At 45.8% G+C, this 576,716-nt stretch overlaps 2 protein-coding genes and 3 non-coding genes across 6 annotated transcripts; 3 read left to right on the top strand and 2 right to left on the bottom strand.

Moving 5' to 3' along the window:
• Window positions 1-18,914: 18,914 nt before the first annotated feature.
• AQP8 (aquaporin 8) lies at window positions 18,915-47,874 on the top strand. Its single transcript, XM_029050036.2, has 6 exons — window positions 18,915-19,203; window positions 20,344-20,599; window positions 30,758-30,884; window positions 37,580-37,794; window positions 42,626-42,760; window positions 47,832-47,874. Exons 2-6 carry the CDS (start codon window positions 20,352-20,354, stop codon window positions 47,872-47,874), a joined length of 768 nt encoding a protein of 255 aa, XP_028905869.1. The 5' UTR covers window positions 18,915-19,203; window positions 20,344-20,351.
• A 17,601-nt stretch (window positions 47,875-65,475) lies between these two features.
• LOC114809319 lies at window positions 65,476-65,613 on the bottom strand. The gene has a single exon (XR_003757106.1). It is a non-coding gene; the product is annotated as a small nucleolar RNA SNORA7 (small nucleolar RNA).
• Window positions 65,614-132,084: 66,471 nt separating this feature from the next.
• PRKCB (protein kinase C beta) lies at window positions 132,085-570,203 on the top strand. 2 transcript variants are annotated; one of them, XM_029057467.1, is made up of 17 exons: window positions 132,085-132,317; window positions 133,714-133,745; window positions 304,980-305,062; window positions 343,526-343,637; window positions 347,344-347,472; window positions 407,673-407,829; window positions 410,854-410,988; window positions 420,030-420,126; window positions 450,878-451,024; window positions 475,113-475,286; window positions 492,763-492,854; window positions 495,817-495,879; window positions 501,325-501,463; window positions 509,293-509,373; window positions 509,815-509,922; window positions 529,087-529,227; window positions 569,549-570,203. In XM_029057467.1, the coding sequence occupies exons 1-17, from the start codon at window positions 132,118-132,120 to the stop codon at window positions 569,699-569,701; spliced, it is 2,043 nt and encodes a 680-aa protein (XP_028913300.1). In that variant the 5' UTR covers window positions 132,085-132,117; the 3' UTR covers window positions 569,702-570,203. The 2 variants fall into 2 exon arrangements, with proteins under 2 accessions (XP_028913300.1, XP_028913299.1); XM_029057466.1 differs by lacking the exon at window positions 569,549-570,203 and adding an exon at window positions 556,969-558,630.
• On the bottom strand, window positions 466,850-466,960 carry LOC114809458. Its single transcript, XR_003757242.1, has one exon. It is a non-coding gene; the product is annotated as a U6 spliceosomal RNA (small nuclear RNA).
• On the top strand, window positions 516,419-516,556 carry LOC114809671. Its single transcript, XR_003757448.1, has one exon. It is a non-coding gene; the product is annotated as a small nucleolar RNA SNORA7 (small nucleolar RNA).
• Window positions 570,204-576,716: the final 6,513 nt, after the last annotated feature.

Genomic DNA, 576,716 nt, shown 5'->3' with positions numbered 1-576,716 from the left:
AGAGGGGAGAGACTGGAGGTAGGAGATCCGTGAGGAGACTGAAAAAACAAGTACCTGGACCCAATATAGTGGCCTTTTGGACGGAGAGAACAGGACAGAGTCAGAAAATATTGTGCAGGGAAAAGTGACAGGATTTAATAACAGACTTAATGTGAGAGTTGAACAAGTAAGGAATCAAGGGTATTGCCAATGTTGGCATCCTCCCAAGAGAGGAAGGATGACAATGTTGGTTGTGAGCATACTGCTCTCGTCAAAACTGTTCAAGGAAAATACTAAAATAACATTATGCGAATTTCCTCCAAGGTAGCAATTGATTGAATTCAAGAATTAAAATATATCTCCCCCCACTAACCTCTTTCATTTATTAATACTTGCCTAAACCCTCTAAACCCACTTCTCCCTGGGCTTTCCATCTCGATGGATAACACCACCTTCCTCCTTGTTCCAGAAGGCTTCAAACTCAGTGTCATCCTTGACTCATCCTTGTCCTTCAAAAGCTCACATTTAGTCTACTGCCAAATCCCGACAGTTATTCTCATAAACCATCTCTCAGATCGGCCACTTCCTTTCCAGCCTCGAATCTCACACCCTGGTCCAGGTTCTGGTCATATCCTGACCAGACTATTATATCAGCTTCCTCGCTGGTCTCCCTGCCTCCAATCAATCGATCAATCAATCGTATTGAGTGCTTGCTGTATGTGGAGCACTGTGTTAAGTGCTTGGGAAAGTACAATATAACCAAGTAGACATATTCCTGCCCAAAGAGTATAGTGTATGGCCTAGTGGATAGAGCATGGGCCTGGGAGTCAGAAAGATCTGGTTTCTAGTCCTGGCTCTGCCACTCTTTTTTAAGTTATCTGTAGAACGCTTACTGTGTATCAAACACTGTTCTAAGTGTTGGGGTAGGTAGAAGGTAATTAGGTCCGACCCAGTCCCTGTCCCGCATGGGGCTCACATTCTAATTAGGAGAGAGAACGGGTATTGAATCTCCATTTTACAGCTAAGAAAACTGAGGCACAGAGAAATCGTCAGTCATTTGTATTTAATGAGCGCTAATTGTGTGCAGAACACTGTACTAAGCACCTGTTAGAGTACAATATAGCAATAACAGACACATTCTCTGCCCACAACGAGCTTACAGTCAGCAGGAGTTGGCACAAAGCAAGCAATCGGGATTAGAGCTGGGATTTAGAACCCCGGTCCTTCTGACTCCCAGGCCTGTACTCTTTCTACTTGGTCACGCTGCTGTGACCTTGGGCAAGTCGCTTAACTTCTCCGTGTCTCAGTTACTTCATCTGGGAAACGGGGATTAAGACTGAGCCCCATATGGGACATGGACTGTGTCCAGTCTGATTACCTCGTATCTACCCCAGCGCTTAGAACAGTGCCTGGCACATAGTAAACACTTAACGAATACCATAAAAAAAGAAGCTTACAGTCCAGCCTCTCCAACTTTCCAATATATAAAATTTCAAAATCCTCTAAAAGCTTCCGTGTCCTTTCACGTTGAGCAAAGACTCCTCACTATTGGCTTTAAGGTGCTCCCCCAGCTCACCCACCCTTCACCTGCTACTCCCCAATTCGGTCTTCTTTGTTCCTCCGCAATTAACCTTCTAACTGTACTTTGCCCTTCGACTCTCCTCCCTCCAACCCTTTGCTCACTTTCTTCTCCTGGCTTGAAATGTCCTCCTCTCCTAAGTCGGACCGACTGCAGCCTTCCACTTATTCAGAGCGTTTCTGTAGTGCCGCCTCTTCCAACAATCTTCCCCGATTAACTCCCAGCACGCCCAGGCAGTGGTATAACTCCATCAGCTATCTCTGGCACTTAGGTACTTATCTTATCATATAAGATATGGGTGTAGATAAGTATTCAGTAGACTTGCTCATTTTTTTGTTTAGTAATCCCTCAATAAGTATGAAGGATTGATGGGGAATAGCGGGCGTTGGTCCTTGTGCGATTGCGTCCGGAGTGAGTTGAGTGGAATCGTTGAGCTCATCCTATGGGGGACTCTTGGCAAGACCCGCCTCTCCCCTGCTTGTGCCTCAGGTCTCTTGGTACAACGCTTCGGCGCTTAGTGAGAAGGAGCGTGGCCTGGTGGAGGGAGCACGGGCTTGGGAGTCGGAAGGTCATGGGTTCTAATCCCGGCTCAGCCCCTTGTCTGCTCTGTGACCTTGGGCAACACTTCACTTCTCTGTGCCTCAGTTCCCTCAGCTGTAAAATTGAGAATGTGAGCCCCACGTGGGACAGTGTCCAACTCGATGTGCTTATCCGCCCCAGCGCTTGGTGCAGTGCCTGGCAACATAGTAAGTGCTTTCCCAAATACCATAATTATTATTATGAATTAGTCTTACGGTGCTTTGCATACTGTAAGCACTCAATACCGTGGGCAAGTCACTTAACTTCTCTGTGCCTCGGTTCCCTCATCTGTAAAATGGGAATTAAGACTGTGAGCCTCATGAGGGACAACCTGATTATCCCGTATCTGCCCCAGCACTTAGAACAGGGCTCTGCACATAGTAAGTGCTTAACAAATATCAACATTATTATTATTATAAATACAACTGAATGAATGAGTGAATGAATGGGGTCTTCATGAGGAGGAAATGAAGGGCTATTTGGCAGATGCCCCTAAGGGAACCAAAACCAGATAGCAGGAGACTTCAAGTGCAAGGTTTATTCATGAATGCTGCACCCACGTATGTGCTTTCTTTGTCTCTCTCTCTCTCTCTCTCATTCTCCCGTCCACCTTTCTCCGTCAGACAGGTGCTCTGTGCAATTGTCTGTTTTGGGCAAATTTTTACCACATACATCTAAGAGGAGGGAGATAGGAGTTTCTTTTCACCCTTAGCCCTAATCTACTGTAATACTTCTCTTCCCCTGTAGACTGCAAGCTCCTTGTGGGCAGGGATCCTATCGATCACCTCTGTTGTATTGCAGTTTCCCAAATGCTTAATACGGTGCTCTGCACGCAGTTAGAGCTCAAGAAATATGATCAAATGAATGAATGCTCCGCACACAGTAAGCCCTCGATAAATAACCCTGATGGATGGATCTCCTGGGAAGTTGTAGTCTTACCCCCTCTATCCAGGTTAATCAAATCAATCAGTGGTATTGAGAGTTTATAGTGTGCAGAACACTGTACTAAATGTAATAATAATAATAATTATTATGGTATATGTTATGTGTTTACTATGTGCATTGAGAGTTTATAGTGTGCAGAACACTGTACTAAATGTAATAATAATAATAATTATGGTATATGTTATGTATTCACTACGTGCCAGACACTGTATTAAGCACTGAGGTGGGTACAGCAAATTGGGATGGACACAGTCCTTGTCCCACTTGGAGCTCACAGTCTCAATCCCTATATAAAGATGAAGTAACTGAGACTCAGAGAAGTGAAATGACTTACCCAAGGTCACGCGGCAGCCAAGTGGCGGAGCCGGGATTAGAACCCATGACCTTCTGACTCCCAGGCCCGTGCTCTATCCACTAGGCCGTGCTGCTTCCCTTTCATCATGCTGCTTCCCGTATGGGACGGTGCAGCAGAATCAGTAGACGCAATCCCCATCCTCAAAGAGTTTATAATCTAGTGGAAAAATTTACAGTTCACAGGATTATAATCTACCTAGCTCATCTGTCAAATGGGGATTAAGACTGTGAGCCTCAGTCCTCACAGAGCTGGGCACTCAAACAGCAGCCCGGCAGAAGCTGTGAGGTCTAGTAGATAAAGCGCGGGCCTGGGAGCCAGAAGGACCTGGGTGCTAATCCCTGCCCTGCCACTTGTCTGCTGTGTGACCTTGGGTAAGTCACTTGTCTTCTCTGAGCCTCAGTTACCTCATCTGTAATATGGGGATTAAGACGGTGAGCTCTATATGGGACAGGGACTGGGTCCAACCTTATTCGCTTGTGTCTACCCCAGTGCCTGGCACACAGTAAGCACTTAACAAATATTATAAAAAAAAAAGGAGGGGGCTCCCCCACCTTCCAATCAGACTCCTGCCGGAAGCATCTTTTATAGCAGGAGTTTTGCTCCGCGGTGTCTGTGCCCTGGCCGGGACTGTGGCACCCCGGGTCTAGTCTGGGTGGGAAGGTCCCCCACTGACCTTGGGCTTCCCCATCACCCTTGCCCACTCCCCCTTTCATTTTCACTCCGCAGGTTTTAGCTTCACAGTCTACAAGGAGGCGTGGAGGACTTTTGGGACGGTAACTCTTAGGGGTGGCCGGCTCTCCTACTACAACCCAGCCCACACACTCGGCTCCACTAATGCTCACCTTCTCACTATACCTCGATCTCGTCAACCTCGCCGCTCGTCCACGTCCTACCTCTGGCCCGGTACGCCCTGCCTCCACGGATCTGACGGACAATTACTCCCTCCCCCTTCAAAGCCTTATTGAAGGCACGTCTCCTCCAAGAGGCCTTCCCTGACTAAGCCCTCCTTTCCTCTTCTCTCACTCCCTTCTGCGTCAGCCTGACTTGCTCCCTTCATTCATCCCCCATCTCATTCAATTGTATTTTTTGAGCGCTTAATGTGTGCAGAGCAAGCGCTCGAGAGAGTACGATACAACAATAGACACATTCGCTCCCTGCCCACAAGGAACAGCTCTCGGATGTATATATATCTGTAATTTACTTATATTAATGTCTGCCTCCCCCTCTAGACTGTAAGCTCGTTATGGGCAGAAAATGTGTCTGTTTATTCTTATATTGTATTCTCCCAAGTGCTTAATACAGTGCTCTGCACGCAGTAAGTGCTCAATAAATTTAATTGAATGTACGAATGGCTTCCGGAGAGGACCGGGCGATTTCCCTGGAGCCCCAACTTGTGTTTTGCCCCTTCCTGAAAGTGGTCTTCTTAGGAAAATAGGCATCATAATAATTACGATACTTGTTAAGCGCTTACTATATATCAAGCACCGTTCCAAGTGCTGGGCAGATGCAAGTTTAGCAGATTGGACACAGTCCCTGTCCACACGGGGCTCACACTCTTAATCCCCATTTCACAGATGAGGTAACCGAGGCCCAGAGGAGTGAATTGGCTTACCCGAGGTCACACAGCAGACATGTGGTGGAGCTGGGATTAGAACCCATGACCTTCTGACTCCCAGGCCTGTGCTCTAGCCACTAAGCCATGCTGCTTCTCAACATAGGCATTATGTCAGGTCAGCTTGAACCTTATGAGTGGAGACACTTGGCACGGGGGCAGATAGGTAAATAGCATAGTGGAAAGAGCACGGGCCGGGGAATCAGAAGGTCATGGGTGCTAATTCTGGGCCCGCCACTTGTCTGCTGTGGGACCTTGGACAAGTCCCTTTACTTCTCTGTACCTCAGTTACCTCATCTGTAAAAGGGAGATGGAGACTGTGAGCCCCGCGTGGGACAGGGACCGTGTCCAACCCGATTAGCTTGTATCCACCCCAGCGCTTAGCACAGTGCCTGGCACACAGTAAGCGCTTAACAAACACCACAGTTACTATTATTAAACTCCTTTGTGCCTGGGGGCCCTGTTCTGAACATCCCCGGCACATATAGATTTACAGAACTATTCTCCAGAGGCCTGTTTGCAGGCCCTCCAGATAAGACTCTATTTCAGCATTCGGCATTTGCGGAAAATCCCTAAGATTGAGGCCCGCCTCAGGGCTCCTCGAGAGACCCCCCACCCCCCCCCCAGGCACTTCTGGAAAGATAGAATCATGCGCCCAGCATGCCTTCAACTGGGAGCAGAGGTGAGCTACCCTAAGAAGGGAGTCATTGACCTCTGGGGGCGAGTTCAGTGAGGCCTCTTTTGTTTGGCCTCCCGCCTGGTAGAGAAAAGATCCTTTCGGAGAGTGTCAGAGGAATATTCCACTGCAAAAAAAAAAAAAAAAAAAAAAAAGCTCCGTAGCCCCGACTCGGATCTTCTGAAACAGCATCAATCCCCCTAGCAGTTTCTCAGTACATTTCCATGGGCTTTCGGGCAGACCTTTTAGAGTATCATCTGTGAATGAACATGAACCAATGTGGAGGGATTTTATTGCCTCTAGGAGCAGAGAGAGTCAAAAGTTTATGCCGAGTAACACACTGGATTATAGGAGCAGCATCCATATAATCGAATAGCTTCTCGGAAATAACTACACTTCAAGATCAGGGCAAAGTCGAGGGTTTAAGTCTATAATATTGCCTTTTATAGTATCTTGAAGGAAAATTGTTTTTATTTTTCTCCGGTTATTGCCATCATCCAGCCTCCACCCAGCAAACCTGGGAGCCCAGCATGAGGCGGGAAGCAGGGAAGCGGCACGGCCGGGTGGGAAGTGGACGGGCTTGGAGGTCAGAGGACCTGGGTTTTGATCCTGGCTCTGCCGTTTGTCTGCTGTGTGACCCCGGGCAAGTCACCAGACTGCTCTTTGCCTCAATTACCTGATCTGTAAAATGTGAAATTAAATTCTACTCCCTCTTAACTAGAAGGGACAGGGTCTGTGTCCCAATCTGATTATCTTATATCTACCCCAGGGCTTGATGCGTAGTAAGTGCTTAGCAAATATGATAATAATAATTAAGTGGCTCTTCCCAGCTCTTTCTTCTGACAAAAATTTTTCCTCTCTTAAAGAAACAAGAAAGCATCACTAATGGATACTGGAAAAATAGTATTATTAGATATTTCTGCCTTCCAAAGTCAGGGCATCTCTCCTCTTCCTTCTTGGACCAAAAAACTGGGATATAGCCGGAGGATAAAACTTCATTTGACAACTTAATCGTATTACTGGGGAAGCGGCTTGGCAAAGTGGCCGCGTGCCCATCTAGAAGCCAAAGAACCCGCGTTCGAATCTGAGCTGTGCCTCTATCCTACCGTATGACCTCAGTTTCCGCATTTATGACCTCAGTTTCCTCATCTCAAAATGGGGATAATAATACCCACTTTTCCTACCTACCTCACAGAGTTGTTGCAAGGGCTGAGTGCCGCTGCTGCCATGCTGCTAGGGAAGTGTTAGAAGGTGTTAGAAGGTCATGGATTCTAATCCTAGCTCTACCACTTGTCTGTTGTGTGACCTTGGTCAAGTCACTTCACTTCTCTGTGCCTCAGTTACCTCATCTGGAAAATGAAGATCGAGACTGGGAGCCCCATATGGGACAGGGACTGTGTCCAAACCGATTTGTTTGTATCCACCCCAGGGCTTAGTACAGTGCCTGGCACATAGTAAGCGTTTAACAAATATCATAATTATTAGTTGTCATTCTTATTCTTATTATTAATAAGATGAATTAATGTCGGATCTCTTCGGGAAAAAAGCGCTATGGAAAACCAGGGTATTTCATTTTTTTTTTGAGTAAAGTGAGAGACTCATGTACTGCTGGGAATTTGTTTTACACCAGCTTTGCTTTTTAGAATGATTGAGGGTGGAAAAGAGCGAGCTTCAAGAGGAAGATTTGCTAGAAGGATATTGTGCTGTTGGCCACTCCAGTGAGTACAGAACATACCCAGTAGCATGAGGGTTTAAATCAGTCAGTCAGTCAGTCGTATTTATTGAGCGCTTACTGTTAAGTGGTTGGGAGAATACAATACAACGATTCCCTGCCCACAACAAACTAAAGTCGACCAGGAGGAAAACAATTCCGGTAACGAGTGCTCTTTGGCTCGGAAATGGCCCAAACCTGCCTGGAACATTCTGTTTCCCGAAAACCCACCTCCAACACCCTTGCTTGGGACACATCACCCGCTGGTATGCACCTTCCTCGGCCACCAACCCCAGCCTGGGACTGAGACCAGGTTCCCTCGCAGGCCGGATCTGCAACTCTGGACACGCCCGTCCTCACTTCGGTACCCAAGACCAAAGACCGATGTCTTTCCCTGGAGATTCTAAGCAGCTCCCCCAAGCATCTTTCCTACTGTTCCTGCAGTGGCCCTCCCTCTCCTGAGAGGTCTTTTGTGCTGATAGGGAGATGGCCCACACTTTGTCTGGGGGCAGTTTCCCCTCCTTAGGACAAACGTTGCCCCAGTTCTGCCTTCCTGTCACTCTCCTGTCTCCGGCCATCCCGCCTCAACCCTCTGGGCCCTGAGACACCATGTCAGTTTTGAGATTCCAATTATTTTTATGGTATTCGTTAAATGCTTACTATGTGCTAGGCACTGTACTAAGCACTGGTGTAGGTACAAGATAATCAGGTTGGACACACTTTTTTAAAAAATGGCATTTGTTAAGTACTTATTATGTGCTATATTATATATTATTATAGAGGCACATCTCCTCCAGGAAGCCTTTCCTGACTGAGCCTCCTCTCCTCTTCTCCCACTCCCTTTGACGTTGCTCATACTTGCTCCTTCCTTCATCCTCTCTCCCTTCTCCATGGCGCATATGTATATACTTGTATGTATCTGAAATTTATTTATCTATTTATATTAATGTCATTCATCCTCTCTCCCTTCTCCACAGCACATATGTATATAGCTGTAATTTATTTATTTACCTATTTCTTTATCTTCATGTTTCTCTCCCCCTCTAGACTGGGAGCTCGCCATTATATTATACTCTCCCACGCACTTAGTACAGTGCTTCGCACACAGTAAGCTCTCAATAAATATGATTATTAATAATGATAATGATGTACCAGGCACTGTACTAAGTGCCGAGGTAGACAGAAGCTAATCGGGTTGGACACAGTCTGTGTCCCACATGGGACTCACGGTCTTAATCCCAGTTTTACAGATGAGGTAACCGAGGCCCGGAGAGTAAAGTCACTTGCCCAAGGTCATGCAGCAGTCAAGTGGCAGAGATGGGATAAGAACTCAGGTCTGTCTGGCTCCCAGGCCCGTGCTCTAGCTATCAGACCACACTGCTTCCCCGGTTCCATGATACAACTGATGGTTGCCCTCCCTAGCTGCCATCCCTTTCCCACACGACTCAGAGTTCCAAAATCGCCATGAAGGACCTCTTCTCAGCCCCAGCCATCCCTCACCTGTAGCTCTGCTGTACTATACTCTCCCTAGCCTTTAGTACAGTGCTCTGCACACAGTAAGTGCTGAATAAATTAAAACTGATGGATCCCAGTGGTGCTGAGATGCACAATTCCTGTTGGCAAAGGGTCCAGCTCCCTCGTCAAACTCTCTCCCGTGGCCGTCCCGCTGGGCTTTCTTCTCTCTCACAGCCTCCTGTCAGAGAAGAAGCATAGTGTAGTGGATAGAGCACAGGTCTGGGAGTCAGAAGGACCTGATTTCTAGCCCCAACTCTGCCTCTTGTCTGCTGGGTGACCTTGGGCAAGTCATTTCAGTCCTCTGTGCTTCAGGTACCTCATCTGTAAAATGGGGTTCGAGCCTGTGAGCCCCATGTGGGACCAGGACTGTGTCCAACCGTATTTGCTTGTATCCACCTCAGGGTTTAGTACAGTGCCTGGCCCATACTAAGCGCTCAAGAAATAACACAATAATAATTATTATTTCCTTCCTGACCTGCTGTTATTTACTGATGGGCCGAGGCCAGTGACGATTTAAAACTTCGGCCCATTGTGTATCTATCTGACAGTCAGACATCTCTGCTGGACCCAGCTCTGAGGGACGCCCGCCTCCCTCAGCCAGCAGAGATTGCTAGAAACCTCAAAGGATAATTCAGGTGATGAGGGACGGTTAGATGCTGGGAGAATTGTCTCTGGACTTGTGCCCATTCAGGAGTGGGGAGGAAAAAACGCATTAGGCCTTCCAAATCTTTAGGCTGCCACTTAACCTGAGAAAAATCAGACTCTGAAGAGTCGCTGATTAATCTTTCTCGCTCTAATGGAAGAACTCCCGGACTCCAGGAGGTACTCACAAACTACTTGGTGGGTCTCACCGTGGAGAAGCTTTGAGCTACCCCGTAGGCAATAAGTGGAAGCTTTCTCTTCCTAAGCAAGGGAAAAATCACAAGGAATGAGACCGTGAATGGATTCTGCTCCAGGCCCATTCTGAAGCCGCAGAGCGTCGCTTGCTAGCAGGGGATCGGGTGAAGGTGGGGCGCCCCCGGTCCCAGATTCTGGGACGCACTCGACTCTGTGGCCTGTGGAAACTTTTTCTTACTGTGCCCTGTAGGTGAAATTGATCTGGTAGGGTGGGGGTTCCAGGGAAGGGTGACCCGTCCATTGACCTTTTAGGAAGTTGAAATAATCTGTGCAGCTTCGACTCTGCGAATAATTGACTCGACTCCGCAAATCCACTGAGGACAGCACCTTCGGCACCAGGCCGCCCTCACAGGTCAGGACTTTGTCGTGACAGAGCTCCCGGGGAGGCCGGGGAATGGAAATTTACCTACCGACCCAGGGTTTTGGGAAAACATCGTAAACAGCATCCTCCAGATTTTTTTTACCTGAGAAATTGCTCTATAAAACAAAGTTCTTCAGTGACAACCCCCTCCCACCGAAAGCACCCGTCATTGCAACACATTCCCCGGAATGTCTCCGGTGGGATGGAAATGGCCAGCCACGCCCAGCCGTCCACCTGCCTACCGGCCCCACTGGGCAGACCCTCGGGCCCCATCTGGGAGAGCCGAGGCTTCGCGGGACGGGGCCTGGGCAGAGTGGTCATCCGCAGCTGAGGTTGGCCTGTGGTTTGCCTTGGTTGTTAGGCATTTTGATTTCTTGGATGCATCCGGTTGTAACACAATGAAACAATTTGTGTACGGTCAAGTCGGGGGGTGGCGGTGTGGCCTAGCAGAAAGAACACGAGACTGGGAGTCGAGTTCTGGCTCCACGGCTTGCTTGCCCGGTGACCTCGGGCGAGTCGCTTAACCTCTCTGTGCCTCATTATCCTCATCTATCATTATTATTATTATAACATAATATATAACATTGCATAATGAGGTATATTAATGAAAACTGTGGTATTTGTTAAGTGCTTATTACGTGCCAAACACTGTACTAAGCACTGGAATAGATACAGATAATCAGGCCAGACATAGTCCCATATGGGACTCGGTCAACGTAGGAGGGAGGACTGGTATTGAATCCCTATTTTGCAGTTGAGGAAACTGAGGCACAGAGAGGTTAAGTGACTTGCCCAAAGTCACACAACAGGTTCAGGTTGGATGGGAAAATCTGTCTGTCTCCCACGATTAGACTGTAAGCCCGTCAAAGGGCAGGGACTGTCTCTGTTACCGATTTGTCCATTCCAAGCGCTTAGTACAGTGCTCTGCACATAGTAAGCACTCAATAAATACTATTGAATGAATGAATGAATGAATGAATGAATGATGAGCAGCTCCTCCTGCCACCTCTCTCTTTTCAACTATCTGCTCTCCCCACCATAAAGTGGAGGGGGAGAAAGAAGGGAAAGGATTCTGTAAATTAAGAGATGGCTCCAGGTGAAAGAGAACATGCTTCTCCATAAGTAACGCAAAAAAAAAAAATTCCACGGGTCAGAGTTGAACGTGATCTGAAAATGAATGAGCCATTCTAATGGGGTTATAAATTATTATTATTATTACGGTATCTGTTCAGTGCTTACTATGTGTCAAGCACTGTTCTAAGCACTGGGACAGAAACAGGTTAATTAGGCCAGACACAAGTCTTTGCCCCACATAGCTGGAGGAACAAGAGAGGAAGCGAGGGGTCCCAGTTTACTCCCTGTGACTACAGTGCTGAGGATTCCACCATGGAAGAGGACTATGAGAATTTAGGAACGTGGACTGTGTCCAAACTGATTAGCTTGTATCTACCCCAGTGCTTAGTAAAGTGCCCGGGACATAGTAAGCGCTTAACAAATAGCATTAAAAAAAAAACCAAAAAGCTTGGAGAGGGTCCTGAGGAAAGCTGCCTTGTCTTGTCTTATGCCGTTGAGTTGTTTCCAACCCGTAGCGACTTCACGGACGCATCTCTCCCAGAACGCCTCACCTCCACCTGCAGTCGTTTCGTCAGTGTATCCGTGGAGTTTTCTCGGTAAAAATACAGACGTGGTTGACCACTGCCTTCTTCTGAACAGTAAACTTGATTCTTCTTGACTCTCTTGACCGCCCTTGACTCTCTTCCATGCCGCTGCTGCCCAACACAGGTGAGGTTTGACTTGTAGCGGATTGCCTTCCACTCGCTAGCCACTGGCCAAGCTAGGAATAGGATGGGTAGGCCTCTGCTGGACTTTCCTTAGCATAACCAAGACTGGTAAAGTACTGGAGACTCTCCAGATGCGAACCTGAGAGGGGGAGGAAAGCTAGTGGGAAGGTTAAAGATTTAGCAAGTGAACTTCAATGAGGGAAAGCTAAGCAGAAAAGAGAGCAATTCTCTTAGAGAAGTGCTCTGCACACAGTAAGTGCTCAGTAAATATGATTGAATGAAAAGGCTGAGAGCAGATTTAATTGTTCTCTTTAGGATTTTCAAATGTTAAAAGCAAGTGGCCTTCTACCCTCCTGACCTTAAAGCCTTTTAAGCACTTAGTACGGTGCTCTGCACAGAGTAAGCGCTCAATAAATGCAATCGAATGAATGAATCAATTAATGGTGCGTATAGAGCATTGACCGCGTGTAGAGCTGTGGTCTAAGTGCTTAGGAGAGAGCTGTTGCTATCCGTCTTCCCTGCCCACAAGGAGTTTCCGGTCTAAAGGACAGACAGACATTAAAATAAGTTACAGATATATGTATCTATGTGCTGTGGGGCTGTGGGCAGAGTGAAAATCAAGTGCTAAAAGGGTACAGATCCGAGAGTGTAGGCGATGCGGAAAGGAAAGGGAGTAGGGGAAAAGAGGGTTTAGTCAGGAAAGCCTCTTGAAGGAGATGGGATTTTTATAAGGCTCTAATGATGGGATGAATGGCGGTCTGTCAGATATGAAGCGGGATGGACTTCCAGGACGGAGGGTGGATGTGGGCGAGGGGTTGGCGGCGAGATAGATGAGATCGAGATAGGGTAAGTTGGAGTTAGTGGAGTGAAGTGTGCAGACCGGGTTATCGTAAGAAATCCCTCTAGACTGTAAGTCCGTTGTGGGCAGGGTTTGTCTCTCTTTGCTGTATTGCATTTTCCAAGCACTTAGTACAGTGCTCTGTACGCAGTAAGCGCTCAGTAAATACCACAGAATGAATGAAATCAGAGAGGTAAAGTAGGAGGGAGACTGGTGATCGAGTGCTTTAAGGAGTTTCTGTTCGATGCGTAGACGGATGGGCGACCACTGGAGGGTCTTGAGTGGAAAGACGTGGACTGAACCTTTTTTTTAAGAAAAATGATCCGGGCAGCAGAGTGAGGTAAGGACTGAAGTGGGGAGAGACGGGGGGCAGGGAGGTCAGCCAGGCGGTAGGAAGGTGGGCAACGCTAAGCGTGCGGATCAGTGTGGTAGCAGTTTGGATGGAGAGGAAAGGGAGGATTTTAGCGATGTCGCGAAGGTAGGACTGACAGGATTTGGTGACGGATTGAATGTGTGGGTTGAATAAGAGAAATGAGCCGAGGATAATGCCGAGGTTATGAGCCTGTGAGGCAGAAAGGATAGTACTGTTGTTTATAGTGATGGGAAAGATGAGGGGAGGACAGGGTTTGGGTGGGAAGATGAAGAGTTCTGCTTAACACAGTGCTCTATGCACAGTAAGTGCTCTATAAATACCACTGATTGATCGGTCGATTAAAGTGGTGGGTCGATCGGCTTCTTACCGTCTTCAGAGAGGAAAGAACAAGAGAAAATGGATTGAACATAATAATAATGATAATTACGGCGTTTGTTAAGTGCTTACTAGGTGTCAAGCACTGTACTAAGCGCTGGGGTGGATTCAAGCAAATCGGATTGGACACAGGCCCTGTCCCCCGTGGGGCTCGCGGTCTTGATCCCCATTTTCCAGATGAGGGAACTGAGGCACAGAGAGGTGAAGTGACTTGCCCGAGGTCATAGAGCAGACAAGCGGCGGAGCCGGGATTGGAACCCATGACCTTCTGACTCCCAGACCGTGTTCTATCCACTATGTCATGCTTTTTCTCTATTATGGACTGTAAAATGGAATAGATAAAATTTGAGGATATCCTGGTGTGGGTCTGTGGGGGAGCATTGTGGAATCCCCTCTCCAGAGACCCGGGAAAATAGAAGAGTCACTTAGAACTGCCAAGGACTTTTTTCGGTATTTGTTTAGTGCTTACTATGTGCCAGGTACTGTTCTAAGCACTGGTATAGATACATGTTGATCAGGTTGTGAGGTGTCCGTATCACAGGTGGGGCTCACAGTCTTAATCCCCATTTTCCAGATGAAGGAACTGAGGCACAGAGAAATTAAGTGACTCGCCCAAGTTCACACAGCAGGCAAGAGGCAGAGCCAAGATTAGAACCCAGACCTCTAAACACTAGGCCACGCTGTTTCAACTTGGACAGGAGATCTAGCACCTCAACTTTCTACCCTGTCCACTGTGCGATCTTGGTCAAATCACTTAACTTCTCTGTGCCTCAATTCCTTCATCTGGAAAATGGGGATCAAGACCCCGAGCCCCATGGGGGACAGGGACTGTGTCCAATCCGATTTACTTGTATCCACCCCAGCGCTTAGTACAGCGCTTGACACCTAGTAAGCCCTTAACACACACCGTGATTATTATTATTACGTTCAATCCATTTTCTCTTGTTCTTTCCTCTCTGAAGATGGTAAGAAGCTGATCGACCCACCGCTTTAATTGACCAATCAATCACTGGTATTTATAGAGCACTTACTGTGCACAGAGCACCGTGTTAAGCACAGCACTTAGTACAGTGCCTGGCTCATAGTAAGCGCTTAACAAATGCCACAGTTATTGCCGTTGTTATAACAATGCCGGACGGGAGACTCACTTAACCACATGATGAGCAGCTCTAGGCAAGGTCTTCCTAGCATCAACTCCTCCAGGTGCCAGGTAAGACCCTCCTTCTGGGCAGCCTGCCAGGAGGGGTGACCCAGCGACATCGGCTATAGCCCAGTGAGCTGAGCGTCCAAAGTACCCGGGTTCTAATCTCGACTCCGCCACTTGTCCGCTGTGTGACCTTGGGTAAGTCACTTCACTTTGGGCATCAGGTTCCTCATCTGTAAAATGGGGGTGAAGACTGTGAGCCTCACGTGGGACAACCTCATTCCCCTGTGTCTCCCCCAGCGCTTAGAACAGTGCTCTGCACATAGTAACTGCTCAATAAATACTACTGAATAAAAGGGGGATTGTGATGGTGATTCCCCATGTGGGGCAGGGACTGTGTCCAACCTGTCATTCATTTACTCAGTTGTATTTATTGAGCACTTATTGGGTGGAGACCACTGCCCTAAGCTCTTGGGAGAGTACAATTCGACAATAAACAGGCACATTCCCTGCCCACGACAAGCTCGTGGCTCAGTGGAAAGAGCCCGGGCTTGGGAGTCAGAGGTCACGGGTTCGAATCCACGCTCTGCCACTTGGCAGCTGGGTGACTGGGGGCAAGTCACTTAGCTTCTCTGTGCCTCAGTTCCCTCATCTGTAAAATGGGGATTAAGACTGTGAGCCTCACGTGGGACAACCTGATGACCCTGTATCTACCCCAGCGCTTAGAACGGTGCTCTGCACGTAGTAAGCGCTTAACAAATACCAACATTATTATTAATAGTCTAGAGGGGGCGGAGCCAGACATTGATATGAAAAAAATTACAGATATGTACATAAGTGCTGTGGGGCTGGAAGGGGGACCTTGATTATCTTGTATTTAACCTCAATGCTTAGTACAGTGCCTGGCACATAGTAAGTGCTTAACAAATCCCATGAAAAAAATACCACTTGGGAAAGAGGTAATATCCTCCCCCTTGCTTTATGGTGTCCTTATGACAGCTCCCTGCTCCCTTCCCGACACACTTCTTCCAAAAGAAGGAGAACAGAGCTCAAAAAGAGGGTTGTTTAAGCTAGATCCTGTCCCGAGTGGACAGTGATGCACCCCTACTGCACTGTAGCTGATTTCTTTAGGCCTCCGCTGCTGTGACCCTCCCTTCGCTGGATTAGGAGAGATGATTAAGATGCCTGCGCACATAACCTCAGTGTTTCTTTGTTCAAATATTCCTGAGGATTTGGAGCTAGCAGGAAAAGTAGAACCTCCCTTGGGAGTCTGATGAGAGGAGGGAGTAACAGCAGGATGAGAGGTTTCGAAATGGAGACGGAAAGCAGGATGGAAGGAAAAAGAAAGGGTGCGAAGCTATCTGTGGGGGCCAGGTGGATCGAGGAGGCCAGCTCCGCTCCTCCATCTGTCCTCCCCACCCCACCTCAATCCCTCAGGCTCTTCGCTAACAGTGTTTTAGCAAAGAGACACCCAGATTCCCTGCCAGAGGATATGGAAGATTCACCGGCTTGCCCAGTCCGTTAATAATGATGATGGCATTTGTTCAGCACTTACTATGTGCGAAGCATTGCAGACACTGTTCTAAACACCTGAGGGGGGGATACAAGGGGATCAGATTGTCCCACGTGGGGCTCACAGTCTTAATCCCCATTTTACAGATGAGGGAACTGAGGCCCAGAGAAGTTAAGTAACTTGCCCAAAGTCACACAGCTGACTAGTGGCGGAGCCGGGATAGTTTCCTTTGGCCCGGTCCCTGGTTTAGAACAGTCTCTGCCCTGGGTGATTGCAGGCAGATCAGGGCAGGAGAGAGAAATTCTCCAAGTGGGGTAAAGAGGAGAGCAGAAGGGCGAGGTGGGGATCAGTCGGGTTCAGGGGCTGGAGTCCACCATCGCAGACATCCGCAGGGGTCGGACGGTGACTCAGGAACCGCCTCCTGAAAGGAGAAGATCCGACTTGGTGACTCTGCTCTCAGGTATTTAAGATTCACAGTGCTTGGCCACGCCTTGAAGAACTCCAGAGCTTAGAACAGTGCTTGGCACATAGTACGTGCTTAACCAATACCATCATTATGATTAATTTAGTAGAATCTCTCCAGTAGTGAAAAAATCATTCATCTCTGTTGCCTCTGTCGTGGGCCACGTGCCCGGGGCCTTGTTGGAAACGAGCCGGTACAGGGGCTGTGACAATCAACCGGGGATATTTATTTATTTATTTAGAGAAGCAGCGCAGCTTAGTGGAAAGAGCACGGGCTTAGGAGTAAGAGGTCGTGAGTTCTAATCCCGGCTCTGCCACTTACCAGCTGTGTGACTTTGGGCAAGTCACTTAACTTCTCTGGGCCTCAGTTCCCTCATCTGTAAAATGAGGATTCAGACTGTGAGCCCCACGTGGGACAATCTGATGACCTTGTATCTAACCCAGGGCTGAGAAGAGTGCTTGCCACGTAGTAAGTGCTTAACAAATACCATCATCATCATTATTATTATTATCTACAAAATTATTATTATCTACAAAATCAGTATCTGCAAAGTGAGTGGCTAGAATGTGGGTGTCAATCCATCAGTGGTTTTTCTGGAGCTCTGACTAGGTGCAGAGACTGTACTATGAATATCTACAATATGAATATCTACAATGTATCAACAGAGTGAGTACTTACAGTGTGACTATCTACAATGTGAGTAATTACATGTGTGGTGCGAGTGACTTCAAGGTGAATACCAATTCATTCATTCATCCAATCTTATTTATTGAGCGCTTACTGTGTCCTTCTCTTGGGATGTACAATATGGCAACAAATGGACAATCCCTGCCCACGTCGGGCTCACAGTCTAGAAGAGGGGAGGCAGACATCAAAACAAGTAAACAGGCATCAGTAGCATCATTATCAGTAAATAGAACTGTATATATATATCATTAATAAAATAAATAGAATTATAAGTATGTACATACACGAGTGCCGTAGGGCGGGAAGGGGGTAGAGCAAAGGGAGCGAGTCGGGGCGATGGGGAGGAGAGGGGGAACAGAGGTCAAGGGGGGTTTAGTCTGGGAAGGCCTCCTGGAGGAGATGATTTTGCAGTATGGAGTACTTATCACATGCGTTTCGACAAGTCGAGGGTGACAATACCTGTATGGTGAGCAGGGGACCAATACCTTAGTGGGATAAATATTTGCCAATCGTGGTCAAGATGTTGCAGGACTTTGAGAGACCCCCAGATAAAGAAGCCATGGTCAATACTTAATCCGATTTGCTCGTATCCACCCCAGTGCTTAGTACAGTGCCCGGCACATAGTAAACGCTTAACAAATAGTACAGTTATTACTACTGGTGGACAGGGAAGAGAACGACTGACTTTTTTCCAAGAGAAAATGAAGGCAAACATTTTGAACCCAACATCCCCAGCTCTTCCTTGGCAACCTCTCACAAGAATTTCAAGTTGGCTTCCTACCGCTCTGTTCCAAAAATGTCTCCGCCTCAGCACTTACCACAGTGCTTGGCACAGAGTAAGCGCTTAATAAATACCAGCATCATTCTGATTACTTTCTGTGGGCCAGATGGCATCCAAGCATCTGCTCCTAGACCCCTGGTCCAGATCCTCAGGGCAACCGAGCTGCTGGTCTTGTTCATGGAGCCGGAAGATTGGTGCGTTGGCGGGAACGCTCAGTGCTCTCCCTGCGGTCCCTAGAGAATAGCAGGAGCTATCGTGCTCCCACGCTATTCCCTGGAAAAGCAAGGGAATAATAGTAGTAATAGTAATAATAATAATGATAATTATAGTATTTGTTAAGCCCTTACTATGTGCCAAGCACTGTTCTAAGCACCAGGGTTAGATACAAGGTAATCAGGTTGTCCCACGTGGGGCTCACAGTCTTAATCCCCATTTTACGGATGAGGTAACTGAAGCTCAGAGAAGTGAAGTGACTTGCCCAAAGTCACCCAGCAGACAAGTGGTGGAGCCGGGATTAGAACCCACGGCCTCCGACTCCCAAACCCCTGCTCTTTCCACTAAGCCACGCTCCTTGGCTTGGGAGTCAGAAACCAGTTTCTTCTGACTCCCAGGCCCATGTGGCTCGTTATGGGCAGGGACTCTGTTATATTGTACTCTCCCAAGCGCTTAATACAGTGCTCTGCACACAGTAAGCTCTTAATAAATACGACTGACTGATTGACTGGCTCTACCCTCTGGCCACGCTGCTTCTCTTAAGCACCTTCCTCATCTCTCTTCCAGGCATGGAGGCTTGGAGGGAGTACCGGTTTGGGTTTCAGGGAACAAAAAATCCTCCTGCCTCATTTCCACTCAGGTTTAAGTTAAGGACCACCGAATGCTTTAGTTTGGATTTTCTGGCAGGTTCTGGAAAGTCCATGCGTCCCTTGAGTTTGGCAAGAGAAAAGGCCGGTGGTTCTCCCAGTCCAAGGAACCGCAAGAGTCCTCCGAGTACGAATCACCCTCCAGAACACAGCCACGGCCTGCACCTGTGGGTCATGCAGTAAGAGGAATTGCATTTTTTTTTTCCCTCTGTTAGCTGATAGCTTTAAAATATCCTTGAACCATAGCCCTACAGAGATAAATAACGTTTCCATTCCAATAGCCGGGAGGACCCACCTCTCCGATTTTATTGCATTCTTTGCACCAATGTCAATCCAGAAGGGTTTTTAAACCCCGGCGGGGCAGGTCAAGTGGTGGAAGCCTTTCAGTATCACCAGGAGATAAGCTCCGCTCGCTCCGCCGGCCCAGGGGCACAGTTATCGGGCTTCTTCCTGCGGCAGGGGTGGAGAGAAGAGTCCGGCTTCCTCGAGAGGCGCCCGCACTGCAAAAGGAGGACGTCAGAGGTAGCTATTTTCTCTAATAATAATAATTATGGTATTTGCGAAGCGCTTACTGTGTGCCAAGCACTGTTCGAAGCGCTGGGTAAGATACAAGGTAACGAGGTTAGACACGGCCCCGGTCCCAGTTGGGGCTCACCATCTTAATCTCCATTTTACAGACGAGGTAAGTGAGGCACAGAGGAGTGAAGCGACTTGCCCACGGTCACACAGCGGATAGGTGGCGGAGCTGGGATCTGAACCCGCGTCCTCCGACTCTCGAGCCCGTCCTCTTGCCACTAGGCCACGCTGCTTCTCTAGGCCGCCAACTCCGCTCTGGGTCCCCTGGCCTGGGCCTCGAAGGCGTCCATGGACAGCGGGAGAGAAGCGCGGCTTGAGCCCGCAGGTTTCAGTCCCGTCAGGATGGGGAAGCAAGCTTCCCCTGGGGGGCTGGGAGCTTGTAGGAATAGGAGCTCTATCAGTCTGTCAGTCAGTCGTATTTATTGAGCGCTTACTACGTGCAAAGCACTGTGTACTGAGCGCTTGGGATAGTACAGTAGAACGATAGACACATTCCCTGCCCGCGACGAGCTCACGGTCTAAAGGGGGAGGCAGATATTAATATAAATAAATGATACATATGGACATAAGTGCCGTGGGGCTGGGAAGAGGGTGAATAAAGGGAGCAAGTCAGGGTGACGCAGAAAGGAGTGGGAGAAAAGGAAAGAGGGGGTTAGGGAAGGCCTCTTGGAAGAGGTGAGCCTTCAATAGGCTTTGGGGGTGGGCTCGGGTGACCCCGCTTCCTTTCCCGTCTCCTGTTTCAGCCGCCCCCATGTGCGACGTGGAATTGGGAGGGATGAAGAAGGAGCCCGTCAGCGAAGGCCAGTCGGGGCCCGCCGAGCCTCACTGGTTTGAGCGGAACGTGCAGCCCTGCCTGGCGGAGGCGGTCGGTTCCGCCCTCTTCGTCTTCATCGGGTGCCTGTCCGTCATCGAGAACGCGGACGGGACGGGCAGGCTGCAGCCGGCCCTGGCGCACGGACTGTCCCTTGGCCTCATCATCGCCATTTTGGGAAACATCAGGTAGGCGCGCACCTCGGGCTCCTTTAATCTGGCGTCCGGCCCTTGGAGACGACCGTGGTCTCTGTTAAGCCCTTAGTATGTGCCGAGAGCTGGGGCGGATAATGGGGTCGGACACGGTCCCCGTCCCACGCGGGGCTCACGGTCTAAGAGGGGGAGAGGGAACAGGTATCGGACCTCCATTTTACAGATGAGGAAACCGGGGCACGGAGAAGTTTAAGTGACTCGTCCAGGGTCTCACAGCAGGCTAGTGGCAGAGGGAGGATTAGAACCTAGGTGACTGCCGGGCCCGAGCTCTTTCCACTGGGCCACACTGGTTCCCCATAGCTCACCCCTGCTCACCTGCTCCTGAGCCTTCCAATACCCCAACTACAGCACCCAGCGAACAGTTAGCGCTCGGTAAAGACGATCGATCGATCGATCGCCTTTGGTGGCAAATTAAGTGGATTCTAAAAGAGAAGTCCGGTAGGTATTTCGTGGGTCAGATTTCTGTTTATGGAGACCTCCAGTGGGGAAGATACCTAGCTAGATCAGTTAATGAGATGTCCGAGGAAGACCATATAATATATTCTATTGTTATTGTGCCAGACTTTATGGAGAGACTCCGTAGTGCTCTCTCAAGCACTTGGTACAGTGCTCTGTGTATAGGAATTAATAATAATAATGTTGGTATTTGTTAAGCGCTTACTATGTGCAGAGCACTGTTCTAAGCGCTGGGGTGGATACAGGGTAATCAGGTTGTCCCACGTGAGGCTCACAGTTAATCCCCATTTTACAGATGAAGTAACTGAGGCCCAAGAGAAGTTAAGTGACTTGCCCACAGTCACACGGCTGCCAAGTGGCAGAGCAGGGATTCGAACCCACGACCTCTGACTCCCAAGCCCGGGCTCTTTCCACTGAGCCAGGCTGCTTCTACCATTGACTGTTTGAGTGATGAGCTTCCAACTACCTGGTGTGGTTCATTTCTTTTTTTAATGGTATTTTAAAGCACTTAATAGGTGCCAGCTTAGTATAGTAGCATTACGCGCCGACGTAGATAGAAGCCGATCATGTTGGACACAGTCCATGTCCCACAAGGGGCTCACGAGTCTTATCCCTGTTTTACAGATGAGGTAACTGAGGCCCAGAGAAGTTAAGTGACTTGTCCCAGGTCACACAAGGCAAGTGGCAGAGTCAGGATTAGAACTCAAGTCCTTCTGACGCTCAGGCGTGGGCTCTAACCACTGGGCGACACCGCTTCAGTTGCGGTCGGGGATCGTGACTGTCCCGGTGTCTCTGTTGGGTTTCATGGAGGGATCGGAGCCTGGCTCTCTGCTCCTCAAAGGGTTCCTCTGGAGAGCTTCTCTTGTCCTCCTCTGAAAATAGCACTAGAGGTCTTGAAAAAGGTGATGTTAAAGCCCGAAGATGAGGAGAAAGGGAGGGAAAAGCCGTCAGTGGGAGAGAGTCTTGCTGGGTATAATTTCTCTCATTTATATATAAAAAAAACATAAAAGAAAGAAAAAGCAAGCAGGTTGTGGAAATCTTTCAAATGGCTTTGGCTGGCTTCAGGGAGGCATCAGCTGCTTCTGATGAGAAATTGCCTTTTCACATGAGAGATTTAATAACTTCTGAACACTGATGCTTTTCAAGTGACCGAGAGAGCATTATATAGAAACTGTTGAATATTTGATTTCCTAGAGAAAATAGATTCTAGGGCAGTTCTGTGGCAAGTAAGTGGATTTAAAAGAAAAAAAAATACAATGGATTGCAAGAAAGTCAGAATAAACAGGTTGAAAAAAAAGAACTGCACGTGAAATTGGTTTCAAGCAGCAGTCTATGATTTCTATTCACAGCCAGCCTTCCGGAGTTATCTGCGGGATGATTAATGGACCAGGCAGAGTGGCTTCGGAGGTGAAGACGGTGGGAAACTCTCCCCCGCCTCACCATCACCCCGTGCTGCTCTGAAACAGAAGGGGTTAGGCTTCAGGTTTCCCAAGAGTGTGTATTAATAATAATAAGAAGAAAATAAGAATGATAATAATAATATCTGCATGAGGATGGGAAGGGAAAACACCAAGTGGTTCTCAGAAAATTCCAAGTGTCTGAATGTCCCACTAGGAGGGAATGGTCAGCAGAAGATTTTCCAGCTGCTTCCCTCCTCTATCCCCAGCTTCCTATTTCTATCCCGGGCAGTCCTTAGAAGGCGTTCAAATTCTAGGTAGCCTTGGAATTCTTGGAAAGAGGGCTCCGATCTGGATTCCAAACACAGCCAACAGCTCAATCCATTCAGACCTGATATCCCACTTGATGGATTATACCCACCCCACTACTCCTCCATCTTCGGAGAAGCAGCGTGGCTTAGTGGATAGAGCATGAGCCCGGGAGTCGGAGGAGTGGGTTCGAATCCCGGCTCTGCCACGGGTCGGCTGTGTGACCTCGGGCAAGTCACCTTCCTTCTCCGAGCCGCAGTGACATCTGTAAAATGGAGATTGAGAACTGTGAGCCCCACATGGGACAGGGACCGTGTCCAACCCGATTTGCTTGCATCTACCCCAGCGCTTAGTACAGCGACCGGCACATGGTCATCATACCATAATTATTTTCTCGCTCTTGCCATCGATGGAAGCCCATTCCGCTTCCCCTTGGCACGTCACTCTGGGGAGGTAAAGAGGAGATGGCATGCAGATCGATCGGTTTGGCTACCTCTTGTCTGTACAGGGCCAGTTAGGTGAAAATGAGCTTTCTGGATCATCTGTAGATTTTAATTATCCCTTTTCTATCAGTCTCCCCGTGGTCACAGAGGGTGGAGAGTTGGCTTTAAAAACTAGGGTCTCAGCTCTTGCTGTTTTTATTTTTTAAAGAAAGAAGCAAGTTCAAATGAGGAAAACAAACCCTCAGAAGCTCAATAATAATCAGGGTGGGATTGGTTAAGGGCGTATAATGCGCCAAGCTCTGGGATAGATTCAAGATAGCCAGGTCAGACACTGTTCCTGTCCCACAGGGAGCTCACAGTATAAGGAGGGAGGGAGATCGGGTATTTAGTCCCCATTTTACAGATGAGGAAACCGGGGCCCAGAGAAGTGAAGTCACTGCGGTCCCACAGCAGACGAGTTGATTGAAGCAGCATAGCTCAGTGAAAAGAGCATGGGCTTGGGAGTCAGAGGTCTTGGGTTCGAATCCCGGCTCTGCCACTTGGCAGCTGTGTGACTGTGGGCAAGTCACTTAGCTTCTCTGTGCCTCAGTTCCCTCATCTGTAAAATGGGGATTAAGACTGTGAGCCTCACGTGGGACAACCTGATTACCCTGTATCTACCCCAGCGCTTAGAACGGTGCTCTGCACATAGTAAGCGCTTAACAAATACCGACATTATCATTATTATTATTATTATTACATAACCAGGCTGGACATGGTCCCTTTTCCATACCGGGCTCACAGGCTGAAGTACAAGTGAGTAGAATTAAATTGCCATTTTACAGATGCTGGGGCACAGAGAAGTTAAGCGACTTGCCCAAGGTCACACGGTAAGCGAGGTGCAGTGACTGGATTAGAACCCGAGTCCTCTGACTTCCAGCCTTGGGGAAGCAGCATGGTGTGATGGATAGAGCATGGGACTGGAAGTCAGAAGGTGAAGGTTCTAATTCCAGCCTTGCCACTTGTCTGCTGTGTGACCTTGGGTAAGTCACTTCACTTCACTGTGCCTCAGTATCTCATCTGTAAAATGGGGATTAAGACCGTGAGCCTCGTGTGGGACACAGACTGAATCCGACCCGATTTGCTTGAATCCCACCCAGTGCTTAGTGTAGTGCCTGGCACGTAATAAGTGCTTAAGAAATATCACAATTATTATTATTATTATTGTTCTCTAGGCCACTCTGCTTCTCTAGTCACTTCACTTCTCTGTGCCTCAGTTACCTCATCTGTAAAATGGGGATTAAGACTGCGAGCCCCACGTGGGACAACCTGATTCCCCCGTGTCTACCCCAGCGCTTAGAACAGTGCTCGGCACATAGTGAGCGCTTAACCAATACCAACATTATTATTATTAAATGCGTGAAAGTGACTCTTCTGTTTGCAAGGCTAAGGAGGACAGCGTTTGAATCGGCAGGGCCCAGGATGCCTCTCCCAGGTTTCCAGGTCCCCGTCCAGAAAACTGGGCATAGGAGTGAGGAGTGGAGCGAGGCCTAGCCTTGCCGTGAAGGACACACTGAGGTGACCCCCGTCTGTGCCCGCCAGGCTGCCGGATTTGAGCTTTTGCCCTCCCCAATCCCCCAGGCCTGTGCAGTAGCTCCTCTCTGAGCCCCTGGACAAGTCTCTCCCCTAGTCCTCCCGCTGAGGGGTAGTGCAGCCTCGTGGGCGGAGCCCAAGCCTGGGAGCCAGCAGACCTGAGTTTTAGCTCGGCTCGGCCGCGTGACCTCGGCAAGTCACTAATCCTCCCTCTGACTCAGTTTCTTCATCTGTCAAATGGGGATAAGATATCTGTTCCCCCTCATTTTTAGACGGTGAGCCCCACGTGGGATAGGACTGTGTCCACTGTATCTATTCCAGCACTCGACGCCTAGCAGGGGCTTAAAATATCTCAGTCGTTATAATTATCCACACCGCCACACTCGGGGAGATCCTTCTAGGCTATTTCTCTGGGAATGAATTCGTCCTACAGTCACTCGGGGGTCAGCCGACCCACTCCCTCCTGCCTGAGATTCCTGCTCCACCCACAGCAGCCCCTCTAGCAGCCAGTGGTCTTCTCCTTATTAGTCCGGTTCCTCCCGTCCGGGCTCTGGACAATTTGTCTCCCTCCCCAGTGTTTATCCCCTTCCATTATATTCCAGTGACGAGGTACAGATATCTTTTATTTTGTGAGCCCCCTGCCGCGAGGGTGCTGGGAATTATCATATAATGACTGCCCTATAATGCCTGGAAATGAATTCACTTCAAAATTAATTCTCTATTGGTTCAGTCAATTAAAGCCCAGTAATTCCATTACCTTTTTAATTAAAGCAGAATAATGAGGAGTACGCATGGTCTCACAAATCTATATCATCCGTTTAGACCATAATTTATTACTGGGGTTCGCCGGTTGTAAATCACAGTCGTCGTCGGCACCGCCTCGTGCGGACCGCTTTAATCAAATGACATTTGTGTTCGCATTCCCGGTGAAGACAGTGTTCGAGGCCCCGCGGACAAGATAATCGACGATTCTATCTTAGATCTGGTCGGTGCCTTGTCTTGTGACGTAGTGGATAGAGCACAGGCCTGGGAGTCAGAAGGTTGCGGGTTCTAATCCCAGCTCCTCCACTTGTCTGCCGTGGGAACTTTGTCAAGTCACTTCACTTCCCTGTGCCTCAGTTCCCTCAACTGTAAAATGGGGATTAAGACTGTGAGCCCCGTGTGGGACAGGGACGGTGTCCAGTGTGACTATCTTGTATCTACTCTGGTGCTTAGAATAGTGCCTGGTACGTAGTAAGTGCCTAACAAATACCATAGGCCTCAGAGTCGTAATCCCCACTTTCCAGCTGAGGTAACTGAGGCACAGAGAAGTTAAGCGATTTGCCCAAGGTCACACAGCAGACTTAGTGGCGGAACGGGGATTAGAACCCAGGTCCTTCCGACTTCCAGGCCCGTGCCCTATCCACTAGGCCATGCTGCTTTTCTCTTCATTCCAGGACTTCCTGGAGCTTCGTGTGAAAAGACTTGATGCTGACATCTCTCCCTCTAGGCTGTAAACTCACTGTGGGCAGGGAACACGTCTGCCAACTCCGTTATAGTGTATTCTTCCAAGCGCTCAGTACCATGTCGTGCACGCCGTAAACGCTCAGTAAATATGATGGATCGATCGGTCGACTGCGCCATCCAAAAGGGCGGATGAGAAAACAGGTCCTCAAGTAGGAAACTTTGCATGAAAGGGAAGTTGGGGCCCTTGACCGGAGAGTATTTTCAGCATCTCTGCGCTGTTCCCACGGCCCCTCGAAAAGGGGAAGTGAGGGCTTTGTTTTGACCGAGCCGGCCCTCCCTGGGGTCTTCTCGGTTCTCAGCCACCCCTCGATCATGTGGAGAGCGACATTTGCAGGTGTGAGCTTTGCCTCCTCTTCCTTTTCTTTTCTCCCAGATCCCTTTTTGGGGGTCCCGCTGGCCTTGCGGTAAGCCAAGCTCATTATTCCTTCATTCATTCATTTATTCATTCAGTCGTATTGATTGAGCACTGACTGTGTGCGAAGCACTGAACTGAGCGCTTGGAAGAGTACGGTGTAACAATAAACGGACACATTCCCTGCCCACAACGAGCTTACGGTTTTAATTGTTTGGAAACCCTGACAATCCTTGTTGCGTTCAATCTTGGACCTCTGGGCAGCCCCCTTCTCCTAAAGGCATGGTAATGTCTCTTGCCTTTAATTTCTTTCATTTTTTTTAAAAAAATGGTATTTGTTAAGTGCTTACTATGTTCCAGGCACTATTCTCAGTGCTGGGGTGGATACAAGCTAATCAAGTTGGGCATAGTCCCACTTACATGGGACTCACAGTCTTCATCCCCCTTTTACAGATGAGGGAACTGAGACCCAGAGAAGTGAAGTGACTTCCCCAAGGTTGCGCAGCAGACAAGTGGTGGAGCTGGGATTAGAATCCAGGACCTTTTGACTCCCAGGCCTGTGCTCTATCCGTTAGGCAACACAACTTGAGCCGAAATAGGGACCTGACCATTTCTGAATTTAAAAGGCTACTCTCCTTACCTTCGATCAAGTCGATCATTTATCAGTCAATCAATTCAGTGTATTTAATTGTGCGGCTACTGTGTGCAGGGCATTTATGAGCTTATTTTGAAGCCGCGTGGCTTAGTGGAAAGAGTGCGGGCTTGGGAGTCAGAGGTCGTAGGTTCTAATCCCGGCTGTGCCACTTAGCACCTGTGTGACTTTGGGCAAGTCACTTAACTTCTCTGTGCCTCAGTTACCTCATCTGTAAAATGGGGATTAGGACTGTGAGCCTCATGTGGGACAACCTGATGACCTTGTATCTACTCCAGTGCTTGGGACAGTGCTTGGCACATAGTAATTGCTTAACAAATACCATTATTATTATTATTGATAATATTTTCTCCCTCCATACAGACACACGCATTTATATATACATGCATATTGAATTACCTCTTTGATGAGTTCCTCTCAGGCTCTAGTGATAAATTATAAATTTATTGAGCGCTAGCTGTGCGAAGAGCACTGACTGTACTAAGGGCGTGGGAGAGCACAATATAACAGAGTTGGTAGACACAAGATATATAAACATTTAAAATCAAAATATATGTACACGCCCACGCAGTGTTAATTTCAAACACTCTAGTCGTAAATAGTCTAATACTAAACGCCGGAGGAGAGACAACATAATCACGTTGGACACAGTCCCTGTCCGACACGGGGCTCACAAACCGAAGGGGAGGGAGAACAGGGATTCCCAACCATTCGTATTTCAGTTGTAATTTATCGAGCGCTTACTACGTGCAGAGCACTGTACTAAGCGTTTGGGAGAGTACCCTATAACAACCCACCAAGAGCTCAGAGTTTAGAGGATTCCCTCCAGGCTCTGTGAGGGAACATCAATTCTGGAACCTCTGGGGCTTCCTGCAGAGATGGTTGGGGGTGAGTTCCTTGATCAGGGATGTCCGGAAGTAGCCAACCCGTAGGACGGTCACTTTAAAATAAATGCTCAGATGGTTACGGGGTTGAGCGGGAAGAATGAGGGGAGGACAAGGGAGGAGAAAAGCTCCCGATGAGCCAGGATCAGCCCGTGTTTAATGGAGATCCCCTTCCGGGCGCTTCCCTTTCCTTCTCGCTTCTCTCCCTCCGTCTTCCTCCTTCTCTCGGCCCCAGTTTGAAGGGAGACGTTAGCGTTTGGAACTGGGCTCTCCCATCCCCCCTCATCACCTGTCTATTCATTCATTCATGCAATCGTATTTATTGAGTGATTACCACCGTGCAGAGCACTGTACTAAGCGGTCGGAAAGTAGAATTCGGCAACGAGCAGAGACAATCCCTGTCCACACCGGGTTTACAGTCTGGAAGGGGTAAGGCAGACCTCAAAACAAGTAAACAGGCCTCAGTATAAATAAATAGAATTATAGATACGTACGCATCGAAACAACCTGTTGCCGGTGAATGGGAAGCCAGGGCAGGTGGCTCTAGGTTGTTCAGTCCTCTAGACTGTAAGCTCGTTGTGGGCAGGGAATGTGTCTGTTATATTGTTCTATTGTCTTCTCCTAAGCACTTAATACAGTGCTCTGCACACAGTAAGCGCTCAGTTAAGATGATTGCCTGACTCGGAAGGCTTTTGTGGTTTACCCCGTCTGTGACTCGGTCTGCCAGCTGTCCTCCAGTGTTTTCTGAGCAGCTCTTGGGCCCCCAACCCTGACCCAGAGGCTACTGGAAGTTGCAAACAATAACTTAACATGGCTTTAAGAAGCAGTGGGGCCTAGTGGATACGGTAGAGGGGTAGGCTGGTGCTTACTGTGTGCAGAGCACTGGACTAAGCGTTATTATTAAGCGTTGGCTTAATAATACCAACGGTATTTGTTAAGCGCTCACTTTGTGCCGAGCACTGATCTAAGCCCTGGGGTAGATACAAGGTAATCAGGTTGTCCTACTTGGGCTCGCGGTCTTAACCCCCACTTTACAGATGAGGGAACAGAAGCCCAGAGAAGTTAAGTGACTTGCCCAAAATCACACAGCTGACAAGTGGCGGAGGCAGGATTAGAACCCACGAGCAGGCTCCCAAGCCTGTGCTCTTTCCACTTAGCCACGCTGCTTCTCAGGATACCTTGCCCGGCCATCCACTGAGGGAGCCGTCGGTTCAATCGATCGTATTCATCGATCGATCGATCGAGCATATTTATTGAGCGCTTACCGTGTGCAGAGCCGTGTACTAAGCGCTTGGGAGAGTGCGATACGACAGAATTAGGAGACGCATTCCCTGTCCACAACGCGTTTATAGTCCATACATCCATACGGTCCATACATCCCAGCGTCAGGGACCCCCTTCTCTCCCCCGCCACCCAAAACCGACCCTCCAGATGGTCACACCTGTGCCCTTTCTACTGGCTGCAAGCTTGACTAGTGCAGCAGCAATTTGGGCTGCAAGTCCTCTTTTTTTTAATTAACGGTATTTGTTCATTCATTCAATCGTATTTGTCGAGCAGTTACTGTGTGCAGAGCACTGTGCTGAGCGCTCGTGAGCATACTGTACCGTAATAAACAGACACATTCCTGCTCACAATGAGTTTCACTCTAGAGTAGTGCTTACCGTGTGCCAGGCGGTGGGGTCCATACAAGTTCATCAAGTTGGGCACAGGCCCACGTCCCACGTGATGATGATGATAATGGTATTTGTTAAGTATTTACCATAGTTCAAACACTGTTCGAAGCGCTGGGGTAGATACAGGTTAATCCGGTTGGGCACAGGCCCACGTCCCACATGGCGCTCAGTCTTAATCCCCATTTTACAGAGTCAGCCAGTCAATCGTATTTAGTGAGCACTTACACGGTGCAGAGCACCGTGTTAAGTGCTTGGGAGAGTACAGCGTAGCTCAGTGGAAAGAGCTCGGGCCTGGGAGACAGAGTCATGGGTTCCAATCCCGGATCTGCCACTTGTCAGCTGGGTGACTGTGGGCAAGTCACTTCACTTCTCTGGGCCTCAGTGACCTCATCTGTCAAATGGGGATGAAGCCTGTGAGCCTCACGTGGGACAGGTTGATCACCTTGTTTCTATCCCAACGCTTAGAACAGTGCTCTGCACATAGTAAGTGCTTAACAAAAGCCAACATTATTATTATTATTATTACAATATGACAGTATTACAGATACGTTCCCTGCCCACATCGAGCTCACAGTCTAGAAGGGGAGTAACTGAAGCGAAGCGATTTGCCCACACAGCAGACAAGTGGCGGAGCTGGGATTAGAACCCAGGTCCTCCTGACTCTGAGGCCCACGCGCTATCCACTAGGCCACGCTGCTTCTCAACCGTGACCCATGGCGGTTAAGCACGTCTCTTGCTTCCCGCGAGGGGTAACAGTTGTGTCGTTACCTGGGCACTCTGCCCCGGCACCCACCGTCCTTCGTTGAGTGGATACGTTTTATCTCAGCTGAAATTCCGAATCCCTCCTGGGGCCATCTGACTGTTCCTCTCTTCTTTCCCATGATTTCAAGTGGTGGCCACTTCAACCCAGCCGTTTCCTTGGCAGCCATGCTGATTGGAGGATTGAATTTCATGATGCTCTTCCCTTACTGGATCTCACAGCTTTGCGGAGGGCTGATAGGAGCTGCTTTGGCAAAGGTATTGTTACCATTATCTGGGGTATTGGTTAAATGCCTACTATATATCAAGCACTGTTCTAAACACTGGGATAGAGGCGAGTCGATACGACGTCAGAGATCGTGAGGCCGCGGCCCGGGAAGGGAGATGAATATTTTAGTGCTCGTTGAGGGCAGGGAATGTGTCTACCGACTCTGTTATATTGTCATATTGTACTCTCCCAAGTGTTCAGTACGGTGCTCTGCACCCAGTAAGTGCTTAATAAAAACAACGGATAGATTAAAGATAACGGTTTTGTAACGGGTGGCCTGAATGAAAGGGCAAAGCTGAAGTCATGGGCTCTGAAATTGAGGGGAGACGATTACCGATAATTTCGGGATGTTGGGTAGCAAAATAAGATGTCCTGCCTCCTTGTTTTCCAGAGTAATCTGCTGTGTTTGTATGTGTGTGTGTATGTGTGCCTGGATATTAACATGGGGTTGCTTAGAAATTTTCCCACGTCTGCATCTCCCACCTGAAACAGCATGGCATAGTGGATAGAGCAATGGCCTGGGAGGCAGAAGGTCATGTGTTCTAATCCTTGCTCCGCCACTTGTATGCTGTGTGACTTTGGGCAAGTCGCTTCACTTCTCTGGTCCTCAGTTAGCTCATCCGTAAAATGGGGGCTAAGACGGTGAGCCCCATGAGGGACAGAGACTCTGTCCAACCCAATCCCCCTACAGCACCTGGCACATATAACATTATTATTAATATTAATAATAACTGTGGTATTTGTTTAGCGGATACCGTGTCAAGTACATAGTATTATATGTACGTAGATACTCTGTGTCAAGTATTGTACTAAGCACTGGGGCAGATGAAATAATTGTGGTACTGTTAAGTGCTTATTATGTGCCAAGCACTATACTAAGCACTGGGGCAGTGCTATGATTTGGTAAGTGCTTACTATGCGCCGAGGACTGTACTAAGCACTGGGTCAGATATGAGTTAATCGGGTCCCTCACTGTCTAAATAAGAGGGAGAACAGGTATTAAACCCTCATTTTGCAGATGAAGGAACTGAGGCACAGAGAAGTGAATTGACTTGCCCAAGATCACTCAGCAGGTATGTGGGATTAGAAACCAGGTCCTCTGACTCCCAGGGCTGTGCTCTTTCCAAAAGGCCTTGCTATACAATAAGATCAGATACAATCCCCGTCCCTTATGGGGCTCACATCTAAGAGGAAGGGAGAAGAAGGATTTTACCCTCTTTTATCAATGAGAAAACTCAGGCCCAGAAGAGTAAAGTGCCTAGTGGAAAGAACACGGGCCCGGGAGTCAGAGGATCTGGGTTCTAATCCCGGCTCCGCCACTTGTCCGCCGTGGACCTTGGGCAAATCACGTCACTTCTCTGTGGCTCAGTTACTCAATCTGTTAAATGGGGATTAAGATGGTGAGTCCCATGGGGGACGGGGACTACGTCCCACCCGATTTGCTTGTATCCACTTCAGCGCTTAGTACAGACACATATAAGCGCTTAACAAGTACCACAATTATTGTTGTCTGAGGTCACGGAGCAGGCAAGGGATGGAGGCAGGATTAGAACCCAGGTCTTACTGATGGGGATCCCGTCTTGTACTTCTGATGAACTTCCCAACCTCTTAACGTGATGCATTCTACCTCGGTAAATAGCATCGCCTCTTCCAGAGGTCTGCTCGGCCAATCATCAGCTGCATCTGCGTGGGATGGAAGTTTAGTGGAAAATTGTTCTGATGACCAGCCTGCTTGAGGTCACGGGGTGGGAACAGGAAACTAGGACCAATGACTTTGGAGTCAAGTGGCCCAGCCCAACACGGGTGTGTAAGCTCGTGGTGGGCGGGGAATGTGTCTCTTTACTGTTATATTGTGCTCTCCCAAGCACTTATTACAGTGCTCTACACACAGTGAGCGCTCAATAAATATGTTTGAATGAATGAATGGGAACCCTAATAAGACTGATGGACAGCAGTAGGCTTTTCCAACTCCTGCCCCATCTGAGTCTTCTCTCTCACCACCGTGTTGCCACCTGGAAACCCTCAAGGGGGTCCTCTGAGGCCGTGCCAGCTGGAAGCCGGGTCAGGGGGTCGTGGCACCGTCTGGAAAGTGACTGTGGTTTCCAGGGCCGTTGAGAGGGGCACAGAAGGACACGGTCTCGTAGCCCGGAATCGATCCGCCTGGGACTGCACCCATCCTGAAACTTTCTGATAAATCCTACTCATCACCGACAAACACTTTTTGGGTCTGAGTGAAAGGGGAGCCGGACTGTGAGAACTGTGTATGCTTGGGATTAGGTTTGAGGATAAGCAGTGTGCAAAACCAGCCATTATCAAGGAAATATTTGCAGATTTTCCCAGGCTCAAACATCAGTAGAGAATGTCCCTTTCCTTGGGGAGCGAGGAAGCAGTTCTGGTTTAGTACAAGAGGTCAGTTTCATTCCTGACCTCGAACTGACATTTTGGGGTCACTCTGGGGAGGTGGGGGGTGGTCACTGAACCTTCCTGGGCATTTCTCTGTTTACCCATCTTTAATTAGGTTTCCTTACTCCTGAAAGATGTTTTGGTCATCAAATTGTTTGAAATATTTGGTCGAAAATGACCTTGAAGTGCCAAGTAGCAACATGATTTAGTGGAGAGGATGAGACTCCGGGAGTCCCGAGACCGGAGGGGGTAGGGGGGCTTCATCCCAGCTCTCTCTTGGGCCCACATGTGTGACCTTGGGCAGGTCACCTAACTTCTGTGAGCTTCAGTTTCCTCATCTATAAGATGGAGATATTAATACCTGCCTCTCTCTACCTCCCAGGAATATAGGGAAGATAAAATGAGATATAGATGATAGGAAACTGCTTTGGAAAAAATCAAGGTGCTATTAAGGTATTATTATCATCATCAAGCATGACAGCCCATGAGATTTTCACACCCACCTCACTCTCCTTCAGAACTAATTTATCAGGCTGCATCTGGAAGGTGCGGCTACTCAGCCAGCCTCCTTATCCTGGCCCTAATAATAATAATTGTGATATTTGTTAAGCACTTATTACATGCCAGGCACTCTACTAAGTGCTGGGCACTCTACAAAGCCGAAGGGGCCGGACATCCGTGTCCCCCACAGGACTCTCGGTCTTAATCCCCATTTCACAGATGAGGTAACCGAGGCCCAGAGAAGCAAAGTGACTTGCCCAAGGTCACACAGCAGACAAGTGGTGATGCCGGGATGCCAGGATTAGAACCCCGGTCCTCATGATCCACAGGCCCACCCTCCATCCACCAAGTCCCGTACTAAGTCCTGAGATAGATACAAAGAAGGTCGAGTTGGATGCAATCCCTGTCCCACATGGGGAACACAGTCTAAGGAGTAAAGGGAGACTTCTGTCAACCCCTGAATCATGGGGTGTGTGCCCGGTGTCCTTCCTGAAGCAAAAACCTGGGGAGAAATGGCTAATAAACCTCATAGAATCTTATTGGACTAAATAATCCTTGCTCCCTGTTCCTTTCAGCCACCCTGCTGCCTATATTTTACTAGCGTGGTAAAATGTTTTAGGTGTCCAAGCCATGATGTACCTTTATTCATGCGGCCATCGAGCGCATTTATAGTATAGTTCCGGAATAGTTCTAATAATAATCCTAGTATTTGACTGTAAGCTCATTGTGGGGCAGGGAATGTGTCTACCTACTCTGTTGTACTGTACTTTCCCAACTGCTTAGCACAGTGCTCTGCATACATTAAGCACTCACTCAGTAGGGTGAATGACTGATTGATTAAGTGCTCCGGCCCATCGCTGTACTAAGCACATGGGTAACTGCAAAATAATCAGGTTGGATACGATTCCTATCTTGCAGGCTAAGAAGGAGGGAGAACATGTATGGAAACCCTAGTTTACCAATGAGGAAACTGAGGCCCAGAGAAGTCAAGCAACTTGTACAAGGTCACACAGTCGGCAAGGGGCAGAGCAGGATTAGAACCAGGTCCTCTGACTCGCAGGCCTATCCTCGTTCCACTAGGCCATGCTGCTTCTTAGTCCTGGAAGTTAATAGAATAGTTCTGGAGCTGTTTTGCAGTGAATCTTCCTACTCTTCATTCTTATTAGAATCCATTCCCGTATTCTCCATTAGCTGCTTTCCTAAACCTCTTCCAGGTGTAAGAAATGACAGGATGGTGGGTAGATTGGCATAAAGCTGGCATTTTCATTTGCCTAAGCAGACCGCGCAATCGATTCTCAAACAGTTTTCCCGTTAAAAAACTTTTTCGGCCCACCCCGAGGATTGTCATTCCCCGATTTTTTTCCTCTCTTCTGATCTCTCCCACTTCTCACTCTCCCACGGTCCCCACACTAGAAGCCTAAGACTGAAAGGGGAAGGGGCGGGAGAGACCAGACACCTAAGACACCCGAGGGAGAACTTGGTTGGGCTATAAGGGCCACCCAAAGAGGTCAGGTTGCTCTGCGGTACAGCTTGGGTCTGGGAGTCAGAAAGACCCAGGTTCTAATCCTGGATCCACCTTTTATCCTCTGAGAGACCTCGAGCAAGTCATTTAACTTCTCTATGCCTCAGTTACCTCATCTGTAAAATGAGGATGAAGACTGTGAGCCCTATTTATTCATTCATTCATTCATTCAATTGTATTTATTGAGCGCTTACTATGCGCAAAGCACTGTATTAAGCATTTGGGAGAGTACAAAACTACAACAAGCAGACACATTCCCAGACCACAGTACGCTCTGCGCCTAGAGGGGGAGACAGACATTAATGAACATAAATGAACAAATGAATAATAAATTAATAAATACATTTATGTTCTGTGGGGATGAGAGGGAGGGTGAATGAAGGAAGCAAGTCAGAGTGACATAGAAAGTCAGGGCCAGGCACATAGTAAACGCTTAACAAACACCGCAAACCCTCCCACCTCCCCAAAGCCCCAGCATCTCAATCAATCAATCAGTCAAGCATATTTATTAAGTGCTTACAGTGTGCAGAACACTGTACTAAGCACTTGGGAGGGTACTATATAACAGAGTAGGTAGACACGTTCCCCGTCCACAACGAGCTTACCATCTAGAAGTGACCGGTGCCTGGAGGATAGCTTCTCCTGCCCGAGTTTTATTTCATTCTTTCCCTTAAAATCTACCGTTTTTGTAAAATGCTTATTATTTTGAAATGAAAAAAGCATTGGGCATGCATTTCAATTGTTAATTGTGGTATTTATTAAGTGCTTACTAAGCAGGAAGCACTGTGCTGAGCACTGGGGAGATTACGAAATGAAGGACTCAGAGAACAACTTAAATAGCCTTGGCCTACGCTGCCTTCCTGCCTGAATCTGATGGGAGTTAGAGGATGCGTGACTAATTCCTTTATGACTCTGACAGAGTAGACAGAAGCTTAAGCTAGTGTCAATTATATAAGTTTTCAAGGCTCGGCAAACAGGCCATTTGCACTTAGAACAGGCTTTCCGAAAGAAAAACAAAATGGCTTAACTTTCTCTAAACCGAACAGCTCACCTGTAACTTTAACAAAGGTAAAACTATCAGATTTAACTATCAGTCAATCCATCAGTCACATTTATTGAGGCCTACGGTGTGCAGAACAGTATACTAAGTGCTTGGAAGAGCACGATGCAATAAGGATTTCCTGCCCACAAAGTTCTTAGAGTCTAGAGGGATGTTCCCCTATTTGCCTTGAGAGGCTGAACCCAGCCTATGAGATTCTAGGCAGACTCTACTGTACTCTCCCAACTCCTTAGTACAGTTCTCTGCACGCAGTAAGCACTCGGCAAATATCATTAATTGATCGATTGTAGGTTGAAAAGCGCCGTAGTTATAGAGGGTGAGAAGGCCGTGCTTCATCAGTCAATGGAAGCAATGTCCTCTCTCCTCAAATCCTACAGATAATTACTCTCCCCCCTTTAAAGCCTTTTTAAAGGCCCATCTCCTCCAAGAGGCCTTCATAAGCCCCCCTTTTCTCCCATTCCCTTCTGCGTCTCCCTGACTTGCTCCCTTTGTTCATCCCCCTCCAAGCCCCACCGCGCTTATGTCCATATCTGTAATTCACTTATTTATATCAATGTCTCCCCCTCTCTAGACTGGAAACTTGTTATGGGCAGGGAATATGCCTGTTTATGGTTGTTATGTACTCTCCAAAGCGCTTAGTAGAGTACTCTCCCACAGCAAGTGCTCAATCAATACGATTGAATGAATGAATGACTATAACAGAGTCGGTAGACAAGCTTCCTGCCCACAACAGGTTTACAGTCTAGAGGAGCTCACAAGGGGCTTTCTATGAGTGAAGCACCATGCAAGATCATCAATCAATCGATCAATCAATCAGTGGTATTTATAGAGCGTTTACTATGTGCAGAGCGCTCTTCTAAGCACTTGGAAGAGTACGATATAACAGAGACACGCTCCGTGGCCACAGCAGGCTTGCAGCCCAAAGGAGCTCACGAGGTGCTTATTTTGGGCCAAGTACCATGCAAAGTACTCGGGTCAGACTATCAATCAATCGATGGTATTTATTGAGTGCTTACTATGTACAGAGCACTGTACTGAGCGCTCGGGAGGGGACAATATAGCAGAATCGGTACACATGCTCCCTGCCCACAACAGGCTTGTAGTCTAGAGGAGCTCACAAGGTGCTTATTATACGCCAAGCTTGGTGCAAGGTACTCAGATCAGGCACAGTAAACGGAGAGTCTTATCTTTTCACTAAGGTGGTGAGCACAGAGGACCGATTTCTGAACGCCTCGGGAGCAGCTTTCGGGACGATCAGCGCGGACGAACAGGTGGGAGGGGCGCTGCTGGCAGAGACCATCATGACGCTCTTTCTGATCCTGGCCGTCTGCATGGGAGCCATCAACGAGAAAACCAAGAGCCCGCTGGCCCCGTTCTGTATTGGATTCACTGTCGGGGCCGACATTTTGGCCGGGTAAGTCGACAACGCAGCAGACGTAATCCACTTTCCAAGCGCCATTAAGCACATCTCCTCCAAGGGGCCTTCCCCGATTAAACCCTCTTTTCTCCTCCTCGCTCTCCCACCACGTTGTCTACGCACTTGGATCTTCAATCAGTCAGTGGTATTTATTGAGTGCTTACTGTGTGCAGAGCACTGAAATAAGCACTTGGGAAAGCACCGTGCAACCGAGTCAGTAAACACCTTCCCTGCCCAGAGAGCACTTATAGTCTAGAAGTATGTTTCTGTGCTTGTCCTTCAGAGGCTGGACCCAGCTTGTGGGATTCTAGGCAAATTCTACTGTATTCTCCCAACCACTTAGGACAGTGCTCTGCACACGGTAAGCACTCATTAAATATCATTTATGGATTGGTTGTATGTTGAAGGGGGCTGGGTTACAGAGAGTCAGGGGGGAACGCTTCATCGATCGTTGGTATTTACTGAGTGTGTACTGATTGCGGAGCACAGTATTTAGTGCTTGGAAGAGCACAAAAGATTTGGTAGACACGATGCCTGTCCTCAAGAAGCTTACAGGTCAAGGGGAGAGATAGACCTTAAAAGAAATTACAGCTAGAGAAAAAGACAGGTATAAGGATATGTAAGGTGGTGTGTATCAAAGTGCTTAAGAGCTCTGACAGATTCTATTTCTCCAAAAGTAAAAGAGCTGTTTCCTGTGTGGTCTGTGGCTTCCATCTCACCCGTCAAAATACACATTTTCCATCCCAGAGAGAAAACTCTGCTGAGACACGGGGCCTACCTGGGGAGACAAAAGGCCAATTTGCTCAGCTCTAAATGGAGTAAGATCAATTAGGTTGAAGTCAGCCTTGTGTTTTTTGTTGGTTTTTTTCAATTAGCTGCTAGGTTCTGATAAGGGCTAAGGAAAAGTGGCAAATGTTTGGAATGGGAAAGCGTGCTCCGATCCGAGCCAGCTCATTGGCATTGTTCCCACGGAGGCTTGCTTTGTGGACTAAGTGTCCTGCTGTTGGGAATAAAGCATTAATCTGGGCGGGAGGGCACCTGTTCACCTAACGCCCCTGACTCCCACAACCCGAGTCTCGACCTGAGGACCTGCACCCTCTAGTGGGAGCTGGGACCAATTCGTTGTCTAGTCTACTGTTTCCGGGTAATAATAATAATAATTGTGGTATCTGTTGAGCGCTTACTATGTGTCAGGCACTGTACTAAGCGCTGGGGTGGATACAGCCAAATCGGGTTGGACACAGCCCCTGTCCCACATGAGACTCCCAGTCTCAATCCCCATTTTCCAGATGAGGTAACTGATGCACAGAGAAGTTAAGTGACTTGCCCAAGGTCACACAGCAGACAAGTGGCAGAGGCGGGATTAGAACCCATGACCTTCTGACTCTCAGGTCCGCGATCAATCTGCTAACAAGTTCGCAGTGACACTCAGTCGTACTTACTGAGCGCTTATCGTGTGCAGAGCATTGTACTAAGTGACGGTCAGTCGTATTTCTTGAGCGATTACTGTGTACAGAGTCCTGTACTAAGCTCTTGGGAGAGGACAGTATAACCAGACACATTTGCAGTCCACAGCGAGCTTACAATCTTTATTATTATTATCATCTAGTGCCGTCAGGTCGTTTCGGATTCACAGCGACTCTATCTTCTGGTGCCTGGTCTCGGTCGAGGGAGGGCTACCTGGGCTGGAGAAGATTCTCGGAGGAGAAGCAGCATGGCGTAGTGGATAGAGCATGGGCTTGGGAGTCAGAATGTCATGGGTTCTGATCCTTGCTCTGCCACTTGTCTGCAGTGTCACCTTGGGCAAGTCACTTCACTTCTCTGTGCCTCAGTTACCTCATCTGAAAACTCGGGATTGAGACTGTGAGCCCAAGGTGGGACAGGGACTGTGTCCGTTCCAATTTGCTCATGTCCACCCCGGTACTTAGTACAGTGCTGGGCACGTAGCAAGCACTTGACACATGCCATTATTATTTTTATTAATAATTATTAATAATCCCCAAGGAACCCTGATGTCCTAGGAGTTTGGGGTTCTGGTGGGGTCACCCAAGGAATGGCTGATATCTTGGGTTATTAGGAAGCCTCTCGGGCAAAGTAGCTCAACAAACGGTCAACCTGGGCATTTAATCATTCAATCATCCCCTCAAGAGTCAAATAAGTCCAGACGGATATTACATGTGCACCCCAACTCCCACACGAATCCACACAGGAACACAGCACTTCATCTGCAGTAAATGCTTAATGAATAATATCACCGCTACTAACAGTTGTGTTATTGGTTAAGCACTTAATATGTGTTAAGTCCTGGAGTAGATATAATATGAGCAAAATTGACACAGTCCCCCATGGAGCTCACAGTCTAAGGGGAAGGAAAGCAAGTATTTCATCCCCATTTTACAGATGAGGAAACTGAGTCATAGAGACATTAAATGACTTGCCCAAGGTCGCAATAGCTAAGTGGCAGAGCTGAGATTGGAATCCAGGTTAACCGACTACCAGGCTCCTGCTCTTTCCACTAGAACGATGTCGCTTTTTTCTTCTTCTTCTCTTCCTCGTATTTCTTCTTTTCTTCCTCTTCTTCTCCTCTTCCCCTACTTCTCCTTCTTCTCCTCCTCCTCCTCCTTCTTCTTCCTCTTCTTCTTCTCTAAACCCTCTCCTCAGCCCTTACTCACAGCTGCCACAACCCAGGGCACACTCTGAACACAGATGGAAGGCAAACGAGGATCCCCAAATAATCAGTCAACCATATTTATTGAGCGCTTACTGCTAACAGAGCACTGTACTAAGCACACTGTATTAAGCGCTTGGGAGAGTGCAGCTCAACCATATAAGTCACATACTTTGCACACAACAAACTATAGTCTAGAAGGGGGAGAATATAGACATCCCTTAAGGTTATTATTCCCAAGGGCTGGCTCCATTCCTCTGGTCTAGGCCAAAGGGTTGCCTCAACTTACCCAGTTAGGGGGCAAGTTACCCAGTTACCCAGTTAGCTGAATGCCCCTATCAGAGTCAGAGTACTGCTTTCTTTGCAGTCCAAGAACCTGGGAGTGGGGCAGTCCTTAATTTTATACATTTAACCTACAGGTGGACGAGGGCAGGGAATGTGTTTGTTATATCACTGCATTGTACTCTCCCCAGCAATTAGTACAGAGCTCTGCACACAGTAAAGGCTCAATAAATACGATTGACTGACTGACATTTTGGAAAGACAAGTTGACGTTTATTTGGTTCAAGGAAAGTCCAATTTTAATTAATCTCCTTAATTAATTTTAATTGATTCATTCGATTAATGGGAAGCAGCATGGCCTATTAGAAAGAGCATGGGCCTGGAAATCAGAGAACCTGAGTTCTAATCCCAGATCTGCTACTTGTCTGCTGTGTGACCTCGGGCAAGTCGCTTCAGTTCTCTGTGCCTCAATTACCTCATCTGTAAAACGGGGATAAAGACCGTGAGCCCCACGTGAAACGTGGACTGTGTCCAATGTGATTAGCTTATGTCTACCCCAGTGTTGAGTACAGTGCCTGGAACAGAATAAGCACTTACCAGTTACCATAAAAAACTCCGTAATAAGCAAAATTGCTTGGGCCTACAGGTTGTTTTCATAGAGCCAAACTCCCCCCCAGGCTTAGCAAGGCATCATCCATCTTTGTGCTAACAAACTCTAAGCTCTTACCGAGACAAAGTGGGAAGGAGCAAAACCGAAAAAGCAGATGTGACTGTTAATAATAATAATGTTGGTATTTATTAAGCGCTTACTCTTTGCAGAGCACCGTTCTAACCGTTGGGGTAGATACAGGGCAATCAGGTTGTCCTATGTGAGGCTTACAGTCTTAATCCCCATTTTACAAATGAGGTAACCGAGGCACAGAGAAGTTAAGTGACTTGCCCCCAGTCACACAAGTGGCAGAGCTGGGGTTCGAACCCACGACCTCTGACTCCCAAGCCCAGGCTCTTTCCACTGAGCCATGCGGCTGGTTAAAGCTCCTAGCCACCTCTGAGCATTCCCAACAGAGAGATCTTTGAGTCGAGTGTCCTTCGTCGAAAGATCCTTGATTCAAGTGTCGGCTCAGGTATCTGTAAGTAAGCGGACCCTCAGAGGGAAATGCAAGATGGTTGAAGACGGCCTCTGCCCGTGCTCAGAACCCTCCTCTGTACTATCGTCAACCTAATCCTTAAACATCAAGCCCTGCCCTGACTGACGGGAAGTGGAGCCTTGAACCGACTTGCTTAAATATCCAGCAGTAGAAGCGGGTATCTCCAGGGCCTCTTGAGGAACCATAAAGATAGCACAGTTTATAAATAAAAGCGATGATAATAATACCGTTTAGCACTTACGAGGTGCCACACGTTGTTCTAAGCGGAGGAGTAGATACGAGCTAATCAGTTTGGACCCAGTCGTTGTCATTCATTTATTCATTCAATCCTTTTTTTTGAGCGCCTACTGTGTGTACTAAGGGGTTGGAAAGTACAGTTCGGCAACAGAGACTGTCCCTACCCAACAATGGGGTCACCGTCTAGAAGTAGGGGAGACGGACAACAAAACAACACCCTTCTCCCCATTTTACAGATAAGGGAACTGAGGACCAGAGAAGTGAAGTGACTTGCCCTAGGTCCCCCAGCAGCCGGGATTAGAAGCCAGGTCCTCCTAACTCCCAGGCCGGTGCTCTATCCACTAAGCCACACTGCTTAGTGGGTAGTTCCCGTTAAGCCTCGAACCCGAGAAGGTTTGGGATTTGGAATGACACGCTCAGCGTGCCTCTTTGGTCTTTATTAAGGGGCGGGTTCCGGTCCTGCCGTTGATTTCTGTTTCTGCTTGCTTTGCAGCGGGGCTATATCGGGAGCCTGTATGAATCCCGCCAGAGCCTTTGGACCCGCGGTGATGGCCAACTACTGGGACTACCACTGGGTCTACTGGGTCGGCCCCTTGATGGCCAGCCTGATTGCGGCAGTGCTAATAAGGTGGGTGGTCAAACAGTCTCTGTTGGAAATACAATATAACAGGAGGGAGCTTGGGTATCGGTGGAGATTCGACCGGTCGATGATCAGATAACACGCAGGCACCGACGGCAGCTTGAAATACGCCTAATCGAGCAGAGATATCTACTGAACGGTGGTATTGGTTAAGGGCTTGCTATATGTCAGGGACCGTTCTAAGCGCTGGGTTAGAGACAAGCTAATCAGATTGGACAGAGTCCATGTCCCACGTGGGGTTCACAGTCTTAATCCCCATTGTACAGATGAGGACACTGAGGCACAGAGAAGTAAGTGATTTGCCCAAGGTCACACAGCAGAGAAGAGGTGGTGCTGGGATTAGAACCCAGATTCTTCTGACTCCCAGGCCCGTGCTCTATCCACTATGCCATACTGCTTCTGTTCCCCCAGCCCACTCTTCACTCCCTACCGACATGCCTAGCCCGGGACCTTTATCCATTAAGTGTCCGCCCACCTATCGACTTACCCACCCAAGCTGCTAGGTCTGACCAAGACCCCCTGAGCAGATCTGCGGTCTAAGGGCCATTAGAAAACCCCGCTTAGGGGAGGAGTCTCTTTCCAAAATCTCCCTAGGGACTCTTCAGGGATCTGAACTGTTGACACGGTAAGTGCTTAATAAATACCATTGATTGATTGATTGATTCTCAGCAAAAGGTGGATCACTTGAACCCCCTTTCCCCTCTCCGTCCCTTAACACTTTCATTCAATCATATTTATTTACCGCCTACTGTGTGCAGAGGACTGTAGTAAGTGCTTAGAAAGTACAATTAGGCCGCAAATAGAGTCAATCTCTACCCAGTGACGGGCTTACAGTCTAGAAGCTAATTATGGTATTTGTTAAGTGCTTACTATGTGCCACGCACTGTTCTAAGCACTGGGGTACGTACAAGGTAATTAGTTTGTCCCATATGGAGCTCACAGTCTTCTTTCCCATTTTACAGATGAGGTAACTTAGACACAGAGAAGTCAAGTGGATTGCCCAAGGTCACACAGCAGAGAAGTGGCAGAGCTGGGATTAAAACCCAAGTCCTCTGACTCCCAACCCCATGCTCTTTCCACCAAGCCATACTCAAACCACTGCTCTTAAAAGGGATAGGGCTCTGCAATTTTGGCCTCTGGTTTTGGCACCATTCAATCAATAGTATTTATTGAGTGCTTACTATGTGCAGAGCACTGTACTAAGCGCTTAGGAGAGTACAGTGCAACACAGAAGATAGATTCCCTGCCCACAAACAGTTTACAGTCCAGAGGGGGGAGACAGACCTTAATATACATAAATAAATTACATATTCATTCATGCAATTTAATCTACTGAGCACTTACTGCGTGCAAAGCACTAGACAAAGCGCTTGGGAGAGGACAATATAACAACAGACACATTCCTGCCCACAGTGAGCTCACAATCTAGAGGGGGAGACAGACATTATTATAAATAAATAAATAAATTACAGATATGTACAGATAGGTACACAGGTGCTACATAAGTCACGGTGAGGCCTATTTAAAACAGAGAAATCAAAAGGGAGCTGTCAGTAGCACAGCCTCGAGAGACTCTGGGAAGCCCAAGGAGCTGACAACTTCAGAGCTCTGGGTATAGTGAATGGAAGGAAGGGTGACGTCGGATTTTCTGCAGTCGTGATGGTTGACTGGCCTTTCCATCTTACAGGCTCTATTTGCCTCCTTTTTTATGGTATTTGTTAAGCATTTACTATGTGATAGGAGGGAGATTGGATATCGGTGGAGATTCAACCGGTTGATGGCCAAATAACACGCTTGCACAGAGAGCAGCTTGAAAGACGCCTGATCGATCGGTGATGTCAGTTGAACGGTGGTACTGGTAATAATGTTTGTTTTTGTTAAGCGCTTACTATGTGCAGAGCACTGTTCTAAGCGCTGGGGTAGATGCGGGGTAATCAGGTTGTCCCACGTGAGGCTCACAATCTTAATCCCCATTTTACAGATGAGGTAACTGAGGCACACAGAAGTGAAGTGACTCGCCCACAGTCACACAGCTGACAAGCGGCAGAGCCGGGGTTCGAACCCATGACCTCTGACTCCCAAGCCCGTGCTCTTTCCACTGAGCCACGCTGCTTCTATTGGTGTTGGTTAAGCACTTGCTACATGTCAGGCACTGTGCTAAGCACCGAGGCAGATACAAGCTAATTGAGTTGGACGCAGTCCATGTCCCGCATGGGGCTCACGCTCTCAATCCCCATTTTACAGATGAGGAAACTGAGGGACAGAGTAGTGAAGTGACTTGCCCGAGGTCACACAGCAGACAAGTGGCGGAGCAATGACCTTCTGACTCCCAGACCCGGGCACTATCCACTAAGCCACGCTGTTTTGAACACTATGCATTAAATGCTGGATCTAGTCTTTGCTATCCCACTCATTCAAGGCGCTCAGCATCTGTGTCAAAAGGTCTTAGTTTATGCACCCCAGAATGCCAAGCTGGTAAACAGAGTCAGACAGAATGTCCCTTGGCAGTCCCCGCTGACCTCTTGCCCCCTTTTGCAGCAATTACTTCACTATTTCTGAATCAATCCATCAGTCGGGGGTATTTACCGAGCACCCACTATGAGCAGAACACCGTACTAAGCGCTTGGGAGAGCACAACACAACAGAATTAGCACAAGCATCCTCTGCCCCTTACAAGCTTGGATGGCTGCTCTGGGTTCCCTGAGAGAAATATCCAGGAAAGTCAAACAGCTCAGGGTGCTAAGAAGCAGTGGATTAAGCTCTCCAACTGAAGGCAGGAAGCGGGTAGCTGTCACCCTTGGCAACACGCCGATAAATGGCCCGTTGCTTTTCATTCAGATGCTCTGCTGGTTTGGGCAGGGGTGGAGTCGCCGGGACCTGAAGCTGAATGTGAAGGCTAAATAGATAAGCGAAGACAGGGACGGTGAGGATGTACAAAAGCGGTATGCCGGGACTAAGGACAAAATGACACTTTACCGGTCCAAGAAGATGAGGCCGAAGGACAGGAGTGCATCTGGGGAAAGTGGAAGTCCTGTTCGGATGGAGGAACTGGCTTGTGCTTTGCTCTCTGGCCAATGCCCTCCTGTCTCCGAGGCTCAGTCTTCCCACCTTTAAAAGGGGCAGGCACTAAGGGGTGGGAGTTGCGGGAATGTTGACTAGTTACCGAGTAGATTTCCCTAAAGGAGAGCACGGCCCAGTTTGCAATATGTATAATATATCCAACGACTGTATTTATTAAACACGGACTATGTGAAGAACACTATATGGGAAGCAGCGTGGCTCAGTGGAAAGAGCACGGGCTTTGGAGTCAGAGGTCATGGGTTCGAACCCCGGCTCGGCCACTTGCCAACTGTGTGACTGTGGGCGAGTCTCTTAACTTCTCTGTGCCTCAGTTACTTCATCTGTAAAATGGGGATTAAGACTGTGAGCCCCACGTGGGACGACCTGATTCCCCTGTGTCTACCCCAGCGCTTAGAACAGTGCTCGGCACATAGTAAGCGCTTAACAAATACCAACATTATTATTATACGAGGCATTCTCTCCCTCTAGATTGTAAGCTCTTTATGGGCTGGGAAAGTGTGTGCTAATTCTTCTGTATTGTACTCTCCCGAGGGCTTAGTACAGGGCTCTGCACATACTAATCACTCAGTAAGTTAGTTAATTCATTCAGTCGTATTTACTGAGTGCTTGTCGTGTGCAAAGCAGTCTACTAAGCCCTTGGGAGAGTGCAGTGCAACAATAAACAGACGGGCTTGCCCACAAGGAGCTTTCCACTGATTGATTAGGGAGAGGACAATCGATGTGGTAGACACAATCCCTGTAATTGGGAAAGTTCATTACGACAGAGTTGGGAGACACCTTCCCTATCCTCAAGGAGCTTACAGTATACAGAGGGACATAGACTTTAAAATAAATTACAGTTAGGGAATAATAGAATATGAAAATATGTACTAAAGTGTGGTAGGCTGGCTTGAGTAACAGAGTGCTGAAGGAGTACACTGGCAACTGTGGAGTCCCGGTAGAGGGGAGAGAGGATAGAGGAAATGAAGGTTTAGTCAGGGAAGACATCTTGTAGGAGGTGTGATTTTATTAAACCTTTGAAGGTGGGGAGAGAGGTGGACTGTTGTATATGAAGAGAGGGAGCAGTTTCAGGCCAGAGGAGGGGTGTGGGCCCAGGGGTCAGTGGGAAGATAGGCGATATGGAGGTATAGAGAGTTGGTTGGCTTGAAAGGGGCAAAGTGAATGGACTGAGTTGTGGCAGGAGACCGATGAGGTACGGTAGGAGGGGCGAGCTGCTCGATCGTTCTAAAGCCGATGGTGAGTAGTTTCTGATCAAAGTTCGCTGAACGGAATTTGCTAAAATTGTCCTGGACAGGAAGTGAATGAGCTTTGGGAAGAGTGGCGAGGAAGCGGAGCCTATTTTCCAGGATTGGAATCTGGCCTCTTCCTCTCTCTCCAGGGATTGTTAGAATTCTAGGGCCAGGAGGACTTCTCTGAGTCTCAGTTTCCTCATCTATAGAATGGGGATTAAGTAGCTAATGTTCTCCCTCCCTCTTAGGGAGCTCCACGTGTAGCAGGGACTGTGTCCGACCTGATTATCTCATAGTTACCCCACTGCTTAATTCAGTGATCGGTACGTAGTACGTGCTTAATATATACTATTACTATTAGTAGTAGTAGTTTGACTATGTGCCAATAAAGTATTGTACTCTGTCAAGTTATTATTATATTGTATAATAATAATAATAATAACAAAACCATAATAATAATAACCTGAGAAAGCACAGTATGTTGTTAATGTGAATTTTTCATGATAACCTCAAGATCAATCATCCCCCCTCTCAGCCCCACAACACTAACTTATTTATGCATATTAATGTCTATCTCCCCCTCTAGATTGTAAACTCATGTGGGCAGGGAATGTGTCTGTTTATTGTTCTATTTTATTATCCCAAGTGCTTAGTACATTGCTCTGTACACAGTAAGCACTCAATAAATACGATTGAAAGAATGAATGAACTAATAGGACCTCACTAGTTTTGCTCTTTTTTCCCTGCAGATTCTTCATCGGGGACAGAAAAATTCGCCTGTTCTTGAAATGACTTGGAAGAAATTACTGTGGGCTCAGGGCTGGGGTCATGGGCCCCGGTTGCTTGGCTCCAAAACTGCTTCGGCTCAGGATCTTCAGGAACACGAAGAGGGGGAGACTCCTCTTTCGGGCGTGCCCCGAGGACAGCTTTGGTCTCCCCAAGACTTCAGGGGTTCCTGCCAACACTGGGACTATTTCATTTTGAATGCTGAAAGGTCTGCCCCCATCCCAGGTACCCCGGGAATTTTTCTGCCCTACCGGACAAACCTCAGGGACCGATTGGCCGACGGACACGACAAGTTTGAGGCCTCGTCTGGGGGTCCATCTTACCGTGTTACCGAGGGCAAATCACTCCACCTCTCCGTGCTTCCATTTCCTCCTGCGTTAAATAAGGACCCTCTTCTCCACCTCTCTGGCAGGGCTGTTGTGTGGATTAGCTAATCAGTGATTTAAAGCACTACCCAAATGCTAAGTAGTGTTATTATTGTCCTCTGGGTGAGGGGGGTGGAGACAAGTAGAGACAATGGGAAGAGCTTCTGCCTTTAAAATAAAATTACTAGGTTTGTAATAACTGGAGTTTGGGGCAGGCCAAGCTGAACTATCTTAGCAGGGAGAGGAAAGGGTTCATTCAGACTTTGCGCACAAGGCATCACCACCCAGAATCAGAGACGTAGTTCGACGCAGAGAGGGCTGGCATTATAGCCGTTCTCTGCCACCCTCGCCCCCACTCATCTGAGGGAAGAATCGATTGTGTTTCTGGATTAAAACCTGACGTTTTTTAGCCACATGCCCACTGGTGGATCTCAGCTTTGTCTTTCTTTCTCTTTTATCCCCTCTCCAAATCTAGAAATAGTTCGCCCTGGGAGGAAGAAACTGGGGATGAGGGCAGGGGTGGGTGGCTGTGGAAGAGAAATTTCGGTGCCCTTCCAGTTGTTGATGCGATGAGTTCTCGACTACCCCCTGTGAAAAGGAGCCAGCTCCACAGAGGGTCGCAGGATGGAATATGCCGGTAGCCGAACCGCCCTCCTTTCCGAGGATTCATTCATTCATTCATTCAATCGTATTTATTGAGCGCTTACTGTGTACAGAGTACGGTACTAAGTGCTTGGGAGAGTACAATATAACAATAAAAAGACACATTCCCTGACTACAACCAGTCACTTCACTTTTCTGGGTCTCAGTTCCCTCCTCTGTAAAATGGGGATTGAGTCTATGAGCCCCACATGGGGCAGGGACTGTGTCCAACCCGATTGGCTCGAATCCACCCCGGCTCTTAGTACAGTGCCCGGCAACATAGTAAGCGCTTAACAAATACCATAATTATTATTATTATTAGTGGAAAAGGCAGAGAATTGGGACTGGGTGGGGGTTCTCACCCACGGGCCGGTAGCCGAGCTGCTGGCCGGGGTCTGATTGCTGCCTCTGCTCTGGCTTCTTTTTAAGGCATTTATTAAATGCTTACTATGGGCCAGGCACTGTACTAAACACTGGGGTAGATAGAAGCTACTCAGATTGGACCCAGGCCCGTGTCCTACGTGAGGCTCACGGTCTTCACCCTTATTTTATAGATGAGGTAACTGAGGAACCGACAATCGAAGTGACTTGCCCAAGGTCGCTCAGCAGACAAGTGGCAGAGCTAGGATTAAAACCCAGGGCCTTCTGACTCCCAGGTCCTTGCTCTGTCCACTAGGCAACACCGCTTCCCTGCCAAGTTCCTGTTCTGGGAAGACTCTGAAGGCACAGTCAGATCTCTACTCCTAGGACAGCTTCCTTGATAACAACAACACAGTAACAACGATAACTGTGGCATTCATTAAGCGCTTTCTAGGTCCCAACCACTGTGCTAAGCACTGGGGTAGATACACGATAATCAGGTCGGACACAGTCTCTCTCCCACCAGGGGCTCACAGTCTGAGAGGAAGAAGGGGTATTGAACTCTCATTTTACAGATGAGATAACTCAGGCACAGAGAAGCTAAGTGACTACTCCAAGGTGACGCAGTAGTTGAATGGCAGAGCTGGGATTAGAACCCAGGTTCTCTGACTCTCAGGCCTCTGCTCTTTCCACTAGGCCCCAGGTCCTAGATCTCGGACCTTTTGGGATGAGATGATCCATCCCCCCGCAGATGACCCTGCTGTGTTGGCCACCGTGACTGGATGGAAGCCGAACTGGCCCAGAGTCCACTCGGGCCAGGGATTGGGAGAATTGGGCTATAGGGACGTCGGCCACCAACCCCTAAATCTGTGGTCTTCACCATGGTCCCTATCCTCTTGCATCAAAATACTGGGGAGAACCTTTACTGTGTTTGCATAAGATTTACATAGAATCAGCATAGGGCAGCCAGAGTGTTTAGATATTGCTAAGGCAATTTTCCAGTTAGAAGCTCATTATTGCTTCCTGGAAGGCTGCCTTTATTATTGTTTCTTTAGTCCTTTCCAGCCGCTCACTGCAGTGACCCAGTTCCCTTGTATCAGCCATGCAACCCAGAAAGGGATGGGGAAGGGTGGTGACACGTGGAAGGGCCCTGGAAGTTGTCCCCGGGTTATTAATGGCTTACAGTCTCCCTCCAGACTGTAAGGTCGTTATGGGAAGGGAATGTATCTGTTTCTTATTAAACTGTCCTCTCCCAAGCACTTAGTACAGTGCTCTGCCCACAGTAAGTGCTCAATAAATACAAGTGACTGACTGATTGTAGGCCTCGCTTGTTTTCCTTTGTTTTTGCTCTAGAACTGGCAGAGGCAGGAGGAGGAGCTCTCCCACCCCTCCAAGCCTCCTCTGTTTCTCTTCATCCTTCCAACTTAGTTTGAGGAGAGCAAACCCTTGGCCTAGTGGTTAGAACGCAGGCCTGGGAGTCAGAAGGACCTGAGTTCTAGTGCCAACTCTGCCTCTTGTCTGCTGGGTGACCTTGGGTGATTCACTTCACTTCTCTGGGCCTCAGTTCCCTCATATGGAAAAGGGGGATGAAAACGGTGAGCCCCATGTGGGACGTGGGCTGCGTCCAACCTGATTGTCATGTATCCATCTCAGTGCTTAGTATGGTATCTGGCTTAAAGTAAGCGCTTAACAAATACCATAAAAAAACCCTTTCTTTCTACTCTGCCCTGCCACACCTGAGCCTGATGTGTGGACGGCAGCCTAGACTTGAGGTCCCTTTCTCCAACTACCTGATTGTCCACCTCTCATCTCCCCAGCTACCTGATTCTCCACCCCTTATCAGGAGAAGATGTTCTTTATCTCCTCTATCTTGCCGCCTACCTTCCGCCAACCTCTCACTCAAGTCCTGCCTCTGGCCTGGAATGTCCTCCCTCCTCATATCTGACAGACAACTACTCTCCCCTCCTTTAAAGCCTTACTGAAGGGACAACTCCTGCAAGAGGACTTCCCTGACTAAGCCCTCCTTTCCTCTCCTCTCACTCCCTTCTGTGTCACTGTGACTTGCATCCTTTATCCACCCCCCCTCCAAGTCCCACAATACTTACGTCCATACCTGTCATTTTGTTTGTTTATATTAATGTCTGTCTTCCCCTCTAGACTGTAAGCTTGTTATGGGCAGGAAACGTGTCTGTTATATTATACTCTCCCAAGTGCTAAGTACGGTGCTTCTGCACACACTAAGTGCTCAAAAACTTCAACTGACTGACTCTTTATACTCACCAAAGTATGGCATTCCCCAGACTTGCTTTTGCCTCATCTTCATCCATGGGCAGTCAGTCCACCTGTGGTATTTATTGGGCACCTCTTGAATCCCAAGTACACTAAATGCCTGGAGGAAGTTGACAGAATCATCCCCTGCCCTCCAAGAGTGGATAATGTGAGGGGAGACCCCCCCCCCCCCAAATGATTGTCAGTAGGAGCAGGAGAAAGAACAGGGGAGTCCCCCCACCCCACGAGTGTAGAACGGGCCCCTCCACGAAAGATGGGAACGCCTTTGAGGGTCACATCCTCTAGGAGAGGGCACCCAAGTGGCAATGGAGCAAAATTTTCAGAGGAAGTGTTTTCCAGGGAGTGAGAGTTGGGAGGAGAGTTCAGAGGCTGCAGCTACGTCACAATGGTGCATCGGCCTCCCGGTGTGTGTTTCTTCAGGAGTGACCAGCGAGCCTTCTTTTTCCAATCAATGGTATTTTATTGACCTTGGGCAAGTCACTTTTAGCTTCTCTGTGCCTCAGCTACCTCATCTGGGGATTGAACACGAATAAATAGCGTTCTCTTTCCTACTTTAAAATAAAAATACACAAATGATGGTATTTGTTAAGTGCTTACTATGCGCCAGACATTACTAAGTTCTGGGGTGAGTTCAAGGAAATAGGATTCGACACAAGCCCTGTCCCATGTGGGGCTCTCAGTCTCAATCCCCATTTTACAGATGAGGTAACTGAGGCCCAGACAAGTGAAGTGACTTGCCCAAGGTCACACAGCAGACAAGTGGCAGAGTCAGGATTAGACCTGTGACATTCTGACTCCCAGGCCCGTGCTCTATCCACTACGGACTTAGACCGTCAACCCCTTATGGGACAGGGGCTATGTTCAACCTGTTTATCTTGTACCTACCTCAGTGCTTAGTACAGTCCCCATCACATCTTAAGCTTTTAACAAAAGCCAATTAATATCGATGCTAACTTTCTCACTGTGCCTCCATCTTGTCTATATTGCTGCAGGCCCCGGCCCAAGTCCTGCCTGGCCTGGAACTCCCTCCCTCCTCAAATCTGACAGACAATGACTCTCCTTGCTTCAAAGCCTTATTGAAGGCTCATCTCCAAGAGGCCTTCCCAGACTAAGCCTCCCATTTCCTCTTCTCCCACTTCCTTCCGCGTTACCCTGACTTACTCCCTTTGTTCTTTCCCCCCTCCCAGCCGCACAGCGCTTATGTCCGTATCTGTAATTTATTTATTTATATTAATGTCTGTATCCCCGGTCTAGATTATAAACTCGATGTGGGCAGGGAATGTGTCTGTTTATTATTATATTGAACTTTCCTAAGCACTTGGTGCAGGGCTCTGCACACAGTGAGCACTCAACAAATACGACTGAATTGAACGAATGTTAGAGAAGCAGCGTGGCTTAGTGGAAAGAACACGGGCTTGGGAGTCGGAGGACGTGGGTTCTGATCCCGGCTCTGCCACTTACCTGCTGTGTGACCTTGGGCAGGCCATTTCACTTCTTTGAGCCTCAGTTACCTCATCGGTAAAATGGGGATGAAGACTTTGAGCACCACATGGGACAACCTGATGACCTTGGATCCACCCCAGCTATTAGAACAGTGCTTGGCACATAGTAAGAGCTTAACAAATACCATAATTATTATAATTACTCTTAATTGGGGAAGTCCGGTGGCCTGGACGCGGCTGTGGACCTGAAGCCAGGTGTCATTGCGTATAAAGACCATTAGAGGGCGCTGCCGGCCGGTTGCCCTAACAATATTCATTCATTCAATCGTATTTATTGAGCGCTTACTGTGTGCAGAGCACTGTACTAAGCGCTTGGAAAGTATAATGTAGCAATAGAGACAATCCCTGCCCACAAGGGGCTTAGAGTCTAGAGGATTGTAATACTAGCCCGAAATCTTCAGTCCCAGGCCAAGGCCTCACTGCTCCTTTGCTCTCAGTGGCAGTGCTCCCTGCTCCTATGTTCTCTGACCCAGAGTCTCCTTCTCCAGTGCTCCCTGCTCCAATGCTCTCTGCTCCAGGGCCCCATGCCCCGTCCCAGTGCTCCCTGCCGAATGCCTCTTTCTTCAGTGCCCCCTACCTTAGTGCTCCCGTCCCTAATAAACAATTATGGCAATTGGTAAGCACTTACTATGTGCCAGGCACTGTACTAGCCGCTGAGGTGGCTACAAAGAAGCAGAAGAAGCAGCGTGGCTTAGTGGAAAGAGCCTGGGCTTGGGAGTCGGAGGTAATGGGTTCTAATCCCGGCTCTGCCACTGGTCTGCTGTTTGACCTTGGGCAAGTCACTTCACTTCTCTGTGCCTCAGTTCCCTCATCTGTAAAATGGGGATGAAGACTGTGAGCCCCATGTGGGACAACCTGATTTCCTTGTATCTACTTCAGAGCTTAGAACAGTGCTTGGCACATAGTAAGTGCTTAACAAATACCATCGTCATTATTATGATTACAAGCAAATCAGGTTGGACACAGTCCCTGTCCCATGTGGGGCTCCCAGTCTTGATCCCCATTTGAAAGATGAAGTAACTGAAGCACAGAGAAGTAAAGTGACTTGCTCCAGATCACACAGCAGACAAGTAGTGAAACCAGGATTAGAAGCCATGAATTTCTGATACCCAGGCCCGTGCTCTATCCACGAGGCCATTCTGCTTCCCTAGTGCCCCCTTCCCCAGTGCTCCTTACCCCAGTGCCCCCCCCCCCCACCAAGTGCCTCCTACTCCAGGGTCCCCCACCCAATTGCCCCCTGCTCTGTCCCCCCATTTGCTGGCACCCAGGCCCCCAGTCGCCCCAGGAAGCTCCCCCACAGTGCATCTTCATGGAAAAACTCCTCAGGAATGGTCCTGGGCAGTGGCCCCAGGTTCGAATCACCCCACCTCACCTCAGGTGTCAAACAAGAGCTCCTGTCTACCAGCTGACTCCTGCCCTCCCATCAGAGAGGCAGCGTGGCTCAGTGGAAAGAGCGCAGGCTTGGGAGTCAGCGGTCATGGGTTCGAATCCCGGCTCCGCCAATTGTCAGCTGTGTGACTTTGAACAAGTCACTTAACTTCTCTGAGCCTCAGTTACCTCATCTGTGAAATGGGGATTAAGACTGATCGCCTTGTATCCCCCCCAGCACTTAGAACAGTGCTTCGCAATAGTTACCACTTAAATGCCTTCATTGTTATTATTATTATTGTCAAACACCAGCAACTTCCCTCTTTTAGCCTTCTCTGCCCCCAGGAGCCGAGTGACTTGAAGATTTCCTGGGGAGACCTGACCTGTGGCTGCCTCTGGATGAGAACTCCTTGCTTGACCCCCTCCAGAACGTGGCCTGCCTAAACCTGGCCCCTGGTGGGAGGGGCTTCCAGGGAAAAGATCCATCAGTTATGAGGCAGCCCACCACCCTCCAACCTCCCTCACCACCCCCACATCCTGGCCATGGGCTCAGGGACCCACAGAGAAGTAAGGGACTTGCCTAAGGTCACGCAGCAGTCTCGTGGCGGATTTAGGATTAGAACCCTGGTCCTCCGACTCCCAGTACTGGGGTCTTTCCACTAGGCCACCCTGCTTCCTTAGCCTAGTAGTGGGATTGAGTGGGTGGCTTGTGCCAATGTAGCGGAAGAGTTCAGGCTCCTGAGGCATTTTGAGGTGGGAAAGTCCTTCCTGCAAGTCAGCAGCACCAACTCCTTATTAACAATTAGGATAGTTATTAAGACCTTACTACGCTTAGTACAGTGCTCTATGCACAGTAAGTGTTCAATATATCCGATCGATTGAATGAATGAATGTAGCAAGGGCTGGGGTAGATACAGGATAATGAGATCTGAAAGACAGTCCTGGTCTTCTCAAGGGGTTCACAATCAAAGAGCAAGAATACAAGCTCGTTATGGGCAAGGCATGTGCCTGCTAATTGTGTTCTATTGTACCCTCCAAGTGCTTAGTACAGTGTTCTGCACATAGTAAGTGCTCAATAAATGAGATTGATTGATAAATATACCAGGCACTGTATCCCCATTTTAACGATGAAGAAAATGAGGGCCAGAGTCATACAGCAAAAGAGTGCTTGGCACATAGTAGGTGCTCAACGAGTACCATAATTACTAGTGTTAGAACTGGGATCAGAACTCAAGCCTCTTGGCTACATCTCTTCCCTTTCTACCCTTCAGCCTCAGCTTCCTGTCTCTGCCTCTTCCCCTCTCCTTTCTTCGATACCACGCAGAAACCTGGGGTCTTCAAATCAGCTGAGCCCGATGACACATATCGAAAGGTCTTGAAGGATTTGGCAGGTGTTCTTTCCAGAGAGGCACCCGACGTTATTCTTCACGACTCAGGGAGACCAGAAGCCTCTGAGGATTAGCGAAGAGCAAATGTCTCCACATTTAGAATGGAGATTTGGGGCCGGGCAGCTTCACGGTGACGGAGGGAATGATCAGACAAGCGATTTGTAACCCAGAAGGGCAAAAGACATTAGGTGGAATCTCTATGTCGGACCAGTTGGATTGCCTTCTGTGGTAGAGTGATGGGCTCCGGAGGTAGAGGAGGAGCAAGTGGTGTAATCTAGCTAAAGGTCAGTGGGACCGTGGATTTCAGGCTTCCTGCCATCTTCATCCTCAAGCTAGAAGGCCTAGTCCATTTCGCTGTTAGGGAGATGGTCAGGGAGTGTGCTGATTGCCTTGAAAACCAGGCAGCCATCTAGGGAAATGAATCAAGTGAGCTCCCACGTAGGGGTTGTGGAGGGAGGAGTTGGTCCTGCAACTCTTTATTTTTTTATGGTTTTGTTAAGTGCTTACTATCTGCCAGGCACCGTGCTAAGCACTTTACAAGCTTCTCAGGTTGGATACAGTCCCTATTCCACATGGGGATTGCAGTCTCAATCCCTATTTTATAGATGAGCTAACTGAGGCCCAGAGAAGTTAAATGACACGCCTAAGGTCTCGCAGCAGGTACATGGCAGAGGCGGGAGAAGAACCCAGGACCTTCTGATTCTCAGGCCAGTGCTCTACCCACTGTGACACACTGCTTGTTTTCTCCAGTCGCTTTATTGATGGCCCAGGTGGTGTGGTAAGATTGTTTTCATCCCACCTGCATCGGACCCTAAAATGGGTGGGGTGGCCACTGCAGGAAACTATTCAAAGTGACCTAGCCAGAGTCTGGTTTCAGAGAAACAAGATTAAATTCATGAAATGGCAAACTTCTTGGAGACAGACGGAGGGTGTCCTGCTTCTGTTGTATTCTCCCAGGTGCTTAACACTATGCAATAGTCATTAGTTGTTTAATAAATGCTCTTGATTGATCCAGTGAAGATAATACAGAGAGGGGAAAAATAAACACCACAGGTCAAGGGTAGGGGAAGGATCAGTTAAGCAGACAAAGTGGAAGGAAGAGTCACTGTCAACCAGAATGTGTTTGTCAGCAATAGTGTCTGCCATTAAATCAATCAACTAATCAATCAGTGATCCTTATTGAGTGCTTACTGTGTGCAGAGCACTGTACTAATTGCCTGGGAAGGCACGATACCGAAGTTGGTAGACACAATCCCTGCCTTCAGAGAGTTTACAATCTACCATCATGTTCCTGGAGTGCATTAACAAGAGTTTGCAGGGGACACGTTATTTCCGTCTGCTACTAAGCCCTCAGCGTGTTAACACGCTATTAAGCATTTAGAACAGTGCTCTGCACACAGTAAATGCTCGGTAAATATGACTGATTGATCACCTTTCTCTAGCACTTTGTACAACTCAGAGAAGCAGTGTGGCTTAGTAGAAAGAGCACAGGACTGGAAGTCAGGAGACTTGGGTTTGGGTTTCGTCATTTGCCTGCTGTATAATTTAGGTCAAGTCACATAATTCTCTGTGCTTTAGTTTCCTCACCTGTAAAATGGGAATGAGGTATTTATTCGCCTCTCCTTCGGTCTGTGAGCCCCATGAAGGACAGGGGTTGTGTTCAACCCTCTTATATTGTATCTACCTCAGTGCTAGGTCCTTAGAAAGTGTTTAAAAGTTACTAATGTTATTACTAGTAGTAGTTCAGTGCACTGCCCCTAATGAGAACTCAGGAAAAACCATTGTATCTAAAGAAGTGGAAAGCAAGCTTTAAGTTTCGCATTGCTTCTCAGGGAAGATAGACAAATATAGCCTGTCTACAAATGTAGCCTGGTCTTTCTGAAGCCAACTTTCATACACAGAAGAAACAGAGTTCACTGTCAGCTCGCCACTTCCTCTAGGCTGCTTTTTTGTGCCTCAGAATTACATAAAAACACTGTTGGCCCCATAGAGCAATTTATAATTTGAGAGCACCTTGCCATTAATTGATTAACTGTCTCTTTCGTTTTTGTGCTCAGAAGCTTGAAAAAGGTCCAGGAAAAAAGTCAGTGAGAAAGGGATTCCTTACCTCACCTTTTGAAAGAAGCCTGGGGAAGAGGGAGTGACTGAGCTCTCACTTTCCCTTCCTGCACTCCTCTCTGTGTTACCCCTTATGTACCCCTTAAGCTCTCTGATACTCACCCCATCCCTCCAGCACTTATACACATAATAATAATAAAGTTGGTATTTGTTAAGTGCTTACTATGTGCAGAGCACTGTTCTAAGCCCTGGGGTAGATACAGGGTAATCAGGTTGTTCCATGTGAAGCTCACAGTCTTAATCCCCATTTCACAGATGAGGAAACTGAGACACAGAGAAGTTAAGTGACTTGCCCACAGTCACATAACTCCTGTAGATACTAAGCTTGTGGTGGGCTGGGAACGCGTCTACCAACTCTGTTGTATTTGCTCTCCCAAGCACCTACTATAGCACTCCGCCCACAGAAAACACTCAATAGATCCCCTTGAATGATTGATCGATATCCTTTTATTCTATCATTCCCCTCCCTGTCATTTATTTTAACACCCGTCTTCTTCTGTAGACTGTAAGCTCTTTGTGGGCAAGAATCATGTCTACCCACTCAATTTTATTGTATTTTGTGTCTGTTATATTGTACTCTCCCAAGCGCTTAGTACAGTGCTTTGCAGACAGTAAGCACTCAGTAAATACGATTGAATGAATGAATGAATTTTCCCAAGTGTTTAGTACCGTGCCTTGCATGCAGTTAACTGCTCAGTAAATACGATTGATTGATTGATTGATTGCTTGATTCTTTGTGTTAGAGGTAGCAGCAAAACGTCAGAGGCAAGAGAGCTTGCCCTGACTGGAAAGTTAGGGTCCATTTTGGCCCAGGCTAACCTGAGCTGGCCTTGGTCTTGGTTCTGGCCTGCAGCCTCTGAGAGCCAGGTTGGACTATACGCTCAATAAATATGATTGAATGACTGGTTGGACTCAAGAACCTCCAGTGATTGCCCATCCACCTCCTCATCAAGCAGAAACTCCTCACTCCATCACCTTACCCCCTCCTAACTAACCTTGTATTTCTCCCACTACAACCCAGCCTCCACATTTTACTCCTCTAGCACTAACCTTCTCACTGTACTTTGATCTCATCTATCTCACCGCTGACCTCTGGTCCACCTCCTTCCTCTGGGCTGGAATGCCCTCCCTCTTGGATTCGACAATTACTCTTCTCACCCTCAAAGCCTTATTGAAGGTACGTCTCCTCCAAAAGGCCTTCCCTTAGTCCTCATTTCCTTTTCTCCCACTCCCTTCAGCATCGCCTTGATTTACTTCCTTTTTTCACCCCCTTCAGCCCCACAGCACTTACGTACATATCCATAATTTATTTATTTTTGTATATAAAGCCTGTTTCCCCTTCTACACTGTAAGTTTGCAATGAGCAGGGAATGTGTCTGTTAGATTTTTATATCATACTCTTCCCCAGTGTTCAGCACATTGCTCTGTGCTCAATAAGTAATAGCAATAATAATAATGTTGGAATTTGTTAAGCGCTTACTATGTGCCGAGCACTGTTCTAAATGCTGGAGTAGGTACAGGATAATCAGGTTTGATTGATACGTGTTCGACGGAGGCAGGGCCAAACCAGAAGTGGGTGGAAGGTGGTGAAAGAGCCAGAAACCCAGGTACGGGAACACTGAATAAAGACTGTGGCATTTGTTAAGCACTTCCTCTAAGCCAAGCGCAGATAAAATACAACTAGGTCACGGTCTCGATCCCACAAGAGGCTCACAATCTAAGGGGGAGGGAGAACAGGTATTGAATCCCCATTTTGCAGATGAGAAAAATGAGACCCAGAGAAGTGAAGTTACTTGTCCAAGGTCACACACCTTACTTTGTACTTACTTCCAAGTAAGAGGTGGAGTTGGGATTGGAACACATGTCTCCTGACTTATAGCCTCCTGCTCTTTCCATTAGGCAACATTGCTTCTCTATGGTGCAGATCTAACTAACCTACATGTTATTATTATTATTATTATCATCATTGTTATTAGTACTGTATTTGTAAGCCCTTTCAGTGCGTCAAGTCTTTTTTTAAGTGCTATTAAATGATTATAATTATGAATAATTGTATTTATTGAGCACTTACTGTATGCAAAGTACTGTATTAATTGCTTGGGAGAGTACAATATACCATCAAACGCATTCCCTGGCCCCGACGAGCTCACAGTCTAGAAGGAGATACAAGTTGATCAGGTTGGACACAGTCCATGGCCTACCTGGGACTCACAGTTAAAGTTAGGAGGGAGTTCTTTAGACTGTAAGCTCGTTATAAGCAAGAAACTTGTTTGCTAATTCTACTATATTGTACTGTCCCCTACGGTTGGATTTCCTGAAAAGGTGCGACTACATCCACTTCTGGTCCGGGCTCAGTCCGGGTCCCAGCTGCCATGACCCGGACCCTCCTCGCCCCGGACCCTCCTCGCCCCCTCCCCAACTCCAAAGCGGGGGCTCCAGGGAGGCTGGGTGGGTTCTCGCAGCTTGCGTTTGTACAGGTCTTAGGGACTTCCAGCCTCTGTGACGGTTGGGCTGGGCTCAGCCCTCCCAGGTTTCCAAGAGCCTGACGGCAAAGCCAAGAGCGATCATTACATATATGCGCCCGTGTGGAAGAGGCGAGGAGTCACGTGACGGTCCTTTCTGCCACATGTGTAAGCCAAGAGCGACCATTACATGCATGTTCCGGGACGGAAGAAGCAGAGAGTCAAACGTCAGTCCTTTCCACCACACATGCACGTCAAGAGCGATCAGTACATGCAATCGGCGGCGCGGAAGAGGCGGGGAGTCACACGTCGGTCCTTTCCGCCGCACGTGCGCACCTGGTTGGGAACTGCTTCTAACACAAAGGCACAGATGCAGAGTGAGGTTCAAAGGTTACCCCGATGACGGTTTAACCTCAGAAAGGTAAAGCAGGTGGGGAAGTGGTTTAAAAGCAGACACCCCACAAAAAAGGGCAGGAATCAAGGCTTCCTTGGTAATGAAAGAGATAGTGAGCACCAGGCGGTGCTCTGAATATGTAGCGTGGAATGGTAAGCTCAGAGGTTCCAGGGTTATGAAATATCTATCAAAGCCAGAGGGGCCAAAGTTCAGGTCTGCTCAGTCCCTGACACGAATCAGTGAGTAATTCATAATCTTCACTTGCACCTACACCTTTCAGCTGTCCCCTTCTACACAGTGCATAAACTCACCTGCACTTAGAGGGTGTGCACCGGAGAAATGATCATAAAGAATTTTGATCTCCAAACCCACATATTTCCTTCATGAGGTGTCCAGTGGTTTCCTGGAATAGTTCTCTCATTTAGAAAGTCAGCAAATTTTTGAATTGCACAAGGCTTTCTTTCTGTAGAGAAAGTAGTGACTGTGCCATAAGCCTGGAGACAGATGCCAAATGAGGAAATATTTAATGGATATGGCCCAGAGCTCCCCAGATTGGACTCTGAAATTTTCTAGAATTTACTAGGCTGTGTTGGCACTCTCTGGCGGGCCACCAGGCTTCTGGCTCACTGTCCCCGGTCAGATGCGCCCTCTTCTCCCTCACTCCACAGGAGCCATGTCCGATCTTAGTCATCTTCCTCACCGACTCTAAATACTAATAATCGAGGTAATTGTTAAGTGCTTACTGTGTGCCAAACACTGAACTCATCACTGGGGTGAATACAAGGAAATTGGGTGGGACACAGTCCCTGTCCCATATGGGGCTCGCAGGCTTAATCCCCATTTTACAGAAGAGGTAACTGAGGCACAGAGAGAAGAAGTGACTTGCTCATGGGTCACATAGCAGACAAGAGGCAGAGCTAGCATTACAAGTCAATCTTTCTGACTCCCAGGTTCGTGCACCAGGCCTTACTGTTTCCCTTCAATCTGCAGGGACCGAATAGAAGCCTCAGTCTTGAGTTTTGGGGGTGAGGTACCCCCCCCAGGGAAGCCAGGTGGGTCCCCTAGTTTCCCCAGCCCAGCTGCCCTCTCTGCTGCCAGTTTAATACAAAGATTTGACCTCAGGGACCGGAAATCATCAAGCCCCTTGACTTGGTCATTTCAGCTGATCCCTTTTATTCAACATCTGAACCAGCTTCAGCTGGGAGCCTGGACTTCTCTTCCTCGGAGGAGGTGTGTGTGTATACGTGGTCGTATATCCCAAACAGACTGTGCACTCTCCAGATCCTTCTGCCCCACCTCAGAAATGGCAGCCTGAAATAGATGGCCTTCAGGTAATGCCCAGGGGTCTCTGAATTGTGGTGGGGAGGGTTGGATTTTTAGAAGACCCCAGTTCTGGGGTAGCCTTCTCTCACCACCACCTAAACTGTGCTGCTGGATGGAGCTCAGAGAAACTCGGTGTAATCAACCACATTTGGGCATATGTTTCTTCAGCCCATTTCTCACCTGTATGGAGCAGAGTCTGAGAGAGAGGTGTTTCTTCTTGGGAGGGGGGAAAGGGGGAGAAGGGGCCTGGATCCATCCTGTTTCAGAGAAGATGGCAGGATTTAGAGGGACATGGAGAAATTCATGTCGGGGAAGCTCAAATGTGTTAGAGTGAAAACTAGGGGAGGGTTCAGAATATTCAGAACAGCGTTTGCCACTTAAGGGCTTAAAAATACTATCATTATTATTTTAGAGAAGCAGTGTGGCTCAGTGGAAAGAGCAAGGGCTTTGGAGTCAGAGATCTTGGATTCGAATCCCGGCTCTGCCACTTGTCAGCTGTGTGACTTTGGGCAAGTCACTCAACATCTCTGTGCCTCAGTTACCTCATCTGTAAAATGGGGATTAAGACTGTGAGCCCCACGTGGGACAACCTGATTCCCTTGTGTCTACCCCAGCGCTTAGACCAGTGCTCTGCACACAGTAAGCGCTTAACAAATACCAATATTATTATTATTATTATTAATATTTGGAGGCTTCGGTTACCAAATGATGTATATTGAGTGCTCACTCTATACCCAACACTTCACTTAGCACTTGGGAGAATAAAAAAGAGTAAGTAATAATCAGTGATATATGTTAAGTGCTTAAGTATGTTAAGTGCTTACTCTGTGCCAGGCACCGTACTAAGTAGTGGATTGGATGCTAGCAAATTGGGTTGGACACACTCTCTGTCCTACGTGAGACTCACAGACTTAATCTTCATTTTACAAAGAGGCAACTGAGGCCCAGAGAAGGGAAGTTACTTGCACAAGGTCCCACAGCAGACAAGTGGCAGAGCCAGGATTCGAATCTAGGTCTTTGTGACTCCCAGGCCTGTGCTCTATCCACTTAACTACACTGCTCCTACATGCCCTGCTCTCATAGAAATTATAGTCTAGGAACGGGGACTGACATTAAAATAAATTACAATGAAAGGAAAGCAGCTGAGCATAAGGATATAGACATAAGTGCTTAGGGGGTGGAACCAAATGTGTGGGTGATGTGGTAGGAAAGGAAAATGGGAGAGGTGGGGTGGAGATGAGAATTTAGTCATCTTGGAGGAGATGTGATTTTAGAAGGACTTAGAAGATGGGGAGAGTGGTAGTCTATCAGCTCTGAAGGGGGAGGGAGTTGCAGGCCAGAATGAAGGTGTGAGAAAGGGTTTGGTGGGGAAAAAAATTATATATATATATGTATATATATAATATAAATATACATATGACAGAAAGAAAGACTAGGATGGTTGGCCAGGAGGATAGGTATTTAATTACTTCTCCAAGCCCCCTGTGGCCACTGTCTGGAAGATTACTGGGCTGCAGGGACTCTTGGATCTGGTCCACAGATTGGCCTTCTTAGTGTCCTACACCTTGAATCCTGGTATTTCAGAGACAGACCAGGCGGTGCTACCTGGGCACCAAAACGTTCTGAGAATGATGCTCTGAATCTTGGTAGGGGTTGCTGTTTGACAGTGGCAGTTCTCATTAATAACGATAATCGTGCTTTTTATTAAGCACTTGATATGTGCCAAGAGCTATACTAAGTGCTGGGGTAGATACAAGGTAATCAGATCAGATGGGGCTCGGAGACTGACTAAGAGAAAGGATGGGTAGCTAATAATTGTGGTATTAGCCACTTGTCAGCTGTGTGACTTTGGGAAAGTCACTTAACTTCTCGGTGCCTCAGTTACCTCATCTGTAAAATGAGGATTAAGACTGTGAGCCCCACGTGGGACAACCCGATTCCCCTGTGTCTACCCCAGCGCTTAGAACAGTGCTCGGCACATAGTAAGCGCTTAACAAATACCAACATTATTATTATTATTATTAGTTAAGTTCTTGTATAGGGAAGCAGCCTGGACTAATGGAAAGAGCATAGGCCTGGGAGTCAGAGGACCTGGGTTCTAATCCAGACTCGGCCATGTATCTGTTGTGTGACCTGGGGCAAGTCACCTAACTTCTCTGTGCCTCAGTTCCCTCATCGGCAAAATGGGGATTTATGATCTATTCTCTCTTCTCCTTAGGCTGTGAGCCCCATGTGGGATCAGGCTGTATCAGTTACCTCTTCTGTAAATTGGGGAATATGATTGTGAGCCCCATGTGGGACAGGGACTCTGTCAAACCCGATTTGCTTGTATCCACCCCAGTGCCTGGCATATAGTAAGTGCTTAATAAATAACATGATTATTAATTATTATTACCCTAGTGCATAGCACAGTACTTGATTCCTAGGAAGCACTTAACAAATACCACAACCGTTATTGTGTGTTTGGCACTGTACAGAGCTGTTGGGTAGAAGATCCAAGATAACCAAATCAAACTCAGATTCATTCAATCATATTTATTGAGTGCTTCCTGTGTGCAGGACACCGTACTAAGCACTTGGAAAGTACAATTCATCAATATAGAGAGAAAACCCCTGCCCACACTGGGCTTACAGTCAAGAATGGGGCTCCCAGTCTGAATAGGAGCGAGCCCATTTTGCAGAGGAGGAAGCTGAGCCACACAGAAGTGACGTGACTTGACCAAGGTTAGGCAGCAGAAAAGCGGCAGAGCCAAGATAAGAACCCCGGCCTTCTGACTCCCAGTTCTGTGCCCTTACCTCTAAGCTATGCTGCTTTCTCTTTCTGTTCGTTATCCTGAAGCACCATGAGCTGACCTAAATTCAGCTATTTCTTTAGGGCACGTGATCTGAGCATGTGAATGTGGAGGGGGCAGTCCTGGGCAGGGCGGGTGGCTGACGAACGGGCTGCTCTGGAACCAGCTGGGGTCGGCCCCCTCAGCGTAAGGGCAGGGGTCAGGGAGGTGGGGTGGCTGATGATGGTAGGAGCAGAGGAAGACCATCTGACAGTGGATGCCCTCGTAGCGGAAACTTCTGGCTGCAACTGCAAGGATCAATCAACCCATGATATTTATTATTATTAGTAGTAGTAATAATAACCATGGTACTTGTTAAGCTCTTACTATGTACCAAGCACTGTTCTAAGCTTGTCGAGTCGTTTCTGGCCCATCGCGACTCCATGGACACATCTCTCCAAAGAATGCCCCACCTCTGTCTGCAATCATTCTGCTAATGTTTCCGTAGAATTTTCTTGGTCAAAATATGGAAGTGGTTTACTGTTGTCTTCTTCTGTGCAGTAAACTTGAGTGTCCTCCTTCGACTGTCTCCCAGGCCACTGCTGTCCAGCAATGATGAGTTTTGACTTGCAGCAGATTGCCTTCTACTCGCTAGCCACTGTCCAAGTTAGGAATGGAATGGGGATGCGTCTGCTTGACTCTCCCTTCCGTAGTCGAGACCGGTAGAGTCCTGGAAACTCTCCAGGTGCAATCCTGAGAGGGCAAGTTTTGGAGTAGATACAGGCTAATCAGGGTGGACATAATCCTTGTCGCACATGGGGCTCAGATTCTTAGCCCCATCTTACAGATGAGTGAACTGAGGCACAGAGGAGTTAAATGACTTGCCCAAGGTTGCACAGCAGACATGTGGCAGAGTTGGGATTAGAACTCAGGTCCTCGTGACTCCCAGACCCTCGCTCTATCCACTAAGGCACGCTGCTTCTCTTTATTGAGTACTTATTGGGTGGAAACACTGTTTTTAAGCACTTGGGAGACTATAATACAATTGGGAGAGTACAGTACAACAGAGCTGGTAGGCACATTCCCTTCCCACAGTGAGCTTTCAGTCCAGAAGGGGAGACAGACATTAATATCCATAACTAAATTATCATTGGTATTAATTGAGCACTTACTATGTAGAGAGCACTATACTGAGCACTTGGGAGAGTACAATACACCAGACCTAGCGAACACATCCCCTGCCCATAACAAGGTTACAGTCTAGAGTGGGAGACAGACATTAATATAAATATATAATGTATAATGTAATAATAATAATGTTGGTATTTGTCAAGTGCTTACTATGTGCAGAGCACTGTTGTAAGTGCTGGGGTAAATACAGAGTAATCAGTTGTCTCACGTGAGGGTCACAGTTAATCCCCATTTTGCAGATGAAGTAACCGAGGCACAGAGAAGTGAAGTGACTTGCCCACAGTCACACAGCTGACAAGTGGCAGAGCCGGGAGTCGAACCCATGAGCTTTGACTCCCAAGCTCCGGCTCTTTCCACCGAGCCACGCTGCTTCTCTGACTTCTCTAATATATGACTTAAAGATACGTACAAAAGTTCTGTGAGGTTGAGGTGAATATCTAAAGGCCAAGGGGCAGCAATCTAAGCGCATAAGCTGACACAGAAAGAAGCAGCAGCCCGGCCTAGTGGTTAGGTCACTGGCCTCTGAGTCAGAAGGACCTGGGTTCCAGCCCTACCTCTGCCACGTCTGCTGTGTGACCTTGAGTAAATCACTTCACTTCTCTGGGCCTCACTTAACTCATCTGCAAAGTGGGGATTAAAATGGGAGCGCCATGTGAAACATAGACTGTGTCCACCCTGATTAGTTTGTATCTACCCCAGCGGTTAGATCAGTGTCTGGCACATAGTAAGTACTTAACAAGCACCATAAAAAAAAAAAAAAGGAAATGAGAGCAAGCCGGGGAAAAAGAGACCTTAATCTGGGAAGGAAAGAAGTCTGCTTCTGAGCCCCGGTCACAATAGGGTGGAGTTTTCTGAGCTATCATTCTCATATCTCATTGGTTATTTTCCTTAGCAGAAGTTGGATCTTTCTTACTTCTCCTTCAGCCTGTTTTGTTTATCCTGAGTATTTTCCAAAAAGCAGGGGGGCGGGGGAAGCCCCCAGATGGACACCAAACCAAAAAACCCAAACCCTTCAGAAACTTGAGGTTTTCTCCTTTAGAACTGACCAGATGATTGATCAGTCAGTGGTATTTATTGAGCACTTACTGCATGCAGTGCACTGTCACACACTTCTTGTTCTCTGGGAGACAGCATTGTGTACAGATCTGAGGAGGGCTGGCCAGCCCTGAGGGAGGAAACTAAGATATTTATCTGTAGGATTGCTTGCCTTCTCCACTGAGCTTCCTCTCTCTCTCTCTCTCTCTCTGTCTGTCTGTCTCACTCACTGCCTCTTTCAGCATCTGGGAATTCTCAGTGAGCTATTTTGTTTGCTTTCCTTTGCCAATCTCGAGTTCAAGGGAAAAAGAAGTCAGTCAAAATTTCTCTGTTATGATAATTGTTTCTCCACAGTAAGGGCCCGGAGTTTTTGCAGAGCATGTAAGCAACTGTTGTTCCTATAGGGAGGAAAATCTAGTTTCTCTTTGGCTAGCCGTCCCATGCTGTTTATGTGGGACTTTGAGAAGCAAATCTCAGCTCTTCCACTGTTGCTTCCCCTCTGGGAACCCCTCAAGGCCACCCGCTCTGTCAGAAGCACTCTCCAGCTCCGTGCATCTGTTTCCCCTGATTCTCCGAGCTTGCATTTCTCCTCTTCTCCATTTCTACTCCCCGGAGAAAGGGCCTAAAGTGTAAATATTTGGGCATATGTAAGGGCTGCTTGTTTGTTTTCAGGGCTTTTCTTAACTTTTGCCTCTGGGGTTCTTGACCTCTGTCTCCTGCACACTGGTCGGTGTATATACCTTCCCATGTACAAGCATGCAGGTGTACTCAGAGTCACACACGGGTGATTCATTCTTTATCACACAATCTCTCCATCAGTGGTATTTATTGAGCAATTCCTTTGTACAGAGCACTGTACTAAGTGCTTGGGAGTGTACAGTGCAACAGAGATGGCCCATACAGTGCCAAATGTCTCTTTTCCAGCCTGTTGGAATGCCCAGGCTCCAGGCAGGTTTTGATGGGATTTCAGAGGAAATTCATAAACTGGATCCCCAAAGTGTTGAGAAGAGGCTGGAGCATATATAGATGTGAGGAGAGCCCAGGTTCTGCCCATTTGAAGGAAATTGTTCTCAGAACCTCCTATCGGTCAATCATATTGAGCTCTTATTGTGTGCAGAGCACTGTACTAAGTGCTTGGGGGAATACAATATAACAAGACACATTCTCTGCCCACAATCAGCTTACAGTGTTGCACAGGAGACAGACATTAAAATAAATGATGGATAAGTACATAAGTGTTGTGGGGCTGAGGGTGGGGGGCGGTGAATAAAAGGAGCAAATCAGGGTGACAGAGAAGTGAGTGGGAGAAAAGGAAATGTGGGCTTAGGGAAGGCTTCTTGGAGGAGGTATGCCTTTAATAAGTCTTTGAAGGTGAGAAGAGTAATTGTCTGTGACATATGAAGAGGGATTGGGGAGAGATGTAGAAAGATCTCTGGGGACTTGGGAATGGCGACCTCCTGATTTATTTACACATGAAGAGGGAGAGGTGCCTGTCTTTTGTACTCTAGAATGTGAGTTCACTTTGGGCTAGGATCAACCATGGCACAGTTGTGGCACTAACAGTGAGGATTAGAGGCACCAAGTCTCCTCTCCCATCAGCACCCAGCCTTTCCATTTCGATCAGTCAGTCAATCAATCAATTGTATTTAGCTCTTACTGTGTGCAGAGCACTGTACTGAGTGCTTGGGAGAGTACAGTATAGCAGAGTTGGTGAACACATTCCCTTCTCACAACGAGCTTACAGTCTAGAGGGAGAAACAAGCATTAATATAAATAAATTATGAACATGTACATAAGTGCCGTGGAGCTGAGGGAGGGATGAATAAAGAGTGCAGATCCAAGTGCATAGGAGGTTCAGAAGGGAGTGGGAGAAGGAAAAATGAGGGTTTAGTCTGGGAAGGCCTGTTGGAGGAGATGTGCCTTCAGAAAGGCTTTGAAGGTGGGGAGAGTGATTGTAAGATACGAAGAGGAAGGGTGTTTCAGGCCAGAGGCAGGATGTGGATGAGAGGTGGGCAGGGAGAGACGAGATCAAAGTACAGCGAGTAGGTTGGCATTAGAGGAACGAAGTGTGTGGGCTGGGATGGAGTAGAAAATCAGGGAGGTAAGGGAAGAGGGGGCGAGGTAATTGAGCGCTTTAAAGTTGTTGGTAAGGAATTTCAGTTTGATGTGGAGATGGATGGGCAACCACTGGAGGTTCTGGAGAAGTGGGGGAAATATGAACTGAACATTTTTGTAGAAAAGTGATCCAGGCAACAGAGTGGGGTATGAACTAGAGAGGGGAGAGACAGGAGACAGGGAGACCTCAGCGAGGAGGCCGATGCAGTAGTCAAGGCAGGATTGGTTAAGTGCTTGGAGTAACGTGATAGCAGTTTGAATGGAGAGGAAAGGGTAGATTTTAGTGATGTTGTGAAGGGTGAACCAACAAGATTTGGTGATGGGTTCAAAATGTGGGTAGAATGAAACAGATGGGTTGAGGATAATGCCAAGGTTATGGGCTTGCGAGACAGGGAAGATAGTTGTGCTGTCAACTGTGATGGGAAAGTCAGAGGGAGAACAGGATTTGGGTGGGAAGATAAGGATTTCTGTTTTGGACATGTTAAGTTTGAGGTGTCAGTGGGGCATCCAAGTGGAGATCTTCCGAAGGCAGGAGGAGACAAGACTGCGGAGGAGAGAGATCAGGGCTGGAGAGGTAGATTTGGGAATCATCCGCAAAGAAATGGGAAAGAATGAGTTCTCCAAGGGAGTGGGTACAGATAGAGAATAGAAAGGGATCCAGAAATGAGCCATGAGGGGCTCCCACAGGTAAGGTGTGGGAGGGAGAGGAAGAGTAGACTGAGGATGGATGGCCAAAGAGATAAAAGGAGTACCTGGAGAAGACAGTGTCAGTGAAGCCAAGATTGGCTTAAGTTTCCAGGAGAAGGGAGCGGTCGACAGTACTGAAGGCAACTGAAAAGTGGAGGAGGACTAGGATGGAGTGGAGGTCATTGGATTTGGCAAGAAGAAGAACACTAGTGAGGTTTGAGAGGGCACTTTCTGTGACTGCCTTGATTCAGCTCTCTCACCCAACCCACGTATTCAGTCGGACACCAGATCCTTTTAGTTCAACCTTTACAACGTCACTAACCTCCCCCTTTCCTTCCATCCAAACCGGTCCCGTGCTGATGCAAATACCTCCCGTGGTCCGCCTCGATTACCGCATCAGCCTCCTCACTGACTTTCCTGCCTCCTGTCATTCCCCACTCCGATCCATACTTCAGTCTGCTGCCCAGATCATTTTTCTAAAAAAAAGTTCGGTTCACATCTCCCACTCTTCAGAAACTTCCAATGGTTGCCCATCCACCTCCGCATCAAACAGAAACTCCTCACCATCAGTTTTAAAGCACTCAATCAGCCCGCCCCCTCCTATCTTACCTTACCGACTTCCTCCTACAATCCAGCACGCATTTCACTCCTCCAATGCCAACCTACTCACTGTACCTCGATTTTTTTCTATCCCACCACTGACTCCTTGCCCACCTCCTCCCCCTGGCTTGGAACTCCCTCTCTCTTCATATCTGACAGACCATCGCTCTCTCCACCTTCAAAGCCTAATTTAAATGCCATCTCCTCCAAGAGTCCTTCCCCGACTAAGCCCTCATTTCCCCTACTCCCTCTCTCTGTTGCGTAACCAGTGAACTGGGAGTTGCACCCTTCAAGCACTTGCTATTCACCCCACTCTCAGCCCCACAACACTTACAAACTTAATAATAATGTTGGTATTTGTTAAGCGCTTACTATGTGCAGGGCACTGTTCTAGGCGCTGGGGTAGATACAGGGTCATCAGGTTGTCCCACATGAGGCTCACGGTTAATCCCCATTTTACAGATGAGGTAACTGAGGCACAGAGAAGTGAAGTGACTTGCCCACCGTCACGCAGCTGACAAGTGGCAGAGCCGGGATTCGAACCCATGGCCTCAGACTCCCAAGCCCAGGCTCTTGCCACTGAGCCACGCCGCTTCTCTGGATACAAACTTATCCATATACCCTACCGTTTCCCCATCTATATTTATCTCAACGTCCATCTTCTCTTCTAGGCTGTAAACTCCTGGTGGGTAGGGAATGTGTCTATCAACTCTGTTGCACTCTATTGTCCCAAGTGCTTAGTAGAGTGTTCTGCACACAGTAAGTGTTCAATAAGCAGCAGCGTGGCTTAATGGGACGAGCACGGGCTTGGGAGTCAGAGGACGTGAGTTCTAATTCCGGCTCCTCCACTTGTCTGCTGTGTGACCTTGGGCAAGCCATTTAACTTCTCTGTGCCTCAGTTACCTCATCTGCAAAATGGGGATTAAGACTATGAGGTCCACGTGGGGCAACCTGATTACCTTCTATCTATCCCAGTACTTAGAACAGTGCTTGGCACATAGTAAGCTCTTAACAAATACCATAATAATAATCATCATCATCATCAATAAATGCCATTCATTAATTGATTTGTCCCCCTCGTTAGCCCTCTATTTTCACTGTCCTTGTTCCCCTTTAATTTCCCTTGTTGTGTCCTCTTCCTGTCCTATTCAGTGTGGCTCTTTGTCCTCATTCCTCTTCCTTCTCCTTCTTCTCTTTTTCCTCCTCCTCCTGTGGGCAGGGAATGGGTTTATTTATGGTTGTATTGTACTCTTCCAATCACTTAGCACAGTGCTCTGCACACCGTAAGCACTCAGTAAATACTACTGACTGACTGGTTCTCTCACCTTCCTTGCAGCCTATCTGCACTTTGAACATTATCTCAAATCCCCAACTACTGTCTGTCCTGCAGTCTACCCTCTTGCTGTTCGTTTTTTTAATTTCCTCTTTCAACCATGCTTTCCTCTCCTTCCACTTTCTCCTTTGGATCTCTCTGTCTATCCTCTATGTCCTGTTCCCTTCCCACAGGACTGTGTTATCTAGACTAAATTGCTCCCAAACTTTGACTTTGGCCTCTGGACACACTCCCAATTTTCTTTCCTCTTTTTGTCTCTCCCTTCAGTCCCCCTCCCCGCTCCCACTCTGACTCCAGATTCCCAGAACAGAGTTTATTTTCACTTTGTCACCTGCAGTTCTGGAACTCAGTTTCTGAAGGGAATGTCCTCTATCCACCGAGACAGCACACGTTCTTCCCTAATGTCTGGGTTAATTTCCTGGTCCATTGGTTCTCTTGGACAAAGGGACCTTCATCAAATAGCATCCTATTGGTTCGAGACTTGGGTTGGGCTTGGGAGTAATAATAATAATAATAATAATAATAATGGTATTTGTTAAGTGCTTACTAGGTGTCAAGCACTGTCCTAAGCGCTAGGTTAGATACAAGCTAATCATGTTGGACACAGTCCCTGTCCCACATGGGGCTCACAGTCTTGATCCTCATTTTACAAATGAGGTGACTGAGGCACTGAGAAGTTAAAGTGACTTGCCCAAGGTCATGCAGCAGAAAAGTGGCAGAGATGAGATTAGAACCCAGGTCCTTCTGACTCCCAGGCCTATACTTTATCCATTAGGCCATGCTGACTTACTCAGGGGATGCAGAATCACTGTCTACTCTGCCTGCCATTCATTGATTCAACTGTAATCATTGAGCGCATACTGCGTGCAAAGCACTGTACTTAGTGCTTGGGAAAGTACAATATAACAACAAATAGACACATTTCTGCTCACAGTCTAGAGGGGGAGACAGACATCAAAATAAAATAAATGGATAAATAAATCAATAAATTACAGATATATACATTTGTGCTGTGGGGATGGGAGGGAGGATGAATGAAGGAGCAAGTAAGAGTGGCACAGAAGGGAGTGGGAAAAGAGGAGAGGAGGGCTCAGTCAGGGAAGGCTCCTTGGAGGAGATGTGCCTCCAGTAAGGTTTCGAAGTAGGGGAGAGCAATTATCTCTCTGATATGAGGAAGGAGGGCCTTCCAGGCCAGAGCTAGGATGGGCAAGAGGTCGGCGGCGAGGTAGACGAGATCGAGGTACAGTGAGAAGGTAAGCGTTAGGAGAACAAAGTGTGCAGGCTGAGTTGTAGTAGGAGAGTTGCCAGGTGAGGTAGGAGGTGGCAAGGTGATTAAGTGTTTTAAAGCCAATGGCCAGGAGTTTTTGTTGGATATGGCGGTGGATAGGCAGCCACTGGAGTTTCTTAAGGATTGGAGATGCATGGTCTGAACGTTTTTGAAGGAAAATAATTGGGGCAGCAGAATGGAGTTCCCTAAACAGCATGGGACAAACCATGGCCCTCAGCAGAGCAGATGTCTAAGCCAGCAAGTTTGGAGGCTAAGGTGATTTTCATCCTTCTCCGGCAAGTGCCTCTGAAAGGCAGCTGATGCACAATCTAGAGTCAAGGGACTTGGGTTCTAATTCTGACCCTGTGAATTGCTGCCCCCTGCCCCTTTCTGGGATTCAAGCCTGAGACGTCACAGAGAGAAGAGCAGGCTAGGCTAAGCAGGCTCCCGGCATGACTAGGCCGTATTCAGCGTGCAACCTCTCTGAAGCTCAGAGGTTCTCCCGCCTTGGGCTCTTTACTCATGCTGTTCTCCCAGCTTGGTCCTGCATCTCCCTCCAAATACCTCCATGAGAAGCAGCGTTGCCTAGCTTAGTGGAAAGAGCACGGGCTTGGGAGTCAGAGGTCGTGTGTGTTCTAATCCCAGTTCCGTCACTTGTCTGCAAGCCAATTCACGTCTCTGTGCCTCAGTTCCCTCATCTGTAAAATGGGGATTGAGACTGGGAGCCCAACGTGGGCCAACCTGATTAGTCTGTATTTACCCCAGTGCTTAGAACAGTGCTTGGCACATAGCGCTTAACAAATACCAACATTATTATTATAGAGCTTGGGCCCAGGAGTCAGAGGACCTGGGTCCTAATTCCGGTTCTGCCATTTGTCAGCTGTGAGACCTTCAGCGAGTCACTTCGTTTTTCTGAGCCTCAGTTACCTCATCTGTAAAATGGGGATCAAGACTGTGAGCCCCATAGAGGACAGGGACTGTGTCCAACCCGATTATCTGGTATGTACTCCAGCACTTATTATAGTGCCTGGAACATCACAACTACTTTAAAATATACCCTTAAAAAGGGTCCAGCAGACCTCAGCTCTCCGCATCTCCTAAGACTCCTAAATTCCACCCCCTCAGGAAGACTTCCCCAATTAATTTGCCACAATCTGGTTGCATCCTTAGCACTTGAGCATTTTATTCCTTTCTTTAGCATTCATGTGTGTGTGTATCATAATAATTGTGGCATTAGTTAAGCGCTTACCATGTGCCATGCTCATGGAATAATACCATGGTAATAATTCAGTATAATCAGATCAGACCCCGTCCCTGTCCTACGTGGGTCTCGCATCTATGAATACTATTATCCGTCACTGTATTATTCATCTATTTTTCTCTACATTTAGTTGTTTGTTACTGTTTCCTGCTTTATCCTTGTTTTTCCTCCTGCTTTCACTGTCTGAAAATAGCTTTTATCCACCTCCCCTATTAAACTATAACCTCCTTGAGCACAGGGAACATATCTTTCTACTCTCGTACTCTCCTTGACTCTTAGTTTGGTGCCTGGCACTCGTTATGTGCAGAATAAATACCACTGATTGATTGATCCATAATTTCCTCATGTTGGCGGATTTTATGACACCTTCTTCAAAGGAATTGAGAATTTAGTGTATAGATGGAGCTGAAAGGAGTGAAAAAGACAGTAAAAATCTGTGGCGGGGGAGGGACGAGGAGTGGAAGGTTAGAGGAGCACTAAATGGAGATGGAAAGGAAGGCCAAGTGAGGAGAGAAAGACTGCAAAGTTATTCTTGGCCCCCCCAATTTTACACTAACTCTCTGCTGCCTAAGTAGATATATGAAACGTCTCAAGAGAGATTTCTGGAAAAATCAATTAGCCTGAATACCCTGGGTGGGAAAGGAAAGAGGCCAATTGTACTCTGATCCAAATTTGGAAATGAATCAATACTATTGAGTGCCTACCAGTATGCACAGCACTCAGCTGAGGAGTTGGGAGAATACAACAGAGTTAGTAGACATGATTCCTGCCTCCAAGAATCTAACAGTCTAGCAAGGGAGTTTCCAGTATAGAGACTTTCAGGCTTACTTCCCTTTACTCTTCTTTTCAACATCATACTGACAGTTGGGGAACAACAAAGGAGAATGGAAAAAAGACTTCGAGCCTTTATAATCAATCATTTGTATTTATTGAGCGCTCACTCTGTCCTGTGCATTGTACTAAGCATTTGGGAGAGTACAATATAAAAGAGTTGATATCAGTTCTGCCCTGAGCCCAGGAATCTTAGTCTCTCATTACTTTTTATGGTATTTATTAAGCACTATTACATGCCAAACTCTCGATATTTTTTTTTATGGTATTTGTTAAGTGCTTACTACGTGCCAGGCACTGTACCTTAATACGCTCTGGGGTAGATTCAAGCTAATCAGGTTGGACACAGTCCCTTCCCCATATAGGACTCACAGTCTAAATCCCCATTTTCTAGATGAGGTAACAGAGAAGTCAAGTGACTTGCCCAAGGTCACACAGCCAACATGTGGTGGAGCAGAATTAGAATCCGGATCCTTGTGACTACCAGGCCTGTGCACTATCCACTAGGCCACTCTGCTTCTCAGACTGTTCCAGCAAGAAGGTCTAGAAATGTCCCTTGTCTGCTGAAGATGGATTTTTCCCAGAGGGAAAGTACAATACGGGAGAGTGGGTAGACACAATTCCTGCCCACAAGATCTTTCAGTCTGGAGGGGGAGACAGACATTTAAATACATTGCAGGTAGGGGAAGTGCAGAGGGTAAGCTTATTTACCTAAGTGCGGGGAGCCTGAGAGTGGGGTGAATAACAAGTCCTCAAGGGGTACAGATCCAAGAGCAATGGTGAAGCGGGGGAAGGGGAAATGGGGGCTTAGGGAAGGCTTCTTGGAGAAAATGTGATTCTTGGAGTGCTTTGAAGGTGGGGAGACTGGTCTCTGTCAGATATGAAGGGGGAGGTTTCCCATAAGTCCTCGGTTTAGGACACCGTCTTCGAGCCTGCAGGCTCTTTACAAATTATATTATCCTTCCAGCCTCTCTGTTTCCTCTTCAGAGTGCTGACAAGTCTCCAGAAGGAACCCTCCCTGGTTTCTGATAGGGGAAATGAGGCCTGCAAGCTCCTCTAATCTTGTGATGGCAGGACATGGAGCTTGTCTCTGTCTCCAAAGGTCTTGGCCTGATACTTGCTCTGTACCCAGACACCGCATGCCTGCATGAATTCATTCTGGAGCAGGATGACATTATCTTCAAGGGAGATGAATCGCTAAAACAGGAAACAGGACTGGGGAGAGGCAGTGTAGTCTAGTAGAAGGAGCATGGGTGGCCTTGGGTTCTGTTCCCAGTTCTGCCACTGGCTGGCTGGTTGACCTTGGACAAATCACAACCTCCCCTGGCCTCAGTTCCCACGTCTGTATGATGGGGATCCTGATCTCCCTTCCTCCTGACTTGTATTCACCCTATGGGACAGAGATGGTACCCAATCTGACGATATGCCATCTTCTTCAGCACTTAGCACATAAGAGTAAATGCTTAATCTAAACCAATGGTTATACAGTGCTTTGCAGCATGGCCTAGTAGATAGAGCTGGGGCCTTTGGGTCAGAAGGACTTGGGTTCTTACCCCGGCTCTACCACTGGTCTGCTGTGTGACCTTGGGCAAGTCACTTCACTTCTCTGGGCTTCAGTTGCCTCATCTGTAAAATGGGTATTAAGTCTGTGAGCCTCATGTGCGACAGGGACTGTGCCCGTCCTGATTAGCTTGTAACTATCCCAACTTTTAGAACAGTGCTTGACACACAGCGCTTAACAAATACCTTCATCATCATCATCATCTTCAAATACTTAACAAATACCATGATTATTATGATAATTATCTGCTCGATGGGGACGTCAGAGTAGCTGCAGTTAGGAGTGAGGGACTGGAGAGGGATTTCTGCAGTTTTGCTCCCCAAAGCCATCACAGAATGGAAGAATGGGGACATGGTACCCCAATTCCTACTCCCATGGCTGGGGTGAATGGAAGACTTCCACCTGTGTCTTCCAGACCTTTGCTGTGCCAGTCCCCGTCCAGGTGATTTGGAATCCAGGGTTTATCTTCAAACTAAACTGACCTCGCAGGAATGCTCAGAAATAACCAGTCCCACAGGCTTGATTCCACTGTATTTTGGGATAATGTGGGGCACAGGGGCTATAGATGACAGTATGTTCTAGTTTCTTCCATTCCTGTCTCCCAGGGATTGTGCAAATGAATTTCAGTCAATCAATCAATCAATAGTATTCATTGAGCACCTAATGGAAGCAGAACAATGTACTGAACGCTTGGGAGTGTACACTAGAATGAGTGGGCACTATCCCTCGAGGAGTTTACAATGCAACCCTTCAAAATATAGAAGGAAGTAGTTAAAGAATATAAACACATTAACTACACTACTAGCAATAATAATGGAATTTTTTTAAAGTGTCTACTCTGTGCCAAGCACTGTACAACTCCTGGGGTAGATATAAGATAAACAGGTTAGATACAGTCTACGTAGGAGGCAGAACAGGAATTAAACTCCTGGTGAGCAGGGAATGTGTGTACCAACTCTGTTGCGTTGTACTCTTCCAAGCGCATAGGACAGTGCTCTGCGTAAGTGCTCAGTAAATATGATTGATTGATTGTGAGCCCGTTATTGGGCAGGGATTGTCTCTATTTGTTGCCGAATTGTACATTCCAAGTGCTTAGTACAGTGCTCTGCACATAGTAAGTGCTCAATAAGTACTATTGAATGAATGAATGATTGATTGATTAATCCCCATTTTCACAGATGAGGAAGCTGAGGCCCAGAAAAGTTAAGGGACTTAATATCATAACTAAGTCAAGGCAATTATTAAAACTTTCCTATTGAGATCTGTAGCCTTTAAGATTTTTCACATTCAACATGCAAAATCTTTGGCCCTGTTCTAGCTTTTTCCATTCATTTCCTCCAAATGCCACCTACACGCCTCCCCACAAAACTTTTTCCTCATTGTAGAAGGTAAGAACAAAATCCCACAGACAAAAGCTATTAGCTTTCTAACACTCCTCCCCTCGAAACTTTTTCCTCATTGGAGGAGGTGAGAAAAAAAGTCCCCAGATGAAAGATATTAGCTTTCCAACATATTAACACTTTTAATGCCAGATCATTTTTATCACAATTACCAACAAAATTGATGAAAGCTTTTCTAATTCATAAAAAGGTCATTTTAGAAGTTATGCTTTTTCTTTTGTATGGGGGAGAGCATCAACAAATGAAGGTCCTAAAAACTGTTTTATAATATTCCAGAAATAGGCCTTTTATTAGAGAAAAATATGTAGAGGAGGAGGAGCTTGCTTTATACATTGACCCAAGCTGTAATATGCAAAACTGCAGGCAAGTGGCAGAGACAGGATTAGAACCCATGTCCTCTGACCACCAGGCTTGTGCTCTTTCCATTAGGCCACCTTCTAATCCCTGCTCCACCACTTGTCATCTGTGTGACCTAGGGCAAGTCATTTCACTTTGCTGGGCTTCAGTTACCTCATCTGTAAAATGGGGATTTTGACTGTGAACCCCACGTGGGATAGGGACGGTGTCCAACTCGATTTGCTTGTAACCATCCCAGCGCTTAGTACAGTGCCTGGCACATAGTAAGTGCTTAACAAATACCATTATTATTACTTCCCTGTCTTCCCCACTCCCCAGAGCCCCCGGGGTTTTGCTCTGTGGATATTCATTCGTGAGGTTTTCCATTTGATTCCAGGAACATCAGTCGGTTGTGATGATTCTGTCGCTCGCAAGGTCTGTGGGGATCGAAGGATGATGAGGCTGTCGGCTATGGCTCTCTGCGGGGTGGAGGCGGACAAGATGGATGGGAGGGGGGCCTGCAGCAGTTACTGAAAGACGCTATGCGCCATTTTGTGTGTGGACGCCATGTTCTCCTAAACCTCTAAGTATGACTCCTGACACCTTCCTTCTCCACCGCCCTCCCTCCCTTTCATTTGTTCCAGAAGTTTCTCCCAGGTTCTTGTAAGCACAGGCCCTGCTTCCCAATCACAGAACTCAGCGGCGGGAGTCAAGGAGGAGGGAGGTTGGCTTCAGAAAATTAAAGATGCATCCATGCTGGATATGGCTGAAAAAACAGATCATCCAGTAAAAAGCTGGACTAATGCCCACCTCGCAACTGGGGAGAGAATCAGACTGATTTTGGAGGGTCGGAGATATGATTTCTCTTGGAGGTAGCTTAATTTCTATTCTACTGTCCGTGGCTGAGCTTTTTGCTTCCTTTCTTTATAATAATCGATCGTAATTGTGGCATTTGTTAGGTACTTGTTACGTGCTAAGTGCTGGCATAGATACAGTAGGATCAGACAGAGTCCCTGTCCCACATGGGGCTCACGGTTGAGGTTGTGGCGGGAGAACGGGTTTTTAATCCCCGTTTTACCGATGAGAAAACGAAGGCCCAGGAGAGTGAAGTGACTTGTCCTAGGTCACACAGCAGGCAAGTGGTGGAACCGGAATCAGAACTCAGGCCTTCTTACCCCCAGGCCCATGTTCTTTCCACTAAGTCAACATGGCTGGTTTCTTCTTCCTTTCTTTTCTTTCACTCCCATTCTGAAGTAGCATTTAGAGCCTCCCCTATGCAATTGTTCCCAGCTCCTTGGGAACCCAGGACTGAGAACAAAGTCCTTCTCCAAGTGAAAGGGCTAGGGCCAGAGAAACTTCAGGGGGTCCACAAAAGGAGCGGGTTCACTTGGAGGAAAAACACCCACTTCCAATTGGTAATTATCCTCTCCCCTCCAACCTCCACCCTCCTTATCCCTCTGCTCTCTGACACTCGTCTCCAAGAGGAAGTTCTGTGAAAACCAAATAGAGGAAGGAGGCAGCGGGAAGGTGAAATGGCCGATAACTATATTTCTTCCTCTCCGTACAGTGACTCCACAAAAGAAAGTGACAGCCCAGCTCCCCCATCTCTCTGAAGCCCAAACGCTAGCATGTCAGGTTTGGGTTTAAATCGTCCCTATTTTTAAGGGTCTTTTGCAGGGGATTGCCTGCGAGTCTTCACCCCTTCCTGTTGCAGGAACACAATCCCTCCGAATGATCAAAGGACCCTGGCGCTGAAAATCGTCTCCAGACAGAGGCTGGCTCCTGTGTTCCTGTGTTCCTGTGTCTCCGGCTGGGTCCTCACCGCTCTCTTCCCTGCCCCCTGCTGAAGCAACTTCCGTTTTTTCTCTGGCGAAACGCTCCCTCCAAGGCGTCTCCTTCTCATTTTTTCCCTCCCCTTCCCCCACCTCCCTCCCATTCCATCCTGGAACTGCAAGACAGCTTTGGAAGTCCTTCTCTGACCCCAGAACTAAAGCCAGTGACAAAATGGGGCAGTGGGTAGCGGAGGTGGTGGTGGGAGCTGTGGTAGCTGCCAAAAGAGCCCAAGGGAGAGGAATAGGAGGAATGATAATTTTAATAGTGGTGGTGTTTGGTGATCGTTTACTGCAATAAATGTGGTATTTGTTAAATGCTTCCTATGTGCAAGTCACTATATTAAGCTCTGGGGTGGATACAAGATGATCAGGTCAGACCCAATCTCGGCCCCACACAGGGCTCATCCCCATTTTACAGATGAGATGACTGAGGCCCAGAGAAGCAAAACGACTTGTCCAAGGTCATACAGCAGACAAATGGTGGAGCTGGGATTAGAACCTAGGTCCTCCTCACTCCCCCAGCTATGCTTTTTCCATTAGACCATGATGCCGTATACCAAGGCCTAGGCGAAACACTGGCCTAGATAAAAGATGAACAGGTTGGATGTAGTCCCAGTTCATTCGACTGTATTTATTGAGTGCTTACTGTGTGCAGAGCACTGTAAGTTCGCCTTTGGGCTCACGTGCGAGGGGTTGGGAGAACAGTTGAGGAAACTAAGGCACCAAAAAGTTGTCACTTACCCAAGGTCAGCCGGCCTGCAAGTGGCAGACCCAGGATTAGAACCCAGTTCTTCTGATTCACAGGTCTGCGCTCTTTTCAGTAGCCCTCCAGCTGCTTCCCCTAATGTATTTCTAGTAATTCCATTATTTTAAACTGGTTTGGTTCCTACCCTTCTGAAGCCCCAGTCCTGGGAAGCTTCTTAACCAGGGAAAACAAAAAATACTGGGAGCAGGAAGTGGGGGGGGATTCTCATTTAACAGAAATAAGTCTACTTTTTTGGTTTAAAGCAAGACGACTGTGAGTCTTTTGGGGTCGGATTGGGGGAGGGGCCTCAGTTTCCTCTTAGGGAAAATAGGATTTTCAATGTTGTTGCCCCTTTATCCTCTAACTTTCCCACCCCCTTCCAATATCTAGTAAGCAAATAGCTCATGTTTGAAAAGTCACATTTAGAGTTTGACTCCACTTTTAGTAAGAATGTGGAGGGTTATCCAGAGTTGGCTGAGGGGGGATTTCTTATTTTCTTGAATAGAGTGATTGAAGTCTTTTTTTTTTTTAACCACATCACACAGAATGATGAGAGGATTCAATCATGTGCAATCATCTATCCTCTATCAGGAATATTGAGTTCCATAAAAGCTGGAAAAATGATTTTTGTCATCAGACCTTAGGGTCAGTTGGGGAAATTTTCTTCCCCCGACACACAGCATAGATAGATAGCTTCCATGGTCTAGATACTCAGCTTCTTTGTTTTCCAGGAGGGAGCTCTGGCAAACCATTCCAGGGCCGGCTCCAGGGCCACTGAGAGGAGGTGACGCAGTTAAAGGATTTTGTGAACTCAATGCAGGCCCGAAACAATGAGGATCTGATGGGAGGACGGCAAAGGGATTTGGTAGCAAAGCTGCCCTGAAAGTCTTCTTTCCCGAAAAAAGATCTTCTTTCCCTTAGTAAAAGGCCGCTTTATATCGAGAAACAGTCCTGCGGTGCTGAGCGCAGAGTCTTCGGCACACGTAACACACTGCAAAGGCGTTAGCAATTTTCCTGACATCTCACTCTCCATCTACCCTGTGTTTATGTTGGAATTCTGTATTCTAAGTCTCAAACAGTGTCTGCTACAACCTATAGCAATTTGCCTTGCTGCGGGTTCTATCTCGCAGGGTTTCTACCTGTAACATTTAGGGTCAAAAATTTCTCCCAGGTTCTATTTCCTTCTTGTCTCTATTTTACTGCGTGTGTTCTGTCTGTCTGCCCATTTCTATGGCAACCACCACCCTGGTGCCTAGGTGTCTGCATCACTCACACACATGCACACTCATTCATTCAATCGTATTTATTGAGCACTGTTCTAAGTGTTCGGGAGAGTGCAATACAACAATAAGCAGACACATTCCCTGCCCACAACGAGCTTACAGTCTAGGAGGGGATACAGACATCAATACAAATGAATAAATTACAGATATGTACAGAAGTGCTGTGGAGCTGGGAGGGGGGAAGAAAAAAGCAAGTTAGGGTGATGCAGAAGGGGTTGGGAGAAGAGGAGAGGAGGGCTAAGTCTGGGAAGGCTTTTTGGAGGAGATTTGCCTCCACACACACTCAATCACACAAACACACACACATACTTTTTTTGTGAAGCAGGAGCTAGCCATAGACTTGATCGATCGGTCATATTTATTGAGCATCTTACTATATGCAGAGCACCGTACTAAGTGCTTGGAAGAGTAAATACAACAGAATTAGCAGACGCTCTCTGCCCATAACGAGTTTACAGTCTCATGCTTAGACACAAAGTTGGTCCCCACCTTCTCTCTGTGTTTGTTTCTGTTCCTATAGCAGAGTCTCCTGAAAAGATGAGGACTCCTATCGGTTAAAGGCAAGCTGAGGAGGGACATGATTGAAGTCTGCAAGCTCATACAGGGTGTGGACAGGGTGAACGAGGAACTTAATTTCTCTGGGCCTCATTTACCTCATCTGTAAAATGGGGATTAAGACTATGAGACCTAAGTGGGACGTGGACTGCGTTCAACCCGATTAGCCTGTATCTAGCCCAGCGCTTAGTACAGTGCCTGGCATATAGTAGGCATTTAACAAATACCATTAAGAAAAGATTGTCGATCATCAACTTCCACGACACCGGACAAGAGGTTCCCTCCCCAAGCAGGGGGAAAGCATATGGAATTTAATACTTCAGAATGTGGTGTCAGTTTGTTCAAGGAGGGTTAGGATAAACTCATGAACTCATATATCCAACCAATCAATCAATGGTATAATCGAGTGCTTACTGTACGCAGAGCACTGTTCTAAGCACTTGGGAAACTACAGCACTTACGTACTTATCTATGAATTATATGTCATAATATATATTATAAATTATTTATATTAATGTTTGTCTCCTCCTCTAGACTGTAAGTCGTGAGGGGGAAGGGAATGTGTCTACCAACTCTGTTGTACTATCGCAAGCACTTAGTACAGGGCTCTGTACCCAGCAGTCACTCAATATCATTGATGATGATGATGCAATATAACTGAGTTGGTAGGCATATTCCCGACCCACACGGAGCTACACTGGATTATTGTGGGAAAATGCTAAGCTTGTTGAAGAGAAAGGTTGGAGATTTGAGAAGGTTCAAGAATCATGGCGTAGTGTCCAAGATAGGTTAATAGAAAGAAAGTTAGGGACGTGAGACGGTACATGTATGAGGTGGATGCTGTCTGTGATAGCAAGCGAATTGATGCCTAAGGTCACATAGCAGGTATGTGGTGGAGCCAGGGTCCTCAGGGAGACCAGGTATTGAATCCCCCCATTTTACAGGTACAGTCTTGCCTAAGGTCACTCAGGAGGTACATTGTGGAGCTGAGGTTAGAACCCAGGTGCTCCAACTCCCAGGGCTGTGGTCTTCTAACTAGGCCGTGCTGCTTTCCTGTACCAAGCCGTAGGGTGAGAGAGTGTCTAAACTGAGGGTAAAGTGGCCTAGTGGATAGATTATGGGCTTGGGAGTCACTAGGACCTGGGTTTTAATCCTGGCTCTGCTACTTGTCTGCCGTGGGACCTTGGGAAAGTCATTTCACTTCTCTCATGCCTCATTTAGCCCTGAGTTGGACTGTAGCCAACATGATTACCCTGTATCTACCCCAGAGCTTGGTACAGTGCCTGGCACATAGTAAGTGCTTAAAGAATACCATTTAAAAAATAGGGTAGCAGCATGGTCTAGTGGAAAGAGCATGGGTCTGGGAATCAGAAGACTTCTAGGCTGTAGGCTCACTGTGGGCAGGGAATGTGTCTGTTTATTGTTATACCATACTCTCCCAAGTGCTTAGTACAGTGCTCTGCACACAGTAAGGGCTCAATAATCACGTCAGAATGAAAAATGAGGCGGGGCAGGATTGGCAGCTCACAGGACTGAGTTCTCTCAGCAACAGGCATCCTACCCTGGGACAATGTTTTCCAAAATGGCTGTGGAAGTTCAGGTGCCCAGAGAGAAATTTGCCTTGCCGGTAGTTGGTCGAAGTCACCAATGACAAGGGAGAAGTGGGAGAAGGGCAGGGGTGGGTCCCAAACCCTGTAACACCATTTACGTGAAGAATATTCACCCCCTGTCACCAGGCAGGAAAGGAGAACTGAGTTGAAAGATAAACTCTGAGGCTAAAGACCTTTCTCAGAAAGTGAATAGAAGGCCTGGGGAGAGATCCAAGATGCCTTTCCAAGCTTCTTTGTACCTTATTTCTATTACCACCTATCTATAATGTTCTAAACTAAGCACATTAAGATAAATTATCCTCCCATTTGTTCCTTCTAATTACTTCAGTTTTCTTCAGTCTTGCACTTGTTCGCCCCCTTATCAAATATTACTGCTTTCTCTCAAGTGGATTACCTTGGCCTTTTTTTTTTTTGGAGCAAAAGTTTTTCTCATTCAAATTCATTCACCAGGATTTATAGGTCTTCTTGAATTCTTTCCTTGCCCAATTAGCATCACTTACTATTCCTGGTTGTATTGTTTATTTTTACTTTTTTTAATGGTAATTAAGAGCTTACTATGTGTGATTTACCCAAGGTCACGCAGCAGGCAAGTGGTGTTTCTAAGATTAGAACCCAGGTTCTTCTGACTTCCAGGCCTGAACTCTACTCTCTAGGTTCACTGTTTCTCTACTTCGAAGCCAACACCAAGAACATTAATAAAGATCAGACATAATGCAGTCCAAATACCATAGACAAATACCACATCTACTAACGAATTAATAACCATTATTATTATTATTATCGGTTACCTCTTCTTCCCCCCAACCGGAACATCCCAATTATTTAATTGGACTTAAATGGTCATTTCTTTATTGGAAGAATTACAGGATGAAAACCAGTACAGATCTATCTGGAGAAGAATGGGGAGAGGAATAGCAAATAGCTAGTAGCAGTCGTAATATTTATTAAAGGCTTCGGCATGCAGAGCACTGTACTGAGCATGGGGAAAAATGCACATGTGGGAGTTAGCAATGATTTCTGGCTCTCCAGGGGTTCGCATTCTAAAGAAAGGTGGGAAGACTTTGGCAACAGATGCGGTAATATAAACACAAATCAATATCAATCAATCAATCAATGGTACGTATTGAATGTTTACAATGTGCAGAACACTCTTTTAAGTGCCTGGGAAAGGACGAAACAAAAGAATTAGCAGACATATTCCCAGCCATAATGAGTTTACAGTCTAAAGGAATGAGCTTAAGAGACAAAGCTCAAAGTCACAGAAATTCTAGGATAAAGGAGACCTGAAGGCGCCTCAGGGTGCTGCCATCAAAGTCATCAAGCGATAAGTCATATAATAATAATTAATAACTGTGGTATTTCTCAAATGCTTGCTGTGTGCCAAGCACTGTTCTAAGCAGAGAGATACAAGACAATGAGGTTGTCTTGGACACAAGCCCTATCCCTCATGGAACTCCCAAGTCTAAGGGGGAAGGAGAGTAGGGATTGAATCCCCATTTTACAGTTGAGGAAACAGAGGCCCAGAAAAGTAAAATAAAGGAGCAGATCTGACTGTAGGATACTGCGCTCAGTACAGTGCTCAGCACAAAGAAAGTGCTCAATAAGTGCTATTGATTAATTGATTCGATATTACATGATGACTATCTTAATGTCTAACCAGTGAAATTGTGAACAGTGTGAAATGAACTGCGTAGACCTAGGCTAAAGGAGATAAAGTAATTTATCCATGATCCCCTCACAGGAAAATGAGGTGACTGTGGTGATACTGAGGAGACTGAGATTCTTGAGAGGAAGTGATGTGCCCTTAGGACTGAGGCTCTAGTCACTGCCGAGACCCTTTCTCTGGCACCTGAAGGGGCCCAGGGCTAACCGTGGCTTTTGGAGTCTCATGCCCTCGTAGCAGCTGCCAAAATGTTGCCTTGCTGCATTGTTCATAGTAACAGTCAGTCAAATGTATTTATTGAATGCTCACTGTGTGCAGTGCACTGAACTAAGGATTTGGGAGAATACAGTGTAATAGACACATTCCCTGCCCATAACAAGTTTACAGCCTAAAGGGGGAGACAGTCATTAATATAAATTACGGTTATGTACAGAAGTGCTGTGCGGCTGAGAGCGTGGTAAATAAATGTCTGGGAGTCTAATCTGCTCTAACACTTGTCTGCTGGGTGACCTTGGGCAAATCACTTCACTTCTGTGGGGTTCAGTTACCTAATGTGTAAAATGGGGATTGAGATTGTGAGCCCCACGTGAGACAGGGACTGTGTTCAACCCCATTTACTTGTGTCCACCACAGTGCTTAGTACAGTGCCTGGCATATAAAAAATGCTTAACAAATGCCATAGTTATTATTACTATTATTTAAGGGAGCAAATCAAGGTGATACAGAAAGGAGTGGGAGAAAAGGTGTGGGAGTACTGTGTACTCTGCACATAGTAAGCTTTCTATAAATACAGTTGAATGAATGAACGAATTCAGGGCTTAGTCAGGGAAGGCCTCTTGGAGGAGAAGGAGCTAGAGTGGAATAGAGAAGTAGCATGGTTTAGTGGAAGGAGCACGGGCTTGGGAGTCAGAGGTCATGAGTTCTAATCTTGGATCTACCACTTATCAGCTGTGTGACTTTGGGCAAGTCACTTCATTCTCTGTGCCTCAGTGACCTCATCTGTAAAATGGGGATTAAGACTGTGAGCTCCATGTGGAACTACCTGATTACCTTGCATCTAACCCAGTGGTTAGAATAGTGTTTGGCACATAGTAAGCGTTTAACAAATACTGTCATTATTATTAGCAGAGGAGGGAGGTGTGTTGGCCCTTCTCAGTTTTTGTGGGAACACTGGACACTTCAAAAAGTGAATGACAGAAAGCTGGGGGACCAGACTCCCTCTTCAGGACTGCAATCCCTGGCTAGAATAACTGTCCCACAATATAACAACACACACACTTTATTAGTCCCCGAGCCTTGGGGGTGTGTGTGTGTGCGTGTGTAAATGCATGAGCGTAACCAAGAAGAGGAAACAAAGAGACATAAGGATTTACAAGCCAGACTGTAGTCAAACTCTTCTCGGGTGAACCGGGTGTGTCCATTTATGCTGCTAGAACTGATTCAATCTGCGGGATTTTGCTACCATAATTATTCTGGTGTTTGGGGCTAATGAGCAATTGCCAAAGCTGCCTTTCTGCTGATTAGCAGACACACAACGAGGTATAATGAGCCCTGATCCACACAACATTCAAATGCAAATCTCACTTGCTTTTAGTGTCTAACCAGTGTTACAGTTTTTCATTTAAAGATGGGCACCACTGGGTATAAAGGGAGAGAAGGAGGGAGCGCTGTCTTTTGGCTGTCCCCAAATAGAGGCAAACATGGTTTCAAGTTAGGTACGGAAAGTGAAGAAATGATAAGTCTGAGTACCTTCTTTTTCCGCTACTTTAGTCGTTTGCTCTTTTCATCCATTCTACTTATTTTGATGGGCTTGAAGGTTAATTCTCAACTGGTAGGACTCAAGGGGCAAAATGCAATCTTGATTTTCAAGGAAAGGTCAGGGAGTCAGGAAGGCCTGGCTTCTAACGCCAACTCCTCAACTTATCTGCTATGTAACCCTGGGCAAGTCTCCGTGCCTCAGTTACCTCATCTGGGAAATGGGGATTGAGATTGGGTGCCCCATGTGAGACTTGGACTGTGTTCAACCTGATTAGCTTCTATCTATCCCAGGGCGTAGCGGCGTAATGGATAGAGCACGGTCCTGAAAGTCAGAAGGCCATGGGTTCTAATCCCGGCTCTGACATTTGTTTGCTATGTGACCTTAGGCAAGTCATTTCACTTCTCTGGGCCTCAGTTACTTCATCTGCAAAATGGGGATTAAGATAGTGAGCTCTGTGTGGAACTGGGACTGTGTCCAATCTGTTTAGTTTGGGTCTACCCCAGAGCTTAGAACTGTGCTTGACACATAGTAAGCGCTTAACAGATAGCATCATCGTCATTATTACAATGCCTGGCACAGAGTAAGTGCTTAACAGATACATAAAAAACAAACAAACCAAAAAACAAACAGGATATCTGTGTTCAGATTTTTGGAGCCGGAACTCTCTTGGCTTTAAGATTGCCCGATTACTAGAATCAACCATCTGAGGGTATTTCCTGACTCTCACTGTGACCCATGGTCTGTATCTCTACTAAGGAGTCTTAAGCCACAGCTGCCCAGCATTAACAGGGCCTTGAGGGAGAGGGTGAGCCAAGGTTAAATTAGGGGGGATTTGGGGAAAAACTCTAGTTGGACTAAAAATGCCAGGATACTTTAGGCTCCGAATATCCTCCTTGGTATGGGGAAGGTGCAGCTCCAGTTTCCAGTGTCAAGGGAGAGTGTAACTTCTACTATTCTTCAGTCGGCACTCTTAGTCGGTTTCATGAAAACAGTGTGATAAACAAAAGACCGCTCGACGATATACAGTTCCCAGAGGAAATAACGTATAGGTCATAAATTATTGTTATAATTACAGTATTTATTAGACTGTGAGCCCCATGTGGGTTAGGGACTTTGTCTGAAATGATTAACTTGTATCCATCCCGGCATTTAGAATAGTGCTTGACACATAGTAAGCACTTATAAAGTACAATAATAACAATGACTATTTGTTAAGCACTGCTTTTAGCAGTGGGATAGGTACAAGTTAATCAGATCAGAGTCAGTCCCTGTGTGACGTCTACTGTGTAGGGTACAGCAGACACACTCCCTGCCAACAACGAGATTACCGTCTTGAGGGGTAGACAGACATTAATATCAATAAGTAAATAAAATTGCAGAGATGTATGTAAGTGCTGTGGGGCTGGGAGGGGAGTATGAAGAAAGGGAGGCAAGTCAAGGTGACGCGGAAGGGAGTGAGAGAAGAGGAAACGAGGTCTTAGGGAGGGTCTTTTGGAGGAGGGGTGCCTTCAAGAAGGTTTTGAAGGTGGGGAGCATAATTGTCAATTATAAGTGCCATTGCTATCTTCTACTGCTCTAAACTATTAGTTCGTTGTGGGCAAGGAATGTGCCTACCAATCCAATTGTATCGTACTCTCGCAAGGGCTTGGTAACATATGACCTATACGTTATTTCCTTTGGGAACTGTATATCATCGAGCGGTCTTTTGCTTAGCACTCTGTTTTCATGGAACCGACTAAGAGTGCTGACTGAGGAATAGTGGTAGTTACACTCACCCTTGTAACTGCATCTTCCCCATACCAAGGAGGACGTTCAGAGCCTAAAGTATCCTGGCATTTTTAGTCCAACCCCACACAGTAAGCACTCACACAGAGTGACCTGTGGCTTTCGAAGCAGGTTTTTTGGGCTCCATCTCTACCTGTGTGTGTCAACTTTCTGAGCTGTAGTGTGAAATATAGTGAAGTCTACATTAATTGGAGAAAAGGAGCAAGTCCAATGATGGAAGCCAAAACATAGTTGAAGACTGTTTTAATTGTCATGAAATAGTGACAAAACTGCATCTCATTCAGAAAATCCAAACAAATTCTCCCTCCTACTTAGACTGCCTCCTTCCTACTCAGACTGTCTCCCTCCTGCTTAGATTGAGAGCCCCTAAATTGTACCTACCCCAGCACTTCTAACAGTGTTCCACACATAGTAAGCATTTAAACAAATACCATAAAATAAAATAAATACCATCGTTGATGGTAACAGTGATGATGATGATGATTGCTATCAACAAAGCACCCGATCTTCAGTGAAGAATAGTTATGCCAGGAATATTTCTTCCATCTTTTCAATTAAATGTAGATCTCCCAGGCAGAGGAAAGTCATTTTAATGAAATTATATTTCAAAAACTTGAGCAGAAATGCAAAAGCAATTCCCTGTTAGAATTTAAGTGGTTAACGAGTTCAATAAAGAAATCTTCTCTGGGCTCAGAGCAGGGGCAAATTGAATACGTTTTCATTACTTTAAGACCGTGGTCTCTCGGCATTTTGTTCAGGGGTAGCCAAACTAGTTTTTGCCTGAGCAATGTGAACTCTTTTAATTCAACTTTTTCAGTTTCCGCTGCACTCCTTCCCGCTGAGCAAGAAGGAAGCACGCCTTGCTCTCCTGGGCACATATTCATCTTTGGCTTTAAAACACTCAATCACCCTGACCCCCTTCTACCTCACCTCATTACTCTCCTACTAGAATCCAGGCCATACTCTTCACCCCTCTAATGTTAACCTTCTCACTGAATCTCCATCTCGTCTATCTCGCTACCCACCTCCTGCCCACGTTCCGCCTCTGGCCTGGAACGCCCTCCCTCCTCATAATCAACAGTCAATGGCTCTTCCACCTTCAAAGCCTTATTGAAGGCACATCTTCTCCCAGAGGCCTTTCCTGATTAAACCCTCCTTTCCTCTTCTCCCACTCCCTTCTACTTTGCCCTGACTCGCTCCCTTTATTCATCTCTTCTCCCAGCCCCACAGCACTTATGTACATATCTGTCATTTTTTTGATTTTAATGTCTGTCTCCCCTCTAGAATGCAAGCTACTTGTGGGCAGGAAATATGTCTGTTTATTGATATATTGTACTCTCCCAAATGCTTAGCATGGTGCTCTACACACAGTAAGTGGTCAATAAATATGATTGACTGACCGATTTGCTGCATCACACACCTGGCTGTCCACTCACATGTCTCTCTGTATATGAATCTGACCTGATTTCCATCCTGCAACCTCACTGTTTCCACTGTCTAATTGAAAGAGGAAAAAAAAGTTCTGATTTGTAAGCTGGAGAATGCAGGAATGCGGCCAAAAACAGAATGCACCTTTTTGCCCTAGTTTGTGTTGCTGTGGCCACAACCTAGAAGCTGGGAGCCAGAGGCCAGAGAATCAATCATCAGTCATTCATATTTATTGAGCACTTACTGAGTGCAGAGCACTGTACTGGGCACTTGAGTGAGTTGAATATTACCAAGTTGGTAGAAACATTCCCTTCCCACAAACGATCTTACAGTCTAGAGGACGAGCTCTGGCACAAATGCCCAAAGGAGGGCTTCTTTGCCCTACTAGGGGAGAGAAGAAAGTCTGGAGCCAGGATTCAGGACTGGCTTACCCACATCCCTCAGGACAAGCTCATGACAGCCCTGCTACCCTCCTCTCCCATGGCAATTCCCCTGGTGCACTCGGTAAAAACCACTGATTGAAAAATGCCATGGATGAGTAAGTTTGTGTAGAACTCTCAGGGCATTTGTCCTGGTAAAGCACCTTCACATTTTAAGGAAAAGGAGAAAATCTTGAGCCATAACACCTGGAATAGTTTGGGAATAGTGGTGAAAGCAGGGGAATGGATAGAATGACCTATTGAGTCCGCATTTTAGGGAAAAGGAGAGAATCTTGAGTCGTAACACCTGGAAAAGTTGGGGCGTAGTGGTGGAAGCAGGGGGATGGATAAAATGACCTATAGGGTTGACATTTTAGGGAAGAGGAGAGAATCTTGAGTCGTAACACCTGGAATAGTTGGGGCGTAGTGGTGGAAACAGGGGGATGGATAAAACGACCTATAGGGTTGACATTTTAGGGAAGAGGAGAGAATCTTGAGTCGTAACACCTGGAATGGCTTGGGAGTAGTGGTGGGAGCAGGGGAATGGATAGAATGACCTCTATGGTTCACTTCTAACGTGAGTATGTTCTATTTGACTCATGAAGTGGTAAACCATACAATTTTGTTTTTTGCCATGACCCTCTTTTGCTCATCAGCAACTCAGTACAAGATTTATTTCCTCTGCCACAACAGTTATTCCTCAAGGAGTGGACTGTGTGAAGTCTATTGTTTGCAGACTTCGAGAGTCTCTGAAATTGCCGTGACATTTTTGCTCTCGGTGAAGATAACAGTAAATAGTAATTATGGATCTCTATTCCTTCTTGATTATCTCTTTCACATAGAGTGACCTGTGGATTTTGAAGCAGGTTTTTTTTTGGCCCGGTCTCTACCTGTGGGTGTCAATTTCCTGAGATGTAGTGAAATATAGTGAAGTCTAGGTTAATTGAAGAAAAGGATCAGGTCCAATAATGGTGGAAGCCTAAATGTAGCTGGAGAATGTTTTAACTGACATGAAATAATGATAAGGTTACATCTCATTCAGAAAATCCAAACAAATGCTCCACCTTAACTGATCAACATTGCACAGAGAAGGGAAGCATTCAAGGAAGGGGATATATTTAATCTAGATGAGAGAAAAATAGCACTGAGAACATTAATCAGAATAATCGTGGTATGCGTGGTATTTAAGAAGCAGCGTGGCCTGGTGAAAAGTGTTCAGCATGGCTCAGTGGAAAGAGCACGGGCTTTGGAGTCAGAGCTCGTGAGTTCGAATCCCAGCTCTGCCACTTGTCGGCTGTGTGACTGTGGGCAAGTCACTTAACTTCTCTGTGCCTCAGTTCCCTCATCTGTAAAATGGGGATTAAGACTGTGAGCCCCATGTGGGACAACCTGATTCCCCTATGTCTACCCCAGCGCTTAGAACAGTGCTCGGCACATAGTAAGCGCTTAACAAATACCAACATTATTATTATTATTATTCAGACCTGGCAGTCTGAGGGCCTAGGTTCTAATCCTGACATCACGACTTGCCTGCTGTTTGATCTTGGTAATGTCACTTCCTGTCTCTGTTTCTCAGTTTCACCATCTGTAAAATGGGGATTCAAAACCCATTCTCCCTTTTACTCAGACTGTGAGCCCCATGTGGGACAAGGACTGTGGTTATTCTGATTATCTTGTAACCACCTTAGTACTCAGTACAGTCTTCGGTACATAGAAAGCACTTAACAAATGCCACAATTACTAGTATTATTATTGTTAAGTGCTTACTATTTGCAAAGCACTATGCTAAGCACTGGGATAAACACACTGCATCAAATCAGAGATTCTTTGTCAAGTGGGGCTCACAGACTAAAGGAAGGGAGAATGGACATTTAATTCCCATTTTACAGGTGAGAAAAATGAGGCACAGAGAAGTTAAATGGCTTGCCCAAGATCACAAAGTAGGCAAATGATGGATCTGGGATTAGAACCCAGGTTCCCCGACTTCTAGTCCCGTGTTCTATCCATTAGGTCACATTGCTTCTATTAGTGGGACAGGGGGAGTGTCCAAACTGATTATCTTGAATCGAGTCCAGTGCTTAGAACAGAGCTTGGCATATAGTAAGCACTTTATGAACACCGGAGTTGTCATTATGAATGGCTAGAATACCTTAGGCTTGACTACTAGGATACCTTAGACTTTAGGTAGGATAGCGCGCACGGAATATGTCCACCCATTCTATCGTATTTTATTCTCCCAAGCGCTTCGTACAGTGCCCTGCACACAGGAAGTGTTCAATAAATACCATGGATTGATTAATTTAGGTAGGATACCTTAGGGTTTACTATCCCCACCCTCAGCCCCACAGCACTTACATACATATCTGTAATTATTTTATTTATTTATACTAACGTGTGTCTCCCCCTCTAGACTGTAAACTCCCTGTAGACAGAGAACGTGTCTACCAACTCTGTTATATTGTACTCTCCCAAGTGTTTAGTACAATGCTCTGCCCACAATAAGCGCTCAGTAAATACCATCGATTGATTACTCATAGAACATTTTTCCTATTCTCTTTTCCCATCGAAATAAGCGGATGTTCATTGTGCCTCTAAAGGGATGACAAATCTCTTCTGCTTTCCCTGTTGAATTAATCGCACTTGTCATTAGGAAGGCACTATCCAAGGGAGCTGCAGAATAATTTTTCCGAACAAACCTCTCTGCCCTGCAAGAGGCTGGCTCAGGGCAAGGGTGATCAGCCTCTCCTTAATGAGGTATCCAGAGTCCAGTAGCAATCCACTAGACCCAGCTCAGGGGCCAGACTTTCAAGTCCACCAGTTCTCTCAACCTTGCCAAAAGCCATTTTCCTACTCCCCTGGAATAGAGATTGGTACCTTTCCGACATATAGGCATGAAAGCTGCACCAATCGATCAAACACTAAAAACCCTCTTGCCCACTCTTCTTCCTGATCACTGTTTTCATCCTCTCACTCCCTAAATGATCCTTCCTCTCTCTCTTCAAACATGCTCATGTCTACCCATGCCTAAACAACAAAAAAAGAAGAAATATCTGGATCCCACTGCATCCTCATCCTCATCCAAAAATTGTGGTATTTGTTGAGCATTTACTATGGGCCACACAACAGGGTAAATGAAAGATAATCAGATCAGATACAGTTCTTGTCCCATGTGAGAGTCCAGGTCTAAAGGGGAGGGAGAAAAGACATTTAATTTCCATTGTACAGATGAGGAAATGGAGGCACAGGAAAGTTAGGATTTATAATAATAATAATAATAATGATGGCATTTAGGTGCTTACTATGTATCAAGCACTGGGGTAAATTCAAGATAAGCAGGTTATCCCACGTGGGGCTGACAGTCTTAATCCCCATTTTGCAGGTGAGGTAACTGAGGCACAGAGAAGTTAAGTGGCTTGCCCAAGCTCACACAGCAGACAAATAGCAGAGCCGGGATTAGAACCCACATTCTTTGACTCCCAAGCCCGGGCTCTTTCCCCTAAGACATACTCTTCTCGTGCAAATCTCAAAGACCCTAATACTTCAGCAGGAATTTATGTACATATCATCTCTTCCTTCCTCCTCCTCATAAATTAATTCGAGTAGCTCTCTCATGAGAATGTAAGGTCTTTGAAATCAGGGACCAGTTAGTTCTACTAACTCTGTTGGAATGTCCCAAGTGCTTAGCCTAATGCTCTGCACATTGAAGGCACTCAATAAATACCACTGATTAGTCAGTGGTAGTCATACCCTGAAGAATGCTTGGAATTTATACTACTACTGCTTCTACTAGTCTTTGGCTAGTACTCTACCACTACTAGTAATAGTAATAATAATAATAATGATGATGATGCTATTTGTTAAGCATTTGCTAGGTGCAAAGCACTGTTCTAAGCGCTGGGGGATACATGGTGATCAGGTCATCCCACGTGAGGCTCACAGTTTTAATCTCCATTTTCCAGATGAGGACACTGAGACCCAGAGAACTTAAGTGACTTGCCCAAAGTCACACAGCTGACAATTGGCGGAGCTGGGATTAGAACCCATGACCTCTGACTTCCAAGCCCGTGCTCTTTCCACTGAGCCACACTATTATTAGTTCATTTATTCAATATGTATGTATTGAGTGCCTACTATGTGCACAGCATTGTACTAAGCACTTGGAATGTACAATTCTGCATTCTACAGTTCTGTAGTATTTCTACAACTACTACTAATAGTTCTTGTCAAGCTCTTAGTGTATGTCAAGCACTGAACTAAGCACTGTGGTAAATTCGGGGCTCGCAGTCTAAAGGGGAAGGAGAAGAGATATTGAATCCCCATTTTACAGATGAGGAAAACCAGGCACAGAGAATAATAATAAAAGTAATAATTATAGTATCTGTTAAGCATTTACTATTTGCCAGGCACTGTACTAAGCGCTGGAGTGGATACAAGCAGATCGAGTTGGACAGAGACCCTGTCTCACGTGGGGCTCACAATCTTGATCCCCATTTTACACGTGAGGGAACTGAGGCCCAGACAAGTGAAGTGACCTGCCCAAGGTCACAAAGCAGGCAATGTGGCAGAGCCAGGATTAGAATCAAGATTAGAACATTTGATTTTATTGGAATAGGACCAGGATTAGTCAGGATTAGAAGAGAAGCAGTTTGGTGTTTGTGGGCAGGGAATGTGTCTGTTTATTGTTGTACTCTCTCCCAAGCACTTATTACAGTGCTCTGCACACGGTAAGTGCTCAATAAATAGCATTGAATGAAAGAATAAATGAATAGAGCATGGGCCTGGGAGTCAGAAGAATCTGGGTTCTAATACCGCTCTCTTGTCTGCTGTATGACCTTGGGCAAGTCATCTTGCTTCTCTTTGCCTCAGGTCCCTCTTCTGTAAAATGGGGATTAAGACTGTGAGCCCTTTGTGGGAGAAGGACTGTGTCCAACCTGATTAGCTTGTATCTACCGCAGCGCTTAATACAGGGCCTGGCACATAGTGAACACTTAATAGATACTTTAAAAAAAACCCAAAACCTTAAAAACCTAGGTCCCATGGCTCCTAACCCTGTGTTCTTTCCACTAGGCCACGCTGCTTCTGGTAGCCAGAAATCTGAGGCCTCTCCTAAAGAAGTTGCAGGTTTGAATTGCCATCATCAGTGGGCTCCATCTGGGTCACAGGAAGCCTTTTGGGGTTTGGGTAAAGTCCTCTGAGAAGGTCAGCGGAAGGGGGATTACAGAAAAGAATATCTTCATTTTATGGCACCTTGAATCCTCCCTCTGCTGAATATACAGAATAGCCACATGGCTTCTCCTCTTTGGCATCAAAAGGCAACCAACACCCAGACACAACCTCCACTTGACCGCACAATTTCATTTCTGTCATTTATTGTTTAGTTTTTGTCCTTTTTATTGATCTCCCCCTGCCTTTTTCCCTAGGTGGTCCACGGGTAACCATGGAAACGGGGATGGGGACGAGGCTTGGTGACATCCATAATTGCAGTATCAATGCAGTATCAATGCCCTCCGGATCACGTTTGAAATGCACAGCAGAACTGGGGAAGCGCTAGTGTTCGGGCAGAGATTGTCTGGGGTGGTGGCAGGGTAATATTTCTGCAATCACTCCATTTCCAGAGTGAGATCCTTTCGGCCAGGTTTCCTGGGACTAATCGTATTGTAATATCTGTCTCTGTTTCTCAGAAGCGCTATCAATCCGATGCGTAAAACGATTCCGTTTGCCAGCAGGCTATAAGGGAGAGTCCCAGCATAATTCCAGGCGGCAGCAGGAAAGGGCAGAGGGGAACCCGGAGATGGAACTGGAAGTCAGTGGCCAAGTTAGTTCTCCTCTGTTAAATGCTGTAATTCCCCTTGTTTCAGTCGCATAGATACTTTGGGGCTTAATGCAGCAAATGGCCTCATTTTCTGAGCTCTCCCAGTGGTGCTAAAAAGCAAGGTTGCAGAGTGTTTGAGTGAGAGACAGAGACAGTTGAGGATAGTGTCTCTGTTGTATGGGAAGCAGTAGATAGTGCACGGGCCTGGGAGTCAGAAGGTCATGAGTTCTAATCCCGGCTCTGCCACTTGTCTGCTATGGGCAAGTCACTTCACTTCTCTGGGCCTCAGTTACCTCATCTGTGAAATAGGGATTGAGACTGTGAACCCCACGCAGGACAGGGAGGGTGTCAAACCCGATTTGGCTGTATCCAGCCCAGTGCTTAGTACAGTGGCTGGCACATAATAAGTGCTTAACAAATACCTCAAGTATTATTACTATTATTATTATTGTTATCGGTGGCCGCCTTAGAGGCAGGTGAGTTTTTTTATTGATGGGATTTGTTAAGTGCTTACTATGTGCCAGGCGCTGTTCTAAGCGCTGGGGTAGATGCAAGCTAATCAGGTTGGACACAGTTCCTGTCCCGCATGGGCTGACACTCTTAATCGCCATTTTACAGATGAGATAAATGAGGCTCAGAGAAGTGAAGTGACTCGCCCGAAGTCACACAGCAGACAAGTGGCAGAGCCAGAACTAGAATCCAGGTCTTTCTGACTCCCAGGCCCGTGCTCTATCCACTAAGCCACGCTGCTCCCCAGCTATGGAAGATCTGTTGGGCTCCCTGGTGAGCAGGGCTGAGGACGACTCCCCCGAGGGCTTCCCTTGGGGTCACTGTGTCCCTGGGGTGATCTCAGAGCCTGGGCTGAGTTACCGGGTGAAGAATGACTCAGTAGGGGTGAGCCCCCGTGCCGGTCAGCCCCTTGCCCTCCTCTGGGTGACCAGATAGATGTCTGGCTGCCCAGCTGCCCGGCCTGGATCTTGGATGCCCCGAGCCAGTGGGGACTCTCAGCCTCGATCCTGGCAAATCCACCAAGTCAGGCCTCCTCTCTTCCGGCTCCGAGAGTTCCTATCCTGTGGAAGTCTTGTGGAAGCCCCTGGAAGTAGCTCCTCCTCTCCCGCAGGGACACTGGTTTCCCCTTCTCTCTTCACAGCTCTAAAGCTGAACTGACTCCCCTTCTGAATTGGCCATTTGTCTTGTTTATGCCAGAAAATCCTGCCCATTTTTCAGCTGGTGGGTCTCCTGGCTGGTGACGACTTTATGTCCGGGATTTCTTCTGCCTCGGATCCGGTTGCTGAGTTCCACCAATGGGAAGAATGGCCCGTGTTTAAAGGGATATGGTAGGTGAATGCTTTATCGCTCAGCAACAATTGCCCAGGGCTTAGGACAGCGCTTGGCACAAAGTAAGTGAGAAGCAGCGTGGCCTAGGGGAAAGAGTCTGGGAGTTGGAGGACCTGGGTTCTAATTTTGGCTCTGCTGCATGTCTGCTGTGCGCACTTGGACAAATCACTTAATTTCTCTGTGCCTCATTTTCCTCAGCTGTAAAATGGGAATTAAATACTTGTTCTCTCTCCTACTTGAACTGCGAGCACCTTGTAGGTCAGGGATTGTGTCCAACCTGATTAACTGGTATCTACCCCAGCGCTTAGAACAGGGCTTGATACATAATAACTGCTTAACAAAGAGCATAACAATAATAGTAATAATGATAATGATAATTGCGGCATTTGTTAAGCGCTTACTATATGCCAGGTACCGTGCTAAGCGCCGGGGTGAATACAAGTAAATCGGGTTGGACACAGTCCCTGTCCCACATTGGGCTCACAGTCTTCACCACCATTTTACAGATTAGGGAACTGAGGCCCAGAGAAGTAAATGGACTTGCCCAAGGTTGCCCAGCAGACACGTGGCAGAGCCAGGATTAGAACCAAGGTCTTTCTGACTCCTAGTCCCATGCTTTTTCCACTAGGTCACACTGCTTCCCTAGGCCTCATTCCCTCCAACTGTCTCTGCAGTACCCAGGGCAGCTGAACCGTCTGGTGGTCCGTGCTGACAGCCTCGTCCCCACCCCCCAGTCCAAACCCGTCTGCCTCTCCACTCCTGGGCTGTGGGAGATGAGGGTCCCCTGCATCCCAACCGGCTGCCCTGAGACCCTCCTAACTGCTTGCGGCCGGCTCCTCTGCTCCCCCAGAGCCAGCATACTGCAGCAATTAGCCACTCCAACAGACGGCTGATTAGAGCCAAGAGGAGGGAGGGAATAATAATAATAATAATGTTGGTATTTGTTAAGCGCTTAAGGCCCTACTCACTTGACTTTTCCAATTTGGCTCAGAGACTGGCCATCTGAACGTCTCTGAGGGGAGAGAGAGAGAGGGAGAGAGAGATAGGCCAAGAAATGTTGGGTCACAAGGTTGTGGAGCTGATGCAAAAAGACCCTCAGTTGGTTTGGGGTTCTATTTTCGATTTTGTCCATCGTTTCCTTGCATGGTGTCACCAAAGCACCCCCAAATCCCCACAGATAATAATAATGATTGTGGTATTTGTTAAGTGCTTACTATGCGCCGAGCACCAGGATGGATATAAGCAATTTGGGTTGGACGCAGTCCCTATCCGGCTCACTGTTTCAACCCCCATTTTACAGATGACATAACTGAGGCCCAAAGGATTTAAGTGACTTGTTCAAGATCATACAGCAGACAAGGAATTCCAGCAGAGCTGGAATTAGAACCCAGGTCCTTCTGACTCCCAGGCCTGTGTTCTAGTGACTAAACCACACTGCTTCTTTGACTGTTCCACCAATACCATCTCTGCTCTCTTTTCCCCTCCTCCTTATTCCTTCATGCCATTCATCCCTCTTTCATGAATTTCCTTGCATGGTGGCACCAAAGCACCCCACAATCCCCACAGCTAATAGTATTAAATACAATACTTGTTAAGCGCTTACTATGTGTCAGATACTGTACTAAGCTCTGGGATGAATATAAACAAATTGGGTTGGACACGGTCCTTGTCCCACATGGGGCTCACACTCCCCATTTTACATATGAGGTAACTGATAATAGAGAATAATAATAATACTAATGTTGGTATTGGTTAAGCGCTTACTATGTGCAGAGCACTGTTCTAAGCACTGGGGTAGATACAGGCTAATCAGGTTGTCCCACGTGAGGCTCACAGTTAATCCCCATTTTACAGATGAGGTAAATGAGGCACAGAGAAGTGAAGTGACTTGCTCACAGTCACACAGCTGACGAGTGGCAGAGCCAGGATTCGAACCTCTGACTCCCAAGCCCGGGCTCTTTCCACTGAGCCACGCTGCTTAAGTGAAGTGACTTGCCCAAGAACACACAGCAGACAAGTGGCAGTGTGGGGATTAAAACTCAAGCTCTTCTGACTCCAAGGCCGTGCTCCATCCATCAGGCCGCACTGCTTCTCTGACTGCTTCACTATTTGCATATCCGTTCTCGTTTCCCCTGCCTCTCGGCCCCTGCTCCTCATCCCTTCATGCCACTCTTCCCTCCTCTATGAAATCAGACTGGTCCAGGCTGGAAAGAGCACTAATTAGGCTCGCCCTTGGCCCGCCAGTCTTGATTGTGACAAATCAAGACAAATAGGCCTCTCCGTGGAGCCTCTTAGATTTAGGCCACCTTGGATTAACTCTTACAGAAGAGTGACTACCAGCTATTGTGCTGTTCTTTTCCTGCCCCGGGTTTTCTCTTTGTCAGTGAGCGAAATGGTTTCATTTGTTCTCTTGGCAGTGCTGTGGAAGTAGACAGGGACTTGACTGAGCACTCATTAGATGCAGTGCACTATAATAAGCACTTAGAATGGTCATATGAACGGGGTCCATATGGATTTATAGCATGGAGTAAAGTCCTTAGATTAGTGGCAGGCAGTATTTCCCTCATCTCTCTGGCTCTAATATCTCACCGCTTGTTGGCTATAACAATACGAAATAAGAGTAACAAAATAAATTGTATTTGTTAAGGGTTTACGATGTGCCGAGCACTGTACTAAGCAATGGGGTAGATACAAGTTAATCGGGTCCCACCTGGGGCTCACAGAGTGAGAGGGAGATTGGGTATTTGAGCCCCCAATTTACAGATGAGGGCACCGAGCAACAGAGAAATTGAGTGATTTGAGCAGGGTCACACAGCAGGCAAATGGCAGAGTCAGGATTAGAACTCAGGCCTGTGCTGTTTCCACTAGGCCACACTGCATATGCTTCGTAGCTGGTTTCTCAGAGGCCGACACAGGTTTTTGGGAACGTCTTATGTGTTTTAATCACGAAGAGCTATGAGCTTCGTTGCTGTTGTTGATGTAGTTCTTGTTTTGCCGCAAGGAGTTTTTCAACCTGAGTAATCTTCCCAGAGTCAGTCCAGAGAACTTGCCTGATTGGAGTGTTTTGGAGACCGACCCATAGGCAGTTCTTAGTGGTCACCTGAAGCCATGGCAGCAGCATTCATTCATTCAATCGTATTTATTGAGTGCTTACTGTGTGCAAAGCACTGTTCTAAGTGCTTGGGAGAGTAAAACATAACAATAAACGGAGACATTCCGTGCCCACAAAGAGCTCACAGTCTAAAGGGGGAGAGAGACGTCAATAAATAAACTACAGATATGGACTGAAGTGCCGTGGGGTGGGGAGGAGGGGAATGAATAGAGGGAGCAAGTCAGGGCGACGCAGAAGGGAGTGGGAGAAGAGGAAAGGAGGGCTTTGTCAGGGAAGGCCTCTTGGAGGACGTGGACTTCAATAAGGCTCTGAAAGCCGAGGAGAGTAATACTGGCTCAGATCCTGCCGGCTTTAGCTTTTTGGTCTCCTGAGGGCAGAGGCCAAATTGCCGCCTCCCATCAATGATGCGAAATTCACTCGGGTCACGCCGCCTGCAGAGCCAACTTGTTGATGTCATCCGCCAGCTCGGTGCCAACAGGGTGCTGTCGGGGACAGGGTCCAGGTCCCCGCCCACGACTGCTGTCGCTACAGAGATGATCCGGCTCTGACCCTGCTGCAGTGACAACAGCAGCGGAACTCCAGAGCGGTCACCGCTCCCCGGATTGGTGGCCGTGAAAGTCCCCGGAGGGGATTCTACGCTGACCCCCCACCTGGAAACACCACCGGGCCCCAGGGAGCCACCCATTCCCCCCAAAAAGGTCACGTGGCAGAGCTGGGACTCAAGCCCCGGGCTCCTTCCTCCCAGGCCGATGCTCTTCCCCCTAGACCACACTGCCTTCCCATGATACCTAGTCTCATCCTTTCCTTTTTTTTTTTAATGGTACTCGTTAAGAACTTCCTATGTACCAGGCACTGTACTAAATACTGGGATAGATGCAAGATAATCGGTTTGGATACAGTCCCAGTCCCACATGGGGTTCCCATTCTTCATTCCCATTTGAAAGAAGAAGTAACTGAAGTACGGAGAAGTGAAGTGACGTGTCCAGGATCACACAGCAGACGAGTGGCGGAGCAGGGATTAGAATCCAGGTCCTTCTGACGACCAGGTCCATGCTCTGTCCGCTGGGCCACACTGCTTCTCAAAGACCGTCTCCTCATTATCACTGGAATAAAGTGGATCTGCATAGCAGACCCTGCCCTGTGTAACTCATCCTATGCCTCCATACTTGCGCTCAGGGCCCCGGGGCCTAGTGCTGCACCCAGTAGCATCTCCCTGGAGTCCTGCTGATTATAGGCACGAGACCCCTAGGGAAGCACTTTGCCCCAGTGGTTAGAGCTCAGGCCTGGGAATCAGAAGGACACTGGTTCTAATCCCGGCTCCGCCACTTGTCTGCTGAGTGAGACTCTGGACAAGTCACTTGACTTCTCTGAGCCTCAGTTACCTCATCTGCAAAATGGGGATTAACAGTGTGAGCCCCATGTGGGACAGGGACTGTGATCTACTTGATTATCTTATATCTACTCCAGTGCTTAGAACATGGCCTGACACACAGTAAGCGCTTAACAAATACTGTCATCATTAAAGGTCATTCGTTCTGGAAGGATTTCCTGGGCCACCCGGAGGCCTGAGCCTGGTGCTGTGGAGCTCAAGAAGAATGAAGGCCCAGAGTTCCCCAGAATGAGGCCTGATTTATTTTTGCTTCTTTGGTGTCATTTCTAACCTTCCCCTGCCGCCGCCAGAATGAAGTGATCTTCCTGTGGAGGAGAAGGAGGCCGAGCTGCTGCCCATGGAGTTTCCAGAACAAAGAACAAAGAGTGTTTATCTGGCTAGGACTGTGGTCCTCAGTCCTAGGACCAGTGTCTGATGTCCAGCCAGTTGCTCCAAATGGTCTCCTCATGAATTGAGAATTATCAGTTTCCAAAGGCATCTCTCTTTTTCTCTCTCTCTCTTCCTCTCTCTCTTTCTCACTCTATTCCTTTCTTTCTTTCCCATTCTCTCTTGCTCTCACTCTCTCTCTGTCTCCGTCTTCTCTCTCTCACTGTCTCTCCCTCAATCAGTCTCTCTTCAATCAGTCGTATTAATTTAGTGCTTACTGTGTGCAGAACACTGTACTAAATTCTTGGGAGAATACAATGCAGTGGAGTTGGTAGACGTGTCCTCTGCCTGTAAGGAGATTACAGTCTGGAGGGCCTCTTTTTCTCTGCCTCAGAAAAGAGAAGTAGGATCTAGTTCAGGGGCTGTAACTGCAAGGAGTGAGCATTGTTTTTGTGATAATTTTCCACTAAAGGCAGGGTGTCTTTCTCATACAGGCAAATAGATGAATGCTCCTCCTGTCTCTTCCCAGGGTTTGCTTCTGGTCTCCTGGCTCAGTGCCTTGGCTCCAAAGTATCTTGAGCTTATCCAGATTTTGAAAATTACCATTTTGGCCCTAAATCTGCGTATCTTACACCAAATGTGTAACTACTGTGATTAAGTCTGGAAGACAAACCCATCCAAGGGTACCCGGGTTGGAGAATGTGAGCACTTTGTAGGCAGGGGATGTGTCACTCATTGTGGGTGGGGAACGTGTCTACCAACTCTGTGGTGTTGTACTCTCCCAAGTACTTAGAACAGTGCTCCGCACACAGTAACCCCTCGATAAATAACAGTGATTGATTATTCTGGGTTTCCCAGCATGAAGTGGCATTCAGTAAATGCTAATAATAACTGTGGTATTTGTTAAACACTTACTATACGCCTACAAGATAATCAGTTTGGACACAGTCCTTGACCTACATGGGGCTTACGGTCAAGGGGGAGGGAGAATTTAATTCCCACTTAAGGAACCGAGGCACAGAGTCAGTCGATCAATCAGTGGGATTTGTTGGGCACTTACTGTGTACAGAGCACTGCATTAAGCACTTGGTTGAGTACAATAAACCAGATTGGTAGACTGAAATGGTAATTGGTGAGTGTTGGAGGGATGAGTCGGTCAGGTTAGTAGGGCTGTGATCACCACTGGTTGCCCTATATTTGCTTCCCTGTTAAGCCCCCATTTGTCTGCTGTGTTAGCTTGGGCAAGTCGCTTTATTGCTCTGGGCCTCAGTTACCTCATCTGTAAAATGGGGATAGACTGCGAGCCCCATATGGGACAGGGACTGTGTCCAACTCGATTTGCTTTTATCCACCCCAGCGCTCAGTACAGTGCCTGGCACGTAGAAAGCGCTAAACAGATACCGTCATTATCAGCGAGCCCGAGGCTAGCGGAGGCGGTTCAAACTGGGACATCCAGAGCCCATCCAGGCTGACATAGAGGGATGAGCTTGGCCGCTATCTCTTTTGGGTCTTCAGGCCCGGGGTTGACCTGGAGCCCAGTGGGCTCAACACCACGGTGATTAGCCGCTGCCAGACGGCCCCTGAAAGATTCCTTAATTTCATTATCAACAGCCACTTGCGCCAGAGCGAACAAAAATATATGTGGAACAAATAGGAAAGAATGCTGATCTGAGCTGTTCTACTTCCTTGGGGGAAGATTGGGTGGTAAAACATTTTATGGGCTGGTGAAATTTTGAGACTCTCGAGCAAGGCTCAAAATAAGCTTGATCAGTACTTCTCTTTCCAACAAGGTCCCCTCTGGGTACTAGCCTGAATTAGCGATGCTCCTCAGAGGAAAGGTGTTAGGGCTGCTAAATCTCCAAGTGACATGATATTTCTGAGAACACGTAGATGATCCTAGAGGCTTATTTAGGACTGAGGAGAATCTGTAGAGTGGAGTGGAGAGGCCTGGGAGATCTCAAAGTTGCCAATGGGATTCCTGAAGAGGGACTTGGGTTACCCAGGCGGCTCTGGCAGTTTTAAACAGTTTAAACACGATTCTTCCTGTGCACTGCTCTCTGAAAAAGAGGAAAAGTTGGGGGATGAGGAGGAAACACAATGTTTTCCCTTTTGGGTCTCATCTATTTTCTTTCGCACTCCTCTCCTTCCCTTTTCATTTGGCCTGGGTTGTCGAAAATGGGTCACGGAAGGCCAGTCTGGTTTTCTGCAGGAGCCGCTGGTGGAAATCTCGAAAGACAGAGCCACGAAAGGACTGTTTTCCACATATGTATGTATATATATAGTCATTCATTCAATCAGTGATCAGTCAGTCAATCATATTTATTGAGGGTTTACCGTAAGCACTTAGGAGAGTACAGTACAACAATAAACAGATACATTCCCTGTCCACAACGAGCTTCCAGTCTAGAGGGGGAGACAGACATTAATATAAATACATTACTGGTATGTACGTAAGTGCTGTGGGGCTGGAAGGTGGAGGATGAATAAAGGGAGCAAGTCAGGATGATGTGGGAGTGGGAGAAGAGTCAGGGAAAGCCTCTTGGAGCAGATGCCTGCAGTAAGGCTTTGAACGTGGGGAGAGTAATCGTCTATTGGTATTGATTGTGTGCAGAGCACTCTGTACAACTCTAAAGAGTTGGTAGAATTGATCCCTGTCTCAAGGACCTTATGATCTAACTGGGGAGACAGGCATTAAAATTCATTTCAGCTAGGGGAAGCAGCAGAATATAAGAATATGTACAGAACTGCTATTGGGCTGAGGGTGGGGTGAGTATCAAAGTCCTTAAAGAGTCTTGTCTTATGCCTTTGAGTTGTTTCCAACCCACAGTGACACTATGGACACATCTCTCCCACATCGCCCCGCTCTCCATCTGAAATCCTTCAGATAATGTATCCGTAGAGTTTCCTTGGTAAAAATAGAGAAGCAGCATGGCTCAGTGGAAAGAGCACGGACGTGGGAGTCAGAGGTCATGGGTTCGAATCCCGGCTCTGCCTCTTGTCAGCTGTGTGACTCTGGGCAAGTCACTTAACTTCTCTGTGCCTCAGTTACCTCATCTGCAAATTGGGGATTAAGACTGTGAGCCTCATGTGGAACAACCTGATGACCCTGTATCTACCCCAGCGCTTAGAACAGTGCTCTGCACATAGTAAGTGCTTAACAAATACCAACATTATTATTATATATACACCACTCTCTTGACCCAAGAAAGCAAATAGATGCTAACAAATACCCTGGAAAATCACCACAGAGACAAGCTTGACAATATACCAGAGTTGGTTGATCCTGCCCACAGTGAGTTTACAGTCTACCACAATTTATATACGTATGCATATCTTTAAATATATCTAATGTATATTTCTATAAAAGTCACATATGTTTGGTGTAAGAATGACTACTACTCTTGACACATCAATTCAAATGGATTGCAGAAGGAGGCACCTGTGGAAAATGCGGTTAGCTTACCTCCCTTAACCCCTGAACTACCCTAAAGCAGAGCTTCAGAGCCCCAAACTTCAAAACCTTTTTACCAGCCTCACGGTTTCCTGTTACACGCTGCCCCGTGGTTGCGGAACGGAAATACAGGAGTTTCATTATAGTTTGCTTAATCAACAAGGGCACAGGGGATTAAAAATGAAGTTCTCTTTTGGGGCACACCCAGCTGGAGCTAACTTGTTTCACCTGAAGTCACAGGTGACTGACAAAGTAAACACTGGGCTCATCTCCGTGACCTCCAGGCTTGAAAGCCAGGAGCCTTGTGTGGCTAATGGTGCCTGGATTCGTTTTGGAGGCAGCAGACGAGGGAAATGAATGAGGGCCAGTCTGCTCAGACCCTGGAATTGCTGTATTGCAGGGCGGGAGAGCCTTCTAAGAGTTCCACAGCCTTGAACTGAATGATGAAACTGCCCCACTCTCTTGACCCAAGAAAGCAAATAGATGGCTAACAAACACCCTGGAAAATCACCATAGAGACAGCTTGCCAGCGTGGCTCTCCTCCTCTGTCACTAGACCCTGAGCTGGGTCCCCTTTTGTGGCTGAAGCTTAGGGGGCCAAAGGGAATTACAGTGGGTATGGCGAGAGAGAGAGAGAGAGAGAGAGAGAGAGAGAGAAACAAAGTGTGTATGTGTGGTAGGAGGGAGCCAAGGGAGTTGAGCAGTCCCTTTTGAAGCAGGAGAAGATCCATGTCCAAAGAGCCGGGGATCGGGTGTCTCTAAGCACTCTTCAGCCCTCTGACTTTTCCTCCCAGCTGTGGTAGTGAGGTAGAAGGTGGGGCTACAAGTGAGGAGCAGGGACCCACAAGTGGCTTCATTTCTGAGTCCCACCCTGTGTAGCCTAAACAAAGAAGAAGAGCCAAAACGTGCAGAACAAAGATATCCTTCTTCCAGGCTTCAAGAGAGTGTGCCCATCCATCTACACACCCATCCACCCATCCATCCAACCAAAATTCTCGAGTGCCTCCAGTCCGACGGTGGTGATGGCCACAGTTGTCGGTGGCCCTGAGCACTGTGGGGTGTTTGCCACCCCCACTGATTAATTCGAGGCCCTGGGCAGGGCTTTAAATGCCCGGTTCCGCCCCTCTGGTTTGAGACCCACGTTTGGATGCAAGAAAAGCCAGAGCTGGCTCCTGAGCCTTTGGTTGGAGACATACCTGATTTAATTTCTGGTGTCCTACACAGTTGTCCCACAGTTTGACATAGTGAGCTCAATTTTTAATCATCATTATTGTTATGGTATTATTAATTGTTATTACAGTAAGGTGCTTGGTACATAGTAAGCTCTTAAATACAATCAGAATGATAATTAATCACATTTAGTGAATGCTCACTGTGTGAAGAGCACTGTATTGAGCACTTGGGAGAGTATAAGAAAACAGGGTTGGTAGATACATTTCCTGTCCATAATGAGCTTACAGCCTAGGTGGAGGGACAGGTATTAAAATTAATTATGGATCTGGACAAAAATGCTGTGGGGAATAAAGGTGCAAATCCCAGTGCAAGGGTGATGCAGAAGGGAGTGGGAGAAGAGGCAAGGGGGTGCTTAGTTTGGGAATGCAAGACTGCAGGTGGGAGTAATCTTCCAGGACTTCCACAGTCTTGACCTGAATGATGAACTCGCCCTACTCTCTCGCCCCAAGAAAGCAAATAGATGCTAACAAACACCCCAGAAAATCACCGTAGAGAAGAGCTTGCCACCATGACTCTGCTCCTCTATCACCAGACCCTGAGCTGGGTCTCCTTTTGTGGCTGAAGCATAGCGGGCCAAGGGGAATTACAGCGGGCTTGGGGGGAGGGGGTTTAAATGATTGTTTAAAATGAAAACTAAATGGAAAATAAAATGTGAAGCAATGGACTTTTCTCGCTTGAAATTGGATCAGCGACTGTTCCAGTTCAATGTTACCCAGTGGCTTTGAACCCTCTGATCATTTCTGCTCATTGGCTTTTGGGGATAAATTTCTATACAACTTTTGTTCTGTCTTTTACCTCATTTTTTCTGGAGAGATTGGCGCAAAAGAACATTCTCTGCTCACCCAACAGTGGCTACGATGGAAGTGCACTGTTTCCCTCTAGCCTTCTTTTTCTTTTTCATTTTCCACTGAAGTGCTCTGTCTGCAGTCATAGTTTTGTTTTCTGTCAGTTGGTTATCCTCCAGCCCTTCCTTGGGAAAAGCCTCAAATCTTAATAATGTGCGAAGAATAAGAAAAAAGATTCAGTACTCTTACGCCTTCTGACTTTCCATTTTGGGGGAAATCCAAAATTTAAGGCAAATGTCTCCCGCTCTCTTAAAACCATTTCCCGGATAGGGGAGAAAGTCATGCTTTTATGACTTGGCTTTCCACCATTGTAGATACCTGGTCCTGTTCACCCCAAGCCCTAAGGAATCAAACTGAGGGAATGGATCCTCCTATTTCACACTCAACCACAGTGGCTTGTTGTTCTTGAAATGCCTGGACCCATTCTGAAAATAATAATAATTGTGGTATTCGCTAAGTGCTTACTATGTGTCAGACACTGTTTTAAGCTCTGGACTTGATATGAAATGATCAGGTTGGAAACAGCCCCTGTCCCTTCTAGGGTTCCCAGTCTTGATCCCTGTTTTACAGATGAGGTAACTGAGGTACAGAAAAGTGACTTGCCCAAGGTCACACAACAGAAAGGTGGCAGAGCTGGGACTGGAAATCAGGTCTTTCTGACTCCCAGGCCCATGCTCTAACCACCAGACACACTGCTTCTCTATTGATAATAATGATAATAATAATTGTGGTAATTGTTAAGCACTTATTATGTTCCAAGGATTGTACTACACACTAAAGTATGTGCAAAATAATAGGGTTGGACAGTCCTCTAGACGGTAAGTTCGTTGTATCTACCATTCTCTTCCCCTCTTCGAATCCCTACTTAAAACTCACCTCCTCCAAGAGGGCTTCCCAGACTGAGCTCCCCCCTTTGTCCCTCTGCTCCCTCTACCCCCCCTTCACCTCTCCGCAGCTAAACCCTCTTCACCCCCTTTCCCTCTCCTCCTCCCCCTCTCCCGTCCCGCCCCCTCAGCACTGTACTCGTCCGCTCGACTGTATATATCTTTATCACCCTATTTATTTTGTTTATTTTGTTTAATGAGATGTACATCACCTTGATTCTATTTAGTTGCCATAGTTTTTATGAGATGTTCTTCCCCTCGACTCTATCTATTGCCGTTGTTCTTGTCTGCCCGTCTCCCCCGATCAGACCGTGAGCCCGTCAAACGGCAGGGACCGCCTCTATCTGTTGCCGACTTGTACATTCCAGGCGCTTAGTACAGTGCTCTGCACATAGTAAGCCCTTCCTTAATAAATACTATTGAATGAACTCTGTTGTATTTTACTCCCCCAAGTGCACAGTAGAGTGCCCTGCACATAGTATGTGCTCAATAAATACCACTGATTGATTGACATAGTCCCTAGCTCAGATGGGTCTCACAGTCTAAAGAAGAGGGAGAATAGGTATTAAATCCCCATTTTAAAATTGGGAGAACTGAGGCACAGAGAAGTTCAGTGACTTGCCCAAGGTCACTCAGCAGGTAAGCGGCAGAGGCAGGATTAGAACCCAGATTCGCCGACTCTCATGCCCATTCTCTTTCCACTAGGCCTAGTTGCTTTCCCATCACTCTGATTCCTATAGAAAGGTTATCTAGGACTGATCAGGACCCTCCATAAGGGAATTTTTCTGGGAACACTGACCTGATTCAGCTGGAACGACCAGCGAGGGGACTTGCAGGGAGCCATAAGCTGCATTTGGCTTCTCTTCAGTAAATGGCCCGGGTCCAATTACACTGGCCACATCCAGCATCCTGTGAAGTAAAGGAGGAAGAAAAGGGAAGCTAAACTGCTAGGGAGAGGGAGAGCAGGGGAAGAGAGTTGGAGAGAGGAACTCCTCCCTGCCCATCCTGCACCACACACCCTCTTCTTCCTCCTCCTCTCCCCTTTCCCAGAGCCCCAGGGAACAGTAGGAGCAGGAGGGGTGAGACCAAGTGTAGGCAAGGAAGAAGGGACAGAGATACTGCACTGACAAAGGAAAACAGAGAAGGGAAACTGAGAAGCCAAAGGAGAAATGAAAGAGAGAGAGAGATTGTCACAGTGAGGGACATAGGGAGAGACAAAGACAGGCAAGATGGGGAAAGGGAAGTCTTGGGAGATGAAGCTGTCAAATTGCATTTATAATTTTTAAAAATTCTGCTTTTCACTTGTGATTTGAAAATGACAGATCATCTCCTAAAATTCCAAATTGAGTTTGCCATTTTTGGAAGTGTCCAACTGTCAGCTCTCTAGGACCTGACCTTCCCAGGAACCAGATTTATTCCCAGAAACCCCTCTCCCTGCTCCTGGGGGGACCTTCTGTCGTGGCGTTTGGGTCTGCAGGCTGTTCAGCACCTGTCTAAGCCTACAGTAACAGAAGAGTGGGGCAGGAAGGGGGCCATCGGACCAATCGTATCAGGGTTGAGAGGATAGTAGATAAGGAAGACACAAAGAGAAACAGAAACATAACAGAAACAGAAACAGTCACATATAGAGTGAGAGAAAAACAGTAAGAGAGTGACTTAGGTCACAGTGAAAGAAAGAGAGAGAGAAAGAGAGAGAGAGAAAGGGAGAGGCACAATCCAGAGGGGAAAATATAAATGAAAAGGGAGGAAACAGAAAGAACTAGTAGGAGCATGAGACAGAGAAAAAGAAAGGGAGAAAAAGAAATAGGCACAAAGAGTAGAAAGAGGCAGAGATAAATACCAAGATGGGACAACAGGCCTACCCGTACACATAAGCAGGAGCAACATATAGCTGAGGGTGCACACATGCAAGCACACACACATACACAAGTACACACTCCCTCTCTCTCTTTCTCTCTCCTGTTATGTCTTTGTCTCTGTCTTTCTCTGGTTCTCTCTCTGACTCTCTCTGTCTCTCCTCCTCCAGGCCTGCAGTGGAGCAACAGTAGCAGAGACTGTGAACTCGTTGTTAGCAGGGAACCTTTCTTTTTATTTTTATCCTGTACTCAAGCGGTTAGTACAGTATTTTGCACATAGTAAGCACTCAATAAATATGACTGAATGACTGGAGGAAGGAAAGCAAGAAGAGAAACAGCAATCGATGTCAAACCCATCACCGCTTCTGGCTTCCTTGAGGTCGTCCTCTCGTCCCACCCCACACCGTCCCCGCTGCCTTACAGAAGCCATCTTGGGCAGCAAGTAAGGAACTCTGAGACAGAGATAGCCGGGTCGATAGCGGTGACATCGGCTGCTCTCCTTTATTTTACTTCATCCTGCAGCCGTTGCTCTTCTCTGCCCTGAGGAGCCCTCGGCTTTGACCTCCACGGTTGCCACTGCACGGCCTACCATGGCCGGAAGCGGGCTTTCTCCACGCTCCGCCAGTTGTCCTTTGGGGCTGGGATCAAGGAGAAAAATCCGTGATGTTCTCTTCCCCTCAGGCCACTCACCCGGTTGGTAACCTCTCGTTCATGGCAGGCTTGGAAAAGGCAAGACTCCAGAGATGGCTGAACTCAGAAACATAGAGCCAGCTTAACATCACTTTGCTTGGATTTTTAAAATCATGTGGGGAAAGAGCAAGCTTTGACATTATTCATTCAATCGTATTTATTGAGCGCTTACTGTGAGCAGAGCACTGTATTAAGCTCTTCAGAGAGTACAACAGAACAATAAATGGACAACATTCCCGGCCCACAACAAGTTCACAGTCTAGAGGGCAAGGTCAGGTCAACATGGAGCTGAATCCAGACAGACGGGGCTGAGTTTCAGTGCTCTCCTCCTGGCATCCTATTTCAGGTTGGGGTGGTGGCTCTTTTCAAACAGGAAGTGGGCATACGCTCAGTTTAGAGGGGATTTTTATAAGTCAGTTCCAGTGTGGTAGAACCACTCTTGCCTTGCCAAAGTTAGTTAGTTCAGTCCGCGCTGACAGGGTAAGAGGGGGCTTGGAATCGGCAGGAACTGGTTTGAATGGCCCTGCGAATTTTGGCTCACGGGAGTCTCCGGGAGGAAGCATTGGGTTTCAGAGAGAAGGGTGAGTTTTAATTTGGGGGAGTAGGGATGAGGGACAGCTTTTGACAGCCCGGGAAAGAGAACTTTTAAAATCCTCATTACGCTTAACTTCAGTGTCCTCATTTGATGAAATGGGAATTGTAAGTGACAGCAAGAAACGGTAGAATAAGAAAGAAAACAGAACTGGCTACAGGGGGAAAAGAGACACTTGGATGAGATTTGAAATTAGGTGGAGAGATGACAAGGCAGAGCAATTCACGAAAGCTGTTCCTGATGACGAGTTTGGGGAAGGAGAAGACATTTGGATAAGCTGTTAGGAGCACAGATACCAGGTACCAGGCAAGTGAATAACCCAGGCAGGAGACAGATGGGAGGGCTAGTAAAATGTTCTGGAAGAAATCCAAGAAGGGATTTTTAAATCAAGAGAGCAGTACTCGAGCTCAAAAGGTTTAATTCGTTGTGGTATTCGTTGTGACAGTATTTCTTTTTTTGTCAGTTTGAAGGTTTCTAAATCTGTTTGGATCAACCTTTTTTCATCTGTAATCTTCTTTTCCATTTGTGTGTTGGTTCATGTGCTATTTTTTGTCTTTCTGTCCAATTTGGCTTTAACAAATTCCTTAATCTCCCCGCCCCCACTCCCTGCCAGCTACTATCTACCCACCAAGACTGTACCTACCCCCTGCCCCAGGCCATCTGTTTCCCAGCTGTGATGATCATCTCCCCAACTTTCCACTGTCCCTAGGTCAGGTAACACCTGTGCCTTCTTGGCTAGAGGAATTGAAAGGAATTGATTTCAGAGTGTTCGTCCCGTGAGGTAAGGGGTGAGTTTCTTCCACTGAGGTGAGGGGTGAGTCTGGAGCCTTCTCTCAGCCTACATAAGGCATGCTTTCTCACTTCCTTCACTGGATTATTTCATTTCCATCCTTCCAAATTCAGAAGTAGTGTGGCTTAATGGAAAGTGCATAGGCCAGGGATACGGAGGACCTGGATTCTAATTTCAGCTCCGCCACGTGTCTGCTGTGTGATCTTGGACCAGTCTCTTAGCTTCTCTGTGCCTGAGTTACCTCATGTGTAAAAGGGGGATTAAATCCTACTCCCTCCTACCTAAACTGTGAGCTCCAGGTGAAACCCGATTAACTTGCATCTCCCCTGGTGCTTAGAACAATGCTTGGCACATAATAGGTAATAATAATGTTGGTGTTTGTTAAGCGCTTACTATGTGCAGAGCACTGTTCTCAGAGCTGGGGTAGATACAGGGTCATCAGGTTGTCCCACGTGAGGCTCACAGTCTTAATCCCCATTTTACAGATGAGGTAACTGAGGCACAGAGAAGTGAAGTGACAAGTATCTCAAAAAAATAGCACCAAGCCCACCTCCTCCAGGAAACCCTTCTCATCTAGGCAGAAAGAAGACTCAGCATCCTACTTCACTGAAAGTGACCATTGGATACTTTCCTCAGGTCTGTGTACTCTCAATCAGAAGCATTTATTGAGGATTTACTGCGTGCAGGGCACGGTACTAAAGGGTTGGGAAAGTACAGTACGATAGAGGTGGTAGACATGACTCCCCTGCTCTCTAGGAGCATATTATCTTGCAGGAGGGCTTGACTGCTAGGTTGTATGGATCTCAATTGGACTATAAGACCCCTGAGGGGAAGACATCCTGCTTCTTACCTTGGGACTCTAGCGGACAGAGCACGGGCCTGAAGTCAGAGGACCTGGGTTCTAATCCTGCTTCCTGCTTTGTGACCTTGGGGAAGTCACAACTTCTCTGTGCCTCAGTTTTGTCAACTGTAAAATGGGGATTAAATTCTACTGCCTTCTACTTTGACTGTGAGCCCGATGTGGACTGAAACTATGTCCGACCTGATTAACTGGTATAGTAATAATAGCACACAGCCTGAAGAGAGAAAATAAATAAAATAAATGTTGGTATTTGTTAAGCACCATGTGCCAAGCACCGTTCTAAGCGCTGGGGTAGATACAAGGTAATCAGGTTGTCCCACGTAGGGCTCACAGTCTTCATTCCCATTTTACAGATGAGGGAACTGGGGCACAGAGAAGTGAAGTGACTTGCCCAAGATCACACAGTTAACTTCTCTGTGCCCCAGTTCCCTCATTCATTCATTCAATAGTATTTATTGAGCGCTTACTATGCGCAGAGCACTGTACTAAGCGCTTGGAATGAACAAGTCGGCAACAGATAGAGACAGTCCCTGCCGTTTGACGGGCTTACGGTCTAATCGGGGGAGACGGACAGACGAGAACAATGGCGATAAATAGAATCGAGGGGAAGAATATCTCGTAAAAACAATGGCAACTAAATAGAATCAAGCCGATGTACATTTCATTAACAAAATAAATAGGGTAATGGAAAAATATACAGTTGAGCACACGAGTACAGTGCTGGGGGGATGGGAAGGGAGAGGGGGAGGAGCGGAGGGAAAGGGGGAAAAGAGGGTTTAGCTGCGGAGATGTGAAGGGGGGGTGGTAGAGGGAGTAGAGGGAGAAGAGGAGCTCAGTCTGGGAAGGCCTCTTGGAGGAGGTGAGTTTTAAGTAGGGTTTTGAAGAGGGGAAGAGACTTGCCAAGGTCACACAGCTGACAAGTGGCAGAGCCGGGATTAGAACCCATGACCTATGACTCCCAAGCCCGGGCTCTTTCCACTGAGTCAGGAGGGCATGTTCTCATCTGGCTCTTCTCATCTCGGCTCTGCCTCGTATCTGCTGTGTGACCTCGGGCAAATCACTTAACTCCTCTGGGCCTCAGTTACTTCACCTGTAAAATGGAGATTAAGACTGTGAGTCCCATGTGGGACAACCTTCTTAACTTGTAAATGCCAGCATTTTGAATAGTGCTTGACATATAGTTAGTGCTTAACAAGTGCCATTATTATTAATCTCCATTTTACAGACGGGGTAACTGAGGCTCAGAGAAGCAAAGGGCCTTGCCCAAGGTCACATAGCAGGTAAATGGCAGACTCTTTCCCCCTTTGAAATGGAAGTCTGCCCATGCTGCCTCAGTCTGGGAGTGTTCTGCCCTCAGCAGCACCTCTCCTTTCTGTCATTTGTAGCTTTGCTGGTTTTTTAAAATCCCTATTCCTTCCTGGAGCCAAAGAGGCCACTGGGATTGGAGAAAGCCCTGTTCTTGCTTCTCGCACATTCTCTCCTCCTGCCAGACTTAAGTACAGTCTCAGAATCATCCAGCCCGCATGGCATAGTAGATACAGCACGGGCCTGGGAGCCAGAAGGACCTGGGTTCTAATCCCGGTTCCGCCACTTATCGGCTTTGTGACCTTGGGCAAGTCACTTTGCTTCTCTGGGCCGCAGCTACCTCATCTGTAAAATGGGACTGTGAATGCTACGAGGGACAAGGACCATGACCAAGCTGATTAGCTTGTAATAATAATAATGATGATGGCATTTAAGCGCTTACAATGTGCCAAACACTGTTCTAAGCACTGGGGTATTCATTCAGTATTCATTCAATAGTATTTATTGATTGCTTACTATGTGCAGAGCACTGTACTAAGTGCTTGGAATGTACAAATCGGTAACGGATAGAGACAGTCCCTGCCCTCTGACGGGCTTACGGTCTAATCTGGGGAGACGGGCAGACGAGAACAATGGCAATAAATAGAATTGAGGAGAAGAACATCTCATTAAAACAATAGCAAATAAATAGAATCAAGGTGATGTACATCTCATTAACAAAATAAATAGGGTAATGAAGATATATACAGTTGAGCTGACAAGTACAGTGCTGAGGGGAGGGGAAGGGAGAGGGGGAGGAGCAGAGGGAAAGGGGGGAAAAGAGGGTTTAGCTGAGGGGAGGTGAAGGGGGGGTAGAGGGGGAGCAGAGGGAACAGAGGGAAAAGGGGGAGCTCAGTCTGGGAAGGCCTCTTGGAGGAGGTGAGCTCTAAGTAGGGTTTTGAAGAGGGGAAGAGAGTTAGTTTGGCAGAGGAGAGGAGGGAGGGCGTTCCAGGACCGCGGGAGGACGTGGCCCGGGGGTCGACGGCGGGATAGGCGAGAACGGGGGACGGTGAGGAGGTGGGCGGAGGAGGAGTGGAGCGTGCGGGCTGGGCGGTGGAAAGAGAGAAGGGAGGAGAGGTAGGAGGGAGCAAGGTGATGGACGGCCTTGAAGCCTAGAGTGAGAAATTTTTGTTTCGTGCGGAGGTCGATAGGCAACCGCTGGAGGTTTTTAAGAAGGGGAGTGACATGCCCAGAGCGTTTCTGCAGGAAGATGAGCCGGGCAACGGAGTGAAGAATAGACTGGAGCGGGGAGAGAGAGGAGGAAGGGAGATCAGAGGGAAGGCTGACACAATAATCCAGCCGGGATATTACGAGAGCCTGTAACAGTAAGATAGCCGTTTGGGTGGAGCGGAAAGCGCTCAGGACAGTACCTGGCACATAGTAAACGCTTAACAGATACCACAATTACTTGATTATTATGTCTCCCAGTACCACCTTCCAAACTGGAGCGGGAGAAGGATATTCAGATACGTTACAGATGGATATGCACATAAGTGCTGTGGGGCTGGGGGAGAGATGATCATGAAAATCCTTAAGAGGAACTGATCCAAGTATCTAGGCGATATAGAGGCAGGGCTTAGACAGAGAAGTGAGGGCTTATATGAGGGGAGAAGGTCTCCTGGAGGAGATGTGACCCCTCCCTAACCCCGCAAGCAAGGCTACATCGACTGCCGACTCCTGGGGTGCACGTTCAAAGGAAACCACCATCTCGGGGGAAATGAACAGGTTGTGGATTGGTGTTATGCACAGATAGCTGAGTGTTATTCGATTTGCTGGCAGCCTGCTTGTCAAAGGTATTCCACCACAATAATGGAAGTTTCATTAAGGATTCCTCTTTAATCTGCAAGTGTCAGGCTCTGAGAGGACCGTCAGAATCCATTTTCTCTCCAACTCGCACTCTGGGAACGTCTCTGTTCCAAAGAACGAGCGTGTGCCGTGACAGCTGTGCTTGGTGTGGAATGCTGGAGGAAGCATTATTACCGGAGCTGGGAATTGAAGAAAAGGTGCAGGGTAATTGAGAGCCACTGCGTTCCTTACACCTCACTGAGCTGCCTTGGCTTAACGTGTGGATCTTCATCTTCTGCCCATCTGAATATAGATAGGATAAAACTGAAGGAGGCCTGAGATCTAATAGTGATGACTGTGGTATTTGTTAAGCGTTTAGTGAGTGCCAGGCTCTGTACTAAGTACTAGAAAATTGGGTTGGACCCAGTCCCTCTCCCACATAGGGTTCACAGATGAGGGAATGGAAGCACAGACAAGTTAAGTGATTTGCCCGAGGTCACACAGCAGACAAGTGGCAGAGTCGAGATTAGAACCCAGGTCCTTCTGACTCCCAGGCCTGTGCTCTATCCACTAGGCCACATTGCTTTTCTATCCCCATCAGTCGTATTTATTGAGCACTTACTATATGCACAACACTGTACTAAGTTCATGGGAGAGTACAGTGCGACAGGAGTAGGAGATACATCCCCTGCCCATAATGAGCTTACAGTTTAGAGGGGCAGACAGACATTAATATGAATAAATAAGTCCTTTATAATCTATCGTTTAAATTATTTAAATTTAAATCCCACTATCAATCCTTCCATCCTTAGTCTTCCAGATGAGGGTGACCTTGGGGTTCATGAAGCCTCATTCCAAGTGGCTTGAGGGAAACCCATGAAAGGTGGGTGGGGGACTAAGTGGTAAAGCACCACCGACTACTGGATAGAGCACAGGCCTAGGAGTCAGGAGGTCCTGGGTTCTAATCCCGGCTCCGCCACTTGTCTGCCATGTGACCTCGGGCAAGACGCTTCACTTCTTTGGGCCTCCGTCACCTCACATATAAAATGGGGATTAAGAATGTGAACCTTATGTGGGACAGAGACCATGTCCGACTCAATTGTACATTCCAAGCGCTTAGTACAGTGCTCTGCACATAGTAAGCACTCAATAATTATGATTGAATGAATGAATGAATTACCTTGTACCTACCCCAGCTCTTTATACAGTGCTTGGCACATAACAAGCGCTTAGAGGCTAGGTCAGACCAAGCAGGAATCTGGACGTGCCAGCTTAAACCTTCCCACCCAAGCCATGCTGCATGCAGCCCAGAGGAGCAGGGGTCTGTTGGGGGGCAAAAAAATCAATCAAACAATGATATTTATTGAACACTTATTGTGTGCAGAGCACCGTACTAAACACTTGGGAGAGTACAACAGAGTTGGTAGTCACATTGCCTGCCCACAAAGTGCTTCATTCAATAGTATTTATTGAACGCTTACTATGTGCAGAGCACTGTACTAAGTGCTTGGAATGTACAATTCGGCAACAGATAGAGACAATCCCTGCCCACTGATGGGCTTACAGTCTAATCGGGGGCGACAGACAGACAAAAACAGTAGCAATAAATAGAATCAAGGGATGTATACCTCATTAATAAAATAAATAGGGTAATAAAGATATATACAAATGGGCACAGTGCTGAGGGGAGGGGATGGGAGAGGGGGAGGAGCAGAGGGAGTCTAGAGTCTAGACTCTAGTCTAGTCTAGAGTCTAGTCTTACAGTCTAGAGGGAGAGACAGACATTAAATAATTTATAATACATAATTGATAGATATGTATACACAGATGTTGTGGGCCTGAGGGTAGGGTGAATATCAAAAACCCAAAGGTCACAGATCCAAGTGCAAGAAAGAGACACAGTGTCCTACATGAGATCCCAGACACAGACCAGGTCTCCTCAGCCATAAAGCTGAAGGGAAGCTATTACGTTACTTACACTGAAAGCTGCTCACACCCTCTAACGTTCACTCAAAGCAAACCACTCCTACCAGGTGAGGACTCGAGAATGCTGATTTCATCAATACTACTATTACTATCGATCAATCAAGCATAATTACTGAGTGCTTATTTTGTGCAGAACACTGTACTAAGCACTGGGAAGTGTGCAATACAACAGAGTTGGTAGACATCTTCCCGTCCCACGATGAACTCACAGTCTAGAGCAGGAGACAGACAGTAATATAAATCAGTAAATTACAGATATGAACATTACTGCCGTGGGGCTGATAATACCACTACTAATAATGATACTAATAAATAGTAATACCACCTCTACTAAAATAATGACATTTGTTATGTGCTTACTAAGTGCCAAGCCCTATATTAAGTGCCAAGGTAATCAGGCTGGACATAGCTCACGTCCCATAAGGGACTCTCAGACTAAGAAGGATTAGGATTTAATCTTCATTTTACAGATTAAAAATCTGAGACACAGAGAAGTGACTTGCCCAAGGTCATATGTGACCAGGGCCAGGATTAGAATCCAGGTTCTCTGACTCCCAGGCCCCTTCTCCTTCCACTAGGTTAAGGTCCTTCTCTGATAATAGTGAAAATAATAACTAGGGGGGCTCCCATTCATTCATTCAATTGTATTTATTGAGCGCTATATTAAGTGTTAATAACTATGGTATTTGTTAAGCGCTTACTCTATGCCAAGCGCTTTTCTAAGTGCTGAGGTAGTTAGAAGATATTTGGGTCGGACACAGTCCCTGTCCCACATGGGGCTCACAGTCTTAATCCTCATCTTACAGATGAGATAACTGAGGCCCAGAGAAGTTAAGTGACTTGCCCAACGTCACACAGCAGACATGTGGCACAGTTGGGATTAGACTCCACGTCCTTTGATTCCCAGGCCCGTGCTCTTTCCACTAGTCCATGCTGCTTCCCTGTGAGTATGATGTAACAGGGTTGGTAGACATGGTCCCTGCCCCAAATGAGCTTAAATTCTAGAGGGGGAGACAGACATTAAAATAAACAAATAAATACATAAATAGAGAATGAAAGGGAGCCCATCTCCTCAGTCAAGTTTGGTGTTTATTTGCTAGGCCAAATTAAGCCACTCATTTACATCCCCTGATTGAGAATACACATCCTGGAACCTGGATTGACTTTCAGTTTTCAATAAGCAACCACTTGGAATTAAAAATAAAAGTCACTAATAATTTCCAAGGTCAATACGTATTTCTGGTAACTCCCCTGGGCTCTGCTCCTAGAGTGCAGGAGGTGGAGGTCGGGCTGGGGATAGAGGGAAATCAACTTCAAAAATAGGAACTATGATATAATCCTTCGTATATCGGGGTGAAACCACACACCTTTGAAGAAGCGTTGAGCGAATCAAAGAAGTCATAATAACTGTGGCATTTGTTCGGCTCTTACGTGTCTTATGCTGTACTAAGATCTGGGGTGGATACGATCCCTGATCCATTGATGCCTGTTTACTTGTTTTGTTTTGTTGTCTGGCTCCCCCTTCTAGACTGTGAGCCCGTTGTTGGGCAGGGATTGTCTCTATGTGTTGCCGAATTGTACTTTCCAGCCGCTTAGTACAGTGCTCTACACACAGTAAGTGTTCAGTAAATACCATTGAATGAATGAATGACACCGTCTCAATCCCCATTTTACAGCTGAGTTAACTGAGGCCCAGTCAAGTGACTTATCCTAAGATCGTGCAGCGGACAAGTGGAGAAGCCCGGATTACAACTCCTGTCCTTCTGACTCTCAGGCCGGCGCTCTATCCACCACACCATGCTGGCCGGGAGTTGATAGGGCTCTCCTCCTGTGAATCCAGAGGTCTCGGCCTCTGCGCTGGAGGAGGGGATTTCCGCTGACCAGAGAGCGACCCCAGGCCTAAGAGGAAGAAGCGCTAGATAGGACGGTCAGGAGTCTAGGAGGGAATTTGAATTTGGTAGCAGGTGGAAGAAAGCAAAGGAAGCACCCTACCTGAAGGTAACCCTTTCATTCATTCATTCAGTAGCATTTACTGAGCACTTACTATGTGCAGAGCACTGTACTAAGCGCTTGGAATGTACAAATCGGTAACAGATACAGTCCCTGCCCTTTGACGGGCTTACAATCTAATCACGGGCTTACGGTCTAATCCCGGGCTTTCCCCATCGGCCTTCCCTGTTCCGAGCGTGACCTGGCAGGCTCCCTTTATGCACAGACCCCACAAGAGCAAGCTTGGCGTGCTTAAGAATATCTTGAAAAGGGTACCTGCATTATTGAACTAAGCTGAGCCAGTTCCAGGAAAACCAAACAGATCGAGGGACCTCTGAGGATCATTAAAATGGGCCTTCGATGCCTTGCCCAGTGCTGGATTCTTCAAGGCGGAGGTGTCCCCGTGGGGCAGGGGAGGGTGGTTCAGGAAGGGTGTTTCCTCCCTCCTACCCCAGGCCCCCACCATATAGGAACAAGAACCAGTCCTATGTTCAGTGAGGTGGGGAAAGCCACCACTCCCCCGACCCAGGCACTATCAAACAGTGACAGGAAGCATATGGGCAATGTGGCTAGAAAGGGGAAGTTGGTCCACTCAGTCCTAGAGGCCTTTGTTCTTGGGAAGAAGCTGGGACTCTCCTGGCACCCCCAGTTTGGGAGGGTTCGGAGTGGATAAGAATAATAGCCACTGTGGCATTTGGTAAGTTCTTACTATGTGCCAGGCACTGTACTAAGCGCTGCGGTAGAGACAAGCAAATTGAGTTGGACACAGTCCCTGTTTGTCTCTCTCTCTCTCTCTCCCTCGCTCTCCAGTCTTGCCTCTCCTCCTGCCTTCCAGTCATCTCTACTTGGATGTCCTTCCATCACCTCAAACTTAACATGTCCAAAACAGAGCTCCTTTTCGTCTCACTCAGAGCCTGTCCTCTCCCTGACTTTTCCATCGCTGTAGACGGCACCACCATCCTTCCTGTCTCACAAGCCCATAACCTTGGGGTTATCCTTGACCGCTCAGTGTCATTCAACCCACATATTCAATCCATCACGAAACCCTGTCAGTCCCACCTTCACAACGTAGCTAAAATCTGCCCTTTCCCCTCCCTCCAAGCTGTTACCACCTTAATCTGTCTCTACTGGATGACTGCAACAGCCTCCTTGCTGACCTCCCAGCCTCCTGTCTCTCCCCACTCCAGTCCATACTTCACTCTGCTGCCCGGATCATTTTTCTTCAAAAATGTTCGGGACACGTCACCTCGTTCCTCAGAAGACTCCAGTGGTTGCCCATCCACCTCCACATCAAACTAAAACTCCTCACCATTGGCTTTAAAGCACTCCACCACCTTCCTACCTCACCTCCTCTCCTTTTATAACCCAGCCTGCACACTTTGTTCCTCTAGTGTTAACCTTGTCACTGTGCCTCCATCTCGCCTGTCTCACCCCCGACCCCGAGACCACGTCCTGCCTCTGGCCTGTAACACCCTGTCTCCTCAAATCCGACAGGCAGTGACTCTCCCCTGCTTCAAAGGCTTATTTAAGGCACATCTCCTTCAAGAGTCCTTCCCAGACGAAACCCCTCTTTTCCTCATCTCCCACGCCTTTATGCGCCTGCCTGACTTGCTCCCTTTGCTCTTGCCCCCTCCCAGGCTCACAGCACTTGTGTACATATCTGTAATTTTATTTATTCGTATTGATGTCTGTCTCCCCGAAGCAGCGTGACGGGGAAGCGGCGTGGCTCAGTGGAAAGAGCACGGGCTTGGGGGTCAGAGATCATGGGTTTGAATCCCCACTCTGCCACTTGTCAGCTGTGTGACTGTGTGCAAGTCACTTAATTTCTCTGTGACTCAGGTACCTCATCTGTAAAATGGGGATTAAGACCGGAAGCCTCACGTGGGACAACCTGATTACCCTGGGTCTACCCCAGCGCTTAGAACAGTGCTCTGCACATAGCGCTTAACAAATACCAACATTATCGTTATTATTATCGTTAGACGGTAAGCCAGTGTGAGCAGGGATTGTGACTGTTTACTGATGTACTGTACTCTCCCAAGCACCCAGTACAGTGCTCTGTACACAGTAAAGCCTCGATAAATATGATTGAATGAATGAACGAATGTGGCTCACGGTCCTGATCCCCATTTTGCAGACGAGGGAACTGAGGCACAGAGGAGTCGAGCGACTTGCCCAAGGTCACAAGGCAGACAAGCAGCGGAGCCGGGAACAGTGCTCCAGCGCTCAGAACAGTGCTCTGCACATAGTCAGCGCTTAACAAATACCAACATTATTATTAGAACCAAGTTCCTTCTGACTCCCAAGTCTCTGCTCTATCCATTAGGCGACACTGCTTCTCCTGAGCATACTACCTGCCCAAACCCAGAAAAGTGTTGCCATGGTGGCATTATGTTAACTGCTAGGGCTCCTCATCATCAACATCATCATCATTCAGCCAGTGACTGCTGGTTATACAGCATCCGAGTAGACCCTTAGGGACACAGCCGAAGTGGACGACAAGATTCCTGCCTTCGAGAAGCTTCCAAAATAATTGGAGAAGCAAACGGACCCAAAATGATGGTAAGCTCATCGTTTATTGTTGTACTGAACTCTCACAAGCGTTTAGTACGGTGCTCTGTACACCGTAAGCTCTCAATAAATACGGCCGAATGAAATTGCCAGACCTACAGTAGGTAAAACAGAAAGAGCAGAGATGTGAATGATAAAAATGTAATGAATTCCAGAGATGGATGAAGAAGAAATTAATGGGTGTCCCGAAGAGCGCTAACGTGACGGTGGGTGTTGTCCCCAGGCAGAAGGGAATTAGAGGTTTTTTTCAGGAGGAGTTTTGAAAGAGGGAGGGGCATGATTTGCCAGATTTGGGGGAGATGGTTGTCCCTGACAGGGCTAAAGACATGAAAGGGGGGCGTAGAGGTGGGAGATGGTGATTGAGGTGTTCAGTGGGATAACGTGGGAGGATTGTAGGGTGCAAACTCGTAAGGGGCTAGCGGCCGGAAAGCCTCGAAGCTGGGGATTTGATTTTCCGATTCATGTGGGAAGAAATCTATCAATCCACAGTATTTATTGAGCAGAGCACTGTACAAAGCACTTGGGAGACTACATTAGGGTCGGTAGACGTGACCCCCGCTCTCGAGACAGACCTGAGGAGATAGACACTAAAAATACAGTGCTCTGCACACAGTAAGCGCTCAATAAATACAATTGAATGAAATTACAGGCCGGGGGAAGCAACAGATTTTAAAGATATGTATGGAGAACGATCACAGGTTTTGAAAAAGGGAATGTTTCCCAAACAGTATTCATTATTCCATCCAAACGGCTGCCGTGTTGATCTCAGCACTTGCCCTATCCCACCTTCAGTTCTCCCAAGTTAATCCTTTAAATACCTCACTCATCATCTCCCACTGCTAACCCCCATTCATGCCTTTCTCCCTGTCAGGACCAACCGTCTCTGCCAATCTGACAGACTACGTCCCATAATACCTCAGCCTCCTTGCTGACCTCTCTGTCTCCTGTCTCTTCCCACTCCAGTCCACATTTCTCTCAGCTGCCTAGATCATTTTTCTAAAAAAAATTCAACTCATCTCTCCCCACCACTCAAGAACCTCCAGTGGTTGCCCAACCACCTCTGCGTCAAACAGAAACTCCTTACCATTGGCTCTAACAAACTCAATCAGCTTGCTCCCTCTTATCTTATCTCACTGATTTCCTACTACAAACCAGAAGGGTCACTTTAGTCCTCTAACACCAAGGAGCTCACTGTACCTTGATCTCTTCTATCTCGCCACCAACCCTTTGCCTTCATTCCTGTCTCTGGCCTGGAACTCCTTGATTAAGCCCTCACTTCCCTCATCCCCTCTCCCTTCTTGCATCGTCCTTGCAGATGAATTTGGATTTGTATCATTTATTCACCCCACCTCAGGATACAGTACCTTGTATCCGCGTCCCACAGAGGTTAATAATAATAACTGTGGTACTTGTTAAGGTCTCGTGGCTTAGTGGAAAGAGCACGGGCCTGGGAGTCAGAGGATGTGGGTTCTAATCCCGGCTCTGCCACTCGTCTGCTCTGTGACCTTGGGCAAGCCACTTAACTTCTCTGTGCCTCAGTTACCTCGTCTGGAAAATGAGGTAACAGTCTTAATCTGTGAACCCCATGTGGGACAGCCTGATTACCTAGTGTCTACTCCAGCGCTTAGAACAGTGTTTGGCACCTAGTAAGAGTTTAACAAAAAAACACTATTATTATTATCATGGTGATGTACCAGGCACTGTACTAAGTGCTGGGGTGGAAACAAGCAAATCGGGTTGGACACAGTCCCCGTCCTACATGGGGCTCGTGGTCTTAATCCCTGCTTTAGAGATGAGGTAACTGAGGCGCAGAGAATGAAGTGGCTTGCCGAAGATCACACAACAGACTAGTGGTGGAGCAGGGATCAGAACCCATGACCTCCCGACTCCCAGACCAGTGCTCTATTCACTACGCCGTGCTGCTTCCCTATATAAGTATCTGTAGTTTATTTTAATGTCTGTCTTCCCCCCTAGACTCTAAACTTCCTGTGGTCAGAGAACGTGTCTACCAACTCTGGTAGAGCCTACTCTCCCAAGCTCTTAGTACGGTGCTCCGCACACTGGAAGCACTTGAAAAACGCGGCTGACTGACTGAAGCGTGTTTACAGGAGCTGAAACAAGCAACTGGGTGTAGAATAGATTGAAGCGGGAAGAGGCTGGATGAGGGAAGAGGGGTAAGGAGGCATTTAGAGTATCCAAAGTGGTTGGGGAGAGGTGGAAACTGGGTGGTGGTCCCAGAGGTGGGGTGGAAGGGGCGGTTCCACAAAATATTACAAAGGCAGAAGGAGCTTGCTCTGCCTCTCCCCTGCACTTGTTCTAGCAGGAGCAGCTGCAAAAAACCAAAAAAAAGCAACAGGGGCTAAGGGAGATGTTGATGGGAGGGGCAACTCGAGAGAGAGTGCGAGACCGGCCTGGTAGTCAGAGGCCCTGGATTCTAATTCTGCCTCTGCACCTTGTCTGCTCTGTGACCTTGGGCAAGTCACTCTTCTTCTGCAACCCAGCCTACACCCTTTGCTCTAGTGCTAACCTTCATAACCGTGCCTCCGTCTCGCCTGTCCCGCCGCCGACCCCTAGACCCTAGACCACGTCCTGCCTCTGGCCTGGAACGCCTTCTCTCCTCTAATCTGACCAACAACCACTCTCCCCTGCTTCAAAGCCTTACTGAAGGCCCGTCTCCTCCAAGAGGCCTTCCCAGACTCAGCCCCACTTTTCCTCATCTCTCACTCCCTTCTGCGTCCCCCTGACTTGCTCCCTTGGCTCTTCCCCCTCCCAGCCCCAAAGCACTTAGGTACATATCTGTCATTTGATTTATCTGTACTATCGGCCCCCCGCTCTAGACTGTGAGCTCACTGTGGACGGGGAATGTCACTGTTTACTCTTGTATTGTACTTTCCCAAGCGCTTAGTACAGTGCTCTGCACACAGTAAGGGCTCAATAAATAGTACTGATTGATTGATGGACTTCACTTCTCGGCGCCTCAGGTACCTCATCTGTATAAAGGGGAAAAAGATTGCTGAGCCCCGTGTGGGACAGGGACTGGATTCAATCCGATGATCTTGTATCAATCCTTTTAGACTGTGAGCCTGTTGTTGGGCAGGGATCGTCTCTATCTGTTGCCGAATCGTACGTTCCGAGCGCTTAGTACAGTGCTCTGCACACGGTAAGCGCTCAACAAATACGATGGAATGACTCTATCCAAGTGCTTAGTATAGTGTCTGGCACATATCAAGTGCTCAAGATTGCCATAAAAAAGTGGGAGGACTGTCCAACTGTTCTCTCGTGTCTACCCCAGCTCGATGTGCGGCACTGGGCACACGGTAAGCGCTTAGCAGACACCACAGTTAATATCACTATTAATTTTTACCCTTTCCTCCCTTTGACCAAACTCATCAGCTTCCAGATGCAAAGCAGCAGTGGCCAGAAAGCAGATCCAGGGAGGATGCATTTGGGCCTGTGCCCTTCATTCACCCTTCCCTCAGCACAACAGCTCTTACGTGCGTGTCAGAAATTTATTTTTATATATACGTATATATATATATGTTAATGTCCGGAATCTCCCCCTCTGGACTCTGAGCTCTCGGTGGGCAGAGAACGTGTCTACCAACTCTATCGTATAGTGCTCTGCCCACAGTAAGCACTCGGTAAATACGATCGATTGATCGAAAGGGAAAGGCTCGGTGCTGATGGGAGCGGAGACTTAGTGCCCGCCCCTCAGTGTTATTGCCAAAACTGTGCCACGGTTGCCCGGCTACCCAGCTGAGGGAGTAGGCCAACAGGAAGCAGCGTGGCGTAGCGGCTAGAGCAAGGGCCTGGGAATCAGGAGGTCACGGGTTCTAATTCCACCTCCAACACTTGTCTGTGCGACGTTGGGCAAGTCGCTTTAGTTCTCTGGGCCTCAGTTCCCTCATCTGTAAAATGGGGATTAAAACCGAGGTCCATGTGGGACAACCTGATAACCAATATCTATCTCAGCGCATAGAATAGTGCTCGGCACATAGTAAGTGCTTAACAAATATCGTCATCATCCTCATCACCAGGAGAGTACCCATATCTGAGGAAGCCTGGGACAGCCACCACTCTGTATCTCCGTTACCTAATCTGTAAAGTGAGGATTAAGACTGTGAGCCCCAGGTGGGACAGGGACTGTGTCCAACTGGACTCGTATCTACCCTAACGCTTAGTACAGTGCCCTATACCATTAAAAAAAAAACAAACCCCTAGGACATACGACTATTTCTCTGAGTGACTGACTGATTGAGGTAGGTATGTGTGAGCAAAAAGGAAACGGGGAGACAAATAGGGAGAAATAGTCCTGGAATTCAGTTTCGATGGCAATCAAAGGGAGCTGTCTTTAAAGCATTCAGCTGCAATATGATTTAGCTAAATGTCACTTTCAGGTATGTGGAATCAATAGGTTGGCCAGGGTACTGTGCTCGGTCGCTTGAAGTTTGGGGTTTAAATTGGCCATACAGTGTGCATGTGTCTGCTTAGTCCTCTCACTCCTGACTTTGCCTTCCACCTGTTGTGGGGTTGGAAGATCAGCCGGGATAAGGGAAGAAAGTCAGGCTTTCTTTCACACAGCTGGATGTGGGAATGGTGGATGTTGGCAGTTCTGATTTTACTCTTAGCGTCCCTCGTCGGTTCTTATGGGGCTGGTCTCTGTCAACCCTTCTTATCTCTCTCCGCCATTTTCTCTCCAGTACCAATTTCTCAGCCCAAGAGGCTACCCAGAGATTTCCTGCCTGGGTGTGCATTTTATAACCACCGCCCTCACCCCTTAGCTGAGACATTTAGCTTCTTAAAGTCAAATCAAATAAGAGGGGCTTTCCTTCCAGTGGCAGGATGTCTGGAGAAAGTCACCAGTTTATAGGAAATATGGCTCCCATACCACATGATCTCCTGTTGTTGTGTTTTCCCAAGCCTCCTATGAGACTGGGGACACTTTTAAAGGATCTAATAATAGAAATCTCCCTAAGATCTTTTCCCCGAGATCTGAAAAACGACAGCTATTTTCTTCCTCCCTGTAGCCCGTGAATAGCTGGGCAGGGGAGGTGTATTTCATTAACATCGCCAGAATTCTCTAGAAGTCCCATAATAACAACTTTTATCTCAGAGGCGTCACTGATCTGATTGAAGCTGATCTTTATCGGGAACGAGTCCTATTCAGCCCCAGTCCCGGGCCCTGCTTTCTTTCACCGGGGCCCGAGGGAGCCTCTCTGGAGGAGGAGGGTGGATGTGGAGGCGGGAGTTTGCTTTTAATCGTGCTTCAAGGAATCAAACTCGCCAAACACTACAGTGCTTTAATGCACATGGGGTTTTCGGTTTCCAGCCTGACTTCGACCTGCAGATTGCAGTGAAGCACAGTGGCTTTGGATGCAGAGATCGGTCACGGGAAATACATCAAAACTCATCCCTTTCTTTCCCACCCCGACGCGGCCTCTACGGAGGCTGACATGCAGTTGCTCTTCACCGGTGGCCAATGCCCACAGTACAGCAACTCTCTAGTAACGCTCTCCCGAGTGCCTAATTGCAGTGCTCCGCACACAGTAAGCGCTCGATAAACACCAGGGATCGACCGATTTTGCGGTCTAGCGCGTTCCCCCGATGGATCGTTGGGCGAGGGACACAAGAGAGGCTAACATCTGGCGTCTCGAACTGGCCATCCCTGAAAAGAGCAGGACCAGGAGAAGCTGAGGTACCGTCCTTTCACCCCAGGGGGACAGTGGCCTTGTCCCCAGAAACCAGGATGGGGTCTCGAGTGAGACTTCGCCACCTGCGGGATGGCGGGACGGAGGTCGGTGGAGAAAGGGAAGGGAGTTCAAGGGGGTAGGCAGCCGGTCCTCACCCTTAAGGCTGAAGCTGTGAACCAACAATACTAATAATAATGAAACCGTGGTATCTGTTAAGCGCTTCCTACATGCCAGACACCGTTCTAAGCATCGGAGAGGGTACGAGCAGAATCGGGTCGGACACAGTCCTCGTCCCGCGTGGGGCTCACGGTCTCGACCCCCATTTTACAGATTCATTCGTTCATTCAAATGTATTTATTAAGCACTTATTGTTGCAGACCACTGTTCTAAGTACCCGGGAGAGTACAATACAACAATAAAGAGTGACATTACCTGCCCACGACTTCACAGTCTAGAGGGGAGGAGACAGACATCAATCCAAATCAATGATATAATAATAATTATACATACGCCTACCTAAATGCTGCGGGGCTAGTGTACTCTTCCAAGCGCTCGGTACAGCGCTCGGCACACGGTACGCGCCCAATAGATACGATCGAACGAATGAATGAAAAGGGCAATGGGAGCAAATGAGGGTGACGCAGAAGGGTATGAGAGATGAGGAAATTGAGGCCCAGAGACGCGAAGTGACTTGTCCAAGGTCACCCAGGAGACAAGGGGCGGGGCTGGAATTAGAACCCGCGACCTCCTGACTCCTGACCCGAGGTCCACAAAAGGAGGCGGTGAGGGCGAGCTGAGGAGTAGGGCGAGTTAAGCCCCCGGCTGCCGCGGCACGGTCTAGTGGCAAGAGGACAGGCCTGGGAGGCAGAGGACGTGGGTTCCAATTCTGACTCCGCCTCTTGTCCGCTGTGTGACCTTGGGCACATCACTCCACCTCTCCGTGCCTCGCTCATCCGTAAAGTGGGGAATTAAGCCTGTGAGCCCCGAGGCGGGGACCACCCGATTACCTCAGAACAGCGCATGGCACATAGTATGTGCGGAACAAATATCCTTACTGTTATTGATATTAATTCATCTGTTAAATGGGGATTAAAACTGTGAGCCCCAGGTGGGACAACCCGATGACCCTGTATCACCCCCAGCGCTTAGAACAGCGCTTGGCACATAGTAAGCGCTTAACAAATACCACCATTATTCTTATTCTTATTAATAAATGAGGGGGTAGGTGGAGTGGGCCGGGTGGGGGGGAGGAGGCGGAAGGGGCGGCGGGAGGGGGCGGATCCACGGATGGCTATGCAAATGAGGGGGCGGGGCTCGAGAAGGCGAGGAGTGGGGGAGCCGGTCGGAGGGGGCGGGTCCATGCAAACGAGGGGGGCGGGGCTCGCGGAGGCGAGGAATGGGGGAGCCAGCCGGAGGGGGCGGGTCCATGCAAATGAGGGGGGCGGGGCTCGCGGAGGCGAAGAGCCGGCGAGCCGACGGAGGGGGCGGGCCCGTGCAAACGAGGGGGCGGGGCTCGCGAGGGCGAAGAGCCGGCGAGCCGCCGGAGGGGGGCGGGACGATGCAAATGAGGGGGGCGGGCCCATGCGGACGAGAGGGCGGGGCTCGCGGAGACGAGGAGTCCGAGAGAAGGACGGAGGGGGCGGGCCCATGCAAACGAGGGGGCGTGGCCCGGCGCGGCCCCGCCCCCTCCCCCCGCCTCGGCGTCCAGCGGCGCGGAGCTAAGCCGGAGGCCGGCGGCGGCGGCGGCGGCGGTGACAGGTGGGAGGTCCGCCGGGCCGGACGCGGCGGGCGGATCGCAGCGCCCAGCAGCGCCCAGCAGCGCACGGTCCCGGCCCCGGCCCCGGCCCGCCGCCCGGACAGCCGCGGGAGGCGGCTCGGGCCCGCCCGGACCCCTCGGCTCCCGCAGGCCCCCGAGCCCCCCGAGCCCCCCGGAGCCCCCCGGAGCCCCCCGGAGCCCCGCGTCCCCCGGCTGTCCCCTCGCGCAAGATGGCTGCTGAGCCGGCCCCGGGGCCCACGCCGGCTCCCCCGCCGCCGCCGCCGCCGGCCGAGGGCGAGGAGAACACCGTCCGCTTCGCCCGCAAAGGGGCCCTCCGCCAGAAGAACGTGCACGAGGTGAAGAACCACAAGTTCACCGCCCGCTTCTTCAAGCAGCCCACCTTCTGCAGCCACTGCACCGACTTCATCTGGTGAGGACCTTCCCCGGCGCCCGCCCGCCCCGGGAGGGACGCCACCTGGCCCCCTTCTCTTCTTCGTCTTCTTCTTCTTCGTCTTCGTCTTCTTCTTCTTCTTCTTCTTCTTCTTCTTCTTCTTCTTCTTCTTCTTCTTCCTCCTCCTCCTCCCGGGCTGGCGGGCACCTACGGCCCCCGCCCGGCACGGCACCTCCCTCCTCCCCTTCCCGGGCTAACGGGCCCATCCCCCCCCCCGCAGGGGGCACCCCACTTTTCATCCCGAGCTGACGGGCCCGTCCTCCGCGGGGCACCCCGCTTTTCGTCTCGAGCTAAACGGGCGCATCCTCCCTAGGGCACCCCACCTTTCTTCCCGGGCTAATGGTCCCGCTCCGCAGGGCACCCCGCTCTTCTTCCCGGGCTGACGGGCGCGTCCCCCGCGGGGCACCCCGCTTTTCATCCCGAGCTAACGGGCGCATCCTTCCTAGGGCGCCTCCCTCCTCCCCTTCCCGGGCTAACGGGCCCATCCTCCGCCGGGGACCCCGCTTCTCTTCCCGAGCCAACGGGCGTATCCAGGTCAGGGCGCCCCGCTCTTCTCCCCGGGCAAACGGGCACATCCATCCCCCGCCGGGCATCCCGCTTCTCATCCCGGGCTAACGGGCACGCCCTTCTTGGGGCGCCTCCCTCCTCCCGGGCTAATGGGCGCATCCATCACCGCAGGGCAGCCCGCTTTTCCTCCCGAGCTAACGGGCGCAGCCAGCTCAGGGCATCCCACTTTGCTGCCCGAGCTACCGGGCACATCTTTCTTAGGCCACCTCCCCCCGAGGGCACCCCACTTTTCCTCCCGGGCTAACGGGCCCGTCCCCCGCGGGGCGCCCCCTCTTTCTTCCCCGGCTAACGGGCCCGTCCTCCGCGGGGCGCCCCATTTTTCATCCCGGGCTAACGGGCCCGTCCAGCTCAGGGCGGCCCCTCTTCTTCCCGAGCTGAGGGGCCCATCGTCCCCAGGGCACCCCACTTTTCTTCCCGGGTTAATGGGCACATACTCTGCAGGGCACCCCCTCTTCTTCCCGAGCTGACGGGCCCGTCCTCCGCGGGGCACCCCCCTTGTCTTCCGGGGCAAACGGGCACATCCTCCTCGGGCCCCCCCCCCCCCCCCACTCCTCCCCGCTGGGGCAGCGGGCCCCGACCGCCTCGGTTGGCATCGACGAGGCGGGCTGGCATCGCCCTTCCCGGGCACCTAGCCTCGCCCCGGCTCCGTGCCCTCTTCTCTCCTGCCCCCCAAGGCTTCTCTCCATCCCCCGCCCTCCCACGAAGACCCCAGAGGGAGCTGGGCTCCGAAACGGGGGACCCCGGGAGCTCTGCGTGCGTCTGTGGGTCTGTGTGCCAACTTAACGCCGGCTCCTCTCTTCCCTTGCAGGGGATTCGGCAAACAGGGATTCCAGTGTCAAGGTGGGTGCGTTACCTGCGAGAGCCTTCAAATGGCTCTGCGGTGTGTGTGTGTGTGTGTGTGTGTGTGTGTGCGCGCGGTGTGCGTGTCTGTGGGCACCCCAAAGTCCGGCCAGGAGAGGGATTTCATCAGTGGGATGGGACGCTGCAAAGTCGGGCTCTCTGCGCTGGGCGGATGCCCAGTGACCACCAACCGGTGCCCGTTTAAAAGCAGTGAGCACCCCCCAGCCCCCATCAGGGGTTCAGAGGGGGCTGGGGTCAGGGCCCACTTTCACCCTCACAGTCAGGCAAGCCAGGATATTCCTCTAGTTTGGATCCCTGCCCACCCCCCATCCCCGGGTCACCCCACCGTTGGGGGGCTGGGGGGCGGGGGAGATGATGCAGCACTAAACGCCGCACTTCCTGTCACGCTGTGGTCTCAAACACGAGACGGAGTGTGGTTTCCCCCTCGACACCCATCACCCCTTCTCCCGATTCGAGGCTGTCAAAACGAGGCTTCCTTTTACAGTCCTAATACTTATTATCGTATTCACTGAGTCCTTACTCTGTGCAGAACACTGCACTGAGAGCTTGGGAGAGGACAGTGTATCCATACGCCGTCCTTGCCCCCAATACTCATTCCTTAAGACCCCGAGCCCTCTGTGGGGCAGGGACTGCGTCCGACCCGATTCCCGTGCATCCGCCCCAGCGCTCAGTACGGTGCCCTGCGCAAGCTAAGCGCTTATCAGCGCTCAGTACGGTGCCCTGCGCAAGCTAAGCGCTAAGCGCTTATTCCTGGACTTGAAGGGTCCAAAGCTCGTGTATGTCCGGGCTAGGCTAGGAGAAAAACTTCCTCACCCTTTCTCCCAGAAATGGATCAAGAAATCCAGTGCCAGTCAGGTCTCTGAAAGAGTCCCTGGCTCTGGGTTCCAATTTTTTTTAAAAAAGGTATTTGTTAAGCACTTTCTATGTGCCAGGCACTGTACTAAGCTCTAGGGGTAGATACAGGCTGGTCAGGTTGGACACAATACCTGCCTCGTGTATGTGTGTGTGTGTCTCTTAATCCACATTTTACAGGTGAGGTAACTGAGACACAGAAAAGTGAAGTGACTTGCCCGAGGTCACACGTCAGGCAAGTGGCAGAGCTGCGATTAAAACCTAGGTCCTTCTGACTCCCAGGCTCGTGCTCTCTCCATTAGGCAACGCTGCTTCTCTTGTTCTTTCAAGTATCACTGTTGGTTTTAATCTTGGGCTGTAGCTCCTCTCTTTCTAACCGTATGGGATCCGCTTTCCCCTGAAGTTGCGGGGCGAAGGGCGGGGGGGCGACTTCTGTCCGCGGCTTTGCTGAGCCCGTCCCATCTCTGGAGGGCTGGGAATCCACGTTCGAGGATCCTCGGACTTGGAGGCCGGAGTTGACGTCCCTTCTTCTCCAGAGCCTGGAGGAATCTCCTCAGGCAGCCTTGATAAAGTCCTTTTTGGAGAACCCCGATAGGGCCGTAGACCCCCTCGTTCTATTTAAAACGGGAAATCGGATTGCGGCCTTCTTACGGGGGAGTTATTTAACTCGTTTCAGAACCCAAGGGATGTTATTGCATTCTTAAAATCTGGTAAAATGCATGCATATGTAATCAGATTAATCATCTTGGGCAACGCTTGCTTTCCTTCACCCCCGAAGGAGGGTCTGATTTGTGCTTTGGGGCTAATCTCTCGTTTGAGGTGGCTTTTATTTTTCATCTTTATTTTCAAAGCAATGTGTGGAGATGGGTGATAAGCACCTGAAATTGGGGTTTATGGTTATATTGATGGAAGGAAAAATGTAGAGGGATGACCTTATCTGTAGGAAAAGGCGGGACTGTAGTTTCCCTTTTGCATTCGTTATGGGTAGGGAACATGCCTGCTAATTCTGTTGTCCTGGACGCTCCAGACACTTAGTACGGTGCTCTGCATGTAGCAAGAGCTCAAATACCATTGATTCCGTGATTTGATTTTTAAGGGGTGGTTTGGTTAGGTTGTTAGGGTTGGTTCCTTTATCTTTTCTCAAACATCTTCTCGAACCTCTAATTCCAGTGTTCCAGAGCACTCGGGGGGAGGTGATCTTGAGTGACTGGGGGGGTTCACCTTAGCAGCGTTATGGGGGAAATCTTTTAGGTGTCTCTAGTTTGGAAATCGGAGGAGAGCTGTTTTACCCGCCTCCCGTGACTAACCGAATTCTCCCTCCTCTGTAATTCTAACCACTGCCCCTTACAGGTGAGGGGATTCAACTTCAATTTATGAAAGCAAAACTATTTAAGCAGTGGGTTGAAGCTTGGGCCGATATTCCAGATTTTACACCTGTTTTTCCCCTTCCCTCCCAGTGGTTGTGGGCTATTTTAAGGGTCAATACTTTCCTTTTGCAGCCCTGCTTTAGAATCATCTTTCACTTAGGTTTTGAGTGTTTGTTTTTTGAGAGGTTTAGCTTTTATGCGGCTGGTCTTCTAACCCACCTGTTTTCTTACTAATATTGAATGTAAATGATGACAGTGAAAAAAAAAAAAATCTCCCGAAAGCAACAGGTGTTGGATATCTGAAGTCACCTTGGAAGCTGCGGGGCTGGGATTGCCTAGGTAGGGCTTTTTTGGCTTCAAAAACGGGGACATTCTATTTGGGGCCCTTGGAAATCCTAGTTCAGTGAAGAGCAGGATTTTCTAAAATTCCTAATTCTTTTTTCAAGTGGAAATCAATCAGTTCTTCCTATTTTTATTCTGTAAATCTGTATAGGTATCCACCCCCAAGTTCATAGTTTTCCTTTACATTCCTCCTCTATTTTATCAGGGCCTGTGCAGAGTGGGGTGGGGTGTATGTGTGTGTGGTGTGTGTGTGTGTAAGTAAGCAGGGCAGAGCGGCTTTAATTATCCCCATCCTCATTATTAATGTTGTGGAAGTTAGCAGAGGGGATCGCTCATCCCTCACAATGTGGACATTTCCCCTAATTCTCTGTGTTTTCAAGAAATGGGAAAACTAGACCCTCCATTAACCTGTTTTCTGGCGTCCTTTACCTAAAGGACAAGGCCTGAGCCCCGTCAAAGAAGCCGCAGTGCTTTGCGCACAGTAAGTGCTTAGTAAGTACTCTTAAAAGGCTAAATCAGTATCTCTGCAGAAGCAGTTTGAAGCCCCACTATATCTGAGGTGGAAGTTATTTGGATGAATTCGGATTTCCAGTAAAGGATTTAGAAGTGGTGGGGGAAGATTCACTGAGGTAAGTGAAAGATTGACAGTCAGGTGCTAGGTGTACCTAATACCTTTCCAAACAAATATTAAAAATGTGACCTTTTGCAGCCTAGCTGGTACTGCGGGCTAACTCCCAGATATTTACTTTAGACACATGTTATGAACTGGAAAATACACGTCCCGAACATCAGCGAGATACCGGGCACTTTATAGAGCGTGACTGAGAAGCAGCGTGGCCTACTGGATAAAGCACAGACCTTGGAGTCAGGGGATCTGGGTTCTAATTCCAGCTCCACCGCTCATCCTCCCGTGTGACCTTGGGCAAGTCACTCCACCTCTTTGCGCCTCAGTTACCTCATCTGTAAAACGGGGATTAAGACTTTGAGTCCTACGTGGGACAGATAGATCTTTTACCTATCTCAATGCTCAGTTCAAAGCCTGACACGTGGTAAGTGCTTAACAAGTATCATGAAAAATAATCTTGGAATTAGAATTGGAATGGGAGGGAACATCACTGGGGGGAAAGCATGAGAATGCACGCTAGGAAAGTGGTGGTGACTGAATGTTTCTCCTTTTCAACCTTGTCCTCCTTCCTCTTGAAATTAGGAAGAAGTGATATGGAAGCTTTACAAAGATATAAAAATGGATTGAAAAAACATGGCTACCGGGATAGCGTTGACTCAAATGCTTTCATTTTGGGGGGTTTTGGGGCACAGCCATTTGGATCACTAAATGCAAATTCAAGTCCACTTCCTGACTTTCTAATGCCACCCGCTGCCTGACACGATCTCAGATGAGTGCAAGGCAGTTTATTCCAATACAGATAATTCTTGCGAGGGATGGAATACTTAGGAGGCTACAACTGTGACTGTCTTGAAAGGGTCTTTCAGTTTGGTTGCAAAAGAACTTCATCGACTGTTGATTAGGGTATCAGATAATAAGGCTCACTTCCTTTATGTTTAGTGGCTGTGGCTTGTTAATTGCTCTTAAAAACTGAAATTCAGAACACTTCTGAGGAGTTGGAGGGACCAAAGCTAAGCCCACAGTCTTAGAGTCACTGGAAAGTGTTTTGACGTCAACAGTTGAATATGGTTGGAATTGGATTTGTTTCTCTAAGTACATTTAGCGCCAGAGGCTGGGGGTTGGGGGGGGGGGGGGAAGGGCCGGAGGATTGCAGCTACTATAGTGAGCAAAAAAGGAAGACTCAATCCTGGGGTGAGAGATACTATAGATTTTTCTTTCTGAAGTTTATTATTCCACGTAATTTTTATATCTCATTGAATCCTTCCCATCTGATTCTTTGGGGTTTCCCATTTTCCCTTTGACACCCTAGGTTCCAGAGGGGAAATGTCCCAGCTAGCTTGAAGAGGACAATTAAAGCATTTTAGCATTAAATTTGGCCTACCACTAACCCTTCGTTAAATGTTTCCACTGGAAATCAAGTCCAGGAACAACGATAGGGAAGCAGCATGGCCTCGTAGAAAGAGCACGGGTCTGGGAGGCAGAGGACCTGGGTTCTAAGCCCGGCTCTGCCACGTGTCTGCTGTGGAACCTTGGGCAAGTCACTTAACTTCTTTGTGCCTCAGTTCCCTCATCTGTAAAATGGGGATTAAGACCGTGAGCCCCACGTGGGACAACCTGATTACCCTGTATCTACCCCGGCGCTTAGAACAGTGCTCGGCACATAGTAAGCACTTAACTAATACCAACATTATTATTATTATTATTAACTTCTCTATGCCTCATCTACCCCATCTGTAAAATGGGGATTAAGACTGTGAATTCCACATGGGACGTGGACTGTGTCAATCATATTTATGGAGTACTTACGGTGTGGAGAGGAACATACTAAGCGCCTGGGAGAGTACAATATAAGAGACCCATTCCCTGTCCCCAACAAGCTTACAGTCTAGTTTCCAACCTGATTGGCTTGTATCTATGCCAGGGCTTAAAAAATACCATTAATAAAAAAACAACCCCCCCCCAACAATACCAGTCTTGTTTCTTTGGAAAATGGTCCAGGATGCCTGCCTGGCCTTTTATTTTAAGACAGTGGGGAACTTGGGAGACCAAGTCCCACCCTGAGAACGTTCTAAAAACAAAAAGATCTCGGTCTGCAAATTTACAATGGCTGACGCTGACCCGGGAATCCTCCTGTCTTAAAGAAAGTTAAGAAAGATTATCGCCCTTCTGCAGTAGACCGGAGCTAGCACATAGGCACAGGAGACGTGGCTAAGGCAGACTTTGAACTCTAGTACAGCAGTTACGGGGAGGGAAATTCAATTCTCTTGACCTCTCTGGAAGGAGGAAACAGAGAAACCCCCTTTTCAAGCTTTAAATAAATACTCGATTTTTAAAACGGCTTCATTCATTTGGATTTTCTGTCTATGCTGCACAGCAGACGGATCTATTTTTAGATGACTGTGCCTTCGTTATTTTTGCACGTTTGACAATAGGGATATGTCTCCGTCACCCCCTAGAGAAATCTAATGTTATCGTGCACATAACGTATTTCCTTTTTATAGTTTTTTTGTTTGAAGTCAGCATCTTTATGATCTTCTCTTTCACCTAGGTCTTCATAATAATAGCGGTGATATTTGTCAGGCACTTAACCCAGCGCTAAGCCCTGTACTAAGCTCTGGGATAGATATAAGATAATCAGGTTGGACCTAGACCCTGTCAGTCTAGCCACGAGAAGCAGCATGGCTTGGATAAAGCAGGGGCCCGGGGGTCAGAAGGACCTGGGTTCTAATCCCAGCTCCACCACTTACCTGCTCTGTGACCTTGGGCGTGTCACTTCGCTCCTCGGTGCCTCAGTTATCTCAACTGTAACATGGGGATGAAGACCGTGAACCCCATGTGGGACAGAGACTGTGTCCAACCTGATTAACTTGTACCTACCCCAGCGCTGAGAACAGGGCTTGGCGCGGAGGAAGTACTTAACAAGTACCATAATTATTCTTATTATCAGAGTTCCAGTCCAAGTAGGGGGAAGAATAGGTGTTGATTCCCCACTTTATAGAGTCACAGAGTAGTTAAGTGGTTTTCCCAAGGTTACGCAGCAGGATATCCACCCTCTTTTTAAGCCAGCTGTTTTGTGGTATTAATCATTGCATTAAGGGGGAATGACAGGAATTTGAGCTGAATGCCGGTGGTCACCTTTCATTCCATTTGTATTTTCTAAACTTTTCTAGCCTGGATAGATTTCTGGCTGCTCTCCATTCGATTTTTTTTGGGGCAGTTTGTGTGTTCTTCAGTAGCTATTAGTTCACTATATGGGGAAATGGTTTGATTTAGTTATGGTATTTGTTGAGCACTTTGTATGGCGCTGGTGCCAAGGTCGATGCAAGATAATTGAGTCCCGTGAGGACTCAATTTAGGATGGCAGTAGATTGAGAGAACTGCTGATCAACCAATGGCATTTATTAAGCGCTGACTGTGTGTAGGGCACTGTACTAGGTGCTTGGGAAAATACAGACCCAAAGAGTTGGCAAATATCCTTGTCCACAAGGAGATTTCAGTCTAAAGGAGGAGATGGACTTTGAAATAAATTATGGATGGGAGAAATCGAAGAGTATAAGGGTATTTACCTGGTTACCCCATTTGGGTGGAGGAGGAGGGAGCTAGGAGAAACAATAGAAATTAAGAAAATTCAAATATTTGGTAACATCCTTTTGGCATTCCTGGAGATGCGACTGTACAGGCTGATTGGGGCGATGATTTCTGTAGATCTGGACTTGAGTTGCGATTGAGGGTTCACAATCTCTCTCATCCATTATTGTTGCCTCATCTTTTTTTCATGCTGATTGATAATGATATTAAGCACTTGCCGTGGGACAGTTTACAAAATGAACCACTCAGACATGGTCACATAAATACAGCTTGAATCTATCTAGAGATTTTCATTCAATCATATTTATTGAGCACTTACTGTGTGCAGAGCACTGTACTAAGCGCTTGGAATGTACAATTCTTCAACGGAGACAGACAATCCCTGTCCGACATTGGGCTCACAGTCTCTTTCAAAGCACGTTTATCATTTAATAATAATAATAATAATGATAATAATAATAATGATGGTATTTGTTAAGCACTTACTATGTGCCAAGCACTATTCTAAGTGCTGGTAGGGGGCCGGGGGGAGTACAAGATAATCAGGTTGTCCCACATGGGGCTAACAGTCTTAATCCCCATTTTACAGATGAGGGAACTGAGGCACATAGAAGGTAAGTGACTCGCCCCAAGTCACACAGCTGACAAGTGGTAGAGCCGGGATTAGAACCCATGACCTCGTTTGTTTCATTTTACCCCCTCCACATCCCCAGGTACTTTCCCCATTTTTTGGATGGAGAAACTAAGCACAGGGAGGCTTAAGGGACATATCTGAGTTCACACCACAGGCCGGTGGCAGGAACGGGAAGTGAAACACAGACTCTCTCCCCACGCCTTCATATCCGACAGTCACCACTCTCCCCACCTTCCAACCCCTCCTAAGATCACATTTCCTCCTAGAGGCCTTCCCAGACTAAACCCTTTATCTCCCCTATCTGACCGCCCCCCTGCATTGACTACGCACTCGGCTGTGTATCCCTAAATAATAATAATCGTGATAATTACGCTATCTAAGTGCCCACTATATACCAGACACTGTACTAAGCGCTGGGGTGGATAGAAGTAAATAATAATAATGCTGGTATTTGTTGGTATTTGTTAAGCGCTTACTATGTGCCGAGCACTGTTCTAAGCGCTGGGGTAGACATAGGGGAATCAGGCTGTCCCACGTGGGGCTCACAGTCCTAATCCCCATTTTACAGATGAGGGAACTGAGGCACCGAGAAGTGAAGTGACTTGCCCACAGTCACACAGCCAACAAGTGGCAGAGCTGGGATTCGAACTCATGAGCCCTGACTCCAAAGCCCGTGCTCTTTCCACTGAGCCACGCTGCTTCTCAAATGGGGTTGAATGTAGTCCCTGTCCCTCATGGGGCTCACACTCTCAATCCCCGTTTTACAGATGAGGTCACTGAGGCACAGAGAAGTGAAGTGACTCGCTAAAGGTCATACAGACAAATGGCAGAGCAGGGATTAGAACCGATGACCTCCTGATTTCCAGGCCCACGCTCTATCCGCTACACTAACTCCAGCCCCATGGCACTTATGTACATACTCTTATACCCTATTTCCCAGGCCTAATCTATTTTAGTGTCCATCTCCCCCTGTAGACTGTAAACTACTCGCATCTACCAACTCTGTTGGAGTGTACTTTCCCAAGCACTTAATACAGTGCTCCGCACTCAATGGATGCTCAGTAAATACCATCGATTGATGGGCGACACCCAGGCCCAACCTCGTCTCTCGTACTCCGTCGCTCCAAAATTCTCCACGACCTCGATAAATTTCATTGATCGAGAGATCGATTTCCCAACTGCTAGCCCCGAGCTCTTTCCTCTAGGCCACACTGTCTCCCTCAGAGTCTCAACTCACCGACAGAGGAAGAATCTTTGCTTGAGAGTTCACAGGCAACTAACGAGCTGCTAATATTATTTTAGGGATGCTTCTCCTTTGACCCGCCTCATGTTAGATGTGTGGATTCCTATCATTTGGTTTAAATTTAAAACAATTCCCTGTCCTTTAATCCGAGAACCGTTCACACTTAAGTGAATGGCTGGCAATCCCGTTCTTTTCTGTCCTCCCCCTTGTCTACCTGGAAGTGCAGCCCATTTCAAAGACGTGACATTCTTTTAACTTGCAAAGCAGATAACATATCTACCTACCTGGAGGCATCCATTTCCCTAGCGGTATAGGGTCCCAGTTATAAATTATACATCAAGGGGAAGCAGCATGGCTCAGTGGAAGGAGTGGAAAGAGCCTGGGCTTCAGTGGAAAGAGCCCGGGCTTGGGAGTCAGAGGTCATGGGTTCGACTCCCGGCTCTGCCACTTGTCAGCTGTGTGACTGTGGGCAAGTCACTTCACTTCTCTGTGCCTCAGTTACCTCATCTGTACAATGGGGATTAACTGTGAGCCTCACGTGGGGCGACCTGATGACCCTGTATCTCCCCCAGCGCTTAGAACAGTGCTCTGGAAGTGCTTAACAAATACCAACATTATTATTATTATTATTATCAAGTAACTCAGTCATTGAGACCGATATTCTATTATTTGCTGTTGATATTATCTTTCAGCCAGATGAACTATTTTTGATGTTTTAATTCATTCTTGGTCTGACTGAAGGTGTGCTTTTTTCCCCCTCCACCGTGGTTACAGAATGAATTTTGTAACCACAGTGAAACAGAAATGCTATTGCATAAATAAATGGAAAGCAACACCGGTTGGTTTTGTTACCAAGAAAAGGATAGAGTGACCGTCGACAGCATTTATTGGGCACCAGCTGAGTGCGGAACATTGCACTAAATAAAATAAATGGTGTTATTTGTTAAGCGCTTACTATGTGCAGAGCACTGTTCTAAGCGCTGGGGGAGACAAGGTGATCAGGTTGTCCCACGTGGGGCTCCCAGTTTTAATCCCCATTTTACAGATGAGGTAACTGAGGCACCGAGAAGTGAAGTGACTTGCCCACAGCCACACAGCTGACAAGTGGCGGAGCTGGGATTCGAACCCATGACCGCTGACTCCCAAGCCCATGCTCTTTTCACCGAGCCACGCTGCTTCTTGTACTATCAATCCATTGTATTTTTTGAATGCTTACTGTGTGCGGGACACTGGGCTAAGCTCTTGGGAGAGTATACTACGACAGAGCTGATAGACATGTTCCCTGCCCACAGCGAGCTTACGGTCTAGGGAGGGAATGAAGTCTTTCTGGAATCCTTCAGTACTGTCAGCTCTCCCTGTACGCTACAATCGAGTGTGTTCTTCTGGAGTTTGTTTTCAGTTGTCTGTTTCTCTTTCACTTCTTCGCCATAAGATTTTTCCACCTGCTGTAAGCATGTCACTTGGACGACAGGGACATCCTCGGTTGCTCCTGGCCCTTTCGGCCAATTAGTAGTACTCACTGAACGCCTATTGAATGCAGAGCACTGTAATAAGTGCTTGGGAAAGTGCAATTCAACACAACTGGTAGATGGGATACCAGCAAGCTCCCTCTAGACTGTAAACTCGCTGTGGGCAGGGAATGTGTCTACCAACTCTGTTCTATTGTACTTTCCTAAGCGCTTAGTACAGGACTCTGCTCACAATAAATGCTCAATAAATACAACTGCTTGATTGAAAGAGCTTAAATTTACAGGAGAAGGGACAGCATCCAGAAGAGAGGGGGAATTTCAGATCTGTCACTTTTGCTACTTATTCCTTCATTCAACCGTATTTATTGAGCTCTTCTTATGTCAGACCGCCGTACTAAGCGTTTGGAAAGTACAATTCGGCAACAAATAGAGACAATCCCTACCCAACAACGGGCTCACAGTTTAGAGGACGGGCTCACCGTCCTGAGAAACAGTATAACCTAATGGATAGAACATGGGCATGAAAGTCAGAGGACCTGGGTTTTAATCCCGGCTTTACCACTTATCTGCTGGTGACCTTAGGCAACTCACTTAACTTCTCTGTGCCTCAGTTTCTTCAATAGGGATTCAATCTTACTTCCTCCTCTCTGGACTGTGAGTCCCATGTGGGACAGGGACTGCATCCATTGGTAACCTTGTATCTACCCCAGTGCTTAGAACAGGGCTTGGCAAATAATAAGTGCTTATTTATTAGCACTGTTAGCAGCTCTGGCAAATAGATCAAGCTGGAGAGGAAACTGGAGTTAGTGACCAGAGGACGCTTTTAGATTATCTGAAAGATGTTCACCGTGGCACCCTTGTCCTGTAATCACATGAGTGATCAAGTGTTGACTGAAATCCTTCACACATCCTTTTTTTTTTTCTCTGAAACATTTAAACATCATGAAATCCTCCACAAACTCATGGAGAATAAGCAACCTGTGGGACAAGAGAGGACGGACCCAAATTCACTGATCGGTTTTAAAGACTCTTTCCCAGTAGTACTGTAGTTGTTTAATTGTTGACAGTCGACCCAACTTCGGTCTCTGTTAAACTGTTTGTCTCTTTGTCTTCCCTCAGACTGTGAGCTCCTTGAGGAACTCTCACATTAAATTTTCTCTGAATATATCCCCAAGCACGTATTCCAGTGTAATGTACATCGAAAGTGCTCAATAAGCCATTTCAGAGATAATGAACAGCGGCAAACACCCTTTAATGGAGAAATGGAGAAACCAAGGAAGTGTCTGAACCCGAGACAGCTGTGAACAGAACAGAAGACTGGGCACCAGCTTGCCTTTAGCTCTAGGCCCCACTTCCTCCATCTAATACCCTTTCAGAGAAAAAGGAAATTGGTTTGGTTTCTGGTTCCTTCCCTCAGAAGGCACTGGGCAGAAATGAGATTAAAATATTTTGGTCAGAAAAGAAACCAGCAAGCATATCCTGCATTTAGATCCTGCCACTGGCAAATTGGAAGCTGCTAGTTGTCTCAGAGAGTTGAGGGTTAAAATGGAGCCCTTTTCTTTAGAAATTATTTAAAATAAGAACCAGGCCGAGGGCCCCTTGAGCTCCAACTGTACATCCATGCCTCTGTGAATGCTCTCAGCAGGCACTGACAGAATATCCACCCTGGTGCTTAGCACAGTGCCTGGCACTTGGTAAGCACCTAACAAATAATAATTAGGGTATTTAAGTACTTACTTTGTGCCAAGCACTGTTCTAAGCACTGGGTTAGATACAAGATAATCCGGTTGGACACAGCCCCCACCCCACATGAAGCTCACACTCTTAATCCCCATTTTAAAGATGAGGTGACTGAGGCACAGAGAAGTGAAGCGAGTTGCCCAAGGTCACAGAGCAGACAAGTGGTGGAGCCGGGATTAGAACCCATGACCTCTGACTCCCAAGCCCGTGCTCTTGCCACTAGGAGCGATTATTTTTATTAGTATAATCAATCAATCAGATTTATTGTGTGCCGAGCAGTCATTCGGTCAGTAGCATTTATTGAATGCTTACTGTGTGCAGAACTGCGTACTAAGCACTTGAGAGAGAACAGTATAACCCATTCCCTGCCCACAACAAGCTTACGGTTTAGAGGATGAGCGCTGTACTAAATGCTTGGTCTTGTCTTATGCTGTTGAATCGTCTCCGACCCATAGCGACTGCTTGGACGCATCTCTCCCAGAAAGCCCCACCTCCATCTGCACACGTTCTGGTAGTGGATCCACTGAGTTTTCTTGGTAAAAATATGGCAGTAGCTTATCATTGCCTTCTTCCACGCAGTAAACTTGAGTCGCCGCCCTCGACTCTCTTCCGAGCCGCTGCTGCCCGGCACGGGTGAGTTTTGAAGTGTAGCGGATTGCCTTCCACTAGCAAGACACTGCCCGAGCCGGGAATGGAATGGGTAGGCCTCAGCTTGACCCTCCCGTAGCCGAGAGTGTGGTAGAATACTGGAAACTCTCCAGGTGCCATCCTGACAGGGCAGATGCTTGGTAGAGTGCACTGTAACAGAGTTGATGGATTTGTTCCCCGCCCACAGAGCGCTTCCAGTCTAGATGGGGCGATGACGGTGTATTCCTGAAGCAGATCTATGGAGACTTTTGAAACAGGCTGGAAAAGAGAATGACCTACTCCCTCAGAAGCTAAGCCCTGTCGTTATTGGTCCATCTTACCCACTGTCATGTCCACAGTGGTCATAGGATGATTGGAGGAGCAGAGTGATCGATCAAACAATTGTATTTATTGAGCACTTACTGTGTGCAGAGCACTGTACTAAGTGCGTGTGAGAGTACACTACAAGAAAATTAGCAAAGTTCCCCGCCCAAAGTGATTGCTGTCCTTGATGCTGATCCTATTGTTGAGGTATATACCAACCGAAGTCCACCATTTGCTGTTCCTCCCTGCATCCTTAACTTATTATTTTTTTTTTTTGGCATTTTGTTAAGCACTTCCTAGGTGTCAAGCGTTGGTGTAGGTAAAAGATGATCACGTTGAACACCGTCCCTGCCCCACAAAGAGCTCACAGTCTAAATTAGAGGAGGATTTAATCCCCATTTTACTGAGATAACTGAGGCTCAGAGACGCTGAGTGACTGCCCAAGGTCCCAGTGAAGACAAATGGTGGGGCAAGGATCAGAACTCAGCTCCTCTAACTCCCAGGCCCATGCTTTTTCCATTAGGCCGCAGTGCTTCTCATTCCCATTAGCAATTCATTTTGGACAACACTTCTCTGAATCTGACCAAGCCCTCCGTGGATTGACCAACACTTTTGGCTGCACAGCTTCCTGTGGTAATTAATTCTGCATGCTTACTTCCCTCTCTATGATGATGTGTTGCCTTTTTTTTTTTTTTGAGTCCAACCCACCTCAAACTTCAGTGGGTGCCTCTCCATCTTGGTATCACTGGCTTTAGTGAACAAAAATCCCACGTTCTCCCCTGTCCTAGGTCTTCTGAAAATCTAAATGAATCATGCCTACTGGTTCCTCCCCATTTGCATCTTTCTTGGCTCCTTGAAAGAACTCCAGTAAATGAGTAAGGCATGATTGCCTCTTAGACAAACCCTAGTCTCTCCTCCCCAACAAGTTGCGTTTTTCTAAGTGCTCGCCGATCCTAAACTAATTACTGATAGAACTGAGAGATGCTAGTGTATAATTCACTGCTGGAGCCCTTTTTGAAGAGGGAAGCTACACGGGCAATATGTCCTTCTTGCCTTACGATGGCTTTTTGTCATGATAGGTTACACTCCATCAGCAGGGATTCCTCAGCTTTCCTTCTGAATTCCTTCAGGAAGCTTGGGGAGATGCCTTCTGGCTCTGCTAATTTGTCTCCAGCTAGTTTATCAATTTTATCTACAACAACCACAGCTTGATATAGCTCACTGGATCTGTCTGCTACAAAAGACAATTTGGGCGTGGGAGCCTTCCGGCTTTCTCCGGGAAGGACATTCTAAAGAATTCATCTCCAATCATCGGAGGATAACTCTTCTTCATCCCAGAATGCACCTTTTACCCCAAGACTTTCTAGTGTTCCTCGCTAATTCCCTAGCCGGCTTCTGGCTTTTGTTAATATTTGAACAGTCTTTTTGATTTTGTTTCCACCAGACCCGTCATTTTTATGGACTTTTCTGTACTCAGGTGACCTTTCCATATTTGAAAGGATAATCTCTTCCCCTGGTATCCTCTTTTACCCCACCAGTTTTGTTTTGAAGTGGTTTTGGTTTGGCCATTAGAGTGTGAGGGAGAGAATTTAAGACACATTTAGCCTGAGCTTCTAGGATGGTATTCTTCCCCCCATCCCACAGGCTTCTAGTAGGTCATTTAGCTAAGTTTTTCGAGCTACTATGATTCCCAACTATGGGCTGTATTTTTTTGTAGTTTCCTTTTCTAAAAATAAATAACCCAGTGCTATTTTTTTGGCCAACGCTTTTACTCCCTCCCCCACCACCCCCAGCAAGAGTGTTTAATGGCATTGTGGTTACTATTACAGAGTTTTTCTCTCACCCCCACCTCCTGTAGCAGCTCTTGTCCAGTAGTTGAGATGAAATCTACTGTACTTTTTTTTTTTCTTGACTCCGTGACTAGCTGTTCCAGAAGAGTAATCGATCCTATCCAAAACACTTGCTCCTCCCACTTGATTTCCTGATGAGTTTTTCAGCCAATCTACATGGGGAATTTTCTACTTTCCTGAAATGACAGCTTTTGTGAATCCCAGCGAACCTTTGTTGATCCCTTTCCTCCTTCTTGTTAGGTGATTCATAGAACTCTCCTACTATGACCTTTTTATCTGTTGGGAATTTCTCTCCAGATGAATTCTATGGCACTCATGTGATCCACTAAGACTACTGTGTGTGATATTACAATTCGTTGTCCCACCCCTGCCCTTGCACATATCCAGGGCTTTCCTATAGGGCTTATTGTCTAATAAAACAGGTTTTCTTCCACCAGTTCTTTTCAAGTCCAAGTATTTCCAGATTCTTCCAAGCCACTGACATTTCCAGTTCATCCCCTGAAAATTTTAGACCACTAGCAGTAGTACAGAAGTATTTGTATGGTTTGGCTTTGATTTTTTTTTTGCCAAGTCCCACTTCTTCCAGTCTGCATATTTGATGGACGGCCTGACCTCTCCTCATTGTTTTCATCAATTGCCCTTTTGACTCTATCTGGACTCTCCCTGCATTCCTTTGATCTCCTTCCCTTCTTCCCCTTTATCCTCTTCTTCCTCCTTTCTTTCTAGGATTTAGGTAAATCCAGGTCTCCTGTTTTTCTGTACTCACTGGATGTTCCCCAGTTTTTGTTTTAAAAATGGCTCACCCAATTTTAATTTTTAGACCAGCGGTCAGGCACCATTTTGGGTTCCACCTGTCCCACAAGGTCCCTCTCACATCGAGGCTAATGGAGTCCCTTCCCTCTGTCCCATTGCTTCATCCAGACACCTTTCCAGGATGCTGGTTGGCCTCTGTGAGTAGAGCCAGCCATCTTTTGGAGAGACCTACCCAGGACCTCTTGGACATCCATCTCTTTTTAAACACCCTAAATTTGGAAAGCGGTGGGGTCTAGTGGACAGAATGTGGGCTAGGGAGTCGGAGGAGCTGGGTTCTAATCTCAGCACCACCTCTTGTCCACTGTGTGACTTTGGGCAAGGGCAAGTCACCTGAGTTCTCTGTGCCTCATTTCCTCCACTGTAAAATGAGGATTCAATATCTGTTGTCTCTCTCCCAAGATTGTGAGCCCCATGTGGGACAAGGACGGTGTCTGTCCTGATTAACTTGTACCTACCCCGGCACTTATAGTAGTGCTTTGCATATAGTAAATGCTTAACGAATACCATAAAAAAACCAAAAACAGAACCTCCTTACTACTGTTTTATGTCATTATCTTGAATATCGTCTTCTCCCCATCTAAAAGCCTGCGTGCATATGGCAGACAACTCACCATGCTGCCCTCCCTGGATATCACAAGCCTATGCTTATGAGTCTAATGGTGGAATTATTATTATTACTATTATTAATGATAATAATAATTGTGTTATTTGTAAAGTGCTTACTAGGTGCCAGGCACTTTACTAAGTGCTGGGGTAGATAGAACGTAATTAATAAGAATAATTATGGTTTTTATTAAGCATTTACTATGTGCCAGGCACTATACTAAGCGCTGGGGTGGATACAAGCAAATTGGGTTGGACACAGACACTGTCCCAAATAGGGCTCACAGCCTTAATCCTCATTTTCCAGACGAGGAAACTAAGGCACAGAGAAGTGGAGTTGGTGGAATTGCCCACCAACACCAAAGAGAGACTCTCTCCCTAGAATAGGAACCTTAGTGCAAAAATGCACCATGACAACAGCTCATAGGGAACACTTACTCTCCCCAATTTACTAAAGGCACACCTCCTCCAAGAGGCCTTCCCTGACTAACCCCTCCCTTCCTCTTCTCCCACTCCCTCCTGCGTCACCCCAGCTTGTTGATGATGATGATGATGGTATTTGTTAAGCGCTTACTATGTGCCAAGCACTGTTCTAAGCACTGGAGTAGGTACAGGGTAATCAAGTTGTCCCACGGGGGGCTCACGGTTTTAATCCCCAATTTACAGATGAGGTAACGGAGGCATAGGGAAGTTAAGTGACTTGCCCAAAGTCATACAGCTGACAAGTGGCAGAGCCGAGATTAGAACCCACTACCTCTGACTTGCTCTCTTTATTCGTCTCCCCTCTCAGCCTCACCACACTTATGAACGTATCTTTTATTTATATTAACGCCTTTCTCCCCCTTTAGACTCTGAGCTCGTCGGAGGCAGGGAATATGTCCCTTTTATTATACTGCACTCTCCTAAGCGCTTAGGATACCGCTCTGCACACAGTAAACAATAAATGCCAGATTGCTCCTTAACTGGGGTTGTTTTGTGTAGTGTGTGTGTATGTGTGGCTTGTTCACCAAGACCCTCCCAGCAGCCCTCCAGAGGATTTTCCTGAATAGACAAGACACTTAGACAGAGTTAATAAGCCCCCTGTCGTTAACCAGGACCCAGTAGGAAAGAGGCGCAGTATGACAAGCAGCTTGAAGATAAGCCTTCTGTAATTGCCCCTGCCCCCGTGGTCTGCCAAGCAACTCTTGGGCAGCCACCTTTCCTCAAAGGGGCTGACAAGCCTCCACGGACCCTAGCCAGGACAAGTTGGTATTTGTTAAGCGCTGACTATGTGCAGAGCACTGTTCTAAGCGCTGGGGTGGACACAGGGGAATCAGGTTGTCCCACGTGGGGCTCACAGTCTTCATCCCCATTTTACAGATGAGGGAACTGAGGCCCAGAGAAGTGAAGTGACTTGCCCACAGTCACACAGCTGCCAAGTGGCAGAGCCGGGATTCGAACCCATGACCTCTGACCCCAGAGCCCGTGCTCTTTCCACTGAGCCACGCTGTGGCTCAGAAGGAATAGAGTGAAACCTGCCTAATGAAGGGTCGTCAAAAAAGGACACGGACAGAGCCCACGGCAGGCAGGAAACACACCAGGAGGGCAGCATGGGCTCGTTACGATGATTTTAATGGTATTTGTGAAACGCTTACTATGTGCCAGGCACTGTCCTAAGTGCTGGGGAGGATACAAGCAAATCAGGGTGGACACGGTCCCTGTCCTGCATGAGGCTCACAGTCTTAATCCCCATTTGAAAGATAAGGGAACTGAGGCCCAGTGAAGTGACTTGCTCAAGGCCACACAGCAGACAAGTAGCAGAGCCTGGATTAGAACCCATGACCTTCTGACGTTCAGGCTCTCTCCACCTCGCCACGCTGCTTTCCAGGCAGGGAAGGGGATGTCTCTGTTTATTGTTATTCTCTCCCACAGGCTTAGTACAGTGCTCCTCACGCAGTAAGCGCTCATTAAATACGATTGAATGAATGACTGAACCGGGGTACTTCACTTTTGCTTTTGAACCAATAAACTTGGATCTGCGCCCTTTGGGCATTTGATATTCACCCCACCCTTAACCCCACACCTAGGCACAGCTCTGTAACATTTATTTCTATTAATGTCTGTCTCCCCTTCTAGACTGTGACTTCATAGTGGGCAGGGAATGTGTCTGTTGTATTGTTATACCGTACTCTCCCAGGCGCTTAATACAATGCTCGGCACGGGGTAAGCATTCAATTAATGTCTGTTTCCCCTCTACGCTGTAAGATTGTTATGGGCAGGGGATGTATCGGTTATATCGTTGTATTCTACTCTCCCAAATGCTTAATACAGTGCCCTGCACTCAGGAAGTGCTCAATAAATATGATTGATTGGTGGAAGACTTCACGATTGGCCCAGGAAGCCTCCATCACCTTAAAGTTGAGCCACTGGCCTAGGCAGAAGAGCCCGCAATGATAATAATAACAATAATGACGGTAATAATAATAATAACAATGATAACTCTGGTATTTCAGTGCTTACTTGGTGTGAAATACTCCATTAAATGCTGGGGTAGATGCAAGATAATCTGGTTCCACATAAGGTTCACAGTCTAAGTAGGAGGGAAGACAGGTATTCAGTCCCCATTTTGTAGATGAGGGAAATGAGGCACAGTGAGGTTGTCAGTCGCCCAAGGTCACACAGCAGACGGGCCGAGCGAGGATTAGAACCAAGTCCTCTGACTCCCAAGCCCGTGGTTTTTCCTTTAGGCAACACTGCTTCTCATATTGCATATCTGTCTTGAGGCAGATATTTGCATCTTTAGAGGACCACCTGCTCCTGAACTGGGAGATTGGTTTGATTGGGTGAAGACTGACTTTTTAAAAAAAAAATAAATTTTTTTTTCGTGGAATCTGTTAAGCACTTACTGTGTTCCACTCACTGTTCTAAGCACTGGGGTTGATACAAGGTAAGCAAGCTGGACACTGTCCATGTCCCCACATGGGTCACACAGTCTTAATCCCCATTTTACAAATGGGGTAACTGAGGCACAGAGAAGTGAAGTGACTTGCTCAAGGTCACTCAGTGGACAAGTCCTTCGTACTCTATCCATTAGGGAACGTATTTATTAGGCATTTACTATGTGCCAAGTGCTGTATCGAGCCCTGGGGTAGATACAAGCTAATCAGTTTGGACAGCTCTCTCTTTCTCCCCACCCATCCAATCTGTCACCAAGGCCTGCCGGTCTCACCTTTACAGTATCGCCAAGATCCGCCCTTTCTTCTCCGTCATTTGGTGCTGGAACAAGCTCTCATAATATCCCGGCTGGATTATCGCGTCAGCCTTCTCTCTGATCTCCCTTCCTCCTGTCTCTTCCCGCTCCAGTCTATTCTTCATTCCGCTGCCCGGATCATCGTCCTGCAGAAACTCTCTGGGCACGTCACTCCCCTCCTTAAAAACCTCCAGTGGTTGCCTATCAACCTCCGCACGAAACAAAAACTCCTCACTCTGGGCTTCAAGGCTCTCCATCCCCTTGCCCCCTCCTACCTCACCTCCCTTCTCTCTTTCTACCGCCCACCCCGCACACTCCGCTCCTCTGCTGCCCACCTCCTCACCGTCCCCTGTTCACGCCTATCCCGCCATCGACCCCCAGCCCACGCTCCTTCCGCGGTCCTGGAACGCCCTCCCTCCTCACCTCCGCCAAACTAACTCTCTTCCCCTCCTCGAAGCCCTACTGAGAGCTCACCTCCTCCAAGAGGCCTTCCCAGACGGAGCTACCTCTTTTCCTTCTGCTCCCTCTGCTCCCTCTGCTCCCTCCCCCTTTCCCCCTTCACCTCCTCTCAGCTAAGCCTCCTTTCCCTCTGCTCCTCCCCCCTCCCGTCCCCTCCCCTCAACACTGTGCTCATTTATATATATTTTTATTACCCTATTTATTTTGTTAATGAGGTGTACATCCCCTTGATTCTATTTATCATGAATATGTTGTCTTGTTTTTGTCTATCTGTGTCCCCCGATTAGACTGTGAGCCCGTCATTGAGCAGGGATTGTCTCTATCTGTTGCCGAATTGTACATTCCAAGCGCTTAGTCCAGTGCTCTGCACATAGTAAGCGCTCAATAAATACTACTGAATGAATGAATTGAATGAATGACACAGACAATTTCCCGCAAAGGGCCCAATCTTCATCCATGTTTTCAAGAGGAGGTGCTTGAGGTGCAGAGAAGTTAAGTGACTTGGTCAAGGTCACACAGCAGACACACTTTTCCATGGCAGAATCCGTGCGAGATGATAGGCACAGTAACACCTCTCTGTTTTTCATTACCTATGCCTGTCTCCAGTGGTGCTGAACATTTCTTTGGGGCGTAATACCGCGCCAGCATTGGCAAGCCTGAATGCCAGCTGTCTGCCGAAAAAGAAACCGAGGGAGAGGAAACGTTGCCTTAGGTCAGTCGTGGCCTCTGTTTCCGTAATGGCGGAAGACCTTTCTTAGCCTCAGACTTTCGCTAAACCAAACTGAGGAAGTTTCAAGGTTACTAGCTTAACAGTGCAGGGCTGAAAAGCACAATGCAAGTAAAGACATTTTTACTCAGATGAGATTAAGATTTTATGTATCTCTGGCTGAGTTTGTGCTGCAGACTGTAGGGATGGGCAATAATTTACTACAGGCTGGGAACATCACTTCTTTCCATTCCCGCATTTTGAAACATCAGCGTTAGGGCGTCTGACTGCTGTTTAAATTTACAACCACCACTGCCTGGCGTTGGCTCCCCCGGAATAATGAGAACAGATCCGGGTTTGTGTTAGCTTAAAGGCTTTAGGGAATCATGCCGGAGCAGGAAATTTGCTGTCTTAGAGGAAGACCTGCGGAGGTGTCGTCCTTGCTTTTGCCGCTGGCCGACAGGGAGGCCTGGCAACTGGAAGATGTGGCCATCTTAAGCCAGGAAATATCTGTCACAAATACCGAGGCAGTCCGACTCTCAGACGGTTGGGAGCGGAGGTAATGTGGCCTCGAGGAAATGGTGTGGGATTAGGTGATGGCCTCAGTTTTCTCACCTGGAAAATGGGAAAACAGGCAAAGTTGACCATCTGGAATGCCCAATATCGTCCATAAATAAAAAGGGGACGCTAGGCACCCCTGTTACTCTTAGGTGCTTAGTTTGATTCTGTCATTCATCTTTCCACCCTCCTTTAGCGGGATTGCTACCTCAGATTTTGCAGGGAAGAAAGTAGAGTTGTCTTTATATACCCCGTTCACAAGAAACTTTGAAGGCTTTTCTCTCTCATCTCAAATTCAAAAAAAGGAGGTGATCAAGGTACTGTAGACTTGCAAGAAAAATTGCACATCCCCTTGTTTCTTAAGAGATACCCACTCCTTGTAAATCTCAGTGCCAGAACTAATCTGGGGCTTATGGAATCTGTGCTCTATTCATTTTGTCCTTTGGAATATGTTTCGAGTTTAAATGAAATTGGCCACTGGGGAAAGAAACAGGAGGAAAACTCCATTTCAGACTCTTGTCTAAAGGGTAGGACCTTCAGTATCTTCCCAAGGTTTATTTGCTTGTGGGTTTTATTTTATTATTTTTAACATGGAGTTGGGTGCGGAATTGCCAGGAACGGTTTAGTTGAAAGAGCACAGGCTTGGGAGTCCCTGCCACTTGCCAGCTGTATGACCTGGGACTTCTCTGAGCCTCAGTGTCCTCATCTGTAAAATGGGGATTCAGTACCCCCCGTTTTCCCACCCTCTTAGACGGTGAACCCCGTGAGGGGCAAGGACTGCATCTGACCTGATAATCTTATATCTTCCCCAGCTCCTAATACAGTGCTTGGCACACAGGAAGTGCTTAAAAATACCGTGACTTTTATTCATTCATTTTGAGATAAGAATTGATGGCCGAGAGATGACAAATGAAACCTGAAAGCATAAAAAAAGTGGAATGTCTCCACTTTGAGCAGGGGGAGTGTCCAAAAATATTAGCACCAAGGACGGGGTCAGTCCGGATTTCAGTAGTAAGTTCAATTAAGGGCTTTTTGGCAAGCTTAATAGGTTCAATTGGAAATGTTCAGAACAACCGGCTTCCTCCCACCCTCCTCCTGATTTCACTGTTTTCTATTCTGGTTATTGCTAGAGAGTGGGCAACTTGCTGTGTGCTGAGTTATTTGTTATGCTAGATATTTTCAGATATTGATTTGATGGCGTAAGATAAATTGGTGATTTTCTGTTTATAATTTGAAGAAATTTTTGTTTAATATCTGGTTCAAGGACAAAAAGTAGAATTTCTTGAAATAGCAAATGGGAATTTTCCAGTTTTTGAAACACAAATAAATAGTTGTCACCTCTCTTCCTTTCCTTGACATTACTTTTTTTTAATCTTGACTTCTTGTCCTTCCTTCCACCCCTCCCACCCAGCTAGTGAACGTTAAGACATCTCTCTGAACCGCCTTTGCTCCTAACCTTCCTCAAGGCTGAGTTGATGTGGAGGAAGGGTATCCAGGTGGTGAGAAATGGAGACCCCAAATCCTGCTCCTCCCCAAGGTTCTAGGTGTCCTTTTCCCATTTTTTCCAGCAGCCTAGCCTAGTGGATAGTGTGAACCTGGGAGTCAGAAGGAGCTGGGTTCTAATTATCTGCTGTGTGATCTTGGGCAAGTCACTTAACCTTTCCGTGCCTCAGTTACCTCATCTAAGTGGCAATTAATACTGTGAGACCAACGTGGGATATGGACGATGTCCAACCTGATTAGCTTGTATCTGCCCCAGTGTTTAGTACAATTCCTGGGTGAGTACAGCAGAGTAGGGAGGAACAATTCCTGCCTCAAGGAGCTTAAAATCTAGCTAGGGAGACAGGTTAAAATAGATTGCATTTACAGAGTAGACTTTGGGATGAAATCGATACAAAGGTTCATAGTTGGAGTCTAACACCACACATTTGCAAAGGAAGGTGAAAGAAAACAAGAGATAGAGTTTTTCTGCTATACAAAGACTGCACTTGGAATAGTGCATCGAAGAAATAAGAAAGTTGGAGAACTCCAAAGGAGAACCAACAAAGTCAGGGCGATGGAGCCGCTTCCCTAGGTAGGTAGATTTAAAAGAGTATTCCTCTTCAGTGTGGAAAGAGGAAGGCTGACAGGCTCAAGGTTGAAGTCTACAATAAGAGCAAATGCAGAATTGCTGTTCATCAAAACAGTAGAAAGAAATAGTGAATTTCCATCAATCCAAGGTATTTATTAGGCACTTATTAAGTGCAGAGCCCTGTACTAAGCACTTAGAGAGGATAATATCCAATGATCAGGAAATTAGGCCAAAAATGTCAACAGGTTAAGGGGAGTTCGGGTAAATTAGTGGACAAGGATGACATAGTAAGTCATTAAGCTCATGTAGGCAGGGGACGTGTCTGCCAACTCTGTTGTATTGTCCTCCCCCCAGCACTTAGTGCAGTGGTCTGCATGCGGTAAGTGCTCAATAAATAGCTTTGATGGTGATTAAATGGCAAGGGAGGGAAGAGGAAGAGAACGGTAAGAATATTTAATTGGTAGGATGGCTGTTAATGAGGGTGTTCATTCCATGATTCCTCCAAATATCTCGATGCCTTAGAGGCAGAATAATAATAATAATAATAATTATGGTACTTGTTAAGCGCTTTCTGTATGCCAAGCCTGTTCTAAGCACTGGGGTAGATAGGAGTTGATCAGGTTGAACACTGTCCCTGTCCCCCATGGGGCTCATAGTCTTAATCCCCATTCTAAGGATGAGGTAACTTAAGGCCAGAGAGTGAACTGACTTGCCGAAGGTCACAGAGCAGACATGTGGCAGAGCCAGGATTGGAACCCAGGTCTTCCGACTCCCAGGCCCGTGCTCTATCCACTGAGCCACGCTGCTTCTCAGCGTGGGCTGGGTGGACCAATAACCCTGTTTATGATTTTATGGCTTTATATTCTAGCAGCCCAGAAAAAGATGCTCTTTAAGTGGATAAAGTGGGGGAGAATGTTAGTCATACATCTGCTTTCTCAGCAACACTGACGTTCTTAGATAAAATCACACCATCCGTTGTGTCATCTTCAAACTTGAAATACTGGTTGCTATGTAAGTCTAGGAAAAATGGTCTGTACATCTTGCTTTGATCAATCGATGGTGTTTATTGAGCGCTTACTGTGAGTAGAGCACTGTACTAAATGCTTGGGAGAGTACAGTACAGTTGGTAGATGCGTGATCCCTTCCCTTAAAGGATCTGGAGGAGTTTACAGTCTAGGGACAACAGAACAAGTCTGTTTCCCCTCAATCTGAGGGAAATCATCCCACTGTAGTGAGCAAATTCAGTTCAGCTTCATGACTTAACACTAGGATAACAATAACAGAGAAGCAGAGTGGCTAGTGGAAAGAGCACGGGCTTAATAGTCAGAGGTCATGAGTTCTAGTCCCGGCTCCGCCACTTGTCAGTTTTGTGACTCTGGGCAAGTCACTTAACTTCTCTGTGCCTCAGTTACACCTCATCTGTAAAATGGGATTAAGACTATGAGCTCCACGTGGGACAACCCGATTATCTTGTATCTACCCCAGGGCTTAAGAACAGTGCTTGACACATAGTAAGCACTTACTGAATACCATCCTCATTATTATTATAACAATTGTGGGTATTTGTTAAGCACTTGCTAGGTGCCAAGCACTGTACTGAATGCTGGAGTAGATACAAGATAATCAGATTGGACACAGTCCCTGTCCCTTATGGGGCTCCCCATGCAAGGGGGAGGAAGAACAGGTTTTGAATCCCCACTTGAGAGATGAGGAAACGGAGGCACAGAGCAGTTAAGTGATGACTTGCCCAAGGTGATACAGCAGGCAAGAGGCAGAGCCGGATTAGAACCCAGTTCCTCTGACTCTCAGCCCGTGCTTTCTCACCTCAGGTCTGCTGCTTGCCAGTTGTTGTTATGTGGCTTCTGCTGTTAAGTGACAGATTCTTTGTCTTGCCAGAGGTCGCACCATGCAGGCCTCCCCATTTAATATTTAAGATACCCCACTGCAGACTGATTAATCTACAAATCTGGCTAGCGAGTTCAGATCAGTTGGAATACTCTCAATAGTTGTATTGAGCCTGGCACTCCGTTTTCGTGATGGTGTCGAAGGCCAAGAACATGGAGTTGGGTGGGACCAGGGTGGCACCTGTTGGAACACTTTGGTGATTTGCGTGTGCCTACGAGACCTTCTGAGAAGGAGTGTGGATAAGTGGATAGAGCCTGGGCCTGGGAGTCAGAAGGACTTGGATTCTAAACCCGGCTTTGCCGCGTGTCTGCGGTGTAACCTTGGGCAAATCACTTAACTACTCTGGGCCTCGGTTACCTCAACTGTAGAATGAGGATTAAGAGTGTTAGCCCCATATGGGACAGATACTGCGCCCAACCTGATTAACGTGTATCTACCCCGGTGCTTAGAACAGTGCTTGACACACAGTAAGCGCTTAACGAATACCAGTATAATTATTATCATTCCTACGTGCATTCCCCAGAGCCTAACTTGCAAGACCTTCAGACAGAATCAAACTCCAAGGGACAGAATACCAAACATGGAACCTAGTTTGTACAAGTGACTCAACGTTTTTGCCTAAGGGCTGACAATGAGTATAGGGAGGTCCCTAAGTGCTAGAGAAGGTTTATGGTTCTGTATGACTTGGGTTGAGGAAAGCTACCTTCAAAAACAAATCTTTAAGTAACCGTTTGAGGTGTTGGTGGTGACCATTCCCCTGGCAGCTAGGCGAGACTTGGCTTATTCAATCCAGGTTCTTCAAATTCTGCAGGGAAGGAGATCTTAAATTCTCTGAGGAATTTTGCAGCCATTACTTAAGGGAATTTCTTTGCATCCAACTAAGATCCCTTGCACTGTAATAAAACCCTTACTCCTTTTGGCCTCAGAGGAAAGCTCAGACCTGTTGGAGGACAAGAGTCAGCAGGGGCAAATCTTGACCATACAAATATGTATCTGCAATGGAGAAGTCAGAGTTTCAAATAGATCATGAATTAAAAGGATCTTCTTGTAATAGAACAACACCTGGCATATAGTAAGCTCTTAATACCTATTATTATTTTTATTGTTATTAGACCAAGTGAGGGGCTACAGGACTCTTGATTTTTAGTTGGTTTCCATTTATTTACTTTTTTTATGGTATCTGTTAAGTGCTTACTATATGCCAGGCATGAAACTAAGCACTGGAGTAGATACAAGCTAATCAGGTTGGACACAGTCCCTGTCCACATGGGGCTCACGGTCTTAATCCCCAGAGAGCAGATAGGTAAGGTGGGGCCAGGTGACAGGCAGCCTCGAAGCAGATTATGAGGAGTTTTTGTTCGCTATGGGCAGGGAAAGTGTCTGCTAATTCTGTTGTACTGTCCTCTCCCAAGTGCTTAGTCTAGTGCTCTGCATGTAGTAAGCACTAATAGATGCCACTGATTGATCGATTTTTGTTGGATATGCAGAGACACAGAGACAGTGAGGTGTTCTGAAGAGAGGAGAGATGTGGAGAAGCAGCTTGACTTAATGGCAAGAGCACGGGTTTGGGAGTCAGAGGACATGGGTTCTGATCCTGGCTCCTCCATTTGCCTGCTGTGTGACCTTAGGCAAGGCACTTAACTTCTCTGTGCCTCAGTTACCTCATCTGTAAAATGGGGATTAAGACTGAGAGTCCCAACAACTTGATTACCTTGTATCTACCCCGGCGCTTAGAGCGGTGCTTGGCACGTAGTAAGCACTTAACAAATGCCGTAATTATTATTATTATGTGGGTTGAGTGATGCTTCAGGAAGATGATCTGTGCAGCAGTGTCTAGTGTAGTTTGGAGTCGGGAGAGGCTGGAGGCACAGAGAGCGAAGAGGTTAATACGATGGTCAGTCAGTCGTATTTATTGAGAGCTTACTGTGTGCAGAGCACTGTACTAAGAACAATATAACAGGCACATTCCCTGCTCAAAACGAGCTCACAGTCTAGAGGGGGAGGCAGACGATGATGTAAATAAACTACAGGTATGGATGTATGTGCTGTGAGGTCGAGGGGCCGTTGAATAAAGGAATCAAGTCAGGATGACACGGAAGAGAGAGGCAGCGGAAGAAAGGAGGGCTTAGAGAAGATCTCTTGAAGGAGATATGCCTTCAATAATGGCGGAGGGTAATTATCGGATATGAGGAGGGAGGGCGTTCCAGGCCAGAGGCAGGACGTGGGCAAGAGGTCGGCGGCGAGATAGACGAGGTCGAGGTACTGTGAGGAGGTAGGCATCAGAGGAGGGAAATGTTCAGGTTGTGTTGAGGAGGAGAGCAGCGAGGTGAGGTAGGAGGGGGCAAGATGATCGAGTGCTTTCAAGCCAACGGTGAGGAGTTTCTGCTTGATGCGGAGGTCTAGCAGAAGCAACATAAGACCTTTACCAGGGTGATAGCAGTTTGGGCCGGGGGGAGCGGTAAGACATTCTGGGAGATGTTGTGCAGGAAAACTAGCGGCAGTGCTGACACCATAGTCAGGTTTCCCTGGTCCACGGGCCGTACCTTCCTCTAGACTTTAAGCTTGTTGTGGACGGGGGACGTATCTACTAACTCTCTTATATTGTACCTTCCCAAGTGCTCAGTACAGTACTCTGTACGTACGCAGTAAATGCTCAACAAATGATTAGGAAACATTTATTCGACCGAGTGCGTCTTCTAGAATATGTGAACGTTTCCAAAATGTTCGAGAGTTCCAAACTCTTGAAAAGTTAGGTGATGCATAATCAAAGCACTAATGTATACTAACTTTCTGAAAGAGACGAAACATTGAAAACGGAGGGGCAGAACCCTTTTAACTCTGACCATTGTGGTTGTGTTTTCAAGAAAGAATGATCAGGGCTGGAAATTGCTGCAGTTTACAACAAGCCACAACATCGTGAACGTAAATATGATGTGCGAAAGAGGGGAAAATGCTGTAACTCTCACCCCTTGAGAGAGGCAGAGTCTGCGTCACTCATGCTTTCTCTGATGGGTTGATTGATTTAAGATCAGTTGTATTTATTGAGGACTTTCTGCATGCAGAGCACTGTACTAAGTGCTTGGGAGAGTACAGAAGAACAGAGTTGGCAGATGAAGGGGAGACGGACATAAATAGAAATAAATTACAGCTGTGTACATAAAAGTCGTGGGCTGAGGGGGTGGGGTGATTAAAGGGTACTTATCCAGGTGCAAGGGCGATACAGAAGGAAGAACGAGAAGAGGAATTGAGGGCTTAGTCGGGGAAGGCCTCTTGGAGGAGAAGTGACTTTATTAAGGCTTTGAAGGTGGAGAGAGTGATGGTCTGTCAGATATAAAGGGGGAGGGAGTTCCAGGCCTGAGGCAGGATGTGGGTGAGGGAGTCAGCAGCAAGATAGGCAAGATTGAGGTAGTGAGTAGTTGGCATTGGAGGAGTAAAGTGAGGGTGCTGGGTTGTAGAAGGAAATCAGTGAGGTTTTATAGGAGCGGGGCAAGGCGTATTGAACTTTAAAGCCAATGGTAAGGAATTTCTGTTTGAGTTGGAGGTGGATGGGCAACCACTGGAAGTTCCTGACGAATGGGGAAATTCAAATGAACTGTCCTTTGGAAAATGGAATCAGGAAGGAAATAATAATAATGTTGGTATTTGTTAAGCGCTTACTATGTGCAGAGCACTGTTGTAAGCGTTGGGGTAGATACAGGGTAATCAGGTCGTCCCACGTGAGGTTCACAGTCTTAATCCCCATTTTACAGATGAGGTAACTGAGGCACAGAGAAGTTGAGTGACTTGCCCACGGTCACACAGCTGAGAAGCGGCAGAGACGGGATTCGAACCCATGCCCTCTGACTCCCAAGCCCAGGCTCTTTCCACCGAGTTACACTGCTTCTCTGTGAAGCGAAAGTGAAGCGAAGGAAAATGAAGTAAGGCCTGAAGAAGGGATAGACTCGAAGCAGGGAGTTCAGCAAGGAGGCGGATACAATAATCAACATGGGATGGGATAAGCGCTTGAATCAGTGTGGTAGGATTTTGGATGGAAAAGAAAAGGGCAGATTTTAGCAATGTTGTGAAGGTAAGAGCCAACAGGATTTGGTGATAGACTGACTATATGGATTGAACGACAGATGTCGAGGACGATGTCGAGGACGATGTCGAGGACGATGCCGAGGTTAAGGGGCTTGTGAGACAGGAAGGTTGGTAGCACTGTTTGCGGTGATGGGAATATAAGCTCGTTGTGGGTAAGGAATGTGTCTGTTGTAGTCTCCCAAGTGCTTAGTATAGTGCTCTGCATACAGTAAGTGCTCAATCATTACGACTGAATGCATGAAAATCGAGGTGAGTATTGGGTTTGAGTGGGAAGATGTGGAGTTCTGTTTTGGGTGTGGTAAGTTTGAGGTGTCAGCAGGACATCCAAGTAGATGATGATGATGATGTGGGTATTTGTTAAGCGCTTACTATGTGCCAACACTGTTCTAAGCACTAGGGGAGATACAGGGTCATCAGGTTGTCCCATGTGAGGCTCACAGTCTTCATCCCCATTTTACAGATGTGGGAACTGAGGCCCAGTGAAGTGACTTGCCCACAGTCACACAGCCGGGACTGGAACCCATGACCTCTGACTCCCAAGCCCGGGCTCTTTCCACTGAGCCACGCTGCTTCTCTAAAGATGTCCTGGAGGAAATATAAGGCAACAGAGGAGGAGAAAGATCAGGGCTGAAGATGTAGATTTGAGAATCATCTGCATAGAGATGGTAATTGAGGCCATGGAAGCAAATAATAATAATTATGGTATTTGTTAAGCACTTACTATTTTGCCAAGCACTGTTCTCCAAGGGAGTGAGTGTAGATGGAGAATAGAAGAGGAATGAGTGGCTAGAAAGATAGGAGAACCAGGAGAGGACGGTATCAGTGAAGCCAAAGTTAATGGTAAAGCATTCCTTTGGTAAACTTTTCAGGGGACCCAAATTTATTCCACTTGTTAGTCGAATGAATGGGTGGCTAGCTGGTATTTAGAGATAACAGTAAATGGGGTTTACCCATTTGTGCTGGTCATAAATAGCACTGTAAGTTGGTGGGAGAGAAAGGATTTTCCATAACCAATCTATCATATTTATCGAGCACTTATTATGTGCAGAGCACTTACTAAGTGCTTGGGAGCATTCAATACAACAGAATTAGCAGCCATGTTCCCTGCCCATCCCGGGCTTCCATAACGACCCTACAGGAACGATGAGACCTGAGTTGAGGATTCAGAAAGAGACTAAATGTTTATTGCTAAAACCAGTCCCCATCAGTGGATGATGTGAAGATTAGTGAGAGGAATTGTCTAGAAAATACTTGGAATTGTATGGAGAAATGATATTAAAATTCTCCTATTTTCGAAAGGCACGGAGAGGAAAGAGTTCTGTGGAGCAAAGCTATCAGCTACTTGAAAGTTCTGATAGTGATGCCCTATTTCTGACCCCTGCTGAATTTACCTGCCTTCGGCAGTAAGGGAGACTCAAGCTCATTATTTGTACCACTTAATGATCCGTATAAATAGAACAAGATAATTATTTTGTGTGTATATATATATATATATATAAAGTAGGCATCAGTATAAATAGAATTATTTATATATATATAATTCTATAATAATAATAATGTTGGTATTTGTTAAGAACAGTGCAGAACACTGTTCTGAGCGCTGGGGTAGACACAGGGGAATCAGGTTGTCCCACGTGGGGCTCACAGTCTTCATTACCATTTTTGCAGATGAGGTAACTGAGGCACAAAGAAGTTAAGTGACTTACCCACAGTCACACAGCTGACAAGTGGCAGAGCCGGGATTCGAACCCATGACCTCTAACTCCAAAGCCCGTGCTCTTTCCACTGAGCCACGCTGCTGCTCTTTATTCTATTCTCTATATATACATATATATGTGTGTGTGTATATATATATATATATATAATTCTATTTATATTAATGCTATTGATGCCTACTTTTTTTTTTTTGCTTTGCTTTGTTCTACCTCTCCCTTCTAAACTGTGAGCCTGTTGTTGGGTAGGGATTTTCTCTATTTGTTGCTGAATTGTACTTTCCGAGCACTTAGTACAGTGCTCTGCACCACAGTAGGCGCTCAATAAATACAATTGAACGAATGCATGAATAACAATTATAATTATGGTATTTGCTATACGCTTACTATGTGCCAAGCACAGGTCTAAACACTGAGCTAATACAAGTTAATCAGGTCAGACAGAGTTCTGTCTCACATGAGGCTCACACTCTAAGTAGAGGAAGAACAGGGATTGAATCACCACTTTATATATGAGGAAACTGAGGCACAGATAAATTAAGTGACTTGCTCAAGGACATACAGCAAACAAATGGCAGAGCTAGGATTAGAATCCAGGTCCTTTGGCTTCCAGGCCTGTGCTCTGGTTACTAGGCCCGCTGCTTATCATTATATCGAAAGAGTATGATAGTTTTAAAACTTTAAGCTAACTCTAAGGCACACAGATGATCAGAAAAGCCACAATCCCTCTGCTGCATAGATCGACAGTCTACGGGGGGGAAGATCAGGAACTGTGTCCACATTTTGCAAACGAGAAAACGGAAACCCAGAGAAATTAAATGACTCGCTCTAGTTCCCCTGTGAGGGAAATGGTGGAGGCAGGATTAGAACCTCACTCACTCCTAGTCAGTAATTTGGATTTATTAAGCCATTATTGTGAGCAGCTCACTGTACTAAGCACTAGGGAGAGTGCAATAGAACAGGTGTGGTAGGCAAGTTCATTCATTCAGTCAATCCATTCGGTGGTATTTATTGAGCACTTACTGTGTGCAGAGCACTATACTAAGCGCTTGGGAAAGTACAATACAACAATAAACAGTGACATTCCGTGCCCACAAGGCGCTTAAGGGTCTAGAATCCTGTGCTCTTTCCATTAGGCCTCCTTTCACTGTTTGTGCTTCTTTCTCTTTACGGCATGTTCATTCATTCAGTCACATTTACTGAGCACTTACTGTGCAGAGCACTGTACTAAGCGCTTGGAAAGTACAATTTGGCAACAAATAGAGTCAATCCCTACCCAACAACGGGCTCACAGTCTAGAAGGGGGAGACAGGCACCAAAATAAAACAAGTTGACAGGTACAAGTAGACAGGCATCGCTACTATCAAAATAGATAAATAGAACCATAGATAAATGCACATCATTAATAAAATAAATGGAGCAATAAATATGTATAAATATATACAAGAGCTGTGGGGAGGGGAAGGGGGTAGAGCAGAGGGAGGGAGTAGAAGCTCATTCCACTGAGCCACGCTATAGTCTCAGAGAAGTGAAGTGACTTGCCCGAGATCACAGAGCAGACAAGTGGCAGAGTCGGCATTAGAACCCAGGTCCTTCTGACTCCCATACCTATGCTCTATCCATTAAGCCACACTGCTTCAATCTCGTTACACTGCATGGGTAAACTGGTTGTAGGCAGGGAATGTCCATTTATTTTTACACTGTACTCTGCCAAGTGCTTAGTACAGTGGTCTGCACACAGCGCTCAATAAATATGATTGAATGAGCTGGCCTCACTCGCCACCCGTACCTTTTTTTTATGGTATTGGTTAAGTACTTACTACGTGACAGGCCCCGTACTAAGGAGGGGTTAGACATAAGCTATTCAGGCTCGACGCAGTCCATGTCCCACATGGGGCTCACAGCCTTAATCCCCTTTTACAGCTGAAGGAACTGAGGCCTAGACAAGTGAAGTGACTTGCCCGGGGTCACACAGTAGACAAGCGGCGGAGCCAGGATTAAAAACCCAGGTCTTTCCGATTCCCAGGCCTGTGCTCTAGCCCTTAGGCCGTGCTGCTACTGCACCTGGGGAGACCCCCCAACATGAAGGAGTTTCATGTGACTAATAAGGCATTTGTGACTAATAAGACTGACCCTGATGAGGCAAACCACTGCCACCTGTGTCCATGGGGAAAGAATCATCTGGGGTTCTCACTCTGCCACCTCTCCTCTCCCCTCAACTCTCATATCTCTTTTTGACAGCCTAAGACGTCAGGGAGCAGATTGCTTCGGTTACATTACCTCTCCAGGGGTGTGCGCTTGAACGAAGGCTTTTAAAATGTATTAATATTCTGCCTTCTACTTTCTATTTTTATGACCTTGGGCAAGTCACTTAACTTCTCTGTGCCTCAGTTACCTCATCTGTCAAATGAGGATTAAAAAGCTGTGCGCCCCAAGTGGGGCAACCTCATCACCTTGTATCTCCCAGCGCTTAGAACAGTGCTTTGCACATAGTAAGCGCTTAACAAATACCACAATTTTATTTTTTTATGAATGTACGATTTTTTGAGCTCTTGGTCAGATGGGCACATTCAACAGTGGACAAATTCAAGGACAGGCAGTCCTACTGGAGAGCTCGAGGGAAAGTAGGGATGAGGAGAGGAAGTGTAAGGGAATTGAGTGGGATTAGGTCAAGAAGGACAGCAATCACGTGGTTTTCCCAAGCATCTCGTTGCCACCGTTGGAGACAGAATGTTTATCTGGATGGACCAATAACCTGAGCCCAGTAGCAGCATTGCTTGGATTACTGTAATGGAAACAAGCTTATTTCCCGTTGATTGGGGGATTTTTTAGGTTGCCTGGAATAATTTAGTTTTAGATCATTCATCTTTGACATTTGGGATTTTAGTTTATTGATGTGGCGAGCTATCGTGATCTACAACCTTAGAAGGAAGTTTTGCAAAGTTTTAGGGATTGATGACTGAAATAATAGCCAATTTGAGAACTCTGAATCCTTTTTTAAAATTTGGTATTTTTTATGTGCTTTGTTTGTGCCAGGCACTGTACTCTGGGGTAGATATAAACTAATCTGGTCGAGCGCAGTTCATGTCCCATATGGGGAATCACAGCCTAATCCCCATTTTACAGATGAGATAACAAGAGGTTTTACATAACTCCTATTAACCCTATGGTTTTTCACTCTGAATGTTGCTTGAAGTAACTCTGAGACCTTTGTCTTCCACATTTCCTCTTGTAAAAGGAGGTTCTAACATCTGCACGTCTGCCATGTCATTTTTATCATAAATTGGTGCTTGGTGAAAATTGTCCCACAGAGAATCTTCGGAACATTTCCTTTGTCTTTTCTCCTGCCCCAAGTGAGGTCTCTGTTTTATTATTATTATCATTATTATTGTTGTTGTTTAACTCTAAGGGCCTACACAGATCAGAAAGAAGTTGTGGTTTGAAACCAGGAAGTTCAAAGTTCTATTAGTTTTTTTTTCTTTTTGCTTAAAGAAAGGAGGAAGTTATTACTTTCATCTCTCACTAGACTGAATTTGCCAACAAGTACATCAATCCCTAAAGAAACTGTAATTTTAAATTTCCAATAAGTTTAATTCCCATGAAAACCTCAAGCCACTCGTTGAAGGGAGCCCAGGACAGATGCCCCTTGGATTCTGAGCCAGTGGGCCTTACACATCAAAGCTGTGCCAAGTTCTGGCAAGAATAAAAGTTCGACAATTCAAATCAACTCTGTCCCACACGGGGCTCAAATTTAAGTTGTGGAAGACAGATATATAGGCCCATAACAGTGAATTACGAAAGATAGGCCACTCTTCTGAGGAAGTAGCATGGCTTAATGGATAGAGCACAGACCATGGAGTCAGAAGGCCCTGGGTTCTGATCCCAGCTCCGCCACATTTCTGCTCTGTGACTTTGGGTGAGTCACTTGGCTTCTCTGTTCAGTTACGTCATCTGTAAAATGGGGGATTAGGACTGCGAGTCCCCTGTGGGACAGGGACTGTGTCCAACCTATTTAACTTGTATCTACCCCAGTGCTTAGAACAGTGCCTGGCACATAATAAGTGCTTATCGAGAACCATAATAATAATTATTATTACTGGAAAGAGCTCCGGACCCAGAGTCAGAGTCAGCAGAGTCAGCTCTGCCAATTTGCCTGCCATGTGACGTTGGGCAAGTTGTTTCACTTCTCTGGGCCTGTTTCTTCTCCTTTAAATCAGGGATTCACTGCCTGTTCTCCCTCTCCCTGAAACTGTGAGCCAAATGTGGGACAGGGACTGTGTCTGATCAGCAGGGAATGTTTCTATTTATTGTACTCTACCAAGCGCTTAGTACAGTGGCTTGGTGGAAAGAGCACGGGCTTGGGAGACAGAGGTCATGGGTTCCAATGGTGACTCTACCAGTTGTCCGCTGTGTGACTATACGCAAGTCACTTAACTTCTCTGTGCCTCAATTACCTCATCTGTAAAATGGGGATTAAGACTGTGAGCCCCACGTGGGACAACCCGATTACCTTGTATCTACCCCAGCGTGTAGAACAGTGCTTGGCACATAGTAAGTGCTTAACAAATACCATCGTTATTATTACTATTATTTTTACAGTGCTCTGCCCACAGTAAATGCTCAGTAAATGCAATTGAATGAATGAATGAATCAAATTATGTTGCATCTACCCATGAGTTTGGCATAGTGCTTGGTAGGTAGCGGGTTCTTAAGTAGTGCCAATTATAATTATTATGGTTCAATAGCCAACGTTCACCTAATTAGCTGTACTAGTATTTGGGGGAGGCTGGTTTCAGGGTTGTCATTGGCCCAGGTCCTCTCCTCAGCCCCTCCATTGCCCTAAGGTTCTTCTGAGAAGTAGCGTGGTGTAGTGAGTAGACTCAGGCCTGGGAGTCAGAAGGTCATGAGTTCTAGTCCTACCTCTCCCACCTGTCTGCTGTGCGACCTTGGACGAATCACTTCACTTCTCTGGGCCTCAGTTACCTCATCTGGAAAATGGGGACTGAGACTGTGAGCCCCATGTGGGACAAGGACTGTGTCCAACCTGATTTGCATGTGCTTGGCACAAAATAAGCACTTAACAAAATTCCACAATTATTATTACATCCGAGCAACATTCTGACAGCAAGTGTTGTTTTTATGGTATTTAAGTGCTTACTATGTGCCGGACACTGTTCTCAACACTGCGGTAAGGTACAAGGTGATAAGGATGGACGCGGCCCCTGTGCCACATGGGACTCACAGTCTTAATCCCCATTTTACAGTTAAGGTAACTGAGGCATAGAGGAGTTGAGTGACTTGCCAATGGTCACGCAGTAGACAAGTTGTGGAGCTGAGATTAGAACCCAGGTCCTCTCACTCCCAAGCCTGTGCTCTTCCCACTAGGCACACTGCTTCTCTCTATGTTCCAGGTAAATATCATCATAAAAAATTCAGTTCACCTGAACATAAGTGATCAGTCCCTGAATAACTTGACGTTTTGATCCACTGAGGGGCAGACTCTTTTGACTATCATCTGACCCTAATTACCAGAACTCTACTGGTTCTACTGTCACTTTTCAATACACAGGTGAATTTTGACTGTTTAAATAGGTTTGGAGGTAGATCAAAATGCCTCAAGATATCCATTATTCTCCAACCTTTATTCTTCCTCAAAGAGAATTGAACCAGACATCTCTAGAGTAAAGTCTGTTTAATTATTCATCTCTTTTTCAAGCAGTTGGAGGCAAACGCTGCTGTGAAGCCAAGGGGTAAGGTTTACGTTGGTGAAATTTGGAAGAAGGGCCGACCTCTTTAAGCTCATTACGGGCAGGGAGCGTGACTGCTAATTCTGTTGCATGGTACTTTCCCAAGCACTTAGTACAGTGCTCCACACAGAATAAGTGCTCAGTAAATGCCATTGATTGATAGCATCCTATCAGCAATAGACTGGCTCCCAGCTGGGCAGACTAGGATGCTCTTCTAAGTTTACCCGTGGACCTTGAAAATATTTTTGGGTCACAGTCCATAATTTCACTGTGATTGGGAGTGGAGGTGGGGGAGAGGACGTAAGTGACTGCCATGGCCATACCTGGAGGCTGGGCTGCCCCACCGGAAAGGGAGTCTGTGGACACTACCAACTGACCCTTTGGGTTTCTTATTAATGATATTTACTGAGCACTTACTGTGTGCACCACACTATACTAAGCACTTAGTCCTTTACTATGGGAGTAAGAGACAGAGTAGGACCACAGATCAAGTGCTCTGTGTTTTCAAGAATTAAAAAAAATAGTTGGGAAGTATTGGTTTAGAGAACAGGTTTAATTGTGCCTGTTTAGGGTGAAAGGACAACTATTTGCCCAAATATAGCCAATGTTACTCTTCTGGAAAATGATCCTTTCTGTGGCATGCTAATCAGCTAACACTCTTATGACCCATCTTATTCCTGCTCTTGCAGACTTGCATTTCCTGAACTCGTTCATTTTTTTTCCTTCAATCATATCTATTGAGCACTTACTGTATGCAGAGCACTATACTAAGCACTTGGGAGAGTACAATCCAACAATAAACAGATCCATTCCCTGCCCACAGTGAGTTTACAGTCTGGAGGTGGGGGAGACAGGCATTAAATAATTACAGATAAGAACATAAGTGCTGTGGGACTGGGAAGGGGGAAGAACAAAGGGAACAAGTCAGGATGATGCAGAAGGGAGTGGGAGCAGAGGAAAGGGGGGCTTCTGGAGGAGAAGTGCCTTTAATAAGGCTTTGAAGGGTCAGCAGGGAGATAGGCAAGATTAAAGCTCAGTGAGGTTAGCATTAGAGGAGCAAAATATTTGGGCTGGGTTGTGGTGGGAGAGTAGTTAGGCAAGGTGATGGAGTGCTTTAGAGTCAATGGTGAGGAGTTTTTGTTTGATGCCCAGGTGGTTGGGCAACCACTGGAGTTTTTTGAGGAGTGGGTGACGTCCCGAATGTTTCTGAGGAAGAATGATCTGGGCAGCAGAGTGAGGTTTGGACTGGAGTGGGGAGAGGGAGGAGGCTGGGAGGTCAGCAAGGAGGCTGATGCGGTAATCCTGCATTCCGAGCAGAACAACTTGCCTCAGTGGGATGTTGGAGGAATGTTGAGGAGAAGGCTGTCAGCTTTGGAGAGCAGCATGGCATAGTGATTAGAGCACAGGCCTGGGAGTCAGAATGTCATGGGTTCTAATCCCAGCTCTGCCACTTGCCTGCTGGGTGACCTTGGGCAAGTCACTTAATTTCCCTGTGCCTCAGTTACCTCACCTGTAGAACAGGAATTGAGACTTTGAACCCCACGTGGGACAGGTACAGTGTCCAACCCGATTTGCTTGTATCCACCCCAGTGCTTCGTACGGTGTGTGGCATATAGTAATAGGGTAAGGACTATGTCTCTTATGCAATTTCATTCTCCCAAGTTCTAAGCCCAACAGGTGCAGAGAAGCAGCACTTTGACTAGTAGCCCAATGTGGGACAGATACAACTGTGTCGTATCTACCCCAGTGCTTAGTACAGTGCCGGTCCCATAGTAACCACTATAACAATAATAATAATGATAACAGCATTTGAAATGTACCATAAACTTAATCCCCACCTACTGAAGTTGTTTTTAAGTTATAGACCTTTCTTTTGCCTCAACCTTTCTTCTGGAACTGCCTGAAGTTGCCCCCCATTTCCTCTGCTTCTCCTCCCCTCCCCATCGCCTCGACTCCTTCCCTCTGCTCGACCCCTCCCACTCCCCCACCCCCCGGCACTTGTGTATGCATGTATATTTATTCTATTTATTTTACTAATGGTGTGTATATATCTATAATTCTATTTACTCTTATTTCTATTCTATTTGTAATCCTATTATATATTTATAATTATATATCATATATTAATATTACATTACAATATTATATTATAATGATATTAGATATTTATAATTCTATCTATAATTCTATTTATATTGATGCCATTGGTGCCTGTTTACTTGTTTTGATGACTGTCTCACCCCTTCTAAACTATGAGCCCGTTATTGGATAGGGATTGTCTCTAATTGTTGCTGAATTGTACTTTTCAAGCACTTAGTACAGTGCTCTGCACACAGTAAGCGCTCAATAAATGACACAATGAATGAATGAATGAAATGAAGTTTTGGTGGAGGCTGGAATTGGTATGTGTCTCTTCCATTTCAGTGAAGGAGTTTTCCCCTGGTCAGGAAGGTCACTGCCATCATGGCCAACTGGAATATTTTTTCCCCGCAGGCAGTTATTGACTTTGTGCTGCTGTGGTCTGGTGCTTCTGTGGCACTTTCCCAAGTGCTTTGTACAGTGCGTTTGCACCCAAAGTGGACTGAACCATCATCACTACTAGAATTACTGTTCAGTCATTAGGTGCCATTCCCGTGGGCCTCAAATGCCCATCAACTGCATGGTGAACTGCCTTTTCTTTAGCGATCTCTCATCGCCTTAAAGAATTTATTCTCACGATAGTACTAGAGTTGGATGTTTGGCAGTCTTCTCACTTTCCGGACAGAGGAACAGAGACCCGAAGGGTAAGTGACACTTTGGAGGCTAAACCAATCCCAGAACTAGCATTTTCTGAGCCACCTGCCTCTTGGATTCTCAATGCTCTGGGCATGGCCAGGTTTAGCCGCTCTAATCGGTAATAACAGCACTCATCACTGTGGCATTTGTTTAGCTCTTACTAAGGCTGCAGAGTAGAGTGGGCTGGTGGAAAGAGCACAGGTCTAGGAGTCAAAGGACTTGCGTTCTAGTCCCGGCTCTGCCACTGGCCTAACTTCTTTATGAGGTTGACATTATTGAAGAAGTTCAGTTTTCGAAATATTTTAGAGGAACTATTTGAAGAACAATAGTTCTTGACCTTGGGCCAGTCACTTTGCCTCGCCTCAGTTGATTCACTGTGTGCCCCATGTGGAACGTGGAGTTTGTCCAACCTGATTACCTGTACCTACCCCAGTACTTATTACAGTGCCTGGTACGTAGTCCTGAGCAGATACCATTAAAAAAAAGTCACTTAACTTCTCAGTGCCTTAGTTTTCTCGTCTATAAAATGGGGATTCAATCCCTGTTCTACCGCCTACTTAGACTGTAAGTCCCATGTTGGGCAGGGACTGTGTCAGTGTGATTACCTAGTGTCTACCCCAGTGCTCAGAACAGTGCTTAACAAATACTGCACTTAATGGAGGCCAAGTACTGTACTAAGCACTGGGGAAGATACAAGATGATAAGGTCCGACGCAGTCCCTGCCCCCCGTGGGGCTCTCAAACTATGGAGGAGGGAGAACAGGTATTGAATACCCACTTGACAGATGGGGAAACTGAAGCACAGAGTAGTCAAATGACTTGTCCAAGAGTCACACTGCAAGCAAGCGGTAACGCTGGCTTTAGAACCTAGGTCCTCTGTCTCCTAAACCCATGCCCTTTCCACAAGGCCTCGCTGCTAATAAGGATGATTGTCCTACCGCTTTATTCCAAGGAGCTCAAAGAGCTTCTTGAGACGTCTCATGTATCCTCACGATTTTCCTAGCAGTTAACATGAGGGCCAGAATCATTAAACACATTTTACAGATGCCATGTGGAATTGCTGCATGGGAAGGCCAAGTAACACAATTAGAGTTTGACAGCAGAGCCTGGATTCCTTCAAAGGGGAATTCTTCTAGCTGCCCATTTCCTACTTTCAAGGGAGAGAAAGGGGTTTGCTATTTTCACCATTTGATATCCCACGTGGGGAGAATGGGAGATGAGAGAATGGTGGAGGGGGCAGTTTCAGGGCAACAGAATTAGATGAAATGAATCAATCAATCAGAGGTATTTAGTGAGCTCTTACTATGTACAGAACACTGTACTAAGCACTTGGGAGAACACAATACAACAGAATTAGCAGACAGGCTCCCTGCCCATAACGTGCTTACAATCTAGAGATGGTCTCCCCAAGTTTATGTCTAAGACAAATGATTCTGATCTTCTCATTTAAATCTAGCCTTCCCTCAAAATGGCATGGAATCATCAGCTATTCAATATGAAATATAGTTTTCCCTCAGTGTATTAGTTTTTCATTTGCCATTCTTGTTCTGCTTCGGGGAAATCACAGACATTTTCCAGCCGTGTACAAATTCCGCCATCAATTGCTTAGCTAGAAACAATTTTTGTTTCCTGACCTGGGAGAAGAATTTCACTGTCAGATATTGCTATAAAGAATACCCTATCAGGAAGCAGCTGCCGTAGGATTTGGAATGTTTATTAAACAGATTTCCAGCTGTGAAGGATGGCTGATATGTTAGGCTCTAAAGGAGAGATTGTAATTCAAAATTTGGCCATGGCCAAGGTCTGAAACTCAGAATGTTCTATGCCTTCTGTTTGTCCTTCGAGCAAGAGAGAGACAAGGACGTGGAGGAGTCAGGGTTCTGAGAAGAGAGTCGGTTGGACGGGATCCCTTGAGAGAGGGAGGGGGTACCAAGAAGGAGACAGATGTTCCTGGGTCATCAGTAGCGGGGTGGGTAGAAACGGTATCTAGAGAGAGGGATGGGGACATGACTGAAATTGTATGTTCTCTGTGAGTGAATGTGTGTGTGTGTCCCTTGGGAGTGGGGTTAGCTCTGAAGAATAATAATACTGGCAAGTATTAAGTGTCAGTGAATTATATTTATTGAGCGCTTACTGTGTGCAGAGCACTGTACTAAGGCCTTGGCAGAGTACAATATAACAGTCACATTCCCTGCCCACGACGAGCTTAGGGTCTAGAAGGGGGCGGACTTTAATATAAATAAAGATATGAGAGATATGTACGTAAGTGCTGTGGAGCTAGGAGGGGGGAATGAATGAAGGGAGCAAATCAGGGTGACACAAAGGGAGTGAGAGAAGAGGAAAGGAGGACTTAGTTAAGGAAGGTCTCTTGGAAGAGTTGTGCCTTCCATAAGGCTCTGAAGGGCGGGGAGATTACTTTTTCTCAAGCACTGTTCTAAACTCTGGGATTAATAAGATTGAACAGAGTTCCTGTCCTGCATGGGCCTCACATTCTGAATAGGAGGGAGAACAGTTTTTGAATCCCCATTTTAGAGTTGAGGAAACAAGCCCAGAGATGTGACTTGCTTAAGGTCACAAAACAAGCAATCGACAGGGTCAGGATTAGAACCCTGGGTCTCTGACTCCCAGGCCTGTGTTCTTTCCACTAGGGCACGCTGATTCTCTCCGCTTTTTTTCCAGTAAACACGCTGCTGAGGAAAGGGATGTCATGAAGAAGATACCTCAGAGTGACAGTGTAGCCTCTGGTGAAAGTTACAAACTATGAAGAGAGGAAGCGGTGCCCTGAAATATGTATTTGGCTGTCCTTTGTTTTTGAAGAGGGCACCGGTAACGGTGATATTCACCCATGAGTGTTGAGAAGCCAGCCCAGCAGGGGACCCACAGTCCTGGCTGCGTTAGCCACACAGAAAGCTGGTCCTTGTGTGGTCTTGTTTGATGTTTACAGCTCCTTATCCTGTTTTCTCTTTGGCCTCCTTGTTTCTCATTCCTTCTGAAGATTTTGTTCCAAAGGAACCACTCCGATCTTGATAGCGGTACACCTTGCTGTCAGCCTATCATCAACAGTTGAATTCCCAATTTTCAGCTTTGAAGAAACACCGTCTGAAGCTGTTTCATTGCATTCTTAAAACATTTCCTCTGCTCCCCTTGTTTTCAGTTTCCTAATTTCAGCTCTCCCTAGACCAGTTGTTTGAGTACCCCGCTGTCGTTCATTCCACGACCTCTGAAGACGGGTTTGAGGGAGCGATAGTGGAGTCCTTTCTTGTGGTGAGATGGGGGCTCTTTGTAGGTGAGGGGGTATACTGGGGGGAAAATTTGTTCTTAAGGAGTTTTACCTCCAATATGGGGAGGGGGCAGGGAAGAATGGAGGAGATTGGCAGTTGTCCTTGGAGGCAGGAATTCCAAGATACAATTGCTGGAACTGGTTGAGAGAAACACTTACTCTCTGACTCAGTGGGTATGGAGGACCTGTGGAGGAAGGCTCTCAAGGGTTCCATTCCTCCCTGCCTCAGTTGTTTTTCCTCCCCTCCTTTCTCCCCTCTTCTCCCCACAGCCCTTTTCACTTTTCCCCCCCAGATGTACTCCCTCGACTTTCAAGAGCCACTAGGAGACTTCTTTTGTATTCTTGTATTCTTCTGTTGCTTTTTATTTGTATGTTAATGCACTCAGCCCTGTCAAACTTGTTGAAATTCATTTCAGGGCCAGAAACAGGAGAGGGAGGGAAAGCTACAGTCCTAGTCCGACGGGGCACGTCTGACAGTGAGGAAGGGGATTGACTGGGGAAAGGGTTTGTCCTGTTGTGGGGAGGGGTTCTAGGTCGTTTCAGTGAGGGGGTCAGTAGAGCGTTTGATCAGTGGCGTATTTGGGAGGACTTGCCCCTGGGGAGGCAAGTCGATCAAGGAATGGGGAGGCTTTGTACTTCTTAGGAAAAGAGGTATTCCTAAAGTTCCCATTAGACTGTAAACTCCTTCAAGGCAGGGATTGTGCCTAATAATAGTAATTATGGTCCTATGTGCCAAGCCCTGTTCTAAGCACTGGGGTAGATACACGTTAATCGTGTTGGACACAGTCTCTGCCCCGCAAGAGACTCACACTCTTAATCCCCATTTTACAAGGGAGGTAACTAGGCCCAGAGAAGTAAACTTGCCTAAGGTCACACAACAGACACTTGGCAGAGCTGCGTTTAGAACCCAGGTCTTTCTGACTCCCAGGTCCATGCTCTATCCACTAAGCCACATGCTATTGTTTGAGCACTGTACCGAGCACTTGGGAGAGTACAATATAACATTAAACAGACCCATTCCCTGCCCACAGTGAGCTTACATTCTAGAAGGGGAGACAGACATGAATATAAATGGGTAAAGAAGACCAGCATGGGCTGCTAACCAGCGGACCCAGGGGCAGTCGGGCACCGGGAGGACCCCGATCCTGTGTCCAGATCCACCTCATCCACCTCTAAATGTTCAGCCGCTCTCACTTGTTGAATTATTTGGTGTGGGGTGGCCTTTTTTTCCCCTCCCGATGCATATGCTCAGTCCTTCCAAAGTGTCTGTGTATAAACCGAGACACTTGCCTTTTCTTCGTAGCTGAGGTTTTAAAAATTCCAGTTCTTGGCTTCAAAGCAATGAAACAGTTTGATATATGGTGATCCTGTTTAGCTTTTCCCTAAAAGAAGCTGTCTGGAGGCCTTCGAAACGAGGCACAGGCTGCTAGCAGCTATTTAGAAATGCAGAATGTGGTGAATGACTTATACACCACAGGGGAGAGCTATGCCTGTTTCTTGGAAACGGCAGCATGACCTATGAGAGACAGTGTGGCCTGTTGGAAAGAGCCCTGGGCTGGGAGTCAGAGGCCCCGGGTTCCAATCCTGACTCCTCCACTTGTCTGCTGTGTGACCTCGGTGAAGTCGTTAAACTTCTCTGTGCCTCAGTTTCCTCATCTGTATAATGGGGATTATTACTATTATTTTTAATAATAATGGTACATCAATCGTATTTATTGAGGGCTTACTGGATGCAGAGCACTGAACCAAGCGCTTGGGAGAGTACAATATAATAGTAAGCTGACACATTTGCCGCCCACAACGAACTTACAGTCTAGAGGACGAGCTTACTTGTTAAGCATTCGCTATGTACCAAACACTGTTCTAGGCGTTAGGTTCAATACAAGTTAATCAGGTTGGGCACAGTCCCTGTCTCCCATGGGGCTCACAGTCCAAGTCGAAGGGAATAAGATTAAGACTGAGCCCCATGTGGGGCAGGGACTGTGTCCAATCCAATTACCTTGTACCTACCGTAGCGCTCAGTACAGTGCCTGGCACACAGTAAGCTCTTAACAAACACTACAGTTATTCGAAAGGGAAATGCGCCTGGGGGTCTAGAAGACTGTAAGCTTCCCAGGGGAGAGATAGCATCTCCTGGATGCCATTTTAAAACGCTGGACGTTTTATTATGTAGTCTCCTGCCTTGGCTTCCTTCTCACCCTGCAGAGCGTATTTCCCTGAGGTTAGTGATCAGAGTGCTCGCTGCTTAGAAATAGCCAGCCCCTCCCACACAACCACCTCTGCCACTGACAGCATCCCAAGAGGGCCAAGGGAGAATTAAAAAGTGTCCTCAGGAACCGGAAAAGGATGTGTATATTTTGGATGTATAAAATAATTGGAAACCACCGACTATATGTCTCTCTTGCGCCTCTTATACTGTGAACCTCTAATGGGACAGAGGTGGTGTCTCTGGCACTGAAAGTAACTCAAGAGGGCAAAGGGAGCGTAAGAAAGTGTCCTCAGGAACCAGAAAGGGATGCGTACGTTTGCAATATATAGGACAATTGGATCGGACTTAAATGGAAACATTTACTCTATGTCTCTCATGTGCCTATTATATTCTGAGCCTATTATGGGAAGGGTGTCGGTCTGGGTTGTTTACCTCAGTGCCTAGTACAGTGATTGGTATATGGTAATGCTTAAATGTCTTAAATAATGGTAATGCTTCACAGGAAACACAAACATTATTTAGGCCTAGGCTGGGCAGTAGGCCAGGGAGAAAAAAGGACGACTCAATTTGGCCTCGTTTTTTCTAGCTCCATTTTGTTACGTTTTATGTGGGAATTGCGTCTGTGTGAGGGGGAAGAATGTGTGGGCAGTCTAATGCTTTGTAGAGTAGAGGGAGTGGAAGGAAGAGTGAAGAGTGGCTTTAGGAAATATGGGTAAGCTCCAATGCAAATTTTGTGGTCTGATGAAAATGTTTCCAGGACCAGAGTCTTTTTGCAATTGACTAGCAGGTAGCTTTATGAGTAGCTTCTCTTTTCCCATTTGGCTTGCCGGACTTATTCATTCTTAGTTTCGTCTGTGGCTTGCTTACTGCCTTTCTGAGCCATGTAAGGGAATCATCTGATCCCAGTCCATCTCCCTAAGAAGATGACATCGTGACTCTGTGGCCGATCCTTCGGTTTTCCAACGGACCGCCCGGTTTTCAGCTGATTTTGGCACCGTCCGTAATGGTGGCTCTTGTGTCAGTTTCAAAACACTTCAATAAACAGTATTTATTGAGTACCTACTTTTTACAGGGGCCTGGAATTAAGTATACTCATTCTAGTGTACTCTCCCAAGCTGTTAGTACAGTGCTCTCACTGTGGAATGATTGCAAAGCAGTGCATTAAATGCTTCATGGAGTACAATAGAGTTACAAGATGTGATTCCTTACTGCAAGATGTGATTCCTTACTGCCTTGCAGAGGAGACAGCCACAAGATAAATACGGCAGAAGAGACAAGAAAAGAACGTATGTGAAACGGAGTCAGTGCTACTAGTTAATCAGGTACCGAAGTCCTAGGGGGGTGAGTGCGATCAGAAGTGTATAATTGGTGCCGAAGGTTTTCAAGTGCAGTTCTAAGTGCTGAGGAAGATGTGAGGTGATCAGGTCAGACTCGATCCCTGTCCCACACATGGTCACAGTCCGAGTAGGACGAGGACAGGTATTGAATCCTCATTTTACAGATGAGGTAACTGAGGCACAGAGAAGCTAAAAGACTTGTCCAAAGACACAGAGCAGACTTGTGGCAGAGCTGGGATTAGAACCCAGCTCCTCTGACTCTCAGGCCCGGCTGTCTCCACTAGGCCATGGGCAGAAAAGAATTGAGGAAGGAGTCCTGGAGTTGTGATTTCAGGACTGTGGACTGGTGGGCTTGAAAAGAGAGAAAGTTTTAGGCAGGAGGAAAGGTGTGAGAAAATGTTGGAGGCAGGAGAGAGAAAAACTCCTTACCATTGACTTCAAAGCAGTCAATCACCTTACCCCCCCACCTCACCTCACTATTCTCCTACTGTAACCCATCCCACAAACTTGGCTTCTCTAATACTAACCTTCTCCCTGTACCTCGATCTCAGCTATCTCACCGCCAACCCTTTGCTCACGTCCTGGTTATGGCCTGGAACACCCTCACCGCCCCAAATCCTACAGAAAATGACTCCCCCCCCGCCACTTCAAAGCCTTACTGAAGGCACATCTCCTCCAAGAGGGCTTCCCTATGTCCTCCTTTCCTCTTCTCCCACTCCCTTCTGTATTGTCCTGACTTGCTCCCTTTATTCATCCCCTCCCAGCCCCTCAGCCTTTATGTACCTATCCGTAATTTATTTATATTAATGTCCGTCTCTCCCTGTAGACTGTAAGCTCGTTGTGTTCAGGAATATGTCTGTTTATTGAACTATTGTACTGTTTATTGTACGGGTGCTTAGTACAGTGTTCTGCACATAGTAAGTATTCAGCGAATATCATCGATTGATTCTATGGAGACTCTCAGAAGGACTTTGAAATCCTTCAGTGACCCAGCTTTGTTCCATAAGGGGCTTGCAGGTATGACTTATATGCTCTGTTCACTAGTGAGGCTATAGAATGTCTGTCATCTTCAAGTGGGAAAGAGCCTGTTGTCTTTTTTTTTTCCCCACCATTCGAAAGTCTGGCTGATAGGAAATCTTAAATTTTGACTGTTCCTAAATGTGTTTCTCTTGACATTTAGGCATGTGAAAATGTCTTAAATAACACGAGGGACCATATTTAGAGTGAAAGATTTTGATTTTTCTGTTCTTTGAGTGAAACGAGCGTGATTTGACTAGCGGTGGGGTTGTAGCCACCTCTCAGAGACTCCGCCGTTCCCTCCATAGCCTCAATTAGCACTCAGTACAGTGCTTGGCACAAAGTAAGCACTCAATAAAGATGATTGAATGAATGAATGATTAACAGGGGGTGAGTCATTATGGCGTGCCATATCAAGAGATGTGGGCTGCCATGTTAAGCTGTTGACCCGGGATCTGAAGGGCATGTGGCGATCTTTTCCTACAGAACATTAAGAACAGGACTATTATTATTATTATTAGTAATAGTAATAATAATATTTATAATAATAATAATGATGGTATTTGTTAAGCACTTACTATATGCCACGTACTGTTCTAAATGCTGGGGTAGATACAAGATAATCAGGTTGGATATAGTCCTTGTTCCACATATGGCTCACAGTCTTAATCCCCATTTTACAGATGAGGGAACTGAGGCACAGAGAGCTAAGTGATCTGCCCAAGGTCACTCAGCCGACAGGTGGCGGAGCTAGGGTTAGAACCCAGGTCCTTCTGACTCCCAGGCCCTTTCTCTATCCACTAGGTCACGCTGCTTCTCTCAGGATTGAGATCAGAGTGGTCCAGATTGGCTTTGAAAGTTCTCCAGTGCCACCTAAATCCCCTGACCACACCTCTGTTAAAGTCTTGAAGAAGGATAGGGAAAAAGTCGGGCCAAGTAGCAGAGAAGACCCTGCTTCCATTTTTTCGGGCGTTCATCTATTTCCTCCATGCTTTTGGCTCCCATTCTGTGCTCATGACTTACTTCTGGCCAAGTGGAGTGAGACACGTGGGCTACTATTTTTCTTGTATGGCTGACTCCAGAAAGAGGCCATGCAGAAAATGTCCAACAGCTGCTCTTGAGCACACTCTGGCTTGGGTAATCAGGGCCGGAGTCAAGTAGGACCACTGGACATAAACTGATACCCATTTCCATTAATCGAAACTTTTTTTTACTGTTAAAGCCTTCTCTTACAACTCCCAAACATCAAGCTTTTAGATGAATTTCAGAATGTTAAAGTGGACACTGATGCTAAAAAATAATGAGAAGCAGCATGGCCTAGTGAAAAGAGCAAGGGGCTGGATGTCTGAGGATTTGGGTTCTAATCCTGGCCCTGCTTCTTGTCTGCTGTGTGACCTTGGGGAAGTCACATAATTTCTTTGGGCCTCCATTTCTTCACCTGCAAAATGGGGATTCAATCCCTGTGCTCCCTCCTACTTAAACTTTGAGCCCCATGAGGGACAGTAATAATAATAATTGTATTTTTTAAGTGCTTACTATGTGCCACGCACTGAACTAAGCCCTGGGATGGATACAAGCAAATCAAGTTGGACACAGTCCCTGCTCCATATGGGGCTCACAGACTCAATCTCCTTTTTACAGATGAGGTAACTGAGGCACAGAAAAGTGAAGTGAATTGTAATTAGGTCTGTGTGTAATTAGGTGACTTGTAAGTAATTAGGTTAGTATGTCTGACCTAATTAACTTCTATCTACCCTGTGCTTAGAACAGTGTTTGCCACAAAGTAAGCACTAAACAAATACCATAATTTATTATTTAAAAAATGACTTTCTATTACAATATATTATGCAAGATCAGATCATTATGAAAATGACCGTGAGAAATAAGGGCCCGAGACCAAGACGAGCAAGCAGCTTTCTGCCTGGTTCATGTGTTGTCTTTCAGCTGAGGATTTAATTAAATTCTAAACCAAGGTGCGGCATACTGAGTGTGACAGAATGCTGTAGGTGAAAAGCCTGACAGTCTTCTTCTTGATGCTCAGTAGAATGAAAAGAGGATAAGAGGCTTGCCAGCCCTATTGCTTGGTTAAAAAAAAAAATAAATTCTCCAGCCAAACCCATTTTGATAGCCTTTAAATCATCTTTCATTTTGATGATCCCCAAATCTAAACCTGGGCAGCCTGTTTGGTTCCCTTCACTTATGTGAAATGGACAGAAACACTTTCTGCTAGATTAGTACAATGTCAAGCACCTAGTATGGTGCTCTAGATGGTAGGTGCTCAATAAATGGGGAAGCAGGGTGACTCAGTGGAAAGAGCACGAGCTTAAGTCAGAGGCCCAGGGCTCTAATCTCGGCTCTACTGCTTTGTGTGAGTTGGGGCAAGTCACTTAATTTATCTGCCTTGGTTATGTCATCTGTAAAATGGGGATTAAATCCTCCAGATTTAGACTGTGAGCGCTATGTGGGCTAGGGACTAATCTTTTATCTATCCCAGTTCTTAGTAATAATAATAACAATGTTGGTATTTAAGTGCTTACTATGTGCAGAGCACTGTTCTAAGCGCTGGGGTATTCAGGGTAATCAGGTCGTCCCACATGAGGCTCACAGTCTTAATCCCCATTTTACAGATGAGGCAACTGAGTCACAGAGAAGTTAAGTGACTTGCCCACAGACACACAGCTGACAAGTGGCAGAGCTGGGATTTGAACCCAGGACCTCTGACTCCCAAGCCCGCGCTCTTTCCACTGAGCCACGCTGCTTCTCTAAGTACAGAGTCTGAGTACAGAGTCTGGCATACAGTAAGCAGTTAATAAGTACCATAACAAGTAAATCATCATCATCCAAATGGTATTTGTCATGTTTCAAGCACTATTCTAAGCACTGGGGTAGATACAAGCTAATCACGTGGGACAAAGTTCATGTGCCACATGGGGCTCACAGTCTCAATCCCCATTTTACAGATGAAGTAATTGAAGCCCAGTGAAATTAAGTGACTTGTCCAAGGTCACACAGCAGACAAGTGGCAGAGCAGGGATTAGAACATCGGTCCTCTGACTCCCAGGCCTGTGCTCTATCCACTAGACTATGACTGGACACTGTTTATTCGTCATGATTTGTGGCAGGTACTCCTCTCCTCTACACTGTGGGGCAGGGAAAGATAATGAGGAGGAGACAGGAGACAAAAATAACTGAGGCGTCTGAAATGTGACCGACTCTTGCCCGCATGAGCCTAAACGGGCTGCTCACGGCCTTCCCATGATCGCTTTGAATCTCTTTCCCTTTCTATTTTCCCCCGAGGCTTCCGTATTTAAGATGATGCCTGTGTCCATAAACGGGATGAGTATGGCAGCTGAGGCTTTTCGGTGCCAAGCTCTGGAGTCTGCTTGTTTTCTTTGAGAAGAAGCTGGTCTCTTGGCAGATTCCTTGGCTGGACTGTGCTCTGTTGACTGTGGAACTTGTGCCCTGTTTAATTTTTTTTTTATGTTTTTTGTTAAGGGCAGGCACTATACTAAGCACTGAGGTAGTTACAAGTCAATCAGGTTAGACACCGTCTCTGTCCCACAGAGGGCTCACAATCTTAATCCCCATTTTTCAGAGGAGGTTCCAGGCCCGGAGAAATGAAACGACTTGCCCAAAGTCACGCAACAGACATGTGGCAGAACTGGGATTAGAACCCAGCTTCTCTGACTCTCAGGTCCGTGTTCTCTCCACTAGACCACGCAGGTTCTTGTTTTCAGGGGTTATGGCTCCTCTTCTCTCCTTCAGCTCAGCATGCACAAACTAGAAAACTAGATGAGACCAGGGCAACCGGGTTTACGCTATCATTTTTGATTCAGTCCCCATGGGGAGTGTGCCTGCTTCCCAATTAAAGGATGAATAAACCCTGGAATGGAATTAGGGGAACTTTTGATGGAAAGACCCAACTGGCCAGGGTGACCTGGACTCTTATATTGCGTGGGAGCCTCCCGAAAATGGGGTCTTTCCTAGAAAACAGAGAAGGCTGTAAGTAGTAGCGTAATGACATTTATTAAGTCGGTCGATTTGTTGAGCGCCTACTGTGTTCAGAGCACTTCACTGAGCACTTGGGAGAGTACAATACAACGGTATAACAGACTCATTCCCTGCCCAAAGCGAGCTTACAGTCTAGAGTATTAAGTCCATCCTGTGTACAGAGCATTGTACTAAGCAGTTGGGAGAGTACAATATAATAATGTAACAGACACGTTTCCTGACCACAGTGAGCTTACAGTCCGGAGGATTAAGTGCTTACTGTGCGCAGAGCACTGTACAGAGTACTGGGAAAGAATGCTCAGGTGGGAATTTAGATACGGTCCAGGGCCATTCAGGTGGTGGAAGGGGGAAGCCCAGCGAGGGACACTCAGCAACTGCAGGAGCAGTTGAGAGCAGGGAAACCGTTGCCCTCTGCCCATCTCCTGCTTCTCCCTTGCCACCGTGAGAGGCTCTCGGCCCTTCGGAGGGTTCTGCCGAGGATGCCGCCGATGGAGGCCCGGGGGAGCCCCGATCGGCTCCAGCAGAAGTCGTCAATCAATCAGCCGTGTCTTCGGAAATCGTCAGGGAGCTGCCCCCGGCAGCAGCGACTGGCAGAAGCGGAAGCGGTCGCCTCAGAGCTAGCAGCTACCCGTCCTAGTGGAAAGAACACAGGTCCAGGAGTCAGAGGACCTGAGTTCTAATTCCCCGCTTGACCTCTTGGTTGCTTAGTGGTTAGAGCATGGGAGTCAGAAGGTCATGAGTTCTAATCCTGGCTCTGCCACACATCTGCTGTGTCACCTTGGACAAGTCGCTTTACTTCTCTGGGCCTCAGTTTCCTCATCTGTAAAATGGGGATTAAGAGTGTGAGCCCTATGTGGGACAGGGACTGTGTTCAACCTGACTAACTTGTATCTACCCCAGTGCTTGGCACATAGTGGGCACTCAACAAGCATCATAATTATTAATTATTATTCATTCATTCATTCAATAGTATTTATTGAGCGCTTACTATGTGCAGAGCACTGTACTAAGCGCTTGGGATGAACAAGTCGGCAACAGATAGAGACAGTCCCTGCCGTTTGACGGGCTTACGGTCTAATCGGGGGAGACGGACAGACGAGAACATATTCTCTGGGCTTCAGTTTCCTCATCTGTAAAATGGGAATTCAATTCTTGGTCTTCCTTCCCGTTAGACCATGAGCCCCCATGTAGGACTTGGACTGTGTTTCTGACTTGATCAACCTGTATATCATTTTTTTTAGCAGCATTTGTTAAAGCACTTACTATGGGCCAGACACTGTACTAAGAGCTGGGGTAGATAGAAGCTTAAATAGGTTGGACACTGTTCGTATCCCACAGGGGACTCAGTCTTAATCTCCGCTTCCCAGGTGGTAAATTACAATACAACAGAGTTGCTAGACAGGTTCCCTGCCCACAGTGAACTTCCAGTCTAGAGGGATATCTGATTCGCCTGACCTCTGGAGGAGGTGCTGAGCTGGGCTTGCCATCTTCAGCTACCGTCTGTTTTGGGCACCCGCACGGCGCTAGGCTTTGTTCAGTCGTCGGAATCCTCCAGCCTGGGACCTTAGGGAGCTTGTGTTCTGAAGAGATAGATGATCACGTGGCCGTCTTTTCAGCAGGATGGACTTGGGAGCTGATTGATAATCCTCTTGGGTGCCTGCTTTGTTTTTTGTGGTACTTGTTAAGCACTCACTGTGTGTCAAACGCTTTTCTAAGCGCTGGGGTGGATATGAGTTAATCGAGTCAGCCGCAGTCCCCATTCAATACTGGGCTCAAAGTTTAAGAAGGATAGAGGCAGAACTTATATTCATTCATTCAGTCATATTTTTTGAGCTCTTATGATATTTATTGAGCTCCTTTTAATGGTAGTTTTAAATCCCTGACTATATCAAACCCTGTTCTAAGTCCTGGGCTACATTCAAGTGAAGTAAGTACATTGGTGCTTGGTTCAAAGTCTGAGCACCGCAAATCAATCGATGGTATTTACTGAGTGCTTACTATGTGCAAAGCATTGTACTAAGCACTTAGAAAAGTTCAATATAACAGATTTGGAAGATGCAATCCCTACCCAAAGAAATGCTGCCAAATTATTAAGAGAAGGACATTGTAAAGTTTTGCTGCTTGGTGTGCCCAGATATTGCACCCTGAAAAGAACTGGCATGTAGCAGTGTAAAAATCTGTTTTATGAACCTTCTGGAAATATCTTTCTGAAGGCTATATTGTTTGAGGAGCTGGAGGATCGAATGATGGGCTCATTCCCCGTCACAGCCCACAGCTACCATAGGGAAGCCGCCTAGGGACCCTTGAAAACAATATTGAGAAAATCTGTTGTTCATTTTTCCGTTGCTTTTTTACCCCGAGAGGTGGGCGGCTCATTTCTCTACAAAGAGTTGTGTCACCGGATCAGTAATAGCGATAGCCATTCTTATTTCTCGGGACGGAAGGGTCTCGCCTTCAGGAGATTTTCTCCTTTGCTCTCCAAATTAACCTCCTCTGTCTTTTCATGCGATTCTCACTCCTCTACTGGCAAGAGAGGAAAATTATAAATAAGTTTTATTCAGGGTTCGTAGTCCTGCAGAAGATGAGTTCATAATAACAATTGCTATAGTAAATGTGGTATTTGTTAACCCTTACTATGTGTCAAGCACTGTGTTTAGTGCTGGGGTAAATACAAGAGAAGAGAAGCGCTGGCTTAATGGAAAGAGAACTGGCCTGGGAATCAGATGATCTGTGATCTAGTGCCACCTTTTCCCCTTGACTGCTGTGTGACCTTGGGAAAGTCTATTCACTTCTCTGTGCACCAGTTTCCTCATCTCTAAAATGGGGATGAAGACTGTGAGCCCAATGTGGGACAGGGACTGAATCCAACTTGATTATTTGTATCCATCCCAGCATATAGTACAGTGCCAGGGACATAGTAAGCGCTTAAGAAATTCTATTAAAAAACCCCCCACAAAAGAACAGAGAGAATCAGATCAGACACGATCCCTATCCCACCTGGGGCTTGATGTCAAAAGAGGGAAGAACAGAGATTTTATCCTCGTTTTACTGATGAGGAAACTGAGAAATCAAGATGTTAAGTGACCTGTGCAGGGTCGTGCAGCAAGCTAATAGAGTTAGGAGCCCTCATGCTAAACAATCAGTGGTATTTATTGAGAGTTTTGTGTTTGCAGCACACTGAATTAAGTGCTGAACAGGCAAGCCAAAGCTTGGGAGGAATAGTCCATCGCCGATACGTATTGAGCACTTTCTGTGTGCAGAGCTGCTTATTGCAGCAGAAAGCAGAATCGGTCATTTTGTTTGAAGAGCACTGTTCTAAGCACTTGGGAGCGCACAACAGAGTCGGTGGATTCCACAGCGAGCTTACAATTTAGAGGGGAAGTAGTGGGGAGAGAGTGGATTGAGCACCTTAAAGCCAGTGGTCATGCTGCCTTGTGGATGGGGAGCAGGTGAAAGACCTCATCCTCAGACACTGAATTCCACGGCCATACCCTGCACACAAGTCATCTGCTCCTAATTCTTTTTAAAAAAGCATTTCAACATGAGATAAACCTGCACATTGCTCCCTCCACGGCTTCTGGATGAAGTTACTGACTCATCAGCCCAACCATTTTTTTCCAAACCCTCCTTCCTCTGGTCTTAAACTCCATTCCTGAGGGTCTTGAGTGACTCTGGGGATGTGGGGAGGGTCCGGAGAATAGCTCCTTCTCTCCCACTCAAGGAGAAACAGCTTCCCATCCCGTGGGTCATGGCACATCGGAGCACGAGGCCTGGGAGTAGGCAGAACCTGGGTTCCAATCCCGGCTCTGCCCCTCGTCTGCTGTGTGACCTTGGGTGTGTCACTTCACTTTTCTGTGCCTCATTTACCTTATCCATAAAATGGGATTAAGACTGTGAGCCCCACGTGGGACAGGGACTGCGTCCAACTCAGTTTGCTTGTATCCACTCCAGTGCTTAATACGGTAGCTGGCACATAGGAAGCGCTTAACAAGCGTCATTATTATTATTTCCCTTTTCCCCTCATGGTCTCTCCGGTACAGACACGGGGCCTCTCTTGCTTTTTCCTAAGATGAATATCTTGTTTCTCTTCGAAGCTTTCTCCCCTTTCCTCAGTTTCTAAGGCCGTTTGCTTTGGTCAAGCCACAGGACTAGGCTGCTTGTGTCCATTAAGCGTAACTGGGGGTTAAGGGGTTGGAGCACCTCAGAGGCGGTGCCTGCTCTGTTTGACTGCTGGATTAGTGGTTAGGGCTTCTGGATTTCCCTGGCTGATGGTAAAAGGAATGGGAATTTTATTTTATTTTTTTGGTTTCAGTTCCTTCTCTCTGCTCTTGTTTTCACTTTCCCAGAGAGGAACGGAGATCTCTCCTGGGCCACTTTATTCCTGACAACTCCATAGTCATATCCACACACATTCTCCTTTCAAGCACTGTTGTAGACTCCTTGTCATGTATAAATTCTGTGTGACTCTGACACAGGGATCTGGACACTTATTTACCCCTACACCACAGCACATAATAATAATGATAGTCACAATAATAATTATGGTATTTGTTAAGTGCTTAAAATGTGCCAAGCACTGTTCTAAACGTTGAGGTAGATACAAGATAATCGGGTTGGACCCGGTCCCATGGGGCTCACAGTCTCAATCCCCATTTTCCAGATGAGGTAACTGAGGCCCAGAGAAGTGAAGTGACTTGCCCAAAGTCACGCAGCAGACAACTGGTGGATCTGGGATTAGAACCCATGACCTTCTGATTCCCAGGTCCAGGTTCTCTCCATTACATCATGCTGCTTCTCTGATCCTTGGCCCAAACCTGTCAAGGTGGTCCACACTTCTCAAGGCGGACAAGTCAAGCGTCCACAGTCAGTCATTCATTCAGTCATATTTACTGAGCACTTACTATGTGCAGAGCACTGTATGAACCCCTTGGGAAAGTACAATACAACAATAAACAGACACATTGCCTGCCCACAATGACAGGAGACCTTCTGATGGGGATCTGGGAAATGGCAGGGTTATTTTTTATTTTTATTTTTTTTTGGTTTCAGTTCCCTCCCTCTGCTCCTGTTTTCACTTTCCCAGAGAAGGGTGGAGATCTTTCCTGGGCCACCCTCTTCTTGATAACTCCATAGGCCTTTCTTCCAAACGAAGAATTGGAGTCACCCTGTGTGGGCTCTATCTTGGCTCTTGTTTGACTGACAGGTATCAGGGCTCCCCACCTTTCATCCAGGAGACCAGTCGGTAAGCTTGTTACGGACAGGAATTGTGTCCACTAATTCTGTTGTATTGTACTCCGCTAGCATTTAGTACAGTGCTCTGCACATAGCAAGCACTCGATAAGTATTGATCGAATTGAATCAAGTATTGATTGATTGAATCTCCCCTTCCTGGACAAAGCCAACATCCTGCTCTCGTCTGCGCAGCTTGGGGTAGAGTGCTGTGAGATGCAGCTTGGCCTAGTGGTTAGAGCAGAGGCCTGGGAATCAGAAGGACTGGGATCTAATCCAGGTGCCTCAGTTACCTCATCTGTAAAATGGGGATGAAGACAGTGAACCCGATGAGGGACATGAACTGCACCCAACCTGATTAGCTTGTATCTTCCCCAGTGCTTAGGACAGTGCCTGACCCAGGGTAAGTGCTTAACAAATACCATTTTTTTTAAAAAAGGAAAGTCAAGAGAATCAAATCAGACACAGTCCCTGTCCCACATGGAGCTGGATGTCAAAGAGGGAAGATATTTTATCCCTGTCTTACTGATGAGGAAACTGAGGCACTGAGATGCTAAGGACTTGTCCAAGGTTGAGCAGCAGGCTAAAAACAAACAAAAGAAACCCAAATAAACCAAAAAACCGGAATCAAGCCATCTCTTATCAGCTCCTCACCTTACATCTCCACCTTGATGCTCTTTGCACTTTCCATCAGATCCTAAGGCTGGAAGGGTCCTGGAGGGGCTTTCCAATTTGTTCCCTATCTTTCAGGACTGAATCCACCTCAGCCTGCAGAGAAGGATGAGGTTCCCTTTATACCCCCGACACCCCCTTTTGCAATGCAGAATTTTGCACACTCTAAGGAAATACAGCCAACCTAAACCTGTCCAACTGGGGTTTGACTATATTCCCTTTGTTGCTCTCTAGAGAGGAGAGTCTTTTTCAGGTCCCTTGCCTGCTGTTCTAAAACAGTAGCCAGGATTACTTGGGGGTTTTAGGTCTCCTAAGTGATCTCCGCTTCCTGCACAGCCCAAATCAGCCAAAAAAGCAGCAGAATTAGAATACGGAATTCCCCCCCGATGACCGAATACATTTGAATCCTTAGGAGAAATAAAATAGTTCTCCTAGGTATGGTAACTTAGGCCTCAGGCTTAAAAGAGGCCGATGCAGGCTAGCCAGAATTTTAATCAAAATGGAAAAATGCATCCCAAATATTGTGCTCTTCCTCCAGATGGTAAATTCCTCGTGGGCCGGAAACAGGCTAACCGACGCCATTGTATTGTACTCTCTCAAGCACTTAGCACAGTGCTCTGCACACGGTAAGCACACAAGATATACCACTGCTTCAGATGCTCACGCCCTTCAGTCGCATCATCACTAGAGCCCTAGAATCAATTAATGATATTTACTGAGCGCTTACTGTGTGCAGAACACTGTGTGAAGCACTTGGGAGAGTGCAATACCAAGTTGGTAGCTGCAATCGCCCTAGAGGAAGGTTTAAGGAAGGGCTGACGTTGGCTTTGAGGGTTGGTTGATTTGGGAGGCGGGGGCGTTTCAGCGTCTCTCCCCCGGCTGGAGTTTGAGGCCCACACTGCTGCTTTCTTCTTGCGTGGCCTTGGCTGGGAAACCGAAGGCCAGCTGGCTTAGTTGCTTTAATCTAGTCCTTGGCTGTGGGCCCGCTGCGGGTACATTTGCCGGGCAAGATGATTCCCAACACACTCCACGTGTCGAACCTCTGAACACAGCCGAAAGTCTCATGCCTAAGCTCTTGCTGATGGGTCACCTGCTGGGAGTGATAGTAATTGGGATATTTGTTAAGCGTTAACTGTGGTAACACGGCTTAGTGGATAGAGGTTGGGTCCGGGAGTCAGAAAGACCTGGGTTCTGATCCCAGCTCTGCCACTTGTCTGCTGTGTGACCTGGAGTACGTTACTTAACTTCTCTGTGCCTAATCTGTAAAATGGGGATTAAGAGTGTGAAGTCGATGTGGGACAAGGGATTGGGACCAACCTGATCAACTTGTATCTACCCTATTGCTTAGAACTGTGCTTGGCACATAGTAAGGGCTTAACAGGTACAATACTCCTACTAATAATAGTGTTATTATTATGGGCCAAACACTTGGGGAGATGTAAGATAACCAGGTTCCGCAGAGGGCTCACAGTCTGAGTAGGAGGGAGAACAGGTGTCGAATCCCCATTTCACACTTGAGGAAACTGAGGCATGGAAAAATCAGGTGACTTTCCCAAGGCCTCACAGTAGACAAGTGGTCAGTGGTCATTTCATTGGCCTAAATGGGTCAGGACTGTGGGGCCTGGCCCAGATTTACTTATTAGGGCCTGTCCACTTGGAGGTACAATGGGGCTGTAGGTTACAATAAATGCCGGAAGTTATCTCGGTGGGGCGTATGCGTGTGTGTTTCACCCATGAACAGTGGGCTGGTAGCTCATAAGACCATCAGGAGCAACCACTCACCAGCCATCTTGGGGTGATCAGCCATCTTGGGCCCAGCCCTGCCATTTTGTGGCTTGGCTCTTGCAGGGCTCTGTGACTTTAAGATGGCCAACCTTGGGGTCCCGTCTTTCCCCACCGCTCCCCAAACTGGGCTGCAGTCCCCGAGGCTAGGCTAGAACCAGAAGGTCAGGGAAACCCCATTCTTCCTACCATATCTGGACTTCTCCAGCACTTGTGTAAGCATGAGGCAGGAAAGTTGGAGGACTTGGCTTTGGGAACCAGTTGCCATTTTGTGTGGAAGCCATAGTAACTCCCCCTCCGCATTGCTTCAGCCTAATCCGGTCCTCCTGAAGCTGAAGGAGAGCTGCTCCCTCATAAAGGAAAAGGCAACCGAAATCTATCCAGCGGGGAGGAGGCTTACACTGGCAGAGCAAACTTATTTAACTTGGCTGTTTCACTGTATCTCGTTATCCATGTTAACTCTTCCCCACATCATAGTGTCTTTCTGTCTTGCTAATGCTCTCCCGGCCCACAGACAGAATAACCTCCACTGGACCTAAGTCTTTTGTGTAAATTTGACCAGCGAGTGCGTTAGTTACTCGAGGAAATCAGAGGTGAAGTTGGGATCTCCACATCCAATTCCCGGTCCAGTGTTGGTTACTTTAGACCACTAGTTTAAAAATATTATTATTGTTATTGCTATTATTATTATATTAAGCGCTTAGTATATATGTATCAAGCATTGTTCTTAGTCCTGGGGTCATGTCAACCTACATCCAGAACTGCTGGGTACTCAATCAGTAAGTCAATTATATTTATTAAGCACTTATTGTTTGCAGAGCACTGCACTAAGCGCTTGGGGGAGTACAATGTAATAGGCACATTCCCTGCCCACAACGTGTTCACAGTCTATGGGGGCGGCAGACATTAATATAATAAATAGAATTATAGATATGTAACTAAGTGCTGTGGGGCTAGGAAGGGGGAAGGTTTGACCCCATTTCTGTCTCATTCTTTGCTTCCTTCCTCCTTCAAGACGGACACTTTCTAAAATGTTATTCAGGCCAACAAAAAGCCTCCCAGCGATCATTTCCCAATCCAATCTGCCCATGTGGTTAATAGGGCGAATTCATGAATAGAGAGCTCCCTGCCCCAACCACTTCTCCCGCGAGGTCGGTCAGCCTAATTCAACCGCAAACCTGCCGTTGCCACCGGCGCCGTTGCCCAAGTGAAATGATCGATCGCAGAGAGGGCCTGTTCTCTGTCTTCCTCAGGAACTGTTCGTTAGCAAGGCGACTCCTTGAAACGTGCGGGGACTGGGAAGAAGAGGGAGGGATTAGAAAGTGGCGTTTCTCAGGTGAGGCCAGAGGACTGTATTTTTGGGAAGGAGGAGTTTAATCTGTCAAGATGGCGACGTTGGTAGTTGAGATTCCATTGTAATAAGGAACAAAGGCAGGAAGAAAGGAGTTCATGAACTGCTCTCAAACCCCATATTAGTAAAGAGTCTCTATCTCCCTCACTGCAGCTTTTAGCTGCTAACAAGAAGGAAAATGGACGGGTCTGAAGTGTCACCCCCTCCCCGTGAACTAATTAATGAGCAGTGAAATGACCAAGAGGCAGACAGCAGGATGGAAGAGGAGAGCGGGTCCACTGACTGGATGAAGATCCTCTGGAGGATGAACAATTATTTAACTTGGCTGTTTCACCGTATCTCGGCATCCGTGTTAACTCTTCCCCACACCACAGTGTCTTTCTGTCTTGCTATTGCGCTCTCGGCCCACAGACGGAATCACCTCCGTTGGACCGAAGTCTGTTGTGTAAATCTGAGCAGAGAGCCCTTTAGTTACTCAAGGAAATCAGAGGTGAAGTTGGGATCTCCACACCCAATTCCCAGTCCAGTGTTGGTTACTTTAGAACTCTAGTTTAAAAATATTATTATTGCTATTATGTTATTTTAGTAATTGCTTACTATGTATGTATCAAGCACTGTTCTAAGTCCTGGGGTTAAGTGCAAGTTAATGGAGTCAATCAATCATATTTATTGAGCACTTACTACGTGCAGAGTACTGTATTAAGCGCTTGGGAGAGTACAGTACAACAGAATTATCAGTCTCGTTCCTTGCCCATAATGAGTTTACAGTCTAGAGCAGAAGACAGACATTAATATGAATGAGTAATTAATATATAATTTAAAGACAATATAATTTTATATAATTCAATTTATAATATGTAGTTTAATATGAAATCACTCTGTTGTATTCTCCCAAGCATTTAGAATAATGCTGTCCACATAGGAAGCACTTAATAAATACCATTGATTGATTGAGTCCTTGTCCTAGATGGGGCTCACAGTCTAAGTAGGAGGGAGAACAGGCTAATCGAATCTCCATTTTACCGATGAGGAAACTGAGTCGCAGATCATTTAAGTGATTTACCCAAGGTCGCATCAGGCAGCGGGCCAAGCAGGACTCAAAGGTCGATGGAGGCTAAAGGATTGAGTCTTTTCAATCTTGGGAGATCCTTAGTCTCCATACACATCCCAAGGGTGACACCCCTATTATTTGCTTGAGTTTCTCTGTGTGGGAGATGCGGACCCCTTGCTGTCTGCACGCGATCTCTTGGTCTGCTGCTCCACCGCTACCCAGAGAAGCAGCGTGGATCAATAGATAGAACACGGACCTGGGAGTCCGAAGGACCTGGGTTCTAGCCCTGCCTTCGCCACTTGTCTCCTGTGTGACCTCGGACAAGTCACTTAACTTCTCTGGGCCTCAGTTACCTCATTTGTAAAATGGGAATTAAGAATGTGAACCCCCTGTGGGACAGGGACTGTGACCAACTTGATTAACTTGTATTTACCCCAGGGCTTAGAACAGTGCTTGGCACATAGTAAGCACTTAACAAGTCATAATTATTATTATTACCACCCAGATAGTTATTATTTTTTAACCGTCGATGGGGTGCTTTCCACTCCTGCTGGCTTCCCCAGTCCCACACCCGTGCAGAGGGCTTCTGGTGCTAATTTTAAGGTGGATCTGCTGTCATTCTTGGAGATCTGGCTGGGATTTAGGGGCTGGGATGATTCCTTTTCCCACTCCAGGGTTGAAAAATCCTTGGAAATGAAGGGGGAGATACCTCTTCCTGTCTCTCCTCCCCTATCTCACTCAAGAAGTCTGAGAGGCTGTTGGTGGGTTGAAGTGATCATCAAACAGGAAAGGTTGAAGACTTACACTGATCCAAACGTGAATGGTAAAGGTGAAATTGGATATTTTATAATGAACGGGCCCGTCATTCATTTCATGTCAAAATGTACCGTCACCTCTCTGGCCCTTCTCCTCTGCCCTCAGTTTCCCACTCTGTGCTGCATCAGATTGGGTTCACCTTGCTTTGATAAACTCCGAGTTAGGCTTCTCCTGGAGGCAGCCAGGCTTGACTGGATTTCGATGACCAGAATTTATAGATCTTGCCGAACGGTGATGGCTGAAGCGAGTCATAGGAGTGCAGGCGGAAGAATGGTCGTATTTAATTAGGGTATCTGTTAAGTGCATACTACATGTCAAGCACGGTTCTAGGTGCTGGAGTAAGTACAAGATAATCAGGTTGGGGACAGTCCCTGACCCACATAAGGTTCGCATTCTAAGTAGGAGGAAGACAGGTATTTAACAGACAGAAGAAATGTATGTTTACGTCTGTAATTGATTTTAACATCTATCTCCCCCCTCTAGACTGTAAGTTTTTTCTGGACAGGGGGCATGTCTACCAACTCTGTTCTTTTGTACTGTCCCAAGGGTTTAGTGCAGTGCTCTACACACATTTAGAGCACTCACTAAATACCACTGTTTGGCTGAGAAGACATACATGCGTCATTTCGTATATAGCCATAACTTTCCAAGCTCAGACTTCATTATGCCGCTTTGCAGTCTTAGTCCTTTAATAATAAACCTTTTTCAGTATCATGGGTAGAAATCTACAATTTCTATGTGTGTAAAGTGTAAATGGAAGCCCTGAATCTGCCATAGCCCTGGAATATTATGTAAACGCCCTGTCCATTAGAAAGTGGCATAATCTTCTGAAATTGTTAATGGTATTGTAATTGTAGTTGTTTTAAGCTCTTATCATGTGCTAAGCATTGCACTAAGCACCGGGGTAGATAGAAGAGAGTCAGGTAGGATACAGTCCCTGTTGTACACAAAGCTCAGAGTCTAAAGAAGCAGGGGAGCAGATATCTTCTCTCCATTTTACCGATGAGGAAACGGAGGTGGTGGAGCGTAGGGTAGAACCCAGGTCCTCTGACCCCCAGGCCTGTGCTCTTTTCGTAAGCTCACCCTTTTGCTCCAAATACATTTTTGTCAGTTAGACACCCCGATCGGTAGCTATCTGCTGGGATGGTCACATTGTTAATGTCATTAGGAGCCATAAATGTAACCACTAAGCAGTTTGATCAGTAGCTTGAACTTCAGCAGAGTCATTCTGCATCATTTTCGCTGGGATGTGAATTCCTCATTCCTCATGTTTGAAAGGACGGTGGTTGGGAGTAAGTGGGGCTGTTGGAAATGGGGTGAGAGAGTTGTGGTCTCCTGGAGGAAGAAATGCAGATGGATTCATGGAGCGTGTGATACCTTTTCCTCCCCCACTTTCCTATTCCCCACCCTCCTCCTCACTGCTATCGCCTCTCACAAGTGTGTATATAAAAAATTTTACTTTTTCCCCAAAAATCAAGGAAGGGCAGTTATGCCATGAGGGAAATTATGCGAGTGAATACAGTAGCTCTCAAAACATATTGCTACCTAACTACTAACAACGACCTAAAGCTGTCACGGGGTCAGAGCCATGAACTAGGCACCAGGGGTCAAAGAATATATGTGGTTCCTGCCCTTTCAGGACCCTCTAGATCGTAAGCTTGTTGTGGGCAGGGAATGTCTGTTATATTGTTATATTAGGGAAGCAGCGTGGCTCAGTGGAAAGAGCCTGGGCTTCGGAGTCAGAGGTCATGGGTTCGACTCCCGGCTCTGCCACTTGTCAGCTGTGTGACTGTGGACGAGTCACTCTACTTCTCTGTGCCTCAGTTACCTCATCTGTAAAATGGGGATTAACTGTGAGCCTCACGCGGGACAACCTGATTACCCTGTATCTACCCCAGCGCTTAGAACAGTGCTCTGCACATAGTAAGCGCTTAACAATTACCAACATTATTATTGTACTTTCCCAGGTGCTCTGCACACAGTTAGCACTCAATAAATGCAATCAATTGAATGATTAAAGGATTGTGACAGTGTAATAGAGCAGAGATTAATATATACTAATAAATATTCTAATCCTGCCTCCAATTTGCTGTGTGGTCTTGGGCAAGTCACTTCACTTCTCTGTGCCTCAGTTACCTCATCTGTAAAATGGGGATTAAGAGAGTGAGTCTCATGTGGGACGGGGACTGGGTCCAACCTGACTAGCTTGTATCTACCCCAGCACTTAGTACAGTGCCTGGCACATAGTAAGCACTTAAGAAATATCTTAAAAAAATACAGAGATTACCATGGAGTGGCAAGGAAAAGAGCGGGTCAGTAGTTGTACTGATGGACCGGATAATGAGTGGAGTTAATCCGTGAAGATTTCCTTGAGATTGTGAGTTTTAAATTGTCATTTGAAAGAAAGGAACATAGCGTGGCCATCTGGAGGAGGGAGGTTGTTTTGTATGCGAAGGGCTGCTTATTAGTTTCCCAAAAGCAGTGAGACCAGCAGAAATGTTTTAAGGTTACGGAAAAACGAAGCCTCGGCTGAAGGTGCGTCTCGGCTGAAAGCTGGGAGTCCACTGCTGCAGATAAACCTACGTGGTGCACCGCAATCAATATCAGCAGTAATAATAGAATTTATTACATGCCTACTGTGAGTCCAGCACTGAGAGTACAATGGTGGAAATCACAATTTAAGAATAGAAGAGTAGAGGGAGGACTGGGAATGCACGTATAAGGAGAGATGAGACCTTAAAAACAGTGAAGCGATGAAAAAGAGGATGATTACACATAAATAAAACAGAAAAGCAGTAGGATGCTGTTGCTAGAGAAGTAGAGGTTCGGGCTTCTCTCAGCTCAGAGTCCAAAAGTCCCAGCTCCCGAGACATCCACGGCCTTCCTAATGGCCAATATTTTGCTGCTGTAACTGCCTTATCCTTTGTGGGGATCGGGGCCCTAGGGTGGCACGAAGGACCCCCGAGGCTTGCCCAGAGAGGGCTTGGCAGGTCGGAGGTCATGGGTCCTGACCCAGGCACTGATGTGGCTTCTGACAGGGAGCAGCTCTTTTCAGACACACATGAACCCCTGGGTGAATTTCACCTTTGAGTACAGATAATTTTACAAATATATGCTCATCTTTATATAATATTTGTGTATATATATATGTAGTTATATGATGTGCACAATAAAAGTCTGAAGGTAGGAAAGCAGACATTCAGGGAAGATGACAGCAGGAAATAAGAATTGTGGTATTAAGTGCCTACTAAATGCTGTGGTAGATTAATAGTAATGATGATATTCGTTACACGTTTACTATGATCCAGGCACTGTACTAAGTGCTGGGGTAGATACAAGATAAACGGGTTGGACACAATCCCTGCCCCATATAGGGCTCACAGTCTTAATTTAATCCCCATTTTCCAGGTGAGGGAACCGAGGCACAGAGATAGATACAAGGTAATCAGGTTGGACAGAGTCTGTCCCATATAGGGCTCACAGCCTAAGTAAGAAGGAGAAAAGGCATTGAATCCCCTTTTTACGGATGAGAAACTGAGGCACTAAGAAGTTAAGTGACTTGCCTTAGGTCCCACAAAAGGCAAGTGGCTGAGCTGGGATTAGAACCCAAGTCCTGACTCTCAGGTCCACAAGCAGGTCTTGTTGGGTGGAGATGGTTGGCTGGGGGATAGTGAAAGAAGAGAGTTTGGAGATGGTGGAGGCACTTGATGAAAATCTTGGAAACCAATGGGAAGGGAATGGGAAAGCTGGAGGGCAGTGGAAAGACTTGCGAAAACTCAGGCTGCTTTTAGTTGCAGAATGCCAGAAGAAATACTGGAGACTGGGAGGAAGAGTTCTCAGTGGTGGAAAAACAAGCAGGAAACAAACAAACAAAAAAATCAAATAGAATGGGAGGTGGAAAACAGAGAGGAGCACAAAAAGAAAAAGGGGTAGAAGGGAGACTGAGCAATATCAATCGGCTCAGCCTGCAACTCTACCTCCCCCTCTCTTCTCTCCTCCGTCATGCTAGGCCATGACTAAAACCTTTCTAATTCAATTGAACACAGAGAAGAATGAAAATGAGGAATTTAAGTCTCCGTACCACAACCAATTAATTCGGCGATACCCTGGTTTAAATGAACAGAAAGTAACACTATCAGTGGTGTTTAAAAACACGGTAATGAAAAGAATCATGTTATATATGTAGGGTTCCTTCATTTGCAATTTCTAGAATTAGAATCAGGTGGGGGGGGGGGGGGGGGCGGAGGTCTAAAGCGGAATTCAGAAGTCCTTTCTCAGAAGAGGCGCCTGGCTTGGAATAGAGGTAAGGTGAGAATAGCTACTATGAGTAGGGAAGGAGATGTACCTACCATTTTGTTAAAAATCACTGTATAAATTTAGTTTCTGCAAGATGCTACCCTTTGTAGCTGCTGCCAACTTCAGTTTATTCCCAAATCTGGTAGCTGACAAATCCTTACTTCCCATCATCTCTTTATCTCAGACCTGCAGGAGGCTTTCAGAGGTTTCTAAGTTTCTGCCTCCAAGTTTAAATCATACATTTGGTGTTTAAAAGCAGTCACTTATTCCCTTGGGGTAACTCACTGTTACTTTTTTTTTAAAGTGCTAATTAATTTTTCATATATTTAGCACTTGGAAAATTAGGTTCTTTTCCTATACAATGTTTCTAAATATTAATCTAACTAATGTAGAGATCTGTTGGGAGTCTGGATGTCAGGGAACCTGGGTCATGAGGTACGTTTATCCAAGGCAAGAAGTCTCCTGGTTTATTCATGCTGGGATCACAGGCTTAACCGCTTATATTCAGAGGTGTTTAATTTTGTATCCATAAAGAAAATAATGATAATAAGAAATAGTGGTGGTCTGAAGCACTTAGCCTGGGGTAGATAAAAGGATGATCAAGTTGGACAAAGTCTCTGTCCCTCATGGGACTCACAGTCTAAGTAGGAAGGTGAACAGGCATTTTATCCCCATTTTACAGATGAGGAACTGGAGGCACAGAGAAATGAAATGACTTATTCCAGGTCACACAGCAGACAGGTGGCAGAGGTAACATTAGAACCCAGGTCTCTTGACAATCCCCCCCGCCACCCTCCACCCCCAACAGGCCCATGCTTTTTCCTCTAGGTACCACGTGGGGTTCACAGTCTTAGTCACCATTTTACAGATGAGGTAGTTGAAACCCAGAGACTTGAAGTGTCTTGCCCAAGGTCACACAGCAGACAAGTGGCAGAGCCAGGGTTAGTACCCAGGTCCTTCTGGCACCCAGGCCCATGCCCTATCCACTAAGCCACGCTGCTTCCAGTTGCTGAAAACCATCGATTGATTGATCGGTCGAAAAGGCAGAGCAGCAGCCGAGAACGTAGGTGACCTCCTAAAGGTCTGGTTTTCCTCTCAGCCGTTGATCACAGGGGATGGTGGGACAAATTAACCCAATTTGTGACTGTCTGGCTCCTTCTAGGTTGGCTGATCACATTATGTCCTCTGCCCGAATATCCTCACGTCCTTATCTACATGCCCCTGTCTCCTGTCCCACTCACATCTCCCACCTCCTCTGGGCCCCGTCCACCGGGGACTGTGTGGGAAATATAGGTCAGCATGGGAGAGGAGGAATGGTTCTCTGGGCATAATGATAGTTTATTTTCAAACAGGCAAAAAAACACATTGCCGAGATTTATGTTTAAAGGGAAACCAACAGAGGTGTGACTGCAGCAGCATTAGCAGATGCCATGTTAGTTGAATATCTTTCTCTCCGCCTAATTCTTAGACTTCGTCACCCCCACTTCAACTGCCCTGGCCATCAAAACCAGAAACGAGAAGTAAGGAACTTGAGAAGAACAGGTGACATAGCAGTGACCCAACCTTCCCACACAGCTCCATTTTCTCTTTCCGTCGGGGGAAGGGGAAGGAGTGATTTTAAGGCGGCTTCTGGAGGCTTAGCATTTCAGAAGCCTGCATCAAGATGGAGAGCTCTGATATTTATTAGAAAGCGGCTGAGGAATCGGGGCCGGCTCCGAGAAATGAAACCCTCAGCTCCCTCTGTGCCCTGTCTCATCTTGAATTTTCCTGCCTGAAATATAAATGAATGCTGGTGACTGCTCTGCTTAGTGCTCTATAAAAGTGGTATTAAGTACATACTCGGTGTCAAGCACTGTACTAAGCACTGGGGTAGATACAAGATGATCAGGTCCCACATAGGGCCTATGGTCTAAGTAGGCGGGAGAGGAGGTATTGAATCCCTATTTTATCGGTGAGGGAGCTAAGGCACAGAGAAATTAAGTGACTTGCCCAAGTTCACAGCATGGCACCGTGGATAGAGCACCGGCCTGGGAGTCAGAATGTCATGGATTCTAAACCCGGTTCCTCCGCTTGTTTGCTGTGTGACCTTGGGCAAGTCACCTCATTTCTCTGTTCCTCAGTGACCTCATCTGTATAATGGAGATTGAGCCTGAGAGCCTTACATGGGGCTGGGACTGTGTGCCGCTGGATTTGCTTGTATCCACCCCAGCGCTTAATACAGTGGCTGGCACATAGTAAGCTCTTAACAAATACCGTCATTATTATTACTATTATTAAGTGTGAGTTGGGGCAGGGATTAGAACCCAGATCCTCCGACTCCCAAGCTGTGCTCTTTTCCCTAGGCTATGCTGTTTCTCCGGTCCTTTAACCAGGAAGCACCAGACATTGCTATACACTTGGCTACAATTCTAGGTTTGTGGCTCCTTTCCCAGAGTCCTTGGGATTGAAGAAACCATGAAGGGTGATTGATTCCATCCCCTTGCCTTGGGGCAGGAAGGAGCTTCGTTCCCAACAGGCACTGCTTTAAGTCTTTTAAAAATCTTCTCCGGTTTCCCAGACTCCTCTGGCAGTTCATCCCAGTAACAACTTCCACCGCTTATCAGGAGAGCCTAGAATGCCCTGGCCCCCTCTTCTTCCCCCTCATCTTTATCTGGCTTTCCAGATCATCCATATCCCATTCCTGCCATCTGTCTGAGTATCCTGTAGCTACCCATCTGCCCAAGCTATATCGTGTAACTCTGATTATAGTCCAAGTACAACCTCCTTCCCCAAAAGCTGAGCTCTGAGACCCAGTGAGTAGGATTTGTGCACATGGGAGCAATGATGGATAGGCTAGTAGAAGATTGGAAGTTAAGGAAGATGCTATCTCATTTCTTCTCCCCCCCGCCCACCCTTTTATGTCAACCTTGCAATTAGATTTGCTCCCTTGATTCACCCCTCCATCAGCCCCTCAGCACTTGTGTACATATCTGATATCTGTAATTTATATATTAATGTCTGTCTCCCCTTCTAGACTGAGAGCTCTTGAGACGCAGCGTACGTAGCCTAGTGGAAAGAACATGGGTCTGGGAGTTGGAAGGACCTGGATTCTAATCTCCGCTCCGCCACTTGTCTGCTGTGTGACCTTGAGCGAGGAACGTGATTGCTCTGTACCTCAGTTACCTCATCTGTAAAATGGAGATTAAGACTGTGAGCCCCATGTGGGACAGGAACTTGTCCAACCTGACTACCTTGTATCTGCCCCGGTACTTAGAACAGTGTCTGGCGCATAGTAAGTACTTAACAAATACCATAAAAGAAAAGCTCATTGTGAGCAGGGAGCATGTCTACCAACTCTGTTATATCATACTCTCCCAAGCGCCTAGTAGAGTGCTCTGCACACACTAAGCACTCAATAAATATGATTGATTGATTGCCTAGTAAAGTGTATTCTCTCTCTCTCTTTTTCAGTTCACCCTGCCAGGAACAGTGTTAGTGTTCTACCAGTTCTCCCTGGTAGTAAGAGTTTAGCAAAAACCACAATTACTTTTATTATTATTATTATAAGGGGAAAGTGTATCCGGGCCCATCACCGACTCTTGTCCATACAGAAGCCGCCGTGGGTCAGGCCAGAAAATGCAAGTTCTCAATGCAATTGCCGAGATAAGATTTTTAATAAGAATTTACTGGTAAGAGGCCATGCCCGGTAAGACAACCCATTCCAGACACAGAAGTATACTGGACTGGAAAACTGTGTACAAAGACAAATGACTTCATAAGTGGTGTGCCAAGGGGCATTGATTCATTCAGAGTAGGAAAAAACCCAACTGAAGTGTATCAAATTTATTGACCATTTACAGTTTGCAGAACACTGAACTAAGCACTTGGGATGGGGCTACAATATATGAGAGTTGGTAAACACGTTCCCTGCCCACAAAGAGCCTTCAGTCTAGAGCGGGAGATGGACATTAATATAAAAAATGATGGATGTGTACGGAAGTTCTGTTGGGCTGAGGCTGAGGTGCACATCTAGTTGTACCTAAGGGAGTGGGAGTAGAGGAAATGAGGGCTTAGTCAGGGGAGAACTCTTGGAGGGGATGTGATTTTAATAAGGCTTTGAAGGTGGGGAGACTGATCCTCTCTTGAATTGAAGGGGGAGGGAGTTCCAGGCCAGAGGCAGGATGTGGGTGAGGGGTTGGAGGCGAGATAGACGAGATTGAGGTACAGTGAGTAGGCTGGCGTAAGAGGAGCGAAGTGTGTGGGCTTCGTTGAAGTAGGAAATCGGAGAGGTGCCAGCGAGGTTGGACACGAAGTGATATTTGGTATCTACTGGTAATAATCTTACCACCACTGCAGAAGTTGTGTGGGATCTTTGGTAAAATGGGCTCTGAACTTAGGTTTCCTGGAGGCACTAGAAAGGAAAGAGAGGTAGAAAGGTCGTGTAGAGAAGATTCTTCCTGCAAAGGAGACTTTATTTCAGAGGGTCTTCCCGGCTGTATCTTTGGAACACCAAGGAACACTAATAAGATACAGCAGATTCAAGGATATTTGGTTCTTCTTCCCTCCCTTTATCTTGGAAATAAATCTCAGCACTGATCAGGGAGCATTAGTAGTAGTTATTAGGGTGGAGGAGCCAGGGTAGAAATAATAATTGCGGTATTTGTTAAGCGCTTACTATGCACCAGGCACTGTACTAAGCGCTGTAGTGCATATAAACAAATCGGGTAGGACACAGTCCCCTTTCCATGTGGGGTTCACAGTCTCAATCCCCATTTTACAGATGAGGTCACAGGCACAGAGAAGTGAAGTGACTCTCCCAAGGTCACACAGCAGACAAGTGGCAGAGCTGGGATTAGAACCCATGACCTTCTGACTCCCAGGCCCATGCAAGCAAGTGCCATCTGCTGAGCCCCTTCGAGCCAGCTTGGAACAACGGAAGGAGGAGGGAGGAAGTCAGTCATGGAGGACTCTCCCCAGGGAGAGCTTTTCATCTGAGTGGCAAATACAAGAGCTCGATCTAAGGCAGCAGCATCGGCAACGGTGGAAAGTTAAAGGCAGAGGAGAGCCCCAGCAGCTGTAAGATAAAAATAATTTTCTAGCGGAGCCGATCTTTATACAGGATTTTTATAAGTTGGTGTAAAATTAAGTGCTGTAGTTGGAGAAACTCGGATGTGATTTCATGAAGCTATAACCCAAGGTTGCAGGCTTCAAAGGGAAAAAGTGGCAGAGCAAGTGGGAGTCTATGCAGTTTGAGAGGGAGTTGTATGCTGTTTTCAGCCCTGTTATTGAGAGGGTGACTTTGACGAGACACGTAACTTCTCTATGCCTCAATTTCCCTATCTTCAGTACTGCCTGTGTGCTTCCCAGGAAGACTGGGAAGATAAATGGATACTCTGATTGTAGCTCTACTCTTACCATTTCTGAATTCTTAGAAAAGGAAATTTACGATGACGATTACAGTATCTGTTAAGCACTTACCGCGTGTGTTCCAAACGCTGGGGCAGATACAAGTTAATCAGTTCGGACTCATCCCTGTACCACATGGGGTTCACAATCTAAGCAGAAGGGAGAACAGGTATTGAATCTCCATTTTACAGTTGCGGAAACTGATGCACAGGGAAGTTAAGTGATTTGCCAGAGGTCGCAGAGCAGACAAGTGGCGGAGCTGAGATTAGAACCCAGGTCTTTTGACTCCCAGGCCCCTACTCTTTCCAGTGGGCCACACTGCTTCTCTGACTTCTCCTAGGGGGTCGGCAATCAAAGGTCATATTGAAATTGTGCCCACATACGCACCCATCATACGTGCCTATCAGTGGGTCACTTGGTTAAGTGGCTAAGAATCATCTGCATCTTCTTGTTTCTGAGTATTAATAAAGTGCCTCTGGCATATTAAGTGCAAGCTTCACAGTCTTTGTCCTCAAGGAGTCTAATTCTCACGAGTGGTAGCCTTTAGCAAATTTGCTCTCCTTCGTGTCCTAATCTCCAAACGTATCTGCTGTATTCCTGTGTCTTCCTATAGTTCTGTTTTTACCGAATGAGGGAGGATAACAATTATAATCATGGTATTTAAGTACTCATTTTGTTCCAAGCACTGTGGTAAGCATGGAGGTAGATCCAAGATAATCAAGTTGGATTCAGTTCCTGTCCCTCATGGGGCTCACAGTCTAAGGAGGAGGAAAGGAGAACTGGAATTTTCTTATTTTACAGATGAGGAAATTGAGGCCAGGGGAAGTCCTCACACTCCCTGGCCTGTGCTTTTTCCACTAAGCCATTCTGCTGCTCTGCCTTCCTTCTTGTAGGGGCTCTGCTTGGGAAAAGAGAACGTTTAGGATTCTTAGAACGATGGAATGGGAAGAGGTCTCAACATTCCATGCCAGACTTGGAACATAACTGCATCATGATGTATAGTGGTATCTCCCCAGGGTTTCTGGCCTCTGGAGTTTTGGGTCATTAGAACAAATCCACTGAACAACCAATGGCAAACTTGGATTTTGTCTCCATGTCCTCAATTCCCTCCGTGGCATCTCCCTGCCTTACCTAAGGCAGTTGAGCTCACCTCTTCCTACTATCTTTGTACTCTTTATCTGTCCCTTTACCGAGTCTAAGTGACGAGTGGTGGCAATTTTGTGGAACCCATAGTTTGGCACAAACTTTAACTGAGGTGAAGCTTTGGAACCCGGTTGGTTGTTTCATGAAATAGTTGACACAGAACTTCTGTCGGGGGTTAGACTTTTATGGCGTTTGGAAGTGTTCACCGGCCTGTTAGTGATATTTACTCTCTGTCATTGGAGTTTACAGAAAGCTCTATGTAGAAGCAGTGACTTGTTCCCCTGTGAGCAGCATTCCTTTGCCCAATACAGCTGATGCACAGTATTCTTTGCAGTGCACTGTCTTACTATTTTGGTAGGGTAGAAAGAAGGGAGTATTGAACTGTCGTGTATTCAGAGGTATTGTCACAGTACAGTGGCAAGTTGTCCCAGTTCAGAGGAGCTCCCAGATGGGGGTGTTCACCTACAAGTCCTCCCTGCCCAGAGGAGCTCTTCGGTGAGAGAGGTCACCGGCAAGTTCTCCTACCCCAGAGGAACTCCTAGGAGGGAGGGCCCAAACTGGAAGGCGTGTCTTCAGCACTCATCCTCTTCTCGTCTCCATTCTGCCTTCCTGTCGGGGTAGAAATGGTCCTGGGAGACTCGATCCCTTCCCCTGCCAACGGCCACCAGCCTGCCTTGTCTGTACTTAATTATAATAATAATTATGGTATTAAGTGCTTATGTACCAGGCATTGGTACATTGGGTTAGACACAGTCCTGTCCCACATGGGGTTCACAGTCTCAATCCCCATTTTACAGATGAGGTAACTGAGAAGTGAAGTGATTCGCCCAAGGTCACATAGCAGGCAAGCAGAGGAGCCAGGATTAGAATCCATGATCTTCTGACTCTCAGGTTCGTGCTCTATCCACCATGCCTGCTTGCACCATTCTTAACACAGGAGGACCAGGACACTGGCCTTGGCTGGCAGGACTCTCAGAGATTCTTGTCCTCAGCCCCGGGGACCGTTTTGGAGGCCACAGAGGCACTAAGGAGTGGAGTAGAGCTGCGGAGATGAGACTCTGTGGATGTCTCCTTGTCTCCTTCCCTGGGTACATTGCTCTCCATGCCTATTTTCCTCTCCTATCTATGTGACTGTCTGGCTGTCTCTGTGTCTCCATGATGGTGCTGGTGATATTTACTGATAAGATGCAATACACTTCATTTATGCAGTCGTATTTATTGAACACTTGCTATGTGCAGATCGCTGGAGTAAGTGCTTGGAAAGTACAGTTCGGCAACAGATAGAGACATCCCCTACCCCGCTAAGCACCTGGGAAAGTACAACAGAAGTAGAGTGGCCTATTGAGAAGAGCCAGGGCCTGGGAGTCGGAGGACCTGGGTACTAAACCAGGCTCCACTGCCTGTTTGCTGTGTGACCTTGGGAAAATCACTTAACTTCTCTGTACTTCAGTTTTCTCAATAGTAAAAATAGGGATTCAGTACCTGTTGTCCCCACTTAGACTGTGAGCCCCATGTGGGAAAGGGACTGTATCTGATCTGATTAACTTCCTAGTGCTTGAAACTTGATGCATAGTAAATGCTTAACATTATTATTATTATTATTATTAACAATAATTATAGTAATCCCAGTACTTAATAGAGTAAGCACTTTGGACATATTAAGTGCTCAATAAATGTGGTTGAATGAGTACTTGGCACTTAAGTAAGCACTTAATAAGTGTCATACTTGTTAAAAGAAGCCCAAGACACTGTCCCCGTCCACAGGAGCTTACATTCTAATGGGGATGTGGACATAAAATACGTACAAATAGGATCATGAGAATAATTGACTGTATAACTGAATATACACATACACCCTCTGAATCTCTGTCTTGATGTATGTCCCTGCAGGCTTCTGCCTTGGTGTATCTGCCTTGAAACATCTATGTGAAACAAGGGCTTTTTGTTGAGATGATATATAACCTGCTGCCTCTCATGACTCCCTGACACTTCCAATTCATTCAGTCATATTTATTGAGCGCTTACTATGTACGGAACTCTGTACTAAGCGCTTATCAATCAGTCAATCAATCATTCAGTGGTATTTCCTGAGCTTTCACCTCAGCTACACATTTCTCCCAAGAGCAGGTCTCCTTTCCACCCGACCCCAAGCTGGGACCTTTCCTCACCCTTCCACCCCATTGTTTATTGCCGTTACTTGAACTCTCAACTTTCACCTTTCCAGTTCGGGTTGCTCCACCCACCCACTCCAAAACTCCTGGCTTTCCCAGCAAGCTCCATTCCAACTTCGTTAGTTGTGGGAGTTTGTGTCCGAATTATCTCCTGCCGACTTTTTGACGTGGTAAAGTTTTTTTGACGTCGTTCTAGTTATTTTAGTTGACTCATTTCCAACTTTTCAGATGATTGAGCACATGACTCTCTATTGAAGGAGCGGAACAGAAATGGAAACCAGAGGGGTGAGCTGAAGCCATTGGAATGCAGTGTGTGAGGCAGGCCACGAGGGTGCTGATATTTCACATCATCGGAGCAGAGGCATTTTCTTCGGGAAAACCCTCAGGACCCCCCTCAGGCCCTTCCTTTCAGTCGATCAGTGGTATTTATTGAGCACTTACCGTGTGCCCAGACTGTGAACTGGCTGTGGGTAGGGAATGTGTCTGTTGTTGTGATGTACTCTCTCAGGCACTTAGTACAGTGCTGTGCACACAGTAGGCACTCGATAAATACGATTAAATGAATGCTCGGAAGAGGACGATATCACAGAGTTAGTAGACTGGATACCTGCCCGCGAGGACCTTACGATGACCCCATGTGCACCCTCTTCCCAAGCTGGCTGTGAGAGCCAATCCCCCAGCGAGTGTGGGAAGGGAAAGGAGGAGAATTTTAGGAAAATGACAAAGGCAGTGGAAGTCAGACCTGCCAGCTTTCAGAAGCTATGAATAGAATCATTTGGGGAGAAAGTGAGTGATGGGGAAATAACTCGATTGAGCTGCCAAGGCCTAAATCATTTTTAACCTGTCATTCTTAAACAGGAAGCGGGTAGCAGGGAAGACTTGAGAGTTTTTATACAACTCCCCCAGGCTAACTTTACTCATCGATCATTTCAACCTTGCCCCAGGGGAAGGGATATATATTTCCACTCGAGGCGGATAACGGGGAGGGGGAGGACTTCAAACCATCATCTGCCCTGAAGCTACCCCAGTGCTCCTCAGGGAATGTGTGCATGCATATTTTATCATCGACCGTACATCTTTTCTCTCGCTACTTCCGGACCCAAAGGCAGGGACCTGTGATGCTCTCCATGGCCGTGCGAGGCCTAGGAAAGAGAAGGTTGAGCGTGGCTTATTGTGGTCAGAGAATGAGCTACCGTCTCTGTCATATGGTACTCTCCTCAATGCTTAGTACAGTGGTCTGCACCCGGTAAGCACTCCATAAATACCATTCTTTCATTCAATCTTAATGATTGAGCTCTTACTGAGTGCGAAGCACTCTACTAAGCACTTGGGAGAGTACACTATAACAAGAAACAGACACATTCCCTACCATTGATTGATTGGAGGGGGAGTTGGCTTCATTTCGAGGAAATTTCACTTCATTGGCAACCCAGGACTCATTCCACAGAGCCACCACAGCAAATGTGTGGCCCTTGCTGCTGCCCATCTTCCTCCCCGAGCTGCCCCTAGGGGCATATGGGCAGGTGGGATGGCAGCGGTGGGAAGACTTGGGGCAATGTGCTGAGCGCCCCCCTCCTCTACTGTTAACTACAAGGAGAGTCGCTTCCAAATATGCACCACCCAATGCCAGCCAACCAGGCCTGCATCTTCTCAAAGAGGTGGAAATCGAATTCAGGGTCCTTCTGCACCCCTGAGAACTGAGTAGGAGGGAAAGACAAAGGAGAATCACCAAGTCACTTGTAGGTAGATCTCGTCGGGGGTGGGTGCAACCTGAAGATTTTTACTTCAGAGCAGTGTCAATCACCAACAATTTTAGACGTTGCAGAGGAAGGGTTGGTATAGCTTCTGATATGTTCTATGCTGGAAGCAGATTTTTGAATATACCCAATCACAATGGACTACTGGTCCTTAGTACAGTGCCAAGCGCTTAGTACAGTGCTTTGCAAACAGTAAGCGCTCAATAAATATGATTGAATTGAATGAAGACGGTAAACGAGGGACATTTTAGAGCCTATTTTTCTTTCTTCTGGCTTGAGCCCTCGGGACTCTTTTGAGTGATGTAATTTTAATGAAGATCTATAGATACTTGCTTGGATGAAATACAGGGTCATTGGGCTAATCGAGCCAAAGGCTTAAATGTGTTCTTTTTTTTTCTTTAACAAATACGCATACCAATCGTATTTATTGAGCGCTGAGTGCAGACTCTAGAATCACTTCCTGACCCCATCTCTCCACTCTCCCCACTTCAGAGAGAGGTATAACGTTCTGCTCAAATTAAACTTGAGTTCCCACACCAGGAAAGTAGTATCTTCTGTGAAAACTAGACTGAAAACAGAATATCTGGTTTTAGATCTGAATTTCTCCATTGAGGCTGGGCCAGGAGGAGAAGCGGGTCCCCAAGGGTGGGTATCCACCCACCCGCCAGGCTGACGGACCTTGACTGATTTAGGGCTTTTCGTTCGGTTGCCTGGTTGAGTGACCAGGGTCAGGGGATGGGGGCGGTGGAAGGGAGGAGTGGGGAAAGGCCACAAAAGATGTATTGCTTTTTCTGAAAGAAAGGCTGGGCCTCTCTCCTTCCAGTTTGTCAGTTGTGAGAAGCAGCGTGGTCTAGTGGATAGAACATGGGCCTGGAAGTCAGAGGATTTAGGTTCTAATCCCAACTCTGCCACCTGTCTGCTGTGTGGCCTTGGGCAGGTCACTTCACTTCGCCTCAGTTACCTCATCTGGACAATGGGGATTGAGAAGGTGAGCCCCATGTGGAACAGGAACTGTGTCCGGTCTGATTAGCTCATCTACTCCGAGGCTAAGTATAGTGCCTAGCACACAGTGAGTGCTTAACAAATACCATTGAAAAAGGGCTTTTTTCTTGCTCCATCACATCCAGATTGGATAGAATAATTGTGCTATTTGTTAGGTCTTTACTTTGTACCAAGAACTGTACTAAGCGCTGGGGTGGATATAAACAGATCATGTTGGACACAGTCCCTGTCCCACAGTGGGCTCACAATCTTAATCCCCATTTTACAGATGAGGTAGCTGAGGCATGATAATAATAATAATAATGTTGGTATTTGTTAAGCGCTTACTATGTGCAGAGCACTGTTCTAAGCGCTGGGGTAGACACAGGGGAATCGGGTCGTCCCACGTGGGGCTCACAGTCTTAATCCCCATTTTACAGATGAGGTCACTGAGGCCCAGAGAAGTGAAGTGACTTGCCCACAGTCCCACAGCTGCCAAGTGGCAGAGCCGGTATTCGAACCCATGACCTCTGACTCCAAAGCCCGTGCTCTTTCCACTGAGCCAGGCTGCTTCTCCATAGAGAAGCGACTTGCTCAGGTTCACACAGCAGACAGGTGGCGGAGCAGTGATTAGAATCTAGGTCCTTCTGACTCCCAGGCCTGCGTTCTACCCACTAGGCCACACTGCTTTCTGGCCACTCTGAGTTGTGGAGGACTTGGTGAAATGGCTGCTGGGCAAGAGGAAGCTAGCCCACCCTCATTAGAGAAGCCCTGCCCTTGACAGCACTAAGGATGAAGCAACTGAAATTACCTTGACCAGCTTTTGGAAGACAGCCCAGGACACCATTGAGATTGGGTAGAAACAAGGACCCAGGACAGCAGAAGCCTTGAGGTTGGTCCAAGGGGTTCCAAGGTCCTAGAGGATGAGCCAGACAGGTGTCCTTCCATCTCCAAGTGGGAATATCCAAATAGGCCCCCACTTTGATGAAAGCAAAGTCAGGATAGGCTGAAGGAGACGTGTGGTTAGAACTCATAGCTCCAGGGAAACTTGAGGAGTGCCAGATGTTACTTTGGAGGAGGGAAGGGGCTCTCGATGTAATATCCTAAAGGTTGAATAAAAATCTGTTTCTTTTGTGTCTATAGAAATTTCATTTATCGTGTTGAGAAGAAAAACCTATTTATAACCCCGATAACTTTGAATTATTTAAGATTCTCCCTTATCTTAAAACTGCACCCGCGCAGGCAATCCAGCATGAATGAATTTAAAGGCATTTAAATTGATTTTTCTAAAGCATTCGTCTGGGAATAAATGTGACCATATTCTGACTTCAAATAGAATCCAACTTCGGGATAAGGGCGAGCCTAGTCAGGAAGAACTTGGAAAAAAAAAAAGATCATTTTGGAACAAAAGTGCAGCGCGTCTTCCATTGTGACACTAATGGAACGATTGAATGTGATTTTCAAAAGCCCGGGAGCCTCTGCAGAGTGTCTTGAAAGGGGAAAGTTAGGCAGTACGTGTTGTCAGGCGGGGAGTGGGAGCTGTGAAAGCTGAGCGCGCTGGCGGGATCACACTTGGGAAAACGAGTGGGTGAGGACGAGCCAGAGCCGAGAGCGTTTTCACTCGGCTGGCTCCCGGAGGGCCCCGGATTGGAGAGAAGAGGGGAGCATGCGAGGGTGGGAGGCTCTGGCAAGCGGGAGGGAGGGGGTGGAAATTGGGGGATGAGGGGAAGGCATTTCAGCTGGCAGCCCAGAAGTGGGCTGGGAGTTGCGGGTATAGTTTGCATCCTTTAGGGGTGAGCGAAGGGGACCCCTCAGATTGGACTTTCACCCCTACTTTGGACCACTCTGAAGAGGTGCCAATCTCCTGGTCCTTTACCTTGGCTGCTGCTCACTTCAACCTACCAAGAAGAGGAAGAGGAGGAGAGAAAGATTCCAAAAAAAATTGACAAAGGGGTCAGATTAAGCTATACCAATTCCCACTTATTCTTTGAAATGGGGAATCTTGGAGGGGGGGGGAGGGGCGGGTGCAGAGAAATGAATAGCGCATAACTGATAAAAGTGGAAAGGTGAAAATTTGGCTGGGGAGAACTTAAAGAATGGGAATGTGCATATAAGAGATCTTAAATATATTTTAGAATGCCTTGTCACCTAGATAGTTCATAACTTACAAGATCGAGGAAATGAAATTGCTTTTCATTCCTTGGGTGATAAAGGTACTATGTTGAACCCAAGATATTATGACTAATAATTTTTATTAACAAAGTACCCCATTCATTCAATTGTATTTATTGAGCACATACTGTGTGCAGAGAGCTGTACTAAGCCCTTGGGAAAGTACAGTGCAACCATAAACAGTGACATTACCTGCCCACGACAAGCTTAGAGTGTAGAGTGGGGGAGACAGACATCAGTATTCTGTCCCCTTTGTCCAATTATTTCCTAAAATGTAGTGGTGAATACAGTTATGTTATGTTTGGGCTAAATCAGTTGGGAAAAGCAACTGATTGGTCTTATCTTAGGAAGGATATAAAAATAATGATAAATAATTATCATATTTATTAAGAAAGAATTCACTCTGTGCCAAACATTAATAACTATGGTATTTATTAAGTGCCTAATAGGAGCCAAGCACTCTACTAAGTGCTGGGCTCGATATAAGATAATCAGGTCCCACTTGCGGCCCAAACTCTAGGAGGGAGAACAGTTATTAAATCTCCATTTTGCAGATGAGGAAACTGAGACAAAGAGCAGTGAAATGACTTTCGCAGGGTCCCACCGCAGACGAGTGTCGGATCCAGAATTATAACCTGGGTCCTCTGACTCCCAAACTCTTGCTCTTCCCATTAGGCCTCGCTGCTTCTCCATTATGTGACGGCATTGTGGTAAACCACGGGATAGATACGGGATAATCAGATCAGACACAATCCCTGTTGCACCTAGTAAGGGGCAGAGAGAGTAGATATCTTGTCACCATTTTACATTAGTGCATACAGAGGCCCAGGCAGGAGTTTGACCCCGAGTCACATAGCAGTCCAAGAACGGAGTTAGGAGTAGAACTGATTCCTGGGCCTCACTTGATTAGAGAAGACTTTGAAGTTTTTCCTCAAGTAGATGGCAGCCTGAGATGCTGGGCAGGAAGAACATTGTCCCTCTAGACTGTAAGCTTGTTGTGGACAGGGAATGTTTCTGTTTGTTGTGTTGTACAGGATAAGCTGAAACCGTGTGTTTGTGTGTGTGTGTGTGTGTGCACTCGCGCACGTGCGTGCACCTGTGTGTGTGTTAAAATTGTGGTTTTTGTTAAGTGCTTACTACGCACCAGACACTGCACTAAGCATTGGGGTGGATACAGAGAAATTGGGTTGGACACAGTCTCTGTCCCCAGTGAGGCTCACTATCTCAATCCTCATTTTCCAGATGAGGCAACTGAGGCATAGAGAAGTGAAGTGTCTTGCCCAAGGCCACAAAGCAGGCAAGCGGTAGAGCTGGGATTAGAACCCTTGTTATACTTTCTCTCCTTGGTTTATCCCCTTTCTATCTTAGTATTTTTTTAATTGGCTGTCCTCTACCATAATATTAATCTCTTTCGATATCAGCCCTCAGTGTATCATTTTCACTGAAACATCTTCACCTAGCCACCATCTCGAACGAGACCGGGGCCTCAGAACTTTCTGAAAATGCGCCTTTAAAAGAGGGCCCCGTGAGGATTAAATGTTGATTCGTCACATGGATGGCAGCAGCTGCCCGTACGTTATCCGGGCCTGCAGTGTATATATCTTCTTTAATTCATTCAAAACCCCCTTTGAAATATGTATAATTAGCAGCAGGGTGTTCTCAGCAATTAGCCAACTCCATTATTCAGGGTCTGATTATTCACTCTGTGGACTACCCAGGCCTTTGGCCGGCTGCCTTTTTGGCCTTTTGCCCTTCTCACCTACCCCATGCCGTCCGGCAGGCCAGGGATGTGGACGGTGGAACTCAGACAGGGTTAATTACTACGGTGCTCTGCACACAGTAAGTGCTCAGTCATAATAATGATAATGGTAATTGTTCAGTGCTTACTACGTGCCAAGCACTGTTCTAAGCTCTGGGGTAGATATCAGGTGTCCCACGGGGGACTCACGGTCTTAATCCCCATTTTACAGATGAGGTAACTGAAGCACACGGAAGTGAAGTGACTCGCCCAAGGTCACACAGCAGACAAGTGGCAGAGCCGGGATTAGGACCCACGTCCTCTGACTCCCAAACCCGAGCTCTTGCCACGAGGTCGTGTCGCTTCTCCACTCGAGGTGGAAATAATGAATACGACTGACTGAATGAATAAGTGTTTCTGCTCAGTGGCTCTAGTGGAGAGTTTGGGGAGGCAGCAGAGCCCAGAAATGGGTGGACAGGGACAAAACGAGCTTACAGTCTAACTGGGAGACAGACGTTAATATGAATAAATAAGGAATTTATAATATATGATTTAAAGATATGCATATAAGTGTCGTAGGGTTGGAGGTGGGGAGAATATCAAGGGTCCAGAGGTCACAGATCGGTGTGAATAGACAATGCAGAAGGGAGAGCGAGCCAGGGAAAAGAGGGCTTAATTGGAGAAGGCCTCTTAGAGGAGATGTGACCTTAGTATTGCTTTGAAGGTGGGTAGAGAGATGGTCTGGCATAAACGGAGGGGGAGGGAGTTCCAGGCTAGGGGGAGGACATGGGAAAGGGGTTGGCGGTGGTTTAGCATATACTATATAGCCATTAATTAATGAAAAGCAGGAGTAATAATAAAAAGTGTGCTCTGCTCTGTTGGAGTTAGAAGTGTTCTAATAGTATAACAAATATTTTCCTTAGAGGGTTGTCCTGAGTTTCAGTCCTTAGTCCTTAGGTTATTTCCTAAGCGCTTATTGTTTGCCAAACACTATACTAAGCACTAGGATAGAGATGAGATAATCTGGTCAGACACAGTCCCTGTCCTACATTGGGCTCACAATCTAAGGGGTAGGGGGAGTATATCCCTATTTTAGAGATGAGGAAACTGAGGCACAAAGCAGTTACTTGCCCAGTTACTTGCTGCACAGCAGGGAAGCAGAACAGACAGGATTGGAACCTAGGTCCCTTGACTCCAAGGCCTGTGATTTTTTTCCCTGGGCCACTTTCCTCCCCTATTTCAATGACTTGCCTCATAGCCTAGTGGCTACTGCCCAGGATCTGGGAGTCAGAAGGATCTGGGTTCTAATCCCGGCTCTGTCCTTTGTCTGCTGTGTGATCTTGGGCAAGTCCCTTCACTTCCCTATGCCTCAGTTCCCTCATCTGTAAAATGGGGATTAACACTGTGAGACCCATGTGGGACAAGGACTGTGTCCCACCCAATTTGTTTCTATCCACCCCAGCTCTTAGGACAGTGCAAATAGTGAAGGTTTAACAAATGCCACAATTATTATTATTATTGTTGTTCTTATTTCCCAGAACACCCAGTAGAAAGGGGATTGACAATCACCCTATATTTGATGACAGAAGCTGTGACTCTTCTTCCCAGGCAGAGGATGGGAAAAGCAGGATCCTGGAGCCATTAACTCATATTCTTAAAACCCAAATCTAAGAACCTTAATTTAGAAAGCCCCCGCATACCCAAGGCTTTACAGTGAACCCCAGAAGATAATAGAAACACAAAATAGGATTAGCTACTGGCATAGGAAGAAAATTGCTAGCTCTCTGTGAGATTGTAATGAATTCTATTTAGCACATCCCTTTTATGATGTGTATTCTGGGTACTGTTCTGACACTGCTGAGGGATTTCCAAGGACCCTCCCCCAGGACAGGGGAGTTCTTTACTGACCGCCTTTTATGACTGAGGAAACAAAGGCCTGGAAGTCAGAAGGAGCTGGAATCGAATGCCGACTCTATCACTTGTCTGCTGTGAGACTTTGGGCAAGTCACCTCGCTTTTCAGTGCCTCAGTTCCCTCAGATGTAAAATGGGGATTAAGACTGTGGGGGACAGGGAGTGTATCCAACCCGATTAGCTTGTATCTTCCTCAACACTTAGAACGGTGCCTGGCACATGCCAACTGCTTAATACCACAGTTATTATTATTATTCTCACCTCAGCACTTAGTGTGGTCCTCAGCACATAGTAAGTGCTTTACATGTACTATTATTATTAACATTATTATTATCATGGCTCTAATTATTATATTGTTATTTTTGTGTGATTTCCCAAGGTTACAGAGTAAATCCATTTCATTCCCAATGAGAAGTCAGAGATTTCTCTAACTATCCCCACATGCAGGAAGGTAGTCAAAGACTGCAGCCCCTGGTTCTGCACCCCAAAGCTAACATCCAGATGGACCTTCAGACACTCGGGCTACTCTCTTTTCATGGTCTTTGTTAAGAAACAAAAACTCCTCACTCTTGGCTTCAAAGCTCTCCATCCCTTTGCCCCCTCCTACCTCACCTCCCTTCTCTCTTTCTACTGCCCACCCCGCACGCTCCGCTCCTCTGCCGCTCACCTCCTCACTGTCGTCCCCCGTTCACGCCTATCCCGCCGTCGACCCCCGGCCCCCGTCCTACCGCTGTCCTGGAATGCCTTCCCTCCTCACTTCTGCCAAACTGACTCTCTTCCCCTCTTCAAAGCCCTACTGAGACCTCACCTCCTCCAGGAGGCCTTCCCAGACTGAGCCCCCCTCTGCTCTTCCCCCTTCCCCGCCCCTCAGCACTGTGCTCATTTGTATATATTATTTATTACCCTATTTATTTTGGTAATAAGGTGTATATCTCCTTGATTCTATTTATCTTGATGATGTAGTCTTGATTTTGTGTTGTTCTGTTTTGCTTTGCTGTCTGTCTCCCCCATTTAGACTGTGAGCCCGTCACTGGACAGAGATTGTTTCTGTCTGTTGCTGAATTGTACATTCCAAAGGCTTAGTACAGTGCTGTGCACATAGTAAGCGCTCAATAAATACTACTGAATGAATGATTGAATGAAAGATACAAGATAATCAGGTTGGACCCAGTCCATGTCCCATAGGGGACTCCCAGTCTTAATCCCTCTTTTACAGATGAGGGAACCGAGGCCCAGAGAAGTGAAGCGACTTGCTCAAGGTCACACTGCAGGCAAGTGGCAGAGCTAGGATTAGAACCCAGGTCCTCTGACGCTTGAGTGTCCAGGCTCTATCCACTAGGCCCTGCTATTTTCTTACCCTGTCCAGGAGCTCAAGAAGTGCTCAGCAACTGTTGCAGCGGCCTCCTGGGGCAACAGTTCCCGTTTCATTCTTTCTCAAACGTTCTGGGGACAGGCTCGGTACCCTCCCCCTCCTTAGCTGGGATGAGACCAGATGGAAGCCCAATCCATTGCTCCTGGGATGGGAGTGTGTGGGCACTGTAGAGGGGGCTGAGTGTCGGCCTTGGATCGGGAATGATATTGAAAATCTGGAAATTCTCAGGATACCTTCTGCTTCTTTAAAATATCCTTCCCTTAGTCTGTGAGCCCCATTTCTTCTCCCATCCTCCCCTCACTCCCTTAGCATTTGGAAACTCACCCCAATCTCACAGCACTTATGTCCATCTCCTTATACTCTCATAATAATTATAGTACCTGTGGTATTTGTTAAGTGCCCGCTATGTGCCAAGCACTGTTCTAAGCACTGGGGTAGTTACGAGAAGGACCGTGGCTTAGTGGAAAGAGCGCAGCTTGGGAGTCGGAGGCTGTGGTTTCTAATTCCGGCTCGGCCACTTACCAGCTGTGTGACAGTGGGCAAGTCACTTAACTTCTCTGTGCCTCAGTTACCTCATCTGTAAAATGGGGATTAAGATTGTGAAGCCCACGTGGGACAACCTGATTACCTTGTATCTACTCCAGTGCTTAGAACCGTGTTTGGCGCATAGTAAGCGCTTAACAAATACCATCATTATTATTATTACGAGGTAATCAGGTTGGACACAGTCCCTGTCTCACATGTGGTTCACAGTCTTAATCCCCAATTTACAGATGAGGTAACCGAGGCAGATGTAATTTCTTTCTATGTCTGTTTCCCCATAGCCTGCAAGCTCCTTTTGGGCAAAGCTTGCATCTACTAACTCTTATTATATTGTACTTTCCTAAATGCTTAGTGGAGTGCAGTGCACACAGTAAGTGCTCACTGATAGATGTGGGACAGGGTCTTGTATCTACTCCAGTGCCTAGAAACTAGTAAGTGCTTAATAAGTACCACAGTTATTATTATTATGGTTTGAGATTGAGAACTGGAATCCACCTCGTCTTTCTCTTAAGAGCTAGGGCACTGACAATGAAGGCTTCCTTGAAGGCAGGTCTACTTTGTGAATTAAAGGGAAGTGGCACAGGCCTGCGAGTCAGAAGGACCTGGTTCCAATTCCGACTCTGCCACTCTTTTTTTCGCTTGGCATTTGTTAGGTGTGTACAGTGTTCCAGGCACTGTACTAATCACTGGGATAGATACAAGTTAATCAGAGTGGACAAAGTCTGTGCCCCACATGGGGCTCGCAATCTTAATCCCCATTTTGCAGATGAAGTAACTGAGGCACAGAGAAGTGAAGTGACTTGGGATTGGAACGCAGGTCCTTCTGACTTCCAAACCGGTGCTCTATCCACTAGGCCATGCTGCTTCTCACACTTATCTGCTGTGTGTCCTTTGGCAAGGCACTTAACTTCTCTGTGCCTCAGTTACCCTACTATGTGCCAGGTACCTTTCTAAGTGCTGGGGTAGATAGAAGCTAATCAGTTTGGACAAAGTCCCTATCCCACATGGGCTCACAGTGTTAATCCCCATTTTACAGATCAAGTAACTTACCTAATGGATGGAACAAACTGGGTCTCTCTTCCTGGGCTTTCTTGGGATTCTTTTTAGAAGAATAGGGTAGAAAGAAGATTTTATATTCAGGACAGTTGCATTAATGGAAACTTGCCAGGTAGTGTCATCTGAAGTGCTAGAATTGTCAACATGTACGAGATGTTAGAAGGAGACGCAGCATGGCGTAATGGATAAAGCCCAGGCCTGGTAGTCAGAAGGATCTGGATTCTAATCACAGCTCCACCATTTCTTCTGTAAGAACTTGGTTAAGTCACTTCACTGCTCTGTGTCTCAGTTACTTCATCTGGAAAATGGGGATTAATGCTGTGAGCCCCATGGGGGACATGGACTGTGTCCAACCTGATTATCTACCTCAGTGCTTAGTTCAGTGTCTGGCACATATTGAGTGCTTAACAAATACCACCAAAAAGATGCTGAGGGTGCAAGGAACGCCATCTGATTTTGTAATTCATCAAGCTGGAGGCCACCTCTTGCCTCTGATACAACTATCCAACCTCTGCTGTGTGACCTTGGGCAAGTCACTTAACTTCTCCATCCCTCTGTTTCCTCATCTGCAAAATAGGGATTAAACACCTGTTCTCTGTCTCTCTTAGACTGTGGGCCAGAGACCGTGCGTGATCTGATCGAATGGTATCTACCCCAGCCCTTAGTACAGTGCTTGGCACATAGTAAGCCCTTAACACAATCCATTATTTTATTTATTTCTGTCACTCTCCCCCCTTTCAAATCTCTATCAGAAGATGATTCCCAAAGGTGACTTTTCAAAGATGACGACCGTCCTCCCAGCCCATTTCCGTTAGGTTTATATCCCATCCCACCCCACTAATAGTCCTGAAATGATAGCCTTCCCCCAGGCTCTGCCTGTCTCCTTTCTCTAAATTCAGATTCCACCTTTCCCTTGTTGGACAAATGGTTGTCACAGCCCCTTCTAAGCCAGCAGAGCCCCAAAGGCTCTGCGTCAGGGTTTTTCTCTCCCTCTGAAGGAAAGTCTGTTCAAGGACAGTGCCTTTCTTTCCCTCCTCAGGCTTTGGGGACCGCCCTGAAAGCTAGAACCCGTTAATGGCTCTTAGACTGATTAACTCAATTCCCACTATCTGTCCCTTTTACATAATAATGAAAGCGAGAATGCTCAGGTCCTCTGCCGTGGAGACCACAAATAGATTTTACATAACCGAGAAATGAAAGCTTCTGCGAAGCACATTTTTGCCTTATCCTTCTCATCTGAGCTGAATGTTTGCTCCATGGGGCTCCTCTCCTCACAGCAGTGCTATTGTGCGTTGAGGACCCTGCATGGGATCTTTTCTAAGGCCCTGGGGGAGTGGGGAGTAGGGGGGGTACTCAGCTGTTCATCACAGGACTAGGCTACCTTAGCCAACTTCTACATTTTTAGTAATAATAAAAATAATAATAATGGTATTTGTAAAGCACTTACTATGTGTCAAGCACTGTTCTAAGTGCTTGGGTAGACACAAGCTAATCATGTTGGACCCAATCCCTGTCCCACATGGGATTCACACTCTTAATCTCTGCTTTACAGATGAGGTAACTGAGGCCCGGAGAAGTGAGGTGACTTGTCCAAGGTGATACAGCAGACAAGGGGAGGAGCCAGGATTAGAACCCTGCTCCTTCTGACTCCCAGGCCCATGCTTTAATTCTGTTATCCTCCTGCCCAAGAGTCCTGTTGAATTCGGTGTGGTCAGAGGGCCCTTGAAAGAGCACCCCATGCTTGTGGCTGCGTATGCCTCTGCAGCGGAAGGTGTCTCTGAGCCCGGCCTTCGGCGGTTGATGTCCGCCACTTCATCCTAGCGGAGCAGACTGTCCCCTCCGTCTGAGTAAGTTGGCCACTTATTTGGGCGTTTTGAATAGAGACCCCTGAGCTGGTCGTGGCTTATCTGGAGGAAGGCCCAGGCAGGGTTACTAAATAATGATCACGGTGCTATTTGTTAAGTGCTAACTATGTGCTAAACCCTGGAGTAGATATAAGGTAATCAGGTGGGACGCAATCTACAGAGGGGGGACGAAGCAGGGGTAGCGAGGCCTAGTTTCTAGAGCCCGGGCCTGGGAGATGGAAAGAACTGGGTTCTAATGTCAGCTCCGCCACTTGTCTGCTCTGTGATCTTGGGCAATTCACTTCCCTATGCCTCAGTTACCTCATCTGTAAAATGGGGGTTAAATCCTACTCCTTCCTAACTGGAATGTGAGCCCAGTGTGCGACGGGCGCTTTGTCCAAACTTCGCACACAAGTAAGTGCTCGATAATGAATGAATGAATGATATCCTTATATCTACCCCAGTGCTTAGAACAGTGCAAGCAAGCATTTAACAAATACGCTTATTATTCCATGGGGCTCACAGTCCTGCTTTCCAGGAACTTAATTTGCAATGGAAGAAAGCACTAAAAGCCATAGCCGCTCATTCATAAGACCAGTTACCCTTGTCCAAGCATTTCAAAGGTCTTAATCAAAGATATCTATTGAGCGCTTGCTGCGTGTAGAGCACTGTGCTAAATGTGCATGACCACGTGGCAAGAACACAGGTTTGAGAGTCAGAGGACGTGGGTTCTAATCACCGCTCTGCCACTTGCCTGCTGTGTGACCTTGGGCAAGTCATTTTGCTTCTCTGGGCTTCAGTTACTTCATCTGTAAAATGAGGATTAAGATTGTGAGCCCCATTTGGGGCAGGGTCTGTGTCCAACTGGATTAGTTTGTATCTATCCCAGAGTTTAGAACAGTGTTTGGCACCTAGTAAGTGCTTAACAAATCCCATAATTCATGATAATTATTAGAATGCAGCAGAGGTGGTAGGCACATTCCCTGCCCACACCAGGTTGCTTCCTCTAGAGAGTAAACTCATTCTCTTGACTGTAAAATCGCTGTGAGCAGGGATTATGTCCATTATATTGTACTCTCCCACACGCTCTTTACAGTGCTGTGCACATTTTAAGCTCTCAATAAATAAAATTGATTGATTGGAACTCTGGGTCTAGGGTGGGGGCAGTAGAAGACTGATGTCCACTTGCTCGGATTTTCTCCAGCCAACGCTCGTAGTAAACATCTCCTTCCCTCCTTCCAGGATGCACAGGAAGTGGTACAGCTAATCTTTAAAGCAAGTAAACAAACAAACACAAAACTGTCTGGCTCTAGAAGCCCAGTGCAGTTCTCCTCGTTTCATCTTTGGGTGAGATATTGAGGCTCATTCCTGCTAGACAGGCAGAGACCAGGCTCTGACAGGGGCATTGGATTTGCCCCAAATCACCCAGCCAACTGGTGATGGACTCAGTAATAATAGTGATGGTATCTGTAAGGTGCTTACTATGCCCTAGGCACTGTATTCAACGCTGGGGTGGATATAAGCAAATCATGTTGGACACAGTCCCTGTCCCTTGTGGGGCTCACAGTCTCAATCCCCATTTTACAGATGAGGTAACAGAGGCCCAGAGAAGTGAAGAGATTTCGCCAGCATCACACAGCAGGCGAGCTGTGGAGCTGGGATTAGAACCCACATAGCAGACAGGTTGCGGAGCCGGGACTAGAACCCATGACCTTCTGACTCCCAGGCCCGTGCTCTATCCACTAGGCCATGCTGCTTCTCAAGATCTTCTGCTCCTTGGCATCAATCACTCCCTCTTGCAAATCCCGGTGCTTCATATCACAAATGGGCCACGTGTTATCCCACCTCCCTGTCCACCCAATGCGAATGTCAGGAGAATAAAGGAAAGAATACTGCATTGTGTCACTGAATGGGATTTTCTATTTATGCAGCCTTTCATGGGTCCCCTGGAGGGTCCCTTGTCCTTCTGGCACCTTACAGGTGAGGAATTGATGCTTTTTTGAGCGGCAGCCTGGGGTTGGTTTCAAGCCAAGGAGACTGTAGGTTCCGAAGGAGGTAGAAGCCTTGAGAAGCAGAATGGCCTGGTGGATAGAACACAGACCTGGGAGTTAGAAGGATCTGGATTCTACTCCCAGCCCTGCCGATTTTCTGCTTTGTGACTTCATTTCTCTATGCCTCTGTTACTTCATCTATAATATGGGCAATGAGACTGTGAGCCCCATGTGGGACAGGGACCTTGTTCAACCCGATAAGCTCGTATCTACCCGGCACTTAGTATAGTGCCTGGCACGCAGTAAGCATTTTAAATACCATAAAAAATAAAAAGGAATAGATTCTGAGTCAGGATCCCCTTCAGTTTTTTTCTGAATGGAGTTAGTTGCAAATGTGTGATTGTGCTGAATGGTTGTGAAATTAGTCTGGCGGCTTCTGGATTTGATTGTCACTCACTTCTCATTTCGGGTTTAGAGGGCATGAAATGAAAATTAAGCGAAAAGAGTAAAAATAGTTTCCTTTTGAAACGATTTTGGAAGTTAAAATCCGGGCTGGAGTAGATAGAAAGCATATTAGTGAGGAGCGATCTGGGGAGAGTGCATTTTACTGTGGTGGCTGTCCTAATTTGGCTGAGGTCTTTGGATTTTCTCTCCTGCGTTGCTGTTCTGAAAGAGAGTCCTTAGTTTGGTTGCTGTGTTTCGGTCGACTCATTGAATTTTCATATGCATAAGGCATATTTTCTTCATTAAGCACTGTAAAATGCAGTACAATGAGGTTAAGGTAAACAACTCCGCACAATTCACAGCTGTACGAAATGGAACAAAAGCCATGAAAGCGATGTAAAAGATAGTTCTTAGAATTTCATCCTCAGTTTCTTTCCATAACACTAGGGCACTCATTTTAATGATAATAAGAAATGATCTCTTTTAATCAATTAATACTACCTGTTGAGCACTTACTGTATGCTGAGTAATCGATCATATTCATTGAGCGCTTACTGCATACACAACACTGTACTAAATGCTTGGAAGAGTTCCATATAATAGAGTTGGTAGACATGATCCCTGTCCACAAGGAGCTTGCAGTCTAGAGGGGGAGACAGACATGAAAAATAATTATGGAGGTGTACACAAGTGCCGTGGGGGCTTAGGGTGAGCATTTTACTAAGTGCTTTTGAGGGTAAAATACAATAGAATTGATAGAAATGCTTCCAGTCCACAAGGAGCTTCGTGGTTAATATTTACCAACCAGTTTCTCTCTCTCTCTCTCTCTCTCTCTCTCTCTCTCCCTCCCTGTGTGTTTGCCTATTCCTACTTGACTTTAGGCTTTACTAGGAATCTTCTTTTGAACGAGGTAAAGGAAACCATTCAAAGAAACACCAGCCTTTTCAGTTCAGGCAGAGGAGAAAAAGTGGATAAAATGACTATTTTGCACTGTTTTTTCTTCCCCGTCCCATCTGTCTCCTCTCTTCGAAGCATAATCATCTCAATTTCTCCTTTCCATATATGATTCACTGGATTTAGAGATGGAGAGAAGGGTCAGAAAGCTGTAATCCGGTGGGCCGAGCCATGAGGCAAGTCTCAATGTTGCCAACCTTTAGTGCCACCCCTGCTCTCCTATTTCATCACTGTTATACAATAACTGTAGGCTGAAAAGGCTTTTTGGATAATGGCATGTAAATGAGCCCATGAGATAGTCCTCTTAGTCTCCTAATTTCAGATCCCATATTGCTGGTTCAGGTAAAAAGAGTCATCCAGCCAGAAATATCTTTTTTTTTTTAAAAAAAAAAAGGTTGAGAAGAAGAAAGGTTATTGTAGTGATGTAGGGTTCTTGGCCAAAAATAAAATGCTCATTTTAGCATAAATTTACATATTGAGTTTCAGAAGTGCCTACTCTGAAAAACAACGTGTATCTTATCCCTAACCTGGTATTTTGGACACAGAAGACATAAAATGTGAGGTAAATTTTTAGATAGTTCTCTAATGACAAAGAGGCATAGGTGTTAGAGCACAGTGGAAGGAAACACGTCAGGCAGAGACCAGGAGGCTACTTATCATGTCCGATTCTAGTGGGAAAGGGCTCATCTTGGCCCATCCTGGCTACAGTGATAACTGCCTGGGCCTCATGGCTTATTCTGGTTGTCCTCAAGCCACTGTCTGGTATAGCCAAGAGGGAAGGATTGGAGTTGGATTTTCCAAGCCCTCCCTCCAATCTGTCCCTCTCCAGCCCATAATTATGGCTTTTGTTAAGTGCTTACTATGTGCAAGACCCTGTACTAAGAGCTGGGGTGAATATAAGCAAATCAGGTTGGACACAGTCCCTGTCCCGCATGGGGGCTCAGTCCATGTTTCGCTCTGATGCCTGCATCAATTTTCTCCAACACCATTCTGCGCACTTCTCTCCACTCTGTAAAAACCTCCAATAACTGCCCCTCCCTCTCTGAATTGAACAGAAAATCCTGATCGCCAGCTTTGAAGCTCTCATCCCTTACTTATCCTCACTCTTCTCTCACTATACCTGTCACTCTTGGTTCCTCTCAAGCCCAACTACTGACTAAGCTTCCCCCTCATCTCTCTTGCCTTCAACCTCTTGCTCATATCCTCCTTCCCTCCCTTCTGGGACTTGCACCTCCTACTTCCACATCTATCAGAAAACTGCTCTTAATCTTCAGCTCCCTTCTAGAATCACTTCTCCAGGAAGCCTTCTCTGATTAAATTAATCTCATCGTTCAATCAGTCATATTTATTGAGTTCTTACTGTTTTTCCACTCTGTATTCCCCTCAGTGGCCACTATGGCACTTCTACCTCACCTAAACACTTGGCTGTTCAACTTCATACTGCCCGTATAGATTACCATACTCTATTGCTTCCTCTTATCTGCAATTTATTTTAGTGTCTAGTTCCCCTCCTGGGCTAGAAGCCCCGTGAAGGAAGGGATCCCGTCTACGAATGCTGCTCAGAGTAAGCACCTAATAAATGTCATTGATTACGTGATGTGATCTTCACAAGTTTGGTGTCATAAATGACCAGTGTATTAAAAGGAGGTGTAATTTTTCCCAATAATGGAAGGGATAACTTCAGAATATCCAAACGTTTTGTGTTGGGCACCTAAGGGTGTTTTGTCTCTGAATGGGAGGAAATGGCATTCTTGGCAAAGCAGACAATTTTAATGTATTTATTCTGCGGAAGAATCAAATCCACTTTCCTGAAGCCCCAGCTGTAAATCATCATAATGATAATAATTTTGGTATATATTAAGTGCTTACTACGTGCCAGGCACTGTACTAAGCGCTGAAGTAGATACAAGCAAATTGGGTTGGACACAAACCCTGCCCCACGTGGGGCTTGCAGTCTCAATCCCCGTTTTACAGATGAGGTAACTGATTTTCAGAGAAATAAAGTGACTTTCCCAAGGCCACACAGAAGACAAGTGGCAGAGCCAGGATTAGAATCCTTGACCTTCTGACTCCCAGGCCCGTGCTCTGTCCACTACACCATTCTGCTTCTCTAGAAAACTAATTTGAAGTCAACCACCTTATTTCTGCCAGGGGTCATCTGGTTCCTAGACGAGCCACGTAACATGACTGCCACTTCCTTGGAATCCTGGGTAGCTTTCTTTTGACATAACCATCTGAGGTGGATGTCCTTCTCCCAGCAAGACAGGGGCTTGCACTGTGAATGTCACTAAACACAGCATTCAGCCAATTAATTGCATTTATTAAGTGCTTGCGGTATGCAGAGCACTGTACTAAGCGCTTGAGAGAGTACAATAGAACAGGTTTAGTGAGACCAGTTCCCTGCCCAGAAGGAGCTGACAGTCTAGGAGGGGAGACACACGTTAGGACACTATTTGGTGTATTCTTCCCTTCAGACTAGCATTTAAAATACAGGTGAAAGAGATCAGGGTGAAAATGTTTATCAATCATATTTACTGAGCACTTACTCTGGACAGAGCATTGAACTAAACGCTTGGGGGCACGGTACAGTTGAGTTAGTAGACACAATCCCTGACCTCAGGGAGTTTTTCAGTCTAGCAGGGAGACGGGAAAATTTCTAGAAAGGAGAAGGACTAGAGACAAATTATGTATATGAAAGAACCTTTCAGGAGGGGATGGGATGAACACTCAAGTGTTCAGATGGTTAAGGATTAAAGTGCATAGGTGACATAATAGAGAAAATAGGTTGGGGAGATGAGAGATGATTTTAGTAGGCTTTCGGAAATGGGGAGAGATAGGGTCAGTCAAATGTGAATCGGGAGAGAGTTCTGGGCTGGAAGGAGAGTGTGAGCAAGAGGATGAGGTTGAGAGACCAGAGCGAGGTACAGGGAATAATTTGGCATTAATCAGTCGGTGGAATTGAATGAATGCTTATTCCGTGCTGAGCGCTGTACTAAGTGCTTAGAGAAGCAGCGTGGCCTAGAAGATGGGGCATAGACCTGAAAGTCTGAAGGACCTGGATTCTAAACCCAACACTGCCACTTGTCTGCTGTATGACCTTGGGCAGCTCCTTTAACTTCTCTGTGTGCCAGTTACCTCAGCCTTAAAATGGGGATTAAGACTGTGAGCCCCATGAGGGATATGAACCGTATCCAACCTTATTAGCTTGAATCTACCCTATCGTTTGGTACAGTGCCTAGCACATATAAATGCTTAACAAATACCGGTAATACCAGCTGTGCTGATTTTCAGAAGTTAGCTAAAAAGGGTAGCCCATTGATACAAGGATTTTTCACCGGCTAGACAGCACTACTGATAATAATACTAGTCCCTTGAATTTGGGGCTTTCGATTTTCCAGACCATTTTCACATTAGCTGAGAAGGTTGAAGCTCAAGTTGATATGGCGTAAATGTCTCTGTTGGCCCCATTGAGCTGCGGGATCCTGCCACCCTCCTGAACCCAGGGAGGTGCTAGACCTCCCCTGAAGTAGGGTGGTCCAGCTGGGGCAACCCTTCAGGTCCACAGAATGCCCAAGACGAGAAGTTGTGATGTCTTTCATCCAGGCACACGGTGTCCAGTTATAACATCAGCAATTCTCTGGGACCCTCCCTGAGCAGGTCAGAGCCCCATGTAGCAGGATCCTGGAACGGTCATGTCTGGAGCCATCTTGTTCCTGTGAGAAGTAGTGGAGGCTTAGTGGATAGAACACGGACCTGGAAGTCGGAAGGACCTGCGTTTTAATCCCGCTTCTGCCACTTGTCTGCTGGTTGACATAGGGCAAGTCACTTTATTTCTCCGTATCTCAGTTACCTCATCTGGATAATGGAGATAAAGGCTGTGAGCCCTATGTGGGACTTGGACTGTGTCTGACCTGATTATCTTGTATCTACCCCAGTGCTTAGTACAGTGCCTGGCACATAGTAAGTGCTTAACAAATACCACAGTTCTTATTATTATTGTTTTGGGCCTGTCGCAATAGGAAATTTTCAGAATGGATTTGAGCTGGGGTGGTTCCTCTGAGCTAAATCTATATTCTTAATGTGGGCGAGGGACAACTTGACCTCTTTCATGGCATTCTGGATAGACCATGGGCCCAAGACTCAGGAGGTCATGGGTTCTAATCCCTGATCTGCTACTTGTCTGCTATGTGACCTTGGGCAAGTCACCTTACTTTTCTGGGCCTCAGTTACCTCATCTGTAAAAAGGGGATTGAGACTGGGAGCCCTATGTGGGACAGGAACTGTTTCTAACCTCATTTGCTTGCAACCTCCCAGTGCCTAGTACAGTGCCTGGCACATATTAATTGCTTAACAAATACCGTAATCATTATCATTGTTCATGGCTGGGGGAGAGGGCCAGACACTTGCAGCTTCCCCTTCTGGCCATGCACTTAGTACAGTGTTGGTCATGTAATAAATAAATACCGTCGATTGATTGATTCGGGTTTTTAACATGGGCAGATGGGGAAATATTTTGGGGATATTTCTTGTCGCTAGCCCCTGAAACATCCTAGACCGTATATCTACTATACATGGTGTGTAAGTAAAAACAGTGTAGGGGAAGAGCTGCCCCCTTTAAAAGCTCTTGGGAGGTGGTTTTTATTTGCCGCCCACTGCCAAGAAAGTAAGCCACAGGGAAAGAATGCCTGTGCATTTGTTGGAATGCATGAGACCATAAATTCTGGGGACTGTGTTTCCATTCCTGAGTGGAGAGCCAAACACCATCAGGCAAAGACCCAGGATTGAAATCCTCGAGATGAGGACTGCCGTCATCCTGGAAACATCACTGACCGGAGAGAGAGAGCTTGGGCCGAGACAACAGAACCAAAGGAACTGGGACCAAAAGTGGGTCTCTCCACTTCTGGGTAGAAGATCAGAGTGGTATTAGGAGAAAGAACAAATATTTAAAGAGAAAAGCATTTTGTACTGTCTAATAAATAGGAAGAGGAACACCTTATTGCTTCTAAGAAAAGGCTATGCTGATGAGCTGGTCAGAAGCTGCTTCAGGAAATCTAGGATCTTGCAAGATTCCCAAGATATAAATAATGGTCCAAGGAGTGTCCTCAGGGGGTATGGTGGATAGATTATGGGTTTGGGAGTCAGAAGGTCAGGGGTTCTAATCCTGACCCTGCCACTTGAGTGGTGGGTGACCTTGAACAAATCACTTCACTTTTCTGGCCTCAGTTACCTCATCCACAAAATGGGATTTGAGACTGTTAGCCCCACATGAGACAGGGGCTATGTCCAAACTGATTTACTTGAATCCTCCAATCGCTTAGTACAGTGCCTGGCACATAGTAAGTGCTTAAGAAATACCACAATTATTATTGATAATAATAATAAATTAATCAATGAATATTTATAGAGAGTACGATTCCAGAGTTAGTAGACACATTCCCTATCTACGAGAAGCTTTCAGACTAGAGGATGAGACGGACAGTAAAATAAATTACGACTCTATTCATAAGCGCATTGAGGCTGAGGGTGAGGTGAATATCGAGTGCTTCAAGGGTAGAGATCCAAGTGAATAGGCGGCGCAGACGGGAGAGGGATTAGGGGAAATGATGGTGTAGTCGGGGAAGTCCTCTCTGGGGAGATGTGATTTTAGAGAGGCTTTGAAGAAGGGGAGAGTGATCGTATTTCAACACCTGAATTTAGAGCAATGAATTATGGAAGTTTTAGTACATATGCTGACTTTATGTGAAACTCTTAGCTAAGCACTGGGTCAGTTGCCAGATAATCAGAGCAGAAACAGTTTTATAAGAGGTGGCTGGTCTGTGGGGTAAGACAGGTATATAGCATTAATAGTGGATTATGCTGAATAGTAAGTATCAAATTCAAAAGTCAAAAATAATTATGATAAAAAAGGGGCTCAATCAATAATAGTGCTTATGGAGTGCTAACTCTGTGCAGAGTCTGTACTAAGCACCTGGGAGAGGTCAGTGAAACAGTCCTTGAAGGGAGCCATTCCTTGCTCCTCACCGCTTGAGGTAATAGGTTTTGTTTTGTCCACTGGTTTTTTTAATGGTATTTGTTCGGTGCTTACTCTGTGCCAGACACTGTTCTAAACAGTGGAGCAGATGCAAGCTAATCCAATGGGACGCAATCCGCATCCCACGTGGAGTTCAGAGTCTTAACCTTCATTTTACAAATGAGGTAGATGAGGCCCAGAGAAGTGAGGTGACTTCCCCGAGATCACACAGCAGACAAGGGGCAGAGAAGTATTAGAACACAGATCCTTCGTACTCTCAGGCCCTTGCTCTATCTACTAGGTCACGTTGTTGGGCATGAACCCCAGTGCTCTCCCGTTCATTGTTCAGTTACAGGCTTCACTTCTGCTCTGTTTAGGGAGAACCATGGACCCCAGGATCCTGGGTAGCCCATGGACTTGAGCCATTTTGGGCAAGCTTCTGCTCCACTTCTTCTGTGGGGAGATGGGGCTTCCTCCCACACTGTCGGGCAACAGAAAGATTCCCAGACATGATTGTATTCACAAAGACATCTGCAGATGAACAGAGTTGGGTGGAAATGAGATTCTCTTTAGACAGCATGTCCCCAACTGTGTTCTCTGGTAATAATAATAATGATAACTATGGTTTTTTTAAGTGCTTACTGTGCACCAGGTGCTTAGCTAAGCTCTGGGGTAGATACAAGAAAATTGGGTTGGACACAGGCCATCTCCCATGTGGGATTCACAGTCTCAATCCCCATTTTACAGATGAAGGAACTGAGGCACTGAGAAGTGAAGTGATTTGCCTAAGGCCACTGACATTTTGGGGGGGTTGGCCAGAACCTTTCTTCTCAGGGAGGCAGAAGCCACCCCCCCCCCCCCCTTCCCTTCCTAGGGCTGTTCAAATGCTCCCACGTTCTAAAGCTAGTGAGGAGGTGGTGAATGGTGGATACTGGCCAATGGCCTATTCTCCTGTTTCCCTTCCCTCTTGCTGTCCTCCATTTCCCCAGTGGGGCCTTTAGCAACTTGGTCAAGAGGACCAGTCTTAAGACTGAAAGGTTTGAAGACCACTATTTCAAGGGTGGGTTTTAATTTTTTCTTAATGATAGTTGTTAAGCACTGACTACGTGCCAAGCACTGTATTAAGCGCTGAGGTAGAGACAAGTAATCAGGTTGGACACAGTCCATGGGCTCAAATTGGGCTCAAAGTCTTAACCCCCATTTTACAGATGAGGTAACCGAAGAACACAGAAGTTAAGTAACTTGCCCAAGATCATACAGCAGACAAGAATCAGAGTCAGGATTAGAACTCAGGTCCTTCTGACTCCCAGGCCTGTGATCCATCCACTAGACCACACTGCTTTCATAATTGTAGCACGGTTTTGATTGACATTGTTCAAGTTGGGGTGGGTGTCCCTTTGGACAATTGATATCCTTTGGATGCTTGATATTCTCCCCACCCACAACCCCACAGTACTCAAATACATATCTTTCAGCTATGTATTATGAATTACAGGCGAGGAACTTATCTGCTAATTCTCCCCAGTGCTTAGAACAGTGCTCTGCATATAGCGCTCAGTAAATATGACCTGTGGGGGTGGGGGGGGGGGTAGCATGATCTCTATGGGCTGCAGGAATGACAGCTGGGAATGGAAAGAGAGGACCATTTCACACCCCCATTTATGCCTTGGAAAATCTAGAATGAAATGTTCCAAGGGTGAGTGGGCCCAGCAAATGAGTGGAACAGCAAATGAGTGAAAAACAGGTTTGGGGATGGAAGGGAGGAGGGGAGAATGGGAGAGGAAATAGGCAGTGAGAATCTGGAGAAGATGCATATTGTGAGAGGGTGGCATTAGGGGCAACTAACTGGAGGGTCAGTATATGGGGGTGCTCAAGGCAGCGTTGTGGGAGGTGCTGAGCACAGAAATAAAGAACCATGTGAGTGGTAGAGATTAAAGCTTCAGGAATTCCTCCCTTAGAACTCCTCAAAGAGTACAGGATTCATGCTGTCTTAATGTCAGCTCTGCCACCTTCCTGCTGGGTGACCTAGGGCAAACACCTGAACTTCTCTGTGCCTCAGTTACTTCGTCTGTAAAATGGCTCATCTGTGAAACAGGGATTCAATACCTGTTTTTTTATAGTATTTGTTAAGTGCTTCCTATGCGCCGGGCACCGTGCTAAGCACTGGAGTAGATACAAGCTAATCGGGTTGGACACTGATCAGGTCCCACATGGGGCCTGCGGTCTTAATCCCCACTATACAGATGAGGTAACTGAGTCACAGAGAAGTGAAGTGAGCCAGGATTAAAACCCAGGTCTTCTGACTCCAAGGCCCAGGCTCTTTTCACTTAGCCATGCTGCCTCTCACGTTCTCCTTCCACCTTAGATTGGGGCACAGAGATTGTGTCTGACCTGAATACTTTGTGTCTACCCCAGAGCTTATTACAGGGCTTAGCATACAGTGAGCACTTAACCCCACATGTATGATCATCAGTAATAGGTGAGATTTTCCTTTCAGCTTTTCCTTTGAAAACATGTCCTGGGTCCTACCAGATTCCTTTAGGTCACGTTTCTTATTCGGTCCACCTGTGGGCTGGTTCCAGAGGATACAGGTGAGCCAGGGGAAGAAGAGTCACGTTCCAGTGGACTCATCGTTGTCGGTCTTGTACGATGGTGGGCTCTGAGGAAGTCCCCCCCTCCCACCCGTGAGTTAATGTCGGATTGAAATCCATTGGTCAGAAGGGCTTAGGTAGGCAGGGCCGTGTTAAGGAAGGAGCACAGTGCTGCCTCATTCAGTCATTCATTCATATTTACTGAGTGCTTAATGTGCGCAAAGCACTGTACTAAGCTCTTGGAAGAGTACAATATAATAATAAAGAGACACATTCCCTGTCCACAATGAACTTTCAGTCTAGAAGGGGAGACAGACCTTAATATGAATAAATAAATAAATGACAGTAATGTACATAAGTGCTGGGGGGCTGGGAGTGAGGAAGAATGACAGGATCAAGTCAGGGTGACGCAGAACTGAGTGGGAGAAGAGGAAAAGGGGGATTAGTCGGGGAAGGCCCCTTGGAGGAGATGTGCCTTCTGTAATACCTTTCCTAGCCCCACAACACTTTTGTACATATCTGTAATTTTATTTATTTGTAATTGATGTCTGTCTCAATTGCTGTGGACTGTAAGCTCATTGTGGGCAGGAGATGTCGCCGTTTTACATGGTACTGTATCGTACTTTCCCAAGCACTTAGTACAGTGCTCTGCACATAGTAAGCACTCAATAAATACAAGTGAATGAATGATTGAATGAATATATAAAAGACGAGTTTCCAGGTCTGCTGTGAAGCAGTTGCCCCCCTCTCTCCTTCCTGGCTCCTCTTCAGGGAGCCGTTGCCAGGGCGATGCCAAGGCAGGGCATTCTTTGGATCTCGCTCGCTGACACCGAGTTTGCCCAGTGAGTTTGAATGCCCATAGCTGTTCCTGTGGATTCCTTACGTGCAGTTGTATTCCACGTTCCCCGTGCCTGGAATGAGGAGGTTGGAAGAGAGTGGACCCAACAAGCTCCGCTCCCATCCCGCCCTGCCCCCTGGCCTGGCGTGAGGGTGATGTTGATAGCTAGCAGATAGCTAGCCTGGAGGCTCTTTGTGGTCAGGGAACAGGCCTTCCAACTGTGATATATTGTAATCTCCCAAGCACTTAGGACAGTGCTCTGCACCCAGTAAGTGCTCAATAAATAGGATGGATTGACAACTGAGCCTCTGCAGGCTGCAGTTGTTGATACTACAGTGTTTGCTTGGGCCTCTGGAGAGCTCGAGATGGAGCGGGGTCCTGCCTGCATGAGTGATTCAGCCCCTTTCCTCCTAGCAGTTAGGAGGAAACTTAAGAGTTAGGAGGAAGCGCTTAGTACAGTGCTCTGCACTCAGGAAGCGCTCAATAAATGCAAGTGAATGAAAATAGGATGGAATGAATAGTTCAGAGAACAGATCAGGTCCCTTTCTAAAGTGATTTCTCTTAGATGTGAAGGAAACCCTTTGTCTTTCATAACGACGTGCCCTCCATTCTGCCTCCCTCTGAATATTGGAAGATGAGTTGGGCAGAACTCCTCCAGAAACTGACATGACGTTGTTAATGAATGAATTATTTTTGCTCCTTGTTCAGCACCTACTATGTGCCAAGCACTGTTCTATGAGCTGGAATAGATACAATCAGTGTGATGGTTGTATATTTGGAACCAATGTGGCCAAATGGATAGAGCATGGGCCTGGGAGTCAGAAGGACCTGGGTTCTAGACCCAGCTCCACCACTTGTCTGCTGAGGGACCTTGGGCAAGTCTCTTCATTTCTCTGTGTCTCAGTTACCTCATCTGTAAAATGGGGATTAAGACTGTGAGCCCCATGTGGGACATGGACTGTGTCCAACCTGATTACCTTGTATCTACCCCAGCCCTTACAACAGTGTCTGGTACATATAGTAAGTGCTTAACCAATACCATTTAAAAAAAAAAATAGTTAATCAGGTTGGACATAGTCCCTGTCCCAACTGGGCTCACAGCCTAAGTAGGAGGGAGTAGGATTTAATCCTCATTTTGCAGATGAGGTAACTGAGGCACCAAGAAGTGACTTGCTCAAGGTCAAACAGCAGACACTGGCAGAACAGGGATTAAAACCCAGATCCTCTGATTCCCAGTCCCGTCCTCTGTCCACTGTGCCACGCTGCTTCCAGCCCACGCCGCTTCTTTGGTTCAGTCTTATTTAATGAGTGGAAAAAGTGTCCAATCCGCCCTTCCATTTTAGTAGTAACCACCCCATCGGTGGCCTGTCTCAGGGAAGGATCTTCAGCACCTTGGAGTTTTCTGTGGACCGCAGAACCTCTGCATCGGCTGAAGAAAACCAGCGTGCATTACCATCTCCCGGCGGCTACCCGCGTAATTAGATTCCAAATGACTCTTCGTATGTGAAAAGCAATCCTCGTAGGGTTTGGTTTAATAGGTTGGTACCTCAAGGGACCGTTATGACTTTTTACACAGAGCCACCCGAGACCCGATGTTGTGTTTTCCTGTCAGAAACGACCCAAGTTGATTACCGTGTGGTCTCGGCTGTCAGTGGATTAGACCCAAATAATTTGAAATCTGAGGGGGGTGTGTGTGGTGGTGGGGGGCTGGGGGGTGTGGAAGAATAAATATTTACTGTACCTTTTGCAGAACAGGTGATTCATATGGAAAGGCTTTCCCATGCTACCGAGCCCCGTGGTGAAATCGGCTAATGGCCGTGCATCTGTCAGGGAGGCTGACGGTGTGAGTAATGAAAATGGCTCGATGCAGTGATGCTGCCTAAATTGGCAGGCTTAGCGGAGATCACATCGGGTTAGGTGTGTTTGGAATGTCAATGTGTTTTGGGAAAGCCTTAGAAATTCGGCAACGGGAAAGTGGAGCTACACAGGCGGAAGCTTATAGGAAGCTCATCGCCTCTTATGGGCGAGGCGGTGGGTTTGCAAACGCAAATTCAGCAGGAGTGATCCCTCTGGTTGTACTACAGGGGCAGCGACAGCGTGGATAATGAAATAAGGAGGAAAATGGCACCTTACCTTAATGTTATTGTATTCTGCCACACAGTATAGTGATCTGCACACAATAAACCCTCATTAAATATGATCGATTGGTAGACTACTATAATTCTTTCAAAGCACTTTCATGAAGCAGCGAGACCTAATGGAAAGAGTACAGGCTTGAGAGTTGGAAAACCTGGATTCTAATCATGGCTCCACCACTTGTTTGCTGTGTGACCTTGGGCAAATCACTTCACTGCTCTGTGCCTCGGTTACCTCATCTGTAAAATAAGGATTAAGGCTGTGAGCCTTAAGTGGGACAGGGTCTGTGTCTGACCCGATTATTTTGTATCTGTCCCAGCACTTACTACAGTGCCTGACTCCCAGTAAGTGCTTAACAAATATTATTATTATTATTATGAAAGTCAATTATCTCTTAACCTCACAACATCCTTTCTGAGCTGGAGATACAGGTATTATTGTCATTTTATAGGTGAGAAACTGAGGTGCAGAGAGATCAAATGAATTGATCTCTCACTTGATATGGCAGGCCAGTGGTTAATGAGATGTTCATCCCCTTGATTCTATTTATTGCTATTGTTCTTGTCTGTGACTGTAAGCCCGTCAAAGGGCAGGGACCGTCTCTATCTGTTACCGATTTGTACATTCCAAGAGCTTAGTACAGTGCTCTGCACATAGTAAGTGCTCAATAAATACTATTGAATGAATGAATGAATGGCAGAGTTTCTAGATGTCAGTCAATCACTCAATTGTATGTAGAATACTGTACTAAACTCTTGGGAGAGTACAACATAACAGTATAACAGAATTGCAAGACATGTTCCCTGACCACAAGGAGCTTACTGTCTAGAGGGGGAGAGAGACATTAATATAAATAAATTATGGATGTGTACGTAAAGTGCTGTAGGGCTAGGGGAAGGAGTAAATCAGAGTGACACAGAAGGGAGTGGGAGAAGAGGAAATGAGGGCTTTGTCAGGGAGGGCCTCTTGGAGGTGATGTGCCTTTGATAAGGTTTTGAAGGTGGGGAGAGTGATGGTCTGTCAGATATGAAGGGGGAGGATGTTCAGGGCAGAGGCAGAACACGGGCGAGAGGTGGGCAGTGAGATAGATGAGATGGAGGTACAGTGAGTAGGTTGGCATTAGAGGAGCCAAGTGTGCAGGCTGGGTTGTAGTAGGAAAGCAGCAAGGTGAGGATCATTTCCCCAGGTCCCTGCCCTTCCCTCCTGACCGTACAGAGACCCAGTTAAATTCTACACATTCAGCTGTAAGCTACTTGAGGAAAGAGATCGTGTCTATACCTCTCTTGTACTCTCCCAGGTGCCTAGTGCAGCGTTCTATACAGAGTAAGCACTCAGTAAATATGAGTGGTTGATCAACCAAAATGTTCATTTTGGGAAATAGTTCCCTCTTTTCCCATCACAGCTTTGAACAGGGCAGCTAAGAAGTAGCAAAATGGCCATGAATGATTTTGCCTCCTACTTGCTTGTCCTCTGTGGAGAAGCTAAGGAAAGGAGCAGCGGAAAAACCATAAAGGAGGGAGGAGGAATTATGGAGCCACTTATGGGATCACTGAGAGTTGGCTGTATTGTAGCTTCTCATTCTGTTCAACATCAGATTAGATTTAGCCCACATCTTCCCTGCAAAGCAGAACATTTTTTCTTTCCTTACAGTAATCTCTAGATTTTTGGATTACATAAGGGGAAGCTATGAGAGGATTGAAGAAAAGTGAATAATCACAACCGTAATAAAAAGCCACTGTGGAAAAACTGAGTGGGTCTCAGGAGCCACCCTGTGATAAACGGGATGAAAGCTAAGGTTTTGCCAGCAAGAGCGATTAGTAAAGGAAAAGTGTAAAGGAAAAGCAAAGGGTTTTTCTTTTCCTTTTATTGAGAGTGGGAGGCCTCTGCTATCTTCACCTTAAACCTTGTACTAAATATCAAGTTTCCTAGTACTAGGTAATGATTGTTGTGGTGATTGTTAAACACTTTCTTTGTGCCGAGCACTTTGCTAAACCCTCGGGGTAGGTACAGTACAGTCAGTGATATTCATTGAGAGTTTAGGAGTGTACAAAAGAAAGAGTAGGTATCGATGAACCCTGCCTACAGAGAACATAGACCAGAGGGGGAAACAGACATTAAAATAATTTACAAATGGATACATACATAAGCAGTGTGGAGCCAGGAGAAGGGTGAATATTAAAGTACTTAAGGGGAACAGTCCAAGTGTATCAGATCAGAACCAATCCCTGTCCCACATGGGCTTCACAGTCTATGATGGAGAGAGTACAAGTATTTAATCCTCATTTTACAGATGAGGAAACTGAAGCACAGAAGGTAGATGACTGGCCCAAGGTCACAAAGCAGACAGGTGGCAGGAGCAGGATTAGATCCTAAGCCTCCTGTTCTTCCACTACTTCCGTGGCAATTACTGTTCTTCGTAACCCATTTATTCATAGTTTAAATAAATCCCTGTCTCCTCCTCTAGACCGTAAACTCACTGTGGGCAGGGGACATGTCTACCAATTCTGTTGTACTCTCCCAAGCATTTAGTCCAGTGCTCTACACACAGTAAGCGCTCGATAAAATGTCTTTGACTGATTTCTCAGGGTGTAACTATTGGCTGCCATTCTGTTCATTAGCTATAGGTAAAAACATGCCTGGACACTGAATTCATACATTAGTTTTTTGGTGATGGGAGCTGCCAGCCTTACTCTGTCCTGAACATGGTCCTTTTTTTTTGCAATTAGAGGAAATGGAGATATTTTAGCCCTTTCTCTGACCCCCAACCTTGTCCTGAACAAGGCAGGCTTTGTCCAGTTGCCTGTGGTAAGCTTACAGGAGGGAGAGGCAGCTGCTTCAGACCAAACCTGAACCTCTGGACCGGCCAGGCTCGGCCACCCAAAAGAAGATCTGGATTGTCCAGAGAGAGGGATGCCGATGGGTTCTAATGCTGAGGAAGATTATTCTTAACATTTAATGCCTTTCAGACAAGCTGCTTTCTTTGAGGGCTGTGAATTTCCAGTCTTGTTGGAGCTCATCCCAACTACAGATGCTCACAAACTGACCCAAGGTAGGGTGAGCCCCAATTACAGCATAATGAAGTCCATGGCCCCAGGGTAGTCCAGGTGAACTGGAGCTTGGGATAGGCGAGGGTCAGGCGGATGAGGTTTTGCTGCATTTGAGAACAGTATTCATGGAAATATGACCTCAAACTAACAGGGTTGGTGAGAAACGGCAGCAATCACAACAGAAGAACAAACTGAAAGGAAGTGAAAGCAGGACAGAGATTTATTTTTTGCCTCCAGACAGAATGGCCGCTGCCTTTGCTTTATTAATGAGGCTGAACAGGTGGGTTTCTCATTTGAGTTGTTTGTTTTGGATCACTGATGTACATGTGCTTTGCCAATCTATAGTGACTTGACTGAGCTGCAGCAACAACAAATAGAATTGGCTAACAGAGTTAGAATTGACTGACGGGGGAGAGGAGGAGGGGGATGGAGAGAGAAGGGAAGGGGAGGGATGGGAGAGACGGAGGGGGCTGTGGAGAGGAGGACTGAAGAAGGGAGAGGCAGAAAGGTGAGGGAGGAGGAGGAAGGAGAGAGATGAAGGGAGAGGGGGAGGATGGAGAGAAAGGAAGGGAGAGGGGGAAGATGGTGAGAGGGGAGGGGAGGGGGCTGGAGGGAGGTGGAGGGAGAGATTGATTGCTGGTCCCATCAGACTTTTTCCCCTTGTGGCTCATATATTTAAAGAATTTTCCTTTTTTGTGCCCGTTGTATTGATGATCTTTTCATTGTCCTGAGTAGCTGTCTGATGAAACAAAGAAAGAACTGTGCACTTAACAATGGCATTTAAAGACAAGGAACTGGAATCTGGAGGAGGGAGGAGATATGAGTTTTCTTTAGTAGCTTTGAAAAGTTACTTTCAGGACAACTGGGTAGAATCCCCCGGGGGACCCCCTACTGGCCGGGTCTATCTGGAGGTGGGTGTGGGAAATAATCAGTAGTAGTTCTGCTATTTATTAAGCTCTTACTATGTGCGAACACTGGGCTAAGAGCTGGGATTAATGCAAATTAGTCAGATAGGACCCAGTCCTTATCCAACATGGGACTCAAAGTCAAAGCGGGAAGAAGAGCAGGTATTGAATTCCCATTTTACAGATGAGGAAATGTAGGCACAGAGGAGAAATTCATTCATTCAATAGTATTTATTGAGCGCTTACTATGTGCAGAGCACTCTGCTAAGCACTTGGAATGTACAAATCGGCAACAGATAGAGACGGTCCCTGACCTTTGACAGGCTGACGGTCTAATCGGGGGAGACGGACAGACAAGAACAGTAGCAATAAATAGAATCAAGGGGATGAACATCTCATTAAAACAATAGCAAATAAATAGAATCAAGGTGATGTACATCTCATTAACAAAATAAATAGGGTAATGAAAATATATGCAGTTGAGCGGACGAGTACAGTGCTGAGGGGATGGGAAGGGAGAGGGGGAAATGAAATGCTGCGTAGGGTAAGGAATCTGGGAGGTTGCTGGCTGGGGGAGGGTTGGGATGGAAGTCCCCTCTTAGTCTTTCCCCTCCAAAATCACTGTTCCCAACATTGGTCAGTCAATCAATCCATCAATGGAATTTATTGAGCTCTTACCACCAAAGTAAGTACTTGGAAGGATACGGTATAATAGAGCTGGTAGACACATTCCTTGCCCACCAGGAGCTCTCAGTCTAGAGTCTGGCCACAGCCAAGTACCGCCCCTTCCCCATTCAAAAATGACCGACGGCCTGAGGAGCCTCGGAGGAGGCCGATGAAAAGTAACTGTTGCTACATGTTTCAAGGGAATATAAATATCTCTAGGATTCAAATACAGAAAGATCCATCTAAGATCTATCCATGCCCAATAATATTAATAATAATGATGGTATTTGTTAAGTGCTTTCTATGTGCCAGGTACTGTGCTGAGCACTGGGGTAGATTCAAGCGAGTCCAATTGGACACAGTCCCTGTCCCACATGGGGTTCCAGTCTCAATCCCCATTTTACAGATGAGGTAACTGAGGCACAGAGAAGTGAAGTGACTTGCCCAAGGTCACACAGCAGTACCGAAGCCATTGGTGAAAATCATGCTTTTCACAGATCTGTGATTATCCCCTTGTTGCCCTGATTCCTCCTTGTGGGCAGGGATCTTGCCTACCAATTCCATTACATCGTCCTCTCCTAAGCACTTAGTACGGGGCTCCGCACACAGTAAATGTCATCGATTGATTGATTTCTGTCCACATCAGGCAGAAACTCCTTACCATTAGTTTTAAGGGACTCAATTAGCTTTCACTCCTCTCCCACTGCACTCCAACCTACGTCTTTCGTCCCGCTAATGCCAGCCTACTCACTGTGCCTCGTGCTTATTTCTCTTGCCGTCAATCTCTTTCTCACCCCCACCCCTGCCTTGAATTCCCTCCCCCTTCATATCCTACAAACCACTATTCTCCCCATCTTCAAAGCCCTTCTAAAATTATATTTCCTCTAGGAAGATTTCCCCCAAATAATTTCTCTTCTCCCCATCCTATTTCCCCTACTATTGCTATTTCAACACCACTGCATCACCTATGCAACTGAGTCCTGACCCTCTAAACACTCCACCTTTTTCTCCTCATAACACTTATATACCTACTTTTAGCCTCTGTTGCTTCTCCCGACCTGCAATTTCTTCCCTGCTAGTTTGTAAGCTCCTTGAGGTCAGGAATTCTGCCTGCCAACTCTTTCGTACTCTCCCTGGTACCCAATACAGCACTCTGCACAGAGTAAATACTCAATAAATACTTTTGAATGAAGTGTGGTGTTGCATCTCAGCTTCATAAAATGTGGTGAGATTTTGGTTTTCCAAGAGAAGTTTTAATTGCCCAATTGAGAGAGAAGATGTTTCCTGTTTCTGGAGGATATGATTTTAGAGGATATGTTTCTTCCTTATGGCGGAGTGGATAGAACAAGGGCCTGAGAGTCAGAAGGTCGTGGGTTCTAATTTCAGCTCCGCTTGTTGACTGTGTGACTTTGAGCAAGTTACTTCACTTCATGGTGCCTCATTTATCTCATCTGTAAAATGGAGATTGAGACTGTGAGCCCCACATGGGACAGGGACTGTGTCCAACTCGATTTACTTGTATTCACCCTAGTGAGTAGTACAGTACCTGGCACATAGTAAGCACTTAAATATCATTGTTATTATTATTATTCCTTAGTTAACTGCTTAACTAGTGAATCTAAGGATTTGAGGTTTCCTCCTTAGACTATAATTTTGCTGCACAACAGAGTGGGAATTGTTCAACTTTATTTACTAGAGACTCCGTTGGCTAAAACTATTATTCCAAACAGCTAACTCAGCTTAGATTGGCCCATATACAATACTGCAGCCTAAAAATGAGAGCAACATTTTTCTCAAGGGACAGAGGTTTCCCATTTAGGTTTGAAGACATCCTGCAAAACCATAATCCAAAGAGTTAGGGGGGCTGGGGTGGAGGGGAGAGAAGTGACCCTCACTCAAAGGCCTGGGGAATAGAAGGGCCTGGATTGAGTCCTGACCCTCTCGCCGGAGGGGATTGGGGGGGTGGTGTGACAGAAACAGGACCCCAAGGGGCCAGAGGTGGAGAAACGGGAGGGGATAAAGAGGGAACGGGAAAATGGGGGAGGGGAAAATGAAGAAGGGGAACCAGAAGCTCTGAGTGGGAGAAAGGACAATGGGGTAACGCGGGAGAGGAAGTCAGTCAGTCACTTGTATTTATTGAGTGCTGACTGTGTGCAGAGCACTGGACTAAGCGCTTGGGAGAGTACAGTACAACAAGAAACAGACACATTCCCTGTCCACAATGAATTTATAGTCTAGAGAGGAGACAGGGATTAATAAAACTAAAAAATAAATTATGGATAAGTGCTCTGGGTCTGGGAGGGGGATGAATAAATAATAATGGTATTTTTTAAGTGCTTACAAATGCCAAGCACTGTTCTAAGTGGGATAGATACAAAGTTATCAGGTTGTCCCACATGAGGCTCACAGTCTTAATCCCCATTTTATAGATGAGGTAACTGAGGCACAGAGAAGTTAAGTGACTTGCCCAAAGTCACACAGAAGACAAGTGGCGGAGCCGGGATCAGGACCCATGACCTCTAACTCCCAGGCCCGTGCTCTTTCCACTAAGCCACGCTGCTTCTCTATAGGGAGCAAGTCAGGGCCATCCAGAAGGGAGTGGGAGAAGAGGAAAGGAGGGCTTAGAGAGGGAAGACCCCTTGAAGGAGATATGCCTTTAATATGACTTTGAAGGTGGGGAGAATAATTGCCTGTCAGATATGAAGAGGGAGGGCATTTCAGGCCAGAAGCAGGATGTGAGTGAGAGGTCGGAGTTGAGATAGATGGGATTGAGGTACTGCGAGAAGGTAGCATTAGAGGAGCGAAGTGTGCAGGCTGGGTTGATGTAGGAGACTATAGGATAGTAGGAAGTCAATTTTCCTTCTCCACTGACAAACCTTGCCAGGAGTTGGCCTGTGCTGCGTGTCAGTTGGGAGTCAGAGGTCATGGGTTCGAATCTCGGCTCCGCCACTTGTCAGCTGTGTGACTGGGCAAGTCACTTCACTTCTCTGTGCCTCAGTTACCTCATCTGTAAAATGGGGAGTAAGACTGTGAGCCCGACGTGGGGCAACCTGATTACTCTGTATCTACCCCAGCGCTTAGAACAGGGCTCTGCACATAGTAAGCGCTTAACAAATACCAACATTATTATTCCCACTGCCTGATCCCAGCATTCCTGTCGGATCTGGGAGGCCGAGGAGTTCCTGAAAAGCCCATTAAATTGGGTGGGAGTGCCAGACCAGGGTGGGCATGGCAGCCGTTAAGCACAGTCACTCAGTTGCTTCCTAACAGACCCTCCTGGCATGAGAAAGGAGTTTTGGCTCAAGTGGCAGCCGTGTTTAGACAGTGTGGAAATTCCTAACCAAGATCTGGAAGGTTGCTTCCACCACCACCAATACTGTGGCTCCATGATTCTTCCCCACCTCCCCTTCATGGGCCTGCCTTAGGCCTTGTGGGTGTCAGGACAGGATTCCAAAATGGATGACCTTCCTGTTTGAGATTGTTTGGCCTTTTTTTTTTTTTGAGGGTCAAGGGAGGACCAGGATGAAGTGAGGCCACCAAAGTGCTTGGATCTGCACGGTAACAGTTAGGATGGAAAGGAATGGGTGGATTCTAGTGATGTTGTGAAGGGAGAATTGACAGGATTTTGTGACAGATTGAATGTGTGGGTTGAATGAGTCGAATGAGATGAGGATAATGCCAAGTTTATGGACTCGTGAGAAGGGAGGATGGTGACATTGTCTACAGTGATGAGAAAGCCAGGGGGAGGGCAGGATTTGGGTGGGAAGATGAGGAGCTCTGTTTGGGACATGTGAAGTTTGAGGTTTCAGGAGGACCGGGACATCCAAGTAGAGATTTTCCAAGGCAGGAGGAAATTTAGCACTGCAGAGCAGGAGAGACTCCTCCTCCTCCTTTGCTGCTGCCTGCGATGATGGAGAAGTCTCCCACTAAGAATGACGAGGTGATCTTTGTCGTCTGTGTTTGCTAGCGATTCTTCTGGATTCCTCTTAGGCTTGTCTACCTCCTAGAGTGCTCTAGGTGTTTTTGTTTTTGTTTCAGTGGTATCTGTTAACTGCTTACTTTGTGCTAGGCACTATTCTAAGCCCTGGGGTGGACACAAGCTAATTGAGTTGGACACAGTCCCCGTCCCACGTAGGGCTCACAGTCTTAATCCTCATTTAACAGATGAGGTACCCGAGGCACAGAGAAGTGAAGTGACTTACCCAGACCCATGCTCTATCCTGCCCTCTCATTCAGAACTGTGAAGTTCCTTCATTCGTTCAATCTTATTTATTGAGTGCTTACTTTGTGCAGATCACTGTACTAAGCACTTGAGGAAGTACAATACAACAATAAACAGCTACATTCCCTGCCCAGAACAAGCTTACAGCCCAGAGGCAGGGAGACAGATATCAGTACCCAGTTAATTCCTGCCATCTTGGTTGAAAGAGAACCCTAATGACCTTAATGACATTCAGGTGGTGGAAAGAATCCCTGAAAAGCACAGTTTCCTCATGTAATGCAAGGTATCCTCTCATCTTACGCCAGGCCACATTGGTCCCCAGGGGATTTGATGTAAACCGGACCGGCCTTGGGAAGACATTGAATCAGACCACTTTTTCTGGCCTGTGGGTACGGTGGAAGTGAGTTTTGATGGTGGGAGGAAGAGGAGAGAACATAAAGGATGAGTAGGAAGTTTGACTGACTGAAATAGAATCTAAAGACATGGATGTGTGGGGAGAAGAGACTGTATGGAATGGAGCAGGGGCAGCTGAAATCTGTGATCAATAAATGCATTCAATCAAGACTTTTGCTTGCCTGAGGAGGGAGTGAAACCCAGTTCAAATCAATTTAGTTTGCAGTACGTAGGGCTGGAAGAAGAGGAGGGTCTAAAGACACGGCAGGTTGCTTGAGAAGATTACCTAGGCCATACATGGACATCTTGCATTCCACTTGAAACTGGGTTTTTGACAACAAAAGACCTGGGCAGGTTCTCTGATACCCCCTCGGATTTGCTTATAGTGAACTTCCCTACTGTGGGAAGCAGCGAGGCCCAGTTGGAAACAGCATGGGCCTGGGAGTCGGAGGACCTGAATTCTGCCACTTTTCTGCTGGGTGAGCTTGGGCGAGTCCCTTAACTTCTCTGTGCCTCAGTTATCTCATCTGAAACACCTGTTCTTCCTCCCCCTTAGACAAGCCCCATGTGACAGAGGGATTGCATCCACTGTAATTATATTGTATCTACAACAGGGTGTAGAACAGTGCTTGACACATAGTAAGCACTGAACGAATACCATAAAAAAAAGACAATAGACACAGAAGGCCATACTCTACCAATTGGACGGGGGGGGGGGGGCTCCAAGTGTCCGTGGCAGTCAGCAAGTAACATCCCTGGGCCCAGGGGGGTGGAACTAGCATTGTTTTCAGAAGCTCCTTCCCCTCTCCCTTCCTGTAAAGAATTTCCCCTTTGGCAAAACTGTCAGCAAAGCATCTTGGCACGTTGATTATCCGACCATCATTCTCCCCACCTTCAAAGCCTTATTAAAATCATATCTCCTCCAAGAGGCCTTCCTCGACTAAGCTTTCATTTCTTCTTCTCCCACTCCCTTCTACATCATTCTTGCACTTGACTGCACCCTTTATTCTCCCCACCACGCCCTCAGCCCCAACCGTACAGCACTTTTGTATATGTCTGTAATTCATTCATTTATATTAACATCTGTATCCCCTTCTAGTCTGTAAGCTTGTTGTGGACCGGGAAAGTGTCTTCCAACTCTATTTGACTGTACCCTTTAAAGCTTTTAGCACAGTGCTCTGCACTCAGTAAGTGCTCAAAAACACCATCGATCGATTAGATACGATCGATTTATGTCAGTGTCCTGGACTGATTTCCCCCATCCCCTCCCCATCCGTCCCAACCTCTTTTCCCCCACCCACAGACACCAACTGCTGTACCAGGGCTTTGGAAAGAAATATCTCTCTCCTATGACTCCGTTGATCCAGTTCATTCTCCCCACCCAGAGGACTCTACACTCACACTCCCCTGACTTCACAGCCCGGCATATGCGGGGCCCAGAAGCGGTTACTAAACAGAGCCGCGTAAAAGAAGAGGAAACACCTGCTGCTGAATGATTCAGTGGAGAAAAACCCACTGTTTGTCAACACTTAACAACGGGGAATAGTTTAAGTCGAGAATGAAAGTGGTTCCGCCCCCATCGACGGACTGGAGAGAGGTGGGAGGCGAGTGCTAAAAGAGTTGCTCAGGAACTTCCAATTCCGCGGGAGAATGGGTGCCAGCTGGCAAAGACGCCAGTCTGTAGGGTGGTTTGTGCTTTTCTCTTCCTCAGTGGTCTGGTGGTATGGGTCGGGCCGGCTATTCCTGGGGTGCTCGTCTTTGAGGCCCAGTCCGGTTTTTCTCCTACCCCTTTGTAGCTGTGCCAGACCTGTGCCCCTTGGACAATCTAAGTTTGCTTTAAAGGATGAATTATCTTCTCTTTCCCAGACGGTCAACCAGGTGTGGCCTCTGCCCAGATGCAAAGGGATTCCACTTGAGTCATTTTAGGAGAACAGTAAAAAATAAAATGGATGGGCGCAAAGGAACCTCGTTAGAAAGGCTAGTTGGACACGCATTCAGCACTGATCTTGTAGCTTCTTCCGCTCATGTAATGATAATTATGGTGTTGGTTAAGCACTTACAATGTGCCAAGCACTGGAGGCATGCTTTGAAATAAAGTGATAGTTATTGCAATTTAGAAAGCGGGCAAAGGGGAGGAGCCAAGAAGAGAAACGAAGGAGAGAAGAAATTAAAAATAGATAATTCTGACCAAAATCAGATCAGACCCAATCCCGTATTTCCAGTTTTCGATTTAAGGTGGAGGGAGAACGGGTCTTTTAATTTCCATTTTACAGATAAGGAAACTGAGGGGCAGAGAACTGAAGTACTTTCAAGGTGGCTCAGCAGGCAGGCGACAAAGCTGGGACTGGAACCCAGGTTTCTTTGATTCCCAGCCCTGGGCTCTTTACTCTAGGCCATGCAACTTCTCATACCCACTCTTGATGTATATTTATGTCTCTATATATTCATCTGGATGCATTCATGTCTATGGAATTCTGTATACATAAATGCACTCCTACCTGTTGTTAAATCCTTTTCTCTGCTTTCTCTCCTGCTTAGATTGTAAACTCCTAGAGGACAGGCACTGTACTTTGAAAATTCCCCTAACATCTAATACAATCCTTTGTACACAGTGGGCATAGTCCTTGGTGGTAATGCTAATTTGGGATTTATTCTCCTTTCTAGATGAATTATCTGCCTCTTCTAAAATTTCACCATGCCTAGCCCTAATTAATAATGCTATCTAATATGTACATTGGCCAGGAAGAGAATTGGCAAGTCCTGGGACCGTGAGGAAGGGGAGTCTGTGGCTGGCTCCTGGAGTTTTGATCAGAATGATTTGTTTTCAATTTGTTCATTTTTTCCCCCCTTTTTTTTCTCTCCTTGTTTCCTTCTCCTTTGACCCCTTTCTAAATTGCAATGACCATCACTTTATTTTAAAGCCTGCCTCCAGCTCTGTCATGATGTACCTGTCTGGTTCGTGAAATACTCAGGTCTTACTGTTTTTCTATTTTTTTTTTAAAGATGTTTGTTAAGTGCTTATGTACTTAGTGCTGGGGTTGATACAAGATGGTCGAGTTGAACAGGTCCCTGTCCCACATAGGGCTCACAGCCTCAATCCTCATTTTGCAGATGGGGAAACTGAGGCAGAGAGAAGGGAAGTGATTTGCCTAAAGTCACACAAAAGACAGGTGATGGAGTCGAGATTAGAATCTAGGTCCTCTGACTCCAGGCCCGTGCTCTTTCCACTAGGCCAGGCTGCTTCCCATAGTTCAACAAAAGGCTCCAACCTTTTGTTCAGCCAACTCAGAGACCCATTCAAAACAATGTAATGAAACTGGGAAACATTTGGCTGCGACTGATACCATAGCAGATGATAATAATCCTCTCCCCTCTCCCCTCCCCCTCCACCCTCTGCTCTTCCCCCTTCTCCTCCCCTCAGCGCTGTGCTCATTTGTATATATTATTTATTACCCTATCTATTTTGTTAATGAGGTGTATATCTCCTTGATTCTATTTATCTTGATGATGTCGTCTTGTTTTTGTTTTGTTCTGTTTTGCTTTGCTGTCTCTCTTCCCCGTTTAGACTGTGAGCCCATCATTGGGCAGGGATTGTCTCTATCTGTTGCCAGATTGTACATTCCAAGTGCTTAGTACAGTGCTCTGCACACAGTAAGCACTCAATAAATACTATTGAACAATGATAACAATTGTGATATTTGTTAAGTGTTTAATGAACACTGTACTAAGCATTGGGATACAGTATACTCAGTCTTTGTCCCATATAAAAGGCTCGCAGTCTAAGGGGGAGAGAGAGAACAAGTATTTAGTGTCCATCTTCCTGAAAAGGAAACTGAGGCACAGGTCCTGCCACTGGAAAACCCTTTCCTTCCTGCTTCATCAAATCTAAGCTGTCAAACTTTGTCCAGTGGGAAGCTGGCCCGTGGTGGTGGCGGTGGTTGTGACTTGGAGGGGTGGGAGCTCTCTTGGGAAGCTTTCTTGGAACAGTACTCTGCACACAGTAAACACTCAATGCATACCATCGATTGATCTGAGCAGCCCTAAGGAGGAATGAACTGCACAATCCCTTGATCAAGGGGAAAGAAAAGGTCTCGTACAGTGTTTGACTGTGAACAGTGTAGAAAGGATAGTCATTTTGGCTTCAACTACCTCTAGGAATTAACTCTACCCTGTACCTGAACAAAGGCAACTGTACACACACACACGCACACACATATTACCACTGACTGTTGCCTAAATCACAGCAGTCAATCATGTACTCAATCCATCCAGCAACTCCCTCCAGTTAATTCACTCCAAGCTTTCCAATATAAGCATAGATTCCATGAAAACATAACAAAGAGGTATTAGAAAGAAAATTACGAAAATTGGTTTATACCCCCGCCTGACTTTTCTGTGTGTATGCATGGATGTTAAGCTAGGTTGGCCCTTTTGAGAACTGTAGGAAGGGAAAGGAGAGGGATGTTTAAATTTAAATAGTTAATCAATCAATCATGTATCATTCTCTTCTGGTGGATTTCAACTGTCTCTCTTCCCCGTTTAGACTGTGAGCCCATCATTGGGCAGGGATTGTCTCTATCTGTTGCCAGATTGTCCATTCCAAGTGCTTAGTACAGTGCTCTGCACACAGTAAGCACTCAGTAAATACTATTGAAAAATGATAACAATTGTGATATTCGTTAAGTGTTTAATGAACACTGTACTAAGCATTGGAATACAGTATACTCAGTCTTTGTCCCATATAAGGCTCGCAGTCTAAGGGGGAGAGAGAACAAGTCTTTAGTGTCCATCTTCCTGAAAAGGAAACTGAGGCACAGTTTCTGAAGGATTGATTCTGAAGGGATATGGCAGCTGGATGAGGCACCATCTAAAATTCATTCAGTCATATTGAACTGAGCACTTACCATCTATGGAGCTCTGAACTAAGCGCTTGGGAGAGTACAGTACAGCAATAAACATATATTTTCCCTCGGAACACTCTAGATGATCAGCTCATTATGGACAGGGGACATGTCTGATATTACTGATATATTGTACTCTCCCAAATGCTTAGCACATTGCTCTGCACATAGTAAGTGCTCAGTGAATACCGTTAATTGATTAATAACATGCTAAACAAATGAATTACAGTAGTGATTTCAGAAAGACTCCATTAGCCAAGGTGTAAAGGAAGAATGTATGCAGGAATCCCTGGAGGGAAGAGGTGACAGAGGTAGGGGGAAAAAAAAGAAAGGAATGAGATAGTAGCATAGATCACATAAACCAGGACCTCTATAATATTGGGTATTGGCCAGGGAAGTTGGGAAAGGACCAGTGGGGAACTAGGGAAAATGCTGTGTGACCTTGGACAAGTCAATTTACTTCTCTGTGGCTCAGTTACCTCATCTGTAAAATGGGGATTAAGGCTGTGAACCTTGTATGGGGCCAACCTGATTAGCTTGTACCTATCGCAGCACTTAGAACAGAACTTGGCACATAGTAGACACAAATATCCTTATTATTATTATTATTCCTCCTTCTTCAGAGTGCTTACCTACCCACAGTCCTTTGGGCTTTGTCTTTCCTTCCATGAAACATGTTTCTGGCGTGGATCAGAAAAGGCCTAGATTTTGGGTTCGGGGATTAGTTAACTTCCAATCCCTTGCTCCAGGCCCAGGAAAATAAATCTGAGTATTCTCACTTTGCCCCAAACCGGAGGGCCTGGGTTTCACTGAAGACATCTTCTTCCGCTGGAATGCGTGATATTGATGATTGGATGGCTGAGGAAAGAAATCAAGTGATTAAAACAGCAACCAAAGGATGCAACACTGCATTAAAATCCTTTTAGGGGTTCTAGGTCATAGATCGGTTTGTTCTCCAATATGCACAATAAGGAGAGAGAAGGGAAAGCATCCCTCCTTGTCACTGTTATTTTGAGTTCTGAATGCTCACTTGAGAGGCTGCTACTGTTCACCAGCAGTAGATCCTCGATTGTGGTTTGGAATGGGGTTCAGGGATAAAGGAAATCCGCTATGTGACTTTTGATCGCCTCTTCCAAGCTTTTTACCAGAGCTGCTAAATTTGTAAGGGTACCAGCTGTTCTTTCCCCTTCTTCCCCCTCTCCATTAGACTGATGAGCAGTGGGAGGAAGGAGGAACAAAAGACCTACATAATCAATCCCTCATTTAGGAAAATGAGGCTCTTAGGGAGGTCTAAAGAAGGAAATCAGTTCTAATCTCTTTGACAAATGACTTGGTGAATGGAATGTGGAGCTGAAAGCGGCTTATATTTAATGCAGTTCTGATATTCTGATATTTGTGTGATATTCGTTAAGCGCATACTATCGGTCAAGTACTCTTCTAAGCACTGGTGGAGATACAGGTTAATCAGCCTGGAATAAGTCCTGTCCCACATGGGGCTCAAAGTCTAAGTAGGATTGAATCTCCATTTGGCAGTTGAGGAAACTGAGGCACAGGGAAGTTAAGCCCCTTGACCAAGGTCATACACTAGGCATGTGGTGGAGCCAAGATTAGAACCCAGTCCCTCAGGCTCCCAGACCCATGCCTTACACACTGCTTCCCTGATTCTCAGTCGATTGTATTTCTTCAGCCCCTGTCCCATGCAGCACATTAGGTGCTTTGGAGAGTTCGGGAGATTTAGTAGATGTGATCCTTGCCCTCTAAGAGTTTACATTTGAATAGGGGAGACAGACACTAAATTAATTTAGTCAGGAGAAACAAGGAAAAGGACGTATATGTTTAAGTTAACGCTTAAGTAGTTAGGTAGGTAAGTTATGTACATAAGCGCCAGGTCCCAGGTGGTGTAGAAATGGCAACTGGAAGCCATAATTGGAGGAAATTAGAAATTAATCCGGGAAGGCCTTCTGGAACAGTTATGGGCTTTGAAAATGGCTTCCAGGCCTTCTGTCAGTCGCTTGCTTCTTACTTAGCGCTCCTCTTCTCTTGCTGCATGCTAGCATGTGCTTTCACTCCACCCACTTAACCAATCACCTAAACGTCCCTTCCTCTCTACTCCCTTGCCTGCCTCTGACTCATGGCTCTTTGCTGTAGCAGAATCGCCTGAGCTCTTGCACTCCTCATTCCCATCATCTCAACTCAGCAACTGAGCATGGGGTAAAGGAGGGAGCGAGAGCAGAAGTTGGAGGCAGACCTGTTGTGTCCAGTCAGTAGTATTTATTGAGCGCTTGCTCTGTGCAGAGCCCCGTTCTAAATGCTTCGGCGGCTGCAATGGAGTCAACAGACATGATTCGGTCTACGGGGGGGAAGATAGACATTGAAATAAATCACGGGTAGGGGAATGCCACTGGGATTAAAGAGATGTCCATGAGTACTGTGGTGAGTAAGGATTCAAGTGCATGACGGGTTGCAATAGTGGGGAAATTGGGTTCTGGAGATGAGAGATAAGTGAAGGATGACTTCCTGGAGGAGATGCAGATTTAGTAGGGCTCTGCAGATGAGGAGAGTGGTGGTCTGAAGGGAGAAGGACTTCAAGGCTGGAGTGAGCGTTTGAGCAAGGGATCAATGGTTAGAGAGGTGAGAGTGAGGTCCAGCGAGTAGGTTGAAATTAGAGGACTGAAGTGTGTGGGCTGGGTTGTAAATAGGACAGGAGAGAGGTTAAATACGAGGGAGAGGGCTGATTTGAGTGCCTTAAAGATGACTGTGAAGCGTTTCTGCTCAATGTGGTGGGGAGGGGAAGAGAGAGAGAGGAAGGGAGAAAGAACACGAGAGAACAAAAACACGTGAACGAAAACGCCTATGGGATACGTTGCCAAAGATACTACCTACATTTCCCGAAATGGCAGTACTCTTGAGCCGTGGCAAACTGGTAAGCCTATTATCACGATCAAATTAATCAGTGGTATTTATAGAGTGCTTAGTATATGCAGGGCACTGTACTAAGAGCTTGGCAGAGTACAATACGGCAGAATTAGCAGACAGTTTTCCCAGCCCATAATGGGCTTACAGTTTAGAGTCACGATGCCAGAGCATCCATCACTTCAGTGCTGGCCAGGGGTGAGAGCTGAGTGTCCCACTGAAGCCATCACCAGCACCGGCTGAGCCACCGACTGGAGGACTCGGTCTAAGGAGAGGACACCATTTTCCAGAAATGGCACTTAGTATCACTAAATCAATTTTTTTTAAAATGCTATTGGTTAATCAATCAATCGATCCTATTTATTGAGGACTTACTATGTGCAGAGCAGTGTGCCAAGTGCTTGGGAGAATACAGTGCATCAGAATTAGCTGGCATGTTTCCTGCCCATCAATGATTACCATGTGCCAGGCACTTAACTAAATGCTGGGGTAGATACTAGCTAATGTGGTTGAACACAGTCCATGTCCCACTTGGGGCTTACAGTCTTAATCCCTATTTCACAGATGAGGTAACTGAGGCCCAGACAAGTTAAGTGACTTGTCCAGGATCACACAGCGGACAAGCGGTAGAGCTGGATTTAGAAACCAGGTCCTTCTGACTCCCAGGCCCGAGCTCTTTCCACTAGGACACACTGCTTGCCATGGTATTTACTGAGAGCTTGTGTGGAGAGAGCACAGTTATGAGCACTTGGAAGAATACAATTCGATAAATAGGGTTAGTAGACATGACTCCTGCCTTCAAGAAATTTACAGCCTAAAGGGGCAAATAGATGTTAAGTTACGCTTAAGGTAAGTAGTAGAGGTATGTAATGATGATAATGATAATTATGGTATTTAAGTGCTTACTCTGTGCCAGGTACCGTTGTAAGCACTGGGGTAGATAGACGATAGGTTTGACGTAGGGCTCACAGCCTCAATCCCGATTTTATAGATGACGGAACTGAGGCCCAGAGGAGTTGAGTGACTTGTCCAAGGTCACACAACAGACAAGCGGCGGAGATAGGATTAGAACCCATGACCTTCTGACTCCGAGGCCCGTGCTCTATCCACTGGGCCGTGCTGCTTTCATTCATTCATTCATTCGTTTTTATTAAACACTTACTGTGTGCAGACTGCTGTACTATGCACTTGGGAAAGTACAGTACAACAATAAACGGTGTCATTCCCTGTACACAACGAGCTCACCGTCTAGAAGGGGAGACAGACATCGATACAGATAAAAAGAATTACAGATACATGCATAGGTGCTGTGGGTGGGGGTGGGGGTGGAGGAGAAGAGCAAAGGGAGCAAGTCAGGATGGTGCAGAAGGGAGTGAGAGAAGAGGAAAAGTGGTGCTTAGTCTGGGAAGGTCTCTTGGAGAAGATGGCCATTCAATAAAGCTTTGAAGGGGGAAGAATCATTGTCTGTTGGATTTGAGGAGGGAGGGCCTTCCAGGCCAGAGGCAGGACGCGGTCTAGGGTTTGGCGGCGAGACAGGCGAGATCGAGGCACAGTGAGAAGGTTAACACTGGAGGAGTGAAGTCTGAGGGCTGGGTACGTGCTTATGTACATGTACATGCTTAGGTTCATGCTTCCCATGTACGTAAGTGCTGTGAGGCTGGGGGTGGGTTGAATATCAAGGGCTTAAGGGGCAAACATCCAAGTGAATAGATGACACAGAGGGGAGTATGAGTAGCGTTAGGAACTGAAGAGTTAGAGAAGGTCTTTTGGGGGAGATGTGATTTCAGTAGGGCTTTGAGTATGGGGAGAGTGATGGTCTGTTGGATGTGAAGGGGAAGGGAATTTGAAGCCAAAGGGAGGACATGGGCAAGGGGCTGGTGATGAAACAGACGAGATTGAGACAGAATAGGCTGGCAGTAGAGGGGTGAAGAGTGCAGGCCTGTAGTAGGAGATTATTGAAGTTAGATAGGAAGGGGAATGCTGATTGAATACCATAAATCTGCCAGTAAAGGAGTTTTTGTTTGATTCAGAGATGGAGGTTTCTGAGCCGTAGGGAGACGCCGACAGTGTTATTTTTTAAGAAAAATGATCCAGGCAGCAGAGTGAAGTATAGACTGGAGAGGGGAGAGACAGGAGGCAAGGAAGTCAGGGAAGAGGCTGATGACATAGTCAGGTTGGGAAATGGTAAGAGTTTGGATCAGCATGTTAGGGATTAGATGGAGAGGAAGAGGTGTATTTGCCAGTTCTCGACAATACTAAAAATGTAGTAAAGAATTCTACGTAAGCCAGAGTAATTTTAAGCAGAGCATTCTAATCCTGTTTCCAGTTGCTTGACGTTGGTAGCTTGCATGGTTTCTAATTCCCCTCTGAAAATAACCCCAGCGTAGTGGGTGGTGGGGGAAAGAAATGAGGAAAGAAAATCATACCCAATTTAGGTTATTTCCTCTTGGAACCATGAGAAAAAAACGGATGTTCAGAATTTGTGAGAAATGAGGTGTTGCTTTCTCCACTTGCCTCAAACACTATGACTAATGTAGTGGCTTGGCAGGTTATAAGCACTTAGTACAGTGCTTTGCACATAGTAAGTGCTCGATAAATACGAATGAATGAATGAATGTCCTGTGGTAGGAACTCAGCCCCAGTAGGGACAGAATCCACTGCCTCTTGATGTTCAAATTATATCTGTAATTTATTTATATCTGTAAATTATTTACATTAATGGTTGTCTCCCCCTCTAGACTGTAAGCTCCTTGTGGGCAGGGAATGTGCCTACCAACTCTCTTATATTTTTATTTCCTAAGCACTTAATACAGTGCTCTGCACACAATAAGCGCTAAATGAATATGATTGATTGATTGAACTCAAAAGGCTCTTTTGGTCACCGAGAACAACGAGAAGTTTCCCACTTGCGTTGGAGAGCTTCTGTTACGGTGGGCACATAGAGTCCCTCCATTCACTGCCCACCGAGGATGGGTGGGCAGCCCAAGGCTCTCGGTCTACCCAGGGAGAGCGCAGACTTGAAAGCCTTCAATCATCTTGCCCCTCCTAACTCACTTCACTACTCTCCTACTACAACCCAGCCCGCACACTTCGCTCCTCTAAAGCCAAACTTCCGCGTCACCCTGCCTTATTCCCTTTGTTCATCCCCTCTCCCAGCCCCACGGCAAGTATGTACATACCGTCATTTATTTAGTTGTACCAATGTCTGTCTCCCTTTCTAGACTGTAAGCTCATTGTGGGCAGGGAATGTGTCTGTTGTATTGTTATATCGTATTCTCCCAAGGCTTAGTGTCGTGCTCTGCACCCAATAAGCGCTCAATAAGTATGATTGACTGACTGAGAGCTTCCTGCTGGTTGGCCACAGCCCCAGCCTGCTCAGATGGGTGGGGCGGCTCCTGAGAGCTGGGTCTGGCTCAGCGCGGCCGTGGTCAACCCTGGGGCTGAGCTGACAGCAAGAGGATGCTGAACCCCATGGGTTCAATTTGGCTCAGGACCCGAAGGTAGACCTGGAAATGAATCCCAAACCCCATTATCAATCAACATTTTGGAGGACCTCTAGCCCGGAAACTCCTTCCGGGCAGGAAACCTGTCTACCAGCCCTGTTGTATTCTCCCAAGTGCTTAGTGCAGTGTGATGCATAAAGTAAATATTCAATAAATACCAATCAATCGATGGTATTTTTTGAGTGATTACTATGTGCAGAGTACTGTACTTAGTGATTGGGAGGATACAGTCCAACAAAGTTAGCAGACACGCACCCTGCCCGCCACCATTGATTTTTTAAAAAATGGTATTTGTTAAGCACTTACTATGTGTCAGGCACTGCACTAAGCACTGGGGTAGATACAAGCTAATCAGGTTGGACACAGTCCATGTCCCACATGGGACTCACAGTCTTAATCCCCATTTTTTACAGGTGACGTAGCTGAGGCACAGAGAAGTGAAGTGACTTGCACAAATTCTCAGAGCAGATCGGTGGCAGAGTAGGGATTAGACCCCAGGTCCTTCTGATTCCCAGGCCCTTCTGTCTTCCAGGCACATGCTCTCTCCACTAGATCACAGTGTTTCCCTTAATTTTTGATTGATTGTGTTGACTCCTTCGGGGTCGGGGGTAGGCCTACTTACTCTACTGTACTTTCTCCAGTGCTCAGTCCAGTGTTCTGCACCTTGTTAGCGCTCAATACATTCTTTTGATTGATTGAACCGTCTTGATCTTCTGGACCAGAATGACCACTGGAGCTGAGTGAAGTCCAGGGGTCTTGGGCATTTTTCTTCGGTATCTTGCCTTGCTGTGAGGTTTCCATATCTCTCTGCCTGTTTGGGCGTTCGGGGTGTGTATTTGGTCAACCAGTCAATGGTATTTATTGAGTGCTTACTCTGTGCAGAGCATTGTACTGAGCACTTGGGAGAGTTCAGTGCAAGAGAATAAGCAGATATATCCCTTGCCCATAATGAACTTACAGTCTAGAGGGAGAGACAGACATTAATGTGAATAAATAAGTAATTTATGACATACAAATTATAAATATGTGCATAAGTGACGTGGGGCTGGGGCGAATATCAAATGTCCAAATCAAGATATCAGTGGTATTTACTGAGTGCTTACTGTGTGCAGAAAAGCATACTGAGCGCTTGGGAGAATACAACACAGCAATATGACCGACACACTCTCTGCTCACAACAAGCTTACGGTCTAGCAGGGAGTCAGGCATTAATACAAATGATTATATTACATTATAAACAGTACTGTGGGGCTAGGCGATGTTTGAGAAGGTACAACACAACAATGTAACAGACACATTCCTTGCCCACAGCGAGCTTACAGTCTAGAGGGGGAGACAGACATTAATAAAAATAATTGTATTATATACAGTGCCGTGGGGCTGGACGATGCAGAAGGGAGTGGAAAAAGAAGAAATGAGGGCTTAGTCAGGGAAGGCCTCTTGGAGGATGATTATGGTGATGGTATTTGTTTGTCGCTTACTATGTGCCAAGCACTGTTATACAACAGAATTAGCAGACATGTTCCCTGCCTATAATGAGTTTATAATCTAGAAGATCTTACAAGCTAGAGCTTATAATTTACAGTCTATTGATGCCTTTGAGTGCCTGGACATACTCCTCAACTCTTCTTTGTGTTTAATTTTATTACAGTGCCCTATACACAGTAAGCGCTCAATAACTATCCTTGCTTGATTTGATTTTTTTTTACAGTTTGTTTTTTTGGGGGGTAATTTTCCCTAAATATACAATTTCCTGTTCGACTGTTCTTCTTCCTGCTCCATTTTTAAATGATTTTTTTCTGCCAGGCCCATCCTATTGTAAAGTCCTGTGTTCAATACGGTGTTTTGTACTCAGGGGAAAGAGCCCAGGCCTGGAAATCAGAAGACCTGAGTTCTAATCCTTGCTCCACTGCTTGGCTGCTCTGTGATCTGGGGCAAGTCACTTAACTTCTCTTTGCCTCAGTAACCTCATCTTTAAAATGGGAATTAAGAGTGTTAGCCCCATGTGGGATAGGGACTGTGTCCAACCTGATTAGCTTGTATCTACCCCGGGGCTTAGTACAGTGCCTGGCACATAGCAAATGCGTAATAAATGCCACTAAAAAAAATGGTGCTTACTAAATACCAACGATGAAGGTATGGTTTTGGGTGGTAAATAACGTGCCCTCAAACTCTTCTGGTTTGCGAAGCAGGTGCCCCTTGTGCTAGCCGTATAATTACAAAGAAGAAGTGGCCTTCGGAGGTTCATCCTAAACCTCTCTGTGGTCTCTGGTTTATTTTGGCTTGATGTGGTTTTGTCTGTTCTAGCCCCTCAGGAACTCAAGGTCTTCTTGGGTCTGTAACGAAAGGCCAAGGGCCACTTCTTTCTTTCTCTTTCCTGCATCATCTTTCCACCAATCCCTGATAACATCTCTGTGGGTTTCCAGCCCTCGGTGCCCAACAGAATAAACTCACTGGCAATTAGACTTCCGTAAGTCCAATAATACAATCCTGTAGACCCCACTGGCTCTCTCCCCCATACTTCTGTCTTTCCACCGTAATTCTCAGTTAGCTATGCTGCTTTTTCTCCACCCAGATGACCTGATGCCAGTCGGAGTCTTCCATTTCTAGGTCACTGGCGTCAGAGTAGGAGAGTAGGTCAGCCAGGTTTTAATGATCTTTTCTCTCTTGATCCTCTCAGCCTATTAGGCTTTAATTGAGACCATCTGTAATTTAACCCAGCGTCGCAGTGACACCAAGAAGCGAGTGGCAGGGGCGGCGTTAACGGTGGAACCTCTGACAGTTAGCCCCAGCAAGGGATGCTTCCGTTACGTTGGCGTCTCAGGTGACTTTGACAGTTTTCCAATTTCATGCATCATCTACTTAAGTCGATTCAGAACTAATTAATTTACAGGCCCATTAAATGAAAAATCCAATCTCTAATGACCACACTCGGATGAATTGTCCTCTCCCGTGTGCTCAGTACAGTGCCAAGTGCACAGAAGGCTTTCAGTAAATGTTATTGATCGGAAATCACAATATCCTCTCTTGAAATTGCTAGTCTGTTTTTCCTTCACTGGGGACAGAGACTTTCTAGGGTGCTGGTTGGAAGGCCTCCTTGTGGAAATTTCCAGACCCTGTGTTTTCCCCGTGTAGTTTCTACACCGAGAACTGAGACACATTTTCTGGTTTAACTGGTCACACGGCTCCTGAGCAGAGACCTTCCCCAACTAGGCTCTCATTTCCCCTACCCCACCTCCCTCTGCATCACTTGGATATGTATCTTATACTCACCCCTCCCTCAGTCCTACAGCACTTATATACTATACTTTGAGAAGCAGCACAGACCTGAATCTCAGAAGGACCAGGTTTCTACTCCCAGTTTTGGCACTTGTCTGCTGTGTGACCTTGGGCAAGTCACTTCACTTCTCAGTTACCTCATCTGTAAAGTAGGGATTAAGACTGTGAGCCCCATGTGGAACATGCACTGTTTCCAACCTGATTAGCTTTTATCTACCCCAGCGCTTAATACAGTGCTTGACACTGTAAAAAAAAAAATCACTGAAATTTTTAGTTCCTTTCTGGTTTAGATAGCGCCCAGATCTCCAGCGGCTCTCTATCTATCTGATGGCTTTGAGGTCTAAAGAAGACTGCATGGGGAGGGATGGAATCGGCAGTGGAGGGAGAGAGAGGAGAGAATGAAAGCTGGAGGAGTCAAAAGAAAAAATGCTGAACTTTGGTGTCGGTTTATTTCCGACAAAGGCGGGGCTTGAATATATTTACAATTTGTAGTCTGTGTGTATGTGCCTTTGACATAAATTCAGCGTGAGATAAACATGTTGTGATAGTCAGTTTCCTTCCCTTCACCCTGTTGACTGCTGTTTGCTGAATTCCATTTTACTTCTTGAACTCCCACAGATGTGCTGCAGAACTGATTCACTCTCTTGGGAGGGAAAAGCCCTGCTTATCCAGTCTCATTTTCATAGTGATTCATTCTTGCAGGCTCCAGGCAGAGAATATACCCAGGAAGATGAGAGCTGGATTAAAAAAAAAAAAAAACCCAAACCAAAAACCCACTTCTGATTATCTTGTATTTACCCCAGTTTTAACACAGAGCTTGACACATTTGAAGCGAGTAATAAATATAACAGGCTATTACACTTTTTGAATGGACTGTCTTCCTTTCTAGGACTCTATTATTAGAAATTCATAAATATGTGGGGAATCTAAATACCTATTTATCTTTTTTCCTCTCCACAAATCCTCCTGCCAGTGACACTCAATAAATGTCTCCGACTGATTGTCTAGCCAGGTGAATCTAAATAGAGGGATTCTGTGTAAAGGGCACCTTTGGCATGAGATAGAGGAAGGGAGGAATAAAAGGAAAAGGGAAGGAGAGAAAAGGAGGGAGGGAGAGGCATTGAAGGCAGGCAAGGATTGGCAGGGATCTAAGTTTCCAGAAGTGGCATGGAGAACTGACGGAAGTTTGCCGAGGCAGGGAAGAGTCAGACTGTTGTCCACTGAGGCAGCAGGGTGAAAGTATGGAGCAGATGAAGCTTGGGCCGGATGAAGGCAGAAGGGGGATTATGGGAATGAAGGAGGAGAAGGGAAAGAAGCAACATCGCCTGGTGGAGCATGGTTCTAATCCTGGCTTGGCCACCTGCCTGTTCTGTGACCTTGGGAAAGTCATCAACCTCTCTGTACCTCAGTTTCCCCCTCTGTAAACTGGGAATTCAATCCCGTCCTCCCTCCTACTTCAATTATGAGCCCCGTGTGGGTCAGGGACTGCGAGTCCAACTTGATCTTCTTGTAAAAATGATAATAACAATGATGGTATTTGTTAAGCCCTTACTATGTGACACACTCTACTAAGTGCTGGGGTGGATATAGGCAAATCGAGTTGGACACAGTCCCTGTCCCATGTGGGACTCAGTCTCAATCTCCATTTTACAGATGAGGTAACTGAGGCACAGTGAAGTGACCTGCCCAAGGTCACACAGCAGACAAGTGGTAGAGTCGGGATTAGAACCTATGACCATTTGACTCCCAGGGGACAGCTCTATCCATCACGCCATGCTGCTTCTGGCGTATCTACCCAGGTGCTTAGTACAGTGTCTGGCACACCATAAGCACTTATCAAATGCTATAATTATTATTACTGCTATTATTAGGAAATGGGAGGGAACGCAAAACCATTGGGAATATTGCTGGTAAATTGGAATTTGTGTTTGCCTCGGGTCACGGCCCCAACAGAGAATGGTTGAAAGGTAAAAGGAAGCTGTGCATCGAGTGATTGTCCTGAGCCATGCTAACTCATAATGGAGGGAATTTAGCAATGGATTCCTAACGTGGTTGGTTTCAGGGGACAATCAGGGTAAATAAGAGAGCTTCCCGGCCATAAGAAGCTATTTAAATTGGCAAGGGCTAAGTCCCAGGTGGCAACTTAGAATTATAGAAATTAGAACTGGAGGAAGCTTAGGAAAATCTTTTGGGGAAGCTTCATTTCTGATGCCGTTATCTCCCTCTCCTCCCACGCGTGTTATATTTCTGGGAATGATTGATGTGTATATAAGTATGTGTGAGAGATCCTACCTGACTTGACCGCACTTGTTATGCAGAAACTCGTGGTTGTCCCTACTCCTGCCTTTTCATTTAAAAGTTAATGCTTCTTTTTTCATATATAATGCTCACCCGTTCTCTCTCCCATGCAATAAAGTGTCTGACAATCGAGCCGAACGCGTTTGTAAAACACACACCCAAATGCACTTAGGTTGACTGTTGCTCCACCGCCAGGGTATCGAGATGCGTCAGGAATGTCTTAATTTAGATGCACCTTGTGCTTTTTTACAGTTTTATTTTAAGCCAACTGTAATCCTTTAAAATCAACAGGAGGTCGGAAGGTGTGTCTTTGTGTCGGTTAAGCGCTTACTATGCGCCAGCCACTGCTTGGGTTAGATACGAGCTAATCATGTCGGGCACAGACCAGGTCCCGCATGGGGCTCACAGTTGTCGTTCCCATTTTCCAGATGAGATAACAGGCACAGACTAGTCGAGTGACTTGCCCAAGGTCACACAGCAGACAGGCGGCAGAGCCGAGTTTAGAACCGAGGTTCTTCCGACTCCCGGGTCCGTGGTGTATCCACTAGGCCTCACCGCTTCTCAGGAAGCCTCTTGCGAGCCCCACTGCAGGCCCGGGCCTGAGGAAAAGACTGTTTTGGGAGAGAGGGAGAATTCCAGAATTGGAGGGGAGAGGAGATTGGACTGGGTGTCCTTGAAGAGGAGGGGGTTGAAACAGGGTGTGTATTGTATCTTATCAATCAAGAAAGAGTATTTATTGAGGGCTTACTCTTTGCAGATCACTGCACTAAGCATTTGGAAGAGTTCAAGAGAATAAGGAGACATGGTCCCTTGCCTCAAGGATCTAATGGACTAGTTGGGGAGTTGGGCACTGAAACGAATTACAGGTCGAGGGAAACAAGAATGTAAAGCATTGGACATTTGTGCTATGGGGTTGGAGTTGAGTGAGTACTTAAGCGCTTAGGGAGTTTGGACTTAAGTTCTTAGGGAGGGAAATGAATGAATGCTGAAGAAACTGGATGAGCCCAGGAAGGTTAACCCCAAAAGTCCTGGGTCCATTTTTGCATTCTCAAGTGTGATTGTTCTGAACAGGCTTGCTAATGTTGAACCTATTGTGCAATGTACTCTCCAAGCACCTAGTACAGTGCTCTGCACACAGTAAGCACTCAATAAGTTTGATCGAATGAGTGAATGAACTTGCTTCTCTCCACTGGCCATGGAGAATGATCCAGCCTGTAATTCATTTTAACACCTGCCTCCCACACTTGATTCTGAACTCCTTGAAGGCAGGGATTGTTTCTATTGATTCATTTATATTGTACACTCCAGTTGTACACAGTAAGTGGTCTCAGTAAGTACACACACCAAGTGCTCAATAAAGAAAAAGTGCTCAATAAATACCATTGATTGATTAGGGGCAGGAACTGGGTCTACTGACAGTTGTATTGTACAATCCCAAATGTGCATTTCTATCCACAGTAAGCGCTCAGTACATATCATCGATTGGTTAGGGGCAGGGATTGTGTCTACCTCCCTCTCTTATACTCAGTCAGTCAATCTATTGAGAACTTACGGTGTGCAGAGCACTGTATTAAATGGGGAAGCAGCGTGGCTCGGCGGAAAGAGCCCGGGCTTGGGAGTCAGAGGTCATGGGTTCGACTCCCGGCTCTGCCACTCGTCAGCTGTGTGACGGTGGGCAAGTCGCTTCACTTCTCTGTGCCTCCGTCACCTCACCTGTAAAATGGGGATGAAGACTGTGAGCCTCACGTGGGATAACCTGATTGCCCTGTATCTCCCCCAGCGCTTAGAACAGTGCTCTGCACATAGTAAGCGCTTAACAAATGCCAACGGGATTATTAATATTATTAAATGCTTGGGAGAGTACAATATGACAATAAGCAGACACAGTCCCTGCCCACAATGAGCTTCTAGCCTATTTTACTCTCCTAAGTGCTTGAAAGAGTCTTCTGTTCAGAATAAGCTCTCAATAAATGCCACTGATTGATTGATCCACCAGGGCAGGTTCCTTCTGATCTAACCCCCCAACTCGCCTGTTCCCCAACTTGGACACACACTTGATCTCATTATCTGTAGTCACTGTACAATCTCTACTCTCACCAACTCTGAAATCCCTCTATGTTATCACAACCTCCTCACTCCTCTAGATTGAGAATTTATTGTGGGCAGGGAATACGTCTACCGACTCTGTTGTGTTGTACCCTTCCAAACGTTTAGTACAGTGCTCTGCACACAGTAAACAGTCAGTAAATACAGTTGATGGATTGATTGACCAGCCAGTCTGCTGGTGTAACAACATTAGGTTCCACTTGGTGAAAACAACGTGGCCTAGGGGAAAGAGCAGGGCCCTGGGAGTCAGAGGGCAGGGGTTTTAATTTTAGCTCAGCCCCATGTCGGCTGTGTGACCTTGGGCAAGTCACTTAACTTCTCCGTGCCTCAATGATCTCAACTGTAAAATGGGGATTAAGACTGTGATCCCCATGTGAGACAGGGACTATGTTCAACCTAATTATCTTGTATTTCCCACAGTGCTTAGAACTGTGCTTGGCACACAGTAAGCACTTAACAAATACCACAATTATTATTACTATTATTATCGTTATTATTAAAGCTGTTAAACATTGGGGTGTATGATCCCAGGAGGTTGTGGAATCTTTTTTCTGAAGATCTTAGAAAAGGGATAAAATCTCATCTGGACAAAGTCTGGCCCAGGGCGGTTCAAACAGCTTCTCTAACGACCCAGTTGTCTCTTTTTCCTCCAGACTGTAAGCTTCCAGTGAGTAAGGAATGTATCTACAAACTCTGTTTTACTGTGCTCTCTCAACCACTTAGCACAGTGCTCTGCCACAGTTAATGCTCAGGAAATTCAATGGATTGATTGATTGCCATTAACTGTGTTGCAGGAGAGGAGAGCCTGGGCCCTCATGTTGCAGTCTGATCTGCCATCTAACTTCTGACTCAAAGGTCAAAATCGGGGAAGTGACTAAGATGTATTAAGGCACCGAGACATTTTTCTAGAAGCGGAAACTGGCAAACCTCCACTGTGTAATTAATGCTTTGCTGTTTTAGTAACAAGATGGCAATCGTGCTCCTGCTGAATTTAAAAGTCACCCTCTTCACTTTGCTAATCTGTATTTGGGGCTTCAGAATGGCATTAGATATGTTGAGTGAAGGTAATTTTTTCTAAAATTAGTAGGCATTAGTATGTTAAAAGGACTCTTCAAGCAGTGCTTTATTCCGGAGCAAACATGGGTTAGGGAAGGCAATCAGTCAATCAAATTTACTGAATGCTTTGTGTCCTCAGAGAGTACACAACAGCAGAGTTCGCAGACCTCAGCATCAGCAACCAAAACTGGGTGCAATCCAGTAGATTTCAAGCTTCTTGAGAGCAGGGTACATCTGTCTTCCTTATGTAATACTCTCCAAAGTGCTTAGTACCGAGTTCTACCATGGGCACTCAATATACAATGCTGATTGAGTGATGTCATGTCAAACAACAAGGGCCCGTGGGGAAAGGGAGTGGACCTTTTAGCCCTAGGGTCTTGGAGCTTTTTAATGTTTCTGCTATTCATTTGTTCATTCGTTCAATCTTCTTTATTGAGCGCTTACTGTGTGCAGAGCACTGTACTGAGCGTTTGGGAGAGTAAAATACACAGATTCCCTGCCCACAATGAGCTTACAGTCTAGAAGGGGGGGAGACAGACATTAATATAAATGGATTACAGATATGTACATAAGTGCTGTGGGGCTGGGAGGGGGGAAGAACAAAGAGAGTAAGTCAGGGAGATGCAGACGAGAGGAAAGGAGGGCATAGTCAGGGAGGGCCTCTTGGAGGAGATGTGCCTTCAGTAAGCCTTTGGAGGTTGTGAATGTCCTGCTGCTACCAATTTCTTGGAATATGATAGACCGGGCTGTTCATTCAATCATATTTCTGGAGGTCTTACTGTGTGCAGAGCACTGTAGGAAGCAGTTGAGAGAGTACAGTACGACAGTAAACAAACAGACGTATTGCCTGCCCACGGTGAGCTCATAGTCTAGAGGGGGCTGTAGACGATTTAAATAAATTACAGATAGGTACGTAAGTGTTGTGGGACTGGGAGGGGGCGGTGAATGAAGGGAGCAAGTCGGGTGACGCAGAAAGGAGAGGCTGAGTCAGGGAAGGTCTCTAGGAGAGATGCCTTCAGTAAGGCTTTGAAGAGGGAGAGAGTAATCGTCTGTCGGATTTGAGGAGCGAGGGCTTTCCAGGCCAGAGGCAGGACGTGGGCGAGAGGTCGGCGGCCAAATAGACGAGATCAAGGCACAGAGAGAAAGTTAGTACTAGAGGGGCAAAGTCTGCAGGATGGGTTGTAGTAGGAGAACAGTGAGGTGAGGTAGGAGGCTGGGAGGTCAGCAAGGAGGTTGATGCAGTAATCCAGGCGGGTTGGAAAGAGTAATCGTATTAACCTGGTAGCAGTTTGGATGGAAAGGAAAGGGCAGATTTTTTAGAGAGGTTCTGAAGGTGGGACCGACAATTTAGTGATGGATTGTATATGTGGGTTGAATGAGGAGGAAGAGTCAAGGATAACGCCAAGGTTACGGGTAACGGGCTACTGCCTGGGCCACTCCGAAGCCCTATGTCGCATTTTCCTCTGGATCATTGGTGATAATAATGATTGTGGTATTCGTTAAGCGCTTATTATGTGTCAGTCTCTACTAAGCACTGGAGTGGATGAAAGCAAATAGGATCGGATACAGTCCGTATCCCACATGGGGCTCAGAATCTTAATCTCCATTTTACAGATGAGGTAACTGAGGCCCAGAGAAGTGAAGCGACTTGCCCAAGGTCACACAGCGGAGAAGTAGCGAAGCCAGAATTAGAACCCAGGTTCTTCTTCTGAGTCCCAGGCCCGGGCTCTGTACTATTAACTTTTCTTCCATGTTATTTCTTCGAAATGGTTCTTGCTCTCTGTTCCCAACCTACCCTGTGCAAACCCTAATCATCCCACAACTAACCTCATTTTACTAGTTCCAAGAAGACTCAGGCTTTAAGTACAGCTCTCCATTAAAGTTGCTTATATTGCACTTTTAATTTGAATATGTAAGTAAATATGTAAGTAGACTAGAGATTTACTGGTATTTGTCTAAGAGCCTTGAATTTTGTGAAGGTAGGAACCTTTCCCATTGTAACTCCTTGAGCTGCCTAGTACACTGCTCTCCGCATATTTCTCCCCGTTGTTCACACTTGAAGCTGATGCTACCCACAGAAAGATCTCATCCAGGGGGGCCGGGGGGCCCGGAAAGATCCAAAACATGAACCGCACATTCGGTGCTTGTTAAGTGCCATAGGATAACTAGAAGAGAAGAAGTATGGTCTGATGGAAAGAGCATGGGCCTGGAAGCCAGAGGACCTGGGTTCTAATCCTGACTCTGCCACTCGACTGCCGGGTGACCTTGAGCAAGTCACTTCACTTCTCTGGGTCTCAGTTACCTCAACTGCAGAATGAGGATTCAATAACTGTTCACCCGTGTCTACCAACTCTGTTATATTATACTCTCATAAGCTCTTAGGTCAGTGCTCTCCGTGCAGTAAACGCTCAATAAATACGGTCGACTGATTGATACTTTGATTGTGAGCCCAATATGGAAACCTATGAGGACCTTATATCCACCACGGTGCTTAGTACAATGCTTGGCACAAAGTAAGCACTTAACCAATACCCCAGTTAATATCATCATGATTATTATGTGGGACCTGATGATCTTGTATCTATCCCAGCACTTAGCACAGTGCTTGGCACATAGTAAGTGCTTAACAAATATCACAATTATTACTTTATTATTATGTGGGACCTGTTGATCTTGTATCTACCCCTGGGCTTAGTATAGTGCTTGGCACCTAGTGAGCACTTAAAAATACTAGTGTTATTATCATTATTATCATTAATATTATTGATACCATAACAGAAGCAGGAAGAATAAAACCCTGCTCTCTTCTTCACCTCACTGGGAAGAATAAGACAATTTACTAAGTACTTCGAGCATCTTAATATAAAGGCACAATGCAAGGTTTGTGTTTTGAAAAGATAACTAGTCACAATTGGTCCAGTGCTCAGGCTTATATTTTTAAAGTTTTTACAGGAGAATGACCACGCTTAAATTAGCCTTTCAAAGATATAAATATTAGAGACAATTTTGTAAGTGTATTTCATTTTGTGCCCGCTTTCTAAAGAGAGCTGAATGAAAACGGTTAACATTGTTGGTGATGGTTTTGTTTGCTTATCATTTAAAACCCTCTTGTCCCTCCTATTTGAAGGTGGTGCCCCGAGAGCCCAGTGGATAGAACACAGGCCTGGGAGTCAGAAGGGCCTAGGCTCTAATCCCGGCTCTGCCACTTTACTGCTATGTGACCTTGGGCAAACCACTTAACTTTTCTGGCCCTCACTTACCCCGTCTGTAAAATGGGGATTGAGACTGTGAGTTCCATGCGGGACAGGGACTGCATTCAATCTGATTAGCTTCTATCTACCCCAGTGCTTAGTGCCTGACACATGGTAAGCACTGAACAAATACCATAAAAAAAGCAATGGCATTCGAGTGCTTACTCGAGAAGCAGCGTGGCTCAGTGGAAAGAGCGGGGGCTTGGGAATCAGAGGTCATGAGTTTGAATCCCCGCTCTGCCACTTGTCAGCTGTGGGACTGTAGGCAAGTCACTTAACTTCTCTGTGCTTCAGTTACCTCATCTGTAAAATGGGGATGAAGACTGTGAGCCTCACGTGGGACAACCTGATTACCCTGTATCTACCCCAGCGCTTAGAACGGTGCTCTGCACATAGTAAGCGCTTAACAAATACCAACATTATTATTATTATTATTATTACTCTGTGCAGAACACTGTACTAAGCTCTTAGAGTTCATTCATTCATTCAATAGTATTTATTGAGCGCTTACTATGTGCAGAGTACTGTACTAAGCGCTTGGAATGTACAATTTGGCAACAGATAGAGACAGTCCCTGCCCAATGCCGGGCTCACAGTCTATTGGTAGATACATTCCCTACTCACAAGGAGGTTAATCTAGAGAAGAATCCAGACATTAAAATAAATTACAGATGTGAACATAAGGTCTGTAGAGATGTGGGCAAGGTGAATATCGTGTGCGTAACGGGTACAGATTCAAGTGCGTAGGCGATGCAGAATGGAAGGTTAAGTAGGGGAAATGAAGACTTATTCGGAAAAGCCTCGCCAGAGATATGATTGTAATAAGGCTTTGAAGGTGAGGAGAATGCCGATCTTTCATTTACCGAAGGCGAGGGAGTACCAGATCAGAGAGAGCGGACCCGCGCAAAGGGTCAGTAGTGAGATGAGAGCAGCTCTAGTTGGCATTAGTTGGAATAAGTTGGCATTAGACGGGGTTGTAATAGAAAATCAGTGAGGTAAAATTGGAGGAGACAAGCAGAGCGGGAGCTTTAAAGCCATTGATTAGGAGTTCCTACTTGATGTGGAGGTGGATGGGCAACCACTGGAGGGGCTTCAGGAGTGGGGAGGTGTGGACTGAACATTTTTTTCAGAAAAAATGATCCGGGCAACAGAATGAAGTAAGGACTAAAGTTGAGAGAGACAGGAAGGCCAGCGAGATGGCTTATGGAGTGGTCAGGGCAGGATAGGATAAAGGCTTGGATAAAGGATAGAGAAGCAGCGTGGCTCAGTGGAAAGAGCCCGGGCTTGGGAGTCAGAGGTCATGAGTTCAAATCCCTGCTCTACCACTTGTCAGCTGTTTGACTGTGGGCAAGTCACTTCACTTCTCTGTGCCTCAGTTCCCTCATCTGTAAAATGGGGATTAAGACTGTGAGCCTCACGTGGGACAGCCTGATTACCCTGTGTCTCCCCCAGCACTTAGAACAGGGCTCTGCACATAGTAAGCGCTTAACAAATGCCAACATTATTATTATTATTGTTATCTGTGTAGTAGCAGTTTGGATGGAGAGGAAAGGGCAGGTTTTATAGATTATGTGAAGGTAGATCCTACAGGATTTGGTGACACTGAATACAAGGATTTAATGAAAGAGACGAGTCGAGGATAAAGCCAATACTACGGAGAAAAGTGCCGTTGTCTACAGTAATGGTAAAGACAAGGGGAGGACAGGATTTGGGGGGAAGATGAGAAGTGATGTTTTGGACGTGTTGATTTATTGTATCGGAAGTACATCCAAGTAAAGATGTCTGGAAGGCAGGAGGAAATATGAGACTTGCAGAGAAGTTTACCTGTCGGTGAAAAAGCAGCCAGGGCTTGGGAGTCAGAGGTCATGGGTTCTAATCTCGGCTCCGCCACTTATCAGCTGTGTGACTTTGGGCAAATCACTGCGCTTCTCTGGGCCTCACTTACCTCATCTGTAAAATGGGGATTAAGACTGTGAGCCCAATGTGGGACAACCTGATTACCTTGTACCCCTCCACCCCCCAGCGCTTAGAAGAGTGCTTTGTACATAGTAAGCGCTTAACAAAAGCCATTTTCATTATTATTAAATGCAGCTGACAAGGCCGTTGCAAGAGACTGACCACACCGTGACATACGTCCCTTATGCTGATGGGTTTGCTGTTTGCAGCTCCTGGCGTTATTGTATTTTTGCCTCATTAGCTTATAACATCCTTGAAACTGCTTCTTGAAAAGAATCACTCCTTTCTTGATTGCAGTTTTTTAAGCTACTTAATGTGCCAGTTGTCTCCCAGCTTTCAGCTATGCCACTTGGCCTGGAGTTGAACTCTACTGCATCCTTCAATTATTTTTTTCTGTCCCCAGTGCTTTCAGTTGCTCATTTTCAGCTTGCTAGACTGTAGCTGGCTGCGTGACCCTCCAGCCTCCTAATATGACCCAGGGCTGGTTTTGAGGTGAGCGTGACTTCAGTGCTGTACCTCGTTCTTGCCTCTCTCACCTCTGACTCCTTGCTCATGCCTTTCCTCGTGCTCTACTCCCTTCCTCTCTAAACTCCCCAGACTTCAGCTCACTCCATGTTCAAAACGCTTTTGAAATTCCAGGGTAGTCCAGGAGATTTTTCCCTGATTCATTTTTCCTTTTCCCTAGGTCATATTCACCCCAAAGGTTTGGGCCACCTCCACACTTAAGAACTCAAATGGTACTTCTGCACATAGCAACAAACATATGCTACTTTTCAAGCACTTACTCATCCACATAACTACCTTTCCGTTCTATTGTTAGCTCCTTTTTATTTCATGTCTGTGTCCCCTGCTTTATTGTAGACTTTTTGAGGAGCGGGCTCTTGTTTTTCACCTCATTTGTACTCTCTTGAGAACTCAATGCAGTGTTCTGCACCCAGAAGGTGCTCAATATATTCAGTTGATTTTGAAGGAGGGCAGCAACAAAGGGATTTTCATTATGCCGAACAGGGACAGCTCGTGACTTGGTACCCTTCAATTTGGCCTAAAACTTCTCATCGTTCTGCCACTGCATTGGCGACCCGAGAAGCAATGTGACCCAGTGGAAAGAGCATGGGCCCGGGAGTCAGAAGAACCTGAGTTCTAATCCCGGCCCCTCCCTTGGGCAAGTCACTTCACAGCGGTGCGTCAGGGGTCTGTCCGTCTAGACCATAAACTCACTGTGGGCGGGGAATGTGAATATGTCTGTTTACCGTTGTATCGTACTCTCCCAAGAGCTTAATACCGTGCTCTGCGCACAGTAAACAGTCAATAAGTACGATTGAATAAACTTATCTGTGTCTCAGTTACCTTATCTGTGAAATGGGATTGAAGAATGTGAGCCCCATGTGGGACACGGACTGTGTCCGACCAGATTAGCTTGTATCTACCCCAGCGTATAATACAGTGCCTGGGACGTAGTAAGCGCTTAACAAGCGTCATTAAAAAACCCCCACCACAACCAACAAGGAAGAAACCCCGTGGCAAAGTCTGTATCCCGAAGGGCAAGCTGGTTCTGTAGAATTTCATACTGCTTCTACGTCGCCTGGATGGGTGATATACTGCCAAGGTAACTGAATTCAGTAATGGCATTCAGTTCTGTGTTGCCAGTGTAAAGCTTTGGTTTTGTGTAGTGTTCCCCTGGTAAAGACCAGTGCGGTACCTCAAGGTCCTTCTGGCTTATCCTCAGTCCAGAATCAGGCCTGGGCCGACTCGGAAAGTGATTCATTGGCTTTATTCTCAGTCAGCTAAGTCTGCAAAGCAGTTGACAATCCTCAGCATGTCTCCTTGGATCCCTGCCTCTAGCACATAGCGATCTACATACAACAACTCTCAAGTGGTTGCTTCTAGGACTTTTAAGGTTAGCCTGGTAGCCTGGACATTGGAGGAGTTCTCTAGAGCATCGGAAGTGAACTGTAAGTCAGGATCCTCATCCCTTTTTGTATGCCCGGAATGAGTAAGGGTGGACGTAATTACTGGGTCCTGCTTTATCCCACTGGCAATGGGGAGTGGATTAGATAAATCTCTTTCAGCTCCCACAGGATCAGCTGTGCCATCGAAGAGCAATCTTAGAATCTGAGGTCAGCAGAATTCAAAAAAGTCTTCATTTTTGAATACCTACGTAGTGTTAGGCAGTGTATTCAACCCCTGGGAGAGTACAGTGATAACGAGACACCGTCTCTTCTCAATAAATACAATTGAATGAATTTGAATTGTACTCTCCGAGCACTTAGTACAGTGCTCCACACACAGTAAGCGCTCAATAAATACAATTGAATGAATGAAGCACTTACTAAGCACCAACCACTGTGATAAGCAAAGTTCACTAGTTGCCAAAGGGCTCACAATCTAATTAATAATAATAATGTTGGTATTTGTTAAGCGCTTACTATGTGCAGAGCACTGTTCTAAGCACTGGGATAGATACAGGTAATCAGGTTGTCCCACGGGAGGCTCCCGGTCATCATCCCCATTTTACAGATGAGGGAACTGAGGCACAGAGAAGTTAAGTGACTTGCCCACAGTCTCACAGCTGACAAGGGGCAGAGTTGTAAGAGGGTGCATAGGGGCTGGTGTCAGACCCACGAGGAAGATGAAACAACAAAAGAAAACAGCATTCAAAGAGAAGATCAAATAAAAGGTTACAGGTTGTAGTTGCCTGAGCCCAGATCTACTGAAGGTATCGCATGTTTCTGTAAGATTCATTTTCTCGTGCAGTTTCTGCTATTGCTCTCTACAGTTTTCTTCTGTCTGATGAGCTGGACAAATTGTGGTAATTGTTCTGGTAATGAATAATAGTAATTATTAACAATAATTATTATGATTAAATGGATACCAACATATAAGTTAAATATAATAAAATATTTATTATTATTATTGTGGCATTTAAGCACTTACCATGTGCTGGGGTGGATACAAGCAAACTGGGGCTCGCAGTCTTAATCCCCATTTTACAGTTGAGGTAACTGAGGCACAGAGAAGTTAAGTGATTTATCCAAGGTCAAACAGCAGACAGATGGCAGAGCCAGGATTAGAACCCAGGTCCTTCTGACTCCTAGGCCTGTGCTCCATCCACTAAGCCATGCTGCCATGCTGCTTCTGTAATCCTATGTGCTGTGCCAGTAACAGTTAGGACCATACGATGTCACCAAGAAATATTTTATATCCAGGTGCAGTGTAAATGGTTTGGCCAGACCAACTCCCATTTAAAAAGAGTAATTTTTAAAAGTAAGAGTAGCATTTATTGAACACCATTCATTCATTCAATCATATTCATTGAGCTCTTACTAAGTGCAAAGTACTAGACTAAGCTCTTAGGAGAGTACAATATAACAATAAATGAACACATTTTAAGCGGGAGAAGACACCAATATAAACAAACATCCCCTTGGTGTGACACATTTTATTAGGCACTTGGGATATACGGAAAAAATGAATTGATAATTGGCCTGTCCACAAGGAGTTTACACTGTAACAGAGGAGGCAAACATAAAAATATTAGCAACCAGAGAGGTCAAATACATAAATAAAGGAGACAGGTAGACGTGAGTACTGGGAGGCTGGAGTTTGAGAATGAGTTGGAAGGATACTTTACACCATAAGCTCTTTGAGGTCAGGAATTGTGTCCACCCACTCTGTGGAATGATACTCTCCCAAGCCTTTAGTACAGTGCTCTGTACACAGTAGGTTGCTCGATAAATAGCCTTAATTTGACTGAAGGTATAAATGAGTTCCAAAGAGCTAGGTCAGTCTCCAGCTAATTTTCAATCACCCAGGGTACAGAAGATTCCCAATTATCCATAGGAACTGGGGCCAAGGCTGGTGCAGATAATTAAAAGTTCAGGTAATTAAATAAGGCTGACTTTGTGTAGCTCAGCAGGATCATGTCCAGTTTGCTATTTTCCAGACTTTTTTCTGTGGTCCAAGTTAGGCTCCATTTGGATAATGAGATGATAACTGGCCAGAATTTTGCTGATTGGGCTTTTCTTGTGTGGGTTCAGAGATGGCATGGGTGACCAAAATAAGCAAATAATCCTCCCAAGCCTCTAGACAATAGTTTATTCCCCTCTTTGTTGCAACCTTTTTCCCCAGCACAGCTACCAGGAAGTATATCTGTCTTTGCGGCTCTCTTATAATTCTGTTATATTGTACTCTCCCAAGCAATTAAAACAGTGCTCTATACACAGTAAGTGCTCAATAAATATGATTGGTTGATTGATTGAGCATGCTTTAGATAAAGGAGGGAGTGAAAATGCTATCCCTAAGATTTTTAAGAACAGGGATAGGCATTTCTCCACCTGTGTTTATTTCACTGGAATATTGGCCTAGAGGTAAGGGATTGGACTAAATGACTTGTTGACGTTCCATTCGGATCTGGAATTTGATGATTCCATGCTTCTAAGAAAGGCAGAGCATGAGAGCATAAATACAAATTGATACTGAGGGTCAATGCTTATTACCTATGCTTCTGAAAGACCCAGAATGGTGACTTTCTGTCCTTCTCACAATTAAAAAAATTATTATTATCATATAATTAATACACTATATAATATAATAATTGTGGTGTTTAAGTGATTACTATGTGTCAAGCACTGTACTAAATGTTGGGAAAGATACCACATGATCAAGTTGGACACAGTCCCTGTCCCCCGCAGGGCTCACAATCTAAGTAGGAAGGAGAAAAGGTATCGAATCCCCATTTTACAGACGTGGTAACTGAGGAGCAGAGAAAATAAGTGACTTGTCCAAGCTGGGGTTAGAACCCAGGTCCCCCGATTCCCAGGCTCATGCTCTTTCCACTGGGGTACGCTGTTTCTCTTTGACGTCCTCTCTTAGTCCCTAAGCCTCCCCCAAATCCCTGTCTCCATATTACCCCCCACATTCTAAGTGAAAAGTTGGCACTTGCAGTTCAAAGTTCTTTGCCACTTAGATTCAGTCATTTCTATGCAAGTTGGAGAACGTTCAATTGAACGCAAGGCTTGGGAGTTTAAAAAGCAGCATGAACGTAGGCTTGGCTCCCACGTCTCGGCACCGGAGGCTACACAGATCAATCAATCAATAGCCTTTGCTGAGCATCTTCTGGTGCAGAACGCTGTACTAATTGCAGACGATTTGTCATTCACAGAACTGGCAGCATATCTCAGAAATTAGGCATTTTTCAGGAACAGATCTTAGGGATAGCCTTTTCACCCCCTCCTTTTGGTAAAGCAGTTCAGTCAGTTGATCATATTTGAGTGCTTATAGTATGCAGAGCACTGTACTAAACACTTGGGAGAATACAGTATGATAAAATTGGTAGACATATTTCCTGTCCACAGACAGCTTGTGGTCTAGAGGTAATTAAACATATTCCCATGTTCCAATCTAAGTCTCCCTGGCTGCAAACCGATTCTGGTACCTAGTTTTCTGTCCTCTGGAAATGGAGAACAGGAAAAGTACCTTTCTTTTGCTGAGACTAAATAGCTTCAACTGCTTCCGCCTCCTCTCAGGAGATTTTTACGGAGGTTCTTACCACATGCCTCTTGAAATGGGAAGACCAAAATACGATGCATATCCCTAATGAAAGTCCGAAAGCCAAATGCGGTGGAATAGCTTCCCGGCTTTGGCATACAGTGCTCCTGGTTAAGGTTTGAAAAGTAATAATATTAATATTGGTATTCATGAAGTGCTTACTACTTGCCAAGCACTGTGCCACAGTGCTGGTGGAGGTACAAGATGATCTGATTAGATGTAGCCCCTAACCCACATGGGACTCCCAGTCTAAGAGAGAGGGAAACCAGTTAGTTTATCCGTATTTTGCAGATGAGGAAACTGAAGCACATAGAGGTAAAAAAAAAAAAAAATGTTGGTATTTGTTAAGCGCTTACTATGTGCAGAGCACTGTTCTAAGCGCTGGGGTAGACACAGGGGAATCAGGTTGTCCCACGTGGGGCTCACAGTCTTAATCCCCATTTTACAGATGAGGTAACTGAGGCCCAGAGAAGTGAAGTGACTTGCCCACAGTCACACAGCTGACAAGTGGCCGAGCTGGGATTCGAACCCATGACCTCTGACTCCCAAGCCCGGGTTCTTTCCACTGAGCCACACTAAGTGACCCATCCAGATGAGGGGTGGAACCTGGTGCAAACAGTGGGTTCTCAGTACTACCCACTGCGTGACTGGCTAGCGGGTCTCCTTCTTTTTCATCATAGAAAAGGCAAAATCGGCGGGTGCTCTGTGGACGGCTTGGTTTCTCTCCAGATCCACGAGGCTTTGAGGAATCCCAGCCAAGCCACATTTTGATCGTTATTGTGGGCATCTAGACCACTTGGCTTTCCACTGTCAGTTCTGGTATCAGAGCAGAACTAGTCCTTTTCTCCCATGAAGGTAGGAAAGTCATCATTGGACTTAGAAGCAGGGTGACCTAGTGGATGGAGCAAGGATAGAGCGCGGGGCTGGGAGTCACAAGGACTTGGGGTCTGGTCCTGGCTCCGCCACTTGTCCGCTGTGTGACCTTGGGCAAGTCACTTCACTTCTCTGTGCCTCAGATACCACATCTGGAAAATGGGGACTGTGAGCCCCATGTGGGACAGAGACGGTATCCAACCCGACTAGCTGGTGTCTACTCCAGTGCTTGGAACAGTGCCTGGCACATAGTAAGTGTTTAACAAACACCATTAAAGATCCCCCAGTCCTTAAAATGTTGGAGAGTACAGAATTGGATTTGGGGAGCTCTACCTGGTCCCTCCTGGAATGGTGGACGGGTGGACAGACTCCATCCTCAGTTGGGGTCTTCCTTGCGTTCAGCTCCCCAGGACATAATTCCACTGGGTCTACCTAAGCAAATATTCTGGGTAAATGAATCCCGTCTCAACCCAAACCCACCGAATTGAAGCCAGCTGTAAACCTCAGTCATCCAGATCATTTTCATGAACGGACCCTCGTTCCGAGTGAGCCTTCCCATTCCTCTCTATATCTCTGGAAGTCATCGGGTTCCTCTTTGAGTATAATTTTACGGATCTGGACGTTTATTTAAATGTTATTCAGGTCTGCGACTCTGCCGTTGTTTTTCTCATTCAGCTGTTTTATCTGGCAGCTTCAATTCTTATCCGAGCTCTGAATATTTTAGAGAATGGCCTCAGTGCAAACCTAATAACCAAACCAAACCCCAAAATGCCAGTGCCAAAAACCCAATGCACCTCAGCTGATTTCTTTCAAAGCCCATGAACGCGTTTGGGAGGGAAGCATCCCACAGCCAAAGAAGCTTTTCCAAATCGGCATCAATAAAAGCACATATGTACTTCCATTTTGTTTCTTTTAAGCCATTCTGAAATACTCAAATAGTGTTTTGCCAACGGGAAGCAGCATGGTTTAACGGATAGAGCGTGGGCCTGGGAGTCAGAAAGACCCAGGTTCTAATCCTGGCTCCGCCACCTGTCTGCTGTGTGATGTTGGGCAGGTCACTTCACTTCTCTGTGCCTCATCTGTGAAATGGGAAATAAGACTTTGAGCCCCATGTGGGACAGGGACTGTGTCCAACCTGAGTGCTTGGAAAAGTGCTTAACAAATGCCATCATCATCATCATCAACAGACAAGTGGCGGAGCCAGGATTAGAACCTGGGTCTCCCTCTTTTCCCCTTCCAGCAGCCCCTCACCTGTCGTGAACTCCGACTAAGTTTCTAGTTTTGATCGGTTTCCCTTTAACCTGATCCAGGCTCTTCCTATTGATCTTTTATTGTCTGAGCTGCACTACCCGTAGCAGCAGTCAATCGAATTTATTGAGTGCTTACTGTGTTCAGATCACTTTACTACTAAGCGCTTGGGAGAATACGGTATAACAGTATAACAGACCCATTCCCTACCCACAGTGAGCTTAGAGTTTAGAGGACCTGGCAGAGTGTTTAGCCCATAGTATGTGCTTAAAATACATCAAACCAGACCACAACAAAAGAAACCCCTGACAATGAAGTTCAAGGCAATACTCCCCATTCCTGGCCCATTCTTGGAAAGGTTTTCAAGTGTCTGATTTCAAGGAGAGATTTCCTCCCATAAGGAGGTCGAGGACAGAGGTAGGGGCTAGCTTTATGTAGGGATGAGGAAAAGAAGACTGAGAGAGTAATTAAAGAAGGTGCTTAGAACAGTGCTTGGCACATAGTAAGTGCGTAACAAATGCCCTCATTAATATTATTATTAGAAGGGAGCTATACTAGTCATGCAGGTTTTGGCTTAATAGTGTCCCTTCTTCCTTCCTTCCTTCAATTCATTTAGTCATTCAGTCATATTTATCATTGAGTGCTTATTGTGTGCACAGCACCGTACTAAGGTCTTGGGAAAGTACAATACAGCAATAAAGAGAGACAATCCCTGCCTACAACAAGCTCACAGTTGGCAGAACAAAAAATTGTGATTGCTGGACCTCTGAGTAAGAACTTAGTCAGATGGTTAGCTGTCTCTCCCCCGCTTCCTTCCACCCCCACAACACTTCCATCGATCCTCCAAATTGTTACCCAGACCATATTCCTCCGACGTCACTCGGCAAACGTCTCCCCACTCCTTAAATGCCTCTGGTGGCTGCCCGTCTCCCACCGTATCAAGCAAGAACTCCATACTATTGGTTTCAGAGCTCTCCACTAGTTTTCTTCACCTTACACATTGGCTCACTTCACTTGAGAGGCAGCGTGGCTTAGTGGAGAGAGCACGGGCCTGAAAGTCCTAAGGGCCTGAATTCTAATCCTGGTTCCGCCACATGTCTGCTGTGTGGCCTTGGGCAAGTCACTTTGCTTCTCTGGGCCTCAGTTACCTCATCTATGAAATTGGGCTTTAGATTGTGAGCCCCATGTGGGACCGGGACTGTGTCCAACTTGATCAACTTTTACCTACCCCAGCGCTTAGAACAGTGCTTGGTACATAATAAGTGCTTGACAAATATAATTATTATTATCATCATTATTATTATCTCTACCCCACAGCCTTCCCTCTCTACTCTCTGGAAACTTCTAATTATATCCTACTCTCAACTCTCTCACCTCTGACCCATTTTTCCTAAAATTTTTCCTGCCTGTAACATCTTCCCAAGCCAGAGCTTTCCCCATCTTCAAAACCTTCCTAAAATCCCGTTGCTTCTAAGAATCCTTATCCTCGTCTTCAACAGCCCACCTCTCCCACAGTCACCCTCAGCACTTGTGTATCCTTACCTACACTCAGTGTTTATATAGCCATGTGTAGACGATTCTGTAGTCAAATTATGGATGTAGTTATCCAGCATATTTGTGTTGCGGTGATATATCTTTGTTCCTCCTCCTGCCCCCATTATAGAAGGCCTTCAGTGTAATTTCTCTCCCCCCGCCGCCCCACCATGAGATGGTAAGTCCCATGTGGGAAGGGACCATCCGTTTTGTATCTGTTGTATTCTTCAAAGTGCTTAGTACTGTTCTTGGCACACAGTGGAAACTCAATAAAAGCCATTGGTGGATTGATTGACATATGGCATAGGGAGCAATAGGTAAGAACCTAATGGATAGAGTAATAATAATAATAATTGTGGTATTTGTTAAGCACTTACTAAGTGCCAAGTACTGTCCTAAGCACCGGGGTGGATATAAGCAAATCCGATTGGCCACAGCCCTGTCCTGCATAGGGCTCCCATTCTTGATCTCCATTTTCCAGATGAGGTAACTGAGGCACAGAGAAGTTAAGTGACCTGCCCAAGCAGGAGAAGTGACAGAGGTGGGATTAGACCTCATGACCTTTTGACGCCTAGGCCTGTGCTCTATCTTCCACGCCATCCTGCTTCTCTGTCCTAATTGTTGGACAAGGCTCAGTCCATTTCAGACGACTGTGAAGGTGAGACCCAGACTCATCTCTATCCATTTGTAGTCAGATTCTCTCCCCCTCACCCCGCCCCTTTTTCCTCCCTTTCTGGGACAACCTACATTTGGTCTCCTGCTGAAGGATAGTGTTGTTCTAACCCTGTCCACTGAAGATAAACATTTTAAGTCTTTGGGAGTTGGCAAGACTGGAGAAAGATTGATTTTTCCCCGCCAATAGAAAGGAGGGAAAGAGTGGGGTGCTGAGAGCTGTAGAAAATCCTTACGTGTTAAAATTATTGGACTGGGTCAGTGAGTATTACAGTCATATCTCAGTGTCAGGCTGTTAAAAATAAACAGTAAGGTCAGTAAGACCTTTGGGCATAATAAGCTCTGTTCATCAAGGGTGAACTATTTCAGAGAGGTGAGGGGAGGACATTCATTTGTTTAATTAGAACTCTCTGATTATCTCCTAAGTTTTGAATTGGTGCCATTAAAAATCTGTGGGAGACAGTTTGGATATTTGCCCAGAGAAAGAGCACCCGACTTCAGAAAGTTAATGAATCGAGCTTCGCCGCCTGGGAGTCAGAAGGACCTGGGTTCTAATTCTGGCTCCTTCACCCCGCTGCCGTTTCACCTTGGGCAAGTCACTTAGCTTGTCAGTGCCTCGGTTACCTCCTCTGTAAATGGGGATTAAGACTGTGAGTCCCATGTGGGACAGGGATGGAGTCCAACCTGATTTGCTCATATCTACCCCAGCACTTAGGTCAGATCCTGGCATATAGTAATCGCGTAAATACCCCAATTATTATTATTATCCTCTAGATTGCAAGCTCGTTGAGGGCAGGGACTGCGGCTACCAACTGTATTGTTCTGTACTCTCCCAAGTACTTAGTACAGTGCTCTGAACATAGTAAGTACTTGATAAACACCATTGATGGATCAGAGTTTGAATGCTGTGAGTTTATGAAAGAGATGAATGTATTAATTCCGGAAAAGTAAAGTTTCAACAGGGCAGTCATTGCAGGTCCACGAACTCAGGCTCTGCAATTGTTCTGATTGTTTTTAAAGAGCTCACCATGTAGGCAAAGACAAATTTGTTTTTAGCACCAGTGCTGAACTCCCTGCCTTCGGCTGCTACATTATGCTTCTAGGTGGGTGGAGAGGGAAGGGTTAAGGAAGACCTTGAAGTTTAGTAATAACGTTTTGTCACCCAACCGGTGTTTTTGACAAAGCTGAAGGATGATGATCATCATCATAATAATAATGGTACTTAATAATAATAATGTTGGTATTTGTTAAGCGCTTACTATGTGCAGAGCACTGTTCTAAGCACTGGGGGAGATACAGGGTAATCAGGATGCCCCACGTGGGGCTCACAGTCTTCATCCCCATTTTACAGATGAGGTAACTGAGGCCCAGAGAAATGAAGTAACTTGCCCACAGTCACACAGCTGCCAAGTGGCAGATCTGGGATTCGAACCCATGACCTCTGACTCCCAAGCCCGGGCTCTTTCCACTGAGCCACGCTTACAATGCGTCAAGCATTGTATTAAGCACTAGGATAGATACAGGGTAATCAGGTCCCCCATGGGGCTCACAGTCTAAGGGAGAATGGGTATTGAATGCCCATTTTGCAGATGAGAGAAGTTAGGTGATTTACACAGCAGTCAAGTGGCAGAGCAGGGATTAGAATCCAGGTCTTCTGACTCCTAAGCCTGTGCTCTTTCCAGTAGACCACACTGCTTCTCTGACTGGAGTCTCTCAGAGAGCTCAGAATCTCTGCAGAAGTGTCCTCTGCTTTTCAGAGTATGGAATTTGGGAGTCAGATTCTCTCGACCGGGGATTGTGATTTGAAATTCAGGACTCTGACTGCCACAGCGTGGGCTGAGAAGCAATGCCCTGGGGCTTTAATGTAGTTGCGGATGGATATAGTGTGGATGTGAGGTAGATGGATATTTAGAAGAGCTTTGAAGAGGACAAGTTGGGAATCTCCAGTCGTTGTGGGCTGACCCCATATAGAATTAGGGTGACGTCCTGAGGCCCTTGATTTCAAGATCTAGGATTCCATTATCCACACAACTTCCCAGTCGAGTGGGTAGAGGCAGATGTTATTTTCATTTATTACATTTTGAATTTGACTGACACGTCAAGTGACTTGCCCAAGGTCAGACAGTTGAACAGCAGTAGAACCAAAATTAAAACTTTAGAGTCTCTTTGCAGCCAGGGTGTCCTTCGGCTACAAATGCCTTTCCTATCAACACAGAACCAAGACGAAATGCAAAGTGGGATATTTCATAGAATTTCTTCTTGAGCGTTCTCCTAGCCTAGCTCCCGTTTTTCAGTGATTGACTGTGTATATTTGCTTTTCCATAAATACACAAATGCTGAGGAAGGGTATAAATACATTAGCCAAGTGCTGGAGGTGGCCGATGGGATGCTCTGACTTGAAGTGTTTGGAGCTAATTGGGGAAAGTTTGATAGAGGCTCAGGGGAGAGAGATGGCTGTTCTCTCCGCCCCTTAAACCGTGAGCCCTCTGTGGGTCTGGGACATGGTGTAGTGGGTAGAACACAGGCCTGGAAGTCAGAAGATCATGGGCTCTAATCCCCGCTCCACCACTTGTCAGCTGTGTGACCTTGAAGTCACTTTACTTCTCTGTGCCTCAGCTACCGCCTCTGTAAAAAATGGGAATTAAGAGTGTGAGCCCAATGTGGGACCGGGACTGTGTCCAGCCTGGTTAACTTGTATCTACCCCAGCACTTAGAACAGCGCTTGACACATAGTAAGCACTTAACGAGTGCCACAGTTATTATTATTATTATTGTCTTCTTTCTACCCCAGTCTTTAGAACCAAGCTTATCCCATAGTAAATGCTCAACAAATACTATTATTATTATCCTCTACTTTTTTATGGTATTTGTTAAATGCTTACTAAGTGTCCAGTACCATATTAATCCCTGGGATAGATTCAAGCCAATCAGTTTGGACACAACCCATATCCCACATGGGTCTCGCAGTATTAACCTCCATTTTACAGATGAGGTAACTGAGGCACAGAGAAGTTAGGTGACTTGTCCAAGTTCACACAGCAGGCAAGAGGCAGAGCAGAGCTTAGAGTCCGGGTCCTCTGACTTCCAGGCGCTGTGTTCTTTTTACTAGGCCATGCTGCTTCTTTGCCTCTCGGAGACATCAGAATTTCTGGAGAATTGTCTTCTTGTTTGGAAAGCATCTGATAATATAAGATCTAGAGTTCCCAATTAATAATTCTTCTTCTTTTTAGGCTGGCTTGGCCCTGCTTCCAATTCCCTTCCCTTTACCAGTTCCAACACCCTAGAAATATTTTGGTTTCTGATTTCAAAATCGTTATTCAAGTCGGTGTAACCTTCTACTACTTTGGGGTCAAAGCAAGTCACCCCTCGCCATCCCTCTCCACCCCATCGATCTCTCTCTCTCTCTAGAGTGGAGTACAGTCTACTCAATGCCTCGTCTCTTCCTCTGAAGCAATGACCACAGTTGTAGGATACCTGCCTTAGTAATAATAATAATTGTGGCATTTAAGTGCTTACTATGTGGCAGGCACTGTACTAAGTGCTGGGGTGTATACAAGCAAATTGGGTGGACCTATTCCCTGTCCCACATAGGGCTCTAAATCTTAATCCCCATTTTACATATGAGGTAATGGGTACAGAGAAGTTGATTGACTTGTCCAACATCACACAGCGGACAAGTGGCAGAGCCTTGATCAGAACCCAGGTCCTTCTGAATCCCAAGCCCATGATCTATCCTTGAAAGCCAACGATCAGATATTTCTGTCCTTTTTAAGGAATGCTTGTTCAGGGAGAGGTTTGCTTTTATTTAAGGAGATTTCCTTTCTGATGGATGAACAGAACCAGAAATTAAGATGGACAATTAATTCAGTGACAAGGATCATTACTGTTCGAACAATGGGACCTTTGAGTGATGTTTGGTGCAAAGTGATACAGAAACAGCGCTGTTCATCCACTGGATGAAATCTCTTATCCATGGAATGGGATTTTAGAAATTATCATTCAAATTAGGGACTTGGAGGATGTACAGTTGGAGTTATCCTTTCCAAACTCCAGCAGAACAATTTTACAACCCCCTTGAGTAATGGCTTTAACAAACGAAGGCACAGACTCAAACTTGGAAATTTTTTTTTTCAATTTTCCCATCCAGCTTCTTGCCTCTCATCCCCTTTCCCATGCTTCTAGGTCATGGGTTCTAATCCCAGCTCCGCCACATGTCTACTGTGTGACCCCGGGCAAATCACTTCACTTCTCGGTGCCTCAGTTACCTAATCTGTAAAATGGGGATTGAAACTGTGAGCCCCACGTGGGACAGGGACTGTGTCCAACCCAATTTGCTTGTATTCACCCCAGCACTTAGTACAGTACTTGGCACATAGTAGGTGCTTAACAATTACCATTATTATTATTATTATTGTTACATTCACTAGACATAAAACCCCATTAGGACAAAAGCCCTGTGATGGGCCCCGTATCTGATTTCTAGAAATAGTGTGTTTTTAAAATGAAATCAATCCATCAGTAATATTTATTGAGCACTTGCTATGTGCTGAGCAGTGTTCTAAGAGCTTGGGAGAATACAATGAATTAGATGAGAATGCTACCATTTCATTTGTCAATTGAATTTTCTCAGAGACTTCTACTTTCATAACTTCGGGAAACCTAGCTTTACCACCACCAAGGCTGATAAATCAAATCACGGATACTTTCAGATTTTTTTTAGCAATGGCTTTCTTACATTTGAGGGCATTATGATTAATTTCCACTTACTGAGCTAACACTGCGTTCCTAAAATGCATGCCGGGATCCCACTGAAAGGCCACAAGGTGTTAAGTATGTATATTTAATGAGTGCTTTAATAATTAAGCTGGAAATGAGACTTCAAAAGAGGACGCTGAGAGGATGTAATCCAAAAACATAGAATGTGTTTGAACTTATCAAGGAACCTCATTTTCTTAGATTCTGCTGTCACTAGAAGTGGCTATCCCTTCACTCTTGAGATCCATCTTTGGATCAGAAGCTTTAAATGAATGTTTGAACTCAATGGAATTTCACATTATAATTTAGAGACGCACCGTGGTCTAGTGGATAAAGCATTGGCCTAGGACTTGGAGATCCTGGGTTCTAATCTCAGCTCCTTCACTTATTTTTGGTGTCACGTAACAATTGGGCAAGCCACGTAACTGCTCAGTGCCTCAGTTACCCCACCTGTAAAATGTGGATTAAATCCTCCTCCCTCCTACTTAGACTGTGATCCCCATGTGAGACGGAGACTGTATTCAACATAATTATTTTGTCTCTACCCCAGCGCTTACTACAGAATGCTTGGCACATAGTAAGGGCTTAACAAGTATAAAAAAAATGAGGCTCAAATGCAAACTTTCTTGCTCGATGGCATTTATGGGTACATTCTCTGTGAACAAGGCCCCTTGGTAAGGTGCAGGGGGGATTTGTTTCATTATCCATGTATTCTATTTATGAAAATGAAGTGACTGCTATCTGTGTCATTGTTTCTGAGTGCTCTGACTTGCTAAAAGACGATCCCAGCTGACGTGGTTGGCTGAGACGGCTGGAATTGAGGGTGTATGGGCTGGTATGAAGCCTCCTTTCTGCCTGCTGAGCTCTGCCTCTTGAAGAAGTGGAACTTGTAACATGATTTTGAGGGTATTGTGGGTGAGAGGGCAATTATTATTCATCCCCCAGCTAAATTCTTAGCACAGCGCTTAGTAAAGAGCTTTATGCGTCGTAGGTGCTCATTAAATACCATGGATTGATTGACTTCATATACTGGCTACTCATTTGGCTGCTGTTGTAGGTAGGGCTCTAACTCCTGCGTCATCTCTAACTTACCTCCTCCCGGTATCTACCCTCCACTCCGCTGCTTGGAATATTTTTTAAAACCATTCAGTCTTTTTCCCCACTCCTCAAGAACCTCCGTTCGTTGCCAATCCACCTCAGCATCAAACAGAAACGTTTTACCAGGTATTTTAAAGACTTAATCACCTTGTTACCTCTCTGGTTTCCCACTACAGCCTAACCTGTACACTTTGCTCTTCTACTGTCAACCCTCTCACTGTACCTCCACCTCATTTATCTCACTGCCGACCTTTTGCCCACAACCTGCTTCTGACCTGGAATGTCCTCCTTCTTCATATCCAACAGACGATCACTCTCTTGACCTTCAAAACCTTATTAGTCATTCATTCATTATTCAGTCATTTGTTGAGCACTTACTATGTGCAGAATACTGTACTAAGCACTTGGGAGAGTACAATGTAGCAATAAACACATTTCCTGCCCACAAAAAGCTTACAGTCTAGAGGTGGGGAGACAGACATTAATATAAGTAAGTAAATTGCAGATATGTACGTAAATGCCGTGGACCTGGGAGGGGGGATAAACAAAGGGAGCAAGTCAGGACGACACAGAAAGGAGTGGGAGAAGACGACGGGGGGCTTAGGGAAAGTCTCTTGGAGGAAATGAGCCCTCATTAAGAATTTGAAGGTTGGGGGGAGTGATTGTCAGAGGGGCAGATGCGGGATGTGGGCGAGGGGTCAGCGATGAGATAGGTGAGATTGAGGCACAGTGAGAGGCTGCCATCACGGGACCGAAGTGTTTGGTCCAGGTTGTAGTAGGAGAGTAGGGAGGTGAGGTGGGAACAGGGTGATTCACTGTTTTAAACCCAATGGTGAGGACTTTTTGTTTGATGTGGAGGTGGACGGTCAACCACTGGAGTTTCTTGAGGAGTGGAGAAACATGTCCTGAGCGTTTCTATAGGAAAATCATCCAGTCCACAGAGTGAAGTATGGACTGGGGTGGGGAGAGACAGGAGGCTGGGAGGTCAGCAAGGAGACTGATGCAATAATCCAGGTGGGGTAGGATGAAAGACTGTATAAACGTCGTAGCAGTTTGGGTGGAGAGGAAAGAGCGGATTTTAGCTATGTTGTGAAGTGGAACTGACGGGATTTAGTGATGGATTGAATTTATGGGTTGAATGAGAGAGAGGAGTCAAGAATAATGCCAAGGTTACTAACTTGTGAGACAGGAAGAATGGTGGTGCCGTCTACGGCGATGAGAAAGTCGGGAGAGGACAGGGTCCGGTTAGGAAGATAAGGAGCTCTCTTTTGGACATATTAAGCTTGAGGTAATAGGAGGACATCCAAGTAGAGATGCCTTGAAGGTAAGAGGAAATACGAGTCTGCAGAGAGGGAGAGAGATCAGGGCTGGAGCTACATATTTGAGTATCATCCACGTAGAGGTTGTAATTGAAGCCATGGGAGTGAATGAGTTCTCCAAGGGAGTGGGTGTAGATGGAGAATAGAAGCAGAAACTTTTGTCTGTAGGCTTTACAATACACAGTCCCGTCTTTTCCTCCTTCTTATCCACTCTCTTTTCCCAGCACACCCCAGCTCATTACTCTCAAGCCGGGCACCTACTGTGCCTCACTCCGGTCTCAACCATCTGTCGTTCATCTCCCCCTCTTCCCCGGCACCTGGAATTCCCTCCCACCTTCATATCTGACAGACCACATCTCTACCCATCTTCGAAACCTTGCCGAGATCACACCGCTTCCGGTAGGCCTTAGCGGCCTACTTATCTTCTTATCTTCATTTCTCTAACCATCACCTCAATCCCTCCAAGCCACCTAAGCTCCTAAATGACCACAACTACCCATAGTCCTTCTCTGCATATCTTATATGCTCTATTACTTTCCTTAGCTTTAATTTATGTGTCCGTCACCCCTGCTAATCTGTCAGGTTCTTGAGGTTGGGGGGCCGTATCTTGTAACTCTTTTGTACTTTTTCAAATGTTTAATACAGTGTTCTGCATTGAGGAGTGAAGAATATGATCTGGAGAGTGGAGGGAAAGAGTGTGAAGGTGAAAAAAAGAGAGAATAGGATCGCACTAAATAGGATCATCTCTGAATAAGAAAGCTAGGGATCAATCAGTGGCATTTATTGAACACTTACTGTGTGCTGAGCACTGTACTAACCTCTTGGGAGAATAGAGCGGGTGGAAAGGATCCCTGCCCACATTGAGCTTAAAGTCTAAGGGGGAGAATATCTCCTGTTCAAAATTTAACAATGGTAAAACTGTCCAAATATCACTCATGCAGCTGACGTCAAAACAGCTTATTTCCACTTCTGGGTAGCTCAAGGTTAAAAGAGATTTCACCCTCTGTGGTTGAGTAAATATTAAATTGTATTGTTATTAATAAATTGAAGTATGTGGCCCATACAGATAATCTTGCTAAGCATTTTACTCTAGGTCTGATGATCGAGAAACTGAATATGCTAAGTGCGTGATAATTACCTTCATATCCTTATTAAAAGCACATTTCCTCCAAGAGGCCTTTCCCAACTAAGCTTTCATTTCCTCTCTCCCACTCCCTTCTGCATCACCCTTCCACTTGGATTTGTGCCTTTAATCACCCCTTCCTCCATATCACAGCACTTATATCTGTGATTTATTTGTAATTTATTTATATTAAAGTCTGTCTCCCCCTCTAGGCTGGAAGTTCTCTCTTGTCAAGGAATGTGTCTATCAGCTCTGTTATACTGTAGTCTCCCAGGCGCTTAGTACAGTGCCCTGTACCCAATAAGCACTCATAAAATGCCACTGCTCTGGGCATGTCACACCCCTCCTCAAAAATCTCCAGTGGTTGCCTATCAACCTTCGAATCAAGGAAACACTCTGTAGTCTCCCAGGCACTTAGTACAGTGACTTGTACCCACTGAGCGCTCAATAAATGCCATTGTTCTGGGCATGTCGCCCCCCCTCCTCACAAATCTCCAGTGGTTGCCTATCGACCTTGGAATCAAGGAAAAACTCCTCACTCTTGGCTTCAAAGCTCTCCGTAACCTTGCCCCCTTCTGCCTCACCTCCCTTCTCTCCTTCTACAGCCCACCCCGTCCACTCTGCTCCTCTGCCGCTAACCTCCTCGCCGTGCCTCGTTCTTGCCTGTCCTGCCGTCGACCCCTGGCCCAAGTCCTACCTTTGGCCTGAAATGCCCTCCCTCCTCACATCCTCCAAACTAGCTCACTTCTCCCCTTCAAAGCCCTACTGAAAGCTCACCTCCTCCAGGAGGCTTTCCCAGACTGAGCTCCCCCTTTTCCTCCGCTCCTTCTCCCCTCCCCATCGCCCCTACTCCCTCCTTCTGCTCTACCCCTTCGCTCCACAGCACTTGTGTATATATGTACATATTTATGATTCTATTTATTGATGATGTATATATCTCTATAATTCGATTTATTTATTTTGTTGCTATTGATGCCTGTCTACTCGTTTTGTTTTGTTTTCCGTTACCCCCTTCTAGACTGTGAGCCCGTAGTCGGGTAGGGATTGTCTCTATCTGTTGCCGAATTTTACTTTCCAAGGGCTTAACAGTGCTCTGCACACAATAAGTGCTCAATAAGTACGATTGAATGATTGAATTGGTCTATTAATATCCTAGTGTCAATTCACAGTATTGGCAAGTGAAGGAACCTATTATATGCCGTTCTTCTACTGAGCGAGGAACTATCAAGGGAATGGAAAATTTCGGTGACTCTGAAAGAGGAGTATTGCATTCAAATAAGAGGTTACATCCTGTTATAAAGTGTTCCCAAAGCTGCTTTTGTACACTTGGGATCAGAACGTGTGGCAGGAAATGAAAAATCCTCAATGCAGTTGTGTTACGGGCTGGTTCCTGTGGGCAGGGAACATTTCTACCTGTTATATTGTACTCTCCCAAGTGCAGCATGACCTTCTGGAAGAAGCACAGGCCTGGGAGTCAGGAGAGATGGATTCTAGTCTCAGCTCTGCCACCTTCAAAAATGTTGGTATTTGTTAAGCGCTTACTATGTGCAGAGCACTGTTCTAAGCGCTCGGGTGGACACAGGGGAATCAGGAGTCCCATGTGGGGCTCACAGTCTTAATCCCCATTTTACAGATGAGGGAACTGAGGCACAGAGAAATGAAGGGACTTGCCCACAGTCACACAGCTGACAAGTGGCAGAGCTGGGATTCAAACTCATGACCTCTGACACCAAAGCCCATGCTCTTTTCACTGAGCCACGCATTCAATCATATTTATTGAGGATTTACTATGTGCAGGGCACTGTACTAAGCTCTTGGAATGTACAATTCGGCAACACCTGTCTGCTGTGTTAACTTAGGCAAGCCACTTCACTGGGCCTCAGTTAGTTAAAATGGGAATTAAGACAGTGAGCCCCATGTAGGACAGGGACTATGGCCAACCTGATTACCTTGCATCTACCCCAGTGCTTAGAACAGTGCTTGGCACATAGTAAGCGCTTAAGAAATACCAAAATTTTTATTATTATTCTTATCACAGAGCTCTGCCCATATTAAACAAAGAATACCATCGATTGATTAGTTGCCGGTCATTCTTATTGGTATCCACCCATCATTTGAGTGTCAGCATGGGTGGTCCACACTGGGGTGTTTTTACTCTCTAGAGCTTGGGGGAGGTTGGGAGTTTGCTCAGAGGAAAATCAGGCAAAGATTCGGAAGCCTAGAGTATCCAAAAGCAGCGGTCTGGTTCCTTTCAAAAGTCTTGACAGTCCCTGCAATCTGTAGTTGCGCAAGAAAGGCTGGAGTCAGATTGTCGACTCACTGTCCTATTGGCGGCTAATTCTCCTATTTCCAATCAGACGACCAGTGGTTTTTGTTGAGCGCTTACTTGGTACAGTGCAGTGTACAAGGCACCTGGGAGGGTACAGTACAAAAGAGTAGGTAGACATAATCCCTGCCTACAGTGACTAATAACTGATGGCAAAATGACTAATCCACCCCTGCACGACAAGGTCTCTGGATCCCACGAGGAGATCTGGGAAGGAGACGCTCTGTTACACAGCAAGGCTATTTGTTGGTGAACAGCAAATCCCGGACAAATTCGGGTACTTCTGGCCAATCACCATTTTTCCAAGGAGAGAGCGTAGCCTAAGAAAGCTCTGTGGAGAAACGGAGGTGAGATTGAAAGAGATCCAGTGTGGGAGCCAGCCTTCTCTCACCTGAATTTCCCTGGGCCTCCAGTTTCCCTCCGTGCTCCCCATGACCAACTCCCCAGAGACTCCTGTTTCTCCCTCTGCAGCTTCACTCCTTGCCTTCCCCACTTTTCCAAGCCACCCTTTCCCCTATTTCAGCTCCACCCCCTACCCAATCATCTCCATCCCCTTCTCTCCGCACATCCCCCGGCTACCCCCAAGCTGTGACCTTGCCATCATTTGATAGGGTCAGGCAGATACGTGGCACAGCAGAAATGTGCTCGTAGCTGTGGAATTGTCACCAGAATGGGGACGTGGGAAGCCCAGCATGGTGTAGTGACCAAAGGATTTTCTAGCTAATGGTGAGATGAGTCACTGGTTAGAGGCTGGATCGGCGACACCTTGCAGATGATCCAATTTTCCCCGCCTCCAGTAGGTCAGCGTATGGTCTAAGAATTCTTGGAATTTGTAACGTCTTGAGGAGGTCGAATCTATTTTCCCTTCCCTCAGAGATTCTTTGCTCCCTAGCCTCAGTTAATTCTCATCTACTTAAAGCGAACGAGAGTGGTTCCTACCACTGCCCTTGATGTGACGCAAATATGAATCATTGCCTCCAATCTGACAGCCTCTTTTTCCTCTTCATCACTCCGGAAAAATTCCGATTTTCCTTATAGTAAAAGTACAGAACGGTTAGTTATGTTTGAAATGAGCCAATAGAAGCTGGTACCCCAGCTTAAAGCACTTGGAAATTGGGAGGTCCCCAGCTTGAAATTTTCAGTCCATTTCTCAAAGCATTTCTTGAGGAAAAAACCATAATCCACCAGCTAGTGGCTACATAAGGATGCTGAATGACTCTGTCTTGCTCACCAGGGGACTCCAAAATTGCTCCCCTGGACTTTGTTTTTTTACCATTCCTCTTTGCCACAGATCAGGATGCTTTACCTGGCTTAGCTCTTCTCCACACTCTGATTTCTCTCCTCACTGGGTCATTTCGAGAACTTTCTTTACACTGAATAAGCAATCAGTCAATGGACCAGTGGTATGTATTGTGCACTAAGTTTCTGGGAGAGTGTGAGAGAGTTAGTACACATGATCCCTGCTCTCAAAGAGCTTACAGTCTAGTGGGGGAGATGGACACTAATATAATTTACAAGGAGGGGAAGCCACAGAGTATAAGGATAAGTGCTTTGGGAGGGGGGAGAGTACTTAAATGCTAGGAGATGACCCAATGAGGGGGGGAATTATAGGGGGAAGATGAGATAAGCCAAGGGAAGACATCCTGATCTGTGGCAAAGTGGAATGGTATGAGCAAGGTCTGGGGCGGATGGTTTTGGGGCTCCCCTGGTATGCACAGTGGAATTGTGAAGTATTCTAAGCACCCAATAAATGGAGGCTCTGCCCTAGGAGAAACAGCATGGCGGAGTGGATAGAGCATAGGCTTAGGAGTCAGAGGGTCATGGGTTCGCATGACCCATAATCCCAGCTCCACCACTTGTCTACTGTGTGACCGTGGGCAAGTCACTTAATTTCTCTGGCCCTCAGTTCCCTCATGTGTAAAATCGGGATTAAGAATGTGAGCCCCATATGGGATGGGGACTGTGTCCAACCTGACTTGCTTGTATCGCCCCCAACACTTAGAACAGTGCCTGGCACAAAGTGCTTAACAAATACCATTATTATTACTAATCATCAGCAGGTGGATTTTGGTCTTTTCCTGAACAAATAGTTAAGGAAAAGAATCTTTGGGAAGGGGATGAATCACGATATCATAAACCCAGAGAAAGATCAGTCAGTATAAGCTCTCCTTCAGCTCTTCCAGAAAGTTAAGGGACATTTAAGAGTGGCCTAATGCAAAAAGCCCAGGTCTGAGATTCGAGCAACCTGGGTTCTAATTCCAGCTTCACCACCTGCCTTCTGTATGACCTTGGGGAACTCACTTAGCATCCTTCTGCCTCAATTTCCTCATCTGTAAAATGGGGATTCAATACCTGTACTCATTTCTACTTAGATCGTGAGCCCCATGTGGGTTAGAGACTTTGTCCAATTTGATTGACTTGTAACTATCTCAGTGGTTAGTGCAGTGCTTGGCATATAGTAAGTGCTTAAACATTGTTGTTATTATTGCTATTTATTATTATGGCTTTGGAAGGGAATGTATGTTCAATTTTGTAGGTAACTATGGAAAACCCACATCATTTTTTTTTTAATCAGACCTTCTCATACTTGCTAATGCCAAGGCCATATTGCATCTGATGACAGAGAGCACTCAAAATCCAGAGGTTCAAAAGTTGTGATTTGTTTTCAATCTCTTGTTTGACCACTGCTTGGATTTCCTTCAAACCCCTGACCGGTGCTAATTTGTCTGAAAATTCTATGCCTTGGAACCTGGGAATACAGTATAAAGAGTTGATTCTGTCAATTGGTGAACTGGTATTGAACAGACGACATTATGGGCTTCCTTTTTCCTGTGTTGAAATTACAATCTGAGGCAGTTAAAAATGAGAGCTAATTCTACTTTTAGATGAAAGCTGGTACTTTTGGAAGTCTATGCTGCTATTGTAAAAGGCAGTGGTCTATTCATCCTTTTCCCTTAAATTGTTTAACACACTTTATATTGGCTCACTTACAAGCTGTTCACTTGTCCCCCCTGGTCTTTCAGAGTGGCAGACATGTTGTTCTAATCTGGTTTTGCAGCAGGCAAATTTATTTTCATACTGCAGGATAGAAATGTAATACTAGGACTCTGTGTGTGTGTATGTGTGTGTGTTTCTGTATATTTATAAATATATATACTCATATATATGTATGTGTGTATATATATATATATATATGTATGTATGTATAACTGAATTCCTTGGGGGCTCAGTGCAACTTCAAGCATCTTGTAATGTAGACTTTCTTCAGCAGACAGAATATGAATTAGATTTAGTGCGACTGAATGCAATAAAGGAATCAATACTTTGCCAACTAGCATCATGATTTGAATCGAACAGTGCTGCTATATAAGATTATGAAAAACCAGAGGGAAAGGAACAGTGAGGATTTGTTACTACAGCCCTGGTGGGACTGAAATCTGCAACTGCATTTCGCCAACTTATTTTGTGTCCCATTCTTGACTACATATCACGAGGATTACGCTCCTTACTCCCCAACAAATGGCCGCTGATTAATTTCTAATGTCTTTCTTCCTGCTTCCCGAATGTTATTACATTTGCACATAGATGACCCCTGAGTAACTTTAGAGGAGATGGAAAGACATTTGCTGACTCAAAAGCGGATGTGTGGGGGTTACACAGATTGTCAAGCGCAAGGACTTATGGGAGCTACTGTTAGCCTGGAACCAGGGCTGGGGAAGATGGGGACGTGAGCAGGTTTCCAAGCCCTTTAAAAATACTGGCATTGAACCACTGCTTCAGGGAGAAAGCAGTCGGAACTGGTCTAGACTGGAGAACTCGTAGTGATGGCTACGCAAGGCCCCGTTTCATACCACACAACTTTTTGGCAAAGGGAGGACTTTTTTATGGTATTTAAGTACTGGGATAGATACAAACTAATCAGGTTGGACACAGTCCATGTCCCACATGGGGCTCCCAGTCTTAATCCCCATTTTACAGATGAGGTAACTGAGGCCAGAGAAGTGAAGTGATTTGTCCAAGGTCACACAGCAGACAGGTGGCGGAGCTGGGATTTGAACCCAAGTCCTTCTGATTCCCAGGCAGGTGGCACTGCTTCTTGAGGATTTGCATTACTATTGCCAGTTACCCGGGATGGCCATTTGATTATATATCTACCCCATGATTGAACAAATATCACCACAGTTATAATAAGCTTATCTGAGGCATAACTCCATAGCTTATAACTACAGTTCTAAGACTGGAGTCCACCTTTCCTAAAGAATTCTAAATGTGCAGTGCTTAAGGCACAGGAGTGCCATTCTGTCTGTCCACCTGACCCCTCTCCCTGAGAACTAAGGCGGGCATTCCTCTTGGACTGTAGTCTGGATTGCTGGCTCAGTGGAAAGAGCACGGGCTTCGGAGACAGAGTTCATGGGTCCGAATCCCGGCTCGGCCACTTGTCAGCCGGGTGACTTTGGGCAAGTCACTTAACTTCTCTGTGCCTCAGTTACCTCATCTGTTAAATGGGGATTAAGACTGTGAGCCCCACGTGGGACGACCTGATTCCCCTGTGTCTACCCCAGCGCTTAGAACAGTTCTCGGCACATAGTAAGCGCTTAACAAATACCAACATTATTATTATTATTCTTCATCCGCTTATCAGCACCCAAAGGGACACTTTCTTCCTCCCCATTCAATCTGGGACAACGTGACCCCCCCATATTGAAGAGCTAATCCTCGATTGTGGCTGAGGATTTGGAATGGGGGGTAGATTTACCCCACCTGCTCTGTTCTACTCTCGACTATAAGCTTTTATGGACAGGGAACCTATCTACCAACTCTAGACTAGAAGCTCATTGTGGGAATCATAATAATGATGCTATTTGCTAAGGGCTTACTGTGTCCTAGGCAGTAGGTGCTGGGGTAGATACAAGGTAATCAGGTTGGACACAGTCCCTGTCCCACATGGGGTTCACAGTCTTAATTCCCATTTTAATTGAGACCTAGAGAAGTCAAGCGACTTCCCCAAGGTCACACAGCAGACAAGTGGCAGAGCCGGGATTAGATCCCATGACCTTCTGACTCCCAGGCCCGTGTTCTATCTATTATGCCATGCTGCTTCGGGAACGTGCCTGCTTACTCTGTTGTACTGAACTCTCTCAAATGCCTAGTACAGTGCTCTGCAAATAGTAATCGTTCAGTAGATACCATTGATGATGTGTTGTACGCTTCTAAGGGCTTAGTACAATGTTCCGCACACAGAAAGACTTAATAAATACCATTGATTGATTGATTCCGTGTAGCAATGGGAGCTTTCTTGGAATGCAGCGTGGACCCTGTAGACTGGAAGCTCCTTGTGGGCAGGGAAAATGTCTACCAAGTCAGTCAGTCGTTTGTATTTATTGAGTGCTTACTGTTTGCGGAGCACTGTAATAAGTGCTTGGGAGAGTACAATATAACAATATACAGGCACGTTCCCTGCCCACAGCGAGCTTACAATCTGTTATATTGCACTATGATAAGCAGTTAGAACTGTGCTCTGCACACAGTAAGTGCTCAATGAATATAACGATTGATTGACCCAAGGGCAAGATGGAGTCGGCAATAGCTGGGCTTCAGGTAGGCAGTGAGAACTCCTTTGAAGAGGGTGGACTTTAATAGCATTGACTCCCCTGGAGCCTCCCCGAATTTTTTAAGTAGCTGAAAAATTCGTTCATCTACCCAAGGGGAGTTTGAGAATTTCTAGGAGCAGGAAATCAATACTGATTTGATTGCTCACTAGCCTGCTCCACCTCAAGCCTGTCTTTCAGAGCAAAGATCAAAAAGCTTGGGCAGACTTACAGCTGTTGGAAAGCTTTTTGCAGAGTGCTCATTTCTTAATGGCCCTGTCAATCACCCAATGGTATTTCTTGGGCGCTTCCTGTGTACAGACCACTGTACTAAGCGCTTGGTCCTACTGCAGCCTGCGTTATTGGCCAATGAATGATATCGCTGTTTGCAGCTAGTATTGATAGTCTCAGTTTAATGCAGGAAGTCACTGTAGTGTAAGCTTTTGCAGATCAGGGACCATGTATCTTGATTCTGCCAAATGCTGAGAGCAGTGCTTTGCACGCAGTAGGAGCTCAATAAGCAGTAAGAGAAGCAGCGTGGCCAAGTGGATAGAGCACAGACCAGGGCATCAGAAGGACCTGGGTTCTAATGCCGGCGCTGCCGCTTGTCTGCTGTGTGACCTAGGGCAAGGCACTTCACTTTTCTGTGCCTCAGTGACCTCATCTGAAAATGGGGATTAAGAATCTGAGCCCCTATGTGGGACAGGGACTGTGTCCATCCCAATTTGCTTGTATCCACCCCAGGGCTTAGTACAGTGCCTGGCACGTAGTAAGTGCTAAACAAATACCACAATTATTAAATACCATGGATGAGAGCCTGAAAAGCTTCATGTTGGGCAGGGCTTCCTAGTTGTCTCCCAAGTTAGCCAGATGAGTATCAGCTGCCCAAGGCAGTGACTGCTCTATGGCCTCCTGGGGTCACCATTTGTGGTCTCATGCTGGTCGGTCTGGTTTCAGCTGGCCTGTTCTCTGATGCAGATATCACCCCGGGTGCCTTTTTGTTATCCATCACTTTTATTTTAACCCCCATCTTCCTTCAATCTTGGCTCCTGCTTCCGAGTTATGTAATTAATAATAATAATAATAATAATTATGGAATTTGTTAAGCACTTACTATGTGCCAGGAACTGTACTAAGGGCTGGGGTGGACACAAATCCGGTTGGACACGGCCCCCGTCCCACATGGCACTCACGGTGTCAATCTCCATTTTACAGTTGAGGTCACTGAGACACAGAGAAGTGAAGAGACTTGCCCAAGGTCACACAGTAGTGGCGGAGTCTGGATTAGAACCCATAACTTCTGACTCCCAGGTCAGTGCTTTAGCCACTTGGAAGCAGCATCCATGTCCTTGGGGATCTTGGGAGGAAACACAGTGGTTCTGGAACAAAGAAACTTCACTTCTCTGGGCCTCTCCTTTCCCTCCTTTCCATCTGTAAAATGGGGATTAAGACTGTGAGCTCCATGTGGGACAGGGACTGTGTCCAACCTGGTTTGCCTGTATCCCCCCACCAGTGCTTAGGATCTTACAGTCTAGAGTGGGGATACAGACTTCAATACAAATAAATGAATTACAGATATATATGTAAGTGCAATGGGGCTGGGAGGGGGAGAAGAACAAAGGGAGCAAGTCAGGGCGATGCAGAAGAGAGTGGGAGAAGAGGAAAGGGGGCCTTAGCACGGGAAGGCCTCTTGGAGGAGATGTACCTTCAGTAAGTCTTCGAAGCGGGGTTGAGTAATTCTCAGATTAGAGGAGGGAGGGCATTCTAGGCCGGAGGCAGGATGTGGGCAAGGGGTTGGTGGTGAGATAGGCAATCAGCCACGGCTCTAACTGCTCCCCTAATCAACCAGACAGTTGGCCTGGACTTGGGGAAAGCCAGGGATGGGGGATTAGAAAGTCCCCAAAGAAGCACCTTGCAGAACCCGGCTCTTAAAGAAAAATCTTTTATGTGGAGCGCGGCTGTGGTGGATAGAGACTGTATAAGTGATGCTCTGCCCCTGCCTTGATGGACCTTTAGATCCTCTTCAATGTTCTGTTCCCCAAGAGATACTGGGCAGAAATATGTCCCTCTTGGACTGAAGAAAATGACAATCTTCCTCTCTGGAGATGGGTCTAACCCTAGAGAAGGCATGGCTGGAGCCAGAAAGGCCTTACTTTGGGCAATGGTGAAGATGGCTGATTTAATTCCTTTTATTTTCACAGTATAGACTGTAAACTCATTGTAGGCTGGGTATGTCTTCCAACTCTATCGTACAGTACTCTCTCAAGCTCCTGGTACAGTACTCTACACGTAGTAAGTGCTCAATAAATACCATTGATTGATGGATTGTATTCTAGAGAATCAGGATCGATGGTTTTTAGTGAGCACCTAAGGGGTCACAAAAAGAGGGTGACATTCTCTCTACTCTTAAGGAACATGAGATCATTTAGGGGAGAAAGTGCAGGTAAAAGGACGGATATTCATCTCCTTGCTCTCACTCAAAATGATTGTATAAAGAAGCAGCATGGCCTAGTGAAAAGAGTACTGAACCAAAAGTTGGGAGACTTGGGTTTTAATCCAGCCTTTAATCCAGGTGACCTTGGGCACATCACTTAGCTTCTTTGTGCTTCCATTCCCTCATTTGTAAAATGGGGATGAAATGCCTGTTTTTTTCCTTTTTAGACTATAAACAGGGTCTGTGTTTGACCCGATTGCGTTGAATTTATCCCACTGTTTAACACAATATTTTGTACGTAAATAAACACCGAACACATTGCTATTATTATTAGTAGTAGTTGTTTTCCCAGCTCTGGGCTACCTGTTAAGTGGCGTGATTGAGAAAGTGGGAAGGTGAATCCTGGATTCTTTCCCGGGGAGGTGGCTTTTCAGGAAGACTTTGAAGGTGAAGCAGTGTGGTTTAGTGGATGCAACACGGGCCTGGGAGCCAGAAGGACCTGGGTTCTAATTCCAGCTCTACCACTTGTCTGCTGTGTGACCTCGAGCAAGACACTTCACTTCTCTAAACCTCAGTTACCTCATCTGTAAAATGGGGATTAAGACTGTGAGCCTCATGTGGGATGTGGGCTATGTTCAATCTGATTAGTTTATATCTAACCCAGGACATAGTACTGTGCTTGGTACATAGTAGGCATTTAATAAATACCATTAAAAAAAAGGTGGGGAGGGTGACAGAATTTGACAAAGGCCACAGGGGACGGAGTCTCAGGTGGGGGAGAGGATTGAGCAGTGGGTTGAATGTGGGAGAGTTGAGAGCAAAAGAGAGAAACCTTGTTCAGGAGGAGCAAAGAACACAGGCTGGAGGGAGCGAGCTGCTTTAAAGATTTGGTGGAGTTACAATTTTGGTGCCGATTTACAAGTCTGAAAAACTCTTACATCGTCATCCTAAAGGCCAAGATTGGGAGGGCATTTCTTCATTGCGCTTGCTAGTGACATTTAAAAATATGATCCATTTACCTGACTCAAGGCTCCTAGATGGTGAACTATCACTCGGAAGCATCACCAATTTATATTTCTTGGCTTTCTCCTGCTTTCCACAGACAGCTAAGAGGATGTGGCTTCAGTAGAGTTTATATTTAAAAGCTAGGAAGTTTCAATGCTGTGGTTTCCTAGAACATGAGAACGTTAGAAAGGCCCTGGCTGGGTCAGGGCAGAGGTTCCGCCGGAGGGAGACTCGGTTCCTGACAGAGGTCACAGGCTGCGTCTAGGCTGCTTGCGATGGTTGCATTCCATGTGTCTATTGATGGGAGCCTGATGCTTCATTTTAGCCTCCTCAGGCCTTGAAGGAGCTAAAATTAGGCTTGACCTTTGGCCAGACCCCACGAATCCACCTATCTGAGCATTTCATGCGAAACTTCAACTGGCAGGTTTTGTCTGGCTTTCATTAGATGACTCCCCCCAGTCAGGATCTCTTAAATTGTGATATGCCCCAAAGAAAACATATACCTCCAGAGGAATACAGGGATTAAAAAGAAAACTGTGGTATTTAAATGCTTACTATGGGCCAAAGATTGTACTAGGCCTGGGGTAGATACAAGATAATGGGATCAGGCTCCGTTCCCATCCCACACGGGGCTTGTTGTCCAAGGCGGAGAGAGAGAACAGGCCTTTAATCCTCATTTTACAGGGGAGGAAACTAAGGCCCAGAGAGAAGTCAAATAATCTGCCCAAGGTCACACAGCAGGCAAGTGGTAGAGCCAGATTAAAAGTAGCTGATTTGCACTCTTTCCGCTGCTTCTCTGATATGGAGGGACCCAGGCTAGCAGCTTGTACGGATGACGAGGTGCTGATGGGATGCATTATGGGACTGCGCAAAATTGGGGTCAGCAGAGTGGCCTGCGATCGAAGGAACACAATAGGCCAGGCGGAGATTGAGCTCTCGAAAGCCAACACTCAACTGAGGCTGTGGATATTAGGCAGAGAAAGAGAAGATCGATAACTTTCTGTCCATTTTTCCAGGCTTTAATGGGCCCAGACTTGTTTTTTGACTTCCTTATGGGAAGTCCCACTAGGCTGCTCCTGGACAGCACGGATCATGTCTTCCGAATCTGTTATGTACTCTCCCAAGTGCTAGTACAGTGCTCTGCACACAGTAAACACTCAGTTAATACTATGGATTGCTTGATTGATTAAAGTCCTGGCTGAGACACTTGAGAGATGGTGAGAGGAGAGGATAGAGAGGGGAGAAATGGTTTGAGGAACAAAAGATTTATTACTTCAGTGGATGGCTCTTCTCTGGCTCCCGGTGGCCTCTCGCTTGCTCCTCTGTCTTGTCTTATGCTTTCGAGTCGTCTCCTATCCATACTGACTGCATGGACAAGTCTCTCTCCGAACTCCCTGCCTCCACCTGCGATCATTTTAGTAGTGTATCCATAGCGTTTTCTTGGTGAAAATACGGAAGTGGTTTACCTCTGCCTTCTTCCGTGCAGTAAACTTAAGTCTCCACCCTTGACTCTCTCCCGTGCCAGTTTTCTAGACTCTGAGCCCGTTGTGGGTAGGGATTATGTCTATTTGTTGCCCAATTGTACTTCCCAAGTGCTTAGTACAGTGCTCTGCACACAGTAAGCGCTCAATAAATATGATTAAATGAATGAATGCTGTCCAGCAGAGGTGAGTTTTGACTTGTAGCAAATTGCCTTCCACTCACTAGCCACTGGCCAAGCAAGCAATGGAATGGATATGCCTCTGCTTGATTCTCCCTTCCAGTGTCAAGACTGGTAGAGTAGTGGAAACCATCCAGGTGTGATCCTGAGAGGGGCATTAGGATTATTAGAGAAAGGTAAAGATGCCTAAGAAGGGGATGCTTGCTCCTTACCTTCTGTGAAAGTGTAATCTAGTAGGGGGGACGGACAGACAAATTTTGCACAAATAGTGGGAACAGGTGGAAGAGCAAGGATAGAGCAGAAAATAGGACAAATATTTCAGGGTGAAAGAGCCGACTAATTCATGGAAGATACATATGTAAGTGTTGAGAATGGGTATAAATGCTAAGGGGGGAGGTTAATAGGTTTTAGGGTGTTGGGGATTTATCGGGGAAGTATATTTGGAGGAGGTGAAATTTTAGGTGCGTACTGAAGACGGGAAAAGCTGTGTCCTTGGGTGTTCATCCCCTGCCACTCACCCATCCACCGTATTGTTCTCTTTCACTTTTGGGGAAGCCTCAGCTGACTGTATTATTTCCTGTGTGTAAGTAAACATGTGTGACAGGCAGTTTCTGACACGCCCGAGACTGTTAGATTTGTTGTTTTTCATTGTCATGGTGGTGGGATTTTGGCATGTTTGGTGATTCAGCAGAGTAGTGTTTTTGAATTTTGTAACCTTGGTGATGTTAACAGGCCAAAGCACTGTTTCTTCATCCTTTCAGAAAAAAAACAAAAGAAACAACCCTTTACAATCTGGCATTTGATAATTGCATTGCTTAGGACCTAGTATCTTTAAAGCCTTTTTTGACCATCAGACAGTTGGTTTACAGTCCATCTTGGTGGGGTAAATCAGAATCACTCTACCCATTTTTCAGATGGAGAAACCGAGGTGTAAGAGATTTCTGAGATATAAGAGATATAAGAGATTTCTGGAAAGTGACATAGTAAGTCATCATTTCGAAAGGACCAAGCTGCCCGTGAAAGATTGCCGACCACATCCATGTGCGCACGGTTTCAAATCAGGTCATATAGGTAGTCCAGTGGAGGAGATGGGATGGCCACAAATTCACAAAACACACCAAAGAACATAAATAAAAATGAATATTAAAAATAACACCACAGACATCCGTTATATTATGTGCCCGAGGCAAAGGGGTTCTCGGAACTGTTGACTGATCAAAGTCAGAGCCAGAAAAGAAGGCTTTTTGGAGGAGGAGGGTTTTTCATCCTTTGACGTAGAGCAGGAATCTGGGTTTGGCATAAGAAGGAGAAGGCAAGGACCTTATCAGTCAATCAGTGGTATTTACTGAGCACTCTGTGCAAAACACTGCAATGAGCCGTTTCAAGAGTATCCTAGAGTTAGTAGAGACACAGTCCTTTCCCTCATGGACCTCACAAATCTAGAGAGGGGTGGGGAGACACAGAGGCAGGAGAATCCTAGGCAACTGAGGGTGACAAGAGTAGAGTGTGAACAGGGTTCTGATGAGTGTGCTGGACAGTTAGGTGAAGGGGAAGGGAAATGGCAACATATTTTGACTTGATTTGAAAAACAAATGCTGTCTCTGTAAGCTTCAGAGAAGGAAGATGATTCTTGCTCCTGCGAATAGGGTGGATTGCAGAAATAATGAAAGACAGGAGTCAGTAGAATTGATGCAGGACCTTCCATATTCAGAGAAATGTAGACTGTCTCTAGGCTTGTTGTAGGCAGGGAATCTGTTTACCAACTCTGTTGTATCGTACTCTCCCAAGTGCTTAGTACAGTGATCTGCACACTCTAAGCTCTCCAATTATACCATAGATTGATTTCTGTACTAGGTTCTTGGAGTATACACAATCTGAAAAGCATGACCCCTGTCCTTGAACAGGGGGTAAGCTAATTAACCTGATTCAAACACATCCTTCCATCCTGGAGGAAAAAAAAATCACAAATCTGAAAAAAATGATTTGATGTTCTGAAGGTATTGAGTTCCTGCTTATGTAAATGGGCCCTCGGAAAGCCACTGTTTTGGCATAATTTGGTATAATTTCTTTAATTGACTTTATTCGATTTAGTGACTTACAAAATATATTTTTCTTTTTGTTTGTTGCAGTTTGCTGCTTTGTGGTCCACAAGCGCTGCCATGAGTTTGTCACTTTCTCCTGCCCAGGGGCTGATAAAGGCCCAGCTTCTGATGTAAGTACATTGTTTTCTAGCCCACATCTCATTGTGTTCAGATGTGGTAGTCATTAACGGTAAACACTGGCCCTAGTTGGGGACAAAAGTGTGTGTGTGTGTGTGTTTATATTTAGTTCTTGGTCTAGATAAAATGGGAGAGATTGTTCATTCAAATATATTGTTTGTTTTGGGTGTGTGCATGTGTTTACATTTAATTCTTCTTGGTCTAGGTAAAATGGGGGGGGGGGGAATTGTTCACTCTGATACATTCTGTTTGTATTGTTTTCTATATTGTAGCTTTCTGAAACATCCCCCAGTCCCTTTCAAATTAACCAGCCAAAGAGACACTGTGAGCTAACTAGCTCCTGGCCTTTCATTGCAGATATAAGCTAGGAACACTACTGTAATACTGAAAAACTGCATCGGCTCTAGAGTTTAATGAACCTTTAATTTTTAAACTCTAATAGAAAAAGCTCTAGTGATGATACTTGATAATTTACTCCATGGTTCTCTGCCATGACGAGCAAAGTGTTTTCTCAGCATAGCTCAGTAGTCCTCACAATTGTGAGAAACAACGTGGCCTAGTGGAAAGAGCACGGACTTGTGAGTCAGAGAACCCGAGTGCCAATCCTCCCCCACCGCTTTGCTTTGTGACCTCGGGAAAGTCACTTAATGTCTCTGGGCCTCAGTTACCTCACCGGCAAAATGGGGATTAATACATTGAGCCCCATGTGGGACGTGGACTGGGTCCAACCTGATTAGCTTCCATTTACCCCGATGCTTAGGACAGTTGTGGCACATAATAGGTGCTGCACAAAGACCACTTAAAAATCGTCTTGTGAGTTGGGGGGCAGATGTTATTACCCGTAGAGAGAAACACCACCGAATGTTGCCTTGGGTGGGGTGTGGATGGCTATGACTTCCTCTAGGAAATCACAAGTGGGTGTGGTGAAACCAGCCAGAGTTAGAGCAGCAACATTGCCTAGTGGAAAGAGCATGGGCCAAGGAGTCAGATCTGCCAATTGCCTGCTCTGTGACCTTGGGCAAGTCACTTAACTTGTCGTGCCTCAGTTACCTCATCTGTAAAATGGGGATTCGATCCCTCTTCTCTCTTTTACATAGACTGTGAGCCCCATGAGCCCTAAGGACTCTGGCTCTGTCACCTTGTTTCTACCCCAGTGATTAGAGTAGTGCTTGACACTAGTAAGCGTTAACAAATACGATAAAATACTACTAAAACTACTAGTTCAAGATAGGTCTCAGTGGAAGGCTCAGTGTTGCTCCATTTTCCTCAACCAGAGCATAGGGCCCTGTCTGGGGGGTAGCTCCACCTACCTACCCCCTCCCCTTCCACTGACCCAAATATGTACATCTATGTGCATGTGTCATTCAGAATAATGATAATAGTATTTGGTAAGCACTTACTATATGCCAGGCATTGTACTAAGCGCTAAGGTGGATACAAGCAAATCGGGTTGAACACAGTCCCACATGGGGCTCACAGTCGTAACCCCTATTTTCCAGATGAGGTAATTGAGACCCCTAGAAGTGAAGTGGGGAGCAGACAAGTGGCAGAGCTGGGATTAGAACCGATGACCTTCTGACTTTCAGGCCCATGCTCTATCCATAACGCCATGCTGCTTCTTCCACTAGGCCAAATGGGTTTGGTCGTTTTGGGACCACTTTGCTTGTAAATGCCATTTGAACGATGGTGACTCAACTACCATCTTTTTTTAAAATGGCATTTGTTAAGCTCTTACTATGTTCCAGGCACTGTACTAAGTGCTGGGGCAGATACAAGGTTGGACACAGGTCCTGCCCGGAATGGGGCTCACAGCCTTAGTCCCCATTTTACAGATGAGGTAACTGAAGCACAGAGAAGTGAAGCGACTTACCCAAGGTCACACGGCGGGCAAATGACAGAACGTGGCTCACTGGAAAGAGCACGGGCTTTGGAGTCAGAGGTCATGGGTTCGAACCCCAGCTCTGCCACTTGTCAGCTGTGTGACTTTGGGCAAGTCACTTAACTTCTCGGTGCCTCAGTTCCCTCATCTGTAAAATGGGGATTAAGACTGTGAGCCCCACGTGGGACAACCTGATTCCCCTGTGTCTACCCCAGCGCTTAGAACAGTGCTCGGCACATAGTAAGCGCTTAACAAATACCAACATTATTATTATTATTATTATTAGAACAGGGATTAGAACCCAGATCCTTCTGACTTCCAGGGTTGCGTTCCATCTACTAGGCCAAGCCGCTTCTCTACTTCAAACCTTTCCTCTGTGAAAGAATTAATTCCCCAACATGTTTACTCATTTCTCGTCCGCTGGATGCCGCCCATCCTGAACCCGATTTGGGATGATATTTCCTTTCTTTTCATTTCAAAAGATGGGTGCGATGTTGCCGGCAAAGTTAGCTGATTCCTCTGCTCCTGAGCTGGCCCCAAAGGCCAGGCGATCAAGATATTCTGTAAATTGGAAAAAGGACTTCTGATGGAAGCTAGGCATGGGGACAACAGCCCCCCATTGCCTCTCCCAGGGAAGCGCTCATAACCATTTCACACACCCCTACAATTTTTACAGTCCGCTTTGCACCAGCCAGTGTAATTTTCACCCTGAGCAATGACATGAAAGCGAGGGAGAGACTTGGTGGCTGGGAGCTGGGCGATTAAGCTGGGCGATTTATAGACTGGAAAAATACTGAGGCCAGAGTAGATAGGGTGGCAGGGTTCACAGAGCAGAGCCTCTGACCATCTCGACGAGGAGGAGGTGGGTGGAAGTTGCCTTTCTCCTTCTCATTAAACTTTGGGGGAAAATTGGAAAGCCCGAAAGCCCGAGGCATAGGTGGGACGGGTTGGAGCTGGACAGCAAGGCGGAAGGTTTATCGTAAGTCTCTCCGAGCAGCCGTGCCCATCCCACCTTGCGGGGTTACCGTGGAAATTTGGTGGTTTCCGAGATGGATCTGAATGGGCAAAAGGAAATAAAAAAGGCCAAAGACAGGGAGATCTGATGCTGAGAATTTTTTTTTTTTTCTGCATACAGAGAGCAATTCTGAAAATAGTTGTGATGGAAAGGAAAGGGCTGAAGTTGAAAGAAACGTGGTTAAGTATGGGTTGGAGGTTGAGTTCAGGGCTCACATGGAGAGGCTGAGTGGCATGGACTATCAAGGGGAGTTGCCTGTGGGTCACAGTGAGCTTAACTGTGGAGGGGACTCTGACGGGCAGATGCCTTCCCGTTCAATCCGAGAGAAAGGAGGTCAGATGGCGAGGGATGACAGAGGAGAAGGGATAAAGGAGAAGCAGCGTGGCTTAGTGGAGAGAGCATGATCGTGGGAGTCAGCAGAACCTGGGTTCTAATCCTGGCTCTGTCACATGCCTGCTGTGTGACCTTGGGCAAGTCACTTCACTTCTCTGGGACTCAGTTACCTCATCTATGTAAATGGGGATGGAGACTGTGAGCCCCATGTGAGACAAGGACGGTGTCCAACCCAATTTGCTTGTATCCACCCCAGTGCTGAGTACAGTGCCTGGCACATAGCACTTAACAAATACCTCAATTATTATTATTATTATTATTCCAATGGGAGTGGCCTGTAATGCATGGGGGTGGGGGAAAGGTGGTGCATGATGTAGGGACTTTTGATAGCCTCTGTCCCTCAATAAACCAGCTGACCCCACGCTCTTTCCTCCCCTTCCCTGCCCCTCTCCCCTTTGCCCCGAGCTCCTTCAGTAAAAGTGGACTATATAAATAAGAAATATATACCAGATTCTTTCAGCCTCCAGGTAGGTTCAGCAGTCTGTTCATCTACAACCAAATCATTCTCCTTATCAGCTGCTGTACATCCTTCCTTTTAAGTGACTGACTCTCCACCTGGGAAATAGAAAAAATCCACTGGGAACTTGATAAATGGGATTTTCTTCCTCTTTTTGGAAAGAATGACGGGAAGTTCCTAGAACAGCAACGTGGACAAGAGGACAGAACCTAGGACTGGGAGTCAGCGGACCAGGGTCCTAATCCCCGGCTCTGTCACTGACCCACTGTGAGACCTTGGGCAAGTCACTTAAGTTCTCTCTGCCTTAGTTTCCTTGTCTGTCAAATGGGGAGTCAGTAGTTCTCCCTCTCATTAGACTGTGAGCCCTGTGTGGGACAGAGACTGTGTCCGTTCTGATTGAAGCGAATGCACTCCAGTTTGGCACATAATAAGCACTGAACCAATGTTACAATTATTATTATTGATATTGAGTTAAAAGGAAAAACAATTCTGAAATTCCAAGTAGATGAGACTTTCGGAGTAAGATGTAAAAGAAGAAGGGTGGGACCCTGTGGAGCTGTGTGGGAGATTCATAATTATTCAGGGCCTGCCTCACTGCTATCTTGGCTTTTCTCTCCAGATGGCAAGTCATCTGGCTTCATTTTAAACCTCACAACTTCATTCCAAAGCTTATTTTCAAGAAGTTTGAATTTTCAGAACGGTGAAGGGGAGGGTCTCCTGTCCCTCCCAGCTTCAGCAAGCAACTCCGGCATTGAGCAGAACCAAAGTTGTTCTGAATTTTGTGGATTATCCATTGTCTTTTCAATGTATTAGCTGAATGTGGCAGGGGCTCCGCTCTGTGTTTTCAATCAGTGGTATTTACTGAGTGCCTGTTGTGGGCAGAGCACTGTACTAAGCACTTGGGAGAGTCGGTAGACAAGATCCTTTCCCTCAAGGAGTTTACGTCAATCAATCAGTTAATCGGTCGTGGTCCCGTGAGTTCTTTTATGAGTTAGTCTGTGTTAATTTCACAATATCAGCTCCAGTTCGGTCCTATCCACCCTCCTTTTTCCTTCTTCCCTCAAATCTGACTAGAACTCCGACAGAGAGCCACTTCGGCCTCCAAACCCACTATACTGTCGGATCCTTGAGGCAGTGGATCATGTCTTCCAACGCAAGTATATTTTTTATGGTATTTGATAAGCATTTATTATGCGCCAAGAGCTGCACTAGTTAATCAGGTTGGATACAATCCCTGCCCCACATAGGGCTCACAGTCCTGAGATACAGAGAAGCAGCGTGGCTCAGTGGAAAGAGCACGGGCTTTGGAGTCAGGGCTCATGAGTTCGAATCCCAGCTCTGCCACTTGTCGGCTGTCTGACTGTGGGCAGGTCACTTAACTTCTCTGTGCCTCAGTTTCCTCATCTGTAAAATGGGGATTAAGACTGTGAGCCCCACGTGGGACAACCTGATTCCCCTATGTCTACCCCAGCGCTTAGAACAGTGCTCGGCACATAGTAAGCGCCTAACAAATACCAACATTATTATTATTATTATTAAGTGATTCGCCCAAGGTCACACAGGAGCCAAGTGGCAGAGCCAGGTTTAGAATTCAGGTCCTTCTGACTTCCAGGCCCATGCTCCATCAATGAGGCCACAGAGAGTGTACTCTCTCTCAAGCACGTAATACAGTTTCCTGTACACAGTAAACACTCAAAAAATGCGATAGATAGATTGAGCCTTTCCCCAATTCCTGCGCTCTCCTCCCATCACTTTCACACACTTGGGTGCGCCAAGTTTACCACACCCTTGACAAACTCTGGATTAAGAACTGAGATCAGTAGGCCTAAATGTGCAATCAGGTGAAGAACTGCTAGTGTTTTACTTGCACACCTCAAGTATTTGACAGTGTTTGTTATTTTCCAAACTCAAAATAGCTTAGGAAATTAACAATTGTATAGAAAGTGTCTATCTTCTACACAAACAAAAAGGGTATTCCACCGCTTGCACTGTAATACTTGGCTAGGGGCCAGTGGGGCATTATGGAGATGTGCTCTACCTGGAGGCAGAAGCCTAGGACAAATGAACCTGCCCTGTCCAGTTCTAAGGCATATGATAAAATGGCATCATCCTGTCAATAGAGAGTGGAAGAGGGACTGTGTCTAACCTGATTAACTTGTATCTACCCCAGTGCTTAGTACAGTGCCTACGCACATAATAAGAGCTTAACAAATACCATAAAAAATGCACCCGAGTTAGTAGACATGATCCATTCCCTCAAGGATATGACAGTTTAGTGGGTTTGGAGGCCCAAGTGGTTCTCTGTTAGAGGTGTAGTCAGAGAAGCAGCGTGGCCTAGTGGCAAGAGCATGGGTTTGGGACTCAGAGGTCGTGGGTTCTAATCCGGCTCCCCCACTTGTCAGCTGTGTGACCTTGGGCAAGTCACTTAACTTCTCTGTGCCTCAGTTACCTCATCTGTAAAATGGGGATTAACTGTGAGCCTCACGTGGGACCACCTGATTACCCTGTATCTCCCCCAGTGCTTAGAACAGTGCTGTGCACATAGTAAGCGCTTAACAAATACCAACATTATTATTATTATTACCCCAGCATTTAGAACAGTGCTAGGCACTTATTAAGTGCTTAATTAATGCCAATATAATTATTATTATTATTTGAGGGAAGAATAGAGGCAGTGGCAGGGGGAGGGCTAGCAGAAGTGCTAGCTTGAGAATGGAAGAGAATTGGAAAGAGCAACCAGCTGTAAAAAAGGAAAAAATAATAATGAAATCAATTCTTAATCACCAGAGCTAACTGAATGGTTTCTGACCAGTTAATAAATAGCCTCACTCTCTGATCTATCCCATTTTACCCAGGGTTTTGTTTATTTCTCAAAAGCTAAATAGTTCACTGAGTGAAATCTTATCTTAAATCTCACAAACCTTTAGAAGATGAAACCCATCAGAAGAAATTAAGCTTCAAATAAGTTGTGGCAAGTGGCTGCGATATTCAGTTGAAGTCAAGCGTGCTTTCTGAAGCCTTCTTCTTCCCACCTCTCCCCAGCCCCCAAGGTAGAACGTTTGAGGATGTAAATAGTGATAACTTTATTTTTCAATGGAAGCTCCCTCGGCTATAAACTCAGGTCCCACAGCAAATTTGTGCGAGTAATCTTTCTACAGGTAGTACCTGTGATTCTGCATTCCAAGCAATGGCTTTTGCTAGGCGATTTCCCTCCGGTGAGAGCATTGTTCTAACGCCCCCATGTGAGCTCATTAATGGCTTCTGTTGAGTTGAGCTATGAATTATAATAGCATGGAAGCATACGATTTTCCGGTGCCTCAATCACAAGATTCCGGGGGTGAATCGCCTTGGGATGAATTGTTTGGTATAATGGTAGCAATAATAATAACACTCTTTCTTTCAATGTTCTTCTTTCTAAACTAAGCATACTTCAGCACATTAACTTATTTATCCTCAAAATCTCCCTGTGGATAGAATTATTAATCTCCATTTTACGGATGAAGAAACTGAGAAATAGAGAGGTTAGGTCTTCCACAAAGTTGCTCAGTCACAGGCAGGGCTGTAGACCGACTCACCTGTTGTCTCAGCATCAGTTCAGTCAGTCCTTTCATCGGTTTTATTTATTCAGCACTTACTGTGTGCAGAACACTGTACTAAGCTCTCGAGGGAGTAAAATATAATGGAGTTGGTAGGTTCCTTGCCCCCAAGGAGTTTACAGTCCAGAGGGGGAGACAGACATTAATATAAATAAATTACAGATATGTACACTAAGTACTGTGGGACCAAGGGAGGGGTGAATATAGGAAGCAAACCCTTCATTTGCAAGGACAATGTATAAGGGAGTGCAAAAAGAGCAAATAAGGGCTTAGTCAGGGAAGGTCTCTTGGAAGTGATGTACCTTCAATAAGGCTTTAAAGGAAGTGGGAGAAAGTAAGTACCTGTCGGATACGAAGAGGGAAGGCGTTCCAGGCCAGAGACGTGATGTGGGTAAGAGGTCAGCGGCAAGATAAACAAGACTGAGGTACAGTGAATAGGTTGTCTCGAGGAATGGGAAAACACGGACTGAATATTTTTGTAGAAATATGATCCGGGCAGCAGAGTGAAGTATGGCCAAGAATGGGGAGAGACAGAAGGCTGGGTGGTCAGCAAGGAGACTGATAGAGTAATTAGGACAGGGTAGGAAAATTGTTTGGATTAACATGGTAGCAGTTTGGATGGAAAGGAAAAGCAAGCTGAATAAAATCAGTTACATTACCATGTTGATTTTATGTTAATATTCCTCAAAATGTTTCCCATTATAACGAGACCCACTGGGGTATTATCGTGGCTAGAAAATGATCTTTGCATTTAGGCACTCTTATTGGGAGGGAAATGAGCCAGTACGCTACCCAATCTGTGAGATTGCAATCCAAATCTCCTTTTGTTGTATTTAGAGATTTTCTCTAAATCCCTTGCCTGTTAAGAGTGTGATGGTGATGAAAAGATGGAGTTGAGTAATTGAGATGGGAGAGACTATGAGAAGACTGGAAACAAGAGAGAGAAGCTTGTTTTCAGCTGAGGAAAAGGAAGCAGTTCATTCATTCATCGTATTTATTGAGCGCTGTGTGCAGAGCACTGTACTAAGCACTTGGAAGACTACAGTATAACGGTAGACAGACACGTTCCCTGCCCCCAATGAGCAACCGTGAAGCGGTCTTCCACAAGGCAAGAGTGGGCCCGGAGGAGGCTCTGATACTAGGTGTTTGGAGAGAAGGGATGAGGTTTGCTTTAGGAACAGCCACACACACACGTATGTACCCACACATCCATCAACCTCCCCAGAGGAACCAGAAAGGTCAGTTATTATTTGGACATTAATCTTGTGCCAGACCTGAGGAGCAATCCAGGACATCTGGCGAATGAAAGGGATGACACTTGATTTTCTCAGAAGTCTGACATTTCAGGATCTCCCAAGGGAGCAGAGAAATGCCCCAGGATCTCATTTCAGCAAATCTTTCAATGAAAAGTACTAGCCATTGTGGTAGGGCCTTGGGTGCACCTGTGCTCCCTCCTGCAGAGGTACCAAGAAGCCTCCCTTCCTCTTCCTTCGGTCCCTCCCTCCCCCTGCCCCCTTCTCCTCCTGACCTGGGTCAGTTCCAGGTGGTTTAGGCCACCTTGGTGAGATGGGGGAGGTTGGGGAGCTCACAGTGATCATAGATGGTATAAGATTATGGACTATATAGAGTGTATAAGGTTATAGACTGCAGACTCTAGACTGTAAGCTCGTTTTTGGCGGGGAGTGTGTCTGTTATATTGTGCTGTGTTCTCCCTAGTGCTCAGTAAAGTGCTCTGCACACAGTGAGTGCTTAATAAATACGATTGGTTGATAGAGTGGCGCACAGGACCAGATTAAGCAGGGGCTTTGGGGGCTGAAGTCCAGGAGTCCCGGGCTAAGGACAGTGTGACTCCCAACTGGGTGGGCTGTCGCCGCTGCTCAAAAGCCCACCCCGCCAAAGGTTATCCCTGTATTGTACTCTCCAAAGCTCTTAGGACAGTGCTCTGCACACAGTTAGTGCTCAATAAATACGATTGATTAATTGATTGAAAGATCTGGTCATGCTTCCTTCCTTCATTCTCTCGTATTTATTGAGCACTACATGGAGTCCACTCCCTCACCCCCTGCATTTCCCATCCCTCTCCCTCCTGCAGCAGAAATCCCTCCTCTCCCTGCAGCTCCCGGGAAGGGGAGGGGAGGACAGTGCGTGTCTCTACTCCTGCTTCTTTACCTTCCTTACTCATTATGCCTCGTTCTCATCTCTCTCGCTAAAGGATAACTCATTCACGGCCTCCCTCCTGCATGGAACTCCCTCCCCCTTCACACCCAGCAGACCACTGCTCAGCCCATCTTCAAAGCCCTACAAAAATCACCTCTCCTCTGGGAAGCCTCCCTGACTAATCTTTCATCTCCTTGAACAATCACTTGTATTTATTGAGTGCTTACTGTATCCAGAGCACTCTACTCAGCTCTTGGGGGAGTATAATACAACAGAACTGGTAGACGTCCCCTGCCCACAGTTATTATTATTTTTATGGTATTTAAGTGTTTACAATGGGCCAGGCACTGTACTGAGCGTTGAGGTGGATACGAGCAAATCGGATCAGCCACAGTCCCTGTCCCGCGTGACCTCACGGTCTCAATCCCCATTTTACAAATAAGGTAACTGAGGCCCAGAGAAGTGAAGTGACTTGCCCAAGGTCACACCGCAGACAAGTGGAGGAGCTGAGATTAAAACTCATGACCTTCTGACTCTCCTTCTGACTTCCACGCTGCTTTACACTGGGTTTACAGTTGCCCTATTTCTCCCAGTTCTATCGCCTCAGTACTTCCAACCCACCTTGATTCTTGGATCCTCACTCCCCTTCCCCTTGGTAACACTTATATCTATATATTTAAGCTCCGTTGCCTCCCCTTACTTGTAATTTATTTCTGTGAATGTCTCCTCCGCTAGATTTTAAGCTCTTTGAGGGCGGGGGTCATGGCTACCAAACCTATTCTACTCCCCCCCCGTGCTGTCAGTACAGTGGTCGAAGCAGAGTAAGGGCCCTATATATGCTGAACATTAATCGATCGTAGAAAGAATCACTAAACTTGCGAATCCCAGAAAATTGGAGCATTTCATCCTCTTTAATAATAACATTTCTTATGATCTTATCGTGGACAAAGTGGGAGGGAAGGAAGGCAGACGCGCACAGAAAAAGTCAACAATTAAAATGACTCAGAAAAGGAAAAATTAAAAAAAGGAACAATTGAGCAGTTTTAACAGCCAAAAGCGCAACAATACTTTAATTATGGCATTCGGTAAGTGCTGTGTGCTAAGGATTGGGGTAGAAACCAGCCTGTAAGATCATTTATGCTTCCTTGTTTTACTCAGGGCTCACAGTCTATTTTATTCCCATTTTACAGACCAGGAAACTCAGGTCCAGAGAGGTTAAGTGACTTGCTAAAGTTCATATAGTCTGAAAGGATGGTGGCACCTTATCATCCTCCCTCTGATCTTGCTTCTGGCTCCAGATTCTCCATCACTCTCTTCTTCTGAGCTCCTTGCGTGTCCCCCATTGCACTGACCAGAAGTAAGAATAAGGTTTACATAAATGCCATAACAGGGCAACCCTGTCACACAGGATGGGTCGTGTGGCCTAATGGAAAGAGCACTGACGTGGGAGTCAGAGGACATGGGTACTAACCCCTGCTGTGTGACCTTGGGAACGTCTGTTAAATTCTCTGTGCCTCAGCTACCTCATCTATAAAATGGGGATTAAGACTGTGAGCCCCATGTGGGACATGGACTCCAGCGCTTTCTACAGTATCTGGCACCTAGTAAACACTTGAAAAAAAAATTATGGTTCCTGACGTTTGCCTCCCCCTGTAAGCAGCCATCGTGTCTGCCGACTCTGTGGTTCTGTGCTCTTCCAAGCACTCAGCACAATGCTCTGCACACGGTAAGCACTCAAAAAATCTGAGTGTTCTCGATCGGGTCTCATGGACTCCCTGAAAGGGTGCTAATTTTAATATTGTCAGTCAGCGTCTTACACACTGTCAGTTGCATTTATTGAGCTCTTACCGTATGCACGGCATGTATTAAGAGTTTGGGAGAGTACAATATAAGAATAAACGGACCCCCTGGGTAGACGTGGAAAGATATTTGGAAGCCCTTTAAATCCCCCCTCTATCACCCTCTTCCCTACCCTTCCCCTTATCCAATGTCGTCGTAGCTTTGCCGCAAACTTCTGCTGCAGGAGATCTGGGTCAGGATGAGTGGGCGGGTGAGGAGAAACAAGAGGAAAAAACACAGAAATACATCGCTACCGTTAACCTGAAAATTGCCCAAGCTGAGACAACATGGTTTATATGGGCAGCTTCAAGTTACAGGGGAATTGTATGCAGACACACTTGAGGCCTTCTCTCGCCTTATTTCATTTTTACCTGGAGGTGGTTCTCAGGACAAGCCAATGAAGAACTAAGGTTGCAGGTGCTCTTTGAAGAGCACAAGTGGCCAGAATTTCCAAGAGAAGCAGCTTGGCGAGGTGAATAGAGCATGGACCTGGGAGTCAGGACCCTGGGGATGGACCTGGGTTCTAATTCCGGCTCCGCTCGGTGACTTGGGGCAAGGCACTTAACTTGTCCGTGCCTCAGTTCCCTCATCTGTAAAAAATGAGGATGAAGACTGTGAGTCCTGAGTGGGACGGGTATTGTGTCCGACCCGATCGTCTTGTATCTACCCTAGTGCTTAGTACAATGCCTGACACGTAAGCGTTTAACAGATCCCACAATTATTATTATTATTACATCTCCTTACAATCTGCCATTTCCTCCGTCTGTAATTTCTCTAAATGTTTCCCTCTCCTTCTGGACCGTAAGTTTGTTTCCCCTATGGGTCGGAAGTGACTCGACGGTATAAGACAAGAAAAGTCTCTCTCCCTCTAGACTGTAAGCTCCTTAAGAAGAGGGACTGTGCCTCTCTCTACTGTACTGTTACCTCCCAAATACAGAACTTTGCACGTAGTAAGTGCTTAGTACACGCTGTTGATCGACTGGCTGGTCCGTGTTGGTTTATGCAGAACGCTCCTCTGATCTGCTTCCATGTGGCTGCTTCTTTGGTGGTCGGGGAGCAGTGACTAGACCCTGACTGGCTTAAGCATTCACCTTGATGACTTCAGGAAAGAGCACAGGCTTGGGAGTCAGAGGTCGTGGGTTCTAATCCCGGCTCCGCCACTGATCAGCTGTGTGACTTTGGGCAAGTCACTTCACTTCTCTGGGCCTCATTGACCTCATCTTTAAAATGGGGATGAAGATGGTGAGCCCCACGTGGGACAACCTCATCACCTTGTGTCTACCCGGCGTGGCTCAGTGGAAAGAGCCTGGGCTTCGGAGTCAGGGGTCATGGGTTCGACTCCCGGCTCTGCCGCTTGTCAGCTGTGTGACTGTGGGCAAGTCACTTCACTTCTCTGTGCCTCGGTTACCTCCTCTGTAAAATGGGGATTAACTGTGAGCCTCACGTGGGACAACCTGATTACCCTGTATCTACCCCAGCGCTTAGAACGGTGCTCGGCACATAGTAAGCGCTTAACAAATACCAACATTATTATTATTATTATTACCCAGGGCTTAGAGCAGTGCTCGGCACATAGTAAGTGCTTAACAAATACCCTCATTAAATTAAATTAGATTTAACTGCTGTTTTCGAAATTGGCCCAGGAGAACCCGCATTAAACGGGGCCGTACTGGGGGAGGAAGGGTTATAAATGGGAGACGACAAACCCTTTTCCTCCCTCTATGGAGGTGGCGTGGTTGGAAACTAAATTCCAATTTAAACTCCCACTGCAATGCAATTTAATGGGAGTTTTGGAAATGGCAAAGTGATCGATCGCTTCGTATTTGAAAACCGGACATCTGGCACAAACAGCAGACAATTAATTGAGGCAAGAGGGGATGAGCTTAAATGGCGACGGATTGGATTTATGGTGGATGTTGGAAGGACTTCCTGAGGAAATGTGCAAAGCACTGGAACACACGATGGAGGTAGGTAGATGCCCAGGTTGTCCATAACTGCCACTAGATTGTAAGCTCCTTGAGGTTAGGGATCAGGTCTACCAGCTGTTTTGTACAGGTGCACGATAGGTGGTCAGTAAATAATAATAATAACAACTATAGAATTTATTAAGCACTCACTATGTGCCAGGCACTGTAATAAGTGCTGGGGTGGATACAAGCAAATCAGGTTGGACACAGACCCTGTCCCATGTGGGGCTCACAGTCTCAATCCCCATTTCACAGATGAGGTAACTGAGGCCCAGAGAAGTGAAGCGACTTGCCCAAGGTCACACAGCAGACAAGTGGCGGAACCAGAATTAGAAACCGTGACCTCCTCACTCCCGGGGCCATGTTCTAGCCACTACACCGTGCTGCTTCTCATATAATTGATGGATCTGGAATAGTGTCGTGCTCTCTAGGCCAGCTGGTTCTCCCCATCTTTTTAAGGGTTATGACATTCTCTCCATAAGCCCCTTTCTTTTTTTTTTTTTTAAGGTATTTGTTAAGCACTTACTATATGCCGGACACTGTACTAAGTGCTGGGGTAGATACAAGCTAATCAGGTTGGACACAGTCCCTGTCCCACACGGGGCTCACGATCTCAATCCCCATTTTTACAGATGAAGTCACTGAGGCACAGAGAGGGGAAGCAACTTGCCCAAGGTCACACAGCAGACAAGTGGTGGGTGTGTGGGTGTGGAATGAGAACCCCGGCCCTTCTGACTCCCAGGCCCGTGCTCTGTCTACTAAGCGATGCTGCTTCTTTGAGGGGCTAGGGGTCACACAAGGCTGTAATGTCTAGGCTGGGTTGCACCGATCCAGATTGAAAGTCCCCCTCAGGCTCGACAGATTCCCAGGCCTGGGCCGATAGTTGCGAGCTCTGTCTCTCTGTCGGCGGGGGCACTTGGAGGAAACGGTGACTCGGTTGGAGAGAGCACCCTGCAAATTCCTGGAGAACATCTGGCAGCAGGGATGCATTCAGTAGCTTTAGTGCCAGTGAGTTTGGCCAGGCTATGCCCTGTGTTTTGGAAGGGCAGAGAGATCAGGTTCCTGTGTAGTTTTTTGGTAAGGATTGCGGTGTTTGTTAAGCGCTTACTATTGTGCCAGGAACTGTACTAAGCGCTGGGGTGGATACAAGTAAATTGGGTGGTACGTGGGGCTCCCGGTCTCAATCCCCATTTTCCAGATGAGGTAGCTGAGACACAGAGAAATGAAGTGATTTGCCCGAGGTCACACAGCAGACAAGTGGTGGAACCAGGATTAGAACCCTTGACCTTCTGACTCACAGGCCCAGGCTCTTTCCACTCGGTCGTACTGCTTCTCGTAGTTTAGTGCTCTCCTCCCAATCCGGCAAGGATCCCGTGGACCCGTTGGTCACACACCACCACTGCCAATTCCCAAGGGTCCACACTTACCCAAAAGAAACCCGCCTCCTGCCTCGCGGGTGGGATTTAGAGTCACTCCAGTTTCTCACACCGATATTCAGCCCCCGTCCTCCGCTGTGTCGTTTTGGGTTCCATTGGTTCGATATTCCAGCTAATAGGCCAGGATGAATCTCCAGCTTCCCTGCCCTTGAGCTGGAGAAATATCTTTGGACTTCTGAGCTTGCATTAACCCCAACTTTTACCACAGCCTCCCACAGAACTGATCTTCGAGCTGGAGGTGAGGATATGATCACATTAACTGCCTGTGAGGTAAATAGAGGGTCCGTCAAAGTAATGGATCGTACCAAGGGAAAATCAGTAAGCTCTGAGAAGGAAAGAAGAACAATTCATTGTATCTAACTAGCTCCAAGTACGTCCCAGCTTGTGGTGAGCGATAAGCACCAGGAATGGGATTTCAAAAATGCCCGGCCGGCTGGTTGGGCTCCATCTCTTTAATCCCTGATTTTCTCTTTCTTCTTCCCCCTTTCCCTAACTCCTGAGATACACCTGGTGTCTTTTAATAATGTTGGCATTTATTAAGCACTTACTAGGTGCAGAGCACTGTTCTAAGCACTGGGGTAGATACAGGGTCATCAGGTTGTCCCACGTGAGGCTCACAGTTAATCCCCATTTTACAGATGAGATAGCTGAGGCACAGAGAAGTGAAGCGACTTGCCCACGGTCACACAGCTGACAAGTGGCAGAGCGAACCCATGACCTCTGACTCCCAAACCCGTGCTCTATCCGCTGAGCCACCCTGTTTTCTAACTAGACACACCCAAAATCACTTGCATTCCAACCTGCCACCCATCGGTACATAACCTTTTCGGTAGCCCATTTTATTCAGACGGCACTGGCAAGTACACGTTAATAGAATTGCCACTAAGTACTTCTTTTATCGCTACTGGGCCGCGGGTTTTAAATTCCTCTGGGGGAAACGTGGATGGATAAAACGATACATCACAGGCTAAACGCTGTCATTACCAAGGACAGAAATGGTCATAATTACATATTAGTCTAATTTAAAATTCAATTGATACCTCTCAAAACCCACGGCAGGTCGTTAGAGCAGAAGCACTGTTCAAATGATTTTCCACCTCCTCATCGTATAGGATGAAAAGTATATAAACCTCTGGCCCCCCAGGGTCTGACCGGAACCCCCTCGGAGCTTAGGAAGCAGCATGGCCCAGTGGATAGAGTATGGGCCTGGGAGTCAGAAGGACCTGGATTCCAACTCCAGCTCCACTACTTGACTGCTGTGTGACCTTGGGCAAGTCGCTTAACTTCTCTGTGCCTCAGTTACCGTTAGGAGATTGACTGTGAACCCCATATGGGACAGGAACTATGTCCAACCTGATTTGTTTATATGTACCCCGGCGCTTAGAACAGTGAATGACACATAGTAAGCACTTAATAAATAAGCACTTCCCCAGCCAGGAAAGTGAGGAAACTCCAGCAGCCTGAAGTTGGCTCAAATTTTAGGATGTTGGTGGCGGCTGGGTCTCTGTTCACTGGGCCTTGAACCCCGAGGTGCCTGAAGCCACGCTCCTCTATTGACAGTGCCCTATTGTTCTCCTTGTATTTACTGCTGTCCTTGTCTCTTATACTGTTTTATATTTCTTCAACTTTCTTTTAAGTGTCTGCCCTCAACCCTATCAGTCAGAAGGACCTGAGTCTGAATTCCGACTCTGCCATTTTGTCTGCTCTGTGACCTGGAGCAAGTCACTTCTCTGCAGCTCAGTTACCACATCTGTAAAATGGGGGTCAAGACTGTGAGCCCCATGTTGGGCAGGGACTGTGTCCAACCTGACCACCTTGTATCTACCCCAGCATTTATTATGGCACGCAGTTAAACACTCGACAAACAACATTAAAGAAAAGATAAGATGGCGATCTCTGGGGGGATGAGAGATGGGGTCTAATTCTCATTCGCATACTTCTTCCCAGTGAATAGTTTGGCATTTTGCAAACAGCAGGCGCTTTAATAAACCATAATGGCTACTACTCTTGCAAATTGTTTCACAGAGATACGAAAGAAGGCTATATAAGGAGGTTTTCCTGTAGGTATCCTCACATCTTCCTTCCCAATCAGTAAATCAGTGGTAATTATTGATGCAGAGCACTGTACTAAGAGCTTGTGAGAGGATGATACGAGTGAGTGGATAGGCAAGTTCCCTACCCACAAGCAGCTTCTCTCCAAAGATTCCCTACACTTCCAGTTATGCAGAGTGGAGTCTTGAGCCATTTTTCAAGAATTGGATTTAGGACAAACCGTTGTTGAGGTGCAGAGCCTCTGACAAGGGAGTAAATTAGTAATCAGAGGCAGACGTGTGTAAATAATGAAGGGGCTGCGGAGCCTCTAGCTTTCTACATCCCTTGCAAGAATATCATACGCATGGGGTACTGAATGGGAAATTCGGGGCTGATTTCCCTATTTTTAATTCAGGAATTCTTTGCCCAGTTTATTTATGTGTTCCCTAGTTGGGGTTATTGTGATTCAGGGAAAAAAAAAAAATCTTTCTGTTCTTTTCAACTCTTTTATTTAACTGATAAACGGAACTATAAACCAAGATGAGTTTCTCCATTCGGGGAAAAAAGATGCTCAGTCACTGGAGTCGTGTTGGCCTTTTTGCTGTTACATAAGACAATCATCAGCTGAATTATTTAAAAGCATTCATTCGTGCTGTTATTTAAATGAAGACAATTTTCAAGTGTCTGTATAATAGTGTGCAAAGTAGACTTCAAAGTATGGTCCATCTGTGGGGTATTTTAGGTAACGAAACCCAATCCCCTAGTCCCTGTCACCCTGTCTAGAGTGAGAGGTAAATATTTTAACTGCAAATTCGAATGCACTGAAAAGGCAGTACGTTAGAAAGTAGAGTTTATTAGTATGGATTTATAAACCATTTTAGAACTGCACAGCATTTTAGGTCATGTTTACTTGCTCTTCTTCAAATCCGACAGAGGATCTGGTAGAATCGGAAGCCCCCTTTAACAAGGGAAACTGAGATCTAGAGAAAGGGAGTGACTTACCCAAGGTAATAACATAAACCAGGGATTGGCCTTTACTCTTTGAGTTCCGAAGCTTTTGTTTCACTTAAATCTTTGTTTTGCGAAAGGCACTGATATCGGACTGAGCCAGCTTTCATCTTCAGATGTCTAAAAGTAAACTTGGCTAAATATTAGACGACCAAATGGATCCTTTGATTGTCCATTATTGAAACAGTCTGGAAGCTATTTGCCTAGCTGTCCTGGTGAACAATTAGGCTTTATGATCTTTCAAGCACCATTTTAGCCAGTGTAACATAAATGAATTATGACGTTTGTTGCATAACAAATATGCAAATCAAAGACAACCTTTCTCTCCTCCTCTCCTCTATCTCCTCCATCCCTTCTTACCTGGGCTTTGCCGATGTTCTTTCCCTTCCCCTGAGAAGTCCAAGGCAGTGGAGATTCCTGGCAAGCGGAGAAGCAGCAAGTGTTCGAGCTAATCAGCAGCCACTTGGGATCGGCAGTCACCCCCACAGCCTGATCCCCACTTTCTTCCTTTGATTCTTCTGTGTCCTCCTTTTTTTTTAATGGTATCTGTTAGGCTCTTACTACGTGCCAGGCACTTTTCTTAAGCATCAAGGTAGATACAAGGTAATCAGATTGGACACGGTCCCTGTCCCAGTCTCACGGTCTTAATCCCTATTTTATAGATGAGATAACTGAGGCCCAGAGCAACGAAGTGACTTGCCCAAGGTCACCCAACTGACAAGTGGCAGAGCTGCATTTAGAACACAGGTCCTTCTGACTCCCGGGCCCGTGCTCTATCCGTTAGGCCATATTGCTTCCCCTGTACTAAATGCATACAAACACACTTAAATTCCTAGAGGGCAGGTAACATGCCTTCCAATTCTAATGATAATAACACTAATAATAATGGTATTTGTTAAGCACTCGCTATGTGCCAGGCACTGTACTAAGTGCTGGGGTGGATAAAAGATAATCAGGTCTCACGTGGAACTCACAGTCTAAGTAGGAGGAGAACAGGTATTGATTTCCCATTTTGGAGAAGAGGTAACCGAGGCACAGAGAAGTGAAGTGACTTGCCCAAGGTCACATAGCAGACAAATGACAGAGCGGAGATTAGAACCCAGGTACTTCTGACTTCCAGGCCCGTGCTCTATCCCCTAGGCCACGCTGCTTCTCATTGGAGTGCTTATCGAGCTCTTCCTACGTGCAGAACTCTGCGCAAAGCGCTTAAGAGAATACAGTACAGCAAAGTCAGTACACAAGTTCCCTGCCCACATCAAGCTTACGGTCAGCCAGCTCCGGGGTCTCTGGTATATCCACCCCAATGATTGTTCTCTGCCCTGTTGTTAAGTAACATCTCTTTACAGCCACACAGTGAGCATACAAGCACTGTATTAGAATCTAGAACAGCGCTTAGAACAGTGGTTGGCACATAGTAAGCGCTTAACAGATACCATCATTATTATTATCACTAAGCACTGAGTTATCTTTAGATATACCAATATCTGAGTTAGGAGGAGCAGAAAGAGGGATGAGAAGAGCATGAAGCAGCCACCTCATAAAAATGAGTTCATTAGGTGTGGATTTATATTGTTTATCTGCTGGCTCATTTTGTATTTTTCCCTAACTCCCTCTCGGAACCATTTTATTAAAAAAAAAAGGGTGGGATCGATTTGCCAGTAAGGGTCAAACTCAATATTATCCTCTTTGGCATCGGGGGAGACTTGATTCATGTTGTTGGGGGTAGATTGAGAGCATTCTGGAGCAAACAGACTTCTCTGTAAACTGGGGAAGGGAGTGTGAGATAAAATGTTGAGACACAGTCCAGAGTTCATGTTTTTGTTTCATGGGATAAATGTCAGGATGGGCTAAAATGAAGTCCCTCCTTGACAGGAAAATCACTGAAAATTGTAGGTTAAAAACACTCTCTTTGGGGAGGCAACCCAGATCACATAACATGCCAATCATAACTTGTGTTTACAGGTCTGCCTACACATGGCAAATATCAAGATTTCCTACATATGTTTGCTTTCCTTCTTCCTCCTACTGATAGCTGTTTTCTTCTGCACCTGGTGGAGGTGATAAATGTGAACGGCAACAACTTCTTGAAACTTTTCCCCTTGTTCCTATGGCTTAGGATAATACGAGTTGTGGTCTAGTGGGAAGTCCATGGACCTGGGAGTCAGAGGACTTGGGTTCTAATTCTGATTCTGTCACTTGCTTGCTGTGTGACCTTGGGCAAGTCACTTGATTTCTCTGTGCCTCAGTTCTCTCATCTGCAAAATGGGGAATCAAAACCTGTTCTCCCTCCTACTTGGATTGCAAGTCTCCTTGTGGGACTTGATTATCTTGCATCTACCTGGCACATAACAAGTGCTTTAACAAATACCATTATTATTATCATAATCATTATTATTCCCTATTCTCTCTTGCTCTTCCCTTCCCAGCATCTTGGAAGCTCCATCATATTAGACTGTCAGCTCATTGTAGGCAGGAAACATGACCACCCACTCTATTGTACTGTACTCTCCCAAGTGCTTAGAACAGTGCTCTGCACATAGTAAGGTTTCCATAAAGACCATTGAAGATTTTAACACAACAAGGGTGTTAATTGGTTTTTAAAAACTCCCATGAGTGCATGAGGAGTATCTGACCAGTCGTATCTATCCTACCTAGAGTTAGGAGAAAACTGGCCCCAGAAAGCTTTGGGGGGCCCACTAGATTATAAACTCACTGTGGGCGGGGAAGGCGTCGGTTTATTGTTATATGGTATCTCTCAAGCGCTTAGTAAGCTCACAGTAAGCGCTCAATAGATACGATTTGACTGGCTGAGCAGGAGGCCCAGAGGAGTGGCTGGGTCACTCCCTGGCTTGGCCGGTGGTCGGAGGAGAAGTCAACCTACCCAAAATCTGCACGACGAAGTTTCTCCCCATGTCTCTTGTTCCTCCGCCTCTTCCGGGCTGCTCGACTCACCCGTGGCCCCGTGCCTGAGCCAAAAGACTAGTCGGAATTGAGTGGTCATCAACTTTTTGAGTTCCCTGACTTCAAAAGAGTGAAGGTTTCTCTCCTTCCGGCAAGAAGGATCAGGTATGTCCCCATCAAGCCTGGTAAAATGGAAGACCGAGGCTGGTAACCAGAAGTCACTTCACTTCTCGGTGCCTCCGTTACCTCGCCTGTGAAATGGAGATTAATTAAGACTGCGAGCCTCGTGGGGGACAAAGATTGTGACCCACCTGATTTCCTTGTCTGCCCCAGGGCTTAATACAGTGCCTGACGATAAGCACTCAACAAATACCGTAAGAAAAAAAATACAGATTGCTCCATGTCTCTAGAGTGTAGTTTGAGGCTCTGATGGTGTAGAATATTCTTTTTTTTTTTAGAAGGTGCTTTGGCCTACTGTCTATTTTGACAGTGCTTAATAGGGTGCCCAGCACTTAGTGTTACCACTGACCTGATGAGGTAATGCCAAGTGCCCACTGCCCAAAGGACCCCATGCCAGGGCCCCTTTATTAAAGTGACCCACTGACTTCACAAGCCAGGGTGCAGCAGCCCAGCCTAATCCGGTAGACACCCAACTTGACGGCAAAGGATTGTATTCCTCTCATGTGAGATAGGGCTGGAGCTTCCCTTTGGTTTCAAAGCTGACAGTAGTTTAAGATCCCATTCTCTCTGTGGGTGGGGCCGAAAATAATAATAATAATAACAGTGTTGGTATTTGTTAAGCGCTTACTATATGCAGAGCACTGTTCTAAGCGTTGGGGTAGATACAGGGTAATCAGTTGTCCCATGTGAGGCTCACAATTAATCCCCATTTTACAGATGAGGTAACTGAGGCCCAGAGAAGTTAAGTGACTTGCCCACAGTCACACAGCCGACAAGTGGCAGAGCCGGGAGTCGAACTCATGACCTCTGACTCCGAAGCCCAGGCTCTTTCCACTGAGCCGCGCTGCTTCCCCATTGAAAAGACCAATGGAAAAGACCATTGAGTGACTTTTGGGGGGCGGTAAGGGAAGTGGATGTCCCTCCAATAGTAGGGCACGTGCTTGAGTTATTTTTCCAGTAGCGGGATGGTGTGCGTAGAGTCATTCACACTCTCGAGCTCAGTTTCCAGTGGCAATAAGCAGGCACTGCGGGGTGGCAGATTGAATTTAGGAATGGGGTCGGTGGCAGTGGGGCAGAAAATCCATGCTTATCTCCTGCAGCCGCAGATGATATACCTCGTCCATTTTGAAGGCGTTGTGTGTGACACCAGAAACGGTAGCCCGAAATCTGCCAGGCCTCAGGACTCATGTCGATCTGGGAACTCAACCTTTTATTTCGGCCACTTGAATTGTCAATATTTTTTAATCATAATTATGGTATTTGTTAAGCACTTACGAGGTGCCAAGCACCGTAGTAAGTGTTGGGGTAGATATAAGATCATGTAAGATTATTAGAGCCCCTGTCCCACATGAGGTTCACAGTCCAAATGGAGTGGCTAGGATTTCATCCCCATTTTGCAGATGAGGAAACAGGGCCAGAGAAGTCAAGTGACTTGTCCAAGGTCACCCAGCAGACAAGAGGCAGAGCTGAGATCAGAACACAGGACCTCTGACTCCCAGGTCTGGGCTCTTTCCACGAGGCAATGCTGCTTTTATATTTGTTTCCTCTCTTATTTATTTATAGTAATGTCTGTCTCCCCCTCTAGACTCTAAGCTCCTTTTAAGCAGGAACAGGACTATCAACTCTGTTGTATTTTACTCTCCCAAGTGCTTAGTACAATGCTTTGCACACAGTAAGTGCTCATAAACACCAATGATTGACTGATTGATTGAAGTGCAAACTGTTTGAGGGTAGGAAATGTGACTTTTTTGTATTCGAAATGCACTGCACCAAGTGAGCTCTCGACAGATATCACCGTTACCACTGAACCCGTTGCATTTTTAAAGTGGAAGAACTCTCACACTGAAGAAGGCTGAGCATTTTGTCGCACACTTTTCCACTTCCCAGTGCAAATGTAGGGCTCTTGCAGTTCTTGTTGCAGACTCTGGGTATCAGCAGCAGACATCCTGCCTCATGTTAGGGCCTCTGTTTCCTTTCGCCTTTTGTTGTTTTCCAGTTAATCGAGCAGCAGAGGGGCATGCCTAGCAGATGAAGCTGAAATCGCCCCGTTAGAAACCGAAAAAGGATTGTGCACTCTCTGTCTGTCGAGTAGACACCGGACCCAAATAGTGCTTCCACCAGACTCAACGTGGCTAAACATTCTGAGAGGCAGACTATCAGCCTGTGTCTCTCAGGCAATCAGTCAATCATATTTTTTGAGCGCTTACTGTGTGCAGAGCATTATACTGAGCACTTGAAAGAGTAGAGTATAACAGAGTTGGTAGAGAACAGGGAATATTCCAGGTGAGATTTTCAGTGCACCAGTGAGGGGAACATTTCGCCCGGTAACCGCAGCGAAGAATAAAGAATGCCCATTTCTGTCATTCTACCGTATTTCTGAAGAGGAGGGTGAGATTGCAGAAGAAAAAAATGGTAACATTGTTGGAGGGCTCATCAAGTATTAATACCTACTTTCAAAGCGTACTTATGCATACAGCACATCATGCCTCTATCTGTTTTTCATGTTCGAACATGACTCTACCGATGGTGAGATGATCTCCAACGTCAATAATAATAATGATAATTATGGTATTTGTTAAGCACTTACTATGTGCCAGGCACTGTTCTAAGCTCTGGGGCAGATGCAAGCAAATCAGGTTGGACACAGTCCCTCTCCCATGTGGAGCTCCCAGTCTCAACACCCATTTTACAGGTGAGGTAACTGAGCCACCGAGAAGTGGCTGAGCCGGAATTAGAACCCACAACCTTCTGATTCCCGGGCCCGTGCTGTATCCGACTACGCCATGCTACTGAGTGCTTACTATGTGCAGGCCAGTGTACCACGCACGTAGGGAGTACAGGGCAACAGAATTGGTAGACACGCACCCTACCCACAACGAGCTTACAGTCAGGCTTCTGTTCACAAAGTTCCGAGATAAAAATGTTATTAGGACTGATTGAGATTGTCCAATGTCTAGGGAACTTGATGTGCTTGGAGGTGGGCCAGGGTAAGAGCTTGACGATTTCTCCCTCAGCCTCCGCTCTCAACCACAAACCCTGCTTCGGACCCCTTCAACCCGGGTGAGAGCTGAAAGGAGAGCAGATGGAGCTATGGGCTTGATTGTGAAGTACCGCCTGTTCTCAAAAACACTTTGTTTTGTTTTACTTGTATGCTGCGATCGCATCAACTTTTCCTGAGTCCGGAATTGCTTCGAGTTCCAGTTACTCAGAGTTCTGCAGCTATAGTAGCTCCATAAGGGAATTTAAGAAGTGCTAAGGGTTGAGAGAATTCTGAGAAAATCTGAAATGGAACATTCATTTAAAGGGAGCAAGAGGCTGCAAGAGTTCCAGGCTCTTCATTCGAGACAAACCGATCACATCGAAAATTCAGAGGCCCGTCTCTTCTGAGCGGAAGACATCTGGAGACTGGGTGTAACGTCCTTCTCTGGGGTGGGAACCAGAGACACACAAGATTCAATACCTCTTGCATCGTTTAGCCCCATGCGTCTTTCCTTATCAGTGACCAGCAGTAATGGAAATAAAAAAAGCCAAGCTTATTCAGCACGAATTCAATGGGAGTATCTCCTCACCCAGCCAGATGCCTGTTTATGTATATTCCTTTTCAAGTGCCCCCTTTCAAGCAACTTCTTTTCTGTGGCTCTGAGTGACTCGAATGTTCCTTGGGATAAGTTCTTGCTTTGTCCCTTTTCTTTTCATTCGGTCTATCGGTAGTACTTGTCGGGGGCTTCCTCTCTGCATATCCCTGTTCTGAACACTTGGGCGAATACCCTAGGATGTCTGAACATGGCCCAATGGATAGAGCACGGGCCTGCGAGTCAGAAGTTCATGGCTTCTAATCCTGGCCCTGCCACTTGTCTGCTATGTGACCCTGGGCAAGTGATTTTGCTTCTCTGGGCCTCAGTTACCTCATCTGTAAAATGGGGATTGAGATTGCGAGCTCCACGTGGGACAGAGACTGGGTCCAACTCGATTTGCTTGTATCCACCCCAGAGGTTAATATAGTGTCTGGCACATAGTAAGCGCTTAAGAAATGCCGTAATTATGATTATTATTGTTCCTTTTGCCCTCTGCCAGAACAGTACTGGTGGCTGTTGAGGACGGAGGGGCCAACTTCTTCAAGTCGGGGGTCATTATCCTTGCGGGTGTCCAGAAGAGGGAGCAAAGCCGTTGTCCCCGTCCCCTCTCTCTCGCCCACCCCCCGACAGCTCTTTGGGATGGCTCCCCCCAGCCTCGCTCGATCAAAATCTCTGACAATACCCGCCAACCAGAGCTTAGAACGGTGCTTAACATATAGTAAGGGCTTAACAAATACCCTTTTTTTTTAAAAAAAAGATCCAAGAGTATCCAAACAGGGCTGGAAATATCCCAAATATCCCTTGCTTCAGTCAGTCTTATCTGTTGAGCACTTGTTGCGTTCAGAGCACCACGTACTAAGCTCATGGGAGAATATGCTATAACAGGGTTATAATAATATTCATTCATTCAATAGTATTTATTGAGCGCTTACTATGTGCAGAGCACTGTACTAAGAACTTGGCACTGTACTAAGCGCCTGGCACCAGTAATAATAATGTTGGTAATTGTTAAGCGCTTACTATGTGCCGAGCACCGTTCTAAGCGCTGGGGGAGATACAGGGTAATCAGGTTGTCCCACGTGAGGCTCACAGTTAATCCCCATTTTGCAGATGAGGTAACTGAGGCACAGAGAAGTGAAGTGACTTGCCCACAGTCACACAGCCGACAAATGGCAGAGCAGGGATTCGAACTCATGACCCCTGACTCCCAAGCCCGTGCTCTTTCCACTGAGCCACGCTGTAGACATGTTCCTGGCCCCCAAGTAGCTTACAGTCTAGCAGGGGGAGGCTGACGTATAAATTAGCGCTGAACCTCAAATGTGACATCATGAAAACCGAACTATTCATCTTTCCTGCTAAACCTTCTCCTCCCACTTATCCTATCTCTGTAAATATGTAAACGTGTATCTCAGTAAATCGTACCTTCTTCTGAAACCTTTAGCCTCCTCGATTCCCGACCCACTCTCCACTCTCACATTCAAGCTACTTGGAAATCCTGCTGATTCTTTCTACGCAATATTTTCTGCATGCACCCATCCCTCTGCACTCAGAATGCCACCCCCTTCCTTTCATTCATTCAGTCGTATTTACCCAGCGCTTATTGTGCGCAAGGCACTGTACTAAGTGGGAGAGCAAAGTATAACAACAGACACGTTCCTGCCCACCACAAGCTGGGGGAGACAGACATTAATATAAATACATAAATAGATTAAATAAATGAATAAAGTACAGATCTATACAGATCTATACATATGTGCTGTGGGGATGGGAGGGAGGATGAATCAAGGAGCAAGTAAAAGCAGCGCAGAAGGGAGTGGGAGAGAGGAGAGGAGGGCTTAGGGAAAACTTTTTGGAGAAGTACCTTGCTTCAAGATCTTGACAAATCACTGCCGGAACATTCTATCAGCCTCTTCACTGGTCTCCCCGCTTTCCTCCCCCGACTCCGATCTATATTACACTTTTCCACATGGATAATCTTCTTGAAACATTACTCATCTCACATCTCCCTTTTTTTTAATAGTATTTGTTAAGTGCTTACTGTATGTCACACGCTGTTCTAAGCTCTGGCTAGATTTAAGGGATTTAGGTTGGATACACTTCCTGTCTCACCTGGAGCTCACAATCTAAGCAGAAGGGAGAACGGGAGAATTAAGGCATGGAGAAGTTAAGGGGCATGCCCAAAGTCACACAGCAAACATTTGGCAGAACTGGGATTAGAAGCCAGGTCCTCTGACTCCCAGACCCACGCTGTTTCCACTAGGCCCTCTCCTTTCTCCTCAGATACCATCGATGACTTCCCAGTTTCCTGTGCATTAAGCAAAAACTCATCCCTTTTGACCTGAAAGCTCTTCCCATCTTACGTTTTAGCCCTTTTCCCCACTGCTCTCCAGCTCGTTCTCTTTGTTCCTCCCATGCCAACCTTGTGACTTGAGCTCGCTCTGGACTCTTCTGTCCTTATATCTCCTGACTCTTGCTGTCCCACCAGCCTGGAACTCTCTCCCTTCCTCCCTCTCTAATCCCAACGGGCCACAGCATTCCCCATGTTCAGAGACCGATTCAAATCCCATCTCCTCCAACAAGCCTTTCCCAGTTAGCTCCCAATACCCCAAGTTGCAGCGACCCTTCCACCCGTGAATTAATTACACAACACATTTGTAAATACTTTACATCTGTTTCCCCCGTTAGAATGTAATCTCCCTCCTACTTATACTGTGAACTCCATGTGGGCTAGAGCCTGTGTCTGACCTGGCCTGATTATCTCCTGTCTACCCCGGTGCTTTTTGAAGGCACGTCTCCTCTAAGAGGCCTTCCCTGTCTCAGCCCTCCTCTCCTCTTCTCCCGCTCCCTTCTACGTCACCCTGACTTGCTCCCTTTATTCATCCCCCCTCCCAGCCCTCATGTCCATATCTGAAATGTATTTATTTATATTAATGTCTGTCTCCCCCTCTAGACTGTAAACTTGTTGCGGGCAGGGAATGTGCCTATTTATTGATATGTTGTACTCTCCTAAGCACTTAGTGCAGTACTTTGCACACAGTAAGAGCTTAATAAATACGATTGATGATTAGGACATTGCTCAATGCACACTAAGCTCTTAATGATGCCATTATTATTTTATGATTATTATGGACGACAAATTACAAATGCTTCTTTTGTATTCCCAGGTACTTCAGTACAGTAAATTGCACTTAGAGGGCACTCAGAAAATACCTACGCTACTTTAGAAAATCATCTTGGCCTAATGGTTAGAATATGGGCCTGGGAGTCAGAAGGACCTGGGTTCTAATTCTGACTCTGGCACTTGTCTGCTGTGTGACCTCGGGCAGTGCTTAATCTCTCTGGGCATCAGTTCCCTCATTTGTAAAATGGGGATTAAGACTGTGAGCCTCATGTGGGAAACGGACCGCGTCCGACCCGATTTGCTTGTGCCCACCCCAGAGTTTATTACAGTGCCTAGCTCGTAGTACGAGCCTAACAAACGCCACCACGATTATTACTGATTATTATTACAGAGGCCCGGAGAGGTGGGTGTGAGTGGACTGAATAATGGTACTAATAACTGTGGTACTGGTTAAGTGCTTACTGGGTGCCAGGCACTGTTCTAAGCACTGGGCTAGATACAGGGTAATCAGGTTGGACACAGTCCGTGTCCCATATGGAACTCACATTTGTGATCCCCATTTTCCAGATGAGGGAACCGAGGCACAGGGAAGTGAAGTGACTTGCCCAAGATCACACAGCAGACAGGGGGCAGAACTGGGATTAGAACCTTTGACCTTCTGACTCCCAAGCCCATTCTCTATCCACTACGCCACGCTGCTTCTCGTTAATAATAATAATAATAATAATGTTGGTATTTGTTAAGCGCTTACTCTGTGCAGAGCACTGTTCTAAGCGCTGGGAGAGATACAGGGTAATCAGGTGGTCCCACGTGAGGCTCACAGTTAATCCCCGTTTTACAGATGAGGTAACTGAGGCACAGAGAAGTTAAGTGACTCGCCCACAGTCACCCAGCTGACAAGTGGCAGAGCCGGGATTGGAACCCACGATCTCTGACTCCCAAGCCCGGGCTCTTTCCACTGAGCTACGCTGCTTCTCATTCTGTGGCTTGGCTGGCAGGAGGATGTGGGGGCTTCCTTTGCTGTGGCTGCCTGGGTAGATATGAATAGACTCCAGCTGCTTCAGTGCTGAGTTAATTAGGGATATTTTCCTGTAACATTCTAACAAGTACAGTTTGGTTTGTGTTGCTTCAGATTTATCTTGGAGGCCATAATTTTTTTTTCCTCAGCAAAAATTTCTTGATCCTATAGGAATTAAGCTTTCTTTGGAAGCTTAATTGAAAGGAATCCAAATTGGTCTAGCAAGCTTTATGAATGACTGGGACTTCACGCAGAGTACACTGAAGCCTCTGTCTCCGTCAAGGATGAAAGATTTAGGCTGGTATTTTCTTGGGGATGTCGAGGGCCAATAATGGGGATTTGTTTTCCTGTGTTAAGGCTGTAGTTTGACAACGTTTTCCAAATGTACGCTGGGATTATGGGATTTAGTTTGTGCCCCTCCCCGCCATCAACGTTACGATGTTTCTACGCTCCAGTGGTGAAATACCTGGAGAAGCAAGTGAGTTGGAAGATAAAGGAAGGAGATGGAAATCCAGGGACAAGATGTTCTTGTATCAGGTTTTGTAGCGCCATTTTGTTCAATATGCTGAAAATGGACTGGTCGCTGAGGCGTAGACACTCAAATGCCTTGGAGGGATCTTAGATGGTTATGGTAGGACACAGCTCAAAAATGATAATAATAATAATAATAGCAACTGTGGTTTCTGTTAGTATGTGTCAAGCACTGATCTAAGCTCTAGGGTAGATGCAAGGTCATCAGGTCCACGAGGGACTGACCTTCTAAGAAGAAGGAAAAACAGGTGCTGAATCCCTATTTTGCAGATAAGGGGACTTGGAGGCACCGGGAAGTCACTTGAACTTGTCTAGGGTCACGCAGCAGGCAAGCGGTGGAGCCGGAATTGGAACCCAAGTCCTCCGACTCCCACGCCCGTGCTCTTTTCACCAGGCCACGTAGCTCGTTCGATTATAAACTCCGTGGGGTAAAGTACTGATTGTTCCCCTTTATTTGTAACTCCTCACCATATTTAGTATAGCACAAGTGTTCTCAATAACACTTTTATCGGCCTCCCAAATTAGAAAGAAATAATGAATAAGCAGTTTTCTTGAAATGCCAAATAAATACCATATGCAGTGAAATTTATACTCATCACATCTAGGGTATAGATACGGGAACTGTTTAAAGCAAACAAAATGCTAAAATGTCAAAAAGAATTGCTTCCAATACCCTTTTTTTTTTTTTTGGTCCTTTAAGTCAGAGAGACAAACTGTTTCATTTGCAGGGAAGAAAATCCTTGATGAAAGGCAACATTAGGAAAAATAAAAACATGTTGCTGCTTACCGCAGAGCGAAGAGATGCTGAAGCCTGGGAATTGCTGGTCTTATTAAATAGTCCTGATTTTTCTTTAGCAGGATGGGGGAAGAGAGTCTATTTGCCCTTTCTATTGGGCAGCAGAGAGGAGGGTGGGAGAGAGTGATGATAATACCAGGAACCTGCCTGATGATCTGCCAAAGGCAATTCGACAGGGCTCGTTTTTCTGGTGAACAAAGGGAGAGCTGCAGACTCTGAAGAAATGGAGAAGTTCTGAAATTAAATGACTCGGAGAGTTGCGACCAAAATGTCTGGCTCTTCAAGGAACAAAAAAGCTTCGACGGCGACTGCCTGTCCGTCAAAGAGTCCCAGCAAAATTCAACTGAGCAAAAGTGGCAAATAGTTTTTGGAAGAGAGGCAGATGGCTCTGGTGGTTCATCTGCTTTTTTCCTGCCAAATCCATTTGGAAAAATAAATTCTGAAAAGCAGATGGGGCAGGTACCGCCAACTCTTGATTTTTCAAATTATCCAGCTGGTGGATTATCCTGACTTGCTTGCGAGGGCTTCTCCTTAAGAGGCAGGATCTTGTCTACTAACTCTGTGGTCCTCTCCCAAGTATTACTTAGTCCAGTGCTCTGCACACAGTAATCAATCAACCTATGGTATTTATTGAGTGCTTACTTTGTGCAGAGCACTGGACTGCGCGCCTGAGAGAGTACAGTGCAACAGCGTCGGCAGGCACGTTCCCTGCCCACACGGAGCTTGCGGTCTAATTTACAGTCGTTCAGTAAATGCCATTCATAGATCAATTGATTCTCCTCCTTTCAAATACCTTTAGCCTCACCAGGTAGCATCTCCACCACAGCAGGAGGAGGGGTAGGAAGGGGAAATAAAACTCAGATAAGTCCATGGTGCTGTTATATCTCAAATCTGGGTTTTAATCCCGTCTCTTCCACTTGTCTGCTGTGTGACCTTGGGCAAGTCGCTTAACTTCTCTAAGCCTCAGTTACCTCATCTGTAAAATGGGGATTAAGAGCCCAATGTGGGACATGGACTGTGTCCAACCCCATTAGCTTTTATCTACCACAGCACAGCACTTAGTACAGGGCCTGGAACACAGTAAGCACCTAACAAATGCCATTAAAAAAAAGTCTAACAAAAATGTCACCGAGAGGTTGATGCTGAAAGCCAAATAGAGTCTTTGTGTTTATCTGTGGATTTCGATTATCCATGGCCTTCCTGTGTCCCGTTCTCCCAGAAAACAGAGGTGAATGTAACGAGACCATTCTTTTCTGTTTTAACATGCTAGAAGTGAAAGTGAAACGTTTGTGTACTTTCTGGAGGAAAAGATAACCAAACATCCTACTGCCATTCTCCGAGCAAGCGGGCGGTGACACATTATGAGAAAAGCCCTGGGCCTGAAGGCCCAGCTACACAAATGACTTGATTGTAGGGCTGGAGGCTTGCTTGGTGACACTTGTTCTCTCTCACCCAGCCCTGCCAGTAAGGTTCCCTTAGAGGCTCGCAGCGCAACCTAGTAATAATAATAAATAAATAAATAGTAACTGTGGTAATCATTAAGTGCTTACGATGTTCCAGGCACTGTACTAAGCCCTGGAGGCTTTCTAATCCCAGCTCTGCCACTTGTCTGCCATGTGACCTTGGGCAAATCAATTCACTTTTCTGTGCCTCAGTTGCCTCATCTGTAAAATGGGGAGTAAGACCGTGAGCCCTATGTGGGACAGGGACTGTATCCAACTTGATTAGCTTGTATCTTCCCCAGTTTTTAGATCAGTGACTGACAAATAGTAAGCACTTAAAAACCATAAAGCAAAACAAAACAAAAAAACAGCTCCTCTGACTCCTAGGTCCGTTTTCTTTTCAATTGGGCTAATATACAAAAATATACAAGAGAACCAACAGAAAAAATATCAGTTCGTTGTTACTTCATCGAGACCATTCTTGCCCCCGCCATGCCATGCTAGCTATGGAGATTCAATCGTATTTCATTCAGTCATATTTATTAAGCTTTTACTGTAGGCAGAGCTGATGAGCTCAGTCCTGAAGGCCTCTAGACCCTCAGGAACTTTATTCTCCGTGAGGTGATATTCTTCCAAAGGTCTAGGTGGTTTTCATAAAAAGTACTAATAATGATAGTACAAGCACCGTGCTGAACTCTGGGGTGAATAAAATACAATCGGAAGAGATATCCAGTCATACACAGACTCACAGTATAAAGGGGAGGAAGAGCAGGCATTTTGTCCCCATTTTACAGATGAGGAAAGGTAACCACAGAGAGGGTTTTATCTTTCTTTCTTTTTAATGGCATTTGCTAAGCGCTCACTGTGTGCTGGGCACTGTTCTAATCACTGGGGTAGATACAAGATAATGAGGTTGGATGGTGTCCCACACGGGGCTTACAGTCTTAAACCCCATTTTACAGATGAGGTAAGTGAGGCACAGAGAAGTTAAGTGACTTGTCCAAGGTCACACAGCAGACAAGTGTTGCTGCAGAAATAAGAACCCCGTCCTGCGGTCTTTCCACCGGGCAACCCTGACTTTTATTATCCTTTCCTGTATTCTGTAAGCTCCTTGTGGGCAGGGATCTCGGCAACCAACTCTTGTTTTGTACTTTCCGAAGTGCTGAGTACAGTGCTCTGCACATAGTAAGCGCTCAGTAAATATTGTTGATTGATTTCCCACATCGGTTGACGAACTGAAATGGACCTGTGGACCTTGAGGTCCCAAACTTCCCCCACCTCTCAAAGAACTTTTCAGATTGAGCAGAATCATAGGCTTTCCATCCCAATAGTCCTGGAAGGAAACAAGCCTTAGGAGAAACAGTGTGGCCTAGGGGATGGAGAATGGGCCTGAGAATCGGGCGACCTGGGTTCTAATGCCAGATCTGCCTCTTGTCTGCTGTGTGGCCTTGGGCAGGCCACTTCACTTCTTTGAGCCTCAGTTCCCTCATTCGTAAAATGGGGATTAAGACTGTGAGCCCCACATGAGACAGGTACTATGTTAGACCTAATTATCTTGTACCTATCACAGAGCTTAGAGCAGTGCTCGACACCTAATAAGGGCTTAACAAATACTGTAATTACCCTGATTAGGACTCATTGTTTGGCCTTCATCCTATTTAATATTGGAGTTTTATTCTGGTTTATTCTCCCCCTCTAGACTGTAAATCCGTTATGGGCAGGGAGCGTATCTACCAACTCTGTTAAATTGTACTCTCCCAAGCATTTAATACAGTGCTCTGCACAGAGCAGGGGCTCAGATATACGACTGATCGGCTGTACGGCAACAACCCAGTGAGGCGGAAGATCGGATTCTGGTGCTTCTGTCACTCGTTCCCGTTCCTTGTATGATTCTAACTTCATCCCGATTCTCACTCCCTGGGTCTATATGCTGGGAAGCAGCCTGGCCAATAGCCACTTGTCCCTGGGGAGAATGATCATAAAAACTAGATGAATAATAAAGACTAGTAATTTCATGGATTTACTTATCTTCATTCAGGACGGATGGACTGCAACAAGTAAACAGACCTCTTTATACTCAGTCTTTTCTCCATTACCAAGAGAAACAGTGTTGCCTAGTGGATAGACCACAGGCCTGGGAGTCGGAGGACCTGGGTCCTAATCCCAGCTCCGCCGCTTGTCAGTCGTGTGACCTTGGGCAAGTCACTTTGCTTTTCTGGGCCTCGGTTTTCTCATCGGTAAAATGGGGATTAAGTCTGTGAGTCTGTGGGATTAAGTATGTGGAAGAGGGACTGTGCCCAACTTGTTTATCTTGTATCTATCCCAGCGTTTAGTACAGTGCCTGGCACATATTAAACACTTAACAAGCTTGTTGTGGACAGGGAATGTGTTATATTGCTATATTGTACTCTCCCAAGGTCAAAGTGCTCAGCACACAGTAAGTGCTCAATGAATATGATTGATTAACAAATACCACAGTTATGATTATTTTTATCATCAGCAGCACTAGCAGAGTAGTCCCAAGAATGCCAAACAGAGAATGCAAAACAAGGAGGGGGCTTTGGCTCCTTCCAGGCAGCCGAGCAAATGACTGCTAGCTCAGGACCCGCCCGGGCTATGGAGGTTGTGTGCCTCAGTTTCCTCATTTGTAAAATGGGGATTATCCCTCCTACTTAAACTGTGAGTCCCCTGTTGGAAGGGGAATGTGTCCAATCTGCTTACCTTATATTTATCCCAGTGCTTAACAAATACCACAGTTACTATGATTATTATGCATTTGGTAAATAACCCAATTTTTGATCTTTGAGCCTTTGTTCAATTTGGAAATCTACTTTGGAAAGGGTCTAAACCCTTTTTAAATAACTGGAATTATCCCAGTTTTTCTAAAACCCATCTGGTCTTCTCATTGCTCAATCTGCTGATGTCTTCAGAAAATGATTAAGGATTTTTTTAAAGCACTGGGTTTCATCAGACTTTGAGGAAACAATGGCCTCTTGTTAAAGGGAGGCAAGAAGACCACCCTTCCAAAATTTGGGGTGATGCTTGTTTATATGAGAACGGCTTAGCTGTCTCGCTGGAAGGTGAATTCCAATTCCTGGGCTGGAGCCTGTCACTAAACTTTACACCTTGCAGTGGGCCAGGAGAGGATACATTTACTTCATCAGTGTAGTTAGAATGCTTTTAATAAAACCAATTTGTCACTTTTGTCTCCAAAGAGGCAGTTGGTGCTATGTGGAAATGAGAATCCCTGAAGTCCAGTCGCTTCATTAAGCAGAAAATCAGGAATCTGGGAACATTCAAACATCTCCCTAAATCGTTCTGACAATGACTTCTCAGGTTATATAATCGCATCAGAAAAATTTGCATTCAGGCACACCTAACCCAGCAGAGTTAGAGGAGAACAACAGGAAAATGCATGCTGTTGGCTCTGATGTAAGGGGTGTGTGTATTTGGGTGAGTTTGAGAGAGGGGTTATTTATAACTTGAGGGGGTGATCTGGTGAAGTGTGAATGCCTCCTTAAACATTATTTCGTGTTGCATTAGGTTCTGAAATACAGTTTTCTCAATAATAGACTGCTCTCAGATGTGTTTCAGTTTAATTTTCAGGATGGTTGTATGCTGGGCCGGCTCATTGTAAAGCGGCCTTATGAGCTTCTCTTTGCCATCAGAATTCGTAATGTGTAATTTCTCAGGAAGAATCAAAAGGTCCAAGAACTTGCTTGCACAGCACAACCTGGGGAAATGGGGCCTGATGACTAGATTGGGAAGTTAAGTGTCAAGTTCCCTAAGCCTTTCCTTCCTTTAGGGTTTCTGCTTCTTAGTGTAGGCTAAAGACCATGTCTTCACTAGCCCAGTAGTTCACTCCTGGGGTCCCGAAGTCATTTTTTTTTTGCGAGGGAACTTCTCAGCCATACAGCCAAAGTGACCTGATTAGCTTGCATCTACTCCAGCAGTAAGAACAGTGCTTGGCAAACAGTAAGCGCTTAACAAATACCATTATTATTATCATTGTTATTATTATTATTATATTCTCATTAACAATGGAGAAGAGCCCAGGACATTTCTGGACTGGATGGAGGGGTTTCAATTCCTTTCTACGGGATTCCAGTGAATACCAGTCCAGTTTTTCCTAGTGAGCTCCTCACCTTAAAGGAGGAAAGACCAGATACTGGATCTCCTTTGCCAAAAGAAATTGGGTGCCCAATCCCTGATTCCCATGCCAACAGTATATAGTAGTAGCATTTATTAAGTGCTCACTTAGTGCAGGGCACTGAACTAGGCAGTTGGGAAGCACGGAGTAAAGAGGTAACACATTCCCAGGCCACGAGGAGTTTCTCACCTCTGCCAGGCATGGGCAATGGTCTTCAGCCACTGTGGCTGGCAGGGCGTTAAGAGTGAGGGCGGGTATTTTATACTTCAGGGTGAACCCAGGGAGACAGCATTCATTCATTCATTCACTCAGTCGCATTTATTGAGCATTTACTGTGTGCAGAGCAGTGTACTGAGCGCTTGGGAGAGAACAATATAACAGTAAACAGACACATTCCCTGCCCACAACAGGCTTACAGTCTAAAGGGAGGGTAGACAGGCATCGATACAGATAAATAAAATTACAGATATGGACATAAGTGCTGTGGGGCTGGGAGGGGGGAAGAGCAAAGGGAGCAAGTCAGGGTGATACAGAAGGGAGTGGGAGATGAGGAAAAGTGGGACTTTGTCTGGGAAGGCCTCTTGGAGGAGATGGGCCTTCAAAAAGGCTTTGAAGTAGGGGGAGAGTAATTGTCTGAAGTAATTGTTTCTGCGGTCATGCTGAACATTCAACTGAGTGCATTGGTGAGTACAAGATGCAGGGAATGTGTCTGGTTATTGTTGTATTGTACGCTCGCAAAAGCTTAGTACGGTGCTCCGCACACAGTAAGCACTCAATAAATAGGATTGACTGACAGTCATGTCTGGTTTAATCCATGTATCTTCCTATGAGGCTGTGTGGTCTAGTTCTTTGTGAGATTTACTGAGAAGCAACATGGCCTACTAGAAAGAGGATTGGTCTGGGAGTCAGAGGACCTGGGTTCTAATCCCAGCCCTGCCACTTGCCTGCTGTGTACCTGGCCCCCCTTCAGCCCCCTGGGATCAATTTTAGAGATGGGGAGCAGGAGCGGTTGTGCCGTTTCCTAGTTCTCTTCCCCCATTGCTCTGCACACATTAAATGCTCAGTAAGTATCACTGATCGATTGCAACTGCTCCCTTCCCTCCCCTCTCCCCTCCCCCTTGGGCCTGGTCATGCGCAGAGAGGTTACTTAAAGCACCTGCAAGGCCACATTAACCGTCCAACAAAGACAACAGCGGCCAGCGCCACCAGCCCGTGGCTGCAGTCACAGCCGTAGTTTCTGTTCCAAGTTGGCTTCAGATTGCAAGTTGTAAACTTCAAGTGGAACTTTAGGGAGAGCTCGATTGAAAACGTTACAGTGGCATTGAAGGGTGTGGGAGATTTCCAAAAACATGACTTAGTAGACTGCATTTCATTGCCTGGGGACGACCAGCAGACAGGTTAATCGTTGGTAACAGTCCCATCTTGGGATTCTCATCATGCAGTCGACAAATCCAGCCATTAGAGGAGAGTGGTTTGTAGAAGAGTGCATTTGAAAGGGTTTCTTTTTTCTTCTTAGGATGGCGTATGAAATCTTGTCAGTTTTGAATGTGATTAAATTTGCTGAAGCATGTCCTCAGCGTCTCGCACTTAGCCGGATTGAATTAAACGAGGTCCGATTATTTGCCCTACCTGCCAATAATACAGTTTGGTGGACTCCTGTAGAAGAAAAATGGAAGCGCAGTAAGGAGATTAATGCAAATGGAAAAACCAAATTAATTTTTTTAGATCCTGCATAGAGTATAGATGCATTATGCAGTCTGCTAACAGCTGTGTTTATGACCGGTCTTAAGTAATCATGAATGTGTTAATTTGCCTTTCTAGGGGAGACACATTACATCGTATTTGCTGTAGGAAACTGCACCGTTAAAAAGGTTGCTTCCCCTAAACGGAATAAATACGTCGATTCACTTGTCCCTTAGACTTCTTGTCTCTGCACCTCAAGTAAGACTTAAATCAGGGAGGATGTAGCTCTTTTGCACTGAGCCCTATGCCCTTCATTTCTACAGTAAATAGTTCCTCGTGCCTACGTGGCTCATTGGAAAGAGCACGGGCTTTGGAGTCAGGGCTCATGAGTTCGAATCCCAGCTCTGCCACTTGTCGGCTGTGTGACTGTGGGCAAGTCACTTAACTTCTCTGGGCCTCAGTTCCCTCATCTATAAAATGGGGATTAAGACTGGGAGCCCCACGTGGGACAACCTGATTCCCCTGTGTCTACCCCAGCGCTTAGAACAGTGCTCGGCACATAGTAAGCGCTTAACAAATACCAACATTATTAGATCTGTGCTCTGCACAAATAGGAGTTTAATAGATGTCATAGGTGGTACAATGAAGATGGAGAGGAAGGTGTCCTGCAGATGCATTTCTCTCTTTATAAAGCAGGAGGGTGTTGCTATCTTGGTTGCCACGACAAGCTCTGGTTGGCTCACGGTTAGATCCCAGAAGGTGATTTGCTGGAGCTGGGACCGAGGTTGCCCCCAGGGCTATCAATCAACGAATCAATCATATTTACTGAGCTCCTGTTGCGCGCAGTCATATTTATCGAGTGCTTACTGTGTAAGGAACACTGGACTAAGCACTTGGGAGAGCACAATATAACATAGTTGGTAGACTCGTTCACTGCCCACAATGAGCTTGCAGGCTAGAATGGGCGAGCACCGTATTAAGCGGTTGGAAGAGTACAGTACAACAGAGTCGGGAGAAATGTTCCCTGCCACAAAGAGCTTACAATCTTGCAGGATGTCGATCCACCATCTCTCCGATTTTGAGCCCCATAAGGGGGTTTACATTTTCTGCCAGTGCGTCCTGTGTATGCATACGCGAAATGCTTTCTTGGGTAATCCGTAAAGCTTTCAGTTCTATACTTGTTCATTCACTTAAGACTAAACCGTTATTAAAACAAAATGTTTGGTTCAATTACGGCCCCTGCCACCCAGTGATAAGTGGTTTATTCTTCTTGCTTTTCAGGATCCGAGGAGCAAGCACAAATTTAAAATCCATACGTACTCCAGCCCGACATTTTGTGACCACTGTGGCTCCTTGCTGTATGGGCTCATTCACCAAGGCATGAAATGTGACAGTAAGTGATTTTTCCCTCTTCTTCCCTTCTTTCCCCTTCTCTGCTACCTCCTCTCTCTTCCCTTCCCACCTTCTCCACCCTTCCCTACTTCTTCCTCCATCCCCAGCCTCCTCCTCCCCTTTCTTCTCTTCCTTCTCTCCTATTTTCAGCTGCTGGTAATGAGCAGGAAAGGTCTGTTTTTTCTTCATTCATTCAGTGGTATTTACTGAGCACTTACTGTGTGCAGAGCACTGTACTAAGCGCTTGAGAAAGTACAATACAACAGTAAACCATGACATTCCTGCCCACCATGAGCTCACAGTCTAGAGGAGGGAGACAGTCATCAATATAAATAAATAAAATTATAGATGTGTACATAAGTGTTTTGGGGCTGGGAGGGGAAAAGAGCAAAGAGAGGGAGTAAGTTGAGGGGTCAATGGCAAAGTGAATTCACCTTTAAACACAGGCAGGGTGTTGTGGGTTCAAGACTTAGGAAAGATTTCACTGCTTTCCAAGAATAAGAATAATAATAATAATTATGTTGGTATTTGAGAGGCAGTGACCTCTCTCCACCGAACACTTTCTCCCCTGGAGAAGTCCCGCCCTGTGGTGTCAAGGAGAAAAGGGAAGGTTTCTCAGCATCAGCCAGGATTGGAAGATTTGAAGAGACAGCGAGTTTTCCAATCAGCAGAAGACCTTTCCCAAAGAGAGACTGCCTTTCTTCTGAAGAGGAATGCTTCCCTTTCAATAAGAGGGAAGAAATTTGTTCCCTCTCTCTGTTTCTGAACAGTATATTATTTTGAGCTCTCAAAGAAAGGACGGGAGAAATTCAGTGTGATGACCTAGAATCCCCCTCCCCCCGTTAATTCCATCCCTAGGGTGGGGATCTGATTTGAGGCTGTGAGGAAAGGATTGGTACATTTTACACTTGCCCCATGACCTTGAGGGTTGCCAGCACCCCCGTCTTCCCTTCTGAGACAGCTGGCCGCCTCAGCTGAGTGCCCAGGGCCTGCAGAATCATTAATTCATTCATTCAGTTATATTTATTGAACACTCACTGTGTAGGGAGCACTGTACTGAGCGCTTGGGTGAGTACAGTGCAACAATATATAGACACATTCCCTGACCTAACAGTCTAGAGGGGTGGAAGCAGACGGTGATAGAAATAAATAAATGACAGATATGGACATAAGTGCTGAGGGGCCGAGAGGGAGGATGAAAAAAGGGAACAAGTAGTGTTAACTCAGGTGGGGCAGAAGAAAATGGGGCTTAGTCAGAGAGGGCCTCTTGGAGAATCCTCACTTTCTCCTTTTTTTTCATGGTATTTGTTAAGTGCTTAGTTGGTGCGAGGAACTGAACTGAGCACTGGGGTAGATACAAAATAATCAGTTCCCACATAGGACTCACAGTCTAAGTAGGAGGGAGACCAGGTATTGAAACCCTGCAGATGAGGTAATAGAGACACAGAAAAGTGAAGTGACTTGCCCAAGGTCACACAGTGGTAAAGTGGCAGAGCCAGGACTAGAACCTGATCATTGGGCCAAGCTGCTTCTCCTGTGGGAAGTCATCCTTCTATGCCAGCGATCTGGTTCATAGCTGGAAGTGTGAGGGGCAGAAGAGACAGACTGTTCTTTGGGGAGATGGGGGAGACAAAGGGGTTAGGTTGAGGGGAAGCCGAGACAGAGATGGGGAGGCCGTGTCCGCCTTCAACTTCAGAGACGATTTGCCGCCCAGGGGGCCAGTGTTTTCATCTTTGGACCGGTTGAGACAGATCTGCAGTGCCCATCCTGGCGACAGGCAGAGTGGGAGCCCCCAGACCCTTTGCCCAGCCTCTACTCCAGTGCAGACACCGTGGGGTCAACTGGTTCTTGGCCTCCCAGGAGGGGTGAGGTCAAGGTTCATTTTCTGTGGTTTTTCTCAAGTGTTGACTATGTGCCAGGCACTGTACTATGCAGTAGGGTAGATGCAAGATCGTGAAGTCCCACTTGAGACTCCCAGCCTAAATAGGAGGGAGAACAGGTACTGAATCCCCTCTTTGCAGAGAAGTGAAGTGACTTGCTCAAGGTGACACAACAGACAAGTGGTGGAGCCAGGATAAGAACATAGGTTTTCTGATTCTCAGGCCTGGGCTCTTTCCACTTGGTCACATTTGGTCACATTGGGTGAGGCTTTGTCCTTTTTTTTTATGGTATTGGTTATGTGCTTACTATGTGCCAGGCACTGTACTGAGCGCCGAGGTAGAGTAAGTTAATCAAGTTGGACACAGTCCCTGTCCTGTAAGGGGCTTGCAGTCTTAATCGTCATTTTAGAGAAGCAGCGTGGCTCAGTGGAAAGAGCCAGGGCTTGGGAGTCAGAGATCATGGGTTCAAATTCTGGCTCTGCCACTTGTCAGCTGTGTGACTGTGGGCAAGTCACTTCACTTCTCTGTGCCTCGGTTACCTCATCTGTAAAATGGGGATTAACTGTGACCCTCACGTGGGACAACCTCATTACCCTGTATCTACCCCAGCGCTTAGAACAGCGCTCTGCACATAATAAGCGCTTAACAAATGCCAACATTATTATTTTACGGATGAGGTAACCGAGGCACAGAGAAATAAAGTGATCTGTCCAGACAGCAGAGAAGTAGCAGAGCCAGGATCAGAACCCAGGTCCTCTGATTCCCAGGCCCGTGCTCTTTCTATTAGGCCACAGTGCTTCTGTTTCTAATTTCAATGAAATAACTGGCATCGTTATTAGTCGATTCGGGAAGGACCTGGCTTTATTCCTAAAACAATTACAGGCCAATGTCAGAATGAAAAGGAATCATTAATCCCATAGACCCAGTCCTCTGCAGAGAGGAGTGAGGGACAATTGTCTCTCCATTAAGTATTTGTTCCTTCTCCTTGTATGTGTGGGGGCAACAACTCATTTATTGCCTGTAGGATTTCAATTAGTAGGTCCCCGCCCCTCTGATTATCTCTTTTTATTGCATTATTTGATGGGTATTAGGAAAAGAGAGCTCATTTTTGGCAGGGCTAGCACGAAAACTACTGATATTCATCACTCTTAAGGATCGTCACCTGTACATCTTGGAGTCTATCCCACTGTGACGCGGAGGCTTTAATTTTGGATTTGGCCAGGCCTAAAAAAGCCATGCCTTGAGGGAGAGCAGGGAGAGGAAGCAAAGACCAGTGATTATCCTGAACTCTCAAGAGGCTCAAATATTTTTGTGCTGTGCCCCCTCTAAACTGTAAGCTTGTTGTGGGCAGGGAGCATGCCAACCAACACGGAGAAGCAGCGAGGCCTAGAGGATAGAGCGTGGGTTTGGAAGTCAGCACAACCTGGGTTCTGATCCTGGCTCCGTCACTTCTCTGCTATGTGATCTTCACGTCTCTGTGCCTCTGTTTTCTCATCTGTAAAATGGGAATTGAGATGTGAGCCCCATGTGGGACAGGGACTGTCCAACCTGATTAACTTGTATCTACCCCAGCACTTAGAACAGTGACTGGCACGTAGTAATCACTTAACAAATATCATTAAAACAACAACAACGAAGAAACTCCCTTATATCGTACTCTCCCAAGTGCTAAGTACACTGCTCCGCATACAGCAAGCGCTCAATAAATACCGTGGATTGATCGATCGCTTGCCGCGGGCCAGGCTGATGTTCGCCATGGACTTAGTGCCCGGTTTTTGTTGAGGGTGATATTTCAACTCTGTCTCTTCTTTGTGTTTTTCCTCCCAGCTTGCATGATGAACGTCCACAAGCGCTGTGTGATGAACGTCCCCAGCCTCTGCGGCACAGACCACACCGAGCGTCGAGGGAGGATACACATCAAGGCCCAGATAGACAAAGAAGTCCTCACCGTTGTCGGTAGGTGGGAGCTGCCTCGCTCGGAAGCCAGAGGGGTGGGCTTTCTGGCTTCATTCCTGACTGAAACGTGTGGGACCCGGCCGCAAGGGGTGATCTGGGTAGGCCTAGCTTCACCTCCCTCCTATTTGTAGATTTCAAAGGGTTTTGTGGGCCGACAGTCGAATATTGAAATCACGTGAGCACAGGCCATCATCGCGCGTCTCTGGCTCCTCCCTTCCTCGGACGCCTCAACTTCCAGATGTGTCTTCCTCCTCTTCTCAAGATCATTGCTGCTCTTAGTGCAAATACTACCACTCAGAGTATATTCACAGAAACTCCTGCGCGTGCCTTGGCTCTTATAAAATTGTTCAAGGGGAAGCTGTCGGCTAGGACTGCCCGTCGGAGCCAAAGATGATAGGGCGCCATCTTAGATTCCTGTCAAGGGCCACTGTTGGGGGTGAGAAGAGAGGGGCCAGGTGCATTTTGGCTCCTGAGGATTCCAGTTTCTCTGCCTCCAGCTAGATTGATTTGACAGTGGCTACTTATTTTTCTCCCCTCTTCTCTGTCACTTTTAAAAATGTTGTTCCTTTAATGCTTCAGCCAGTAGACCACTAAATGCGGCCTTCTTGGGAGGTCCAGTCAATCCGTCAGTCGTATTTATTAAGTGCTTATTGTGTACAGGGCACTGTAGTAAGTGCCGGGGAGAGTACAAGATAACGATATAACAGGTACATTCCCTTCCCACGGTGAGCTTACAGTCTAGAGGTGAGTTTATCCTTCAGAAACCGTGATGCTCGGCCGATGTGTCGGTCTGGCTCGGAGGAACTCATTTACATATTCCAATAAGTGATAATAATGTTGGTATTTGTTAAGCGCTTACTATGTGCAGAGCACTGTTCTAAGCGCTGGGGGAGATACAGGGTAATCAGGTGGTCCCACGTGAGGCTCACAGTTAATCCCCATTTTACAGATGAGGTAACTGAGGCCCAGAGAAGTGAAGTGACCTGCCCACGGTCACACAGCTGACAAGTGGCAGAGCCGGGATTCGAACCCATGAGCTCTGACTCCCGAGCCCGGGCTCTTGCCACTGAGCCACGCTTCTCTAAAAATTTCCCACCAATTGAAGGCATAGGTGCCGTTGGTAGACTTGGGCATTTTAAGCTCAGTCCAGCAAAATACCCGTTCCAGACTTCTCGTACTTTTGCGATTCATCAGGTAGTCTCTGATTTTCCTGTAGGATGCTCATGGCCTCATATATATCATCATCAGCTCTGGTGCTTACTATGCGCAGGGCACTGTACTAAGCGCTTGGAAGAGTATAATACCACAGAGTTGACAGGCACGTTCCTTGCTCACAGCAAGTTTATAGTCTAGAGGAGGAGACAGACCTTAATAGAGATAAATAGTTTGTAACATATAATTTAAAGATGAGTATATTAAGTGCCGCGAGGTTAAAGGTGGGGCAAATATCACATACCCAAAGGGACAGACCCAAATGCACGGACGATGCAGGAGGGAGAGGGTGCCGGGGAAAAGAAGGCTAAACCGGGGATGGCGTCTTGGAGATGTGACCTCATTCGTGCTTTCACTGTGGGGAGAGGGGTGGTCTGCCTCAGGGGAAAAGCCGCACGGCTCCTTGGGAGAGAGAACCCATTTCCAAGGAGCTCAGGCTGCCTGATAAACATTATCCAGATGGGAAGCTTGCAGGGAGTTAAAGCAACCGGCATGGCCTAGTGGACAGAGCATGGGCCTGGGGATCAGAAGGACCTGATTTCTAATCCCGCACCCACCACTTGTCCGCTGTGTGGCCTTGGGCCAGTCACTTAACTTCTCTGTGCCTCAGTTCCCTCATCTGTAAAATGGGCAATAAGACTTTGAGCTCCATAGGGAGCAGGGACTGTGGCCAGCCAGACAACCTCATATCTACCCCGCAGGTTAGTACAGTACCTGGCACATAGTAAGCTCTTAACAAATACCATAAAAAACAATGATTGGTTTAATTAATGAAACATAGCTACCGGGCCAAAAGAAGGGCTCTTCTGAAGTTACCAAGCTCCTCCCCGTATTCTGAGCAGGCTCCCACTAACCCAGGTAAGAGAGACTCGTGGCAGTAATTGTCCACTTCATCGATAACCTCACTGAGCGAATTCCACAACCTCTCTGGAATTCTGCCATGGAGCTCAGCAACCTCTTCATCCAGCTGGTTTTTTCTCTTGGTCCTGTGGAAAGAGCAGGGATCTGGGAGGCAGAAGGCCTGGGTTCTTTCCCTCACTATACAAATAGGAGAATAGAGAAGCAGCATGGCTCAGTGGAAAGAGCCCGGGCTTGGGAGTCAGAGGTCATGGGTTCGATTCCCGGCTCTGCCGTTTGTCGGCTGTGTGACTGTGGGCAAATCCCTTAACTTCTCTGTGCCGCAGATATCTCATCTGTAAAATGGGGATTAAGACTGTGAGCCTCATGAGGGACAACCTGATTACCCTGTATTTACCCCAGCGCTTAGCACAGTGCTCTGTACATAGTAAGAGCTTAACAAATACCAACATTATTAATGCCTTCTGAGCCTAGGCCACTGATGGTAAAGTTTTTGTCCAAAGCAACACTTCAGAGCATTCTGCAAAGTAGACAGACCTAGACGGAATCCTGAAAAATAGTTGGCTAACACGGGCAGGGAAGATCAGGGTCGGGCCCCTTCTGGATTGTAAATTTGCTGTGGGCAGCGAATACGTCTACCAACTTTGTTATATCGACCTCTGCCAAGCCCTTAGTATAGTGCTCTGCACAGAGCAGGCGATCGAAAAATACCATCGATGATGTTGCTCCAGTGTCGGCACTGTGCTGCTCCTACTGCGGCTAAAAATTTCCCTGCAACGAACCTTTGAGTGCTGCATCCCTGCCTTCCTCCTCACTCACTGCAATCTGTGCCATAGTGTTAATAAAAATAATTGTGGTGTTTATAAAGTGTTCCCTAAGTGCCAAGAATGATACTAAACACTGGAAGACGCAAGATGATGTGGGAGGTCACAGTCCCTGTTCCACATGGGGCTCGTAGTCCGAATAGGTGGGAAAACAGGTATTTTTATCCCTATTTTATAGCTGAGAAAATTGAGATACAGAACTGTCACTTAGTTGCCCCACATCACCCAGCAGGAAATTTGGCCGAGCTGGGATTAAAACCGAGGTCCCCTGACTCCTAGATCCCCTCATTCCACTGGACCATCGCTCTCAGTCAGTCGTACGTATTGTGTGCTCACTCTCTAATTCTGATGATGATGATGGTATTTGTTTGTTAAGCATATACTATGTGCCAAGCACTGTTCTAATCGCTAGGGTAGATACAAGGGAATCAGGTTGTCCCACATGGGGCTCACGGTCTTAATCCTCATCTTACAGATGAAGCAAGTGAGGCACGGAGAAGTTAAGAGGCTTTGCCCAAGGTCACACAGCAGACAAGTGGCGGGGCCGGGATTAGAACCTGAGTCCCAAGATCGTGTTCTTTCCACTAAGTCCCGCTGCAGCTTGGAAAGAGTAGAGTGTAACGATGAACGGACATCTCCCTGTTCACGGTGAGCTCACAGTCTAGAGTGGGAGACCAGCATAATATAAATGAGTTACAGATATGTAAATAAGTGCTGTGGGTCTGGGTGGGAGAAGTGAATTAAGGGAGCTGGTCAGGGCAACACAGAAGGGAGTGGAAGAAGAGAGAAGGAGATGTGCCTCCAACAAGCCTTTGAAGGGGGCTTTGAATTTTTTACTCTCTGTTCTGAATATTCAAGGCTGTGGCTTCTCCACTGCTCTCAGTGAGAGAGACTCCATTTTCATTCTCCCTCATGTCTGTAACCTAAATCTTGTCTGCTTCGGTTTAAGCCCATTTTTTTCTAAGGGGTGACACCATCCCCCTGTCCTTACTGTCCCTCTAGGCTCCAAACGCACTATGGGCAGGGACCACGTCTGCTAATTCCGCTGCATCGTACTCTCCCGAGGGCTCAGCACAGTGTCCGGCACGTTGTGGGCTCTCAATAAATTCCGTCGATGGATATTATTATTTTCTGAGCGGAGCGGCGAACAGCCAGGTCGCCTTGCGTCTCACAGCTACCCACTTCTTTCCTCGACGTAACTGACTAGGCGAACTGCTGATATTTAGAGCAGTTTGGGTGGCCAGGGAGAGGCTGAAGGTGGAGAGGAGGTTAGTGCTGAAGGTGGAAGGGAGGGTCAAGTGCCTGTTGACCTAAGCATTGAAACTGAGTTCTTTAGTAACTGGCTCTAGAGGGGGAAAAGAGGGTTGAGCTAAAACCTGATGTTTCACTGCCACCCGGTGGCATCCTGTAGACACAATGGCCAACGGTGGAAAAAAATGGACGAGCTTGTCTTGCGAAACAATTTGGGAGATCGTGGGGGATTTACGCTGCCTCAAGGAAAAATCTGCAGCACCTGCATCACCTGGTGTAGAGGGGAGGAGCCTCGCCCCCCCTGGGAGAGACAAGAAACCCTGCCCGTGTGGCCAGGGGGGAAAAGAGGCCTCAGAGTGTAGCTATTTTTTAATGGTATTTGATAAGCGCTTACGGTGTGCCAGGCTCCGTACCGAGCACCGGGGTAGATGCGAGAGAATCAGGTCGGACACTGTCCTTGTCCCATCGAGGCCTCACGTTCTTAATCCCCACTTTAAATGATGAAACTGAGCTACGGGGGGAGTGATGTGACTTGCCCGCAGCAGACAAGTCAGCCAGTCGCATTTATTGAGCTCATACTGTGTGCGGAGCGCTGTACTAAGCGCTTGGGAGAGTACAGTATAACAATAAACAGACACATCCCCTGCCTACAGTGAGTTTATAGTTTAGAGGCAGAGCTGGGATTAGAACTCAGGTCCTCTGACTCATTCATTCATTCAATAGTATTTATTGAGCGCTTACTATGTGCATAGGCCCCGCTGCTTCTGAAAGTCCCATAGAGGTGTGTTTGAATGGGGGAGGCGTGGGGAAGGGAGGACTGTCACCCCTTAATGGCAAGGTGCCCGAATAGATGCTACGTACGGGTCCTGTTTTCCAGATGCATTATTGGCCTGCTCTTAAAAAGTTGCTTATTTTCCTTATCCTCCAGCTTCAACATTTCTGAGCTGAGGGAACAGGCAGTTGATCGGTAGGGAATGGTGTGCAGACGTTCCGGCTTGGATGTGACTCCACTTTAGAGAGGGTTGATGTTGCCATAGAGAGAGGTTTCCGCATAGTGCCGGTCAAGCCAGGAAAAGCGAAAGAGAAATGGCCCTGTCGCTCCTTTTTTTTCCCCCGAGGAGACACAGGCGTATTTGAAATAATCAATGGTATCGTGGGATGGTTCCTTAGAGAGAGGCTCCTGCTTAGTGCAGGAATTATTAATGTTGGTATTTGTTAAGCGCTTACTAGGTGCAGAGCACTCTTCTAAGCGCTGGGGTAGACACAGGGTAATCACATTGTCCCACGCGAGGCTCACAGTCTTAATCCCCATTTTACAGATGAGGGAACCGAGGCACAGAGATTAAGTGACTTGCCCACGGTCACACAGCTGACAGGTGGCAGAGCAGGGATTCGAACCCATGACCTCCGACTGCCAAACCCGTGCTCTTTCCACTGAGCCACGCTGCTTCCCATGAACTACTTTAATGACAGCTGATGCCACAAAGAATCAGTTGCCCTCTGCTCTCCTTTTTCTCCCTGTCTTTAAGGGTGTCATTTTGAAGCTAGTTCCTGTGGTGGATGATGGCAGAGAATCTCCCTCCCTCCCTCCCTCTCTTGCCCTGCCCTGGTCTGGAATTGGGTTCAGGGTCCTGTCATGGGGCTCTAGGAGGGGTTGGTTTACTGTCCAACCGATACCAGTTGGACTGATAATAATAATAATGATTTTGGTATTTGTTAAGCGCTTACTAGGTGCAGAGCACTGTTCTAAGCGCTGGGGTAGATAGGGGGTAATCAGGTCGTCCCACGTGAGGCTCACAGTTAATCCCCATTTTACAGATGAGGGAACTGAGGCACAGAGAAGTGAAGTGACTTGCCCACAGTCCCACAGCTGACAAGTGGCAGAGCGGGGATTCGAACTCATGACCTCTGACTCCCAAGCCCAAGCTCTTTCCACTGAGCCACGCTGCTTCTCTGATTGATTTCTCTGACTGATTTCTCTGACTGATTTCGGCTCCACCACAGATTCTCAAAGCTCCTTTCTCCTGAGGAGTCAGGACATTTATCGTATTTTACTCCCAACCCAAGGCAGGGTTTTCCGTGCCGATCAACAGAGAAAAATGCCCCTCAGTGTGCTTTCCGTCCCTCTAGTGCCGTGGCAAGGATTCATTCATTCAATCATATTTGTGGAGCATTTAATGTGTGCAGAGCACTTGGGAGAGTACAATAGAACAACGGACACGTTCCTGCCCACAGCGAGCTCACAGTCTAGCCTAGGATAAAACCCGGTGGCAGTGAGCACCATTAGGTCGACACGAGGCCTCTGAAGCCGGCGGTCAATTCTTATGAAATTCCTACTTTCTCTCAGCCGGATCGGCTTTAAGTTCAACCCGATTAATTCTGGGCCTTGGGCTGAGGGTGGGCGTGGGTAATTGGACTCCCACGATCTCCAAACCCCCTGCCGCCACTGACATCAGCTTCCTCTTCTACAGAACCTTATGAAAAGCTATTGCCAGCAGCAAAAAGATATCACTCTAAGTTTAATCTCTCATTCCTTTTCATTTTCTGCTCAGGGGAAGTGTTAATGGGGAGCAGAAAAGAGTAGGAGCCAGGCAGCAGGAGAGAGGTGTCGTAAGACGCGTAATAATAAAAATGACGATGATGTCTGCTGAGCGCTTACTGTGTGCCAAGCGCTGTACTGAGTGGTGGGGTAGATCCGAGATAATCGGGTTGGACACAGGCCTTGTAACGCACAGGACTCACGGTCTTAATCCCCGTTTTACAGAAGAGGTAACGGAGGCCCAGAGAAGTGAAGGGACGATGATGTTGGTATTTGTTAAGCGCTTACTACGTGCCGAGCACTGTTCTAAGCGCTGGGGGAGATACAGGGTCATCGGGTTGTCCCCCGTGAGGCTCACAGTTAATCCCCATTTTACAGATGAGGGAACTGTACAGATGAGGCACAGAGAAGTGAAGCGACTTGCCCACAGTCACACAGCTGACAAGCGACTGGCCCAGGGTCCGAGAACGGACGAGCGATGGAGCCGAGATTTGAACCCAGGTCCTCCGACTCCCAGGCCTGTGCTCTTGCCACTAGGCCATGCTGCTCCTCTAACGCCTAGAATGTTAGTCCCTGGGTAGTCGAGAGGCGGCTGAAAGTCATGTGAATAGTTCTTACGGCGTTTGTCAGTCACTCGCTGTATACCAAGCACTGTGCTAAGTGTCGGGATAGATATAATTGCCTAATCGCAATCAAGTCAGGCACGGTCCCTATAGGGGCAGAATGAAGGAGGATCTAAACCCCACGATGCAGATGAGGAGACTGAGGCACAGAGAAGCTAAGTGATCTGCTCAGGGTCACCCAGCAGTCAATGGATTAGTGATTCTATAGAGTGCTTACTTTATGCAGAGCACTGAGCTAAGCACTTGGGAGAGAATGAGAATGGTGGTATTTGTTAAGCGCTTACTATGTGTCCAGCACTGTTCTAAGCTCTGAGCTACGTTCCAAGCGCTGATAATGGCGGTATTTGTTAAGTGCTTAGTATATGCCAAAGAAGCGCCGGGGTAGATCCAGGGTAATCATGTTGTCCCACGTGGGGCTCACAGTCTTAATCTCCATTTTACAGGTGAGGTCACTGAGGCACAGAGAAGTGTAGTGAGTTGCCCGAAGTCACACAGCTAAGTGGCAGAGGCGGGATTAGAACCCACGTCCTCTGACTCATTCCACTAAGCCACGCTGCTTCTCTGGACGATACAGTAGAGTTGTCAGGCCCGACTCCTGCCCACAATTAGCTTACAGTCTAGAGGGGCAAGCAGGTAGTGCCTGTCAACCTTCTCACTCTAGGCTTCAAGGCCGTCCATCACCTCGCCCCTTCCTACCTCTCCTCCCTTCTCTCTTTCCACCGCCCAGCCCGCACGCTCCGCTCCTCCGCCGCCCACCTCCTCGCCGGCCCTCGGTCTCGCCCGTCCCGCCGTCGACCCCCGGGCCGCGTCCTCCCGCGGTCCCGGAACGCCCTCCCTCCTCACCTGCGCCAAACTGATTCTCTTCCCCTCTTCGAAACCCTACTTTAAACTCACCTCCTCCAGGAGGCCTTCCCAGACTGAGCTCCCCTTCTCCCTCTACTCCCTCTACCGCCCCCCCTTCTCCCTCTACCGCCCCCCCTTCACCTCTCCGCAGCTTAACCCTCTTTTCCCCCCATCTCCCTCTGCTCCTCCCCCTCTCCCTTCCCCTCCCCTCAGCACTGTGATCGACCACTCAATTGTATATATTGTTTTAATGAGATGTTCATCCCTTCGATTCTATTTATCGCTATTGTTCTCGTCTGTCCGTCTCCCCCGATTCGACCGTGAGCCCGTCAAAGGGCAGGGTCCGTCTCTATCTGTTACCGATTTGTCCATTCCAAGCGCTTAGTACGGTGCTCTGCACATAGTAAGCGCTCAATAAATACTATTGAATGAATGAATGAATACCCTATTTATTTTGTTAATGAGATGTCCATCCCCTTGATTCTATTTATTGCTAATGTTTTTGTCTGTCCGTCTCCCCCGATTCGACCGTAAGCCCGTCAGTGGGCAGGGACTGTCTCTATCTGTTGCCGATTTGTACATTCCAAGCGGTTAGTACAGTGCTCTGCACATAGTAAGCGCTCAATAAATACTATTGAATGAATGAATAGTGGAGCCAGAATTCGAACCCTAGTCTCCTGCCTCCCAGTCCTGGACACTCTCCATCCGGACAAGTTACTTCTTCAGTGGTGGTTTCTTGGGTCTGGAGAATAGATGGTGGAAGATCGGGTTCTTTTGTTAAGATTCCCCTAACGGATAATGAGGAAGAGAGGAGGAAGAATGCGGGGAAGCAGATTAAACTGAGGGGAAGGCTTTCTCACTGGGCTCTCAGAAATTAAAGATGTCACATGTAGCACCCGCTAAGGCCTAGGAAGGACAGGTTTGAAGCAGCAGGGCTCAGTGGAAAGAGCACGAGCTTGGGAGTCAGAGGTCGTGGGTTCTAATCCCGGCTCCGCCACTTGTCAGCTGTGTGGGCGAGTCACTTCACTTCTCTGTGCCTCGGTTACCTCATGTGTAAAATGGGGATTAAGACTGTGAGCCCCATGTGGGACAACCTGATTACCTTCTATCTCCCCCACCGCTTAGAACAGTGCTTGGCGCATAGTAAGCGCTTAACAAATACGATCATCATTATCATTATTATTACTAATAATAATTCTTCCAAGACTGTAGATTTGTTGTGGGTAGGGAATGTGTCTACCAACTTCTAGACTGTGAGCCCGTTGCTGGGTAGGGATTGACTCTATTTGTTGTTGAATTGTGCTTTTCAAGCATTTAGTACGGTGCTTTGCATCCAGTAAGCACTCAACAAATGTGATGGAATGAACTCTTTGATATTGTACTTTTCCACGCATCTAGTACAGTGCTCTATACAAGGAAAGCACTCAATAAAGCAGCCTTACCCAATGGATAGAGCTCAGGCCTGGGAGTCAGAAGGACCTGGGTTCTAATCCCAGTTCCGTCACTTGCCTGCTATGTGACCTTGGGTGAGTCACTTTCATTCATTCAGTAGTATTTATTGAGCGCTTACTATGTGCAGAGCACTGTACTAAGCGCTTGGGATGAACAAGTCGGCAACAGATAGAGACGGTCCCTGCCGTCTGACGGGCTTACGGTCTGATCGGGGGAGACGGACAGACGAGAACGATGGCACTAAACAGCGTCGAGGGGAAGAACATCTCGTAAAAACCGATGGCGACTAAATAGAATCGAGGCGATGTACAATTCATTAACAAAATAAATAGGGTAACTAAAATATATACAGTTGAGCGGACAAGTACGGTGCTGTGGGGATGGGAAGGGAGAAGTGGAGGAGCAGAGGGAAAAGGGGAAAATGAGGCTTTAGCTGCGGAGAGGTAAAGGGGGGATGGCAGAGGGAGTAGAGGGGGACGAGGAGCTCAGTCTGGGAACGCCTCTTGGAGGAGGTGATTTTTAAGTAGGGTTTTGAAGAGGGAAAGAGAATCGGTTTGGCGGAGGTGAGGAGGGAGGGCGTTCCGGGACCGCGGGAGGACGTGACCCAGGGGTCGACGGCGGGATAGGCGAGACCGAGGGACGGCGAGGAGGTGGGCGGCGGAGGAGCGGAGCGTGCGGGGTGGGCGGTAGAAAGAGAGAAGGGAGGAGAGGTAGGAAGGGGCAAGGTGACGGAGAGCCTCGAAGCCTAGAGTGAGGAGTTTTTGTTTGGAGCGGAGGTCGATAGGCAACCACTGGAGTTGTTTAAGAAGGGGAGTGACATGCCCAGATCGTTTCTGCGGGAAGATGAGCCGGGCAGCGGAGTGAAGAATAGACCGGAGCGGGGCGAGAGAGGAGGAAGGGAGGTCAGAGAGAAGGCTGACACGGTAGTCTAGCCGGGATATAACGAGAGCCCGTAATAGTAAGGTAGCCGTCTGGGTGAAGAGGAAAGGGCGGATCTTGGCGATATTGTAGAGGTGAAACCGGCAGGTCTTGGTAACGGATAGGATGTGTGGGGTGAACGAGAGGGACGAGTCAAGGATGACACCGAGATTGCGGGCCTGCGGGACGGGAAGGATGGTCGTGCCATCCACGGTGATAGAGAAGTCTGGGAGAGGACCGAGTTTGGGAGGGAAGATGAGGAGCTCAGTCTCGCTCACGTTGAGTTTTAGGTGGCGGGCCGACATCCAGGTGGAGACGTCCCGGAGGCGGGAGGAGATGCGAGCCCGAAGGGAGGGGGAGAGGACAGGGGCGGAGATGTAGATCTGCGTGTCATCTGCGTAGAGATGGTAGTCAAAGCCGTGAGAGCGGATGAGTTCACCGAGGGAGTGAGTGTAAATGGAGAACAGAAGAGGGCCGAGAACTGACCCTCGAGGAACTCCAACAGTTAAAGGATGGGAGGGGGAGGAGGCTCCGGCGTAGGAGACCGAGAATGATCGGCCAGAGAGGTAAGAGGAGAACCAGGAGAGGACAGAGTCCGTGAAGCCAAGGTGAGATAAGGTATGGAGGAGGAGGGGACGGTCGACAGTGTCAAAGGCAGCAGAGAGGTCAAGGAGGATCAGAATGGAGTAGGAGCCATTGGATTTGGCAAGAAGGAGGTCACGGGTGACCTTAGAGAGAGCAGTCTCGGTAGAGTGGAGGGGACGGAAGCCAGATCGGAGGGGGTCTAGGAGAGAATGGGAGTTAAGGAATTCTAGGCATCGATTGTAGACGACTCTCACTTCTCTGTGCCTCAGTTACCTCATCTGTAAAACGGGCATGAAGAGTATGAGCCCCAAACTCATTAGTTTGTATCTACTCGGTGCTTTGTACGGTGCCTGGCACATAGTAAGCACTTGGGAAGCAGTGTAACCTAGTGGAAAGAGCCAGGGCCCGGGAGCTGGGGGGGGGGGGGAACCTGACTTCTAACCCCAGCCCCACCACTTGTCTGCTGTGTGACCTTGGGCAAGTCACTAAACTTCTCTGTAGAATGGGAATTAAACCCTACTCCCTCCAACTAGACTGTGAGCCTGATGCGGAACAGGGATTCTGTCCAAATTGATAATCTTGTATTTACCCTGGAACTTAAGAGTGCTGCTCATTTATTCACTCAATAGTATTTCTTGAGCACTTACTATGTGCAGAGCACTGTGCTAAGCGCATGCAGCGTACAGTTCGGCGACAGATAGAGACAATCCCCGCCCGGTAACGGTCTCACAGTCTAAATGGGGGAGACAGACAGCAAAGCAAAACGAAACAAAACAAGCCGTCCAGCGCAGACATCATCAAGATAAATAGAATCATAGGAATATAGAACACATAGCAAGCGCTTAGCAAATAAACTACTAATACTACTAATGATCACGATGATGATGATGATGATAGTAATAATTGTTTTCCATCTGATTTTCAGAGAGCAGAACGGCCTTCTTTTTCCACATTGCAGCTGAGTAACTGTTCGTGGGTGGCTAGCGTAGAGTGAGCCAGCTGGGCATGGGGGGCTAATAATAATGTTGGTATTTGTTAAGCGCTTACTATGTGCAGAGCACTGTTCTAAGCACTGGGGGAGATACAGGGTAATCAGGTTGTCCCCGTGAGGCTCACAGTCTTCATCCCCATTTTACAGATGAGGGAACTGAGGCACAGAGAAGTGAAGTGACTTGCCCACAGTCCCCCAGCTGACCAGTGGCAGGGCCGAGATTCGAACCCATGAACTCTGACTCCCAAGCCCGGGCTCTTGCCACTGAGCCACGCTGCTTCTCAATAAAAATAATGATAATGGCATTTGTTAAACGCCTACTATGTGGCAAGCACTGTTCTAAGCACTGGGGGGGCTACAAGGTGAGCAGGTTGTCCCACGTGAGGCTCACAGTCTTCATCCCTATTTTACAATGAGGGAACTGAGGCCCAGAGAAGTGAAGTGACTTGCTCCAAGTCACCCAGCTGACAAGCGGCGGAGCCGGGATTAGAACCCGCGACCTCTGACTCCCAAGCCCGGGCTCTTTCCACTGAGCCACGCTATTTGTTAAGCACCTACCGTGCCAGTCGCTGTACTAAGCGCTGGGGTGAAAACAAGGAAATGGGGCTGGTCGCAGTCCCTGTCCAGCATGGGGCTCACAGTCTTAATCCCCATTTTCCAGACGAGGTAACTGGGGCCCAGAGAAGTGAAGTGACTGGCCCAAGGCCACACAGCAGACAAGTGGCAGAGCTGGGCTTAGAACCCACGACCTTCTGACTCCCAGGCCCATGTTACGTCTATCCTATTGTATCTAACCCAATGCTAATAGTGCCTGGCACATTGTAAGCGCTTAACAAATACCAGAATTACCAGCGCTTAGAACAGCGCCTGGCACATGGGAAGCGCTTAACAGATACCATCATTCTTAGGCCACGCTGCTTCTCTCAGGTGATCCCCCTCCCAGCCTCAGGCCTCCGAAATGCAGGGTTCCGGCTCGCCAAGCCAGCCCCCGTGGATGAGAATCCCTGTGATGGAAACAGTCCCGGTCGAACCTCATCCGGAGGAAGCTCAGACGTGTCCCCGGCTGCTGCCAGGCCACCCAAAGAGCTCCCCACACCCTCTTTCCCCCCATCGCCTCAACTGTGGTCGCGGCTGCCTCCGCTTCGAACGATCCATCTGTCAGTGGTATTTATTGAGCGTCCACTGAGTGCAGTCTGTCAGTCAATCAGATTTATCGAGCACTTTACGAGCGCAGAGCTGAGCGTTGGGAAGAATAGAGTAAAACAATCTAACAGGCACGTTCCCTGCCCGCAGCGAGCTTACAGTCTAGAAGGAGAGGACTGTACTAAGTGCTCGGGACAGTACAATTTAGGAGAGATGGGAGACACGTTCCCTGCCCACAAGGAGCTTATAGTCTAGACGAAGAGCACTGTACTACGGGCTTGGGATACCTCAGTTTATCAGAATGATAGACATATTTATTTGCTACTGTTTTAATGAGATGTCCATCCCCTCGATTCTATTTATCGCTATTGTTCTCGTCTGTCCGTCTCCCCCGATTAGACCGTGAGCCCGTCAGAAGGCGGGGACCGTCTCCATCTGTTACCGATTTGTCCATTCCAAGCGCTTAGTCCGGTGCTCTGCACGTAGTAAGCGCTCAGTAAGTACTGTTGAACGAATTGAATGAATATTCCCTGTCCACAACGAGCTTACAGTTTAACTTCCCTTTCTCAGCACTCCTAGTCCAGCGCCGGGGACTGAAGTGGAGAGGGACAAGTAGGAATCATTCATTCGTTCATTCATTCAATAGTATTTATCGAGCGCTTACTGTGTGCAGAGCACTGGGCTAAGCGCTTGGGATATACAGTTCGGCAACAGATAGAGACAATCCCTGCCCAATGACGGGCTCACAGTGTAATCGGGGGAGACAGACGGACAAAAACGAGACGACGTTATCAAGATAAATAGAATCAAGGGGATGCACACCTCATTAACAAAATAACTAGGGTAATAAAAATTTATACAAATAATAATGTTGGTATTTGTTAAGCGCTACCTATGTGCAGAGCACTGTTCTAAGCGCTGGGGTAGATACAGGGTCATCAGTTGTCCCACGTGAGGCTCACAGTCAACCCCTATTTTACAGAGGAGGTAACTGAGGCTCAGAGAACTGAAGTGACCCGCCCACAGTCACACAGCTGACAAGCGGCAGAGCCGGGAGTCGAACCCATGACCTCTGACTCCGAAGCCCGGGCTCTCTCCGCGGAGCCACGCTGCGGGGAGGGGAAGGGAGAGGGGGAGCAGCAGAGGGAAAGGGGGCTTAGCAGAGACCCAACCCGACCCAATAGATATGCACCACTGGCCCAGGATATTTGAGGGTCCTCGCCTCATGCTGCCAAGCTGTAGGTCTGTTGATTCTGTTGTACTCTCCCAAGCATTTAGTGCGGTGCTGTGCACACCGTGAGCGGTGGAAGCACGCCACTGTTTGATCAACTCAGCAGCCGTAGCTGGGATCAGTGTACCGAGGAGATGGCGGGTGGCTAGTGGTGATTGTAGGCAAGGAAGCCAGGTGGGAGGGGGAAGGGGAGCACTTTCAATAGTATTTATTGAGCGCTTACTATGTGCAGAGCACTGTGCTAAGCGCTTGGAATGAACAGGTCGGCAACAGGCGGAGACAGCCCCCGCCGTCTGACGGGCTCACGGCCTAATCGGGGGAGACGGACGGACGAGAACGATGGCGACGAATAGAGTCGAGGGGAGGAACATCTCGTAAAAACGGTGGCAACTCAATAGAATCGAGGCGATGTACATTTCATCAACAAAATAAATAGGGTCATGATGTGAGCGATAATGAGCCTGAAATCCGACCAACCCACCTCCCCCATCCCCACCTCCAACCTGGAGATTCCTTCCGTCCCTCACTTGCCCTCGATGACGGGTCCCCTTACCGTTACCCGTCCACTTTCCCGCTCCAGAGATCAATCAGTCGACGGTACCGGTTGAGGACTTACTTTGTGCGGAGCACCGGACCAAGCGCTCGGGGGAGTACGGTATGGAGTTTGAAGGGGAGGAGTCGGTGCCGCTGTCTTGGCGAGGAATTTGGGGGCTCATTTCCCGGCGAATGGATTATTTGGTAGGGAATCCGCGGGAGACGGTTCAGGTGTTGGCCGCTGGCAGGCCGCAGGGCTGACGGTGTTTGGAAGGAGGCTGCGGCGGTCAAACTTTTGGTGCAATCTACAAGGAAGCCATTAGATGGCAGGATATATTTATATTTATATTTATATATTTATCTATCTAACTAAATACACACACATGCTAAAGGTGGATTTTTTGGGGTCAGTTTTTCATTTGTTTTCTATAGTATTTGTTAAGCCCTTACTTTGTTCCAGACCCTGTACCAAGTGCTAGGGTAGCAGCGTGGCTCAGTGGAAAGAGGCCGGGCTTGGGAGTCGGAGGTCACGGGTTCGAATGCCTGCTCTGCCACTTGTCAGCTGCGTGACTGTGGGCAAGTCACTTCACTTCTCCGTGCCTCAGTTCCCTCATCTGTCAAATGGGGATTAAGACTGTGAGCCTCATGTGGGACAATCCGACGAGCCTGTGTCTCCCCCAGCGCTTAGAACGGTGCTCTGCACATAGTAAGTGCTTAACGAATACCAACATTATTATTTTTATAAGGAGATCGATTTAGCCACAGTCCGTGTTCCACGTGGGGCTCACAGCTTTAATCTCCATTCTTCAGATGAGGTAATTGAGGCACAGAGAAGTCGAGCGACTTCCCCAAAGTCATGCAGCAGAAGCAGCGTGGCGTGAGAAAGAGCATGGTGTCGTGGAGAGAGCACAGGCCCGGGAGTCACAAGGTCAGGGGTTCTAATCCTGGCTCTGCCACATGTATGCTAAGGGACCTAGGGCGGTGTCACTTCACTTCCACTGTGTCTCAGTTTCATCATCTGTAAAATGAGGATCGAGTCTGTGAGCCCCATGTGGGACAGGGACCGTGTCCAACCCGATTTGCTTGTACCTGCCCCAGAGTTTAGAACATTGCCCGTCACATAATAAGCACTTAACAGAAGTCATTATTATTATTATCATGTAAGCTGATCAGTTTGACCACAGACTGTGTTCCACCTGGTACGCACAGCTAAATCTCCGATTTACAGATGAGGTAATTGAGGCACAGGGAAGTTAAATGACTTGCCCGGAGTCATACAGCAGACAAGTGGCAGAGTTGGGATTAGAACCCAGGGCCTTCTGACTTCCAGGCCCAGTCTCTAGGCCACACTGCTTCTCCTATGTCAATATATATCCATATTAGGTCAATATATGTCAATATTAAATGCCAATATTATTTACTAGATATAGAGGGAATAGTGAAAATTCGTCGAATCCCATGGATATTGGTGTCCTTTGGAGCCAAAGGAGACAGTTCTGTTGGTGAGACCAATGCCTAGGGCTCAATTTGTAATGAAAGAGGTCCAGGACTCACATGAAATGAAATGAAATGAATCAATCAGTGATAATCCCGATTGCACCACTAGGGCAGGTCACTTCACTTCTCTGGGCCTCAGTCACCTCATCTGTAAAATGGGGATTGAGACTGGGAGCCACGGGTGGGTCACACAGCGGACAGGTGGCGGAGCTGGGATCAGAACCCTGGTCCTTTGGACTCCCAAGCCCGTGCTCTGTTCACCAAACCACTCTGCTTCTCTAGACCATTAAGTTCATTATGGGCAGGGAATACGTTTGTTATTTTGCCATGTTATATTATCTTCTACTCTCCCAAGCCGCTGACAGGCTCTGCACCCAGTAAGAGCTCAATAAGTACGATTGATTCAGTGACTGATTGAAGGCAGAGGTGGGAGAAGTGGGAGAGCGATCCTTTTCGGTAGCTGCCGAGGCCGGTTACCATCGGTGGGGTGAGAGTGCGAGTGTGCGCGTGGAGGGAGGGGATGGAGTGCGTCCGGTATGAAAGATGGATTTGTGTCTGTTGCTAATATCTCCGTTTCTCTCCGTGTTTGCTTGCTTCCCTCTCTCACTTCCGCTCTCTCAGACTGTCTCGTCTCTGTCTCCAAGTGACACTATCTCTTTTCCTGTTTTTTCATTCCCTGATCTTGGACCGCTGTCCCCAATTCCCGGTACATCTTGTCCATGGATCGTATCTGCAAAGACATGGAGATTTGTCCTATTTGGGAATTCATTTCCTTTGTGCCTATTTCATAGTACTGTATTAAGTCGCAAATCATTTTAGAAATTATTTATTAGAAAGTTGCAGCTTCCTGCATCTGAATATACAGCAGCCGAAGTGGAATGAGGAATGAGTTTGTCATGCCTAGTTTAATGTTGAATCGTTAATTGTTTCTATATTTGTCTTTCTTCCCTGGATTATGAGACCCTGGGGCAGGGACTGCCTTTTTTCGTGGCGGAGAAGCATGATAGGTGACAAAGCACAGGCCTGGGAGGCAGAAAGTCGGGGGTTTTAATCCTGGCTCTGCCGCTTATCTGCTGTGTGACCTTGGGCAGGTCACTTCACTGCTCACTGCCTCAGTTTCCCTATCTGTAAAATGGAGAGTAAGACTGGAGCCTCACATGGGACAGGGACTGTATCCAACCTGGTTAGCTTGTGCCTGCCCCAGTGCTTAGTCCAGTGTCTGCCACATAGTAAGTGCTTAAATACTCTAAAAAAAAAAAAAAAAAAGCATGAGCCATGAGGACAGCAACTCTGTCTGAAATCATGTCCATGTATTCTTCTCTGCACATAATCTATCCAGTTTCACACTGTAATTGCTGAATAAACATTATTGTTGTCATTAATATAAAGTAGGCTCAGTTCTTTTCTAATGTGAGGGTTCATTCTTGATGAACCTTGGATCGTGAAAACACACATTAGAATAGCGATGCCTAGTCCATCGCCTCCTCTGTGCGGCCGGGAACATCGTCGTGGAAGCTGGTCGTGGACAGGGACGGGGTCCGCTAATTCTGTTGTATTATGCTCTCCCAAGCGCTTAGTACAGTGCTCTGCACATGATGCTCAATAAATACCATGGATTGATTCCATCCAGATAGATGATAATAATGTTGGTATTTGTTAAGCGCTTCCTACGTGCAGAGCACCGCTCTAAGCGCTGGGGGAGAGACGGGATAATCAGGTTGTCCCACGTGAGGCTCACAGTTAACCCCCATTTTACAGATGAGGGAACTGAGGCCCAGAGAAGTGAAGTGACTTGCCCACAGTCGCACAGCTGACAAGTGGCAGAGCAGGGATTCGAACCCATGCCCTCTGACTCCCAAGCCCGGGCTCTTTCGACGGAACCACGCTGCTGGATAGATGCGGTGCCTTGAACAACAGCTCCCAATCCCAATTCACAATGGTTTTTCCCAAAGGGCTGGTGCGCACATCCCTTGTGGGTAAACTGAGTGTTCAGGGAAGGTGAGTGGTGGTTTCATTCCACAAGATGGCGATATTTCCCTTTCCATGGATTTTTGGCTCCGCCGGAAAGAGGATTCAAATTCATCGACGAGCAGGTGTTCATAAATAAAATTAAAATAGGCCATGGTAGTTGGTCAGTCATAAAGCTGTAGTCCTAAATTCTTGAAGATGGCAAAAATAACATCTCATCGCATGCTTGAGCTGTTTAATTTGTATAATATTCCTGCCTGGCTGTGTAATTCACCAGCTAGAGCACCTAAGAGTCACCAAACTGCAGGAGACAGTGGCATGAGAAATTTTATTGAGAGTGATGCTGGGTATATTCACAGATGATTGTTATTCTTTCAAATCTTCGGGAAAAAAAATACGGTCCCCTTTCTGCGGGCCCATAAGGCCGTGACGGGATGGCGAAAGACAGGACGTCCTGGGGGAAGTACATCCATAGCGTCGCTATGGATCGGAAATGACTCGGTGGCACTGGATAATTATAATGAAGCGTGAATCTTGGCACGTTCTGTCTTCGCTCTTTCCCCTCTGCCTCCTTATGGAGCCCATCTACAGTGTCAACAGGAGCGTTGGGTGAGAGGCGGATTCTGGGAGCCGTGTGTGCATTGTGGTTGGGACTGGGGGTTCTGCGTTAGCTTTTTCAGTCACACGTGCACATGTAAGTGAATTTTACCCTCGGTGGTTTATTCTTCAAATAGGAAGGACGACTGTTCGGTGGAGCACTTTCCAGTTAGGGTTAAACGCCCAAACTATGGGCATGGGGGCACTACGTCTACAAGAGCTTGGCCCACAGGAAGGTTGGGGGATGGATACGGTGAGGGGGATGAGTGGCATATCGCAATTAGCAAATACTGCTCTCGGAGCTTCGTGAAACGGGCACTTAATAGTAGTAATAGTATTTAAGAAGTGCTTACTATGGGCAGTGCGCTAGTCTAAGCACTGGAAAAGTGGGGATTAATATCATAATGATGATGATGATAATTGCGGTATTTGTTAAGCGCTCACTGTGTGCTAGGTACCGTTCTAAGCACTGGAGTGGATACGAGCAAATCGGGTCGGACACAGTCCCTGTTGCCCATGGGGCTCGCAGTCTTAATCTCCATTTTACAGGTGAGGTCATTGAGGCCCAGAGAAGTGAAGAGACTTGCCCAAGGTCACACAGCAGACAAGTGGTGGAGCTGGGATCAGAACCCAGGTCCTTCTGATTCCCAGGCCCGTGCTCTATCCACTAGGCCCACATGCTGATAATGCCAAGGTTATGGGTTTGCGAGACAAGGAGGATAAAGGTGGCATCTACGTGTTGGGAAAGTCATGGGGAGGACAGGGTTTGGGTGGGAAGATAGAGAATTCTCTTTTGGATGTTTAGTTTTGGGTGTCGAACTCAGGCTCCATGTTTCAGGACCCACCTCGTCTGTTCTGACTATGTGGCTCTCTATTCACACCCCAACATCTACAGGGGCTCTGTTTCCTCAGCGGATAAGAGGAATTTTAGCACCTCTTAATTCCAGAAGGGGCACAGAGAATCCTCCGAGTATGCTCAGAGTCCATTTTACTGCTTCCAGTATTACAATTCCCAGAAATATAATAATAATAATAATAATAAATAATTGTGGTATTTGTTAAGCACTATGTGTCAAGCACTGAGCTAAGCTCTGGGGTAGATATAAAACACTCAGCTCCCACAGTCTAAGTAGGAGGGAAGCGAAGGAATTAAATCCCCATTTTCAGATGAGGGAAGTGAAGTGACTTGCTTAAGGTCACAGAGGTAAGCGAAGGAATTGGGACCCAGGTCCTCTGACTCCCAGGCCCCTGCTCCTTCCACCAGGTCTTGCTACTTTGCAGAATGCATTTCTGTTTCAAGTGCTACTAAGTTCCTTGTGGGCAGTAATCGTGTCTACCAACTCTAGTGTATTGTACTCTCCCAAGCACTTAGTACAGTGGTCTGTACAGAGTAAGTGCTTAATAAATACCATTCATCGACTGAGAATGACTCCTGCCTGCCTGGTTTGTCAGTCAATCAGTCGGTGAAATTTATTGTCCTCTTAAAGTGTGTAGATTAAGCACTTGAGTGAGTACGGTACAGTAGAGTTGGTAGAAAGGAGCCCTGCTCTCAAGGAGTTTACAATCTAATTCATTCATTCATTCATTCAATCGTATGATGATGAGGATAAGGATGATGATGGTATTCGTTAAGCGCTTACTAGGTGCCGAGCACTGTTCTAAGCTCTGAGGTAGATACAGTGTCATCAGGTTGTCCCATGTGGGGTTCACAGACTTAATCCCCATTTTACAGATGAGGTAACTGAGGCACAGAGAAGTTAAGTGACTGGCCCACAGTCACACAGTATTTATTGAATGCTTACTGTGTGCAGTGCACTGTACTAAGCACTTGGAAAGTACAGTGCAGCAACAAATAGAGGCAATCCCTACGCAACAACGGGCTCACAGTCTAGTTGGGGGGAGACAGACATCAAAACTGAGGTTGTGAAACACAAATCACCAGAAAAGAATCCGAGGTGAGCATTGTGTTTAAATTCCCGTCCTCAGTCCTACATCCCTGAAAGCCAAGACCTGTTTCAGTTCCCCGATGGTAGCGGAGCCTCTGAATTAAGGTACAAGGTAAAGAAGTGATGACTCACAGGCGAGAAAAACATTTTGCATTTCATTAGGTCTCTGTCACCGATTTAACACAAGTGTCCAGTCATATAGCAGCTATAACAGGAAAAAAAAAAAAGAACCAGTTTCTGCTATTGCAGTGATTAATCACTCTCTTTTCTTAATGGTATTTGTTAAGCACTTAACTGTATGCCAGGAACTATATTAAGCACTGGGGTAGATACAAGATAATCAGGTTAGACACAGTTCAGGTGCCGCATGGGGCTCACAGTTTTCATCCCCATTTTACAAATGAGGGAACTGAGGCATGGAGAAGTTAAGGAACTTGCATGGAGAAGTTAAGGAACTTGCCCAAGGTCACCCCCGCAAACAAGTGGCAGAGCCAGGATTTAGAAATCAGGTCCTTCTGACTCCCAGGTCTGTGTTCTACCCACTAGACCATGCTGCTTTTATTATTATTATTATTATTCATTAATCTCTTATTAATAGGCAGGGCATCCAGGTTGCACCATCATCAGGCGGGCTGAGGAATCTTTTCAGTTCTATCATTTGAGATGAGTGAGGATGGAAAACAGCTAGTGCCAGCAGATAAAGGAATTGGAAAAGCAGCATTACCTAGTGGATAGAGCACAGGCCTGGGAGTCAGAAGGACCTGGGTTCTAATCCCGGCTCCTCCACTCGTCTGCTGGGTGACGTTGAACAAGTCACTTAACTTCTCGGCGCTTCAGTTCCGTTTTCTGTAAATTGGGGATTAAAACTGTGAGCCCCAGGTGGGACAGGGACTGTGTCCAACCTGATTAATCTGTATCTACCTCAGCACTTAGTAGAGTGGCTGGTACGTAGTAAGTGCTTAACAAATACCATTAAAAAAAGAATCACCAGCCCACAGTTTCTCTAAGCCTGCCTTCTCCCCAGGAGGTACGTATCAGGAGTCTTTACTATTTTGCCCGGCTTAATCATTTATTCAATCGTTTTTATTGGGTGTCTACTGTGTGCAAAGCACTGTTCTGAGCACTTGAGAGAGTACAATAGCAAAAAAAAACCAGACACGTTCCCTGTCCACAACGAACTGATGTATCATTGTCAAGTGATTCTATTTATCGTGACTATGTTGTCTTGTTTTTGTCCGTCTGTCTCCCCCGATTAGACTGTGAGCCCGTCATTGGGCAGGGATTGTCTCTATCTGTTGCCGAATTGTACATTATTCCAAGTGCTTAGTACAGTGCTCTGCACATAGTAAGCGTTCAATAAATACTATTGAATGAATGAAGTGAGCATGAGGCTACTAACAAAGCAGGCTTCTGTGACATAGCCCAGGCCTACGCATATACTATTCATCTTGGGATCTGAATTATGCCGCAAAACTAAAAGGATCCAAAAACCTCACCCAAAACCAGGGTTATAATGAAGCATCATAAGTAAAGAACCTATCGCTATAAGACAATCCACTATTTGCAGCTGTTAACTCGACTGGTAATCTTCAAGATGACTTGGAAAAAGAACCTGAATGAAATTTTCAGGAAAACGTTGTTAAAAGGCCTTTGTTTAGATAAAAAGAACTTACAAAAATGGCTCATGAAATAGGGAAAGGAAGAAGTGTGGGGTGGGGCGGGGAGGGAAGATAAATAGGGGGGTGTTGCAGGAGGTCCGGAAAAAAAAATCTTATAGACAAATGCCTCTGGTGCAAGAAGAGAAAGCAAGTGTCCCTCTACCTTTTTTTTTTTTTCTTTTGCATTCAAAGCCAGTGAGGGCTTACTAGCCAAATTTAGTCAGAACTATACCTTGGTCTCAGGGATGGGTTGCTTTTGGAAATGAGAGTGATGGTTTAACCATCATTGAATCTCCAAGTTGTAACTCCAGTTTTGCCTTGTCACTTTCTGGTTTGTTTAGCTGAAGCTGTTGGTCCTTTTTTGGACACCAACCTGGGTCAAGCTTCCAAGCACGTCTCAATGTTGTGCTGCAGGTCCCAGCTTAGGGAAAGGGAGAACGCTTTCAAAATCGGTTTGGTGGATAGGGACCCTGTAAGCAAGTCATTATTTTTAAAATGGTGAATTATGTGAGAGTGTGCCTTGTCTCCCTTTTGAAGAAGCTTAGTAACCTGATGTGATATCTCTTCTCAGCTAAGTCATGATAAAGGGGAGAAATCCTTTTTCTTTTAGCTTTTTTCATAGTACATTATTCTTACCATTATACTTACCATGCAGATTCTGCTGATCTGAATCCAGGTGTCAGATTTTGGAGTGTTCACAAAACAGCCATGGGTTTGAAAGCCCCGGTTATACTGTCTTCGGTTCCTGCACCTTATGAATATCCCACATTGAACTGATGTGAAATGTTGAGAACAAATGAGCTTATTTTCTATAATACTCAGTGAATTTTCATTTCAGTGAACTTTAAAGAATCCTTTGTGAGAATTTTGTTCATCTGAAGCCTTATTGAAATGAAGCTGTTTCAACTTAGCTTAGAAATATATGCAGACAAATAGACTCTTAAAAATGTTCTTAGCAATGGAATGTTATAATTGCAGGGTTTACTACAATGAGAGTTGGCTGTATGTACCTCAATGTCTATATGCCCTTATTTCCTATCTTACACGAAGCTCAGAAATGATAAATGGGGGTGTAATTTGGATAATCGTTGGACCAGAGTGAATATATATTTGTGTCTCTGCTCAGAAGTGGACTTTGATCAAGTATCTTATTAGGGAGAAAAGACTGCTCTGAATAAAGGAGGAAATTGTGGCAAATTAAAATGTCATCAAGATGTTACACATTTTTGCCTTCCTAATGTATTAGCTTCCCAATGCAAATTATAGAGTGCCAGTCATATTAGAGAAATACGATATTTGGGTTTTAAAAGGGAGTCACTAGAAATGGGGTTAAATGTGTCACGGCATGAGATCTATTAAAAGTCTGCCTTAATGCTTTCCGAAAGTACTATAGTATTACGTTACATGTTGTGTGAACCTGAATTTCAGCAGACCTGTAGGGTACGGAATTTAATTTACTGCACTGTGTTAACTCTGTCCTCGTCTGGCTCTATTCCCAGCAGTACTCTGCATGGAGGGATGACATCAGGAAAGAAGAGGCAGTAGACGGTGAAACTTCAGATTGGAAGGGTCATAAAATTAGGAGAAGTGACAGAGAGGAGAAATAGATTGTATGAAGAGGAACAGGAGCCAAGCGGGAATGAACCAAGAAATCTAGAACCAAGGATCAAAAGCCTCTTTGCTTCTCCTATGGCTTAGTGGATGAAGCCCGGGCCTGGGAGTCAGAAGGACCGGGGTTCTAATTCTGGCTCTGCCACGTGTCTGCTGTGTGGCCTGGAGCAAGTCACTTCACGACTCCATGCCTCAGTTACCTCATCTGTAAAATGGGGATTAAGACTGTGAGCCCCAGGTGGGACAGGGACCGTGTCCAACCTGATGATCTTGTACCTACTCCTGCGCTTAGACCAGTGCTTGGCACATAGTAAGTGCTTAACAGTTACCATAAATATATATTTGCCCTTCATACTTGAAGAAGACTCCACCGACAGTGTAGTTCCCCCATGGGCAGAAAAGCCCATCTGTGGAGAAGCCTGACTATAGCGTGCAAACACGGACTCTGTCCTTTATTGCATCCCCATGTTGAATATCTGTACTACCTTGTGCTGTTTCTCTAACTTCGCAGCATAATACTGTGCAGATGCTGGTGCTAATTTTGTTTATGATTTTGAAATATGCAAGTTCTCTTTAAAGGTCAGGAGTTAATTTTCTAGTCCCCTCCCCCCGCCAAGGATTATAGACTAAACCTTTGAATACAGTTTGCTGTTCCTTTGTAATTACCTCTTGGGAAGAGTTGATCCAATCATTATATACTCTTTCTAATAGGGCTGGGCAAGAGCAGATTATATGTTTTATAAATCTCTTCTCCAGAATGGCCCCAGCAGGAGGGTGGGAACATTTGTGAAACAGCCAATGTTTTCGGATGTGGTTCCTCTCAAGATCTGGGTATTTCGTAGATAATCATATTGATAATGAAAGACTGTGTCAGATGAATTGATCTCATCCCAATTTAGTCGTTGACCTCGAAAGGAATGAATTTCTCCAGTTCTGCAGTGGCTCCAGGGCCAAGGCGATGGCTCGTTTAGATGATGATGATAACTGTGGTATTTGTTAAGCACTTACTACTGGCTGGATGCACTGTACTAAGTCCTGGGTTAGATACAAGGTCATCGGGTCTGATTTGGGGCTTAGTCTTAATCCCCATTTAACATATTCCCTTGCAATTACCTCTTGGGAAGAGTTGATCCAATCATTAATAATAATGTTGGTATTTGTTAAGCGCTTACTATGTGCCGGGCACTGTTCTAAGCGCTAGGGTAGATACAGGGTAATCAGGTTGTCCCACGTGAGGCTCACTGTTAATCCCCATTTAACAGATGAGGTAACAGAGGCACAGGGAAGTAAAGTGACTTGCCCAAGTTCACACAGCAGACAAGTGGTGGAGTTGGGATTATAACCCAGGTCCTTCTGACTCCCAGGCCTGGACCCTATCCACTAGGCCACGAGATCTGGATTACAGATAGCCTCCAGGGGAACCTCCAACTTGACCACCACCATCCTGTAGGCTAACACCCTGCTCAGCCGTTCCACTCGCTCCCACCATGCATGAATGACCCATGGTATTTTTCATGCTACAAGCAAATGGTGGCTAATTCGTCTCATGATAATAAAAATTACGGTACTTAAGTGCTTACTCTGTGCTGAGCACTCTTTTGAGCACTGGGGTAGATACAAGTTAATCAGGTTGGACATAGTCCTGCTCCAAAATGGGGCTCAAACTCTTATCCCCGTTCTACAGATGAAGTGACCGAGTGCCTGAGAAATTAAGCCATTTTTGCCCAAGGCCACAGAGCAGACGTGTGGTGGAGCCGGGATGAGAACCCAGGTCCTTCTGACTTCGAGACCCGTGCTCTATCTGCTAAATCTTGATCTATATTCCCTTTTACTTGGGGAAATTGTCCACAAGCATCATGGGCAGTGGGGATGAAATTGGATAACCGCAAAATTAAGCTGGACCCAAACTGTTCCTGTCCCAGTCCATTTATTTTTCCTCTGTTTTGGGAAGATTGACACTCCTCTGCCCAGGTTCTAGGGCACAAGTACATCCGTTGGCTGACCCATCCTTTCGAAGGTGAAAGCGGGGGTGCAAGAATCCTTTAGGGTGCTCTGGAGGCCTGGGGGGAGGTGGTGGGAATTCCCCTCAACTGCTTAAGACTGCAAGCCTCCTGAAGCAACATGGCCTAGTGGAAAGAGCACAGGCCTGGGAGTTCTAATCCTGGCTCCGCCGATTGTCTGATGTGTGACCTTGGTCAAGTCACTTCACTTCTCTGCGTCTCGGTTACCTCATATGTAAAATGGGGATAAAGACTATGAGAGTATGTGTCCAACCTGTTTAGCTTGTATCTACTCCAGTGCTTAGCACAGTGCCCGGCACCCAGTAGGTGCTTAACAAATACCATTAAAAAAAAGAGATGGGAAGGTCACATCCTGAAATCTGGCTGCACCAGAGGTGGCAGGGAAGCTGGAAATAGGCACAGAACTAATGCTAATGCCCGACTTAGTGATCCAAAGGTCAAAGGTTGGGGAAAGGGTGGCCTTGGCTATGTCCTGGGGCAGGGGGTGGGGGTGAACCGTGAATCTTGTCAGCTGGGGGAGATCCCAATCTCCCTGTCAAGAGGCCGTGGCACAACCTGGCCAAAGGCGGCACTGCAGGAAGTACAACAAGAATTTAACAGGTAATATGGTGAAATAAACACATCAATAATTGAACGTAAGTTGAATATACAGTGCTAAGGATGGGCATAAATATAATACATATTAAGTGTCGCTATTGATTGACTTGAGCATTAATAGGAAAAGACTTCTTGGAGGAGATTGAATATTTCTTTGCCCTCTCATCTCTATCCTGTATTCTTTTTTCTTTCTGCCTTTCTTCCTCCCTCTTTCTGTCATTTTCTCCTCTGCCTTCCCCCACTTCCCCTCTTTCTCCTTTTGTTTCTATACAGTCCCAACTCTCTATCTTAGTTGTTTTTCTGTCGTGTCCTCCTTTTCACAGTTGGGTCATCTTATGGAGGTGCTGAAGAACTCAACTTCTTCCTCCAAAGGCAGTGATGAAGCACTCTCTAGTTCTTGGTCCTATTCTAGATTATCTCCAAAGAAACCAATCAATCCATGGTATTTAATGAGCACTGACTATGTGCAGAGCACTGTACTAAGCATTTAGGAGAGTACAGTGCAAACAGCCATGGTCCTTGTTCACCGAACAACCAAGGCAGACCTGAAAAGTATGTCAGCAACTGACAAACTGTTGAGGAAGTGCACTAAAAATTCATTAATGTGAAAAAGAAAATGCGCATGTGACTCGAGGGTGGTAAAAAGCTTCTTCCCTTAGGTCTCTTAAAGATACAAAAGTTATTTGGTCGAGTCTTTTCCGATGCATAAGATACGCATATGGATGTGTTTGTTTTGCGTGTCTGTAAGAGCCAGAGTTGTACGAAAGTATTCCGTAGCTTTTCCCCTTCCAGTTCCCTAGGTTAATCAGCTCTCTCCTCATCTCTCTCCTCATCTAGTCTTCAGTTTAGGGCAGCAACCCCTTCACCCGCTAAATTATGGATATAAAATATTCTGGGAACCGCGATTGGCCCCGACAAACTCTATTGAGGTATTAGTGGTTTCCTGCTGATCTCCAAAAGAGGCTTATTAAAAAAGATAAATAAATGCAATTGTGGGTTTTCAGGCACCATAACAGATCCCGGAAAGGTCTTCTAGCTAATTGAGAGGTACGCAGGGTGGGTGGATTTTTGCTCCTGGCATCAGTGACAGAATTTACAATTTCGGCAGTACCCTGTAGAATGTGACTCTCTCTCTGGGCAAAGGGAATCGCCCTCCAGAGAGGCTTCTGTTAATAGAAGATGTATCATTAGCTGAGTTAAAGAGATCATTGGCTCTCTGATTTCACTCCCTTGTCCCCGACTTACCTGCTCCCTCCGTTTTCATTCGTGCCTGTGGAAATAATGCATTTTCAGAATTAAAAAATAAAATATCGGTCGCTACCAGAGTCCATTAGGGAGCTCTGGGAGAGAGGAGGAGGACATGGTTCATTAATTACCACCAGACCAAGATCACACAGTTGTATTGAGTCCTTCCCTTCTTTATTAGGAAAATGTGGCAACTGATTTCCTCTGATATATTAATTTAATATTCTCATGTCTCTCGTATTCCCTGAATCCTCCTTGGAGTTTCTGGGAGTTTTTTTTTAAAGAGAACTAAAAAGAAAATCTCTCCTTTGAAACTGTTTGGGGTCCAGGATGGAAGAGGAGTGGGGGTCAGGGCTGGGGAAAGAGTGTGTCGTTGTTTGGTTTTAGCCGGGCCTGTGTTCTTGCAAGGAAAATTCTCCGTGAGATGTTGAAAGCTTCATTTTGCATTTTGTCATTGCTAAATGTGTGGCAAACAGCCTGAGCTCAGTAATCAGTGGGAGAGTATTGACTTTTTTAAAATTGTATTTCTTAAGCGCTGACGTTGTGCCAAGCACTGCACTAATTGCTGGGGTAGATATAAGATAATAGGGTTGGACACGGTCCCCGTCCCACACAGGGCTCACAGTCTTAATCCCCAATTTGCAGATGAGGACACTGAGGCACAGAGAAGTGAAGTGACTTGCCCAGGGTCACACAGCAGACAAGTGGTGCAGCTGGCCCAGGTCCATGATCTATCCACTAGGTCACACTGCTTTTTCTGACATGAAAGTCTATCTAGCCCACTCCCTGACTTGGGCAAGAGACACTTAAGCCACTCCAGGCAGAAGAACGGCCATCCTGCTTATGAATGTCTTCAGGGTCTCCCGTTTCCGTAACCTCAGATCATTCATTCATTCCTTCATATTTATTAATAATAATGTTGGTATTTGTTAAGCGCTTACTACGTGCAGAGCACTGTTCTAAGCGCTGGGTTAGATACAGGGGAATGAGGTTGTCCCCCGTGAGGCTCACAGTCTTCATCCCCATTTTACAGATGAGGGAACTGAGGCACAGAGAAGTGAAGTGACTTGCTCGCAGTCACACAGCCGACAAGGGGCAGAGTCGAGCACTTACTGTGCTCAGAGCGCTGTACTAAGTGCTTGGGAGAGTACTGTGTAACAATAAACAGATACATTCCCTGCCCACAATGAGCTTACAGATAAATTACAGATATGTACATAAGTGCCGTGAGGTTGCTGGGGAGGATGAATAAAAGGAGCAAGTCAAGGCGAGGCGGAAGGGAGTGGGAGAAGAGGAAAGGAGGACTTAGTCGGGGAAGGTCTCCTGCAGGAGATGTGCCTTCAATAAGGCTTTGAAGGAGAGGAGGGGAGAATCATTTTCAGTCGGATTTGAAAAGAGAAGACATTCCAGGCCAGAGGCAGGACCTCGGCGAGAGGTTGGCGGTGAGACAGATGACATCGAGGCACAGTGAGAAGGTTAGCATTAGAGGAGTGAAGAGTGTGGGCCGGGTGGTGTGGGCTGGGTTGTAGTAGGAGAGTAGCAAGGCGGGGTAGGAGGAGGCACGGTGATTAAGTGCTCTGGAGCCAATGGTGAGGAGTTTTTCTTTGATGTGGCGGTGGACGGGCGACCACTGGCGTTTCTTGAGGAGTAGGGAAACGTGTCCTGAACGTTTCTGTGGAAAAATAATCCATGTGCATTCATAGTTCTGCAAAGGACAAGGCAGTAAGCACAGAGGAGGAGTTGAGAGAGATGACTCTAGTAGAGAATCCCAGGGTCTTCCTTTCCTGCTGGGATGGAGCTCCCAGGACAACAGAATTGGGCTGTGTTTGGTTAATAGAGTAGAGGTCCATTTTATCTGCTCCTCTTCCTCCCCCAAACCCTGACATTACAGGGTACCAGAAGTGATCTGATAAGAGCAGAGTTTAGTGTTAGTGAAATAGATAAGGAGGATTGAGGTTAGAGGGTATCCAGATATTCTTGTTAGGAAATCCTTATGCCCTGAGGTAAGGCCAAGAAGTTGACTGAATTTCACACTTTTCCAAGAAGCAGGCAGCAAAATTTGGGTGGAGACTGCTGTTACCTCATCTGTAAAATGGGGATGAAGACTGTGGGCCCTATGTGGGACAGCGACTGTGCAACCCAATTTGTTTGTTTCGCCCCCACCATTTAGTTCAGTACCCAACACACGGTAAAGCACTTAACAAATACCCCAATTATTGTTATGTACCCCACAATGTCAGATTACTTCCACAACAGCATGGCCAAGTACTCTTCTCTGCCCAGGCCTGTTTTGCAGCGGGGGAGTGTACTGTATTTGCAAAGGACTATAAAATCATCTGGGTGTCTTTGGTGCTACACCAAGTTTCTGGCAGTGTGGCTCAGTGTGGAAAGAGCATGGGCTGGGGAGTCAGAGGTGTCACGGGTTCTAATTCTGGCTCCGCCACTTGTCAGCTGTGTGACTTTGGGTAAGTCACAACTTCTCTGTGCCTCAGTCACCTCAGCGATTAAGCGGTTAAGACTGTGAGCTCCATGTGGGACAACCTGCTCACCTTGTATCTCCCCCAGCACTTAGAACAGTGCTTCACCCAGAGTAAGCGCTTAACAAATACCATCATCATTATTATTATTGCCATTTTCCCCACTTCTTAGATGAAGAAACCGAGGCAGAGAGAGATTAAGTGCGTTGTCCAGTGCTGAATGGCAAGCGATTATCGGTTCAAAATTCTGAGGTCCTGGAATTGAAGCCTAATGCCTTTGCTAGCCAAAGGTGAAGGATGTAACAGAAAGCTGAAATTGCCTGAAAGCTCTATTTTTACTTTGACTGGTCTCTGGCATGGTGGGGCGTCGAGTACAGAGGGAGTAGGCACTGGTGTGTGTAAATTAGTCAAATGAATCAATCGTAATGAGCGCTTCCAGTGTGCAGATCACTGTACTAAGCAGGTGGGAGAGTATGATACAACTGAGTTGATAGACACATTCCCTGCCCATGAGTTTATACTCTAGAGGAGCACGGACCTGGGTTCTAATCCCAGCTCTGCCTCCTGTCTCCTGTGTGACTTTGGGCAAGTCACTTCACTTCCAGTTTCTCAGTTTCCTCCTCTGTAAAAATGGGGAGAAAAATCCTCTTTCCTCTGAACCCCAGGGCCCTGCTCTTTCCACTAGGTCACACTGCTTCTCTAATGTTCTAGTGTTCTTATAGCCTAGTGTTCACATCCCTTCCATGGCTATTCATGCTACAGATACCCTCTTGCAAACAACTTCTTTCGGAAACATCTGCACAGGCTCCAAGGGCAGTGCCCACTGTGCCCAGCTCCCTGTCGATTTCCCTAACCTCTGCCTTCTGGAAAGGCTGCTGTGTCACCCCGAGGCTACGGCAGGTTGAGAAGCAGGGGAGGGATTGTGGGGAAGAGGCCGTGTAAACATCTGGCAGATAGCCTGTCCCCATCTGGCAGTTTTGCCAAACAGATTGTTTTATTTTCCTCTGCGGATCCAGTTGACCTTCCAGGTGCCCAAATTTGCTTTCCACTTTCCACTAGTGCTGGACTAGCCAGTTCGGGTCTGAAACTTCACCTAGGGGGTGAGCAGCATGGCTCAGTGGAGGGAGCATGGCCTTGGGAGTCAGAGGTCATGGGTTTGAATCCCGGCTCTGCCACTTGTCAGCCGTGTGACTGTGGGCAAGTCATTTCACTCCTCTGGGCCTCAGTGACCTCATCTGTAAAATGGGGATTAACTGTGAGCCTCACGTGGGACGACCTCAATTCCCTGTATCTACCCCGGTGCTTAGAACAGTGCTCGGCACATAGTAAGCGCTTAACAAATACCAACATTATGATAATCAGATTGATCACAGTCCCTGTCCCACCTGGGGCTCACAGTCTTCATCCCCATTTTACAGATGAGGTAACTGAGGCACAGAGAAGTAAATTGACTTGCCCATGGACACGCAGCAGACAAGCGGCACAGTCAGGTTTAGAACCCAGGCCCTTCTGACAACCAGGCCTGTGCATTTTCCATTAGGCCACGCTGCTTATTGATCACGTGATCTGGATCCTCGGACAGGAATTCTCTGACAGGGTTAGGGAAGAGAGGCAGGAGGCAGGAATACAACTCTTATATTGGACTCTCCCTAGTGCTCAGGACAGAACTCTGCACAGAGAACGTGCTCAATAAAGACCATTAATTGATTGATTGATTGATTGAGGATTAATTGAAGACTTAGAGTTTGGTGAGAGAGAAGATCCTTCAGCAGTACAATAAACCTGCCTGTTTCTCAGCAACTCTGTTGTATGGTATTCTACTAAAAACTCAGTACAGGGTTCTGCGTACAGTAAGTGCTCAATTAATATCATAAGTTGATTGATGGATCTCGTGGAAGGAAAACTCCGCAACGTGTGATCGTCTGGGCAGTGAGTCTGTTCCTTGGTGTGAAAGACTAGGCCGGGGTGGCCAGGAGTTCCAGGATGTCACCAAGACCAATGAGGAATGTTGAAAGTTGTCTTTTCCAGACTGTTCCCTGCTCAGGTCTCCAATCATTCCAGCATGACCTGAGATGAAAGAGCTCAACCTGGGAGTCACAGGATTTGGGTTCTAATTCCAACTCGGCCACTTGCCTGCCGTGTGATGCTGACAAATCTCTTGGGTTCTCTGCACCTCAGCTGATTTATTTACAAAGTGAGGATTCTCCCGCCCTCTTTTTTTTTGTTTTAATAATATTCGTTAAGCATTTACTATGTGGTAGGCACTGTACTAAGCTCTGAGGTAGGTGCAAGTTGCTCAGGTTGGACGTGGACCATGTCCCACATGGGCGCTCAGTCTTAGTGTCCGTTTTAGAGATGACATAACTGAGACACAGAGAAATGAGATACTTGCCCTAGGTCACATAGCAGACAAGGGACAGAGCCTGGATTAGAACCCGGCTCCTTCTGACTTCCGGGCCCATACTATGTCCACTAGACCACACTGCTTGGAACATCATGTGGGACGAATCAAATAATCTGATTTGATCATTTTGTTTCTACATCTGCTCTTAAGAACAGTGCTAATTGTGGGCAGGGAATGTGTCTATTATATTGTACTCTCCCAAGCTCTGCACACATAAACACTCAATAAATACGATTGTCTTTAATTTATTTACAATTATTTTAACTCCGAGGAACCATTGAAGATCACTGTTTGCCTAAGCCCTTGCACCAACCATGATTTTTGCTTAAGCCCTTGCATCATCCGTGACTGTGAGAGTGCAGTCTTGAGGCCTGCAAGTGTGGGTGCGGACATTATTCGATAATTTGTGACAAGAGAGTGTTAGAATTTCTCCCACAACACGGTAGCTGCTTTCCCGTAACCGTGATGTGTTATTCAAAAGATTACACTGTTTCAACAACTGTTTCAATAACTAATAGTGGGTTATGATGAAGTTGGTGTGAAAACAGTTGAAAAAGTAAAGAGTTAGTATTACAATAGGTGAAACTTAGGAAAGTTGTGTAAAATGAGAAAGCTTTTTTTTTTTCCTAATGGCATTTGTTCAGCACTTACTATGTGCCAGTCACTTTTCCAAGTGCTGCAGTATATATAAGGTAATCAGGTTGGACACAGTCCATGTCCCGCATGGGGCTCACAGTCTTAATCCCCCCTGTACAGATGAGGTGACCGAGGCACAAAAGTGAAGTGACTTTTCCAAGGTGACACAGCAGACAGATATCCTCTAGACTCTAAGCTCGCTATGGACAGGAAATGTCACTGTTTATTTTTTGCTATACTTTCCCAAGCTCCTAATACAGTGCTCTGCACACAGGAAGCGCTCAGTAAAGATGATCGAAGGAATGAAATGGTGAGCTGGGACTAGAACCCAGGTCCTTCTGATTCCCTGGCCATGCTCTATCCATCAGGCCAAGGTGTTTCACTTCAACTCTAGTGTTACAAACGTTACAATCCTGACTTCCCTTATTTTTTTGACCCTTATCAGTGATCATTAGTGGCTCCTGGGGAGCCAATTGGTACCATTTAAAATTAGTTTTGAGGTACCGATGAATTTTAAATGTGTTCAGTTGGTTCTCTCTGAAATATCAAGGAAGGGCAGATAACAAGGTTTCCACGGGATCCTGTCATTGGCCTGACAAAGCACAATCAATTCACAACCATACTATTCCCATATTCTTGCGTCATGCTCGACTGAATTGTGCACTGAAACCATTGCCATAGCAGAACTGCAGAAGTGCAATACAATATGACAATTTAGCGCTGGTGATCCCCAGTCAGAATAATTATTCAATCACTGGTATTTACTGTGCACTTATTGTGTGCACAGCATTGTACTGAGCATTTGGTGAGTAAAATACCATAGAGGTGGTAGACATAATCCCTGCCCTCAACGACCTTACAATCCTAAAGTTAGTGCCCAGTTTACTTTTTACCTCAACAAGCATATAGAAGTTCAGACACCCCTGCTTACCCATTCCTGAGACAAGCGGTAGCCCAAATTGTGTGTTGTTTAGTCAAGGCTGTGACCCTGAGATCAAAATAATTATCGTGTTCTTACTGGGTGGTTTAAATTCTGCCCCTCTTTGCAGTTGCTTATTAGGAGTGGATTCTAGTCCTGAGAAAGATTAGTTGGAAGATTAAAGACTATCCTTTAAATCAGGGAAGAAAGAGGAAACTTTTTTTTTAGTGGTATTGGTTAAGCATTTACTATGTGCCAGGAACTGTACTAAGCTCTGGGGTAGATACAAACACATCAGCTTGGTTTCAGTCCTTGCCCGGTATGAGGCTCACAGTCTTAATCCCCATTTTAGAGATGAGGAAAATGAGGCACAGAGACGTTAAGTGACTTGCCCAAGGTCACACAGCAGACAAGTGACAGAGTTGGGATTAGAACGCAGGTACTCTGAGTCCAGTGGTCAGGAGCTTGGGGGTTCGAGTCCCTCTCTTGGGGATTACAAGTAGAGAACCAGCTCCGTGGCTGCACCAGTCTATTTAACCTCCCCGGCAGAATTTAGAGCTCCAGGGGACACACTCAGAGAACGATTGATTTGCCGTTGCCCCGGAAATAGACACCACATAAACACCCAACAAAAAATTCTGAACTATTGGAACTCTAACAACTTGTCATCAGTGTTCTTTTAATAATTAATGAGAATGATTCTAACTTCTGTCTGAAAGGCTTATGTTTCGTTCAGAAAACGATGCTGCTCACAGAATAGCATCGTGTGTGTGTGTGTGTGTGTGTGCGCGCGCGTTTGCGTGTGCACACTCGAATGTTTCATTTAGGTTCAGGGATGCTGTGCAAGCACTTGCAAATCTTCAAATAAAAATGAGATTAAGCATTCAGGTTGGTTTAATGAGTTTTACTATGAGTCAAGTCTAAGTGTTCACATGGAATGGCTAGCCACTGGATCATTTTTATTGTAAAATTTCCAGTTTCACAAGCTGAGATAATGACATCTGATGAGATTCCACACAACAGAGAGCCCTCTAAAGGCTTTTGCCTTTATCAGAAGACCCAGCCAGATGCACCTCTGAGAGGTTTTCTTTTGTTTGCTTGTTTTTATGGTACTTGTTAAGCCCTGAATATGTGCCAGGCACTGCGGTAACCACTGGGGTAGATGGAAGATCATCATGTTGGCCACAGTCCCTGTCCCACATGAGGTTCATGGTATTTATCCCCATTTTACTGATGAGGAAACTGAGGCCCAGAGAAGTGAAGTGCCTTGCCCTAAGGCACCCAGGAGACAAGAGGTGGAGCCAGTTTTAGATCCCAGGACCTGTGACTCACAGCTCCGTGCTCTTTCCACAAGACTACACTGCTCCTCCTAACTGGTGAAGCATCTTCTATCATTCAGTATGGGTTGCAGGAGGTTAGGCCAGACACATTACTGGATCGAAATCTGGCCCGTGAAGACCTCCTAAATGGAACAAAACGTGTGTATGCAAATAAGTCTTTGTATGAAGGTTTCCCCTTGAGGTCAATTGTTTGCCATTTCCCACTTGGCATCGAAAGGCAAAAGAAGGACCCAGAGTAACTCTGAGTGCTTACACACTAGAGGAGTGACTTGGCATAGTGGAAAGACCATGGGCCTGGGAGTCAGAAGGTCATGGGTTCTAATTCCAACTCTGCCACTTGTCTGCTGTGTGAACTTGAGCAAGTCACTTCGCTTCTCTGTGCCTGTTACCTCAGCTGTAAAATGGGGATTGAGATGTGGGACAGGGAGTATATCCAACCTGGTTTGCTTGTATCTACTCCAGTGATCAGTACAGTGTCTGGAACATAATAAGCACTAAACAAATGCTATAATTATAAATGGGGGATATATATGTAACTAGAGTACAATCCAATAACCATCTATACAGGAGTCCTGAGGATGGGTATAAATACATTCCTAAGTGTTAGGTTGTGCTTCTGTATACAGTAAGAAACCTTGTTTCATCTTACACACACTCTTCACTATCATGTTACCTCCAGGTAGCACAGAAATGTCATGGAAACACCCAAATAAAGAAGAATGTGAGTAGTTGAAAATCAGATCACCGGTGGCAAGCTTGAGACTTGTCACTTGACAGAACTCAGAAAATGTCTGAATATATTCAGACAGATATCAGTGGTTCAAATCTTTCCTCATGCCGAAGTCAAGGAGAGCGAAAACAAGGACTTCAGGGCAGGCAGATTTCAGTTGTCTGAATCCAGGGGAAGATCAGAAAGAGAATTTTGTCCTAGGTCCTGGGTTGGATGGAGAGGAAAGGGTGGATCTCAGCGATGGCGTGAAGGCTGAATCGACAGGATTTAGTGACGGATGGAATATGTGGTTGAAGGACAGAGACGAACCGAGGATAATGCCAAGGTTATGGGCATGTGTTACTGGAAGGATGGTGGTGGTGTCTACACTGAGAGTCATGGGGAAGACAGAGTTTGTTTGGAAGGTGTTAAGTTCTGTTATGGATCTGATAAGTTGGGGGTATTGGCGGGACATCCAAGTAGAGATCCAAGTAGGCAGGAAGAAATGCGATACTGTGGAGAGGGAGAAAGATCAGGGCTGGAGATGTAGATTTGGGCATCGTCTACAGAGAGTTGGTAGTTGAGCCATGGGAGTGAATGAGTTCCCCAAGGGAGTGGGTGTAGATGGAGAATAGAAGGGGACCCACAACTGAACCTTGAGGGACTCCCACAGTTAGGAGGTGGGAGGCAGAGGAGGAGCCCGTAAAAGAGACTGAGAATGAACGGCCAGAGGAATAGGCCATATGCTCCATTGACACTTTCTGGGTCTGAAGCAAGGCCTCTGGGAAACGTGTGTTATTCAGCTCCTCGGTCTTTAGCAAAAAGACACTGCCAGAGAATGTAGTTTAAAGGCAGCTCTAAGTCCTGCAAAACAGCCAACTCTAAATTTAACTTGCTCTATCTGTGGTTGGCTTCACAGTACTTATATAGTTTTATTCTCCAATTCCCCCATCCCTAATCTATTTTCATGTGGGGATCGGGGAATGCCTTGTATCCGGGAGGGGAGCAGGCCGCCCACCTGGGATATGCATGTGGAGGCAGGAAACTGGCTGAGATCGGATTTCATCATATAACTCATGGGTGTCAATCACGGGGGGTGACCGGTGGCATGTTGGTTGGTAGTTCAACTCCTTAAGTCAGTCAATCGCATTTATTGAGTGCCTACTGGGTGGAGATCACTGTACAGAGAGCTTGGGAGAGTACAATATAACAATACAACAGATATATTCCTTGCCCCAAATGAGCTTACAGTCTAGAGGGAATCACAGCTGGCCCGTATGGGGATCGAACCCGCGATCTTGGCATTATTAGATCGATTGGGATGCCTGTACACATTTGTAATTCAACTAATGCCTCTTATGCAAATTGTACCCCTCTTCCCAAAAAGAAGGCTACAAGAATAAGCTTCCTACTCCTCCTTCAGTCAATGAGTGCTAATTATTGCGCATTTATTGTGGGCAGGGCACTATATTAAAAACTGGGGAGGATACAATGGATCCCTGCCTTTAAGGTCCTTACAGTCCCATGATCGTATGTCTCTTGTAGCTTCCTTTGTTAATAGTTCTGTCCCCCAAAGGGGCCTGCATATTTCTACAATCAGGCTGCACCAAAAATAGCATGTGAAGCCTCTAGCTATCTCCTGTCACCCCACCCTTGCATATCTGCTATCTTCATCTGCTATTTCCTAGCTCTTTTTCTTCATTTCTCTTAAACCAACCTTCTAGGTATATCTCACTCTCAGGTCTCCCGCCTCTATCCCCTCATTCAAACTGTTTTCCCAGCTTGGTTCTCCCTCCTTCCCCAACTCAAATCTGACAAAGTACAGTTTACCTCACATCCAAAGTCCTCCAAAATTCCCTCCACTTCCAACAAGCCCACCTAGGTTGATTCCTCACACCCAAAGATATAGAAACCCTCCAGCCAATTCCAGCACTTACGAACCTATTTATACCCGTCTTTAGCGCATCCGTACATATGTATATTCACTTGTTTATTTTGACTACTTCACTTGAATTTCTATGTCTCTCTCCCCGTTACACTGTAAGATCCTTATGTCATTTTTCTATTTTATTATTTCCCAAATGCCTAGTATGGTACACTGTACCAGGTGGTTGCTCAATAAATCTGACTATTAATATTACTGCAGAGTTTGCATCCTTCTCTTACTTAAGTGTTTCCTGCCAAACCTTAGTTCTGATGGTGGAAACTGAGACATCAGAAGACTTGCAAACACATCAGAAAAAATGATCAGTCCCCTCTTTATTCCTTTTCCCCTCTCTCCCTTCCTCTGCTCTAGCCATTTTTTCCCCGCATCTCTCCCTGAAGAAGCTATGAAGGTAATAACATAAATATAAGCTGCTTTGCATTTTAGTGCCTGAATTTAAATACTCTGATATGAGTATCAAATCCAGGTAATAAAATGAAAAAGCAGCATTCTCTATCATGCTCTGGAATAAACTGTCACCGAGTCTCAGTATACTGGCAAAAGCAGGGTGGCCTAGTGGAAAGAGCATGGGCCTGGGAGTTGGAAGACCTGGGTTCTAATCCCTGCTCTGCCACCTGTCTGCTTTGTGTCCTTTGGGCAGGTCGCTTCACTTCTCTGGGCCTCAGTTTCCTCATCTGTAAAATGGGGATTCAGTACTAAAATGGGGATTCAGTACTTGTCCTCTTTCTTACTTAGACTGTGAGCCCATGTGGGGCCGGGACTACTACGATTAGCTTGTGTCTATTCCAGTTCCTAGAACACGGTGGCGAGACAGTAAGAATTTTAACTAATGCCATTATTCTCAACATTATTATTAAAAGACCATTTTCCAGTCTGCCCCAGAATGTAAGGTACAGATTCCATAGTGACACATAAATTTGTTTTCCCAGGCTCACCAAATTGCATATGCAGTTCCCAGATTTAGCTTCCTAAAATGGTAGGCGCCATAGGAAAGTACCTGGATGTACCATGGAAATATCTGTGGACTGTGAGCTCATTGTGGGCAGGAATGCGTCAGTTTGTTGTTATATTGTACTCCCCCAAGAGCTTAGAACAGTGCTTTGCACACAGTAAGCTAGATAAATATGATCGAATGAATGAATGAAAAGGCCATCTGCAGTTGTTGTGGGCATTTTCCAGATCAATTCCCAGCGTTGTGTCAGCGAATAATGCTCAGGATTTAGAAAAATCTAGCCTAGGAGAATTTTGGTGACTTCCTACATTATTTCAGAACATTGAAGTTGCTCCTTGGGGGGCTGTAGTTTTTTTCAACTTTCAGCCCCAGAGGAGGGAAATGTATTAGTTGCATTCAAAAACTGATTTTTATTTCCAGAACTGAACAATAAGAAAATGACTTTGCAGTAAAAGGAAAAACTCTTCACCAGGCCAATTGTAAAAAAAGAAAGAGGAAAATCCTGGTGATGTTAAAAATAATCATAAAGCTGTGTATTGGGTTTCCTTATTGTTTTAAGTTTCTTTTTATTGAAATGATGCAGAATCTATATGTTGAAATCCCTTCAATCTTTGGGATGGAGTAACAAAATTTGGGCATAATTAACCAGTAGTATTTATTGAGCACCTACTTTGTGTAGAACACTGTCTAGGTTTGGGGGAAAGTGCAGTAAAATCAGGCTACACAATCCCTACCCTCAGAAATAATCATGATAATATTAATAATAATGGTATTTATTAAACACTTACTATTTGTCAAGCAGTGTACCAAACACTGGAGTAGGTAATTGGATTGGACGTGGTCCCTGTCCCACAAAGGGCACATAGTACAGAACAGGTTTTAAATCCCCACTGTACATATGAGAAAACTGAGGCACAGGCAAGTTAAGTAACTTCCCCAAGGTCACACAGCAGGCAAATAGCAGAGTGGGGATTAGAACCTGGGTCTTCTGACTCCCAGATCTGTGCTTTTCCCACTAGGCCACGCAATTTCTCAGGGAGTTTATAATCTAGTCAGGGAGACAGGCAGAAAATAAATACAAAGAGGAGGAAGAAGAGAAGGGAAAGATGTTTACGTGAATGACTGTGTATTCAAATAGTAATTCTTCTTCATGTCTGTCTCCAGTGCTAGATTCTAAGTTCTTCCAGGGCAGGGATTGTGTCTACCTGCTCTATTGTACTCGCCCAAGCACTTAGCAGAATGTTTGGTACCACCGATTGATTGACTGATTCTTATTTTTTAAGCCCTTACTGTGCACAGAGTACTGTGCTTAGTGCTTGGAAGAGAACAATAAAACAGGCTTGGTAGACATAGCTCCTGCCCACAAGGAACTAGCAGTTTATAGGGGGAGACAGACATTAAAATAAATTACAGATAAGTACATAAATGCTATAGGATGAATAAAGGGTACAAATCCACAAGTGGAAGGGTGACACAGAAGGGAGAGGGTGTAGGGGAAATGAGGGCTAAATCACAAAAGACCTCTTGGCCCTTATTATGATTTTAATAAGGCTTTGAAGGTGGGGAAAGTGGTCGTCTGATAGCAATGAAGAGGGAGGGAGTTCCAGAGACAGAGGCAGGACATGGGCGAGGAGTTGGCAGTGAGATAGACGAGGTCAAGGAACAGTGAGTAGGTTGGCATTAGAGGAGCAAAGTGAAGGTGGATTGTAGTAGGAAATCAGCGTGATAAGAGAGGATGGGGCACGGCGATTGAGTGCTTTAAAGCCAATGGAGAGGAGTTTCCATTTGAGGCGGAGGTGGATGGGCAACCACTGGTGGTTCATTGAGTGGGGAGACGTGGACTGAACGGTTTCAGAGAAAAGTGATGGTCTGGGCAGCAGAGCGAAGCATGGATTGCAGTGGGGAGATGCAGGAGGCGGGGAGGTCAGCAAAGAGGCTGGTACAGCAGTCAAGGCGGGCTAGGATAGATGCTTGGATCAGCGGAGTAGCTGTTTGGTTGGAGAGGAAAGGGCAGATTTTAAGTGTGGTGAAGGTAGAACTGACAGGATTTGGTGACAGATTGTTATGTCGGTGAAATGAGAGGGATGAGTTGTTGGTAATGCCAAGGTTACTGGCTTGTGAGACAGGGAGGATGGTGGCGCTGTCTTCTGTCACGGGAAAGTCAGGGGGAGGACAAGATTCGGTTGGGAAGGTTTAAACCGATACCTACCGAAATCCTCTTGGAAGTTGTGAGTGCATAAGTGCCGAGGTGGAGAGTGGGAAGCTGTGTCCCGGGAGAGGAAAAATGAATGAGAATAGGTCTCCTGAGGAAGGTGGAATTTCAGAAGGGTGGCTATTCGCTTAATTTAACTTTTTAATCTTTTGGATACACACACAAGCTCTGTTGCCTCTGAAAGAAGCTTCCTCAGGGTGGCGAGCCAAGGAGGTAAAGCCTCATGCTTTACCCAGTGACCAAAGTAGTATCACAAGGGAAAGTCTTTGTGGGCAGCCAGGACTGTGCGCTCCAAAATTGGCCTTGGCCATTAGCACCACACACCTACAGGTGAATGCTACTTGTGGTAACACTGTCTTTGAGAAGCAGCGTGGCCTAGAAGATAGAGCAGGGGCCTGGGAGTCGGAGGGACCTGGGTTCTAATCCCACTCTGCCACTTGTCTGCTGTGTGACACCTTAGATGGCACACTTCACTTCTCTGGGCCTCAGTTATCTCCTCTGTAAAATGGGGATTGATAGCGCCAACCCTATGTGGGACGGGGACTGTGTTCAACCTGATCATCTTGTATCTACCCCGGTGCTTACAGCATCTTAGTGGAAAGAGCGCGGGCTTGGGAGACAGAGATCATGGGTTCTAATCCCAGCTCTGCTACTTGTCAGCTGCGTGACTTTGGGCAAGTCACTTAACTTCTCTGTGCCTCAGTTACCTCATCTGTAAAATGGGGATTAAGACCGTGAGCCCCACCTGGGACAACCTAATTACCTTATATCTACCCTAGTGCTAGAACAGCGCTTGGCACACAGGAAGCGCTTAACAAACACCATCATTATGATCATCCAGCGCTTAGAACAGCGCCCAGTACTTAGTACGGTGCTTGGCAAAGAGTAAGCACTTAACAAATACCATCATCATCCTTAGATTACCCGGCACATAGGAAGCACTCAACAAATACCATAAAAAAAAGATTTCAAAGGACAGCTGAATACACGCATTCTCTTCCTCTTGTACGTTGGGCAGTTCAGGTCTGCTCTCTTCCCCACTAGACCGTAAACCTCTCCGGGGAGGGGACCGTGTATTTCAATTGTGCTGTGTGTTTCCAAATGATTAGTTCATGGTCTTCAATTCTGTCAATGGCGACGAGCTGTAATTTACTGGCACCCTGTCGTATCCTCTGAAAATGTAGCCCCAAATGGATCTGGGCTCACTGACTTGTATTCAGGGGGGCTAGAAGCCCCTCCTTCTTTTCACCCTGCTTTCCTCCACCTCTGAAGCCAAGTCTTCTCATCCCTTGAGTGGCTACTCTTCATTTGATCTGCCACTGTGATCCTGCCAGGCCCCCTAAGGGTATTATGTAGATGACAAAGAGATGATTTAATAAACTCAGCTGCTCTTTGCCTTTTCTTCTTTGGTTTTCGTGGCATCTCTACCTATGGAGAAACTCTGAAGTGCAGCGGGGTGATTTTCTGCCTTTGAAATGCTGTATGGCGGACCGTTGGGGCGATTGGGTTAGGAGATGATAGTGTCGGGAAATGTGAATATGGCAAATGCAGTACTGGGGTTTGGAGATCATATTTGAGGGTTTTGAAAAATAAAACAAGTGTGGAAGGAAAAATTTTCCTTATTGATGGGTCAAATGAGATGGAATATATATGACAGAAATCCAAACATGGATTCTTCCTCAAAAGCATTTTATTTTTGCCCTCAACATTTAATGACAGTCAAAATAACTGAAACTTTATCTACAAATGATAAAAGGAACTTTCCTCAGACTAATTTGCCAATGTAATGGTGTTATTTCGTTGCCCGGCTATCTGATCCTTTTATATACCCTGTGTATTTCATATTTCAAGAATGGTTATATAGATAGGGACGTTCTATCAAAAAAGGAGAACAGATAACAGCGCATCAGAGTGATGAGAAAATATGTATTGTTTTCAGCAGATAGGTAGGAAAAAAACCCCTTCATTCTAGTTGTATTGCTGTGGAGCTGTTTCAGGGTCTCTGGAAATTAAACTCATTACTTAGAGATTTCCCATAGCAGATTGCGAGTCCTCTAGTTCTTTCTGCTTGGATGGTACAGAGCTTTCTATATAAGATTTTGATTGAATGCCCAAATTAAGCTACAAAATAGCTACTCTGCAGCTTCAGAGGCACAGAGCTGGTATTTATGTTATGACTTAGAAATGATCAATTTAATAAAGGCCACATGAAAGTAATTGTCTCAGTGCTATAGAAGACTTCATACTGCTCATATTACTAGCAGCAATTATAAAAAGGCGGAAATATAGCGACAGGGACACCGTTTCTTCCTGTATTTAAATAAGGCTGAACTGAATCTCCACACAGGGCAAGAGGCACTTGGCTGTGCAGACACTTATGCAAACTTCATTATAAAAATTTCATTAACTTGGGGGAAAAAAAAAGAAATTGGTTAAAATTTTCCCACCCCTGTGGAGTAAGTTTCTTTATGTCTCCAAACTTGTAAATGACTGGTTATTCAAGGCAGGAAACAATCTGTGCTGGGCTAATGGAAAAGAAGGATGATTTCACCGATTTAGACACTCACCAAACTTACAGGGAGATGGGCAAGTCGGTGAAGAATTGTTTGGTGGATTTTTTGCTGCTTGTTTGCGAGGAAGGTCTAAGGGTGATTGTTTTTTGTTCAATAAGCACCTGGCCCTTTGATTTCTTCCCTCCACCAGCCACACAGCACTTATGTAAATAGATGTCTGTAATTTATTTAATTTATTTCTAAGTTTGTCTTTAAGCCTCTTGTGGGCAGGGATCGTTTTATACCTCCTCCTTTGAATTTAACTCTCCTAAAGCAGCGTGGCTCAGTGGAAAGAGCCTGGGCTTGGGAGTCAGAGGTCATGGGTTCGAATCCCGGCTCTGCCACTCGTCAGCTGTGTGACTGTGGGCAAGTCACTTAACCTCTCTGTGCCTCAGTTCCCTCATCTGTAAAATGGGGATGAAGACCGTGGGGCAACCTGATTACCCTGTATCTACCCCAGCGCTTAGAACAGTGCTCTGCACATAGTAAGTTAATAAATACCAACATTATTATTAAAGACTTAATACACTGTAAGCCCCCCGATTAGACTGTAAGCCCGTCAAAGGGCAGGAGCTGACTCTATCGGTTACTGATTTGTACAGTCCAAGCGCTCAGTACAGTGCTCTGCACATAGTAAGCGCTCAGTAAATACTATTGAATGAATGAATGCACTGTCGTGCACACAGTAAGCACTCAGTAAATACCATTGATTGATTGACTGATTATGCTGTGCCTCTCCGAAATGTTTCACGCTTTATGTTGTCTTGACCCATGATGGATGAGTTGAGTTGGGGTGGGACGGGAAGGGGGTGGGGGAAGAAAAAGAAATCAATCAATCCCTGGTATTTAGTGAACATTTGTGAGCTCCTCCTCCAGACTGTAAGCTCCTTGTGGGCAAGGAACCTGTCTACCGACTCCGTTATATTGTACTCTACCAAGCTCTTAATACAGTGCCCTGCACATAGTAAGCTCTCGATAATTACCACCGATGGATTCATTGCAAAACACTGTACTAAGCACTTGGGAGAAGACAGTAGAGTTGGTAGACACAGTCTCTTCCCTCAAAGACCCCACAGTCTAGCAGGGAGACACTTTGAAATAAATTCTAAAAAATAAAATGGTGGTATTTGTTAAGCGCTTACTATGTGCAAAGCCCTGTTCTAAGCACTGGGGGATACAAGGTGATCAGGTTGTCCCACATGGGGGCTCACAGTTTTAATCCCCATTTTACAGATGAGGTAACTGAGGCACAGAGACGTTAAGTAACTTGCCTACAGTCACACAGCTGGTGAGCGGCAGAGCCGGGATTAGAACCCATGACCTCAGACTCCCAATTCTAGGAGGAAGCAACGGAGTTTGCAGCTAGGGTGCTTTGCTTTTTGTCTGTCGTTGCTGACGACAATGCCTCCTGAGTCCTAGAAGAGGTAGCATGACATAGTGGATAGAGCACAGGCCTGGAAGTCAGAAGGACATGGGTTCTAATCCCAGCTCCACCACTGGTCTGCTGTGTGACTTTGGGCAAGTCACTTGTCTTCTCTGGTCCTCACTTACCTCATAGGTCAAATAGGGATTGAGACTGTGAGCCCCATGTGGGACTGGGTCCATGTCCAACCCTTTTTGCTGGCATGTAACCCAGCGCTTAATACAGTGCCCGGCACAAGGTAAGAGCTTAACAAATACCACAGTTATTATTATTATTATCAGTCCTTGTGTTGGGAGAATTCTCCTCATGATCTCATAGGTTTGGATAACAGGAAAGGGTAAAGGGAATAGGATAATCAGGTACGCCATGTCAACTGGTGACTCTGGCAATTTTTCCATGAGCTTCTCCTCTTGTAAAATCAAAAGCAGTATAGCCTAGTGGAGAAGCAGTGTGGCTCAGTGGAAAGAGCCCGGGCTTTGGAGTCAGAGGTCATGGGTTCGAAACCCGGCTCTGCCACTTGTCAGTTGTGTGACTGTGGGCAAGTCACTTCACTTCTCTGTGCCTCAGTTCCCTCATCTGTAAAAGGGGGATTAAGACTGTGAGCCCCACGTGGGACAACCCGATTCCCCTGTGTCTACCCCAGCGCTTAGAACAGTGCTCGGCACATAGTAGGCGCTTAACAAATACCAACATTATTATTATTATTATTGGGTGTCAGAAGGACCTGAGTTCTAACCCCTCACCCACCTCTTGTGTGCTGTGTGACCTTGGTCACGTCACTTCACTTCTCTGTGCCTCAGTTATCTCATCTGTAAAATGGGGATTAAGACTGTGAACTTCATGTAAGACAGGGACCGTGTCCAAACTGCTAAGTTTCTATCTACCCGAGTGTTTAGTACAGTGCCCCACATGTAGTGTTTAACAAATACCATAAAAAAAAAACCGGGATCGGTACTTGAGGCATATACCACCCAGAGCTGCTGGGCTGGTTCAGAAAGTAATGGGAAGTAGGATAGATCAGTGACACTGAGTTCTGAGGTTATTTGCCAGTTGTTTTTTTAATGGTATTTGCTAGGCACTTACTATGTGCCAGGCACTTTAATAATAATAATAATGTTGGTATTTGTTAAGCGCTTACTATGTGCCGAGCACTGTTCTAAGCGCTGGGGTAGACATAGGGGAATCAGGTTGTCCCACGTGGGGCTCACAGTCTTAATCCCCATTTTACAGATGAGGGAACTGAGGCCCAGAGAAGTTAAGTGACTCGCCCACAGTCACACAGCCGACAAGTGGCAGAGCTGGGATTCGAACTCATGAGCCCTGACTCCAAAGCCCGTGCTCTTTCCACTGAGCCACGCTGCTTCTCGTGCTGGGTAGACACAAGCTAATCAGATTGGATACCATTCCTATCCCACATAGGGTCTCGCCGTCTTGATTCCCATTTTATTCATTCATCCATTCACTAGTATTTATTGAGCACTTACTATGTGCAGGGCGCTGTACTAAATGCTTGGAATGTACAATTCGGCAACAGATAGAGACAATCCCTGCCCAACGTTGGGCGTACAGTCTGAAGGGGGGACACAGACAGCGAAGCAAAACAGAACAAAACAAAAACAAGACAACATCATCAAGATAAATAGAATCAAGGAGACATACACCTTATTAACAAAAGAGGGTAATAAATAATATGTACAAATGAGCACAATGCTGAGGGGAGGGGAAGGGGGAAGAGCAGAGGGCGGGGGGGGGGGGGGGCGGGTGTGTCAGGCTCAGTCTGGGAAGGCCTCCTGGAGGAGGTGATTTTACAGATGAGGTAACTGAGACATGGGAAAGTGAAGTAACTTGCCCAAGGTCACACAGCAGACAAGTGGAGAAACCGGGCTTAGAATGCAGTTTTGACCCCCAGGCCTGTGTTCTACTCACTAGGCCACCCTGATTTGCTGTATACAAGTACACAGTCTCTCTGGACCTTAGTTACATACCTTTAAGGAACAGAACAAACAGACCTGATGAGGTGGGACGATTCTCATCTATTGAAACAGCTTTTCAGAACACTTTATTGGTCTGCTGTCTATATTGTGAAACAGCTAAAAGAAATGTTGTGAAAAAGAGGCACATTTCTTTGCGTGGTTCAGGTTGAGACTAAGCTAGACAAATGGCAAGCCGTGGACTCAGGAAGTATGGTGCTGGACAGAAACCATAGACGTGGTAATATCAGTCAAGGCTTTCCTCATTCCTCTTCTGGCAGAAAAACCAGAATAAGTGGTGGAGGTCCAGAGTCTCTTGAGGGCTTAGAGAAGCAGCATGGAGTAGTGGATAGAGCACAGCCCTGGGAGTCGTAAGGTCATGGGTTCTAATCCCGGCACTGCCACTTGTCCGCTGTGTGACCTTGGACAAGTCACTTCACTTCTCTGGGCCTCAGTTACCTCATCTATAAAATACGGATTGACTGTGAGCCTCACGTGGGACAGGGACTGTGTCCAACCCGATTAGCTCGTATCCACCCCGGAGCCTAGGACAGTGCCTGGCACCTAGTAAGAGCTTAACGAATACTGCCATCATTATTATTATTATTCTTGGGATCCCATGCATAAAACAGTCCGGTTTCCCAGAGCCAGTTAACTTTGGGACTGGAAAATCTAGGACCCTTTGCATTTCAGAAGAAAGAATCCGGCATCCCAATTCCACAGATGAAGAAATGTATTTGAGAGAACAAGTGTTTTGTGTCAAAGGACTTGGGAAGAAAGCGATTCACTCATTCATTCATTCAATTGTATTTCTTGAGTACGTACTGTGTGCCGAGCACTGTACTAAGCCCTTGGGAGAGTACAATATAGCAATAAACAGAAACATTCCCTGCCCATAATGAACGGACAGTGTAGAGGATCAAACCGGGATTGAAATCAGGTCTCCTCCTGAGCTCCCAGCCCCAAAACACTGGCCTTCTGAATCCCAAGTGGTTCTTATGCAGAAGGGTTGTTACTGGTCTCTAGCTTTGACTGGACATCAGGATTTTTCTGGAAGCCCCATTCTACCCATGGACCATATGTTTGAGGATGTCATGCTTGATAAATGAGACCATTTATGAACCCAGATTTGGTTTTGTCCAAGAAGTTCTGTTACTTGGAGCTGCAAATTGGATTCTACTTCCAAGGGATAGAATTAGATTGCAGGCTTTTAAAGCGTTAATCCCCCCAGTACAAAACCCCGGGGTTTTCTATGCGGTAAAAACAATGCCTTCTCAGTTATCCATCCTGCACGCTCATTTCTCGTGGCATTTTCTCGAACGCACTTGTGCCGGGACTGTTTCCACATATTGGGAAAATCGTGTATACAACTGTTGGGAATGGCACATTGTGAACTGTGACCCTCATCCCTTCAGCTCAGTTGGATTTCTGAAATGTACATTTTAGCTCCTTTCAGATAGGAGAAATAGGTCATTATGGATTACCTCATCTCTCGGAACTATCTAAGGATTATGACTCGCCCCTATCTCTCCGCATGGGTGCATATCTATTGCTGCCGTTCTTTCTTTTTTCTGGCTGTTTGTCAGCTGGGTTAGTTCAGCCCCTGAAATCACCCTTCTCTGGTTGATTTGGCAAAATGCAACATTTTTTTTTTTTACAGCAGTTTTCTTGGGCTAGCAGAGTCAGTGAATGTCTTGCTTCCCTTACCCACTCGTTGTTCATTCAAGCCAATCGCTTTTACAGGGAGGAAACCTGAACTTCAGGAGACAAAACATTTCTGGAAATGTTTTTTGGTGAAAAACAACCCCGTGGAAAAAAAAGGAATCGTGGCCGAAGTTGCCATGTCTTTCCCAGGGCCCAACACCATCCTTCTTATCCTTCCGTGGGTGAGGGTTTGGGTTCACGTAGAAAAACTTCTGAGTCAGATATCACAGCACCAGTTGTCGCGTGGGAAGATGAATTGGGAAGCCATCCTCACTAATGTGTCTTTCTGCACTCAAGAAATGCTGGGCTAAAAAACCAGAAGACTTTTTTTCTCGATTTCTAGAGATATATTAAAATGGGGAACGTTTCTATTTGGTGCAGAATTTTAGAGCTGCTGGGATTGAGTGCTTGATTTCTCCAAAGATGGCCAAGAAATACTTAATACTGTTAACAGGAAAATCAAGTAAGTGGTAGATTAGTAAAGCTGGAAGAAGGGATGTTAAGAGGTCATTTGTTCCTGTTCCCCTTCGTCTGGATCGGAGGATGCTACATTTTCCAGAACAGATTGGTGTCCTTTCTGGTCTAGATTGTAAACCCAATGTGGGCAGGGATTGTCTGTCTTTACTGCTGAATTATACTTGCCAAGTACTTAGTACAGTGCCCTGCACACAGTAAGTGTTCAATAAATACGATTGAATGGAATGAATGAAAGAATGAATGAATGGTCTTAAAGATATTCAAGGTCTGAGGCTTCTCAGCCACCCTAGAAACCACATTTATTCCAGAATTTTCACTTCTGGATACTCAAAAATAACATAAACGTATGTTCAAGTTGTGCTACCCGCCTAAGGTGCTTATGAAGCAATCAGTGCTACTTGTTGAGTGCTCACTATGTGAAGAGCATTGTACTAGGCACTTGGAAGAGAATAATACAGTAGAGTCAGTAGACACATTCCTCATGCTCAAGGAACTCATTGCTCTGGAGAAGCAGAGTGACATAGTGGATGGAGCATGGGCCGGGAGCACAAGGACCTGGGTTCCAATCCCGGCCTGGCCACTTGTGGTTGTGTGACCTTGGGCAAGTACCTTCACTTCTCTGTACCTCAGTTTCCTCATCTGTAAATTGAGGATTGAGACTGTGAGCCCTTTGTGGGATGGGGTGTAACCAAACTGATTACCTTGTATCTGCCCCGGTGTGTAGTACAGTGCCTGGCACATCGTAAGGGATTAGCAAATACCACTATCACCCTCTGTCCCAGAGGGAATGTGACTGGCTGGCATCAGAGATTGTGAGTGGCACCATATACAAACCAATAGCACTACAATTAATCCATTCCTCTGCTTAGGTTCTTGGTCTTGAAGTCTCTTGCCTCATAGTAATAATAAGTCTGGCATTCGTTACGTGCTTACTAACAACAAAGCATTGGGCTAAACACTGAGGGACAACAGGTATTTTTAACCTCCATTTTAAGGACAAGGCATAGAGAAATGAAATGGGTCTAAGTGAAGGTCCTCCAACGGGCAAGTGGCAGAGCCGGGATAAGAACCCAGGTGTTCTGACTCCCAGGCCTGTGGTTTTCCCACTGGACCACCTTGTTTCTCGTGACAGGACGAGGGTTCCCCCACATTCTTGATGGGAGACAACAATGATCCAAGATATCCATTCCCAAATCAGCTTTTCCTCTTCCTTTCTTCCATGTATTCCAAAGAGCAGATCTCTGGCAATCCTGGCCCACATCACTCTATCAAAATTTAGAGTGAAGTGTCTCTCCTGTTTTGTCTCTGTGACGGAAGTGAAGCGATCCATAATTCAGCTCTATTTGCAGCTCCAAGGAGATAAATGAATGTCGAGACATTCACCGTTGAAGTGGGCACCGTGTCCTTGTCCACGAAGAATGCCGAGGCATTGAAAAAGCGCAGTTGATTTGGGAGCAGAACTCTTTTTTGTTTCATCCTCACTGGGACGCTCTCCCGCCCAGCGGTAGGTCACTTCTATAGGGTCATTTTTCCTCAGACAGGGAGAAGGAAACAAAATATGTTGTCATTGGGAAGTCTGTTGCCAATCACCAAGGCAGTGAAATTTCTGACGCTTCAAATCTTCCAGAATCGTATCTTTATTTGGCTCACTGCGTGTGAGGTCTTTTCGATTCCAAGATCTTTGTCCGGGAAAATGAGAAGTGCCCTGCTCCCCAGTGTTTCCCATCCCGAGAAAGCCGTTGAATGAAATTGAACAACAGCTTCGAACGAGTCCTGTAGATTCCGGTGAATAGGCAGCGGAGGGCATCTTTGTTATCCGCCAAAAGCTGAAAATGGATAGGTCAGGTGGCTGCGGGCTACAGACTGCCAATCTGCCCAAATGTTGCCATGAAATCATGGGGAACACAGACAGAGACGATCGAGTACCACAAAAGCGGGTGGCAAACTAGAACCTTGTTGATACTGATGTGCTCTAGTTGAGCTTTCGTAATAATAACGATAATAATAGCAATGATTCTGGTATTTGTGTTAAGAACTCCATTGGACTAAGCAATGAAGATAATTAGGTCCCAGATGGAGCTCACAGTCTAAGTAGAGGGAGGGCAGGAATCCCCATTTTGCGGATGAGGAAACTGAGCTGCAGAGAAGTGAAGTGACTTGCCCAAGGAAACACAGCAGACAAGTGTCAGGGCTGGGATTAGAACCCAGGTTCTCTGACTCCTAGGCCCGTGCCCTATGCACTAGGCTATGCTCCTTCTCACACTTGCTAACAAAGTGAAGGGTCTGTGAACATCACACAGGAAAATTCGAAGGCAACGTGGAAGTTCTTATTTGAAAAAGATGGAGCTGACTCTTCATCAAGTCATTGCAATTTTCTTTTAGGGTTCGGTAAGCACTTATTATGTGTCAGCGCTGGGATAGATACAAGATAATTGGTTTGGACACAGTCCCTGTCCCACACAGGGATTTCAGTCCCTATTTTCAGATGAGGTAACTGAGGAAAAGTGAGGTTAAGCGACTTCCTCAAGGTCACACAGCGGACAAGTGGTGGAGCTGGGATTAGAACCCAGATCCTCTGGCTCCCAGGCTCGAGTTCCTTCGGCTAGGCACCGTGGAGAAGCAGCGTGGCCTAGTGGAAAGAGCCCGGGCCTGGGAGTCAGAAAGGTTCTGGGTTCTAATCCCAGCTCCGCCCCTTGTCTCCTGTGTGACCTTGGGCAAGTCACTTAACTTCCCTGTGCCTCAGTTACTTTGCAAAATGGGGATTAAGGCTGCGAGCCCCACATGGGACAGGTGCTGTGTCCAACCTGACAACCTTGTATCTACCCAGCACTAGGTAAAGTACCTGGCACGCAGTAAGAACTTAACAAATACCATAAAAAAACAAAAAACCTAGGCCAAGCTGATAGTACCGCCAGTTTGTAACCACTCTCCGGAATGAATGTGAATGTGACGGTGTTTGGGCAAGCCAACTAAATTGTCTTTATGCTGGTGGAGTCAAGGCAGTACTTCAGAGCGAATTCAACTTTGACGTGTCTTTTGTTGAGCCACCGTGATTATATGATAGAAACCGGAGCTTCGTAAAACCCCTTTGTCTGACAAAAGATTTGGCTCAAATAAAACGGACCACCAATTGAGATAATTGTTCAACTTGATTCCTGCTTGTTGCTATTTGAAAATTCGGTGGAAATTTCCACACCCTCTCCAATCCCTTCTCTGTGACAACCCGAATAAGCTTGTCCTAGGATTAAGCGTACAGGCCATGGGAATCAGGAGACTTAATAGTTATCCTGGCTCCACCACTCGCCTCCAGTGTGACTTTGGGAGAGTCACTTAACTGCTCTGTGACTTGATTTCCTCATCTGTCAAATGAGGATAAAATTTCTATTCTCCTTCCCCATTCAACTGTGAGTCCTATGTGGGGTTGGGACTCTGATCTGACTGCATGGTATCTTCCCCAGCACTCAATGCAGTACTTGGCAAATAGTAAGCACTTAAGTGCCACAATTATTATGAATTATTTTTAAGCACGGTCCTGCCGAGGGGGTCACAGATATGGCACGAAACAAAGGTTCACTTCCAAAGGGGGTGCTAAAATGTTGCCCTCCACCATTAGCTTATAAACTCCTTGAGGGCAGAATCTTTCGGCTTCTATTATACTCTCCCAGGGAGCTACGCAGAGACAGGAATTCAATAAATATAATCAGTTCTCCTATAAAGCAGAGCTTGTGTTCAAGCAGAACTACACATTAAGGAAAAACTGCAGTGTAGTCTTCTTCCTTTCTAATGCTATGAGTTGGTAGGTATTTTTTGGTGGTTGTTTTTTATCCTGTGGTGTATTGTAATCCAACAATCGGTCAGTCATATTTATCGGGTGCTTACTCTGTGCAGAGCACTGTACTAAGAGCTTGGGAGAGTACCGTACGACAGTACTACAGACGCATTCCCTGCCCGTGACCCGCTTGAGGTCTAGAGGGGGAGACAGACATTAATATAAAAAATAAAATTACAGATATGGCCGTTGGGCGGATGTTCCTTTTATATTATAATAATGATGGTATTTGTTAAGCGCTTACTGTGTGCAGAGCACTGTTCTAAGCGCTGGGGTAGACACAGGGGAATCAGGTCGTCCCACGTGGGGCTCACAGACTTCATCCCCATTTTACAGGTGAGGTGACTGAGGCACAGAGAAGTGAAGCCACTTGCCCACAGTCACACAGCCTTCAAGTGGCAGAGCCGGGATTTGACCTCATGACCTCTGACTCCAAAGCCCGGGCTCTTTCCACTGAGCCACGCTGCTTCTCTAATCCTTATTATTGATCCTTATATTAATCCTTATTATTGATGTCTGTCTCCCCCTCCGGACCGTCAACGCAGCGTGGCTCACTGGAAAGAGCACGGGCTTGGGAGTCAGAGGTCGTGAGTTCGAATGCCGGCTCTGCCACTTGTCAGCTGTGGGACTGTGCCTCAGTTACCGCATCTGTAAAATGGGGATTAAGACTGTGAGCCTCGTGTGGGACAACCTGATTACCCTGTATATCCCAGCGCTTAGAACAGTGCTCTGCACACAGTAAGCGCTTAATAAATACCAACATTATTCTTATTATGATTATTAAACTCGTTGTGGACAGGAAACATGCCTACCGACTCTCTTGTATCGTACTCTCCCAAGCGCTTAGTACAGTGCTCTACAGCCAGTAAGCGCTCAGTGCCTACCCTTGATTGATTCCCTAACACTGTTTTCCGTGTTACTGGTGTGCGATATTGGTGATTGATTGTCATCTCTCCCATTTTTGCCACTTTGGCTATCCCTCAAGTTCCTCTCTCTCTCTCTCCCATCCTCTGCAAGGGAAAACCACTGGATAGGCAGTGCCCGGCTAGGGGAGGGGAGGAAGAGGAGTATAGGTCCGAAACTTGCTTTGGTTTGGCGTGACGCTCTCCCCTCCCCCCCCCCCCAGCCTGGTGTGACCCCGCCATGCCCCCCACGCCAGTGGTCTGGCCCCTGCCAAGGAGTGATTAGGATATTCTCGTATGGGGTATTGCCCCTCCCCTACCGTAGTCTTTACGTTCAGCACTTTAAACCTGTGCTTCCCCTACCTGTAGATTATTTTCTGTGTCTCCCGCTAGATTGTAAACTTCTCGAGGTCAGGAGTTAATGTTGGTGTTTGTTAAGCGCTTACTATGTGCAGAGCACTGTTCTAAGCTCCGGGATATACGAGGTCATCAGGTTGTCCCACGTGAGGCTCACAGTCTTCATCCCCATTTTACAGATGAGGTAACCGAGGCACAGGGAAGTTAAGTGAGTGGCCCACAGCCACACAGCTGACAGGTGGCAGAGCCGGGATTCGATGTCCACTACCTGTATTGCGCCCTCCCAAGAGTCAGAGGGCCTGGGAGTCAGAGGTCATGGGTTCTAATCCCGGCTCTGCCACATGTCTGTTTGACCTTGGGCAAGTCACTCAATTCCTCTGTGCCTCAGCTACCTCATCGCCCCATGAGGGACATGAACTGTATCCAACCTGATTACCTTATATCTACCCCAGCACTCCGTACGGTGCTTGGCACATAGTAAGCGCTTAACAAATACCACGATTATTAATATTATTATTACAGTGCTGTGCGCACAGTGAGTGCTCAAGAAATACCACTGACTGATTGAGATGAGAAGGGGTGGAACAAAGTCAGCCCATCTTCAAGGGGATTGAGAGAAATAAATTTTTAGGTCTACCTGTGCAAAAATAAACCCATTCTCCTGAGAATGGTTCAAGCAGTGGTATTTATTGAGCATTTACTGTGTGCAGAGCACTGAACTAAATGCTTGGCAAAGTAGAATAGCGTAGGTAGAGACCTTCCCTGCCCCTAGTAAATCAAGCAGTGGTATACATTGAGTATCTTACCGTGTGCAGAGCACTGTGCTAAGCTCTTGGGAGACTATATTACAGTTGGTAAACATGATTCCTGCTCTCATGGGGGCTAACAACCCAACGGGGTAGGCAGGAGCACCAGCTATTCAGTGAGCGTTAGAACAAGAGGAAGAATAAGTATGTCAGGCTGGAATAACTGAATAAATAATAGAACATTTAATTATATGTACATTTTTGTACACCCGGAAGTGCCGAGTTTGGGTATGAAAACATAGATGCCGATGGTGGTGGTTTCTCAGCCGCTCGATATCTTTGGTACAGGATTTCTATAGAACCTTGAAAATGTTGGTTTCAAATGTATTTCAACATTCCCCACTCTGTGTGATTGAATAAGAGCTCTCCATTTGATCTCAATCTTCCTGAAATAACAAAACCCATTTCCTAGTCAAATCAGAGAAAAAAGTCTCTTCTTTCCGCCCCCCTCCCTTCCCTCCACCCCCATCCCTTTGATGGAGCTAGAGGTTTAAAGTTAAATAAGAATTGTGCTTTTCAATCTGTGCCAAGTATTCCCGAATCTGTAAGTGTTCTGTCTGGAAAATTATTTAGCCATTAATCCCTGACTGACCTGGCTGCACAAGCTACAATATATCACTTTTTTTTAATGCTTTGGCCATTTTGCAGGTTTACTTTTTTTATTTTTGAAAACAGAAATGGTGTCCTTAACCGATCTTAAATGGAGACTGCGACCGGTGGGGACATTAGTGTGAGAAATAAGGAGTCTTATCTCCTAATTTCACAGAGTCACAGCTCTGTTTTTGAAGTACTGTATTGGCTTTTGTGGAAAGGGGGGGATTCTCATGTCTAAGTAGGAGGGACACAATAAAGGGAGAGAGAAGGAGAGGGAGAGAGTGATGCAAACATACATCCACCTCATAAGTGATAGAATTGTTACACTGCTCTCTATGGTATTTTTCTTGGAGACGAGAAGTTCGTATCTTATAGGACTGACCATACAAATTTTATCGCAAGCCAGAAATATTATAAATGGAGATTAGCCTTTTTAATTTAATAAGACCATTCCATAATACACTGTATTTCGCATCTAAAAAATGAGTTATGGAGACTAGTCTGATGAAGGATTCAGTCGTGAAGGGTTATCTGCTCTCTTCGTCTTCTCCTTTCCTGAGCAGAGTGCTTACATCAGATTTGGCCAACCAACAAAATGGGTCCTTCCGCTGAGGGAAGATGGAGATGAGACCTATTTGAGGTACGGTGAGGAGAGGATATTGGGAGGTGATGAGAGGTGTGAGCTGGTTGCGTTGCAGGAGAGAGAGAATAAATAAGGAGACAACTGAGGCGTATCTAGAAGCTATTCCATATGCAACTATAAGCTCAGCTCTAGACTGTAAGCTCACTGTGGGCAGGAAATATGTCATTGTTATAGTGTACTCTCCCAAGAGCTTAGTATAGTGCTTCGCACCCAATAAGCGCTCAATAAATGCAATCGAATGAATGAATGAACTGAACAACCACATCATATCTGAATCCTCCAAGTTGCTGTTTGATCCAGCCTCTGTTTTCCTTTCCTTTCTTTCCCTTTGTGCATTTCTGGGCTCTGCCAAATAATCATTCATCGTGGAATGATTGCAAATCCAATGTCAAACAACTCAAGTTGGAAGAAGAATCTATTGTTTGCCTCATTCTAGTTCACCAGAGTTCACACACCGTCCCCATAAACGGCTCTGTAGTTCGTGGAAAATCAAATGATTCTTTTGCAAAACTCCTTCAGCCTAGTGTCCTTCCGGATGTGTCTTTGATCATTCTGATCTACTGTACTTGTAACAATTTTAGAGCTTTGGTAAATAAACTTCTGGGGTAAATCAGAGTTATTCCCTTTTTATTGCTATGTCAGAGTTGTTTTGTTCATGGAGAGGTAATTTGAGCAAAGTCATATCCTTCAGGGCATGCCGTGTGCAAAGACCTCCTTCTCATAACTTATTTGGGTAGTCAAGATTGCTACTTAGCTTGTGTAATGTTTCTTTCTTCAGAAGTTGACCGCAACTTAATTACCAAAATTTCTCAACTATGGCTTTTGTTTCATTGTGGGGATAGAGTGGCCTGGAGCCTAATTTTCTAAAATGATGACATAAAACTGACTGAGAAAGTCTCATGTGAGCAACCCACTTGCCCCCCAGATTCTTTTGTTTGTCTTTTTGAGGATTCTGTCTCTCCTTGCCCCTACGCTTCATCCGAAGTAGAAAATACAAACGTGCGTAAGGAATCGATCCGGAATACCCCGGCAGCAGGCTGCCGTTCCGAAATCTCTTATTTTTCCTGGGCCACGGAGGGTATGTAGATGGTATGAAAAGCAGGGGTGGATTATCTCAAGGGTTTAGGGGCTGCAGCTAAAGGTCCCCCCAGCCCCCACCCCCTGCACTCCTATAAGCAGCCTAGAGCTGCTGCAGCATCTGACCATAATAACATTCTTCCTGACCCTGCCAAGATGGCTGCACTCAAGAGCCCATTCCAGCCCTGCTAAAGGTGGCTGCCACACATAATAATTATAATAGCACTTGTCAAGCACTTACTTTGTGCAAAGCACCGTTCTAAGCACTAAAGTAGACACAAGTTAATCAGGTTGGGCACAGTCCCAGTCCCACATGGGGCTCACACTCTTAATTCCCATTTCACAGATGAGGTAACTGAGGCCCAGAGCAGTCACGGTCACACAGCAGACAGGTGCCAGAGCCGGGATTAGAGCCCAGGTCCTTCTGACTCCCAGGCCCGGGCGCTGTCCACTGAGCCATGCTGCTTCCCGTACATGACCATAAGCACGTGCTTGAGCTGACCGCCAGTTCCCGCCTTCCCGCTCCTCCTGATGCTGTGCACGGGCGTCAGACGTCTTGCAGTTCTCAAGAGAGGGGAGCGGGCAGTTGCAGGGGGATTCGCCTCGGGTTAAAGCAACTGGGGCAGGTTGGTAGTAGGGAAGGGGTTGCCTGCTGAGCCCCAGTGGGCAAATAATGATGGAAGTGGTGTCTCCGATGCAATTACCATGTATCTACCCCAGTGTTTAGTACAGTGCCTGGAATATGGTAAATGCTTCACAGCACTACAATTATTATAATTACAGTGCAGTACTGGGAAGGACCATTAGAAATCTGAAAGTCTTCAGGACATAGATGTGGCCTTCCCATTCATTCAGTTGTATTTATTGAGTGCTTACTGTGTGCATAACATTGTACTAAGCGCTTAGGAGAGTACAATAGGACAACAGGCACATTCCTGCCCACAGAGAGCTCACAATATAGGGGGGAGAGACCACCATGCACTTGTTCTTTCAGTCTCTTCTGCCCCATCCCATGCTGGGCACTGCCCCATCCCCAAGACTGAGTGTCATTTTCTGACGGGGTGGCACTGGGGTCTGCGTGAGAGGGGAAACTGTATCGGAGCCGGGGAAGTGATAGGAAAGCCCTCTCCCAACCCCTCCGGGGGGAAACCCCCCGTAGTCAGGACACTGTCCACCGTTGACTTCCCGAAGGAGGGGGAGACTCATCCCACCCCAGCCCCACAGCCCTCTTGTACATATCCTTATACTCTGCCATTTCCCTGAGCTGGAATTTATCCCAGTGCCTGCCTCCCCCTCTGGCCTGTAAACTCCTCGAGGGCAGGTATTGTGACTACCAACCCTACCGCATCACACGACCCCAACCACTTGTCACAGCGCTCTGCGCACAGTAAGCCCTTCAAAAATGCCATTGACGGTTTGATCGATTGAGGGGGTCGGCGGGGATATTTTCCAGGTCCAGCTGGATGCCGTTTCTTCCGTGCTCTGGGGGGCCTGCCGGGAAGAAGGACAAATCTGGGAGAGAGGGGCAAGGGAGCCATCGTGGTGATGGAAGAGGGTCTCTGCTCAGTGTGTAGACATTGCTTGTCTCTTTTTATTGCTGTATTGTACTTTCCCAAGTGCTTAGTACAGTGCTGTGCACACAGTAAGAGCTCAGTAAATACGACTGAATCAGAAACCATGAGGCCCCCCACCCCGGACACTCCGGAACGGTCTGCCTCACCCCATGGGGTCAGGTAGTGACTTCAGGAAGGGGATGGAATCAGGACAAAGATGGGGTGATGGCTAACGGGCACGGCGTGTTGAAGCGATGCAATCACGTGGCCCCCCCATCCTTTGATGTAATTATGTCGGGAGGGAATGGTTGACAAGGTGGACCGTCCCCTGGGGCCAAGGGTGATGGGATGGAGGTGGTAAATCAGATCCAGGATGCGATGGGCTGAGATTGGGAGATTTTTCTGCCAGAGTTTCCAAGCACTGCTGATTCATCCCCATTTCCATTTTATAGCTACCAAATGATTGAGATGCAAATATAGAAAAACCTTATTCTGATTAAATCTCTTGCATTGCATTTAAAAACAGTTGCTTGGGTTTTCTGGTATTGATCATGCAATTTCTCTTTCCTTTTCAGTAAGAGATGCTAAGAATCTAGTCCCGATGGACCCTAATGGCTTGTCAGATCCGTACGTAAAGCTTAAACTTATTCCTGATCCCAAGAGCGAGAGCAAGCAGAAGACTAAAACCATTAAGTGCTCCCTCAACCCGGAATGGAATGAGACATTTAAATTGTAAGTTAAAAAAAAAAAGAGAAAAATAAAGAATGTAATGTTTTATGAATAGTTGCTGTTTATGATCTATTTACCTGTATCAGATTGACATAACATAGGAGGGAAGTGTGATTTAATTTATGATGTGTGTGGCTACTGTATTAAAGTCATTAGAGCGGTTCAATTTTTCCCTTATTGTTCATATTTGGCCAGGTAGTGTAATTAGATGGGATGAGAAAGTGGGTTGGATTCAAGTAGGGGCTTTAGTCCTGGACCCTAGGTTTCAGAGCCCGATACCAGCTGAATACTGGTGCTAATGTCATAGCAAAAGAGTCCTTACAGTGGCCGCTTTTTTCTCCGTGTTTTTATCTTTAAGATGATCTATTTGTATGAGGTCAAAGCGGGACGGGGAAGGGGTTTTTAGGGGGTTGAACTGAAAAAAAATACCAACAGAAAAAGAGACAAATGAGACCAAAGTAGACAAAGGAGGAAAAAAAGAGGGAAGGGATAAAGGAACAAAGAAGAGGGGAATGAGGAAACAGGAAAAGAGAAAGATAAATGAAGCAGCGTGGCTCAGTGGAAAGAGCACGGGCCCTGGAATCAGGACTCATGAGCTCGAATCCCAGCTCTGCCACTTGTCGGCTGTGTGACTGTGGGCAAGTCACTTAACTTCTCTGTGCCTCAGTTCCCTCATCTATAAAATGGGGATTAAGACTGTGAGCCCCACGTGGGACAACCTGCTTCCCCTATGTCTACCCAGCGCTTAGAACAGTGCTCGGCACATAGTAAGCGCTTAACAAATACCAACATTATTATTAGTAGTAGTACAGTGCTCTGCACAATGTAAGTGCTCAATAAATACTATTGATTGATGATTGATAAACTGGGAAAAGAGACAGAAAGGTGGAGGTGTAGGGAAGGGTGACACATACCCACACTCCGACACTGTCCTGTACAAATCAAACAGGGAAAGCAGCATGGTGTAGTGGATAGAGCACAGGCCTGGGAGTCAAAAGGTCTTGGGTTCTAATCCTGACTCTGCCACTTGTCCGCTTTGTGATCTTAGGCAAGTCATTTTACTTCTCTGGGCCACAGTTCCCTCATCCGTAAAACGGGGATTAAGACTGTGAGCCTCATGTGAGACAGGGACTGTGTCCGACCTGATTTGCCTGTATCCATCCCAGTGCTTAGATCAGTGCCTGGCCCACAGTAAGTACATAACAAATACCACAGTTAGCATTATCATTATTACTACAACTTAACTTCCACAGTCCTAGCAGCGGGACTCCTTCCTCCGTGGTCTGGGAGGCTTCAGCTTCCGTGGCCTGGTCATGCCAACCTATCCCTCCTGCTACCCCATTACAGTCGGCGGAAGCACAAACCATTGCAGTCCAGGCCTGGATCTCATCCCTCTGGCCCAGCCTGGCAGGCCCCCTTCCCTCCTCCCACCTCCCCAAGGTACAGCCAATGTGATTTCCTGTAGGTTTCCCACTTAATAATTGGGATATTTGTTAAGCACATACTATACCTTGGGAAGCAGCGTGGTTCAGTGGAAAGCTCGCGGGCTTCGGAGTCAGAGGCCATGGGTTCGAACCCCGGCTCTGCCACTTGTCAGCTGTGTGACGACGGTGGGCAAGTCACTTCACTTCTCTGGGCCTCAGTTCCCTCATCTGTAAAATGGGGAGGAAGACTGTGAGCCTCGCGTGGGACAATCTGATTCCCCTGTGTCTACCCCAGCGCTTAGAACAGTGCTCTGCTCATAGTAAGCGCTTAACAAATACCAACATTATTATATGCCGAGCACCGCACTGAGAACTGGGATGGATACAAGCACATCAGATTGGACACAGTCCCTATCCCACGTGGGGCTCACGGTTTCAATCCCCATTTTCCAGATGAGGGAACTGAGGCACAAAGAAGTGAAGTGACTCGCCCAAGGTCACTTAGCAGAAACGCGGAGGAACCGGGACTAGAACCCGAGACCTTCTGACTTCCTGGCCTGTGCTCTATCCACTACTCCGTGCTGCTTTTCTATGGCATGGTAAGCTCCTGTAGGCAGGGGACACGTTTACCAACCGTTGTACTGTACTTTCCTAAACACTTAGTACGGAGCGCTACACAGAGTAAGTGCTAAATGGCACGGTACTAAGCCCTGGGGTAGGTAGAAGCTTATCAGACTGAACACAGTCCCTGTCCCACATGGGGCTCATGGCCTTAACCCCCATTTTGCAGAAGGGGTAACTGAGTCACAGAGATGTGAAGTGACTCGACTTGCCCGACAAGTGAAGGAGCAGAGAAGGACCTAGGTCCTTCTGACTCCCAGGCCTCTGCTCTTTCCACTAGGCCAAGCTGCTACTCGATTAGTCATGTTAAGGCAAAGGGAAGTGGGGAAAGAGGAGAGACAACAGAAAACATGGGGGAAACTAGCCTAATAATAATAATGTTGGTATTTGTTAAGCGCCTACTATGTGCAAAGCACTGTTCTAAGCGCTGGGGGGGGGGAATACAAGGTGGGGATTCAGTTGATAAATCAGAATGGTAGACTGCTGATGGAGGATTTCTTTTCATAGACTTAAAGGTGGAAGATCATCATATACATGTCCCCAAACCTGGTGTTTTTCTGCATCATGCCTTCCCTGCTAATAGTAGGTTAACACTGAGGGTTAGATTCACTCAGTGAATCGGCTTCTTGCCGATTCAGGTCGAATACAGTTCTTTTCCACTGGACAAAAAGAAAAAAAAAATCCTTTCAAGGTGTATACCTATTCTGTGCAGACGCAATCAATAAGGGGTTTCAGTTGGTAGGGGCGAATACAGCATACTTTGGGAATTAATTGCAGAATGCTGGTAAGATATCAAGACGGATAAATGCTCACCGTCTCTGGCCCTAGCCTCATTTCAGATGTTTTTTTCAAAAACTTCAAGGACTTCCACTCATTTAGAAGATTATCGCTCGGTCTCTTGTCCTGTCTTGTATCGACCCCATATGCAAAACAGTTTAAAAAGTAAAGAGTTTCTCAGAGCAGAACCTTCTTCTCTTTGCAGTCAGCTGAAAGAATCCGACAAAGACAGAAGGTTATCGGTGGAAATTTGGGATTGGGACCTCACCAGCAGGAATGACTTCATGGGATCTTTGTCTTTCGGCATTTCAGAGCTGCAGAAAGCAAGTGTTGATGGATGGTAAGAATGCTTCTGTTGCAAAAGATGCGGAAAAGAAGTCGACGTCCTCCTTTCCTAAATAAGAAAAGGGACCGTAATCGTAGCTCAATAGTCACGTAAACAAAGGAGGCAGGGAAATTTTAACAAGCTCCAGCTTAATTCGAATTAATACAAGGAACATCTATCTTCTCTGTGGTGGCTTGAAAGTCCAAATTAATTAGACAGCAAAGGTATTTCAAAGTCGCCTTCCCTTTCTGTGTGAGGTTTCTAGCTTTAATCCCACTAACCTTTCTGCTCATTACAAAGCCCGAAACTGAGAAAAGGCCTGATTAAGGGGCTCAGTAAGAGGTATCAGGGGAGGGAAATCAGGAGAAATTCAACCTGACACTATTGCTCTTACAGCAGAGGTGTCGACAAAGTGTTGATTAGGGGTTGCTTTCAGAGATGTAAGAAATATTGTCCAAAGCATGCAATTACTGTCACTTGTTACCACGTGAAAGATGAACACGCTAAGTCCATAAACCCTCTCCTGGATTGGTCTATTCATTTCCATTTTATCTTTCTCAGCAGGATGCATGCCATTTTAATTTCCTTTCTTAATTTGTAGGTCCCTGAGAGCGAAGTTATCTTATTATGAGAAGTGAAATGGGTTCAACTTTGGTTGCAGATGGCACTAGTCCCGACCCGGTCCCTGCATGCCCCCCATCCCCCACTCCTACCAACTCCCACTCCATTTTCTTTCTGTTTTTTTAATGGTATTGGATAAGAGCTTATTATCTGCCAGGCATTGTCCGAAGCCCTGGGATAGACACAAGATAATTGAGTAGAACACAGTCCGTGTCCCATATGGAGCTTACGATCTTTTTTAAATGATATTTGTTAAGTGCTTACTAGAAAGGCAGCATGGTGTAGTGGATAGAGCCCGGGCCTGGGCATCAGAAGGTCATGGGTTCTAATCCCAGCTCCATCACTTGTCTGTTGTATGAGCATAGGCAAGTCATTTCAGTTCTCTGTCTCAGTGGTCTCACTGGGATTGAGATGGGGATCGCTGGAGATTGAGACTGTGAATCCCATGTGGGGCGGGGACTGTGCCCAACCCAATTTGCTTTTATCCACCCCAGGGCTTAGTATGGTGCCTGGCACATAGCACTTAACAAATACCATTATTATTATTATTCTGTCAGGCTCTGTACTGAGCGCTAGGGTAGAGACAACATAGATTGGACACAGCCCATGGGGCTCCCAGTATTAATCCCCATTTTACAGGTGAGGCAACTGAGGCACAGAGAAGTGAAACAACTCATCCACAGTCTCACAGCAAAGTCCCTTCTGAGTCACCCTGACTTGCTCCCTTTGATTCCCCTCCCCACCCGCTCACAGCCCACAGCACTTATGTATATGTCTGTAATTTTTTTTTGCACTGTCTGCTTATATTGATGTCTGTCTCCCCCCTTCTAGACTGTGAGCTTGTTGTGGGCAGGGATTATCACTGTTTCTTGTTGTACTGTACTTTCCCAATTGCTCTGTACACAATAAGCGCTTAATTAGTACAATTGAAAGAATGAATGAAAGAAAGCCCCAGAGCCAGGAGTAGAACAAAGATCTTTCTGACTCCTAGGGCCCTGCTCTTTCCCCCAGGACACGCTGCTTATCATTTTCTAAGAGACAGAGAGTTCAGCAGAAAGCCTGAATTATCATCTGTCTGAAGAACTGATGAAAAATCATTTGCTCAATTAATTGGAATAGGGAAGTTAAGATCATTGATGGGGGGAGTGGAAGGGAGGCAGTCAATCAGTGGAATTCACTGAGGTTTTACTGTGTGCAGAACACTTCACTGAGCATCTAAGAGAGTAAAGTCGTGTTAGTAGTAATAATAATTGTGGTATTTGTAAGGGCTTACTATGTGCCAGGCACTGTACTGTGCACTGGGGTAGATACAGGCAAATGAGGTGAGTACATACGATCCCGCCCACAGGAGCTTACACATTTTTGATCAACAACTAAAGGATGTGGTGGTGTTTTTTTAATGGTACATATTAAATACTTACTATGTTGCAGGCAGCGTATTAAGCACTGGGTTAGATACAAGCAGCGTGGCTTAGTGGAAAGAGCACGGGCTTGGGAGTCAGAGGTCTTGGGTTCTAATCCCAACTCTGCCACTTATCAGCTGTGTGACTTGGGTCAAGTCACTTCACTTCTCTGGGCCTCAGTGACCTCATCTGTCAAATGGGGATTAAGACTGTGAACCCCCCGTGGGACAACCTGTTTACCCTGTATCTACCCCAGCGCTTAGAACAGTGCTTGGCACATAGTAAGCGCTTAACAAATGCCACCATTATTATTAAATGGAAGAGCTAGGATTAGAACCCAGGTCCCCTGACTCCCGCAGGCCCATGCTCTTTCCACTAGGCCATGCTGATGTTTAGATCCATGTTAACGGTGCTGAGAAATGTTCTTTGGAAGTCCTTTATTCCATGCCACATTCCTGGTAAATGTGGGGCTTAGTGGAAACAGCACGGGCTTGGGTGTCAGAAGTCGTGAGTTCTGATCCCGGTTCCTCCACTTGCCTGCTGTGTGACCTTGGGCAAGCCACTTAACTTCTCTGTGCCCCAGTTACCTCATCTGTAAAATGGAGATTTAGACTGTGAGCCCTGCGTGAGACAAACTGATTACCTAGTATCTCCCCCAGCGCTTAGAACAGTGCCTGGCACATAGTAAGCGCTTAACAAATACCATGATAATAATAATCCATCCTTTTGGAGTGTTTTTAAGTAGGGGTAATCAAATTCTAGCTACATCAGCTATTTAGTAACATCCAATAGTGACTTCCGTGCAACAGGTCTACAAGGGATGGATACCAAAGAAGACTCCCTGGTCTTTCGTTCTCCTTTAATGGCACTGAGGACAACTGCCATTAACTTCAGTCATGAGAAAATGAGACTTAGATTCCTTTCCACTATGCTTGCTAAAAACATATTCTCCCCATATCCATGTTCCCTGCCCATAATGAGCTTACAGTTGGAGAGGGGAGACGTTAATGTGAACAAATAAGTAATTTATCGTGGTGAATCTCTCTGGGCTCCCTGGGAGGAGCTCATTTTTGTCCCTTCCCTTCGTGATCCAGAGCTCGCCTTGGCTTCACCACGTCGGGCCCTGCCTCTACTGGGTCGGACGGATTGTTTCGAGAGTCCGTAGCGTGTGACAAATTGCTTCTTGTTCGGTTCCTTGGAACTTTAAGACGAGACCTAAGTGATTTTTCTCCTCACATCATTTGTCTGGAAGAAAGCTCAGGGAAATGCTTTGATGCATTTTTCATATCTAAACATCTGCAGTTAATGGGGAAAATTGGCTCAAAGGAAGGGTCCATCCCTGTGTTATGCAAATAGCGATTTGTTCATTCCGCGTTGATGCGAAACTGTCTCCAGATAAGACCCAGTTGATAAAACCTGCTTTTGTACTGGCAGAGAGAAGAATTAATTGATTGATCTGACGTTGAGCCTGAGGTAGAATAAAATGGTTCAGATCTGAATGGTATTTTCAAGATTTTGTGAATATCCCTGTTTAAAGTTTTTCCTTTTAGACGCACCCACTACAACTTGGTAGGACTCCTGTTCTTCAGGCCAGAAGACCTGTTTGTGGATAGAGCATGGACCTGGGTGTCTGGAGACCTGGGTTCTAATGTCGACTCTGCCATTTGCCTGCTGTGTGAACTTGAGCAAGTCACTTAGCGTTTCTGTGCCTCAGTTTCCTCCTGTGTAAAATAGGAATTAAATGTCTGTTCTCCCTCACTCTTAGACTGTGACATGTGTCTGACCTCATCATCATCATTATCAGTGTTGTTTATTGTGGGCCTACTGTGTGCAGAGCGCTGTGTTAAGTGCTAGGGGGACTACAGTATAACAGAGATGTTAGACACATAGCCTGGCCACAACAAGCTTACGGTCTACATGGGGAGACAGACATTAATATAAATAAATAATTCATGTTATATTATTTATCTCGTATCTACCCTAGTGCTTGATACTGGTATGTAAGAAATATGACAGTTGTTATCATTATTAGTGCCCAGCTAAGCCCCATGGACCCCTAGGTATTTAAATATGCTTTGTTGATGTTAATGTTAATTTAATGTTAATGTCATTTCATGTTAATCAAAGAAGATACTATCCACAGTCCTGTTTTTCATTACTTTGCTTCTTAATCCTGTCGTTGCCTCAAACAACTTTGTGGTATAAACTGACTATGGCGAGGTAGCAGGGAGTAGAATAATAACATTAATGATAATAATAATGATAATGACATTTATTAAGCACTTACTATATGCCAAGCACTCTACTAAGCGGTGAAGTGGATCCAAGCAAATCGGGTGGGACACAGTACCTGTCCCACATGGAGCTCACAGTCTTAATCCCCATTTTTTACAGATGAGGTAACTGGGGCAAGGAGAAGTGAAGTGATTTGCCCAAAGCCACAGAGCAAACAAGTGGTGGCAGAGCCGGGATTCAACCGGGTCCTTCCGATTCCCGGCCTTATGCTCAATCCACTAGAGGAAAGAAATCCATCTTCTGTCCCACACCTAGTGGGGGTGGTTGCGGAAGATGGGGTAGGATCTTGTGAGTCTGTTTGTAAATGCCTCTGTTAGCAGGTGAGCTCCTGGGGTGCCTGCACTTGTCCTTTCCTTTCACTGTGCTCCCTCAAGTGCCCGGCACAGTGCTCTTCACCTATACGTACTCGGTATGCTGGAATGAGTGAGTGAATGACTGAATCCATGTGAAAGGAGAAGATGAGACCATTCTTGACCAGTAGTATGGTCTAGTAGAAAAAGCATGAGCCCGGGAGTCAGAGGACCTGGGTTTTAATCCTGACTCCTCTCCGTGCCTGCTGTACGATCCTGGGCAAGTCACTTCATTTCGCTGGGCCTCAGTCACCTCATCTGTAAAATGAGGATGCAAAAAACAGTCCTCCTTCCTACTTAGGCTCTGAGCCTCATGTGGGACAGGGACTGTGTCCGACCAAACTATAGGGAAGCAGCGCGGCTCAGGGGAAAGAGCCCGGGCTTGGGAGTCAGAGGTCATGGGTTCGAATCCCGGCTCTGACACTTGTCAGCTGTGTGACTGTGGGCAAGTCACTTCATTTCTCTGGGCCTCAGTTCCCTCATCTGTAAAATGGGGGTGAAGACTGTGAGCCTCACGTGGAACATCCTGATGACCCTGTATCTCCCCCAGCGCTTAGAACAGTGCTCTGCACATAGTGAGCACTTAACAAATACCCACATTATTATTATTATTATTATCTTGTACCTTCCCCAGTGCTTGGAATAATAATTGATACATAGCAAGAAATGAATAAATACCATTACCATTATTATTATTATCGAGATAAACTAAACCAACAGGATCAGCAAGTCAGACATTTTTCTTGCCTTCCGTTATGTCTCAGTCAATCAATAAATGGAATCTATTGCATATTTATTTTGGGCAGAGCACTGTACTAAATGGTTGGGAGAGTACTGCTGGATTGTAAGGTCTTTGAGATCAAGAATCATGTCTCTCTTCTCTACAGCAGCATGGTATAGGAAATAGAGCATGGCCCTGGGAGTCAGAAGGTCATGGGTTCTAATCCCGACTCCACCACTTGTCTGCTGTGTCACTTGGGGCAAGTCACTTTACTTCTCTGTGCTTCAGTTACCTCACCTGTTAAAGATGGGGATTAAGAATGTGAGTCCAGTGAGGGTCAGGGACTGTGTCCAACCTGATTAACTTGTATCCACCCCAGTGCTTAGAACAGTGCTTGTCACATAGTAGGTGCTTAACATGTATAATTATTATTATTACTGAGCTCACCCAAGTGCTTAATGCAGTGCTCTGCGCCTAGTAACCCTCCAATAAATGCCTTTGATTGATTAATTAATGCAGCAGAAGCAAAAGACGTCCATTGTCTCTGCCCGGAGAGAGCTTAAGGTCACAGAACTCAATCTTCTACTCTTCTCCTTTGGTCCTTGTGCACCACTGGTGACAAGAAACAAATGGGAATCCCATTTACACGCAACCTCCTAGTGGCCTTTGGTTTTAATAGGGGACTACTTTATCCCTTAAATGATTCCTCTAAGGAAATGGACAAAGTTACCCCGAAAGTGGTTTGTTTGCTACTGATCTACACCGGGACAAAAGATAAAGATGCATAAATTATAAGCCTGAATAAAAATAGGCCAGAAAATTTAGCATCCGTTTGTCCTCTGCCCCAGAATTGCCAGCATGGAGCCCGGTTTCAGAGATTTATTTGAAGGACTCTTCAGAAAGATCATAGAATCTTCCGAATGGGAGGAACTCTAGCGGTCCATTGTGTTCTCTCCCCGGGCTTAAACCGCTCGGGTCCCAGAGACTTATAGCAGAGGGGGCATTCATCTGGTTTCAATCTGGGCAGTCCAATTTTGTGCCGTTCTGGCTGGTACAGATACGCGTCGAGTACTTTTACTTCTGATGTCTCTCCTTTCAGCCCCAGGCTCTGCCACATCCCATGGCTGTCACCACTTCCCCCTCCCAGCACTACAGCACTTACTTCCGTATTTATTTATATTAATATCATCCCCCTCTAGACTGTCAGCTCTCTGTGGTCAGGGAACGTGTCTTCTTATTGTTATATTGTACTCTCCCAAGAGCTTAGTACAGTGCTCTGCACACAGTAAGTGCACAATAAATATGATTGGCTGATTGACTGATGGGTCCTCTGAATCTTCCACCACGTCACACGGCTTCTCTGTAGAATTAGCTTTCTACTTCGGTAAGTTAGCCAAAGAAGACCTCATCCGTCTTCTCCCGGTTTGGAGGTCTAGAATATGTGATCCATAATTAGAGAGACTGCTCTCTCTAAGCAATTAGAGAGACTGCTCTCTCTAAGGTCACCCATGACCTCCTTCTTGCCAAATCCAATGGCTCCTACTCCATTCTGATCCTCCTTGACCTCTCTGCTACCTTTGACACTGTCGACCATCCCCTCCTCCTCCATACCTTATCTCACCTTGGCTTCACGGACTCCGTCCTCTCCCGGTTCTCCTCTTACCTCTCTGGCCGATCATTCTCGGTCTCCTACGCCGGAGCCTCCTCCCCCTCCCATCCTTTAACTGTTGGAGTTCCTCGAGGGTCAGTTCTCGGCCCTCTTCTGTTCTCCATTTACACTCACTCCCTCGGTGAACTCATCCGCTCTCACGGCTTTGACTACCATCTCTACGCAGATGACACGCAGATCTACATCTCCGCCCCTGTCCTCTCCCCCTCCCTTCGGGCTCGCATCTCCTCCCGCCTCCGGGACGTCTCCACCTGGATGTCGGCCCGCCACCTAAAACTCAACGTGAGCGAGACTGAGCTCCTCATCTTCCCTCCCAAGCCCGGTCCGCTCCCAGACTTCTCCATCACCGTGGATGGCACGACCATCCTTCCCGTCTCTCAGGCCCGCAATCTCGGTGTCATCCTTGACTCGTCCCTCTCGTTCACCCCACACATCCTATCCGTTACCAAGACCTGCCAGTTTCACCTCTACAATATCGCCAAGATCCGCCCTTTCCTCTCCACCCAAACGGCTACCTTACTGTTACGGGCTCTCGTTATATCCCGGCTAGACTACTGTGTCAGCCTTCTCTCTGACCTCCCTTCCTCCTCTCTCGCCCCGCTCCGGTCTATTCTTCACTCCGCTGCCCGGCTCATCTTCCCGCAGAAACGATCTGGGCATGTCACTCCCCTTCTTAAACAACTCCAGTGGTTGCCTATCGACCTCCGCTCCAAACAAAAACTCCTCACTCTAGGCTTCGAGGCTCTCCGTCACCTTGCCCCTTCCTACCTCTCCTCCCTTCTCTCTTTCTACCGCCCACCCCGCACGCTCCGCTCCTCCGCCGCCCACCTCCTCGCCGTCCCTCGGTCTCGCCTATCCCGCCGTCGACCCCTGGGTCACGTCCTCCCGCCGTCCTGGAACGCCCTCCCTCCTCACCTCCGCCAAACTGATTCTCTTTCCCTCTTCAAAACCTTACTTAAAAATCACCTCCTCCAAGAGGCCTTCCCAGACTGAGCTCCTCTTCCCCCTCTACTCCCTCTGCCATCCCCCCTTTACCTCTCCGCAGCTAAAGCCTCATTTTCCCCTTTTCCCTCTGCTCCTCCACCTCTCCCTTCCCATCCCCACAGCACTGTACCCGTCCACTCAACTGTATATATTTTCGTTACCCTATTTATTTTGTTAATGAATTGTACATCGCCTCGATTCTATTTAGTTGCCATCGGTTTTTATGAGATGTTCTTCCCCTTGACGCTGTTTAGTGCCATTGTTCTCGTCTGTCCGTCTCCCCCGATTAGACTGTAAGCCCGTCAAACGGCAGGGACTGTCTCTATCTGTTGCCGACTTGTTCATCCCAAGAGCTTAGTACAGTGCTCTGCACATAGTAAGCGCTCAATATATACTATTGAATGAATGAATGAATGAATGAATGAATAATAGTGTAGCCTACTGGAAGGAGCACTGGCCTGGGAGTCACAGGACCTGGGTTCTAATCCCAGGTCTGACATTTGTCTGCTGTGTGACCTTGGGCAAGTCACTTAACTCCTCTGTGCTCGTTACCTCGATGCAAAATGGGGTTTTGCTACCTGTTTTCCCTCCTACTTAGACTGTGAGCCCCTGATTATCTTGTATCTACCCCATATTTGGTACAGTGCTTGACACATACTAAGTGCTTAACAAACACCATTATTATTATTACCATTATTGTCATTATTATTGTTACAATTTCCCCCTTCCATCTGGACATGGAGGCATTCTATTTGTTGGTCTCCTTTGGTTTCCTGGATAGCCATCTATGAGATCAATCAATCCTATTTACTGAGCACCCACTTGTATGCAGAGCACTGTACTAAGCCCTTAGGGGAGGAAAGTACAATACCAGTCTTCCCTTTTATCCTGCTTATTCCCTCACCTAATCTGTCCCTATCCCTGTCTTCAATTCCCTTAGCTTCATGAACAGCAAAACTTGTCAACTGATTGGAGAACCACCTAACTGCCACATTTTTCCTGTCTTCCTCTAGGTTTAAATTGCTGAGCCAGGAGGAGGGGGAGTATTTTAATGTTCCGGTTCCCCCAGAAGGAGAAGAAGGGAATGAAGAGCTCAGGCAGAAATTTGAGGTAAGTGTCGTTCCCGATCCTTAGGAATGAATTGAATCCTTGGGAGTGAAGTTTTCATTTTAATAACATACAAAACTCAGAAAAATCTCACTCTTACCTAGGCAGCTAATAAAGAATGGGAGTTTTATTTGAATCCTCTGGATCATTTTTCCAATTCTATATATGCTTTGCCTGTAAAGATGACCTTATAATGGGTTTTCTAGTAGTGTATGTTTTCTCTATTCCTCTCAGTGGGGGTGAATTCTTCAGAATCCATAACTGAAATAATTCCATTTTTAAGGCACTCTGGGGCCCTTTGGTCTTCATCAAGAGCCCACGGCCCCATCACACGTTGCGGGAGACATGTTCTCCGACAGTAGACAAAGATGCTTATCGTAAAGAAAACCAAGCTGATTAGCACCTCCTGTGTGCAAAGCGTAATAACTGATGGGGAGGAGTAGAAGGGGAAAGAAGGGAAAAAGTGTGTAAGAAAGAAGAATATTAAAGGGGAAAGAAGGTAAGTGATTATAAGGACAGTCTGTAGCTCTTCCTGTAGACTGAGATCACTGTGGCAGGAAATGTGTCTACGAACTCTGTTATATCTCCCAAGTGCTTAGTACAGCGTTCTGTACCCAGTAAGTGCTCAATCAATATGATTGATGAATTGATCATCCATGGGCTAATAAGCGGTGAATGAAATGTCTTTTCCAAATAGGGCTCTGTAACTCTTAGCACCGGACTCGTTACCTGTAAGTGCTTAATGAATATCATCATTCATTCATATTTATGGAGCAGTTACTGCGTGCAGAGCACTATACTAAATGCCTGGGAGAGTATAATATAACTACAGACTGACCCATTCCTGTCCACAGTGAGCTCACAGTCTAGAGGGGGAGACAGACATTAATACAAATAAAAAGATATATAAATGAATACAAATATAAATAAATGAAAGATACATACATATGGGCAGTAGCTGGATGGTGCTTAGTCCCTTTAAATGTTGTAGGTTCAACAACTTTCCAGCTGAAATGGAGTCCAAGTTCAGTTTGTAATAGACAGAGATACACGGCACGTGTTCTTTGTTTAGGACGTCAAATCGAGATAGTCTTGGAAATAGATTCTTGACTTTTGTCATTCCCCCAGTGGCAAGAACACGGGTTTGGGAGTCAGAGGACGTGGGTTCTAATCCCGGCTCCTTATTGTAAAATGGGAATTAAGACTGTGAGCCCCTCGTGGGACAACCTGGTTGCTTTGTGTCTACTCCAGCGCTTAGAACAGTGCCTGGCACATAGTTAATGCTTAGCACATACTAAAATAATAATTATTATTATCCTTTTCCCCCTTCCTAGTTATACTGGGATTTTGTCCTGACCCAAATCCACCAGACTGGACTCTCTGGTTATTCCCCACCCAGGCTCATTTTTTTTCTGCTTAACTCTGGGGTGGGGGTGGGGTAGGGAGCTTAGCCTTCCTTCCTCCTTCCCCAGTACCCTCAACCCTCCATCTCCTGGGAATTCTGTGCCCCTGGTAGTTGGAACTGCCTCCTTCCTAGATTCTAAGCCACTTGTTTTCATTCAACATTTAGTGCTCTGCCCACAATAAGGGCTCGAGGATTTTGATTGATTGATTCAACTAATATTACCTTAAATTTGCATATCACATTTGTTTTTCCGAACTGTTTTCAAGCCAATTTTATCTTTACAGCATCCTCGAGAAGTGGGGAAATGTAAGTATCATTGCTCCTATTTTACAGATGAGAAAAGTGAGGCACCAAGAGGTTCAGGAACTTGTCCGTTTGCGATCTTACAGCAAGTCAGAGGAAGAGACTTGGGTCTCTCTCCCCTCAGTCACACTACCCACAAGAGATGATTCAATCTATTTTTAGTACTGGGGTTTGTTTGGGTGATTTTTTTCTTTCTTTGTGCCTTGTTCTCTTGACATCAAAGAAATAGCTGCAGACTTCGAGCCATTCCTCAAACTAAATGCTTAATCAGAGTCACAACTTTTTCGAGGAGGAAAGTCTTTGTAAATAATTTGCAACCTAATTTTTTCTTGTGGCGCTGATCCATCAGTACCTGACAATCCGAGGGTGCGATCTGAGCCCTGGTCTGACTTTCCTTGTAGTTACCAACCCTTGCATTTGTATTAGAAACTCAGATATTTCCTTGAAGACACTGCAGTAGGTGGATTCGAGAGTACAACAGTATATCCTGCCTCGAGGATTTTGCAATCTAGAGGATTGTAAATATTTTAATCCTCTTCCTTTTCCCTTTCTTCCCATCTGTTGTCTCTCCCTTTGTTTTCCTGCTCCTTCTCCGTTATCCTCTCTTCCCTTCTCTTGGAAAAAAAACAACCCTCTTGCAGCTTCCTCTGTAATCAGTAGGGAACGGAAAGATACTTCCATCCTCCCTTTCTGCTCTAGATCAGTCATCTGCATCAGACTCGTTGCCTTCCTGGGTGAGGGCAAGTGGGCAAGTGAGCCATGGCTCATTGCTTCTGACTGCAACTCAGAACAGCGGCTTCTCCTTCAGGCTCCCGGTTCTGGGACTTTTCTGATTCGGGGCTGAAGCTGTGTGGTCACTGGTGGCCTCGTGAATACCGGACGCACAGATGCACATGACATCAGTTCTTGTCTGTCCGTCTCCCCCGATTAGACCGTAAGCCCGTCAAACGGCAGGGACTGTCTCTATCTGTTGCCGACTTGTCCATTCCAAGCGTTTAGTACAGTGCTCTGCACATAGTAAGCGCTCAATAAATACTATTGAATGAATGAATAAATGAATCACGTGCGGTCAGGCTAGGCACCAGTGCAACCTAATGATGTCCTATACCCTATTTTGTGGAAGTCTTGTGAGGCCCCCTCCAAGCAACATTGTTGTGTAGTGTCATCCCAATCCCCCACCCTCTTTCTCCGGGTCTGTGTGTTACCCATTCCACATCCCCGTGACACCCGGCACCACTTCCGGGCCGTGGAAGGAGGTGGAGAGAACTTACTGTTGTCTTATGCCATCGAGTCACGTCCATAGTGATGACGTGGACGCATCCCTCCCAGAACCCCCCACTTCCATCTGCAATCGTTCTGGTAGCGTATCCGCAGAATACAAAATACAGAAGTGGTTTACGACTGCCTCCTTCTGCGCAGGAAACGAGTCTATGCCCTTGACTCTCTCCCATGCCTCTGCTGCCCAGCACACGGGAGTTTTGGCTTGTAGCAGATTGCCTTCTACTCTCACTAGCCACTGCCCAAGCTAGGAATGGAATGGGTTGGCCTCTGCTTGACTCTCCTTCCTGTAGTTGAGACTGGTAGAGTACCGGAAACGCTCCCCCTGAGAGGGTGGAGGAAATTTAGGGGCTGAAAATAAAAGTACCAGACACAAAAGCTTCTAACGCCATATTCCAATTCATTAATTCATCCACTCAATCATATTTATTGAGCACTTAATGTGTGTGGAACACTGTACTGAGCTCTTCGGAGAGTGCAGTATAACAAAAAACAGATACATTCCCTGCCCACAGTGAGCTCACAGTCTAACGGGGGAGGCAGACATGAATATGATTAAATATAAATAAATTACAGCTATGCAGTGTGGCCTAGTAGATGGAGCGTGGGTCCGGGACTTAGAGGACCTGAGTTCTAATCCTGGCTCTGTCACTTGCCTGCTCTGTGACCTTGGGCAAGTCACTTAGTTTCTCTGTTGCCTGTTACCTCATGTGGAAAATGGGGATTAAGACTGTGAGCCCCATGTGGGACAGGGGAGGTGCCCAACCAGATTAGTTTGTATCTACCCAGGTTTTTAGAACAGTGCTGGACACACGATAAGCGTTTAACAAGTGCCATCATCATCATCATCAAGTGCTGTGGGGCTGGTGGGGGTGGGAGGGTGTGATGAATGAAAGGGGCAAGTCAGGAAGACACAGACAAATGGGGAGAGAGTGGCTGAAATCAGTCCGTGGCATCAATCCAACCAAATGACCCCCACTGAAGGCTCAGGAGCAGAAATGACAATAGCTCCAGTCTGGAATGTTCTATGGAGTTACCCACAGCATAGAATGAGGGGAGACAAGCTCAGTGGCCAATCTCCCAATCTGAGATGGGGTTTTGGACCTCCCCTGTCCTCAGGGTGTCATCTTTTTTTTTTAAAGGCATTCGTTAAGCACTTACTACGTGCCAGGTACTGTACTGAGTGCTGGGGTAGATACAAGTTTATCAGGTTGGATGCAGTCCTGTCCCACACTGGGCTCACAGTCTTAACCCCCATTTTACAGATGCAGTAACTGAAGCACAGAGAAGTTAAGTGACTGGCCCAAGGTCACACAGCAGACAAGTGGTAGAGCTGGGATTAGAACCCACATCCTCTGCTTCCCGAGCCCGTGCTCTTTCTTGCTGCTTCTCCACTTCTCCTCCTTCATCTGGCTCCGCGTCCCCCTGCTCCAGTCCGGTTTCCCCTGCTTTTGCCCACTTCCCCAGACCTGAAGCAGTGGTTCCGACCCAGTTGAGGCAGTGTGAGGAGTAGCCATAGCCCGGCCAAGGGACTGCATGACATCACCTAATTACCTCAACCCTTCATCAGCATGGAGCCGGGTCCGTCTGCTGGACTCTGGACTCTGCTCTTCTGGGTCACCCTTGCTCTGACTCAATCATTTATCGAGCGCTTACTGTGTGCAGAGTACCGTGCTGAGTACGTGGGAGAGTACAATATGACAACCGAATGGAGTTGGTAGACACGTTCCCTCCCCACAACGAACTCTCTCATCTCGGTCCACCTCTGATCTTCAGTGGTAACATCGAAAGCGCTCCCTAAATGACATCTCCTCGAGTTAGGACTACAATAATTGGACTTGTTATGTCAACGAAAGGTAGTTTCCCAGAACCCTTTTGATTTCTCGCACTTTCGTCCTACCCGATTTTCTTCAGAGCGGACTTTAAGTGATCCTAACTTTTCCCTGTTGTTTTCAAGAGGCTCTTTCTAAGAATGTAGCTTTCTGCAAATTAGTGTTTGAGAAGATGGGCCCAACTGTAGCCAGGGGAGAAGAAATTAGCATGTTAATACATTCTAAAAGTTACGTTTTAATTTAAGGAAGAAGAGGAAGAAGAACCCAGCCTTCTGCTGTCAGAACAATGGAAACATTGTTAGTAACGGAAACGTAATGGGATTTGCTCATCTGATTCATCTTTAGTGTCTGGAGTCAAATGAACGTAATCAAATGAAATATTGATATAATTGGATTTGAGACAAAAATTAAACTGAAATCGTGTAGGAAATTCAATATTGGTGAGCGGTACTCATTGTGCCGAGTTGATTTGAAAGCTCACAAATTATGTAGCGCGTTTAAGGTGAGAAAGGGTATTTCAGATGTGTCGGAGGAAGGTAAAATGCTCCACGATTCGACATTCATATATCCTTTGTGAACCAGCTCTGCATGAATAATAGTCAAGTCCGCTGTCTTCGTTTTAGAGTCTTAACTCATCGGGCACTGAGCTGTGCAGCTATGCTAATGAGAACATTCTGGCTAGGTCTCTGCCATCAAAGGGAAGTCAAATATAAGGCAATGACTTGGGTCATCTAAAATATTGTCATTTTTATTAGTTTATTAATTATGCCATTTGTTAAGTGCTTAATATGTGTCAAACACTGTTGTAAACGCTGGGGTAGGTACAAGTTAATCCGGTTGGGCACTGGCCCCCTCCCACATGGGGCTCACAGCCTCAGTAGGAGGGAGAACGGGTATTGAATTCCAATTTTACACTTGAGGAAACTGAAGCCCACAGAGGTTAAGTGATTTGCCCAAGGTTGCAGAGCAGACACTGGGCAGAGCCAGGATGAGAACCCAGGTCCTCTGCCTCCCAGGTCTGTGCTCTTTCCATTCCCCTCCCCTCAGCTAAGTCCCCTTTCCCTCTACTCTTCCTCCTCCCCCTCCCCTCAGCACTGTGCTCATTTGCATATATTTTATTACCCTATTCATTTTGCTAATGAGGTGCACATCCGCTTGATTCTGTTTATCGTGCTTACCTTGTCTTGTTTTCATCCGTCTGTCTCCCCTGATTAGACTGTGAGCCCGTCATTGGGCAGGGATTCTCTCTATCTGTTGCCAAATTGTACATTCCAAGTGCTTAGTACAGTGCTCTGCACATAGTAAGCGCTCAATAAATACTATGGAATGAATGAATGAATGAATTAGGCCATGCTGCTTCAAACAGAGTGATTTAGTGGAAAGAGCACAGACTTGGGAGTCAGAAGTTGTGAGACCTAATCCTGGCTCTGCCACTTGTCTGCTGTGTGACTTTGGGCAAGTCACTTAACTTCTCTGTGCCTCAGTTACTTCATATGTAAAATGGGGATTTTGGCTGTGATCCCCACGTGGGACAACCTGATTACCTTGTATTTACCCCAGTGCTTAGAACAGTGCTTAGTACTTAGTAATTGCTTAACAAATACCATTATTTTTATTATTCTGGGGTACGATTCCCTCAATATCAGTCTCCATTTTCCACTCGTCCCTAGCCGTGGAGCCTCGTTCTCTTTGTAACTAAACTTGGCATTATTTTAGAATTTTGTTTTCTCATTCTGTTGCTTCAGAATCAGGATTCGGTTTTGAGATCTAATGAAATCTTACAGGCGTACAGACCCAGAATGATTACTTAAGATTCTAGAGGCTTAGGAACGATTATAAACATGTAAATCATTTTGATCTGTCTATCTCTGCCATTATTGACTCAGCGAGCGGAGAGAAGAAACATATATTTTGCTTCTGTTGTGCACTCAGTAAATTCTCAATAAATACCATTGATTAAACGCTATGTTTTATACTTTTAAGGAGTTACACAAATCATTTTCCCAAAGTTTTTAACTTCCTCAGGTGGCTGTTCCAGGTGTTTCTTTTGAGCTGGTGATTAGAGTTTACTTGAATCAGTCAATTTATTATCTATTATAATCTAGGGTTCCTGTATTTCTCCCACTTGACTGTTTTACTTGTTAAATTCCAGGCTGGTGTCAGATTTTTTCACGAGCTAGTTCTAAACTAGGAAGAGAAATCAGAATAAAAGATGCTAAATCACCTAAGAGAGCTGAATTTAGGTTTTTCCAAGCCTAATCCATCAATCGTATTTATTGAGCACTTATTCTTTTCAGAGCACTGTACTAAGCGCTTGGGAGAGTAAAAATACTAGAGTTGGTAGACACATTCTCTGCCCGGAAGGAGCTTACAAGAGTAAATTTGGGAATTGTTTGTTTCCCCTCTCCCCTATAGACCTCCTGGGGTCTGGAACAAAAAGGCAAGGATTTACTGTTTTCATTTTCTTTCTCTGTAACAATAGTAATAATAGTTTTTGCACTGTACTAAACATTGGGATGGATGATAACCATGTCGAACATAGTCTGTGTCCCACCTGGGACTCCTAGTCTAGTGGTGAGAAAGAATAGGTAATAATAATTATGGTATTTGTTAAGCGATTAGTATGTGCTAAACACTGTTCCACACTCTGGGGTAGATATAGAGTAATCAGGTTGTCCCACGTGGGACTCACACTTTTAATCCCCATTTTACAGATGAAGTAACTGAGGCACAGAGAAGTTAAATGACTTGCCCAAGGCCACACAGCAGACAAGTGGTGGAGGTGGAATTAGAACCCACATCCTCTGACTCCCAAGCCCGTGCTCTCGTCACTCAGCCCTGCTGCTTCTCTTTCAGAAGGTTTTAGGTATTAGGTATTTAGGTATTTAATCCATATTATGTAGATGAGTCAGTTGAGGCCCAGATAATTTAAGCAATGTATCCAGGATCGTGCAACAGGTACGTGGTGGAGCAGGGACTAGAACCCAGGTCCTCAAACTCCCAGATCCGTATCTTTTCCACTAGGCTACACTGCTTCTCTTTAAACTCAGGACCTGAATTGTCTCTTGGGCTTTCATTCCCCTATTTGTAGCTCCTAGAACCTTCTGTATCTCCCCTCTGCTCCCCCTTAATCCACCCTCTTCCATCCACCTCCATGCAGTCAGGGCCATTCCCCACGTGGAGTGGTCTGCCATCCCAAATCCCCCTCAACATTCAGCAAGGCCTTCCCCCACTTCCATTGCGGCGGAAAACTTGAATTGGAAAAAGCTTTTCTCTGCTGGCATGCAACAAATGAATGATCCCACCTCGTGGAATGGATTATTAAAAGCCTTGGCTCCTTTTTATCCTGCTTTTGAGCAACAAGCCCCTTTCATCCATTCATTCACTCATTCATTAATCTTATTTATTAAGTGCTTAATGAATGCAGAGCACTGTACTAAGTGCTTGGGAAAGTACAGTACAACAATAAAGACTGACAGTCTCTAACCACAGCCAGCTCACACCTCTTTACAAGATAATGGCAGGCATTTTAATCATTCAGTAATATTTGTGGGTCCCTACTGAATAAAGGACTCTGAGCTAAGCTCTTGGGAAAGTAGGCTGAAAACCAAACACATTTTCCCTGCCTTCAAGGGGTTTACAATCTCTTCTTGTGGTTTTGTCCAAGGGGTTGCTCCTTGTTAATGATGGTACTTGTTAAGCACTTACCATGGGCCAGGCATTGTACTAAGCACTTGAGTAGATAGAAGGTTGGACACAGTCCATGTCCCACGTGGGGCGCACAGTCTTAATCCCCATTTTACAGACGAGGGAACTGAAGTACAGAGAAGTGACTTGTCCAAGGTCACGTAGCAGATAAGCGGTGGCTCTACAGAGGAGAGGGGATACCTTTGAAAACTGGGACCAGGGTAGGGGAAAGGGAGCATATCCTTAGGTCTCCACAATGGGAAGTGAAAAATGAGGTAATGACTGAGGCCAACCCAGAGCCAAAAGTGGGAGCCCTTTAGTGATTCAGACGGTTGATGAATATCAGTGGCAGAAAATCAGTCTGGAGCTAAAAAAATCACATGGGCTTCCAAACTGCATCTCTTTTCCGTTATCTTTTCGTTTGGTTTCCAGGGAAAATGGTGCTTGTTGGGGAAGGCTGAGTCTGCCTATTGTGGGCAGGTGTCTGTGACCTCTTAGCAAAATAACATAGAGAGCTTCAGTTGAAAGTACAGCCTTTCTGGAAGGGACTCAGACTTTGGTGGGCCAGGAGATGATTTGGGGGGCAAGTAAAAATTGGGGGGGGGGCTCCCAAAGATATTTTCAAGCCTATCTGCAGGGCCATAATTGAAATTCACCTTGAGTATTTGAGATGTAATTACTTTCCTTCAGGCTTTACAGCTCTTTCTTAGCTCTAGGCTTCACACGTGAGTGGAGTGAATATCTCAGATCAGTCAGCCTATGAATTACTCCTGCTCGATGTGTTCAGCTGCAGCCTGTAGTTTAGGATTGATGTGAAGCAGTTATCGGTGAGGAACACAAACCTGTGATAACCAACTTGCGGAGAAAAGATGAGTTTTGCCCAAAGAATTCCATAAGGGAACACTAAACAGGTCTGGTCCTTAGTTTAAGCAGGAATACATCAATGGGGCCACAAGGCTATCATGACACTATGAGAGTAGAGAATTCATTCATTTACGTTTTGATTGTGGTTTCCAAAATAGAACTGAAAAGTATTAAGTTCAAACTATACAAAGGCATAATGATGAGTTTTCAACAGGAAATAGGTTAAAGAAAGTAAAGGGCTGTGAAGCAGGAAGTTAGTGCTGAGGTTTTATTGAGCACTTACTGTGTGCGGGGTATTCATTCATTCAACAGTATTTATTGAGTGCTTACTATGTTTTGATTTTGATTTTTAGAGAGACAGAGGCTCAGAATTTGAGAAAGCCAAAGGAAAGGAAAGGATTGCACTTCCTAACATTCTTTAATGTACTGTAGTAAGTGCTTGGGAGAGTACAACACAACATTATAACTGACACACTCCCTCCTCGGGTGGAATTGTCTCAGTTAAGAGGATACACAATTTGTATTTTATTATGTCTCTTGACTGCTGCCAAACTTCTTCTGTCTTTTATGGCCAGGACTTTACAGACAATGGGAAGCTTTATTCTTAGCTAGCTCTCATTTTTTAAATGCCTGTCTCCCCCGTAGACTGTAAACTCAGTGTAGGCAGGAATTGTGTCTACCAACTTGTTTGTAGTGTCATCTCCCCATTCCCCACTCCTCAAAAAACTCCAGTGGTTGCCGATCCAATTCCACATCAAACAAAAAGTCCTTACCATTGGCTTCAAAGCTCTCAATCACCTTGCCCCCTTCCACCTCACCTCGCTTCTCTCCTTCTCCAACCCAGCCCACACACTCTGCTCCTCTAATGCTAACCTTCTCACTGTGCCTCAGTCTCATCTGTCTTACCACCAACCCCTCGCCCTCATCCTCCCTTTGGCCCCTATCGCCCTCCCTCCGCAAATATGGCAGACGATTACTCTCCACCCCTTCAAAGCCTTATTGAAGGCACATCTCCAAGAGGCCTTCCCTGACAAAGCCCACTTTCCTCTTCTCCCACTTGCTTCTGCAACTCCCTGGCTTGTTTCCTGTATTCATCCCCGCTCCCAGCCCCACCGCACTTACGTTATAGATCCGCAATTTATTTATTTATTTATAATAATGTCTGCCTTATTTATTCAAATTAATGTCTGCCTTCTCCTCTTGATTGTAAGCTGGTTGTGGGCAGGGAATGTGTCTGTTTATTGTTATACTGAACTTTCCCAAGCACTTAGGACAGTACTCTACACACAATAAGTGCTCAATAAATACAATTGAATGAATGAGTGAATGAGCTTCTCAACCAATCAATTCACTGTATTTTACTGGGTTCTTATTCTGTGCAGAGCACCGTGCTAAGCACGAGGGAGAGCACAATACAGTAGTTGGTCGACACGTTCCCTGCCCACAAGGAGCTTACAGTCTAGAGGGGGAGACGGCCATTAGTAGAAAGAAATTAATTACAGATACACACGTAAGTTCAGTGGGGCCGTGGGTGGGGTGATTAATGGTGCAAATCCAAGAGCAAGAGCGTGCAATACAACAGAGTTGGCAGACATGTTGGCTGCCCCCCAGGAGCTCTCAATCTTTCCCCATCTTACCTCATTGCACTGATCTCCTACTACAGCCCAGTCCACACACTCTGCTCTTCTTGCTACAGCTTATTCACGGTGCCACAGTCTCATCTGTCTTGCTGCCGAGATCTTTCCCACATCCTCCTCCTAGTCTGGAACTCCCTCCCCATCCACGTAATGCCAGACCACCACTCTCTCTACCTTCAAATCATTATTAAGGTCACATCTTCTTCAGGAGGTTTTCCCTGATTAAGCCTTCTGTCCCCCGACTCGCTCTCCCTTCTGTGTCGTCTGTGACCTTTGGACATTTGGTATTCACCCCACCCCCAACCCTACAGCAGTTATGTACATATCTTGAAATTATTATATGTTATAAATTATTTATTCATATTAACATCTGTCTCCCGCTCTAAAGCGTAAGCTCGTTAAGGGCAGGGAACGTTTCTGCTAATTCTGCTGTATTATACTCTCCTGAGTATCTAGTACAGTGCTCTGCACATAGTGCTCAATAAATACTGAATAAATACCACATATACAAAATGTATTTCAACGTCTGTCCCCCTAACATCAGCATTGATGGTGATGATGGGGAGACAGACGTTAAAATACATTTTGGATAGGCATTAAAATGAATTATGTTAGGAAGCTAACTTGTTAAAGAACATTAAAGAATGTTAGGAAGTGCAATCCTTTCCTTTCCTTTGGCTTTCTAAAATTCTGAGCCTGTGTCTCTCTAAAATCAAAGTTGCCTTTTGAAGCTGTAGGGTGCTTTAGGAAATGCTTATAAATCACAGTCATTAGTTTCTCCTACAGTATTTTGCGGTATGGCTCTGAAGATTATGGTAGTAATGCTTAGGAGCTGGTATCTTTTCAGTTCTGAAAGCCATCTTCAAACATGCTGCAAAAGACCAAATTCAGTTCTCACAGTTTTGGATTCTTAAAGACCTCCAGTGTTTTGCAGCAATGTATTAAATAGAGTCTAAACATCTCCTCTTTTTTTGGCCTGGTGGGGTGGGGTGTGTGTGTGAGTGTGGTGTGTGTGTGTGTGTGTATGCACCCGCACACATTTCCTATGGGGATACTTTAATTTTCACTCATGTTTTGGCACCTGTTGTGTTTGTGCTAGACATAACTGGCACATGCGCTGCCCAGATAAAGAAGGTTTTCAGGAATTGTTGGCTTTTCAGCTGCCTGTAATTAAAGAAACACTTGTGAGAAAGTCTTTTATTTCTGAACATTCTATTACCGCTATATGCTAGAGACAAAATTGCATATCTTTTCTACCGTGCGAGCTCTGTCTTTGTGGGAGCTACCTCTAGCCTCAGAAGGGGAAGATCCTCTCCCTTGCTCTTTCCTTCTAAGGAGTCCAGCCACACCATCTTTTCAGTTCTGACAATACCTCACCAGGCCCAACTAAAATCATCAACCTCCAGTTTGATGATCTTTATATGGGACCATCTTTATATGGGACATTAGCTGTCTGGGAAAGGAGGGGAAAAGATCTTCGTGAAGCCACATGTCCTGCTGGATAGAGAACAGGCCTGGGAATCAGGAGGACCTGGCTTCTCATCCTGGATCTGCCACTCGCCTGTTGTGTGACCTTGGGGAAGTCACTTCACTTCTCTGCCCCTCAGTTCCCTCATCTATAAAATGGGGATTAAGACGGTGAGCCTCAGGGACTGTATCCAACTTAATTAGCCTGTTTCTTCCCAGTGCTTAGTACAGTGCCTGAAACATTCATTCATTCATTCAATGGTATTTATTGAGTGCTTACTGTGTGCAGAGCATTGTACTAAGTGCTTGGAAAATACAATCTGGTAACAGATAGAGACAATCCCTACCCACAACGGGCTCACAGTCTAGAAAGTGCTTAACAAATACCATTTAAAAATATGAAGGCTTGCTTGTTTAGGGTCTTTCCGGTTTGCTGGTTTTTTTTCCCTGCTGAAGTTTGTTGGTTACTAGGATCCCAGCTGATGATGCTTTAATCCCTGCTAGCCAACAAGTACAGAAAACACACCAGGCCTTCCACCTCTTCCAAATCCCACTAGCCTGCTTTTGTTCCAGAAATTGGGTAGATCAAATCAAAGTTTCTGATGTATCCAGGGGGAACTCAACTAAAGTTTTGAGAAGCAGCTTGGATAGAACAAAGGTCTGGGAATCAGAAGGCCATGGGTTCTAATCCTAGCTCTGCTACTTGTATGCTGTGTCACTTTGGGCAACTCACTTCGCTTCTTTGGGCCTCAGTTACCTCATCTGTGAAAAGGAGATCGAGACTATGAACTCCACCTGGGACAGGGACTGTGACCAACCCGATTTACTTGTAGTCACACCGGCGCTTAGTACAGTGCCTGATGCATGGTTAGCATGTAGCAAATAAAATCAGGCTCCATTTTACTCTTTTTGCGTAAGTCACCGGTGGTCCTGGGTAAGTGAACAAGAAGCTATTTACAAAGCTATTTGTTCTCTATGTGCTCATTCCCAGGAAATAATGAAGGTGACAGAGAGAGACCAACAATTATGACCTCACTAGCGGAGGAATGTCAAATCCAGTTTTGCTCCCGAGATTTTGCTTTTAAGGTGCCAGAGTATCTGACGGTCTGCCAGCAACCTGCCTTAGACAGCTCAGCCATAAGATAAAAGCCTCTTTATCCAGTTCTTCACTCTTTCGCTTGCCTTACTGAGCTATAATACACCTATATCATTTACGGTCTATCTCTTGGGATTCTCGTGGTGGATTTTTTTTTGATCCTTTCCTTTTCACACTTTCCAGAACCATTCCTCTCTCCACAGAGTCAAAGGTCTTTTCCAAAGCGACGAAAGCTGTATAAAACGGCTTGTGCTTTTTGGCAGCCATCTTGCAAACCAGCTGCAGTCTCTTTGAATGTGTTCGGATAAATCCCTACTGAATCTTACCTGCGTCCAGAGAGTCCCACAGCACTTCTATGAAATATATAGGGATTACGATGGGCAGCGTATGTAATGTGAATTGCTACTCTAGGTGTGGCTAGGTCAGAAGTGCTTTTGGATTAGTAATACTTGCGATGTTAGTAGTAGTAGTAAGCACCCTGCACATAGTAAGCACTCAATAAATACTACTGATTGACAGTAATTATAGGGGTAACAGTATTTTGGAGTAATTGGCGTGAGGATTTGTTTCTATCTTTTTCATCCTTAATAGAACTTTTCCAGAGCCTTGTAATTCGTTGTATTAAATCAAGGGTTGGGGTAGAGGAGCCAAATAAAATCACATCTTGGAGCAGTGATTTACAAAGAGCCAAACACACAACTTCAACACACATTAACGTAGCTCACTTCACTGTGGAGGTGTAATTATGAAATATGAAATAATAAATTGAAGTGAATGCTCCACTTATATTGCTCTTTGCTAGTGGGAGAGAGGGGGGAGAGTAAAAGAATAAGGGGAGGGAGAGAAGAGGAGGAGGATATAGGGCACAAGGAGGCAAGGAAAAGGAGTATTTTCCCGTCCCCTTCTTCCCGGCTGGATCCGCCGCCACGTGAGCTCGGGATCTCCTCTTCCTTGAAGCGGAGCCTTGGACCGCCGGTCCCTTATTCCCGGCTGGCTCTTTGGCTGCCGATCGCCAACTCATCTACGCCGGGACCGCCTCTCCTTGGGAGCTGCACCTTGGACCGCCCGTCCCCTTCTTCCCGGCTGGATCCACCGCCACGTGGGCTCGGGATCTCCGCTCCCTTGGGGCGGAGCCTTGGACCGCCGGTCCCCTTATTCCCGGCTAGCTCTTCGGCTGCCGTTCACCGACTCATCTGCGCCGCAACCGCCTCTCCTTGGGAGCCGCGCCTTGGACCGCTGGTCCCTATTCCCGGCTGAACCTTTCTTCTCCAGTCATCGCCGCCACGTCCACTCGGAACCTCCGCTTCCTTGGAGCCGCGCTATTAGGCTTCGATGACCTGCCCCGGGCTTATAGTCAGTTCTGCAACCTGGACTTCTGCACCCCCACACAAGGACTGCGACACCGAGGATCCCACCCCCACCCCGCACGCCACCGCAGACCCCACAGCCACCAGATCCACGAGTAGCTCCCAGACCTCCCCACAACTTTCTCTGACCCTCCTAACCCGTCCTGGTAGCAAACCCATGCCGCAGGACTCTATTCTCCCCAGCACGCCCCCCCCCCCCCACCACCAGAGTCGTGGGACATTGTGCTCCCCTGCTCCTCTCACCCCGGGCCTTGGGACATTGTGCTCCCCAATCACCCTCCCCCTACTCCGCCCGGGAGTGGCCATCTTTGGGAAGCCCTCACTCCTTCCTCTCCCATGAGGTGATTGATTTCCCCTGCCTCCCCTTCCCCTCCCCCATCCCCGGCCTACAATGTCCTTGTTCTCACTGTGTTACCTTAGCCGCCACCTACCCCCGCAACCCACACCGGACATCCTTAGGGCTCCCTCCGCCGCCTCAGAGACATTTGGACCATGAGGCCCAGGGCTCTCCTTGCCACTAGCCTTTTGATTTTGATCAGGTAGACCCTTAGTCAAGCCAACACCCAAGCCTGGTCATCACCCGCTTATTAATAATATTTTATTGTATCATGTTACTATATTACCGCTTTCGCATGTTGTTAATTGTTCTCAGTGCTGCCACCTACTACCTCTCTGGCCTCACCATGTCCTTCCACCCCCACTCCTCCCATCTGCCCCTCCCAATCCTCTCCTTCCCCTTCTCCTCTCTCGCCCAGCTCTTTCCCGCTCTCTCCTCTGCCTCCTCCCCTCCTCCCCTTTCCACCTTAGAACCCCACTTTATCAGCACCATCCTTGACCCCTTTCTCACCTTCCTTCTCTCTTTCTCCCTGCCCACTCTGATCCTCGGAGATGTCAACATCCACATGGATGTACCCGGTGACTCCTCTGCCGCCCACCTCATATCGCTCCTCGACTCTGCCGACCTCCTGCTCCACCACACCTCGCCCACTCACCAACTTGGTCACACCCTCGGTCTCGTCATCTCCTACCGCTGCACTCTCTCCTCCCTCACCAACTCTGAAATCCCTCTCTCAGACCATAACCTTCTCACCTGTCTTCTCTCTCCCCCTCTCTCCCCCTGCAAATCTGTACTACTCCCCCGCAGAGACCTCCGCTCTTTTGATCCCATCCATCTCTACTAAAGCGTCTCTCCCCACCTTGCCCCCCGTCCTCTCTTTCCACTCTCAATGACCAGGTAACTGCTCTCAACTCCACCCTCTCTACTCATCTCAACTCACTCTCCCCCCTTTCCCTCGCCACTCTCGCTCCACTAATCCACAGCCCTGGGTCACTGCCTCTGTCCGCCTCCTACGCTCTTATGCTCGAGTTGCCGAGCGCTGCTGGCGAAGGTCCAAGCACCAAGCCGACCTTATCCATTGGAAATTTATCCTTTACTGCCTTAACTCTGCCCTCTCCTCCACCAGGCAAAACTGCTGTTCTTCCCTCATTGACACCCTTGCCCGTCACCCTCGCCAATTGTTCCGGACCTTTAATTCTCGCCTCAGGCCCCCTCTTCCTCCCCCTCCCCCATCCCTCACCCCCAACGATCTGGCCACCTACTTCATCATGAAAATTAACACAATCAGGTCTGAACTCCCCAAAGTCATCCCTCCCCCTTCTGCCTCCCCCCAACAACCCTCTCCCCTACTTTCCCATCATTCCCCGCAGTATCCTCAGAGGAGATCTCCTCCCTCCTCCTAAGTGCCACCCCCTCCACCTGTGCTTCAGACCCCATTCCCGCTTACCTTATAAAAACCATCACCCCTTCCCTCCTCCCCTCCTTAACTTCTATCTTTAACTGCTCACATTCCAATGGCTCCTTCCCCACTGCCTTCAAACATGCCCATGTCTCCCCCATCCTAAAAAGACCCTCTCTCGACCCCACTTCCCCTTCCAGTTATCGCCCTATCTCCCTAATACCCTTCCTTTCCAAGCGCCTAGAATGAGTCGTCTACACTCGCTGCCTAGAATTCCTTAACTCTCATTCTCTCCTGGACCTCCTCCAATCTGGCTTCCGTCCCCTCCACTCTACCGAGACTGCTCTCGCTAAGGTCACCCGTGACCTCCTTCTTGCCAAATGCAATGGCTCCTACTCTAGCCTAATCCTCCTTGACCTCTCAGCTGCCTTTGACACTGTCGACCACCCCCTTCTCCTCCACACCTTATCTCACCTTGGCTTCACGGACTCCGTCCTCTCCTGGTTCTCCTCTTATCTCTCTGGCCGTTCATTCTCGGTCTCCTTCGCAGGCTCCTCCTCCCCCTCCCATCCTCTAATTGTTGGGGTTCCTCAAGGGTCGGTTCTTGGCCCTCTTCTGTTCTCCATCTACACTCACTCCCTCGGTGAACTCATTCGCTCTCACAGCTTCAACTATCATCTCTAGGCAGATGACACACAGATCTACGTCTCTGCCCCTGTCCTCTCCCCCCTCCCTTCAGGCTCGTATCTCCTCCTGCCTCCGGGACGTCTCCACCTGGACGTCTGCCCACCACCTAAAACTCATCATGTCCAAAACTGAGCTTCTCATCTTCCCTCCCAAGCCCTGTCCTCTTCCTGACTTCCCTATCACTGTAGACGGTACGACCATCCTTCCCGTCTCTCAAGCCCGCAACCTTGGTGTCATCCTTGACTCGGCTCTCCCGTTCACCCCACACATCCAATCCGTCACCGAAACCTGCCGGTCTCACCTTTATAATATCGCCAAGATCCGCCCTTTCCTCTCCACCCAAATGGCTACCTTACTGGTACAGGCTCTCAGTATCCCGGCTGGATTACTGTGTCAGCCTTCTCTCTGATCGCCCTTCCTCCTGTCTCTCCCCGCTCCAGTCTATTCATTCCCGGCTCAGTGGAAAAAGCCCGGCCTAGGGAGTCAGAGGTCATGGGTTTGAATCCCGGCTCTGCCATTTGTCAGCTGTGTGACTGTGGGCAAGTCACTTAACTTCTCTGTGCCTCAGTGACCTCATCTGTAAAATGGGGATTAACTGTGAGCCTCACGTGGGACAACCTGATGACCCTGTATCTACCCCAGCGCTTAGAACAGTGTTCTGCACATAGTATGCGCTTAACAAATACCAACATTATTATTCCGCTGCCCGGCTCATCTTCCTGCAGAAACGCTCTGGGCATGTCACTCCCTTCTTAAAAACCTCCAGTGGTTGCCTATCAACCTCCGCACGAAACAAAAACTTCTCACTCCAGGCTTCAAGGCTCTCCATCGCCTTGCCCCCTCCCTTCTCCTACCTACCCTCCTACCTCTCCTCCCTTCTCTCTTTCTACTGAACACCCCATAGGCTCCGCTCCTCTGCCGCCCACCTCCTCACCGTCCCCCGTTCTCGCTTATCCCGCCGTCGGCCCCTGGGCCACGTCCTTCCGCGGTCCCGGAATGCTCTCCCTCCTCACCTCCGCCAAGCTAACTCTCTTCCCCTCTTCAAAGCCCTACTGAGAGCTCACCTCCTCCAAGAGGCGTTCCCAGACTGAGCTTCCCCTTTTTCCTCTGCTCCCTCTCTGCCCCCGTCACCTCCCCCCAGCTAAGCTCCCTTCCCCCCCTTCCATCTGCTCCTGCTCCTCTCCCTTCCCCTCTCCTCAGCACTGTGCTCATCTGCTCATTTGTATATATTTTTATTACCCTATTTATTTTGTTAATGAGATGTGCATCCCCCTGATTCTATTTATTGCTAATGTTTTTGTCTGTCCGTCTCCCCCGATTAGACTGTAAACCCGTCAATGGGCAGCGATTTGTCTCTGTTTCCGAATTGTACATTCCAAGCGCTTAGTATAGTGTTCTGCACATAGTAAGCGCTCAATAAATACTATTGAATGAATGAGTATGGCCTAATGGAAAAGACTTGAGCCTTGGAGTCAGAGGATCTGGGTTCTTAACCCCAGCTCCCCCACTACTCTGCTGTATGACCTTGGGCAAGCCACTTACCTTCTCTGTGCCTCAGTTCCATCATCTGTAAAGTGGAGTTTAAATCTGTGAGCCGCATATGGGACATGGACTGAGTTCAACCTGATTATCTTGTATCTAGCTTAGTACAGTACCTGGCACAAAGTAAAAACTAAATAAATACCATTTTTTTTAAAAAAGGGAAAAGGGGGTGAGAGAAAAAGGGAGAGAGAAGAAATGTATTTGCAGTTGTTTTCATTTTGGAAGGGGGAGAGTTCTGCCAGTGAGCTGTGCCCTTCCCTGCCTGGCCTGGGTGCTCAGTCTTGGTGCTTCTGATGGCACTGATGGTGGTAGCAATGGGCAGACAGCCCTCTGGGAGGGAAGGGTAAGGGGGCAACTTGTCTTTCTGCATGCTGAGGATGATGGGAACCCCATAAGTCCCCAAGCCAGGTGGGGCCATGTTGTGCAAACAGAGAGAAAGAGTGGAGCCCCCATCTTGACCCCTTTTCAACCCAAAGCAGAAGGACAGGCCAATTATTTCCACCCCCATAAACCTCCATGACCTCCATGGGGTGGGTGTTTATACAGTGAGTTCCAGGAAAAATCCGATATGGCTCATGCTGCTTAGGTTGCCAAGCTCTGAATTCGATTTTCATTTCTAGAATCCTTCTGTTTGTCAGGAGATATTCGGGGAAACAAAGCCAACGGTCCAGTGGCCGTCTGCTCTGGTGTCACAGCCATAATTTAGTTCATTCATTCATTCAATAGTATTTATTGAGCGCTTACTATGTGCAGAGCACTGTACTAAGCGCTTGGGATGAACAAGTCGGCAACAGATAGAGACAGTCCCTGCCGTTTGACGGGCTTACGGTCTAATCGGGGGAGACGGACAGACGAGAACAATGGCGATAAATATAGTCAAGGGGAAGAACATCTCGAAAAACAATGGCAACTAAATAGAATCAAGGCGATGTTTAGCATAGTCCTGATTCTCTTTTGGGACACCATAGATCTTAACATTAATTTATAGCACCCTCTCTCCCACTCCCTCCCTGGGAAGTCTATCTGGAGAAATGTAAATCTGCAGACATCTTGAAAACCTGGCAAACGTGACCTGCAGATGATGGAGCAAAGTGCTCATTCATCAGTCAGTCAGTGGTATTTGTCGAGCACTTACTGTGTTCAGAGCACTGTGCTAAGCACTTAGTACAATATAACAGAATTAGCAGACACATTCCCTGCCCAAAATGAGTTTACTGTCTAGAACGGAGCTAATACATCTCGTTCCTTTTCTCATTGTGGTTTCCCATTGTGCTGAAGGCACATTGCCACTGTAGGTTGTGAGCTCAGAGCGCTCTGAGTATTGGCAAACAGCTTAGGTATCGTTAGCAGAATTGCATCCAGCCGAACCGCATTCTCAAAAATCAGGAGTGCCTCCCCTTATTGAGATGCTGACAAAAGCTCTGTCTTTTCTTACAGTGCCTGTGCATCACGAGTCCTAGTCCTTAGTGAATGTGCCTATTTAAAACCAAAATAATGTTCAGTGGTAGAACGCAGTGGTCACCCCCAGATAGATGAGTTTAAAGAGACCAGAATGATCGGTGGGAAGTTCCATCGTGCTAATTGAGATGCAGCAGCCAAAGGAGCTGTCATTTTCTTTAGAAAGATAAGGAATATAAAGAATTGTCCTATCGATTTGCATTAGTATCGCTTGATCCTGTGTGTTTCTGGGCAACAGAAATCAATAGGACAAAGCTTCAGCCCATATGACAGCTTTTTATATATATTTGGGTGATTGAGGATCATTAAAAGGAACAGGAAATATATTTCCCATTCTAAGCGGCATTATCTAGCCATATAGGACCCTTCTTAAGACATCTAGACTGTTCTGTCCGGTTTCTTAGCTGTGATTGATTCTACACTAGTCCTTCTGGAATGAAGAAGATGCCACCAATAGTAAAATTCACCTAGGGATGTGGCTATAGCAGAAAAAGCCGATGTGGGACCTACATCCTCGTTATCCGTGCGCACTTGAAAACCATCTTCAACATATCTATCTCTTGTGAGCCCCTGAAGCTTCTTTGTCTAACGATGGTTACCGGGCTCACGGTTGAAAAAGCTCTTCCTTTCTACTGTCATCCATTCTCTGTCCATGTCCTACCCAATACAATTTTGTTGAGGTAAGCATAGCTTCAGTGCTAGGTGACTGACTTTATTCTAGTAGTTCGTTTGTGATCCTGCCTTGCAATTTGTTGTTGAGTAGACCGCTGAGTATCTGTAGATTGTCAACTCCTTTGTCATCATCATCAGTGGTGTTTATTGAGTGCTTACCAGGTGAAGGGTACAGAGTACACAGTAAACACTTGGGAGAGTACAGTATAACAGAATCAGTGGATATGTTCCCTTACAGTCTGTAAGGGGAGACAGACATTAATATAATGTGCTTAATACAGTGCTCTGCACACAGCAAGTGCTCAGTGAATACAATTGAATGAATGAATGAACCTTCTAGGCTGTGAGCCCATTGTTGAGTAGGGACTGTTTCTATTTGTTGCCAAATTGTGCTTTCCAAGCTCTTAGTACAGAGCTCTGCACACAGTAAGTGCTCAATAAATATGATCAAATGAAGAGTATATCATTTATATATATACATATATGCATAAGGGCTGTGGGGTTGAGGGTGGGGTGGGTATCCTTTTTGTGGGTAGGGTTCATGTTTACCAACTCTTATTGTAATGATAATAATAATAATGATATTTGTTAAGTGCTTACTATGTGCCAGGCACTGTACTAAGCACTGGGGTGGATATAAGTAAATTGGGTTGGACATAGTCCCTGTCCCATGGAAGACGAACAGTCTTAATCCCCATTTTACAAATGAGGGAACTGAGGCAGAGAGAAGTCAAGTGATTTGCCCAAGGCCACACAGCAGACAAGTCACTGAGCTGGGATTAGAACCTGTGACCTGTTGTACTTTCCCAAACACTTAATACAGTGCTCTGTAAGCAGTAAGCGCTCAGAAAATAGCATTTGCAGATTTATCACAGGCCATTGATCATGCCGATGGAACTGTTCAAAGAACCAGACATAGCCTTTGAGGAGAGTCCAGGTCCCCCAGACAGAGCGAAGTTTAGACAGACCCTCAGGCTGTGTTGAGTTGTAGTTTGACATACAGCCTGATTCTACCCTGCTGCCACTCTCTGCAAATCTCTTAAAAGACATGCTGGCCTTCTTGAATCAGTATTCTACTTCCTTGTCTTTTACTACATCCTTGATCATTGTGCTGCCTAGGTCCAGGATTCCGGCCTGAGTTTAGCTCCGTTGCCAATATAGATTTTTGGCTGAGTGCATGGCTTCCCGAGGGCAAACTGATAGATTAACCCAGCTTTCTGTAGATTTACGATCAGCCTGTGACGCTTGGCTGATTTTGCAAAGCTGTTTGAAATCATTTGCATGACTTCTTGGGTGAGTACCTCTAGGGCACACACAGCTACACACAGCATTCTTGACTGACTTGTCTCTAGGACTTTGGATGATGGGTGGAGACTGTTGAGTTGGAAGACTTTTCCAGGGCAGTGGAAGCATATTGTAGCACCTGCATCCAGGTCTCTAGCTCTCATTAATTAATCAATCAATCAAATTTATTGAGCACTTACTGTATGCCCTGAGTTGTAGTGTTGGCAGAGTACACTATAATAAAGTTGGTAGACATGTTCCCTGCCCATAATGAGCTTACAGTCTAGAGGGGGACACAGGCATTAATTTAGTCGAGTGAATTCTGGATTTGTACATAAGTGTTGTGGGGCTGAGGAGGAGTAACTAAAACGGTCAAATCCAAGTGCAGAAACAACACAGAAGGGAGTAGGAGAAGAGGAAATAAGGGCTTACCTGGGGAAAACCTCTTGGAGGAGATGGACCTTCAAGAAGACTTTGAAGGTGGGGAGAGTGATTGTCAGATATGAAGAGGGAGAGCTTTCTAGGCCGAAAGCAGGCTGTGGTTGAGAAGTCAACGGCGAGATAGGTGAGATGGAGGTACAGTGAGAAGGTTAGCATTAGAGGAGTGAAGTTTGCAGGCTGAGTTGTAGGAAATCAGGGAGGTAAGGTAGGAGAGGGCAAGGTGTTTGAGTGCTTTAAAGCCTTTGGTAAGGAGTTTCTGATTGATGCAGAGCTAGATGGGCAACAACTGGAGATTCTTGAGGAGAATCATCATCGTCAATGATATTTATTGAGCGTTTACTGTGTGCAGAGGACTGTACTAAGTACTTGGGAAGGAACAACACTACAGAGTTAGTAGACATAATCTGTGCTCAAAACAAGCTTACAGTCCAGAGTGGGAGACATAGAATACATTGAACAAAACTAGGCCCTCTACTTTATCCCCGCTTTTCCAAACTGGCACTGGAATTGGATTGAACAGGGCACCTCCAACATTCCAGGGGATACTGTTCTATGAATCTCAGGATGACATTCTAACAGTGAGCTCCTAGCCAGGTAAGCAGGAGTGCTTGAAAAGATTGAAGCGCAATTAACAATCCATTCTACACTGGAGTCCATAAAGATATTCCCTTGCCAAGCTGACTTCTATTACTTAAAATGCCTGTACTGTTTTTGAATCTGCCTCATAGTATTAACAGTCTTCCTGTTCCTGCGCTGGAGAATCAATCAATGGTATTTATTGGCAGCTTACTGTATAAAGAGCACTGTACTAAACACTTGGGAAAATGCAGTACAACAGAGTTGGTAGCTACATTCCCTGCCGACAAGGACCTTACAATCCTGAGGAGACGTTATCCCTCTCTTCATCCCCATGTGGTAGGCTGGTCGGTTTCCTGCTATTTTCTCCCGGCAGTCAGTCCTCTGCTGCACTGTATCGAGTGAATATTATAATTATACATTATATTATAGGATCTGATCTATAATTATGTTATATATTAAATACATATAGATTTTAGAAATTATTTGGGCGAGATACTGCATTTCTTGGTTCCGCAGTTTTCCAGCTGTAAAATGGGACTAACACTCCCTGACTCTCACAGTATCATAAAAATAATTTTGGGCTACTTCTGTTCATACCTCATGTTCAGAAATTGCCATGCAGGAAATACACTTAACTGGCTCATGGGATGTCCAGGAAGGTGTGGTGAGGGTCAGTCTACCAAACTACTGTAAAAGGCAAATAATGCCCCTCGTCTCCCCATAGTGGGCCATTTCCACAAGCCGTTGTGAGGCCGGAGCCCTGTCCAAAAGCACTAGAAGCAGCATGGAAAGAACACGGGATTGGGAGTCAGAGGATCTGGGTTCAAATGCTAGTTCTGCCACTTATCTGCTGTGACCTTGGGTAAATCACTTCACTTTTCTGGGCCTCAGTTACCTCATCTATAAAATAGGGCTTAAGACTATGAGCCCCATGTAGGACAGGGACTGTGTCCAACATGATTATCTTGTATCTACCCCAGCACTTAGTAGAGTACCTGGCATATAGTAAGCACTTAACAAATAGAGAAACAGTGTGGTTTAGTGGAAAGATCAGGGGCTTGGGGGTCAGAGGATATGAGTTCTAATCCCGGCTCCACTACTTGCCTGCTGTGTGACCTTGGGCAAGCCACTTAACTTCTCTGTGCCTCAGTTACCTCGTCTGTAAAATGGAGATTGAGAATATGAGGACCATGTGGGACAAACTGATTATCTTGTATCTACCCCAGCGCTTAGAACAGTGCTTGGCACATAGTAAGCACTTAACAAATACAATAATAATAATAAATACCACAATCATTATTATTATTAGTGATTGGCATTTGGCTTCTCTGAAAAAAATGGGGAAAAGCAATTAAACCTTCACGGGCATGTCACCCTCCCATTTATATTGGCAAATTGGAACATGAGCACTGTTACAATAAACAATTTTTTTTACACACATATTTATTTCCAAGCACTGTTTTAGGTATTATAGAAGAAGAAAAAGACACCTGGCTCTGCCCTCAAAGAGCTGAACTCTAATGGGAAGACAAGCATATACGAATGGACAGCCAGAAAGTCATTTAGTGACGCTAAATTTGGAGATTTGTTCAGGACTATAACATCTTTTGAGTGTGTATAATAAATATTCACCCTATGATATCTGGTTACTTCCATTTCTTTAAGCATCCAAATGTTTCCATATACAGAAAGTCAACTCCTAAGATTTGTTATTGGTTAATCGAACAGATTCAAGATTCACAAACTGATAGCTTGTTGGTTTAGTCTAGTGCAGTTGGTTTTCAGTGAACAAGGAGTTCTTTTCTTGAACTAATGGTAGGACTGGTTCCAAAAATGCTTATAGTGTATTTACTCTTGTGGAGTCCGTAGTTTTCCAAATTCATTAGGTGAAACTCGAACAGACTGATTAGGGGAAGTGTTCTGCTGGATGCTATTCAATTTTTTTCAACTCTTTTTTAAAAAAATTTTGCTAACCCATCTGTATCGAGCTTTCTTGTGCTAAAGGAAATAGCGGGCTGGTAAAATTTTTCTTCTCTTGTCAACATACTAAAAAAAGCAGTGATGAAACTTCTGAAGTAATGGTAAAACATTGCATACGAGAAAAGCACTCTTGAAGGAACTATCTTTCCATTTGAAATTTAGGAGGTTTTTTTTCAATCTTCATACCTTAAGACATCTTATTTTTCTTTGCAAGAGTTCAAGACAGAAGAATCTGTCTCCAAAAGTACTTCTTTCAGATAATAATTGTGATGGGTCAGCCTCCAGTGGTTTCCTGAACCACATTCAGGCTACAAAAACAGTTTCCATCTTAAACATTCCCCATCCTATGTGCAAGTTTCAAATGACCTTGAATGTGAGAGAGTTACCACAAGGTAAACCTCGCAATAACCAATTAGCACCAGAAAAGACTCGGAGATGACTTGCAAGCCTCCTATCTGGAGAAGCTTTGAGCCACAGTCAAATTGAACTGCCGGAATCAGGTTAATGGAATTGCATGGTAGAGTGACTTCTGTGCAATCTCTACAATATAGTATATTTCAAAAAATTAAAACTGAATGCATTCTGAGATAGCTTTTTCAAATTCTGGCTCAGCAAATTAGATAACTAGTAAAGCAGATAGCCAGACCAGTGAAAAAGGGGGTAGCCAATGATGAGATGTACCATGTAAAATATGTTTTCTGAGCGCTTTTAATAAGAAAAGGCTAGATTTGAATTGGAATTTGGTTTGTATATCCTCAAAGCCATCCCACAAAGAACTATGTAGTCTGCATTCAGCACTCATTGGTTTTATGAATTCATTTTAGGTGGCAACATGATTCTTTCTAATACCAGAGAGTAGCTCATTGTGGGCAGGGATTGTCAGTGTTTATAGTTGTATTGTACTTTTCCCAAGTGCTTAGTACAGTGCTCTGCACACAGGAAGCACTCAATAAATACGATTGAACGAATGAATAATGAAATCTCGGCCTGATAAGAACTCTGGATTTCTGTAAAATATTTAAATGCCTAAAGTCTTCGTTTTAAGAAAAACATTACTAGAAATGATATGATTTGGCTTTCATGAATGAAACCTGGTTTTGATGGCACAGGGAGAGGGTTTACCATGTGTGGTGCATTCTTTTTCTCAGAATAAAGAATCAAGGGATTAGTGATTGAAGGACATTGACTTCGGGAAGTAAAATATGTGAACCTGGGTTCAATACTTTGTTCACGCACTCAACCTTCCGTTGTTTAACAGGGTATCCACTCAAGCTGTGCTGCCCTAAACAGGGATTGGAAATTCTTCGGGCTAATGGAATATAACAGCCAGAAGGGGATGGGGGTGGTATGTCCACTGATCCTCCTGTGACAGGCAGGACTGTGTCAAAATCCCTCATGACAGATGGATTTTCATGTCTCTCTTGGAGGTTGCTGGGGCAGTAATTCCAGAGTCTCCATTATTAGGCTTTCTTCTTTAGTCACTCGTATGAGCCCGATCAAACCCAAACCATTCTCATCAATATGTCACCTGGCTTCTTCTTCAAACTCAGTTACTTTGATCGAACTTATCCAGGGCCTATTTGATTACTTCTTGTAGCCTCAAAAGATATCTGTGACTATCTGTACTTGTGTAGATAAGTACAATAATAGGCCGATAATAGGGCCATGCTATATTTCACCATCAAGAAGTGGTTCCTGAAGTCTAAACTAAATCCCACTTTCCGTGATTTAAGCCTGTTTTCCCTGATCCCTCCTTCACGAGGGTAATTCAGGATCCTTCTCATAAGTCATCCTTCCTATAGTCAGTGATGGCTATTAAGTTCCCTCTCAGCTAATTTTTCTCCAGACCAAATGACACTGGCTTCCTTGAATGTTCTTCAAGTCCCATTGTCCAATCTGTTAAATCATATTTGTTCATCCTCTCTGAACTGTCAGTACCTCAACATTCCTCTTAAAATGCAGAGGTCCAAACTGGATTGGTTCACAAGGGCCCGGAGTCGACCTTCAGGAGATTAGGCTTGTGGCAACTCACCACTGTTGGACTGCTAGTCTATGAGGAACACTGGATTTTTTAATGACATTTATTCAACACTTCCTATGTGTCAAGCACTGTTCTAAGCATTGGGATAGACACAAGTTAATCAGATTCAGCACAGTCCCTGGGACTCACAGTCTAAGTTGGAGGGAAGAGGATTTAATCATTTTACGGATGAGATCACTAAGGCACAGAGAAGTTAAGTGACTTGCCCAAAGTCACAGAGAAAGCAACTGGCAGAGCTGGAATTAGAACCCAAGCCCTCTGAGTACCTGGCCCATGCTCTTCCCACTAGGCCACGCTCAGAGTGAAATTTTTTTCTTAAATCTTCCCCAGTGCTTGCCCCAGTCCTTGAAGGCATATATTGTCTAAGAGGACCTCCCTGACTAAGCCCTCTTTTCCTCTTCTCCCACTCTGTTCTCCATCATCCTTACTCCCTCCCTTTATTCATCTCCCCTCCCAGCCCCACATCACTTATGATATCAATAATACTTGTGGTATTTGTAAAACATTTACTATGTGCCAGACACTGTACTAAGTGCTGGGATATATACAAGCAAATCTGTGATTTATTCATATATATTAACATCTGCCTCTCCCTTTAGACTGTCAGCTCATTGTGGGTACGGAATGTATCTGTTTACTGTTGTATTATTATAATAATAATGTTGATATTTGTTAAGCGCTTACTATGTGCCGAGCACTGTTCTAAGTGCTGGGGTAGATACAAGGTAATCAGGTCGTCCCACGTGAGGCTCACAGTTAATCCCCATTTTACAGATGAGGTAACTGAGGCACAGAGAAGTTAAGTGACTTGCCCACAGTCACACAGCTGACAAGTGGCAGAGCTACAAGTGGCAGAGTATTATACTCTTCCAAGAGCTTAGTACAGTGCTTTGTACTCAGTGAGTGCTCAATAAATGTGACTGACTTGGTGTGCTGTGGGGGGATGGGGGCGGGGGTCAGGGGTGGCCTACTCAGTCAGCCAGACTATGAACAACTGAACCTGGACTGTGGAAGGAGAAGAGGAGGTTGACCAGGATCTGTGCTGGGCCGGGGGGCGGGGGGGGGGGGGGGGGAGCGCGGGTCGGCACAGATGATTTGATTGTGATGACGCCTACCGTCCCTTTGCTCTCCGGTTGGCATCACTTCCCCAGGATACCATTTACCAAAAGAATCACAGTTCTTTTTGCCTCAGGCACCAATGGACTCTACCTTAGTGAGGGTCCCGTTGGCCTAACTGATGCTCACTACAGTGGAAGGATCTGTTCCTGCCTCTCTCAAATCATACTCCCGCCTCTTCCTCTCAGGGTCCTGTTGGGTTTTTTTGCGCATTTGTTTCCAAATACAAGAACCGTACCTCTGATTTCCATGCAATTCTTGGTTCACTATCAATGAGCCAAGTCGCCTTGGGGTTGACTTAGGGTATGTAGCTAATAAACACCCCATATTATAACTGGATTTCTTGGTGGTAGTCCATAAATCTTTGTTTTCACTGAGTATTGTCCCCGATTTTGATGCGTCAGTGGCTCTTACTATTCAGGTTAGACACGGTCCATGTCCCACATGGGACTCATTGGTCTTATCCCCATTTTGAAGATGAGGTAACTGAGCCCCAGAGAAGTAGTAACAGAGGCACAGAGAAGTAAAATGACTTACCCAAGGTCATAAAGAAGAGGTGGTGGAGCAGAGATTAGAACCCAAGTCTTACTGACTCCCAGGCCCGTGTTCTGTCCACTTGGCCATGCTGCTTCTCGACTGATGTTTCTTACTGATATTTCTCCTCTTGTTTTTCTATCTCCCCTCTTACCTTTATCTGTTGTTCATTCATCATGTCCGCTCTCTCTCCTATTAGATTGCAAGCTCCTTGAGGGCAGAGGTGTATGTTCCACACAGTCAAGCGTGACCCCACAAAATAGTTGCTCGATCAATAGGGTTATTATTGATACCGATCCCTACAAACACCACCTCTTCGGTGACCTCTTCAACCATCTGTGTACGTGTCTCACTAGCAAGACCCTTCACCTAACTCTAGGGCCGTTTTGGCTGCATCGCCAGCATCGCTGACCCTGAGGTGAAGGCATCTCATATAGCACAAACTTCAGTTAGATCTTTCCCAGACCACTGCAACCTCACAGTTGAGTTGAACCCCTTGGGCTTCCTGGGGACAGGGATATCTGCGTGGTATCTCCCAGGATGGAGAAGCGAGGGGACTGTCAACATCCTGGCCTTGGGCTAGTCTCGCTAGGATGGGTTGAGCCTCATGGAGGAGTCCCGAGGTTGCAGAGAAGCAGCGTGGCTTAGTGGAAAGAACACAGGCTTGGGAGTCAGAGGTCATGGGTTCTAAACCCGGTCCGCCGCTTGTCAGCTGTGGGACTTTGGGAAAGTAACTTAACTTCTCTGTGCCTCAGTTACCTCATCTGTAAAATGGGGATTAAGACTGTGAGCCCCATGTGGGACAACCTGATTACCTGGTATCTACCCCAGTGTTTAGAACAGTGCTTGGCACGTAGTAAGCACTTAACAAATACTATAATTACTATATTTTTGAGAGGAAAGGCCCAGACCAGGATCATGGAGTCTCTTCCAAGGGAAAAGTTCATCACTGCGGAGATGGAGAACAATGTATGTGGTTTCTTTCTGGTTATTTCTCTCCACAGTCCCACAGTAGAGATCTGGTGACCTTGGGTTACTCCTGAACACTACATTACATATTGTACTCTCCCAAATGCTTAGTACAGTGCTCCGTGCAAAGTCAGCGCTCAATAGATATGATCGATTGATTGATTGAAGAGTAGAATTGGGACTACCAATTTCAGGGTCTTGATCCCTTCCAAACTTTCATTTAGGGCCCAACCTCCCCTGGGACCCACCCAGGAATGTTTATAATGTTAGGCCACACAGCTTAATAATGGAAGGCTCAGTTTTGAAACCATTTCAGAACAGTCTGAACAAAACTCTTGGAGATGAATGAGTAGAGAGCTGGTTTCCAAAATTTGGACTCTCTGACCTATTAGAGTTCTCCCATTTCCTAATTTTTATGATTCACCAACAACTTGCAGGAAAAACAAGCTCTTCATTGTTACTTTTGGATTACCTGCTACTTGAAGGACCACCGACAGTGACTCTTTTTGGCAAAGCAAGCAGGTTGGGTGCTCATGTGTCAGTGGGAAGATGGGGAGTTGATCATTGATGAGGCTTTTCAAGGAAACATATTTTTTTTCTTTTTAGAAATGTATATGCAACTCCCAAAGCAGAACTCTGTGTTCATGGTTCTCCTTTGCAATTTGCTGTTCTTGTCCTAAACTGTACTGTTAAGGGGAAATGTTTAATGTATAGGTATTGTTATTTTCCTAAATGCCTATTCACATCTTTCATTGTACTCTCTGTGTTTCCCTCTTCAGAGAGCCAAGATTGGTCAAGGCACCAAGGTTGCAGAAGAAAAGACAGTCAACGCTCTGTCCAAATTTGACAACAATGGAAACAGGGATCGAATGAAACTGACAGATTTTAATTTCCTCATGGTGCTGGGAAAAGGGAGCTTTGGCAAGGTAGAGTATAACCTCGTTTCTTTAATGAGTCTCTGAAGAGAGAGAGAGAGAGAGAGAGGGAGTGAGTGAGTGTGTGTGTGTATGTGTGTGTGTGTGCTGGCCCTCCGACGATATTTAACTTTTCAGCCCCTGAAAGATCTTTTAAACCAAAGTAGTATCGCCTGGTAGGGGACCTGACCCAATAGCTGGTCGAGGATAATGGAAGTTGAGACTTAGGTTCTAGTCTGCCAACACCACTCACTATCTCAGTAAGTGCCAATTACTGCAGGCTTCTGTTCCTTGGTTGCTTCATCTATAAAAATGGGAATAAAATCACTGAGGCCTGTCTGCTTCCTGGTGAGGCTGAATTAGTCAACGATTGTAAAAACCCCACTTTGCCTTCTTTTTTCTCAAGGATTTCAGTTTAAGACAATATGGGTGTAGAAGGACTATTTAGAACAGTATTTCCAATTTGTTTGACTATAGTCATGAACGGTGAGCGTCGAAACTAAGTGAACAGACAATCCGGTTGGGCCCAAAAGAATTTTTTCAGACATTTTTATTATAATAACAGACATTAGTTGATCATGTTCGATCTTGAAAACTGAAAGGTTTTTACTGCTGTTGCACAAATCAATCAATCGATCATATTTGTTGAGTGTTTATTACGTGCAGAGCACTGTACTAAGTGCTTGGGAGAGTACAATACAACAGGAATAACAGACATGTTCCCAACCTATAATTATCTTACAAACTAGAGGGGAACAAATCCAATTGCTCCCGTCTCTGAGCCAGTGGATAGCTGACCAGAAGTGGGAGTGAGATCGAACTCTTACTGAGCGCTTGAGAAAGTACAATACGAACAGTTGGTTGACGCAGTCCTGCCCCCGAGAAACTTACCGTATCTTCTTCGAAGAAACAAAATCAGATCTCATTTGCATCGATTGTCCATTTTGTTCAGAATCCTGATGAATTTACAGGGGTCATGCCCAAAAGGGTGCCTCTTCTTTTTTTTATTAATGATATTTGCTAAGTGCTTACTATATACCATACACTATTCTAAACCCTGGGGTAGATTCATGCTAATCAGGTTGGCTACAGTCCAAATCCCACATGGGGCTCACAGTCTTAGTCACTATTTTACAGATGAGGTAACTGAGGCACAGAGAAGTAAAGTAGGGGAAGCAGCATGGCTCAGTGGAAAGAGCCCGGGCTGGGGAGTCAGAAGTCATGGGTTCAAATTCCGGCTCTGCCCCTTGTCAGCTGTGTGACTGTGGGCAAGTCTCTTAACTTCTCTGTGCCTCAGTTACCTCATCTGTAAAATGGGGATTAAGACTGTAAGCCTCATGTGGGACAATCTGATTACCCCGTATCTTCCTCAGCGCTTAGAACAGTGCTCTGCACATAGTAAGCGCTTAACAAATGCCAACATTATTATTATTATTAGTATTATTATTAAAGTGACTGGCCCAAAGTCACACGGCAGACAAGTGGTGGAGCTAGAATTTGAACTCAGGTCCTTCTGGCTCCTAGGCCTGTGCACAATCAATCAATTAGTTAATCAATTACTCTTATTTATTGAGTGCTTATTGTGTGCAGAACGCTGTACTGAGCACTTGGGAGAGTACAGTATGACAGTGTGTCGGTAGACACATTCACTGCCCACAGTGGATTTAGAGTCAAGAGAAGGAAACAGACATTAATATAAATAAATACGTTTTAGATATGCACGTAAGTGCTGTGGGCCTAATGAAGGGGCGAGCTAATCCAAGTGCAAAGTTGACACAGAAGAGAATGGGAGAAGAGAAAATTAGGGCTTAGTCGGGGAAGGCCTCTGGGAGGAGATGCGCCTTTAAAAAGGCTTTGAAGGTGGAGACGGTAATTATGTGTCGGATGTGAAAAGGGAGGACATTCCAAGCCAGAGGCAGAACATGGACAAGGGGTAGATAGATGAGATAGATGAGACGCGATAGAGTGAGTAGGTTGGCATTAGGAGAAAACCGTGTGCAGCTGGGTTGTAGGAGGGGAGCACTGAGGTAAATTAGGAGGTGACAAGGTGATCGAATGCTTTAAAGTTGATGTTGAGGAGTTTCTGGAGGTTCTTGAGGAGTGGGGAAAACATGAACTCTATGTTTTTGTAGAACAATGTTCCGGGCAGCAGTGTGAAGTATGGACTGGAGTGGCGAGAGACAGGAGGCGGGGAGGTCAGCAAGGAGGCCAATAAAGTAATCATAGTGGGACATGGATTAATGCGGTAGCAATTTGGGTGGAGAGGAAAGGTAAGATTTTAGTGAAGGGGTGAAAGTTGAACTCACAGGATTTAGGGCCAGACTATGTGGGTTGAATTAGAGAGTATGTGGATTGAATTAGAGCTGGGTCGAGAATAATGTCAAGGTTATGGGCTTGTGAGATGGGAAGGATAGTGGTACTGCTTACACTGAAGGGAAAATCTGGGGGAAGACAGGGTTTGAGTGGGAAGATAAGGACTCCTCTTTTGGACATGTTAAATTTGGGTGTCCGCAGGGACATCCAAATCTTGAAGAAAGGAGGAAATATGAGACTACAGAGATGTAGATTTGGGAATCATCCACAGAGGTGGCAGGTGAGGCCAAGGGAGCGAATGAGTTCTTTAAGGGAGTGGGTGTAGACTGAGAATAGAAAGGGACCCAGAACTGAACCTTGAGGGACTCCCACAGTTAGGGGGAGGGAAACAGGTGGAACCTGCAAAAAAAAAACTGAGAATGAGAGGCCAGAGAGGTAGGAAGAGAACCTGGAGAGGACAGTTTAGCTTTAACATGAAGCTAAACACAGTTTAGCTTTAACATGAAGCTAAAGTTGGACAATGTTTCCAGGAGAAGGGAGTGGTCGACATCTTAAAAGGCAGTTGAGAGGTCAAGGAGGATTGAGGTGGAGTAGAAGTCATTGGATTTGGCAAGAAGGCGATCATCTGTGACTTGTGAGAGGGTGGTTTCTGTGGAATGAAGGGTATAGAGCCATGCCGCTTCTTATCATAATATGCTGCGGTTCCTGAGAGAGAAGTTAGCTTTGTTAGGCACTGGACCATTTGTGGACATTACAGGTTTTTAAACCACAGCTCTGAAATTCAGGGAATTGCCATGGCCACGTCTACCTGGAGTCGACCTAATGGAAGTTGAAGGAATTTCACCGAACCTGGTAGCATTAATGACTGGAATGAAATCTGACCTATTAGCTGGTTTATATTCAGGGGATTGGATTCAAGAAGTTTTGTGAGCATCGAGGGGCTGAACCCTGACATGGATCGCTGGTGCGATGAGAATCATTTCCTGTAACATCAGGTCCTCATGTCAGTCCAATTGTATTTCCTGAGCACTTACTGCGCGCAGAGCACTGTACTAAGCGCTTGGGAGAATATAATATAATGCTGTAACAGATACATTCCCTGTCCACAACGAGCTTACGGTCTAGAGGGAGAGACAGACATTAATAGAAATGCATGCCTTCCAGTTGGCTGGAAATCCACTCAAATGCCAGCTGTCACCCAGGGTCCTGGTAACGTGCCCCACAAACCATGCTATTGGCCTGCTTGGCCCATAAAAACTGCCCTTGCCCCTCATTTTTGGTGGCAGGATGGTGGGGCTTTGGGGTCAGGTGGAGGCTTTCCACTGGCCACCGCTGCCAAAATTAGGGTTCTGGAGAGCAGGCTTGGAAGCAGGACTACTTGTTAAATCTGATGTGGAATATTTCAGGATCCCAAACCACAGTGGGATCGAGACAATCCTTGTGATGTTTTGGGAACATTCACAGTAGAGGAAAGGCTACAGAAGTGTTAGTACAGGAGTCCCCACGGAGAGGAAAATTGATTTATGAAAATGAGAGAAACCAAGATAGATTACTACAATTTACAGAGCCCTAGCCAATCTGAGCTCTGGGATCCAACAAGAGGGGTTCATAAAGATCACAGGGAGAATCCGTCGGGATCAGGGCAAACACTAAACCCGTAATTCTAACATAAATCTAATTAAAAGTGCCTTTCTGGTTTGAGTAAATCAGAGGAGACCTACTTACCTAATCCAGGCTTAGGAGGAGATGGGGGGCTGGGGGAGAGGACAGGGCCGCCTGCTATAGCCAAGATGAAGCAGCTCGAAAGCAGATGAAAGGGAAGCCGGAGAAGGAGCCTCAAGTCACCGAACCTTTAGTTCTGCCTTTCCATCTGTTTTCCCATAGGTTCTCGGGCCCCATGTGCTTTGAGCTGCCGTCTGAGCACGCTTAGAGCCGGTCCAAGAATCGAAGAGTTGTTTACTTGCATTCAGTTTACCAAAGATGAGCCTTGGATGAGTCTTTATCATCCTGGGTGGGGGGGTCCCATTTGATAACACCTTGCCAACCTGAAATTATTAACTAGTCCCAAAGTTCAACGTCCCATCAACCTTCATGTCCCACTGGCAAGCCTCCAATTCGGGCCAAAGTTACTTTCCCAGCTCCCCCCTACTTAGTCTCTGAGCCCCATGTGGGACAGGGACCGTCCGATCCGATCATCTCGTGTCTACCTCTGCGCTTAGAACAGTGCGTGGCACGTAGTAAGTGCTTAGTAAATACCATGATTAGATTAGATTAGCTCTAGCTTTCAAAAGTCATCGTCGAAATTGCGTCAGAAGCCTTGTTTTTCCTGGACTAATCTTACCCCCGGTATGTACGAGGTCACGGTGGCATGTTTTAAAGCTTCTGAGAGCTGAGTGGGAGGGAGGACCTTCCCCCATATGGCCAGTCCCAGCTCTGCCCCACCTCCAGGACCCCTCCTCAGCCAGAGATGGGGAGGACTTTGCTCCCCATGTAGGCAAGAACCAGGACTGACAACAATGTTGCTACTACTGGAATCGGGGGTCAGTATTAGGGGCAGGATCCTGGGAGTTCTGGACGCATGTGTGGTTAATACCCAAAGGGTCCATGTGGGAGGAACGATCCTGGGTTGGGGGGATCAGAATGGGATGAGGGTAACTGAGGGGAGGTGATCATTCAGTCGATGGCGGCAGTAGGAGTTGGGATACATGGCGGCTACCTATAGCAGTATTTTCCGGGGTGCCCAGAGCCTGCCATGACTAGTAGAGTCCAGGCTATCCCAGAGCTTAAGACCAACCAGCCTGGCAAGGGGAGCACCCACAGTGTCCATTTCTGGATCCTGCCTGGTTCAAGGTGCTTTGGAGAAGCAGCATGTCTCAGTGAAAAGAGCCCGGGCTTGGGAGTCAGAGGTCATGGGTTCGAATCCCGGCTCTGCCCCTTGTCAGCTGTGTGACCGTGGGCAAGTCACTTCACTTCTCTGGGCCTCAGTTCCCTCATCTGTAAAATGGGGATTAACTGTGAGCCTCACGTGGGACGACCTGATTACCCTGTATCTCCCCCAGTGCTTAGAACAGTGCTCTGTACATAGTAAGCGCTTAACAAATACCAACAATATTATTATTGGAGGGGAAGGGGGCTGCCTTCCCATCTAAGAGGAAGGAGAAGATGAGCACCCTTGAAGTGAGCCCGTAGATGAGTAAATTACAGATATGGACATATGTGCTGGGGGGGCTGGAAGGGAGGATGAATGAAGGGAGCAAGTCAGGGCGATGCAGAAGGGAGTGGAAGAAAAGGAAAAGAGGGCTTAGTCAGGGAAGGCCTCTTGGAGGAGATGGGCCTTCAATAAGGCTACTCATTCCCTTGGGAAGCTCATCTGCTCCTCCCATTTCAACTTCCACTTTTTTGTGGGGGGACTCCCTCATTCTACCTAGCCACCCCAACCTTTCTTCTCCAGACTGTAAGCTCACTGTGGGCAGGGAATGTGTCTGTTTATTGTTATATCATATTGTTATATTGTTGAGAAGCAGCGTGGCTCAGTGGAAAGAGCCCGGGCTTTGGAGTCAGAGCTCATGGGTTCGAATCCCTGCTCGGTCACTTGTCAGCTGTGTGACTTTGGGCGAGTCACTTCACTTCTCGGTGCCTCGGTTACCTCATCTGTAAAATGGGGATGAAGACTGTGAGCCCCCCGTGGGACAACCTGATTCCCCTGGGTCTACCCCAGCGCTCAGAACAGTGCTCGGCACATAGTAAGCGCTTAACAAATACCAACATTATTATCATTATACCGTATAATAAATGGTGACATTCCCTGTTTGAAGGAATGTTAATCCTTAAGACCAAAATGTCTACTATCTGTTGGAGCCCTGTACTTTCCCAAGTGCTTAGTACAGGGCTCGGCACGCAGTGGGCATTCAATAAATACCAGTGACCGATTGATTGATTAACTGAGTTTGGGGCAATTCCTATACAGTAGTCCCAGAGAGAAGGAATTGACTAAGGAGATTGTGAAGAAGAATACGAGGTAAGAAGTCAACGTTGCAAGAGCAAGGGCCCCAAGAGTCAGAGGACATGGATTCTAATCCTGACTCCACCACACATCCGCTGGGTGATCTTGGGCAAGTCACTTAATTTCTCTCTGCCTCAGTCATCTCATCTGTAAAATGGGGATGAGGACTCTGAGCCCCATGTGGGACAGGGACTGTGTCCAACCTGATTACATGTACCTAATGAGGTAACTGAGACACAGAGAAGTTAAGTGACTTGCCCATGGTCACACAGTAGACAAGCGGTAGAGTCGGGATTAGAACCCACCTCCTCTGTCTCCCTAGCCTGGGCTCTTTCCACTAAACTATGCTGCTTCTCTGCTTCCTCCAGTTCTTGTCCTTCTAATGATTGGGCTGAGATCACTGTCCAGCTCCTTTTAGAAGGGTTGGATTTTTGTTTTCAGGTTCCTTTTCCTCACTGGAAAGGTAACCCACTGGAATCCAAAGTCAGGCAAGCCTGAGGGGCCTGAAGTCTAATGTACCAAGCAAGATGTTCCTGTTTTATTGTAAGAAAAGTGTGTTCTTCCTTGCCTGGATTAGGGGGAGAAAACTTCTTTCATTTCTTTGGTAGGTGTTTCCTGTGGTTAGTAATTACAAGGAGAATGTGTGCGAAGACTTTAATTGGGCATTCCGGCAAGTTACGAGGCATTTGTTGGATTACTTGCATCTTAGAATAATGAGCCCATACGTCTCTGTCGCTCTTGATGGGTTGCCACCGTTGTGGGGCATCCATTAGTTTTGGATCCTAAGTGGTCATCTGAGCTTCGGAAAACACGGGCGGCTTTGAAGGATGCCCACTTAGCTCGCTGTGTTGAAACACAACAGTCCCTTCTGCGACGCCGTGTCGCTCCCCTTGCACCTGAACGAGGAGGTAACTCTCCCTGACGCTCCTCCTCTGACCGAACCGTGGAGTTATCGAGCAAGTGGCTGGGGGTGAAGTAGGAATGTGAGCAGTTACTCAAAACTAATAGTGCTTGATATCGAATCACATGGTTTACTCTTCGTGCTTTGCATTTAACACCGCTGTCCGGGATCCCTCCTGGCCATGGCTGCTTTTCTTCAGTACCCACAATCCCAACTAGAGAAAAAATTGTCGGTAGCACTCCAAGCCACCAACGATGACTAGGGTTAGGAGAAAAGAGATTTGCCTCTTGTGATACTTCTCTGCTAGGCGTCGGAGGACCAGAATTCTGGGAGAGGACGAGGCATAGAAATCTTCGTTCAAAATGGTGCTGATCTGCGACTCCCCTCTTTGTCGTCTTATTTACTTCTCTTCTCAATCAGTGGAAAGCTCACTGTGGGCAGGGAACGTGTCTACCAGCTCTGTTATATTATTCTCCCCCAAGCGCTTAATACAGTGCTCTGCACGCAGGAAGCAATAAATAAATACCATTGATTGATTGATTGGTATTTATTGAGCTCCTGCTGTGTGCAAGACACTGTACTCAGCACTCTTCTCGATCAATCAGTGATAGTGAGTGCGTACTGTGTGCGGAGCGTCGGACTGAGCACTTGGGAGAGCGCAGTACAACAGAGTAATTAAAGACAAAATCTCTACCCTCAAGGAGCTTAAAATGTGTTTTCCAAACCGCAGGAATAATTGGTCTGGAAGAAGTCCAAGGATGCCTCTAATAGTAATAATAATAGTAACTGGGATATTTGGTAAGCGCTTACTATGTGCCAAGCTCTGCTCTAAGCACTGGGGTAGATACAAGATGTTAGGGTCAGACACCATGCCTTCCCAGGTAGGACTCACAGTCTAAGTAGGAAGGATAACAGATACTGAATTCCCATTTTACAGATGAGGAAATTGAGGCACATAGAAGTTAAACAACTTGCCCAAGCAAGGTGACATAGCAAACAAATGGCAGGAATGGGATTAGAGCCCAGGTCCTCCGACTGGTAGGCCTGGGCTCTTTCCTCTAGGCCACGCTGCTTCCCATGCAACCATCTGGTAATAATGATAATAACGTTGGTAATTGTTAACCGCTTACTATGTGCAGAGCACTGTTCTAAGCGCTGGGGTAGATACAGGGTCATCAGGTTGTGTGAGGCTCACAGTTTTCATCCCCACTTTACAGATGAGGTAACTGAGGCACCGAGAAGTGAAGTGACTTGCCCACAGTCACACCGCTGACAGGTGGCAGAGTCAGGATTCGAACCCATGACCTCTGACTCCCAAGCCCAGGCTCTTTCCACTGAGCCACGCTGCTTCTCATCTGATAGCTCTTGGAACAGTACTTGACACATAGTAAGCGCTTAACAAATTCCATCGTTATCATTTAATAGTCGCCTGGACACCAGTGAACTAAAGGAGTTTCCTGTCATTAGATGGGATGCCTTATAAGCTCCTTGAGGACAGCAGTCGTGTTTACTCACATGATAGTATTCTCCCAAGCACTTAGTACACTGTTCTGCATAGAGTGAGTGCTTCAAAAATCCCATAGATTGATTAGTCTGCACACAGTAAGCCTTCAATAAATACCCTTAACTAATATTTCTTCCTATCTGATAGAAAAGCGCTTTCCCCACCTTCAAGCCTTAAGGGTATTTGTTAAACTCTTATTATGGGCCGGGCACTGTACTAAGCACTGGGGTAGAAACAAACTAATGAGGTTGGGCACATTCCGTGTCCCACATGGGGCCCAAAGTCTTAATCCCCATTTTACAGATGAAGTAACCGAGGCCCAGAGAAGTGAAGTGATTTGCCTAAGGTCACCCAGCAGACAAGGGGTGGAGCCGGGACCAGAACCCAGGTCCTTCTGATTCCCAGGCCTGGGCGCCATCCACCAAGCCACCCTGCTTCATGGCTCAGTGGAAAGAGCCCGGGCTTGGGAGTCAGAGGTCATGGGTTCTAATCCCCTCTCTGCCACTTGCCAGCTGTGGGACTTTGGGCAAGTCACTTAACTTCTCGGTGCCTCAGTTACCTGATCTGTAAAATGAGGATTAAAACTGTGAGCCCCACGTGGGACAACCTGATCTCCTTGTATCCCTCCCAGCGCTTAGAACAATGCTTTGCACATAGTAAGCACTTAACAGATACCACCATTAATTAATTAAAAGTACATCTCTTCCAAAAGGGCGTCCCTGACTAAGCTCTCATTTCCTCATCTCCCACTCCCTTCTACATCACCCTTACATTTGGATTCGCACCCTTTATTCACCCCACCCTCAGCCCCCCAACGCTTATGTACATATCCATAATTTATTTATTTATATTAGTGTCTAACTCCCCCTCTAGACTGTAGGCTCCTTATGAGCAGGGAACATATCTATACCAACTCCGTTATATTCATTCAATTGTATTTATAATAATAACGTTGGTATTTGTTAAGGGCTTACTATGTGCAGAGCACTGTTCTAAGCGCTGGACACACACAGGGGAATCAGGTCGTCCCACGTGGGGCTCACAGTCTTAATCCCCCTTTTACAGATGAGGTACCTGAGGCACAGAGAAATTAAGTGACTTGCCCACAGTCACACAGCTGACCGGTGGCAGAGCCGGGATTCGAACCCATGTCCTCCGACTCCAAAGCCCGTGCTCTTTCCACTGAGCCACGCTGCTTCTCTAATAATGTTGGTGTTCGTTAAGCGCTTACTATGTGCAGAGCACTGTTCTAAGCGCTGGGGTAGTACAGGGTAATCAGGTTGTCCCACGTGAGGCTCACAGTTAATCCCCATTTTACAGATGAGGTAACTGAGGCACAGAGAAGTGAAGAGACTCGCCCACAGTCACCCAGCTGACAAGTGGCAGAGCCGGGAGTCGAACCCTTGACCTCTGACTCCGAAGCCCGGGCTCTTTCCACTGAGCCACGCGTGCTTACTGCGTACAGAGCTTGGGAGAGTACATTATAACACTAAACGGACACGTTCCCTGCCCATCGCGAGCTTACAGTCTAGACTAGAGGAGACAGACATTAATATAAGTAAGAAAATACATGAAGTACACTCCCTAGAACTTCCTACCCTCCTCTGCGCGCAGTAAGCGCTCAATCAATACAAATGATGGATTGATTACCAACCGGCCAGCCCAGATGCTAAACAGAGTGTGGACCATAGTCCATTTCGATCATTTTTCCCACTTCTCCTTAAATTGAACACCCCCCCCAAAAGGCAACTCCATACTACCTGCCGTTCCCCCAGTCCAGTCAGTGCCCGGCAAATGAAACCTCTAAATTGCCTTTCCTGGTTGAGTATCTTATTTACGGGAGCTGGTGAGGAGAGGATTGAGGGAGAGGAAAGGCAATATTTTAATGAGTTACACCTCTGCGCCTGCCTCTCAAAGTGTCAGGCAGGGCATCTGAGAAACGGCAATTTCTTGCCTTGCTCGGCTTAATTGAGGAACATTAAGTAAACTTTAAGGAACTGCAGTTTATGTAAGGGGATAGTCACCGAAACTGTTGCAACTCAGTGTTATCGATATGCTAATTAGTCCTTGTAAAAACAGAGCCCTAGCTTAAGTGATTAACTCCTGCCTTGCTTGAGTTCTCGCCTGCCCTCATCAACTGTGACAATCCTTCCCCCCTCCGCATCTCCCTCCCTCCTTCCAGCTGCTTCCTTTCACACTTACTCTGGCAGCTTCGCGGAGAAAAAGAAGTATAGGTGTGTTTTAGAAAGCTATGGCAGGGGTGGGGGCGCTGGGGGAGAGAAGAGTTGCATTTTTACATCCTTAATCAGGATCTAATGTCCCGCTAGCTGGATCTTTTTCAGAATAGTCAGTCCCATCAAAGGTGTCTTGTCCTCAGTAAATCAATCGATCGGTGGTATTTTTTTGAATGCTTACCCTATGCAGAGCACTGTACTAACATCTGGGGAGTACAGCACAGGAGAGTCGGTAGACGTGATCCCTGCCCTCAAGGAGCTTACGATTTAGTTTGGGAGACAGATGTTAAAATAAATTATAGATAAGGGAAAGGGCAGACTATAAGGGTACATATGTTCTAGGAGAAGTATCAAAGCGCCTAGGGGGCTACGGACCTAAATTCAAGGACCTAAGGGAAAGAGAATAAGATGGGGAGATGATCTCTCTCTGAAGCTCACAGTCAAGTCCCCAGGGACTTCCCTACCTCTGCTCCTCTGTCCTCAGGAAACTTTATTTCTGGAAATATCCCCAGTCTAGTAGTAGTTGTAGTGGTTTTTACTGAGCACCCACTAGGTGCACTTTACTATTCAATTCATTCATTCAATAGTATTTATTGAGGGCTTACTATGTGCAGAGTACTGTACTATACTGAGAAGCAGCTTGGCCTAGTGGAGAGAGCACAGAGCTGGGTTCTAATCCCGGCTCTGCAACTCGTCTGCGGTGTGACTCCGGGCAACTCACTTAACGTTTCTGTGGCATTAAAGCATTCGTTTAGCTCCCCCTTCTTACCTACCTCACTGATTTCCTACTGCGACCCAGACCGCACACTTCACTCCGTTAACGCCAACCTACCACTGTCCCTCAATCTCATCTCTCTCGTGGCCGACCACTTTCCCGTGTTCTCCTCTGATCTGGAACTCCCTCCCCCTTTACGTACAACAGACCTTCACTCTCTCCACCGTCAAAATCTTCTTAAAATCACAGTCCCTCCAAAAGGCCTTCTCTAAGTCCCGTTCCCTCGCTCTCCCTTCTGTGTTACTGTATGCACTTGGACCTTTTAAGCAATTCATTTTCACCCCACCCTCGGCCTCACAGCACTTTTTGTGTGTATCTGTAATTTGTCTTAATATCTGTCACCCCTTCGAGACGATAAGCTCTCTGTGGACAGGGACTGTGTCTACCAACTCCGTTGTATTCTTCCAAGTGTGCCATCGATTGAATACTCTGTACAGAGCACTGTTCTAAGCATTTGGGAGAGTGTCGTAGAGTTAGCAGACATGATAGTGTCTGCCCTCATAGAACTTTCAATCTAGTAGGGGAGGCACGCACTAAAAGAAATTACAGGTGAGGGGATGTAACAGAGAATAAATGTTAAGAGTAGCTTGGGCAGATCTGCTCTGTGTCCCACCGCTACATATGGAAGGAAGTGAGATGCAAGAGAGCCTCATCTCTTAGCCCTAGAGCTCCGGCCCACCCCAAAAACCGGCCCCAGCTCTGGTCGCAGTCAAGGCCAAACTGGAACCGAAGCAATGTGAGAAGCAGCGTGGCCTGGTACAAAAAGCACAGGCCTGGGAGTCAGAAGGACATGGGTTCTAATCCTGGCTCCGCCACTTGTCTGCTGTGTGACCTTGGGCAAGTCACTTCACTTCTCTGTGCCTCAGTTACCTCGTCTGTAAAATGGTGATTCAGTAGCCGATCATCTCCTACTTAGACTACGAGCCCCATGTGTAACTTAGTCAGTGCCTAATACAGTGCCTGCCATAGTAAGAGCTTAACACATACCACAATTATTGTTGTCTGCTGTAAAGCGGTGCAGGGCCTGGGATTATTTTGCCTATTTTGTAGATGGGGAAGTAGAAGCTGGGCCACGGCCCCCACCCCCCCCAAGCCAGTTACGATACTCAGGAAGGGAAGGGGCTATGGGAAGAAACATGATCTAACCTGGGCCTGGGAGTCAGAAGGACCTGCATTCTGATCCTGGCTCCTCCACTTGTCCGCTGTGTGACCTTGGGCAAGTCACGTCTCTTCTCTGTTCCTCAGTTATCTCCTCTGTAAAATGGAGATTAAATCTGTGAGCCCCACAGGGACCCAGTCTAACCTGACGAGCTTGTGTTTACCTCGGTGCTTAGTACAGTGCCTGGCACATAGTAAACATAAGTATACCTGTAATATATTTATACTAATGTCCGTCTCCCCCTCTAGACTGTAAGCTCGTTGTGATCAGGGAGTGTGTTTATTGTTGTATTTTGCCCAAGGTCACACAGGAGACAAATGGCTAGAGCTGGGATTGGAACCTATGTCCTCCTGCTCCTAGGCCCATGCTCGTTCCACTCGGTCACGCTGCTTCCCCGTGAAATTGATCGGATGTGATGAAACCTGTTGAGTTTAGGCAGCTCTGCTGGCCGGAAATGTACACGTTAGCTGCTTAATAGCTGTTATTGCTTATTGGTTCCTAGCGCCCTAATTCCCAGCCTTGTTATATTGTTGTATTCTACTCTCCCAAATGCTTAGTACAGTGCTCTCCATACAGTAAGCGCTGAATAAATACGATTGGCTGACTGACTCGGCCAGATATCATGGGAAAAAAGAAGGGGAATTGAGCCCCTCGTTTCTTAGGGTAAAACCATCCATCTCCTGCTTTTCCCCTTTCAAAGACTGACTTTCACCATCCAAGCAGAGAGCTACCTGCCCGGAAGCAGGGGGATTAATTAGCAGCCCTCTCCCTCCAGTGGTGTGATTCTGCAGCCCACGAAGTTTCTCATTAAGGACAGACTTCTCCGAAGGGGACAGAGCCGGCGGCGGGATGGAAGCCCGCTGGCAGTTTAAATGGGGCCGGCATTAAGCAATCATTTCTTCAACAAGGGCAGAGTGTCCCCATTCAGCTCAGGCAATTGATTTCCACTTCTAAGATTCGCTGGTCTGGGCAGGGTGAAGTCCGTTGCGGAGGACTGAGCGCAAGCCATGGTGAGGCTGATTTAGTCTTATCTTGTCAGTTTGTTTATCGGTTGTTGAGCTCTATCCTTTTCAATGGACAGGGATAACTGAGTGTTTACTGGGGAGCTGGATTGAATAATGATAATAACTATAGTATTTGTTAAGCACTTACCATATGCTAAGCACTGTTCTAAGCGCTGGGGTAAATAGAAGGTAATGAGATTGGATACAGTCTCTGTCCCACTTGGGGCTCCTTCTCACATGCTCCCAGCCTGTTACTCCCAGGGTCCCTTGAGGGGAAAATGGTGCTAACACAAAAATGCGGTGTATTCTTGGCTCTGGGAAGAGAAGCGGGGTGGCTTAATGGAAAGAGGACGGGCTTGGAAGTCAGGGGTTGTGGGTTCTAATGCCCGCCCTGCCGCTTGTCAGCTGTGAGACTTTGGGCAAGTCACAACTTCTCTGGGCCTCGGTTACCTCATCTGTAAAATGGGGATTAAGACCGTGAGCCCCACGTAGGACAACCTGATGACATTGTATCTACCCCAGCACTTAGAACAGTGCTTGGCACATAGTGAGCTCTTAACAAATACCATCCTTATTTTTATTATTATTAATAAGTGTGATTGGATTAAGTGTGATTAAGTGGGCATCCGGCCCACTGGACATTGGGAGGAACTGTATGAACTTTGAAGCTCAGCACAAGGAGGCCCGTGATAGCTGCCCGAGGTTTCCAAACCATGCAAGTCTATGAATCCTTATTAACCCTAAATTTCCTAACTGTTCCTCGACACTGCCGCTTCCTGACAATTAACTAATCACCCGTCTCCGTAGAATTTAAAGGAAACGGTTCACTCTCCGTCAAAATGAAGGAGCAGACCAGAGGTTGTTGGAGGCTTTCCTAAAAATTCCAGTGTGAAGCTGGAATTACCAAGCAAAAGGAAAGTAAAAGCTTGTCTCATGCCATCAAGTCGTCTCCGACTCAGAGCGATGCCATGGGCGCGTCTCTCCCAGAACACGCCGCCTCCATCAGCAATCACTCTGGTAGTGTATCCATAGAGTTTTCTTGGTAAAAATACAGAACCCTTCTGCGCAGTAAACTTGAGTCTCCACCCTCGACTCTCTCCCCTGCCTCTGCTGCCCAGCATGGGTGAGTTTTGATATGTAGCAGATTGCTTCCCACTCGCCACTCGCTAGCCACTGCCCAAGCTAGGAATGGAATGGATGTGCCTCTGCTTGATTCTCCCTCCCATAGTCGAGACTGGTGGAGTACTGAAAACGATCCTGAGAGGGGCAAGTAAAAGCTAGGGAACCAAAAAACAAATCCAGTGTGGAATAAGAATGGGTAAAGCTATAGCAAGGGCAGCCATGGAGGTTTAACATGTACAGGAATTCAGGGCTGTTTGTTACTCAATCGATCAATCAATCGTATTCATTGAGCTCCTTACTGTGTGCAGAACACTATACTGAGTGTTGGGAGAGTACAAGTATAACTGAGCTGTTGGACATGTGCCCTTCCCACATAGAGCTTACAGTTTGAAGGGGGTACCAAAAATTCAAATGAATTAGGGATATGTGCGTAAATGATGTGGGGCTGAGAATAGGGTGAATAAGAAGTAATAATAATAATGTTGGTATTTGTTAAGCGCTTACTATGTGCAGAGCACCGTTCTAAGCGCTGGAGGAGATACAGGGTAATCAGGTTGTCCCACGTGAGGCTCACAGTTAATCCCCATTTTACAGATGAGGGGTCTGAGGCACAGAGAAGTTAAGTAACTTGCCCACAGTCACACAGTTGACAAGTGGCAGAGCCGGGAGTCGAACTCATGACCTCTGACTCCGAAGCCCAGGCTCTTTCCACCGAGCCACTAAGGACAAGGGTGATGTAGAAGGGAGTAGGAGTAGGGGAAACGAAGGGCTTAGTCAAGGAAGGCCTCTTGGAGGAGATGGAATTTAAATAAGGCTTTGAAGAAAAATGTGGAGCGTTTTGCAAATCTGTATGTTATCCTTCCACGTGGGCCATGCTAATCTTTCTGAATCACGCTAACTTTAGTGTATGTGCTGCCAAAGCCGGGACAGCAAGATGCAGTTGTAGGATAGATGAGGGTACAAGTCACTTAGTTGGCTGACAACTCTTTAAATACTGATGGGCAGAGATCTGTGGCTAAACGCTTTGTGTCCCAATCAGTTATTTTCAGCATTAATAAAAATAATGGTACTTTGTTAAGACTTACTATATGCCAAGCACCATTCTAGGCATTGAGGTAGATACAAGTGAATCAGGCTGGACGCAGTCCCTGTCCCACATGGGGCTCACAGTTTTAATCCCCATTTTACAAACGAGGTAACTGAGCCCCAGAGAAGTGAAGTGACTTGTCCAAGGTCATACAGCAGACATATGACAGAGCCGGGTCCTTCTGACTCTCAGATCCAAGTTCTTCTGTCCACTAAGCCACGCTGCTTCTCGGAAAAGGGCAGGGGTGTCAGGGTCCCCTTACAGATATAACCGTGACGGTGATGCCCTCACATCATGGTTAATTTTGCAGAGGTCCGGCCAAAGTGCATGGGTTTAAGGTTCAAGTATCCAGCTTCACTCTATGTTGTAAATATTTGAGGAAGAGGAGTAGGAGCTAGAAGAGGCGGGAGGCGGCTGTTCTGCTTATGATCCGAGAGTACGTTTGACTAGAAACCTCCAGTAGAGTTTGCCAAATGCGGGTATGTACAGCTACTCAGTGGGTTAAGCTTTGAGTCCTCTCTGTGGCTGTTTCCTTCTCTTGTTCTTTGCTCAGGACAGCGGTAATATTAATAAGAATAACAATAAAAATAATAATTGTGGTATTTTTTAAGCCCTACTACGTGTCGAGCATTGTACCAAGCACTAGGGTAGAGACAGGATACTCAGGTCCCACAGGGGGCTCACGGCGCAAGTAGGAGGGAGAACAGGGATTGAACCCCCATTTTGCAGATGAGGGGACTGAGGCGCAGAGAAGCGAAGTGATTTGCCGAAGGTCCCACGGCAGACAAGCGGCAAAGTCAGGATTAGAACTCTGGTCCTTCTGACCCCCAGGCCTGGGCTCTATCCGCTAGGCCACTCTGCTTCTCAGTAGACGCTGGTGAATTTAGATTCTGTTGGGGTAGCATTAGCTAAGCAGGTGGAGCAATCTCACAGCTCTTGGGCTTGTGACGGCTTAATGGAAGAGATGCCAATTTACCATTGTGAGTTTAGAAGGGTTGAGGACAGTCTTCAAAGAGCTCAGCAAACAAAAAGCCTCCATTTTGAATCTTTTCAGTCCTGGTGAGAAAAACTTGTCGGAGACAGGGGAGGAGCAACTCCTTCGCTTCCGGGGAAATGGCTTCTTCACTGACACACAGCCTAGATGTGCCCAGTTGGAACACGTGAACAGGGAACGTGTCTGCTAACTCGTTTGTATTGTACTCTCCCGAGTGCTTAGTACAGTGCTCTCCACATATAAGTGCTCAATAAGTACCACTGATTGATTGGTCAATTCACCATCTCTATAATTTTCTGCTCCACTTGGACAGGGCAAGTCTCATCTCTCAGGCCCAGAGAGAAGAGAGCAAAATTATCTAATAATAATAGTAATTGTGCTATTTGCTAAGTGCTTACTACGTGTCCAGCCATGTAGTTAAGTGCTGGGGTAGATACGAGATAATCAGGTCCCACATGGGGCTTACAGTCTAAGTAGGAAGGAAAGCAGGTATTGAACAGGTATCCCCATGTCAAAACCTTATTGAAGGCATATCTCCTCCAAGAAGCCTTCCCTGACTAAGCCCCCCTCTCGTCTTCTCCCACTCCCTTTTGCACCGCTCTGACTTGCTCCTTCATTCATCCTCCCTCTCATCTCCACAGCACATATGGATGTATCAGTAATGTATTTATTTTGATTAATGTCGGTCTCCCCCGCTAGACTGGGAGCTCGATGTAGGCAGGAATGTGTCTGTTGTTATAGGGTACTCTCCCAAGTGCTTTGTACAGTGCTTTGCACACAGTGAGTGCTCAATGAATATGAATGAATGGATCCCCATTTTGCAGATGGGGAAATTGAGGCACAGAGAAGCCAAATGACTTGCCCAAGGTCACACAGCAGAGCTGAAATGCAGCCCGCCGACCTAGCCCAGGCCTGGGCATTTTTGGGGTAGTGAATAGAGCACAGGCCTGGGAGTGAGAAAGTCATGGGTTCTAATCCCCACTCCGCCACTTGTGTGCTGTGTGGCCATGGGCCGGTCCCTTAACTTCTCTGTGCCTCCATTACCTCATCTGTGAGCCCCATGTGAGACAGGGACTGTGTCTAACCCGATTACCTTGTATCTACCCCGGCACTTAGAACATTGCTTGGCACGTAGTAAGTGCTTAACAAATACCATGATGATATGCCTTTCCCCAGCGACATCTTCAGGGCTGTGCTGTCCTGCTGTGCGACTGTTTACTCGGCAGGAAGTGAAGGCAGCTCCACTCCTCAGCACCCTTCGTATGCTACTGTTTAGGCTCAGCCCTTACTATCTTCCCCTTCCTCCCCCTCAAGGAAGCAGCATGACTTAGCGGTTAGAGCCCGGGCCTGGGAGTCAGAGGGACCGGCGTCCTAATCCCAGCTCCGTCACTTGTCTGCTGTGTGACCTTGGGCAAGTCATTTCATTTCTCTGGGCCTCAGTTACCTCATCTGTAAAATGGGGATTGAGATAGAGAGCCCCATGTGGGACAAGGACTGTGTCCAACCCGATCATCTTGTCTACCCCAGTGCTTAGAACAAGGCTTGACACACAGTAAGCACTTAACAGATACAATCATCATCATCATCACACCCCATGAAAATGCCTTCTGACTCCTGGCTGGGTCTGTCAGCTGCCGACTGAGCTTCTTGGTTGCTGGAGACACGTTCCTTCAACGTGTTGCTGTGAGTGAGGAAGTACCGCACTGGAAATTGGAATTTAGGGCACATTTTGCCCTTTTGAGATGCCACCAAGGTGCCGCAGTATAAAACATTTACAGCCCAAGTAAGCCCCGGGGCCATTTTTCCCATTTAATTTGGTTTATCAGGAAATTGCCGCTCCTAGCTCTGTTCTCAAAGACGGAGGAGGCTTCTGCGGTGACAGATGCGGCCTTTGATTTGATGAGAATGGTTCTCTGACATCACTTCAACGTGATCCATCGGTCTATTTGGAACTTTTACCCCAGAGGGGTAGTGTCGGTTGAATAAACATACTCCAAGCCTCCACATAATTATTTACAGTTGCTGAAGTCTCATCTCCAGTGACGGCTTTTATCTTGAGATTTAAGAAAAAAAAAATAAAATCTACTTCAGGGAGAATTTCAGAACATGTTCAGCCTTATTGTTACCAAAAGGAAGCAGCTTCTCTGTCTTTGAAGCTTCAAGGCATAGGATGAGAGAGAGACATCTGAGTCTCTTCCGCTCTTTGTAGGGCACTGTGACTCCTGGATTGAGAATCTGAACTCGGTGACTGTTTCTCACAAGTGAACAAATGAATTTTCAGTGTTCAATGGGGACACCAGAATCAGAGGCCTGTTTAATCTGAATGGGGTTGGTTAATGGATTTCTGATCCCTCCCTTAGTCTAGTGATATTTCATCCTGGGATTTCTTTAGCGCTTACTATGTGCCAAGCACCGTGCTAAGCACTGGGATAGATCCAAAAGAATCAGATAGGGCACAGTCCCTGTACCACGTGGGGCTCAAAGTCTAAGTAAGGACTCAGAATATGGTTTATTGCGCATATCGATCTGTCAATCAATCAGTGGTGTTTATTGAGAACTTACTGGGTGGAGAGCACAGTAACAGTAAGAGTGATTATTAAGTGTTTACTGTCTGCATTTGAGACAACTTACTTGTTGCCCATTTGCTGGGTTAGACTACCTCGGTGGAAAATAGATGTGATCCCTGCCCTTCAGCAGGCTTACAGTTGAAAACCTCGCTTCCCTGACAAAGCTCTTTTCTCCCCCTATCTTCTGCAATACCCTGATTTACTCCATTTATTCACCCTCCCACCCAACCCCACAGCAGTTGTGTGCTATGCACCTATCTGCACTATGTACATATGTGTAACTGATTCATTTATTTGTTTATATTAATGCCTGCCCCCCTCTATAATAATAATAATAATGTTGGTATTTGTTAAGCACTTACTATGTGCAGAGCACCGTTCTAAGCGCTGGGGGAGATACAGTGTAATCAGGTTGTCCCACGTGAGGCTCACAGTCTTAATCCCCATTTTACAGATGAGGTAACTGAGGCCCAGAGAAGTTAAGTGACTTGCCCACAGTCACTCAGCTGACGAGTGGCAGAGCAGGGATGGACTATAAGCTAGTGGTGGATAGAGAATGTGTTCGTTCATTGTTATATTGTACTCTCCCAAGCACTTAGCACAGTGCTTTGTGCACAGTAAGCAGCCGATAATTGCGATCGACTGAATCAATCGATCGTGTACATATCCGTAATCTATATATTAATGTCTGGCTCCCCCTCTAGACTGTAAGCTTACTGTGGGCAAGGAATGTGTCTGTTACATTGGTTAACTATGGCCGCCCAAGCACTTAGTACAGTGTTCTGCACACAGTAAGCCCTTAGTACAAACAATTGATTATATAAAGCACTTGGGAGAGTGTAAGAAGTGTGCCATTGATGGTGGTTGTATTTCTTAGGTGCTTACTATGTGTCAAGCACTGTTCTAAGCACTGGGTTAGTTAATTAGGTCACACACAGTCCTTGTCATGCAAGGGGCTCATCAGTGAAGTAGGAGGGAGAACATGTATCCCCATTTTACGATACTGGAAACTGAACTACAGAGACGTGAAGTGATTTGTGAAGTTCACATGGCAAGCAAATGACAGAGCTGAGATTAGAACCCAGTTCCTTTTGACTCCCAGGACCGGGTTCTATCTACGAGGCCATTCTCTTGGTTGACACATCATACTTTATGAAGACAATGTACGCCTCTTGAAATCTGACTGTTTCACTCCATCATAGATGTTGGTAAATTTTCCACTGGTGTTGGTTTGATGGCCCCCGACCAGTCTCCTAGTTGACTGGTAGATCCCCGGATCTCCGATGGCGCTGCCTTGCTTGGTACCCATTCTCAGGCAGACTGGGAAGCAAGTTGGAGAAGCAGTGTTGCCTAGAACATGGGCCTGGGAGCCAGAATGATCTGGGTTCTAATTCTGGTTCCTCCACTTGTCAACTGTGTGACCTTGGGCAAGTCACTTCACTTCTCTGTGCCTCAGTTCCCTCACCTATAAAATGGCTTAAGACTGTGAGCCCCGTGTGGGACATGGACTGTGTCCAACCTGATTACTTTGTATATACCCCATCACTTAGTACAGTACAGTGCCTGGCATATAGTAAGTGCTTAACAAATACCACAGGGGAAAAAAAAAAGTTGGTCACCTTTTTCAGCCAGGTGAAACATATAAGGGGCTTAATTAGGTTTCAGACTCCGGGATTCTGAGCCGATACAAATCCCAGCACCTCACAGAGAGCTCAGGAAAAAAAGTCTATTGCTCAGATGAAAACATACTTCTTCCCTCACAGAATTGTTCCTGAGAATGGGAGTCAACTCTGATCCTACTCACCAAGGTTTGTTAGGGCTTTTCTGGCACCTGCTCACCAAGCCTTGTTAGGGCTTTCCGGGCACCTGCTTACCTTGTTAGGACTTCTCTGGTGCCTGCCACCTCCCTTTTCTCCTCTTCTCTTTCAACTCAGGTGGAAGAGACTGAGGTTTGGATTTCTATTCATTCTGTTTCGTTTGTTCCAAGAGAGCATAACCTTATAAGCCTCTCTTCCCTGTCTTCCCCCTGATTTTCCCATCGCTGTAGGCAGCACCACCACCCATCCTGGTTCACAAACCCATAACCTTGGTGTTATCCTTGACTCATCTCTCTCATTCATCCTACATATCACTAAATCCTTTCCTGTCAACCTTCCCAACACTTCTAAAATCTGCCCTTTCTTCTCCATTCAAACTGCCGTTAATCCAAGCATTTATCCTATCCCGCCTTGATTACAGTATCGGCCTCCTTGCTGACCTGCCTGCCTCAGGTCTCTCCCCACTCCACTCCAAACAGTCATTCATTCAAACATATTTATTGAACACTTACTGTGTGCAGAGCACTGTACTAAGCTCTTGGGAAAGTATAATGCAGCAGTAGAGACGATCTCTGCCCAGAAGGAGCTCACAGTCTAGCCACACTGCTGCCTGGATCAGTTTGCTACAAAAAATGCCCAGTCCATGATTGCTCACTCTTCAAGAACCTCCAGTGGTTGCCCATCTACCTCCACATCAAAGAGAAACTTCCTACATTCAGCTTTAAAGCCCTCATTCACTTCCCCCCATCCTATCGCCCCTCATTGCTCTCCTACTACAATTCAGCCTGCGAACTGTGCTCCTCTAATGCTAACCTTTTCACCAAACTTCAGTCTCATCTATCTCAGCACGAACCTCTTGCCAATGTCCGGCCTCTGTTCTGGAAAGTCCTCCCTCTTCATATCTGGCAGACAATTGACTCTTCCCACCTTCGAAGCTTTATAAATATCCTCCAAGAGGCCTTCCATTCATTCATTCAATTGTATTTATTGAGCACTTACTGTGTGCAAAGCACTGTACTAAGCGCTTGGGAGAGTACAATGCAACAATAGACATATTCCCTGCCCACAGTGAGCTTACATTCTAGAGGGGCTTGCAGTCTAGAGAATTAAGCTTTCATTTCCTCTTGTCCCACTCCGTTCTGCATCACCCTGATTTATTCCCTTTATTCATCCCCCACCGCCTCAGCCCCACATCAGTTCTGAACAGATCCGTAATTTATTTATTTATATTAATATCTGTCTCCCCATCTAGACCGTAAGCTAGTTGTGGGCAGGGAATATGTCTACTAACTCTGATCTATTATCATACTGAACTCTTCCAGGCGCTTAAGACAGTGTTCTGCACACAGTAAGTGCTCAATAAATATGACTGATTGATTGATTGGGATGGCCTCCTCCCAGTCAACTGATAGCAGCCCCCACTTAAAGCCCTCCTTAGGGTGACTATTTTGTGGAGGGCTCAGATGGGAAATTTTATGGGGTCTTCAGGATGAGGGGTTCCCTGGGGCTGGGGCAAAAAGGCAGGAAAGGAAAACAGAAAGCTGAGCCCAGTAGCCAACCCCCTCTTCTACTTCCGTGCTTCTGGGCCACCCCTGTGCCTGAAAGACTCTTAAAGAGGTGAAATTGATTTATATTAATGTCTTTCTCCATCTAGATGGTAAGCCCGTTGTAGGCATCTTAGTACAAGCGCTTAGTACAGTGCTCTGCACACAGTCAGCGCTCAATAAATACGATTGAATGAAAGTAGGCAGTGAGCTTGTCTACCAACTCTGTTATGTTGTACTCTCCCAAGCACTTAGTACAGTGCTCTGCAAATATCAAGTGCTCAGAAAACACCATTGCAGATGATGACCCCAAAACTCAGAATATTTGGTCACTCACTGTTCACTGCATCCTTGCAAGCTCCACTTTTTTTTCAATAATAATAATCTGTGGTATTTATTAAGTGCTTACTGTGTGCCAGGCACTGTACTAAGTGCTGGGTAGATATATATTAAACAGGTAGGACACAGCCCCTGTTCCACATGGGGATCACACTCTTAATCGCCGTTTTACAGATGAGGCAACAGAGGCCCAGAGATGTTGACTTGCTCAGGGTCACAGAGCAGACATGTGCATAACTGGGATTAGAAACCCACATCCTTCTGACTCCAGGCCCATACTCCATCCACTAAACCATGCTGCTAGCTAGCAGTATTCCCTGATGCAGCTTCCTGCTAAAGCTGAAATCGTGAGTCTTCATAAAGAGCCCTCATTTGCGTAGATTAATGAAAGAATACGTGTGGTACCAGACGCTGTGTAGCCCCGGCTCATTCTAAAAAATACAAATTAAGATTGGATGGTTGGTTTAAAATATTAGTAGGATAAATTATTTTGAGGAGAAAGAGCAAGATATGATGGAGCATCGTTGATGTTTTGGGGGCGAAGCAAGTGGAAACATGTGCTCCTTTGATTGGGGCCAGTTCCTCTCATTCCTTTCGCTCTGGATAAAACCCAAAGGGATTGTCGCTTTTGCTCTTATTCCTCAGAAATGGCATCCGTGACCATAATATCTGTCACTCCGCTAATCCCCGTCGTCCCACTGGCGTTCACGGTTTTGTCTGTTGGCTTCCTTCCCCAGGTGATGCTTTCGGAAAGGAAAGGCACAGATGAGCTGTATGCAGTGAAGATCCTGAAGAAGGATGTCGTTATCCAGGATGATGATGTGGAGTGCACCATGGTGGAGAAACGGGTGCTGGCCCTGGCTGGGAAGCCCCCGTTCCTAACGCAGCTCCACTCCTGCTTCCAGACAATGGTAACATGGCAACCCCCTCCCACCTGCTCCCCATTTCCTTTGCCTTGTTGGGGATCAAGCCCAGGACCGGAGGGAAGAGCTGTGCTGGGGTTCTGGCACATATGGGTAGAGCCCTGGGCTCTCTAAGTGGTACAGTAGTTAGAAAAGGAGCAAAGCCACCCCATTGTCCCCTCAAAACGGGCCGATCTCACTCGCCTACACAACCTGGCTCCAACAAGGATGGAGTAGTGGCTAGAGCATGGGCCTGCGAGTCAGAAGATCATGGGTTCTAATCCTAGCTCCGCCACTTGTCTGCTATGTGATCTTGGACAAGTCACTTCACTTTTCTGGGCCTCAGTTACCTCATCTGGAAAATGGAGACTTGGACTATGAGCCCCATGTGGGACGGAGCAGCGTGGCTCAGTGGAAAGAGCACGGGCTTGGGAGTCAAGAGGTCATGGGTTCTAACCCCGGCTCTGCCACTTGTCTGCTGTGTGACCTGGGGCAAGTCACTTCACTTCTCTGTGCCTAAGTTATCTTATCTGTAAAGGGTATTAAGACTCTGAGCCCCATGTGGGATAACCTGATTACCTTGTATCCCCCTCAGCCCTTAGGATAGTGCTTGGCACATAGTAAACGCTTAACAAATACCATCATTACAATTATTACAGAGACTGTGTCTGACCTGATTATCTTGTATCTACCCCAGCGCTTAATACAGTATCTGGCCCATAGTAAGCGCTTAATAATTACCATAAAAAATGCCTCCAAAGTGGGTAGGCCATTCTTGTCTATTTTCTTCACTCTCACTCCCCATCCTCATGAAAGCTGGAAGAAATCAGGATAAATTTCCTCTGTTTATAGGAGAGGGCATGTGCTCTTTTCATCTTGTCATGGAGTTGAAACAAGGATGAGAAGTGGCTTGGTGTTTTTGTCTTTAAGCTCTGACCCCCATCTTGGGATTCACGGGTCCCCTCTGGACTCCAACAGCATGTCAGACTCGAGACATTTTCTTACTTAAAGATAGCCAGAGGAGGAAATGGCCCCCGTAGAGCAAGCTATCTTGAGATACAACTGTTATTCCACTCCAAGTAAACAGCATCAGACATTTCTGCATCTTGGAAATGGAAAAAAAAAAAAGCTTTTTCCAAAACAGCCTGCAGTGAAACAGTTTTAAGATGTGAATAGTAGAATTTCCAGGTGTTTGTCAATTGGTAATCAGCTGTTATATGTAGATATTACAATAGTTTTCCTGAACATTATAATTTGAATATATTGCTAGCAACTGGCATATCAACCGAGATTGCTGAATTTCAGATTGCGGGTGAATTCTCGTCGGTTTATTATAGAACAGTAATCAAAATGTGGCAAAGGAAATAATTTTGCACAGCATCTGAAGGGAGACAGAGCAGAATAATTCCTCGAAGATGGGCTGTAGCTTAACAGCAATCCTTCTTGTAACGTAATCAAAATGTTTAGTAAGGCAAAGAAAATTATTCTGTGCCAATGCACTTTGTAATCAATTCACTTTATTTTTTAGAGTATTTGTAAATGCTTACTACGTGTCAGGCACTGTTCTAAGCACTCTGGTAGTTCCAAGCTGATCAGGTTGGACACAGTCCATATCCCTCATGGGGCTCACAGTCTCATTCCCCGTTTTACAGATGAGTTAGCTGAGCAACAGAGAAGTGAAGTGACTTGCCCAAGATCACAGAGCAGACAAGTGACTGCAAATGAAGAAATGCCACCTATGGCCTGCAAGCCACCGTAGTTTGGCATATAATAATTATGGTGCTGGTAAAATGCTTACTGGGTGCCGAGCAAAATACTAAGTGCTGCATGGATACAAGATAATCAGTTTGGACACAGTCCGTGTTGGATGGAGGAGGATTTAATCCCATTTTACAGGTGAGGCAATTGTAGCACAGAGAAGTGAAATGACTTGCCAAAGATCGCACAGCAGGCAAGTGGCAGAGCTGGGATTATAACCCAGGTCCTTTGACTCCTAAACCCGTACTATTTCCACTAGGCCATGCTGATTACCATATATTGAACATGTACTGAACATAATTTACATTGGATCAGCAATGACAGGTAGATTCTGTCTACCTCAGCTCTTAACGTAGGGCTTGATAAGTACCTATCAAATGCCCCAATTATTAGTAGTATATATGTGTATTATTAGGACCTAGGTTCTGAACCCAGCTCTTTCTCTTGCCTGCTTTGACTTGAGCAAGTCACTTAACTTCTCTCAGATTCCTCATCTGTAAAATGGAGATTAGATACCTGTTCTCCATCCTCTTTATACTGTGAGCCCAATCAAGCAATCCATTGTATTTACTGAATGCTTACTATGTGCAGAACACTGTATTAAGCTTTTGGGAGAATACAATATCACAATATAACAGAGTTGATACACGCATTCACTGCCCACAATGAGCTTGCAGTCTAGAGAGGGAGACAGACATAAATATAAATGAATAAATTACGAATTTGTACATATATAAACTGTGGGGCTGAGGGAGGGATGAATAGAGGGAGTAAAATCAAGGCAACGCAAAAGGGAGTGGGAGAAGAAGAAATGAGGGCTTAGTCAAGAAAGTCCTCTGGGAGGAGATGTGCCTTCAATAGGTGGAAAGAATAATTATCTGTCCTATATAAAGAGGGAGGATGTTCCAGGCCAGAGGCAGGATGTGGGCAATAGTCGGAGGCAAGATAGACAAGTTGGAGTTACAGGAAATAATTAACAAGTGCAGTGTGCTGACAGTGTTGTAGTAGGAGAGTGCTTTAAATTGTCTGTAAGGAGTTTCTGTTTGATGTGGAGGCGGATGGGCAGCCACTGGAGGTTCTTGAGGAGTGGGGATTTATAGAAAAGTGATCCAGGCAGCAGGGTGAAATATGGACTGGAGTTGGGGGAGACAGGAGGCAGAGAGGTCAGCAAAGAGGCTGATAAAGTAATCTAGGCGGGCTGCGATAAATGCTTGGATTAAGGTGGATTAAACATTATTATCAGATTTTAGTGATGTCGTGAAGGTTGAACTGACAGGATTTAGTGATAAATTGAATATGTAGGTTGAATGAGAGGAAACAAGAATAATGTCAAGGTTACAGGTATATGAGACAGGAAGGATGGTTGTGTTGTCTGTAGTAATGGGAAAATCATGGGAGGACAGGATTTGAGTGGGAAGATAAGAAGTTCTGCTTTGGACATGTTTGGACATGCTAAATTTGAGTTGTTGGTGGGACGTCCAAAAGGAGATGTCTTGAAGACCGGAGGAAATGCGAGACTGCAGAGAGGGAGGGAGATCAGGGCTGGAGATGTAGATTTGGAAATGCTCCTTCTAGAGGTGGTAGTTAAGTGCTTACTAGGTGCCAGGCACTGTTCTAAGCAGTGGGTTGGATGCAAGCAAATCCAATTAGACGCAGTCCCCGTCCCACATGGAGCTCACAGTCTTAATCCCCATTATTTACGGGTGAGGTAGCTGAGGCACAAAGAAGTGAAGTGACTTGCCCAAGGTCACACAGCAGGCAAGTGGCGGAGCCAGGATTGGAACCCAGGTCTTTCTAACTCCCAGGCCTGGGCTCTATCCACTAGATCACACTGATTCTCTTGTAGCATCTGGTACTGTTTTCACTTTTGTCTCCTTATTTGACAATCCTTGTGGAAGTTCTGTTCAAACTGAGGCAGTCACTTCCTGATTGCAGTGCACCTTGTGGGTCTATTGGTGAATATTTCCGTTAGGATGGAACAATTGCCTGAGGCTTTGTTAACTGTATTCTTACGATGTTTCCTCTTTCTTTCAATTTCCCTGTCTCAGCTCACCATACAGCCGCCGTTCCATTGTCTGGATACACTCAGTATTTAGTGACCTAAATATATTTCATTCTTCCATAGCCTGTGTTTTTCACTCTATGTTTTGGATGCGATGTTCTAAAGGGAATAGAGAACATTTTGCAATAACATGCGTCTGTCTGGTTAGAACATGCTGTGCTGTCAGAGGAAACCGTTGTCGGTCAGTCAATTGCATTTATTGATAGCTTACTGCGTGTAGAGCAGTGTATTAAGCACGGGGGAGAGTACAATACAATAAACAGACACATTCCCTGCTCACAACGGGCTTGCAGTCTAGAGGTTGAGTGTTAGGGGGTGGCACGGATAAAGATGCATCCATCATGCTGCGAGTTTTGATTTACGTGGGTTTTGTCAGAGACGTGATCCCCGTATCCTAGGAGAACTGTGTATCAGCTGAATGGATTGATTTCTTTACTCTGATTAGGATAGACCTACTCCCTCTTAGTTCAAGCCCTTTTTTTCACAGTGTGTCAGGTAAATAAAGAAGCAGGTAAGGAAAAAGCTAGTTTACTTACGGAGGGACTCTGGATTGGCTTCCTAGCCTGTGTCTATAGCCTTTCCCTCTACAAATTGGCCAGCACTGGGCCAATTAAGTTCAAGTTAATAGCTAGTTAATAGCTAGTGGAGCAGTCATTTTGGCTTGGTTAGAAAAAGTAAATATTTCCACTGGATTTACAGTCGACCATAAATAGTTCAGGCTTGTTTATGAGATGGGATTATTGTCATCAGAGATTAGGGTTTTGCTGCTTTGAAATGAGGTAAACAATTTGTTAATTTCCCAAAGAAAATGTTGCAGACTCTAGAAGTAGTAAAGGTGTTTGCCTGCTTCTAAACAACCACTCTACGTAAAGTCTTGAGAAATGTCAGGCATTAACTGCCGATGTAGCTCTGGATCTGTGAGCTACACCTAACATTCTGTCTAATAACTGCAGGAAATTCAATTTCCCTCTGCCCTGCCCTCCCCACTTCTCTCTCCAAACACACACTGGAAGCGAAATTCACTGCTCTATCTGAAAACAGCATAGAATCACAGTGCCGTAAAAAAGGCCATCTTAATCCCGCAAGGATCTCTGCCCCTCTTACCTCGCTCTGATTCTGTGATGTTTTTGAATGAAGCTGAGAACTCTCGCTTCCTGAGGGTGGAGGAGAAAGAGTTTGTCGAGGCTGCTGCTTAGGCTAGAGTCCTAGATTCATTCATTCATTCATTCATTCAGTAGTATTTATTGAGCGCTTACTATGTGCAGAGCACTGTACTAAGCGCTTGGAATGTACAAATCGGTAACACATAGAGACATTCCCTCCCCTTTGACGGGCTTACGGTCTAATCGACGGGCTTACAGTCTAATCGACGGGCTTAATGGATCCATCACCGGTTACGATTTGGGGATTTAAAAACCTTGCATCTGTTTTCAACAAAACAGGTGAACTTTTTTTAAATGATCGAAGAAGGTTCTGATAAGGAAAGGAGTTCAAAGGTGTGCTGAAATAGATGTATTTAGCCTCCAACAAGGTGCTGTATGAAGAAAAGAAGGTGGCTATTGTTCAACTTAAATTGGACACGTGTAACGGAAGTCGAATAGCCACCACCTCAGTCAGCACAGCAGCATCTTACAAAGAGTAATAAACATATTGCAACTCCTCATTTAATATTGTGATGTAATTCTTTTAATTACTGACTGTAATAGAGCATAAATAATACTGCTTTTAATTATTATAATAGAAAATAGATAATACTTTAATGATGATTAGTTGTACAGAATATTGCACGTGAAGGAATTCCATATTTATTTTTCCAGAGGTTCTGGAACAGACTCTCATTTTATAACATGAAGTCTACAGGAAAACAATTCCCCATTATTCCCCATTCGTGATTCACCCACATTTTCAAAAAACCAATTACGCAGCCCAAAAAAACATCTTGGGCTGCGACTGCACTGGAAACAAAGGAACGGAATTTGTCTGAATGCTAAGCCAAGGTGAAAGACAAATTTGAAAAATCTTCTTTGGGACAAGTTATGGATTTTGGAACGGAGTTTAATTTCTCCGAACAGAGAGCACCCAAGTAATGCCCTTTCCTCTCCGTCTGTTAGACACCCAATTTTCTTCTCTGCTACTGGCAGGTCCCCATCTGCCCATTTAAAAAAAAATAAAATTTAAAAGCAAGTGTTTTCTTTTTCTTCAAAGTGAGGTGAAAAAAAGTGATATTTTTAGTTTGGCTTTCTGTCAGATATCCGTCTTCATCTGTTGAGATAGTGTGAGCCCTGGCCTGAGAGTCAAATGCCCCCATGACAGATCACTTAAGCAATCTATGCCTCCAATGCTGAAAAAAGCGATGGTCATTCTGGCTCCCACTTACATTCTGAGAAAATTGAAAGAATGAATTAGGTAGTAGACTGTAATCTCCTTTAGGACAGGGAGAATGGTGGTATTTGGTAAGTGATTACTATGTGCCAGGCACTGAACTAAGCGCTGGGATCGATACAAGCAAATCAGGTTGGACCAAATCTCTTTCCCACATGGGGCTCACAATCTTAATCCCCATTTGGCAGATGAGGTAACTGAGGCACAGAGAAATAAAGTGACTTGCCCAAGGTCACAACAGCAGAGAGATGGTGGAGCCAGGATGAGAACCTATGTCCTCCTGACTCCCAGGCCCATGCTCTATCCACTAGGCCATGCAGCTCTCTGGTATCAAACCTATTGTACTCTCCCGAAGGCTTCGTACTATGTTCTGTCCACAGTCAGCATTCAATAAATACCACTGATGGATAGTATTAGTAAAAGTAATGATAATAGTCATAATAATAACATTAATTGAGTTCCCACTTATGTGTGTACTAGGCATTTGGAAAGTTAAGAATAATGAAGTGGCAGATACCCTATCCACCAGGGTCTTACATTCTGTAATGCTAATGCGGGGAGGCAAACAGAAAGATATTTGCATCCAGGGATTTCAAAAATAAATAAATAAAACAGACATAAATGCTCAGCCAAGTCCTAAGGACGACATAAAAAAGTTCTACTCTGTTATTTAGCACTCACCCGAGCACTTAGTATATAGATACAATTGAATGATTGATTACGTAAGCACTAGAGTTGGCTGAAGAGATTAATTGACTTAGGGTACTGAGATATTGTCTGGAAAAATCTTGAACACCTCACAAGGAAATTGCAATTAAAGGCATTTTAGTGTGCCTTTAAGCGTAACTGGCATGCCAGACAGTAGAGTCATGGGAAATCTATTGTCCTAGAATTTGAAGAGGATTCTGCATGGCCTAGTGGATAGAGCAGGGGCCTGGGTCACTTGTCTACTGTGTGGCTTTGGGCCAGTCACTTCACTTCTCTGGACTTCAGTTTCCTCATCTGTAAAATGGGAATTGAGACTGTCCTGTGGGACAGGGAACTGGGTCCAACCTAATTTACTTGTAATAATAATAATACTAATAATAATGTTGGTATTTGTTAAGCGCTTACTATGTGCAGAGCACTGTTCTAAGCGCTGGGGTAGATACGGGGTGATCAGGTTGTCCCACATGAGGCTCACAGTCTTAATCTCCATTTTACAGATGAGGTGACTGAGGCACAGAGAAGTTAAGTGACTTGCCCACGGTCACACAGCTGGCAAGTGGCAGAGCCTGGATTCGAACCCATGACCTCTGACTCCCAAGCCCAGGTTCTTTCCACTGAGCCATACCCACCCCAGCGCTTAGTACAGTTCCTGGCATGCAGAAAGTGCTTAACAAGTACCACAATTATTATTATTATTTGAGGAAAAGGAATAAAACTGAAAAATCCAGTCATGAGCAGCATCTCAGTACGCCGTGAGAACATATGCCGACCGGTTTCTGATGGAGTGATGCCCCTGTTGTCATCTTTGGCTTTCGTACCTCCTACGCTTTGAAAGATGAAACGGAAAGACCCTCGCTCCAACTCCAGTGGCTGGGCACTGGACAGTCCTCACCTGTTGCTTCCCAGCAAACAGCAGCTCTGCCACCTTATTTAATGGTTCAACTGGTATCTGACCTTCTTCTTTCTTCTACCTATGTGGAGTTAGTCACCACACGTCAGCACATCCAAGAGCAGCTCCTTTGGAATCCCGCTCTCTTTCCTGCGTGTAGAGCTTGGCTTAGTGGATAGAGCACGGGCCTGGGAGTCGTAAGGACCTGGGTTCTAATCCGGGCTCCACCACATGTCTGCTGTGTGACCTTGGGCAAGTCACTTAATAATAATAATAACGTTGGTATTTGTTAAGCACTTACTATGTGCAGAGCACTGTTCTAAGCGCTGGGGTAGACACAGGGGAATCAGGTTGTCCCACGTGGGGCTCGCAGTCCTAATCCCCATTTTACAGATGAGGTAACTGAGGCACAGAGAAGTTAAGTGACTTGCCCACAGCCACACAGCTGACAAGTGGCAGAGCTGGGATTCGAACTCATGACCTCTGACTCCAAAGCCCGTCCTCTTTCCACTGAGCCACGCTGCTTCACTTCCCTGGGCCTCAGTTCCCTCATCTGTAAGATGGGGATTGAAAGTATGAGTGTCATGTGGGACAGGGACTGTGACCAACCTGCTTAACATATCTACCCTAGAGCTTAGAACAGTGCTTGGCACATAGTAAGCGCTTAACAAGTACCATAATTATTATGTACTCAGTGGTCAAGAGTTGCAGTGAGTAACGTGAGTAACAGTGCTTTTTCTGCTGTTCTTGGCTCAGCCCACATTTGTGGTGTTTGTTTTCACCCCCAAGGGGCTACACGGGAAGCAGCGTGGTTCAGTGGAAAGAGCCTGGGCTTCAGAGTCAGAGGTCATGGGTTCGACTCCCGGCTCTGCCACTTGTCAGCTGTGTGACTGTGAGCAAGTCACTTCACTTCTCTATGCCTCAGTTACCTCATCTGTAAAATGGGGATTAACTGTGAGCCTCACTTTGGACAACTTGATTACCCTGTATCTACCCCAGCGCTTAGAACAGTGCTCTGCACATAATAATTCCTTAACAAATACCAACATAATTATTATTATTATTATTATTAATACAATTTACCCTTTTCGTTACTGAATTTCATTGCATTTTCGTAGTACCATTTCCCCAGTTTATCATTCTGAATTCCTTTTCTGCTTTCCAAAGCGTAAGGAACCCTGTACCTTTTAGTAAAATCCAAAGACACAATTAATGCGCTCAATTCCTTGGTCCAGATAATCAATGAATAGATTGGAAAAGAACTAGCCCAGAGCACAATAGGCTCAATATGCTCCCCTCAGGTCGATGGAACCTCCATTAATTAATTGACCTTTGGGTGTGAACTTAGAGCTACCTCTACGGCCTCTAACCAAGAGAATGGTCAAAGACCATGCTGTCCCGCTTGTCGGTAGGGCTGCCCTGTGGGACAGAATTTAAAGCCGTTCCAAAATCTAAATAGATTCCATCTAGCGCTTGTTCTCTGGTCTCCAGGGCCCGACACTCTCAGCAGAAGAGAGCAAATGTGTTTGGCATAGTTTACTCTCTACAAAGCCACATTTGCTGTTTCCAAGATCTTCTGTTCATTTAGGCATTTGGCTGGCTCATATTTAGAAAATAAAATATATTTATAAAATAAATAAGCATAAATATTTATAAAATTAAATTAAATTCACTCCTCGTGACATCTATCATTCACCAAATGCGCCTAAATGTATTTCGTAGATCTCTTGACTACATATGATCCTTTTCAGCCATGCCATGTAATTACCTTGCATTAACTAACCAAACAGAATGCGCTGTCCATTAAAATAAGAATACAGAAGCTGATTTGCATTGGGAATGGATCCAAATGAGCCCTAAATTTTCCCTCTTTACCTGAAAAAATGCAATTGAAAACCACCCAAAGTTTTCCATTGTGAGGGAAGTAAGACTTTATCCTCTAGACCGTAAGCTTCTCGTGGAAAGGGACTATATCTAGAAGCTGTTACAGTGAAGCGGCGTGAAGGGGAAGCAGCGTGGCTCAGTGGAAAGAGCCTGGGCTTCGGAGTCAGAGGTCATGGGTTCGACTCCCGGCTCTGCCACTTGTCAGCTGTGTGACTGTGGGCGAGTCACTTAACTTCTCTGTGCCTCAGTTACCTCATCTGTAAAATGGGGATTAACTGTGAGCCTCACGTGGGACAAGCTGATTACCCTGTATCTCACCCAGAGCTTAGAACAGTGTTCCGCACATAGTAAGCGCTTAAAAAATACCAACATTATCTCTCTAAGTAAATTGCCACTTCTATCGGATGATACCCAAATCTACATCTCCAGCTCTGATGTCTCTCCCTCTCTACAGTGTCCCATTTCCTCTTGCCTTCTAGACACCTCTACTTGGATGTCCTCCCCTCTCTTCAAGCTTAACATGTCCAAAGCTGAACTCCTCATCTTCCCACCAACCCCTGTCCGCCCCCTGACTCTCCCATCGCTGTAGTCGGTACCACCACCCTTCCTGTCTCACAAGCCCATAACCTTGGCATTATCCTTGGCTCCTCTCTCTCATTCAACCCTCATATTCATTCCATCGATAAATCCTGTCGGTCCCACCTTCACAACATCACTTAAATCCTCCCTTTCCTCTCCATCCGGACTACTACTACGTTAATGCAATCACTGATCCCCTCCTGCCTGGCTTACTGCATCAGCTTTATTGCTGACCTCCCAGCCTCCTGTCTCTCCTCTCTCGAGTCCATATTTCACTCTGCTGCCTGGATCATTTTTCTACAAAATCATTCAGGACATGTCACCCTGCTCCTCACGAAGCTCCTGTGGTTGCCCTTCCACCTCCACATCAAACAGAAACTTCACCATTGGCTTCAAAGCACTCCACCACCTTTCCCCTTCCTTCCTCACCTCACGACTCTTTCTAGAATTCAGCCTATATACTTCCCTCCTGTAGTGCTAACTTTCTCACTGTGCCTCGCTTTCGCCTCTCTTGCCACTGACCCATGGCTCACATCCTACCTCTGGCCTGGTTGGTCTGGCGCACCCTCCCTCCTCAAATCTGACAGGCGATTTCTCTCCTCCATTTCAAAGCTTTATTGAAAGCACACCTCCTCCAAGAAGCCTTCCCAAACTAGGCCCCCTCTTTCCCCTTCTCCCACTCCCTTCCGCAACACCCTGACTTGCTTCCTTTATTCTTGTCCCCTCCCGGCCCCACAACATCTATACACATATCTGTAATATATTTATCTGTACTGATGTCTGTCTCCCCGCCTCTAGACTCTAAACCTGTGGGCAGGGAATGTGTCTGTTTATGGTTGCATTGTACTTTCTATACACAGTAAGCACTCAATAAATATGATTGAATGAATAACTGAAACTCTCCCAAGCACTTAGTACACTGCTCTATGCACAAATAAGCACTCAGTAAATATGATTGTTTGATTAACTGATCCTCTCACATTAGCGGACAGAGGCCGATAACATACTTTTTTATTTCAAAAAGGCCTACACACTCCCTGACACCATTTCTTTAGAAACACAGTTGGCCACTCTGGTTTCTAGTCCTCAGTCTGTGTCTTCGACTTATCAGCTTCATCATTTACATTCTTCTTTTTTGTTTTCAGAGCTGTTTCCCTAAATGACGATCTATTTTTACATCTTTCTCTTTCTGGCATGGCTTCCTGCATCTGCGTCGCAGGTTCTTTGAATTGAGAAGCAAACAAATATTTTGATGGGAGTGAACGGCCAGCTTGTGCAACAGGATTTTTCATTGTGAGACTACAAATAGGCAAAGATCTTTAAATGGGAGTTAGCGGTAGGGGTGATTCTACTCTTTTCTTATCTGGGGAAACCTCTTTGAAGCATCTCCCCTTCTAGACTGTCAACTCCTGGAGGGCAGAGAAATGTCTACCAGCTCTGTTATAGTGTACTCTCCCAAGTGCTTAGTACAGTGCCCTGCACACTGTAAACACTCAGTAAGTATGATTGATTCTACCAGCTCTATTACCCTCTCCTAAGTGTTTGGTACAGTGCTCTGCACACAGTAAGTGCTCAATAAAGACCACTGATTGGCTGATGGATCCCGAGATATGGCAGGCTTGCAAAAATATGAGCCAGGCACTGTAGTAACCACTGAGATACTAGCTAATCGCGTTGGACCCAATCCATGCCCCACACGGGGCTCACACTCAGCCATTTTAGAGTTGGGTAGCCGAGGCACAGAGAAGTTAAACGACTCGCCCAAGGTCACAGAACAGACGATTGACAGAGCCAGGATTAGAACCCTGATCCTTCTGACTCCCAGGCCTATGCTCTATCCACTAGGATATGCTGGGTCTCTAATCCAAGCATGAAAAGAGAGCAGGCGTTTATTTCTCACAGCACGTAGATGAAGTGGTGGGGTTGTGAAAGGGTGGAGGAGGTTGACTGGTAAAATAGTTCACAGTATTTGCACATAGGGAAGCAGCGTGGCTCAGTGGAAAGAGCCCGGGCTTCGGAGTCAGAGGTCATGGGTTCGACTCCCGGCTCTGCCACTTGTCAGCTGTGTGACTGTGGGCAAGTCACTTCTCTTCTCTGGGCCTCAGTTCCCTCATCTGTAAAATGGGGATTAACTGTGAGCCTCTCGTGGGACAACCTGATTTCCCTGTATCTACCCCAGTGCTTAGAACAGTGCTCTGCACATAGTGAGCACTTAACAAATACCAACATTATTATGTTAAGAATTTTCCGGCTCTGATTGATCTTTGGAAGGCCTTGACACCTTGACACCTATTTTGGCCTGGGCCATGTTAAGGGTCTCCCCCTCTAAACTGCACACTTGTGGCAGGAAGGGAATGAGTCTACCAATTCTGTTATATTGTACTCAAGTGCTTAGTACAGTGCTTTGCATAAAGTAAATTCCATTGATTTTTAAATGGTGCTTGTTAAGCATTTACTATGTGTGCAAACCACTGTTCTAAGTGTTGGATGATATAAGATAATCAGGTCAGACACAACCCTGTCCCTCATGGGGCTCACGGTCTAAATAGGAGGGAGTAAGATTTAATTCTCATTTTATAGATGAGGTAACTGAGGCACAGAGAAGTAAAGTGACTTGCCTGAGGTCACACAGCAGACAAATGACATCAGAATTAGAACGCTGGTCGTCTGACTCCCGGGTCCATGCACTTCCACTAAGCCATGTTGCTTCCCGCTCAACTGATTGATTGACTGATTGAGGGTCACTCGCTTCAGGTGCATAATAATAATGATAACTGTGGTACTTGTTAAGCACTTACTGCGTGCCAGGCACTGTACTAAGCACTGAGGTGTTTACAAGCAAATCGGGCTGCACAGAGTCCCTTTTCCGCGTGGGGCTCACAGTCTTAATCCCCATTTTACAGATGTGGTAAGTGAGGCCCAGAGAACTGAAGTGACTTGCCCAAGGTCACACAGCAGCTTCGTACCAGATGGGGGATTAGAACCCAGGACGTTAAGACTCTCAGGCCTGTGTTCTCTCCACTAGACCGCAGAAGGCAGTGATCGTGTCCCCAGCTACTCTTCTCTCCTCCTTGCCCCAAAGCTTTGTGTGACACTGGTGCAGAGTAGGGGACTGGTAGTCATGATGGCAGAGAGGGAGTTTCTTTCCAGGACCGTGGTGGCCAATCCAAACTTTAGGGAGTTGAACAAATCCAAATCCTGCCTCAGCAGTGTGAGGAAGTAAGGAGTTCGGCAGCAGATGAACAGCACTTCTATTTTAATCTGAAGCCTGGTAAGAAGGGCTGTGGCTACCCAAAGATCCTCCGCCACTTCTTTTGTAAAGATTCTGAAAACACTTTCCCATCACACTGGGCAGCCTATTTCCCAAGATTTTGGAATAATCTTATTGGCCTTTCTGCTCTAGGCCCCCAAGTCATTCAGTTGATAAATATAGCCACTTTCTACTCCTCAACGTCTCATATATCTACCCTCTCTTCCCTCTTTAGCCACCAAATCTTCTGCTCGGGTTCTGATTAGGTCAGACCTTGATTACTGTAGGACTCCTCCTTGTTGGCCTTCCCCTCTGATATGTCCCGAAGGCTGATATGAAAACCATCTTCCTGACACCTAGCAAAGTACCACATGATGAAGATGATTTTGATGGAGTTGTAAAGTACAAAGTTATTTTTCCAGAATTATCAGGAGTGTTTTCCTCATTTGTTTCCCCTCCTCTCTTGGGACTGAATTTATGTCCTTTTGACAAGGACGTACTCCTTGTCATATGATCTACTTTCATCAAGCAGTGCTACTAATTTGATTTGTAGGAGCAGTAAAAGTTTGAGTAGATGATGAATTCAGTTCTAGCTCCCCCTACAATCAAGAAAATGGCAAGGTATGACGTAAGTTAAGTGGATCTCAGAATCATTTCTTAGGGAGAATCCATGCCTTGGTTTTGCCGAGAGACACTGGGGTTGGTTGTAGGAATCAGAACAAAAGTGTAAAATAAGTGTTCCCAAAGTCTTCTTTTGAATAGCTGGCATTTTTTCAAAAAAAAAAAGCTTTGGCTCTTTTTGGTTGCTGCTGTTGGTTTTTTTGTTTTTTCTTTTGACGAAAAAATGTATTCAGTCACTTTCAGCCTTGGTCAGACCCTTAATGAACTTTGTGTCCTCTAGACTGTAAGCTCACTGGGGGCAGGGAATATGTCTGTTATATTGTTTTGTTGTTCTCTCCCAAGCGCTTAGTACAGTGCCCTGCACACAGTAAACACTCTATCAATATGACTGATTGATTTGATTGTGTCCAGGCTTCCCACCACATTTTAAAAAGGAGGTAAAAGAGCTGGATAGGGTCGAAAGACGCTCCACTTTCATGCAAAGTTTTTCCAACATTAAAGAGTAAGCTCTCAATAAATACCATTTACTGACTGATTACATTAAAACACTGTTGCAGAAATTATGTGGGGCCTCTAAGAATTAAGACTTGCAGTGAGGAGTAGAGAATAAAGAGAATTTAAAAGGGGGAGAAGAGGAGAGGAAAAAGAAGAGGAAGGTAAGAGGGCCTTTGAGACTGCATCTCTAACTGCTTTCCAAAAGCAGTCCATGGATTAAATCCTCCTTCCTCCTGCATTGTCACTCTCCCACCTTCATTCTCTAACCCTGCCACAAGTCCATCTTTGTGAAGAACTCTTCCTTCCTGTTGTGTTGCCACATTCTCACTTGGCTCCTCTTTCTTCTCCTACTTCTCTTCTTCTTCCTCCTCCTCCTCCTCCTCTCCTTCCAGCACGTGCCGCTGTCAGTCAATCAATGGTTTTTGTCGAGTGCTTACTTTGTGCAGAGAACTGTACTAAGCACACGGGAGAGTATAATACAACAGAAATAGCAGACATGTTTACCATTATGTGGTACGAAAAAAAAGAAACTTTTATTTCCTCCTCAAAAATTGGGTGGAGTAGTTACAAGGTGGAAGCAATTATGAGAGGGAATATTGTAGGTTCTAAGAAGAGAGGCTAGAAGGAGTTGGCATTGGTTAACATAGAGGAGAGAAGGTTATGGGATGCCGTAACAGCCTTCCCTTAATTAAAGCTTCAAGTAAAGGAAAGGTTTTTATGAGGAGAATGCTGGCCAGTTCTCCCTGTCCACTGAGACCTGAACAAGAGGAAGCGGCCCTGAAACTGGAGTGAATTTGGCTGGGCATAATATAAGAAGAAGAAGAATTGTGGTGCTTGTTAATTTCTTACTATGTGCCAGGCCCTGTAAAAAGTTCTGGGTTAAGTACAAGATAGGTGCAAGATTGTCGGATTGGAGTTTTTCCTAACCCAGGTAATAATAATAATAATAATGATGGTATTTGTTAAGCACTTACCACGTGCCAGGCACTGTTCTAAGCGCTGGGATAGATACAAGGTTATCAGGTTTTCCCACACGGGGCTCCCAGTCTTAATCCCCATTTTACAGATGAGGTAACTGAGGCACAGAGAAGTGAAGTGACTTGCCCAAAGTCACACAACAGACAAGTGGTGGAGCCAGGATTGGAACCCATGACCTCTGACTCCCAATCCCAGGCTCTTGCCACTGCTTCTACAATAATGATCAGATTGGACAAACTCCCTGTCCCACACAGGGCTCCCAGTTGTAATCCACATTTTACAGAAGAGGTAACTCAGGCAGAGAGAACTGAGACTTGGCCAGCAGAAGAGTGGTGGAGGCAGGATTAGCACCCAGGTCCTTCTGACTCCCAGGCCTGACCTCCATTCACTAGGTCACGCTGCTTCTAAGCAAACACCAAAATGGGTTACTAAGGGATGGGTTGAAACTCCATCCCTAGTGGTCATTACACAACTGGACCAGTATAATTCGGTAAATCAGAAGCAGCCGCACCCACCAGCGACCCCGTGGCTCAGTGGAAAGAGGCTTTGGAGTCAGAGGCCACGGGTTCGAATGCCGGCTCGGCCACTTGTCAGCTGTGGGACTTTGGGCAAGTCGCTTAACTTCTCGGTGCCTCAGTTCCCTCATCTGTAAAATGGGGATTAAGACTGTGAGCCCCACGTGGGACAACCTGATTCCCCTGTGTCTACCCCAGCGCTTAGAACAGTGCTCGGCACATAGTAGGCGCTTAACAAATACCAACGTTATTATCTCCAGACTATGTTGCCTCTCTGGCATTGGAATAAATGTGTCCGGATGACATCCACTTATCGAGCATTGCCTTCTCTCCTTGAAAACATCTGAGACCTTCCTGTTGTAGCATAGAGCTATAAATTGAGGAATTACCCCAGAAACTTGCTGCTTGGATTATCAGTGGAATTCTAGAGCTGGATAGAACCTAGAGAAGTCATCTGGTCCAGGCTCCTGCCTCTGATCAGGTGAACTAGGAGAGGCAGTGTGGCCTACTGGATAAAGCAGGACCTGGGAGCCAGAGGACCCGGCTTCAGTTCCAACATGCTACTTGCCTGCTGTATGACCTTCAGAGAAGGTTATAACCTTCAGGGAAGCAGCGTGGCTCAGTGGAAAGAGCACGGGCTTTGGAGTCAGAGGTCATGGGTTCGAATCCCGGCTTGGCCACTTGTCAGCTGTGGGACTTTGGGCAAGTCGCTTAACTTCTCGGTGCCTCAGTTCCCTCATCTGTAAAATGGGGATTAAGACTGTGAGCCCCACGTGAGACATCCTGATTCCCCTCTGTCTACCCCAGCGCTTAGAACAGTGCTCGGCACATAGTAAGCGCTTAACAAATAGCAACATTATTATTATTATTATTAATCTAGTGCAAGACACTTAATTTCTCTGTGACTCAGTTTCCTTAACTGCAAAATGGGGATTCGATACCTGTTCTCCCTTCTACTTTTCTGTGAGCCCCATGTAGGACCAGCGACTGTGTCCCACCTGATTAACTTATATCTACCCTAGTACTTAGAACAGAGCTTGTCACATAGTAAGCACTTAACAAATGCCATTACAAAAAAACCCCACAAAAACCCAAAATTATGAAACTTCCCAGGATGGTTGGTCGCCTATTCTCTTCTCAACCTCTGGACTTCATTCTCCCGCTCTGCAAATCAGAGAACACTCTTCTTTGCTATTTCAAATGGATGATGTGAAGAAGAATGAGTCAAGGGGTGTCAAAGTGTTTTGAACTCTTCAGAATTCAATTCTTTTATTCCATTGTTCTTTTCTACCTCTTTTGAAGAGCAGAAACCATCCAGAAGAACTTGCAAGTGCTGATGCTGATGTTTTCTTCTGATTTTTCAGGACCGCCTGTATTTTGTGATGGAGTACGTGAATGGTGGAGACCTGATGTACCAGATTCAGCAAGTTGGCAGATTTAAGGAACCTCATGCTGTGTAAGTGAAGTCATTTTGAGTAACATATCTCTGGGGAAACAACACTCATTTGAAGCGATGGGAAGTGTTGGATTTGTTTAAATTTTATTTGGTAAGCACTTACTACATGTCAACACTGGTCTCGGTGCTGGGGTGGATACAAGTTATTTAGGATGGATACAGTCCCGGGCCCACCTGGGGCTCACAGTCTAAGTAGGAGGGAGAACTGAGGCACAGAGAAGTTAAGTGACTACCCCAGCTCCTAGAGTAGTGCTTGGCCCATAGTGAGCACTTAACAACTACCATAATTATTATTAACATAGTTATGAGGGAACTAAGGCGCAGAGAGGTTGACTAGTAGGTAAGTGGTGGAGCTGGAATTAGAACCCAGAGCCTGTGACTCCCAGGCCTGTGCTCTTTCTACTAGGCCATGCTACTTCCTTCCTCGGTTTATAGGGTTAGGGCTAGGACCCCTTGTGATGCCCATCGCCTTAATTGGGTTATCCTTAGAGCTGGAATATCGGATTTTGGGAGTGTCCTTTGTACTCCCCCAGAAAAAATGTTCTATAGACTTTCTCAACCCATAGTGGGCTCCGGAAATACTCCAGAAGTGAAGGGAACTCTAAGATGCAATCCCTGAGCTGCCTGCATTCTGCGTAATTCCCCGGAAAAGCAATTTGGCCTAGTAGAAAGAACACAGGCCTGGGAATCAGAGGAGCTAGGGTCTAACCCAGGCTCTGCTGTGTGGCCCTGGGCAAGTCCCTAAACGTCTCTATACCTCAGTTTCCTCAACTGGAAAATGAGGATTAAATACTTGTTCTTCCTCCCTCTCAGACGGTGAGTCCATTTAGGACAGGGACTTGGTCTAAACTGATTGCTTACTCCAGCACATAGAACAGTGTTTGATACGTAGTAAGTGCTTAATAAATACCATAAGAATTATAGTAAGTTACGTCTAATAAATTAAAAATATCTTTGAACACTTATTCTTAGTTTTGTTGGCCTTTTAGGAGAATTAGGGAGCTTATCTTTTCCTAGTATTTTTCCTTACCTCCATCTCCACATTCTTTATCAATTCTTTTCAGCAAAATAGAAAGCAATATGGACACTATGACTCCTTCTTTAGCCCTTAAGTGCTGATTCTGAATTGGCCAAGTGGCATCATTCAGGGCTGAGACTCCAGTTTCTCTGAATGCCCAAGACTGTAGGTTCAACCGAATCTGTTCCGAGTAGAACAACCTTTTTCTCCTGTCTCTTGGCCTGGTTTCTGCTCTTCATCCATTATGTATCCTGAGGTTTGGAATGCAGAACATTCAGGTTATGAACAGATTCATTTTTTAAATGGCTTCACCTCTGGTAAGAGAGACAGAATTGGCGAGTCTGAAAATAGTCCTTTGAGAGTCACATCAGAGTTTGCGTTTTCCCCGTCGTTCTCCCTTTCCTGATCCACTCTCCCCACTTCTCCTCTGTAACCTCTTCTGCACTTCTCACCTGCAGCCTCTGTTGTCAAAAGAAAAACCCATCTTTCTAGTCCATTCCATCCCCTACTGCTCGGCTGAAATGTCCAAAATCACTATTAGGAAGCAGCATGATGTAGTGGACATAGCAAGAGCCTGGGAATCAGACATGGGTTCTAATTCTGGCTCCACCACTTGTCTGCTGTGTGACCTCGGGCAAGTCACTTCGCTTCTCTGGTCCTCAGTTCCCTCGTCTGTAAAATGACGAATAAGACTGTGAGTCCCGTGTAAGACAGGGATTTGCTTTTATCTACCCCAGAGATACACCAGAGATTAGTACAGTGCCTGGCACATAGTAAGCGATTAACAAAAGCCACAATTATTATTAATTATTATCAGTGACCTGATTTTGCCCTTGTGCATTGGAAACTGGACTGGATTTAGTAATGTTTCAGAGCTGATGATTTAAATGCTTGTACCTGTCGACCCTGGTTACTTCACATTCCCCGACTCCATCAAAGTCCCTATTTTGGAGTCGTGATTCCTTCAGCCCACTACTTCCTTTAACAAGGCAATTACACTCTCCTAGTGTCTCCAAGGTCTGTGGTAACCAAGATAGTTGTTGTCATCATTACTGTAACAGTTTTTATTTCATCCTCCTTATTGTTATCATTATGAAATAGTTCATACGTGACTACATGCTTACTTGATGTATAGTTAAGTTTCGCTGTGGGGCTCTTCTCCTGTAGCCTGTGTCCAGTTCATTAAATTTGGCATAATGAGATTTAAAAAGCACTTTGTTTTAAAGTATCCGCCTCTTCGGGATACTTCATTCCGCTGCATGGATCATTTTTCTACACAAATGTTTAGTCCATGTCTCCCCACTCCTCAAGAATCTCCAGTGGTTGCCCTTCCACCTCCGCATCAAACAGAAACTCCTTACTGTCGGCTTTAAAGCACTCACTCATCTCACCCCCTTCTACCTCACCTCTCTGATCTCCTACTACAGCCCAGCCCACACACACTGCTCCTCTGAAGCCAACTTCTCTCTGTGCCCCTATCTAGTCTACCTCACCGCCGACACCTTTCCCACACCTCCTTCTATCCTGGAACTCCCTCCCCTTCCTACATATACCAGATCACCACTCTCCTCACCTTCAAAACATTATTAAGATCACATCTCCTCCAAGAGGCCTTTCTCAATTAAGCCTTCTTTATTTCACCTCCCTCTCCCTTCTATGCCATCTATAAGCTTGTGTTGGTAATCTTTGGGCATTTAATATTCTCCCCATCTTCAGCCCCACAGAACTGATGTGCACATCTATAAATTATATATTATAAAGTTTATAGTAATGTCTATCTCTCCTTCTAGACTGTAAGCTCACTGCGGGCAGGGAACGTAGCTATCAACTCTGTTGCATTGTCCTCTCCCAAGCGCTCCCAAGGACAGTGCTCTGCACACGGTAAGTGCTCAATAAATACCATTGATGATGATGAGGAGAATCTTGTTCAATTTTGTATTTCAGATTCTATGCAGCAGAAATCGCCATTGGCCTCTTCTTCTTACAGAGCAAAGGCATCATTTATCGGTAGGTATGCGGGCTTTTCTCTTTCTCCCTGAGCTTTCCTTCTCTCCTTTCCATGCCAGAAGAGAATATTTATAATTTTAAAGTACATCTGTTGGCTCTGACAAGAGATGGGGTGTCAGGGTTCAAGGATTTGGCCTAAGACACACTGGGGTTCTAGCTGATCATAATGTTATTATTAGTAGTAATGTGATTAGTAATAGAAAGACCTGCGTTCTAATCCCGGCTCCACCACTTGTCTGCTGTGTGACCTTGGGCAAGTCACTTAATTTCCCTGTGCCTCAGTTGCCTCATTTGTAAAATGGAGATTAAAACTGTGAGCCCCAGGTGGGGGGCAGGGACTGTGTCCTATGTGATTAATTTTGATCTACCCCAGCACTTAGAATGGTGCATGGCACATAGTAAGTGCTTAATAAGTACTATAATTATTATTAGTAATAATAGTGGTCGTAATGTTCTGACAGCCACCCTCTGAACGGATCCCTATTAAATGGAATTTGTGCCTAGCAAATGTCAGAGGCTTCGAAGAGAGTTGTTCGTCTTTACTTTCCCTTTATAGGTGCGGCCCCTCATAAATGTAGGTTTTATCCTTCCCCTGCCCATGACTTTTACATTTCTTCTGGTGGTAAAATGCGAGTCCCAGGAGACAAGATGAATCACTGGAGTGTGACATCTCCATTATGATGAAGCTTTATTTTCTCATAACTGGGACTTAAAAATAAATGTTTATGAAGGATTTGTCCTGAGATTAGCGGATAAACCCAGCACTTGCTATTTGAGTGTTTCAAACAGAGGTGGAATGAATGTAGTTTATGACTCATTAAATTCTGGATTATCAAGATACCTAGCAAGACAAGACCCAGAATTTAAGAAAGTTATTTAAGCAAAGAAATCAGCAGACACCATTCTCCTTAAGCCACGGGTGTAATTCATGAAGCTATAGGGCACAAATTTACAGATGTAAGAGGACACCAAAATAAACCCTTTTTGATCATGTCCTGTTGAAAAATCACCACCACAGAAGATGGAAATGTGGAGGGGAAGAGAAAACGTATAGGAGTGATAATGCTACAAACAGCTACTGCTGCTGCGAGATATAGCTTTTTATGGTATTTGTTAAGCGCTTACTATGTGCCAAGCACTGTACTAAGCACTGGGGTAGTTACAAGCTAATCAGGTTGGACACAGTTCATATCTCACGGGGGGCTCACAGTTTCCATCCCCATTTTACAGATGAGGTACCTGAGGCACAGAGAAGTTAAGCAACCTGCTCAAGGTCACACAGCAGACAAGTCGAAGAGCTGGGATTAGAACACAGGTCCTTCTGACTTTCAGTCCCGTACTCTTTGCACTAGGTCACGCTTCTATTGCTTTATACTGTTGCTCCTGGTGAAAGTGAACACTGCTTTGGGTTTCTCTCCCTTACCCCTCGGCCCTTGAGTCAGGCACTGAGTCAGTAAAAAACATGGTCTGAGATCTTGGCTTGGCTGGGCCTAGACCGGAAGGCCTCTGGGGTTACGCGCCAATTCTTAATGCTGATGGAGCTAGTTCTCAGCTCAGAGCAGTGGCTGGAGGGCAAGAAAGTGGGCTGTGGTGGGCTTTGGCCAGCCCCCCAAGAGCTGCCCTGTCACCCCCAAAGTCAGTGGGCCAAGACCAGTTGTCCCTGTGGTCACAATAATTAAAGGGAGCCTAGTGAGAAGACCAGAAAAGATAGGGTCTCTCGGCTGTAGTTGAATCCATCTTCCTGTACACACTCATGGGATATTTCATGGTGACAAGGGCTTGTCAGAGCAAAGGCATTATCTGTGCACTACTCAATTCAGCTTTGAAAATAAGGGTAAAGAGCTCTACCGGCTTTCTAGAACCTCCACAGGTAGCAAGTTCGATGAAAATCATGTTCACTGCTGCTCACCCCACCCAAACTTTACTTTTAAAGTCATGGGTTCGAATCCCGGCTCTGCCGTTTGCCAGCTGTGTGACCTCGGGCAAGTCACTTCTCTGTGCCTCAGTTACCTCATCTGTAAAATGGGGATTAAAAACTGTGAGCCCCACGCGGGACAACCTGATCACCTTGTAGCCCCCCAGCGCTTAGAACAGTGCTTTGCACGTAGTACGCGCTTAACAAACACCACATTATTATTATTTTGGCCCAGGAGTTGGTGAGCAATTCTCTGCAAAGTTGATGATAATAATGCAAGACTTCTTAGCTTCTGTGGCCGAGCCCAGAGCTCCAAGTTGGTGGTCCTGAGTCGGCCAGTCTCAGCCTAAGACTCTATCTCAGCTGAGCGACCGCAGTGGGGAAAAGGAGGTTTAAAGAGCAGAAATATTTGCTGTGGTTGTAGCAGTTCTGTTCCTTGAATTGTCCTTGATTGGCCCCAGGAACTGTTTTCTCCAGGAATTTCACCCTGAGCTCGAGCTGGGAAAGGACGGTTTAATGAGTACGGCTTTCCTACGGCAGTAGGAAGTAGCTTCTCTCTTTAAACAGACCCTCCCTTCCCTTTCACAGAGACAAACTCTCCGATCACAAAATGCCGCCTTGGTCAGACATAGCGTGGGAGTCAGGAGACCCAAGTTCTAGTCCCACCTGTGTCGCTTGCCTGGTGGGTGACTTAGGTCGAGTCACTTGACTGCTCTGTGACTCCAGTTTTCTCAGCTGTAAAATGGGGATAAAACATATGTTCTCCCTGCATCTTAGTCTCTGATCCCCATGAGGCACAGGGATTGCGGCCCACTTGATTCTCTTGAACCTACCCCAGTGCTTAGCACAGGGCTTGATATATGGTAAACCCTGAATGAATTCCACCATTCTTACTGTGCCATCGGGGCCGGGGTGTAAGAGGCGGCGAGACCCTCTTTTGTTCTTTGCACTTAGGGACTGCAACTCTACATCTTCAGGAGTTGTCACGTGTTGGAAGAGGGTTGGAGCCCCAAAAGTCCGTCCCCACTAAATTGGTAGCCTCAGATAACCATTCAGTGCTCCTCTCCCTAAATCCAGTTCTATTTCTGGTGCTGCTCACAAATTCCATGTGTCATTACAAATGTGATGCTGTCCCAGTATGGCCTCAGAGAGAACAGGAATTTAATCCCCATTTTGCAGTTGAGGAAACTGAGGTGCAGAGGAGTCAAGTGACTTGCTCAAGGTCACGCAGCGGGCAAGGGGGATCAGAATCCAGGTCTTCTGAGCACCGGTCCTGTGCTCTCTCCATGATGGCATGCATGCTTTTAACTTTCCAACTCGCACTGTGGTTTTAGATTGCAGAACAGAGGGGAAGGTAGTATCTCTTTTATGATGCCAGTGCTGGGAATGATGGAAATCCAAAGTATTTTCCCTTAACTACGAGCTAATTAAGGAAAATATGTTTAGCAGTATCCAAGGTATCTGGCTGATTGGTTGATGGGGCTGTTCAGATCACAGAGGTGCCCTGAAAAGCAAGATGACTTAGTTAATAGAGCGCGGGCCTGGGAGTCAGAAGGACTTGGGTTCTAAACCTGTCTCTGCCAACTGTCTGCTTTGCGACCTTGTCTTGCCCAAGGTCTTCTCTTCTCTGTGCTTCAGTTCCTTCTTCTGTAAAATAGTGATTAAGACTGTGAGTCCTATATGGGACAGGGATTGTGTCCAATGCAATTACCTTGTATCTACTCCAGCGCTTAGTACAGTGCCTGGCACATAGTAAGCACTTAATAAATGCCACGATTATCATTATTATTACAATTCTGGTGTCAGATAAACACTGGATTCCTTCTCCACCCATCAGACAACAGTGATCCTCACTTCTTATCTTGGGACATTTCCCTTTCAGTAGTTTATTGATGAGATTAAACTGGTTTTTGCTATTGACAATCTTGGATTCAACACTAAGGAGGAATTCAAGAAAATGACATCTATAAGTCTGTTGTGTCTGAAAATGGAGGTGAATCCTATGTAGAACCTACCAACCTGCTAAGCTTCAACCAGATCACGACACCTAGTCATTTAGGGAAACCAGCTTCACTCTGTTTAAACGAGGACCTTTCGAGTTCAGAGCGCCTGCCTTGATTCTGTCTTGCAGCAACACTACGCGTCATTCACTAAAAGAATGGGGTTGGGAGGGAGAATAAGAGAGAGAAATTGGTTTCAATTAGAGGTTTGGAGGGTCTGGCGAAGAGTTAATGAGATACATCAACCTTCACTGTAGAGGGTAGCTAAGGATGAGGAGAAAAGGGTGGCAGCAATAAAGAAAATGATAAGGTTAACTGTCAGTGAGAGAGGTTGTGATAAGGATCTTGAAGGGATGTTAAACAGCAGGAGAAGACTGATGATCCATCCCTTTGTGCTCCCTATTTTCTCCAGGGAAGCTCTGCCTTGAAGTGATTGGCAGCAACTTTGTGTTCCTTCCATGGGAGGGCATGATTGAAATTGCCATCCATTATCTTGCCATGAAGACCCATGGTATCTGAACAAATAACATTCGCCAAACTGGCAGATGGCGATCAACTTGATGTTTCTGGTTTGGCACTTGATACATCCCCAAGTAGTTTGACGGTTTGGGTGATTACCCTGCTGTCCTTAAAAGGCTCTGCATTTGATTTCCTTCAGGATCCATATGAATTTCCTGTGCCTGTTGGTTAAATCAAACAGAGAGGGTATTTTCCTAATCCAAGGTGTGACTGACTAAAGGATAACCCCATAGTGCTTGCTTTCCCTTTTGAAAATTTGAGTTAATGGCAAAAACATTTTGGTTTCCACCTTTTGATTTATAAATTTCTTGATCTCACTTGGCAGTTTCATGAGAGAGAGAGAAATAGAGTGAGAGAGAAAAGAGAGAGGAAAATGGAAGAGAAAAAGAAAGAAAAAGAAAGGAAGAGAGAGAGAAAGGATGAGAGAAAATGAGAGAAGTAAAGAGGAGAGCAGAAGAGGAAAAAAAGACAAAAAGAGGGAGATGAAGCGAGACAGAGAGGAGATAAGGGGGAGAGAGGAAGAGAGAAGAAAAGAGGAAGAGAGATAGAGAGGAAAAGAGGGAGAAAAGAAGGGGGGAGAGGGAGACAGAGAAAGGAAAAGAGGAAGAAAGGAAGAGGAGGGAGAGAGAGAAGAAAAGAGGAAGAGAAGAAAAGAGCAAGAAGAGAGAGGATAGAAGGGGGAGAGAAGAGAGAGAAAAAGAAAAGTCAATGTAGAAATGTTCAAGGGCCTCGCCTCACTGCCTCAACTGATAGCTCTGTTTGTTTCCCAGCTTTGTAGACTCTTGTCAAGTGAAGTCTGCAGTTTTTAAACTATGTGGATCCCTCGGGCCTGGAACTCCCATTCATCTTACGGTCTTCTGAATTCCGAGCTACTGAGTAGAGCCCGGCATGGAATTGGGGAGGGATTAAGTCACGAGAGACAGTCTACCAAACTCTTTTGGTATCAAGGAGATATCAAATACAGTTTGTTTCAGCTTGTGAATGATTCCTGGTTAAACTTTTTCATTTCAGGGACCTAAAGCTTGACAACGTGATGCTGGATTCTGAAGGGCATATCAAAATCGCTGACTTCGGCATGTGTAAGGAAAACATTTGGGACGGGGTGACCACCAAGACGTTCTGCGGCACACCCGACTACATCGCTCCAGAGGTGAGAGCCCGAAAGGCAGCAGACATGTTCATGGGACATTATTGTCATCCTTCTCATCTATCTTACCGCCGAACACTTGCCCACATCCTGCCTCTGGTCTGGAACACCCTCCCTCCTCATAACCGACAGACAATCATTCCCCACCCCTTTAAAGCCTTTCTGAAGGCGCATCTCCTCCAAGAGGCCTTCCCTGACCAAACCCTCTTTTCCTTTTCTTCAACTCCCTTTTCGTCACCCTGAATCGCTCCCTTTACTCATCTCCCCTCTCAACCCCACAGCATTTATGTACATACCTGTCATTTATTTATTAATTTTGATGTCTGTCTCCCCCCATAGGCTGTACCATTGCTCTGGGCAAGGAGTGTGTCTGTTATATAGTTACATTGTACTCTCCCAAGCACATAGTACTGTGTTTTGCACACAGTAAGCACTCAATAAATACAATGGACTGATTGTATGGACTAATAATGGAATAATTAGAAGACACAACCCCTACCCTCAAAGGATTTAAAATAATATTATTGATGGTATTTATTAAGTACTTATTATATGCCAAAGTCTATGCTAAATACTGGGATAGACACAGTGCAATCAGATTAGACACTCCCTGCCCCATCTGGGGTTCACAGTCTAAAAGGGAGGGAAAATGAGTATTGAATCCCCATTTAGGCACAGAGAAGTTATGACTTGCCCAAGATCACACAGCAGGCAAGTGACGGAGCTTGGATTCAAACCCGGATCTCCTCACTCCAAGTACTGTATGCTTTCCATTGGGCATACTGCTTCTCATAATCTTGTAATCTAGCAGGGAAGATTAGCACAACATATAGTTAGATGGGAGGAAGAAGAAAATTGAAAGTTGGGTCTGTGGATGATGAAATGCTTAAATAGAAAAGTTTGTAAATTAGTAAGTGCTACAGGTGGATGTGAGGCAAAGCACATTAAGCAGAAAGCACCCCTGTCTTTTAGGCCCTTAAAATTGAAAACATCAGCTTCTAACTTTCCCAAGGAAAAGTCTACATAAAATGGCCATGCAGATTAGCACAGGTCTAAAAGAAAGTAGCCTAGGTCAAATAGAAGCCAGGTTCTGCGAAAGGCTTTTAATCAACATGAAATAACCTCCAAGAGTAATTCTGAACTCCTTCAGTCTCCTGATACTCACCGCCCCCAGATGCATCATCTATCACGCTGGCCTTGGGAAGTGTGGAAAAGGCTATCGAAAATTTTGCGGATTTGTAAACAATGCTCATTGCTGAAAGGACCTTTGGAACTGATTGCATGGCAGCATAAGTCCCTTTATTGTTCAGGCAACCAAGATTTTCTGAAGGAAAGTAACTGCATTCATGATCTCTTTCTCCTGTGGTATTTGTTAAATGCTTACTATGTGCCAGGCACTGTATTAAGCACTGGGGTAGATAAAAGCTAATCAGGTTGGACACAGTCACTGTCCCACTGGGGCTCACAGTCTTAATCCCCATTTTTACAGATGAAGTAACTGAGGAACAGAGTAGTTAAATGACTTGCCCATGATCACACAGCAAGCAGAAAAATGGCATAGCCGGTATTAGAACCCAGGTCCTTCTGATTCCCAGGCCCGTGCTCCGTCCACTAAGCCATGCTGCTTCTCTAAGCAGATTGCGGTTATAGCACGGAGACTTTCACCTTAAACCTTCCAACAGTAATTCTGTCAATAGGAGGCTTTCTCTCAAAAAAAATACTGAGGCCTAGAAATGAGCTTGAATACAACCTCGGTTTATCTGGATCCTAGACAAGAAAAGCCGTTTTTAGGGTACAGACGAGGTCCTTTACTTCAGGGTGTGGAAAAACAAGATTCTTCGGAAGAAATGGAGAGGGAATCCCACCTTTATTTGCTGTCATTCCCTTGAATCTGGGAGCATGAATGTTGAAGCACCACTTTATTTAAAAACCCCATAGCAGTCTAAAAAAATGACATCAGGTGCTCAGATACATAGAGTTTAATGGGCCAACTCAGACACCAACATAGTCCTTGAAAGGCCTTTGCACTTATAAATATGGCTTTGTGCATCTGAGATTTATTATTTTTTCTTTTATCTTTCTGGTAAATGTGAAGCTTTTGCTTTATGATACCGTTGGAAGCTTCAGTTTTAACAAATATCATCTCTCTCCTCTGTCCCAAATGTTCAACAATAAAACCTCAGCACAAAGAGTGGAAAAGATCTCCAGGATTTAAAATTGCCTTTATGGAGGTTTATGGAGGTGTTGAATTAGTCACCCCAGTTCTAAACTGTGTTATGATGGATGGTACCTGGGAATATATTTGACATCCTATTAGTTCAGATGATGTATTTTATTCACTCTGGTTCTATCAAGATTAATATTGGTGTCCGTTTGGCATTCAGCCATGAGGTTATGGGAGATTAATACTCTTTCAAAATAGAACCAATGACTAGAGCTCTTGATATTCATTCAAGATGCTTCTTTCGTACCCATAGGTTTATTTCCCGCTTCTATTAGTGAACTCCTTGCCCCCTCCCTGCCAACTCCTGATTTTCTATACACACTAAGCACTGGCTAAGAAAACACCAACCATGGGTTGTTGCCTTAAATTAGATTCTCCGTAGTTCAGACTGGAATATGCTCTTGCTTAGGGTCATGCATCTGTGGAGAAGGAAGGGAATGTTTAGGGTTAGGTGGAATTAGTGGTGTGATTATTCATTTAGATGAGCATTTTGAATTTTTCATTTTATTTCACTATCTGAATGTTTTTGAGAAGTCTACAATTAGGATGAATAAATCGTGCAATGGTTTGACATTAAAGAACAGATGGTAAAGCCAAGGGCCTGTCAAATTCTACATGTTGAAATAAGAGCCATCAGCCTCATCTTAACAAACAAACTGGGACATCAGATTCCTCACATGGAGAAGTCAGAATCCATTTGATTTTTTTTTATTTTAAGTATGAAGTCACTGAAAATTGTCACTATATTTAAACTTGGCCTTTTTTTAGCGACTGTAATTATTATGAAAATATTCACTTTTATTCCCACTTTCCCCCTCCACTACTTTCTCCTCCCTTCTGCTTTACTTTCTCTCATTTTTTAAGGAATCAGATTGAACCCTTGCTAAAAAAAAATTCAGGCACCGCCTGCAGTGTTTCTATAAGCCCCGCTCTCTGTGCAATACTGTTCAGTGTTCCAGCATTGGCCACTCAACCCTGGCCTTTGAATGACACTCAAATCCATTCATACGACGTCCAAGTCAGTATCAAACTGGGATCCAGGCACACCGGTCCTGGATCTACTGCCTGGGCTCCATTTTCAGGGAATAATGAAAATAGAATTACATTGGATTTGTTGAATTTAGATCCTGTTCTCCCCTTTCTCATTTATCCCCGTGGCCTCTGGGTCAACCTACATCCCTGTGAGCATTCAGGAAGTTGATAAGATTATCCCCGTTTCAAAGGTGGAAAGGCTGAGGATGGATGGGAGAGTGTCTAGACTGGAAGCTCCTGTGAGCAATGATGATGATGAGGACGGTGGTATTTGTTAAGTGTTTGCTATGTGCCAGGCACTGTTCTACGTGCTGGGGTAGATACAAGGTAACCAGGTTATCCCACATGGGGCTCACAGTCTTAATCCCCATTTTACAGATAAGGTAACTGAGGCACAGAGAAGTGAAGTGACTTGCCCAAAGTCACACAGCTGACAAGTGGCAGAGCCGGAATCAGAACCCACGACCTCCGACTCCCAAGCCCATGCTCTTTCCACTGAACTATGCTGCTGGACCTGCAGGAAGTAATGCCGGCAGCAGGAGTTGCACCAAGCGACGTCTGTTTTACTTTACAAGTGGAAAAGCTTTCGGTTCTCACATTTGAGCAACAGAGCTAGAATGCTGGCTGATGTACAGTCAGGGAAGCAGCGTGGCTCCGTGGCAAGAGCCTGGGCTTGGGAGTCAGGGGTCGTGGGTTCTAATCCCAACTCTGCCACTTGTCTGCTGTGTGACCTTGGACAAGTCACTTAACTTCTCTGGGCCTCAGTGACCTCACCTGGAAAAATGGGGATTAAAAAATGTGAGCCCCACGTGGGACAATCTGATTACCTTGTATATCCCCCAGCACTTAGAACAGTGTTCTGCACGTAGTAAGTGCTTAACAAATACCATTATTAAAGAAGCAGCGTGGCTCAGGAGAAAGAGCCCGGGCTTGGGAGTCAGAGGTCATGGGTTCTAATCTCCCCTCTGCCACTTGCCAGCTGTGTGACTTTGGGCAAGTCACTTCACTTCTCTGTGCCTCAGTTACCTCATCTGCAAAATGGGGATTAAAACTGTGAGCCCCACATGGGACAACTTGATCACCTTGTATCCCCCCAGCGCTTAGAACAGTGCTTTGCACGTAGTAAGCGCTTAACAAATACCACCATTGTTATTATTATTCTCTGAACGTGCTTACCAACTTTGTTATATGGTAGTCTCCTAAGAGTTTAGAACGGTACTCTGCACACAGTAAGCGTTCAATAAATATGATTGACTGACTGAGTCTTTTGTGCTACCATGGGTAGAGGATGTGTTGTCAGAGATTTTAAGACTGTAAAGCATGTCATATGGATCAGATCTAGGATAACCCAGTCCCGGGTTCTGTGTCTATGTGGCGGTTGCCTCTTGAACAACCACACATCTAATGGACTCTTGTTTTTCGGCCTCAGTGAACAACTTTAACCCTGTGTTCTAGACCTTATGATAAGACAATAGAGAAGCAGTGTGGTCTGGTGGATAGAGCACAGGCCTGGGAGTCAGAAGGACCTGGGTTCTAATCCCAGCTCTGCCACGTGTCTGTTGTGTAACCTTGGCCATGTCATTTGACTCCTCTGTACCTCGATTCCCTCATCTGTAAAATGGGGATTAAGACTGTGACCCCCATGTGGGACCTGCTTCCAAGCTGATTAGCTTATATCTACCCCAGCACTTAGAACGGTGCCTGACACACAGTAAGTGCCTCTAGACTGCGACCTTCTAGACGGTAAGCTCACTGTGGGCAGGGAATGAGTCGATCAACTCTGTTGTATTGTACTTTCTCAAGCGCTTAGTACAGTGCTCCCTACACAGTAAGCAACAAATCAATCAATAAGTGGTATTTATTGAGCGCTTACTATGTGCACAGTAGTGTAGTAAGTGTTTAGGAGAGTACAATACAGCAGTATTTATTTTTATTTATAATGTGTATATATATATATATATATAATTCTATTTATTTATATTGATGATATTGATGCCTGCTTGTTTTGATGCCTGTCTTCCCCTTTCTAGACTGTGAGCCCTTAGTGGGCAGGGATTATCTCTTTTTGTTGCTGAATTGTACTGTCCAAGCGCTTAGTACAGTGCTCTGCACACAGTAAGCATTCAATAAATACTATCGAATGAATGAATGAACAGAATCAGTAGTCATGTTCCCTTCTCATTGATTGATCAATAAATGCCATAAAAAATAAAGATATAGCCCAAGGTCAGTAATGAGGCTTCGGAGTGCCTTTCTGGGGTGCGGTCATTTCTGACCCGGCAAGGAGAAGGTGCCCAAGATGTGCTTCTACTCACGTAGTTACAAAAGCATCACTGGCATCTGCATATGCCAAAAAACCCAGACCAAGCATCGGCAGCCATGTTGTCTCTTGCTGGATGTTCACAGAAAGCAAAATGCAACTTTCTGGTTGTCGGTATGTTCCATATCCCAGAGAGGCTAGAGAGGAAAAAGGCAGGCCTGATCACCTATTCTGCTCCTGATCTTTGGTCAGGGAATATGTCTGTTCTACTGTTATATTGTACTTTCCCAAGTGCTTAGTAAAGTGCTCTTCACCCAGTAAGTGCTCAATAAATACAATTGACTGACTGACTGTCACATCCCTTAACCTCTCCTGGTGCCACCTGAAAAGAAAGGGGCAGAATATCTTTTTGAGGATAAAGGCAATAATCTATGTACAGGTGTTTTGAGTTTTCCGTAGTATTTGTTAAATGCTTACTGGATGTCTGGCATGTACTAAGTGCTGGTGCAGATATCAAGTGCTTACTGCAGTGCCCTGCACATAATGAGCGCTCAATAAATGCTAATGAAGTAAACAGGTTTGACACCGTCCACTTATCCACATGTGGCTCATAGTTTTAACTTCCATTTTACAGATGAGGTCATTGAGGCCCAGAGAAGTTAAGTGACACAGCAGACAGGTGGCAGAGCCAGGATTAGAACCTAGGTCCTTCTGACTCCCAGGCTCGTGCTGCATCGACTAGACAACTCTGCTCTCCTGAGGAAAGGCATGTTCCAAGTCCAGTAATTTTAATAATGATTTCCTGGAGCTCTGAGTTCCAGAGGCCCTGGGTGATGGCCATGGTCTGAGGGGGGAAGAAGGATCACTGCCTCAGCCACCCACCTAGGGAGTGCTGCAACTCCAGACCCAAGCTGGAGCCTTGGCACACACAAACTTCAAAGCGGGCATGTGCTCAGTGCTCGTGGCTGACGGACCCCCTGCGTCCCTGCCCCCACCACCCAGTAAGCCTCCACCTGCCTCTCTGCCATCCCAAATAGGGGCCCATTCAGTCAGTCCGTCGTATTTATTGAGCGCTTACTGTGTGCAAAGCACGGCTCAGTGGAAAGAGCACGGGCTTTGGAGTCCGAGATCATGGGTTCGAATCGCGGCTCTGCCACCTGTCAGCTGTGTGACTTTGAGCAAGTCACTTAACTTCTCTGTGCCTCAGTTACCTCATCTGTAAAGTGGGGATTAAGACTGTGAGCCCCACGTGGGACGACCTGATTCCCTTGTGTCTACCCCAGCGCTTAGAACAGTGCTCTGCACATAGTAAGCGCTTAACAAATACCAACATTATTATTATTACAGTGTAAGAACAGACACATTCCCTGCCCACAACGAACTCACTGTACTAACCACTTGGGAAAGCGTGGCTTTGTGGATAAAGCCCGGGCTTGGGAGTCAGAGGTTGTGGGTTCTAATCCCGGCCCCGCCACTTATGTGTGACTTTGGGCGAGTCACTTAACTTCTCTGTGCCTCAGTTACCTCATCTTTCAAATGGGGATTAAGACCGTGAGCCCCACGTGGGGCGACCCAATTACCTTGTGTCTACCCCGGTGCTTAGAACAGTGCTTGGCACATAGTAAGCACTTAAATACCATCATCTTCATCATCATCAGAGCATGATATAACAATAAACAGACACATTCCCTGCCCACAACCAGCTTAGAGTCTAGAGGACGATCTTACAGTCTAGAAGAGACACAGTCATCTCCAGATGTAGTAACCCCTACTAGCCTTATCTATGTTTCTAGGAGAAACTAAACTGGATCTGCACCTATTTCTAACAGTATCCTCGGGGCGTCTGTTCCTTCCGCCTAACTCCTGGCAGAATACCCGGACAGATATCCACCATCTCCTTCTCCACAGAGAAGGATAGATGGTTAAGCTGTGGTTCAGGAGATGTACCTTTGGCTAGAAAATCTCTCAGACCCTACAAGGAGGCAGGAGAATGACCACAGCAGAAAAGGAATTTTCCTTTTCCCTTGCCCCCAGGCTACTTGGTGAAGGACTACTTGCTTTTCCTTGGCTCGGTGAGCCAAAGAACCTAAGCGAGCGACAGGCTGGAGGAACTCTTCCGCGCTCCTTAAACGGGTTCGGTACGGGGCAATGTGACAGTGACTGTTTATCTTTGGTGGCACAGGCAGGAAAGACAAATGTGACACCACCCGGGGGCGACGTGTCTGCATTTTTATTTTTAATGAAATTGGTTTGTGGAATTACAAGCAGAGAAGCAAAACCAACCACAGTCCTGATGAAGCATATTGTGTTTTCCAGATAATTGCTTATCAGCCCTATGGGAAGTCGGTGGATTGGTGGGCATTTGGAGTGCTGCTGTATGAAATGTTAGCGGGGCAGGTAATTGAATTTTAATTGATTCACATGAGATTTTGTTTTCTTCTGTCCCGTGTAGTTAGAGAATAATATATTTGGTAAGTGGCAGACTGTAGGGGATTGCCGCATCGTAAGAAAAAAGCCAGTCCTAACTTGCGGAAAGCCTGACTCGTAGCCTTTGCTATGTATCCTAGGCTACGTCCTGCTTGCCCCTTCTCCTTTCTGTCCTTTATGATCCCCTCCCCGACCCAGCCATCTCACCTACTCGGCAAATCTATATGGTCCTCCATGCTAAGGTTTCAGTGGCCCTCCCACAAGATGGCGGGTGGCTTGATAAGTGGAAGAATGATCCTCTGAAATTGAGGATGATTGGGTGGGGAATTTCTGAAAATTTAAGGGAAGGGAATCATCTTTCTTTTTCCCTGTTTTTGTGTGCTCTCTCTCTCTCTTGCTCTCCTCTTCCAGGCTCCTTTTGAAGGAGAAGATGAAGATGAGCTTTTCCAGTCCATCATGGAACACAACGTGGCCTACCCCAAATCCATGTCCAAGGAGGCAGTGGCCATCTGCAAAGGGGTAAGAGAAATTTGTCATGAAGAGCCATGATTTGACTCTCAAGTGATTATGCGATTTTACATTTAAATTACGCAGTGGCCTTAAATGAGCATCGATGAACGTCGCTTACAAGTCCATTTGAAAGAGCCACTTTCTAGTGTGGTACAGTTCTGCTTTAATATGAGTATTAGATTTTACAAATCTACAACACAGTTCATAGTTCATTCAATAGTATTTATTGAGCGCTTACTATGTGCAGAGCACTGTACTAAGCGCTTGGAATGTACAAATCGGTAACAGATAGAGACAGTCCCTGCTTACAGTCCCGCTTTCATTCCTGAGATGGCCTAGTCAGATGTGTCACACTATTACTAGGCCAATCCTACTCTCCCAAGCGCTTAGTACAGTGCTCTACATACAGAAAGCCCTCAGTAAATAAGAATGATTGATTGATTCCTATAAACCGCAACCTCACTACTCCCTGGCCCTCAAGGTGTGTTTTTGAGTTTGTTGGACACTAGAGAAATGAGTCGGTTACTTAACATCAGGAGATTTCCTTTCCTAAAGTGTTCATTTGTGACATTAATCTCCTTGATGGGTAGTGCCATTCACAGATGAGGTGACAATATGCTGCTTGGGGTGATGGCCCGCCACGCCACCATCGACAGTGCCTCAGGGAAGGAAGGAAAGGGGAGAAATGGAGGAGAGAAAGGAAGAGAAAGCATAAGCTCATTGTGGGCAGGGAATGTGTCTATCAACTTTGTTATGCTGTACTCTCCCAAGTGCTTAGTACAGTGCTGTGCACTTCCCTTGCAAGTAACGAAGAGTGAGAGTTCAGATTCAGTGGGAAAAGAGAGTTGATAACTCAGATGGAAATAGAGGAAGAGAACTTGTTTATTTATTGAGCACCTAGTGAGTCAGGATTTGGGGCTTGAATGGAAAGGAGTGGGAATCCACTGGAAGTTTTTGAGCAGTGGTGGGATGCATACTGGACAATATTTTAGAAAAATGATCTGAGCAGCAGAGTGAAGTATATGGACTGTAGAAGGGAGAGACTGGAGACAGGAAAGCCAGAGAGGAGGCTAATAGAGAAATCAGCTGGGGATAGGATGACCGCCTGGGCCAGCGTGGTGACCATTTGCCTTTTGGATAGAGAGGAAAGGGCAGATCTTGGGACCCACTATAGAAAGAAGAAAATTGGCAGGATTTCACCACCAGGGAAACGGACAAAGGCAGTAGTTGTCATGAAGAAGCTAGTTGATATGAACATCTCTAAAATGTACCCCAAGTGGATAATCAGTAGAAATGAAGCCACGGATGCAAGTTGACTCAATTTTGTGAAAAAGCTCATTGTTGAATCTGACAACCCAAATAAAAGCTGCTTTGGTGGATCATTAGGCAGCCAAAAGGAGGTATTCATGTCCTTCACAGTCTAGAGTCTCAGTGGCTGTATAATTGATAGCCTGCTTCATCTTGATTGATGGTTAATCAATCCATCGATGGTATTTGTTGCAGGCCTACTGAGTGCCGGGCACTATACTGAGCCCTTGGGAGAGTACAATAGAGCAAGTACACACAATCCCTCCCCTCAAGGAGCATACAGTCTAGCAAGGGAGACAGACGCTAAAATAAATTACCAACAGGATGATGTTGCTGACAACTGCCCTCCATCCGTAGTGTACTGGGGTGCCCTAAAGAGAAATCCCCCCAAAAAGATGAAAACCCCAGTGAATCATCCTGGAATGATTAACAGTACAAGAACAAGATGGCATATCAAGAGATTCAAAACAGTTCAATTCTCTGGTTCACAAAAGAGGGTTGGTGGGGGAGTGATCTTTGCTCTGTGGACAAGTTCATTCATTCAATCATATTTATTGAGTGCTTACTGTGTGTACAGCACTGTGCTAAGCATTTGGGAGAGTATGATATAACAATAACCAGACACTTTCCCTGTCTGTGATGACTTAGACTGTAAGTTCACTGTGGGGAGGGAACGTGTCTACCAACTCTGTTATACTGCACTCTCCCGAATGTTTAAGGCAGTGCTGTGCACAGTGTAAGCACTTAATAAATCTAATTAATCAGCTGATCGATTATCCTTCCGGTAGTCCTTGCTACATATTCATTCATTCATTCAGTGGTATTTATTGAGCGCTTACTGTGTGCAGAGTACTGTCCTAAGCACTCGGAAAGTACAATTCAGCAATAAAGAGAGACACTCCCCGCCCACACCGGGCTTACGTGAGCACCCCAAACTCTACGTTTATTGGCCTCATACCTCCCCAGCCTCAATGCTAACCCCCGTGACAGAATAAGAAGGAAAAGCGGAGCTGTGCAGAAGTTTAGTTCATAATAAGTAAGGAGATATGTACTTAGTTGGGAGTACACAAGCCCTTCACTAGTGCTGAAGTGCGTTTGCAGTAGGGATGTAACCTAGGGAGATTAGAGATTAATCGGGGAAGGTCTCCTGGAGGTGATGTGATTTCAAAAGAACTTTGAAGATGGGGAGAGCTGGGGACTGTCGGATATAAAGGCGGAGGGAATTCTGGGGAGGGGGGAGGAAATGAGCAAGAGGTCAGCGGAGGGAGAGGCGAGAACAAGGCAGCGAGTAGCCCATGCGCTTCTTTCCTTTGACATCTGGCCGTTCTGGGACGCTGCTCGAATAAAGCAGAACTGCAGTCTGACCGTAAATACTATCAGGACTCAAGGGTCAGGACATCATGCCAGCTTCGGGTCTTGGAACATAGAAACCAAAGCAGCACGGGGCTGCCGCGTGGCCTCAGACATTTAGCTCTCTGTATAGTTTCTGGTTGCAGGCTGTCAGGGGGAAGTCAGGCAGTCAGCAGTATTTATTGAGCCCCAGCCCCCTGCCGTCTCCAGAAAATTGGACCAAGTGCTCCGGCGAGTTCAACGAGAAGTAGGAGATCTGATCCCGGATTTCGAGGTGTGAATCGGGTTTTACAATCGTGGTGGTGAAAATGACTTCCGGAAAGAGAACAAAAAGCTGCATCCTCTGATTGCATCTGGCGGACATTTTAAACTAATGCCGTAACAATGTGATGTGTTTAATGCCCTTTTTAAGGCATCTGTTTTTCTCAGTGCATAAGTCCGCATGCGATTTTTGGTAATTAGGCCATCGTAGGTTTCCATCAAACAATTTTATGTTCCCCCAGACCTTCAAAACAGAAACTGCTGCTGGCTATGTCCCTTGTTCAGCAGTGTTTAATTTGTCCTGTTCACTGTTGGAGATTTTATATTTCAGTTAATACTAATAATTGCGGTATTTACTAGGCATTGACTGTGTGTCAAGTACTGGACTAAGCTCTGGGGTAAATATGTGCAAAATATGCAGATCAGACAGTCTCTGTCCCACATGGGGTTCACAGTCTGGAGAGGAAGGAGAACTGCTATTTACTTCTCACTTTACAGATAAAGAAATCTAAGAGAGATAATTGAAGTGGTTTGCCCGACATCCCACAGCGGGCAAGTAGAAGAGCCCAAACTAGAACCTTGATCTTCAGATTCCCAAGCCTTTGCGCTTCCCACTCGGCAGTACTACATCTGTGCTTGATTCAGCTGGCTATTTTTAAAAGCTGAATTAAAAGCATTTAATTCCAAAATTGCTAGAAGAGCGGGCTTGTCCTAAAGGAAGCCAATGCAGATAAAAATTCGCCATTCGGTTCAGAAGAGTGAACACCATAATGCTGGAAGACTGCTCTCCCTTGACCCTCCTATGGGCCGAGGCTGCCCAAGTTAAGCGAGGTAAAACAGAGTGGTCGCCTCCCCTCCATGCTGCTTTTCTGGGGAGAAGAGCACCTCGAAATGACTGAGTGACTCATTTAGGACACCTCATAGCAGCATTTGCTTGACTTGGTGAAAGCAGTGTGACCTAAAGGTACCAGCTGGGGAACTGAATGCCGCTACCGAGTTGTTCCTCAGAACGGCAGAGGCCGAAGGAGACCCTGACTTCCTCACTGCCGATGCCGGAGAACAGGAGGATGCGGTGAGGCACTGGTTGGTGTCTACTGCCGTCTCCATCACTCTCTTGAGGCTGCCCCGCTGCTCCTTCTGGGCTCTGCCACCCTGTGGGTAACTCTTTCTTACTCCGCAGAGAGACTGAGAGCCTGTAGGCTCGGGCCACTCTAAGGGCTTTAAAAATCAATTAATGGTCTTTATTGAGCACTTACTGTGTGCAGAGCACTGTAGAGAAGCAGCGTGGCTCAGTGGAAAGAGCACGGGCTTGGGAGTCAGAGGTCATGAGTTCGAATCCCAGCTCTGCCATTTGTCAGCTGTGTGACTGTGGGCAAGTCACTTCACTTCTCTGTGCCTCAGTTGCCTCAGCTGTCAAATGGGGATTAACTGTGAGCCTCACGTGGGACAACCTGATTACCCCCATCTACCCCAGCGCTTAGAACAGTGCTCTGCACATAGTAAGCACTTAACAAATACCAAAATTAAATTACTAAGTGTCTGGGAGAGTACAGCCCATTTTAAGGATTTTACAAACCAACTAATGGTATTTATTGAGCACTTCCTGTGTGCAGAGCACTGTAGTAAGTGCCTGGGAGAGTACAGTTTAACAATAAACAGGCACATTTACTGCTCACAACGAGCTTACAGCTAGAGAGAAGAGTTTGTTGCATTGGCAGGGAATTGAACCCGGTGGGAGACGAGAATTCTACCCGTCAACTACCAGTGCAAAAAGCAAGGAGATGTCACAAAGCCACCAAAGAAACTAAAAACCCCGGAAGAAGCAGGAGCAGAGGTGAGGAAAAGGAAGAAAGGGAGGTAGGCAAGTTAGATCGTGTAGTATTGTGCTCTCCCAAGCATCTAGTTCAGTGCACTTCACACTGTAAGTGCTCAGTAAATACCACTGACCGACTGAATAGGCAGTAGCAGCAAATAGTTAGCTCCAATCAGATAGATACTGTGACAGAAGGACCAACTTTTCCTTAAGGAACCTATTAAAAAAATACCTAATTTGCATGTGTAACCCCTTCCCTGTGAGGCTCCTTAGTAAAAGGGGGATAGGAAGAGCTCTTTTGGTTCTGACAGGGCCTGTGATCTGGTTTCCTGATGGTTATGGGGATTCCTTTAAGGCAAATTTCCTAGCCTGTTTTTATTTATACATCTTTTCTTTTGCTGAATCCTCAAAGTACAGCTAATTTTGGATAGCAGTGTTCAAAGCAAGCCCCACCCTCTAAAGTTCTGCTCACTTTTCACCCCCTCACTCAAAATGAAATGCTAAAAATCGTTATCCCGACTCGTTAAAAATTAACGTTTGGTTGAAGTATTTGATCTACTCATTTTCTATCGACATGTGGATGTTGTGGGCTGAACGTTATTGTCATCTGCTAATGGCTAGTGATGCTTCCGGTCAATCAATCAATGGCATTTGTAGATGTTTGCTGCTGCTAATCCAAACTGAACCTCACTCATAATTACCGTCTCTTCTGTACAGTTACTGTCTTATCTGCGCTATGCAGCTCATTGTCTACACAGTGCCATTACAGCCTACACTGTGCAGATGTTTTCTGCAAAGTGCAGTGACGGACTATAGTGTGCAGTTATTGAAGTGGTTGGTGGTAGTCCTGTGGTTGCGATGAGTTGCTTTCAGCTGACTAAAGGATTCTCGTTTTTAAGTGGGTCACAGGGAAGTTAATTTTTTTCCAGGTCAGTTAACAGTCAATTCGGCCACAGCCCTCCCTTCCCTGTAATCCTACAAATTTAAAACTCCTAACTTTCGTCAGAATTAGGCTTCTAACTGTGAAGGCCCCTCTCTCGATATGGGTTTGAGAGAGAGGGGCCTCGGGGGTTAATATTTCTTTAAGACTAGCTATAAACATAAAGGGAAGATGTTTAACATAACAGCAAAAACATCATTATCCCTACAGTGCTCCAGGGAATAACTCTGGTGAGTGATTAGAGATTGGAACAGTGATTAAATCTAGCTGTCTGCTTTATTTTCTGTCGCATCCGTCAAAACCTGAAAGCTGTAAATCGGCAGAGAAGAGACCATGATTAAAACATCTGCTGGATGAGGCTGTAATGGCTTTTCTCACTTCTGTCAGACACTCTGTTGCATGGAAGGAAATTTAACGATGTATTTTGAAGTCTATTCTCCTTTGTGGTCGTGTTTTGCAACAGTCTCTCCTGAAGGCCGTGTGCTTTTCTTCGGGCCCTGTGTTTTTTGGATTTAAAAAGACAGCCGTGTGATTTGTCTTCCCTCAAAATACCATCCCTAATTTTAAGAAATCTTAGTCAAGATGAAAGTAGAAATAGTGAAGGCCAACATTAGAACAACTCTAACAGAAAAGGAGAAACAACTTGTAAATAGATATAGAGGAAATATAATAACATGAGAAGGATGAAGAACTGGAATAAGATGGAATATTTCTAATAAGCTGGAAGTTTTGAAAGATGCGGGTCTTGGTCCCTTGCATTTTTTGCCACTTCAGGAATTGGCCAAGGTCCATGTAGGACCACTTATTATTTAAATAATTGTGATGACAATTGTCACCTCTCAGGGTCACATCCGGAGAGTTTCCAAGACACTACCAGTCTCGACTATGGGAGGGAGAGTCAAGCAGAGGCATATCCTTTCCATTCCTAGCTTGGGCAGTGGCTAGCGAGTGGAAGGCAATCTGCTACAAGTCAAAACTCCCCTGTGCCGGGCAGCCGCGGCATGGGAGAGAGTCAAGGGTAGAGACTCAAGTTGACTGCGTGGTAAACTGCTTCCGGATTTTTACCAAGAAAAATCTACGGATCCACTACCAGAACACTTGCAGATGGAGGTGGGGCGTTCTGGAAGAGATGTGTCCATGGCATCGGTAGGGGTCGGACACGACTCGACAGCACAAGACAACAACAACAACGACGATTTGTTAAGCACTTTTTATGGTCCAAGTTCTGTGCTAAGCGCTAGGGTAAATACAAGAAGATCAGGTTGGATGACATCCTTGCCCTATATGGGACTCCCAGTCTAAGAGAGAAGGAGAAAAAATGTTTAACCCCCATTTTACAGATGAGGAAACTATTGCCCAAGGTCACATAGCAGGCAAGTGACAGAGCCGGGATTAGAACCGAAGTCCTCCAACTCCTAGGTGTGTGCTTTTTCTACTAGGCTACACTGTTTCGTGGTACACTTGAGAAAAATTAGGGATGACACTGTCATGCTGGGAATTTGCAAAAGAGGACCTGATACCTCAAAACCTTAAGTTGTATACATAGGAAACACAGGGGGAAAAGTATCATAAAATTAATTTGGATGAGCACCTAAAAGAAAACAGGATTATAAATTATATCCAGAATGACTTCACAAAGAACAAACATTTAAAGTTAATCAAACCTGAAGAAGTGCCAGGCCTGGTAAATTGAGGATGTGGATAGATGTAAATCTATTTTGATTTTTGTAAATCTCTTGATTTTGTTTCCCAGACATATCTATCAATAGATTGAGCAATTGCGATTAAACATCACAGCTATTTGGTGCGTTCACAGCTGGCTAGATAATCTTGCTTGGAGTGGTTTTTGGTGCATATGTGGTAGCCTGGGAAAGTGGAGTAAGTGGTATTCTTTAGTTGCCCAATATTGTTTAAAGTATATGCCAGAGACCTGAATGATGGAACAAAGAGCAACTAACTGGAGGTGAAGAGCGGCCAATCCCTTGGAATTTAAAAGGTTCTTGATAGAGTGAAGAATATAATAATGGCATCTGTAAAGTGCTGGGCTATGTATGGAGCAGTGGAGTAGATACAATATCATCAGGTTGGACACAATCCCTGTCCCACGTGGGGCTCACATTCTAAGTACAGAGAAACTACTGGAAACCAACAAAATTGTGTCCAGAGGAGATACACGGCATAATGAATAGAGGATCGGCCTGGGAGTCAGAAAGTCATGGGTTCTAATCCTGGATCCGCCACTTGTCTGCTGTGTGACCTTGGGCAAGTCACTTCATTTCTCTGTACCTCAGTTACCCCATCTGTAAAATGGGGATTGAGACTGCGAGCCCCATATGGGACAGGGATGTGTCCAACCTGATTTGCTTGTACCCTCCCCAGTGCTTAGTACAGTGCCTGACACATAGTAAATGCTTAACAAATACCATAATAAGAATAATAATACATCCAGAGAAGTACTTTCAGGTTGAAAAAATACACGGAAACAAATGTAAAGGCCACAGTTTTGATATTCGGGCTTTGTTTCCTGAGTATAAACAACTGGAGAGTGCAACAGAAATGACATCACCCTTCCCTTTAAGGAGTTGATAATCCAGTGGAAGAGGAAGGCAGACAAAAATGATTCACAAACAGTGGGAGCAGAAGGAAAAGAAAGCTCTAACAGCAAGTATTACAAATATGTCAGGATGAAATAGCTGAATAAACAATTGAACATATTAATAAATTTACATAAACACTGGAGGTTAGAAATAAAATACGCAAGTGTGAAGTGCGATGGTTAAGTTGGTGTGGGTTGAGTGTTAATTCACAGTTGTGAATTACTCAGGGAGGTCTTCCTGGAGAATATATACGTACTAGCATCGGGGTGATGGGGAATGGAAGATGATTGGGAAATCAGTATTGCTTGCTGTTATTAATATTTCATGTTCTTGGGAAATCAGATTTGAAGAAAACATACTTCGTCTCTCCACGTTCCCAATCCCTCTGCTCAAGGAAATCAAATCAACCCCTGCTTGCTTCAAGGCAGTCTGGTCTCACCGATGCTGTTGTCTCCTAATGGTCCGCTGCTGTGTCCCACTGTTTGAGATCCTTCTTCTCTAAGTCTTTAAACTGTCAGATCTTTTAAACTTTAGGTTAGCAAAACGAAGCTGGATGAAGTTCAGATTCAACAGAGTTTGTTGAAAAAATCGGGGGAAATTTACATTTCATTGAGAATTTTACAGTTAGTAGTTAAAACAGGTAATTATCTTATCTTGGGCTTTGTGCAGATCCTAAACACTGGCTTTAGGCATCGTGTGTCGCATCCCGCAGTTATTTTTTATGGTATTTGTTAAGTGCTTACTGTGAGCCAGACGCTACTAATCTCTGGGGAAGTTACAAGCTAATTCGTTCACTCATTCAATCGGATGTATTGAGTGCTTCCTGTGTAAGGTTGGACACCGTCCCTGTCCCACAAGGGACTCACAGTCTTAATCCCCATTTTACAGGTGAGGAAACTAAGGCCCAGAGGAAGTGAAGTGACTTGCCCAAGGTCACATGACAGGCAAGTGGCGGAGCTGGGATTGGAACTCAGATCTTTCTGATTCCCCAGGCGTGTGCTCTATCCATTAATCCACACTGCTTCTCCAGTTATGTCACCTCCTGAGACCTGAAGAGGAATTCTTTCCCGCTCTATTTTCAGGAGCCTTTAGACCTGGAGATGCAAATATTGAACCCCCTAAATAAAGCTTTGGGGCCTAAGGGCCCCAAATGTGGCTGCATCAATCACTTTCCTACACCCAGAAAGGCGGGTTTATCATTCCATTACTACAGGGATCAAGCTCCACTTGATTTTATTGAACTTCCACAGTGAAAAAGGCTCCTGGGCTGCAATTCATTAGAAACAATCTTTTGATTTTGTCGGTTCCTATATTCCAGATGGTACCTTCATGCTAATGTAACTAAAAACAAATATGTAAACAAGATCTTTCATAATCCACTAACCAGTCTGAACAGTTCAGAAAGTGATGTTCGTTGATTTAAGGCAGATAAATGCAAAATTGGGGATCTTTTCCTGCCATTTATAAATTGTCTTGTTTTTCCTAAACTGGCTACTTGCAAAATCCTCTTATCCTGCCTATTAAAAGTTTATTGAGTAAATTAATAGTTCTGTTTTACAGGCAGACGCCTCAATGTAAAATGAACTGAGTGGATTTTGAGAAAGCACGAGTTACTATTGTAATGTGGACCAAATAAAACTGTAGCTTTTGAGCAAATATCTAGACATAGATTGATATCTACATCCTTAATTGAATCCTTTGCAATTTCTTCAGGAGCTCAGCTGATCCTCAATATTACTCTTAAAAGTACAATGGAGATATGTGAAACCAGCCACAATGTTCTTTTCAAATTATTTTTCAAAAAGGGTACTTATTAGCTTGACAAGGGCCAGATCTTCATGTGAAGAACAGGTTAACTAGCTAGCAATTTTTGAAGTGAAGGATTGCATCCACTGAGCAGTATTGCATTGGAATTCAGCGTTTCCCCTTTGAAAGGGACCAGGTAGACTGTGGCCACCATAGGCCTATCCGGGTCAAACCTGCCTTTAAAAAAGGTCAGAGGATGAAGACTTGGATTTCTCAGGTCTTTTTTTGAGAAGCGGCATAGCCTAGCGGATAGAGCATCGACCCGGGAATCAGAGAGACCTGGATTCCAACCCCGGCTCTGCCACTTGTCTGCTGTGTGACCTTGGGCAAGTCACTTCACTTCTCTGTGCCTCAGTTGCCTCATCATTTGTATAATGGGGGTTAAAACTGTGAGCCCAATGTGGGAAATGGACTCTGTCCAACCCGATTAATTTGTATCTGCACCAATGCTTAGTACAGTGCCTGGCACATAGTAAGCATTTAACAAATACCTTTGTTTTAAAAAAAAAGTCATTTTGATTCCCCTCTAGACTGTATGCTCATTGTGCAGTAATCAATACTATTGATTGATTGATTGATTTTGTTCTGTAAAAGGAGGTAAGCATAAACGTGTCCCTCTTACCCACCACTAGAAGGAAAGGGGAAGATTAAATTCTTTAATTTTCTCGGATAATCAGGATGCTTTCAAATAAACTGAAGGTGCAGTATACCATTCAGTTGAAAACAGAGAGAAGTGTTTTTTTCAACTTGCCCTCCTACGGCCCCTGTAAGAAATAGGAGACTTCCATGATAGGACCCATTACTGGCTTTCAGCCGCCTTTAGTAATTCATACCTCTCCCAAAATGCCTTATTTACAGTCTGAGAGCAAATGACTCTCCTGTACCACCTGGTTCTTGGCATTTCCTTTTAGGCTTGTGAGCTCATAGACTTATCTCAGTGGAAAATGGGATTAAATTATTCACCTTAAGTAGAGTAATATTTGTTTAAAGCCTCCTGTATTTCCTGTGGGTCTTTTTAAGCTGTCTTTGAAATTCCCTTATCAGTTGGGATCACAGTTTTAAATATAGACAAGGTTGTTTTCAAAAGGAAGAGTGGCACTCGAATCATTTTTTTGCAAAGGAAAGTCTGTGCTCAATCCATGACGCATTTCTTAGGCCTCTTCCAGCTCTTCTCTCCTCCCCTTCTCACCTTTGCCCCATGCTCCCGCATTAGGCCTATGTGATGGGCATTTGGTCCTGAGACCAGCTTTTCCGCTTAAACTTGCCAGTGGGGGATACATGATCCTTATTTCTAGAGACTTAACCTATCATCTCTGAATTGTGAACTGGTTTACTTCGAGAGACACAGGGCCTGAATTCCTTAGGGCTGGCAACTCTATCTGGAGGCAAAAAAATTGATGATAAAATCGGAGTGATTGTTTAGGAGCCAGTATGTCGTAGCACCAATGGGTTAATTTTTATTTCCCAGCTAATACATTGTCCCTTGCCATCAGGCTGGTTAATGACTTCAGTTATTTGCTTTCAATTTTATTCTAACTGGAAGGCTTCTTTGCCTGAGGCTTCTATGAAACATTATTTCTTTTATGATAAGTCTCCACAAACAAGTTTATTATGTGCAATCCCAGATGAAGTGGGTGACTTATGTAAAAAAAAAAAAAAAGATTGCTACTTTTAGAATACATGCCTTCTGGAGCATACAAATGCAGAAAATTTGATACATGATACATTCTTATGGGGTGAAACTCTCAGGATCTACAGTGCCTAGGTCTTTTAAAAAAAATCATAGGGTTAATCAGTCAGTAGTATTTATTGAGCACTTACTGTGTACAGAGCACTGTACTAAGTGTTTGGGAAAGTACAATATAAATAATATAACTGGCACATTACCTACCCACAAGTTTACAGACTAGAGTTCAACTGGTCCAACCCACTGCCCTGGGTAAGAATGCACTTAACCCACCCCCGCCAAATTGAAATTGACAGATTATAAGACTTCAAAAACGAGATTCCACAGCATCTCTTAAACTGCTTGTGGAAGAGCTTAAGCATTATGTCCCCTAGATGTCGGGAGACCTAAATAGGTGTGCAGTCAGCCCCAGGTGCTTTACCATTTTTCATAGCTCTGCCTGTGGAAATAAATTCCTCAGAAGTGAATAAGGAAAACCAAATGTAATCCTTTTTTAAAAAAATTTTAAGGGGCCGGGTATAAAACTCTCTGTAATCAAACAATCAATCAATGGTACTTATTGAGGGCTTACTGGTTTACCGAATGAGATTCAGTTTCCTGCCTGATCAAACAATGGTATTTATTGAGTCAATACTGTGTGCAGAGTAGACACGTTCCCTGCCCACAAGAAACTTTCAGTCTAGATGGGGAGACAAACATTAAAATAAATTATGGATAAGTATTATGGGACTAAGAGTGGGGTGAATATCAAGCATTCAAAGGGTAGAGATCCAAGTGCCTAAGCGACACAGAAGGGAGAGAAAATAGAGGAAATGGTGGCTTAATTGGGGAAGACCTCTTGGAGATGTGATTTAATAAGGTTTTTAAAGAAGAGAGAGCAGTGGCCTAGCATGTATGAAAGTCTAGAGTGTATGAAAGGGGAGGGAGTTCCAGGCCAGAGGGAGGATGTGGGAAAGGGGTTGGTGGTGAGATAGATGAGATCAAGGTCCAGTGAGTAGTTGGTATTAGAGGAGAGAATATGTGGTGTGGGTTGTAGTAGAAAATCAGAGGGGTAAGGTGGGAGGGGGTGAGATGATTGCACGCCCCCAACCAGAAATCATCATTGGCAGCACTGAACTGCACGCTGTCTTAGAATTCTGTTACCTAGGCAATACACTGTCCGATGATGCAAAGATATGCTTTAGGAGATTGTCGGGCAGGGTGTCCGTGAGGCAACAAGGTTGAGAACCAAGAGAATATCTCTTGAGCTGTCGTATTCTGTCCAGTTCTTGACATGGTTCTGAGACTTGGATCCAAACCCAAGCACTATATCTGACTCTTTGAGCAGTTCTATCACCATTCCTTTATGGGGCATAGAGTAAGTGCTCAATAAATACCACTGATTGATTGATACCCAACTTTCAGAGGCAAGGTCAGATCACAAAAAAATAACGTCTTGGAATAAAGTCATTCTGCCACAGTGAAGTTAGCAGATGGGATCACACCTGGATAGACTTCGTGAAGAGGAACGGATGATGGTAGGGCAGGATGAACTGAAATCAGGCAGTCAAGAATAAGCAGGCAGAGGAAGTATTTTAAGGCTGAAGTAAAGGGCAGCCTCAGACCGTATGACTTCATGGTGAAAAGCTGAGGATCAATTCTCGTAGACAGACCAGCGTGGAGAAGTAGTGTGGCCTAGGGGTCAGAGCACAGGCCTGGGAGTCAGAAGGACCTGGATCCAATCCTGACTCTGCCACTTTTCTGCTTTGTGACCTTGGTCAAGTCACTTCACTTCTCTGTGCCTCAGTTACCTCATCTGTAAAATTGGGATTAAGACTGTGAGCCCCATGTGGGACAGGGACAGGGACTGGCCCAACTGGATTATCTTGTATCTACCCCAGCGCTTAGAAGAGTGGCTGGCACACATTAAGCACTTAACAAATGCCATTTAAAAAAATGGAGTCCTGCAAACAAGAAAGATATGGTCTTCTTGAACAGCATCATTGAAAGGATCACAAACTAGGCATAGTTTTGGAAATATTATTTACTGAGCATCTACGTGTGCTGAGTATTCTACTCTCTGATGGAAGGGAAAAAGCACGGATGTGAATTAGACCATAGCCCTTAGCCTCCAGGCAAATCACAATCTAAGAATGAAATGAGGAAATGATTTATTTGAAGGTTTAGAGGAGGCAGGATTAACACTCAGTGGGCCTGTTCAGTTCATTGAACAACAGTGTTGGATTTCCCGCTGTTACCTTAGCGATTCTATTCATTCATTCATTTGATCATATTTATAGAGCGCTTACTGTGTGCGGAGCACTGCACTTGGGAAAGTACAGTACAGCAATAAAGAGACACCATCCCTGCCCACAGTGAGCTCAGAGTCTAAAGGGAAGGAGACAGGTATCAGTACAAATAAACAGACATCAATACAAATACATAAAATTACAGATTGAGCAGAGTGTGAAAACTATTTCTCAGCCTTAAATACAGTAAAGATAGGACCTCGGTTGTCCCTGGTATGGCTAATGTGGAAAGAAGGAAATGGAAAATGAGTTACCATTTATCATCCAAGTTTCCCTTTCACATAGCCGGGAGAGCCGAGGAGAATAAAGAAAATTTGTGATGGTGTGTGAACAGCAGTATCTTGGCATTATTTTGTGTCTTCTATTAAGAGATGTAGATCCCAGGTGATCCCAAAAGATGTAGATCCCAGGTGACAGGTACAAAGACAGCTTTCATGGCCCGGAATGATGTCATTACACCAGCACTTTTGGGTTTTGTTTTTCTAGGCAAGTTGAAGAATTCTGCCAGCAACATGTTGCTTTGTTCTGTTTTCTTAATGGTGTTTGTTAAGCGCTTGTAATGTGCCAGGCACTGTACTAAGCGATGAGGTAGATAAACGCTAATCAGGTTGGTCACGATCCCTGTCCCATGTGGGTTTCCCAGTATTAAATCCCCATTTTATAGATGAGGTAACAGAGGCAGAGAGAAGTGAAGTGACTTGCCCATGGTCACACAGCAGACAGGTGGAGGAGCCAGGATTAGAACCAGGTCCTCTGATTCGAAGGCCCACGCCCCTTCCAATAAGACGCACAGCTTTCCATGGTGGTGAACACATGGGCTTCAACACCGATATGTATATGTGTGTGTGTGCATATATATAGGTCAAGAGAAAGAAGTAGGAGGGCGAGAGAGAAAAAGTGAGAGAGAATTTTGTTCTTGATGTTTGAAGGTGATACCACTTATAGGTGAGAATACCTATGGGTGCATACAGGGAATGTATCTTTTTATTGTTGCATTGTACTTTCCCAAGCACTTAATACACTGATCCACACACAGTAAGCGCTCAATAAATGAATGAATGAACATATTTGGTTAAATCACTGTGGGACAAACCCATCCACGTCATGTACTTGTGAAGATTTTCCATTATAGCTTGTTGCTCGCCTCATTGAGTGCTCTTTTTCATCGATCCCTTTGCTGTCTCAATTTTTAGAGCATTGGGAAGATTGTGACTGAAACTCTGCTCCTCTAGTCACAGTGTCCTTGTCGTTTATGTTGTCTTAGTGTGTGGCTTAGTGGAGAGAGAATGCGCTTGGGAGTCAAAAAAGATGTGATTTCTGATCCCGGCTCCGCCACTTGTCTGCTGTATGACCTTGAGCAGACCATTTCACTCCTCTGGGCCTCAGTTACCTCATCTGTAAAATGGGAATTAAGACTGTGAGCCCCACGTGGAACAACTTGATTACCTTGTATCTAACCCAGCACTTAGAAAAATGCTTGGCTCATAGTGAGTGCTTAGCAAATACCACGATTATTGTCATTACTATTAACATTAGTGCTTTTAATGTTTCATTCTCCCATAGGTCCCATCTGTTGCTGACAATCATCCTATATCAGCAATGTACTGGGGTTTCTGTAAGAGCAAACCCCCATGATTCACCATGCCCCAACCCCAGTGTATATATCCGAAGAATGAGCCGAAGCCTCAAGGGGTGTGAATCGATGAAATACACCCGGAGTCAGATGTATATTGGCCATCCCACACGAGCCTTTTGTCTACTGGTCCCTCGACCAACAGAGGGGGTGCAGTTGAGGGCCCAGCCATGGACCGAAATTTCAATCAATTGTATTTATTGAGCAATTACTGTTTGCAGAGCACTGTCCCAAGTGCTCCCTCTAATATCCCAAAATCCTCCACACTTCTGCCCCAAAGCCAGGTCTCCCCATCTCTGAGGTCAGTCCTTGGGTGACCTGGATTGTTTTGGCATGACTGGGAGGTTTTTAAGTGCTGTTGGGTGTTGCCGGTACAATGATCAAATATAGAGGGGCACAAGCAAGAGGTCATTTCCTCTCTCCAAACATGGATTCTGGCCAGTTTTTTTGAAAGGTCACCATCAGTTCAGATGTAAAACCTACTTAGCTGGCAGTCTAGGAGGATGCTTTGTGTCATTCAATTAATTGTAATTATTGAGCACTTACTGTGTGCAGGCTACTGTACTAAGCACTTGGGAGAATACACTATAAAATAGTTGGTAGACATGTTCCCAACCCACAATGAGCTTTCATTCTAAAGGGAGATGTAGATGTGAAAATAAATAAATTACAGATACGTAGGAAAGTGCTATGGGACTGAGAGAGAAGAGAATAAAGGGTCCAAATCTAAGTGCAAGGGTGACACAGAAGGGAGTGGGAGAAGAGAAAATTAAGACTTAGTTGGGAAAGGCCTCTTGGAGGAGAAATGTTTTTAATAAGGCTTTGGGAGTGAGGAGAGGGATCATCTGTCAGATATGAAGAAGAAGGACATTCCAGACCAAAGGCAGGACGTGGGTGAGAGGTCAGCGGCGAGATTGACAAGATTGAGGTACAAAGAATAGAGGAACAAAGCATGCAGGCAGTGTTGTAGTAGGAAGTCAGGGAGGTAAGGTAAGCAGAAGCAAGGCAATTGAGCGCTTTAAAGCTGATGATAAAGAGTTTCTGTTTGATGCAGAGGTGGATGGGCAACCTCTGGAGGTTCTTGAGGACTGGGGAAACATGGACGGAATATTTCTGTAGAAAAATGATCCGGGCAGCAGAGTGAAGTATGAACTGGAGTGGAGAGGGAGAGGCAACACAGGGAGGTCAGCAAGGAGGCTGTTACGGTAATCAAGGAGTGATAGGATAATTGCCTGGATTAACAGGGTAGCAGATTGGATGGTGAGGAAAGGGGGATTTTAACGTGAAGGTTGTACCAATAGGCTTTGGTGACATTGTATATGTGGGTTAAGTGAGAGAGATGAGATGAGGCTAATGCCAAGGTGAAGGGCTTAAGAGATAGGGACACGATAGTGCTGAATACAGTAAAGTCAGATGGAGAAACAGGGTTTGGGTGGGAAGATGAAGAGTTCTGTTTTGGACATGTTAACTTTAAATTATCAGAGGGATATCCAAGAAGTAATGTCCTGAAGGCAGAAGGAAATGCGAGAGTGCAGAGAAGGTGAGAGATCCTATCCTTCTCTCCCTTCCTCTGTGCTTGTCTGTTTCTTTGTTTTTCATTGTTTGAAGATGGCTGTGATCAGCCTGTTGTTTGAAAGTAACTAGGTTTCTTCTCCATCCTGTTTTATAGTCAATCATTTTATCCTAAAAAGGGCCCAAATCTCTGCCTGCCCCTCACCCCTCAAATAGTGGAGGAACAGCTTGACCTAGTGGATAGAACATAGGCCTGGTTGTCAGAAGGATCTGTGTTCTAATCCTGGCTCTGGTACTTGTCTGCTGTGTGACCTTAGGCAAGTTAATTCTCTGTGCCTCAGTTACCTCATCTGTAAAATGGGGATTTTTTTTAAAGTTATTTGTTAATAGCTCACTATGTGCCAGGGACTGTACGCAGTGCTCGGGTAGATACAAGCTAGTCAGATTGGTAACACTCCCCGTCCCACATTAATCCCCATTTACAGATGAGGTAACTGAAAACAGACAAGTTAAGTGACTCACCCAAGGTCACATAGCAGATAAGTGATGGAGCTGGGATTAGAACCCAGGTCCTTCTGACTTTCAGGCCTGTACTCTATCCACTAGACCATACTGCTTCTCACATTCACTCTGAGCCCAATGTGGGACATTGTGTCCGACTTGATCAGCTTTTTTCTATCTCAGTGCTAGCACAGTGCCTGATACTTAGTAAGTGCTTAAGAAATACCAAAAAAAAAGTGTACGCAACTGCTCCCAAATGTGTTCTGTTATCTCAGGCATCCAAAAATCCAATATCACAACTGCTCCCAATAGCAACCTCCTACCACCCTCCCCAATTATCCTTAAACAGTGAGCGCCATAAGAACCATGTCCAATTCCTATCCATACTTTTTTTCCCCCATCACCTAGTACAGTGCTTTACATTTCATAAATCATATAACTAGAAGTCCTTCTGCTTTGCGGTCCTTTCAACATCGCTGTTCAAGGAGACCACCTGCTTTCTTGCGTAAAAAAAATAGAGGACAAATGAAACTATTTCAGATGCTATAAAAATGCCCATTTTGTTTTCATTCTTAAATTTTCAGAAAACTTCTCATTTTGTTCGAGCACAAAGAAATTTAGGTAGCATTTTGGTAATTGGGCAATTGAACTTGGGGTCTAATATTGGAAAAATCTGGTGAAAGTAAGGCATATGTATTTGACTAGGTTAATAAGCTTTGTTCAATTTGACTCTTATATTTTGGTCATTTCAGAAGGGTGGGGGAACCTGCATTTTACTGGAGAAATTTACCTCACTGCTACAAACCAGAAAGATTCATTAACTCTATGATGTTTGCCAGTGTGGGTTTGAGTTGAAATGAACTGTTCTTTTCGAGTAAGGCAATTCATCTTTGGAACTTAAAGCCTGTATTCAACTTGCCTGATTCTTTCAGTTCTTATGATTTTTTTTTTCAGAAATTTGAATGTGATTGGTGTTTCAGGCTCATAACAAGATAAAGTGTGAATTCTCAATAGGCCTTTGGTGAAAATGGCATCTGGCAGAAGCTAGCATCATCAATCTCCACCTTCTCCTCTTATTCTGTTTTGACCAATGCCTCTCCCTCTGGTGTCGGAGGGGTTGTTCTTGCTGTGTGACCTTGGGCGAGTCACTTCACTTTTCTTTGCCTGAGTTCTCTTTCCTACGTAGACTGTGAGCCCCATCTGGGACAGGGACGGTGTCCAGCCTAATGAACTTATATATACCCCAGTGCTTGGAACAGTGTTTGACACATAGTAAATGCTTAACGCCATCAAAAACCATAAATGTGGGTCATATAATGCAAGGCTCGGAAGTAAATAACGAAGAAGGTGTGGGGAAAATATTTCGCATACTCAACTAATTTTGTTAACCGTTATACGACTGGTTGATAATGTAAAGATGCCTCACATTTTCCTATTCTGCCTTCTTAATGACGTTTTTCTTTTTCTATTCTCTAAGCTAATGACTAAACACCCAGGCAAACGTCTAGGATGTGGCCCAGAAGGGGAACGGGACATTAAGGAGCATGCATTTTTCCGATATATTGACTGGGAGAAACTTGAACGCAAAGAGATTCAGCCCCCGTACAAGCCGAAGGCTGTAAGTCAACTGTTAAATCTTCTTTACCTCTCTCTGTCTCTAACTCTCTTTTTTATTGTCCTTTCATATTTGCTCTCTGTGGACACTGGGGGAAAATATATGCAGAATCACACGATATAAACATATCCTTCAACTATTGAAGTCTAATTACACATCTCCTTTCACTGAAGAGCATATACGTTGGGAATATTGAATCTTTAGGGGTTTTTTGCACTCTGATAATGGCTGTTTTGACCAAAAAGAAACTTTTGGAGAACACTTTTCTGATGAGTAAACTAGCATACAGCTATGCTTCGGGGACGCAATGAAGAATTTCTGATTTCACTTTGATTCCTTCCATTGGTTTGATTGGATGTCATTCTCACTTCACACTGATGTTGAAAAGGTCACATTGTTTATCTCAATCATATTTAAATTTAGTTCAGAAATATATGATGTGACTGAGTCAGTAATAAAGCAGTAATTCACTCATCAACTTTTACCCAAGGTGAAATACAGGACAAAGCAAAAGCTGAATTGTTTATGAATGTTAGTAAAATCTCCAGAGAGTAGTCTGGCTATAGAGATAGGCTTTCTGTTTCTCTCCCTTTTAATTCAGCAACTAAATTTTTGCCACACACCGCAGGTTTAGATTTGTGTGTGTGTAAATGTGTGTGCATGTATGTGTATATGTCGATAGTTTATAAAGCTCCACATAAATAACAAAAAGCCTCAACTCCATTTCCCTGCCAATGTGACCCTAGGGAGTAGTTAGAACTATGTCTTAGTCATTGCTCTAATAAAGTCTGTTATTGTGCATATTCTGTAATTGTTTCCAAAAGTTCCCATGTATTGAAAGATGCTTAATAACCACTTTCCTGGAGAAGATCACCATTTCAAAATAGTTTCTGAATTGCTTTGGGACTCATCAAGGCTCACTGACATAGGAGAAGCTAGGAAAAAGGAGGGAGCTACAAAGCCTAATTGAGTCTAATCACAACAGAGGTGGATAGCCAAGTCCTAGCATGGAGTAGATAACATTTCATATCCCTGTAGACCGATCTCTCTGAAACAACCCCTTTGGAGTTTTGAAATTTGGGTTGCTGCTAAAACTCAGGCCCTGGAAATGTTCACATGGACCAATCAGGCTGCTGGGTGAGCTTAGAGCAAATCACTTAACTTAGTGAGAAGCAGAATGCTTAGTGGATAGAGCACGGGCCTGGGAGTCAGAAGATCATGGATTCTAATCCCGGCTCTGCCACTTGTCTGCTGTGTGGCCTTGGGCAAATCACTTCCCTTCTCTGTCCCTCAGTTACCTTATCTGTAAAATGAGGGTAAGACTGAGCCCCACATGGTACATGGATTTTGACCAACCTCATTAGCTTATATCTAGTCCAGAGCTTAGTTTAATGCCTGGCACATAGTAAGTGCTTCACAAATATCATTAAAAAAAAGTCAGTCAGTGGTATATACTGGGCACTTACTATGTCCAGAGCACTGTGGTAAGTACTTGGGAGAGTTCAGTACAACAGAATTGGTAGACATGTTCTCTGCCCATAAGTAGCTTACAGTCTAGAGGGGGAGACAGACATTAAAATTAAAATCAGTGTTCATAAATGCTTCAGGGCTAAGGAATCCTAAAGGGAAAATAAAAATTAATCTTATTGAAGCTGAGGCAATAAATGACAGTAACTACCTTTTAATGATGATGATTCTTTGGACTCTTAAACATTTCCTCTAGATGGAGCTTTTGCCCAGAAACTTTTAAAAAAAGGAACAAAATTAAGAAAAAACACCTCAAGTTTTATTATTCTTATTATTCTTTTGGTTCTGTTGGCATTTTTGGATATATTGAGAGCTCTGGGCCCACTGGTTTCAAGTTCACTCATAGCAAAAATGCCCTCTGTACCTGGCCAAAAAAGTCTAATCAATTAATCAATCAAATCATGTTAGAATCACCTCAAAAGTCCCACCTCCATGGGGCCCTCCACTCAGGAATTTCCCATGCTCAGCTTCTCCCTGGTCCAGGAACCCCTCTCCACCCGCTGGTAAGGAGCTGGTAAGGAGTGGTAGAGGCAGATCACTGATTCCATTTTTCCCTCCATTTTCCTACATCACTGGCTCCTTCCTCTGAATTCTACAGGTGTGAGGGTATGGGGAGTGGTGCCAGGGAGCGGAAAAGAGGAAGGAAGAAATAGAGGCTAAGTCTTGATCTGAGAAGATGGAGAAATAAAAGCCCTTGACATCATCCTTCCACTAGGAGGTAATATTAATGGCACCCATTTAGAGGCACCTAGGCAGGTTTCCCTGAAAAATGGACACCTTTCCTATCTCCTGACAAATGAACAACTCATCCTCCTGGCATTATGTCGTCTTCCCCAGGACAAACGTCTCCCTATGCTCTCACCTCTAAGACACCCTCCTGGACAGACGAAGCCATCTCACAACTCCTCAGCACTAGCAGATGCCTTGCCACAGCACAGACCTCCCACAGGGTGTTTGGTTTTGGTGATTATTATTAGTAGTAGTAGGAGTAGTAATAATAATAATGATGTTGGTATTTGTTAAGCACTTACTAGGTGTCAAGCATTGTACTAAGTACTGGGGTAGTTACAAGATAATCTGGTTATTCACATGGGGCTCACTGCCTACGTAGGAGGAAGAACAGGTATTGAATCCCCATTTTATAGATGAGGAATCTGAGGTGCAGAGATGTTAAGTGACTTGCTTAAGGTCACACAACAGACAGGTGGAAGAGCCAGGATTAGAACCCAGGTCCTCTGACTTCCCGAACTATGCTCTTTCCACTAGGCCATGCTGCTTCTGGTTGGCTGCAAGAAGGAGTTCCCAAATCCTGCTGATTTAGGGGTACCCTGAGTTTCTGGGACTTCACAGTGACCAAAGACAGCCCTTTCTGGGCTGTCTCAGGGATTCCCAGGTGGTACAGACAGCCTGACTCCCAGTTCAGGGATCCCCAAGCGACAAGGTCCTCAGATAATTCCCACCTGAATGCTCTTTCCCAACACTTAGTACAGTGCTTTAATCCAGTTAGCACTTAATAAATAGGACTATTATTTCTCCTCCTTCTCCCTCCTCCTCCTTCTCTTCCCTGCTCTTTCTCCTCCCTCCTCTTCCTCATCCTCCTTCGCCTTCTCCTCCTTCTCCCTCCTCCTCTTCTCTTTCCTCCACCTTCTTCTCTCTCCTCTTCCTCCCTCTTTTCCTCCTCCCCCCTTTCCTCCTCCCTCCTTTCCTCCTCCTCCCTCTCCTCCTCCTCCTCCTCCTCCTCCTCCTCCTCCTTCTCCTCACTTCATTCATTCAGCCATATTTATTGAGGACTTACAGTATGCAAAGTACTTTACTAAAGCACTTGAAGCTTGTATTAAGCACTTCTCCTCCTCCTTTTCCTCCTCATCTTCCTCCTTTTCCTCCTCCTCCTCCTCATGAGTCCCATATAACTCCAGCAAGTACCAGGGTCCCAGATGTGGTCTGGCTCTACCTGGGATTACCTGGAACTCTCAAACCAGGAATTTGGCCTGGTTGGCCTTCCCCTTTATCCCTCCCAGAGAATTTGCAACTCAGAGTAATTCCACAAAGGCAATCTGAGCTCTATCCAACTGCCCAGAATCCCCCAGATTATCCCCAAAAGGCCACTGAGTCTGAGGAAATCCGGGGTTAGTGGGATCTCTTAGTGAATCCCCACCAGACGAGTTGTCTGAGAAAATGCCGACAATGGCAACCACACAGTGCCTGCTGCTGTCTCCCATGGCACAGCCTCTCTAGGGATATCACCTAGAAGCCTCCCCTCTTGCAGACTTTGCCATTTATCTTCTTCATCCTCTATTATCGCCAGTGGGTTGTGGCTACTGTGTATATAATGTTGTGTGTTTCCTAAAAGATATTAAAAGGAATAATTTCACCTGTCACTGCTTATTGATTCATTTATGCTATTAAGTAGCTGAGGAGGTTGTAATAGAAAAATCAAGTAGCAATAACAGAGGATAATAGTCAGACATCCATAAAGTGTGCTATTATTGGACACCGATGTTCATAAAAATCATTTTAAAAAATGGATTCTAAAAGGTGTCTATAATATCTGCTATTTAGGCGAGAACCTCGAAATCAGGTGGAAATACGCTATTGCAAATGAGGAGGGGGCTTTTGCCCCCCAGGTGTATTTCCAGTGTCCTTATGCGGTGGGAGATGGGTCATGGAAGGGGTCATCATCTCAGATCCATTGCCAAATTGCTTTAGGCAGCAGCCCTCAGTGGAGCAGAAGACCAAAAAGATTAGAGAGAGCCGTGGAGCCTGAAAAACGTTGACTTGTAAAGAGAGAAAATGACAGACTTTTGCTGGGGATAGTTAGCTTTCCCAGGCAGCCTCAATGATTGGGAATTCATCTCCTTAGTTTGTGAATGGATGTGGATTTTTGCATTTGTGCCTAACTGACTCTTCCAAGATGGTCTGTCTCCCAGGGAGGAAACCAACCGTTCTTACTGAAGCTGCAGATAATCATAGAAATATGATTGCTGAAATCAGTTGAAAAATATTTTATCGTTCACGTCAAACCTCTAGGATGCCTGCATGAAGGTACTTGGCAATGCAGGCAACCTAAACTCTTCAGCTTTATTCTTGCCTATGTTAAATGGTACTAAACTTGTTGAAAATACTTCTCCTTTACTGCTCACTGTTCTAGTTTTTGTCTGTCTTCTATTGTTTTCTGCTTCCTTCTTTACCTAGTGTTCAAGTAATTTCTTATCTGTTGCGTGCCATAACTGTGTTTCCTTCATCTGAAGGGATGAATTCGGCCCAAGGTTTTTGGTATCCATTTCTTGCTTTTAAACTCTCTATTATCTCCTGCTAAAGTCTGTGCTTTTGATCCACAACCTTAAAATGACAACAGTGAACGGTACCTATTCTCGCCTAATAGCCCGACACAGGAAATTTCTCTCTCTCTCTCTCTCTCTGTCGGAAGAGGGAGATGGATCTGGGATTCGGCTGCTAGCTGTGATATTCATCCTGAGAAGTACCCATTGGACAATCATCTTACCTTATTAATAATTGTCCACCTACTTGGAACTAGCCCCAAGACTAGCCTGGGACCCAAATCTGAAGGGCTTAAGTCCTCTAAATAAGGAGGACTAAACTTAATAGCATTTATGGCCTACTGTGTACAGAGCACTGAACTAAGCATGTGGGAGAGTACAATAAAATTAATAAACTGGATCTCTGCCCTGAAGGAGGTTACAATCTAGTGGGGAACACAGGCACTGAGTAAATTACAGATGGGAGGAGAAAGGAAAAGGAGATGTGTACCTGAGTTCATGCTTGAGTAATAGAGTATTGTAAGATATATACATAAAGGGTATAAGAGCTTGAGAATACCTAAGTGCTTAAGTGGGACAAAAATGCTAAAGTAGCAGTTGGAGGGATAAAATGTGGGGAAAGAAAAATTTAAGCAGGAAAGCAGTATGGTCTAGTAGATGGAGCACGGGCCTGGGAGTTGGAAGGTCATGGGTTCTAATTCCTGCTCCGCCGCATGTCTGCTGTTTGACCTTGGACAAGGCACTTTGTTTCTCTGGGCCTCAGTTACCTCGCCTGTAAAATGAGGATTAAGAGTGTAAACTCCATATGGGACAAAGACTGTGTCCCACCTAACTTGAATCTACCCCAGGGCTTAGAACAGTGCTAAGCACATAGTAAGCACTTGACAAGTACCATAATTATTATTATTATTATCCCAAAGGAGATGCTATTTCGATAGGGGTTTGAAGATGGGTGGAAATCTACGGTCTGTAGGATATGAAGGGTGAGGGAGTGAGCAGGAGAGCAGTGATGAGAGAAACAAGAAAGAGTTTTGAATGAAGAGGGCAAGCTGGGATCTAGTGGAAAAAGAGAGTGGATAAATCAGAGGGAGAGAGTTCATTGAGTGCCTTAAAACTGATGGTCAAGATTTTCTGCTTGATGTGGAGAGGAATGAGCAACCATCAGAGGTATTTGGAGAGTTGGGAGACAGCTGCAGCATAACATTTCAGAACAATCATCTGAGCAGCACACTGTTTTATAGACTGGAGGCAGGGAGGTCAGAGAGGAGGCTGATACAGTAGTCAAGACGGGTTATGGCAAGCTCCTGGACCACAGTGGTGGCTGACTGGATGGAAAGGAGAAGCGGCAGATCCTGGAAACATGGAGGAAGAAACAATACTGCCATCTTCCACCACTCCCAATCAGGGACCAGGGCTTAGAACAGTGCATGTTCCATAGTAATCAATTAATGGATCATATTTATTATGCATTTACTATGTGCAGAGCATTGTACTAAGCTTTTGGAGAGTGAAACATAACAAAATTAGCAAATTCCCTCCCCAGAATGAGCTTATGGTCTAAGGGGAAGACAGGAATTACTATAAATAGTAAGTGCTTAACAAATACCATAATGATATTTCAACATCCTGCTGCCTCTAGGACTCAGCCAATACTTGCTGGTCAACTGAAAAAATCCCAACCTCAAATCATATGAGACCTTATAATATAGATGGTGAGACAGAAACGAAGGCGTTTGCAGGTGCAGAATTTTAGATTGAGATGATTTTCAAAACAGGCTCTGAACATTAACCTGAGTCTCTTCTTGAACCTCACTTCCTGTTTAATAGTAGTATTTAGCCCTATCAACCAATCAGTGCTGTTTATTCAGTTCTTACTTTGTGCAGAGCACTGTACTAAGCGCTTGGGAGAGAACAGTACGGGAAAATTAGCAGACATTCCCCGTTCTTGATAAGCTTGTCCTGTCACCCCTACATCTCAATGCAAATCCCGGGATCAGCCAGACACCCCAACATCTCTGAGAAATGGGTAGGGAACATCCCTTGGCTCCTCCTATCTTCCATTTGGGACTATGGATGTTGAGTTTTCTGTGTCTTCTTCTGACTCCAGCACTGGTAGAGTTATCATTTCCAGAAGAGTGCGTATTTTTTGTAACAGGCGGATGGTGACCCATTTGGGGGAGATCTTTCCTCTTAGCTGAAACAGCTCATGAAATCTTGGTGTTTGGTATCTGCCTTGGGTTTGATTAACCTTTATCACACTGACTCTTAACAAGCCAGAAATGTTTTATGTTGTCTCCGTTATTCAGAAACATAGACGTTTTGACAGGGCTATGCAGTCTGAGATTTCCCTGCCCTGCCTACCAATTTTCTTCCATTTTCCCTATTCACCCTGGGAGCGTATTTACTCGGCTCTTATTGAGATAATTATTGTTTTTTGTTATCTAATTACTCCTTTACTTTACATAAAGCCTAGTCATTTGAAATGTCTCCAAATTTTGAAAGCTGTGAAATCAGAGATCAGGTGACTTAAATACTGACACAGCAAAGTCACTGTTTTCCACTTTCATTTTCATTTCATCCTTAATTAAATATTTTCCCAGGATGTTTAGCCTAACAGCTCTAACTTCATTATTCAGATCATTTTAAGGGCTAAGATGATGAATGACTACAAATATGAAAGACATTTTGCAAGTCACAGATTTTTTCAATGATTCTGTAGTTTGAAAATGGAATGTCCAGGTAGCTCAGGTTGAGAGCTTGAACTTCTTTTTTTTAACAAGATGATATTTAGCTAGTCCAGCACATTACGCCAACTCAAATTGCCCTTTAAACATTATCAACAGCTATTTTTGTGTGGGATGTGCTGATATTTAAAAATCAAAGCAAAGAAATAGTAGCTTTGAACTTTACTGTGAAAATATTAAGCCTTAAAAGACTGATCTCCTCTTTTCTCATACAATTTATCAAAACAAAATAATAATAATAATAATAATGATAATGGTATTTGTTAAGTGCTTACTATGTGCCAAGCATTGTTCTAAGTGCTGGAGTGGATACCAGGTAATCAGCTTGTCCCAAGTGGGACTCACATACTCAATCCCCATTTTACAAATGAGGTCACTGAAGTACAGAGAAGTGAAATAACTTTCCCAAAGTCACACAGCAGACAAGTGGCAGAGTCGGGATTACAACCCACATCCTCTGACTCCCAAGGCCATGCTCTTACCACTAGGCCATGCCATGGAGTTCTCATCCAAAAAGGAAAGCAATTTTGGAAAGCAATCATTATTCTTGATTTGTGTGATATTTTATTTTGGTATAAATCCTAATAGTATTTGTAGTTTTGAAGCAAATGTCAAAGAGCATTACTGGAAAATCCAGACATAGAGCTATTTGAATAAAGGTAGCAATTAGAATCCACCTGCCATGGAATATTTTAATTCTATGGAAATTAGAGAGCTGAAAAGGCCATCCCCCATGAAGAAAAACTAACAAAACCATCCCATTGAGAAATGAGAATCTCTCCTTTTTGCACAAGATAGAAAGAAAAAGGAAGATGGGGAAAGGGAGTGCTAGCTAAAACAAAGGAAACAGCTCTTCACACCACAGATAATGAACATATGGAATTCAAAACCACCGAAAGTTGTATGCATCAAAAACACCAGCAGATTTGAGAAGTTTTGCTAAATTCATATATAACACTCCCAAAATGGGTTCCTAGAAGGAAAATTGAGGATGTAAGGGGAAAGTTGTGGTATTAAGATGGATGTCAAGGAGAGTAACCATCGCATAATTCCTTCGAGCATCTCGTTGCCACTGTCAGAAACATAATCTACCCCAGTGCTTAGAACAGTGCTTGGCACATAGTGAGAGCTTAACAAATGCCATAATTGTTATAATTATTATAATACTGGGCTGAGTGGATGATTGGTCTGATCTTGTAACTGGATTGCTTTCTTTTTTTGTTAGACGCAGGTTGGGTGAGTGGTTAGTGTCTCTCTTTCCTTCTCTCTCCCTCTTTCTCCCACTCTCTTTCTCTCTCTCACATGCACCCACACACACAAAGGGCTTCAAAAGCTTCTTTTCGGAGAGCAGGATAGATCCACCAAATTTAGTTACCATCCCACCTAATGCTAGTTTGTCGGTCATTTTATCCTTCAGGAACTCTCATTTCCCTCCTCTTCCGCCCCTCAATGATATGACCTGTATTTCCTCAACATGTCCAAGCTTTGATTAATAATTGAGTTTCAGAAGTTTTGCATTTAAAACTAATTTATTGGTTATTATTGGGGGCATTCGAATGGTTGAAAAACAGATTTAAATGCAAAAACTGGAGTTTCTAGTTGAGCTTTTGTTTTGATAACTTCCATACAACACACATAACAAAATGATGTTTGGCATGATTATTCCTGTACGGTGCTTGCAAATCAGCCAAATGACTAAGCAAATGCTTAGCTGAACAGTTTGCTTTTGGCATTCTTGCTTAATTTCGGATGTCTGACCCCTGCAGTCATCCAAAATTTAACATTATCCGAATCTCAGTTTTGAGAGGAGGCCTCTATGTTGTGTGAAAAGAAAGGTGAAGTTGACCTAAAAGATAAGCAAAAACCAAGGATACTAATTACCCAAATGAACTTCACACTTTACAGAGCTGGGAGAAAGGCAGTCTCATAGAGCAGAAATATTTTCAGCACATCTAGATACGTAGCATTCTAGATAGATAACATTCCAAGATACATGTTGAACTACAGTGATTTGAAATTAGCCAATTCATCACACGAATGAGCCAAATTAGTTTCAGTCATCTGGCAGACTTTGGAAGGATTTATATAAATTGGCTTTAATCTATTTTGGTAATGAAAATGTTGAGGCACAAAATAAATTTTCAGAATTGATGTTTTTCAGATTCTACCCTAAATTTAAAGAAATATTTGTTAGGGAGGAATCAGGTTAAATTGGGTTAAAAATCCCTAACCTATTAGTAATGGGCATGTTTTATGAGATTTAACTTAGTGAGGTACTGAAAAATATAATTGGAACTGTTATTGTCCTAGTCTGACACTTTGATAGACTCCTTAGGCATACTTTTCTTTTCTACTCTTGGTTTATCTGCCTGTCTGCATTCTAATGTTGGTCTTCAGTCTCTCCCAGAGGTGTTAAGCCTTAATGAGACAATGTTTGAAAAGTGCTTTGAAATTCTTTAGTGAAAGGCTTAGTCTATTATTCTAATGTGCAAACTATTAATACCTATTATTATAATTATTGTTGTTTATTTTCCCTAAAGCAGTTGTACGATCTTATAGACACTTTTTTGGCTTTAGAAAAAAACACTAATTGCATTAATAGAGTGTGGGAAGGCCATGATTATCCTAATGAAATATATAATTGGAAATAGCCAATTTGGTGAAAAGTGCATTTGAAATGCGACAATGATCATGCTGAATAGTCACTCCTTCTGTTTTCAGCTGTCAGGACTGAATAAGAGGCAAAGCGTCTCCTCTTCCTGAAGCCTGATGCCTTAGAGGCATAGACCTTAATCTGAACTCTTAAAAAAAAATTATTTGTTGATATTAACCCCCAAGACAGACCATCTCTGAATGTGTAATGAGGTGTCCAGGAAAGATGTATTAAAGAGCAAATGTCTTCTCTTCCTCTGTCCTTTCCAGCTACTGACCCATAACTAAGCTGAGACCCGTTGTGTATAGGGGATTTAGGATTTCAGTAAACAATCACACATCTCTTATTCAAGGTATCATTTTGCCTATAATTCACGCCGAGAGGAACAATTAAGCAACCTTGTTTCAGGTCAGGAACACTTAACCTGAGTAGATGTTTTAATTGTTGGGAGCCCTTTGAAATGCAAATGACGATTGCCCGAGTTGAGATAGATGAGAATCCGTTGTGATTTCTGGCAAACACTGAACAAATACGAGTTCTGAAATCATGTCTCCTCGTTTATAGCTTGGGACTTTAACCAAGAGTCATAATGTATCGTGGCTCACTGGAAAGAGCACGGGCTTTGGAGTGAGAGGTCATGGGTTCGAACCCCGGCTCTGCCACTTGCCAGCTGTGTGACTTTGGGCAAGTCACTTAACTTCTCGGTGCCTCAGTTCCCTCATCTGTAAAATGGGGATTAAGACTGTGAGCCCCACGTGGGACAACCTGATTCCCTTGTGTCTACCCCAGCGCTTAGAACAGTGCTCGGCACATAGTAAGCGCTTAACAAATACCAACATTATTATTATTATTACGTTGGGCAGGTCACTTCACTTCTCTGTGCCTCAGTTACCTCATCTGGAAAATGGGGATTAAAATTGTGAGCCCCACGTGGGACAACTTGATCACCTTGTATCCCCACCCAGCGCTTAGAACAGTGCTTGGCACGTAGTAAGCGGTTAAGAAATACCCACCATTATTACTATTGGAGAAGCAGCGTGGCTCAGTGGAAAGAGCACGGGCTTTGGAGTCAGGGCTCATGAGTTCGAATCCCAGCTCTGCCACTTGTCGGCTGTGTGACTGTGGGCAAGTCACTTAACTTCTCTGTGCCTCAGTTCCCTCATCTGTAAAATGGGGATTAAGACTGTGAGCCCCACGTGGGACAACCTGATTCCCCTATGTCTACCCCAGTGCTTAGAACAGTGCTCGGCACATAGTAAGCGCTTAACAAATACCAACATTATTATTATTATTATGTATGACTCTTAACTTGGTTTTTAACCACGAAAGGATGCCTGTTGGAGTGTCCTCTCGACGACGTTACAACTAGACAACATGCTAATATAATAAGGAGATGGGGTTTTAAGGAGGAAGATTCCTGTGGTCAGGCAGAATTGAAGGAAGAAGGAATTCCAGTGGGGAAGTGTAATAATAATAGTAATAATAATGGTATTTGCTAAGCACTTACTATGTGCCAGGCACTGTACTAAGCACTGGGGTGGATACAAATAAATCTAGTTAGACACAGTCCCTGTCCCACATGAGCTCAGAGTCTCGATCCCCATTTTACAGATGAGGTAGCTGAGTCATAGAGAAGTAAAGTGAGTTGCCCAAGGTCACACAGCAGACAAGTGGTAGAGCCGGAGTTGGAATCCATGACCTTCCGACTCGTAGGCCCATGCTCTATCTACTACGCCACGCTGCTTCTCCTCGGAACAAAGAGTGGGAGGTACAGTGATTGGACTCATTTGGAAGAGTGGAGGGGCCAGGATGGGGAGAACAGACTATTTGGGGTCAGAAGTCATACTCATGCCCTCTACACTGTAAGCTCGTTGCAAGTAATAATAACTGTGGTATCTCTTAAGGCCTCACAGTGGAGAGGGCATAAGTATGACCCCAAATAATCTGTAAATCTGTCTTACAAGTAAAGACAGTCTGTCTGCCAAGTAAATTGGGTTAGACACAGTCCCTATTCCATGTGGGGCTCACAGTCTCAATCCCCATTTTACAGATGAGGGAACTGAGACCCAGAGAAGTGAAGTGACTTACCCAAGGTCACACTGCAGATAATCAATGGAGCTAGGATTAGAACCCATGACCTTGTGACTCCCAAGCCCAATACGCTATGCTTCTTTTAGGGAAGTGTCTATGTAGGGACAGTGTCTATTAAGTCTGTTGTATTGTGTTCTCCTAAGTGCTTCATACAGTGTTCTGCCCATAGTAAGCGCTCAATAAATACCATTGATGATGATATATCCAGAGGTGAAGGTGGTAAACTCCTAGAGAGCAGGGACCACTTACATCCTCAAACTCTACTGCGCTATCCCCATTGTTTAGTGCAGTACTCTGCGCATGGGTGATGCAGCAAATATTACTGATATAAACTTTTCATGGGACCCTCCAGTTTTTTCCCATTTCCTCAGTTCATTAGGAATGGCATTTGTTAAGTGAGTACTGTGTTCATTCATTCATTCAATTGTATTTATTAAGCACTTACCATGTGCAGAGCACTGTACTAAGCACTTGGGAAAGTACAATGCAACAATAAACAGTGACAGTCTCTGCCCACAATGACCTCACAGTCTAGAGAGTAGGAAACAGACATCGGTACAAATAATAAAATGACATATATATATATAAGTACTTTGGGGCTGGGAGGGTGGAGGATGAGCAAAGGGAGCAAGTCAGGACGATGCAGAAGGGAGTAGGAGATGAGGAAAAGTGGGTCTCCAAGCACTCCTTCAATGGCTGGGATAAATATAAGATAATCATATTTTACAGTCCCAGACTCACTAAAAGCTGACACCGTAAGAGATAGGGAGAGCAGATATCTCACTCCCATTTTACAGATGAAGAAACTGAGGCCCAGACAGGCTGTGCCTTGCCTGTGTCACACAGCAGGCCCAGTGGCAGAGCTGGAAGTAGAATCTGAGTCTCCTGACTCTGAAGTCTTGTGCTCTTTCCACTCAACCAGGCAGCTACCCTGGCTCTCTTAGAGGGAGGGGTTAATTTTTGAAGGGAATTTAACACTGCCAAAAAGAGAGACATCTATGTGCTGTTTGAAGCAGCATGGCTTAATGGAAGGAGCACAGGCCTGGGAGTCAGAAGGACCTGGGCTCTATTCCCAGCTCCGCCATTTGTCTGGTGTGTGACCTTGGTCAAGTCTTTTCCACTTCACTTCTCTGTGCCTCAGTTACCTCATCTGTAAAATGGGGATTAAGATTGTGAGCCCCATGTGGGACAGGGACTGTGTCCAGCCTGATTATCTTGCACATACCCCAGTCCTTAGAACATTGCCATGCACATAGTAAGCGCTTAACAAATGCCATTTTTAAAAAAGTGCTCAACAAGAGAGAAAGGGCCCAGCGAAGGACAGCTGTATCGTGTGCCGGTTCTTTGAATTAGACATTTTCCTTTTGATCATTTTAAGACCTCTGAATGTCTGGAGGGCAGAACCGTGACCCAGAAGGAAAAAGTAAAAAGCCAATTTTGTGTTTGTTTTACTAAAGCAATCGCTTTACCAGCTAAAACCCCAAGTGGGGCATGAAAAACAACTCCAAGGGTGTGTGTGAATGTGCTTTGATAGCGTAATGTTTTAAGACGAGAATCTGGAAGGGGAGAAGGCACTCCTCTGTCACTGTGCTGAGCGTTGTTAAGAGCCTACAGGGCCAGAGCTGCCCCAATGTCTCCCTCATACTCTCATATTTTTTCACTCCTAAACAGAGAGGTGCTACGTAATTGTCAAGCCTTATTCTTCTAATTAAGCAATTTACTGGAACATTTTGTGGTCCAAGAAAAGCACCCCTGGACAGGTGTAAAGAAAATCAGACTAGGTTTACTGAGGGACAGAGGCCTGGAAAAATGTCTCTGAACTCTAAAGTGCAGAAAGTCAGCTCTGGCTTCTCTCCCAAATCAGAGATGCAAAACTCAGACTGAGAGTTTCAGCCTGCTCACCTGCTAGCAACTTACAGAAGTCTGTTTGAAAGATGCAACCCGAAATTCCTGAAATCAAATAATCCAGAGTTGCATTTTTCAAACCTGTTGTGCTCTAGTAATTTTATAACACTTGGCAAATGGGGAAAAAAAATGTAGTTTCCTTCCAGAAATCTATATGAGATACAAACTGGCAGAGAAGCATAATTTGAAAAGTACAGTTGTTCATTCATTCATTCAATAGTATTTATTGAGCGCTTACTATGTGCAGAGCACTGTACTAAGCACTTGGAATGTACAAATAGGTAACAGAGACAGTCCCTGCCCTTTGACGGGCTTACAGTCTAATCGGGGGAGACGGACAGACGAGAACAATAGCAGTAAATAGAATCAAGAGGATGAACATCTCATTAAAATAATAGCAAATAAATAGAATCAAGGTGATGCACATCTCATTAACAAAATAACCCACAAGTCCTTTCTGAAGAGCACCATGTTTGCATTCCTGACTAGTGTATCCCTAGAGTTTTTGTTCCTTTTGGAAAAGGTGGAATAGGAAAAATTTAAAACTCCAGTCAATCTATGAAATGGGCACTGTTCTTATTTCTTAGGTAAAAGTATCAGCGTCTTTTGCTTTAAAGAAAACAGGCATGTGCTGCTGTCATAGGTTACTAACGGGCTACCTAACCTTCAAGAATTTTGAAGCTAATAGACAGTGACAGCAATGTTATAAAGGCACTGAAAACTTTAACTCTGGATATGATCTGCAGGTGAACTGCCTATTGTCAGATAAATCATGCCTTGCTGTATCTTACCCCATTGATAACCTTGAATCTTGCATGTTTTCTCTGTTATCTCACTGATAGTTTTTATTTTATCCTGGAATAGAGGAAAGCAAAATAATTCCCGTTGAATCAAACAATCTCAGAGTTCCACCACTTTGCCTCGGGGAGGGAGGGTTACTGAACAGTCATTTTTGAATTTATTTTCTAGTTTTCAGACTAACAGGGTGGCTTTCACGTAGCTAGCCTACTGAAAAGAAAACAGCCTTCTCTGACAGTAATGGGACTTGCATCTCAATTCCCTTCCTGTCAGCACCAAGCCTGGCATTTCAGCATTTCTGTAAAACGGGGTTACAGCTGTGAGCCTCATGTGGGATAATAATGATAGTATTTGTTAAGCGCTTACTATGTGCCAAACATTGTTCTAAGTGCTGGGGGAGATACAAGGTAATCAGGTTGCCCCACGTGGGGCTCACAGTCAATCCCCATTTACAGATGAGGGAACTGAGGCACAGAGAAGTTAAGTGACTTGCCCAAAGTCACACAGCAGACAAGTGGCGGAGCCGGGATTGGAACCCATGACCTCTGACTCCCTAACCTGTGCTCTTTCCACTGAGCCACACTGCTTCTCTATCTGATTAGCTTCTATCTATCCTAGGGCTTTGTCCAGGACGGTCACATAGTAAGCACATAACAAATACCACTAAATAAAATCTTGTGTTCCCCTCTCAGTAGTTGTAGTAATCTTCTTCAAATGCCATCAAGTCATTTCTGACCCATAGTGATTCCATGGATACCCCCTCTTCAGAACGTCCTGTTTCCCGTCATAAAGTCGTTCTGGTGTGTGTAGTCCATGGAGTGTTCTTGGTAAAGATACAGAAGTGGTTTAGCATTGCCTTCTTCCATGCAGTAATAATAATAATAATAATAATAATAATAATGGTATTTGTTAAGCACTTACTATGTGCCAAGCACTTTTCAAAGCACTGGAATAGATAGAAGGTAATCAGGTTGTCCCTCGTGGGACTCACAGTCTTAATCCCCATTTTACAGATGAGGGAACTGAGGTACAGAGAAATTAAGTGACTTGCCCAAGGTCACACCGCAGACAAGTGGCGAAGCCGGAATTAGAACCCATGACCGTGGACTCCCAAGATCATGTTCTTTCTACTAAGCCACATCTCTGCCATTATCTTTGATTCACATTTTGATCACTAGATTATCCACCTTTGACTCTTTCCCAAGCTGCCGCTGCCCTGCATGGGTGAACTGACTTGGACACTTTGGTTTAGACCTTTCCATTATGGGCGGCCCTCTGTGGCATAGCTCTGAGCTTCATCAGCATATGCCAACTCTTCTGCCACGATATGGCGTCAATTCATGGGAGAGGTCATAGTAGTCATAATAATGTTGGTATTTGTTAAGCGCTTACTATGTGCAGAGCACTGTTCTAAGCGCTGGAGGAGATACAGGGTCATCAGGTCGTCCCACGTGAGGCTCACAGTTAATCCCCATTTTACAGATGAGGTAACTGAGGCACAGAGAAGTTAAATGACTCGCCCACAGTCACACAGCTGACAAGTGGCAGAGCTGGGAGTCGAACCCATGACCTCTGATTCCGAAGCCCAGACTCTTTCCACTGAGCCACGCTGCACCTGATTGCCTGTTCTCAGCTCTGTGCTCTACACTATACTCTTTATTAAGTGCTCTGAACTAATCACAGATATGCCAGAATTATAAGACCCGTTCCCTCCCCACGGAAAGCTTATAATCCATTGGATGAGTCAAAAAATCAACCATGATAAATGGGAGTAATAGATACCTGAGGATCTCTGTTTCATTTAAAGTTAAGGTTGTGAGTGATTTTTGATACTACGAACATATCCAGGCTAAAGTTAAATTAAAAAGTTCAAAGCTTAAAGGTTTAATGGGGGATGACTGTATAGAATTCATTCCTCTGGGACACCAGGCTGATCTATTCCAAGGTGATGGAGAAATTCTAATTTGCCACTGCACCTCCAGAAAGCAACTCTGTGAAACACCGTTCATAAATTAGGGCCGCAGAGCCTTCGGAAGGGGGAGATTTACAAGGGGGCTGTCTCGGCTCAATGCACGGGGAATTGATGCAGCTAATGCTATCAGAAGGAAAAAGGATTACCTGCTTACATCTAGCCTCTGTGGGTTGATGGAAAATAGACTTCTTGCTCGTTTTTGCCAAAGGGCGTAATTTCACCTTTGAAAAGACCAACTACAGTGCGCACTGTTCCCCGCCCCAATGCGCACTCTTCCCCGCCCGAACATTACAAAGATAGATCAGGAAGAGCCCCACGGTGGGCGGAATGACATCGTTTTTAGCGTTTACACTTATTTATAAGGAGTAGTGGAAGTTTTTGGTCCCATTTAAAATCATTAAATCATCTCCTTTCCACTTCACAATGACACATCTTTTGTCCTGCCCCAGAAGTAGGCTATTGTTCCTAGTTCAACGGCTAATTGAGAGGAAATGTTATCAATTTCCTAATAAATTTTGCCTGGATTAATCTACTCATCCACTTCTTCGAGTGAGGAATGCAGGGGGAAGGGGCAGTGACCATAGTTTAATGAGCAAATGAGAGTCCAAAGTGGATCACATACTCAGCTTTCCTGGGGCGGAAGCCATTGTCAGTAGGATTTGAAGCTTTGACTCCCTGCAAATTAAATTGTCTTTCATTCAACTTGAGTACCACAGGGCTAAAATACAAACAAAATAAAATACAATCCAGGTCCCTGAGTATAATACAAAACAGGATATACTCACTGAAATTAGAAGATTTTAAAATGTAGAACAGTAGTTTAAGGTAATTTGAGTTTATTATTCACTGAAAATTACTAAAAATATGTATATCCCAACAGAGGTGTTTTGCACAGGATGTAACATAAGAAACCTACATTTAGGTGTTCATCTAAACCAGGTTCTGGGCACTTGGGTCAGTGAATACGAACAATTTTCATGTTTGTCCTGAGTCGCAGTTTTCTTCATCTTTAGTCAATCAGTCCATGGTATTTATTCAGTCAGACACATTTTTTGGACCCTTATTATGAGCGCAGCACTGTACTAAAAGCTTGGGAGACCGCTGCCCGGCTCATCTTCCTGCAGAAACGCTCTGGGCATGTCACTCCCCTTCTTAAACACCTCCAGTGGTTGCCTATCAACCTCCGCTCCAAACAAAAACTCCTCACTCCATTCATTCATTCAATAGTATTTATTGAGCGCTTACTATGTGCAGAGCACTGTACTAAGCGCTTGGGATGAACAAGTTGGCAACAGATAGAGACAGTCCCTGCTGTTTGACGGGCTTACTAGGCTCTCCATCACCTCGCCCCTTCCTACCTCTCCTCCCTTCTCTCTTTCTACCGCCCACCCCGCACGCTCCGCTCCTCTACCGCCCACCTCCTCACCGTCCCTAGGTCTCGCCCATCCCGCCGTCGACCCCCGGGCCGCGTCCTCCCGCGGTCCTGGAACGCCCTCCCTCCTCACCTCCGCCAAACTGATTCTCTTCCCCTCTTCGAAACCCTACTTAAAACTCACCTCCTCCAAGAGGCCTTCCCAGACTGAGCTCCCCTTCTCCCTCTACTCCCTCTACCGCCCCCCCCATTCTCCCTCTACCGCCCCCCCTTCACCTCTCCGCAGTTTAACCCTCTTTTCCCCCCTTTTCCCTCTGCTCCTCTCCCTCTCCCTTCCCATCCCCTCAGCACTGTACTCGTCTGCTCAACTGTATATATTTACATTACCCTATTTATTTTGTTAATGAAATGTACATCGCCTCGATTCTATTTAGTTGCCATTGTTTTTACGAGATGTTCTTCCCCTCGACTCTATTTATCGCCATTGTTCTCGTCTGTCCGTCTCCCCCGATTAGACCGTAAGCCCGTCAAAGGGCAGGGACTGTCTCTATCTGTTGCCGACTTGTTCATCCCAAGCTCTTAGTACAGTGCTCTGCACATAGTAAGCGCTCAATAAATACTATTGAATGAATGAAAGAAAAGTATTTCACAGTTGGTAGACACATTCCTTGCCTACTAGGAGGGTTTATTTTGTGCGGAGGACAAAATTATTTTGTGTAAACAAGTATTTTGTGTAAACATGGAAAAGTATACTGTAATAGAGTTCATCTATGTAATCCCTGCCCACAAGGACTTGATATTCTACAGGCGGAGACAGATATTAAAATAAATTACAGGTAGAAATTAGGAATAACAATCCCTTTCAGAAATGGAAATTAGAGCAGCTCTGTATCTGACTTTCTTTATTATTATGATACTTGTTAAGCTCTTACTATGGGCAAAGCATTACACTAAGCACTGGGGTAGATACCAGGTCATTAGAATGGACACAGTACCTGGCCCACATGGGGCTCACAGTCCCAACCTGGGCTGCATCATTATAAGGATCGATCAATAAATAAATCAGTGGTATTTACTGAGCACTCTACTATGAGCAGAGCACTCTACTAAGTGCTTGGGAGAATATAGTGCAACAGAGTTGGTAGACGTTCCCTACCCACAATGGGCTTACAGTCTGGAGGATATGAAGACATATCTCCTCCAAGAAGCCTTCCCTGACTAAGCCCTTCTCTCCTCTCCTCCCACTCCTTTCTGCGCCACTCTTACTAGATCCTTCGTTCATCCTCCCTCCCATCCCCACACCACATATGTGTGTATATATGTGTTATATATATATATATATGCAATTTATTTATATTAATATCTGTCTCCCCCTCTAGACTGTGAGCTTGTTGCAGGCAGGAATGTGTCTGTTTGTTGTTATGTTGTACTCTCCCAAGCGCTTAGTACAGTGCTTTGCACATAGTAAGTGTTCAATAAATACAATTCAATGAATGAATCAAAGGATAACCTCATGGCTTTCCATAGCAATCAAGAGCATCTTCATATAATTCTTCATATCAATCAATCACCGGTATTCATTGAGGATTTACTGTGTGCAGAGCAATGTACGATGCTCTTGGGAAAGTATATAAAGCAGCATATGACTTATAGCTCTTCCTCCAAAACACCCTCTCAGCATCCCATTGCGTAAGTACCTTAATAATAAGGTAGTAAGTAGTAAGTAGTAAGTAGCTTAATAATAGTGATTCTCAAATCCAGACACCAACAGACCCTCCAAGAGATCCAGAGACTAAGTAAAACCAAGGACACAAAGCAGACAGTGAATAAGGAAGAGCCAGTAGGTGTATTTTATAATTCCCTGATTGTTTCATTGATTTCACACCAAATTTTCCTTAGGAGTTTAATTTTTCAAAGATGTAGCCACCAGAAAGTTCTGGTAGCTGTCACCTCAGGAAACAAACAATCTCCGATTTGGAAGTATATTATGCAATCCCTAATCCCTTTATTCGGATGGGATGATTAAAAGCTCTTTATTCAGTCAGTCCATCAATGGTATTTACAGGTGCTTACTGTGTGCATAGCCCTGTACTAAGCTCTTGGGAGAGTAGAATATAACAGAGCGGTAAGCACATTCATTCCCTGAACACAAGGAGCTTCCAATCTGGAGAGGGAGTTTGAGATTCCCTATCAAACTGCAACCTTGGTGCCCACCTCCACTCCTACTTTGCACAGGGATATCAGAATAATCCGTTCAAATCACCTTCTAGAAGCGTTGCTCTCTCATCTCCTTGAAAACCCTCCGCTGGCATCTAGCCAAGACCCCTCACAATCGGCTTCAAGGATTTCCACCAACTCACTCCACTTTACCTATCAGCTCTCTTCATCCGTAACTCACTGTCTTCCTCCCTCCCTAGACAACCTTCTCGGTGAACCCCTCTTTCGATTCTCACCTCTGACCCCTCACTCGCACTGTTCCCCCAACTTGAAACTCCCTCCTTCCTCCAAGTGTGAAGGACCAGTGCTTTCCCCATATTCAGAGCCTTTTTAAACTCCCACATCCTCCAACAAGCCTTTCCCAATTAGTGTTGCAGCAGCTGAAGATGTATTAACCCATTCAGCCAACTCTAGGATGCACTGCTCTTCAGCACTTTGTGGTTATGGGTGCGCAAGGACACACACACACACACACACACACACACACATTCACTTGTACATTCAATAATTTATTTTAATTACTCCAGTTGTAAATATTTTATGTCTGTCTTCCCAGTTACGTTGCCAGCTCTTTTTGGCCACGTTTTTATTTCCCAATTCCCAAGTGCCTAGAATAATGCACTTCAGTGAGTGCTCAATTACATTGATTATTATTATTAATAATAGCAATAACAGTATTTTAAAATCCCTAGTATGTGCCCGGCACTGCACTAAGCACTCAAGTGGATTCTGCACTAAGCACTCAAGCAAATCGGGTTGGGCACAGCCCCTGTCCCACATAGGGCTCACGGTCTTATTGCCCATTTTATAGATGAGGTAACTGAGGCACAGAGAAGTGAAGTGATTTGCCTAAGGTCACACAGCAGACAGGAGGCGGGGCCAAGATTAGAACCCATGACCTTCTGACTCTCAGGCCCTTGCTCTATCCACTGGGCCATGCTGCTTCCCTACTTATATTGTTTCTACTGCTCCTGCACACTTGTACTTTCATATTCCTCTCCTTTCATGAACTTCTCCACCAACCTCCAAAGCCAAACCTCTCCCTATCCAGAACTTGCTTCTCCCCAAAAGCATAATGACCTACCCATTTCACTCCCTGTCAATCCTAGGTCATAAGGTGTGTCCTTCTTTATTTTTCTCTCCTCTGGTTGTAACAATTATGGTATTTACTAAACTCTCACTATATGCCAAAGCACCATGTGAAGCACTGGGTTAGGTAAAACGAAATGGATTGAACAAGGTCCCTATATCACAGAGTGCTCCCAGATTAAGGGGGAGGGAAAATGGGTATTTTATCCCCGTTTTACAGATGAGGAAACTGGGGCAGAGCAGCTAAGTGACTGGCCCAAGATAACACCCCCTTCCCCCTTCTAGACTGCGAGCCCGTTCCTGGGTAGGGATTCTCTCTATCTGTTGCCAAATTATACTTTCCAAATGCTTAGTACAGTGCTCTGTGTACCGTAAGTGCTCAATAAATACGATTGAATGAATGAATAACACAGGGGGAGAATGACAGAGCAGAGATTAGAACCCAAGTCTCCAGATTCCCAGCATCATGCTCGTCCCATTAGTCTGTGCTGCTCTCATAGTTAAGACTCTGGTACTCTTCCCCTCAGTTACGCTGTTGCTCTTTCCTCCCTTCTTCTTCTACCCCTATCCTGTAACTTCTATACTGTTAAATGTATTGATAGCCAACTGAAAATGGATGAGGGCAGAAGGAGAGTTGAGGTGGGATAAATTCAGGCAGGAACTCTACTGGGCCTTGAAATGATTATAAAGAGCCATGAGTCTTGCTCATACAATAACAGTAAATAAATTCAGGTGTGCAGCCAAAGATAGTGCAAGGAGCAGTCACCTAACTTGTAATGAACTGACTCTTGGCTGATGTTTAAGTCACTGCGCATGTAAAGCTAGGTTTTTCTGCTCTTCTGCAGCTCTTGGACTTGAAGAATGACTATGTATATATTCATAAATATTAATATAAAGAGAAGCAGCATGGTCTTGTGGATAGAGCGTGGGCCTGGGAGTCAGAGGGACCTTGGTTCTAATCCTGGCTCTGGCATTTGTCTTCTTTGTGACCTTGAGCAAGTCACTTAGCTTCTCTGTACCCCAGTTACCTCAACTGTAAAATGGGGATTAAGACTTTCGATCGTATTTATTGAGCACTTACTGTGTGCAAAGCATTGTACTAAGCGCTTATGAAAGTACAAGTACAATATAGCAATAAACAGATCCATTCCCTGCCCACGATGAGTTTTACAGTCTAGAGATTGTGAGTCCTATGTGGGATGTGGACTGTATTCAACTTAATTAACTGAAAATACCCAGTGCTTAGCACAGTCCCTGGCACATAGTAAGATTTTTAACAAATATCATTAAAAAACTTTATGATTTTTATGTCATTCCCTCTATATTGAACAACATAGTAAAAAGTCATTGCATGGGAAGCGTATGTTCCCCAAGGGGATGAGTATTGAGAGGGAAGGAAAAAAAGGGAAGGCCTTTCTTACCACATCACCTCTTCACTGGGAAATCAGAGCTGGGGATGTTTGCATTTTTGGAAGACTGCTGGCAGCAAGAAAAACCACTTGATTCTTATCCCAGTCAGCACCTGTCTATTTCTCTGCGACTAAACAATGTCCAACAAAAACAGGGGTGGAAATGAAAATACTTGCCTGCAGGAGATAGGTTGAATTATTTGTATGCTACTTTCTCATACAATTTGACTCAAGTCATTTTGTATTTCTTTGCCGCCCCTTCTGTCTCTTAAAAGATATTTACATTGCTTCATCACATCCAAACTGAAGAAATATGCACCTATGCGTACCTCCCCCCCACACCCCCACACCCCCTCCCATATAAATGCAGCCATACACACACACTTTACAAGAGATTTAAGTACAATTATGTTTGAAAGGCCCAAGAATTCTCCCACTCACTCATTCAGTGGTATTTATTGAGTGCTTTCTGTGTGCTTTCTGTGTGCACAGCATTATACTAACTGCTTGGGAGAGTACATTACAATAGAAGTGGTGGTCACAGTCCCTGCCCACAAGGAACTTACAGTTTTCATTGGGTTACAGGTATTAAAATAAAGGATAATTAGGGGAAATAGGGTATAATGATATGTACATAAATGCTGTGGCTCTGAGAGTGAGGAGAGTTTCAAAGTGCTTAAGGGGTACAGACCCAAGAGAATAAGCAACACAGAAGGAGGGCAAATAAGAGGAGTTAATCAGGGAAGACTCAATCAGGAAAGCAGCATGACCTAGTGGAAAGAACACAGGCCTGGGAACAAGAAGGACCTGGATTCTAACCCCAGGGCTGCTACTTGTCTGCTTTGTGACCTTGAACAAGTCATTTAACTTCTCTGTGCTTCAGTTACTTCATCAGTAAAATGGGAATTAAGACTGGGAGCCCCATGTGGGACATGGACTGTGTCCAACCTGATTAGCTTGTATCTGCCCCAGCACTAAATTCAGTGCCTGCACATAGTAGCACTTTACATATTCCTTTAAAAAAGCAAAGAGGAGGTGAGGAGAGTGGTGGTCTGTCAGAATATGAAGGGGGAGATAATTCCAGGCTGGAGGGAGGATGTAGGCAAGAAAGGTCAGAGACGAGAAAGGTGAGCTCGAGCTACAAGTAGATTGGCATTAGAGGAGCAAAATGTGCAGACTGGCTTGTAGTAGGAGATTAAGGAGGTAAATAAGATTGGAGAGGGAGCGCTAAATGATCACCTTAAGGTCAACTGTAAGGAATTTCTGTTTGATGAGGACCTAGTTGGGTCACCATTGGAGGATTCGGAAGAATGCAGAGTCATGGACCGGATGTTTCCACCTTACCTTGACAGGCATTTCCTCGCTGCTATTGCTAACTGTATTTTTCCTGGTAAAATTGGTTTGGTTATTATAGAGCTGGATAGAGGTCACTCTGTCCTTAGCTAATTATACCTTGTTTACTGTTTAGGAAACTGAGTAGCCACCTAATCGTATGATACTATTTCTTTATCATATGTAGTCTATTCAGGTTTAAAGGTAAGGAGGGTAATCTTTCCCCAGCTAACATGGCTATCAGGGGGACTCAGTTGTACTGGCCTGGTGCATGAAATCTTTTTTTTTTTCTGTTGAATATCAATTACTCATTTATTTCCTCTTAGTGATAAAATTTTCCCTGTAGGGAAAATATTGAAATGGACAGTTAGAAATATCTGGTAACCCTCTATCCTCCTTTATTCTTAATATGGGAGCCCTTTGGGGGCCAGGAACCATGTCTATAGTTCTTCCGAGCACTTGTTTCTGGGGCTTAGTACAGTGATTTGCACATACTAAGTGCTTAATAAATATTATTACAACCACTACTAATGAATGGCAAGAAGTGCTCAAAATTATCTAAATGGCCTCAATTCTATAACATGGTTGGTCTTCAAAGCACCCTTTAAGTTAATTTGATTTGCAGTCTGAACAAGAGAGAGGAAGAGGATAACTGCAAAGCAGATAGTTGGGCGTGACATCAAAACAAAATGCTTATGAATGGAGCATAAGCTGTGTAGAATGCACTCCATAGATACTGAACTGATCCAGCAAAGGCATGGTTTTCCACGAGTGTAATTGTCTAACAAGACGACAACAATATCTGCTCCCACCCTGCCAATTCCCAAGTATCAGATTCTTGAGACCAGCATTGAGGAGTATATTGACACCCAGAAGACCGGTGCTTTGATCGGAGGTTCAAACTTGTCATGGGCTGTAGTGAGATCATTCATTGTTGTGATGAAGGTAAATTGGAAATTGATCTGCTTTGATTTGCCTAAGATAAAAGCACATTAGCTTGGTTTTCAAACATTTCAAGTCATCCATTTTCTAGTTCAGGTGACTCCCTGGAGGTCAAGAGCAGAAGAGAACCTGATCATTTCGATCTTAATACATAACATGAAAATGGCCACGGTTACCTGTTTCTCAGAGTGGGCTTTGGGAGGGACAACAGGCCCACTGAAATGCTGGGAATCCCAGTGACCCAGTTTCTCTGTGAGCCCATCTGAGTCGCCCTGGATCTGAGTTGTCCGGCTATGAGCTGTTCCTCATTTACTTAGAGACTAGGACAAGAGAGGAGACTCCCAGAGCCAGTTTGATGGAGAAGCAGCATAATGGAAAAAGCACTGGCTTGGGAGTCAGAAGACCTGGATTCTAATCCCAGCTCTACCAATTGTCTGCTGGATTACCTTGGGCAAGTTACTTTACCTGGTCTGTGCCTCGATTTCCTTATCTGTAAAATGGGGATTAAATACCTGTTCTCCCCCTCACTTAGACTGTGAGCCCAATGCAAAACAGCTACTGTGTCCAACCTGATTAACTTGTATCCACCTCAGCACTTAGAATAGTACTTGACACGAAGGAAGCTCTAACAAATAGCATAATAACAATAATCAGTCACATTATTGAGCACTTACTGCCTGCAGAGCACTGTACTAAGCACTTGGGAGAGTACAATAAGACAATATTACAGACACATTCTCTGCCCACCACAAGCTTACAGTCTAGAGAGAGAGACAGGCATTAATATAAATAAATAAAATTACAGGTATGTGTGTAAGTGCTATGGAGCTGGGAGGAGGGAATGAATAAAGGGAGCAAGTCAGGGTGACATAGAAGGGAAAATGGAAGAAAAGGAAAAGAGGGCTTAGTCTTATAGATCACCAGGATCTGTCTGTATCTGAACCAACTAAGTAAACTTTTAGCGATTCATCTCCTATTTCCTCCTCCATCTGCTCCAACCACTCTGTATTGGGGAAAAGTTATGGAGGCCTGGAGCAGGTAGTAAGACGGTCTTTCTCCCAAAGTGTTTTGTCCCTACAAGCCCAAAAAGGCCATCTTACACTTTGACACTTCCTCCTCTGGGCAGTGGCTCAGGATTGGGTCTTCGCGGACCTGGACGGTGCCGTGTCATACAGCCCACCCATTTGGGAGGAAGGTATAGTGCTTCTAGGCATTTCTCAATCCTTTCTCATTATGACCCTGCTTTCCAGGCTGTATTCATTTCCTAATTACAAAAGTTCCAAGTGGTCGCAGATTTTACAATAGCCTCCTCTTACACCCATTCCTTCCTGTTGTAAACCCTTAGGGCCTACTTCCACTGCCTGACCTGGGAAGGAGACAGAGTGATGGATGGCTAGTCTGACACTAAACAAGGAATTGAGGATTCAATTATGTTCCTTCTCTCCCACCCGACCTGTCCACAATGGAGCGTCCCAAATTTACAATTAGTCCCACAGCAAAGACTTTCAGGCTGGTGCGAGAGAAATCAAGTTAATGATGATATTTGTTAAGCACTGTTCTAAGCGGTGGTGTAGAATCAAGATCATCAGGTTGGACACAGTCCCTGTCCCACAGGGGTCTCACAGAGGTTTGCCAATTTGGACAAATATAACAAGATAATTTCAAGGGAGCCAAGGAGATTGGAGGTGATAGGTGACTTCCCAGGCGTAAGTCATTTTCTAGGCCGTCCCCGCTCTCTGCATTCCTGCAGCTTGTCCCAAGTGACACACAAGAGATCCCAGCTTCAGCCTTCAGCTTCAGATCTCAGATTCAGCTTCAGCTTCAGGGTCTCAGTCTCACCTTCTTGGGCTCTGGCCTGAGTTTCCTGGGGCTCGGGACACCCCACGTTTGGCAGGAACTTGCAATCCTGCATATGGCAAGATGGAAAATGTCTGTTGTTTTCTCACGGTGACCAAGAAGACAGTTCCCTGACCAGCCAGCACCAGAATGTGGAGAACTCTCAGGTGATGTATACATATGATTTGCAGATGTGAATTTGCATACTGACCAGGCATGGGGCTTGTTGGAGGGGAGGTGCTGTCGTAGCATTAACACCTCATCTTTCAAAGGCCTAGCTCTCTCTGGGTTGTGGAGTTGCAGCTGGGAGGATTCAGCAAGTAATTTGCCCTTTCATCTCATTCCTATTCCACAATTACTTGCTGTGCTGCAGGGTCACAATGGCTGCTCATGAGCTAACACAACCTTGCAGAAACCTACAGTCATAAATGTTTTGCATTTTCTTTTCTTTGCTGTCATTTCCGATCATTGAAATGAACTGCTCTGCAAGGTGTGAATGGGAAGGGGTTGCAGGGAACCATCCCCGATTTTGTTTTGTTTTTTCCACCCACCACAAGCTCTTTTCTTCCCCTCTCATAGTGTGGGCGAAATGCTGAAAACTTCGACCGATTTTTCACCCGCCATCCACCCGTCCTAACACCTCCTGACCAGGAAGTCATCAGGAACATTGACCAATCAGAATTCGAAGGATTTTCCTTTGTTAACTCTGAATTTTTAAAAGCTGAAGTCAAGAGCTAAGTAGCTGTGTAGATCTCCGTCCTTCATTTCTATCATCCGATCCCGACAGCTGTTGTGATGACATTTTTCGTTGCAAAATCACATCCATGTTTTATTTTGTAATGATACGAGAGTGACCATATTTCAGAGCCATACGTGTCTTCAAGTATTATGGGGCATCTCTGAACAACAGATGGGATTATGCAGATGTTGTATATAAGGTAGTCCTACCTAATTATACTTTGTCAAATTGAACACTGTTGATTCTCTGGGTAAGTTTTTTATCCAATCAGGCAACAAACCTGATCTTGGGAAAAAGTCTTATTTTCCTCTTTCCTTCCATTTTGCTTTTGTTTTTAGCCTACTCTTTTTGCCTAAGTAAAACCAAAAAGTTCTTTTTCATTCCCTCTCAATTTGGGGAGATACAATTTTTTCCTAATAAACTAAACCACACGGAGAGGACAGTGTTGTCTAGCAGAAAGACCAGGGGCCTAAGGATCAGGTGACCTGGGTTGTAGTACCGGCCTTCTGTGTGACCTTGAGAGAGTCACTTAGTCTTTCTGGGCTTCAGTTTCCTCAACTGTAAAATGAGGATAATAATACTCTCTTCTCCCTAACTCTCAGGGATGCTGGGAGACTAAAAAGGAGTTATTTGATGTACAAGTTTTTTGGAATTTTTAAGTCCTCTATTAATTCAAAGTTTTTTAAAAAGCTGATTGGAGCAGAATGCACTGAACTGTTTTCATTTTTCAGAACGGAATTTCTGTCCCAGAATTTGGGAAATTTCTAGCTCCTCTAGTGAACTGAAAACTCAGCGTTTATCCTGCCCAACCAAAAAAAAAAAAAAAAGCCAGTGAGGCCACATAAACATAAACTTCTCATCTACAATAGAAATCATGTGGTTCCTTAACAGATTGTTGGCTTTCTAATGGCCATGACAAGTGGGAAAAGAAAACCCATTTGTTTTTCTCAATGCTAGTGACTGGACACTGGTACTTCACCCCAAACCCAAACTATCTGAAAGAGACATTTTGGAATCAACTCTTGAAAATACATGGTCACCCTGGTAAACACCCTACATATCATGATTTTACATTATTTCATATCCAAACTTTTTTTTTCCTTGGGTTCTTTGTTCAAATGCCAAAACAGTTACTCAATTTGTTACATGTGCTTTAACTATGTGTCAAAAATGTTACTGATGACAATGAACTAATATGATTTTAAGCAGAAGAATAGTGTGAAACCTAACTAAGCTTGTAAAAAAATTGTCTTAGCTGATATTCGTGCAGATGAATGCTGTTGGATATTGGTATCGTCTCAGTTTGTTTTTGAATTGGAAAAATAATTAAGAGCTTTGGGAAAAACGAGTGTCTCTTGAAACAATGACAATCGTATGATTTCCTTCTGCACTGTTCCACGAGATGTTTGTGGATATGTCAGTTTGTATCAATCTGCTAAATAGCTGTAATGTGCCAATTTTTTTCCAGTACCAAGAAACAATAAAAATGGGAGAAATGATATTTCCAGGAAAGCTGCTTTCTTTTGTAATAGCGAGGGGCACTACAGCTCTGGGAACTCAGCTGTGAGGGACCTCAGGAGGACCACCAGCTGCCAACCCCGAAGAATGGATGGAGAACCTTGGAGGACAAAATGTTGCCCGGTCTCTTGGGGTGATCAGTGGGGTGTCTAAAAGAAGGAGAATCTGAAATATAGGTCACAGGAGACGGAAGCCACATCACAGCACCACTCTTCCATCGTGGGCAGGAAGACACAGTGAAGTATTGGAATGATCTTTGACCCCTTCCTTCACAAAAATATTTGTTCCTTAACAAAAATCACAATTACCTTAGAAGGACTAAAAACATCATCAAGTCCCTCCAGCCCCCGCTTCCATCACCTCCAAAATCAGCCCTTCTTCCCCAAAGAATTTTCCGAGTTCAATAAATGAGATTCCTCATGAGCAGAAAACATTTCTACCAACTGTACTGTATTATACTCTCTCAAGTACATAGTAAGCACTCCATAAATGCCAGTGATTAATTAGTACCTCTTCCTATGTATTCATTTTCAGCTGTTACTTGCCCTAGGCTGGGAACTGTTTGCCACGCTGAAATAGGTTCTTTTCTGTCCTTCACCTTCGTATAGTGCCAGCCACACTTGCCCTGGCAGCAGAGGGGGTAGATGGGTTTTCCTATTCCTCCTTGATCAGGACCATGCTTGGAGGGAGGGAAGAATGGATGAGTACTCGAAAGCTGATAGTACCCAGGTTGAGAGGCTGCCAAAAGATGGAGGAGGTGGGGAAACTAAACTCATCTCAACTAGGGCATAGTTTTTCACTCTCATCAAACTGGCTGACAGCATAGCACCCCAGCCCGAGAATCTCTGTCATTTGCTCTGGGCACCTCCACCCAGGACCGTGCCTCTTTTTAGGGCGATGTAGGCCTCTTAAACATGGGTGTTGCACTACGTCACCCCGTACCCCTTTGCCAACTCAACCATGTTCCCCAGGGGATTTCTGCAGCAAGGCTCACCTTTACACACCTTGTCACTTCCTCAATGGTCAGTGGGAGAAGGAAGCTTGAAAGTAGTCCTCCACTCATTACCTTCCAAAGTGCTGATGGAATTCCAGATTCTCTCTGGAAAGAAGTGTAAAACACCAGGAGACGGTGAGCAACTTGAATTGGGGAGAAGAACTAATGTTGATTTCAGTTTCCTCTTCAGGCATATGTTGTCATTTTTCTGGATTTCGCCTTCAAGTGCTATCTCTTGGCATTTCAGTCTGACCTCTGCATTTGTTACCGATTTGCAAAAGAAAGAAGTGTTCCAGAATTCCTACCGCAGATGGAAGGAACCCAATCCTTGTCCCCAGAGAAGGTGAAGAGGGAGTTTTGCCCAGAAAGCTGTAGACTTTTTCTATCTTTGGACAGGTTTAGAGATCAACTGAGCTGAAGATCTTCTGTTAACGCATTAGCCTGGAAATAGAAGAATTCCACTGTGTTCTCTTTGGGTGAGATTTCTAAAAATTTTAAGTGGATTGAATTTCATCAGTCAATACTAGGTAAATTCATGACTCTCTATGGGTTCAGTCTCAAGGAGGCCGTCATTCAAAAGAATTCAACACAACAGATAAGAAGTCCTTCTCTGCTTCATTCCCTAAAACCAGAACAGTAAAAATTTTGAATCCCATCAGAAGCCACCCTAAGAATCTCTGGTTTCACTGGTCTGATAGGTGCTGCTGAGAGGGGAGTCCAGTGACATTCGGATGTCTCATATGGGTAGCTGAAAGGCCAATATCAGCTTGGTACACAGTTTTGCTGGAAATCACAAAGGAAAAAATCTTTAACGCCTCTTCATCCTCATCCTGATGCATCTGTTTCCACTGCACTGGCCCAAGCCTCAGAGGCCACCCACACCCAGGATAATTTGCTGGATTTTCCACCTCCTAACTTGGCAAACCAACAAACAATCTTTTTGTCAGAGTCAAGTTGATAAGGCATTATTCATTCCACCACAGGGAGCTCTTTGATGTTGGAGGCATTCTCCTCCAATCAGTCCTGATGTTTTCTCCTGCCATCATCCATGGTCTTCAAAGCTGACAGCTAGAGAGTGTCCCATTGAGACATCCAATCATTGGTCACTGTCTTAGAGACAGATGGAGTTTCTTCTTTAAAAGTTGTCATAGAGTTTCTTGCATGTGTCTTCATCCTCCAGGAATTTGACTTTCGGTTGTTCAGGCAGAGAAGAGATGGGATGTTCCTTTGAGGAACATTGTTAGTGAAAGTGGGAAACATAAAAGGCAATTGTCAGTCCAGCACTCAATGACACACATAAAAGGAGGAAGAACACGGATGTTGATATAAGCAGTAGTGTACAACTTAGATCTTAGCTGCCTCCAAAATGACTTTCTCTTATTGAGTAGGTGAAAAACTGATGATTATGAGCTGATGGTTAGAACATTCATTATGCGGGTGTGGGCGGTGGCTGTTTTGCTTATCAATCCCTGAACATACAATGTTGTTTCTCTATGTTTCTGTTTACACGTCGATCCACTCAGGCTTTGAAATTTCCCATGAGAACCAGCCTGTCAGATATTGGTTCTGTTCAATGAGTCTGTCTAGCTTGTTATAGAATCTTAGCTTCCTTTGGTCGGGGTCTCTCACACTGGAGGCATATGTACAGATGACTCTAGCCTAACATCCCCTGTTTTGTATGCTCGCTAATATTTCTGGGTAGATTTGAAAGGCTTGAAGTCATAGTCTTGGTATTTAACAGGCACATCCTATTTGCCAAGCACTGGACTAAAGCTTGGGTAGATATAACACAGCCACGTTGGAAAGAGAGATCCAATAACTATTTCTAGAAGCTGTCCTTCATCAAGAAGTCTGCAGTTCATTTCGGGATAGCTCACATGCAACAAGTGACTTCTTCTGGTCTCATTGTCATGTGCCATCTTCATGTTCCCAGAAGCATTTGTTATTTACTTTGTGTTTGGTGGATTTTTGCTTGTTTTTGCACCACCAGATTAGTAAGCAAGGCCAGAATGCTTGACAAGTGTTGGGACACCCAAACAGAAGAGATGCAAGGCTCTGCAGACAAAAGTCAACCAAGGACTTCTCTGAAGAGCATTTATAAATCCAGTCACTCCCCCAGAAATGCCATGGAATAGAGTTCCACCCTCATCACAGGAGAAGACAGAATCTTAAAGAGACGGCAGCTATGAAACCACCCTGCAGCAAGCTTCTCATCCTGTTGTTGGTCTACTGGAAAGTTCGGTGTTCTGGAAATCAGGAGACCTGAATTCTAGTCCCACTTCTGCATGGAGTTGACTAAATGGGAGAAGACTAGACAGGACTTTTGCAATGTGCTAAGCCCCTGACCATCTGCTCACTCATTGCATCCTTGCCCCGGGAGAAATTGGAGAGGATGAGTTTGAATGGTGCTGCATAAGCCACTATCACTATAATCAATTCCGTTGCACAAATTTTTGGTCCTGATAGGAGACTCCAGCACCAGCCCACCTTTCACCATCGGAGTTTAAGCTCTCTGAAGAATAGTTAGCCCATTACCGGGGAAAAACAAGACTTTTGCTCCTACGTTGAGTGTGGCAAAAATCATAGAGGAAGTGCTGAAAAATGGGAAAGTTCCTTGGAAATATGGTATCCATACCACCTAGACCTACTCAGGGGAATGGACTATTTCATTCAGCCACCTGCACCATCTCTTCCACAACAAATGGGACTCTGAGGAGGTGTCACATGATCTCAAGGATGGCTTTCTTATCACCGTCTTCAGGGCAGAGAGAGATTGCAGAAATTACCATGGGATTTCATTGCTTTCCACTGCTGATAAGACTCTAGCCAGGGTCTCCTGGACAGATTATTTGAATCACCAGGAATCATATACTTCAGGAATTGCAGCATGGCCCCACAGGGTGGCACAGAGCAGATTTGTAGTCCATCAGATACAGGAGAGTCAGGGAACAAAATCAAGACATGGGGTTGATACACCATCAGCAGATCTGGCTCCAGCTAGTACTAAAAAGTTTAACTTTCTTGAATGGTGTATTCCACATGTGGCTAGCCATGTCAACTTTGGAAGGAACCAGTTCTGTCCATTCTCCTGTACCAGCTGTATGAAGCAGGGCTGTGTAGCAGCATTGTCTAGTGGAAAGAGCACCGAATTGGAAATCAGGACACCCGGATTCTCATCTCAGCTTTGTCATTTTTCAGCTCCTGGGCAGGTCGCTTATCTTCTCTGTACCTGAGTTTCCTCTAATACTTGTTGCCTATCCTCTTTTAGACAGTGAACCCCCTGTGGGGCAAGGGGTGTATCTCAATTGATTGTCTTACACCTACCCCAGTGCTTAACACTGTGCTTGACACATATAGTGCTTGTAACAAATACCACAATTATTAGTTTTGTTCTGTTCAACTTATTTTACCTAACTATGCTCAAAGGCACAATGAGAAATCTAAGGAGTGGTGTCAGACTATGATCCTGATTCTCTGGGCAACTCTTTCAACTCCAAAGTTCTTGAATATCTCTATACTGATAATCCTGCTTGGAAAAAAGATATGGAGAATGCATGCAAATGATTATGAACTGCTCTTCAGAATCAGCTCTATCAGCTGGAAAACCTTCTCTCCAGCCAAAGCCCTCCATCGGCAACCCAGCTGAATTCTGGCACTAAATTCTGTTATCATTATTATTACTATTGTCAGCCAATCAGTTAATCATATTTATTGAGCGCTTATTGTGTGCAGAGCACTGTACTAAGCACATGGGAGAGTACAATATTACAGGCACATTCTCTGCCCACAGTGAGCTTACAGTCTAGAGGGGAAGACAGATATTAATATAAATATATATATAAAATACAATTACAGATATGTACATGTGTTAATTATTGAAAATATTATATTTGTTAAGTGCTTACTGTGGGTCAAGAACTGTTCTAAGTGCTGGGGGAGATGCAACTTAAACAGGTTAGACACAGACCCTCTCCCACTCGGGGCTCACAGTGTAAGTAGGGAGAGAATAGGTAATGACTCGCTATTTTACAGCTGAGGAAACTGCGGCACAGAGAAGTTAAGTGATGTGTCCAATACCACACAGCAGGCAATTGGAGAAGCTGGGATTAGAACCCAGGTCCTCTGACTCCCAGGAGCCATGCTGTTTCCAGTGGGTCACACTGCTCCTCGCTCTGCGATCTAGAGAGCACATTTTTTCAATGATGCAAAAATAGACAAAGAGATTGAAAACTGAAGAAGGCTGGGACATCCCTTGAGATACTGACAGAGAACTGTTCCATCCTGGCCTCAAGATTCAGACCAAACAATGTTTTTAGAGCAACTGGGCAACATGCTTTATAACTTCTAGAGCAGTTTCACTAATCCACCATTATTGCCTCAAAATTCATTATATTGAACCTTTGTTGGATGGGACATGGAAGGAGAACGGACAATGCATGATACCCTAACAACTGCTCTGAGGTGAGCTAAAATGGGGTAACCATAAAGGGGACTGACGGAAGAAACTCTTTAAAGGACCCCTGAAGGAAAGAATCAAAGGATGTGACAGTGGAAGAAGACAAGTCAGCTATGGATTGAAAATGGATTGAAAATCTTAAAACAGAGGCTTTGGGATGGTCAGGACAAAGGGATAAATGAAAAGACTGCCAGACACCTGTAGATAGCAAATGCAAAGATACAGGGCAACTTAGCATGGCTTAATGTGGAAGGGATTACGAGACATTTTTTTTAATCACCACACATACAATGACTAAAATAAAACACCATTGAGAACATAATTTTCAATTCTGAAGAAAAGACACTTATTTACATATATATTTTATCTAGGTCTCTTCCTTCTGTTGATACATATGTTTAGATCTATAGCATTATATAGTATACATGAGTAAAGTTGTGGTCCACAAATCAGTTCCACTTCCGTTTATTTCCCAGTTGGTTTCCTAGTAGCAAGTTGAATTCTTTAAATCTAGAATGTGACCTAGAGACTCTATTTGGTTTTCAGCAGCACCCGAGTGACTCCTTATGTGCTGAAGAAAAATCAATCAGTGGAATGTATTTAGCACTTACTATGTGCAAAATGCTGTGTTAAGCACTTGAAAGAGGACAACCCAATAAGCTTTGGTAGACACGATCCTTGTCCACAGGAGTTTACAGATGAGAAGGGGAGACGGACATTAAAAGAAATTACAGAAAGGGAAAATGGCAGAGTGTAAGGATATATAAATAAATTCTCTGGGACTGGGTTGAAAATCAAAGTTCTTAAGTGGTACAGATCAAAGTGCATAAGCAATGCAGAAGGGAGCATGAACAGAGGAAGTTAGAGCTTAGTCAGAGAAGGTCTCTTGGAGGACATATGATTTTATAGGGAAGTAGGAAAGATAAATAAGGAGCTAAGGAAAACTGTTACAAATAGAAATTGAAAATAGTTTTTTTATTTTTCCCAGCTCTGTCCTCTTTCGGGTGTGTTCAGAGAAGACCCTGGCAGTAGGACTTAGTTTGGGGAGGAGGAAGTGAATATTCACTGCTTGATGCCAACTCCGGCTTGTGTCTTCCTTCCTCGACTTCTCTTACTTTCCTCCTGCCTCCAGCCTTGGGATGTGAAAGTTGGTGGTTTCTCTCAGTTCAGAGAACTTCATAAAGGAATTGTTTCCCCAAGAAACAGCTGTAAACCACCAGTCTCTGGAATGACCAGATTTGGAATTCAGCAGGATATCATCATTGGAACAATGATCTGATCTGGTTGTCTCCTACTTGAACATATTTATTTTACTTCCAGAAGAAGATTCATTCATTTTCCACCACCCATATTCCCCCATTTGTTTTTCTTCTTTTTACCTATTGTTCAATTTTTTGTTCCTTCACGGGTGGACAGGAGGGTACCTTTTTCCCCTTTTTCTGGGCCCTCCTTCCTGTCTGCCTCTCTTGCTCTTACCCACAAGGCTTTGCTTAGGGCTCACCTGCCTTCCTCCAACATCAGCATCAGTCAGTGTTGCAGGAAGCCTGATCTCTTGACAGTGGGATTTCCCAAAAGATAAGCTGAGGCTTGGGAAGAGCAACTAGCATCATCTCTGGCCTTGGCTCAGAGACTGATCCAGACTAAGGTAAGCTGCCCCTTAACTCTCTACTCGGGCACTGGCATGGACCTCCAGGTGACCATTTCCCATACCAGCCCTCTCCAACTCTGAGTGTTCCTGGGGGGATGACAATTTTCTTCCTTAAAAATGGAAATTGGAATGACCCCAGCCTCAGGCCTAGAGAAAACACCTTTAGGAATTCTTGGGAAAGAGACCATTGATGATTGAGGCAAGAGAGATTTTCCATTTTCCTCCTTCTGTATTCCCCAAAGGGAAATGCCTCTTTAGGATTATTTCTGCTCATCTTCTATTCCTCCTCTCTCTTTCTGCTCCATCCCAAAGCTCTTTTCTCTTAGGGGCAGCTCTGCCCACATCCATTCGAGATGAACTTTGAACTCTGACCCCAAGCCACAGACATCAACCAATAAGGTATTCAGGCTAATTGTTCTAGTGCCAACAGGAGTAGGAGAAGTTTGTTACCATAGCAATTCTGAATGTAGGAACTTGCCGGACCAGATGCTACATATAGTAACTCTTTCAGGAAACCAGATGGCCCTTGTTTGGGTCAGATTTTTATCTCATGGGATGAAAATTTCTGTAATTCCCCATTGTGGTCATCCAGGATCTTCCAAAGTCTTCCTCTGCTTTACTGGGGGGATTTGTATCACTAAAGGGATTTTTGGTTTTACCAGAATCTTCTTCTTTTCTCCTTTCTCCCTCTCTTCCAGCCACCCAATTCCTTAAACAAGCACCCAGTTTTGCTGATCTTCCTCATCATCCAAAGTTTTCTTCCACTTTCTTCTTTCTCCTATTCCTCCTCCTCCTCTTCCTCTCTCTCCCCCTCCTAGTCCTCATCCTCCTTCTCTTACTCTCTTCTACTCTTCCACTCCTACTACTCCACCTTCCTCTATAGATCATATATCTGGCACCTGCTGGGTGTAGAGCACTTACTACTGTCTTGGAAGCACACAGCAGAAGTAAAAAACATAATCCCTGTCCTCGAGGAGTTTATATCCTAATGGGGGGAGACGTGAACACAAATCGCTCAATATGTAAGAGGTGAAAGAATAAGGGAGTTGATGCAAATAACCAAAAGCAGTCTACTCTTGATGCCAGGGATCTAGAACTTCAGGTCTAAGGGAAATCAGGATCAAAAATTCAGTCTCAAAATTAAAAAACACTCTCACTTTTTGTGAACAGGAAGGCAGAAGATTCTAAGAGGTCAGCTGGCATAACTTCTATAAAGGATATTTTTCAATGTTTCTCTTCAGAATGGAAGTTTTTCACTTGTTTTGTGGAGAAAGGGAAAAAAAATCACCAAAGCAATGTATTATTGTACTTCATTTCCTTTCATCGCTTATTGAAGTTGCCAATGAACAAGGCTGATGAGAGAAAAAATGATGCTCAGGGCGATAAGGCCGGAGAAGTGAATGGGGCTGTGATGTGGTATCCATGTCTCCTGTAGCAGTATTATGCCTTTACTCTCTGAAAGGCAGCAAAACTCTTTGAGTGTGGAAGGAGAAGGAAAGGTTACTGTTTGAAGAAAGAACTGGAACAAAATGGGCTTACACCTTCTGAAACTCAAATAGTCCAATGGACAAATGTTCAGCAGAGATGGAGGGAAGGGGATGGGAGGGACAGCATGAGTTGATCCAAAATATCATCAGTAAAGAAAATGGGGGAGGGCGGAACCTTGCCTGGGGCAGGCCTGCCTATCTGGAATCCCACCCCCAATGATGACTGTCTTTTGCTCGCCACACAGTGCTTGGTATTTGAGTATGTCCCAGTTGGAGATGGGGGACTTCGTGCCGTCTGCCCTAGTACCTGCCCCCATTTGACACTCGACCTGAGTTTTATTCCAACTTCCCTTTGGCTTTCAAGGCAGGAAACACTCAATCACCCATTGATGGGGACAAATGACAGTGAAGGAAAATCTCTTTGCTAACACTTGAGCTGTGCCTGGTGGGAGGAGCTCAGCACAACCACAGCTATGGCTGATAAGCCCTTAGGCCCAAGGAAACCTCACATGTTTTCTGAGCGCTCCTTTGGGGTGACAAGCCACAATGCACAGGGAGTGTGTTCAATTGAATCTCATTTGTAATAAGGCCCCACATTAACCACCTGACCTGAAATATCGTCTCTTGAACACTGGCGGTACAGGGATGGGGAAATGCTATTAAGTAACAACTGCCCAAGGTGGGGTCAAGATATCCCCATAGCCATTTCCCAGAGGCAGAGCTAAAACTTTATTGGGTAATAGCTATGAAAGAGGCGTCATGGAGAGTAAGAAGATGTTCTAATGGAATCTGGTTAAGAAGTGAGCCTCTTTGCTTCATCCATTTAATGTCAAGCCCGCATTCAAATGGTGGTGTCTTGGGCATTAGACTGCACTGGCCTTGGCTGTGGGTACTGAGAAATAAGGTTCCTGTCAACTTCCATTCCCCCCATGGGTTTAGGTTGTCCTGAACGCTTTCCCATCTGGCCACCGGCCTAGAGCAATAAAGATTGTTTGGCTAAACAGTGTAGCCAATCAGAACCGTTTTGCTCCATCCTTTACTCACAGACTGACTACAGGGACGATCTCAGACCACGTATTCGAAGACAACCATGTAACTAGGCCTGTCTCTGACAAATACAATCTCTCCAGGGTCCCATCCCAAACATTTCTGATAACTTCCTGTCTCTGTGATTGCTCAAAGAACTCAAACTTACATTTAAATACCAGCACTCCTAGGCCTACTGTGAATTTCGCTACCTGAGTAGCAACAATGAAAATCAATAGAGGGGTTTTCTTTACTGATGAGTTTCTGCCATCACTTATGCTGTCACCTCCCAACACCCAGGTTTTTCTACAAAGGACAAAGTCCAGACGATGTTCTGCATTATCACCCAGAACCACTCTGTGGAACAGTAGAGCAGGCAAATGAATCGTAGACATTTTGTACTGAATCGCAATCTTGGCTGCTCTGAGAAGGATGTCAGCCTAATTAAGACAATAACTTTTGCTCTGATGGAGATGTACAAGAATCTATTTTTCTGACTCTCCTGTTTGGGAAAGATTGCGGCTGTGTCTTTTAGTTTTAACATTAATTTTTATTCCTTCAGGTTGTGTTGATTGTGTAGGTTTTGTAAATTTCCCTGGAGGAAATCTCCGGTCCTGTCTCCAGTTATTTCATTTTGAAATTTATTTTCATTTCATCTGGAGAATTACATTTGGAAAGTCATTGAGCTGAAAATGTCAAACTCCTTTAAGTCAACTTGTTGCCTATTGCTGCTAGAACTTTTTCATGGCTTGATTGGTGTGCCACAATTCTGTAGAAGGTAGCCTTCCTGAGCATTCTTGACAGTAGGCATGCTGCTTTCTCCAAGGATCACTCTAAATATTTACCGCTGAGTATTTGCAGTCAATATTTTGCATGACAAGGAAAACGATGTTTATATAAAAATCCTAACAGAAAGGATTACATATATATTTTGCTAAAGATAACTTTCCTTTGGAAACCCGTGCTGTGTTTTTATCACATTACAATGTGATTTTCTTTGAGCATTAAGCATTTGGTAGAGGCTTTTTTTTTCCATTTCCACTCTGCTGTATAAAGCCTGTTGTGAAGTATTTTTGTGTATTGTGTGGAAACTAATACTAACTATGAATGCATTAAAACCAATACTAAACATGAAAAAAGGATAACTATGGAATATATCTTGTGCAAGTCATAACTACTGGTGGGAGAGCTCTCCTCGTAATGACACTCAGAATCCATATGTCTGGCATCTTCTGTCTTGTTTTCATCCCTTACTTCTTCCACGTTAATGTGTTTGCTTTCCATTCAACAGAGAGACAAGCGAGATACGTCCAACTTCGATAAAGAGTTCACCAGACAGCCTGTGGAACTCACTCCCACTGATAAACTCTTCATCATGAACTTGGATCAGAATGAGTTTGCTGGATTCTCCTATACTAACCCAGAATTTGTTATTAATGTGTAGACGAAGTCTAAGCTCCAGTGATGTACCTGCAGTGTGAAACTTGAGATCGAGTTGTAAATATCACTTCTAGTCTTCCGGGATTCATGGTGCATATGCCGGCATTCAAAATGTGGAAAGCTTGTTTTAGGAGGCCTTTCTTTGTGGTGTATCTCGCTAGCTTGGTTTCTACACTTGAAAACTTTTAGTTTGGAGTGAACATTACCTACTTGTTAGCTAGAGGTGAAACTTTTCACGCCTCCAGTCCATAGTAACCCAGTAAATGAACAAAAGATGTCAAAACTACTGTGTCTAACACCAAAATGCTACAGTATTTGTAATTTTTAAAATCAGAAGCTGACATTATGGTAAAGTTTTTACAGTTATTCAACAATGTTTACTTTGTTCAGCATGATTGGTATTTTTAAAAGTTGTGAGTAAGCTTTGCAGTTACTGTGAATTCCGTGTCTCTTGAAGGAACTTTCTGTTCAAGAATTGAGATATTAAATCTGATTAATGTGATGAAGATGTCTGCTTTACACATTTATATTTTTTAATGCATTGTATAGAGTCTAACAGACTTGAAGAAGCAAAAGTCTTCCTCCTTAGCTCACGGAAAATATGTCCTCATTTCGATAGTCACAGGTTTTCACGTTTATTAACTACTCAGGCATAAATATATCATTCATTAAGGAGGGTTGCCTCTTTGGTTTAGGTTACTTGGAATGGTTTGCAGCTTGAATATGATATCACTATTATAAATCATTGCTTTGATTTTCACAGACATGGCAAAATTGATATTGTGTCAAGGCTAAAACCTTCTACTCAAACAGATACATACCTGTGAGACCCTGGAGGGAAATAGAACTGGAGTATCTTCTAAAGATAACGGCCAAATTCTGGACTTTCCACCATTTTTCTAATATATTTGATGAACAGGTTTGTTATTTCAAAATGATACAATTTTGATTTTTGCTCTGCTCCATTTTTCTCTGAATTGAGTCATGTTTCTAATTCTATTTCTCAAAATGTAGGAATCCGATTTTCTGCAACTCTTGAAAGACTTGTATTTCTGCCAAGGCCATTGTGCAATAGAAAAAGAGAACTCTAATTTCAAATTAATCAATTTCCTTTCTTCCCAAAAATGACTTATCCCTACTCTTCCCCTCCTTGCTAGCTTTCTGTCGAGTCTCAGGCAAAAACAGACTCATAGACAGATTTTGACACCTTTATGGCTGTTTTGCACCCCTCCCCCCTTCCTCCCCCTTTCCCATTTCCATATATTTAGCCAACATTTTTGAAAGGCTGCCAATTTTAATGTAAATACATTAAGACTTGAGAAATAGAAGTTAATGAATAAAGAGCTCATTGACTCTATGGGTTTCCTTTAGGAAAAAGGCACATTTTTAGAGTTTTTATAAGCCCCAAGCTTTTACTTCCTGAATAAACAGTGTGTCTCCTTTTTGAGATGATTTATTAGCAAGAAGAGCTACAAGAAGCCTGATGCCTTCAGTTTCCACACAGGCCCCATATAAAGGCAAAATACCAAGGACATTCTAGGCCTCTTTTCATGTCTAGCAAAGGCACCATTTGTGAGAGGAGAAACACAGGCCACAGAGAAAAACAGGAATTTGTGTCAGACCCAACTGAAAGGACATGAGAGAGGCTGAACAACAGTTGCTGGAGAGCCGGACCTTGTGAATGAGATCTTTTCATTTCTATTAGAGGTTTTCGGGGCAGCTCCAAAACCTACTGAAGAAAAGTCTCTGTTTCTTCATAAGGGCTTAGTTGGCTTCTTAAAGTCAGGAGGTGTTGAATTCTATCTCTAGAGAGTGATCTTGCTATTTCAAGTGGAGAACAGTAACAATTTATTGTTGTTTTCAAACTGAAGATTTCTGCCACTTTCTGATTCAGTTGAATGATGGAATTCCATCTTAGGGCTGACTTGGAAGAAGGGGGTATCATAATGACATGAAGATCATGGAGAAGGTTTGAGCCGTGTGCTTATACTCCCCCTGGTTGTGTCTTTGAAAAAAAAAAAAGGATTTACCTGATAGACTAATGGCCTCAAAACAGAGAAAATTCCTTCACCTTTTTGTCATGCCTTTACAGTATGCAAGGGAATTTGTCCAAATGTATTTACTAAACATTTTCTAGGAAATGGGGGAAAAATCCTCTTAGTCCAAAATGCTCTCCAAATCTGTGAGGATTGTATGAACAAAGAAAACCCAAGGTTTGAGAGGGTTAACTTACTTTCTACTCCAATTTGCCTACCTAGACTTTTGAGTAGACAAGAGGAAACAATCATTTATATTAAAGCTCCAAGAGGTTGTCTTCATGATCTTTGTACTCCCTGCTGCATAAAGCCCACTTTGTAGAAAAGACACCTTAACATTATTACCATCAGAATGGACCCCAGGCCAAAGTGGGAATTCCATAGTGGTAGAAAGAGAGAGGATTGAACAGGGAGTTGTTGGCTCCTGAATAGATGTGACTTTCAGGCAATACTAAGAGAGAACAGAGAGTTTAAGGCCAAGACAAGTTTTTTTGGATTGTACTTTATAGGAAAGCCGCTTTCTTTTCAAAGAGGTTTCAGGTGATGTTGCATAAAAACATACAAATAAAATACCATTTTAAACATGTTCAAAAAAGAGCAGTATCCAAAATGGGCTCTACCACTGTTCACATAAAATCAGCAGGTCCATGCAGTGGAGGTGAAAGCAGATATAGCCCCTAGAGTAAGAGGGGCTCAAAGGAACCTGGAAGCAAAAGGGGACATGGTGGTGGGTGGGTTTGAGACAGAGAAGCAGCATGGCCTCATGGATAGAGTACGGGCCTGGGAGTCAGAAGGGCCTGGGTTCTAATCCCGGCCCTGCCATTTATCTGTTGTGTGAGCTTGGGAAAGTCACTTCTCTTCTCCTTGCCTCGATTTCCTCACTTGTAAAATGGAGATTAAAAATGTGATCCCCACGCAGGAAAGTGACTGTGTCCAACCTGGTTTGCTTGCATCCACCTCAATGCTTAGTATAGTGGCTGGCACATATTAAGTGCTTAACAAATACCACAGTTATTATTACTATTATTATTGTTATTATATTATTGAGAGAGCAGAGGACTTGAGAAGGGTGTTTAAACATCTAAAAAGATAGAATTGCAGGACTGTGAATGTTGGATTTTAATTTGTATTAAAAACTGCCCTGGAAGTAAAGGCACCAGAATGAACAAGTAAAAGAGACAGACAGACAAACAGAGAATGTGTGTGTGTATCTGTGTTTGCGTGGATTGACACACAATATGAGTCAGCATACATCCAGTGGGACATGGTCTGGGAAGATTTGATTGTTTGTTCTTTCCTTTCTAGCCATTTGGCCTTGGGCAAGTCCGTTTTCTCATCTGGAGAATGGAAATAATAAACTCTACCTGCTCCTACTGCACAGACATTTAGGAAGGATGAATGAGTTGATGAATGATCTACTCTAAGTACCAAAACTATTCCCTAGAAGAAAATCAGGTGCCTCGGAAAGTTGTTCTAATCCCTCAACTCTAAGCCTCATGGCTTAGTAATTACAACTGTATCTGTTAAGCCCTTACTCAGTGCCAAGCACTGTATCAAGTGCTGGGGCAGTTTCAAGATAATCAAGTTGAACACCATCCTTGAGCCACTCACAGTCTGTTTACCAACATCCTTAACTTCTTTTCTGGGAAATTGATGACGGATCTGGCTCCCAGTGTATGAACTGTGCAAAACAATACCCAGCTATTGGTTTGGTGGAAAAAATACTGCTCCTGGGAAACAGGAGACCTGCGTTCTAATCCTTGTTCTTCCTGATAGGGTTATACTATCAGTGATGAAGATTTCTGGCTGAGAAACCATCTAAGGCATTCCATGAACTGGAAGGTCCAGCAGGAATTCTGGAAGATAGCAGGCCAGTGGGAGTGACAAAGACTGCAGCGATTTGCAGTCTTTAAAAACACCTTTAGTTTTACGTGGCCTAAGAAAGGAACGAGCAGGAACCATGGGGCTCAAACTCTCAGGGGACTGCCTCTGTTCCTTACTTTCTTTCAATTTCCTGGGGCCTGTGGGGTTGACCTTCAGTTCAGAAAAGACACTGTGATGGTCTTCCTGAGTGTGAATGTCATGTAAAGAATCTCTTTGGCACTGGACCTCCGTGTCCATGGCAACTCAGTAGAGAGCTTTTTTCTGGCTCCTTTCAAGTGAGCATGGCTCACCGTTCATCATGTGGGGTGAGTATAGCTCAGATACCAAGAGTTAAAGGAAAACCTATGTTCCAGTGCCAACTGGGCTTATGCTTGAGTTGTTATTTGCAGTAGTGGTGATGCATTGCCCTGAGCCAACCACACTCTCTCACCCAATCCCCAATGCCTAGTAGTCACTGGGAAAAGTTGGTGAATCAGTCAATCGTATTTATTGAGTGCTTAGTGTGTACGGAGCACTGTACTAAGCCCTTGGGAGAATACAGTACAACAGTAAGCAGACGTATTCCCTACCCACAACGAGCTTACATTCCCCTTAACTAGTGTTTTCACCATTTAAAAGAGCACTCACACACACACCCCAAAGTGCCACCTCGTGGACTTTTGAATGCATAACTCTCGAAGACTTCTAGTACAAGTTTTGGGGGCAGCAAAAATCCTAAGGACACTCATCCACCAAGAGATGAGCAGCCATTTCCCTTCCCTCCATGGGTGGGTCTCCACAGCCAATGTAAATATTTGAATAAGTTAGATAAGAGTCTCAATTCACTGTTTTACTTTGACTGTGGAGACAAAGCCCTCTGGCTAAGCCCTGTGATGGCCTGACTCAACCTCGTTCAAAAATGTAAACAAGATACCACCAGACTGCACCCATTCCCAGACCGAAGTACTATTAGAGTGTATTGAGTCTGTGAGAGGAAACTCTGAACACTACCAGGTAAATAACTTGAAATGTCTAACAACAAATACAGAGGAAACAACTCTCTCCTACCCCAAGGTGTGTGTTTTTACAACGTCAATTTTCTTATGCAGCCTGGGAGACGATGCTTTGGAGCTCCTTAGCACTTATGAGGCATTCTGGACTGAAGAAAGATTTATAACCCAAAGTCCGTTGCAAATATAAACAATGAAAGCAACTCTGGGCAGAGTCACTGGGCGAGATATGGCATCGAGAATGACCTCAAGCAGAGTAACAGAAGTGTGAGGGTTTCCTCATCTCCTGGACCTGTCTCGGCCATGAGCGTAACTGTCCTAACCCATGATGCCTGGAGTGGGCGATTGGAGTCGTACCCATCATGCTCTTGGCCTGGGGGTGTCTTCTGCATTCCAAGCAATTTTGTAATCACATTTTGAGTGGTCATTAATTTTTAAAGGATGGAAAAATTTATGGGCCATCTGTTAATTTTGTGTTGTGAATTTAATTTCACCTACAAGTATTTGACAGTTTTTACACATCCTCTTAAAACCTGCTATGTCTTGTTGAACTAATTCTAAAGATCTCATCATAAGTGGATATATAATCTCGATTCGATTTGCTGCATGTATAAGAAATAAATAAAATCTATAATTTTAAAGAAAAGTGGAGAGTCGGTGTCTTTTTCTGGTGAACTGGGAGTGTTTGTGGTCTTATGTGAAATATCAATGAGGGGCTATTCCTGCTTCATTTTTAGACATATGTAATCTGCTGGAAATCAGTCAGTCAATCGTATTTACTGAGAACTTACTATGTGCAGAGCACTATACTAAGCATTTGGGAGAGTACAGTACAACAGAATTAGAGAACCAGTGTGGCCTAGTGGATAGAGCATGGGCCTGGGAGTCAGAGAAACCTAGGTTCTCGTATTGTCTCCTCCATTTAGCTCTGTGACCTTGAGCAAGTCACTTAACTTCTCTGTGCCTCAGTTACTGCATCTGTAAAATGGGGATTAAAACTGTGATCCCCATGTGGGACATGGGCTGTGTCCAATCTGATTACCTCGTATCTACCCCAGTGCTTAGAACAGTGCCTGGCACATAGTAAGCTCTTTAAAAATATCATAAAAAAACAGACCAGAATTGGCAGACATTTTCCCTGCCATAATGAGCTTACAGTGGAGAAACCAGGCAGATTTTCAGGAGAGAAGATTGTTGATTGGAACCAACCGATTAGAGATGCTTGCAAGATTGGAAATTCTAGGAAAAGCAGATTTGGGCTGCCCAACCATAGAGACAGGGATTTATTTGGCCACTGGATTACTCCATCACGTGGGGGTGGTGATCAGGAGAGAATGGGCCCAGCAGCTAAATAATAATATTTTAGCATTTTAATAATAATCATAAAAATTATTGTATTTGTTAAGCACTTACTATGTGCTGGGCACTGTACTAAGTGCTGGGGTGGATACAAGAAAATCGGGTTGAACGCTGTCCCTGTGCCACGTGGGGCGCACAGTCTTAATCCCCATTTTACAGATGAGGTAACGGAAGCATACAGAAGGGAAGTGACTTGCCCAAGACCACATAGCAGACAAGTGGCAGAGTCAGAATTAGAACCCATGACTTTCTGACTTCCAGGCCCATGCTCTATCCACGATGTCATGCTGCTTCCCTTAACTGTGCTGCTACCATTTCAGCTTGAGTTAGGAATACCTTGGGTATAACGGTAACTCCAAATCCTCCAAACCTTCACCTGGAAAATGTTATTACCTTCCCTGGGCTACAGCCAAAGTGGATGTCAATTTGATAGAATGACACGGATGATGGAAGCTCTGCTCCCTGGAAGCCCCATCCGCTGGTACCTCTGCCCTCTGGAAGCTCACCCCTTGGAAACCCTCTCCCTGGCTTGACGTGACAATTGGTCTCGCCAGCCTTGAGGAAATAATCCAACTCCAACCCGAAGGGGCTGAGGACTTCTGAAATGGCAGACAGAATCCTAGAAATGGGGTTTGTTTCTTAAAAGAAAGGGTTGGGAGTAGAGATCGTGGATGGAAATTGTATGAAGAGTGTGTGTGGGAGTAGGTGGCGGGGGGGTGGGGGTGGTTGGATATTTTTGTTTCTCCTTGGG

Source organism: Ornithorhynchus anatinus, chromosome 2, assembly GCF_004115215.2.
Source record: "Ornithorhynchus anatinus isolate Pmale09 chromosome 2, mOrnAna1.pri.v4, whole genome shotgun sequence".
Lineage (NCBI taxonomy): Eukaryota > Metazoa > Chordata > Mammalia > Monotremata > Ornithorhynchidae > Ornithorhynchus > Ornithorhynchus anatinus.
This window is presented reverse-complemented; position numbering and strand designations above follow the sequence as displayed.

Bases quoted from the DNA above. Each gene is read 5' to 3' on its own strand.
- AQP8 (XM_029050036.2), top strand. From the start codon at position 20,352: ATGTGCGACGTGGAATTGGGAGGGATGAAGAAGGAGCCCGTCAGCGAA. The intron at 20,600-30,757 runs GTAGGCGCGCAC...CATGATTTCAAG, and splicing joins GCCATTTTGGGAAACATCAG to TGGTGGCCACTTCAACCCAG. The intron at 30,885-37,579 runs GTATTGTTACCA...CTTTTCACTAAG, and splicing joins TAGGAGCTGCTTTGGCAAAG to GTGGTGAGCACAGAGGACCG.
- PRKCB (XM_029057466.1), top strand. From the start codon at position 132,118: ATGGCTGCTGAGCCGGCCCCGGGGCCCACGCCGGCTCCCCCGCCGCCG. The intron at 347,473-407,672 runs GTAGGTGGGAGC...TTTCCTTTTCAG, and splicing joins AGAAGTCCTCACCGTTGTCG to TAAGAGATGCTAAGAATCTA. The intron at 407,830-410,853 runs GTAAGTTAAAAA...TTCTCTTTGCAG, and splicing joins TGGAATGAGACATTTAAATT to TCAGCTGAAAGAATCCGACA.